At 40.5% G+C, this 563,931-nt stretch overlaps 5 protein-coding genes and 3 long non-coding RNA genes across 23 annotated transcripts; 3 read left to right on the top strand and 5 right to left on the bottom strand.

Annotated features, from left to right (window-relative positions):
- The first annotated feature begins 23,070 nt into the window (after positions 1-23,070).
- Positions 23,071-34,096, top strand: LOC310894794. The gene is made up of 3 exons (XR_014580167.1): positions 23,071-23,179; positions 30,979-31,139; positions 33,818-34,096. It is a non-coding gene; the product is annotated as an uncharacterized lncRNA (long non-coding RNA).
- Positions 34,097-49,885: 15,789 nt separating this feature from the next.
- Positions 49,886-61,174, bottom strand: LOC310894793. 3 transcript variants are annotated; one of them, XR_014580165.1, is made up of 7 exons: positions 60,315-61,174; positions 60,020-60,091; positions 59,533-59,571; positions 58,929-59,415; positions 57,965-58,023; positions 56,154-56,357; positions 49,886-51,847 (listed from the first exon to the last, which is right to left on the bottom strand). It is a non-coding gene; the product is annotated as an uncharacterized lncRNA (long non-coding RNA). The 3 variants fall into 3 exon arrangements; XR_014580166.1 differs by having other exon boundaries at positions 60,020-60,129; positions 60,315-61,173; XR_014580164.1 differs by lacking the exon at positions 59,533-59,571 and having other exon boundaries at positions 60,020-60,129.
- Positions 61,175-72,173: 10,999 nt separating this feature from the next.
- PXDC1 (PX domain containing 1) lies at positions 72,174-95,665 on the bottom strand. Its single transcript, XM_083825328.1, has 5 exons — positions 95,174-95,665; positions 84,081-84,172; positions 83,719-83,836; positions 79,575-79,686; positions 72,174-73,844 (listed from the first exon to the last, which is right to left on the bottom strand). The coding sequence occupies exons 1-5, from the start codon at positions 95,427-95,429 to the stop codon at positions 73,727-73,729; spliced, it is 696 nt and encodes a 231-aa protein (XP_083681454.1). The 5' UTR covers positions 95,430-95,665; the 3' UTR covers positions 72,174-73,726.
- A 22,798-nt stretch (positions 95,666-118,463) lies between these two features.
- On the bottom strand, positions 118,464-194,517 carry LOC310894780 (uncharacterized protein). 2 transcript variants are annotated; one of them, XM_083825311.1, is made up of 10 exons: positions 194,382-194,517; positions 193,513-193,985; positions 188,208-188,380; positions 187,116-187,323; positions 178,208-178,332; positions 173,696-173,744; positions 144,362-144,461; positions 134,260-134,494; positions 121,359-129,091; positions 118,464-121,254 (listed from the first exon to the last, which is right to left on the bottom strand). In XM_083825311.1, exons 5-8 carry the CDS (start codon positions 178,229-178,231, stop codon positions 134,311-134,313), a joined length of 357 nt encoding a protein of 118 aa, XP_083681437.1. In that variant the 5' UTR covers positions 178,232-178,332; positions 187,116-187,323; positions 188,208-188,380; positions 193,513-193,985; positions 194,382-194,517; the 3' UTR covers positions 118,464-121,254; positions 121,359-129,091; positions 134,260-134,310. The 2 variants fall into 2 exon arrangements, with proteins under 2 accessions (XP_083681437.1, XP_083681438.1); XM_083825312.1 differs by lacking the exons at positions 118,464-121,254; positions 121,359-129,091 and adding an exon at positions 129,098-129,712.
- On the top strand, positions 194,493-220,724 carry PRP4K (pre-mRNA processing factor kinase PRP4K). Of its 2 annotated transcripts, XR_014580157.1 has the most exons (19): positions 194,493-194,650; positions 197,942-199,135; positions 202,011-202,184; positions 202,471-202,626; positions 203,265-203,346; positions 204,092-204,302; positions 206,119-206,192; positions 207,621-207,711; positions 208,389-208,536; positions 209,688-209,825; positions 210,980-211,133; positions 213,652-213,766; positions 214,264-214,415; positions 214,887-214,973; positions 216,657-217,412; positions 217,927-217,972; positions 218,498-218,584; positions 219,399-219,444; positions 220,539-220,724. XR_014580157.1 is itself a non-coding variant. In XM_083825303.1 (15 exons), the coding sequence occupies exons 1-15, from the start codon at positions 194,610-194,612 to the stop codon at positions 216,858-216,860; spliced, it is 3,021 nt and encodes a 1,006-aa protein (XP_083681429.1). In that variant the 5' UTR covers positions 194,493-194,609; the 3' UTR covers positions 216,861-218,199. The 2 variants fall into 2 exon arrangements, 1 of the variants encoding a protein (XP_083681429.1); XM_083825303.1 differs by lacking the exons at positions 218,498-218,584; positions 219,399-219,444; positions 220,539-220,724 and having other exon boundaries at positions 216,657-218,199.
- Positions 220,725-230,347: 9,623 nt separating this feature from the next.
- LOC310894781 lies at positions 230,348-245,547 on the top strand. Its single transcript, XR_014580161.1, has 2 exons — positions 230,348-239,038; positions 239,562-245,547. It is a non-coding gene; the product is annotated as an uncharacterized lncRNA (long non-coding RNA).
- On the bottom strand, positions 244,147-267,595 carry OTULINL (OTU deubiquitinase with linear linkage specificity like). 10 transcript variants are annotated; one of them, XR_014580160.1, is made up of 10 exons: positions 265,104-265,242; positions 254,125-254,284; positions 253,984-254,015; positions 253,800-253,891; positions 250,742-250,891; positions 249,780-249,908; positions 246,974-247,246; positions 245,870-246,085; positions 245,637-245,756; positions 244,147-245,527 (listed from the first exon to the last, which is right to left on the bottom strand). XR_014580160.1 is itself a non-coding variant. In XM_083825306.1 (9 exons), the coding sequence occupies exons 2-8, from the start codon at positions 254,229-254,231 to the stop codon at positions 245,906-245,908; spliced, it is 963 nt and encodes a 320-aa protein (XP_083681432.1). In that variant the 5' UTR covers positions 254,232-254,284; positions 265,104-265,242; the 3' UTR covers positions 244,147-245,756; positions 245,870-245,905. The 10 variants fall into 10 exon arrangements, 7 of the variants coding, with proteins under 7 accessions (XP_083681432.1, XP_083681434.1, XP_083681433.1 ...); XR_014580158.1 differs by having other exon boundaries at positions 245,637-246,085; XR_014580159.1 differs by having other exon boundaries at positions 244,147-244,462; positions 245,637-246,085.
- Positions 267,596-280,204: 12,609 nt separating this feature from the next.
- On the bottom strand, positions 280,205-529,325 carry TRIO (trio Rho guanine nucleotide exchange factor). 3 transcript variants are annotated; one of them, XM_083821946.1, is made up of 57 exons: positions 528,665-529,324; positions 460,646-460,720; positions 453,761-453,875; positions 450,256-450,448; positions 449,086-449,598; positions 446,309-446,431; positions 434,610-434,801; positions 431,082-431,213; positions 427,008-427,238; positions 418,892-419,014; positions 412,789-412,980; positions 403,021-403,190; positions 401,925-402,099; positions 394,879-395,074; positions 394,079-394,245; positions 388,176-388,295; positions 386,415-386,606; positions 385,393-385,542; positions 383,825-383,939; positions 379,174-379,289; positions 375,736-375,858; positions 372,696-372,890; positions 372,465-372,580; positions 371,859-371,925; positions 370,929-371,038; positions 370,137-370,206; positions 369,580-369,669; positions 365,779-365,871; positions 363,665-363,776; positions 361,410-361,600; positions 357,997-358,098; positions 357,010-357,152; positions 356,263-356,362; positions 347,710-347,953; positions 314,252-314,544; positions 312,891-313,061; positions 308,876-308,971; positions 306,609-306,757; positions 305,785-305,851; positions 302,712-302,815; positions 302,294-302,363; positions 300,335-300,424; positions 299,639-299,731; positions 298,988-299,038; positions 298,681-298,758; positions 297,606-297,797; positions 296,448-296,625; positions 294,819-295,588; positions 290,452-290,699; positions 289,502-289,640; positions 289,110-289,137; positions 288,103-288,265; positions 285,350-285,471; positions 285,121-285,199; positions 284,253-284,453; positions 283,388-283,526; positions 280,205-282,639 (listed from the first exon to the last, which is right to left on the bottom strand). In XM_083821946.1, the coding sequence occupies exons 1-57, from the start codon at positions 528,798-528,800 to the stop codon at positions 282,097-282,099; spliced, it is 9,246 nt and encodes a 3,081-aa protein (XP_083678072.1). In that variant the 5' UTR covers positions 528,801-529,324; the 3' UTR covers positions 280,205-282,096. The 3 variants fall into 3 exon arrangements, with proteins under 3 accessions (XP_083678072.1, XP_083678073.1, XP_083678074.1); XM_083821947.1 differs by lacking the exon at positions 528,665-529,324 and adding an exon at positions 501,309-503,402; XM_083821948.1 differs by lacking the exons at positions 280,205-282,639; positions 283,388-283,526; positions 284,253-284,453; ... (3 more) ...; positions 289,110-289,137; positions 289,502-289,640 and having other exon boundaries at positions 290,563-290,699; positions 295,373-295,588; positions 528,665-529,325.
- Positions 529,326-563,931: the final 34,606 nt, after the last annotated feature.

Raw genomic sequence — 563,931 nt, 5'->3', positions numbered from 1 at the left:
ATTTATTTATTTTTGGCCTGAGCATACGCAGCCTAAAGTCGAGGAGCCCGTGAGCTTCTGAAATTAATAAAACAGAAGGGAGGAGGGTTCATCCAAAGTGCTCTGCGTTTTACACCACTGGAGCCCTAGAGCCCGCTGCGCCTGAAGCAAAGGGTGAAGTTGCAACCAGCTTTGCTCAGGACCAGCTTGGATGCGGCCAGCACGTGCAGCTCACGGGGATGTTTGCTCACCCAGTGTGCCCACGCAAGGTGAGAGCCCTCAGCCTTACCAAGTGTGTTGCACCAAATGGCCCACTGCAGACTTACCCCAGCCTTTTCTGCTCCCCGCTGATGCTGCTGTGCCTGGGGAGCCTGAAAATACAGCAGCCAGCCAGAAAAAGGCAAATTCTTCTGCAGCTGGAGGCATCTAGTTAGAAACACATAGCTAGGAGGGAACAGCTGCCAGCAGCAGCCAGAGGAGAATGAGAGGTTACACCTGGAGAGACTAAAAGTGCTACCGGGGGGGAGTCAGCTGGGTAAGAATTTCTGGCTTGGGGAGGTTTGGCTTAAAAAATAAATAAATAAAGGAAACAGCAAATTGTAAGCAATACTGTGAAGAAACAGACTTGGTATAAGATGACAGGGGAAAGGAAAATTAAACTTTCATTCCCACCAGGTTCCTGTTTGCGGGTAAGAGACGAAAGAACAGAGGACAAGAAGTGGGTGCTGCAGCTCTTGCTGCGGCCTTTCCTTGCTTCTCCATTGTACCCATTCGGCTGGTCCACTGATGGATGAGCAGAACAGGCAACATCAGTGGCCTCGATCAGCAGCGAGGAGTCTGGTTTTTGCTAGAAAACCTGCATTTCTCTTTGGACAAGCCAGGGTTTCTGCCATCTTTCTCAGGAAGAAATGAACTGGGCAACGGGTTAAAAGTAACTAGCATTTAAAAAACAGTCTGTACTGGTGACTGCAGATGTTGTAAATTGTTCCCACTTGTGACCTTGCTGTGGGAGAACATGAAAGGCCTCCCTCCACCAGTGTCGTGGCTGTTTGGAATGAGATAGGAAGTAAGCCAAACCTATCTTGGCAGCAGCCACGTGCATCTCTCAGCTTAGCTGCCCTGCCAAAATACCTCAGGCAGGACGTTGCTGATGTCCAGTTCCCTTCCATAGGGATCAAGTGTTCCTGGCCAGAGGGATTTTGACAAGAGACTTGTATGTTTATTAGCTTTAATACTATTTCTGGTCTTCAGGCAGGAGGGATGCTGTTAGGCTGCCTTCACAGTGGTGTTGACCTATCTGTGATCTCCTAACTCGGTGTCAAGTGATTATTCTCACTATTCACATCACTGGCTCCTCGTTATCTTTGTAACCTTACCTGTAGCAGGTGACTAACTGGTGACCAGTTCAGCTTCTCCTCTACAGCACTCTTAGTTGTGTTCCCCATGCGTGTGGCCCCCCTACAACGCCCCCATTTCTGGCATTAACAACCCACTGACACGGGATGAGGATGGATCTGTATAATTATGCAGCAATTCTCTGTTAACCTCTCTCAATTATTTTTAAAAGCATGTTGCTATGGGAAAACGCTCCTGGAGTCAGTTATTTTAATTTTTAATTCTTAGCTGCTTAAGCCCATCCTTCCACTATTTTCCGCTTAGGGGACAAACTTTTATCCAGTTAGTTATTAGCTTTAGTCCAATAACTAGTCCAGCTAGTTATTAGCTTTATCCAGCTAATTATGTTGTTCACTTTGCCAGGAATGAACTGCCCTATCCACAACTCAGACATGCAAATCAGCGCAGCGCTCATCGAGTGGTAGCTGACACTAAAAAAGGAAGAAGTTTACACGTAGCAAGTTTTAAAGCTTGGGACCAAGCTTCTTTTCCTTGTTTTATTACAGGTGGACAAAGTAAGCATGGTACAAAGCTCATCACTATTTCTTTTAAAAACACAAATAGAAGAGCAGAGTCCAAGCTGGATAAAGTTCAGAGGCTACTGTTTTCTTTAAGTGAAATTACCTAAAACTCCTGTGAACCATAAATCAGACTTCTCTGCTGCCTTTTTCTTTTCATTGCACGAGGTTCAGACTCCTGAGCTGTGACAGATATTAGGCATCTATATTCCTCTCATTTTTTGGGTTGGCTGCTACTATCATGGAAAACATTAGTATCAGCTTCACCTTTTTGCAAAACAGGCAGCATTTGGTTTGGCTGAACAAAAAATATTTTGGAATGGACCCCAGTGACCTTCTGCAAATTGATAGCTAGCTTGCAACAGGCAAAGCTGAGTCATCAGTTGCACGAGGTTGAGATCCAACCCATGTATCTGTAGCGTATGCTTGCATTTCCAGTGCAATTGGCTCTGTGACATTCTCAGGTTTTAAAACAGCTTTGAAGAGCCTTTGATCAGATTTAGATTGGGTAGTTTACATTACACGTGATACCTGGGAGGGGGTGAATTTAGACACCTACTCTGCAGCATTTGGGTTCTGCTGTTGTATATGCAGGGAAATACTCAGTTCCTCAGAGGGAGGGAAATGCTGATGCCATCCAGATTCACACTCTTCTGTGGATTTGATCCATCAGGGCACTGGAGCGAACAAGTGATTCACCTTCTTTTGTTAACATGCCCATTCCTTGCAGGGTTTGTGACAAAACTGTGATGAAGTCCACGATGCTTGCAACTTCCTTTTAAAATCTAACCCAATATCACAGGGAAATTTAAGCCTTTCTGGTCTGGAAGGAATGTATCATCAATTTTGCTGTACATTTTAGGGTCTTTGCTGAACTTCTGAACCTCCTTCAACCTCTCACATCAAGCACAGTGCAACAAAACTCTGAGAAAGTCAACGGTTTCATTGCTGGCAGGTTATTTAACTGGGAAGAAGGTTGCAAGATATGTAATGGTTCGTGTCCCAAAACGTTACCTCTCCTTTAAACATGTAATTAAGTTCTGTTTTCAGATTTTATCAACATAGTCAAGAGTATCCCCTGTGTCAGTATCTTCTGTAAGAGTTTTCTAGTGTGTCAAGTTTCCGGCTTATAGCCTTCTCTGACAGCCTGATTGCAAAGCCTGCTGCATGCTGCCATTTCACAAGATGCATCATAATATTATTCTCAGTAACTGGTAAGTCTTAGCTTTAGCAGGAATAATACAGATCCTGTAACTGTTTTCTATAATCCGGGGAATGCTACATGAGCGTTCATGCTGTTACCCACTACAGCAGGCACAGAACCACTTGTACTTTATTAGAAAGTGCTGCAATTTTGCCAACCACAGTTCTTTTTTTCTCTTTCTCTTTTTTGTTTTCACTTTTTTTATTTTTTTGAAATTTTTCTTGTGGCTTTAAGATTTGTGGCTTCCATTATCTCATTCTAAACAAATGAGGTTGAGTATTTGTTGCTATTGTTTGAAACACCGGTGTCACAGTCTGCTTGTACACAAAGCAGCTGAATAGAGTTTCAAGTCTACATCTCCACTTAAAGATGTATTTTCAGCATAATGACTTTGCAGTGCAAAGTTTGTTTGTTTTAGTGAGATAAAGTGTAGTGCTTAATATATCAGGACTTTGACATTTTCCTTTTTCTCCCTGAAACTCTGAAAACTTAACGTATCGCTGACTTTCTTTGTTCTCTTCAAAGAACCTCCTTTGTTTTGTGGGGTCATGCAAAAGCCCAGCACCTCCAGAATTTCTCTTTGAAGATGCGAGCATTCTTTGTCCCCCAAAGAAGGAAAATAGCAGTGTGAAAGCCTTTTCTGGGCACTCAGCTACAAGTAATTTGCACCTGAAATCTCTACAGTTAGAGAAACAAAATTTACTGTTACCCTTTTCTAAGTAATGCAATCACTTCTGAAAAAAAAAAAAGTCCAACCAGGGCAAGCAGAGACAAAAGCCATGTTTTCCAGAACTATAGGTGTAGCAAGGCATAAATTATGGCTGATGAAGTACCTCAAAAACCCAAACAGGCAATTGGCATTTGATTCTAATTGTCGGTGGCGGGAAGCGTTGCAAGCAATATCCAGTCTCCCTTGCCTTTTCAGCATCTAGTTTAACTGCCATATAGATGCCTGAAGCTAGGAGCCTAATGTACCGGAGCTGGACATCTCCGGAGAGCACTGCATAGCACACCAGCCTATGTGCCTAACATTAGTTGTTGCATATCTGTCCATAGGAACCCCTTTTCATCAGCCACGTTAGCATAGCTAACCTTAAAATACAAGCCTTTCTTTTTTAAACAGGAGAGCTGGGCAGATGACGGGTCTTTTCTCCTCACCTTGGACCTGTGGGGAGAAAATTGGCCATGGCTGCTCACCCAGAGATGTGCTGCAGGAGGAGAGGAAGCAGCGCATTGCGAAAAGCCTTGCCTGAGTGTGGAGCCCAGGTTCACAGAGCCAATTTTTAGGGAGGGATGAAAGGCATCAGAGCATACTCTAGGGATCTTCAGCTTGGTCTATGCTGCTTATAGCCAGCTGATACCCCGGGGAGGATCTGCCCGCAATCCCTCTGAGGCTATCAGAAGACATACTCCTCAGGGACTGAAGAGAACAAGTTTTTAAGAGCCTCTGGAGAAGATGTGAAAAGTAACATTCAACTATTTAACCATATGTTCTTCCAGATAACAACACAAGAGGATATACTGGATATGCTATACAAGTGAATTTTCAGTCCCCATACACTGTGTGACAAGAGGCAATGTGTTGAATGACCTCACCTCTCTGCTGGAGAGCCCACATACAGGAAAAAATGGGATGCTCTTACTTCTAGGTAACTAATATATGTTAATTAACGGGATCCATCTGTGAAATCCTGCTTGTGACTCCATGTGAAAATGATTCAGTAATGCCAGATATTGTGCTGGGGGTACATGTCATGCAGATATTCAAGACCTTGGTTGTTTTCCAGGCAATTGTAACCGTTATTTATTTATTTTTGAGAGGGTAAAACGTGTCAATTGACTAAATTCTCCATCATAATTTTAACTTTCAATCCCCAGGGCCGGAGCAATTACTTTTCCTTTTCCTTTGATATCCAATGCCCTCCAGCTGGGTGGTAGATTAGCAGACACGGGTGCTAAATTTAGTAGAATTAGTGTGCATAAGCACTAATTAAACTAGTCACAGCAGCCACTGCCTTCACCAGGAATGCCTTCCAGGCATCCCCTTAAAAGAAAACATGAGAATTTACAGGCTTCCCAAGGAGCTGTGCTAGGAACAGGGGCCTGCTGACTGTAATCCTCAATTTAGCTACACGGTGTGGGGCAGCACTTCCCCTGTATTATCTCATCCAGGAGGGTCAGGGCCAGCCTGGAGATGACTATTGCATTCACAGCCTGGCAACAGAGATGCCCTCAACTGTCCTGAGGGAGAGTAGCACGGCACTTGGGTTTTGAGCTACTTGGATATAAGACCTGGACCACCTTGCATCTGAAAGCATCATTCTGTGCTGCAGCTGAAAGAGCAGCAGTATGGCACAGTCCGGCAGCCCCTGCCTCTTTCTTTTCCAATCACTCAGTATGCAAATTGAAAAGACAATTTCTCTGACTGCTACTGCTGCAGATGTAGGTGGGGGTCACTGCGTTTGAGTGAAGCCATCTTTATTTTTTTATTTCCCATAAAACATGGTAAAAATGAAAATCCTGTGAGTAATTTCCTCCTTGACTTGCACAAAAGCAATGACATTCGCTTCAAATGATGCCTTTTAGTGACACCATGGAAACCTCAGTTTTTTTAAAGTATTTGAAAAGCATAATTCACTGGGAATCACTGAACAACTCCACTGGAGTGCCAGGGAAGAGAATTCAGCTTGTTCTCCTTGAACATGAAAATAAAGACCTTAAAACAAATACCTCTAACAAACAAAATCCCTTAGTCTGAAGTTGTACTCCCTTGAAGTGAAATTCATGCCTGGTAATGATCTACAAAATGTACCAATTAAGTCCTGGTTGAGTCCTCAAAATAGGTCTTCAAGATGCACATGTTTTGTGCTGATCCTCTCCACAGGAGCGAACCGCACTTCAAGCTCTGTTTGTCTGCTGAAACAAAGAGAAAGCCAGCAAGGCTTCCTGCAGGTCCCAGGCTTACACTCTCACAGCTCACTCAAGCTGTTGGCATTTTGTTGAATCTTTAAGGAATGGGTATAAACGCATTTTGGAGTTTCCATTTAAAAGCTTTATCAGGGTTTTAATGCACTAAGTAGCTGTGTGCAGCTGTGTGTTTTAATTGTATGGTTGTGTTAAGCATTCTGGTTTATCGTGTGCCTTTGCCACACGCAAAGAAAGGCAGCACAACCATTTTGACCTGTTAAGACCACTGAGCCTAAGCAGCCAGCAAGAGCAGAAAAGAACTTTTAAGCTGCTGGTGTCACCAGCCAACTGCAATACAACAGAGATACCATTGAAACAGATGAGATGAAAACAAGGCGAGTAGACAGAGCAGAGTGTCCCCACAGATGCAGTAGTATTTCATGCAAACATATGAGTAAGCTGGTGCTGTTTGCCTGAAACTTTGGAAGTTAGCTTAAATGATAAGCACAGCTTACTAGTTCTGTGCAAGTTAACTGATAACTTGAGCTCAATAGATTAGACTTTGAATATCACTGTCATCTTCCTTTGCCTTTGGGGAGATGGAGAAAATCTTGAAACAAGAGGGAAAAGAACCCCACATAACGCTTTGGAGTTGTCATTTAAAACAAATCTTGTCTATTTTGTCCCATGATGCAGACTCCACTGTAGCAGACCCCTTGACTTCTGGCTGAACTATGGATGGTTTTACCATCCCCACATATTACTGGGCTTCAGTTTCATGAGAGCTGTCATCTGAGCTAATTAGTGCGTGGCAGGGAGCTGGGGAACATTTAGGTGACATCCATTTTCTGACACAGATAGCAATTAAAGGTGTGAAATTTCAACAGCAAGGTTAAAAACGTGGATTACCACAATTATAAAAATTACCACAAGCCAAAACACATGCTAATTATGTATTTCTCTATTATACCACACACACAGCTACCAAAGAAGCCTCCCTGCACCACTCTAGTTACTATTACCATGTTACCTGGGCTGAAAGTGTTCATGCAAAGGAAATAAATCTGCATTAAAGACTAACTGTCCCACCATTTTGTGTCATACACCCCCCCCCCCCCGGTCTGTTTTGTGAAGAGAGTAACAGGAAGTGGCCCAGTGAGCAATGATTTGCAAAAGTCCCACACCATGGTGGTGCTACGTCTGGGACAAGGATCCAGGGCTCCGGGACTGTCAGTATCAGGGGACAGCAGGCAAGTCTCTCCTCAGGCACTTGTTTTCCTAAAGTTTCCCTCTGAAAGTCGAGAGCTGCCAAAGTCAAGAGTTGTAGTTGAGCAAAACGTTCTTCCATGCCCCTTTAGGGGGAAGTCACCACTCGTGGAGACTCTGTAATAGGTACAGTGGTTGCAAAGTATGTAGGCGCATGAAACTCCAGTGAAACACCCTGGGTATACATGTACTGTGCTGTACTGCCCATTTTTATAAACCCAGTAACGAGTGTCTCAGAGGCAGCCAATAAAGCCCAATTACCCCACCCAAACAGCCCAAATCTCAAAGGTCATCTAGTCTGATCACTAGTGGGATGCAGAAATGACACAGCTAAAAATGAACTAGGGTCCAAAAATGTTACTATTAAAAATCAAATTTGATTAGTTTGCTCATGCTATTTATTCTGTGAGTTTTCATGTTCCCTGCTGGAGGCCTAAAACGCATCCCCTTCCTCCTGCCCTCCCAATTCTAGAATTAAAATGTTTGGTCAGAGTTGGGCAAAGAAAAGCTGGACAACATTTATTTTTCAAGATACAATATAGTGATCACTCAGGAACAATACAGTTTGCTTCCTCCTCTGTTACAGACTGCTACCTCTGCAGTATTTTCCATCAGGCCAAGAGCCACTCCCCTTGCTCATGTCAAATAGATGATTTGGAGTGAGCTATGTAGTAATGAACTGACATCGTAAGGTGGGATCAGGGACTTAGGGTGGGAATGGAAATACCAGCCCTTCTGTAAGGTAGCAAAGGGCCCTACCCATTAACTACCTAAGCAGCCTTCAATTTTAGGTTTAAAATACATCCTGCCACCAGTGGGTTTAATAGCCTTATTATTCACAGAAAAATGGTGTAGGGCAGGTGCATTACTCTGCCAAAAAAGCTCTCTTAGACCACAAGACATCTACTCCTGTTCTTTTATTAATTTCAACAGTGTGATATTTCACCTAAGCCAGGTGCATCCTCCAAGGTTGCTGTTACATTTTCCCCCCATCACAGCCACATGCACTTGAGACCTGCCATTTGCATGTACTGTGGCAGATGTTCCCCTGCTTCTGTCATTTCTCTGCAGGCCACTTGCTCTCAGCTGGCAGGAGTTTCACCATAAATGTTACTCACAGGCATCTGGTGTATTAAGAACACTTTTTTAAAAGATAAAATTACTTAACCTTTTAACTCCAGCTATCTAACCTGAACTGTCACAAAATGGAGCATGCAATAGCTCATTCTGCTATAGAAACAATCTGTAACATCTGACTGCAAGTCCACGATAAATGAACGCAGAGGAGCTTCCTGGCCCATATGTCAACTTCCAGGAGCTGCTACACCCCAGAGCGAGTAACTCTCTGATATTTAAAGGATCATCAATATCACTGAATCCAAAGAGATGGAGTTTCTAACTTCCCTTGACAGTATGCAACCTAAGTGTAGTTAAAAATATGGACAGTGGGTTTTCAAGCGCGGGGTAATGCAGTGCCAGCAATTTAAGTGCTGTTGCAAACAGAAGCTGCACACTGGGCAGTTTTTGGTTTTAGTCCTGAAGGTACAACTATGAGATTTATAGGAGATGACAGAAGTGATTTTGACCCGCTGTCCTTTCTGCAACTAGTGCTCTTGCCCTTCATGCTGTTGATCTTGATGAACGTTTGCAACACGAGGAGGCTGGGAATAGCACAGATGCTGCAGTGGCACCACCCTCACCAGAGCAGCTCACTTTCAAATAAGAGAACTCTTGTCCATTGAAGCAGCTGCATTGTTACCTTTCCTCCAAAGCATACCCTCCATGCACCCACTTGTATATGTAATTTAGCATTAGACACATCCTAACAATAAACTATTTACTTTGTATGTCCCTTGGCATGTAAGAGCTTTTTTTACTAAAATAAGTAGCTCCACAGATGGTGGAATTACAGGCATCTATTTTTTCCACACGGATTCTGTGATGCAAAGGGCCAGTTTATTAGCTGGTCCCACAGCAAGGGTGCTAATGCAATCATTCTTGCTTATCTATCATAATTTCCTTAAAACTTACAGAAATCTAGCATCACTGACATCTCAAGTGCCTCTATAAAATTAGAATGAAATTTGCCAATAAATCCAAGAATAATTGTGTAGGGAGACAAACAGATGACTTGTCTGTGTAAGCTTTGCTTATCTTAAGAAACCAGGCTACAAAAATGACAAACGAATCTAACAAAGACAGCGGAGGCAGCCTCCCTCTCCCCCAGGTCTGTAAGCAACTACATCCTTCCTTCTGATAAAGAGAGGTTGTGTTTGTCCCAAAGGAAAGGAAGAAAACACAATGTGAAAACCAGCCTGCATAGGAAGTACTCCTAGCGGGCTTGAAAAAAATCATAGCAATTCCAAGTTCTTTCTCTCACCCTTTGAAAACACTTCTTCCTCTGAGGAATAACTCACCGTGCAGAATAAAAGCCCTCAGGCCAGTGTGCTCACACACTGCTGGATGCCATCAGACAGCAGCAAGAGGCAGCGTTGCCCCCAGAGCCTCACAGCCACTACGGGGCTGCTGGCTGGAGGGCTTTGCACACTGGAACCCTTTGGCCAATGCAAAAGCAAGCGGGATCCGTGGAGGTGCATGAGTTTCAACGTGGAGCCGTTTGGCCTTTCAGAGCCTGTGAATTACTCCTCAGGGGCAGGAGGAGCAGCCAAGGGGCAGCGTGAAAGCCTGCTGGAGCAGGAAGCTCAATACCAGAGCCTCTGGCCAGGCTGGGCTGCAGCAGGTGACAATTATTTTTTGTAAATGAGGTGCTCTCTCTCTCCCCCTCTCCCTCTCTCTCATTGGCAAACCAGCAAACAAACAATTCAACAGCAGTAAAGGTGTAGAAACCAGTTTAACAGCAGTGAAATCCATCCTTCATGGGAAACTCGTACGTACCAGAGAAGAGGAGAGTAAAAATAAAAGCAACTAGTGGAGGAATGCAGGTTTTGTTTGTTTTTTGATTACTGATTTGCATCGTAACTACTTATCTTGCTGGTATTTTCTCCTGCTATGCCCTCCTTGCTCGCATTCCAGGGGCAGAACTGATGCTGCTTTCTCTGTCCCAGCCCTCGGCACTGTCCCAATGGCTGTGACTGTCGTGCTCTGCCCTGCGGCCACCTGCGAGCACCAGACCCCAGCTCGGCAGCTTGCCTGCTGTGCCCTGAAGCAGGCTTTGCCCAGCTGCAGGGCTCTGGCTGTGCTCAGTACCTCCAGTCAGAATAAAGCAAGGGAGCTGTGTAAAAAGCTGACAGTTCAGGTTGACAAGGCTGAAGCAGAATTGGACCCCATACTCATACTAGCCCTTACATTGTGACAGGGATAACTCTGGGGTGCGCGTTTCCCCACCGCCAAGAAGCTGCTCCACTGCCTTCTAGCAGTGGAGCACTGTGTGCTGTGTGTTACAGCACTAGTGTGCTGTAAAAGTTTTGAAGTCCCTTAAAACCACTCTGGAATCAAATTCCTGCTCCTTTTACAGGCTGAGCTTTGCTTTTTCTTTCCCACTTCTAACATTCTTCATTTGTAGTTGGGAGAAGACTGAAAAAAAGCTGCAACAGGAAAAAAATGGCTGTGCGGAGATGAACCTCAGCAATGTAATCTTTCTGTGTCAGTGAAAACTTACCCTCCTCTTTTGTTATTTGGATAATAAACCCTTCACAAGGCTTACGCTACCTGGCAACCAGCAACGAAACAAGAGTTTCTGCTGGCTCTGGCCAACGCTCTGCTTTGTGCTGGTCTGTAGACCAGTATGAGCTCAGCATCCTAATCTGGTTTAGGTGAGGGCTCCACTACCCCTTCTTCTCGCCTGCCTTATTAAATCCCATGTCAGGCATGGCTCTCGTGAGCTGAGCCCCACTGTGCAGATCTCAGGCAGGCTGCTGAGCCAGCCATGCATGTAATTTCTCACCTGCACTGGGTCCTGAAAAGAGGCACAAGCCTGCCTCTTTTCTCTGGCAGGCTTTAGTCTGCAAGTAGGGCACAGTAAACTGAGAAGCTACTGAGAATCGGTATTGCTTTCACGTTCCTGTTCCATCCTGTGGTTAATCAATGTTAATCTTGCTGACGCTACAATGCAGCATCCAGGCCCTGGATGATCACAGAATCACAGAAGGGTTGAGGTGGGAAGGGACCTCTGGAGGTCACCTGCTCCAACCTCCTGCTCCAGCAGGGCCACTAAGAGCAGGCTGCCCAGGACCACATCCAGGCAGCTTTTGAACATCTCCAAGGAGGAAGACTCCACGACCTCTCAGGGTAACCTATTCCAGGTTGCTGCAATAAGCTGTAAGCATTGATAAGCTGTAAGTATTTATACTGGCACAGACAAAGTCATAGTCGTAAGTCCCATCATCCAAAAGCATCAGTCTACGTGCAAAAGCCTGGAACTACAATTATCCACTAGAACTTAATGGGGCTAAAGGTTAATAATACCCTGATGTGAAATGTTTCCACAAATTTTCAATTTATACCCTATGTTTGCTCATAGTTTAACTCAAGCTCCGTGACTTCCCTATTTACAGCAGTATTGCCAAGTTACAGAAACTAAAGTCCATGAAGAAATGCCATAAGAGGAGAGAAAATGAGCTTAACATTTTGGGAACTCCCTTTACGCTGAAGCAGATTTTTTTCACAAAAAAAAAAAACAAAAAAAAACAGTAAGTCTTCTAAAGATCTGCTTCGTCTCCCAATTACCCCAAGCATACAGCCCAGTTAAATCTAGACCACACATTTCTAAGTTGAGTCCCTTAAAACTTAGCACGGAGCGGTAAAGAAAGCTCTGAACTTTCTGCTGCAAGAGCAAAATTCACAGAGCAATTGCACAAGAGTGTCAGCTCCATCACGGTGCTGTCAGCGAGTCTACTGAACCGCCAGTGAGAGCACAGAGCAAATTTTCCAGGCTTTTAGCAACTGATGGATCTCACAGGGCATGGGGGCAGCAGAACATGAGGCTGGGTGGGCAGGGCAGAAGTGAAATCTGCATTCTTCCCCTCCCTCGGGATTTTCTTTACTCCTAAACATACAGATAAAATAGGGGGGGAGAGACACATTTTTCAAACCTAGGCAGCTCGGTGGAGATTTATGCTCAATCTCCGACTCCAGTCAAAAGGAAACAAAAAAGATTTATACGGAACAAGATGAAGATAAATGCAAAAAACATGTCATAATACTGTTAAGATGAATGAATGGGCTGGCCTCTTGGAACAGCGTGCTCAGTACGGCTTATCTAAAAAAACGGCTATTGAATAACCAAAAGTTTTTAAGAAGGCAGTAACAGAGGAAAGGCTTAGAGAGGCTCCGGTTAAAGTGATTAAAACCCCCAAGTTTCTTGCTCTAAGGACAAGCTAGAAATAGGAGATGAAAATAAATAAATAAATAAATAAATAAATAAATAAATAAATAAATAAATAAAGAATGACTCAAAGTGTAGAAATTTTGTTCTCCTTAACTAGCAGCAGCGGCAAGGGGACCACTGATGGCTCTGGAAGATAATGGCCCCCAAACTATGAGAGAGGATGAACACGAAGGGCAAGGAGCTCCCTGCCCTGGGGTGCTGGCAAGCACAGCAGAATGCAGAGATGGGACAACTTACGAGGCTACTGAGAGTCAAGGCACAAGTAATTAGGCAAATTTAAGAAAAGAGATTGAGGTTTATGCCTCAGGCCAGCCTGCAGTCACTGGGGATTGGGTAGGACTGGGGGTGGATCACAGAACAGTGCTCTCATGCATCCTTTGGCACAGGTGCTCTTGCGGAGAGGGTGCTGGAGAGCACAGGTGCTCTATCCATCTCAGGTGAGAGTCTCTGTAACGACAGAGCCCTCGTAGTTCACATACACACTAGTGGGACTCTTACAGGCTTGCTTCAGAGACCAGACCATTTATTAAGGTAGCTGGCCTAGAAAGCCTGGTTTCTATTAATATTTGAGCGACAATATCCTAGAAGAAATTCAAGACCCTGGCCATTTCCTTCCCACTTCTTCTGTGGACGTTAATTTGATTTATGGGATTCGGCTTCTGAATACAAGCTAGTGCTTTAGGATTCAATTCTCATTCACCGACAGCATCAGGACACAGCAGCCACAGCCTCCAGCACAAGGAGCAGGCGTTAGCTTCGCCCCGGTCTCCTAAGAGCATTGTGGTTTTCTTCATAAAGGAACAATAATCAGCTCCTGGATGCCTTCTGCAAGAGGCCTGGCAGCACACTGCAGAGCTGCTCTGCATGGGCCACTCCGCACGTGGGCACGCTCGGCTTGGCTTCACCCAAATCTCTGCAAATGGCACGCCGAGCTCCTCGGTTAATGCAGCCGTGGTTTGTGTATCAGCTGTCTCCATTAGAAAACAATTAGGCCCTGATCTTTTTTTATCTTTATGATCTCTGATGGGGGAAAATTATCCTGTCAATTAGCTAGTGATGCTGCACCATCAGCTTTTACTTGAAGTCCCAGATAGGCAAGTCAGGCCTGTTTTGGTCATTGTTAATCAATAAGTCTTGGAGTACAATGTCAGAGAAACCCACGTTCTCTCAAAAGTAGCATTAATAACATCGGCTGAGCTAAAATAAGATTTCCAATAGATTTAATGAGACACCTTGAAATTAATTGTAGTATATTCCAAATGTTATTTCAAGCTTCACCACGAAAGAGGGACCCTTAACCAAACACATACCGAGGGTAACAGTAATCAGCGAAAAGCTGATTAAGGCCACCATGTTTTGAAAGATTGTAAGACCACTGTTTATTTTACAAAGCAGCAACTCTAAGGACAGTGACAAATTGCTATAATTACAGTACCTCAACCACTCACTAGATGCAATGTGTTCTGTTAAAAAAAAATAAAATATGGATTTTTCCATCTGCAACTGGGCAGGGTGCTCTGCAGTGCAAGCATTAGCAGCATCGGTAAAGATTGGCCAGGAGCGACCCGGTGTCCTTGGCTGCAGCTGAGCCAGGCCACCAGGAAGGAATGTGTATGCACTGGGGTAAGTGAGGGCAGAAATCGACTGGAATGAGAATTTCAGCTTTCTCTTTGCCACTGCTCTATTAGTGTTTTTTGTTATTGAAGCCAGGAATTCCCAAGTGTGCGCAGAAAGAAGATTCTATTCATTTTAAGCATCTCTCATCTGACTAACTCACTTTGTAATCTAAAATTAGGGACTCCCAGAGGAACATAATCTCTTCTGGTCTTCTTTTCTGCTGATGTAATACCATTTGATCATAAGAAGTCACACAAAGGCATCAAGCCCATTATAGCAATTATTTGCTTCAGGTTCACCTTTGGCTTCTCTGACTCTTCCTCGTTAGTCAGCTGTGAGATCAGTTCAATGTGTCAATGGCCTCAGGTGTTGCATCATTTGCTTAAGAGGGACAGCAAGAAGGAATGAAAAATGGTTTACTAGAGTTAGCATTTTTATTTATTTTTTTTTTAAGAGGTAGAACAAAGGCTAGCTACAACCAGACAGAAGGCTCTGTGTATACCCTCTTGTTGTATGTATATACCCTGCATCATCTGTGTCCACATGGATACCCATATATTGCTCTCTGTCCATTGCACAGTTCATTTCATTTTGGAAACCACAGCATTTCTCAAATGGTGTTGCAATACATGGCATTTTACATTATCCCAGAATATGTCTTGCAAAATAAAAACATGCGAATTTTTGGAGACAACAAGATGTTGGAACAAAGAACAAAGCATGCCAGGCTCTCCCCTGTAGGATATACAACTCACAGGAGCACTGTTAAGATACTCACCTTATTTCCTGAATTTCAGTCACTAGACTGAAGGTGTCTGAAGTGACTGAAGTCACTAGCCCCTAGCAGGGGCTAGCTGTGGGACATGGCTCTAGGCAGGGAAAGTGCCGAGGGGTGCATGAGGCAGTGCGGAGGGAGGGAGACAGGTTGATACAACTCAGCTCTGCATCCCTCTGTGCTTGGGACCTGGGGAAGAATGCTTAAAGCTCTAGACATGGGAGGATTTCCTTCAGCTCTACCTGGAGCTCCTGGGTTGGCCCAAACAGCTTTTGTAGGGGAAGATGAGGAACCTTCAGGTCTCTCTGTCATATTAGAGCAGACCCCCACCCTCCAAATCCAACACTCCACGAGACAAATTTCCTGTACACTCTTTCAAGATCACTCCTAGCCCACAGGGCCACAACATCACCTTGTCCAACACACTCTCTGCTTAACATGCCAAAGGCTAGAGAAGTTTGAACAGAGATGTATTAGCTCTTAGTGGCGTAAAAAATACCCAAATAAACGAGCTCTCAGGCATGTGGGTTTATCTTCAGGTCCTAACATTTGCCATTTTTTTTCCCCCAGCTCTATCAAGTCATTACAATAACTGATTTTAAATCTTCCTACAGCTTCGGGCCATTGCTGCCAGTAACAACACAACTACAGAGTACTGCAGACAGAGCTGCCATACATAAGCTGCCCAACACCTCGCACAATTGTTGGGCCGTTTCTGCAGGGTGAGGGTGACAGAAGCTGCTTGTTTAATTTTCTGTGTAAAATGATCCAACACTTTTATTTTTAAAGCAGTCCCAGGACCCTCCTCTCTGTAAAATAGGAATGTCCCATTCATTAGCGGAAAAGCCTTTCTGCCAAAAGATGCACGTTTGGCACTTTCTGAAAATGCACTGTCCTTGGCCAAACTACGCTGCACATGCACCAACCCTGCAGAAAAGCTCTGCCAAGCAGCAATGGGAAGGCCCTGTGTGGGTCTCCCCTTGCAGCTGCTGTGAGCCAGGGGCTGGACATGGCAAACATCTGCCTGTCTTTCTGCATCTAGCTGCTTTCTTCTCCTCTAACAGTCCAGGGGAAAAATGAATTTCACGTGAAAAAAATAATAAAAAATAAAAACAAGGCCAAAGGACCATGAACAGAATTTGGTTCATTTAATCAGCAGCCATTCAATATTTTGTTTTCGTCTTGTCAAAGCTCAGCACGTAGCCCTTGGCCTTCACGCACTGTCCAGCCCCTGTGGCGGGGACAGAATTCATCTTTTCCTCATGGCCTCATCCACACCATGTGCCACTACAGCATCCGAGCGCTTTGGGAGAATTAATAAACTCATGCAATTCCCCCCAAAATGCTGTATTGCCCTCATTTTACAGAAAGGCAACTGACGCACAGGAAGACATAGCTTTCCAGAAGGGTCAAAATTACGTATTCAGAGCACATTCTGCTAATTTCTATTTAAATTTTGTGGGTTGAGTGTTTCAAATGAGACTGCAGGTGGGCACACATAGACCTTCAAATGGGAACAACTGATGGCTGCAGGACCATCTGCAGCACCTCACAGGAGCTCCATGGGCTAGGCTGAGAAGGGATCCCCTTTCTCTCAGACCATATTCAGCTGCCAAAGACTCCTTTTTCCATTCTACCAATGCCTGCCTCACTCACCACGTGCCTCCTAGCTTCTGCTGTTAGTGAAGAAGAGGTAGAAAACAGATCCAGGGCAAATGAGAATGAATGGAAGGGATCTGGAAGGCACCTAGTCCACTCCCTTTGATACAGAAATAGCTGGCCCTTCCTTATCCCATATGCCAGTATCACTCTCTGAGAACTGGCGATTTCTCCATCTTTCCAAATAATATTTTGCAGAACCGTTTGCAATATCTTCATGTAGCCTAACCTATGTCTCCTTCACATAGCTTCAACCTTTTGTCCTACGCACTTGTGGGAATAGATAGCAGGTAACGTCCCTCTCCTTTGGAGGACCCACCAGAGCAGACCCGCTTTGTGCATTCATGGTCTTGCCAGAAATGCAGTGTGTGATCACACAAATAATCGTGCCCACAGTGTATGGGGCTGGGATGAAAGGAGAAGCAAATTAAGATTCAGCAGGCATCCTTGACACTTGTGTCACCTAACCATGCCTTTGTCACCCACCATTACAGCGCTCTTTTAGCATCATTCTTCGTAAGTCTGTTTACATAGATACATATTTTAGTAAACACTGCACAAGTAAAGAAACTGATGCAACAGGTATAACTAGAGCAGCCAAACAGCACGGATCTGGTGACAGCCCTTCCCAAAAATGTAACCAGAGTATTGTTTGAAGTTCTAAAACCCAGTCTTTGATGCTTCAAGCACATACTTCCTGCAATACTTTTAAACAAACACCCAATTAAATTTATCAGCCACTGACATTCATGTGTTTGATGTTGATTAGCAACTCTGCATTAAATTAAAATTTCTGTCCAAAGTATTCCACCACGTGACTGACCACAAAACCACCGCCCAGAGGCAATTACGCTCTTCTAATCCTGCCTCATTTCTCAGAACAGGGCAGAGGATGGTGGGAGGCTCTCTCTGGGGGAGAGCATTTACTGCTGGCGTTAGCAGGGTTCCTCAGAAAGGAGGGAAGAAGATCTTAACTGATGAGGGATAAAGGTGCTACTTCTTGGATCCAGCATGGCTGGTACCATCTGGTGCTGCTTGAGAGATGGCCTGGAGACGTTCAGCCAGCACGATGCTCCTCTGGCAGGAGTTTAAGAGTTCAGCAGAAAAATAACAATTACTCAAGGTGAATTTTATGAATGCCAGATAGTAAGGAACAGCTTGCAAAACTGATCCTTAACTCAGCTGCCCCAAGGCTCCCTGCCACTACTGTATGTTTCTTCAGCTGCAGAATGAAATAGCAACAAGTTCCCCTCCGTGAGGCTCTGCTCAGTGGATGTTGATTGCTTCATCCTGCTGGGGATGGGGCTCGCTGCAAGGGCTCTGCTTCTGCCTGGAGAGCCATGCTCGTTTGTGGGAGGGTGTACTCTCAGGTTATTGAAAGCACCTATCAGGCCAGAGCGTACATGTGTTAGGGATGAGAGGATAATTATTTTTTTCAAGTTTAATTGTATAGAAAGAGAAATCATTTAAGTAATTCATCATGCTCATATGAAGCTGAGTTTGGCCTGGAAAACAAAACCAACAAAACCCCTAGAGCTTGTGTGCACGGTCTATATTCAGTCTTTGTAGGTATTTACATTCTGTGATGCAGTTTGAAAAGTTTGCACTAGTAATTTGTTTGCCCCAGTCATGCCAAGCACTTAACCCCTTCACACATATCTCAGCAAGAACCTTCCTACTTCTGCACACACGGAAACTAGTTTATGTTCCAAATTCCCTCAGTTAGAAGAGCAGATGAACATTCAATTTTTATCACTACAGATTGATTTTGTTAATAGTAAAGAGCCTGAGGGTACAAGCTGTAAAGGGAAAGCAAGAAAAAAACCCACATCTTTTAACAACGTATATTGGAAACTTTTCATATGCATCTCAAATAAATCATTTCACTGCTGTTCATAAAATGTGCTCTCCCACATTTCACATCTAGGGGTGTTTACAACAGAAAAAAAGAAATAAATTTTGACTGTTGAATGCTGAGCAGTTCATATTAAAAAATAAATAGAAGAAATAAGTGCCACCTTTTTCCACCTCTTGCTTATGGGTACCCATTGGGTATCTTGCAGGTGCTGCAGGAAGATCAAAACAAAACACGCCACACACACTGCAAAGAAAAATTTAAGCTCAGTACTGAAACAATTCACAAGGGAACGCAGTGCAGAATAGTCACCCTGGACAGCTAATAGGAGTCCCACCAGCTGGACCATTTAGTACTGGATTGGCCAAAACACCGGAGTATGCAACACCGCCTGCCCACCCTGCCAGTCTCCATCTTCCACAGACAAGGCAAAATGAACCTATATAAAGAGCCTTTTCTCTCTTTAGTTGTTCTCAAGACAGAAAACTGCCCAGTTATAAAGGTACTGGGAGTTTTGTGAATGTACCCCAGTACTGAATTTAGACCATTGTTGTTCCAGAAAAGAAATCCATTTCCTTTTTTAAATTTTTTTTTCAGCAGGAAGCCAGAGAGTCGTCAGCACGATGCTCCACTGGGAATAATGTCAGTTTTCTCCCACACTAGTTTCTCCTGAGGTCTTGTCATTTTGCTGCTGTGGCCATCTGGCAGGCACAGATCATCACCAAGATGGCCCTACAACAACAGACTTCCCTCAGTCACGTACCATGAAGCACATATGGGCATAGAGCATTGCTGGGAGCGATGTTAAAATTCAGCCTTTCACGCCCTGTGGCCACTTCTCCCCTCCTACACGGCACACTACACCCAGTCGTCTCCTTGTCAAGGCAAGGTTAAAACTCCCCCCGTAGCTGCGGCCCAAGAGCACTGCCAGTGCCACGTCTCTCTGCTCCAGAAGCGGAGCTCAGCATGCCGTGGATATCCTGTGTTTCCAATGGAAACATTTTCTTCAGCGGCTTCTCTTGCTCTCAGCTAAACTCCAGATCAGTTACCCTGACGTAATGTGGGAAGAGTCCACGGCCTGAGGACATAACGCCAGGAAACAAATGAGAAAAACAATTTTCTTTGGTCCCATTGTACAAAATTGATAGCGGGGATCCTGTTCCCCAGGTGTTCCTCAAAAACTGCTTTTCCCTGCCCATTCTCCTTCAGTGACCCTTTCTTTAAGTATTAGCTCTCAGCAATATAGGATTATATTATCATGAACAGGCATGAAAAACAACTGTGCCTGAAGACCTCTTTCCAAACACTCTGTCTTTGAATTCCTTCCCCTTGACGCCAATACGTCTGCTGTCCGCACCGTTACCTCCAGAGCTCATCAGGAACGGAGGGCTGGAAGTCAGCTCAGATGCTGTAAGATGCCACTGCTCCCTGTTGGGTTCATGTGAGAGACCAGTCCAGGCGAATTTAGCTCTGGTGAAGAGCACAGAGACTGGGAAGGCTGCAGAGAGAAATTCTCCTTCGTGGAACTCGTACAGCAACAAGCACTGTCCATCCAACCTTTCTCCAAGCAATGATTAACTTATGAAGACAAAACCAGCTATCTTCAGCAGTCAACAGCCCCTTTACAAGGATATACTGAAGACTGAATTTCTCCTTCCTATGGGCAGTTTCATTGACTACTTACGACAGCGTAAAAGCAAGCACGTTCATGCTTTCTCCTCAGGTCGCTCCCCATGATTAGGAACAGCTCTACACAGCCAGCACGTGTCCACCTTGCTCCCTCTCTCTGAAAGCCCCCTCTGCCACGTGTCCCATGCAGTGCCTGGACAACTGCTGGGTGGTTTGCATGTGTCGGGGTCCCTGCCCCCAGGGCCGAACAGATGGGGGTCACCCTGGTGCTAGGATTATGATCCAAATTCAAGACTGAGCTCCTAAATCTGATTTTGGACCTCTGGTCCCAGTGTTCTGATTTTAGATTTTGCCTCAGGTGTGCTTGCTCTCTCTCTCACACTCTCTTTTTTTTTTTTTTTGGTTAAAAACAGCCATCATTTCACTGCTTTTATAGACTCAAGCAACTGCTAAATAGACTAGACTTGTGATCTAGAAATGAAAAGGCTTGGTAATCTATCTGGCCCCTTTTTAAATAAACTTTTAATCCACTGCTAGGACGTACTTCTAAAACACAGGGTAATGCATACTTTCACACATTCTTAACTCATAGCAAAGTAATTAAATAAAGCACTACCCATTCATTTCAATGGAAATATTTAAAAATACCTTTTCACTTTAAAACATCATTGGTCATTTTCACACAACAACCACTCTTCAACACAGTACCATTTAATCTCTGCCATGTAATTATAAATGCTAGAGGTTTTCTTCTATACGTAATTTTCTCCATCATCAAAAACATCGCTGCAAGCAACACCTCATGGGAAACACAGTAAAGAATGTAAACCTGCTTGATTGCAGCTGCAGGCTCAGTTGTGTCAGCAATGCTGCGCAAAATTATAGGTCGCCCAGGATCCCACAGCATCAACCCCATGCCTACCGTTAATAATACACACAAGCTGATTTCCAAAGTCTTGATGAGGCTGCCATCTTCACAACCTCAGCAAGTCGTGCAGAAAGGATCCGATGCCTCCAGATCAGAGCTGTGTGCAAGATGTGAGCACACCCAAACAGGTGCCCAGAAATTGTGCCCAGTACTCCCAGGAGCTGAAGCAGCACCAGTGCATGAAGCAGGAAAGGGGCATGGGTGGGGGGAAGTGTTCTTTGACAGAAGACAAGGGATGACAACTTTTGGCACAGCTGATATGCAAAAGAAATGAAAACAAAGGATGGTCCCTGGAGCTCTGTAGGGAAGATCACACGGTCTATTAAGTGCAAACCAAACATTCCCATTTCTGCGATTTCCATTACACTTACTATGTAACAGGGAGATAGGGAGTTGGGCTGATAAGTGGCTTAGGAAAAATTACAGATTTCATTGACAGAAAAAATCCAGCTATGCTGGACTGAATGAGTCTGCATGTGTCCTTACCTCTGAGACACAGGCTTCAAGTGAGACTGCCAAGCAAGAAAACATTTAAGCCTGAGAGCTCTTGCTTGGGTCTCAAGGTTATTCAGTCAAAATTTTTCCTAAATTAATAACATGTTGGCACTCTGTGGTCATGCAATATGAAATAAGCTTCCTTGAAACCCAGGCAAAAGTTTCTTCTTGTCCAAAATGGAATTTGTCTAGGAGTCTCAAGTACAATAATGTGTCAGGAATTAAGCTGAGAGGTTGCAAACAGTAAAATTACCTGTTTGAACATATGAAAATATACACAAGTCCATTCTCAGGAGATCTTGCTTTCCTTTATTCCTTTTTAAATTGCTAATGTACAGGACTAAAATGATGGGCTTTCTATTTCAGGATGTTAAGCATATTGGGTTCCAAGAGCAATTAAGAGATGACTAATACATTTGTTCCCTTCTTCCTTTGCTCGTTGATATTGCTACGGTTTATTTTTCTAATTTGCCTATTTTTCAAGGTGGTTCTTTAACCTCTCCCATGGTGTGCATTGGCTTTTCTTACCATATTCCCAGCAGCCTGGCTCCACATGCAGCGGTTTGAGGATATTAAAAGAAGCAGGACAGAGCCAGCTGGAGGCCAATGGCTCTGTTGAGCTTGTCAATAGCTAATCTAGGCTAGTGAAAGCAGAGGGAATTTTTTTCTAGTTCCTTCTCCCACCACAGAACTTTCTTCAGGAAACTTCACTACTTGGCTCTGGTATAGTCATTCTCCAAAGTGGATTTGTGTGCCTAAACCTAAAATAAAAAAATAAATAAATAAGGGAAGCAATGACAGTCTTGAGCAATTTGGGGACTATTGGCTGCTGTGAACTCGGAGGAAGGAGAAAGTAAGTTTTACTCATTTTTCTTGGTGCTAGATTGACAAATGAAGACTATCCAGAAAGACTGTTGGGGAGCTCCTAATATCAGCTGACTCTCATGTAAGTTGAATATTCCTACCTGGATGCATCCTGAAATCCATATGCATGACCACAGGAGGACCGGAAAATAACCCTCTAAATTCAAGAGTGTCTGATCATATATATAAAATCAGTTTGTTTTTTCCAGGTAAAGAGATTCCCCAAACAAGGAATCACTCCAGATTAACTTAAAGGATCTAAGGCAGGCTATACAATCGTGCTGCTCCAAGACTGACGATGTTTTGTACAATCCCATCTCCTGCTGAGTCTCTCTCTGCGCTCCCTTGCACAGTGTGCGTATTCAATAGTGTTTGTTAGAACAAGACTTCTGGGAATAGAAATTGGAAGACATCCAGATATCTCAAGCTTGCAGGCTCTTTTCATCATGTCCTCTGTAAAACAAGCTTCCTTTATGAGGGCGGAATAGGCAGTCCATTGACGTCTGTGTCACAGGACAGAAAGAAGACCACCACACTGCAGGCTTCACAACGGTGGCAAGTCCTGACAAATACAGCAATTCGCAGGAGGTGCTATAGACCACTGGAGTCATTTTCCCCATGCATGGAGACGGAGGACACCCATCCCTGTTTCAAGAAGAGGGACAAGAAGCAGCTACTTATGAGCCATATGATGAGGCAGCCCCTTCACTAACACAACCATCACTGGCCAAAGTTAATGAGGTAAGAGTGGGACTTAGAGTCCCCATCGTCACTGTAGGGAACACAGCCTTCTTGAACACCAAGATCTAACTGTACCACTCCAGCAGCTTAGTGGAAAAGGCCTTGCATTAAATTCTTGAGATGACTTTCAGGCTGAAGATCATAACCATGAGCATGACTGTTCTGGAGAGAGGCTCTGCGTAGCTGTGCAGTTCCCTGGACAGTGTCAGAACAAACCAAATATATAGACATGATGAAACATTGTAGAGTGTGATGTAGGCATTTAAGCTACCAGGCTGAAAATTCAGGCTCTACTTCCACATGTGAGCACCAATGGCAAAAGCAGGGTTTTCAGCAGCAGTGAGAACTGCGCCGATCTCCTTAAATCAGCGATCTGTGCCATATGAAAAATTAAGGCACATGAAACCAGCCTCCAAAGCACGTGGTTCAGCTTACAGCATTTGAGATACTGTTGTTCTGAGAGGTGAAATAATTAACCTTCAGAGTTCAGCTACAGAAATTATTATAAGAAATAGTCGCCTATGTGTGAAAATTGAACAAGTTACTAGTGGCAACATTGGACACATAATAAAGTGTCTTTGGGAGCGAACTTCAGGTTTTTTTTTTGTTGTTGTTTTTAGAATGAACCAAATTGCAGATATAAAGGTTTATTTCTTAACAAAAAACAGAAACAAAATAACTAAGTTCCATTTTTATAGTGGCTTGACTCAATATCCTTAAGCTTAAATGAATAAGAAAGCCTTCGGAAATATCCAATTGAGCATCAAAATACATTCTAAAAGTTGGTGTTTCAAAATCTTATAAATTCAGCTCAGCTATTGATTGAATTTGACCCCAGATTCTGAATAATTCTATTCTAAAATTTTCAGTTAATCTGCTGCTCACCAGAAGTGCTTTGTTCCTTTCTAATTATGAGTTCAGCTGGCAAGATTAACAGGTTCTGATTGAAACTAGACTGTACTTAATCATATTGCATGTCTGAGCATCAGTTTCCTTAGGATGCTGAAGTTAAATTAAAAATCTTTCAGGCATGATTTCTCAATAATCAATCTTCTGGAAAAGGAGAATGCATCCACACCAAACTAGAAAGAAAGAAAAAAAAAAAGTGCAAAACCAAGCTGGGAGAGCAGCAGTTACAAAACACTGCGTGAATCAGCAACATTATAGCTTCCTGAGGAAAAGAAGATGTATTGTCACATTATCTAGCTCCTTTTCAACTCCTAGTAATTTAGTGACCCCTCCAGCAAATTTCAATATGCTTGTTACTCTTCCAAGGTCAGGGGAAGGGTGCAAACAGGTGGAGGTGTTGCAAGTAACCCCGCGTAGAGAAGAAAAGGCTGCAGTGCATGCTTCTCCCTTGGCAGATGAGGGAGAACCCCCCAAAGGAAGATGAACCTCAGAGATGCTGAGCTGTGAATACAAAACCTTTGAAAACCAGGTACTACCAGCTCCTCGATACGTAGATTTTTGTTCTACTTTCTGAAACATTTTCTGAAGTCCAGTAAAAAAAAAAACAAGAATAAAAAAATAAAAATACTGTTATCCGTTTGCAGATGCCCAGGTTCAGCACACTCAGCGCTAGGTTTGCACGGAGGCAGGGTAGAGGAAGCAGGGCTCAGAGCATCACTTGCCAAGCAAATCCTAGCTGCCTTCCTGGCTCCGGCAGCTGCTGTCCCTGCCTCCTTTGTACACAGGAGCCACGACTGCGGAGTCACCAAGCTGTGCACAGGTGGCAGCAGTGCCAGGCTGGGGGCACTGCTCAGACCAGCCACAGCACAACTGGCACCAAGTTGGGCCAAAGTATGGGCAGGGTCCTCTTCTGCAGAGGAGTCTCAACAGGCTCAAGGTACCAGAAAACAAAGGAAGCAGCTTGCACATCACAACTGTTAGTCTTTTTACCTACAGACAGCAAGGAAGAGTATCCAGACCTTCCTGTGCCACCCCGTCCCCGACTGCCCATCACTCAACAAGTCTCCCACAGCAAAATCAGGCTCACAGCCTGAAGGAGCATGCGTTGTCATCAGCCTTCACAGCTCAGCAGATTTGCTCCATGCTTGTGCCCATTCCTCAGACAGTTACACCGGTCACAGAGCACCAGATTCAGGAGGCACCACGAGCAGAATATTCACGCCCTGCTCCTTGCTAAAATACAGATGAATAAAGGAGATAGAGTTGCAGAAAAATGGTCTAGCTAGCCACAAGCAATTACCACTGACAGTTAAAAAAAAATAAAAAGGAGAAAGCAAACAGGCAAGCTCCCAGTACGTGCCCTGTTTGGAGGACATTTTGAATGCAAGTGGAGAAGGCTGCAGCAGTAACAATGTGCTGCGGGAAGCAGAATATATGCTGTGTTTAACTCTGCACCTCCTGGACAGCCTGCAGTGCAGGAAGAGCAGCGTATCTCCAGCCCTGTGGCTTGACACCAGGAAACACAAGTCCTGATAACAGTCCATGATGCAGATATCATAACCTAGCTGGAAACATTCCCTTAACTCCCTGCCAAGGAAAATGGTCGAGCCGAGGCTATTAAGCTGCAATAGCTACCTACCCACTTTATTAGTGTGCACGGAATTTGTTTTGTTTGAATGACTCTCGGGGGAACAAAGTGCGGAAACAGGCATTACACTTGTTGCATATTTACCACTGAACTCATTCAGCTCCATTACAAGCAGGGGAAGATTTCAAAGCCTTTGCTGACGAGTCGGAAAGTTTACCAAGAAGACCTTATTCATAGATAAAAGCTGGCATTAGGTCAGCATTTCCTTTTTTTATTTTTCTTTTTTCCATTTTTTTAAATGGAAGAACTATTGAAGGCTTTGAAGAAAATCTTACATAATAAGATTCCATACCTTTCACTAACATCTATATAAAACTTCGGTTAATGTTAATGTTAATTTATTGCCTTTTTCCCCCCCTAATTCCCAAATACAAATTTGTTTGCTCACATGCCTAATGACATGTATGAGAGTCTAAACTTTAAGTTCCCTCCCCTTTGTGTGCACCTTCATGCTCTAAGATTTCACAGCCCGCAAGTGAATAGCTCACAGTGCAGTACTTCTCCTCTTCCAACCTGATAAGGACAGTTCCACAGAATAAATTAAAACCTATTAGTTGCAAAGCTCAGCGTGCAGTTTCCCACACTGTATCAAAGAGTTGCTAAAACTGGAGCATTAGGGAGGTCTGAACGTTCACATTTTATCATTAAGCCCTGAAGACTATTGAAAAGCCCTATAGCTGTGTGATGCAAGCCTGACACCTGCTTACCACGTCTCTCGGACCTTCAAGACCCTCGGACTCATCCAGTCTGCAACAAGGCCTCAGCTTGGACCCACCGGGCACAATGCAGCAATGCTTCTAAAACCTCTTAACACGGAGAGGTTCAGAGTCACTTTGCTGGGAAATTAATAGCCAAGCAAATCAGTTATGAGTCAGGATGTACTCAAAACAACCATAACTGAAATTTCAGAGGAAGCCTAAACCTCTCAGCACCTTCCTCTTGGATACAGCACTTGGGTTACAGGGTCAGCAGCCTGGCTTCTGTCCAGAGGGCCTCTTGCTGTGCTCCCATAGCCCTTGGCAGAGGACCAGCCCCAGCAGGTATTAGCACCTGCCCTGCTTGCACCAATTCCTGCGGACCAGGAATGGGTATCACACCTTCAGACACATTCAAGAAAAATTTTGCTACCTTTCCCTCTGTTTTCTCTACGCAAGCATGGTTCAGGCTGCACTCCACCTAGCTCAGGTAGTTAAACAGGGCCATTAAATGCACACACTTCGACATTAAGTTAAAGGGTGAGGACAGCAAGACACTTGGAAAAGAAACAGTTGATTTCAATGAGAACAACTGCAAACTCCTGTGCTTCCTTTATGTCCTGAGCCTGTTCTAGATGTCACCACCTTGCAAACAGCCAGACCTGCAACCCCAGGTTCTTGAAACGTAGGGGAAGGAAATGTATGTGAGAGGGCAAGGCAGTAGAAAATAAGACCTTTTTGAAATAGTCTTATCTTGCACTGATCTCTGTATTTTTACATTAAATGATAGTAAATAGATTAAATACATAGAGCCCTCCACCCTAATTTTTATGTCATTGGTAAAGCCAAACCCAGGAATAAAAAAGCAAGTAAATATTTTTAAGACGTGCATTCGCATTTCCGGACTTACTGTCACTGGACTTTTCCCTTTCTTACCAAGAATAAACAGAGCCTCTGAAAGACCGTGACCACATGGGGTGACTAACAATGATAGCGTGAGCCTCCTGAGGCTGACTCCAGAAAGAAAAGGAAGAGGCTCCGTAGCAATCCTGCCAATCTGCACCAACTTTCTCCTTGGCATTTTCAAGCTAAGGGGTTGAAAAACTTTGAAACTGGGTTTACAGCTTCGAAATGGTCTCATTATTTACCAATGGGGGTGCGGGGAAAAAAAATGTTTTTCCTAAGCCATAGCTTCTCCCCTTCACTTCAGAAATTGCATCTCTGCTCTTTGTTTCCCTCATTCTCGGGCAAAGAGCATCCACTTTCTGTGATGTGGTACATGTAGCTTTTTGTACCTTTTATCCCTGCCCCATCGGGCAGCTGCCTGTGTGGCTGGCCTCATCTCCTCACTCTGAGAGGGGCTGATAAGACGTTTTTCTCCTCCAGCAGCAGCAGCTGTCAGCACTCAGAAGGCAAGAGTAGCCACAGATGTCCAGAAACCAGTTTCAAAACTGGAGCTGGAGGGAGCGGTTTTCCCCCCTCCTCTTACTTCCAAGCAGGATTAAAAAAAAAAAAAGCACCTGACTTGATGGACCAAAGCCAGGTTTTCTGGTCAGATTATTTTCTATTAGTGAACAATGACCATTTATGCTAAAGATAGAAAGCAAACACTGCAGAGAAACAGATGAGGCTGGGGAGGAACAGCTATGGCAGCCTTGAAAGGAGCCCACGGAGGAAAGTCCCCACTGAACGCCTCACCACGAGCCTGCAGATGGGCTTTGGAAACAACTGCTTGCTGGACAAGTGGTCTGGTGCCTTCCAGGAGGAACGAGCAGTTTGTAGAGAGTAATGGTGTTTGAGTATTAAGTGTAATGGTGTTTGTAATGAGTTGGTAGAGAGTGTGGGCATCAATAAATATAAAAGCTAAAAAATAAGCACAAGAATATGACCCTCCCAAATATATTTAAATAAAAATAAAACTAGATTCTACTCAGAAGTTAGGTTCCCCAGTTCCTGTTTCAGTAACCAAGAAGCCAAGATTAAAGAGACATAAAACATTTATAGAAAAGATTAAAGTAGTAAAGTAAGCCAAATGCTCTTCCTTCTCTTTGGGTCAGCCCAGGCAAAGACTGCACTGTGTGCCATTGCTAATTTAAGTGGGCAAGACACATCCCAGAGTGCATTACACAACAAATCCAATTTTCATTGTCAATTAAAGGTGAGTATGGTTATTTTAAAGGCAGAGGAAAGCCACACATGGTGGGAAATAACTGAAGGATGCTCTGTGCTGAAAGCAACTAACTTTTTTACCATAAGAATATTGTACCAGTTATATCCCCAAATCCCCACCACCACCTCACAGAGGACTGAATGTTACCTAAACTGCTGAGAAGACTTCCTTGTCCTTACCAGTAGCTCCACGTATTTGCCAAATATTTGCTTAAAGGTATTTGCTGGGAGCCCTATCAGCGGGAGCCGGGCAGCAGTGGGCAGGTGACTTCCCTCCCTGGGTGCCTGCAGTCAGCTCCCTGCCCTGTGGGAAGGACGGGCGGTAACTGGAGGCAGACTTGTTGAAGGGCAAATCTAGCACAGGAGAGGGCGACCAGAGGGCAGGCTTTATTCTCCGCACCTTTTAATTAGTTTTGTCTTGAATACAAGGCACTGAAATCTAGTTTTCCAGAGCAAGGAGGAGTGGAAAGGTCTGTGAAATCCACTGAAAGCTCAGGAAATTTTGGAGTGGTAGAGAACGAGTAGAAAAAGTATATCTTTCCAACAGAAGGGGAGCTTCTGAAAGGCCTGAGGAAACCAATATTTCAAGTATGACCATTTACCTATGTCCTCGTGCAATCACTTCTGCAGGTGAAGCCAATCACCTCGGGCAGGCTCTCTGCAGCCACTGGCACCAGGTCAGGAGGGTGCCACCACAGGTCTGCGAGGGACAGCTATTTTCCCCAGCCCCTTGGTGTCACCCTTTATGCCTCATCCTACAGAGAGGCTTTGCAAAACCCCACAGGTGACCACCACGTATACCAATACTTTGCAGGGCCAGCTAAACCCATGCCATTCCTCTGCTGTTTTACAGCAAAGCAGAGCTGCATCCCAGCCCAGGAGTTTTGCAGGGAGCATGGGGCACAGTCCTTCTAGAGCCAAGGCCCCCCCAAACATCTGGTCACTAGTCCCCAAAGGAGGAACAGAGAGTTAATTCTCTCCCCCACAGCTCCCTGCTGCTTTCCTTACTGTATTATCTGTACAAAGCTGCACAGAGGAAAAAGCAGTCTGTTCGTAACTCATTTGGGAGCGAAAGATTAAAAAAAAATGAAAGAAAATAGTGACACTGTTACACTCACTCACAGAGATGCCTTTGTATGCAAAAGCGAGGGAGCCAGCAGAGATATCTCCAGCAGCTTAAAGCAGTAGAGCAAGCTGGGATGGAATTAGTAACAAACTCGTTGGGATGCAAGCTAATCGCACTGCCCAAAGACAGATCCACTGCAAAATCGTGCTGGTGTGCTTTCAAACACCCACCATCCTTGAGCTTTATTTTATCCCTTCAGCTGAGGCAGCACAGATGTTTCTCCGTTAGTGCTATATTAAGATTAGTGGGATATCCCCAGTGGTTTTGGATTAGACAGTTCCTAGCAGAGCTGGAAAGGAGTTGGTTAACAGCAAGCTTCACTGCCTTTTATCCTTGATGGTCTCACCACACTCTGGTTCCTCTGCTTCCTCTCCAGCCCTTCCTGTGCTGTATGGGCTTAGAGCCTCAGTGCTAGGGAAGTAGGAATACATAAAGATCAGCCCGTGGAGCAGCGAAACGCAGGCGGATGAGCCAGCCAGCACCACTCCCACACACACCACAAGCCATCAGATGGGTGAAGTTAATGAGGTCCCACTGAGGTCAAGACTTGCCCAGCGAAAGAGGGAAGCAGGGTGAGTCCCTAACCGCAGCTGGTGTGATGATGGTCAGATGCTTTTTAACCAGGCTGTTGTAGCTCACCCAACTCCCACCCCTCCTACAAATGAGGTTATAAATACCTATTTCATCAGCTGTGCTGTAGGAGCAAGTTCCTTGGTTAGTGGAGAGTAAAATTAATCACTGTGTGAACAAGTCACTGAACTGTGATCAGACCTTCGGTATCAGCTGTCTTTAATAGACAGGTGCTCAGCAAGGAAGAGCTTGGCTTCCTCCAGGGCAAGCAGGGCATATTACAGAGCCATATTGCCCAAGCTGAGGCTGCCTGGCCCCATTTTGCTGCAAAAACAGCAGGATTAACATTTCACATGTGCATGCTGGTATCCTGCACCAGATGTCAATGCTTATTTTTTTATAGACTTCCACTGCAATGGATCCCAGAGGCCAAATATAGGAAGGTTTCCTACAGCTAGCTGTATACCTATCTCAATGTTTATTGTTCTAATGACCCTGTTCTCATATTAGCCAGTGTAATCTATGAAACATTCAAAATAAAGCCTCCAAATGCCCTGGAAGATATATGATTAAAGCATGATAAGGGCAGAAGCTTTTCAGTGATCTACTGACCCCACTGCCATCAGAGCTCAGTCAGCTTGTTAGGTTACATTAATTAATACATTTTTACTTTCTTTTTTAGTAAAGCTTATTCATTTGAAATTGTGCATAAAAACCTTACAAGATGTGCTGTGAAAGTGTTGCAGAAGATGGTGAAAAGATCGGATTGCTGTTCCTGTACTAGTCACTAGTCAGGTTCTTCATTAGACGTGGGAGCAAACAGGAAGTCAAGCAGACCATGAGGTAAGACGCCAAGGTATGTTCTGCAGAAAGACATTCTTTACTGACACACTTCAGTGTCTGGAAGTTTCTGGCTATTGACAGACAAAGCATTTGAGCAATCAGCTCAGCCACTTGTGCAGCAAGCCCTCCGCATCATTGAGATTGCCACCAGCAGAATTGCAGCTTTTCATCCATTATTCAGCAGCTGCTGCTAGCCCTCATATACATAGATCACCTGGACATAAATAAGTAAAATGCCATATATACAAACCTGTGACAGAAGAGAGTGATAAAAGCTAACAAGTAAGCAGGCTTCTTGCATCCTCTTGTACTACAGTCAGACTCCGACCATTTCACCAGAAGCCATTAGGCTTAGATCCAGATCTCAGACAATTTTTATTCAATTACATATCAGAGAAGCAATTTCACCTTTCTCAGCTAAAGTTTACCTGGACAAATGCCCCCTCCTCAACCTATTCCAATGAGTGTTTTTAGAATACTTAAACAGGCCACCAATAATTTCCAGAAAAAAAGTGTTTGCATAGAGTACGACCTTACACCCCCCACAGCTGCCTGCAAGAATCCCCATAACCCATCTGTAGCTTTACCTCTCATCTCAGAACCAACTTAAACAATGATTAGAACTCACCACAGCACTGCTGCACATCCAATGCAGATCTCTGCACCTGCACGCTTTCTATGCAACCTTGATATCAAGCTAAGCAGAGTCTAGAAGTAGCATAGAATCATACAATCATGTAGGTTGGAAAAGACCTCTAAGATCATCTGTTCAACCTTTAACCCAGCACTGCCAAGCCCAGCATGTCACTAAGCTCTACATCTACATGTCTTTTGAAGACCTCCAGGGATGGTGACTCAACCACTTCCCTGGGCAATCTGTTCCAATAGCTCACAACTCTTGCAGTGAAGAATTTTTTCCTAATATCCAACCTAAGCCTCCTCTGGAACAACTTGAGGCCGTTTCCCCTCATCTTATCCCTTGGTGCTTGGGAGAAGAGACTGATCTCCACCTCTCTCTCAGCTCCTTTAAGGTAATTGTAGAGAGCAATAAGGTCTCTCCTGAGCCTCCTCTTCTCCAGGCTGAACAACCCCAGTTCCCTCAAGCCGCTCCTCACAGGACTTGTGTTCCAGGCCCTTCACCAGCTTCATTGCCCTTCTCTGGACACACTCCAGGGCCTCGATGTCCTTCTTGTAGCAAGGCGCCCGAAGCTGAACGCAGCACTTGAGGTACGGCCTCACCAGAGCTGAGTGCAGGGGGACAATCACTTCCCTAGCCCTGCTGGCCACACTCTTTCTGATCCAAGCCAGGATGCTGTTGGCCTTCTTGGCCACCTGAGCACACTGCTGGCTCATATTCAGCTGGCTATCAACCAGCACCCCCAGGTCCCTTTCCTAAGGGCAGCTTTCCAGCCACTATTCCCTCAGCCTGTAGCGTTGCACAGGGAAACAGTAGATATAGATCCTGCTCGAGAGCCTTCCTTGTTAACCAAGGCAATAATCACAGCTAGACTTTGTCATCCTCATTCCTGACCCGCTGCCAGCATCTCAGCATTGTGCTGTGCCAGGCAGATAAAACGACTCTGCATTCTCACATTGCCTGCTAATCCAGGGAAAGTCTTCTGGATGCTACCCTGCTCCAGAGAAAGACACTGCGTAACGCTAACACATACAGTTTGGTGCACTGCAAAGTTCTCGCTTTCTCCCTTAGAATCAGTAGCACTCATGGTCATGCTACTAGCCAAGCTATAGCCATACCCATGAAGTTCTTACCCGAAAACAACAACAAAAAAAACAAGCCCCACCACCAATACAGCCAAACAAAAAAAGATGTGCACACTAGTTTGATTATATAACTGCATTCAAGGGGTACATTAATTAACCAAAAAGGAAACAAAATCTTAAGGGAAAAAATACATCAACATTATAAGAAAAAGAAGTGGTCAGGAGTACTCTGAAACAAGCTTCTTTATTGTACATTGTGTAAGCAATTGCAAAGTAGCTTACATACCAAACACTTTTGGAAAAGAATTCTAGAGCACAAAGTAAATGATAAATGCTATTGACTGGGTTTTGGACGTCTCAAAACTTTATGATCAGCTTTGATTTATTTATGCAGAAAGTAGCATGCTTAAGAGATATATATTTTCATTACTCACAGGACATAATACAGCAGCAAATATTCAACCACTCCTAGAGTGCTGATGATGCTCTTAGTCATACACACATTTTTACAGTACAAATTGTCAGTACTTCTTTAAGGTACTCCAGGAAATTAAAGCGTCTTTGAGTTCCACATCAGAGCAAGGAGTTTCTAAGGCAACAAAATAAAAGTAAGATATTTCAGAAATTATTAGTTCAGAAAAACTCATCCAGGTACTTAAAAAAAAAAAAAAAAAAGAGTTCATTACAGCATAGGGAAGTCAAGAAGAACCTTTACTCAAACTATAAAGCCAGGCTCACTTATATAATTTTCAGCTTACCATAAAGCAATGGATATTTTTAAGAAGCAGCTTATAGCTAGGCTATACACGTAGACACATTTATATTGAGAAAAGTAATTTCAAACTTGCTAGAGCATACAAGTATGTCTGAGGACCACTACTTCCCTATAATACTAGCAATCTGGATAATATATTCTTCAAAAATCAGCAGTAGATTTAAATGTTTTTTCCTTTCAGAAAGGAAGGATGCTACTGGATGTTCACCTTCACCTTGGCTGCTTTCCATTACCATTTTCCTCCTAAACCAAGAGATTCCTTTAAAATTAATTGATTGTGGATGCATTTTCTATGAAGCCTTCAAAATAGCACCTGCCTTAACTTCAGACAATTTTACAGAGGATGAGATTATCTCTGAGTTCTGCTTATCCATGAATACTTCGATCACGCTGATTGAGTTGATGACTTCGGACCTAGAAGTTTGTTACGCATCATATAAGAGAGAGAGACTACTTACTCAAATCTAAGAGGAGGTTAACTGGAGGTCAGGAGAGCCCTGGAAAAGACACAGTTTACGTCTGCCCAGCACCTACTTCAGCTTCTCTCCATCCATCAGGATCTAACACTGCAGGAAGTTCAGCCCACAGGCCAAGCCAAAACACCTCCCAAACACAAAGCCTACGTGAGGATCACCAGGAACATGACTTCCCTATCAGCACGCAATCCCACAGTGGAGGCTGCAGGAGGTGGCCAATGAAGAACCACCATAATCAGCTGCCTAGCAAAGGCTCAGCTGGAGAGTCCCCAGATTTTTCCTTCAGGATCACTCATTACATGGTTTCACCTGACTGCTCTTTCAGCTTCTGCCGAGCTCTTGCCACCAGCATCTTCATCTCCTCTTTAGAGCTCTTCCAGGAGCAAATGGTTCTCTCATCCCTGCCTTACACCTTCTTTTAGGGAAAAAAAAAAAAAAGAAAAGAAAAAAGCCCCATGTTTTAACTCTCCTGGTTCTTCTCTCTTGTTACAGCTGCCTTCCTTAACTGTACAAGACTCATGGACTCCTACCAAGCTTTTTAATTGCCACCCTCTTTTCTACCCTATAGGTCTTTCACAGCCTATTCACATGGCAAAACTGCACAGTTTACTCTGAGCCTGCGGCACATGCAAGGGGATGCTAGCCTGGAATTTGCTCTTCCTCTTGAAAATTTGGGTCCAGGTCATAGACAAAAGAAAACATAGCTGGCTGTTTTTAAATGTAGCAGGTAAAGCTCATAGAAGTACAAGTCAATATAAAAACCACTGGCTTCAATGGACAATGTGGCAGCTAGACTGCATGCATCTCCAAGCATGTTAGAAGACAGATAATATTTAGTTGTGGGTAATATCTGGCAAACCCTACTCTCCTTCATGTGTCTAGATGGAGCGACGCAGTTTCAGACGATGCTGTCTTGGGCAGAAGAGTAGATTAGCAGTGCTGCTGAATCTCAAACTGCCCAAGGAGCTTGTTTTGGTTTTGCGCTGGATTGGCCAAGATGCAAGGAGACTTCCAGACACACAGACAGGAATCCACCAGGAAGGATCTCCTGGGCTCATAGCTTTCACTACCTGTTTGTATAACATTTCTACTGCTGAGAATGGAAGAAACCACAGGTGATCAGAAATCCTGCCATAATGAGGCAGCTCCACAAAAGCCAGTGGGATGGTACCAGAATTAAATTATTGCAGAATTTAACTCACTGACACATTTTCATGTGCCTTTCTGGTTATCATAACCAAACTCTTGCTCTGGTGTTTCTAGAAACTGAGGTCACTGGATTTTACAAAAACATTAAAAAAAAAAAAAAACACCCTGGTTGCAATTTCTGCTCCAGAAACCCTTCATCCTATGTTGTAGTGGTGTCTTTTTTACTTTAAGAAGAAATTTTATGAGTCATAATTAGGGTGATATGTACTCCCTAGATGCTTTAAAGTTTCCAGAATTAATTGTTTCAGCTAACATTAAATACTCAAAGGATTCCCATGAAAAAGCACTTGCTATTACCAAAAAAAAAAAAAAAAGGAAGAAAAAAAAAGGCAACAACAAAAAACAAAACACAACACTTCAAAGAAGAAAGCAGGAAACAAAGAAACACAAGAAACAAGCTGGCTTAACGTACTGATTCCAGGTTTGCTTGTTTGCTTTTGTGGAAATAAACACTTCAAGCTAAAATGAGACTTTGGCAGCAGCCCTCTGTATCTGCAATCCTTCACCCCTTTGGAGATGATTGCAACCTACCACCTCTTCCATCACTGCCTGACCTTGAGCTTGGGTCCTCGGCACTGATTGCTGGCTGCCTGACAAAAGGATGAGATGTGGCAGGGGAACCAGGGCAAGGACCAGTGCCTGAGAAATGCCTGCTCACCGGCGAACTGGAACAATCGCTGCACAGGCAGATACATGTCAAGATTTGCAAAGAGAGAATAAAAACAAGCTGGAAATTAGTTTGCCCTAAGCATCTGTGTACGCGCTGCAAAGCTTTCGTTCATCCTGGGGTAAAAGCTGTAGGTCTGTTTCTCATTCCAAAGGAATTAGCAGTTTTACTTCTCCTGTGAGTCAGTTTGCTCTGCCGGGACACAACTGGCGTAGGAAATGGCACAGCTCTACCTGCTCAAACTTCCCTGAAGAAGTTCCTCTGCAGCTTGGCAGGCTCGTTTCCCAGGAACACCCACCAAGTGGCTGCTTATCCTGTCACAGGGTCAGGAAAACAGCAGTATGAAATGTCAGACAGAGCTTGTCAGGGCTTATCAGCTTGGGAAGGGTTTCACTGATTTTCTTGGGCATCAGCACCGCACCTGGTAGAGGCTAGTTTAGGTGGTGGAAGCATCAGCAGGGAGAAGGGGAGACAAGGTATTTGTCATCATTATTGCCTGAAGAAAATTCTCTGAATAGCTGGCACTTTCACAGCCTGGCTGTGGGGAAGACACCAGATTTCTAACCTTGGCAGAAGTCAAGTAGGAAAGCTGTATTAAGAGGAAGCCCACACAGAAAGACTAGGAGAGACATGCGTGTCTTGTGAAGAGCACAATCTCCCAAAACGCCATCTTTGCAGGAGTCAATTGGCTCAAAGTGATCATCTGATGGCAGTTTAGTCTCCATTTGGTTGATGTTATTTCCTAACATCACATGGCAGCTGGCACTAATTGGCACCTTGGTCAGTCAGTAAAGAAGCAGTGAATAGGGAGGTGAAGAAGCAGGGCAGTCTCCAGCTGGGAGGAAGCCAGTGCTGTTTTATCCCAGGAGCAGGTCCGCTGGATTTAATTGGACTCTACATTTTAGACAACACTTGATAAAAAAATGCAGAGGCTGAGTTCTAGTACTACCTGTACTAACATGGTATTCAAGCTTAACTTTTACAGCATCAGAGAGTAACACTGCTGATTTACCCACCATGAATAAATTTCCTTTGTGAAGTACAAGGAAGGCAGCTAATTAGAAAGCCAAGAAATGATTCCTACTATGGAAGTACTTTTTTTTTTTTTGTATTACCAAAATGACAAGAAGCTACATAACTAAGGAAAGACACCCGATTTGAACATAGACTTCAGTTTTATTTTTCCAAGAAGTTATTAATAACACATGAAGGCTAAAAAGAGATTTGAAAATAAGGATTTAAAGTAGACCATGCTCCCTCTACTATGGTAAGCCAAGACATGGTACAGGTACAGGAGCCAAAGGGCAGAGAATTAGAAAGCAATATGGATGTATTTTAGGAAGAAATTAGCCTGACATTCAGGAAAGCAAAGAAGGAGCTAGGGCTCCACCAAACACTGATCACTCGCCCTATAACACTGGTCTCTGCATATTGTAAATTCTCTTTCCCATGTCTCAGACTACATCCTGCATCACTTATTGCTTAATGAATCCCTGAGGGGTTTAGATATTTAATATTGCAACATGAGAAGATGTCTTAGACACAAAAAGTTAAAGCAATAGTGCCTAGGTTTTAACTGAAGAATTAATCACAGAGGGCCAGATTCCCTCTGGAAGCAGAGCTCTGCTCAGTGCAAGAGAAAAGGGACAACACCTCCAGATTCAAGGGAAAGCTCAGCCCAAGCCTGGCAAGAGCAGCAGTAGTCCAGGGAGCGCTCTGATTTATGCTGTTGGCCCAAATTCCTGCAAGGCCACTGTGGGCAGAGGATCAATCATGCCCACGCCATTCCCTGACTCACAGCAACAAAGCAAAAGTGAGAAATGGATCCAGGAGTTTGCCAGAAGAAATTTCCAGGCTAGCAGGAGATTTACCACCGCCAGTCACTTGTAACTGGAACCTTGCCTGTGATCTACATGAGGAGGGAACTGGCCTCTGTGTTGGACAGAGATATAGCTGTGTTGGCAGGTGCTCCTAGAGCAGACACAGCAGTGGAGTGGCTTTGCTGGTAGGCTTTGCCTCGGTGCTGCTGGTCGAACAAGCCAAACTGACAGCAAGGGGCCACTTCGGGGGCTTCTGCCAACAACAAAATGTCAATAAATGGAAGAAAAAAAAAAGTTGCCTCCTTACATACTGCTTTTGTGCATGTTAGAGCAGCTCTAAACACCACAAGTGGGCAAGATCTTGGTGGGCAATGCAAGTTTGCCCTGAGGAGAAAGGCACCACGCTACCTTAGTAAGAGCTGAACCTCCATGAGGTCTATTTGGACTGCATGAGTGGGGCCTGAGAGGACACGAAGGGGTCGCAACAATTGCTCTCTGTGTGAGGAGGAGCCCACCTGCCTGGGACAGCACTGACATCACCAGTGAGAGCTCCCGTGTTCTGGGCAGCTTCAGATTTGGCGTGCATAGGTTCACAGTCAAGATACAAACGATATCACTATCTGATTTTCTTCGTCTTCCCGAAGAAGTACACATTTAAACGACGTTACAATGAGGGCCTATCACACCATGGTTTGTCTGAAATTGTTATCTCTAAAGTGTATGTCACAACGTCAGGGTGGAAATAAATTTAGCAGCACTTCACTGTCAGCAGAACAGGGCACCACCTAAGAATGTTAACAAAAAGCAGATAAGAGAAAACTTACCAGGATGGAGTAGGGGAAGAGTTGTAATAGCAGCATGCAAAGCTTTGGGAATGGTAAGTTTGCCTGGCATGCCCATAGGACAACGTGGAACAGTTCACACGCAAGGCAAGGGGCATCTCCACACATCACAGTTGTTAACTTGAGGACCACAAGGTGCGTCAGGCTACCTTTGACTATAAAGATAGTCATCAATAATTATAGAAGATGAGCAGGCACTGCCTGTTTCTCTTAAGCCCCACAGTGGGCTGGATCTCAGATCAGTTTCCATCAGTCAAACCAGCATCAGATGACATCTTTGATTTACACCATCTGTTGCAGAGAGCCCAATCTGCCTCGCCAGCTCTAAAAGCATAATGACAAAACCTAAAGTTCAAAGCCTTTTTAATGGGAGTGTATAAAAGAAAGCAGTAGTCAAATTTCATCAAAGCATCCGGCAGAGCAGAGATCTCACTCCTGCCTGTGGACGCAAACAAATAACAATGCCCACATTTCATTAATAACTACCAGCTGCCCCCCACCACCAGGTCACGCTACCCGTGACAAAGATGCAGGGCATCCCCACAGCATCAGGCAGCTGCTCCATCTACTGGATTAAACCCTCAGCTAAAGCAGCTTGGCTCTACCCACGCATTCTGAACATAGGCCCTGGTGTCAGTCAATGAATCACAACTATGAATAATATTAAGTAAGCCCCGGGGAGGTCATGAGTACTACAGAGGTCTCAGCATTGTGGGCAAGCTTAGTCATTAGAAAGGGGAATAAGGAGGAAAAATGGTAGGGCCATGAGCAGGCTGGCTGGCTGCCAGTTATTCTCGGTTCAGTCGGGCACTTGAAAGTTAATTTGGGAAATAATGTGACTGAAGTCAAACTGCAAGCGAAGTTCCTTAAAACACAAACAAATTAGCATCGATGCGACTGTTTCTAGGTTTCTAGGGTACGCAGAATGTCAAGTGACTGATGATGCATGTGGAAAGCCCTACAACAAAGGAGATCAGTATTGCTGAAACAGGGCAGGCACATCATGGAGTTGTGCTTTTGACAGAGCTGAACGCTAGCATGTTCAGTCTTCCACACGGATAGACACAGTCACCCAGAAGGGAAAAGGTGTTTTTTCCCCCCTCCCCTATATTCCTCTGCACCTTCTGCAGTCATTTTACAAGAGCAAGCTAAAGGCCATCAGAGTGAAATAGGCTTTTTTTCTTTTTTTTCCCCTCATTTTGCACAGCTCTAAATAGCTGTCCAAAGATGTAAAATAAAATGCTTTAGCCTTAACTGTCCTTAAAAATAATAAGTTTCAGGATAAGATGGACAGAGTCCTTTCTTTAAAATGGCCATCATACTTGGGTACTGGGTGGGATAATTCAGATGATATGCTGTGTGCGTGTGATTTCATTTGTGTCTTTTCCTCCCAGGACAGACCACATTTCTTCCTATAAAACCTCAAAAACCCAACGTGATAGGAACAGGGGTTGGGACAAGGCAGACTAATAATGAAAGTGCTGTCAGAGTAAAATGCATCTGAGTCATAACTTCTTCATCAGTTGAGGCAAACTCCTCTATCAAAAAGATTATGTAGATCACACTAGTGTATACAAAGGTTACTGAGTCAATATCACCGTTATGAAAACAATCTTATTGAGGCAAGATCTTGTTTTGGGAACAGATCAACAGATTCACATGTTATTCCCTGTTGTGATGGAAAAGCTTTGTGTGATGCTAGGTTAGCCGTCATTTCCCCATCTGAGATGGTTATTATGTTTTAAGTACAATGCCAGTATCACAGCAAGATCACTTAGCATCCTGAGACAGAAGGTTCTGCATAAAGTATCGCTATTCTTAAATGATTTACAGCACCTGCAAACAAAACTATAATCTTTATCCACTACAATACTTTTCATACCATGAGAGATGTCACTAGAAAGAATCCTCAGAACATGAAAGAAAAAAAGGATAACCTTCCTAAAAACTACTCTAACTGGAATTATCTTTTGGATCCTAGATATCTGTTGTTTTTTTTTTTTTTTTTTTTTCCTTCTCATCTGCTACTTTGGTGGGACCTGCTGAGGACCTAGATCTTATCCTCATTTACGCTATTTGGGTCAGAAGCTGGCATAAAGGACTAAACATAGGGGTAGGTCTTTCCTCCCAGATGTCTGCTCTGGTGATTTGAAAACACAAGAGCTCACCAGCCCCAGGGGAGCCTGCGTTGGCCATGTCAATACCCTCATTCCTAACTCCTGAATCACGGTGGGAGCAATGAGATTAGCCAAACGGACCAGAGATGATTCATACAGCTCTCGTACCTGCAGGGGCACATACCCATGCACCATTTTCCCTAAGCATTACTACCCTTGTCCTTCTGCTCCCTTTTTCCCTCTTGTTTTTAAGATTTCCTTATTGTGTCTGGTCCAAGCAGACTGCAAGTGCTGGCCCTCCACGTGCAGTTGTGGGCCTCTGGGCTGTCTCACAACACGTTATAATCAATGACTAAGAACCTTGCAGTAGCGTAGCCTTTTCCTTGCTAGGGAAAACTCTCCCCTATCTGAACAGTGAGTAGTTTGGAGCACTACTCAGCCACAAATCCAAGTCAAGCCAAGCAGATTTTACTCCCACTGCCTCAATGATTGACAGAGATGTCTATCAGAAGATATTTGAGAGGCAGCTATTTCAAAACACAAAGGTGACACATGCACTGAGCGTTTTTGACATAAATAAGATGTCATTACAATACTTTCTTCCATGCAATGATAAATACTACTTAAGATTATTAACTTTGCAGTATCGCCATCGGTATAGGAGAAAATCCAGGGCGTTTCGACAAAAAACACGATGCACTGCCAGTGTTCTGCAGCCAGGGATTGCTTTGTTTCTGCTAGGTTTCATAATTAAAGTAAGGAGAAGATAAAGGACTTTCCTTTGAGGCTTGCAAGCTCCTAATGAGAGTTGCAGAGAGAGATAGAGTCTGCTGCCTTTCTTGAACAAACAGTCTCTGTCTGTGCAATGTGTACACAGCTCAGTGAATTTACTGAGAGTGAGCTGGGAATACACCACACTGCTTCCCACCCAATGCACTAACTCCTCAAACTGGAGCCCACCCTACCACACAGTAATTTAGGAAGAAGGGCCAGGCCAACATGCTGCAGTTATAAGAGAGGCATTTTCACTTACTGTAGGTGAAGTTAATACTGCTCTCTGAGAGCAACTTTACATAAGCCAGAAAGCTCCCAAACCCTCATAGCACAGGCAGAATGAGGGCAAGCTACCCTGACTCTCACTCCTTCCTTGACCTAGGAGAAATTAATCTTTATGTCCCATACATCATCGAGCTCCGTGCCAAGAGGGCTGCCAAAGGTGCCGGTAGTGCTGACCACTGCATGATACGGATGTCTAACCATCTAAAAGAGCTCTCAGCACTATGTGCTAGCTGAGGAGACAGCTGGGCACACAGTTGGTGCTGTGAAACGCAATCCTGAGGTGCAGGAGCCCAGTGAGCTGCATTTTGGGTGCTGCCACACAGAGCTGAGCATGGGCAGACTGAGGGTGGGTGCAGTCCCATGGCCAGGCTCGTCAGCTTGTATCGGGGAGCAGGCTGGGATGTTCTCTGCAGACAGATATTGTGCCCATTAAACCACATTAAACCACACCTTGTTTACACTTGCACACGTCAGTGAACAGCTGTTCCCTCTGCCATTAACATTCAAGATCATGTTGTGAAACCAATGCATCTGGGCACCTAAGGAAATGTTATCTGAGCTATTGTCTCCAAAGATGCTACAAGTTATGCAACCTGTGCTCTCATTATCACCATCTTAAAGCATTTGCTTATGTCTTCTGTCTTACCACAGCTCTCCTTGAAATGTTATCAACTTTGAGAAAACACCACTATGCGTGGCACAACCCTCGTGACCTCAGATGGGGACAGTGGAGTAGAACAATGCACACCCAGGCTGCTATTTCTTAGGCTGGGGTTTAAAAATCATTAATACTGAACCTGTGCCCAGTGAAAGTCTGATCCAGATTAGACACACACACACATTTGTCAGAAGGACGTAGTGCACACAGTATGGAACTCTTACGCATTATTCTTACACATATAGCTAGACCCAGAAGCATCCATCCAGGTGGTACAGATAAACAATAATTGATGTACCAGAGCCTGCTGAAAAATAGGTGATGCACTGACATGTTTTCAAGAAATCTGAACTGACAGAAAGTAATTATACTGTACCGGCAGTTTGTCTCGGGTGGTTGTAACATTTTTGATCCTGTTTAAGGAATATCTTTGGGTCTTCCCAGTGACAGCAGAAGAAATGATGATGGCCTGCTGAGGCACAGACACAGTTCCCCTAGCAAAGCAGATCCAGGTATAAACACAGGCCTCTGATGCTTCTCCCCAGGTACTGGCTTGCTACCCTCGCCCTGACTGACCACAAAACCTCCCAGCCCCAATGACTGGTTTACAGAAAATAGTTCCCACCAGTTTAACTACAACCCGTTATTAAACTGATTCAGTTAATCCTTCAGAGACTCCTTTGGGGACACAGCTAAATTCATTTATAGCAGTTATGGCTTAGAGTAATTTACCTTTCGGTTGGTAAGTTAATTGTGATATCAATTTATGACTTAGCTTGATAGTTTATTAGCTTGAAACTAAGACATCAGCTATCAGTCAACGTACTGTGTTTCCAGCTGTGCTTTCAGGTGATGTTTTCAGTAATTGATTACGGTTAAGTCAGTTAAACTATTTGTGCAGGTCAGCCCCAAATCCCCTGTCCCAGTTACATGCTCTTTGCTTTCAAGCATTGAGCAACACACAAGTGAATGACCTGCCTGTCCTCTGGGAAAAAACGGGTAGCACAAACAGGGCTCGACCCATTTTTAAACAACAGGTCAACAGGCAGGAAATGTGTTGAGGAGTCAGAGAGGAATGGCATCAATGAAACATTTGACTTACAGGCTTTCCTTCCAGCCCACAGCTCCTCAGAGACCCCCAGCTTTAGGCAGAGCATTAACAAGCCCTGGGTTTCACATGCATGCTTTTTACTATGCTCATCCCAGTCACTAATGAGGGCCTTATCTGTGTGGTGCAACTATCCCCTAGGACAAGACTATTAGTTGCTCTTAGGATACACAGACAGGCTCATGTTTTCAAAAGCTTGGAGCTGGCAACGCTGAAAATGTCTGGAAACAAAAGAGGTTCAACTAGAAGCATGTTCTCCTGTTACAGTAATTGTCCCAAGTGGGCTTTTCTCCTGACCAGCACCTTCAGATCAATTAGGTATGAAAACTAAGTATATCAGTAGAATTAAGTTAATAAAATGGAATAACATTAATGAAATATATTTGTTCATATTTCTGGGATGGGAAAAAAACAGCGGGGAGGAAAATTTCTGTGCCATCACCCAAAAAATAAGAGGCATTGAAGAGCCCTGCTTGCTTTCATCTGACAATGACCTGCTTCAGACTCAGCAGGTGAAATACTGGCAGCCCATTTTAGGGGGCAGGTGCCCCAGGACAGGCAGAGGCCACTGTAGTGCCTGGGACCAGGCTGCTGCAGGGCAGCCGGATCACCACTTACACCCCACAGCTGCAGCTAGGACACAGGGCAAGGAGCCAAGCAGCTCTTGGAGCAGCTTTGCCTTACAGTCCTGTTCCTCGCTGGTGGAGGCAGGAAGCGAGGACAAGGTGATTAAAGCAGAGAGGCAGGTGATTAAAGGTGATTAAAGAGCCAGGGCTGGGCTGCAGAACACAGCACTGCACCGTGCACTGAAGTCCTCACTTTTGTTTTGGCTTCATTTCTTCTCAGAGCTGAAGTTAGCTTCTCTTTTCCTGGGCTTGACATCTTCCCAGTGTTCTTTGGGCAGCCTGTGTCATCTGAGCAGAGGTCATCAGCTTCACTGGTGGTTTTTGCCTACCAGTGCATTAGTACTGCTTGACATGGCAGTTTCAAGAGAGCAATTGATATTAACCTATTACTTTTCTTTTTTTTTTAAAAAAAAATAAAACTTTCAATATGCTGCTCAATAGCAATAAACTGTCTATAAAATAGGAAAAGATCCTTATCATCTACCCACACAATGCCAGCCTGTGTTGCTGAAGCCTGTGTTTCTTCTTCCTTATCTGGTTCAAGGCAGCAAAGCAGGAACTGCCTGGACATAAACCCACTCCTTTCTCAGGCCACCCACTCCCGCATGGCACTCAACATCTCTACACGGTCACGAAGGCCTGAGGGATGGTCCCGTGCCCATCCATATTGGCCATCCAATACCTCTCAAAGTCAATTCAGACAAAGAAGCAAAACCACCCTTTTTCAGATTCATCTGGCAGCTCTTCAGTGGGAGCATGTGAGATGTCTCAAGGCTGGGGCTGGACTTGTTTTCAAGCTTTGCAGCCATTTATTTCATCCATGACTTTTCATAGTAAAAATACTCAAACAATCCCCACAAATGAGCCTCCACACTCTTGCCCTCTAATTATATCCACAGCATTCCCTTTTGCATCCAAACCCTCCCACATCCTTAAGCAAACACACTGACACCCAGGCAAGCCTTACATAGCACCATGGAGAAATCCCTCACCATGCTGAGCTTCCCTTCTGCAGCCAAAATCTGCTGGGCACACCTCAGTGCCACAACCCCACTCACGGCTGGCTAACATTAGGGCTATTTACTCTGTTGGTATAAAATTATTAAACCAGGGGCAGATGAACCTCAGCTTTGCTGTCTCTATCATGCCCTTTGCTCACCCTGAATGCCTGTGGAGGCTGCTGTCACCAGCCATGCACCGCTGCGCTGGTTTTTCTGAGACAGGGAGCATCTCAGCTCCTTCCCACCCGCTTTACTCACATGAGCAATGTACCCCAAATAAACTGGGTGGAAGGGAGAATAGGTGATCCTGGTGTAAGGCACTTGTGCACACTTACGTAGTAAAAAGCAAGTAACTCTGTGCTGAACTTGATGGTGCAAATCACTTTAAGGCAGCACAGGAAGAAGGAGAAAGGGGAATTTTTCTCCGTGCAAACGGGCTGGTAGAAGAGCTGTTTGCAAGGACTCCATGCTCAAGTCCCCAGAGGAAAGCCACCAAGCAGGGCTAGTGAGATCTCAGTGGTTTTCCGTTGGAGACAGACAAAATTTCTTCTTGAAACACCATCAGAGCATTTGACCAGCTTTGAGCAATTCTTGCAGCCTAACCCATGAGACCACGATTTACAGAGGCTTTTCTTTACCTCTTGAACAAATAGCAAGAGGCAGTCCCTGAGCAGTTCGGTATCCTGCAGGTCTGCTTGGTATCCACATGTGTTAGGCACAAAGAATACAAAGCATCAGGGAAAGCAGCAAGCATCAAAAACTGCTTCCTGAGGCTCCAAAATGGAGACAGAACAACTGACACTACTGGAAGGGTATTTCACAGTGGGGGCAGCAGGGCTGGAGGGTGCAGGTAATGCTGAGCCGTGTGGGACAAGGCACAGGACACGGTGCAGTGGCTCCCCTCAAAGCATGGTGCTCTGAGCTGTGCTCTCAGGGTATTGCCCACCACAGCACCCTATTAGCAGCACCACGGGATTACCTAAACACCATTTCAGGCCCAGTGGCCTTTCATGCAATGGCTGGTTTCTGTCATGAAGAGAGGTGACCTTGGTTTCCAACCCTATAAAAATGTTGACCACTAACAATCCAAAACCAGCATGTGTGATGGGTTTTCCAGTTCAGAAGATCTTAGTTTACTATATTAAAGATTCAAACAAAGTGCAAAAAATGGGAAAATGGCTATTATAGTTACAGCTTCATGAGCTTGCAGGAGGCTTGGTTCTGGGTCTGTTTTCTTCTGTCAAAGAAGTTGCTGCCTTTAACCCAAAGAAGAAAAAAGACATTATTCCTTATCCAAAGAAAGTCTCAGCTGCCACCCAGTGGAATTAGGAATCTCTGCATTATACCAGTGGCTCGTATTGCTACCTCCTCACTCCTCCCAGGCTACGAAGTTTTACTGCCCAACAGTAAGGCTTGGCTTGTTTGCGGTACTGCTTGCCTAGAGATCGTTTAGTACAATGAAGTGTCACCACTTCCATTTATCACAGGGGAAACTGAGGCACAAGAGCCAAATGGTCTCCCCAGTCACACTGCAGGCCAGGAACAGAGCTAAGGCTAGCCCATGTCTCTCCCTAATAGATATCCTAAACACAGGTGGATGCTGAGCCAAGGAGGATCCTACTGTATTAGGGTGGGAAGCAGGGGGGATATTGCAGAGCAAGGGGAGAGATGGGTACACAGTGGGATCTGGAAATGGGGTTAAGGTTGTTACTTAACCCAGGCAACTAGTTGAGCAATTTATCTTCGTGGTCTTCAGCATTTTCTTATAAGTAAAACAAGCAAGCAGTCTGGTTTAAGAGATGCCTGCAGGGATGTTGCCAGCTGTCACCAGTTATTTTTCACTCTAGGAGAGCATGCTCCATTACTGCAAGAAAGATTTTGACATATGGTAGGCTCTAGAGGGGAAAGACAAAGCTGTCTGTACAGCTGGCAGTGCAATTCTCTGCAATAAGTGGGGAGCCAAAAAGTCTGAGGTACGAAGAGTGAAGAGAAAGTGCTATACAGAGGCATGCACAGCCCTAACCAAAGTGTGAGCAGAAACTGTCCTCGTATCAGGCTTTGACCACTTTAAGTGCAATGGGAACATGACCTACCTCTCAGGTCTTACAGGGGGCCTCAAGTCCAGCAACCCCTCCTCCGTCCACACACAGCACAGACTTTAAACCTCTATGAGCCTTTTCAGTGAGAGAAAATTAGAATAGCTGGAATATTTCTTCCCCGTCCTACGCAAGCACATTTCTGAGCTGCAGCCCTGTGTATAGCAGGGACAGGACCCAGTAAATGCCACGCACGGGGATGGGTGGAAGGATCCTAGAAATTGGCAGTGGCAGCATGAGGGGCATTTATTTCTGAAGACAGTGTGTATGTGTGCACATGCATATATATGTTGCTTGGAAGATGAAGAATGTCACATTCACGGGAGACCCAGATTCTGGCAAAGGCAGCTCTCAGCTATTTGCAAAGTTTGACCTCCTCTGACCTAACGTACAATGGCAGATATATATATAAGCAGGTTATTTCTCAGAAGAGGAACACTTTGTGCCTTCTGCTATCCTCCCAAACAGCACTCAGCAAACAATCATCATCAGGAAGAAGTACATAGCTTTTCTAGAAGCCTACGCCCTCCTTGAATAGCTGGGTTTGAAAGGTGCATCTCCAAAGCCTCACCTAGACAGCCAGATAGCTCAGAACACAGCACAGCAACATTTGGGATTTTGGGGATTCAAGGGAGAATGCCCAGCAGCTCAGGCTATTCCAGGTCAAATGGGAGCTTCATCTTTCAACCCACTTTCTCGTTTGCTGAGCCTTTATTCCCCTTAAGAGAAACGATGCAGTGGATACTGAACAGGAGATGAACACATGCACTCAGCTGTTTGTGAAGGCCCACTTTTTTGTTGTTGTTTGTTTGTTTTTTTGGGCAATTTCACTCTCCTATTGAAATTTCACAACACTGGAAGCCCACTTCAAACCAAAAGCCAACAGTGACCCAGAACCACAGAGTAATCCCAGATGCAGCAGAATTCTCTATTTGAGGGCATCATCAAGTAACCCCCAAAATCTCCCTTGTTAGATTTACCAGACTGAAACAACTTCAGAGAAGGGTTATCAAGCTTTATATTTTAAAGATGGAAGCGACCTACTTAGCTTCTCATCTTACCTATAGAAGAAAAGGCATTTTCTACTGCTGTGTGAGGGGATTTTAAAACAGTTTCCATAGAAAACCTCCCTGAATAGTGTTTACAGCAGCAGCAAGCCTCCCCTGGCATTATCTACTTAGCCTCGTGCACTGCTGCATCAAATCCACAACTGGTGCAAATCACCGGTTGATTGACTGCACTAGGCAGGGGCTAAGTGATGTTGATTAGCAAGGAGAAAAAGATCTGCCGTTAGAAACCCAGATAGTTTCACACAGCCAGATCTAGGCACAGACAATTCCAAGCACAGCAACTACATGAAAGTCCCAAGATCACTGGAGGAAAAAAATAAATGTGTAAACAGAAGCCTTATTTACCAGGCTTATTTTGTTATTTAATCAGTTGCTCTGGATGCACAGAAAATTAAATCTGAAGGATGTACTTTGCCAGGCAATTGCATCATGATGGACACCATGACCAGGCACGCAGGCTGCCAAATCTTCCATCTAGAGCCATATAAGACAGAGCTAGGCTTATTGCCCTTCTAAACAGGCCTTGACGGGTAAGATACCATCACACTCTGAATAGGCAGTCACAGCAGACCATATGTACATAGTGCCATCTGCCTCTCAGGAGCGTGCATCTTTGGCTATCCAGTTGTGCTTCCATGTGCAATTTCTCCCAGAGCCTATGGAATGACTTTTGTACTTCTCAGTGTCCAAAGTGCGCTGATATGCTCATGTGTCAAAGCTTTGCATACTGACATGGATGTTGCCCTGGCTTTCCTGGCATGCTTGGCCTCCTTGGTTTTTTGAGAAAGAAAAGTACACTGCAGTCTTGAAGTCTAAAGCATCAGATGCCCACAATTATTCCAAGGAGGCACTTTATGACTATCCTACAAAGTAAATCACACTTACTTGCTTGGCAACGTATACTACAGTGAATGCACAAGCAGAGATTGTAAATGAATGTTAGGAAGCAAAGCAGTGGAGAATTGCAATCATCCAGCCTTCCCCAGCCACTTAGAGCCTCCTTACACTACGTTTCCCTTCATGAAGGCAGGTTTCACTTGACCTAAGAAATCTACGCCATCAAATCTGTTCAGCACGAAGGGATACTTCCTTTAGCTTGGCAGTGTTGGAAGCAGTTGCTGCAGCACCTATTTACAAGCTGGGTGAATTGAGGGACCACGAGGCTTCAAACCAACTCCTTCTTCATCCCCAGGCTGCTACGTGGGGCACTGGACTGTGTTAAGGGCACCCACTTTAAGAGCTATTCTTTAGGACCCTATGGACTGGCCTGCTCCATGCAGCAAATAGCACATACTACACCCGCATCAGGGACTCCTCTCCATCTATCCTGCTGCTCACATCTGCATCCTGACAAGCTCCTTACCCTGGTGCTTGTTGAGGGTCCACCAAACACAGTCATTCCGAACCAAAAAAGTTCAAGGTTAATGAACAGAAGGAGAGCGGGGTTCCCAAAATAACGTCCTGTAACATAGTTAAAATGAAATTACTTGAAGTCTCAGGCAATTACAACTTCAGAGTGCTGTTACCCAGGAAGTTCAGCTATGCACCAAAATTATACCCTTATTTCTCTTCTGCATTAACCACATTATAATGTAAATATAACTGTAGGTCTTCCCTAGGACTCTTTCCTTTCTCTCGAGGAAAATATATGTTAATATATATTGTCAGTCACTTCATGATTTAAACATATCTTTTGTTTTACAAGCCATGAGAGACAAGGTTTTTTATTTTCAACATTTTTCTCATGATCTACAAACACGTCAAAAAGACAAAAGAAAGTTCACGTACCTTAGTATACCATTCAGCTGTTCCTAGCACTAGCTATACACACTGATATTTGAATTAAAGTTATAGGTAATGTTAGTAAAAGATTTTGTAAATGTATTTAAGACAACCAAGTAATTACACATAATATGCTCTTCAAGTAATAGTTTAGCTTCAAACAAGATACTTCAAGTGTTTCACTGTCTCCATGAAAAATTACCCCATTGGGAACATTCACTCTTCCCCACTGATTAGATGGGGATTTGAGGTATCTACCTTTGGTCTTCTCCAATATCATCTTCTTAGGCAACCAAAATAAGCAGCTTAATACATTCAGTATGAGTCCAGCTTCTCTGCAGTCAGAGGAAGCACCCATGGGTTGGAAAATACATCTCGGCTTTGCCAATGCACAAAAGACCCAGCTGTGCTGCTTCAGGGACTGCAACAGCAGGCATCCCATGGAGGCTGGCTGCTGGGTACAGACCACGTCATGTGGACATGATATATGAGGAATTTAATTCTGAGCAGAGCCTTGTTCAAAAAACATCTGGACAGAAGTCTATGAGGATTTGCCTGCCCTTCCTTCTATTGTTAACCTGCTAGTCAGTGGGGAACAGCAAATGAGAGCAGTTAAAATGCAAGAGACAGCTGGGAAAGGATTTAGAAAACTCAGAAGTGGGTACCAGGAAATGATAGTTTGTGTTTGTTCACAATATTTTGTTTAGTACCAAAGAGTCATTCTAAAGATAAAGAAAAACAGAGTTACTCTTTGGAAGCTTTTATTCCAGATAATGCTTCAGTCCTTTGAAGTTATGATATCTTGGCCATGAAGAAGGATTGCTTTGTATTAGATTCAGTACAACGTGATGGCTTCTGCCTCAAAGAACTTATGCTTAATGAGTCATTAGCCTATTGAACAGATAGGCTGAAAACAAAAGTGCTGGAATAGGGAATTATTTGTTTTGCTTTTGAAAATGAGTGTAGTAATCAAATATCTAGCCAACATTAGCAGCAGCTCCAGCTCTTGCCTGCATGAAGGTTTCTGGTAAGGTTGAGAAAGCTGATTCTAAAGAAGGGCTTGGTTCAACGGCTACAGCAGGGTGGCTTATTTCTGGAGTCTAGGGGTATTCCTCACACTTCAGGGGAAGAGGACAGGGTTCTTCCCTGTAGTGCTCTGCCCTCCTTGTAAAGCACTTGTACCCTGGTTTGCATCCTTGTAGGCAAGATCGTCATTCCTACACCTGCCTCCTCCACTTTGGGTCAGCTGAGGCTTTGAAACACACAGATTCCAGCACACAGGGATTACAGCTGTCACTGCCTTCTCTGCCTGCAGAGGTAGGAGCAGTCTTCTCAAACCAGATCTCCTTTTTGCTCACCTTTGCATCATCTTGCAGCAATCTTGCTCACCAGCGGTTGTAAACCTCTTTCAGTCTTTCAGTCACTCAGTTTGACATTGCTCTTCGTTGTTATTCAAATAATTTTAGTAATGAAGCTGTAGTCCTCATCAGTGTAGAAGCACAGTTTCTACAAACATTTTCTCATGGTTATAACTTGTCACCTAAAACCTGGGTATGCGAGGCTTTGGAGTGCAGCAAAAAATCAACATACAAGCATGATCTATTGGAAAGCCTGAAGAATGCTTACAAGGTACCTCCTTCAGGTAGCCAAAATAATGTCACATTTACAAGATGGAAAGGGCTGAAATGAGAAGGATGATTTCATTGATTACTTCAAGCAACATCATCACTTCTCTTGCAACTCACATTACATTCACAGCCAATTAAAGCTACCACAGAGAGATTCCTTTCAAATGTTACCCATCTAAGCTAATAAAGAGCAAATGACAGAACTACAGAAATAGGCTTGCTGTTTGATGAACAGTAAGGATTTCTCAGCTTTTGCTGTTAAATCTCAACCTTTTGCAACGTTTAGGACAGGCAAGTAGTAACAGTAGAACAGCTGGAACCACTGCAGAGATTCACTAAGTTTCTAAATAAACTTCAATGCATAGACAGAGAAGCTTGTTTTCTTCCTGTGGCACCAAGTGGTATTCACCATTGCTTGACATCATTTACAGCTGCATTCTTACCATTACCCATCATATCCGTGCTGTTTTGCAATGAAGCAGCAGCAACAGCTAGTAGTGCAACACAGCAGTCAACAAAATTGCTCCTCTGAAAAGTCACTTACAAACACCTGAAACACTTGTAAACAAATAAGAGTGAACCAGCTAACACATTTTGAATTTGGAAAGTCATATAGGATTTCATAGACTGAAATACCACTGACCCACCTCATTCAGGACCATGGGAAGGACAGAGAAAGTACCAGTAAAAGCTGACTCAAGCCTCAGGGTCTTGTAGGTAATTTTCAGTGCAAAGTGAAAGGCAGCCAAGAAACAAAATGGCTGGGACAGAACTAATTGATTTTAGTTCCAGCCCAGTATTTAGATCCAAATTCTCTATATCTTCATTTAAATTATAATGATTTTTCAGCATATGGTAATGTTGGTGAAAAGTCAAATATATATATATGACTGTCTACATATATTTGACTCAACTGTTTATATCTGACTCTCTGAAGAATCATTCCTTCAGCCATGTTAGAAAACGCCAGTCCTAAATGCATATTTTCCCTAGGAACAGCATGACACTGATAAGAATGACATGGTGGACTCTTTCCAGATTGCCATACTGTAATTATTAGGGAATAATTGCAAACAAGAATGAAATGTAATCACAATATTGACTATATCACCTAATATGTTTCAAATTATACTCCTCAAACAGCTGCAATAATAATGTACTAGCTAGGAAGTAATTCAATGTCATAAGAGTCCTCTGTTACAAGGAAAAATAATAGGACAGCTATAATAAAAATGAGAAAATAGAGCTCAAGGAGCACACCCGGCAGTTAAGGTCCTGCCTCTTTTGCACTCAGTGGGGATACCTCCCTGACTTTTTAAATGCAGCCGTTTGCGCTGCTCAATATCATTACCACCACCCCCACAGGAGTCACACCTTGAAGAAATCATCTTAGTCCCATTCAGTTTTGGCACCACATTAATGTGTTTGAAATAATTAAGAACTAAGCAGAAAAGCAAGGAACTGAGCTGTCAGAAATCCCTGAAACCATTAAAAACAGTCCCCTGCAATCACAGGTTACCAGGACATAGATATTAAACTGAAGCAAGTGTTCACTATACCCAAAGCTATATAAAAATGCTGGGAAAAGTGAACAGTCTTTTGGGGATGCTCCTAAGCCAGGAGGGTTTTCCCACAAAAACTCAAGGGACACAGGAGGACTGAAGACCCACGCTATCTTCCTAATGAAAACATGGCAGCCCATCACATTTTTCTTTGAGGTAGGGATCAATTTGTGTACTCAAGCATGCATTTCTGACAAGACAAGGAGCTTTAGGGCAGACCAGGGTGTGAGATCATCACTAGTGCTATGACTAGAGGGAGGAGTCGAGCAAGAGCATTCTCACAGAGTGAGCACAGAAAAACTGAGGGACAAGCTAGGATGAGAAATACATCCACTGAGTAAATAGATTTCTACAGCAAGGCAGTAATGGTAGTGCTTATTTTATACGCGTTTAGTGAGCTACTGTCCTGAAAAGGGATGTCTGTCACATTCAGGAGGTCAGATCATAAATCAGATCTGGAATTCCTCACTCAAGTGACCAAAGCATGATCACTTACATTTTTCTGCCAGACAGCCACATTAGGCTCAAAGCCCTCCAAACTAAGAAATGCAGGTTGCAATATTGTTACTCAGTAGGTTTTAGTAAAAGGCTGTCTGACACGAATACGGAAGGCATTAATATTTACACCTGACTGGGAGCAAGCTGCTTGCTGGTTAGTGTCATTCATCTACTGAACACCAAAAGCTTGTCTCTCAAATCACTACAGCTCATCTTTCTCTTCTTTAAACTTTACTGCCTGTCTTGCTGTGACCTATTTTCTAGGGAACATATACTCACTTAATGCTGGAAGATCAAATCAAAACCAGCTACGCTTCCTTTGAACAGAGATACATCCTTTGCATTTGAAGTACAGTATATCTGTCTCCTTTCTGGCACTTGTTTCTAAATGGAAACACTAAATCTGATGGGAAGCCTAACTAATCTGAGAATCAGTCATCCTTATTACCAAAAGTACTTCTGGATTACAGAAACAAAAGATCATTATTTTCTCCAACTAGGCTGGGATACCTCCACGAGTAACTCAATTGCAACCTCTTGTTCGTAATACCCAAGAAAAAGCAGATGGGAATAGCTCTGCTGATCTGACTTTTGATAAATTAGTTCCCAGTTCTAAGTGTGTGGGTTTACTTGCTACTTCTAAAGTCTGCTAGACACTCACCAAGCACATTAACTTAACTGATAAGTTGAACCCAGCTGGAAGAAATCCCTTTGGGTCTGTTCCTACAACAAGTTCAGCACAAGATATGCTCAGCTCTGCTTCAGCACCTTGTTACTGCTCAGTCTTTCCACACCTTAAGGCATTTCACGGGTGTTTACCTTCCTTGCCCAGCAGCAGCCCTTGGCCTAACCAACATATATTCTCCTCTCTGTATATAGCTTGGGATAACCAAGAGCTCATTTCATTTAACAGAGCACATTTCCCTCACTAGCAGTTATGTCTGGCCTGTGCCTTATCAGGCCTGTCTCCACTATCTCCCCTCAAATACTCTGCATATGTTTTTTATGGGCTTTATGCCCATAGAACTCTGGTTCCCCAAATATGCGAAGTTATTTCAAAAATGCTCTCTCCCCACCCCAACAACAACAAAAAGGCACTGCATTACTACACAGAGTCAGAGCAAGGCTAGATACTGCAGAAGGCTCCTTTAATATCTTGTGTCATGGGCCATCAATCATTTCTAAAGCTCTTCTGGAGTTAATGGTCATCTTTCCACTTGCTTTGCTAGGAGCTGGATCAAGACCTTGGCTTTCATCCAAGAGCCCCTGCACTTTAAACTGCATAGCATTTATCTGCTGCAACTGGAAAAAGGCTGAGCTGACCCTGCAAAGATTTATAGTCAAGCTTCCGGGGAAAGAAGTGGACACATTGATACAACAAGAGCAGTCACATTTTCTCCTATCAGCTAGATATTTTTAAGCTCCAGAGGTTATTTTATACACCTAGATCTCTTGCAGCTTTTGGAGCTGCAATTTTTTTTAAATGTTTCAATTAGAAAGAAAAGGGAATAATGTTTTTTATGGGGCTTTGGTTCTCTTTTCACTTAGTCAATTTTTATTTATATATACACATACGTCAGTAAAAACTAAAAGTGAGTTTGAGAAAAATCTGTTAAAGTACATTTAAAGTATTTTTAAATTAACGTTTTTTTTTCCTGTGCTAGAAGAAAAGTCAGATCTTTAGACTAGGTCAGCTTGAAAAGATGATATTCCTTTAAGACAGCACATCGCCAGATCCCCAAATCATCTCTTTGTTTGTCCGGTGTCCAAAGAGACTTGGCCTCAATGAAGAGTAAAAGAGTGCTGGATTTGATCAGCAACTAAGAAAGTCCTGAGAACAGATTCCTTTTCCCCAACTGTTCCCCTTCATGCTTTTCTGCGTATATCATCTTAAGACAGACTGACCCAAGGGACGTGCTCTCCAAAAGTGATTATCAAGGTTACATGTCATGTTTGTACAAAGCAGGATTCACAGCTTCTAGCCTAGCAAGGACGCAGCATTAAGATCTGAAACAACTGCATGTGCTCTAGTGCTGATTTTTCACAGATTTCCTTCTACTCTACTGCATGTATCTTAAGAAATGCTTTCTGTAAAAATAATAATAATAATAATAAAAGGCTTTTTCCTCTTTTTGTATAATTTCAGTGCATGCCAGGTCACAGCTTGATAACCTTGAAGAATTTGATGCGATGACTTTAACATACAGCTACAGACATCCACAGCATCCTTCTGCAAGATTATCTTGACCTTTCAGTGCTTCAGCAACCAGCTTTCAAATGAATTATACGGATACTCACATTCAAAATATAGTAGCACAGGGCAGAGGGCTGACTGTCAGGAGCGACAATTGACAGAATGCAGTAATCCTTGCTGTGTTCTGCAGTTTAGCCTTGAGATAACCAAAAGACCTTCTAACAACACAATCCTGTATCGCCAGGAGCTCAGAGTCCAGCTTATGAGTGAGAAACTCAAGTACTGCAGGTTCCTGTGGGTGGTCGCTCCTGAAACGGGAGAATTGGAAATGGGATTCTGGAATAACAACTTAGTTTTCCAGCACAGTACTTCTCCAGAATAGAGTCATTTGTGTTCAGGGGGAGGGTGCAAGCCAGAGGAGAGGAGATAGCTGAAGGCAACTCATCAGCCTACCTTAATGATAACCAAACTCTCTGCAGCAGAATAGCACTAAGGCCAGTCAACAGCCCCTCACGCAGCCAGGCCTGTGTCCCAGTTTTCAAAAGCACATTGCTGTTTGCACACCATTTTAGTCCAATACAAATACTTGTCTCTAAGCTGCTTTTGGAAAAGCAGATGTGCGCTCCTTAGTCACTTAGGTATTACTTAAGTTTCTACTCCGCTCATATTAATTAAGAGGAGAATAACACTCATTATAGATCCTAATTAGTACTAGAGTTGGCAGAGAGTTGGTATATCATAAACATACAATGTTTAATGAGTACGTGGCAGATGTTAGTCATCTCATTTAACACACAGCTGGCAGAGGTTCCTCTCACAACAGAGTAGGATGGTAAAAAGAAACCAGCCACAAATATTGCTGTCCTTTGCAGAACCATTTCTGGGGCACTAGCTGACCCATTTGTTTTTTCCGCCTAGTTATCTATTCCTAGAGGTTCACCTTGATCATTGTGAGCCAGCACAGCCCCACACATTGCCAAAGCTGCTGCATGTCTTTCAAAGATGAAGGCAAAATTGTAAGAGGTTTTATGGATGAAGTAAAACAGATAAAACCCCACAGAGCCAGTCAAATGCTTGTTAAGAGCCACACATATAATTACTGCAGTACACAGTAAAGCAGTTCCTATTTTCCCAAACTTTGGGGGAATTTATAGGGTCATGTCCTATTGCTGCCAGCAGTGTGGGAAACAACCACTGCAGACATCTCTATCAGGTCATTTAGACATATAAATGCCATCAATAAATTACTGCCAAAAAAATAGCCCCATCAAGCAGCTGCTGCCTCTCTGGGAGAGCCTCACAGCTGCAGGTGGCTGTTGTGGTGGCCGAGCATCAGCAGCAAGCTGCACCCAGCCACATGCTCAGCTGAAACTCATCCATCACTGCAAGTAGTTGCTTGACTCTTTAGCACTAACAGCATTACAAGACTATGATATTAAATATGAATAACTTATGCTGTTAAGCCACCACCCGCTAGAAATGGCAAGGAATTCATTTTAGTAATTTCATTGGAATATGAAAGTCTGGAAGTATTTTGCTTCAGGATGTGAATGTTTATTGCCATTTGCAGTGTTTTACTGCTTGGTAAGCTCCCCTAAATGGTTAGCTGCTCCTTCCATCAAAAACTCATTTTATTTTTCCTCAGTACTGCAGAGCTGTAGGAATTGCAAACAAGACATCTGCAACTTGGGCTTTATAAAAAGTCAGAAAATACATTTAAAAGAAATGGGGAAGCTTTTGGGGTATATTTAGCCCAAAGACTCATTTTAATAGTAGTTGAACGAGGGATTTTTTTTTTTTTAACAATTAATGAAAATTAAATACATTAGCACAAAGCCTTTGATAATCTTGCCTGTAGCATCGGCTAGTCCCCTGAGTGCTTTTATCATCATCCATGAGATGCAGCTGCACTCACCTTGGAAACGTAGTTGATGCTGGCTCAAACGAACAGCTCTGCATTAACATGGTAAACAGCTACAGTTCAACGTTGTGGAGGAGGAGGAGAACAAGAGAAGTCATTGCTAAGCCTAACTTCTAATGTACAGCTTTTCTTTCTTTATCTGCTCTTTCTTTTCCTTTTCTCTTCACTACAGACAGGTCTTGCAGGAGAACATGAACCAAAGTTGGCTGATTGTTGCCTGAAGTTGCCAATTAGCTATCCTGACTAAACACTTTTTAGTAAAGGCTAGTTTGTTTATTCCCCTAGCTCCTCTCTCCTGGCTACAAATGCATGCGGAGGCTCTGCACTCGCCTCTTCAGAAAGGCCTGCTAATTCACCCTACACTTTTGCAGTCAAGGCTCCGTAAATTTTGTTGCAGAGGCAATGAGTTCTTCAGTGACAATCAGGTGAGCAAGGCTTGCTTCAGGTTTACAGCAACCAGTTAATGTGTGAAAACAGCTTCTTCATGCTAAACTTTTGTGCATAGTAACAAACAGGTTTAAAACATGCCATGTACTACTCCCATAGATGTGGCCAACACTTTCTGGGTTCAAAAAGCCAAGCACTGTACAGAGAGCCCCCAGTACTTGCCAGTGCTACCAAGGACAGTAAAAGCAAGGAGAAAACCATTGCATCCCTCTCCAAATTATGGATTTTACACTTCCATGTAGTTCTTTCCTCCAAATAAAATGCAATAATAATCCTGGACAAACAGGAGAAAGCACTTTTTCCTTACACAGCAAAATAGCACAACTTAGTTTAATAGCGTATTTTGCAACACAGACGGTTTCCTGCCCTTCAATACTCGAGCCATGACAGAAATAACAGTGCTTCCAGCAATCTGAAAAGACCTAATGGTAAAGGAGAGCACTACATTTCACAGCACGACAAGAGGGTTGAGAATAACATAAATTTTCCCCTATTTCCCATTGGCTTTTACCTAGGGTGGAATGGCCATTACAGCTACAAAGCACATTTCCCCAGTCCCGGATGTGCTGGTTTGTGCATTTGCTCTCTGCAGATTTCTCACTCCAAGAGCAGCTGTGTCCTCGTAACCATGGAAACTGCTCGTGGCAAATTCCCTCAAAGCACAAAAGTAGAAGGATGGAAAGGAACAAACATTTTAAGAAGGTTGTACACAAAGAGCAAGGCAGCATCGTATCTTCATAGAGTGTCCCCAGTGGCTTGGGGATCATGCAGGAGAGGGGAAAGCCATGGTTTCTTGATGCTGGAGGGCTGACTACCAGGCTGCTCACCTTCCTAACTGGACAAAATAGAGGATTTCGTCCAAGGCTGCTTTTTAGCATTGCAGTTGTACTCTCTGAAGACTTGCACCTATGTAGTGTCAAAGCTTTTCTGAACTTCTGGGAGATCAAAGGACTCAAAACTGAATTTTCATGGCAGTGCAAGACAACCTCGTCCCATGCCTAGGACAGAAGTACATCAAATTTAAGAAAGTAACTTGGATCATCTTCAAAAGGAAAAAATAGAGGCATGCATCTGTGTAAAACCATAACAAAAAAGCAAATCACATCTGAGCAGACCTTGGTCCTCCTAGTGCAGCGTTCTGTCTCCAACTGGGCCTGTAAATAGGGAAGAGTAAATACCCTTTGGGCAGCCCTTCCACCCTAACACTCCCCACCTGTAACTCCCCCCATCCTCAGGAGATTCCCTGAACCTGTTGTGGTTTTTCCAGAGAGTAAGCCACAAAGCAGCTCTTTTCCCAAGCACTTCTCCAGGCTCCTTTCCAAACTATAACAGCTTCTTGCATCTACACCACCCTTTTGCAGGCCGCACAACAGGCCTCATTCACTGCACATGAGCAACCACCTACTGTTTGCACTGAAACAGCCGCCTACTAGCGTCACTCGATGGCCCTCTGTCCTCATGCTAGAAGAAATAACAGCCTCTATTTACCCCTTGTGTCACTCATGGTTTTGTAGATCTCTATCACATCATCCACACACAGCCCTTTCCCAGGGATGGAAAATCCAGTCTGCTTAACTTTTCCTTGAACAGATTGTTTCATACCTTTGTTTATCTACAATATCTTTCTTCAGACTTTCTCCTGCTCCAATACATCTTGACATGAGAGGACCAGAACTGCACAGAGGAGGGTGAACCTTGGAGTCATGCAGTGGCTTTAAAAAAAAAAATATCTATTCTCTTTCCAAGAAGTAATAACATTTAATCTTCTTTCCCATTACTACTGAGCTGTCAGAGCTACCTATTATAAACTCCCCAGTGTCACCCATAAGTGACAAAAATGATATCATAGCTCAATATTTTATACATGAGGCCAGGATTACTTTTACCCAGGACTTACATTTACTTGCATTGAATTTCATCTTCTATTACTGTCTCAAATTTAGGAGGTCCTTCTCCATGCCTCAGTCTACCTGAGTCCCTCCAGATCACTTGGGTGAATACCACCAGACCTGGACATTAGATATTTTTTTGTTTTCTTTGTTTGTACACCTCAGCCTGCTCCATAATTAAATCAGACCTCAGGCTGATCATTTCCTGAGTCACTGATTAAAAGAACAAAGAATTTCCCCAGCTTTCTCTACAACTAGTGGAAAAATAATTGTTTCTCTGCAGTAGTCTTGTGCACATTGCTCTCAGATAGCCTCACCAACTTTCTGGTGGACTTTGTTCTTTTATGTTAGGTTCTGTAGCCTCTATTCCTCCTCCTCCCAGAGGTGTCACAGCTGCTGCTCAAGGCCAACTCTGATACCGTGCAGCTGTGTGACCTTGGGCCTGGCTGCTGGGAACAGAGCTGGGAGAAGTCTTGCTGGGAGCCCCTGCTCTTTCCCTTGGGAGATGCATCTAAGATGTTCTGTCAGTCCCTGCCTGAGCTATGCTGTAGGTGTCCCTGTGCCCACCTTTGCTCCTCACCAGCCCAGACCCTGACCCAATGACTTGACTTCCCAGACCCAGGCCTCATCACCACCATGGGCTTGCCTGACTAGCTGGACTCCTGCCTACCCCAGGTCCCTGCCACCCAACCTGCTCTGCTGTCTTTGCCTGGGCACCGTGGGTCTGGGACCCAGCCACGAGGGAGCAGTCCTGCCAACCTTGCTTCACCTTCATTCCCAGCTCCCCTTGCCCTGTGGGGCAGCCCCAGCCCCACTGCTCCCTGACAGACAGGCTGAGGAATCAGGAAGACTGATTCCTCTAGCGAATCTTCAAGTTTGGTGCATAATATATTATCATAATATTTTTCAAACCGATGAAGACTAAGTATGAATTGTTTTTGAACAGAGATATGCAGAAGAGAAGAAGTGAAGACGCCAGTTTGTTCCGCTGCTAGCTGAGGAGGCAGGACAGCTGTGTACTCCACATTTCCTGTGCATGACCTTCATCTCGTCATTTAGATGCTCCCTGAGAGTCTCTCTTGCTCTAGAAAGGGATAAAGTTTCCTCCTGAGAGCAAAGGAACTCTGCTTCCTCCCTCACTGTACCAAATGTCAACAGTGACAGCCCTGCCTGGGGCTGGGAGGATCCAGTTTGGAAAAGTTTGCCATTTTCCCTAGCAAGTTACCAGGCTTCACGTACAGAGCAGGGACAAGACCGACTACAGAAGAGAGGCTGGTCCTCCTCTTTGTGTTAATACAAATAATGCACTAGCACTAGGATATAAAATTGGGCATCAGATATCATTCCCAAACCTTGTACAAATATATTTAGAAACTCAAAGAAATAAGGTTTTCATACAGAAGCAGCAAGAATAATCTTTACTGGAAAGTATAACGATTTAAATTGCTTGCATTGATATAGCTAGTTTGAGCCTCAGCTAGCAGGATTTCCTTTTTAAATGGGTATTTTAGCAACAATTTTACTATGCCAAGCTATAAAGGTGAAAACCTGTACTTTTCCTCTCACTAAACTTCAGAAAATTACTCCTGCAATACTGTTTTCCAAAAGAGTGCTAACACAATTTTGGTAGCTGTGTGTTGAGGTACAGGCACAGAAAGTGAGAAATAAAATTCAATTTAAGATCTATAGTCATGTTTAAGTGTGTTGCAAATCTAAACTTCTACAAGGTGCTTAAGGGCACCTTGGAAAAGCAGGAGGTCAAAACCACCAGGCTTTCTTGGCATAAAAGCCACCCAGGATATTAAAATACCTTGTCTTCACCTCCTCCCCCAAATCTGTGTTATAGAAGCTAAAGTAGTTTTAGAGCTCTGCATTTTAATTGATGGGTTTTTTTTCCTTCACTCTTTCTTCTCTTTTGTTACATCTTCCTTAGATGTAAAGTGACAAAAGAGAAGGGAGAAAAATAAGGATATAAATATCGGGGGAAGAAAAATAAAAAGAATATATCTTCTAACAAAACTATGCAGGATGAAAATTGCTTTAAAAAGCATTGCTAGAATGGTATAAGAATACACAGAAATCTAGGCCTAGAGGCATAAACTATATTTCCCTTCTTTAGGCCAATGGATATCGTTGGTAAAGTTTTTAGGAACACAGTAGAGCTAATGAAGGAAGTCTGTACATAAAAGCTTTACCTTCTCCCTTCCCGCCCCATTCATATCAGTTGCTCTTAACATAATAGCCCTTTACAAATTTTGTGTCTTAAGTACACATACCTATATTCATATACATTTACATTTTTCAAACTGGCTAAAATGCTTATTTTAAATCAGATTCCAGTCTCACATCTAAGTTTAAGAAACACTGGTACTAACGGAGTAAAATGAAAACAAGCATGGTAATTTCATCACTTTGAACATTTAACATCAGTCCTGCATTTGACTGTCCCTGCTTGGGTGCAGGGAGATCCATAAAGCATCTACACAGAGCATGGAAAAGATTGTTAATGGCAATAACTGCAATAGGTCACAGGACACTTCAGTTCTGCAGCTGAAATGGAACAAGGACTTTGAATTTTGGTTCAAAAGTCTCCCAGAACGGGCTTGACATTTCTTATGTAAAGTTAGGCACCTGATCATAATCAAAGGAAAGATGTTCCTGCCTCTGCTGTGCAGACTGTCCTCCCAGCACAGCAATCTGGTGATTGCCTCGGCTGCCAGACCGAAGCAGGTGCATTGTCACACTGGGCCTAAGGAATCAGGGCTGCTCGTTGTACATCACATCCTTTCTCCCAGACCTTAGTCATTCAAAAGGTTTAAGGCTGCAGTGGACCTAGAGAGAAAACCAGACCTTCCCTTAGATCTGCAGGAGTGGCAAGTAAAAGGGGGTGTCTACACCAGGTGACTGAACAGCAGACCCTGCTCAAGCCCTGTCCTAATGCTCATGCTGAGGTGGAATAGCTTGGCTATCTAAACACCACACAGCAATGTGCAGGGCAGAGGCATGTGAATCCTGATCTCAGCAGCAATTAAATTTCACCACTTTTTGAAGTGTGTTAGCAGCAAGGTGGAAAGCTAATGAGATAGGAATAATTTACTTGGTGGAAACAGCCTATGTTCTCGAAAGCTAGCTGCAGGTTTTAATTGTTCAGGATAACATTTCCTTCAAATGCATGCCCCATAGGCTTCCCTTAACCAGAAATTCAACATTTGTAAGTACCATCAATGTCTCTGTTCCCAAGCTGTAACTGTGGTCCCTGCAGCAGCCATAAGCAAAAGGCAGCTATTTTTAGCCCAGCAGCCTGGAGTCCCATTTCATGGGTGTTATGTCTGAGTGTGCTTCACAGACCAAAAGGGTAACACTGCCATACACAGGCAGGATATTCTCCCTCTTCGGGCTAATTAGATGTGTTAAGGGAGGTTCCTGATGAGCACATCTAACTGCATATAAAGCACAAAAAGATATCTATCTCCCTTTGCAGCTATTAGTGAATCACCATTTAGATGCCTAGTAAGCTTGCACATTAAATTCTAATTGCTTCCTGCTTCCCTCATTAACCTGAATTACTCTACCTACCCATAAAAATCCTGCTCTTCCACGAGGTACTGCAGTGCCTGACAGTCTCTGATCTGGATATCTGCAATCTCAGAGCTGTCGAAAGTAATAATTCCATCTTCTCTATTTATCACAGCCATGTAACTGTTCGGCAACTCTCTTGACTCAGCGAGCTATATTTCTCTGCTCTGTTGCTCACTTCATAAAAATCCAGGCTGGCATTGTGGATCTATGGAAAATAATGTCTGTTTTCCATATAAACACTTAAAAAAGCTTAAGCCAAAGTCTGGTTAGTTCATTATATATTGCTGTAGTACCTGTTACTATATCCCTCAGCTGGAGTTCTTGCTCCTGTTTTGCTAACACCTGCTTACACATATTTGCCAGCTTTTTCTCTCCTCAGTCATGTATCTAATCACCCATCCTCCACATCTGGTTTTCCTCCTTCATTATTTCTCAGGTTGTTAAGCACGGAGGAGACAAATCTAATGGTAAGTCTTCTTACAGCCTGGAAACTGCAGATCTGTGCATTGCAGCACAAGATGGGTTAAACACCCTTACTGCCTCCTGGATATGGGGAAATGGGACTCCCACCCCCCCAACCAATTCACAACCAAACCCTGGGATATTATGATGTTTTCCCAACTGTGCTTCAGTAGTGATGAAGTAGGAAGGAGATCAGAATTGTTTATTCCGAAAGTTCCCTAGCTTGCACATTGAAGATAACCAGCAGTCAGTGATTACGCAGCCTCCACAGTAATGTCCCATCAGAAGAGAAACAGAAGCAAAGTTCCCAGTAACCACACATCGACCTCAAATATAGTAAATTGATTATTTCTAGAAGCTACATGTGAACATACTTCATCATTTTAGACTAAAACCCAAAGAGCCACTGCTGTGGTTTAACCCAGCAGGCAGTTATGAATCATACAGCTGTTTCCTCACCCCATCTCCCCCAGCTGGGTGTGGGAGAGAAACAAGGAAAAAAAAGCACAACTCATGGGTTGAAATAAAAACAGTTTAACAGGACAGAAAAGGAAGGCAAGATAGTAATAATAATAGAATACACAAAGCAAGAGATGCACAATGCACTTGCCCATCACCTGCTGACCAATGCCCAGCCAGTCCCCAAGCAGCAGCACCCCCCTGCCCATCCAACTCCCCCCAGTTTTATTGCTCATCATGACACCACATGGTACAGGACATCCCTTTGGCCAGTCTGGGTCAGCTGAACTGGTTCCCTTCTCTCCCAGCTTTTTGTGCAGCCCCAGCCTCCTCCTGGCAGGGCAGCGTGAGAAGCTGGAAAGCACTTGACTCAGTGTAAGCACTACTCCGCAATAACTAAAATGTTAGTGTGTAATCAACATTATCCTCATCCTAAATCCAAAACACAGCACTGTACCAGCTACTAGGAAGAAAATTAACTCTATCCCAGCTGAAACCAGGACAGCCATTAATTCTTTATAAGTATCAGCATCACATCAGTGATCTCTAGCAGTTAAGCCAACAAGCAGTTGTATTCTCCAGACCAAACTAACTACACTATAAACTTGTATATCACACAAAGAAATATTCCCAAGTATACATTTCTTTAGACATCTCTAGGAAGTGCTCCCCTGTAACAGAACAGTTGGCATCTGTATCAGCACAAGCTTGTAAAGATGAGGTTTACCAGAGCAAGCACAACCAGGGATCTCACTGTTGGGTGCAGCAAGGGGTCTCAGCAGCCCTCCAGCAAGCACCAGGCTGCGCACCAGCCAACTCAGATGGCAGCCTAGGAAACCCCTAGGAGCGGGACTGAGGGGCCATATTCTTACAGAACAGCTCAGGAAGGAGCTAAAGGGCCTGGGCTGCACTGAAGGAGAGCTGTGGTGAGAGCGTGTGGCTGTGTAAGTGGTCAGGGCAATCAAACCCAATTAGCGCCCTCAGGGCCCCGGCACCTGCCTCTGTGTGCCTTCCTAGGCCTGTGAGTATGGAAATGGAGCACACAGTGAAAGATGCATGGGGGACTAAGTTAAACAGAAGCTGGAATAGGTAGATGCTATGAGCTGTGCAGTGCTTTTCAAAGGACAAACACCATAAATTTTGTTGCTGCAAAATGCCTATTTCTGCAACGTTCAGCACACTCATCTTATAGAAGGGTTCCTGATCAGACACAGAAATCTCCTCCCAACAAGACCAACCAGGACCAATACCATTCCTTGCAGGCTAACTGGTGAGGAACGGCAATTTAGCACCCAGATAACACCCGTGCAAGGGAACCCAAGTCCACTCGCACTCTGAAAAAGTTGACATCGCAGCTTCAAGACTGAAATGATCCCCTGAGATCTCCTCTGTTTGCATTACAATCCCTCCCTTATTTCTCCATCCCTCTCCTTCCAAGCCATCCATGTGCCCCCTTGTGCCCCCTCCACATACACCCACTGCTTTCTTTTTTATCTGAAGGTCACTTCAAGACCGCTGAATGCAGCATGTGGTATCTCTGCGTGCCCAGCCACATAAGCCAGCTCCCTTGAGACAAAAAGAAACCTGACAGATTTCTGGAGGCTTCTGTTTTGGGAAGAGCTTATGTTCATTCAGAAGTCATGGATTCTGTTCAACTCAATTTTAATATCCACAAGGGAAAATAATGGACAATGGTTGTTTTGCTGGTGGTATTTTTTTGTTTGTTTTGTTGTTGTTTTTTTCGTTGTACATAATGAATTTGGCTTCTGCTACATGCAGTTATTTCTCTCTCCAGTCTGATTAGTACAAGGTGATACAGCTAAACAAGAGGTCATGATTACTGATGGATGATTTCCAAACTAAACTGCAATGATAAATGAAGCTTACCTATCAATGGAAACTACTGAAGCTGCTTGCAGCCCCCTGCAATGCTAGAGGCATTTTAATGTTACAGGAGCTTTGTATGGAGGACCAGTGCCTCCAAGCAGTTGAGAGCCTCCCGTAAGATGCCAGGGGAGCCAAAGGAGGCTCAGCGTCTCACAGACCTTATAAACACATACTGCAATTGTGGCCAACCACTGTGTTTTGCCAGGCTGTGTCAGAAGTAGCTGCAACAGAACACACAAAGCCTGACATAGAGCTCCAACTTATGCTGTAAAAGATTTTAGAAAAGAATACTTTTTTTTTTTTTTTTAAGTTCGTTTGAAAACACACGCACAAAGCTGATGCCAGGATGGTTTTAGTCAAGATTCAGTGCTTGCATTTGGGTTTTCTTCTTGCATTATCTGTCTTTTATCTACTATTGTCTTTATCTAAAAGCCTCTGAAAACTGTTTAACAGAATCTGTATACTAGAAGCTGGGTGCTGAAGCTGGTGTCTGAAGCCTGGGCAGGGGCTGGGTCTAATCCAGCCCTTTCTGCCAGCAGTGGGCCCTAGTACAGCTGAGAGCTCATCTACAAGCTGTCAGCTCTTTAGTTCAGAGATGTAGTTAACATCACCAGGCAGCAGAAAATGAATTTTACTCCTATGCAGGGTTTGAAAAAGCATCTTTAGAGATGAAGAAGCTTTTCTTTATAACCTCACCTGGACAGGTTCCCATAAAAGCAGCCTTTCAAGAGAAGAATGGCACCTGAAACCTCTGTAGCACTTCCCATCCTGTGGCACACAGTATCTGCCTGCTAGCACTGGGACAAAGAGTAAGCACTGCAAAATTCTGTCCTAGTCATCTCTTGCTGATGTGGAAGTTTGAACTGTTCTCTCTCTCACCAGAGCATGTGGGGCTATATGCTTTAACGGTAGAAAGCACAGGCGTAATTTTAATGGGGCCTAGGAGAACCTAAGAAAGTCTGAATTCATACAATTCAATAGTAAATGCACCTGAGCAAGCTCCACATCTTCACTGTTGCTCTAATCTTTTAGATGAATGCAAATTCTCCAACTATTAGATAGAGATATATTGTATATAATATTACCTTGATATTTTTCCCTTACCTAAATCCCCCAATGTATGTATCACTAACAGTGTTAATTATAATGAGAATGGTTTTAGAGCCTGAAGAAATTACACTGAAAATGGGAATGCTCTGCCTACTATAAAACTTGGGAACAGCACTTCAGGGTGTGAATATTTCCATAAGAAAGCAATTATATTGATGAAAGCTGACTGGTAAAATAGTCTGAATAATTTGTGTATGTGTGAGGAAGGGAATTCAGAGATAGCTGACTGGTACAGGAATGAACATTACTATAGGATGCAATGGGAAAACATTCATATATACATTTTTAAAGAGTTCGGTGCTGAGCTACAGACTATTCCGGCTACAAAAGAATCCAGTCTTGGAATCCAGTGCTGGCCTTTTTAAAGGTATTTGCTATAACAAATAACAAAAAGACTGATGGACAATATGTAGTGTAGTGTGATATCTTTTATCTTCCCTTTTCATTCTTGAGATCTAAAAAACTCTCAAGATTTTGCAACATTACAATACCAGTGTATTTCATGACCTGAAAAATAAAACCCAAATGAGTTTGTCATCACAGTTCCTCCCAGAAGACATGTAGCTCCTGTTCCTTCAGTAGATAGTAGCATACTTCACCTTTACTCTGCTCATGCAGCTAACAGCAAGAACTGGTACACATTATTCCCTTACAACATGTGAAAGCAAGAAGCCAAAGCTGCTGAGAAAATAAAGACTGGCTTTTTAACAACGCAGCTTACGCAGGAAGTGGCTTTGCATTGTGGAGAAGGGTTTGGAGATTAAGTCCTTGCATCATCCGTTTCTGTCAGAATCATCAGAAGCTAACTAATGACCCACGCTAAAAATTACATTTTCATCATTAGATTTCTGAAGCAACACACCACTGAGATGAATGGCAGCACTTTGCATCCCAGCAGATATTTTCTGCAGGGTTGTGCAGGCTGGGCAGAAAGGGTTTTACCAGCTGCAATGGGAGCACAGAGGAGAGGTCTTGTTTACAAACTGAAGAGAAAGTTTTATTTCAGCTACACTTTTCTTAAGTGATGACAGACTAGTTTTTGGAATGCAATCCTGCAGCGAGAACTGAATTCTGCACCATAATCCATGTCTGAACATGCATTTAACCCTTTGTTGCAACGGAAAATAATAAGTGCATTTCTGAAACACACGGGACAAAAATCCTGACATCCAGCATCAGGGCCCTGAGGGCACCCACAGGTGCCCTGCCCTCCCCCAGGCCTCCCACATGGCCCAAGCCCCCATACCAGCCCTGGGGCCATCAGCCCCTTCCCCGTGGGTGCAGCAGCAGGGCCAGGCTCCAGATCCCCCCTGCCCAGTCACGATCCCTGGGCAGCCTGGCCCTGTCCCCAGGAAGGTGCTGGGGCTGCTCCTGGCTGCCCTGCTCCCGGTAGGGCAGCGGGATGGGGCCGGCCTGCCAGGCCCTGCCATGGCCCACCGGGAGAGACCCCACACTCCTGGCCCGTGTAGGACCCTCACCTTCAGGATGAGAAATTGGAAATGCAGGAAGGAAAATGAAGAATACCCAATGTGTCCAAATAATGAAAGGGATAAACAGTTACCACATGGCATATACTAAGCATTTTAGGAAAGGACTGCAAGGAATGTTTCTGCAGGCTGATTATTAAACTGTTCTCCTAGCACTGGCTGCAAACAAACCCCAACATGTTAGGTACGAGATCTTCCCCCAGGCACAAAACCTGGCATTGGTTCAGGCCTTGCAGCCCCTGTCCTACCCCCACAACGTGAGGGAAAACCTCTGCAAAGCAGCTGTAACTGCCCATTCCCAGCATCCAAGAGAGAGCCCAACATACGCAGCTGATTTGGTGAGAAGTTTCTTGCCACTTACTGGGAAAGCCACTGCACCACAACACTAGGGTTGTACTTCAGCGACAGCTTTTGCCCGTGTGTTTGCACTTTCAGTACCTCCAGAGGCTCATTTATATACAACCATATAAACTGGCAGTGTTCCCCTACAGACAAATACATGTTAATTGACCACCACCATGGCCACAAGTCCTGTAAACTCCACTATTTTACTCCTTTTCATCAGGACTGCCCCATGGAAATGACCACTTCCCATCCAGTTACTAGGAATCAAGGATGGGCAAAGTCTGCCTGTGCTCCAAGACCCACCCCCTGCCCTTGCTTGGGGTCAGCTCAAGTCCCCACCGTCCCTGGCCGAGGAGCAAGGCAGAAGCTCTGGTGCGACCACGCAGCCATGAGCTCCACAGACACAGCCCGTGTGGATGTCAGGTGGCAATGAGCTCCTTCTGCCTGATGGGATCCATGAAGGAGTGACAGCAGCACAGTGACAATCAACCCTGGACAGAAATTAAAGAACATCTAAGCATAGATGTCAGGACAAATTCCTGTTTCTCAAGACTTTTTTTTTTTATCCTCACAGAGAAGCAACTGCAAGACAAGAATCTTTCAGCCATCAGGTGAAAGAAGCAGCAGCAGCAAAGAAATTGTTTGCTTTTTTTTTTTTTTTTTTTTTAAGGTTTTCACTTCGAGATAAATTCTCTTCTGTGAGGGATTGTATTACGACGCAAATCTGCTGACTTAAAAATTCCCCAAAAGGGCTCCATAAAATGGAGAAAAAAAATCCACGTAAACCCTCCACAGCTGCCCCAACAAACAACTACAAGGATGTTTTGTGATCATAGAGTGATTCCAAAAGAAGAATCACATTTTACCCAGACAGTAAGTACTTAGGACTATACTTTTATTTGCTCCTGAATACTTGATGGCTCAGCTGAGGCAGGTCCCACAGGCCCAGACCTCTTCTCACACTTGTGTAATGCTGAGGACATTACCTGGAAAGCCAACAGGAGTGGCCCAAGCACCACACCAAGGGCTGGCAGGACACAACAGAACATATTTGCCTACTCTACAGGGGTCAATTGTGGGTGAACTGTGTGTCAGGTTGTCCCCCTAGAGTAATTCAGAGTATTTTAAGACTTAAGCTGAAGGACAGCTGGCCTGGAATAGAATCCTACAGAAATGCAGAAAGCTCTGAAGACTTTACCGTAACATGAACAAACAGGAAAGCTTCACTGGAAACTTAAATCAAATTTTCTAAATTTCTACTGTTTCACTCAAGTAATGTCTCAGTAATCTTTTAACAAAACCTTGTGAACACACAGTCTGCATCTTGGACTGTAAAAGCAAATTTATTTTTATTCCTCAAAGACAATATTGGTTCTACTTCATCACTGATCTATTTTGAACCTATGAGTTGACCACATGCATAATTCACACTTTGAACTTTTCCCAGTTGTAGAGAACTGGTCTGCAGGAGAAAATTGTAGTGGTTTAACCAAATTAGTGTTGTTTCTTCATTTTACATTAACTCTCTGCACAAAGTAATATACGCAATTATTTATATTGCTTTGATTTATCAAATAGCTAGATCTCAGTTAAGTGAAATAAATTAAGTAACCACCTCTGGAAAATAATTGATCAAAATATCTTTTGAAAAATACAAGTTAAACAGTGCAACTTCTGTTTGTAAATAAGTTCTTTGCCTTACAATTCCACTTCCTTGAAGACTTCAACGTCCATGCAGCTTAGATGTTTTTCATGAGGAATGTGGTTGTACCTTTGAAAAAATAGCAATACTTTATTTTTATAGCATATAACTTAACTACTTATCTTTTTCAAAGTACTTTATCACTGAGTTAAAAATTCATAGGAACATTCAAATGAACCAGGGGAAAATATTGCATCAAAAGCCAATGACACGGCGGTGCTCTAAAAAACATTACTCTAGGAAAAACTCAGGCATAGGGCAACAAAGCAGAATTACCCAAAGCACCATGGTAGGCTGAGAGCAGGGCCAGGAATTGAAATCAAATATTCCAACTCCCAATCAAACATATTTATTTACTGGATACTAACCCACCATGGTTAACTGAAAGCACTGACAGAAGAGTTAAAAATAATGAGATTAAAAACAAACAAAAACCCCACAATTTGAATTCAAGAGGCTGCTCAGAAAGCCTTTGCATGAGTGAGGACATATACCTTTCTATTCTAGAAGTGTTATGTACAAGAATCTGCTTTATCTTTAAAAAGTGTAAGTGCCAGACTTGATTTACCTTGTAGTTGTAATGATGCAGAATTCCTCCACTAAACTTAGTGGTATTGAACAATGTTCACCTATACACAAGATCGACAGTTACGCTAAGAGGTTGCACGTGAGTATGTGCCATTTCAGCATTATGGACAATACATGGAGCAGCATAGACAGAGTTCCCAAAACTCAGCATTTTTCCAAAACTACTAGAGAAAGAATGAAAATTTGGCATGACTGCAAGAGAGTCCTCAGAGAACAAGAAGGGGAGGAAAAAAAAAAAGTAGCCACCATTTAAAGCTGCAGAAATTTTACTGAAGGCGAGTTATATTTTATTTCATTAAAATATATTTTGAAAACATACTGTGTAAAAGAATTAGGGTTCTCAATAATTTATTATTTACATTAGCAAATGCTGTTTGACTGTTATTCTACAGATAGAAATGAAAAGTCTGCAGAAGGAATTGTACCAACTTCTTCAGGACCACACAAGCCCCATTACAAGGAAACACATCCAAAACACACTCCTCCCCATTTCAATCCTTTCAAATTCACGTTTGCAATCAGATCACAAAGCCCAATGACAGGTCACGCTGGTGAGTGTTGAGCGCTGACAATGAGAGCTGGGAGTTCACAGCACTCCGCAAGAGAGAGACCCCAAAGAGATTTTAACCTTGCACTACTCAGTAGCCAAGATGCTGTAGGGTCCAATCCCACTCTTGCTCCCACTGTCTTAATGCCACTGAAACCAACAGCACTACGTGACAAGGCCTGCACCAGGCCCCCAGGCATATCCCAGAAAGCTAGACAGACTCCTTGAGCCTCACTGGCCCAGGAGAGGGTGTATTTCCTACCACTGTAGACACACTGTAGCTTATCATTTTTTTTCAGTCCAAACATGTTATAAATCTCATTGGCTTCCTCCCCATCCTCTAGGGAGAAATATGCATAGGAAATTATCTCTCTGATGTAAACAACTGTAAGCACCATTCACATTTTCTGGTCCACGTGACAAAAGGCATATCCAAGTGCCTGTCATAGCCTTGACCATTCTTAGCAGGGCAGCTCAGCTTTCCCATCAGCTTTCCAGATCTCTGACATCATCCAGGTACCCAAACATTGTGTGCAGTCCATTGCAATGCCAGCTGCTGTCTGCTTTACTCCTGGAAAGAGGGAAAGAGTAGTCATCTCTTCTGGGATTTTATAAAAACCCATGATTAAAAGAAGTAAAGCAGTCAGCTCATGTGTCCTGTAGCCTGGAGGCACTCAATGGTATTTCTGACATCTCATGTAAGGCACCAGTCATCCGGTAGCTGGGCAAAAAGTGACCTGCAAAGCCTCCATTTAGCAACCGCAGAGGGAACTGACAAAATTCAGCTGGTTTGCTTGCCTTCTCGCTTACATAGCATAAAAAGTGTGGTCGAGACATCTGGGGAAGTTTCTGGTGGAATCCTGAAAGAGGAAGCCTCAACTTGCACTGCAAGCCAAGGAGCACGGGTGACAGCACACCACAGCACAAGTCTTAATGGCTGTTATCACAGTCGCAGTTGCCACAGACATTGCAGAGATTTCCTCAAGCCCCAGGAAGCCTCTGCTGCCTTGCTTTCATGGAAAACGAGTTTGTTTTCAGCACCGAAGCAGTTACCTCCGTACAAGATATCTCTGCAAGACACATAGGAAGGCCGGACTCCGAAGCCAGCTTTGCGGTGTACTTGCTGCAACTTCTCTGCTGTTGGTCTTGTCTGCACAGCCATATTCACAGAGCTGCAATGCTGGAGAGAGCAGAGAATTCACCTACGGACGAAGAGGTCGGCTGGATGCTGGCTGACTGCAACGTTGAACAGCCTCAGTCCAGAATATCAGTCTCAAATGGGACCAGGTGGTAGTATGTCAAGTTGGTGACATAAGCTGTTGGATCATCGCTGTCTTCTAGCTCTGAGGTAAAGTCACTCACACTCTCGAACCTAAGGAGAAATCAAAACAAAACAAGAGGCATTAAATCATTAATAATTATTTTAAAAAGTCAAAGGAATCTGAAGAAAAGTACAGGGGGAAAAGAAGGCCAGAATATCTGAAGACTGATCCCTAGAAATTTTGAGAAAAGACATTTGTGAGGAGGTCATTTGGAATAAGGGCTGCAGGCAAGAATGCCTCTGCTGGCATCTCAGGTTAAATTTCTGAGTAAATATAATGCACGGACTTCCTTTACACCTGAGTAGTGTTACTGTGATAGTCTTTCTAATGCTGGTTTGCAGCTTCAGCTTTGTGAAGCTCAGTTTGCAAGGCAGAGATCTAGAGTCCCAACCCTTTTCTGAATGAAATCATCAGGCTCTCTCTCTCTCGGCAGCTTGAAATTCAAACTTACTCTAGAAGCTGTCAGACAAGGTCCATGCAGATCAACCATGAATCATAAAGTTACAGTTTCTGTGACATCAGCCTACATATCGTTCTGCTAATGTGGAGAGACCAGAAATGGCATCTTCTGACACTTACATAAACCCAGATCCAGCACTTACTAAAGAGGGTTGAGATAGAAATGGAAACCATTGCTCTCCATGTCCTTAATTACAAATAGAAGCTGCTTCTTTGTAACCTGTGGAAATGAATGGGCAAAGGAGTTTGCTTTCAGTAAAACAGGATGGCTATTCCTTCTAAAACTGTGCCAAAACACAGCTACCCAGCACAACAGGAAAGCAAGTTCCACATCTCTTTAGACAGCAGTCTTCAGCGGAAGAGACTTACAGGACTCCTCTCCCGTATGACATTGACTCTTCACAGCACTTGTCATGATAATACCTGAACTCATCTCATGACATCTGGTTACCTTGTTGAGTTGAAGGTGGCCTGGATCAAAACCATTATTAACTGATTTTAATTTCCTAGGGTTCCTCTCCTGCTAGTGACTGAATGATTTCATGGGATGTAGCCTTTCTTATCAGGCTGTTCTGAGTACCTTTGAAATTAGATGTTTTTGAGTCTAGAAGAGCTTTCACTGTGATATGGGAAAAGCTCCACAGAAAGTACTCAGTACTTATCCCATCCACCTCCTCCTCAACACAGCCACATGTTTATGAATCAACCACAGGACAGTGAGAACCATGGTGCACACGCAAATCATCTTGTCCTCTCTGATTTTCAAAGCTACTTGTGATGAAGGAAGGAAGCAGCAAGTGAATGCTGGTAAAGCGAGTCATGAAACTGAGGTCCACATTCTTCCATTTTATTCTCAGAGCATTTGGCAGCAACACGAAATGCCTCTGTTCCCACACAAAAGTGGAACAGAAACTGCCTTTGTATCCACACTGAACTTGTGCCGATGAAGTTGAGAGAGTATGAGTCCCTTCTCTCCATTTGGCTTTTGTATGAGGCCAAATGTTTAAGACAAATAGGAAACAATGACTAGAGCGTCTTTCCCACAGAGCCTTGCTGTCCTCCCCGTGGCATGAGATTTACATTTTGATAAGCAGAGGATATCTGAATATAGAGATTCCCAAATTTGGTTTCACTTGCTTTGGTATTTTCCTTCTCACTTCCTACCTCCTGTGTTACAACTCGAATTTCTGCAAACCTCACTCACCACCTCATTCCTCCTGTCATCCAGAAGGCATCAACTTGTTAAAACCTACACTTTCCTCAGTGACACATATTCCAGTTCCAAGAAGGCTGCGATTTCTGCACTAAGAAAACATTTTACTTCTTCTCAGATAGCCTAGCAGTTAAGGGCAAGTCACTTCAGAGCAAGGATTAAATCTCATCTTAGTTCAGGCAAAGGACCTGAAGAACTGTCAAATTTCTTTTTTGTACACTCTCTCTTTACTGTTTTGAAAGAACATGCATTCATTCAATACAGAGTGAGAAAACAGAAAATGAAAATTGCACAAGATGGAAAAATAATTTTTAACCTAGCTCTGACTATAGGATGTGTCCCCTTAGGGGACATATTTTCTAACTTTTTTTTTTTTTTAGGCTGGCATACTTCAGCTCTCTGAATAACAGGTAAACAGAGAAAGCTTTAAAATAATTTGGTTTAAAACTGCATCTCACCTTCACATCAACTACTTAAATTCCTGCAGTTAAGTAAGACAATTGTAGATACCCTTCTAGCTTCAAACTAGGAAGTCCTAAGACTCAGGTATTTCAGAAGATCCAAAGAGGAGTGGTAGGATAAAGAAACAGAAACATCTCCTACTTCCATCTCTCCCCAAAACTCACTTTCTTTGGAAGCATCATGGGTTATTGGATAGCAGTGTCCATACATCCTGAAATGTATGGACACGGACAGCTCTGTCTTTTCCACACTCCTGCCTGCTTATTCTCAACTCTTAATGATGAGGACCACAACTTTTTGAACAGAAAATCGCACATTTTCTCCTGCAGTGTTGTCACCATGCTCTCTATTTACAAGCAAAAAAAAATGACACCAAATGTTTATATGTTCATTCCTCTACTCCCACCAGGCTGTTTGCTTGCCTGCATGTGTGTGAATGTGTGCAGAAGAAATTTGACATAGTTTCCTACAATTATTTCACAGGTGACGTTGTGTTATCTTACAGACCAGCAGCGATCCAGAAACAACAGGTTATAAAACACCAGTGAGGCAGACAGAATGAATGACAAAGCCAGAAGAGGAGGCAAGAAAGCTATTCGTATTCTTCTTTCCTTCTTTTATCAGTTATAGAAAACTAGATTATTACAATGTGAAGACATCCAACCAACAGGTTTTTTCCCAGTATAAAGTTTACAAAATACTAACTCTGCAAACTGTCATGCAATGCGGTCTCCTAATGGCCAAACTGCTGTCCTGGTCTTGCTGTTTGTTCCTCTGAGTACCTTGATAGACAGACACACTGTCCTTCACAAGGGCCTATGCCTTGTGCTGTAAGACAGCCTCCTTCGTTGGTTTAACTCCAGCTAATGCATTAGTGCTACTGCTCACATTCACCAGGAAAAAGTGGGAAATGAGGTATGTAGAAGCTAATACTTCTCATTAACTCACAGGAGTAACCCCGGTGTAAATAAGGTGTGAGACAACAGTCCAACTCCTCTCACCACCTTACATGCAAGCAGTACCTGAACAGAACTCCTTCCATCTAAGACTAAGAAACACAGGGGCAGCATTTTCTTTTCCTGACAAGAGTAGGATTTTGCTTTCCTGGAAATATTCTGCATCTAACTTGACCAGCTCCACCTACTTTTGCAATGCCACCCATGAAAGCCTCTCCCAGGGACAACAAAATGCTTATGATGTCAGCAGCACTGTCCTGAAAATACACATCTATTACTGGAATGAGTTTGCCAGAAAGGCAGCATGTCCAGCTCCAAAGCCTTTGCTGCCTGCTGCTGGCTGTAAAGACAGAAGTGCAAACAGTCCTTGCAGGGAACAGTTATCTCTCTGTAACAAAATCAGAGTTTGAACGTGCTTATTTACCACCCTTTCTTTGAGGTCTGCAGTGTACTGGAAGAAGTTTACATAAGAGGACTGTTTATGGCACATGGACACCAAACGCACTGGGTTCACCACATTTTGCAATAGTATGGTATACTGGCAACTAAAAAAAAGAGAAAATGATGGAAGCAGAAAGGAAGTACTTCAGAACAACAGAGTAAGCAACTCCAACTTGCAAACACACTAGTTTCTTCCGCAAGAAGTTTCAGCCTTTTCAGCTGATGGGCTGCTTGGTAGGTAGCACTGAGGCAGTCCAACAGCTGACCAGTGCAGCAGGGCCTCAGCAAACAAACGCTACCTGATGAAGATCCAAGTGCTTCTATCCAAAAAATACAAGTTTGCTTCGCAAAATGTCTGATTCAAGCACATCAGCAGCCAAAACCCACATGGAGTTTAATGTTGCTGAAAGGAAAATGTTCCCATTTGAGGATATACAAGTCCACAAGGAATTAACTCTAATTTCAGTATAGAAAACATGGGTCCCATAAATCCAATTTTACAGAGACAAAAAGGGAACTGAATAGGATTCCAAAAGATTTTAAAACTTCCTTTCTGGGCTACTAACCTACACTTGAAGCAACAACACAGAAAACCTTTTCTTTAAAAAATAATAATCAATTTTTACAAAAGAGATGTTCTACACAAGTGCCATTACTTCCTAACTACTACTTCCCAGCTTCAATATACAGCTACAGGAAGAGCAAATTTAAGGTACCATGCACAACAGACATTTAAAATTTATTAACGTCTTCATTTCTGATTTAACTTCCTTCAAGAAGTTAAGACACAAATCCACAAAGCTAGGCTGTTATCCTGGACTTGTTTCTTCTATCACAGTTTATGGAAAAACAAACCGATCATCCAGTTTTTATTGTATTTTAGTATTTAGTATTATATACTGGCTTTAGTGTCTTCTGACTTTCTATATTGGATTAACAATGGGATAACAAGTAGATGACAGCAGTTTCCAAACCCAAACTAGTAAGTTTTGCTTGGTCCAGAGCACATTTTTAAAATCAAGACTGATTTTTTTTTTTAATAAAATCATTTCGAAATAGTAAAAATGGAAAGCCTTTTGCTGCCTTTCAGTCATCTGCTCTAATTATTTATCACTCTCAGCACTAAAACAAGATCCACTGTGAACTGTCAACATTAATTTCCAGATGCTGGCCACATAGAATTATCTCCAGTATATCATTTCAACCTCATTAATATAAGCTTATGAGCTTAAATGCTGTTAGCAAGGTCTAGGTTCAAAACAGTAAGTGATAAAACCCTGGTTCTTTTAAAAGTTAATAGAATGGCTTAAAAAAAATTACAGTGGAGCCAGAGAGACATTTCAGCCCCTGACAAAATCTCGTCAAGCTCTAAACTCTTCTGCAGACTGGCAATGATCACATTTTAAATGTGGCAAGACAGAGCCTTGTATTCAAAGATAAAGCCTCTATAAGGCTTTTAGCACTCTGTTTCCATCATTTTGACTGCTCTAATGAAAATGTAGGTCAATGTTTCTCATTAAAAATATTTAAAAGCTTCATTACCTGCAGCTCATTGAAATATCAATCACTTTCCATGACAGAAATTTCTAGGAGCCGATTGCTGTCAGTGCCCATCTGTCAGTAGAGTCGCTGACTTTACACGTACATGAAAACCTTCCTGGTTACTGGTCTCTGACCCCAAAATACCTACATATATTAACAAGCAAAATTTACAAATAAGGCTAATCTAACTTCCCCCCTTCTTAATGAAATACACATTTCACCAACTCAGAGCATGTGGCAGCACCTGAGCAGCTGCTCAGCTTCCTTTTTTCAGGGATGTGTTCCCCTTCCTCTGAGGATGGTGTTTTGCTTCCCAAACATTTGGGATATTTCATCAGTAAGGATTCTTCAGCTTCCAAATCTGGGCTCAAGTCAGCTCCTTCACAGTCACGCAAGAAAGAAAAAGCTCCTCTGTTCTCACCTGTCAGGGTCTCTGTGACAGTCACAGCTTTTTTCATACACAGAGGATTGAGCTCCCTGGGGTCAATAATTCTCAGACAGCCATTTTATACATTTTAATGTAAAGAGCTGTGAAGCCTTAGCAACCATGCCCAGTAATCTTTAACCAGTCGGAATGACAACTGCACTAGTCTTGCTCCTATACAGAAAATATTTTGCTGGCAAGGGGGTAGGGGGGAAAGAAACAACCAAAAACTGAGAGTTTATCTGAACCTTGACAGCATGACTCATGGACAAACCACACTTACAAGTGTTCTGCTGAGTCTACGTCCAGGTGCTTCTCTTTTCCATTGGGTATACTGTGGTCGATGACTATTGTTTCAGTGTTTGCTAAACAAAATCCATTTGATCGCATGATTTCTGTCAGGGGAAGAAAGAAAAACAAGATGAGAGTCCAAAAAAAAAAAAAAAGGAAGCTGGAAAACAACTGCATATCATACGTAGTTGACATGATTATGAAATGGGATATGCATGTGACACTGAAAATCTGCATAGGAAAGCAGAAACAAAGAGTTTGTTTCACAGCTTCTTACACCTACAAACTGCCAGCACTTAAGTAGTTTTATTCATGTAATCAACTCCTGATACAGAGCATTTGAAGCAAGACACAGTTTCAGTCCCACTAATGCCAGTGGCAAAATCTGCATCATTTTTTAGGAGAATGGCAGCCCATCTATTTAGACACCATCTACCACTTCTCATAATGATATTTTTCCCCGGACAGATTTCCAAGACTTAAACCAGTTAAGCATAAAAGAAAAAAAATAAAAAAATAAAAAGCCCAAAACAGGAGATAAAGAGGAAATTAAAAGTTACCCTCCAAATTAATTTAACCAGCATCTTTAAGTCATGTAAAACAATATCATCTGCTATACTGCCCGCAACTCTCCTTACTTGTTTCTTACTGTGTAAGAAGCTCCAGTCCAGAACAGGTAAAATTTACAACTAATTCCACTGACTTACCACCAAGGATAGAGCTTGTAACTAAAGAGTACTATTTGATGTCAATGAGAAGTTAATCCACATCCGTATTACACGGAAAGGTAAACTAGAAAAATCACAAGGATTTTTCTTCTGGTCATGCAATCTTAGATGAAGCTAGGGCCAACACAAAAGGAACATGCTTCTCTATTTAAATCAGCACTGGCTTAAGCGGGATGACTGATCATTTGCTTCAAAGTAAGAGAACTCTTCTGTGTTATCAGCACAGGCAAAATGAAATTCTTCTGTGGCAGAAAATATGGTTAGGAGAAAAGCTATGTACAGGGAATAATGCCTAAGATCTTGCCTCAAAAAGACTAACTTCATCTACACAGTTCAAGTAATGAGCAGGAGAGGAAAGCAGAGAGAGAGAGAAGGGAGGTAATTTTTAAGTGTACATTTGCATATTACTACATAAAGGTAAAGCCAGAACTCAATTCCATATTTTGGGAAAGTAATCTTTGACTTTCAGTCTGTATTTTATTGCAACCCACTTCAGCAGAATATGTTTGGGGTGGTAAAAACACTGAAAAGCAGCAGAATCACCCTTCAGTCATGACTCATCTCGAACCGACATCATAGTGCAGAATAAAATTTACATCATAAATTCAAACTGAGCTTTCATCATAGGATGGGGGCTTTCTCTCTTCCCCATCACCTACCACTCTGAACCAGACCACGTGAGGGGACAGCTTGTTTGTTCAGAGAGCACAAAATGTGTTTGCCTGTTTTTCTGAGTCTGCAGCCGCGCAGAATGCTGCACTACGGCCAACATGAATACCGCACAGTTTTTTCCTAGTGTCCTTGACATGACCTAAAAGTTACAGCATTTCATTGCAATGCAAACTGCTTTGGATGTTAACATTTACTGCCATCTACTGACAGCACTTCTAGACACTGAAGCCATTCCCAGTGCGCAACGTTCACATGAGGCAAATAGCAATTTATTATCAGATTTCCGCCTATGTTTTAAAAATTTATTTGCAGCAGCCATTTAAACAATAAAACAAATTACCACATGATGCTTTTGCATAGCTGTATAGGTCTTTCTCCAATCTTCCTCCAATTAATTAGGTATGACTCGACTACGAAAATTAATTTAGGATTAAAACAAAACATGTTATTGTTCAGCTAACATGGTTTCCACGACTCCTCTACACGCAGGCTGGCAGAAGGCCTCCCTGTACTGCTAGCCTGTCCCTCATCCAGACACCCCCTCCCTGTGAATTTAGATTCATCTCCACCACCTTTTCTGTTGTACCCAAGCGTGGCATTCTCAGACATGCACAGTATGTGTGCCCCAAGGGGGTACACACCCTCACAAAAATTAAAGGAAACCTTTCCAAACAAGAAAAAAATAAATCAAAAACCAAAACCAAAACAAACAAAACAAAACAAACAATAAAATAAAATAAAACCATCAAGCCACAGCAACAGTGCAGTTTTTGACCAATGCAATTCCAAGTACATCTGTTCTTATGTTTACCTGTTTGCAAAAGGTACAAGGTTTAAAAGTGTGGCTGCTCTCAGTGGCACATTTTTATAGCATATAGTTCAGGGATCCTTCATTTCATAATGGGCAGGTGCTAGGACCCACTTTGCAGCCACTGTTCTCATGGAGCAGCAACATATTCCAGACAAAAATAGTGAATATGCTCTCAATAGCCAACACTGAGAACACACCCAGGTGTTCAGAAGCAAAGCACATCAACCATGTCCAGCCTTTGGAGGATGACTGACGTTAGGAAACACGCACATGAGGAATTTCACCTGTGCTTTCCATATCAACTCAAGACATCATCCGAACCTCCCTACTCTCAGACGGAGCATGAGACATACTTTTTGGCTCCCCTCTCTCATGCCCAGGTAGCCAAACTCACATCACCCCCTTGGCTGTACGACCCCAGGGGCTCTTCTTAACAAGCTCTGTCCTGTCCTGCACTGCAGCCTGGCCCTAGGGGCCCTACAAGAAGGCACCAGCCCAGATGGGCTGGCAAGACCACGCTTTTCACCAAGGCTCTCTGTTACGTGGTACTTTTCTAAATAGTTGTTGGTAGGCTCACAAGCAATTTACCATTTAATTAAAAGAATATTTAACCCATGACTAGTTTGTTTAGAACCAGAACTCAGGATCAGTTACAAAAAAAACCAAAAAAAAACACCTACCCAGTTTATGAGATCAGTCCTTTAAACACACTGTTTACATCCTTAGCATGCTGATGCACTGGCTAGTCATTAACTAACATACAGTTAGAACCTACAAAAACTGATGTATTTAGTACTAAACATCTTATGTACCTTGGAGGACTATGCAGCATTTCACTCTTATTTCACACACCAAAAGAAACTCTTCTGGTGACACTAGAACTGCCACCTGGTGGGATAGGTCACAGACTGCAACCTTCAGAGAAGTCTGCAGTTCCCACTAGGCTCAAAGGAAACTTTTCAGTGTAGTAATACAAAACCATGCACGCCGAACATCCACGGACATTTTAACAACAATCAGTAGCAGATTTCAGGGGGACGGACTGAAAGGATGGACAAGTATACAAGTGATACTGGTCTTCAGTCTACCCTCTGGGTTTAGAACCTTGCTGTCTCCAACTGTGACAGGTCACAAAGCACTTTTGCTCCATTTGCTTGTTTAATTCTTTTTTGAAGTCATTTATGCTTTCAATTCCATGATAACCTATGACAATTACTTGCATTCTTTAACCGTGTTCCAGATGAAAGCAACATAATATTATAACCTTTCTTTTGTTTGTCTAAAGCCTGTTATCTGCCAACCTACAATTCTTGTTTGGTGACAAGTACAGGGTAATCAACCTCCTTCCATTCACAGCTTTGTAGGTTTCCATTACATTCCTGCTGTCATGTTTTCTCAAAGTTGAAACATATTTCTTTATTTAACCTTGTTCTTAGAGAAGCTGTTCAATTATTTGAGCCCCTGTCTTTTATTTGTATGTTTTCAAATTTAATTATGTCCTGTCCGAGACAGAGACCAGAATTGAGCACACTGTATTCAAGATGTGGTGGTTCTCCTTCATTCTTCCCTAACAATTCCAAATATTCTCACTGTCTTTTTTGCTAGCCTCTTGGCAGTGAGCTTACATTTTCACAGAACTACATAAAGACCTCAGAATCTCCTTCCTAAGCGTTAACAGCACTATTATATGCGACAATAGTGAGGATTGCCTTTTCCTCATGTTGTTTCTCTGAATTCAGCCTTCAGTTTCACCTGTCATTTTATTGCCTAGTATGTCAAGGTTAATTATATGTTCTATGCTATAAAGCAGATTATGGAGAACTGTCTTTTGAATTGCTGATGGAGAAAGAACAAAGGGAACAGCAAATGCAGTCATTTTCATTCTTTAATTCTTGTCTTGACTGTAGGAAGCAAACAACTCTTACCTGATATTTTGACTGGACTTTGAAAGCTTGGCTGAATTTTATGGACATTGTCATTCTTTAGAACTTGGTCCAAAGGAGACCTCTCGAAGAATGTGAGGACTACTTCAGACCTTGAATACTAAAAAAGAGAGAGAGACGTCCATTATTTTACCAGTAGTTTGCTTTGTTCCTCTTTTCCCTTTCCATCCCACTGCCTGGAGATGTCATCACATGGTTCTGGCACTCAGCACTTCTGCAAGGTGCTCAAATTGTTGCTTCTTTTACAGTTTGGCAAAAACCATTGCTTTCTAATCTGCGTGAGAGTGTGTGTCACCATCAAGGAGGAGTCAAGCCAGGCTAAGTGTGGAACTTGACTTACTCACCTTCCATGGCATGTTTATAATAGTCTTCAGAAGCTTTTCCACTTCATTAAGTCTGGCTTCTATGTCATGGGCTTCTTTTATTGTGATGAGCCCTAGAAACAAAATACACAGATTGTGAGCATAGGCAAAAGCACGTTTTCATGTGTACACACACTTCAGCACCCAAAAGCAGCTGCTCAAGAAGATGTGGAAATACCTCAAATATTATGCCTTCCAGAAATAAGCCTTTTAACCCACACTGATCATAAAATGTGTACCCAAACTAAGGTGGGTGTAGTTACTAGCACAGTCGCAGGCCTGACACAAGTTCAGCTGTTTATGATCACATTTAGGAGCTGCAAGACAAGCAGAAGTAGAACCGCCTACTCCTTCACCCACAGTTTCACTACACAGCATTCCCAGCAATGATAACCAAAATGCCTGTTTTCTTCTTCCCAGAACCATGATTCATCCTTTTTCTGTCAATAAAAATTGAAAGAAAACCCAAAGAAGCCAAAAAATGCAACCCACAGATCAGAGGAAAAGACTAAACATAAGCTACACAAAAGCCTTCGAGAGCACTCCTGTATTTCTCTGAATGCAAACGCCAATGAACAACCCAGTGAAGATTTCTCAGTGCCATGTTCTCCAAGTGCAAAACAACTGTTTGCCTTTTTTTTTTCTTCTCCTTAAATCATTGAATTATCACAGAGCTGCAGGAGGGATTAAAGTGGAATTTTTGCATTCTAGTGTCCTGAATGATGCATTACAACGCTTCTAATTTTGAATTGCTCAATACAGGGATTTTCAAGTGTAATACTGTAGAAATTCCATATTTATAATCTGCAGGGCATATGTACCTTCTGTCTTTCCTGGCAAGCTCAGGGAAATCTAACACAGGTCATATGCACATACAGGAGAAATGAGAAGAAGCCAACCCCAATACCTTACATCCCTCTAACAGCCTGTTTATTTCTGGTCTTTGTAACTCACTTGTTCTAACCTAATTACCATTTTGCTTCTAAATGTGCACAGTTTTTCCAAAGAACAAGATACATATGTGAAATGAAATACCTAAGAGACTACTAAATTCAACAAGATTCACTGGTTTAAACAAAAAGTAAAATATTAAAAAAAAGGAGCAAAAGAAGACCCAATAAATCAAAACCATCTAAATAAAGAGAGAAAAACATCCAAAAGGCAAGCTGTAAGAAACTACCTCAATATATTAACATTGTAAGCACTAAGCTTTCTAAATGCAGTCTTCTACATGTATCTCTACCTCTGTATTTAAAAGACCAGAAAGAGCTGTCAAATACACAACAATCTGGGGCCAACATTCACAAAATGTTTCCATCTGCATCAGTCCCTGTTGCATTACTGGTGTGACGTGACCACATACAAACTTTCCAGACAAAAAAAGTGTGACTTGGAAACTGTCAGCTCTCCTCAGATTAGAGCGCTAAATAAAACAGAGATTGTCTCCGGAGCAGCCAGGTTTACTTGGAAGTCTTTCTATTGCTCAATAGTCCCTCATTTTGCCATTTCTGTCAGCGTCACTGCCACTTCTTCCTCCGGGACAGCTCTCTCTCTCTCCTGACTGCAGAGCGGCGCGCACCCACAGGCAAGTAAGCATGGCAGCAGCACATCCTGCTTTGGCTGGTGTATACCACGGTTGAGCAGCTTTGCATGGGAACTCTCTGAAAGGCTGTAAACACAAACTAACTCATCTGCATGGGTCCGCCGACTGCGTATTAGCAGGGCTGTGCTTGACGCCTCAGAGCTGAATTGCAGACCAGCACCCTTCATCTTCCTAACTGCTGGGTGTGAGCGGGCCTGGGTGGATCTGTGTCGCCCCTTCACAAGTATGTTCCCATCCCACATCTGATGGAAGCTCAAACCTTGCAAAAATAAAAAAATCATCCTCCCTAAAAAGGGCTGCCAACTGCCCCACAGCTCAGGAGCCCGCGTGTGGTGTTTGAACCATGCTGTCGCCCTGCCACAGCCCACGTCAGAGAGAACCGAGGGACACAGGCCCCCTCGCCACCGACCCACCGGGGATGTGCTCTCAAATCTACCCTTGTCCTCAAAGCCTTCCTCAAATAAGCACTTGTTGGTGAAATTAGTATTTTGCCAGAAAGAGGGATGCTTTGAAACAAATGAAGATACTCATCAAATCAAGAGCAGCCAAAATAAAAAGAGAGAGAGGAAAAAGATGAAAAAGTCCACCTCACCAACAACACTGCACATTCCTGCTCAGAGGGAAACCAGCCAAGCAGTGAGATTTTCTCTCATTAGTAATCAGGCGAAGCATCTGCAGCTCCGCACAGCCTTTTTAAGCTTCAGCGAGGGAAGTCGGACAAGACCGGCAGCCTGTGGCACTCTCACAGCTCACCCAGTAGGAGGTTTTACAGCTTCTTGCCCTCACCAGGGATTTCCAGCCCCTGTGTACTCCTTGCTCGAGCTGTTGGAGACACACCAGGCATGCAAACCCACGGAAACTGGCACGGCCGACTTTTAACATCTGACACAATAAGAGCTGTTTCTTACTGCCACTTTTACTAATATCAAAACCAAAAGGCAGACAGCGTAGGAAGGAGAGCAAGTGATACATCTGCCTGGACAGATGCCTGTGTGTGTGCTTAATGACTACGGATGCACAGCTCTGTTGTGTAAAGCTGCTGACCTTACACGATCAGTCGCAGGCAAGCAAGCTTGGCAGGGCTACAACTTTCCTTTCCATACGTCTGCAGACCAAGCGCACAGAAACCACTTGACTTGCTATATATATATATCGAGCCCTGTAATTTCTTCTGCAACAGCTACCAAGTTTTACAAGGCCCTCATTTATCATAATTCTAAAAGGCTCTGTTTTTAAGAGTTAACAGATGCCCTCGTGGCTTTCAGTTCGTCATGGGCTGCGATCCCACACCCTGAGGGATTGCTTACGGCCCAACATCTGCACTACCCTGAGCAAGACACTGCCTGCCCATGCAGCCAGCAGGGACGGAGGCCTCAATCCCTCCTTTTGCTCCCTTCCAGCGCTCACTGAATGCTTGCTGTCATCAGCCACAACATACATGTGCTTGGGTAACAACACCGTGGTTTCCCAAGGTGAAGTCTCCAGCAGCAGCGCCGGTTCAAGGTGCTTTCACCCTCCCCTGCAACTCATTTCCTCTCCCGTGCTGCTGCAACACACCGCTGCCTCTGCTTTGCCAGCACAATTAGGGGAATGCCTTGAACCAGCCCTGTCAAAGACTTCACCTCAGGAAATCCCGGCCTGCGCAGGAGAAGTAAGAGCCTGCAGGCCAGGATACCTGCTGTAAGCTACCTTCTCCTCCAGGCACCACACAGCCAGCTCGAGCAGGAATTGGGATTCGTGTAAAGAAAGGTCACAGAATTGCACCCAAGATTTCCGTCTCTACCCCTCACTAACAGCTTGCTTATGCACAGCAGGTGCCCTTTGAGGGAGGCTTTCTCCCCTGACTGCCTTCTTTTTTCCATTCTGAAGCTTTGACAAGGCAAAGAAAAAAAAAAAAAAGGCCAGAGACTGGTCTAGGATCTCCAGACGCTGGAAACGTCTGAACAAACAGACACAACGCGCGTGCTGGCCTTCATAGACAGTCCAGCACCTCCAGCACTTGTTAATCCTGACACGAACGCACCACAAGCTGGATGCATCTGGAGCGCACTGCACTCACTGCACACACACTGGCCACGTAAGCAGCATCCATACGGCAGCTACAGCACGTCCTGATGCCTTTGTCTCTCTGCCCATGGAGCTCAAAGACGTGCCTATCTTTCCATCTGGGGCTTTCTGACCCCGAGAACCTTTCTTCAGGCAGCTCGCCCTGAAATAAAGAGAAAACATTAATAAAGCTACCAGTAGCCTGGAACCAGTTGTGTTTTCTTCCACTTGTTCAGTCATGCAACAGAGCTGAGCTGAAAGCTAGGAAATCTCTTAGTGAGGTCATGGTGAAACGCTGTTCTCATGCCTTTCCCTCTGCCCTGGCTGCTGTCTGACTGCTAATTGAAAACATGCGCAAACTCCTCCCAGGAAAACTTTGCTCTCTGTCTTGTTACCCATACTGTGCTTGGACAATTAACTATCATTTCAAGTGATTTAAATACTATAAACACCTATGTTTATAGGGCTTCAGGTAAATTGGAGCCCTACTGGCTCCTTTTTATTTTCTTTAAACCACAAAGCCTTTTGCTGCCAAACACCACAAACCTCTAAGATTTTTTTTCATCCTGCACACAAGGGAGCCCACACGCTGGGTCACAGGAGGGACAATACAGGCACACTGTGTGACCAAGGGTGGCACTTGCCTGTACCTGGGATATTTGGTTTTAGCAGCGTTCTGCTGTGCACACAACCCCTGTAACTAGCAAGCTGATTTTAAAGGAGGAGACAATCACTTCAACATCTCCACTGCCCCTTTCCTGATCAAGAACCCCAAGCAGAGTCCTGAAGACAGGGTGAACAGGATTTGCCCAGTTTGAGACCACGCACACGTAACAACACACCTCTGGGAAAACACAGCACAAACAGCAGCTCGAGCCTGCAGCATCCTTCCTGCTCAGGGACCCTGGTGCCAGAGCAGCTGCAGGAGACTCAGGGATCAAGCATGCAGCTGTGTCCCTGGCACGCTGGGTCACGGCGTGGGAGAGAGGCCCGGAGCTGAAAATGAGCAGGAAACGAGTTCAGCTGAGGAGGAGAGCAAACTGGGAGCCAGCTGAAGATGTCAACACACAAGTCTGTCCTATTACTGCCATATGAGCCACCAAACCTGCAACTAATGATATTTTGACAGCCATATCTAACACACTGCATAGCTTGTAATGAAATCACGATGTGGTCCTGACAGCTGATGCCCATGATGACTGCTTTGTCTCAACAGTCCTCTAGTGCCTTCCAAGGAAGAGTGAGTTCATGCCTAAATGAAATCTGTCTCATACGCCATCCCTCAACGATGACACAAAGTCATCTGTTTGGAGACGTGTTGCTGTGTACAAGTTGCTAGGTACGTGATCTCAAACTGTGGGCAAACCCTGTCCCTCCTGGCTGAAGGACTCCACCTGAGGCTTTTGGTCAGGAAAGGAGCAAAGAATGTCCAAGAGATCTCCTACTTTCTCAAAATTAGTTCAACAGGTAAAGGAGACCGAGCAAGAACAGAGGCCAAGGTGCACTGTGTGAAGATGTGTGCAAGATGGAATGATGATACTACAAATGCTATGTATTTCAGTATCTAAATGAAGATTAAAACCTTGCACTGAGCCCTTCTCACCCAATCCCCTCTCAGTCCCCTGCAGGAAAAACTGCGGAACAGATATCAAAGTGAAAAAAGGAGTAGAAGATAAATAGAGGCAGAAGTCTTACTGTGTTTTGCTAAATCCACACTTCAATAAAGATTTATGGCCTATAGGTGCTGATCCTGAGCCCACCCTTATCTCTTTGCACAAGTCAATGAGCGGCAATTAGTGATCCCAGATCTTTAGGGAAGATGCATAAGCTGTCTTGCACAGATGACTGCTACTCCGCTAGGAAGATAGGAAAAAGCTCGTTTCACACAACTTTTCAATAATTCTGCAGAAATAACACCACAGGAATCCCTTCAGTCCAAAGACTTGATAAGACCCAGAGAAGGGCAGATAATTAGGGACAATCAGGGATATCAGCTCTCCAATTACCAGAGACCAGGATAGCCAATTTTCTGTTCTCTGCTGGTTATTTATGATGTCTTCTGGGGCATCTGGTTCTCATCACGACGGACAGGATCCCAGAGCTAGCTGTGGCTCTAGTCTTAGTCCAGCAGCACTGGCAGCTCCTCTTTGATGCCTCTTCCCTAATTCTTCTGCACCCCGCTCTTGAGGTGGTCACACTTGCCCCTTCCCCTCATTAGGAAATCCATCCATCTCATATGACAAGAGTCACTGCAGTCTCTAAAGCCTTTACAAAAGGTTTTCTATCCATGGAATATCACTGACATGATACATCTTGGTGGCATTGCTCAGGGAGCAGGGAAAAGGAGATGACGGAGTTCAAAAGAGGGGTGCAGGGGACTGTATGTTTGCAGTTTGTTGCACATTTGCTGCTCTTTTTAACCTGGATTGCTGAGGAACAAAATAGGGACGGTGTTTTTGAGAGAGATGGTTTCACAAAATGCAAGTAAGCCACTCCATGCTTTTATAAGTCTTACTAGGTAGCAATGAGCATATTGAAGACGTTGATATAAATCTGCTAGACACTGAAAGACAGAGCTTTCAAAACCCTGCCTGCACTGTGTGCTTTTAGCTCTAACGCTGAGCACTTCTTTGGTAATTCATACATAGCAGGTGTGAAAATAAGGATGGCACGAAGTACTATTCAAACAACTGTCTGACTGAAATCAATCCTCAAGATCACTTGAGGACCCTGGCACACCCAAGCAGCCCTGCAAAGCACAGGAGGCGAGCTAAAAGCTGAGAAGTCCAGACCTCCAGCTGATGGATTTTCCACACGTGTTATTAGATATGGGGAAACGGCACCTCCCAGTGACAGAGCTCAGCACAGACCTTCCCCGCAGAGCTCCCTGCCTCGATGCTTGATGAGCCACAAGAAACAAGATGTCAAAGGAGCACAAGATGAAAGCGAACAGAGCAGTCAAAGCCTGATGAAAAATGCAAGCTCCTACAACCATTTTTAGTGCCAGCTCCTTATCAGGTGAGAACTGTGACGAGCAAACAACCTCATTTCCATTCCTTTCCACCAAAATCCTCCCAGACACATTGCCCGGTTGCCTCAGTCCACCACAAAAAGGGAACTTGTGCCTAGCTGTGTTACAACACAGCAAGCTTCATTTATCTCCATCATTACCGATGAACCATGAAATTCGGCTAATAAAAAAAAACAAACGCAGAAGCCCCAAACTTAATTTCAGTCATAGAGCACTGCTAGAGCCTGATAACCGAGAGCTGCATCCTTTGTCTGCCAGACAGAAGCTCTGAGCAAGCTCCACTAATGAACTGTTGACAATGTCAACAATGAAAAGAGCACAATAGATGCAGTGTATTTATCTGTATTGTCACAGCACCGAAACAGCTGCCGTCTGTGGAAACCACTGTGCTGTTTGTGTAGAGCTCCCTCTTTGCATAAATCACCCTCCCAGACGGTCTCGTAAACAACAACTGCACAACGCAGCATATAGAAAATTGTACGTTACAAACACAACATTTACAGCGAAAAGCCTGGGCAGACAAAGTCCCTGGGACAAGTCCTTCGAACCGCAGCCCTGGAGGAGCTCCCCATGTGCTTCCTGGTGCACGGCCACTCCGACACAGAAAACAGCTGATCATCTGCTTCCTACATGAGGCAACCGAGTCGCAGGGCAGGCACGAGCCTCAGAGCTAGAGCTCAGCGTTAGTCACCCGGGAAGGACTGCCCAGGGGCTGCTACGGATGACGAATGAACTCCTCTGTGCTACGAGGCGAGCTACAGGCGCAAAGTTTCCATGGGAAGCCTCCACGGCTGCTGGACAGCTTGTACGGTTGGACAAAGGTTGAGTGCCAGCACAGCAGAAGATAACCGAGAAGTTCTGGAGAGCTTTTCCAGGTAAACACCGTTGGCAGCAGTCTGGTGAAGGTGAAGAAGCAAAGGGAGTGCAGCTCGAGGAAAGCAAGCGGAGAAGCAGATACAATAACAAAAAGGAGAGCAAGGGAAAAAAGGCCACAGCAGAGCAGAATGAGTCAGAGGAGGGATGGAAAGAAGAAAGGGGAGGGAATGAGCACTTTGGAAAGGAAGTCCATCTAGGAAGAAAAAAAAAATGTGTAAGACTGAAGAGCATTTCTGACTTGACAGCATGGAGTATCAGAGCAGCACCAGGCACAGGACGAACAGCCACGTTGGAAGAGCATCTGAGCTTCTGTCCTGATCACGAAAGCAACAGAGCAGTGGTATGGGGCAGCACAGTCCCAGCAGAGCAGGCCTGCCAGAAAACACCCTGCCACTCCAAGGGCAAACCAAACCCAAGCTTTGAAAGGTTGCTAATGAGCTCGCCCTGGTTTGGCATCCAAGGGTCTGGTCCTGCCCACACTGAAGTCCAAGGCAGGTGGATGACTGCACTGACGTTGGATCAGGTTCCAGGATAAATCTTAACCAAGAAACCTTAGAAGTAATAGGTAGAGAAAACAGAAGGGAAAAATAAAGAAGTGTTTTTCCAGATTTATACTTCACTTCCAGCACCTATTGGGTCTGTTGCAACTACTTCTAAATCACCAATATAAAGTCAGCTCCTAAGTCCAGGGGCTGTCTTTCTCATAAAGAGATTTAAATACTAAAGTTGTTTATTCTGCATACAGAAAGGAACAGACAGATTAGTAACATCAAGAGTGAACTAGCCTGTGTTTGTCTGTGGTCCTCTTTGTGCATTTGCCTACAGCAAGGGATGGGCACGGTTCAGACACAAATAAGATACTAGCAAGTTACTGGTAACATCACAGTGAATCACATTTAGTCACCCTGCAGGTATGCACACATCTAACCTTGTTTACTAGCTCACTAGTAAGATGCCTCGTGCTGTTGAACGTCCTTGGCCCTCAGCATCATAACACGCTCCAGATGCACACATGGAGCGCGCTGTGCCATGTGCTGTTATTAGTTATCAAAGACAAGACCAGACTATGTGTATGCCATGCTCCCCCACGGGGACCTCCTCTTTTCTCATGCCAAAGCAAGGGTGAGACGAACAGCGAACGCGGAAAGCAGGGCCTCCCATCCCCTCCTCTGGAACCGCAAAGCGCCCTGCGGGTCTGGGAAGTACGGGGAGGGAGAGATTGTGGAGGGCAGGGCAAGGGGGCAGGGGAGGAGAAATGGAAGGAGGAGGCAGTTTGCTCTGTTTGCTCTGGCTGAGCAAGAAAAGCAGCACACCGCTGCTCAGTGTTAGCCGTTTGCTGAAACCAGCAATAATGGTGACAACCAACTCTTCCTAAAATTGCTCACATTAAAAAAAAAAAATATATAAATTCTTCCTAAAGGAAGTCAGTAACATCAAATAGCTCAACCTTGCACTCCTCAAACACATCCCTAAACTGTAACATACCACAGCATGACCGAGCTGCAGGATAATTCTAGTTCTTTTAATGGTCCTTAAGCAAATCTGTAGGAGGACTGGATTCTTTCAATGCAATGCAAATTTGGTTTGCAACATTTAACCACTTCCTCCAGATAAAAGGCACAGCTAATATTCAGCTTCTTTCAGAAAGCCTAAGATAAATACACAAACAAACACACATACATATGCATATACATCTGTATGCATATAAAAACACACACAGTTCTATATGACTGAACGCTAACACACACAAGGCTGTATCTTTGTCAGGTGTTTTTGCTGGGTTAAATACTTTGAGCTTTACTGTGTGCAGCAGGACCTCAGCTTTTAAACAGGACATTTAGAAACCGTGCTTGCCCCAGAAGTTTTCTCAAGACCGGACATGCTCCAAGCAACCTGTACTTAGAGCCAAATCTTTGCATCAGTGTCACTCAGTCAAATGAGATTTTTATGTTTCAGCTTCATGAAGTTACACAAGGCTGTGGCCACTCAGTTTAAAATGCCGGCGTGATGAAGTGTTCTCTATGCAGAGAAACACACTTGGCAAAGTAATTTTCTTCAGCACAGGAGCAGCTTAATTTTAAAGAGTATTACTGAAAGTGTGAGGCGCGCCGTGATTGCTTACAAACTATTCTGGATTTTGATTCCATCTCTGCTGCAGAGTTAACCTCCACCTCCTCACCAAGCCGAATAGATCACGATCTGCTTACATTTGCCTTCAATTTTTCAAATCCTGGCCTGATGCTTTTGCTCATTCCAGATCTGATAGGGGCTGGTACGTCTGTTCCCAAGATAAGGGCAAGCAGAGGTTGCTGGCTCTGGGTCTCAGGCAGGATCTGAGGATGCTCACTCTCTCCCAGCCGTTCATGGACCAACAGTGTGTGTTACCTGGCCCTGTCGAGCACAACCAGTGCAAGCACTGACTGTAACCCCACCTGGCTGCACCTGCCCCGACGATACCTCGGGGATGCGCGAACCCTGCTCAGCGCTTTACAAAAGCCTCGCTGCGCTTCCAGGCTGTTGCAGGAGGCGCTGAGGGACGAATTCAGCGAGGGGCCGGCGTCCAGGACCCCCAGGGACCGATCCTGCCTGCCCCCAGCTCCCCATCGGGGCCAGGGGCTCCGGGGCCCGGCCCCCATCCCCAGCGCCCGCCGCCTGCAGAGGGCACCCGGCCCCCGCGAGTGGCGGCGGTGCCCGGCCGGGAGGCGACACCACGGCCCCGGGATGCCACCGGCACCGGGGGGGGGGGGACACGACCCGGCCGGGGGGGGCCCTCTGGGGCTGCCTTGCCGCTCCCAGCCCGCTGAGGCCCGGGGATAAAAGCAGGCAGCCCCCGGCCGCAAAGCAAACGGAGGGCACCCCCCCAGGCTGACAAGCCGGTGCGGCCGGGGCTGAGCGGGGGGAGCCCCCCCGGGGCCGCTTCTCCTGCTGCCGAAACGGGAAGGGAGAAGGAAAATGGCTCGGGCTGCTGCTGCTGAGGCTGCCCTGCTCTGCACAAAGTTATGGCAGGAATTGCGCTCGCTCCCAGAGACGCGAGAGTCCACTGCCAAGCGCCGCTGACGGCCTCTTTTTTTTCCTTTTTTTCTATTTTTTCCCTTTTTTTTCCCTTTCTCCTTTTTTTTCTTTTTCTTTCCCTTTTTTTCTTTTTTTCTTTTTCTTTTTTTTCTTTTTTTCCTTTTTCCCGTCCCCTTGCTAACAGGCCCGGGGGGGGTTCCCCCCTTAGCCCCTCTCCCCCCAACACCCCCGGGGAAGCTCCGGGGTGCCAGCAGAGACCCGGCGCCCACCTCCGCGGGGGGGGGGAAGGGGGGGTGCTGCACATTTACAGCCACAAAACCACCCCTAAAAACAACCCAACCGAGACACGCACAGCCCGGGGGGAGCTGCCGACCGCAGAGTGCCGCTCCCCCGCCCCGTCCCGTCCCCTCGCCCCCCTCGGGGGGGAGCCCCCCGCCGCCACCATCCCGGGGCAGGCAGCGGCTGAGGGCTGGGGGGACGGGACCCCCTCTGCATCCCCTCCCAAACCTTGTAGCAGCGGGGAGCGGGACAGCTCGGGCCGGTCCTCGGGGAAGGAGTCGAGGAGGCGCTTGAAGAGGCGCCCCAGGTCGGAGTAGCTGCGGTGCAGGTAGAGGACGTTGCGGTCCGACCACTCGGTGCGGATCTCGTAAAACTCCTCCTCGTCGCCCCGCCGGCTGATGACGAGCCGCCGGATGCCGTTCACCCAGCAGCCCCGCACGTACATGTTCACCAGCGAGGTGCCCTCGAACACGGCCGAGGCCATCCCGCCGCCGGCGGACGGCGAAGCGCGGCGCCCCGCCCGCAGCGCCCCACTTAAGGGGAGGAGGAGGAAGAGGAGGAGGAGGAGGAGGAGGAGGACGGGGAGGAGGAGGAGGAGGAGGACGGGGGGGTGCCACCCGCCGCACCCCCGGGGCGGAGGAGCAGGGCGGCCCGGCCCCTTCTTCCCCGCCGCCGCCAGGGGGGGAGGCTCCAGGCAGGGGAGGGAGCGGGGCTGCGGCCCCCCAAGTCCCCCCGACCCCCCTCTAAACCCCCCCCAACCCCCCCCCAGACCCCCGCTCGCCCTCCGCCCTGCCGCCCCCGAAGGCCCCGCGGAGGGCGGCGGGATCCTCCTCTTCCTCCTCGGGACGGTTTCGCAGACGCCACAGACGTGATGAGGAATTTATTTTTCCCCTCCCAGTGACCCTAGAAGTCTTTTTTTCTTGTTTTTCCTCTCTCTCTCTTTTTTTTTTTTTTTCCAAACTTCCAGGCCAGCTGAGGAAGAAAGGGATTGGGGAATAGCTTGCGCCGCCTCCGGCTGCTGCATGCGAGGCTGCGGGCACCCAGCGCCCCGCAGGGCACCCCTGCGCCGTGGGGAGCCCGAAAGGAGACATCCCTGGGGAAAGGGAGGCCCGTGACACGGAGAAAGGCAGCAAGGACTCTTGGTAGCCCCATGAGCCGACATCCCCACGGGAGACCCAGCTGTGTTGCACGTGATGGGGAAGCCCACCCTTGCGCATGGGTTCCCTCCTTCCAGCGTGCCCCCAAGCAGTGCGTTAACGCACCCCGGGGGTACCCGCTGGGCCGTACAGCAAGGGAATGTGGGGGGAGATAACTGGGTGCCTGAAAATGCCTGGAAGCTGCAAAAAAAAGACGTACACATTTCTGGCGGTGCGTCATTGGGATGGGCCTCTGCGTGCGGGGCCTCCGGCAGGGAGCACCCTGCGGGACAGGGGCTCCCGGAGAGGTGGGCGCCGTGGAAAGTCTCATATGTGAAGAACGCAAACAACAGAGCCCTGCTTCTCCAAACAGAGACGCACGTGCCTGCTCACCGCAGCCTCGCTCCGCAGCACCTGCAGCCATTTCTGAAGCGAAATCTGAAGCTGTAAAACCAGGACTCGAGGTGTCGAAGCGGATGCTGCAGCGCTCAGGAGCGACTCCTGCCAAGCTGCCCGCACCGAGACCAGCGCTGGGCCCCCCCGAGCTGCGCTACAAAACCAGACAAAGCAAACAACCTGGGGGCACATGCTTTGCAAGCCCAGCTGCATCCCCCTGCGTGTCGTGAAGTGTGTGGCACAGGCCCACCCACTTCACCTTGGCTCACTACAAAAGGGTTTTCGCAGCCCTGTAGGGCTAGACACCCCTTGTGCCGTGGATATGGGCTGCTCAGAATATGCAATGCGGTTTCGCAGGAAAGGAATCGCCGCGAACCTTTGTCCTGCAGGAAGATCTTGACACAGTGCTTTTTGTTCGGGACGGGCTTTTGTGATCTCTCCTCTTGTTCCAGTACTTGGTGGTCTCCCCAGCTCTTCCACGGAAAAAAAAACAAAACAAGAAAATAAAATGCCTTCTCTTCTGACAGTTGCTGTGGCAACTGAAATAGCCATGTATCTGAAGGAAGTGAAACTTTTAGGAAGAGAGCTGCAAGACTAGCCCCCCCCCCCCCCCCTTTCTGAAAGATGTCAGCCTTGAGTTGCTTCTAACTATTTACGTGCGTGACTTCTGCTGGTATTTTTTGCCTTTGCTATAGGATGAGTTTTGCTTGTTGTCAGCCTGCCCACGAAGTGTGTGCAGCTCCACAGACCTCCGAAGCTCTCAGCACCTCAACAAAGCTCTGGCCTCAGCTTGATTCTGCAAGACCTCAGTTAGGAGGTTTTACAGACCCACTTTTGCTGGGTTACGGGTGGTGTGCAGTGTCCTGTAGGCTTGAGACATTAAGCGTTTGGTTCCATTTTTCTCTTTCAGTCTGACTGGTGCCACCCTTCCGACTTTATTAAAAAGTTCAGATCATGCTAAACCCTATGTGACTGTCACTGCCTGCTCATGAAAAAATAAGCCTATGCCAACATTTTTACATCCAAAAGGCTTGAAGTTGGCATATTGATGCCAGATCCTGATTTTTAGGATTATGAAAAGTAGAAGTATTCCTATACCTAATGCTGCACATGTAGCATTTGCAGGACTGGTTTCTTATTCCCCCAAGAGTATGATACTGTTCCAGAAAAAGCAGTCTTGATCCCGTAAGTTCAGAAGCACAACATCCCCTTTTTGGAGTGAAAGGGTAAGCTGTGGCGCAGCTTTGAAACCTGCCACTGAGTACTTCTGGTGGCTACCTCGCTGCCTGTGGGTGAGTCCACAGCCCACTGGAATTTAATCTGGTTCTCACCTCAGGTGCCAGGGCATGTGTATAATACACATGTCCTCTTGTCGACCCGGTATGTGTAGCAGTGTAATGCCAGCCAGGCACTAAATCTGGACAGAACTGCTGCTCAGGAAGGTTGGCTTAGTAATAATCATCTGTTACTATGTGGCTCTCTTAAAGTTTCACCGGAAAATGTTCACACACAGAAAATAAATGTTTGCATTAGTGTAGCGGTGTGCTGAGGAGGAAGGCAGCTCTTGCAAGATTTTCTGCACTGTGGAATGTAAAATGGATGAGGATGGATAGTCACAAGGGACACAGACATCTTGCAGATGAAAGTATCTTCTATTATCAGCACCTTCTATTGTTGCTATACTAATTGTATCTGTCATGCACTTTTAAAAGTACATAGAGGGCAGTCATTTGCATTTGACTAGTTTTTCATGTGTATGCAGCATGGGCAGAGGCACTGTGCAGCAGCTGCTCTTCAGCAGAAAATGGGGAATATGTATTTGCCCTTTTTTAAAGACAGGCTTTTATTGAAAGACATTTTATTCCTTTTTTTGTGTGACACTTTGGGTTACTATTTTCTATATTTAAGTTTAGAGACATAAGTGGCAATTGCACCTGACGGAAGAAAGATGCTGGTTGAGTATGTATTTTATTCCTTTGCATTTTTTGTGCTCTTATTGTTTCATTGGAGTCATAAAATACTAGTGGGATCCGTGTATTCTCTTGGACCATTTATTAGCTTCATTTCCACCTAAGAGTTTTTCAGTCTTGCGTTTAGTTTCACAAGCTGGTAATCAATTTCATTCATTTAAAATACATGCAGAGTACCTACCACATATTGTTAATCACGTTGCTGAGGTGACCCAGGCTCTTTGAAGGTTAGTCTGGCCAAAAATTCACCCCCAAGTCTTCAACAGATGCAAAGTGATGCAACAAAATCGCCTGAATTTGAGAAGAGACCAGCATCAAATCACAGGGTTTAAGAAGCCCAGGAGCAGGTAACTCTTACCTCTTACATTTACACAGTGAACTATGGCTAGAAACACAAGCGAAGATGATTGAGTCTGTGGTTCTAACCTCATACCATGCTGTGACATCTGCCAGCCCTGCTTTTTCAGGTTTCTTCATCCATGTAGTGGTAGTGATAGGGATACTTGCCTTCTGTCACATACAAACAGGCTATGGAGACTTCTGAAAGCCATCCCTGTGCCACCTACCTTTTCTCCATGTGTCCTACACCCTCCAGTCCATTGCAGCACCTTCTTTGCCCTTACTGGTTATAGTCTCCGCTAATTATTGACTCCAAGACTGCATCTGCATTTGGGAGCAACTTCATCTAACGTCTGAGATCTCTCTCTGTTACTGTCTGAAAGTCATTAGGGCTTCCTTTTGCCATTAAGCCTTCAACCCCCTTAGCTGAGAGGCATGATGATTCACCCTCTTTCTGTCCACATCCATAATCTATATAATTCACAAGGTAGGGAACAGGCTTTTGTACTACACACATAGATAAAGTCCTCATTTTTTGGCAATAGACTTTACAGTAAGTAATAAGGACCATCCACTAATGCAAAACATGACATAAGAAAAGTAGTTTTCACCTTAAGGAAAAAACACACCATCTGAACCAAAGTGTCTTTTGTGAGTGCATGCACTGAAGCTGGCTGGTTTCACTACCTTGGTTTAGATCATTAGCCTTCCTGCAAGGAAATACATTGCAGAAATACCAGCAGCCACCAAGCAGGCAACGCACATCCCCACCTGCCAGGTGGTCTGGGTGAAGCGCGCAGTATTGTGGCATGGAGCAAGAAGAACCAGCCCAGAGCAGAGAGGGGAGGTATTTCCTTCAGCTGACACTGCCACCAAAACTCAAGCACTGGAAAATGCCAATTCAAGAAAGGAGTCCGAATGGCTTTGGTGCATCATGCTGGAAACAGTCAGAGAGAGGCAGGAGGGGGAGAATGCCTGCCTTGGGGGAAGATGCTCTCTGGTCAAGTCTTCCCTTGCTCAGAGAAGCTGACTTTCTTCATTCTTGTAAATAAGCCAAAATTGCATCCAGGGTGCCTGGCTCCATTAATCATTTCTCTAGCTGGAACAAGTATTCAGGACCCCAACATTTCAACAAGCCACTTAACACATCAAAAGGCAGGAACAGCTCCCAAGCCTGGAGTCACCAAAGACCTCTTGCCTGGGGAATTTATAAAATTGTTCCTGCTGGGAAAACATGGACTGCCTGGACTCTACAGCAAAAGATGAAGTCACACTTCCAGCCTCAGATTTGTTAGCATGGGAGACCAGAACCTTTGCAAAGATGCTCAGCTCATTTTGCTGTTACCAGCGTAGGATTGGAATAAATAAAATATTCAGCTATTCCTCTTGCTCAGCAGTACCAAAACAATTTGGAAAGCAAGAGGGACTGGAGCTTTATCCACTTACATGAACAGTGAAAAGAAGATGACGAGCTTTGAAAAGCAGCCCACACCTCTGTAATGCTCGCAAACAATGTGGAGTGGGCCCCCTTCTTCTCCTCTCCCATGATGTGCACCCTTCTGTTAAATCACTTTTTTTTTTTTTAATGTGCAATCCAAAGGCCAAGCAGCTCCTTGTGTTTTAGTCTTTAGCTCACACGACAAGATTGTCCCTTCTGAACACCTCTGGTGAGAGGGAGCCCCTGAATAAATGAGCTACTGACTGAAACATCCTTTCATGCTCCTGTGGGGCGGTTCGACTGCACGAGGGTTGAACGCACAGCCAGAGCACTGCTGGGGCTCTGTATTCTCACTTTGTTCTTATCCTCTCTCCCCCAGGCTGATCCTGTGAAGTACTGAGCCCTCCTGGAGCCAATGGGAGTTAAAAAATGCTCAATATCCTTCCAGCTTTGGCTACTTCATAATATAGCCATTAATGTATGCACAGCCTATTTTTAGAGTCTGTTACATGTTTTCTGGGTAAAAAACTGCTTGAAAGACCCTTTCCTCTCCCCCAAAGTTGACATTGAATTTGATTTAATAGAAGAGCCTGAAATTCTTTCCATTAAAAAATGTATTATAAATGCTCACAGAGCTGTAACTGCAGTTGAAAGCTAGGTATATTCCTGCCAAAGGGTAAACTAGCTTCATCTAATAGGGGAATATTTCTAGGGGAACAATTTACCCTTTATGAGCCTTCTTCCTAGAGACAACATAGAAAGTATGTCTTCACTATGTTTCGAGCAGAATAAAATAAATGCACCAGCATTAGGTACACTAACAAAAAGCACCAGCATAAAAATAGCCAAGATAAAATTTATCTGCGTTTTCAGTCTCTTAGCCTAATGCAATCAACCAATTGGGCAATAAAAGGTCTGCAGCACTGGGATTTGGTATGGTTTGTAATGATCCCTTGTATGGCCTAAGACTGCAAATTCGTATTGCACATTGAAATAGAAAGCCCTAAAGTGTTCAGCAATGACAAGCATTATTATTCTGAGTCTGCAGAAGGGGAGACAGAGCCACAGAGCAGAGAAAGCAGCTTGCCTAAGCCTGCAAAAAGAGGTTGTCCTAGAGGTTGAAATATTTGTAGCACTTGGCACATGGACTTGTACGCAACCCTTAGAGAACATACTGTTTTGCAGGGAAAAAAAAAAAAAACACAACACATTGCATATGTCCACTAGACTTATAAATGCAAAAGTGAAACATTCACACATGCTAAGAAGGCATGGCTTTTTTGTTTTCCTTTTTTTTTTTTTAATCATGCTCTAATGTTCTTCCTTATTTATTTTTTTTCCTCTTTGTAGTGAAGAAAAATTATCCAGTTTAAAAACGGTATGCTGAGGATAACAAATTCAAGCTGGGCATTTTTTTGCTACTGTTGTTAGTAACTGGAACAAATTCTTCCTTTGCTCTCCCTACACCACCCTAGGATAAGTAATTGGCCTTGTTTTAGATGCTGAAACCTCTGGCTGTATCCTAACCAGTGATAAGTCTCACTGAAAACATATGAGGCATCCAGCTGAACTGCAGTACCCTGCTCTTGCACTTAAAATGAAGGGCACGTTAAGTGCTTAGCTATGTGAATATGGAGCCCTTCAACACCTGCCCATGGCAAGGAGAAGCTCTCAATGACAGAAATACACGAGGAAGTTGCAGCAACAGGAATGCTGAGTATGAAAGAAATGCAGGATTGGACCCTGAGCCTGATGAACAGGTATTACTGAATTGCATTCATTCACGTAGCTGCATCCATAAGATACAGCTCATCAGTGTTTGCTGCTTCAAATACTTCAAGTCAAAACAAGCGTGAGTGATTTGATGTGTCTACATGGCGTAATTAGAGATGTAAACAACGACTGCCGTTGCAGAAACTAGAGCAATATGCTAAGTAACTACCTGAGTTATTTCAGTCGAGCTATATTCTGCATCATTAGTGTAATTACAGGAATAAAATTCGAACCCATCATACCTTTGGTAGTTCGGCTTGTGTATAACAACCTGTTCTTCAATTTTTATGATGTTTCTTCCCCTACCACCAGGGTGGCCCATGCTCTCCCCCATTTTTAGTTGTCTAAACCACAAAGGAAAGATCCACTAATGAAAACAAGGTTAATTATGCTTTCATCAGAATGGTTTCAGAAGGGATTCCTTCTGAGAAACACTAGAATGGGGAGTCCATTCATTCTGCTCCCTTCTGCCATAAAAAATGAAGTAAAACCACACAATGAATGTCTCTATCTATGTTTCAGAGTTCTTTTCATGCCAAATGTGTCTATGTGAATGTACCAAATACAAATGAAGCATTAATAATACACAACTATTTTTCCTTTTTTTTTTTTTCCTATATTGCTCAGCACTCTATTTTTCTAACTCTTCCCGAGAGCAAGAAGGAAACCATTTCCCTGCCCCCTACTTCTTTGTTTCTTTTTCTTCTTATTCAGGAAGGGGCTTGTAGTGAATTGTTAGGACTATTGTGCTATATTCATCGCTGTTACTTAGCGCAGCTCATGTGTGAGTGGAGGCTCTTTTCTCTATGAGAAAAGATATTTCCCTTTATAGCATTGTAAGTCAATTACTGTGTTGGCCTTATGTATTTTTCCCTTTGAACCAGACATATGGTAAGTACTATCCCTAAAGCCTTTTTATTATCTATCATGTTGTAAAGACCAGAGTACCTTGAACATATGTATGGTTCCTGTATATGCTACACTCACTGAAGAAGGTCGTGAAAGATATCATAGCACCTTCTTATAAACAAAGGGCAAAATCTAATGGACAGCTCTTGTTATTCTCAATATAAGGAGGTTAAGAAAGCACCTACAAAATTTTTGTCTTTGAATAGGTCAGTGATGATTTTTTTCTTAATAAATAAAATCATTAGCTTTGACCAAGAGTTGACTCTCAACTGAACACACTGCGAAGCCTCAAAGGAACATGAAGAATGATGCAAGAGGCACACCATAGTTTTAGTACAGATGATTTTTGGAAGAACAACCTCTACCCATGCTAAAAGCCTTTGGCTTTGATTGTACAACTGCTTCAAGCATAAAAAAAACATAGGGTTTCAACACTAAAGGCATTTTGTTTGTTTTATTTTGAAGAAAGTGGGATGGAAAGCCAGTGGGAATTGTTCCCATACAATTCGAGTATACAGCTCACTGCACACCAGCTTAAGTTTCCAGCATAGTCAGGCTCAAATTAGGCCAGCTAAAAACCTACAGAAGCCTCCTGGTTTTCAGCACAAAATATTGTCACATCCCATGGAACAGAACCAACAGACACTGTAACATGGTTCTCTGATCCAACTTATTTTGTGGGACAGGAAGGGTCTTTACAGTCCTTGTCAAAAGTACAAGTCCTTGATTGCTGCTGCAAGCAGAAGCTATGCTAATGCAATATTCTACTGCAAGATTACTGTAATTCTACTGCCTACCTTCTTTGAGCCTCTCCAGCGCAGTTTTAGCCCTAGTCATCACTATACGAGCCCAATGCAGTCCTTAGTCCTAGACCATCTCTTCAGTCGCTTCAGTGAAACTAACACAAATATAAATTAATTGTATTAGAAGTTTGCAGTTGTGCATACAATCATTGCCCACAGGAAACAGCTGGAAATTAAGAGAGTTCAAGCAGCTCTCCCCAAGCAGGACTAGGTTTTAATGGTAGCAGTTCAAAAGAATGTGACTTTAAAAATTTAAAGAGGCATATATAATATAATAGGTAAGCAAAGAATGATGTCATACAGATGTCTCATGGAAAATACATTATCACTATATGGATAATAAGCAAAATTTAAAAATTAACAGAAGAAGAAATTGTAAATATATGAAGATAAAAGCAAAAGGTTTTCTGAAGAAATCTAGCAGGGAATTTACCAATGAGGTCTGAAAGTCTTTCTTAACTTCAATTCAGGGACTGAGTCAAAGAGATCTTTGCAACCTCTGTAGATGAGAACCTCTGCATGAACAGAGGAAGAACATCGTGGTGCCAGACACTTCTTTTATCCCAGACTATAGCAACTTACACAGTATCATGATTTAAATGATTTAATTATATAAGTAAAGAAATAGGATAATAAAACCGTATCTTATTGTAAATATGGTATAAATTGTATCTACTGGCTGGTTTGTGGATCAGTCTGGTTCTTCAGTTGTTGCCTGGAAAAAACTAAGGCTTGTTTTTCTTTTCTACTGCTTAGGTTTCTCTGCTTTCTAATTCTCCATTTGCATAACTGAAGCAGAGGTGACAAAAACTGCCTGGAATGGTTACTTGTTGCTGCTAAACCAGGACTCGCATTTTTTCCCCTCTAATATTCAGTGAACATCCTATGCTAGTTCTTATGTTATCTCAAAGTAACTGCTATAATTAGGCCTACTAAAAAAAGTTAAGATTAAATGAGAGGTATATACCTCTTAGCTAGATGTTTCTTCTCCAAATGAGATGTAAATTCCACTATTAAGTGCAATTTTCCTTGAATTGCATACTTTCGGAAACCCATTTGACAGTGTAGATTCCCGGTGCACGCTTTGTTTCAAAAAAGTAATGGCTTTGTGAGGATATGTTCTCTTTGCCTTTCAATTGCTTTCCCATAACATCTGTGATCCAAACAACACAATACTGCTTGTGGAGTGCACCTCCCAAACAAAACAATCTAAAATAAAAGCACTGCTAACATTTTAATAATAGTGTTTGCTCACAGGGTCCCAAATGCAAAACAAGATTTTTTTGTTGCTGCAAGAATTTTCTAATCATTCAGCCTGCAGGACTGGATGGGAATAGAGGAGGAAACAGCCTTCGGGAGGACTGTACGCAATGGAAAATGCCTTCTTCCTCAGCCATAAAGATATTCCTCTCAAGAACTGGAAGCTTCTCTGCATCCAAGCATTTCAGAGTGACATAACTGCACAAGCACAACTTCATCAGTGCAAATCTCCAGGAAGCTCCGATTGCTCCGATGTACAGGCATGTGTCAGCACAATTAAACACAGGTGCCAAGTAAGCCCATGCAGAAGTAGGCACAGAATCTGAGTTTTATTGCAAAATGCTTCAGTGGGGCCATGAAAGTTTTCTTTTCCTTCCTAAAAAGTAGGGGCCAGGAAGGATCTAGGGAAGACAGAGGCATCTGCATAGATGAAAAAGAGATGAGAGACCCTGGAAAGACCTGCAGGGAATAAGAAAACTGACAGTCTAAACCTTCGAAAGCACAGCAGCTTTCTTGTCTTTTTAGCTGCACAGAAAAATCAATGCTAGGGCCCTATCCTGAAAGGAAACAAGAAACACAAAGGCATAACTATCTGCCATCTGCTTGGGGAGAGCTGTCAGTTGCATGATTTGCAATAGGTGCTGGACTGAAGCAAGCCTGTCCTTCTGGCAGGTGGGGCAGCCGCAAGCTTTTGTTCTCACCTTGTCTCAGCTCACCAAAAATACGTTCTTTCAAGCAAGAAGTTGAGCAACTTCCCTCTTTAGAATGGCTTGATTCCCACCACGTGCCAGAAAAAAAATAAAAATAAAAGTTTCCAAAGTAGTTAAGAACATAAGTATATATATATATATATATATATATAAATTATATAGCCAGCCCCTTGCACAGCAGCTGAGTAAAACAAGTGAAACTCTTCCAACTTCCTCTTCTCCCCAGTTTTCATTTTAAAAAGGCATGCGCAGGGGGAAAGACTCAACTGCCTCCTGATTGTTCCCCAGCTTCCTGTCAAAAAGATCCAGACCTAAATCCCAGGAAACTTGTCATTCCCTGTCTGAGGCAGAGCTCAGGAGAACAATAGCTGGCTACAATCAACAGCAGCAGAGACTTAAATGTTTGAATTGCAATACACTACTGAGAAGTGCCACTGTATAACAGCAGCACACGACACTTACACTAGAAATGTATTAGTAAGTCTAAGTGCTGAAAATCACCAACTAATTTATCTTTTAGCTTCTCTGATGATTGCTAGTAAGAATTATCTCCCTTTAAAAAGCACCACCAACAACAAACAGATGGATAGAATAAAAAGTTTTACAAAGAAATTTATCATAGTAAAGCGCAAAACCATGGCACAGTGTGGTTTAAAAAAGCAGCGCTCACTATTCCCAAAGCCATCATTTCTCATCTTCATTTTAGCTCCAAGGACTGATGATGCTATAGTGCCTAAGATGGTGAAAGAGGGTGGTCCTTGAGTCATTATTCTTCATATCCTTCTCAGTGCTATCTCACAACTTCAAAATTTATTAGATTAGCAGTTTCTTTTGAGGTAAGCCCAAAACTTGTTTATCCTGAGGCACTAAAAGTAGTTTTCCAAAGCCATATTTGGTACTCAAATGAGTTGGCCTGATATCCCCAGAAAAAGCAACCCTTCTTTGTCTCCTGGAGCAATGAGAGTTGTCCAGCATGGCAGACAGGGCCTGTACAGGTAGCCCCTCAAATGGTTGTTACTGCCAGGCAAGAGGCCATAGAATATGACTGAGGGAGATAAATATCAGAGTATCTAATAGGCTCTATCCTTCTATAAAGTTGCTATTGTCTTGAGCTTACTTTCCACCACTGTCAGCATAAAACTATTAAAAATGCATAATTTATTGCAGATTGCTTCAATATAGCTGAAAAGATCATCCTTGTAAAGGTCTCCCTCTTCAAATCCTGCACAGATTTCCTCTAACAGCAGAGAACATTAAAAAAATGGAAAGAAAGAAGTAGGAGATTTGAGACTAACTTCTTTGAGAAGGTGAAGTGTCATCTCTTATTTTTCTCTTGCGTTGCTGACACTCAGTTGAGTCTCACACTCTACACTGGGAACATCCAAGATGTCACCCATCTGGAAACTTGAAAAACCAATTCTGAGAACAATGAACAGGACTGGGGGCCCAAATCCTGTTTGATTGTCTGGCTTTAACGCAAAACTGCACGTTGAATCAGTCCTTCATTGTGCAAGAAATCATGAAGTATAAACGTGGTTGTATAAGCGTCAGTGGCTTCCTTGGGGAGATCCAGTCAAACCACAGCACATCAGGTAAATTAAGAGGTCAAGCAGAACACAGCATTCTCTGTCCTGGTGAGAACTGGGAGGTTTAATGATCAAACTAGCTCAAAATCAGACTGCTTACTAGAAGCATCTCTGCATATGAATGTCTAGCGTCTACCCGCAGGCAATCAAGCTTGACCAAGTCATACAACTTAAAAATGTCAAGATCACCAAGGAAATTCGGTGGGAGAAAAAAAAGAATAAAACCCTTATTGTCCTATTACTACAAGGCTTTCTTTCTTCCGTTGTTATTCATTTTGTACAGATTTAACAAGCTAAATCTTAAAGTCCCTCCTAAAACAGACTTGGATCCAAGCTATCCTGTGCATTAGTTGGTGTAACCGAGATCAGAATTCAGAATTCATTCTTCTTCATTCCATACCAGGCAGGCTCCCCTCTCCTTCAGAATAAAGCGTAGGTGTTAGATACAGAATTAAGGATTCATCTCTCTGTAAGTAATTAGCAGTGCATTTTTTACAGTACCTTTTTTCTCATTAATGACACCATGGTATTTCTGAAAAGTAATGGTGACTGTTACAGCTAGTGACCACTTTAGAAACAGAAGTATCACTACGTTGCTTTGCTTTCCCTAATAGGATCCCGAGCATGCAGTAGAAACTCCCTGTGTGCATCTCAGTCTCCCATGGAGATCATTAACAGAGGTCATTATCGTCCTCAATACAAGCACGTCACCACCCTTCTCCGCTCAAGGACAGGAAAGACCTCTGGAAGGAACTCACCACAATTATTAGGCCACAGGCTTCTTATGCTCAGAAAGGGTCACTGAGCTCTTAACTCCTAAAAGAAAGGGTCCACAGAAAGCTCAAGGGGAGGAAAAGTGGCGGCTGGGGCTGCCTGGCCAGAAGCTGTGCTGCTGTGAAGGCCCTGGGGACGGTGGTGGGCTGCGAGCTGGGCAGGCGGCCTAGCATGGCAGCCAGGAAGGCCCACAGCATCCCAGGCTGCACCAACAGCACCCCAGGCAGCAGATTGAGGGCAATGGTTATTCCTGTTTTCTTGGCACTGCACTAGACTGGAATATGCATTCAGTTCTGGCCCTCAGGACAAGAGGGAGGATGATCATGTAGGGCAAGTCCAGGTGACTGGGGCACAGGCCAGTGAGGAGAGGCTGAGGGACCAGGGCTTGTTCAGCCTGGAAAAGAGACTGCTTCAGGGACCTGACAGCAGGCATCCAGCACCTCTGAGAAGAGATGAGAAGGAAGATGCACAGCAGAGAGACAGTAGCCACAAATTGAAAAGGGTAGAAGGGGGAAAATTCCCCACAGTGACAGTCAGGCAGCAGCTCAGTTTACCCAGACAGGCTGTGCAATCTCTGTCCTTGGAGGTTTTCAGGACCTGACTGGACAAAGTCCTGAGCAACCCAGTCTGATCTTATCACTTATCCTGCTTTGGGAAGGAGGTTAGACTAGAGACGTACCGAGGTCCTTTCTAACTTAAACCATTTTATAGAAAATTACAAAACAATAAAAGATGCAAGATATCTACACAAACAAGTAAAAATCCACCCCTTTTCACAGTAGATCTGCAAAGTTTTAGGAAGCAGGACTTTTCAGATGTGCTGTATAAAAACAAAACCAAACAACCTCCCTCTTCCTCAGTCAGTAATATTGAGCTATTACATTAAAATCTACTCCAGATATCGTTATCTGACTTGTAAACTTTGTTCCGACTAGTCGCTTCAGAGATTAATGCATTTGGGATTCAGAAGAAAGAAATCCCTCCTTTCTTCTGGCAGGTATTCATAGCAAAGCAAAGAAGGGAGTGTATTATTAAAGCTTAACTGCTGTTTAAGCTTTTGAAATAGGACTTTTGCCTGTTTCTTCCAAGAAAATCCCTTCTCCCTTGCTCTACAAACATAAAAAACAGACTAAATCCACCAGTGTCATCCAGAGAGATTCTTATCCTGTTTACACTGGCCTGAGTTTGAATAGCTCCCCAAGAAAGAAATTAATCTCAATATACAGCACTGTGACTGAGAAATGCATGACCTAATGAATTTCATCATAAACAGCCATAAAAGAAAAAAAAAAGAAAAAAAAAAGAAAAAAAACTCAGGCTACGTGTTTTTTAAGAAGGCTGAAAAGACATTAAAAGAAAGCAATTAGGGAATATCATTCTTTGTTGGCACAAGGCAAAAGTAGGAAGCTGCATAACACTCTCAGCTCCTAAATCTACATGACATGTAAGCCAGAGGGGTCCACAGCCAAAGGGTTCCGGTGGGACCTGAGCCAGGGAAGCCTGCTCCACATGGACTTCTGAAGTCCTCTCAGCTACACAAGAATAGGCATGAAATGTCCAAAGTGCTTATTGCATGTCCCATCAAAGGGCCAGACAAGGTACTGCCTTCTTACAGAAATGAAAGGAGTCAGAAACCACTTGCAAGTCATACTGTTGCATTAACTCATTTGACATTGAAAACCATGGGCCTGGTTTAATTCTTTATAATGACCTAGACTGATGATGACCAACTTGAGAAAGATGTTCAGGATCTGGTTCCACATGAAGAAAAGTTTTTAACTGGATATGGGGTGTATTATAGGTTTGTGATCTAGAAAGAACGTCTTTATGGCAACTTCTAGGGTGAAAAGTAAGCTCTGTCTGAAAACCTACCTCATTTAATGCTTTGAAATGCTATACTCTGTTTACAAATTAACTTCTGCTCCTCTTGAGTAATGCACATTTAAATACTCCTTCATATACATCTGTATTTTAAAAAGGATTCCAGAATGAATCCCTGCCCCCTGCAAGAAAAAATGCTTTGGGGAATTTGTAGGAGGATTAGAGCTTTAACAACATGTACAATAAAATATTAAAATCATATAATGCCCTTTAAGAAACCAGTCTTTCAAAAAGTGGCATTTTCATTTGTTCTGGTCTTTGGAAGTTCTGTGGAAGAAAGCCCTGCCCATGAATTTTCTCTGCTTTGAAGTCCTAGCACTTTTGCAAAATAGGAAAAATTGAATTTGGAACATTGGGACTATAATTAAATGCCATCATTCAAAATAAGGGGGAATAAAAAGCACATGCTTCCTTGAGTCTTAAAGCTGTAATGGCCATGATCATAAAGAAGCTGGTAAAGCCTCAGGATAAAATTCCAGCTTTGCTGAAGTTGACAAGGGCTCTACTACAAGATTTCACCCTTAGGATTTCACTTCGAGGACTTGAACCTGGCCTTGTGTGAATTTAAGTCTTCTAGTTTTAAAGATGGCATCGAATTATGCACAACTCTCACATTTCAAATGAAAAAGCCCAGGTGTAAAATTCTTCTTTTCCTCTGCCTCACACACATAAAAAGAAATGTTCAAGTCTTTAGCTCAGTAAATAATACAGAAATTTTTGATAAATAGAAAATAAATTCTGTACAAGAAGTTTGCAAAGTGTGTTGTTTTTTTTTTAATAGAAAGGATATATTTTTTTTTTTACTTCAGAGCAAATGTGATATTAAATGCGATATTTTTCACTACAACCAAAGTGATGAACTGGGCTAATGAAGAAACTTATTACGCATATGGACTGCATTCTTTTCAGAAGAGTGCTGTTTGTCTCTAACATACTGCTCTAGAGGGGGAAAGATATTCCAGAAACAGATCTAGCGTTCTTAATGTGGGAAGAAGGCCAATGATCACAAAAAACTGTGTAAACCAAAGATAGTGAAATAAGAATAGTAATTTTTATGTAGTATAAGATCCTAGGAAATGTAAGAAGAAACTATCAGCACTCAGCAGGTTTGATTCTTCCCTTTCTTCAAATGTTTCCAGCGTGAATTTTTGGAGTTCCTACTATCAATCAGTGACAGAAAGATAAAGAGTAACATTCAAAAAGGGAAATTCCATTGTCCAGTTTTGCTTGTCTGCAATAAATGTATTGCACAAAAAAAGGAAGACAATGGAAATCAAAAGAGAAAGAGACTGTGTCTCTTGTAGTGGTGGGAAGCAGAAGAAAACTTAGTGTATTTGCTGGCAATACCTTGTGTACCGTCCTGAAGCATGAGGTAATAACAGCTCTAAACTGCATTTAAGAACAATTTCACCTTCACTATACTGAATCATGAAGGGTGAAAACTTTCATGAATGGCGCCTCATTACAGCATACCATATAGGCATGCATAGTGATGCACTGAAGATCAGTGATCCAGGTCAGACATGATAAGTATTTACCACTAGGTTCAAAAGGAAGCACATTTTAACACTACTGCTATCTAGTCTTATCACCTATATTTTGTTAACCATTCATACCCCGCTTGCAAATTATGTTTTGCATCATGCTTGTAACCCTGTAATTCTGCTTGCGTCAGACCATCTGCCACAGATTGTTACCAAGACCTGCCCAGAAGTAACACAGTTTTGGAAAAACTTTCTTAGAAGTCTCCCAGGTCATTCCCTCCCATCTCTCCTCGGTTTTGATATACGACTGCAACCCAAGTGCACCTTTTGACATATGGTACATTGTATAATAGAGTATAGTGCACTTGATGTATAATTTACCTACTGTTTTGCAACAGGTAATATTATGTTGTTGCTATGTTCTGTTGTGCGTTGAGTAAACCTCGGCAAGACATTACAAACATTTCAATACTAGATTTATTCTTAAAGTTGTTCTCCTTGGGTAGTTATTATGCCCCATAATTTTCTTTCATTTTAAAATACTTTCAAGGATTTAGATCCCAAATGTCCTTGTTGTACCTAAAGAGAATTAAATGTACTGGAAATACTAATGCCTATAACATCACCACCTTCTCTTTTGCCGTGTTTATGGTCATTCCCTGCCCTTTGACACACAAGGGATTCATTCCCATGAAAGCAAAGCTGGGACAGTATTGAAGGAAAGATTCTCTTAAACCCTTGCAGTGCTTTAAATGACACATAACTATTATGGTCAACGACTGTGAGTAACAAGGTAGTCATTTAAGTGGCAATAAACCCTATTTTTGGACAATCTTAACTCTTCTTTGGCCATTTAGACTAATAAATGAAGTAAGATCTTTCCCAGACATCTGTTCCCTCCCAAAAAAAGCGATTGAATTTTTTAGACAGGCACACTCTGGTATTATTACAGAATGTTGCAATGGATCCCCTAACACTTCCAGACTGCTGTTCACCTCTCCCATTGCTGCTCCAGTCCCCTCAGAGGATCGTTTTAGAAGTAAAGGGACCAAAAATGCCTGGGTTCAGGATCTTCCACTCTGTAGAATACATCCACAGAGTATTAAAGTTGATATCTGACAAAGCATCAGTACTCAAGAACTTCAATAATTTACTGTAGTTCAAAATTAAAAATAGTCTTTATACCACTTAGTAGCCAGACAATGTGGTCCAAAAGATGTTAGGGAAGAACAGTATCTACTGCACGCTTCATGTTGTTGCTTTCACTAAGATTGTGAGGATTTATTATTTGTTTTGCTGTAGTGTAAAACATTCCAAGAAATAATAAAAAGATCAGTGTTTAAAAAGGACAGAAAAAGACTGTTCTTATTTGGTATGCCTAATTTAAAATAAACAAACAACAACAAAAAATGCTTAAGCATGCTCTTTCCTCATCTTTCTGACATCACTGGATTTTGGTTTGTGTGTTTTTTAAATCCTGCCTGAAAAAAAAAAAAAAAAAAAAAAAGCACTCTCCTCACTGGGACCTAAATAGTTCAGAAGGCAAAAATGAGTGCTAAAACACAGAAGTGGAATTATAACCATCTTGTTCTTAGGGAAACAGAAGAAAAGGAGAGCAGAAGACTGAAGGTGCTCTGGAGCCCCAAAGCTCTCTTGGTGTCCCCTCAAACCTCCACTGTGATGTGCCCCCTGCAAATACAACTGGAAACATTTTTAGATTATTGGAACAAGACAGCATCCTGCTTTTCTTCACCTCAAGTATTGAGCATAATCAGCCTATTTGTCCTGCTTAATTTAGTCAGTCATAAATGCTGGAGTGGAGGATGACATCTGACTCACTTCCACAGTAATTAATTGTGATTTCATAAAAGCGTCGTTATGTTATTTATTCTGGCAGAGGAAGTTGAAATAGATAAATAATAGTTAGCAATTACACATATAGCAACTATAGTCATGCTGTGTACTGGTAAAGTCCTTCAAGGAATTATACAACATCTCATTAAATATGATGATGGAAGATATATAGAAAGCATATGTAACAACGTAGTTTAGAAGAGACTAACCTTCCTACTTGCTAGGAACAGCTATAAGCTATAATTTGAGTACAACACTGACAGACACTCCAGAAGGTTAATTCAGAATAAAACTCTGAACTAGAATAAAGATTTACCTCCAATTCTCCCCAGGAAGAGAGTTTCTCCCGAAACTTTTAACGAGTCTCTTCTAATTCGTATTCTGTGTGAAATGGTTTTCTCTAGTCTAAGGAACTCCAGTGCTTCAGTATTTTCCTTATTTTATATCAGTGCCAAAGACTCTTCTCTGGGTTAGCAGAGACCAAGCCTGAGTGCTCTGATTCAGATCAAGAATTTAAATGTGATCTACTAAACTTCAGGATATTTTGTGCAGGTACAAATGGCCAGTTTGGCTACAACATTTGCCTTTGATAATTGTATTCCTTAATCAAAAATCTCATCCCAATAACATATTCCCACCTCTAACAATTTAGAAGCATTGATAGTCAGAAGTCACTCTTCAGTTCAATTTCTCCAGACATGGGCAACATTTCTTTTGGTGTCTTTAGAATGCACAGCACCATGAAGTAGGCATTTAATTGTGCTAAGTCAAAACACTCCAGATGTCAGCATGTTCAGGACCCCAGGAATACAGCCCCACTTACGCTGTCTGCAGAACAGAGCCAAGTTTAGGACACTATGGTCCTTTTTTGCCGATATGTAGCAGTTCATTAATCTGCAGGTTATCTTGGTGAAACTGTTTGAGAGACTAAACAGTTCTCTGTCAGACCAAATTGCAAACTGGATCAGGTAAAAGAAGAAAGCCTGTGTTTGTAAAAAAGGTGGCTTCACCTTTCTGGGTTCATAGCATGACTCCACAAGCAATTGCATCTGGCTCCTGTTTGGAACAGGAGGGCAGCAGAAACAAACCACACTCTAATTTAGTGGCTTCATTGCTGGGACTGATCCTGTATTCTAATTTTGTTTTAGTCAGCAGCAAATCTCCCATTTGCTTTATCAGATCTTAAGTTTATACGTGTTTGCTTCTATTTGTCACTTCAAAAGCTCAGTTTGTCATAACTGGTTCCTACTCCGAGTTTCCCCTTAAGCACTTCAAATGCTCTCTGTCTAGACATTACTTCTATATAGCAGGTCAAAATTATTTTCTCAGTTGTGCTCAGCTCTGGGCAATAACACCCTCCTGTGTGGTAAATTCTACAGAGCCCTACCCCTTCAAAACCAGAAAGGACGATAAAGGCAGTATTTTCCTCACACAGAAGTAGCACCCACCCACCCCACACAGATGTTGCAGACCCAAAGAAAAGTGTTTAAAGAAGAGTTTTCACTGAAACTTTTCCCACTTTCATTTGTCTGCTTTTACATTTTGAGATGGGTTACAAAAAGAAGCAGAAAAACGAGTTTCTGTATTCGGTTGGTTGGTTTGAAATCCATTTTCTCCTCATTCTCACATCCAAAATACTTTCCAGGAAAAGAACATAACAAGTAATAGACAGAAAGCAACACCGGCTTCCATTCTCTCCACCAGGAATTAAAAAGAACCCTAAGAGGAAATTATGAGCTCTTCACACACACATACACACTAACTCTTTCATCTTCTCCATTTGAAATCTAGGACATTTAAGAGCATTTTACTACCCGAAATATATTTCCCTTCATGATTTTATTCATCTTTGCAGAAAATGAATCTATTTTCAGTCAGCAGTCCGTAACAGCATAAACATTTTAAGAGCTCCCTTGGCAGAACACCTTATCAGGAGTTGCTCTATGGGAGTCAGATGTGGCATTTCCAGGCATAGAGCTACCTGGCTGTGTGAACAGCTCCATAAAGAAAGAGATTCGACTCTGCTCATTCTTTAATTTTATTTTTCCAATAAATTTAACAGAAAGGTTGAAACTTCAAGGGTTGATATGTCTTTGACCAAGGTTAGCAGGGGACTTCTGCCTTCAGCAGCAGTGATGTAAGTCCACCCTCATAGAACGTGATGGTTACCAGCACTGGAAAGGAGACTGGAACATCTTCAAAGTCAGACTCAGCCTTTAACTCTGCAAATCGAGCGGATTCCATGTATCCATGGAATCGCATTAAAGTCCCATGTTGGATGACTGGATTTGGCCCACGTACATCAGTAAAACTATTCTCAAGTTAAATCTTGGTTACTGGGGACAACAGCGGTATTTGGGTGCACCAGGAGTGCAGCACAGAACCAATCTGGTCATGCTGAGACATAATGAATGCCTCTGTGAGGGGAAGAAGAAAAAGAAATACTTCACACATATACAAACCAGACTTTTATCATTTGAAAAGGGTTCTCCTAAGGACACTCTCCAAGGACAGGTTTGGGAGTTTTTTTTGATAGCTGCTATGTCACTTCCTTCTTGTCTAGCAAAAGATGAATTAATGTTTTTTGACAAACTCGTACAACTCAGATAATTCACAGCCAGCCATCACATACCATACAATTTAAACCAGCATGAAAATAAAATAATGCGAAAGGTTTGGAGTTAAGAACAACCTTTTACAAGTTCATCTCAAACTTGCTGCCACCAAAGATGGTTGGTACTCTGGGGCTTTCAATGGTGGCAGACTTAACTTGCAGCTCTGGACACTTGATCCAAAAGGAGCATATTTTCAGGTCAGTAGTTCTGAAAAATCTAAGTTTAACGGTAGAGGACATGACCACTATAATATTTTGTAAAGCCAATTTGCAGTTATAAGCTTAAGCTATTTTTTTGATAGGAAATACTGGACAATATCTCCACTGGGCTTGCTGGTATATGCATTTGGAATCTGAACAAGAAAGAAAGATAAGAAAGGTCTCTTTTTACTGATGTATATTGGCCTACTGCCTTTGGGGAGTTCTGCAAGCTGAAAAACTGCAAATCACATCAACTGCAAACCTGGACTTGGTAATTTCCACAATGTAAAGGGTCAGCAAAGCTTACAATGTAAGAAAAGTAGGAAAGAGGAAACCCATAGGAAACAAGACTTGGAAGGTTAATACAAACTATTAAATGGTATTTTTGGTACCTGAACATTCAGCTACAATTTTATAGCAAACATAAATGGAATAGTTTAGTTATAGGATATCAGAGGAAGACCATGGAGATGCCTTCTCTGAAAACTTTACTAACAGTGAAGCATTTATTCGAATACATTCAACATGTCCTTTTGAGACCTCTTATCCATATGCATTACTGCATACTCCTTATTGCTGCTTTAAAACTAAAAGGTTCTCCATGAAGGCCTCAGATATCTTAAGTAATGGAGGCTGACAAAAGTGAGAGCTACGAATGCAGAATGGACTACAGAACCAAGCTTCAAATGTTCCACCTGATGTGCTTGGGCATTCCGTAACTTCCATCACTGCTGAGCGTGATCAGTTCTAACACTTTAAGGAAAGCTGGAGACATCTATGGGCAGAAACCTGTTGATTTGGTATGAAGTGGGATTAAGGTTCTCTGCTGAGCATGTAGAAGATGGTGTGAAACAGAACTGGTGGTATCTTTTTGGCAGGCTGGGCCACATCTGCAGTTGCACAGATGACAGAATGGCAGGCATTAATACTCCACTCTGCCACTACCCCCTCCCAGGTGGTCTCCTGATGCAACGGAAAAGGTGACGCTCTGAAAGGTTAAATGGGGTACAGAAGAACTGGGACCATCACAAGCTCCTGGCAGGATGGAGCTGGGAAGAGAAGAAAGGAGAAGTGAGAGGGAAAACACACGTGGTCTCCCCACATTGAAAGTACAGAGGAGACTGCTATATGGGAAAGCACCAGCACTCACAACCCCTGGCAGGCAGCCGTGGGACAAGCACTCTGAAAAAGAGGATGGTAAGAGATACAGAAAGTTTGCAGTCACAAGAACTACTGGAATGCAAAAATTCTCCTGAGTGCAATGAAACACAGCCTATAGGAGCAACAAAGCGTGTAACCTTGCAGTTCAAATGAAAACCAAGTTATGTCAGTTCTTAGTAGGTGACCTCTCAGATGTATGTACACATACATAACACGATGAGACAGCTGTGTGCAAAGGAAGAGCCAGCACCAGTGATTGAATATAAAATGACAAGCCTTTTCAAAATAATGGGTTTGTTTCAGATATGGTTTATCTTAACAGGCTTTTAAGGAAAACTGTTGCAGTCTGACTAGTCTCACCAAGGCCACAGAGCTGTAGAGACGGAAATCAAGGATTAAATCTGAATGTGGTTCCAGGTCAGTTTTGACAAAAACTTCCAGAAAACTCCTCAGAGTGGCAACAGCCACTCTGCAAAGAATTCCAGACCTGTGTCAAGGTTCCTATCAAGTTAGACTCCAGCTTCAAGAAATAGACCATCTTCTTAGAGTTTCAGGTCCTACTTGGAATGATCAGTTGCATCTGGGGATCGACATCTGGAAAATACACGCATATATGCAACAGGGAAGAAGTACAGTGCACAACTTGACCTTCTCTCCAGGGGAAAAGAAAATAGCAAAAGGTAAGAAAAATAATAGATTCTATGCAAAATAGGGAGGAAGTAATTGCAATAAATGTATCAGCCCATGAACAGCACTTTCCAGCTTGGAGGCAAGTGCAGTCATGACCAAGATTTAAGGCATGACACAGAAAGTCAGAGAGGTTAATTGCCAAGAAGAAAAACACCAGATGTGAAACCCCAGCTCACAAAATCATTTAAGTTTTACCACTGATTTCAGTGCAGTTAAGCCTTGCTGCAGGTTTCTTCAGGGCAAGCTACAGTTATTTCCTTGTGCTGCAAAGGAAAATGTGGAATTTCCTCTTTCCTTTGCCTGAGACATTTTCAAGTTTACTGAATAAGGCACAATGAAGACTTTGCATAAACCAGGGTAAAGCACAGGCTTTGTGTAACTTCCTCTGAATTTGCTGGAATGGTATTTACACCAGGTCTCACTGGTAACCTCAGTGGATGTCTTGTTTGTGTTGACAGTCCCTCACAGAGTTTGTTTCTGCTGCAGTGTATTATCTAGAAATCTCAGGTCTCCATTAGAGACTGATTTGCAAACATCTCTTATGTCAAATTCATTATGCGGCACTACAGTGTAGGACAAATGAAGACAGCAGATTTCATTAGAATGATTACATTTTACAGAATATGGCACAGGCATTAATATCTAGGACTGCTGCATCTCCTCTCCTGAACCCATCCCAAATTTACATTTACCTGATGTGGAAGTTCTCAAAGTAGAGCCCAATAGATGACACAAAAATAACTGTGTTCATTTCAAGCCGCGACCCCATGCATCTAGAAGTTGCAGCTATCTTTCTGTGACTGTAAAATTAAGGAGATTTCTAGAAAAGGAAGAATTATTAGTATAGTCCCACTGCCCTTCTGAGCCCTCTTTGGTTCCTCTTCACCCATAGCAGGTATCCCACTCCTCTTCTGAGCTACACGCTTACTCTCTTTGGAGAAAGTCAGACACGATTTCCTGTCTTCGCATCTCCAACCCAAAATGGTTGCCTTTCAAGACAACCTCGAAAGTCCACAACAAGTCCTTCTCTCTGTCTCTGGGTTTAATTCCGTTTTGGTCCTCCATGGTCTAAAATAGCCTTTCTGCTCTCCCCAGGCAATGTAATCTCTTTAAAAAACCTCCACCAGGGAAACATTTCTTGCACAACTTCCTGGCGCTTTCCTGCCCTGAGGCAGAAAACGAAAGAGAAACTTGCACATTTTGCCCGAGATCCTAGTGTGGAGCCCCTACAACAGGGTAAGTGCCCACACCACCACTGTGTTTGCTGTACTAGCTTTTCCTCTTGGTATACTTTACACTGCTGCAGGGGTCTTTCCCTTCCCCTCCTCCTCTGGCTTGCAGCCAGCTCTCTTGGATAATTTCACAATTATCACCCCCGGGGAGCTGTGACATTTCTCTTAAGGAAGTTCCACAAAGAAAGCAAAAAGAAATGTGCATTGCACAGCCTTGCATTCAGCAGTCTTTGACATATGGCCTCTGACATGAGCCTCTGATCAGGCACTCGAGATCACATCCTTCCCAAATCCTTTGCTGTAGGCTTATTCAGGTGGTTCCTGTCTTGTGGAAGATGAAAAGAAGATATCAGCCTGCTGACATCCTTGTGGTTCATCTATAAACACTTCCAAATCAATACAGTTAACACTTGGGTAGTATAAACTTATGTAAAGAAGTTTACGTAGCATCCAGATTTTTGATGAAACAAATCTAGAAACACACATGAGAACTAAACTCTGGAGAAATCCTATTTTTTGTATTAATTCCTCCCTTGGGTTCCTCTCTGCTGTCTCTCCTGTTCTGTGTGGTTTCAAATATTTATTTCTAGGAAATGCTCTCATCCACAGATCCTGTCGTCCAGCCTTACAGGTTTTTCTGTTTTGCAGAACCGCTGTGGGCCAGGGGAGGCAGGTGCTTCTTCTGGCAGAGCAGGAATCATTGTATTTTCAGTAGTGATTCAGCACAAAACAAAGACCACAAGGTAGGACTGGCAGTGACAGCATTTGTAGTCATGATATTGTACAGCCACATAATTTTTGAACTGTCCTCTCCACAGTGAATGATCTGCATGGGGGAACAGTGAGGTGTTGCAGCACCCAGTTTTCTTTTTTGTTTGTTTGTTTTCTTCCCAGTTTTAACACCTTTAACTTCAGAGGACACTTTCCTTGCGGCTCTGGATTCTAACCACAAATCCCATATTTTCTGTGCAAGAAAATAAACAACTATTCTTTGCTCCTGAACAGCTAAAAAGAGCCTGAACATTCCTTTTCCAATACAGATAGATCAATATTTCCACAAAATACTAAATTTTTTACTATTTTTTAACTAAATTTATTTTTAAAGTTTTTACTAAATACATCTAAATTTCTCTAGGCAGAAATGAAATCTAAAAGAAATTTCTCATTGTGTCACCCACAGCTTCCTAACTCACGCATGTCAGTGAAGGTACAGAACTAGAAGGAGTTTCCACAGCCAGTTTCATTAGGAAAATCTTAATATGATTTTCATAGCCTAATGTGAAATTGCATCTCAGTAACAAAACACACAATTAACTTTACACTACAGGTTATCAGAAGACCTATAAACTGCTTGTTTGTACTACAGTAAGGAAGAGTCAGAACTGCATTTGGGACCGCTGTCTTGGCTGAGTCTTTAAATGTGCTGATTTTTTACTTCTCTAGCTAATTTTATTTTTTGTTCAAGACCACTAACCTTTGAGGAAAGGAGTTTGGCTACCATTATATTATTTACTGCAGTGTCTGCAGAGCATCGTACAGTGTTGGCAAATATAATGCTACAGTGACAACAGCAATCCTGTAATTGAAAGCGAGTCACAAGGGACAACTATAATAAAAATCAGCAGCACAGACCTCTGGGTCAGCCAAGCTGAATTTCTTCAGCTTACAAGGACTTCAGGAAACTCCGCAGAAAGAATTTTGAGAGGTGCTTGGTTTTAATTTCTCTGCATTGCCCAGAAGTCAACTAAATCACTGTTAACTGGTGCTGGAAAACCCATGTAATGCATAGTCAGCTTTTTAAAAAATCTGATCTCTTCAAACCTCTGTGATTTTTATTTTTTATTTTTTTGCTTGCTATGTCTCTCATTTGGAGTTCATATAAGTTTCAAAGAATCACCACCCTCACTTGAGGCTTGCAGGTAAAGAGAAACAGCATGACCATGTCGATCTTTTTTGGGCAATAGCTGTCAAGTGAAGAAAAATAGCTTCTGTTCTTAAATATTTTTTCTCTGCCTACTGTTTTAAATCAACTTCAGTGACTCAGAGCCAAGTAAATAGTGTAGAAGGTCCACCAGGATGCAGCACTCATGCCATAATTCTTATAAAAAAAAAAGAAAGAAAAAAGAAATCAGAAAAGACTGTCTCCAGTCAGTATTACTACTATGCAGTCAACAGCAGGGAGTCAAAGTGCCTGCTTCTTACCTGGAGGCTGAGATAATTGTATCGTGTGATCTTCTTGGCATCTGCCAGCTCAATGAAATAATAACCCAGAGCTGCTCTTGCACTCTTCCATGATCTCACAGGTTTAGCCGCCAAGTAAGCTCTTGTTTTGACTCATGAGGAATAGTGTTGGTGCCAGTCTCATTCCTCTGCACCGACCATAAAGCAAAGGGAAAGCAATAAGGTCTAAATGCATCAATCATTAGAGACTGCCAGGGTTTCCTTTCACTTTAGACTGCAATGCTCAGAGTTAAAAAATTTTATTGCTATCATGTCAACATGCAAAGCCTTTGGTCTGTGAAATCATTCATCCTCCCAGAATTTCCTCTTCTGGATTTATGTCCTTCAGCCAAGCCAATCTTCCAAGTATTTCACAACGTTGCAATTATCACTGCCTCTTAGCATCAAAGCGAGCACACAATGAGGAAGCCTGTGCAGGTAACCACAGGAATGGCTCAGGAGTCAGGAGAGCCAAGTTTGACGAGCAGTGCTGAGTGACATTACCTCCTGGAGGGGTTCAGCTGCCTTCCCAGCCTGTAGTAAACACATCTTCCCCGCTGGCAAAAAGGAGGAGTCATCAGTATTACCTACTCTTGCTGCTATTTGTGAGCCTAATATAAACTTTGAGGCAGCTTCATAATTTGCACCAAGAACTTAATTAACTTCAAGTGGATCCAATTACAGGAGGGAGGATTGAGCACGAAAGCAGAGGAAAGCACCACAGTCTTGTTTTTTTATTTTATTATTTATTTATTTATTTATTTGATTGTTTATTTATTTGTTTTAAGAAGTAATTAGGTAAGATGTCCATGGCATTAAGAGGCCTAAATGTAATTTTCTGGAGTGACTGAGTCTGGAGGATAAAGTCTTAATGACGTGCAAGGGGATTTCAGTTGAGTCATAGCTTGAAGTGAACTTTAGTTGTCCACATCACACAGGCCTTGCAAAAACTGGTAAGACATCCAATAACGAGTAAACTCTGAGTGTGGGCCCCCATTTATTGTCAGCACTATTAACCTTAGAAATCTACCCTTTATTTTCTAAGGGATTCTCCCCTTTATTCGTCCATGGTAGGGGGAACAAACCACTGGCTAAGTGATAAACCTGCTAGACAGTACTTCAGAAACACACGTGCTAATTATCTTATTATCCACCATATCCACTTGGATTTGAAACATAAAGGCAGAGTGGTCTTTTCAAATAGTGAGCCAACTAGTAATAATACAGAATATTTACTTTGGAGCTACAAGTGTTTGGAAAGGAAATGTAATTTATCTTCATTTATCCTTTAAATATCTTTACATATCCCTGTTGTCTCCAAAGACTCCTTAGAAAGCATTCCTTTATGTGTCTGGGTGACAGAAAAAGGGGGTGCATAAGAAATAATTTAGTCACTTAGGTGAGCAGATTATTCAATAAAACATGAAATAGTAATGTCAGGAGAGTTCTGCAAGATAAACAAAGCATGGCTGTTTTGAGAAAATGGTTGTAGTTGGAAAACAAAACAAAACAAAACAAAACATGTTCCTTAAAACATGAAAAAATGGCCAGAGCATGTGATTTATAATAGATGAGTCTCAAAACTCTTTTGAGAAAACATCTCAGACTACAGAAAATTTGCTACCTTTGTGGAGGAATTTGGTCCCAATTTCCAGAGGCACTGCTTCCACAGGGTCATGATTTCAGGGCTCTTCTACTGCAGGTCATACATAAAGAGCAAGAAGTACAATAAAATATCCCCCCACAAGTTTCCCAGTAATTGTATGAAACATTGGAGGACTGCCCACAGTTTGTCAGTGGAAGCCCGAAGCCCCTTCGAGGCCTCTTGTACAAAAGCCCTGCTAAAAGAAAGTATAAAAACACATCCTTTGCAAAATGCTGGGCCCTGATAGATGCAGGCTGTTGCCTCAGAGGAACACCCTCAGCCATGGGCATTCACAAGGTACAGGCCGTAATCGGGAAAACACGTAATGCAGGACTGCAGTGAAGCACAAGGACCAGATAATATGATACGGCAACAGTTTCATATAAAGGCCCGGGCTTTTTTCAAAGCATCCTATTACTTCAAGCATATGCTGAAGTCCTGAATAAAGGCCATTTGAGGCAATGAAGCCGATCCTGCTAATGGAAATGCCACAAGGAAGAGGTATCACATGCCTTGGAAAGGATTAATTTCAACAGAAAAATGACAGCAAAAGCCAAACAATACCCATAAAAAGTGAAACTGCCAGAATACAGCTTGTTTCCCTGGGAAATAAACTTTTCACGAAGGTTTCATGTATTTCCGCAGTTCCAAAGCAGTCGTTTTCTGTAGAGCACAAGGACCAGACCAAAATGATTGCAGTCATATAACTCTGCTCCAGTCCCAAACAAATCATGGCAAAGTTATTGTGGGTAGGGACTTTGCTATAAAACATAGCCCCATATAACAAATATATAAAACAAATATAAAACAAATCCAACCCCAAACAGGTGAGTTAACTTGAATCAACTATATTTGCTCTAATTATATAGTTCTGGGAAAAGGCTGAAGGATAGGCAGGGCAAGCAGGCGATCAGGCCCAGTCAGCATGGGTTTATGAAAGGCAGGTCCTGCTTGACGAACCTGATCTCCTTCTATGACCAAGTGACGCGCTGGGTGGATGAGGGAAAGGCTGTGGACGTGGTCTACCTTGACCTCAGTAAGGCTTTTGACACCGTTCCCCACAACATTCTCCTCGAGAAACTGGCTGCTCGGGGCTTGGACTGGCGTACGCTTCGCTGGGTTAGAAACTGGCTGGATGGCCGGGCCCAGAGAGTTGTGGTGAATGGAGTCAAATCTGGTTGGAGGCCGGTCACTAGTGGAGTCCCCCAGGGCTCGGTACTGGGGCCGGTCCTCTTTAATATCTTTATTGATGATCTGGATGAGGGCGTCCAGTGCACCCTCAGTAAGTTTGCAGACGACACCAAGCTAAGTGCGTGTGTTGATCTGCTCGAGGGCAGGAAGGCTCTGCAGGAGGATCTGGATAGGCTGGAGCGATGGGCTGAGGTCAACTGCATGAAGTTCAACAAGGCCAAGTGCCGGGTCCTGCACCTGGGCTGCAACAACCCCAAGCAGAGCTACAGGCTGGGAGATGAGTGGCTGGAAAGCTGCCTGGCCGAGAAGGACCTGGGAGTATTGGTGGATAGTCGGCTGAATATGAGCCAGCAGTGTGCTCAGGTGGCCAAGAAGGCCAACGGCATCCTGGCCTGTATAAGAAGCAGTGTGGCCAGCAGGTCGAGGGAAGTGATTGTGCCCCTGTACTCGGCTCTGGTGAGGCCGCACCTCGAGTACTGTGTTCAGTTCTGGGCCCCTCGCTACAGGAAGGACATGGACGTGCTCGAGCGAGTCCAGAGAAGGGCGACCAAGCTGGTGAGGGGTCTGGAGAACAAGTCTTACGAGGAGCGGCTGAGGGAGCTGGGCTTGTTCAGCCTGGAGAAGAGGAGGCTCAGGGGCGACCTCATCGCTCTCTACAGTTACCTGAAAGGAGGCTGTAGAGAGGTGGGGGTTGGTCTATTCTCCCACGTGCCTAGTGACAGGACGAGGGGGAATGGGCGAAAGTTGCGACAGGGGAGTTTTAGGTTGGATGTTAGGAAGTACTTCTTTACCGAAAGGGTTATTAAGCATTGGAACGGGCTGCCCAGGGAGGTGGTGGAGTCACCATCCCTGGAGGTCTTTAAAAGACGTTTAGATGTAGAGCTTAGGGATATGGTTTAGTGGAGTACTTAGTGTTAGGTCGGAGGTTGGACTCGATGATCTTGAGGTCTCTTCCAACCTAGAGAAATCTGTGAATCTGTGAATCTGTGATACCACTGACTGTACATCCAAGGGAATATCAGATTTGAGGTGAGAATTGTTGTGAGCAACCTGCTGCTTGGCAAGAAGGGATGGCACTAACCTAGGATGCCTTTACCTGTAGTCAGTAGGCAAAATGTTCTGGGACAAGCTTCAGAATGACAAAGATCAGTCTATCATAGCCATGTCACGAAGAAAAATTACTTAAAAACTTAAATGGCTGCCAAGCACCTGATAAAAGGTCAGTATTGTTATAACAGTCATGGCTGCACTGGGGACGCTGGTTTTGCAGGCTCAGAAGGCCCACAGTGTAGTTTTTATAGGAAGCATTGAAAGTTTCAGTGCCTGGAGAGAAAGCCAGTTGGATCGAGCCAAGGCAAGTATGTGATAGTCAGGAGCTTCACTGAAATTTCCAACTCACTGCCTTTCAGATCCCTCTTTTGTAAACTGGGGATGAAGCTTCTGTAGCTCATAGAAGTGTTTTGAGAACAAGCTAATGTTTATGAAATACTTGGGAAGTAGAGTGGTCAGAATATTATTTTATTGCATTCATCTTCTCACTTCCTGGGAATTGTTTCATAACAAGACCTCAGACATTCTTTTAACAACTCTTCCTTTACATACACGTAGCTGTTCAATACGGATGTGTATTAGAATTTGTGCTGGTGAAGAAAGTTGAAAAGTTGTAGCCAGATCTTCATCTACACCATTATATGGCCACTACTTCAGGCAGAGATCTTGATGCACTCATATTCCTCTGTTATTTTAATCCACAGGCCAGACTGTGTCTGCTGACAGCACTATAGCATAGGCACATAAGGGAAGTAAAATAGTTCTCTGAATGTTCCTGTTAAAAAATTTCAGAACATGCATGAACTAATGAAACAAAGAAAAAAATATCTGTGTGTTTGCCCACAAAAGAATTTTCCTGGTTCTCTTAAAGGCATTTCCATGGGATTGAAGAAACTCAGTTTTGGGGCATCTGAGCTGGTTGTCTACCCTCCATGTTCAAGCAGATGTCACATATCACCCATACGAAGCAAAAATGTACTTTCTAGGAATACAGAGGGTGTCTAACAGAGTTGTGGGAATGAAACTGAAGCTACCAGGAGGCAGTAAAAAGTCTATAATGCATTTACAAACGAAAAACCCAGACCATAGGAAATACTTTAAAGTCACATGTTACTGTCCGAGAGAAAGGGGCAAAGCTCAAAGCTCAAATCTGGCTTAAGGGTCATGTCGCTAATGTTTCCTGAATTTTTGATGCCGACGATACACCCAAATAGAACATTTTTTCCTCTCCCACATACAAAGTAATTAAAAATAGTCATGGTGTTACAGGACATCTGTAACTGGCCTTGTGTCGAAGCTTTGTATTCCAATGGTAATTACAATTATTCTCTTATTGCAACCTACTTCAGCTTCACTAAATCAGCCATTTATTTTCTCAGCTGCCAGGGCCATGGATGAAAACACAAGAACCATTCAACTTCTATCCTCCTCTTTCACACTGTTGTTTACAGGAAACATCCACATATTCTTCAGTTTTCATAACACATTTTACTCCTTTAACTCGGAACATATTTCCTCCAATAATGTACACATTCAAGGCGAAATCCAGTTCTCTTTGGATGGCAGGCTTCAAATGCAAAATAATTATTTGCTGCTTTTTTTTTTTCCTTTAGTTATGTCTCCTCCTTCAAAGTGCTGTTAGAGCAAAACCCAAAATGTAACCTGTAACACCACTGAAAACGTCCAGCTTCCATATCAAGACCTAGTCTTAAATACAGGTCAGACCTTCAGCCTGTGTCAGAACTAAGCTGTTTCATGAGAGTTTCATAATAATTGGAATAGCTCTGCTTTTAGGGGCTTCCCCTGAAACAGATTTTGCAGACAGAGTTCTAAGTTTGGTGTCAGTGTGAGCCCAGAGAGTTCTTTAGAAATAGCCTTATTTACCATTCCTTATAGAAAAGAAAAAAAAAAAACGGAGACTCTTTGGAAATACAGTCACTTATAGGCAAAGTGTGAGATTTTTAAAGCAAAGAACCAAGACAGTTGTTCCTGGGAATTTCACAGTGGCTGATTTTGCTGGAGACAAAAAAAGCATGAAGCACACATAGGAACCTGAATTCCTCTTCAGAAAAAGGTGACTAAAGCAGAGGAATGATGATGATGCTTGCTCACACCTGGTCTGGCCACGTATTACGTTTAAAATAGTCAAAATATTTACACATATATAACATGCTATATTTATAACTATAAAAACAAATATTCATGAAGTTTCTTGGGGGAGAGAAGTGACCTACACATTTGGAACAAAAATCACAGAACAGTTTAAGCTAAAAGAATGAGAGAAAAAATAGGACAGCCAAAATCATTATTTGGACATCTTCAAATATCATTTTTTTCTATTTCGAAACCTGACCAAATGTGATTTTGAAAGGGAATTAAGGGAGGTTCAAACACATTTAAATGCCTCAACAAAGCTTGGATGCTGTCAAAATATTGTATCCAATCAAAACAGTTTTTTTGTCTGCTTATTTTCCCAAGAAAGAAGGAAATGAATTGCTCTCCGCATAGGAAAACAAGCCATTTGCAGCATGTGCAAGAGTCACCAGTTAATGTCACATCTTGTGACCTGACGTGACTAACCCACATAAGGTCTGGTGGTTTCTGACTGGCTGCTGCTGCTGTGGGAGCGCTCTCTGGTCCTCCTGTGCGAACTCTTGGAGCTGTCAAGGAAACATCTTAACTCCCCTCCCACACACAAAACCGTCTGCTGCTGCAGTGTTTCCCTGTATAGCCTTTTGCTAACCTGGACTGCTGTAATCTGAACACGCGCCTTCATTGACAAAATATAAGGCTTTAATTAAGGCTGTTTTAAACACTCATCATTCCTGAGATTGCCTCCTAGTGAATCACACGTTTATTTTTGTGCCCCCGAGCCAGCCGTGCCCGCTGCAGCAGCACTGAAGCTGCTAGCAGGGAAAGGACTCGTGGGCATGTTCACCTCTCCTCAAAAAAAAAAAGACATTTGCTACTCTCCTTGCGCTACCTTTTTCTTCCCCTCACTAAACCACATCTTAAAGGCAAAAGAGGAAGTGCAGTGCCTGTGGCCGCTCCTGGGCACAGGGCAGAGAGGCTCTGGTGCCAACGGGTGTGGACGGTGGGGTCCAGCACCGCAACTTCCTCACTAGGCCTTCCTCCTGCAAGAGCATCCTCTCCCCACAGAGGCTGCCTCGGCGATGGCGGGGCCTCAGCACCAACCAGCTTCCTAAAATACGTTTGGCAGGCAGGGCCAGAGAGCTTCACTGGCCAAAATAAACACACTTGTGGCCACTGCAGGTCATCTGCGAGCCATCGTGGCCTCACCTCTCACACCTGCACTTGCGCCTTCCCGCTGAGGAGTTAGGTTTTTAGCTGTGCCATCATTATCGCTGCCTGCTGCTGCTCTCCCTCCTTCCTCCTGACGTGGTCTCGCGGCTCTGCCCCTCACACTGCTACCCAACCTGCCCAGCCCCTCTGCTGTGGCTGTTTCCCTTCCAGCAGCATGGGGCTGGGCAGCTTGAGGCTGCTTCGCTTTATCTGCCGCTCGTGTCTACTGCAAATGAGCACATTTAGGGAGGAATGACATACCTGATGGGCAGGCTTAGTGCCTACACCTCCTTCTTCTGTACCTTTTCCCACACCACACTCCCCCAGGGCAATATACAGGGCCTGGAAGAGTGACAGGCATTAAAGTAGCAGTGGCTGCAGCAGCGTGCACATCCCTGGCCTGCAGTGGCACGTCGTCTTTAGTGCTCCACGCTTTGGTTTCGCTCTCTCTAGAACACAGCTGAACACCTGGGTCATGCTGCAGAGGCTAAACCAGGGCTCTTTCAGTCATTTCAACAAGAAAATCCTAATGCAGAAAACAGAACCAATGTGGGGTTGTAAAATACGTTCTGTATTTTGAGCTTGTTCTTTTACAAAATGGTTTTTCACCAGCTTGTCACAAGGTGTATTTTCTTAGATAGTAGGTCAGTAAAACATCATTACTAACAGCAAATATACACGTGTTCCTTAAAAACTACACATTGGACTAGAGTAAGCAAATAATGGAATAACAGTGCTGGTGCCCCATACATTTATGCAAATCAAGTTTAAAAAAGAAAATATTTTAACATGAACATATACTTGATTTTGTTTCCATCAACGTACATCCCAAGAACCAGGCACTGCCATAGAGTTTTGTGTTGTTCTTGTATTGTAGCAGCTACAGAGACAACCATTGTCCTAGGCACTGTGTACTGAGCTATAGCAATGTGCTAGACTTCACCGAGTCTTATCAGCTATGCCATTGAGTGGTCCTTAAGCCAAAGCCCCACTTTGAAAGGCAAATACGTCATTGCAAACATGCTGCTTTAGCATCTCAAGATTTTCCAGCTAATCTCTTATGTGGTACCAGAAGCACAGTCTCAAGAACCCAGGGACAAAGGATATCTGGCTGTGATGAGTGTCTGGCAGCTTCCTTTTCATTATCCTGGAAAATAAATAAGCTTTGCTAGCTTTGTGCTTGCAGAGTACACAAGAATTGTCACCTAGGCATAATCCCTACTTTCAAGAAGGAAAAATAAGAAAATCCGGCCAAGCAAACCTGCGCTGGCAATCGACTAAGAAATATAAAGAAGATTAGACACTCCTTACAGTTTCTGTACTTTTTGCAGATGCACAATCGCCCATTTTGATGGGCTTTTTCTTAAATACTTTCAGCTATTTCCCTTGCTATAATTTACATATCCGTATCTCCCACTTGACTCATCGCTATCCATACACCTTGCAAGACCACATCTAGTGTTATTTTGCAGGCCAGCCAAAAAAACAAACCGCTTCTGCCTCTGAGTATTGCTCCACAATGCTTCTAGCAGCAAGCGCTGAGTTTTTCAAGGCCCAGGACGGGATGCCGAAGCACTGATGTCATTTGCCTGAACCGCCAGGCCCTTCTTTTCCTGTTTCCCTTCGCTCAACAAACTCCTGGATCATTCCGGCTCCACCATGTGACTCAGAGCTTGTTCCATAAATAATTGGAAGTAGGAGAGAGCTGACAGCAATAAAAACAGAACCTGAAAGTACTGGAATGAGACTGGTTGCCTTGGTGTTGTGTTGTGTGGTGTTTTTTTTTCCCATAAGGAAATCTGCTCTTTAAAAAGGAAAAACGATGACAAGTCATCGGCTTTATTTAGCAGGAGTTAGCAAAACATGCTTTGTTCCCTGTTACAGGCCAAGCTGATGTCACCACCAGCAGCCGGCTGACAAGTATTTTTCAGTATAGCTTCATATATTCCTCAAACCTTTATATTGAAGTTGGGATGAGAGGATCCCAAGCTGATTTGGATGAATAAAAGCCAGAGGAAAAAAGTTCCTCTGATGGCTCCATTTTGTGCATTTGCAGGTATTTATTAGGCACCAGATATCTCACTTGGAATAGCAGGAAGACCTTGCAATCCCCTAGCGCATTCCAGCTGATATTTGGCAAATATTATTTACATTAACCTTCAAAAACTCCTGTGAAGTATATCTGAATCTTCACCTTTCTTATCCCTGTTTTAAAGACCAGACAACAAGACAAGGGCAAGAATAGCTATTTTTGCTGACAGCCAATAAATCTGAACTTAAAGATGAGTAAAATAAAAGGACTGTTTTTTCACATCTGTCACATGATGCATATTAAACTAAAAAGGTTATGTACAGTTAGTATAAACTAAAAGTATAAAGCTTAGTATAAAATAAAGGTTAGGTGGATTGGATGAACTACATATAAAATTGTATTATCTAAGCACCAGGAGCAAGGAGAGGTATCACAGAGTTCTGACAGACTGTAAAAAATGTGGGAGCGATCTTGCAAGGAAGCAAGCAAGGAAATAAACCGCATTCAGGGCCAAATATCTCACCGATCATTTAATATGGTGTGCTCCAAAACAAGACCAATTTAGACCTGTGAGAGATTTAGCTGGCCCATTTTTCCCTGTACACCACTGATCTAGACAGTAGTGGTGATGGAAGGTTACTACACATTTGGGGCAGGCTGGGAGCATTGAGATGCCCCATGACACAAACATTCTCCAACTCATTAACATGAAGGCTTTATTGATTATACCCTGATACTACTCCCATATCCCAAATTGGCCAATACAATTTTCTTGGAACACTGACTTGTGTGGGCATTGTTTCTACTGGACAGGTCATGTCTGAATGTATCATGTAACCTGTTCTGATCTCTGTTCTCTTACTAGTTTCTGTGTTGCCCAAATGGATTAACCGACCCACAGCCCATGGCACATTTACAACACATGTGCTAATGAAAACAGTTTCAAGACTGGCAGGGCTATTTTTGCACCACAGAATTGCCACTATGGGAGCATGCTGTGCAAAACAGCTGTACCAGTGGACCACTATACCTGAGGTTCCCCTTTTCCTTTGAACATCTCCAAACCATCCCTGTCATTATTAACTCGTCCATGATTGCATCTCTGTTGCCCATTATTACAGGTTCCAGAGCAAAACGGGAATTGATGTTAGAGCATCACTGGTAAATCTCTGCTAGGAAAGAGTTCTCCTTGAAGTGATTACAAGAAACAAATATATCAAAATAATAATGGAGCAAGAAAAATACAGTAAAAACTTGCTAGAATTTGTATTTATTCATCACAGAGGTCTTTTCTTCAGCTATTTTGCCACTGAATGCTTTAAGCCATTTCTTCCACCTCCAGCCCCCAAGCAAAGTTCAGGGAATGAAATGAATCTGTCATACAGGTCTTTTGTGTCTCATTTGCTCACGGCTTGGTCATTACTTGTGAGTCAGAGCAGCTCCATTCTCCACAGAAAGGCACTAGTCTTCACATCTTCTAAGTCCAGGTTTTCTGCCAAACTGTGGCACTGACACCCTCTGGGTGTAATTCAGACAATTTTCTCATCCACTTCAAGGAGCCTTGACTCCACATTAAGAGGGTAATTTCTTCCCACAGCTTCAGGAACATCAAATGAAATTGGACTGTCACTTACCGGAACCCATCTGTCTTCTTTTTAGGGCTACCCAAATCTCCCGTGTATACGATCTACTTTCTTTTAATTTCTTTCAGCCTGTGTCAACTTACCTGTTTACCTCTGTTTTTCTTCCACAACACAAAATAATCTGTCTTGTCATCATCTATGGCTGGAAATTCAACAGCACGGTTTGATCTGCAGGGGAAGAGGTAATCCCAAATTTCCCTTGTGTGGAATATTTCAGGTGCACGGAAGAACTGCTTTCTTGAGGATGCTGCTGCTTGGACCCTATAGTAATTCTGCTTGCTGAAAACCATGCTGGAAAAAATATCAGTGCTAGAGCAGGTAGGAATCTGTTCAAATACCCAGGAGTATCTGTTCACAGTGCATTCTGCAATAGGTTTCTTCACACCAGTTTTACTCCTCCTCTACAACTGTACTGGCCAACTCAGCAGAGCAGCTTCTTTGCCCCTGCAAAGCTAACCCAAGGAAGATGGACTAAAAAAGGTTTCTCTCCCACAAAAGTCTTTATGGGACCCAGCTCTTGGATCTGACTTCATTGGGACGAGGTGGGTCAGGACCAAAAAATCCTCCCAGCTTGTCTTTGCTGTCTGACTTACCCTGAAACAGGTAAGTGCTGTCCTCAGAATGTATCAGGCCCATCTCTAGAAGGATTAGGACCTTTTACCCAAGGCAAGCAGTCAAACCAGGAGATGCTGCAACCCATAGCAGAAGACAATTTAAAATAATGAAGAGAACCTACTGCTTAGGAAGGAAGAAATCTGCTGGATGTGTGTCTCACTGTCATCGCAGTATTATCTCCAAGATAGTTTTTCAACGCATTAATGGTAGAAAGACAAAATTAGCAGGGACCTACCAGGTCATTCAGTCTAGCCCACTGCTAATAAAAGCACCACACCAGCCTTCCCCATTTGTAACCACAGCAAGTTCTATCTTAAAAGCAGTCACGAATCCCATTTGTGGGACTACTGTTTGAATGCCTAGAAACCATTTTCTGATTTCAAGCCTGAATTTATTCCTGGTCATTTGTATTCTGAAGCATCCATGGCTCCTTTTCTCCTCTCTGGTATTTACCCACCTGATACTTTTCCAGACAGCAAACATATCCCTTTTCTGCTTTTGTTTTGCAAGGTTAAACAAACCTTTCCCTTCAATTTCCTACTGTAAAGCAGGATCCTTGTCCGTCTGATCTTTCTCACTGCCCTATTTTGCATCTACCAGTTCCAATTCACCTTTCTTTGGTGAGAGTGATCAGAACTATGTGTGGTATTGAAGTTAAAATTCATTAACTCAAAACAGGGAGAAAAGGGATCACTTTTGAAGACCAGCTTAAAACTTGTAAAAAAAATACCACAAGTTAGAACTAAACTCTTTCACTCCTTGCATTTATGGAGAAAGCCTTGAAGAACAGCATTATGTGGCTTCTTTAAAAAAAAAGATTAGATGGTCTAATGGTGATCACTGCTACTATCCTGCATAATTGTGTTATAATTTGATCCCAGTCTCAAAAACAAGTTGGCAGAAGATAAATTGTAACTTTTGTGAGATATCTACTGTGTCATGGTAACATTGCTCCTGTCCCTGAATGTGGGGGTAAAGGCTTGAGGAAACAAGAACTCAAGTGGAAGTCTATTGACTGATTTCAGCTTCAGAGAAATGATTCCAAATTTCCGAGCCAATGGGCTTTTTCAAGTCCACAAAATGTCTAAAGAGACAGCAGCAGAGTGTGGTGCATGGCCTACCAAACAGCTTTAAGACCCTATACATCCTTGCAGCCCCATTGTTTGCCACCTGCTGAAATATATTCAATATAAGTCCTCACGCAACCATTGTGACCAGCTGAAACAATTTTCTGTAGCCTTCTGCCCACGGAGGGTACCCTGGAGCAAAGTCTAGGGGATGCTTCCCTAGGAGCCTCCTTGGACACGCACATAAGCTTTCAATGAAAGTTTTTGAAAGACTACTGACATACTTTCTAAGGCCAGATGTAAAAATGCCCTCATACTGAAAATCAAAAGGCTCTACCTGGCAATTATTCCAGTGACTTTGTTCCTGCAGTCCCAGGAGGGATTCCCATCAGTTGTGAAGGCAGCATAATGCAACCACAGCAGATACTGTCAGTTTGCCACAGTAGGAGTCCTTCCAGGGAAAACGTGTGTCACCTTCTGGTACCATCCTGTCTTGCATGGATGCGTTCTGCAAGCAGGGAAAGAGGAAAGCCAAGAGATTCCCACCGCCATCTGCTTTTTGTCCTTTACACCTGAAAACAAATGAAAGAAATTTATGCAGGCACTGGAGCCATAGTGCCAACAACATCCTCAGAGTATTGGCCTGACCTTCTCTGTAGGCTGTTTTTGAAGCCATCAAAAAACAGAAGGATTTCTTCCATACTTTTAACAGAAATGTTCATAAAAGAAATATATGTCTTGACTGACTCAAGCAATTGCTCCACTTCAGCACTGATTGTTTCCTCCTTCTCAAGAATAGCTATTGTCCTTGTTTGACCAGGTTCATTCCAATTGTACATTTTTTGCAGATTAGATTTATGCAGGCATAAGCTAGTGTTCTACTCATATATAGCAGAAAGGAACAACTCCTTTGGGCTTTAACTTTTCCAACTTGAAGCCTTTCCAAGGCCTGTAGTGCACGCTCAGTTGGGTTTACATGACACTGGGAACAAGAGTTGTTTGTTTCTAGGTTTATCATTTGGAGATATATGAAACATACATTTTGTTTATAGCACAAAAGATTTTTCAAGATGTTTCATGACGATCAATGAAACACTTTCACCAGTATTGGCTGAAGTCACAGAGAATTCACTGTCTCAGAGAAGGCTTCGGCTCTCATGCCTGTTCTATTTTCTTGCAAGAGACTCTGTACATGTATTTATTCATGGTGAGAACCACTACAGAAGCAGAAAACAAATTTAGTTTTAAATTTTCTCACTAACACTTTCTTGACCTAAGGCCCAGCATATTCGGTATTGCCAGAGAGAAAAACATTAAAGTAGCTGTAACTACAAAAGTTCTGGCAAAGGGATGGAAGCCAACTCAAAAGGCTGAGCCTTTCCTGCAAAAAGTCTCTAGCAGGCTAGTACTGGGAGAACACACGGATCATCTGACAGTACTTGATGTCTCAGGAATAGGTCCTTAGCCAGAGTTTAAACCTTCATTTCTCATCACAAAGTTTTGTTAGCTCATCTGCCTTAGACCATAAAACTCTACGAGTAAATTCAAGCACGCTCACCATGTGCCTATGAAATTCCAGCACGGTTACCTATGCTAATAAACAGTGAGAGTTCCCTGGCATGAAAGTAGCCTGCTCCAACTAGTGCTTCCCCAAGCAACTTCTGGACCTGTTTTGGTAGCTGGAGTGTGCCAGGAACCACACCCAAGCAGCACTTTGCTTGCAGCCACCTAGCACAGGCAAACCCAGTGCACCAGCATAGATGCAGGCTGTTCCTCGCCAGTTGGCGTCAATGGCTGGGAACATTCCCGTGCATGTTTAGTTTACTGGTATAAACCCAGCCTAAGTCCTTTTACAAAATTACAAAGTTAAATTGCCACTGAAAAGCTGTTACACATATGGTTTTAATAGTGTACAATTTTGCAAGTGTCTGGCATTTTCTGGGCTCGCTAGACTAAATAGCGTGCTCCAGTTATATACACTGATAAAACTTTACAGTGAACAGTGGAGCTGCCGTGTTGCAGAACTCCAGAAAGGCTGTGATGAACCGGGTGCTGTAGAATGATTAGGGTGAAAGAACCTAAAAAAAAGACTTTCTGAGGTCAAGTTTGGCCATGACCTAAGTTGCGATCACTAAACCTTTTCTACATGTGACAATCTCATGACAATTTTCTGCTGTGTCATTGCAATTGCCTCCCACGGCTAGCCACCATCTGAAACAATTCCAAGAAAGCAACTGCTCTCCTATTATGAGAGAGCAAAGTTAGAAACTCAGATGTGATCAACTGGAGGTCTGAAAAACTCTAGAGTATATTATATTTAACTCCAATCACAAGACTTAAGGTTGTCCCATGAAATTACTGAAATAAAGACAGTATCTTATTTTCTTCAAGTACAGCATGTAATCATCCAGGTTGTAAGGCAACTCCAGAGGTCTCCAGTCCAACCTCCTGCTCAAAGCGGATCCAGTAAAATCAGGTTTATGTGGCTTATGCAGCAGTATTTTGAAGATCCCCATGGGTGAAGAGTTTATAAGTCCTCTAAGAACAGGTTCTAGTGGTTGACCACCTTCATGGGAAAGTATTATCTTCATATGAAATCATAATTTCCCATGTTCCATCATTTGTTTGTTGCCTCTTGTCCTGTCACAGTACGCCCCTGAGAAGAGTCTGACCCCATCTTCTCTCTATTGTATAGGTAGCTGTAGATACCACTAAGATCTCTCTTCAGCCCTCTCTTCTCCAGGAGGTGACAGACCCAGCTTTCTCAGCCTCTTCTCAAACGTCTTGTGCTCCAAGCATCTAACCATTTTTGTGGCCCTCCATTGAACTCACTCCAGTATATCAATGTTTTTCTTGTACTGGAGAGGCCAAAACTGGACATAGTACTCCAGATGTTGCCTCACAAGTTTCCCTGTCCTTCTCACGGACTGAGGGGAGTCTGAGCAACCCGTAACTCCCTGGATCCTCTTCTTGAAGTGATATCTGTGTGATGTCTGCCTTTTCCCAGTCATCAGGAACCTACCTCAATTGCTACAACTTTTCGAAAAGCATAGAGAGCAGCCACACAATGACATCAGCTGGCTCCATTCTCAACTTTTGGTGCATCCTGTGTGGTCCTATGTACTTCCATATGTCAGATTTGCCTAGTACTCCCTACCATATCTACAGAAAGTAAGAACATTCACATTCCCCCAGACTCCGCTAGTAGGCTCAAGGAAGCTGTAAGCATGAAATTAGATGATTTTGGTTTCTGTACCTTTTAGACATCTGTCTCGTCAGTCACGTGCACTGGAACTGTAAGAGCAAACAAAGACTTTATTCTACTCTTTATGCCCAAATGGGCCAAATTCAGATTGCACTGCAACCATAATTCTTGCTCTTCTCAGTTTCCATGGGCGAGACTTTGGCAACACTTTTTTCAATGTGTGATTTAGTATGTATTTGTAACCTGCTGTAGAATTCAACACTGAAAACAAAAAGCTCGACAGCTAAAGGCCAACCCCTTGGTCTCTCGAATTAGATACACGGATGAGCAAAGCCCAAACATTATTTTTTCTTCTTTGTGTTTATACCTATGTATATGATGCCATCTGTGTAGATGAACACCAATAAACACTAATCACAATGTGCTGCATTCTTTACCAGAGGAGTTTATGAGATATGATTTGGCCTTTAAAGCACTTGGTCTGGGCCTTTCATAATAAGGACAGCTGAGCTCAGTTCACTTCACTGTGATTGATGATAATTCTGATTGCTCTCATTAACAGACTTCCTATAGTAGTAACGATCAGAATAAAACGCCACTACAGCTTCATTGGGAGAACCTACATACCATTTAATAAAACACGAGCTCATCAAACCTATGTGCCACAAGGGCTATTCTCCCTGTTAAAACACTTTGTTGGGTCAGGGCAGGAGACTACACCATTCACTGAGCATTTAGGCCAGCATAGGAAGATCCCATCGCATGAGTAGTCCACTGAACAAGGAATCAAGGATTAACAGGATTAATTACAGGACTTTTTATTTCTAACAAAGGTTCAAAACCTTGTGACAGAAGATATACTGTACCCTGACTACTACTGAATTCAGTCTTGAACAGACTACCAATATGAACTTTGTTATTCCGTCTGCATCTTTTGCAGTGACTCATGTTGTGACACATTTGTCAGGGGAATACTCATATATACAGAAATACAAGCAGAGGGCAAGCAAGCACAGTATAATAAAGGAAGGTCAAATTATGGTTCCATTAACCTTGAGAGCATCTTTTTAAAAGGAGATGGAAAAACAAAACAACAAACAACCAAAACTAACCTCCAGCTAAAAATAGGAGCTCTTCAGCTGAGCTCTTTTGTACTAGAGCAAATATTTATAGATTGCTCAGAAATCCTGAATAATGGGGGTTATAATGGAGACTGACAGCTTCTTAGCTAAAATAGTGCTAACGGGTACCATGACGAGGCTTCTCTACCCTTTACCACAGGGGCCATTGTGCAAGGAAACTGTTTGCGGTCTCTAAAACCATGTATAATTAATGCTACATAATTAACAACTCTTCAGAGTAAAGCAAATGATCATTCCAGGAGCTTAACAGCAAAGCAACTTAGTAAATAAATAAATAAAACCTACAGCTTTCAGATTTCTGTCACATCCATCAGGGAAGTCTCAGAATAAACTGCAGAGAAAGATCTGTAAAAAACAAAACAAAACAAAACAAATCCAAAAGCATGTTTCTGACTGGTATCCATCTGCAATTGGAAGTGATGAGGAATATGGGGTAAAGGGACAGAGCAATCAAATTTTTAAAACTGTATGTTTTCATTTAAGAATTATCAGTGTTCGTTTTCAAACTTTCCACTGGAAAATAAATGGCTCATTGTAATGCCAAAAACTGTCAAGAAACAAGCAAGAGTCCTGCAAAGTTCTTTGTCCAGTCCAGGGGGGTTCTCTCTGGTGACAATAGATAACCCAGAGCATGTTTACTCAGATGCTAAATTCTGTGGAGAAACGATGGATTTCATTTACTACTAGTGGCAATAATAAACAACCTCCTTTCCATTCTTTACAGTCCCATCCTGGCTCTTTTTACGGCATGGGATTTTACAGAGGCCAGCTGGGTAGTCGAGGTCTCAGTGTCAGTTCAGGAGACTGAGACATTTGGCTCTACAGCTTGGATTTGGGGCAGAGCATCAGGGACCAGAACCAAGGCTAAACCTGGACATCTCCGGTACTCGGCATGCCCACGCTCTGCATTTGGGGCATCTGTTCACCTCCACAGCAGAACTGGAGCCTGTGGCGTAGAAGTATTAACAGCTACAAACACGCAAGGTCTGTATTAATCCCTATGACTTCTATACATCCATGTCTAAGTGATTTTCCTTATGACTCAATCACTAAGATAATTCTGGAACCTTTTACTCCGGCGATTCCAAAGCATTCTTTTTCTCTTAAGAAAACTTTAGTATTTCTTTGGGGTGTGGCATATAACTTGGATATAAATTTTGGCTGAGGGCTAAGGCTAACTAAGGAGAGTGGGAATGACATTTTGCAAGGGACTAATTTTCTTCATTTATCTCAGTAATTACTGTGAACACCTGAGATATTTAATTTTGAAACAACATAATCTAAAATACACCTTAAAATGCTCTAATAGACATTGCAAAGTACTGATCCTTACAATACCAGATTTAGAAAAGTTCAGTAAAAGAACTGGCTTTAAACCAGTAAATAAACAATGACTCTTATTTTGTTTCAGATAGCTGGAGGGGGTGGCCAAGTAACAGTTCAAAATCAGAAAAAAAAAATAATTCCAGCTTTTCTTATTTTGCTAACAAAATAGATGGAATTTTGGTGTTTCATCCTCTTGGGTGAACACTTCACAGTAATGATTGCTTAAAGAACTTGTTAACTTTAAACACAACACCTCTTTGATTTTGCATATCTCTAGATTTTCTCCGAGTGCCAGCCACAGTAACAATGTGTGCCAGCTACTGTCCCTTTCCTCACAAGTGGCTGCCTTCCAACAACCTTGGCTATATATAACTTCTTGAGTGTTTGAGGAATTTAGGGAATGAAAAATCTCCAGCAGATTAAGTTGTACAGGTCCATAGTAGAAGCTTGAGACCTATCCCTGCATTTCTTAATTGATACTAACTCAGGAATATACATTTTGCTGGGCATGTTACACCTACAATCCACCCAGACCATGGATTCTGGATGTCTCCTTCAGTGCTCGTGTGAATCTCCATCAGCTCCCATCCCCTTCACAGCTATTCATTTCCACTACTCCACCACCCCCTTAGTGGAGCCAGGACACTTCTTGAATAAAAATTCCTATTTAACAAACCTCAGGTGGTATCACTTTGCTCTTAGGAAGCGTTTATTCAGAATGTGGTTATATAACCCATCTATAAAAAGCACAATGTGAACTGATCAGGGAATTGATCCAGGTTTTACATCGGGATATTTTTAATCCGAATAAATTCCCTGATCTGATTCACCTGTACAATGAATGAAGAATGAAACCAAAATGAGGAGACAGGTGGCCCCAAAGCAGGCACTAGCAGCAAGAGAAGCATCTGTAGATATATTAAGCTCTCTTCCTATGTCCACAAGTCTCTACCAATCAGTTGTATGCCAAAATTGATGCCTTTATCTCACCTACTGATGGAACATTTTGACATCCCTGTAGGCAACAAATTAAAGGTAAGAGCAGCTTCCCACACAAGAACCAGGAAGAGCGTTCGAAGAGTTCATCCTTGAATAACCAGTGGCAGCAGGTTCAGATGAAAATACGCTGATCAGGAGGAGGGCTCCATCATCTCTCGTGCTCAACATGTGCTAGCAGAGAGCCATCCCTCTGGCTGGAAGAGGCCAGAAAGTGGTTAAGTCAACACGGAAGGACTCCAGGGCATATCTCAGGATGCCGCACATCAACTCAGTTCAAGTGGAGGATTCTCACTGCCCAAGTTGAGATTGCTTGTATAGCAGAGAGAGGAATGGAGAGAGGAAACCTCCCTCATGGATGCACTCTCAGTCACTCTCTGGAGGTCCCACTGGTTGCATATGATGCCTGCAATTTTGATTTAGGCTTTTAAGCTAGGTGAACAAAACCAGCCAAGGTGAACGTTCCATATATGTCTCTGTACTTATTTCTGTCACTTTGAGGGCCAAAGGAAATTAACAGAGCTTTTAACATTGCAAATTGCTCAAATCCCAGAAAAGCTATTACAAATGTGCACTCACAAAAGCCATCAAACAGCAGTATGTAACAAATTGTTCTGAAGAAGAAAATCTTCATTTAGCAGTTGAAAAGTAGGGTTTTTTCAACTATTTGCTTACTGCAGTTTCACGTAACTTTGCTGGACATCTGAAATTTTATCTGGACACTCTTGCATACACAAGAACAATTTCCACTTTTTTTTTTTGTTTCGGTCCTTGTACATGGTAGTGTACAGAGCTCATCTGGATCCCAGTGGGCATTTTTTGCCTTACGCCCCTCTGTTATGACTGCAAATGTAGCAGATGCACCAGCAGGTACATCTCAGACCATCTAGGAGAGTGTTACAATTTCAAAATACTTTTCCCTTTTTTGCTCAAATTTCCCATTCATTGAACAGAGTGACGACATGGATCTCTGGTCTTGGTTTCCTGTAAATATACTCTTCTTTTTCTTCAAAGATGCAGTAGGAAAACCAGCTTCTTAAATAGCTGGGCAAGGCCAACAGTTTCAGCAACTATGATTAGGAAATGCAAGGTTAGAGGCTCTTAGCTTCAGGACAGTGGGGTCCATTCCCACAAGAACTTTATAAACTATGCTAAAATCATTCTTCATTGTTCTTTCTTTACACTGTCAGACACAGGGGAATAACACAATGGAGCCAGCATGTGAATAAGAGGTACCATGTAAAAACCTTCCATAAATTTTGGCATTTTTAAATGCTTAAATGCATTACAAAGTTCTTGTGCATTTTGCACTTGTGCAGCAGCCCCCAGTGAGGATTTTGCTGGCTGTCCCCCATGCCCTCAGAGGCAGGCATGTGGCAACTTGGGCTGAACATAAAAAGGAAGGCACAGGAGAAAGTTAGAAGGCGTTAAAATGGTACTGGACATGTTTGTTTGTTTGTTTTTTATATAACAACTATATATTTTCATCTCGTTAGCACAATCTTGGTAATGAATAACCCAGACTATTCTTGTTTTGTATGATACTGTTCTCCTAAATCTCCACTGCATTACAGTTTCGTGCACACATGCACATACACTCCGATACAAAATTTGCTGCTGTGATCCCACCAGCTAAAAAGCATTACAGCCAGTGCTGGCACCAGCAGAAGAGGGAAGGAAGTACAGCATATTTTTGAACAATGATGCTAAGCAAGCTATTAATTAGAATTTGTTATGTTCAGCTCATTCCAGAACACTGTACTGAAGGCACAGTACAAATCTGCCCTTTCTAAAATATTTTCTCCTGTAAGACTCACATTCATGCAGAAGGCAGATGTGCATCTGTGGTTTGCAGCCTTTCAATAAATAAGTTGCCCTCGCAACAAAAATTTAACAACCCAGAGAAAGCAACAGATGAACTCAGTTTCTAAAAAGGCAAAAGAAATTTTCCTGATACGAGGATGTCACACATAAATGTACTTGAACAGAACATCTGTTGTGTATAATCTGATAGTAGTCTAGTTTTTGTACTGCACAAAGAGATCCCAAAACACGGGCAGATGTGTGGTTAAAGGATGGTCCTCATCCTGTGCTACACTCTCCCCCTAGATGGGACAAAACCTTACCCCTACCAGAGCGCCGTCTCACTGTCAGCACACATTTGGACAGCCTACGACCCTATGGCTTGTTTTATGGAGTACCAGCCTTGTAGCGGCCAACCTGAGCTTTTGTCCTTGTGAAATCATGCCAAAAGCTGCTCGGGCCAGGGACAGACGTCCTTTGTTCCCGAACAGATGCGGCCTTGCTTTTGTGCCCTTTCTTTCACGGCCTCCTGGCTGGGGCTGCAGCGGCACCCTGTCCCCTAACGCGCCGTGTCTGACATCTGCCGTGGCGGCACGGGGACATCCTCACCGTGGGTGCGGAGCAGCTGCCCGAGTCACAAAGGCGACTGAACAGTCTCAGCTCTCCAAAAGCAGAACGAAATGTCTGAATTCGCATCCCTAGCCTGGCTATTTCTTGGATTTCTCTCTCTTCCTCAGGCATTGACACAGGCTTCATACCTCTCCTCCAGCACTAAGCATCTCCCAAAGATTATCTTCAATATATAACTTCTTTCAGGCAGACTCATCTCGCCCATTGTCTGGACTTGCACAATACAGCCTTCAAACAAGAAGTGCAAATAAGGACATTTGTATGTTTCCTCGTCACCCCACCTACATGAACAGCCAAGAGACCATCAGGGAATGGAGTCTTAGATCTTGGATTTGCTTTATACACTGCAATTGAATTGCTACCCAAAATGCAGTAACAAGACAGGAGAAGGATTCCTTGGATGATGTCAGGCTCCACAGGCATGTCCTCAGAGATATTCTTTGAATTTCAGGGCAAATTGCTTCCTCCTCAGACAAAGGCTTTTCTCTCTTTTCTAGCTGACTCGTTGCAGAGGCCTTTCCTCAGCTTGCCACTTGGACTCTGGTTTTCAGACACGACCTCTTTCTTTGAGAAGCACTCAGAAAAATTTCAGTGCTGCTGGCACTGACACCCTGTGGGAAAACCTGTCAGTGCCAAGGAAGAGGAGGCGATGTTTATTATATGCAACAATTGGGTGGCTCTTTGCCAACAAGAAGTGAAGTCCAAGGGTCACATATGCCCTTGCTCTGCTCCCTGTTCTGAATGAACACCAAGGATCCCCAAAAGGCAGGTGTTTCTGTAGCCTGCTGCAGGTTCTTTGTTGGTGTTTCAAGGATTGTTTTTTAAATTATTTTTCTGGCCACGATTTACATCTGTTTTTCCCTGAGTTGGTGGATGGTCAATTAACTAGAGTTTGGAGAAATCAGCAAGTTTTTGTTTGCAATCATGAATGCAAATCTTTCTCTGCCTTCAGTCTGAGCTGATTTGCAAAGACAAACAACTAAAATAAACACAGTTACAACACTGCTTGGTTCAGAATCAACTGAATATTCAGCTCTGGAAGCACTGCATGATTTTTAGGTAAAAGCATAGATCAGTCCAAATTTACTTCATGTTTGAAAGAGATCCATCGCCAGATGGGCCTGCCTTTGAGCCAGGGGCTGATACTGTTAGACTGTGCTTCCTTCCCGGGAGCAGCAGCAGCAACTACAGGGGAAATATTCAGAAAGTAAAAGCTGAACCATGAGCAGGAGCCTCCCACTTTAGTCTTCTGGGTTAACTCCGCTTCCTCGGCTTCTGCACTGCATTGTCAAGGGAAAACACCCAAACACCCTTCAAATAGTTCCCTGGTTATTCACCTGACTCCCCTACTCTTCAGCCCACGCTGTTCATCTTCAGCTTTGCCAACATGCCTGTTTGGATGGCCAAACTGGAAGACCAGTAAGGGGAAGGGTCCAGCTTAAAAGAAAAAAAAAAACAAAGGCATGAAAATGTGGGGAGGGGAATAAGGAGTTATAACCCAGTCTGGTTCCCTTATCCCATTCAGAGTGGGATCCCACAAGCCACTGTGTTAGCCTGACCGAGAGGGGCATCTGGAAAGGAGAACGGGAAGTAAGGGCTGGCAGAGATGTATCAAGCACAACGTTTTGCCAAGCCGTGATCTGCCCTGACAGGGACCCGGGCCCTGTAAGCCAGCACTGCAGCACCCCTCTGATCATGCCACACCACAGCGCAGCCTGAGAAGCTGTTTGAAATCCCTGCAGGCCTTCAAAAGAAGATACAGCGTCTGTAGCTTCGGTAGAGAAATAAAGACAGAGGGTATGTTTCATTGCCCGTTGCCTTTTGTGAGTAGATACTGATCCAGAGTCCACTGAATTCATTTGAAAGACTGTTACTGAGTGCACTGCTTCAGGTCCAGACTTCAGATCAAATATTTTAAAGACTTTATCAGTTCTTCCACTGGATGCAAAGCACTGAGAAGGAAGCATGAGAAAAGATACAAAAAAGGAGAAAGGAACACAGAGACAGAAACAGCTGTACACCATTGAAACAGAGTGTTACTACGAGATATAGTTTATAATAATTAGTTGATCAACATGCTACGCAAGGGATTTTTTCCATTTTGAACCAGTAGATGCACAGATGGGGTCTATAATAGAACTGGCATGTCTCTGGCTTTTTTTTTAAGGCTGCATAATTTTACAGCCGCTACAAACATTTGTGAGTGTTGATATAATGCTAAGAGTGCTCAAACTTCAGAGAATTGACATTGTCAGACTGGCTCCCCGCCCATCAGGTGACATCGAAATTGCAATAGGCCTTGTCTGGAGCCACAGCCGTGGCTACGGCCAGATTGTGTAGATCCACAAACTGCTCCTAAGTAGCAGTAATAGCAGTACTAATAGTAGTAGTAGCAATGTGACTGGAAGTCATTCAAGAAATGTAATTTTCCCCGTGTTTTCAGCTAGAGGCACAGTGACAGGTAGGTTCTTGAGGATCAAGCAACAGATCTGCTTTTGAGGTAGAATTAGATATGAGCTTTTCCAATTCCAGTTGCAGTACTTTTGCCATATACGATACAGTTTCCATGTGAAAGAGAACATCAGTGCATCATACCCATCTAGGCCATAACAACAAACGATATTCAAGAGCATTGCCAAGCACCCCAATGTGCTCCTCGCCACCTGTTAATTTCTCAGATATCCTCTCTGTCACAAATTTACCACTTCCAACCACACTCTCTTCAAACCATCACCAGGCACAGACCAGCAGTTGGGATGGTCTAGGGACCTTGTCCAAGAGGTGCTTCACCTATGACAAACCTCTTTTGGAGGTGATGATAGCCACCTTGCCTAAAGGTGGCCTACTGCTTGGGCTGCTCCCGGGCACACTCTGCTTACTGGGTCTTCTCAGTGCCAGTTCTCAGGCATACAAAGCGGCCAGATTTCTATGGCAAGTTCGAGAAGGGATCATTACCTCTTCCTCATTCATCTCTGTCAGTGAGAACTGAAGAAATTGAATCAAGCAACACCATAAGGAAGAAAAAGCCTCAGAAAAGGAAATGTATGACAAGAAATGTGTATTCTGACTCTCTCCAAGGACAGTATACAGAGTATGTTTTGTTCTGGGATTTCCACAAGGGAGCAATTAACTCCTGGAGATTAGCAAATAAATACGTGTCAAGATTTTAAAGCCTGGATGTGTTAGAAAAGATCAGCACTAGTGGAAGTCGCACAAACATGCCTTCAAAATTCATCTAGTGCTATCAGCTGAGCTGATCTCCACCAGTTCACACTAAATATAAGGGGTCCCCTAAGCAACTCAACACCCTTGAAATACCTATTTAAAGAGTACAGCTATAGCAGAAAAGCCTAACTTTAAGCTATGCCCCTATCAGAGACTTACACATTAAAATATTACGCTGAAAGAAGCTATTCCAGCATTTGGGCACTCCTAGGGTTGGTCTAACTATTCTGCACAAGTATTGGAGGATGTGTCCTGATCCCTTGGAAACAACCCAGTTATATGCCACTGCAGTCATATTTGTGAGTGTTTTAAAAGAAAGACCCGTATAATGCTAATCTGAGCTCTGTGGTTAAGCAATAAAACTGCAGTTTTATTGGCCTTTATTACCACACAGGTCTTAAAATCTCTGACATGTAATATGGCATCTAGAAGTGACACTTGACACTGGCTTTTAAAAGCACAACTATCATAGACAGCAGAATAATAGAGTAAAAACATGGTAATAATTGAGGCAACCATAATCCAATGATCTAGTAATCAAGAGCATCTCTGAAGGGCCTTCTATTTTGGATGGGCTCTACTACAAACAATTAGCAACGTCAGTGAATCAACAGCCCTAAGAGCTAAGACTACTACAGGCAGCCACTGCACAGTCCAGCACCAGGATGAACATCTCTGATCCAGAATATGTTGCAAATTATGAGACATCAGGTGAAAAAAAAAAAAAAAGAAAAAGAAAACAACAACAACAAAAACCACAAAAACAGAAATCAAGCACTTGAGCAGCTAGCATAGAAAATGCAATGCCATGCCAGTCGAGCCACATTTTTTTTCCCAGTATATTTGTCATTCACATTATTGCCTCCTCAACAGCTGGTAGATGAATTCCCATCACACAAAAGCTTTTTGGAGAGAAATCCCTCAGAGACAGACGACTTTCCCATTTTTTTTCTTAATTTCTTTAGCTCTGTGGAATGCCCACCCACAGTTTTGGCAGCCTATTGCAGCTCTCTATTCAGTTTAAGTTCTTTTCTTGCTCAGCTATTTACAGCTCCCAAATACTGAAAAATGTCTGCAGGGCTCTTATTAAAAAAATAAAAATAAATAAATAAAAATCTTCATCTCAGTCGTGAGACCAAATTTGGAAATCCAAAAATATTTCCATATACATTCTATCTTTTTTTCTTTCCTTTTTTTTTTTTGTTTTTTTACTCTCTGTTCTGAGTGTCTTCAAAATCATTTCCTATGATGGGTAAACACAAGAAAAATACCATCACCTATAGCAGCAATTCTCATTTTCAAGCTGTGAACCCCCATTTATCCACAGTGCTTTTCCTCAAGAGATGCTAGAGTAGTCCTTAAAGGGAAAGGGTTGCAGACATACTAATGTTGTTATAGTATAGACTGAAAGGGCTCTATGACCATCTTTTGGCATTATAAAGTGCTTTTGTAGAGTGTAGGAGTTTTTACTTAAGGAACAAAGCCCCGTGATGACTCATGAAAACACTTCATAGTTCCATGAAAGGATAATAACCAGAAATAACAGCTGTATTTGTATTCTAGGTTACATTCTTCAGGTTCTTCATGGAGCTTAGACTTCAATAAGCCTTATTAGTTTATATATATATATATTAGTTTAAAATTAAGTTATAATAAATAATATAATAATATTTTTATGTCTCATCATTATACTGTTACCTCAAAACATCTTATGGCACAGTTGTCTCATAGCCCTGGAAAACATTGTCTTCATTGTACTGCCAATTTATTGCACTTAACACAATTGTAAAATAAATATTTTATTGCTAAATATTTTTATTGCTAAATATTACTGCTAAATATTTTTCTTAGTGAAGTAATAAATCTCCTGTAGCACAAAAATTGATTTATTTATAGTGCATTTATCTTTTGACACTTTATTATATTGACTTGTGAAAAATAGAAGCAATACCCTCATTATTTACATAGTCAAAGTTGAAGGATGCTCGAGCCACTTCCTTCCAGGAAGAAAGGATGCTGAATATTTGATATATGTGATTAGCGAAGTCTGCAGTGACCTCTTCTAGTATCCTGTATTGTTAAAAATCATTGAACCTTACAGAGGAAGAGGAACAGGGTGTTTTTAAGAGTTGACATTCATTTAAGATAGTTTAACAAAGTTGTTAAGTTTCTTGAAGGAAACAGGTAACTTAAACTGATAGGGAATTTTTATTACAACATAGGTAAAAGTCACCAACCAAAGCAGCGGGTCATGAGAAACTGCTCGGGGTTTGAAGTCTGTGCCTGATTGAGACTCTCTGGCTACTATTTTATAAAATACGTTTGTAAGAAAGAGGCAACAGAAACATCTCTAGACGCCAAATTTTAAGACTACAATAACGTTGGACTTCCTCCAGCTCAGCCCCTCAGCAGATCTGCTGGCTGCTAGAGACAGTGCAGAAATAGACTCATAACACACCCAGCTCCAGAGACATTGCTTTAATGACAGCTGAGTTGTGGGCCCCTTTCATGCAGACCCTAACAAGGCAAGAGTGGACAGTGCTCTTAAGTGGGATTTTGGCTTGGGCTCTCGTCCAATCTGAACGGGTCAGGCAAAAAGAGACCAATGCTGACACCAGCACAAGTGAAAAGTCTGGGATCGTAATTCAGTATTAACCAGAGCACCTTGCTCCATCCCAGCACTGCCCTGTTGAGCTGGAGCTCACTGCCTTTGGTACCCGGCAGTTCACGGTCCCTTTAGGTGGCACATCCCAGCTCAGCTGTTGCTGAGGCAGACTGTGAAATACACCCTCATAGAGCAACCTTTGGGATGAACTGGTGTCACTGCACCAAGTACTTCTATAGCGAGTTTGCCGGTTCAACAGAGCTTTGCTGCAAGGCAGAGTAAGGGCATAGGAAGAGTGCACGAAGCAAACTGCAGCTGTGGCTGTGCCTCCCCTTCCCTCCCCTCGTGCCCACACAACAGCTTCATTGTCACAAGCAACAACAAGGTGCAGGACACCATTTGTGCTGATCCCTGAGTGTGACTCTGGCTAATTTTGACCTCTCGTAGAGATCGCATTCTTAGGCACATTTAGCTAGCTCCAAGACCCTATGCCCATCTGAAAAAAGCAGTATCAATTATAAATAAATGATAATACATAATTAATAGCAACACTCAGAAGCAACGCTGTCTTGCACTGCTTTGGCTACCAGCTAACAAAGCTTTACGTTCAAGCACTCTAGAAGCTGAATTTTAACATCACCCCACCATTTATGGGATATTTTACTATATATTTCTAGGGTAACCAAAAGGCAACAATTGCATTCATGGAGTCCAGTACTGGCCAGATGTACCCACGCTACAATACATAAATATATTTATTAGCCCAATGACATAGAATATTGTATGAATTATACAGCACAGGCAGAGACAGAGTTTCCCAGAGCTATAAACGGTCCAGGTGAGAGCAGGGCGAGGCTAACGTGACAGCTCTACCCACATACCCAAACTGCTGTTTGCCAGTGGGTCTTGAATAGCTGCCAAGCTGCTCCCCTCTCCCTTGAGAGCACCTTCCACAGGCATGCTGTTATGGCCAGCACCAGCGGCCCCACGCTGCAGAGGAAGAGGAGGCATGGGTAGGTAGTGGGGCTGGCCAGCAGCTCACCCGCCGAGATGAAAACAGCAGCCAGATCCCTCAAGCTGTGGGGCCACGTCCTGCTGAGTCAGCCACATGCAACGAGCATCTTGCTAAAATATGGGGAATGCTGCCTTGGTAGGGCTTCCTGAACAAGTAGGAACATTAGGTGCCAATCCTGCCTGCTCAGGACCTTTCTCAAGCACCGTGCTCATTTCAGAAGGACTTACTGAAAAGATTTATAATTCATCAGCCTTTGTGGCTTTCAGCATTAACTACCGCAGTTCTCAAAACCACAAAATAAATTGAATACAGATGAGCAAAAGTGGAGCCACAGACAATGAAAGAGCCCAGCAGCGGAAGAAAAGTGTTAAATAGAAAAGAGCAATTTAGAGACATTCAAATCCTGTCAGTGCCCACTAAAGAATGACAGCAGCGGCCCTCTTTGGGGGACGAGAACTGTGCCTGGAATAGCATTTCACGAGGCAGGAGGTTCATGAATTTAATTTTGTTTGGAGACCTTTAATTGGATTTTTGGGGTAGGGAAATCTAGGGCACAGGTCACAACATCATCCTGTTTTCTGGAAGAAAGCCCCCTTTCAAAAGTTGCACATACAAACCACAATTTGCTTAATGTGTGTATTTCCTGACACCTTAGAGTAAGTGAAGGTCTGTTTTCACACTTGGCTAAAAGAAACAATAAAGATGCAGGAGAAATGGTGGGGAGAGCACTGTGAGGTATGAAACAGCAATGACCCAGGCCTGGCTGATACGTTTGCATGGACAGAACAGGGAACTGTTATGGCAGCATGATTATATACCACTAGCCTGTCCAAATTGTTCCGCTTTTGTTTGTTCCTGGCTTTTCTTGGAAAGGAAGAGGTTTTCAGAGCATCACAGAAAATTCATCTTTTTTTCTTTTTTCTTTTTTTTTTGCACAGCATGTTGTAGCCAACCTATGACTCCTGCATGGCAATAGATGTACAACAATTTGTTTTGAAGTCAACTTTTGAATTTTTCAAAGCAGAAAAAGCACTTCCCTCTCCTGCTGGGAGCAAAGCTACATATTGCTGATCACAGTGACTCTGAGCAGTGATCACTTCCAGAGACAATAAAATAAACTGTATTTCAGCATTTGCTGACCATAAGGCTGTAAGAGTTTCAGCCATAAGCAAGCTGCACATTTTCTGTCACAGATGTGTAAATTTCAGTTGCAAACTCTTAATGAATAGTTATTCATTTACCTCTTCCTGTTACTTTTCTCAAATGCTTTGAGCAGAAAAATTACTTCTTCACTTCTACAGCTGACCCAAATCCAAATGGCTTTAGAGCTCTGAACATACACAAACACACTTGTAACCTTCAAAGTCTCAGCTAACCATCCAAGTCCTTCTTACATGTCAAGAACGGATCTGAATCCTGAGACAGAAACTGCACATTTTTGGAGACCCGTTTCCACTACAGCCAGACGTGGCAGACAGCACTCTGCATCAGAACCAGGCTTAAGAACCTCCCTTTGCTTCTGCCTCAGAAGCCTGCAATAGCTCAGACACATCTAAACTGCAGTTTTTTAATTTCTACACTGAAAAACTTTTACAAAAAATCTCACCTCCTTTCATCTCTCATTTTACTCCTTGGAATAAACTGGCTAGCTCGTGGCCGCCTTCTGATGTGCTGTGTTACAGGGACGATGTCCCGGTACAGAGCTCCTGTTCACATTAGGCCAAAAGGATCAGCGCATATGCTGTATTTTTCTTCCAGTTTCTCTGTCTTACAAACATCCACATTATTTTACACATACACAGCAGCAGTCCCAGACTTCTACTAATGACAGGGATCTGACCCAGGACCCTTAGCTTGGTTACTTCCAAATTTATATAATTTAATCATCGTCCTCAATTTTCTCTCCAGAAGACACAACTAACATGACCGCACCCATCCTTCTGCACCTTGTAACCCAGGGCTCCACGTCTGGGAGGAGCTCATTCCCAGCAATGGCATCAGGCTCCTGTGCAAAAGATGCTCCAGGAGTCCAGGATGTACCACACGAGCCCTGGTGAATGGCTAGGACTACAGCGGGTGGAATTTCAGTTTCTCCCTCTGCCACATTGTAAAGCCGTTGCCTACTCTGAAATGTACGGTACTTGCAAACTGCTTTTGCCAGGGGTTAAATACATTTTATTGACACACCACAAAGACTTCTCTGTGCAACAGTGCCAGAAACGTCTAGGAATTCTGCTTGGCTTCATCTATATCTTGCTGGATGTTGTATGTGTTATATTTTCATACATTAAGGATTTCTATAGAATTTGTCATTAGCCATAATGGTTTCCAGGAGAATCGCTGGCTCAGCTTTAAGAGTGAATAGCTTCATCCCTAGTTTAGCACTTCTGTCAGGCTAGGATCAAATCCAGACACTCCTTCAATTTTTCTTTTAGTGGATCATCTACACTTAATCTTAGCCTCTGACAAATAGGATTAAGAAAACTCTCTATTTTTGTTCAAGGTCCCAAACCCATATATAAACACTGTAATTTACTGCATAATGGCAGCCCTTTCAAGACATAAGTACAAGTAGCAATAACAATCGTGCCTTTTTTGAGAAGCTCTTGTTTCCGGAGGTGAAAAGCACACAGCTGAAGCAGTATGTGGGTGACCTCCACGTCTGAACTTCACAATGCCTTGAAAATCCTGCTGCTGAACAGGAGGATCAACACGGTCCCTTCTCATCCAGAAAATTGAATGAGATTAGCTAGAACAGCAACAATTTCTCACCTGATCCATCCTGCAAAGCCGTTTGCTTAATTGCTTTGGAGATTTCAGAGGTCAAATTCATCCACTGAGTTGCAGGAGGCATGGTAGGGTTCAGTTTGGTTTCAGTGCTGGGAAAAGCTTTAGAGTACAGTTGACAATAAAGTGTGTGCAGAGGTATTGAGATGAAATCACAGGCTAGGGAAGGCTTAATTTGCTTAGATATTTTAACAACAATAGAATAAATTCCTAAGAGTCTACTACGTTCTGTGATATGAGCTGGTGAAAAAAATATGTATTTTCCACAGAGACTTCAAAAAAGGGGAGGTAGGGGTTTCTGAAGTGAAATGGTTTCTGTTTTTAATTTAACAAACAAAAGGATTTTCTGCTGTAAAGACTTTTGAATGAAACATTTTCATTTTTAGTGAAAAACCCTTTTGTGGCCAAAACCAAAATTCTAGGTAAGAGAGGGGAATAAAAGGGTTTTGAACAGTTTCTGCAAATATTCTGAGTGCAGCTTTGCCTTCTGATACAGCCATGGCAGGCTAGAAAACTATATAAACTGGATGTTTTAAAAGGCATACATTTAAATTTCACTGTCCTTACTTCCTTTATTGCTGAGCTTGCAGAAACAAAAGAGAGAGGAGGAAAGACTTGTGAAGCTTTTCTGTGCTCCTTGTGCGCTTGCTTAGTCCGAATCTCCCCACTCAGGCCCTGACATGGGCTGCAGCAGCTCCAAAGGGATTCTTACACATGGCACTGTGGTGTTTTTCCTTCCACAGTGAAGCAAGGACAATGTGTATAAACCAGTTTTCCTTTATTCCCTCATTGTTCCTGCAAAGAGCTACAGACAGAAACTGTTTACCAGAGCACTGTGTTGGAAGAGTGAACACAGACCTAATAGAAAAGGAGAAGGGGATAAGGACAATATTTTTTGTTTGCTTGAAAGGTCAGTGAACTCTGAAATATAGAAAGTATTTGCTATAGTGATTTATTTAGTACTTGAGGTTTTAACCTAAGAAATTTTAAACAAATGAAGAGTTTTATACGGGGGGTAATAAGCCCCTAAATAATATTCAAGCAGGGAGTATTTCAGTGAGCCACATAGGGAGGAGCGTAATAAGAGTTAAATTGTTCCTGGTCCAATAGCAGATTTTTCTTTAAATGAATGCAATGAAAGCATCCTCCCCTGAGTATCATTTGTTACTCTGGAGCCAAAATCCTCTCTTATTTACACATAAATCTAGGGGCCTTATTTGCAGGGTACCAGTTGCCTTTGACTCCCTTCCCAAGGCGCGCTGCCTCCATCACCCCAGGTACAACACAACATCTGGTGTCAGGCTGTGGCTCTCAGTGGATGTATTCCAGAGATGTATCAGGATAACCACGTTCAGAACTTAATTTTCATACTTAGGGCTAATGAAAGCCTGATGTTATGGAGGTTTATGTACCAGTGGAGGCCAGCAACATCTGAACAGGGGTAGCTTAAATTAACATGTACAACAGTGTTCAGACTCCTTTCACAACAATAAAAAAAAAAAAAAAAAAGGAAAAAAAGCCATTTGAATCTGACTCAAGAAAGGCAAGGTTATTACTCATATCCCAAGGAGATACGGTATGTGTGATGAACTGGAAATGCTATTAAAGAACAGATTCCTGTTCTGATAGGCCAAGTAAGTGCTGGTTTCACTGGTACACTGTTAATTACACATTCACTCTTTCACGTAATGAAAAAGAGTCTCATGTAGTGTCTACAAAAGGGGTTTGCAGATTTGCATAGAATGAAACCAGCAGTGACAAATGTCAGCAGTACCATATACTGATGCCATGAATAATGCATAACACAGAAATGTGAATCTATAAGTAGAGAAATAATCAAAACTGCGGATCTTTTTTTTTTTCCCCCCCATCACTCTCTCTAGGCTTATAAAGTCTAATTTTCTTAGCACTTCAAACTCAAATGGTTTCAAGGATTCTGTTTCAGATAGAGAAAACCGATGAATGGCCATGGCGGCTTCCACTTTTTGATCATCCATTCAGGTCTGGTCAGTCAAACATTACCTGTTGGCTTATGTATCTGCCTGTGGCACTACCTGGGGCTCTGCTTGGCTGTTCCCAGCCAAGGCCAGGATTTACCGGCCCGCTTCCCTCCCCAGGCAGGGTTTCCATAAGAACGGTGGGGCTGATCAGAGGAAATGTGGAGATTCACCACTCTCTGCTGTATTACTTTGGCTTCCAAGATTTTCCATGTCTGCTGTGCGCCTCCTGAAAGGCAGCTTTGGAGCAGTAGCTGAGGGTGGAAAAGCAACCCCCGTGTTTAGCCGTACTATATCCCCAAACTCTACCAGCTAGGTTACTGAGCTGTACTTTCTGACAGCCTGGCTGGGCAGATGGTACCCCAAAACTGCCAGAGCAGGAATTAATGCTTCCCCACTGGCTACAGGAAGCACTGCAACTGCCTGAGATGAAGGTTTGCTTTGATAATCTTTTGCTTAAATAAGCAGATGCCCACAGACTTCAGAAGGCATCAGCACATGCTCCTACAGTGGAGCCAGCATAACCAGCCCCTAGGGGAGAAACAGAAACACCCCATACGTCTGCAAGGGGGACACTGAGGGATGCCAGGAGAGTGAATGTCATAGCCAGTCAGCAAGGATGTCAAGGAAGAGACCCCAGGCTGAGCAGTTCTGTAAAACACTTTCCTCTGTTGTGACTAGCATTTAAACTAGAATTTGAATAAAATCTGACCTGTATGAGGCAACACTGATGTAATTCTCCACTGTGTAGATTCTCCACTAATTCTCAGACTAACACACCAACAGGGCGGTCACCACCTCTCCCCAGCCATCTCAGTTCTATAATAGGAGGGAAATATCATTTAGTTCACAGCCAAAGCATTTAGTTCGTGGCAAGCTGTACACTTTTTATTCAGCAGCATCTTACACAGCTGGATATCTCCATTATTTATCTTCTTCACTACACAGTTTGTGTATATATGTGCAAGCATTACGTAGTTTTTAATTCACACTCTTAAGTACCACCTGTCTGTTTTCCTACACAGAAATCCACATTAAGAGTCCCAACAGGATTTTTAATCATGTTTCTTGTGCATTATACACTCTGCTAGCCTACTTAATCATTTGATCACGTGCTGTTTTATCCATATGAACCTGGTCTTGTTCCCTCTACAGAAAAGATGGTGTCTGGAAATGCAGGAACACTGTAAGACAAACTGTTATCTTTGTGGTTCTGGCTGTGACTGTATGCTTGAAGTGAAAAGTCCCTTACATATTCTCACTAACACTGCTTGCTGCACGGTTCTGCACCATTTTGTCCAGCCTGAACAATTCTTTCTGTAGAATTAAAATGATCGCTTCAATTGGAAAAGACTGAGTTGCAACACATTAAAGGAGCAGAATTAAACTTACACAGGTGACATGCTTTGAAGCATTTTTAGTCATTTAAGAACTCTGCAACCTTACTGTCCTCCCAGTGACTTCAGTGACTTTTTTTTTTTTTTTTAAATCAAGGAAACTCCAGGAAGGAGGGCAGGTTGTTTTTAATACAGAAATCTAATCATGTGAAGTGAGAATATTGGGTCTGGAAAGCTAAACACCTTTGCCCAAAGCAGATAAACAGTGATATAGGGTCTTTGGCAGCATGCGACAGGACTCTCCAGGAACCTTGCTTTCTTCCAGAAACATCATCACAGATCACATAACAGGGGCCTTTATATATAAAAATGCAACACTCTTATGCATGCATGTGCAAACACAATGGAGTACTGAGAGACTGCCTATTCACTGGGCATTGCCATACTATTTATGTACGCATGCATAGGCAAAGCTAATGAAACACAGAGACAACTTGGTTTATTCTATGACCAATAATAGTATATGCACAAAGAAACAGATTTTTAAGAGACTGTTAATTCAATCTTCTGAAAAATGGTTTCTTCCCAGCACCAAAAGACATACCAGTTACCTAGAGATAGCATTTCAGTAAAAAATCAAGCCTATGCTTAATTTCGGGCTTATGCCAATGAGCTGCTAATCCAGTTACAATCAGAAGCTAACAATACAGGTGGCACTTCAGAATGCTTTCCTTACTCAGAGCATTGGTTTCTGTCAAACACATTTCCATAGTCTCTTGCTGAGGCCAAATATCAGTATAAAAAAAGCTGCAAAGCTTTTTTTCTTCTGGAGATGAAAATCAAACATTTTTTTCTTTCTCCTTGAAAAACTGCTAAACTTCCAGGGAGAAAGAAAAAAAACCTGTTGATGTACCAACAACAACCGGGACAATTATGAGCCAGAGAAGGAAATGCTGGATATTTAGCAACCAGCTAAGGACTTGCATCATCTCAGATGCCAAAACAAACTGGCCCAGAACAGAATACTTTTTTCCCATATTTCATCAAATAACACTTTTACCATTCCTAGTTTTCAAATGGAAACTCTGCATTCCCTCCCCGTTGTATATTTTTACATAAATGAGAAATAGCAAGGAACAAAAATATTGCAGAAAATCTACACTAAATGCAGGGAAAATGTAATTTAATAGACACTGCATAGTGTTAAGGGTATTGAAGAATTTCATCTTTTTGCATAGTTCCAGCACTCTGCTCTGCAGCATTACGTATTGGGCATACGGCTGCAAGGGAAGAAGAGTGAAGCAGAAGACTCGCATATTTTGAGATGCTTGTCACTTCAGAGGTTGGGATTTAATACTCTATGGTTCAGTTTCGATCACTGTAAGTTGTCAACCATCTTTCTTTTTAGCAAACATCTTACCTGCAATGCGGTCCCAGACTGAAGGGACACATGCCCTTTCAAAGAGGTAAATGGTCTGGCAGCAGAGGCACCTTCACCATTCTGCTACCACTGATGGTGTATTTATGCATGTACCTCATTTAGCAGCTGCTCAATGTTTACTTTGGAATTGGTGCTTTTCCAGTAAGATTTGTACAAGATCAGCATAAATAACCAAAGAAGGACAGAGTGGAAATGAAACCCTAAATATTCAAAACTATCCTTACATTACATCTCCTTGCAACTGTACTTACAACCTCAACATGGGCAGATAAACTGAGCTGAGAGAATACATGAGCAAAATTACAACAGCTCCTAATCTCTTTGGGTCCCTCCAGCCTTTGCTGTCGGTAGAGAGGCAAGTGTGTTTCACTCCCGAAAGCTATGGATCAGAAAACCTGAGCTTGAATCAGAATTACTTTAAATCCCACTGGGCCAAGGTGTTAATTCATACTGCATTTCAGGTCAGGAAGTAACTCAGTTGAAGCACACTACTTAACATATCTTGGAAAAAAAAAACAAAACAGGATAACAGGCTGGTTAACAAAATGTGAGCATTGGGAAAATCAATGACAGTTAAGATTGCTGTAGCCCTACACTGCAAAGTCTTCTCCTGCACTGTTTTGCCTTGGTAGAACATTACCCTGCTCACATAACAACAGATGCAGGTCAGCAAGATCTCAAAGTTGCACCTACCCTGGATTTCTGTCCATCATCACACTTACCCCAGGGCATCAGCACCTGAGCAAATGCCTCACAAACATGTGCCATGCAACTTGGTCTGCTGTGATGTAGCATGTCCTGCTGCTATGATCCAATGGAGTTGAAGCCTGGCATCTTACTTCACTGGCTTTGGGGGCAGGGCTTGGAAGTAGGGCAGTTAGAGTGACCATAAACACAAAGGAATTAAGTTGTGCTAATGAGAACTTACCAAAGCTAACAAGAACCTCCAAAATACCTCTTCTGCTCAGCCTGCACAGCCACAACGGATACTCTCAAACTACTGTGGCAGATTAGGAGAGTTATGTTGCACCAGTCCTCCAAGAAGAAACCCAGAAGAGCAATTATAACAAGGCTACCGAAGGTTATGAATGAGCTATCAGGGGCCGTTCAAGAACTGGCTGCATTGTATCTACCTCCAGCTTGCATTACCCATTTCTCAGACTAATGAGAATGACAGAGTTCCTCCAACCAAAGTAGTTCAAGACTATGCTATGCCTCTTAAGAAAATATGTACTTCCAAATGCTGCAAGAATAGCTCAAACATCTGGACAGATTTTGTACTTTGAAAGCCAGTAAATTGGAGTGACCCACCTCAAATTTCTTTAGGGGTACTTTCCAGTTCCAGGTGAGCTGGAATTGGAAAGGTATTTTTACATCATGTTCAGGTGTTTCAGGTGTTTTTTCATCATGTCAGATCAGCATAAGCTTTGCCAGTTCTTTTTAAAAAGCACTTCTGGCCACTAGTTTTAAATCCTGTATTTTCTTTCGCTTGATGAATTAAAATTTATCATCTTCACATAAAACTCCCCTTTCTGTTCTAGGTGGCTAGTTACTCCTGCTCTGTACTGTACATTTTCAGAGTGAACCCATTTGTAAGTCCCTCCATAAATAACAAGGGAGAGAGCAAGTCTGGTGAAGAGGACTTACCAGGCTGCCATCTGGAAATCAGATTTTAGAGATATCAACAGTAAAGAAAGAGTCCTGCAACTTGCATAGTTACTTGAATTAAGAAAACTCACTTGAATATCAAAATCCCCCTTCTCTTTTGGAGAGTTAAGTTCCCAAGCTCTTGGTCTCTGGGGATAAGGAGCTGGTTGGCTGTTTTTTCATGCCAGGAGCGATGAAAACTGAACCTTGTACATTTAAACACTTTCAGTTGTTCGTGAGTAAACTGTGAGCTAAAGCCATAATTGTGATGCAGGCCAAATCACATAATACTTTCAAAATTACGTTCATTTCTCCAGGGTTTACTAAAGGTAGCATGACAAGCACATTGATCCAATGGTAATATTCAGGTCAAAGTGTGAAGTTTTCAAATACCAAAGCCCTTTCCACAGTAAGTGTGTGGAATTGTAACGTTTTCTACAAAGCCCATCTAACATAGTCAGAATTTGTATTTTTACAGCGTAAAGAGCTTCCTCATTCTCTGGAGGTCTGCTTGTTCATCCCGTGATAAGACTGCAGAACAGTGATGCTAACCTGATCAGTGACAGCAGATGCCAAACTGTAGTGAATTCTCCACAACAGACTTTTCATAGGTACTGTCCCTTTGCTCCCACGAGAGACACTACAGCAGGAAATAGAAAGCTTGAAGGGCAAAACCAGAATTCATCCCCCCAAAGGCTATCTCCTTAAGAGATGCATGGTGGCAGTTCTGGACAGAATTATTTTTACACATAGTTGAGATAACAGTTCTGATCAGTGAGAGAAGCTCATAATCATGCTACTGCTTACCTTAAATCTTAGCTGGCACTCTTTCCTTCAAAGTATTTGGATATGTAGTGCATGATCTGTGGGAGTTTGCCTGGAAAAAGTTTGCTTTTCTTGTCTGCTTTTACTGGATGATATTGGAGAATGCTCTCCCCATCACTGGATCAGGCCCTGCAACCATTTACCGTACTATACTAAAACTGACTAGTGAGCCTCGTTTTCCGTCCTTTTGCGTTCATGTCATTAAAAACGGGTTTAAGTGTCCCAGATGTGTTGCAGAGCAACAGAGCCTCGAGGTTTCTGCAGTTGTCTGTCAGAACCAGCACTGCTCCCACCACAGCTCTTCCCAGCAGTGTTGACTGCAGCAATTTTCCTGGTGGTACTTTGCTTCGCTAGTTCTCAGCCCATTTCAAATCACACACACTGAAACTTCTTTCTCTTGCGTTTTGGCTCTCTTTTCCCACTCTTCTGATATTTTTCTCTCCAATATCTTAATCTGGCAACATGTTCAGGGAGATGCCTTAAGAAGTCAATATGAAGGGGAGGAATTAATAAAACTAGCTTACTCAATAGGATATTAAAAATTCAAAGGCTGCTTTACTAATCATGTTTCAGTAGAAACCTGTTTCAAATTCTACTAGTAAATGGCTACAGTCATCAAATACATGCCCGAGCTGAACAGTAGGTATCATTACGAGGTATCTAATAAGGATTTATGCTGCTCTGACTGGAAGGCAACAAATTCCAGACACATGTAGGCCATACTTGGAGGGGAGGGATGTGAATCCTTCCAGGCACATAAACCAGAGATTAATGCAAGTCCTAGTGTACACACTAGAACAAATCTGTCCCAGTCTCCCCATTCTGCCATCAGTACCAGTGACTAGATTGTCCAAAACTACAATAAATTACAGAGCAGAGAAGTTTAAGCTCCCTAAGAATTTCTGTGCTGGAAGCATTACTGCAAATCATACTGCAAAAATAAAATCAATAGCTAGAAAAAATTAGCTTTTCTTCCTTTTTTTTTTTTTCCCCTCTGAGAGTAGCTTGATTATTTAATATTATTATTAACTCCGTTTATTCCTAATTTCTGGAATCCTCTTTTATTTTTAACCAGACAAAAGCTTACCATTATTTTTTTCTGACCAGGGGAAAAACTTCATCAATAAGGAAAGTGAGGGAGAAAAGAGCTCCGTGAGATGTGGAGCACCTGCTGTTCCCAGGGAGATATGTGGTTCTGGGATTACATCCATGGACGGGCTCCAAAAACACTGGGATTTAGATTGCAGGATAATCATCTATACCCAGATGATGTGCAGTATTGCTTTTCCTTTTATTTTATAACATTGTTCAAACCCAAACACTACATCACGCTTTTAAAACCCTGCAAAATATTTCTACTTCCCTTGGAATTATATACATCATGTATTTTGGTAAATCCTGGCAAAAAGAGCAGGAAAAAAAAAAAAGGGGAAAAAGAAAAAAAATGGCTTAATGAGCAAAGCAAATACTTTTTGAAATGTATTTTTCTTCCATGTTGTGCTTGCAAGAGGGGACTGCAATTACTGCTTCACAAGTGTCATGATGCACAGGCTGTTTTTGGCACCTTTAACCGGTCTTCCACAGTTTGCTGAAAAGCTCAGATTCCACATTTGTCTAAAGCCTGCTAATTATTCACTGCTGTGATAAAAAAGGCAGGCCTCAAAGGACACATATCTGATCTATATTAATAGGACCCGTTGCTGGAGTAACTGTTTCAGCCATATGCAGCCATCAGTGCATCCCCAGCATGGATGTAACTTTGAAAAGCAGGACCACAGGTATTTGCCAACCCTCCTGAAAGTCACCCTATAACTACATAATAGTTATACTGGTATAACTGCATTAGTACTAGGAGATTTTCCTGGCCCAGCTCCACTGGCCAAAGATCACAGTTTTTCACATCCCTGGCTGGTTTTGCTATGCCAACAGAAATCTGCAGCATAGGTCTGGCCACAGATCTACACGCAGTGTAGTTCTCCAAAGGGATTTTATTCATGTCAAACAGCACAGCTATATTTACAGCATGGAAGGAGATTTATAAACTACTGTGCTAACCTGACATCATCCCCTACTAGAACGGGAATTTCAGATTCTGTAGAAGACACTCCACTTGAGACCATCACCCTCTTTGCTTTTACCAGTGCAGGATCAGCACAAGCCCACTAATTTCTTTTGATATGACACCAATTTACACCAGTGCAAGAGGAGAAGACAACTTGGCTCTAAATTTGATGCTGCCACAGTGTTTGGTGCTAGTGATGCTGTATTCTGAGCAGCTTTCCTTCTGAGGTGATGGGGTTGGGTGGCTTTCAGCTAAAACACCTACACTAGAAGATATGTATTTTTTCTACTTAAACTATCCAAGCATCTAGGATTTTTGCCTCATGTTAATGAAGACAAATTACTTTGCAGTTACCATGTCATCTAGAAAAATGAATTAAAGATTATGAGGGAAATTTGCATCAACATTTCTTTCACTGTCATGATTTGTACCAGCTGTAAACCTGACCTCAAAAATTCATGCTGTTGTACACAGTGCAAATCAAAAAGCACAACACAATACCATCTCTCACAGTCTTCCAGCAACACTGCATTTGTCATGCTAACTTAGAAGACACAGCAGTGACAAAGTTTGGAGTATGTATTAGGTTCTTTCCATTCTGTGAGGTTCCTGCTACTTCTGCTGCACACACACAGTGCTGTGATGAAACTGGTCTCTTATTTTTGTTGTCAGCACAGAGGAAACCACTAAACCACATGCCTCTAAACCTCACACTTCACAGACTCGCTTAGCAGCTACCAATTTTTTTTCAGGTGTCACTGCATGGAGATGTGTTTAAATTGTTCTCTCTCTTCCTGGATGGCAGCCAGCACAACACACAAATTTGGGCAGGTTTGATGCAGACAATGTTCTGACTAACAGTGTGAAAGCATTTCATGAGAATAAAATGAAAAAAGAATGAAATGACTTACTGCTAATGACTTACTCCCTTTTGCTTTTTAGCAAATGACATCATAACAAGCCCAGGAGCGTGTAAGTCAGAAGCTAAAGCCAAAGAGAACCTGTGTGATTTACCTTCTCTCTGAAGCGCACATGCATTTCATTTCACTACCCAGTATGGAGGGCGCAGCACTAGAGTTAACAATACCATGTCCTGGAAAGAGCGAAGACAGATCCTGAGAGTGTCGCTGATGAAGGATGTAGAGCTGCACTTCTCTCACAGAGCAATTTGCTTCAGCATTTGTCTGTGTTGTCATTGTCTCACCCATGGCTGAGTCACAGCAGAGCTCTCCAGGGTTGTGTTGGAAAGAGCTGAGCGTTCAGCTTTTCTCTGCCCTCCATAAGCTTTACCCGTTTTCATCCCTGTTCTGATTTATTTGGAGCACAAAACAAAAAGACAGTGGGGTTTGTAAAATGGGTAAGATAATAGAAGAGCAAGTTTTCAATGTCCAGGAACACATGCTGAGTGCACTACACTTGGGAATATCTGGGAAACAGATGACAGCCAGAACATTCTCAAGAAATTATGTTAGACTCAAAAAGTTGACTTAATAGTTATATTCATATTTCTGACACTGTACCTCTATCCCACCACTACCAGCGATGTTCTAGCACAGACTTTACAGTTTTAGAAAAGTTACGAATTAGTTGCCACCTGCTGATATTTAAACTTACATAGGGCTACAATTACAAGTAACTATCTTAAGACTTGTCTCTGTGTTTCTGCTCAGGCAAGAGTCTCACAAAAGCACAGAGGCTGGCAGAATATGTCCTCAGTGATGAGTCTCTTGCATTTCTTCTTCACTCATCTTTTACCAGTTGAACAGTAGAAGAATAACACCACTTGCCTCCAGCCCTTGCTACCTAAGTAAACTGGGGTTAGGAGAAAGTGTTGTGGTTAGTAGCAGGGCATAGGGACAGATGGACAATAGAAAATTAATTTAGGGCAGAAGAGAATCAAAGCTCTGGAGCAACTTTCCAATAAGGCACAAAAACAACTCTCAGAATGGAATTTAATTGAATAGTTGAAAATCATTTAATTCTTGTGAGAATGGGGATGAGACTCAGTGATACAAGAGATCCTTTGCAGTCCTGTATTTCAAAAGTGACTGTTTCATGATGATTTTAGATGATGATTCTAGAACTTAATTGCATGTATAGTAAAAGCTTAATAATGATGTCTATTCCTTTACATCAGCCATGTTTTCCTAGTTACATCTTGCTCTAGCATGCGGCGGGCAGGAACAGACATTGGCTTCACTTCTAAATGACTTTTAAAGGATAGAGGAAGAATACACTTCTTCTGTGTAGGACTCCTGCCAGCAGTTCTGGAAGCTGGAGTTGTTGTCCTTATGCTTAGCAATACAGATATACAACACCACTTCATTTCACTCTAAGGAGCATATGGTCTGTCTAGCATGTACTTGAACCACTGCCATTTCATTCTAGCCTGGCTGCTTTGTAACAACAATAGAATATGGGTTTCAACCCATCCTCTTTTCCAGTAGCATCTTTTCAAACCCATGCTACTCATCTCCCAGCTACAAGCACAGTTGCAAATAACTAGGAAGCTCAGGAAAAAAATGACCTGCCAGTACTTAATCACTCGAGGCATATGGGTAAAATGTTTAAAAAAAAAAAAAACACAAAAAACCACCTTAGTACACTTTGTGTAATTAATGTTTAGCCATAAAGTGAAATGGTTAACTTAAATCTATTGATCAACCTCAGAGATCAAGGGTTAAGCCTATCACTGTGTCTCTGTGGAACGGTTGCTGCGTTGTGAGCAAGAGGGTAAAGAAGTGAATGAGATGACACTCTCATGAGCCAGAAAGGGAAAAGCAAACAAAATTGGTGTAACTATTTACACAAGAGGAGCATAATAAAATGACCATTCTGGATAAAACTGGCAAAAAATATAAGCTTAACCACATTCGTTTATTACTGTTTGTGAGGTTTTTTCTAATCTTATTACTTCAGAGGGCATTTTAAGAGAGCAAAATTTGGTCAAACAAATGCTCTGCTGATAGTTTTCAATCTCTTGTGGTGGTAAGTTTGCCAGAAAAATTAACATCGTGGAACAGTCCTGTTCCTTTTTTATGCAGGGCAATGACTTGAATCCATCAGAATTACTAATGACATGAGAAAAAATACACTGTAGAAAGAAACAGTTGGCAGTAATGAATTTAAATTCATCTTCATAGTGAGAAAAAAGGAAACGTGTTGTGATAGGCTGACATCTTAATGAATGCACATACTGCTTGACTTCGAGTAGGGCGTTTGAGGATCTCCAAGGAACAGCATGATTCGTCAAATGCTTGCTGGTGAATGCAAGAGTTGTAAAAGGAAAACTTAAGATTTTAAAAAGCAATTTCATAAATTAGCTGTTTTACAGCTTGTACTGTACTAGCATCTTCACAGTCACACTGGAGAAAAAAAAAAAAAAAACCTTTTGGTGTTGCCATTCTTAGGTTAACATGTTTTTACTGTGCGAAGCAGAGAGGAAACAGGATATCGCTCTCTTTCTGCAGGTTCTGCGCCAGCCAGGAAACACGCTATAGACTGACTCTAACAAGTAATTTATAAACTGTTTTTTGACCACACTGATTGCAATTACAAAATGAAAAGAAAAGCCAGAGTGATAGGAAGGCTAGAGAAAATGCACTTCCATTGGGGCTTAGAGTACTTGACTTATCAAAAAGGAAATAAAGAATGATCTGATTACAGTGTGTAAACACACCTTCATGGTGAAAAATAGCAGGTCCCAGAGGGCTGTCTAACGTAGCGCAGAAATGCACTGCAAGAATCAATAGCAAGAAATTAAAGCTAAAAATAGCTATGTAAATTCAGAAATAAAATAGGCAACATTTTTACTATAACACATCACTAAGACTGATTATGAACAGAAACAGCAGATTCCTTTTTTTGGTTTTAGATGATATAATCTTTTCTTAAAACGCAAGCTGTCTCTTGTCTAACACAAGTGGGCACAGAGAAGTTCTGTGGAAGGGACTACAGAGAACAGGCAAGGTAGGAGATCTGACACAGGCCCCCTTTTGTGCTTTTTGGGGCCAACCACCCTTTGAAATCAGTCAATTCTCAATACTCTAGCACACCACCAACCCCCTCGCTCTACAGCCTTGCCAAGTTTCCTATGAAAATAAAACACAACTTTGTGCTCCACACAGACATGGGTCTGTCCACTGCCTCTTACTAAGTAATTCTGGAGCCCAGTGGCCAATTTTAAATAACTTTAACAGAAGGGTAAGGGTGCTCTAAAATACTAAATTGCTAAATAATTTGTGAAAATAGACAAAAGCGAGAGGATCTCATTTTCCCTACAGAGGAACTGGCCACATCATTAGACACCAGAGAATCCACTTTTAGTAGTGAAAAATGTGGTGGGTAACACTGCTTTTCTTACTCATTTGAATTCCACATTCACCATTAGGCTGCAGGGACTGTTCTTTTTTAAATGCCATTGCAATTATCAGACAGATCCCCCCAAAGGAAGATTTTTAATATGATTTCTGGCTACTGATAGCATTTCATTCGATGGAAAATCTAACCTGGAAAACAATCCCTTCACAGATCCTTTTGCAATATCAGGTCTGCAGAGAGCAGAGGCCCTGGCTGTTTGAATGCTCCCAGCTGTGGCCACATCTAGGAAGCTCCCATCAAAGTGGGATTAATTACACTCGGAAAATAACTACTGCTTCCATTGGCCCTAGAATGAATCCGAATGCTTAATTTTAGACGGAACACATGATTTCTTTGGCTACTAAAGTTTAGAAAGATGGATCACACACCTGGCTCCAGGAGAGCTGGAAACCTATACCAGATCAGTTGGGAAGATTCAATGGCAGGCAGAGCGCAGCCTTTTAGGAGGGTAGGGAGTAAAGTCATTGCCTACAGACTTGGTGCATGAAACCCTGGCTTCAATCTCAATAACTTGACATTTATCTATAACTGTCATCTACAGGAAGGAAAATACAATAGAAGAAAGATCACGCGATGTCCATCCATAAGAGGCAGGTATTTACCTGAAAAAAAATGCCCCAAATCTTCAACAGGACATGTCTGCCTCTTTTATTAGGAGACAGATTGTATTAAATGACCTGTTTCTGCCTGTTTCTCGAGCTGTGACTAAGGCAGGATTAATTGCATCCTGTGAAAGGTGTACTGCATTGCTCATATGCTGTTAAGGAAACAGAAATTAAAGCTGCCACATGAAAATGGAGTTGTTGCATCTCCACGCAGTGGTTGGCATGTGAAGAAAAGACATTCCAATCATCAAGACATCATTCCCGAAATTCAGACAACAATCAAACGTTTCAAGACAGTCATACCAACTAACGCTGAGGAAGTGATGTTTTCTGAGCATGTAAAATGCTTACGTTATTCGGTTGTTTTTTCCTTGTATTTGTGTACGAACAGAGAATAGCAACAATAAATGGTAACACAGCTATTTATGACTGCAAGGCATTTTCTAATCCTGTCACACTGACACTGGACACACCCACGCCTAAAATTTTGAGGGGAGTCAAAGAGACACTGTTTCAAGCAAGTGAATCAGTAGCAACCCTCTGAGCAATCTCATTCCAGCCAACCGCTAGCGCACATAACCTCACACGTAGGGCCAATGGGGATACACAGACAGGACACGAAGCCCCAGTCTCTTACCAACACATATTGGCAGGAAGCAGTAAAATTCTAGCCAAAGTATTCCTCATGACACAGAAGAGGAGAGCTACAGATTCCTTTCCCCAGGGATGAGAATTACTAATAATTATAGCAATGCACTCTGTTCTCCTGCTAGACTTGAATCGACAAGGCTCTGAGCCCCACCCATAAAGGGCAAAATTCCTCGGCTCCTGCTAACGGCTATTAGCCAGTACAACTCAGAGCACAGCAAATTAACACCGATTAGGTGCAGTCAGCACTTTTTGCAACAGATTACGGGCATACCTTTGAATATGCCTGGTTAGGAACACAAAGAGAGCTTTCCTGGCCTCTAGTGGCTTGTCCCTGCTCACTGGGTATTTACTCACTGGGTGTGGAGCTATCATGGAAACAACCCAAAAGAATGCTGAATATCAGTATACAGCAGGGAACTTTCACCTACCCCTCCTCTGTTGGTTTGTCTGTTGATTCGTCTTCGTATGTCATCTCGTCACGTGTTTTCTGTATCTAAGTCTCTACTGACAGCTGCTTGTTGTGAAAATAATCAATACATTGTACGTGAGGGAAAATAATCCATAAACATTTTCGGGATATCTTTCTACATAGACTGCTGCTCTGTTTGTAGCCAATTTATTTCTGTTGGCCTTTTATATTTCCTGTTATACACAGAATACCCTTCAAGAGAATGTCAAGTTAAAAACATACCATTTAGATTTCCAATAAACTTGAAAAATTATCCAAGACATTTCAAGCAATGCAATTCAAGAATGTACATCGTATTTATAACTAAGCCCTGTTTAGGTATGATCAAGAAAAGAATAATGTGCCAACACAACGCATTACCTTGCAGAGCAGAGGTAACGCTTTAACTACCGGTCTTCTGAGGAATTTCAGATTTAAGCAATTCCATCTGAGTCAGATTTCTCCTTCCTACATTTTTAGTTTTATTAGCTATCCTGAATTTGTTTTCAAGAAGGATCTTCTCGGGGAGGGAGGGAAGGAAGTTAGTTTTCTTCTCTATTTTTACTGTTGTCCTAAAAGGGACAGATATATTTGAAAAGGCTGATGTGTGAGACAGAACTATTTTTTAAGATTGCCCAGAGAGGTTGTATAGCCTCCATCATTAGAGATATTCCAAAGCTGCCCAGACATGGCCCTGGGCAACTGGCTCTAGGTGGGCCTGCCTGAGCAGAGGGATTGGACCAGATGACCTCCAGAGGTCCCATCCAACCTCAGTGAGTCTGCGATTCTCTCTCTAACTCCTGCCCTGACTTGCTTTGCAACCTCAAGTGAAGGAAAAGTTACAAAACAAAACAAAACAAAACAAACCCTCTTCTGCCTGATGATATTGCCATCACCTCTAAAGAAAGGGTCCTGACCATAAAGTTAGAACATCTGAAACCACTGCTTCAAAGAGACTAATTCAGTAACTGTTAGTCAACATGAGAAGAGACTGTAAACACAGCATAATGATGAGAACTAATTCCTGTTCTGTCTAACATGGAAGATCTAAAAATTCTCTGGAATAGAAATTAGAACCCTGGTATCTTCATGCATATATAAAACACTTTCACTGTAGTACTTTATAAGCCCAGTTTCAAAAGGCTTGTCTTCTGCACTTTCATAGGAAACACAGAATACGAACCACTGTCCTCCTGTGCAAAGAAGTGATCTGAACTGCCATCTGATATCTAAACACTAGTATCTATAAATTAAAGTAGGGCTCCTAGGACTTTCCTTGGTTGTTGTTTTGTCAGAGCAAATTCCAGTCATCAGACAAAGAGGCAGATTTCATACGTGAATCCTCACCAGAAGGAAGCATGTGAAGACTGCGGGTAAAACTCAATCCTACATTCAGTCTTAACTCTTAACTTGAAGGCTCCCTCCTCAGCGTCAATATCTGGATTGGACTCTGAGGCACCCAGCTCCCCAGTAACTCAATACATACCAAAGCTAGGACATGGGGTTGCTGTAGGCACTCCAAGCGTGGGGTCTGGTGTTCCTACAACATTTCCTGGAATCAGCCTTCAGTTACTATTGGAAGGAATCCATGTCACTTAGGAGTTCTATAAATTTAAGCCTTATTTAAATCCTAAATTATTCTTGGTAGAAACACTCTTAAGTTCATGTTTCTCAGGCTTGTCCACAAACAGCAGGAGATTAAGATTGCCCAGACTGGACAGTAATAAAATAACATTGGCACTGAATTGATAATATGGGCCACCCTAATCTGCCTCCCCTTTTTTCTACAATTTTGCAAGTTGAGGAAGGAGACGGGGGGCTCATTCACTATTCATATATATGTATGTATGTATATATATATGAAATTAAGAAGAAAAAAAATCTGCAAAATTCCTCTTAACACCATTAAATCAGTTTAAAACAAGATTGGTAATGACATGTACATAGAAATGATCCAAATTAAAGAAAAAAAAAAATCAATCTAGCCCAAAGCAATCTAATAGCCTTCACACAGACCTGTATTCCCACATTTATGCACCACTTAGGTGCCTGTCAGGCATCTTCACTGAAGTTGGTAGGATGTTCTGTTCATAACAGGCCTTAAGGTGTGGTTTTAAATCAATTTAATTAAAACGGTAGAAAAAGTTGTGTTCATCCTCTGAGGTGTGATTAGTGTTCCAGCCATGTATGAGCCTCACCACAGTAGTTATGCATACAAGCCTGAACCTGTGGCTAACATCAGGCACAGTGTGATTAATCCCAGATTAATCTGGCAAGAAATGAGCATGTTTATTATCTGTTGTATAATTCATCCCCTACTAATACTTAAATTTATTTTCAACAGGTACAATGCATGATCCTATTATTATAGACCCAGGAAAATGGGTACCTAGTCTTGTAATTGCCTTAGCAAAGTGTTTTAGGCAACTTTCATAATATATGGTGACAGAAATTCCCAGATGGTTAGCTAGATATGGCATTTGTCTTGATTTGTATATAGGAACTCATTAGCACAGGTAGTACTAACAGAAACAACCAACCACAAATTTGGGGAATGTGTTGTATGTTCACTACATAAACAGAATCTGCCCCTAACAGATTACACAGAAATCAACAAGCCTGTAGAGACAGGTATTGCTATGTGCAGTTTCCAATTAAAATATGCATTATTTATAGCAGTAGAACCTTTGCCTCACTGTAACAAGACAAAGAGTCCTTTGTCAACTCTGCTACAACCCCTAACCTATGCTGAGACTGCGCTGTGTGGAACAAGTGTTCTATGAAATGTCTGCCCTGACAGCAAAGGGAAATAGAAGGAAACAGAATGCAGGGGACAATTCTCTCAAGAGAAAGCACATTTCATTTAACAGCTTCGTAACAGTTGCACAGAAAACTTTCTTCAGTTTCCCCTTGTACTCACGTAAGCTGATGCTCAAAAAACCACATGCATCACTTAGCTTTACTGGTTTACGCAGAAAGAAAGCAAAGCATACTAACTTAGGTATTCCCAGAAGAATTGTGCTTGGAGCTAGAAGCGGACTCATAGGATCTGTAATACACGATAATTGAACTAGAAACTGTTTTCTAAGCTAATGAAATTGTTAATATTTTATATTAATAAGTGATAGGTTTACATTATAGACACTTCAGAATTCCATTAATGGCTATTCCTGAGTTAATAGGGTGTGTGGGCTTTTGATAAAAGGCTAGGATTCCAAGATACCTTACACAAACAAACAAGAAACATGTCAAGATTACTACTTTTGTATCTGAATTTTGTCCCCTTTCTAGAGAACAAGGAAGTATTTCTGATAGATTGTGTCACATACTTAGTAAAATATCACTTACAAGGACACACCAAAATATTTCACTTTACTGCAGAATAAGTGTACTGTCTGAGGCTAGTATAAAGAGCAGATTAGAATTTGGTTCTATAAATCACACCTTGTACATATAAAGACTGCTGTCAGCAGTCACTCTCTTCAGTACGCTAACTAATGATGAATATTTCTGCCCACTTACAATAGGCTAATAAATATATAAAAAAAAATGAAGTGCTTATTTTACATTCATGATCCAAGCTCAATTAATTTCCCAAGCCTATTATACAACTACACAAACAACAGAGGGGGAAAAAAAAAAAATTCAGCACATTAGAAATTCTAGTGGGCATGCAACTGCACCATGCTATGCCTGCAGCTCTGCTACTCCAAGCTGTACCCTTGCCTGTTTTCAAATACTAGGGTTGAACTTAGTGCCTACATGAAAGATGCAAAAAACAGACAAAAGGCTGCCAGAAGTAATGTCTAGTAATTTGGTAAGTGGTATAGTCTACCCTTCACAATATTACTGAATAAATTCCCTAGAAAAGTAGGCACTAGATTGCTTACACCACAATTGTCAAGGTGACATTAAAATGAAAGCTCAGTCCACTTAACTGTTAGAAGTCCCCTTGTGCTTTTTGCAAGATTGCAACTGTTGATCTGAATTTTGGCTGAATTCCAGTTTGGTTAATTAAATTCCACACATCTACATCCACACATCTACTGATAAATGCTATTAAATAATGAACATGCTAAGTCAATGTCCTCTGGGTCTAACATCAGCAAGGATCGAAATAGTTCCCTGGTGCAAAGTTAGGGAAACGCTGCTGGAATACTTCTGAATAAAGTACTGCTGTTTTTGTAAATGAGTACTTACCATTCAAGCAAATTCAAGTTAAAGAACCATCAGAATATTACAGCATTTTGAGTGGTTTATACAATGTAAATTGTACTAAAGAGAAGTAAAAACTTCTCATTAGTAATTATGTATGTGTTTAGTTGCAATGTCCAACTATTATAATTCCAGATGAAGAGGAACCAAGTGTCTTTGGTACGTGCTTCCAAACTTTCCTGTTCTGACTTCATGACAGGAAGATGTGCATCAGTTTCTAACAATATAAACATTTTTCTTCGGAAAAAAATAATATATTTTTACATGTCTCCTACCATTTGCCAATAGCTATTCTTCACATAACTCCTTTTACTAACATTTTGCTGTAAATCAAGGAAACCAAAACTTATCTGAAGAGAAATTTCTATCCAGTCGAACTAGTGTATTCTTTATGTTTAAGACAGCAGTATAGGCACACTTCAGTCAGTGTTTGCTTCTGTCTAGTAGGAATTGTGATGTTATATTTTTTTAATTATTTTTAGTAAGAGATACTTCTCCTGAGTAGCATTCATAGCTAATAACAAACTCTACAAAACCACCATAGTCAAAGAATGTGGAGTCTTAGAGTAAAACCAGTCCTCTAACAGCCTGAAGTTAGAAAATATTTTTCTTCTAATTTGATCTTCTTTAAAGTGAGCAATTTCCACGTGGTTGAATTAGGCACAGATGTATTTAGCCACTGAATTTTCAAGTCAGGTTTATTTGATGTCGTATTTCAATAGTTTATATTTTTACTTTAACTTGGACTAGTTCATAATAGATATACTTTGTTAAAAAAATACAGGAAACAATTTACTGACTTATGAGTATTACTGTGTCAACAGATTTTCTTGAATCCTTTAGTGTTTTATATAAAGAGACCAATACTAAAAATGAGAGATGTAGCACAGAAACAACCTGTAGGGTTCAATGTTAGTTCAAGCACATTTCAACAGATTCTGCCTTCAAATGTCAAAATCTTCATTTGTAATTAAGCAGAATATATCAGGAAGATGTAACCAGAATGAAAAACCAACATATTCACCCTTTACAGAACACAAATCTCCATGCTCCTTTCAGCAAATTAGAGTTACAACCTGTACCGTAACACGCACACGTTTTGGGGATGACCATCTTAAGCATCTTATTTGAATATGTTCACCCGTACTTCTAATTGCCATAAGAGGACTGTTTCTTCTCTTCTTCCAGATCACCCCTGGCTTTCAGCACAAAAGTCTGACAATGCCAACAGCTTCTTTATTTGCTGGGATGCTCTGGTGGAAACTTAAGCACGAAGAACCTAACATTCCATAAGAAGCGATTTGAGAGCAAAGGTGGGCTGGGAACTGGTTAATGAGGTTCCTGCACCCAGCTGATATTTCTTAACGTTTTTTCAGAGAAGTTGTTTGTCAGGGGAAGAATAGCAGCAAAATCTACAGCCAAATGCCTCACCAGTGCGATGTCGGCGTACATGAGAAGGTCCAACCTTGTCTTCTGAATCCTGTAAAAAATTAAAAATATATCAGTCATTAGTGCCAATTGTGAGCATTGCACAAACACGGGCAGTCACTCTCTAGTTCCAAAATAGCTGAACAGTAGGTTAGGGGTGAGTCATCCCTAAAAAGATTGCATGGCTGTCCAGTGACAGAGCTAGACAAGAACACAGCTCTCCTGACTTCTAGGCCAAAGATTTCAGCTCCAGCATGCTCTTTTCCCAAGTGAGGGTTTCTATAACTAAAATATGTCATTTTAAATGAGAAAGATGATGTCTTTCACCAGATCTTTTGCCTATCACTGGAAAAAGTTAGTGTAGTGTGTATCATACTGTCCACGAGATTTCTATTTTAGTGTACCTGTGGATACCTCTATTCTTTGAAATTAAAACCTCTGTACAGACATTAAAAATACAAACTCCTACAAGCACAAGTATGCCAATTTATTCTTTTGTCTTAATAGAACATGTATGCATTTATATAGTGAGGATACAATTGCTCCAGTTTGCAGCCACACAGAGCATAGTTGCATGCATTTTCACATGCATGTGCATCTATCTGCATGTAATTCCAGCTCAACATAATGAACACAGCAAATCCACCTGAATATAGTTTTGACCTTGCACTTGCCATCCTGTTCTATCAATTTTGCGTTACGAAAAGAGGGCAAATCTCAAAAAAAGAATTTAACCATAACACAAATTGTGTCAAGAATTGATTCTATATTAAATTGTGAGGTCTGCTACATACTTACTATGGGTCTAAATCCTGCCCTAAACCAGTGGGATTACCTCCTGGTCCTAATCAAAACCTTTGTTCTTTTAGACTGGTGTAATGCCAAATCTAGGATCTAAACCTTGGTGCTCGCACTTCCTCTGTACTAGGCCAACCTAGGATGTAACTGTGTACAGACTGTAAGAGAATCCGGACTGAGACACGTGGGTTACTCTCAGCATTTGTTACCAAACACCAACCAATCAGATTTCAAAGCTTATAAATTTGTAATGTAAGCTTCTTTGAATTTAAGTCCCTCGCCCCCAGCATATGTTAAGGATCTATTTACTTTGGCAACAGCTACAAACAATGCTATGAGCTAGGAATCAAAACCAATCACCTACAGTAGGATTCATCCCACATAAGGCTATCTAACAGGCATATTATCTTCCAGGTTTCCTCTGTACAATTAACTACATGCAGGCAGTAAGTAACGCTACTGGGGTGAATCAGCCCACACATTTAACTGTCTATTATGAAATTAGGATGACTTCTGTGAATACCCATCATTTTCCACTGACTATAGAAGGGGAACTACAGAGATGTCAGATTAAACAAGCAACAAAGTAGACTAAAATTAATTCTTAGACTTGGTAAATGCACCCTACCAGCTTAAAAAAAATCATGGTTTGTGCTGCAAATATTTACCGGTTTTCTATACACGGGGTTGTACTACTTAAGCAGTGGTGTTATTTATGTGGATGGAACAAGCAAAAGACTGTGGACTTAACTCTCCTTTTCCCCTCACACTTAGCAAGAAGTGTAATTGGTTGATCTGGCACATGAGAAAATGTTTCACAGCACAGACACAGAAAACCTTTGGCTTTCAAGTTATGGTTTATGGAAAAGATTAAGTATTTTCCCAGACATTCTTATTAAATCATCACAGAACTCTTTAAATCCCTATCTGTATTATTATCGGGAACACACAATTTTCAGGAAATCCTGTTGCAGCTTTTGACAGCAAAACTACCGAAAATGTGAACCTGTCGGATTCTGTGCAATCAGAAGCAGTCATCTGACTTCAGTCACTGAGTAATGCAGATATCTCATGCTGATTTACATTTCTTCTTCCACATCACTTTGAGCTTTTAATATGAAATAAGCCCTAAGGTAAAAGCACTCAACCTGTTGTAAACAGCCCAGATTCATACACATATGATTCTATGAACATTTCCAGTCTAGAGTTCATTATACACACATACACAGATACAAATACATATCAATACATTCTAAAATTATATTTCACTGCAATCCTTAATTTCGATGAAGAGTTGCCACTTGAGATTTCACTATACTGGCATCCATATGATTACCGAAAAATAATGTCTCTGCTAAACACAGAGCACAAATAGTATTAGCTCATGAGAGCGTGAATAATGAAATTCTTTTCTAATTGGGTATCAGTAAGCAATGCATTTTTATTCTCAAACTAAACCAAAATACTACAGAAAAGTGTAATCTCTTAACTTTTTCAGATTTCATTAATGCGGTTATGCCATCCTTAGCTTTGCTTACACTCAGATTTCCTTGGTCATGATTTCTGTTTCCACCCTTTACACCTCACTCTTGAATACAGCCCACTGAATCAGTCAATGGGTTCTATGTGGGTGTAAATCCACATAGATGCTTGGCGACATGTATGCTTGGGGACTGGAAAAGAGTTGTTGGCTTTAGGTGTTCAGTGTTTGTTTTCTACTTCTTTTATATTCCTACATTTTGTTCTATTCCTCCTACAATTCCTGAAATAAAGGGTCTTAGAGTGTACTGTCCTTAATATCTTAAGGCTATCACAGACCTGACAGAGATAACTTAGAACAAAAATAAGCCTTAACTATATTTACCCAATTGAAGCAAACTGTTTCCCAAGTGTCATTTTCAAACAGCCAAACTAATTAGGTCTAGAACACTATGCAAGCATTTACACTTACCATTATGCAGACAGGAACTAAAATATTTTACATTAATATGTATTTTACATAAAAGAAAATAATACGTTCAGGCAGTGTTATCATTTACTCTTACAGATACTGGTTAAAACATTTACCTCCCTATCCTATTGACTTTCATAATGTTACAATTTTTTAACTTATTAAAGAACAATTCTATTAACTTAATTAAAACAGTCCCACAGCAAAAGTTAAGCATGCAAGTACCTACATTATGACAACTAAAGTGCATCCAAGCAGGCTGGTAGAAGGGGACATGTTAATTTGCAAGCAACAAAATCTTTGATTCCTGTAAGTAGGGCTGACTTACTACAAATACATGAAAAAGTATATTGCAAAAAGAGACAAAATACTATAACATATTACAGAGTGGTTTATTAAAAAATAGATTTTTAGACAGTCCGCTGTTATGCTTAGCTCTATCCAATAACTAAAGTTTATCTAATAGGAAGGGAAACTGGATTTCTCGTGCCTACCAGAAAAAATGAATCAATAAATAGGATACTAGTGTTCTACTCTATGGCCTGTGGAGTTCACCACTGCCATTCCTCTCAAATAGCCCAACAACTGTTTTCTGCTGTTCATATAATAGGACATACATGTCATCTCCTAGAAAGTAAACATCTGCAAACAAGTAACTGGGACAGTAAGAGACCATTTGATTATTTAAATTCCCTTCATTTTTTAATACAAATATTGCATAACATTTACAAGCCTGCATTTCTACCCAGCTGCCACAACAGCTAGGAAAAGGCCTTTTTTCCTGTTATTCCATTACTCAGTTGCTGAAAAACTCTCAGCAAAGAAGTAATTTACTTCCAGCTCAAGGTATCCTATCACTTCTGACAGATGCATTTCCCAGTTTTATCTCTGCCATTAGAAGACTCTCCAAAAGTAGCACTAGTTTTATAATCAGAATTACAATTATTACAACAGATAAAGAAACAGAGTAAGTTTTCTTCCACAGAAGTAACAAACAAAAAGTTATCAAGCCCTCTCCAACCACTGCGTGCTTCAAGAAGCAACTTGTGCGACTTGTGGACATTAGCTTATCCTCGTTTAAACCTTTGGAGTTAAAAAACAGAGCAAACAGTACATCCTTTAGCGTACAGAGTTTAAACACACAAAAATTTAACATTTAAACAGTCTCTAAGGCTGCTAAGTACACACTTTCAACATGTACTTCAGCTACACTAAGACTAGCTAATGCTCCCACTCATCACATGATGCACTCTGCCAACACTGCAAAAGGAAATGTGTTAGCACTGTCAAAAATGTGATCATTTCCTCAATTGGCGGGGGTGGGAGAGTGGAATCAAAACACTACAAGCAAAGCTGCAGACAAAATCAGTGTGAAGAAGCAGAATTGTACACACCTAGCACAGTACATTAAGACACGTGGTCACTGAATGAATGCATACAGATACTGTCACGTTCTTCTATCAGGTACTTTTTTATTTGTCACATTACTGTTCCACACATCTTCCAGAATAGTCTATGTAGTAGTTATGTACAGAAAGAGCTATAAGGAAGGGACAGAAAGGAATTCCTTTAAATAAAAAAGCCCTCATAGATCCAAGCTCCCTACAGGAATATATGTAAATGCTTGACTTGCTTTTATTAATGGGTAGGAGTGCATACCTTAAAGTCTTTCCTAAGAAAATAAACACCACCAACCAATAAAACAAAATAAAATAAAACCAGTAAATTTTCAGAATTTGTATGACAGGGTGCTTATTTACACTTACCATCTTTATGAACAGAGTCGACATTCACAAGGCATCTCACTCGTGTGTGTTCGTAAATGCTGCCACTTCACCACTTGCATCAATGGAGTTGTAAGGGCAGATTTCATATTTGAAAGGCTTCTGACCTACATAAAGCAAACATGAAGAATGTAGTACCTTCTATGGGAACTCAGAGTGGGGGGAGGAAGATGAAATTCAAAAAAATAAATAAAAAAATCAGTGGATTAGCATTTACAGCACATGCTCAAATCCACAGCTCATCTTTCACGTGAACTCACTGCTAATGAATCATGATCTTACATAAAAGTCTATGCAGTTAAAGGTTATGGCCAGTTTTATCAGTAGGAGACATACCGCATTTAAATTTGGCTTCCACCGTAAGTGTAATCAAGAAAAACTGGCCAGACCCTTTTCCAAATTTAGTTTTGATCTTTTTTTCTGAATCAAAGTTCAGCATGCTGACTTTCAGCCTACTCTGTCATGAAAAATCTCCACAAAACAAACAAACCAAAGAAGCACAAAACACAAAGCCATCCCTCAGACTGGCAGCAGAACAGGAAGTTTTCAAGAAGCAAAAGGAAATGACATTAAGGGAAAGCCATTTTGAACTTAATGAAGAAAACACACAAAGAATTTTCTCGAAAGACAGCAAGGACTACATTTAGGTCACAGATACAAAGATAAACAATGAATTTCAATAAAAAAAGTATTGTGAGGTACACTCTTAAAGAACTACCCTCCCCTTTCATCTGCATGCGCGCTAACAATTTCTAATTCACAATATTTATGTTCTTATCTTTCTGAGGTAACTGAATTCTGAAATACTATTTTCACAGTGGAAAACCTGAAATGCACCTAAACAGAAAGAAACCACAGACTAAAAAAAATGAAATAGAATTGCAGAATACAAAACGGTTGATGTTGGGAAGATCATCTGGTCCAACCCCAAATAGGCAAATTTATCTTCATCTTCAAAATCAAACACAAAGCAAGTAAATAATTTCAAGTTAAAAATAAAGAAAAGTGAACAGATTTTAAGAACTGAAGTCCTAACAATAACCCTGGTACAGTCATAATTCTCCTCAAGACAGCATTTTAAGGCAACATTATTACAAGTAACTCCAGTTACTTGTACAGTTTGTCCAGTTACTTGTACAGCATTTCAGTTTCATTAGTGTTATCTTTTAAGAATTAATGCAGAGGATATAACAATGTGTACTCTTTACAGGGTCAGTATAATATGGAGACTTATTTTTATTTTTTAATGTTTACTCCCAATTGTCAATGGAGAAGCAAACAGGAAAGGGCTGAGGACATTTTCAGGAGCAATTGTCAATAGCCTGATGTCTAGATAACAGGCTACTTTTTCCACAGGTAACAAGCAGCTTCCCAAAAGTCGTTACATGCATTTGCAGAAGATTACATAGCAAGTCAGTGGCAGATAAAGTGATACGAAACTGTTCTGGATTTGCAATCCTTCTCCTAGACAGTGATTTATTTTATTCATTTTTGACAGAAGTTTAATTTATTGAGGATGGGTTTGGTCATGTGTCTACTTATGCACCTGAATATTTTTTACAATGCCTGGCCACGGTGTCTAGTCAAGTTCCCAGATGTCATCAGTTATCTCATCTCTAGATATCATGGTCTTTTTCCTCTACCTTTTGAAGCCTTTTTGAAGCCAGTTGCCTTCCACATAGGCTAAGAATATTGAACAGAGCAAACGTCTGCCTTTCGAGACGCGGCATACTTGCTACCACATAGACCGGGAGCCATCTGTCCCAGTAGCATGCGACGTCTGGCGGCCTCCTTCACACCTCCGTGCCTGCCCGCCAGCTGCCCGCCCTCCCCTCCTGCCGTGCGGTGTGCCAGGCCGTGGTCCCAGCGCTGCAAGATGGAGCACCACCCACGTCAACCAAGTGTCGGCGCGCCGTACTCCTGCCAAACCACTGCAGGAGCATTTCATTCCTTAAACCTGCTGAAAAGTTCATCTTCCCAACGTGGGCAGAAGTGGATGTATCCTATTCATTATGCTATAGGATGAGTTCTCCACAGGCTGATTTATTTCAATATTCTCACAAGCAGATAATTGTCTCTCCGCTGTCCTGCCCACCCACTCACGACATACTTTATATAGCAGATTTCAGAAGGCCATTAATGCAACATAGCATGTTCCTGTGCTATTTGTTCCATTAAACTTATTTACAGATCTTGTAAAATGCTCAGTTCAAAAACAGAGAAAGACTTCACTTCTTAAATACCTACAAAATGGAGAAGATCCAAAAGCTCCAAGCAGACAGTGATACAAAGTATGTTCTGTGCAAATTCAGGATTTCTAAATACAAATGCCTTCATTTTGGCATGATGACAGACTTGATATAACCTTGATACTATAAAGTGTATGTAAACAAACTACTTGACTAAGATAGGAAAAAAGCAAACAAAGCATCAGTCAGAAGCTGGGGCTACCACCAGGCTCAACACTGAACTTCTGAAAACAGAACTCTCAAGTAGGAAACACACCAGAAAACGAAAGGGAATATAGCCAAGACAGGCAAACATCAACCTATAATATTAAAAAGAATCTTGAAATATGCAAAAATGTGCAAGTTGATTTAAAAAGTTTTGCAAAGGCATTCCCATTCTTTTCCACTCATGGTGTACCAGTAGAGAGAATAAGAAATAGCAATCTGATTCAAGTCCACATCCCTCCAAACTAGCAAAGACACCTTTCTCAGTTAACGTGCCAGGGATACAAGCTGTTCTTGTCTTTGTTATATCTATACCTTGTCACAAGTGTCTTCTGAATATAGATCCTAAACCAGGATTTCCTAAAGTACACCCATATTCAGGGAAGCAACACAAACATATCCTTAAGGGATAGACCACAGAAATAATTTAGTTAAAAATTTGCCTTTTTTTTTTTTTAAATCAGGATCTGATTTTGTTTGTCTGTTTGTTTCATATTCAACATAAGAAGAACTACCAGTTGATAAAAAATAAAAAATACCCCTTTTCTTGAGAGATCCTTTCCACAGCATAGAAGCAGCACTAAATATTTGACTTAAACAGCACTCAATATTTGACTGTACAGTTGTTGTTGTTGGTTTTTTTTCCTTAAGTAATTTAAGTGGTAACATAAAAAAGACACGTGTAATCCACCTGTACAAATTCATACATGCTGTATCAGAGAGGCCTTGAGACTTGTTCAGTACTCACAGTGCCGGTAGTGAAAGGCTTTGATGCCAGCACGTATTCCCATGTGCCTCTGCAAAGCTAACTTTAAGAACACTTCCTGACAGAAAGGAAATGAACCTTGTCAGAGTTGGAAAATCATCATCTATTTTTCCTGTATAAGTGGTCTGAAGAGATGACATTTCTCAACTAGTATGTTAATTCAGGTTTTTGATTATTTTTATCACGAGTATTTGAGCTTATTACTTATATAGGAAATACTGATATCATTACGGGAGGGATGAGAGCATAAAGATTCCTATCAGACCTGTCTACAGTCAAGTAATTCAGTCATTATTTTATTATCTTTCAACTAGTTATTTATATTCCCAGAATGACATAGCTTCCTGTGTTGAAGTAATTCACTAGCAGCCAATACTGCACAACGCAGCATGCTCACATTGGATTGTTGTATTTTCCTGTTTGAATGGTCTGCCTACATTTTTTAGGAATTTCTTCTCTGTGTGAAAAATACAGATTCTACCTTCTCTATGGCATGACCTGTTACACTTTCAGGCCTGCAAGTGGAATTTATCCAAATGGAAAAATAATGTGTGTCAGAATTACGTGTGCTTGTAAACAAAGAGAGGATTCCTAGGAAACAAAACTGTAAAACATTTATGGATCGTAGATCTACTGTTCCAAATTCCTCGATTTGCCAGATTCTTCCCCACACCATGCTTATAATACCTCAAAACCATTTAACTCTATGCCTCAAGCATATAAAGTTCCTCAAACCTCAGCAAAAACAAAGGAAGCACCGGTTGTTCACAAATTCACAAACAAGTCTGTAATGCACATCTATAACACAATAATTTCAAAGGGAGAAATATAAGCAGAGAACAACTTTAAAATCCTTGTCCTGTGGAAGTTAACTATAGCAGGTTTGAAAGGTGCTTACACCTCTATCCAGATTATTGATCAACATAGCAAAATGAAACAATTCCCTTTCAAATCATACCTGTAAATAATTAACTACCAAGTAAATACTAATTCTGACTACACGCACTACATTCACGTGTTAGATGTAATAAACAGGGTTACTCATTCTTTAAATACTCTATAATGAAAACACAGTTATTTTCATGACACATTTGTGAAGACAATGGAAGTCCTGCCATCTTAAAAACAAAGTATTTTAGAAAACAATGAAATTAGTTTATATTATGCTCAAGACTTCTACTGGTAGAAGTATTTCTGCTAATTCAAAAGACAGACTGAATCATACGGCTGTTATTTTACGTAATAAGATTCAAAACAAGAAAGATGCAAAAGGGGACTTGGCTTAATCCCCAATTATTTGTGTAGCTTAATACTTTCTTGCACCAGAGCAATAAAGCTTTGCACCAGAGAAATAAAGCTTACATTGCTTAAAGAATGAAAGCCCTTAATTTGCATGAGGGAACTAAAGTGCTTAGGGGAATTGTTGAAGTGTTTGATACATAGAAGGTGTGAAAGCTAAAACAATAATCTCAGTAAAACCAAGGGCCTATAAGGAAAAGTCTGGGATTTAAACAGTGGGCTTCAAGATGAAAGCCAACTCTGAAAGGCGAGCAGTACAATCCTGAATAACTCTTTGCATTAATTTTTCCCCTCTTCCCTAAACATTTGTGTTCTCTCATGGGGAAAGGCTATCATAAAAAGGCTTTCACATTGTGAAAGATCTAGATTCTCAGCTCCTACAGGATAGACAGAACTTTTTTAGCACTATGAAACAGAGACCAAAAATGCAGAGGCTGATTTCTGTAATATCTTTGTGAATCTAACACAAGCACAGTAGTTCAAATGTATATAATGTGCTGATTAACAGACTGGGAAAACATTCTTTGTTACCATTTCTATTCATTGAAATCAGAATTAAAAGTGTACTTTTATGCATTCAGAGGACGTCTTTCACAGTGACATAGCAGAACAACCTTTCCCTGTTAGTGGATTAAATGCTTTGTAGAAGAGTAGAGCTATTTGGATTTTCTAGCTATTTCAATCATTCCTTAACAAGTTTAAGCAGAGATGGCTTAACAAAAGTAACAGCTTTAAATACAGACTTTGGAATTCTGATGTTGTGGACGGTGCCCATCACATGCAGTGTTTGTGGTGCAAACTACCCACAGATACCAGTGTGTCCTTTTTTCTTTAATGAGAAAAGAAGGACTGTGTTACTAGGAGATCTTCGTAGGCTAAGGACCAAAAGACCAAACGAACTTGGAACTCTAGTATGGATTTTTCAACCTTTCATCCTTGAGATCTAAATAAGCCTTATTTGAAACATTGGGCAATTCAGACACATTAAGAGCAAAGGGTTTTTCTATTTTTGGAACAGAACGGATTATTATCATGAGTATTCTTCAACAGTTTTAGGCTCCATAAAGGCCCCCACACACACACATTATAACACTTATGAAATTAACAAAACAGTCAGGCAAGACTGTCAAGAATCAGTTTCATTCTTCCCAGTTAGGCTTTGAACACTGATTATAGGTAGCTGATCATCACAGAAGCCACTATAATTTTCCTTTTATAAGAACTAGCAGATAAAACTCAGCAACTGAAGAGGTTATACTGCCCTCTCTCTGCCATTTTTTGCTAACTACTTCTGTAACATAAATAGAATTATGGCCACACACTTTCACGAAAGTCAAGGCATTAGGTATGCCAGCATTTTCCCATATAGTCAGAAAACAGCATACTCCAAACTGGTAGTATGATATGTCTCCATAAAGTTTTAGGTTATAAAAACTGTACTTCATTGCTGAAAGAAGGCAATAAAATTCGGTTATACTGTTTAGTAGTTCTGCTATTCCCTGTGAATCGAAGCCTTCAACTTGTATACAGTGCTGGAAGAAAGCAAGAGCCATCCTCGTACTGAATTAATATGTGAATTAAAATTATCTCTACATTTAATGTACTCTCAGCCTTATTTTCTGATGGAAGAAAAATGGCCAAGGGAGCATTATTTTGAATTGTAACATTACCCTAACTTAACTTGAAATGTAGAAAATACCAGACACTTGAAAAACGTAAGCAAGACTTAGGTGACTCACTTATAATGTCATGGAGTATGTCATGGAGTTCGGTTGTTCTGCTATCTTGTCCTTTAAAATATACATACATCTAATGTCATGGTCAAAAATCTTAAGTCTTCACATGGAGTTACCTTTTTTTATAAAATTGCATAAATTCAAATTAGATTTTACTAATTAAACTCTACTGTCTAAAACTGAAAAGAATGAAGACATCTAATGCATATATTACAGCTATTCTTGTAGCAAACGAGTTAGGTAGAAATAATCATTTTAAACTGGATCTCTGACAAGAGTAGGTAGCCTACACTGAGGTATGTATACAGTCAAAGAGGAACACTGAAAAAGCCCTTGAAAAAGCCAGGGTTATGTTGCTCCTTTGCTGCCCCCTTCTGGAAAACAAAACAAACATAACAACAAGGCAGGAAAATAGCTGGTCCCTGCATACCGTTATCTCCATTTCTCAGACGACTTAGCCTTGGGACAGCAGATCTTTTTCAGTTTAAAGGCTTTGGAATTTTTTTTAAGTTTTAATTTTGAAGCATCAATAAACACTAAAATATATTTCCCAAACGAGCTGTTAGTCTAGGCATAATGAGAGACAACTCTAGGAAGAAGAGAAAGTGAGGCTGCTCGCTTTGGCACTCTGGAGCTCTGCCCAGCAGCACATTCTGCGCATTCAGAGGCACGGCCAGCACAGCGGGATTATCTGTATGCCATTCTGCCATCAGCGATTTAACCTAAGCTCCTGAACACAACACTGAATTGGCTGCAGTTTACAACAGATTCTGCTGTACCGGTGCTGCCACAGATTCCCAGGCAAATCTTTAGGGGAAAGCCTGTGGCTGTCTTCCCATCCATCATCACGGATACTTAGCAGTTTTGCTAGCATGCCTTTCAAAGAGGCTGTAAGAAGGAAACAGGGTTAACTCGAAGCTTGCTTTGCTGGACAGGAAAACTCAAGTGAGAACGAGATATGAAAAACTCAAGTAAATTCGTAATCTGCCGTATTTGGAAGCATTGTTCCAGGGATAGCTCCAGAGACCCCTTCTGCAAACACTCCTTTTACTTCTGAAACAGAGGTGTTACACATACGTCAGATAACAACACATTTCATACATAACCTTATACTAAATCTGGGTTGCTATTGTCCACTTGTTAAAACCAACAGTTCTAATGATGTAAGAATGTAAAATGCTTGACCTTGTACAACTATACTTCTCAAACACTTCAAAATTGAGACAAGTTATGTCAAAATACCTCTCTGTGATTGTAAGAGCAACTTGTCTGACTGCTCTGTTTGCACAATTTGTTATGTCTGGAATGTGCTTTGACTATGACAAGGCTTGTTAACAGACTACTTAATTTAAAAAAGATGACTATGTGAAAGGTACATCATCAGCATGTCAGTCTATTCTGTATCTATTAGCGATGCTGCTAGTTCATTAAAAATAATTGGGCCTTTGACTATCCAAGCCCAAATTCCTTTTCTATTATACCAATTTCAGTAAGCAATTAAAACATGTATTTATTTCTTTCCACATGAGCAATAATGACTTCAAAGCAGGAAATCCAGATTCGCTATAGACAGTTATTTCAGTCCTACAAAACAGCGGGGTAAAGAAGCTATTTGGGAAAAATCCTTGAAAATGTGAATTATTTAGATTACGGTACAAAACTTTAAAAGTCAGAAAGTGGTTTCTCTAGTTAAACGGTAGGTGTGTACTGTGAAAATGTTTTCTAGTAATGTAACAGGCATATGTATGGCCACATATCACAAATAAAACATCCTCAAAAAGAAACTCGCATACTTAGAAGAAACCTCCAGAAACAGAATGTTCTTTAACTCATTCACCTAAGTAGTAGGAAAACTATCACTAGAATATTGTGTGATGTTAAGTCATGGACAGGTGGCTACCAAAGGATCTTTTCTGAACAACGTGAAAGCATCAAATGCTTTCTTAAGTTCTCTTCAGAAGAGAGGGTGCACTTGAGATCAGACGAAGTCTTAGTGTGAACTCATAGCTGCAGATAAATGGAACTTTGCATTAACTGACAAAAGTGATTATTCAGTAACTATGCCTATTAAAAATGTACCACTGACTGCAGAGAAAGCTGTGCACTGTCACATTTTTTTTCATCCAGTTTATGTGCAGGACTCTGAGAAGCCTCACAGGTGCACAAGAGTACACATCTCGTGGCAGTTCAGTGAGCACATCTCAGTGATTTTTCTTTCTTACTGCTAGTAATAAAATGCAAGCTTTAGAAACAGCTCCTGCTTGCTTTATTCAAAAAGACCGGTACCATCACAAGACAAGATACAACTATTTGGATAGGGTACCTTATTTTCATTCAGGCTATCTGTGGAAAACTTCCTTGTAAAAATAGGTAAAGTAAGTAAATAAGTGTACCACGTTATCAATTGTTCCAGGCAGCCTGCTCTAGTGGCTGGCAACCCTGCCCAGAGCAGGGGGGTTGAAACTAGATGACCTTTAAGGTCCTTTTCAAACCAGGCCATTCTATCATTCTATGATTCATTCATTCTATGATTCTGCAGTAAAGATCTACAGAACTACTTGGAGCATAACAAGCAGAATAGAGAGTTTTGCTATAATACAGGCCATAGCTACTGCAGGTACTGCATGCTAATTCACTTGAATTCTTCTTTCCAGTTGCTTTTGTGTTGGACCACACGGGATTATCTTCAGCCTTCACCTCTTCCTCTCGTTAATTTGTGTTTTCTAATGGATTTGTTTGCGATGTCCATTCATCTGATGTCTGGTTTTGAATACTCAACCACAAATTGAACACAAAAGGGCTGGAGAAGTTTTGTGGTTTTTCACATGCTCTTTCAACTCTGCTCTAGATTGTCAAGAAAGAACTAAGTTAAGTAAGCTAATTCAAAAAGAAACCCAAAAATAAGTATCAACTGATATTTTACATTACCATCAATGACTGAAAAGACTTAATTTCAGGTAAGATACTTTCAGGCAAAAGACAGTTTTAAAGGGACTTTTGAAATACTGTAACCCTCATAAATCAGTCCACTAAGAGAAAACAAAAACAAACAAAAAACTTGCAGATCATTCTAGGTTATGTCTGTGAAACAAACACACAAACACACCCAGAAGGGGGAAAAAAAAAAAGCTTCCCAGAAGAGCCGAAGAGCTAGACAAGCCATTTGATTTTTAACTGTAGGGCAGAATTAGATCTAAGTTGCTGATGTTGAGGAAGTAAATGGTCTATTTTACTTTTGCACATATAAATAGTAGATGACTTCCAGGAATGTTTAACTGCCATTCAAACACACCCTAAAAGAACAGATTATCATTCTGTATGCACACTTTCATCATAGAACTGCTATGGCGCTGCTCTGCACAAAGAGAAAAAGGGGATGAAATAAGCACAAGTGATAATGATAAAATAAAAACACTTGGAAAGTTTCTACTGTCTTTGACACGCTTGTTGCCACAATAAATATCCTTGCTTTTTTAAAAATGAGAAAGCAGAGAAGAGAGCCATGATTTTCAAGAATCTCATTTGATCTGAATCTATTGGGTTTATCAAATTAAACGTTTTATCATACAAAAGCTGTATCTAAAAACGCACGTTTTAAAAACTCGTGCTTTCTATGTCTCCTCCATTGTGAACATTTATAGATCAAAAAACAACAGCAAAAACTTTAACATGTCATATATGTTACTTGAGACCGTATACTGAAGTAAGCATTAGGAATAAACACTTACCTCACCCTCTGTGCAGTGTATGCCAGCTCCATGCTCCAGCAGGTTTTGGTGATCAATACATCATCAACCAACGCAGTATATATGTTATGTGTCACGATGGAGGTGTTACGTGTCATGAAGTGTCATGACGGAGGTAAACCCGGCAACCCTAGAGGGTCTAGACATCACAGGACCTAAGGAACAAATTCGTGCATGTAACAACGTGCTTTGTGGTCTCACAGCCTGGTCACTAAGAGCCTACAGCACATCTTGGTAAAACCAACGGATTTTTTGGTAACTTATTCTAATATGTTAAGGCAGATTCCCAACATATCTTCCTCAACACTAAATAAATCCTATATTAAAACACAGTAAAACCCTCAGCTCATTAGGTTTGCTAAGCCAAGAAATAAAATAATTAGGAAGTGCCATAATCAAAGTTGCCTTGGTAACCTTAATTTCATTGCTTTCTGCCTATACACTCAACACTTACTAAAATAAATAAATAAATAAATAAAAATCTACTAAAGCACTATTCATACTTGCACTGAATTTGGGAAGGACAATGAGCAAGAAAGATTGTATGCAGGCAGGCAACTGAAGATTTTGAAAGGGTACCTACACACCCACGCAGAAGATGAGTATCTGACTTTGCAGCTTTTATTGTGAGCTTTCTTGCTTTTAAACAAAAACAAAAAACAAACAACAAAAAAAACTTTTTGATATGGCTTGGGATTTACTTTTTGAAACAACGTACCTAAGAAGTTAAGACAGAAATTCCAGATTTCACAATGGAGAACCATACTTGGGCCCACTGGCATTGCTGAAACCCTTAGATGCACCAGAAACGTCTAATGTTAGATTTAATTGCTGTTAATTGCAATCTTTTACCCTCTTCTACTAATGCTGGTTCACTTATTTGAGACTCAAAATCCTTTCCCTCAGCTTCAGGCCACCCGGTAACCTAAGTTACTTTCATTCTCCAAGACTTGCCACTTTATTTTATGCTCTGTGTGCTGTGCCCAGTCCCAGTAGCAGTTTCTGTCATATGCAAAATTGTGCTCAGGTTCATCTACCCACCTCATCCTGACCCCTAGCAACTTCTCACAGGTTTTACAGCTCCACTGGTCTTCAGCATCCAGCTTTTTTTAGATACTCTCTATGAATGAATTCAAAACATTTGGGACCAAAGAAAATCGTCAAATTTTCTTAGTCCTCCCTCCTTAAAGCACAAAGTACAATTAGCTTCCTACAGTAAAGTATCTTCACTGCTCCCTGCACTTTCCAGAGGCTGTGAAGAGGCCAAACCAAGACAGGTTTTTGCATCACGAGCATGCCTTTCAGCTCTTCTAATGGAAGACACCATCTGAAAAATGCTTAGAGCGTTCCTGCAAGCCATGGGTTATTAGGGCTTCTTAAATAAAAGCCACACTCTTACTGCTTCCACTTTAAAATATTATGAGCAATAAGTTTTCCTCCACAGGCAATCTAGAAAATTGGTTGAATTATTTTGGTTGATCTCTTCTTAAAATAAAAGTATCAGCTGAAGGCAAAGAAAAAAAAAACAGCCAATACAGTTCAAACAAACAAACAGAAAAGCAAGACAGAAGGGCAAGTGAGAACAGTGTCTTTTACAGAAATAATAACTGTGGTAACAAAGCAGTTGATGCAGAGCAGCAAAAAAAAAAATTAAGTGTGGTTTTAATACAAAACTAAATAATGAGTTAGCATTGAAAATAGAGAAAAAGTGTGAAAGATGCAGGCCCATGTCATGAATTCATTTCATTCCTGTTTTCAGAGGAATTATGTTTCTTTAACATAATCTTGGGGAACATTTATCAGCATGAAGAGGAGCTGTTGTTAGAGGCATAGCCTCTACCAATATTAAAATTGAAATTAAACAGTCAGATTTGATGGTGTCAAGGTTCTGCAAGAATGCCCAGCTCCCTCAGCAAGCGACAAAGCTGGATAGCGTCCTCAGAAAGTCGCTTTATGATTTAAGAAATGTTGAAGTTCCCCATATTTGATGGAACTAAATTAAATACGTATATTGATTGATAGGCTGCTATATAGTTCCTCGCCAGATTCACCCAGCTTCAGTTAACCTCATTAACCAAAGGCAGCAGTCAGAAATCAGAGAAGCACGGACAGGTTTCTCCACACAGCCCTGGTCCAACCACCACAAGTCTGGGAAGCTGCAGGTTGAGTTCGGAGGAGCTGGAGCTGCTAACGGTATGAACTGCAGTGTGCACTTCTGGCATTGTTCAGTGCACAAGAGGAGTCAGAGAGAGACCAAACTCTTTGCCAACATGGATCTAATTTGTGGTTTGAACAAAGCTGGCCTTCAGTCACAAGTACCCGAATTCTGATGATATTCCAGTCAAATTGCCACCAAGTTCAAATCAGAAAAGCTTCACACATGAAGCACCCCTCAGCTTTGACGTTTTAAACAGCACAATAATATCTCCACACAAGTGAAGGGTCCAGTCTGATAACAAAAGTCAACAGAATTTTGAGATAATACTGAGGCTTTCTTGTATGAAGCTTTCAAACCAATCTTACCTGTTGCAGATCGGAAGAAAGCTCTCACAGAGTAAGATGAAGCAGACTGAAGACTAAAGATAAATTTGCTGCTAATAACTCAAAAACCAAAGAATTTCCTTATAAACTAACAGACAACCAAGCAACTGCTTAACCAAGCAATTATCAATTGCCAAAAATGATTAGTTTTGGAAATTACCAAAATAAGTCAATCAGAAACTCGAATCAACAGAAAGAAGTGCAAAAATCCAAATATTTCATGGTGCCCTGCATCTCAATTCCCCGTATCTCCCTGCACTCTCTTCTCTTCACCTCTGTGTACTAAACAGCTGGTCCACATTAAACACTTGTTAACATAAATGTTCAAACTTAACTCCTGCGTAGTTTTAAAGTGCTCTGTGGTGGTTTTTGTTGTTGTTGTTTTTCTGAGCAGTATAAGCCTGAATTTGGTTCAGATGCACAGTACATCAGAGCAATTGTTGATCATGAAGACCCAATTTGAGCACGTGGGCTCTGGTGGCAACAGCAAGGTCAGCTCAGCACTAAGGATGCTCAACCCATTCCTCTCTCCCAGCATCGAACACAACAGCAGCAGCAGCAAAAGGATGACAAGCAGTTCTCAAAGATTTCACACCACAATTAAAAATGAGTTAGCAAAATACACTGTTGCAGCAGTTATTTCGATGTGAATTATGGAATATCTGAAAAATCCTGAAGGAACGGATACCTAAGAAAAAAGCAAAATACCCAAGTTTCAAAGGACTATTTTTAGTGGTGAGATGCGATATGCTTTACATGCCCATTTTCTTCAAAGTGCATCTGCTGACAGTCTAAATTTGGTCTAGCGAAAGAACGTGATTGGAGGTTGTGGGTTCTGCATAGAGGATTTCTGTTTAATGGTAAATGGAATCGAGACCACTAACTCTTTCCTGTAAAGCTTTTAATATAAAATCATTGGATTTCATAGCAAGTTCTAGACTCTCTTTTAAAATTCAAAAACCGAAAATGATGACGGGCAGCATGATTAGTCTCAGGCCTTTTGCCTCTTCATCCCCAGTACAGATGGCAAACTATCGCTATACAACTTATGTAAGTATCGACAAATACTTTTACTTAGACAGGAAGCTAATATTAAGAAAACTTTCTGCATATGTTAACAGTGAATGGTTACAATCCTCAACATTTATTGCTCCTTGAACATAGTGGAAATTGTGAAACAAGTATCCCAGAACACATCACCCCAGGGTGTCTTCTCACTACAGTTGCAAGGGAGGTAGATTTTTGATCTCTTTTTCAAACAAACTGGAAGGAAGTTATCCTTTAAAAGATACAACTGTTGATACAAAACAGTTCTCCTTTGACCTAAGAAAGTATTATTTATATAGGTACTCATAAATCTTTCCACCCTTATAACCATTTCTGTTTTGAAACACCGTGACAGAAGTGACAGGAGCTGTCACAATTCCAGCTCTCTCCTACACCCTTCTTCCCAGCCTCTTAGGGAGTGCACTGCAGTCTTGCTGCCTGCTTAGTTACATATAACTAAATGGAGACACTGTGCCGTTGTGAGCAAATAAGAATACTCATTCTGCTTTTAGCTCTAAAAATGACTTCTTTTTTTTTCAAGTTACTTTTCCTGCAGAAATTCTGTTACAACCTTCCATGGAAATTTTAAGCACCGTCATTTTAAGCACTTAAATTTCAGAACAACCCTACCTTTCCCAAAGATAAACAAGAAGACTTCAAAATTAGACTGCTGAGCACAATCTAATCTAAAGCCTCTAAAACCAACACCACAATGCAGATGCAAAGTCTGTCATGGCAACGAACACAGGAAGCCCTGTTATTCCACATTCCCCACAAGCAGAGGGTTTTCTTAATCTGACTGCTGCCACAAACTGCGGAGCACTCCTGTGAGCCATCGCCTCATTTCATAAAGACTTGCAGTGCTTTTGCACAGGCCTTACTGAGCAATCAGAACTGAACCAGCAGTTCAACCCGGGCAGCAAGAATTTGGTCTATATGAGCAGTAGCATCCAAGGCAACCTTGCTAAACATAAATAAGAAAATCTGCAGTCACTGCAGATCACCTGCAACCCTGAGCAGTTGAATGGAAAAACGCCTGGACACAGATTTTTCACAAGTTTACCCAGTGACTTGAATGTAAGCACTAAACGCACGGCTTTATTAAGAGGAAAGCACCTGCAATTAGTAACAGAAACAATTCAAAGTTTTTAATTCCTCGTTCAATTAAAGAACACTTGGTCTGATCACACTTGTCATCAATGAAAAGAACAGCAGAGGAATACTGGCATCCTGTCCTTTTCTAATTTACGAGATACAGATTAAGTTACTCATTTATAAATTGAGATAATATTTAGCTATTAGTTGTTTCACACAACTAAGCAATAAAAAAAATTAATCTCGATAATTTCTCAGTAACGTTACAGACCCATTAAAAAACAATAATCTACAAATTACTGCAATATGACAGTCAACTACTCCTAGAAACTTTCCGAATCCACACTATAAAGCAAGCTAGGATTTTGCAAAATGAAGGAATATCACCGAAAAGTGAACATTTACAACACCTTTTAGAATTTTTGCGTTTATTTCTTTTTTTTCAATCAGAATAAAAACGTTTTGCTCTAGCTTCTCATGATAGCATTTGCACCTCACACTAGAAACACTCTAATAAATTTACACATGACCAAATAAAGTCATGTGCACTGATAAGTTTATAGCTGAGGCAATTGTATGAGAATTAAAAATATATTTGACTTACTGGTAAAATCAGAGTGGATACATTGAACGTAGACTATTAACGGTGGGCTACATAAAGATATCTGCTCATTTTCAAATGATGATGATGATGAACACTTTTTGCACTGAAACAGATGAGGCTTCCTCTGGTGATGTTTTGTGCACTTTCCAGGTACTTTGTGACATTAAAACACTTTCACAGATGAAGCCGGGATGTTTCATTTCTCTCTGAGAGATGCAGGTTCGCTGGTGGAGCACACTGGCATTCTTCACAGAAAGCGCAGTCAGGCATTGGGACGGGTTGCCCAGGGGAGTGGTAGAGTCCCCATCCCTGGGGGTGTTCAAGGAAAGGTTGGACGTGGTGCTTGGGGACATGGTTTAGTGGGTGACACTGGTGGTAGGGGGATGGTTGGACCAGATGATCCTGGAGGTCTTTTCCAACCCTACTGATTCTGTGATTCATTCATTGTCATTCATTGTTGCTGGCAGGCATATCTACAGAAGACAAAGAACAAAGCAGTTAAAGTCCACTTTAGGTCATGGTGATACCCAAAATCTGGTTGTGAAGATGATCTTAAGAGTGTGCGAAACGGAGCGAGGGCTTTGCCGTGAGAAAAACGAAGACATGAACAGCTTACTCAGCTCACTCGTTGGGATAAAAACCCAACTAGGAGTTCATAGCGTGAAGTTTATCACACCCAGCCGTTAGAAAACGCGGGGACCCTCACAAGCACCGCTGAGAAAGCCGCTCTGCGGCCACAGCCCCGCACCGACCCCCCCCCCACACGCAGCCCAGCCCGCAGGAAGCGAACCCCGAGAGCAAGCGGCGCCCCCCAGCCCCCCGCTGCCGCCCGGCACCCCGCGACCAGCCGCCCCCTTCCCAGCACCGACCTCACCGAGCCGCAGGACGCCGCCCCCCCGGATCGCCCCGGGGCAGGGGCGGCGCTGCGGGGGCCGCTCCCCGCCCACAGCCCGGCCGCGCTTCCGCCCGCCGCCGCCTCCGCTCCCGGCCCCGGCCCCGGCCCCAGCCCCGGCCCCGGCTCCTCCCGGCGGTGCGGGCGCGCGTGCGCGGCGGCCCCGCGCCTTCCCGGCGGCCGCGCAGGAGTTGGGACGTTCAAAATGGCCGCCGCGGCCGAGCCCGAGCTGCTGCGGGCGCCCGAGTAAGGGGGCGGCGGGGAGCGGGCGGGGAGCGGGCGGCGAGAGGAGGGCGGAGGACGGGGGGAGAGGAGCGGTGGGGTCGGGTCGGAGGGGGAGGGAGAGGAGGGAGACGGCGGCCGCGCGGCGGGAGAGGGGTTGCTAGGAGGCGGCCGGCGGGGCACGGCGGCCGCGAGGAGGGGGAGGAGGAGGAAGAAGTGGGGACGGGGCGAGCGGGGCCGGCACCGCGTGGCCTCCACGCCGCCCGGCCTCGGCCTCGTGGGGGGGGGGGGGGGGGGGAAGGCAGCGGGGAGCCGCTTCCTCCGCGGGCTTCGAGGCCGCCCGGGGCGCCGAGCTCGGGAGCCCCTGAGGCGAGCCCGCCTCCCTTCCCTCCTCCTCTCCCTTCCCCGCCTCGCCGGCCCGGCCTGCCCCCAGCGCCGGGCTCCCCGGCGGTACGAAAAGTGCCTGCGCCGGTGGAAGCGAGGAAGCGATTTGTCGCCGCCAGCTCCTCCTCCGCGTCCTCCTCCCGCCGGCCCTCCGGCGGCCGGCTCCCCGGGGTGCCCGGCTTCCTGCGCGTGTGGCCCCACGAGTTGGTTTCGGTGCTCGGTTTGTGTTGGCTTCCGCCTTAAAAAGCGGCCCTTTGAGGATTTTTTTTCCCTCCAGTTAATCCTGGGAGTAGAGGACGCGAGTGTACGTGCGAAGCACATGGGCGCGAAATAAGGGCGTTCGGTGTTTCGTAGAGAAACAATCCAGGGAAATAAGGTGGTGAGTGGAGATAGGGAGCCCGAAGGTAGGAAAAATGGGCGCCACCTCTTCGCAAATCTTCATAAACTTCCTGTGGTTCTCCTCCTTAAATTCCCCCACCAGGGAACGCGGGGCTGTAACAGGAGTGAGTCCCGACTCCTCTCTTTTTGAAGCCTCTGGCCCCGAAAGGTGCAGATACCTCTCTGCCTCATCGCTTTGTGAAATCTTCCTAAAAGGTTTCTCAGCCATGTAATTACGGCTCTGAAGTGTTTAAATGAAGTGAAAGTTTGTGCGTGTTCTCATGGCACTGTTTGAAGTAAATGGGATTCCTACGCATGAACTAACTGAAATATTTCGTGCTGACGGAATTTAATAATAATGGTGTATTTGAGGTACAAAAGCAAACAAAACTGGTGGTCATATTAGCAGTCCGGTGGCCTGAGATGCTGCTGTGGGGGTGTACCCCATCTGGAGCCTCTGCTACCAGCTTGCTTTTGCAGAAAGCGAGGTGAAGTTCTTACATAACATGGCGATACGTTTGATTAAAAAAAACTCCTTCTAGCTTTTGGTGTCACCTTATCTGGAGCAGCTTGAATAGATTTTTTTTGTTGTTGTTGCTGTTCCGTAATATTTTTATAATGCATTGGAAGGACATCAGTGTGTTAACAGGGTACTCTCCCAGCTTCCTCTAGCCAGCTAAAAGAAATCCTAAAAGATGCATGGTCACCTTAATACTCCCCTTGTCACATTTCTCTGCCCTTTTGCTAATTCATTGCACTGATGCTCTTTGCTGTGGATTGCAAATCCAAACTGAGAAAGTTTTAAACCGAGCCCTTTTTCTTTTTTGGTATTTCTTGTGCCTAATGTAACACTGAATGAACTCATCACATAGTTTGTCCTCTTTCTTTCAGATACTTTATTGTCACAATGGTGTCAAGTGACAGGAGGGGGCAGTTAAGAGGGATACCCTTCTTTTGCAGATGTTTTGCTTGAGTAAGCAGTAGTAGTGGTAGAGATGTAAAAGAGAAAACATGCAATGTTCATACTTAAGTTTCTAATAGAAACTTCAGTATTTTTTAACTCACAGTCTGTCCCCTTGGAAAGTGAAGAAAAACATTTCAGAACAATAAAGGGCTAATGGTCTTAGCAAATTATTTCGGTGAATATCACCAAAATTTGTTTTGATTTGTTTTCCAGTACTTGAATTTGCACCAACTCAGGTAGGAGAGAATCCTGAACTGTGCTATTTGAAGATCCTATTCCTAATTGGGAAAACACTTATCAAATTTATAGTGAGGTGCCATCCTTTAGATGTCTCAGAATATTTCTGATACATTTATGCTATTGGATTGCTGGGCATAAGACCACAGTATGAACCTAGCGGAGTTCAGAGGATACCTCTACTTTTCTGTGCACATCCCACCAGTGCTTCAGACCGTTGTGGTCAGAGAACTTCTTTTCCATGAGCAAGGCTTGAGAAAGATCTGTATTTAAATGACTGAAGTGTTGGTAAATTCCAAAACTAGTGCAGGTGAGGCGAGTTTGTGGAAAGGTTAATTTAGCTGGCACCTGTGCTGTGATTTGGCAACAGCTTTCAAAAGGGAAATATCCATCTTAGCATAGCTGATAACTTAATTGATGTTCTGAAGGTATTTGATAAACACTGTACAAGTCTGTTGATAATCCAGTTTTGGCTTCTAAGGAAGATAACACAAGTGGATGCCTAATATGTCAGGGCTGAATAATGTAACTTTTGAAGGTGTTGTACTAATTAAATTGCATATTGCTTTGACTAGCTAATTGAATTGAGGTTTTTTTAGACGCTACCATTCTTATTTTAATAACCTGGTGTATACTTATTTTCTATTTTTTTGCCCAGTGCCATCGTGCAGGTCTAAAGACAACTACTTTTTTTCTCAGGAAGCTGATAGTCTTCTATATACGATTGGAAGGCTTTTCTGAAATTAAACTTCCTTAATTTCTCCTGTCCTTGATAGTGTTCCCTGCTTTGCAAATATAAATAGATTATAAAAACAGTTATTTTCCAACAGGTGTATACACGTACAGAAAGGAGTAACAAGAGAATCAGTCTGCTCTGCATGAAGTTTTGCACAATGGTTTACTTAGGTGGTCAGAATCATCCCTTGGCATAAGTTTTGGTCTTGGAAGCAAAACTGTGGCCTGCCATTTGAAAGTACTTTTAAAAGGCATAGCTTGAGATAGGCATGTGAGTAGAGCAGCAAATAAGAAAGATGATGGATTGACAGTATGCATAAATATGCAGCGCTGTTATACGCTGTTAGCAGGTATCGTCACTGTTGAACGTAAAACTGTAAACATTGATTTCACTTGTTTTGTTAGTGTGTTTGCTGTATCTTCCTTCTGTGTTTTTTTTGCAGTCAGCTGTCTGTTCTTGATGAATCTGCTATTATAACTTTGTTACAATGGCTGTACATTTTTAATTCTTTCAAAAGCAGATAAATACTACTTCTATCATAAAAGAGACTAGCAAACTAACATGAGTTGAAGGAGTGCAGTGAGTTGCTAGTACTGATCTGTATTTGTTTTTGCAGGGCTGAGGATGCTAATGTGTCTGAGAAAAGTACAAATGAAGAAAATGGGGAAGTATCGGAGGCAGACCAACCTCAGAACAAGCACAACCGACACAAAAAAAAGAAACACAAACATCGAAGTAAACACAAGAAACATAAACATTCTTCAGAAGAAGATAAGGACAAAAAACATAAACACAGACACAAACATAAGAAACATAAACGGAAAGAGGTAGCCGATACTTCTGACAAAGAAGATGGACCAGCTAAAAGAACTAAAATTGATTTTCTGGCTCCTCTGGAAGACTTGGAGAAACAAAGAGCATTATTGAAAGCTGAACTTGAAAATGAATTAATGGAAGGAAAAGTCCAGTCTGGTATGGGATTAATATTACAAGGTTACGAGTCAGGATCTGAAGAAGAGGGGGAAATTAATGAAAAAGTGCGGAATGGGACTAGGCCCACAACTAAGTCAAGCACCAAGGGGAAATTAGAACCTGTGGAAAATAAAGCTAGTTCCAAGAAAGGAAATAAGAGTGAATCAAAAGAAAGGACTAGGCACAGGTCTGACAAAAAGAAAAGCAAGGTGGGAGTTGACGGAATCAAAGAGAAGACAACTAGAAGCAAGTCAAAAGAAAGGAGAAAATCCAAAAGCCCTTACAAAAGAAGCAAGTCTCAAGATCAGACAAGGAAATCAAGATCTCCGATGCTTAAAAGGCGATCTCAGGAGAAAAATAGGAAGTCTAAATCTCCCCCAGAAGACAGAAATAAGGCTGATGATAAAAGTAAATCAAGAGATCGCAGAAAGTCTCCGGTTGTAAATGAAAGTAAAAGTCGAGATCGTAGCAGAAAATCCAAATCTCCAACAGAACTCAGAAGCAAATCCAAAGATAGACGATCACGGTCCAAAGATAGAAAATCTAGGCGATCAGAGACTGACAAAGAAAAAAAGCCAATTAAATCTCCTTCTAAAGATGCTTCTTCAGGGAAAGAAAACAGGTCCCCTAGAAGACCTGGCCGAAGCCCAAAAGGAAGAAGCTTATCTCCCAAACCACGTGAAAAGTCGCGAAGAAGCAGATCCCCTCTCTTTAATGATCGTAGATCTAAACAGAGTAAATCCCCCTCTCGAACCCGGTCTCCAGGTAGAAGACTGAGGAGTAGATCAGTAGAAAGGAAAAGAAGAGAATCAGAAAGGAGGCGTCTGTCTTCTCCCAGGTAACTTGAAGATGTCATGAACAGTTACAAAAATGCCTTATGGGGTGAACTGTCTTCTAGTTTGGTGTTTCTCTTTTATTTTGGAAATAGCTATTAAAAGGGGAATCCGACCGTATGTTACGTATGTTTCTTTGTATGTGTTCAGGTTTCAAAAATATTCCCCCCAGCTGCCAGACATGCAGACTCAGTGTTGGTTGTTAAAATACTGAGTTACTTGCTGCTCGCACCAGTACTGTGAACAAGTTTTATAGCTCAGGTTTGGCCTTTTGTCACTCTGTTCGATTCAGATTTGAACTTCTATTTTGGTTCTTAGTTAATAGGTCTGTTTTCAGGAATTCCTGAGGAGAGAGATCTCTCTCTTTTTCCACTACACTTAAATGTCAGTGTTGGCTAACTGTGGGTAATTAACACCACCACCACCCGCAAAATAGTCATACTGTCAGCACGATGTAAACAAATCTTTAATATCAAGATGTCCTTCTTAGTTGTATTTTCTTAAATGTTCTGTCACTCATTTGCTATAGGTATGGTAGCATTTCTTTGTATTGATCTGCATTAATGGTGAGACTGAGCTCGTTATCATTGCCGTATTCTGTATACACCTAACTGAGGGAGGACAGGCTGAAATCTTTTTAGTGTACTTTTAACATTTGTTTTAAAAGGCGGTATAGCCTCTGAATAGAAGTTACCTTGAGATCTGATGTAAACCATCAGGTAATAATTTCTAGCATCCCCTTCTCTGAAGCTGACAAGGCCTGGGTGGTAAGTTTCCAGAGAACAATAAAAATGTATACTTTTCTGAAAGATAACTCATTAAATGCAAAAACAGTTCAGCAGGCAAAAGAGTTCAACATTGCTTTTGGATGATGAGTAATTTTTAAATAACTTTAAACTTTTTAACATGGATTTTAGCTTCACACATTATGAGAATTAAGAAGTATGAATTCGCACCTTGGAACCACTCAGATATAACTCAGTAAATAAGCATCACGTAAGTGTGAAAGTCGTTCTGCCTGCATCACTGAAAGTTACTCTAGTTTCAAGTATGGGTATCTTCCACAGGCACAGTTACCAGCTTGCTTTGACTGCGCTGTTGATAAGCAATAGTGCAGGTGCTTTGGAGAATGACCCCAGTGGTGTTAACCAGATTAAACAAGTATTGTAAATGCTACCGGTTTATCTGACTGCTTCTTGGTGAATGGGCACGCCGTTAAGCTTCTTTGACGTGGTATTTGTCTGTCTTAGTGTTTTACATCTTTCAGTTTTCATTTCTAATGACAGCTGGCATTGTAGCCAGTTTGAATTAGTTGTCTAAACACTACTTCAAGTGATGCATATGTCTAGAATTGTGCTGTCAAGTTCATAGAAAAGTAACTTTGACAACACTGTGGTGAGTAGGGGACTACTGAGAAATATCCTCTGCTGGAAGTGTTTGGAAATCATCAGGAGACGTTTTTGTGGGACACCTTGAGCCAATGCTCCTATGTTGGAGTATTAACTACCTGTAACTACCCAGGCTGCCAGAGGAATTCAGGAGCTTTGACAAACAGTTTTAACCACAGATTCCCGGTAATTCTATTTTTTCTGTTTGTTTCCTGTGTTCTAGTCATGTAAGATACTTAGTTCTTTGACTGAAACTGTTTTTCTTACAGATATTTTGGCAGTACAACCACTTTGTTAATTAGGAAGCCTAGAACTGTCAGTTTATCTTCTTCGTATTATTTTTTTTTGGTAATACTGTTCACAAGAACATAACCTAAATTAGATGGGATAAAGAGATCAGCTTGCTCCACCATTGGAGTCTTGCAGAAACTGGCAGAACTTCTGTATGTGCTTAACTTTTTGTGTCTTACCATTCACTCTTATGCATCAGTTCTGTATATGTGTCCATTACACATAGCTAGGGTGTTCAAACCTGATATAATAGTTGCACAAAAAAATAAAAAATCATTACAGAATGGGTGGAATTAATCTTTCAGACCTGAGAGACTTTGTTCGTTGATGGCATGCAGCAACAGAAATAACTTGTCCTGATTCAATTTAAAAGAAAATTAAAAGAAATAGAATAGCAACAGTTTATTTGAATATTTGAACAACGGTATAGAAATATTTCTAAGAGTTTATGTTGCAGCCTTGTCAGAATAGTTGTCAATACTTTTTTAGCATTCATTCTTTACAATTTTGGGTTGAAGTCTAGCTGTCAAGGAATACAATTAAGCTTTTTAATATCATTGGCTCATCAAGGATTGTTTTTCCTTCTTAAATAATTGTGCATCTATGTAGATAAGAATGAACAAATTTTGAACAGTACGTGGTATCATACTTCTCTAAATTTGAGAAGGGTTAAGTGAGAATTGTAGTTTTCAGCTGCTGTACTAGAATGTGTGAAATGCTGAAACTGTCCAGTTCTAGTGCCCAAACTGAGGAAGACGTGGAAGTCATTGCTATGGAGTAGCTTTGTGCTAAATTTAAACTGTATTGTAAAGTTTTTGAGAAAATTTCAATAATTAGTTTTTGGGTTTTCTTTGTTGCTTAAATACGGCTTCTGATAAAACAGGCCACTATTTAAGTAAGACCCAAATACTAGCTTTGCTTTAAAACCATTCTCAGCTTTATCATAGTAATTGAGCTCTGTTTCCAGAATTGTCCTAAACTAGACCTACACATGGGCACGTATTTCCCAGGGTGGGAAGAAACACACAAGGAGGGCAGCCAGCTCTGCAGTACACTTTTATCCATTCCTGCCCTCAGAAGCCCACCTGGTGGACCCTCACCTGCAGTGAGATACTTAAAGTGAGCTTTTAGAAGGAATTGCAGGTTTGTTGTTTTTCAGCTTGTTCCCAATTTTACTACTGTTCTTTCTCTTTATTTTAAGAACGCGGACCAGAGATGATATTTTGTCCAGACGTGAAAGATCAAAAGATATCAGCCCACCCAGTAGATGGTCTCCATCCAGAAGGAGGTCTCGGTCACCCATTAGAAGGAGGTCTCGGTCACCTCTTAGACGTAGCCGATCACCAAGAAGGCGGAGTAGGTCTCCTCGGAGGAGGTAAAGATACCACAGTTCTGTTTTGTTTCTTCAAATATGAATTAAAAAACACTAAGCATCTCCTGTGTGTAAAAAAAAAAAAAAACCAAAAAACAAAAAAAAAAACCACATGCATTTTCAGTCCACATTTATGTGCTAGCAGAGTTGAATTAATTTTGTGCTCCACAAATTGATTTATTACTGGGAGTTGCTGTGTATCTTTGTTTCTTGAATTGATTTTCCTCTCTTTCTTTTTAAAAAAAACAAGAAAACAAAACCAAAAAAAATAACCCTCTTATGTTACTAGGGATAGAGGCCGAAGAAGTAGATCTCGTCTTCGAAGGAGGTCCAGGTCACGTGGTGGCCATAGACGTAGGAGCAGAAGCAAAGTTAAAGAAGACAAATTTAAAGGTAGTCTTTCTGAGGGTATGAAAGCTGAACAGGAATCTTCATCGGATGAAAAGTAAGTTTTAAGATTTAACTTAAGCTTCTTATCTAAAAATACAGATCCACTTACATGGAGAATGAACTGATGTTTGTACTTCATGCTGTAGTTTTTGGCTTGTCACCTAAAACCTTAATCACATGTTTTAGTACTTATAATCTTGTCAAATGACTGTTGGGATGACCTGGAGTATCAAGATCTGTTGTCTAGCGGGCAGGCCAGAGGGGATGATGTATGGTTTGGTTGCTAAATTCAACTTGATTAATATCTCGTGAAAATCATTTGGTCTGTGTGTATCTCAGCTTATTGCTTGAAAAACTGTAACAGCTGAAAGGATTGCCACTAGCAAATTGTTTTTATACTTGCTGAATATCTAATTAATCCAATTGAATAAAAATAAGCATTCATAACAATCAGGTTTGCAGTTACAAATGAAATGCTGAGTCCCAGTGAGATAACAAAAGCCACCTTTTCTCAGTAAGGAGATGTATTAAATCCCAGTGTGTGTATTTACACCTTTGCTTTCTGACCTAGCTGAACAGCTTTTGTTTAATATTCTGTTGTGTGCTTTCTACACCAAAGAACTGCATTTGATAAAATTCAGTATGTAACATTATGTTTATAATGTTATATAAAAAGTAATTACATTTTTATAGTCTTGAAGATTTTGATTTGGAAGAAGAAGATGAAGAAGCAGAGATAAGACAAAGAAGGTTACAGCGGCAAGCAATTGTTCAGGTACATGGTTATATTATCACGTGGGTTCCCCCTTCGTGAAAGTAGATAATGTATTTAGTTATACATGTGAGTTTATTCCCATGAAAGTCTTGCTCCTTGTAAGAAGGTGGCAGTAGTGACAGGTATTACGTGATTGAGTCCCCTGAAAGAGAGCTGAGGCCAGGCCAAGGGGTTGTAATTCTAAACCACAAGTTGGGTGTCTTTTTTTTTTTAAGGGTGGCATTTGGCACATGGTTAGAACGCAGTAGGCAAAATGCTTTAGCATATTTATTTGTAAAAATAGTGATCATAATTAGTGCCGCTTCAAATAAGGTCTACGTTATAATAGTCATATTTTGAGTTTTATGCAATGCTTGTTGTAAAAATTCCTTAGAACTATGATTTTTTTTGTTAAGGACTCTATTTCACTCTGTGTGCCAGAATGGTTTCAGAATAAATTTGGAAGTATTGACATTTTGTCAGGCCCAAGGAAATAGTTGATTTTCACTAAAATCGACGTTTATGGAAATAGAAAAATTGCCTGAAAAGACACAACTCTTTTAGCCTGATTTTTTTTTTTTGGCTTCAGTGGTAGTGTGTTGTAGCAGAATAAGTTTTCACAAGCTGTATCCAATTCTACATATCTGTTGCCATTAGAGATGTAGGTGATTATGAAAGCTTAACTTCAGCACAAACCATTCAGAATGAGCATAAAAAATAATTGTGATAAACTGCGATGCTGAGATTAATAATTCTGTTTGTTTAGAAATACAAGGGCCAGACAGAAGACAGTAATATATCTGTGCCATCTGAACCAAGCAGTCCTCAAAGTAGTACGCGTAGTCGCTCAAATTCGCCAGATGACATCCTAGAAAGGGTAGCTGCTGATGTTAAAGAGTATGAACGGGAAAACGTGGACACATTCGAGGCATCAGTAAAAGCCAAGCACAACCTCATGACGGTTGAACAGAACAATGGTAAGAATCTGAAATACTGCTCTACAATGCAATGTGTGAAAGCTCAGCTCTTAAGCAGAACACTGCAAGAGACATCACTTGGTTTCTTTGTATACCTTCATAGACCGTCTGCGATGCACCCTGTAGTGTTTGAAAAACTGCCTTTTTTTGTCCTTTGAAATTGAATTACTGTAAATCTTCCAAGCAGTCAAAGGTGTGTCTTTAGTTGCCAAGCAAATATACTTGGGCTAGTTTAACTACTCTGGTAATTGCAGCATCATGCTGTTTAACCTGCAAAACCCTTTAGGAGATAGTTGGACAGTTACTTTGTGTTTCATATCATGTACTAGATATATCTTTGGGATCTAAATAGGCTGTGTTCTAGTGGATGGTACTTTGCAGTAGTAAAGCTGCATTTCTCTGGGACTGGTATCAGGACAAACTGCTCTGTAGTTTGTCCTGGTGTTCCCTTGAGCAGTATGTTTTCAGATTATTCTTGTGCAGTGGAGGTAGAAGGAACCATACTAAGCACCTTCCCTCTGTTAAGCAAAGCACAAGTTGAAACTGAGTCTTTTCTATGCGTACAGTCAATAATATCTTGTTCCTTTTTTTGTGAGAGGTATATAATGTTTTCTAATTTTGTCCACTAAAGTATACAGAAATACAGCTGTTAATTACACAGGCATTTTTAAGATAAGAGATTTTTTTTAAAAAACTGATCAAATACACCCATGATGTCCAGGATTTTTTTATATTGTTAGGATTCTGGATCGGGGTGGCTATAACAACAGAAGGAAACAGTGGATCATCTGTTTTTTGTCAGAGCTATTTTTGATTTATATCCTGCCCTCCTATAGAGGCATGATAGTAAGTCGCTGAGGAACTAGTTAGTAACTCGTAGCCCAGTGAAAATGTAAGCAACTGAAACTAAAAAGAAAACTTAAGGCAGTTGCTGGAAGGGTCTATACCTGCAAACAACGGTGTCAGCATGACGGATGGTTTTTTGATGCTTTCAGATTTCAGTCCAGGTATTTTGTATGAAAGTCTGTAAGCATTATGAGAACTGGAGAATACTGAGGTAAACAGTTTATTTTTCTCCATTGCTTAATAGCCTAAATGGAGTATGGTTAATTCACTATGGTCATGAAGGAATGCTATCATAATTTGTGTTACAAAATAGTTTGAAGGTTATGTGCATTCACTAATGTGTGCTTAATTTGTATTTCTTTGTTTTTATCTTGTCAACCAAGTAAAATGTCTTTGGGACTTTAAAGATGATTAAAAGGTGAGAAAGGGATAATCTTGCCCACATTAAGATTCTCTTATGTTTCTCTTTTAAACATAATTAACTTTGTCTTTAACTGTAAGCTACACAAGATCCTTTTTGACGTGGCTGAAGAAAGCACTAACCAAAGAAAGGGTTTCTGGGCTTTTCAACTGTTTTTTAGTAAAATACTTCGTGATTAACAGAAACCCCTGAACTTGTATATTAAAATCATGTCTGTTTTTTTAATACATATACGCTCAGCCCTTATCTGTAGGGATTATGTACAGTATTTATTCTTTCTTTCTGTTATGTGAGTTGCTTGAAAGCTGTCATACTTAATTTTTCAAGGAGGTGTAAATTTTTTTGAGAGCTTTGAAGAACTTAACCAATCTGAGTTTTGTATTTCTAGGATATAAAATGGTATTTGTTAGAAATGTTAGTAAAGCCACCTGTTTGCCACCATATTGATTTTGAGATTACAATTTTTGACTTTATATTGTTACAATATATTGGTAACAGTTATAAGTTTGTCATCTTTTTCGTGTTGAGTAATCTAAATTTCCTTTTAAGGTTCAGCTCAGAAGAAACTGCTAGCTCCTGATATGTTCACAGAATCAGATGATATGTTTGCTGCATACTTTGATGTAGGTAATTCTTAGAGATGAAATGTATCATTTTTTTTCTGCTTGATTTTTGTTGAAGAGTTGCTGTCACTTGAGGTTTGTGGGAATGCTGATTTGTACAAGCACGTGTAACTGAGTGGATAATGTGTTCTTTTGATCAGCTGAGGCAGACAAAATGGTTGTTAGTTAATATTTCAGTGGAAAAAAAAAACTGCTGAAATTAAGAGGATTTTTGCCAGAGGAAACAGTTAGGGATATCTGCTGTTTAAATGGGACCCATGATTGCACACAGCAACAAACTTGTTTATACATTATTCTTTTATGTTCACGTTAGCATGCTGCACTGTTTCTTCTTCAGGGAAGCGTACTTTCTGCAGAGATTTGTGTATGGTTAATTAGAAAGTGTCTGTATAGTGTATTTTTATTTGCTAATGATGCTGTGTTGGAGTAATGTGGTGGCTTGTTCCTGGATGAAGAGTTGCATTTCCTGTTTTTACGTTTTGCGCTATTCCAGCAGCTTTTCTGTAAATGTGCTGAAGTGGCATGCAAATCTTGTCAGTCCAGTGAATAGTTTTGATACTAGTTGTTGCTGATACGCAACAACTTGAAATAAGTACAGGTAACAACACTTTTCTTAACTCAAATTCTCCAGTTAAACTTGTTTTATGGCAGACATAATCTATTAGTTTTGACAGAAGCACTGGTGACAAAAGGCTGCCTTGGTATCACTATAATACACACACAAAAAAAATCAAAACACTTTAACCTGGAAAAAGATAAATACTTAAAGAACAATGGAGGTTTTGTTTTTTTAAAAAACTTCAAATTTGCAAGTAGGGATTTAAATAGCTTGTAAGTAACCAGTTCCCCTTCTAAAAAAACTGTTGTGCAATTGAAGATGCTTTGTACTACCCATAGATTTGGATTTGTGAATATTGCCAAATCTGTTAAAAGATGTCAACAGCAATTGTAATAATTGTATGACCGTAAGTATAATAGTATGGATTTCGTGAAGTGTCACTGAATGAACAGAAATTAAAGGCTTAAACTATTAGTTACCCCTCAAATTGCTAAACTTTACTACAAACATACTGTATGCAGTGTCTTATTCAGATGATCCAAAATGTGTGTTCTAATTTGACTTGTGTAGAATCTTTGTAGGTAATAGTTGAAACTTGGCCCATTTCTCATCTTTAATAATAGTTCTTTTGTTTGTCCCCACCCCCTTCCCTTGCAACAGTCTTCAAATGCTTGTATTTAAATAGCCTTTTGTGTTCAGTAGTTTCTCTCCTACAAGGTAAGTGTGTTTGTAGTGTGGGGAAGAGCATTGTTTCAGTAGGAAAAAAAGTGCCTAATCACATGGCCCTGGTTTGTATTAGTAAACATTAAGGCAAAACATATAGCTGGACCATGCAATCAGAGCTGTTAATTTTGTTCTTTTTGTTTCAGAGTGCTCGTCTAAGGGCAGCTGGGTTTGGAAAAGACTTCAAAGAAAACCCAAATCTCAGGGATAACTGGACTGATGCCGAAGGCTATTATCGTAAGTCATGTTGATTTCCAACTATAGCTAAAAGAAGGATGCTAAATGGAAAAGATCGTCATGTAGAAGTACTAAAGCATTCTAACGTAGATGTTCTGCTCTGCCTTCACTGAATGTGGCATGCCCACAGTAGTTTTCTGGTCTTGCACACTTGTGTAGCATCAAGTTACTCATAAATTATAAAAAAAAATAAAAAATATCATTCAGAGTAAAACTAAAACCTGTCCATAGTCACAGCCATGACAGCAATGAGATCACCCTCACAAAGGAAGGGGTGCTTGCCAGGATCTGAAACGAAGTGAACCAGCATCCAGTAGAATACAGATAACAGTTGTGGTAGTTGCCATCTGCAAGTCAAATTGGAGATAATTGAGCATATTTCACTTCACTAGTCAATATTAAAGCGCAAAGTGTGAAGGCCAAAATATTAATGTAATGGATTAAATGCAGGCTTTAATCTCAGGAATGAAAATATTCCAGGCTTTGATTGAAGCACAGTTTGTTCTCTGTAGTTTCCACAAAGCTAGGTGATATAAAACATTGTATGTTAGGAAATTTAAAATTGTACAATTTTTTCCTCTTTCTGAATTATACAGAATCATTTATTTTTCATAAAATGTTTTATGATGCATGTCACTCGTAACTCTTACTTTAAATTACTTGATTTTATCCTTCAGGTGTTAATATAGGTGAAGTTCTAGATAAACGTTACAATGTCTATGGTTACACTGGTCAGGGAGTCTTCAGTAATGTAGTACGAGCCAGGGATATGGCAAGAGCAAACCAAGAAGTAGCGGTTAAAATCATCAGGAACAATGAACTTATGTAAGTAATGTTTTTGTTTAATAATACTGTAATAAAGCACGTGAGACTGCTGGAAGTCTTTCCCGATGTGATTTGAATCTTCCTTTGTTTCAAGTGAAGTAAGAGATTACAGCTGTGATTCCAGCCTATTCTGCTAATATGAGCCATGTAATTGGAAGCCTTGAGGACTGTTTACCTGCACTTTACAGCTATCACAGGAGCAGGGTACTTGCATTTTCATCAGGCACTTTCTCATTTGTAAAGCTGCAGGGTATGGTGGCAAGAAACAAGCTTACAGTTATTTTCATGGTCTGCCCAGCCCTAAGATTTCTGAGATGGGAGTTGTAGACTGTAAACTGTTGCTTTGATGGACCAAATCCATTTGGCAAACTGTGGGTTGGATACTAATCAGTCATTTCTAACTTACAAAAAGACCTCTAAATTAATTATCTTTGCACATTCTTTGTATGTGTGCATGCATATAAGATAAGACAGTGATGAGACGCTGCCTGTAGGACAAAAATTACTGGAGGTCTTTTAGAATGAGTGAACATTAAGTAGGGTGATGTATTAAACTACAGTATGTTATATGAGGACTTGTCTCTAATAGTCGTTTTCAGCATCTGCTACAGTATTGCTGCGGTCGTGTGTTATGTGTTCTTCCATTATGGGCAACTTAAATGGAAATCTCTTCCACTTTTTATGCATTTTATTTTGGAAGTTTTAAAAGTCGTCTTGCTGTCTGTGTAACTGGGCTATTTTGAGCTATATGAATAGTATCTAGGAACATTTAAGAAAAAAGGTAATAAGCTGTTTGTTTGGTATATTAAGGTAATTCGGTTTGGGTATGTACTTGAGCGTAGTCGGTTTAGTTTAAAACTTTTTAAATGGTGTATGTGGTTAAATAGTTTTTGTTTGAAATAGTGTCATATTACAGGATGCAACCAGGAGGGCGGAAGAAAGGACAAGTAGGTTAAAAAGTCACGGGTGATCAAAGAATTAAATGGGTAGACAATGACAGTAAACCAGCTGTTGTTTTTAAGCAGTGCTATATTATGTAATCACAAGACACTTCTCGTTTTCTGACAATTAAAACAATGCAAGTAAATCTCTAAATTAAGCAAGGTACTAGAATCTCATTTTGTTTTCTAATTCTGCTTCGTTGTTTTCAGGCAAAAAACTGGCCTAAAAGAACTGGAATTTTTGAAGAAGCTCAATGATGCAGATCCTGATGACAAGTTTCATTGTCTAAGGTTGTTCAGGCATTTCTACCACAAACAACATCTCTGTCTGGTATTTGAGCCACTGAGGTAAGGTGACAAATGGATGGGGTTCTCTGTAAAAAGTGAGGTAGTACTAAGCAATCTTTAACTTGGCTATTGTTCTAATTTTGACACCTTGTTCTATTGCCAACATTCAAGAACACTAGGAACTTAATCCAGAGGCACACATCTACGGTCTGCTGAACTAGTTCAGGTTTACATAGTGTCATTGTGAACTTTATGCCTGGTCAATATTTGAAACAAAATAATGCATTATTAAAGATGGTTCATCTCACCAGTGCTCCTCTTAACTGTTTTTTAGTCAAAAATTTTTCTCAGCTTTCATAATTCTTTACAAATTTGGGTTGAAAATGCATTACAGGAGAGGCTGAGTATATGTATGTTCTATGAAGAATGCGTATACAACAACCCAAGAAAGAAAATCAGTGGTTTGCACACTCACTTTTTCAAGTAATTAGGCTTCTTTGGCAGGTTGATTGTAGACCCTCTTTTTTCATAGATATAGATGCAGTAGTTACCTTAGTTCCCATTCCTACTTAGATGTTGTTTGTATCCACTGTTTTTCTCTGTATGTCATACTTTAATTCTTGCCACAGATACTTGAGGTGAAGATAAGTCGTTTGCTGAAGCAATACAAGTTTTATGAAATGTCTACTTGTTTTCATTAATAAGCCATGTGACAAATTACTTTCTTGTGCTGTGCTGTTTCTTTGTAGCACACTTGTACAGTGTTTCTATCTAGTGATGGTTTTGTCCAGGAATTGTGTGGTCTTTTTATCTGCTGTTCATCATCAAAAAACACTGCCTCCTCAACTTCTATCTTTTGGATATTTTCTTTTTCATTCGTTTCTCAAAAAACTCAGTACAGGGGCAGGACAGTTGTTAAGAAAATGCTGTTCATGTGCAAAGAAATCCTCTCAAATTAATCTGGATTTAAAATGTATTCTGAAGTGATGTCAGTCCAGTCTAGTAAGTAATTATACAGTATAGGATAGATCTGATTGATCAGCATCTTTGTTTATTGCTGTAGAAAATAGTGAGGTATATATCTGAAGTTGAATGCAACTTTTCCCAAAAAATGTCTAAAGTTAACTAGTTTCCTCATGTTCATCTTAGATTTTGAAGGCAAGCATATTTTCCCTTGCTAAGTTATTTACTGTTCTTTCTCTTTCTTACAATAGCATGAATTTACGAGAGGTGTTGAAAAAGTATGGGAAAGATGTTGGTCTCCATATTAAAGCTGTGCGTTCCTACAGCCAACAGTTGTTCCTGGCTTTAAAACTTCTTAAAAGATGCAATATCCTACATGCAGATATTAAACCAGATAATATTTTGGTAAGTAATAAGTAATCGAAACCTATTTTGCATGGACAATCTAGGGTGTAAAATCAATATGTGGAATGAATACCATTCTGTTTATTTGGGTTAAGTAAAAATTTACTTCACCTAAAAGGTTAAGAAAATGTTCTGAAATAACGTCATGTTTTGAAATGAAATGCTATCATGGTATAAATAAGTTAGTAAGAAGTATAATGCAGCATCTAAATAACATCTTTCATACAATCTTTCTCTAACTAACCTGCATCCACTTGTATCTTTTTAGAAGGTAGATCTTCCAAAGACAGTATCCTTTCTTAGGAAAAATCTTGGGACTTCTTTTATCAGTAGTTAAGTGTTTTTGCTTTCTGCAAAATGGAAATAATTTGGTTAAACTTGGAAGTAGATTCTTCTGTTCACATGAATGAGATGATTGGGAAAAGTCATTCATTCTTTTTTTCCTATTAAACATTACTGTTAGCAGTGTAATAGCTACATCAGAAGAATCAAGTGTGTTGACTTCAGTTTTCTTGCTGGTCACCCATGAGACAAACACAGATTTTTATTTAATTTAAAATGGTTACTTCTTGCCATCTCTGCAGTAAAATTTACTGGTTGAGCATGAGATATGTGAACAACACTCTGTTTTATGAATGGTACTCTGGATACCAGAGGTGGAAGTCTAAACTGTTACAATTGGATTATCTAGAATGAAATCCAAGTCCAGCAATGATATTTTTGCATACTTTGTAGAGAATGGGATGACTGCATATCATTGGCAGCCTCCTGACACCTTACTGAGTCTCTGTAGTCATTTCCAGAAAGCTTTTTTATACAGTTCACCAGCTGTGAAATAATGTTTAACAGATTTAAACACTAATTTAAATACTAATATAGTGGTTGACTTGACCAAGTAGATACTTGAATGTGTGACTAGGCAGGAAGGAATATGACTGGATTTGTTTTAATAATAGGAAGTCTATCCATTATTACTGAAAACAGTAGTACTTACCTGAATAACATGCTGGCCTTGACAATTTTACATATAAAAATTGTTTCCTACTACTACATGTTCAACTTATATGGTGTTCTGTCTGTCTCTTAAAAATTTCTGTATTCTGTTCCGAAGTGTACTATTTTTCATTTAATTGTAATTATATTAGGAAGTTCTAATACTACTTTGTTATAGCTTAATCAGGAATCTGACAGGGAAAAAGGGACTTACATTGTGTACACTGCTGCATCAAAACTAAACTTTTGACACCCAGAAGACTTGCTTTCATGTAGATAATAAAACCATTAGTTCACCTTAAGTAACTATCCAGTTTATGAAGCTGAATGCAGTAATTCCAGTCTTAGGTGACCTAAATAAACAGTCTATTTCTTATTATTTAAACTCCAATATGGAGTTACCTGTGAAAAAGTGTGTGTGTGTGTGTGTATATATATATAGATATAGATAGATAGATATATAAGATAGATATATAAAATACATAACAAGTGATTTGCGCACTAATGACTACAAATTCTAGAACGATGTTTCTCTTGTAACCTGTTTAATGTGCATGTTACATTCATTAGGGATAGGGTGGTGCAATTAAGCACATTCAGGTTTTTAAATGGCTTTTGGTTGCCCTTCACATGACATGTTTGGTCTCAAATCACACTGCAGAAGTGGCTCACTTATCTCCTTAGAGATTGACATGCCTTTGCATCCTGGACTTATCTTGAGTAGGATATTGCGTGCCTGTTCAGAAGATGCTAACTTTAATTCTCTAGGGACATAAGTAATATTTAGACGATGCTTGAGGGATTACCTTTTCAAATAACTTTTGTACCAGCTCAGATGAAGCTGGTGCCATAATACCTTGGAAGAGTTGTCAGGGCACTGTAGCAAATGGTGTACCGTATTTATTAACTATTTAGAAAGTACTGTGATAACTGTATGTGGGATTTTATTGTTCTTTTCATTATTTCTAAAACAGATGCTAATGTAAATGATATTCACTCAGTAATCCTTCACATGCCGTTCAGTGAGTGTCATGCCATGATTGTCCAAAGCTATGAGAGCTTATTTCTGACTTTCTCAGCAGATGTCACTATTAGTGTGTTCTGTGCAGAAGTTTTAAAACAAGCAGACAAAAAAAAAAAGCTTTGGGAATATTTTCTGTTTAGTTTTTGATCATTTTACAGATGGAAGCTGCTAAGTAATGTGTAAATACACACTATTGATGCAGAAATTAATAGATGCAGAAATAATGAAGTAACATTGAAAAAAAGTAACATGGTAAGAGAAAAAGTATGTGAAACTGACCTTCTTCATGTTTCTTAGGATCTGAAGATGTTAACTGTCACTTTCGGTTTAAGAAGGTATGGTTCCTTAGAATACAGAGAAGATTAAAATATGGGAAGAAATTGCAACTTAAAGGCTGAATATTTTTCTTATCTCTGACTTAAATGTATTGTTACTTTCACAGTGCTGTTGCCAATTTTGTCTACAACTAGTGCTAATGTGTATTTATGTTTAACTTTTTAGGTGAATGAGTCTAAAACAATATTAAAGCTTTGTGATTTTGGATCAGCTTCGCATGTTGCAGATAATGATATCACACCATATCTAGTTAGTAGATTTTACCGAGCTCCCGAAATCAGTAAGTATTATTTTGGATTGGCTACGCTTATTTTAAGCAGCAGTAGTATATACCAGTAGTAGCAAATGAGAATTTGACTTGAGTTTGCTTTCTGCTTGGTCTGAGCAAAATATCACTCTGGAAATATGATGGCAGTCAAAAAATTCAGACTTGAAAGCATGTGTGACTCTTCATATGTGTTGGTGGTCAGCTCAGTGAGGGCAGGGAGAAGTCATTCTGATTTGTTACAGTTTTGTTTAAATTCAGAGGTATTGTTCTGACTTACTGGTTTTTGACTGACTTAAGGTGTAGTGATTAGTTTGGGTGTAAGGTAAAAGTCTGTCTTTCTAAAATCGGGATGCTTAGTGAAAAGGCTTGCATCCTTCATTTATGATAATTAAGGTTCTTATTTCTAAGAGGAGGAGCACCAATATAGTTTCCAAATCAGATTTTATTATGTCTGCTATTATGTCCTTAAAGCTGCTTTTATGGAATTAACTTGCATTGCTCTGTTTCAGTTATAGGAAAAATCTATGACTATGGTATAGATATGTGGTCTGTAGGCTGCACATTATATGAACTTTATACAGGAAAAATACTCTTTCCTGGCAAAACCAATAACCATATGTTGAAACTAGCCATGGATCTCAAAGGAAAGATGCCAAACAAGGTATGAAAAATAAGTATGTGACTTTTAATTAATATCTGAAACCGCTGTTATGAACAGCAGAACATAATTTCTACTTCCTGCCTGAATTCTGCTTCTTATCATATACATCTTCTCTTAACAGCAAGTAAATATCAGACATCCTCTGACTGTATAATTTATATTGATTTAAAATCTTAAGAAGTGAAAGTATACAGCTTCTTTTTCATAGACTAAGTATAAAGTGAAAGCAGAAAACTTCTAAGCACTGACCTGAAAAAGATACGTAAGTCAATGGAAGATGCTCTCCTTTTGCAACTGGCTTGAACTGTTTTTTTATTCAGTCTAGTTATTTCTCACTGTCCTTTTGCTATATATTTCAGAAATACTAAATTATTCATGTTGCAATCAGTTGGTAGGTGTTGATGCTAATTGTGGAATTGATACAGCATAGATATCTTGCCTAAAAACTCTTGCTTTTCCCTAATTTTCCAGATGATTCGAAAAGGTGTGTTCAAAGATCAGCACTTTGATCAAAATCTCAACTTTATGTATATAGAAGTAGATAAAGTGACAGAAAGGGTAAGTCCTTAATGTGTCCACTATTACAGTATTTCAAATGTACCTTGATAACTAAAAGTAATATTTTGTAAACTATCAGAATGTCCTTTTGCAGCAGTGCGTACAAGTTACATAATTATAAACTGGTAGAATAGAAGTTTCTAAACTGGTAGAATAAGAAGTTTCCTATGATTCAGTAACATGTTTTAAGAGAAATATTTGGAGGTCAAGAAGGAGCAGAATACCCCCGGTGTATCAATACTGGGTCCAGTCCTGTTCAGCTTCTTCATTAATGGTCTGGATAATGAGGTAGAGCGTACCCTCAGCAAATTCACAGATGGCACAAAACCACACGGAGTGGCTGATACCCCAGAGGGCCACACAGCCATCCAGAGGGACCTCAACAGGCTGGAGAGATGGGCTGGCAAGAACTTCGTGAGGCTCAGCGAAGTCCTACACCTGGGGAGGAACAACCCCAGGCACCAGTACATGCTGGAGGCCATCCAGTTGGAAAGCAGGTCTGTAGAAAAGGACTAGGAGTCCTGCTGGATGCTAAGCTGAACATGTCAGTTATGTGCCCTTGCCAGTAAGAAGGCTAACAGTATTCTTGGCTGCATTAGGCAAAGTATCACCAGCAGGTCAAGAGAGGTGGGTGATCCTTCAGCTCTTCTTTGCGTTGGTGAGGCTATGCCTGAAGTACTGTGTCCAGTCCTGGGACCCCCAGTACAAGAGAGACCTGGACATGCTGGAAAATGTCTAGCATAGGGACACAAAGATGATCAAAGGACTGGAGCAACTCTCCCATGAGGAAAGGTCACGAGAACTGGAATTATTGAGCCTGGAGAAGAGGAGGCTCAGGGGTGTGGCACAGAATCTTAACAATGCATATAAATACCTGAAGAGAGGGTACAATGAAGATGGAGCCAGGCTCTTTTCAGTGGTCCCCAGTTTCAGGACAGGAGGCAGTGAGCACAAACTGGAACACCAAAGGTTCTCTCTGAATGTCAGGAAGCACTTATTTACTGTGCAGGTGACAGAGCGCTGTCATAGGTTGCCCCAAGAGGTTGTGGAGTTTCCTTGGAGATCTTCAAAAGTTGTCTGGATGTGGTCCTGGGAAACCTGCTATAGATGGCCCTGCTTGAGCAGGAGGGTTGGACCAGGTGACCTCCAGAGGTCCCTTCCAACCTCAATTATTGTGTGATTCTGTGAAATCAGTTTAATTTTTGTAGGTGAAAAGGCTGTCTCTGCATAACCTAAGCTTTAATAACTAAATAAAAGAAATTCTGCCTTCATTTCAGAGAAGGGTGTCAAACTTCAGTGTAATGCGACTGTTGCACAGAAAGTAGCAGTGGCCTCCTACAATTTTAACATGCTGTATTTATTAAGAACTGCAGAATTAGTGGTCAGATAGGGGACACTTCCTTCCCGAGTGGAATTTTTACATTCTCTGTCAACAGGGATATTAGGTTCTTGTATGTACCTGCTGCTGGTAAAAGATGCAGTCTGGCCTACCCCAGTGGCTTTATTTCCACTTTTCCTTTGCCAGCCATGAATACTTATGATGCCATGTGATGATGATGAAGGGTGTTGCTGATGAGAGATAAGATAAGCAGCAACTGTTTTTGCAGTGTTAAGTTGTATACAAGGTATGGGGGTTTTGTGTGTCAGATCTTTTCTACAAGGTTGCCACTTTTGTGTTTGTAGGAGAAAGTTACTGTAATGAGCACCATTAATCCAACCAAGGACCTGTTAGCAGACTTGATTGGGTGCCAGCGACTCCCTGAAGACCAGCGTAAAAAAGTACACCAGCTAAAGGACTTGTTGGACCAGATTCTAATGTTAGATCCAGCTAAACGGATTAGCATCAACCAGGCTCTGCAGCACGCCTTCATCCAGGAAAAAATTTAAACCAGATGAAGAAGTTCAAAGGGTTTGAGTAATTAAGATACAAAGACTGAAGAAATTTCACAACAGTTATTAATGTATATAAACATAAATATTTCCCCTGCAAAGTTGAGGAAGAAAAGATGCATTTGAATTAACATCAAGGCTGATATTTCTTTTAGAAATGTTAGAGTAATTCTGTTTTTGTGTCTTATGTGAAAATTTTCACTGTAGAACTGTTTTAATTGCCAAGACTGCACAGAAGTACAATGCTAATGTATATGGTTGCAGTTCGTATATATTATAAAAAAGAAAAAAGCATCTGCTTAAAAAAAAAAAGCAGTAATACTGGGTGGTTGATTTGTTTTTAGCAGACTTGGCTTCATTTTTGTCTTTAAAAAATGGCCAGCATAAATGCTGTTTATATTCACATTTTCCTAGGTGTGTGTGTGCAGGCCACAGCAGCATGCCCTTGGTGTAGTCAGTGCCGAAGGGGGTCTGTTCCTTCTTGAGCCTGCCCGCAGGGATGGTCTCCTCTTTTAAAGCAGGTTGTGTACAACTTTCAGTACACTGAAGGTAAGCTAACCCATCAACATCACCGGTGTTTAAGCTGTTATTTTACTGGAACAACTGACAAATGAGAGACAATAGCATTGTGGCAGAATTCCCTGCATGTTTGATAAATGATCTTGTTTTATTTTCTGGCATTGCAACTGTGGCATAGTTACAACTTCCGTTCTGTTCATCACATTTAAAATTTTGAGAGTGCGCACTTGATGGATAGAGCGCCTTCAGTGTACTGTTTCTTATTACTTTAATTTTTTTAATCAACTTGCTATAGACTTTGTATACATTTTGTTAAATACAGTTCACTATGACATAGAGCCAATACTTACAGAAGAGTTTTCATTTAGTAATTACATACGTTGGGATCTCATTCAAAAGACCTTATATCTAAAGGATAGATAGACAACATAATGAAACTTTTTAACTATTTGTATGTCATTTTGAAAGTGTACTGCTTTATGCTAAAAGTGTTTCATTTGTTCATTGTTTTCATTATTTGTGATCATGTTGTCTTTCAATACAGGCATAAACCTTCCACTCTTGAACAAAGCAGCTGCTTTTTAAAAGCGGTAATTGCTTCTTTACCTTTTATTTCTTTTGTAAATGAAGCTTTTCTTTAAGAAATGTGACTTTAAAGTGTTGTCTCTTGCATAAAACAGTTGACACTTACTTATTGTAAAGTGAAGATTGTTCTGCTGCATGTAAAGTGGACCATGCAGATTTCTGTATGTTTTCAGTATGCATCATTAGATAATAAAGTCTTTTGTGAACAAGGCATTTGTAGCCATTTTTAAAAGAATCTGTCTTCAGAGATGGTAAATCAGGTAATTTGTAAGAACCACCCCTGCATTTTCTATTAATCATTTAATTAAAGGGACTATTAAAAATTATGTTCTTTGGAAGAACTATAGGCTATATTAGTTAGATATATAATTATCACTGCTTAAACAAAAAGAAAGCAAAAAAACCCCTACAGATACTGTCTGTCTGCTTTCATTGTAATGAAATTATTCCTGTAGGACGTGGGATTAAATTCAGGCTTTAACTAATGTTTGTGCTGTTTTTCTCACTTTTCCTTTTGATGGTGCTGAAAGAGAAAAAGGAAAGCGAGTCACAGGCCACTCAACGCCTACTCCATGGGGTCTGATTTGCTGAGACACCAACTTCACCTTCCTAACAAGGTTATTTCTGACAGCATGTGTAGATAAACATTTAGCAACAAGTTAAAAACAGCTTGAAACATTTGATTTGGTTATACAACAGGAGGAAAACAGAATCAAACTTTTCAGGTCCTTACTGCTGTTTTAATGTTCTCTTTTACAAAATTAAGAGGTTCCTCTTTACGTTTTTATTAATATATTCTGAAAAGGTGTGATAAACCCACTGGTTTCACATATTTTATAATAATTCTTTGAATTAAGAAAGGGTTTTTTTAATCCATCTAGGTATATAGTGACAACAATCATGCACTCTTAGTGCACTCAGGAATGGAAAATGAGGCAAAGCAGTCATTCTGCTGGTGGGGAATAAATACCCCACCAAGGAGATGTAATGAACTACCTACAAAAGCAGGCAGGAGATGGGTGGGTTTATATGCCTATTTGGAACCTTCAACCTGTCTCTTATAAAGAATTTTACAATAAAAAATTGAAAAAAAGTAATCAGACTTTATTTCCACATATTAAGGTATCTCGTACATACCAGAAATAAATTCAGCTTTCACACTTAATGAAGTACTAGTTGCTTGCTAGTTAAATGCAGAAAGTAACTTGCACTTCCACAATGTAGGCAGCACTTCTGAGGGCAGTTTTACACAGGTAGTAACAGCTTATTCTTTCTGTTGCTTTGTAATTTATTCTTAAATTAGGAGTAGAAAACAAATGAGTTGGTGATACAAAAAGCAGTAGAAAAGATGCACCTTAATGCCTACAGAACTGTTTTAAGCTACTCTAGAGAAGCATAAAGTTGCTCGTTCACTTGTTCTTTGTGTTGTAGGTGCAGCTCAAAAGAAGATGATGACTACCAGAAGACATGAACAAAGGTTTCTGTCCTATAAAAGATATGAAAAGTACTCCTCATATAGTTCTGTCCTAATCTTTTGGTTTCCAGCATTCCAATTAGAATTGATTAACACTTCTGCAGTATTGATAATTCCTGAAGCATACTTACTGTATGCCTACTGTGCTTGTTTCATTTCTGGTTGAAGAGATTTGTAATTGTGATTAAATGTAGGTAAATAAGCATGACTGTTTAATGCAAATTTCTTAAAATGATAGAACGATCGCTACAAAACCTGTCATTTAGGAAAGTCTGCCATTTGCTTTTAGCTAGCAAATAGTTGAGCAGGTGATGTGCTTTTTTCTTTAGCTTCAGCAGGTTCATTAATTCTGTCAAACTGTATTGTTGATGCAGAGATTAGCTGACAGGCATTATTCAAAACGTGGATTTCAGTCCTGCATCCAGTATCAGTTTCAGGCATTTATGTTGACAACAGCAGAAGACCTTAATTCTAACTTCAAAAGCCTTCAGAATCAAAAACTTCTTGACAAGGTTAAGGAACCTCTTCAGTTTTAGCCAACACCTGTCCTTGTAGCCTCTGATCTTTAAGGACAGCAGAGAAGCTGCTGATGGTCACAGCAGTCAACTGAATTCCAGTGGCTGCAGCTTCGTACAAACAGAACAGTTAGGCAACAAGGCTTTCTTGTTGAATTATTTTTCAGCTGATCTAAGAAGGGAGGATAATTTATCTCTTCCTTCCATATGTGAAGATACAATTTGTATCTTTACCTGAGGTCCTACCTACTGAAAGTCTGGTTAAATCTACTGTGCTAACACCTGTTTACTTTTCCCTCATGGCGACAAGGGACTTCACGTATTTTAATATGTTTAGTTTACCACACATCTAGAGCAAAACAAAATACTAGTTCTTTGTATTTAACTCAGATTCCTAAGGAGATGAAATGCCCTGTCTTTTCTTTTGTGCTGCAACAAATTAAATATGCAGTTAGATTGTCTTTTTATTACCATGGTATATACTGCTTTAAATAAGAAGTTAAAATCTGTTTAAGAGCCTTTGATAGATAGAATATAATATTCTGTAAAATATTTTTAATAATACTTTATCTCCATACATAGGGTAAGTGGCATTAAACCTCTGAAGAACCTTTATATGTATAATGACCCGTATAAAGAAGGCAGACCAGTTTGTGAGACTACTGGAGATAAAGCAATCTTCTACAGTATGTGTCAGATTGTAACGCTGCGTGGAGAATGCTGGGAAGTGGCAATTGCTTGAAGTCAATAAAATATGCTTAAAACTTACTTGGATCAGATCTTTTCTGTTGTGTTCACAAGTGGGGTACTTGCAAAACTTCTAAATGCATGGATGACTTTGAAATGTATTAAAAACAATTTTTTTGGAATGGGTTTGTCTGCTTTAGGTGTCAGAGGTATTAAAGGCTTGGGGGATGCTGTGACAGCTGTCTGTTTTTTTGTGGAGGAAAAGAATGTAGTGTTGATAGAGATGACTGCTGAACTGCTTGGTTGATGGCATGGCTTGCGTCTGTAAACAGAGGCTGTCACATGGTCTTTACATCACTAGTTAGAGTAGATGAGAAATTTCTTCAAATTCTTTCAGTGCAAGCCTGAAAAAGCTTAAATGAAGGATACAAAAATATCTTTTCAGGTAGCTTAGTGTTAGCTTACCTATTGATAGATCTTGATAAGAAAAGTGAGGCTTGACAAATGGGAGAAAGAAGTGATTGGTGAAATAAGATGGAGTTCTGTATTTTCACATCTAACCTGTAAAACTATGGATCACATCATTAATGTCAGTATATCTGTTATTACAAGGTTACGGAGAGATGGTTGGTAATCTCCCTTAGAAAGTTCCTGCTTAGACTTTCACATTTTAATTTTGCTCATCCAAATTATTTAACTAAACCTTAGTTTAAAGTTGTAGTAAATAAAATTATTTAAATAAAAAAACTTGGCCCTTCCTTTCTATGATACACTTTATCATTTCAGCTGTTTCCTCATAAACACTGATTTTTGAGTGCAGCCCCTATAATGCTACAGACTGTTCAATTTAAATTTGTGAGACAAAATGTAAAGCTCCTTAGGGGCAGGTAGAAAGGAAGACAGCAAAAGAGTGTTAGCACATCAGGCTAGTCAGCTTTTCTATACTACTCGTTTTTACCACTACATTTTGGCTGCTTCTGTGCAAAAAGTCAGTATTTAATTCTAGCTTTATTTTCTTCCTGTATTGTTTTTTTTAAGTTAGAGCCCTCGTCAACTGTGATCACAGGCAAAACTGTTCTCTGTCTGAATTCAGTTTCTTAAAACAATTGTTACCTAGCTCTTTTTTCTGGCTTCTTACAGAGAGGATACATGAAGATAATAATTTGTACAAATTAATTTGCCAATGATTTTGTTGGCATAGCAGGCTGCCCTGTAAATTCCATATTTTGCTGATAATCTATGCCAGGAACGTAGGAGAACTCCAGGTAGATACTGATACAGTCACAGTCCACTTTATAACTAACTGTTCATGGTTCATTCTTAAAAGTGTTGCTTTTCAAGTGGGAGCACAAGAAATAGGGCTTTTTTTGTGTGTTCTAGAGGTTAGCATTTTATTTTTCACCCCTCATATCTGTTACTCTGTCATCATTTTGCTAGTACAAGATACAGATACGTTATGTTCAAGTACAGGCACATACTGACTCTATATGAGGGATGGTTTGGAGAAATGACTTCAGACAGTTCCACACCCTAGAGCATTCTTCTAAAATGTACAGTTCAGTGTAAATCTGAACCACTAAATCTCAGGTTTCTGGGGTTCATCATCAGTCAAAGCATCCACTTTTGGTTCTTGGTGATGCATAAAATATAATCTAAACTCCGTGTGTATTTTGTAACTAGGCCTTTCTAACAAAATACTTTTGTGGCATTGTACAATTATCACAGATAATACTGCAGTGTCAATATATCAAAAAGTGCAAAGGGAGATAGGGTACTTCCATGCACTTGGTTACCATTTGTCCCAAAGGCTACAAAGTAGAGACCAGTACTTTTAGATTTGTTTCATAATGTAGGTGAAGAGGACCAGCAGCCATAATCTTGTTCCTGTGTACTACACACACTCTCTTCAAAACAGTGTTGAAGCGCTTTCCTCAGAGGGAGGGAGATGGCATCCCCTCAGGAACAATAAAGCCAGAATTTCACTACAACTTGTGCTTAACTTACAAAAAGGCAAAACCTACACAAATTGTGGAAGACTGTTTTAAACTTGGAGGAGTTGTGGACTCGGATGAGGGTGGAAAGGCCTTGCAGAGAGATCTGGACAGACTGGAGAGCTGGGCGATCACCAACCACATGAAGTTTAACAAAAGCAAGTGCTGGGTCCTGCAGCTGGGACGGGGCAACCCTGGCTATACGTACAGACTGGGCGACGAGATGCTGGAGAGCAGCCCCGCAGAGAGGGATCTGGGGGTTGTGGTTGACAGCAAGCTGAATATGAGCCAGCAGTGTGCCCTGGCAGCCAGGAGGGCCAACCGTATCCTGGGGTGCATCAAGCACAGCATTGCTAGTCGGTCAAGGGAAGTGATTGTCCCGCTCTACTCTGCGCTGGTGCAGCTTCACCTTGAGTACTGTGTGCAGTTCTGGGCACCACAGCACAAAAAGGACATTAAGCCGTTGGAGAGTGTCCAGAGGAGGGCGACGAAGATGGTGAAGAGCCTAGAGGGGAAGACACATGAGGAGCGGCTGAGGTCACTGGGCCTGTTCAGCCTGGAGGAGGCTGAGGGGGGACCTCATCGCAGTCTACAACTTCCTCGCGAGGGGGAGTGGAGAGGCAGGTGACCTATTCTCCGTTATCACCAGTGACAGGACCCATGGGAACGGTGTCAAGCTGAGGCACGGGAAGTTTAGGCTAGACATCAGGAAGAGGTTCTTCACCGAAAGGGTGGTCACACACTGGAACAGGCTCCCCAGGGAAGTAGTCACTGCACCAAGCCTGTCTGAATTTAAGAAGAGATTGGACTGTGCACTTAGTCACATGGTCTAAACTTTTGGGCAGACCTCTGCGGTGCCAGAAGTTGGACTTGATGATCCTTATGGGTCCCTCCCAACTCCGGATATTCTATGATTCTATGATTCTATGACTGTTAAAAGAAAGGAGCAGGGGATACCTGTGAGGACTACTAAGATACACCCTACCCCAGAACAGGGCTGCTGATAGTTACTGCCAACAGTAATAAGCGAAGAAAGTCAGTGTGGCTTTGAAAAGAAACATGGAGTTGGTAAGGGGGAGTACTGAGCACAAGGCTATTGACTCTTCTGCCACCAGCTGCATGTGCAAGGTGTCCAGCTCTTTCTCTCAAAGGGCTCCTGTTAAGAACATTGAAACAAATGCAAGAGCCTGGAGCCTGTGTAACTGCTGTACCCGCCTTTTCTCTGCATCTGCAAGGGACAACCCAACCTGCTTCAGAAAGGAAAGCATTCCAGTTTCTTTTGGCATGGTCTACAAGTCTTTGAAAACCTACTTAGACAAGGAGATGCACTAAGCCTTTCTTTTTGGATTTCTCATAGAATCTGAAGCCTTATCAGGCAGAGGGACAATTTCATAGGAATGAGCATTCACGTGTGTTTCTGCATTGATGGAAAGAATGGCAACTACTTTTAAGTCACCAGCTGTCTCAGCAGAAGACGTGTTTTTGGCATTTTGCATATTCCTTCGGCTAATGGTACCATAGACTCTCTTAACGCTGCCGCTTCCAAATCTATCTCCCTGGCTAACTGCATTTTTTTTCAGTCAGGACAGGCTGGAAATACAAGCAGTGTATTCACTGCATCCTGACTGGAGTGTAAGAATTTTTTGTATTATCTTCTGTAGATAAAACTGGAAGGAAATTCCCAGAGAGAAAAAGATAAGCCTGTCTTCCAGGCTGCTGAAAGTTTCAATGGTGTAAATAGGAGGCCAGCAGCTCCTATTGAACAGGTTACTCAGAAAGGCTATGAAATTTCCATTCTTGGAGACAGTCAAAACTGAGCAAGACGCAACACCAAGCAACCTAACTTACCTCTGTAGCTGACCCTGCTTTAAGCATGGGGCAAGACAAGAATGGCCTACAGAATAATATAGACTGGAGAGGACTGCTATGATTTGGGGTTTACTTCTGGCCTTTGTAAAAGCTCATTTACTAGCAGTATTGTTTTTTATGTGAAGTTCCTTGCAAGAAATGAGGTTTTGCTACAGTAATAAAATGTTCGAGCCTTATCCTTTCATAAGTACTGTATCTTGCTGTTACCTTAATTCTCACCTGATGAATAAATATCCTAATTAGAATAAACAGGAGAATATTCTTCCATTAATTGAATGTGAGATGAACTCTTGAAAATAGTAAGAGCACTGCTGAACATATTGCAAGTGGGAGCAGCAGAATCTATATTCACAATTTTTGACAAAACCATTTCATCTGTAAGTACACTTGACAGTAGCTTTGAACCGTCACACTCACCACTCTGAATTTATCTGTATTCTTTCTGCTCCTAAAGCTTGTTCTCCAGTGAAGAAGCTCAACCTCACCTGCTACATATAAAAGGAGATTTACGTTACCTAACTACACATAAAATTCAGACATTGTACAAATCTATCTCCTATGTTAAAATAAAGCTCATCCTAAACCATTATCCGGATGAGCTACTCTGTATAGAACACTATATAGAACATGTGGACTGTACTCTTTCCATAGGAACAGAGTTTTCATCTAAAGCCAAGCTTACCTTTACACCATATTCGCTTGTGTACCTACTAGACATCTATAATGGTGGCATAGATATTCAAACACATTTTTACAAAATTTTCTCTGGATTTAAGTAAAGATGCTGTTCCATTCCAACTCTTGAATGAAGATTTTTCATCAGGGCTGAACCAGAGGAAAGCTTGCAATCGCTTTTCCTTTTAATGGCCTTGTACACTCAGAAAATAGCAATTTACACACTCTTTCTTGGGAAATTTTAAGTTAATTTTGCAACACCCAAAATGCTTACCTATTTTCTTCCCCTAGGAGGCCTAAATTAAATAATACTTCGTTTCCAAAGAACTGGCAGTGTAAATTTAGGCACAGAATTCCCAGCATTTTATAGAACATTCAGGCACCGTTGCAAGACAGGAAACAGCTGATTTCATGACCTGACTCAAACTGGTCTTCTAGCTCATTAATGCTAATATACCACACCCATTTCTATTTTCAAGTAATTAACTTATTTTGCTTCATAAAGGCTTAATAAATAAATAAATAAATAAACAGCTGTTTATATTAGAACCCCAAATAATACCTATCTCATGCTTTTTTTCCATAAGGTTTAATTTGAAATAATCAAAAAAATCTCTTAACACGTGGTAAAATATTTTGTAGTTACATATATATATATATGTATGCATATATATGTAAGAGCAATTTAAGGCATCCCACTGAAGACCTGCATAAGCAACATCTGAATTGTAAAGTGACAGAAACAGCAAGATTCATGTGTTCGCAAAGCTTCTGTACAAAGAGAAATTAATATAGTCTAAATAGATACATAATGGAAACAAGCTTCTTATAGACAAAAAGATGAATTTAAGCATGTTATTTTCCCAGTTTGAAGAGTTTTTCTTGAAATAGTCATCACAGTCCTCCAAAATCCGTGAGTCCACAGAAGCATGTTCCAGAGTCTGAGACAGATGTAATCATATATGTATTTAATTTACAAGACCATCCATTATTTGGTCTCAGAGAAGCAGAGCTATCAGTAAGCTATCTTGCAGGTTAATGTATTTATACCAAGGCAAATGCGAGTAATTCCTCTGGAGTCTGAAAAACTTTGAACCCACACCAGTTTCAGAAAGTTGGAATGTGAGTCAGAGACTGCATCTAATTCATTCCCCTATGTTTCCACTGTTTTAACATAATTATGCTAAGTAATAAAACTGTAATTAACACAATTAACACACAGCCTGTATGCTATGTTTTATTATTGATTTACAAAGATTTGGAAAAAAAAAAAGAAAAGAAAAATAAAAAAGCTGTAATTGTAGTAAGGAAGAGTCCTTTGGAAGAAAGTTAAGTACTTAAGTACTGGCTTGCTTATAAAGTGGTCTTACAAAATGTCTCAAGATCCTGGCACATAAAACAGATGAAGTTCTTTATTTTTTTTTTTTTAAATAACACAGCTGTATTCAACTCCCATGAGCTATTTCCCATCACTTCTAAACAGTAAGAAAACACGTATCCACTTAACTTATAAACTAAACTAAAATAGCAGTGCTGAATGAGACTCACTTATAACAAGTAAGTAATTCAAGAAATTACTGTTTTTCATACTAGTGTATTTCTGCTCTGGCATGGCAAGTGAGAGACCCTACCTTTTTGACAAGACAAAAGCTTACTCACTATTGAGCTTTGTCTGAAGAGTTTTGTTTTGCTCCTATATTGTTCATATGCAATGACATCTTCCTTGCAGAAAGGGTAGAGGTGGCAGCTGTATTTGCTGTATTTGGCTTTAACTTTGAAGTTGCCAAAACAGCTGAATGAGAGCTTTGTTCAGCAACAGAGAAAGAGGAAGGTCTCCTCAAGAGCATATGTATGGTTTGATTTTAAAATAATGGTGTCTTAGAGCTCTGTGGAGTATTGCGTGATGCTCTCAATTCCCTCACAGACGAACTGCTAGCTGTGGGTGTTTCACTACACACCTGCTCGTCCAATAGCACTGGCAAACACATTTTGAACAGCTCAAACATGTACAGCATTTTCTTGATTAAAACCTGACTGAAGACAGGGAGACTGAGATAGCCCTGGCTGACTGACATGTGCACTTTGAATAAATAGGTTGGCTGCTGACTATCATCAGGGCAAAAGCTGTGAGGTCTTGGTCTTCTCTAGGGACAGATCAAAGCCTCACTTGTGGTTATCAACACACTGTAAACACTACCTTCTGAAAAGATTAATGAATGGCAGGGAAAGGAGGGGAGAGGAATATTTCCTTTTCACAGCTGGATATTAGTTTTTCAGTTCTATAGTTTATGGCTTTTTAGTTCAAATCTGTGCTTATATATACATAAAAATATAAAATGAATATTAAATATATAGACGAATCATCATTCATCTTTACATTCTCAGATACATTATTTTCTTCTGTTAAAAGACTCTCCTCTGTGTTATCATTCTGTAACTCAATGCTACATTTGTAAACAGAGGGGGCTCTAAGCTGGAAATAAGGGTTTCAGCTCTAGTATCGGAAAAATATGCCAGTCTCACTTTGACCAGCAGATTACTATTGGTGTCTGCTGAAGGTTGGTGTAAGATGCTGGTTAATGTTCAGTCACATTACTTTCCACTGCATAATCAGCAGCAAAAGTATTGTAATACAGTAATAATAAATAATAATGTGAATGTTATTTAAAATGTTATTGCATGTTCTTCATTTTCTACATGAAAATGGGTGTCCCAAAAGGAACATTCATGCTTTTAGTTTACACGAGCTATGTTCAGCTCCAAAGACTGAAACCAATCCTGTGTACCAGACTTCCAAGTTTCTTCTAGACTCCCAGCAGAAGATGTGCACCTTGCTTACTTTTTTATGCTCCAACAGCTACAAAAGGCCGAGGGAGGATCTTTTTTTTGTACTGTTTCTACTGGAATAACAACATAGTCTGTATTTTTGCTTTTCTAATACACCAATTACAGAACAAAGCAAACACTAGGCCATCATAACACGGGTAACAAACTACTGCCAATGTATCATCTTCTAGGTTTCTCTGCTTCATTGCAGTTGATGCTTCATGAAAAGAATTTTACTGTGGCAAAGCACAGTCTTGTTCTGAGTATATGTTGCAATGCTATGAATAAAAAATGATCCAGAGTGCTACGACACAGCAAGTTATTGGACAAAATTAACAAAAAGCTCAGCAGCCTGGTTTGCTTTAAAGAATATTCTGGCTCCAATCTCCTTTGTCCCAATAACCAGAGGAAGCCTACTGTCCCATGATGATTAGAACACTGCCCAGAACACAAAATTAAAATAATATCAAGATGTTTATCTACAACAAGAAAGAAAAAAGGAAATGAAGCTGGAAAGGCACAAGGGAAATTGTGGTTTGTTTTAAGCTGAGTTTGCACAAAACACAAGTTAAAGGAGTTTAAAAAACTGTTTCTTGGTTTCACATCCATGATAGAAGTAAATTATCTTTACTAAGCCTTTACTGAGTACTGTTAAGCCACTAGACTTCCATAATGTTCTATGGAGTTGAGAAATAAAACTGACAGAAGCCACCATTATGGTTCTTCTAGTTCCCAGTCTACTCCTGGTTGAGACAATCAAGCAGATTTTAATTGCTTTCCTGATTTTCTATAGAAGCAGATGGCACAACTGCAACAGGAATGTCCTGCAATGGGAAATGCAGTCTCACAGAGATTCTCCCTCAATCTTTGAAATGCAGTTTACAAAAAGCTTGCAAAAGCATTTGGAAAGCACGAAAACATATCAATGTGCTCTCTGCTAGTTACAGCACAGAGTAGCAAACCTCAGGACTATTTCTCACTCTACCCTATTAGACTCACTGTGCTCTCTGCTTTCCAACAAGCACAAAGGAACAACAAATTCTCACAGTATTAAATATGGAGAAAGTGAATGGCTTGGGAAAAGGAAGTGCTTAACATAAGTGTTTCTGTGGGTTTTTGCCCTTATGGCAGAATTTGTTCTGCCTTGATGGGTGTATTAGTGCATACTAAACTTCAAACTAACATACTTAGGGTTTTGCTGAAGTAAGATAATCACTATTAAAATAGTTCTGAGGTAAACATTTTGGAGCAGTTATATGAGATCTTGCGGTACCTAATTTCAGCATCAGAATACAGTATAGTCATCACTAGAACAAAAGAAAATTCAGTAGTAGTAGTAGTAAGTGGGAAGGCACTTCTCTCTTGAAATTCACCCTGGTGGTTTTGAATAACCCAACTCACCAAGATGATTCTGAATCTTGGTGTTAGCCATGCACTTTATAAGAGAACACCATCTTGAGACATCCAACTCATTCATGAAGATACTGAGCGAAAGCAACACCAGAATAAACTCCTGTCAGATCCCAATCTACGCCCTCTCACTTTGATAACATGACTACTGCTTCGTAGATTGCTTCAGCTGTTTCTACAGCTCTACAACTCTGATTTAATTTAGGTCATATTTCCTGGAATTGTTTATGGCAGCTGCATAGCAGAACAGCACAGAAGCCTTACTAAATTTTAAATTGCATTCACTGCTGTTCACATAAACACCAAGCCACACTAACAATGGAAATTAGATCAGTTTGACATTGTTTGTCCTTGACAAATACCGACTATGTGTTGTTCTGGTTTATTATTGCAGAGTAGGGAGGAGACTTCCAAGAAACTCTCTACACTAATGTGATGTTGATATTCTACCTTCTGCTACTTGTATAAGAGCAGACTCTGATATAAAAACTTAAGGTACTGTATCATAACAGAAGAGTAAAGTCACATTTTCTTAGAAGATCAGAGCTAATGGTACAATGTGATCAGACCTTAGCTTCTGCTCTTTTGTTGCTCATATATTTTAATTTTTAAAATGTTCCTTAAATCTAATCAATTTAGAAGTCAAAAGGAAATAGAAAAATATTCAGCAGGCCTGTTAGACAGTGAAAAATCTCTCTTTAGTCAATGAAAATTGTAACAATTTACAGATAGTTTTTTATCTCTTTTAAGTAAATTGTTACAAACTGCATGTAATTTCTGAAAGCACTTTACTTTCTAATTTTTAATGTATGCAAATCTTTCCCAGATTTGTTATTAAACCTTCAAATCAATAGGTAGGGAACTCCTAGTTTCATACACTTAAGATCAATTATATGACTTTTGTCTAAAATGTCTCTACGACAGGTAAAAAAATACATTTAGAATAGATAGTTTACTGGCTGAAAAATATAGAACCCTGCACATCACAAAAGGCTAAACAGAGTGAAAGTATAGTATACTTCATTAGAGTGAACAACAGTATACTATCACGAGAGATACAAACTGGAGATACCATCAGTTTATTTACGTATACATTTAAGGAAAACTAGGTAAATGAATTATTCAAAGTTCAAGTGGAAGTTTTCAAGCTGCATAAATGTTTCTTGCACATTAGAATACATTGTACATAAGAAATGCTATTTGTACTCTAAAATACAGATGTGGTTCTTCTTACAGTTTTTTAGGGTCATAATTAAATTGGAAGAGAAAGCTACAAAAGCAAGAAAGATCAACAGCCAAACATAAACCTCCCTCTCTGCTATATACTACTCCTTTAATGATGAAAACCAGCAACAGGCAGAGTATACACAGAATGCACTGAAGAAATTACACTAAGAATAGATTTAATGAATTGTATATCTAGGTACCTACAGGCATCCTCAGGGTGTAACTACAGCGCAAAATAACTTATGTTCTAAAAGAGACTAAAGGCTTTTATGTTAACGTACTGTTTGTTACCTCCTAAGTATTCTTCCTTAACTTTAATTTAACAAATTTACATCAATTAACAAAATCCCTATGAGCACTCCAATTAGAAAATATGTAAGTTGATCATTACCTGTTGATATTTAATTCCACACAGTACTAACACACATTGCTCTCAACTGTAGCCTGGCTGGATAGCTATGATATTAACTATTCATTTTAATTTAACATAATTATTAAAACATTATTTTACCTGCTCACAGCAATACTCCTTCACAATGTATCTTCCTCCAGGCATGAAACATTCCTTCCTTGCTGATATTTTGACTTTGCTCAAGTAATGAAAAAATGGTTTTGTTTAAATATTAGTGGCATGTTTTAGAATGAACACAATGAATACGAAATAAAACATGATAGCTAATTTATTTGGCCAAAGTTTACCTGTACTGTGCCACTCTTATTTTCAGATGACTTTAAGTCTGCCAATAATTCCAGGGGAAGTCTCTAAGAGTCCTCCTTCAAAAGAATAAACTAACTGGGGGATTTAGTGCACTTTCTAGAAATCATTAATTAATCTTCCTGGATCTTTTACTCCAGATATTTCTACCTGTTAAAATGCACATCTCTGTCAGTTTCAGTGAGCTGAACTCACCTTTTAATAATATGCTTCAAATATTGTGTCTTCATCTGAACAAGATGAGGATTTTAGGTAGGGTGGAATAAATACCTTCTGTAAAACTAACTACAACAGTTGGAAAACAGAGGAGTATTTTTGGGGCATGTGAAGAAACATCCATATGCCTGAAAAGTTTTCCACCTTTTACACTACACAAGCTTCGCTAACCAAGGATAGTACCTCTTCCTCCAAACCTTATTTTGTTTACTTTCATAGCACACTTTATCTCTGATACAATATAGGTGTATGTAAACTTTGTATTCATGAAAAGTGCTGGTTTGCAAGGCCCAGGAAAGAGCACCTCAGCCCAGACAGAGCGTGTAGCTCTGTGTACCCCTGCAACAGAGTGAGGACTCCTGCAGGGATGAGCACCATACTGCAGCCCCTCTGCAGCAGTGCTCAGGGGATCTCAGGCTATGAGCGCAGGCAGTGTGGCACTCTTTTGAGCAACACTTCTCACCTGTACTGATGTGTGGCCCAGTAACAGACATGAGGTCCTCACCACTGTCCTACCAGCTTTCAGCCTGGCCTTTGGATGGTGATGTGAGAAGGCCTGAGCAGAGCCTGGGTGTTTTCTTTCAGAAGAGGGGGGAAAAAAATATACACCCAAAAGTTTGATCCAGAGACTAGCTACTGCCTGACAGGATACTACTGAATTTTCAGTTGCACAGATTTACACTGTAATTCCAAAGTTACAGACAACATAACAGTAGCGACCTTAGCCTCTTAGCCTTTTGCTTCAGTCTTCTGCAGCCTTCAAACTAAAAGCCTTGCAAAGCTCTGCAGTCATATTTGACTCATGAACTGGCAGAAAAGTGAAATATGACTCATGAGCTATATCTTATGCTGTGTAAACTTGAACTGCTATCACAGATGTTTTCCACTGTAACTAATTAATTAAAGTAATATGGTGTTAAACACTATATGCAAGCTGCTTTCAAGCATATACATCTTGATTATTTTGAATTTAGTTAATATCTTACAAAAGGATTTCTTTTTAATGTTTTAGATGTTGCAAGCTAGACTTATTCCATCTACTTAGGGCTACAGTGTTGATACTACATTTCACCTCTTACACACTATGTGCAATGTGTTTTAAAGTTTGCTTGGTTACAAACCAAAGAGAAAAACTAACCTTCCAGGAAAATTTTGCAAATAGAAAAAATGTGCTTAGTTACTACTTGAAGGTTATATAACATCTACTGTTGTCTGCAAGCAAGTTAGGAAGGTTTACAGATGCAGGAAACCTTTCGAGGACAACCATGGTTTAGAGTTTTCCATCATTAAATTCAACTTACTTGAAAAACATAGAAGTCCATGTTTAGATCAGAGGTCTGTAACATTACATAACGTAAGTGTTTAGTTTCAATTGGGACAATGGAGAAGCACTTTGATACAGCAGAGTTGTTACATGATATTTACAACTGAACTATAAATACAATGTTAGAAACATAAGAATTGGCATTTGATGCAGCCTGAACATCCTGAGTCCTTTATGATAAAATAATACCCAGTGTAAGCTTTGAATTAATAATTTTCCAAACCTGTGTTCAAGTACCTTGCCATTAGTATATCTTCATGATATATTTGATTATTTACTTGTGATTCTATAGAAACATGGAAGAAGATCACAAAACAAATGTATAACTATGCCAAGTGTGACCTGAATCCTATTGCACACTGACTGCACCCCCATGTTAGCAGCACGGACACCAGCAATGGCAATACTTTGAAGGGAAGGGAGGGAACATTCCAGAACGTTTGTTATAATCCTCACAATCTAATTATAATAAATAACATTAAAAAGTGATTGTATTCCAGCAGAAGTTATCTGAAATTGCTATTTTTGTATTGATTTTTCATTTTTGTATGGACTAAATAAAAATTGTTTGAAAAGATTCATCCGTCTTATTTTGTTGATAATAATGGGCACCTATAAAATGTGTAAAAGTGGCTAAAGATGCTGGTAGGCAAAAAACAATACTTTGTGAATAAAAAATTTTCAAAGTAAACCTCATGAGTGATCTGAAACATTCTGTAAGAATGATTAGATCTTTGATTTTCCAAACAGTTTCCTAAAATCACCCAGAAAGTACCATTCCCTACAAGTAATGTTGATTTATTCTCATTATTCAGTCAGAATAGAAAGAAAAACTACTCCAACAGATCTAATTCATTACAAAATCAAAGTTTGTCTTCCATTACCATGACATGCCAGCATCCACCGATCAAGGAAGCCCTATTTCTGCTATTTCATCCATCAGGTCACAGCAGCCTATGCCACCACCATTGTACCACAAAACCCCCAAAGACAGTACTTCAGGGACTCAGCATGTGAACCACGAGATCGCACAGCTGCTCTCCAACCCAAGATGCTGTTAAAAAAAATAATAAAAAAATAAAATAATCATATAAGTCATAAAAACCTTGTCAAGACAAAAGACATGCTTCACCCTACCTGAGCCATCTCCAAGCTCAGGGGCTGCCATGGCCCTGGACCTCCTCCTCGCTCCCATGCAGTGACCGCCATTTTGTGCCCAGCACAGGGCCTTGCACTTCATGGTGTCCTGCTGACACCCACCCTCTGCCGGCACAGTCCCTCTGGGTGCACCCACTGCCTCGCCACAGCTCCTTGCTGGCAGCCCAGCGGCTGTGTTGTGGCATCCCTGAGCCTGCCTATGCCATCCAGACCCTCACTCCAACAGCATGTTGCAGGCAGCCATTTTGTTGCGAGGATGCGGGCAGCCATTTTGTTGCGAGGAGCTGCGGGGCCTGTGGTTGCATCCTTTTTTTTGGCCTGCTTTTTGTCAACACCAACTCATTGTGATCAAGATGCTTCTCTTGATGACTTTTCTCCACCATTTGCTTTCACTGGCATGATTCCTACCTGCTTTCAGCAGCCTGGCCCTGTCCTCTTCAGTTCCTGGGGTACTCTCTGCCCTGATTTTGATTTTGAGACTGTAAAGACATCTGTGAATGCTGAAAAAATTGTCTTGAAAGATAATTGCTTTGGGAATTTAACTGTTAAGTTGCTACAGTAAAAGGTCTTACTATCTTTTTTATTATTATTATTTTTATTTTTTCCCAGGAAAAAAAAAAAAAAGAAGCAATTCATGGAAAAATATAACACAGATTGCTGAAATTATGCTTGTTACATTGGATCTGGAAGTCTCATGTACAAGAGGCAAACCACTTTAGTTATTACTAAGAAGACTACAAGTGGTGAACCATTTTAAAAAAAATACTTCTTAAACCTACTTCAAAACAAAGATCCCTTTCTGAGGTGTATATTCAGTTTAATATTCTAATAGATGCATGTAATTATGTTTTTAAAAAGCAGTCTAACTTGCTCAAAGTATGCAATATTTCTGAGCAACAGATTTATATAAATTTAAGTGTATTATATAAAATATCAGTGCACAAAGCCGCTTCCTGTGTTTTCCATTTTGTATTGACATTTGAAAAGAAGATGTTAGTCATAACTAGTCATTACTTTAATTTGCAGCTTGGTCATACATATTGACTTATATACATTAGTAGAGATGTTTTTTTTTAACAAAGGACAGTTGTCCTTTGTAAAGTCTTCAAGACAAAGATGGTGTCTTGTTTTTTGTTATTGCCTACTCTTAAGCATATGTACACACATTACAAAAATGCTGAAATTAGAGATGCTAAGAAGAATCTCCACAGGATTCTGTTGAATTTCTGATGTTGGTTTGAAGGAGACAGCAATTTAAGAAATATAAACGATGGGTTGCCCCATCTTCTCCACTGTATCAAGTATGTTTTTCCATTACTGATTGCTTGAATTTTCTTTGCACTTGCGAAGGAAGTTTAGAATTAGCATTTGTGCTCAAGATTTTACATTAGATCTACCAAAGATGTGTGCATGTTTATTATACTGCAAAAACAAGTGGGCCTTGTTTTCATAAGCTAACAGAAGACAAATACCCTTGCTTGTGTAAATCAGCATCCTTGCTGCTGCTGCCAAGACTGACTTTCTGTTAGTGCTGAGTTTAATAAATTGATTGCTATCAGTAGGCTTCTGAAGCTTCCTAAACCCAGTTGTGAAATACCCCATTAGCCAAACTACGTGATAAAGGGAAGTACCCAGGCTATGCAGCAGGTTTTGACCTGCAGCTCCAGGCTGTTGTTTCAAGCAAAAAATTCTGCTAGCATGGTTAGTTAAATACAGGTTTGAATTGAGAAGCATGCAGTTGGCAGGGCCACCAACTTTTCCTTTGATCTGGTGTGACTTCCTCTTTGAAGTGAAGCAGATCATAAGTCTGCCTGACCACCCGGGTGTAACGAAGTGAAAGTCCAACAGTGAGAAGCAAAACCACCATCTGGATTTGCCATGACATGTGATCAAGATGAAGTCAAACGGTGAGTTATAATGTTCTGCCTAGGGAGTCTGACATGTCTGTACCTGTCATATCTGTTCGGTTATGTGATAAAAGCTTATTTGCACATCTACAAATGAACACAGAGAGACCACCCTCACTAGCTGTACTGATGGCAAACCTGTGAGCCTGACTTCAAGTGTAACAAGAGGATGTCTTTTGTAGTCAAATTTTGTGACAGAGTGTACCATTATGGTTAAGAGAAGTAGCCTCAATTTGGGTTACTGAAAAAATAAAACATCTTAAAGAACTCTCTTTTAGGTTTATTATTTTTTTAGGTTATTGATCTCTTTACTGGAAATACCATGTTGATAGTTATATGCATGTAGGTTATAAACAACTTGGCATCATTGTAAAACAGCATTTACCTACGTTTAATCTCTCCTAAATACCTTCTTTTATTAGGACATGTAATTGTAGCTGCTGCTTCAAGTACAAGAAAACTCAAAAATATCTCCAGTTAATGTCTTACTTGATGCTAGAATAGTTTGCTTTTAAAAAATTGTTTAACAAAGTGTAGCAGCTAGCTGATGACTTTGTTATATTTGCATCTCTTTCTCACCTGGATTAATAACATCTACTTTCATATTTCCTAGTCAAGACAGTTAAATACGGTTTCACAACATAAACAAACAACAAGTACATAATTCTCACATTACTGAGTATAAAAGGCTTTTTTTTTTTTTTACCTTGTTTCTCTTATGCTTTTGCTTCTGAGCAGGCTTTCAGCTGCTTCCATTGTTTTGATCCAGGATCAATCCAGTATGAAGCTGAGTTGTGTATTTTGTTTTCTCATTGCTTCATCTTGCTGCTAAAACCTGAGTACTTTCTTCCCTGGCTTCACTTTCCTTTCCCTGTCACCTTGTGCTGTGGCTCTCCTCCTGGTAGGGGCCAGGGTAACTGCCTTCAGAAGCATGGTTTACTCCACTAATTCTTGAGAGTTACGTAGGGAAAGCAGTGAAGTCAGCTTGTATCAGCCACCCACGTCACACGTCACCCATACGTATTTGAATGAGAAGGAGTAAGGAAAGCAAAGCTGTTGCTGAATAATGTGAGTACTCAAGAAGTAACTGATATATATGGAAACATAGAAATAACAGATAAAACTTTACTACTAGAAACTACCTCTGAAAAGAATAGAAATAGATTAAGACAAACAAACAAACAAAAAAAATGGTACAAATGCACATCATATCACTATTTCTTGTGCTGTCCTGTTGGCATGTGGCTTAAAACATTCATTTGCTGTTCACTTTTCAAATGTTGCCTAATAGAACTAATGCATAGCAGAGCAATGCAAAGCATTACGTTCTAAAATAAAGTTCACTTTAATCAGCACTTCAAGAATTCTTGCTTTCCAACAAAAGGTCTCCAAAATACTTTACATCAACATTCTAAACTGCAAAAAAAAAAAGAGTAAAAATATTAACCTACTAATTTAACCCCATAGCCTAAACTATCCTACTACAGTGAAAGCATCAGTTGCTTCCTTTTGTCTTAAGAATATCATTGCAAATTTGATAGTTGGGGTCCTAATTTCCAGCAAATATCTCTCACCTTCTATTCAGACCTAACACAACTTCAGTTTATGAAGAGAGACTGAATGTCAGCTAAACTGTGTTTTGAAGCATAAGTTTAAATCCAAAATATTTACTGTGACCTGGTGCACATCAAACAGCTTAGGATCAGAGATGAGACTAGCTCTAGGCTGCCAGTGTTAGTGAAAAAATAAAATACAAAAAGAGGACTCCCAGGTCATATGCCAAGACTGAAATGGAGCACCAGAAAATTCTGTCTCACAGAGACGAAGGAAATCCTTAGGGTTCTCCTTCCTTCTGTTCATGCTCTTGGTATAAGATGAACCCAGAGAGTAGTAGTCACTGTACTCCCCTTTCCGGTCAGCCTCCCCCAAACTGGAAAAAAATAACAAAACAAAACAAAAGGTCAATTCTATAGTTTTACCTGAGTTTAGAAGAGCAGGAAAAGTGGCTCCACTCAAAGGCTGCAGATGTTAGTGCTTTGCAAGAAACTGCTTATCTGATTGCTGGTAGCATCTCAGAGGAAACCTTTGCTTTGTTACTAAATTACATGCATGTGGGGCACTAAACCTATCTACAACTATCATTCTTTCTTCAACAGCTTCAAATACTTCTCTGTTAACATCTGTGTTTTTTTTTTTTTTAATTTTTATTTTTTTCTTTTATTTCACATTTGGGGGTCATAAAGGTAGTTAGCATCCTGATACTCATATATGTAATCAAGCCACAGTATTCCTACCTAACTCTGACTGGTGGCAGGCAGCAGCTCAGTTTTTCAAAGGAAGGAGAATTGATAGCAAATCAGATGTACAGTAAGTCCTTCCTTCCCAGGCTGACAAACTGTTCATAATGTTTAAGAGCATTCCATGGATTGAGCTGCTGCACTGCATCATTGAGGCAGAAATACAGATGGGATAGCTGGAAGTGAGGCTTTGCATTTAGAGGTGTCTGAATGTGGATTTAAGTCAGTAACAAAGCATGGAGAGGATAACAGACACAGAAGCAACAGCCGAACAGAAAGGATTAGTACCACCTTCAATTCCAGAAAGATGTGAAACTGCAGATCAGGTTGCTTCTGCCCTGTTGTTGCTGAAGACAAATCAGTTGTTGCAGAGTGTGGCTTCTTCGCAAGTATGCACGGATTACCATTAACAAAGCTGACCAGAATAATCTTCAATTTATGAGCATAGATACTGGCAACTAGTTGGACTTTACCAGCCACCAAAGTGCTCATCACCTATTGGAAAATGAAGCCAGGACCCACACATTAACATTTTGGAAGGGACCTGGGAACTGACAATGAAGGAAGATAAAGAAACTAGGGGATAAAGAAACTGGGGGATGACTTTAAAGCCATCAAGGTGTCAACAAACAATCTGTAAATTTGTATAAGGATTCCTTCTGCAATGAATTTGATGACACAGTTTCCTGCCTTTATAGCTCACTGTGAGAAATGATTTCAGTCAACAGAGGGCGTTGGGACTACAAGTTAAAAGGACAGTAAAGGATGATCATCAGCCAGGTGAGAAAAAAAGTGGTGATCTTTCATCCCCCTGCGCTCTTCAGTGAGGAAAGTCGTACAGAAATCTGGTCACAAAAACGTTAGTTGATGCAGTTAATCTTTCTGGACTTTTATTGCTCTGTGTCTTTTTCTGAAAGGAGAAATAACACATGAACCAGTAAATAGGCTGGCAGCTTTCCACACAGGTGCTGTTCCTTTCTATCTTTATTAAAACGTTGATGCCTACTTTCTTCACCTCTCCTTGCATTTCCGAAGTACTGGGCTACCAGCAGCTGTAGCTCAAACAGTTGTAACTTGATTCCTGAACGTATGATACTTCTGTGCAGTATGTTGTATCCCCAGCTGAATTACACTTGGTGGACCAAATACTGAAACCAGCTTTCCTGGCTCATGCTGCTGTGAAGTCCTTTAATGAAGCCAGTTTTATGCTCTGAAAATTTTTCTTTGCTCCCTTTTTCAAATACCTTGGTAATAACATTTCTACTATTTGAACTGTGACACCTTTTCTTCTCCTGCCCCTCAGTGATTCAAGGATCTATTCTGTGTAGAAACACTTCTGAAGTTGCCCAGAACAGAATCAAACCCTTGTTCAGTTTGCATGGATTCTTCTAAATATCAGCCAATGTGAACTGCTCGCTGCTGTGTGGCTGCCCAACACCCCTGGACTCCTTGTGTTACTACACCAGGTAGAGCATCCAGTGGTCATCACTGCGCAGTTTCATTAGTGCTCAGGTGACTTCGGTGGAAGCTATAAGGAACGTCTCAATTCCACATACCTGTGGCTGCAGCTTTCTGGAGTTGTCTTCACACCAAATGCCATATCATGTCCAGAATGTAAAGAAATTTACCTTGCTAGTATGCTACATGTCTAAAGTTTGACTCCTACTTTTCTCCTTACTTAGATAATATATTGTGGTCTAGTTCCCCATCAGCAAGAACTCCCACAAGCTCCCATGCTGAAAGCTAACCTGGGAAGTTCAGCAACATTCCCTTGAATATACCTTTGGTGACATTCAAGACAGGCATGTGGTCCGACTTGATCATCCATACTTCCTGATTAGATGTTTTTACTCCAGTACCATGGGTAGAAGCTATATAAAGATGAACAAACTTATATAAAAACAGTAATTAAAGTGTAGCTTACCATTCACTCATTATCCTTGGAAAACAAAGAATTAATGTATTTTAAGAGAACAGTTTACTTTGTATGAAACAGAGAAAAATGTTAGAACATGTAATTACAATACTGCTTCTGCCAGATCAGTATTTTATTCAAAAAAATAATTACTATTAATGGGAAATCAACTTATTGAACTTACTTGAGTGAGCTTAGCATTGGTAACTGCAATCTTTATTTATTTATTTATTTATTTATTAGCATAGTCTAGCTGGAATTAAATCAATCTGAATCACAGGAAGCTTTTCGTAACTAGAAAACAACTTTGGGAAGAGGAAGGAAGAGTCTCTCCCTATACATGTTAGTAGGCGTGTATCATGCTTTCTTGCTTTCATAAGCAAGAAAATCTTTCAAATGAAAGAGAGATCAAATTCTAAGCAGAAAGATTTAGCACCACTAGTCAGCATTCGGGGAAAAAAAGTAATAAAATCCTTTTAAATCATTGTACGGGGTGTGGGTGCCCAGTGGTGCCCCTGTGGCTCAGCAGGGCCACAGCATGAGGGGAGGGCTCCAACAACCCCACTACAGGGCACGGCTGGGCCCAGCAGCCATGGGTGGGCACCTTGGGGTCAGCTGGGACAAAACACTGCCAGGCAGCCAGGGGGGCAGGAGGGAAAACGAGTGAGAAACAGCAGAGAGAACATCGAGGTAGGAGGTGGAGGTGCTCAGTGGTGGAGCAGGTAACCCCTGAAGGGACCGCTGCCTGTGGAACAGCCACAGTGGGGCCGTGGATATCCCCACAATGGAGCAGGTGCACCCTTGAAGGGGGAGACTGCAGCTTGCAAAGGGCTCATGCTAAAGCATAGGAAAGGAGTGAGAAACAAGGAAGGGCAGAGAGAAACCACTGTGTCCTTGCTGCAGCCCCCTCTGCACCACTCCTTGCCTCGCTGAAGGGACTGCGCATGGCCTGTGGCAATAACAAGGGGCAGGAGAGAGTCCAGAGGGAAGCTGAGCCTGGGAAGGAGGAGTGGTATTTTTTCCCTGTTTCAGTAATTGCCTTTTTGCTTGTTTCTTTGCCAATATCCAAACCAGTAATTAAATATTTATGCCATTTAGCACTAAATTAAGTTAAATTCCTCAAGCCTGTTTTGCCCATGATGGACCTTGGCAAGTGATTTCGTTGTCCTTATCTCCACCTATAAGCCTTCTTGCTCCTGTTCATGGTGTTTTCTCTGCTGTCCCGCTGGGGCAGTGAGCAAGCAGCTGTGTGGGTGCATGGCTGTTGGCTGGGGTCAATCCACTGCCATCATCCGGGTAAGTGCGACAGGAACAGAAGATTCCCAGAAATGAGCTTACTAAAATACATTTTCTGATGCTTGGAAGCCATCTACTGGATAGGTAAAAAGAACACAACATCCTTAATAGCAAAATGCTAAATTTGTCAACCATCACTCAAAAGATGGTAATTTCCAACATTTGTAGCATACAGTGTATCAAAACCCCCAAAATTACTGCCATAGGGAAAACATTCAGCTTAACATGCCACTTGGCTTAAAGGATACAGAGTTATTAGCAGCTACTCGCTATAGACTTCAGCAGAAGCTGCACACAAACCTGCACAAGTGGATTCAAATTAGTTGCCACCACATTTCAATTAAGAGTTGATGCATGGCCAAAAGCTCTCTTAAAGTGGAAAAAGTTCTGGTTAAATGTCCTTTGAGGCATTAAATTTTGAATTATGCAAAACTGGACTATACTAGAAGACGAAAGCATCCAGCACCTGCCCGACTTCTTTCATATTTCCAGTTTTTCCAAGCAGTGAGTCTCCTTTCTACCCTCACTTATGAGCATGCCCAACTCCAAGCCAGAGGTCCTAGCACTGCCCCAGCCATCCTCCTGACCCACTAACCCTGGCTGACACAAAGCTCCGTGGTTCATGAAAAGAGATGCAGATCAGCCAAGCCCCAGGGAGGTGGCTTTCTTGGTTTATCTCCTGTCCTTCCCAAGTAGGTCACAGCCTGTCTCTGGGGTGTGCGTGTCTCCTTGGAAAGTTTCTAACCAACCTCTGGTAAAGCCTCTGCAAGTCTGCATGCCCCATCTCTGGCTAAGGCCAGGTTTGGACTAACACCATGAAGGATGCTGTGAGCAGGAATGGATGCCATGAATTAAGGCAGCAGCACACCACCAACCCTAGCTGCCATGCCAGGCTCCTCTCCCAAATGATTTTAAGAGTTCCTTGAAGAACCATGTCCTGTCCTCTCACAAAACCAGGCCCAAACTGAAAGGATCTTCTCTCCTCACAGGGAGGACTTCAAACACTCTGAAACTCACTAGTCAAGACAAACAACTACACCTGGTGATTTTCAATTTGCTTCAACTTTGTAGACACAATCTAAACATGAAGCTATCTGGACATGAAGTACAACGGTAGAAGAATCCAGATTGCCAATATTGTGCTATGGAGTTGAAAGGAAATATGGAATTTTCATACATTTTTTGATAGGCAATTTTAAAAAAAGATGTCACTTAGAAACAAGATTTTTTTTACCCATTGTTATACTAAAGATACACACTGCTTCAGCTACTTGCTTAGTGTTCTTAACATACATTTTCAAGTTTTGGGAAGAACCCAAACCCACCACTGAGGTTTCCATACACTTTGTCTTGCTAAGCCAGCAGTGATAAATTATAAACACATTTTGATGTGAAACTTTGAGTTGTCTACAATACTGCAGTTAAAAAAATTGGTAATGTCTCTCCGCTTGTTGTTACTGCTGTTCTCACCATAAGCTTCAATGTTTTTGCCTAGACTTGATTAAGTCATTCTGATCTGATCTCCTCTCTCATACTCATAATTGAGACTTCGAGGGCTCATTCAATGCAAAGATCCACGTCTTGTTACTTTATCTTCTTCACGGGGAAAGATGAAACTAAGTGCAAAAAAGCTAGAAAAACTTTAAAACTTTTTTTTAAAACCAAGCAAAGCTTGTTTTGGTTGACCTTGATAATTTTCTGAAGGATTAATAATCAAATTATTTCACAAACAACTGATTCTGAATCACATTGACCTAAGCTTACTGTTTATGTGTATGGTAAGCAGTTCACAGCTCCAAGATTCGGACCTAGAGTAGAAAACCATTTATTCCAATAACAACTAGATAAAATAAAAAATACATACATTATACACAAAGAATCTACATGAGACATCTGTATGCTGTGTTCAGTGGCTTGTCATTCCCAAATTTGTCCCATTTCTACAAATTACAAAGCAAAGTTATTGGACATGAGTGATTTTGAAATGACAGCCTTCCAAAGTTCAAGAGCAGAAAGGCAGTAATCACAGGTTCAGAAGATGAAAAGAGCTCTTTGATCACTTGACAGCAGTAGAACAGAGCTCTCCAGTGCATGTCTTAGTGCTTAGCTTTCTGGATTCCTACAGCAAGCTTGTCTGTAACCACTGATTCAGGATGATTTTTTTTTTCATATATACATATTTACATTTATATACTTGTATATTTTATACATATGTATATACGTTACTTTGTACATAAAATATTTGCTTTACCCGTAGCTAAAATGAATTATCAGAAAACACGACTAAAACCAGTGCAGCTCCAAACCTGTCTCAGTGTTTCTCAGAGCACTTTCTGACTTCATGTGTAAGACTTGCAATTATCCTCACCTCAAATTTCTCCTCCTTCACATCTCACTTCTGCTGTTGTCGTGATTCAGCCAGCACCACTGACATCTGATGTTTCAGCATATCCTTTCTGGATTCCTGGAACTACTTCACTTCAGACATCTAGACCAGGTATTTGTATGCTGGTCACTGCCAGCTCCCATTACAGTCAATGAGGAGGAACCATGTTCTTCTGGAGATCAATTCCTCTGATTAACTGCCTTCAACTCCTCTGCCATTGCCCTCCACTGACCTTGCAGAGTGCCCAAGGTGACTTAGATCACATGTAAACATCCAAATTGGCGAGATAAATTTCACTGTCTGTGTTAGATCTTTATTAATTCCCTTCTATTAAGGTGCTTGACATTACATAAACATACATTTTGACAATTTAGCACTTTCAGCTATCATGCTTTTGCATTGCTATTCATAAATAATAGCAAACAATTAAAAAGCTCTCTATAAAAATATACAATTTTTTGGTATGTCTGCTTGTACCAAAACAAGAATAAAATATAGACAAGTTTATTGATAGGTGCAAGTGTTATACACACTGTAGATGAAAAATAGACAACAATACCCTATGCCCAGGCATTATAGCATTTCCCCACATGGAGCAGAACCAAATCTAAAGTGGGAAAAAAAAGTGAAAATTCAGTGAATAAAGTTGGTTTTTTGTTTGTTTTTTAAAATAAATATTCGACATGCAGGTCTTGATGAGATGAAATTCTTATATGTATCAAGCCTTTTTAATTAAAAGCTACAAACTGCTGAACAAAACTGAACTTGGAAAAACTTTCAAGAAACAAACCTGCTATAATACAGCATTCAGGTGTTTGTATTTATAAATATATATACATATACATACAAATAAAAGGACTGTAAGGGATAAAATTTCTTTCCTTTGCACAAAGGAGCAGAGTAGTCTTTGTGCACTCCAAGCATTACCATTTAGTTACCACATTCAACTGCTGTAGCTCCTGCAGGCCCAGATTACAGTTTTGTATTCTTAATTACTACTAAACGGACTTAATTACTACTAGGGGCTTCTATTTTCCCCTGTAGGAATTAAAACCAAACCTACCTACTCCTGTATCTGTATGACAATGAAAGAAGAGACTTTAGCTAATAATAACCCCCCACTTTTTCAATGTAACTGATACCTATGGGATTTTAAGTATTTCACAAATATTTTGCAAGATCTACTGTATCATTTTAATATTTGTACAAGTTAAGGTCCCTCATTTTAGAAATAATCAAAACACAATTGAGCCTTTTAGAAAATAGAATCAGGCAAAAGGTCCCATGTAATAAAGTAAATTTCATTTAGTTGTCCCAGACAGATTTCTTCAAACACTGGAGTCTAAACTTTCATCTGGCACTATATTGTTGTGTGTGTGGTTTTTCTCTCATTCTTTGTAACACTTCTTCAGCTTCAGATATCAGTACTGAGTGCAGACAGCTTAATTTCAAGTGTTTGAAGTAACTACAGTCTGCAGCTGTTTGCTCTTTCTGTCTCTGGAGGGAGACACTGCAGCAACTGTGAAAGCTGGATCTGATCTGAATCAGCTACACAGTGGCCCCAGTTTGCAGCCTCACATGCTAGGCAGCCTCAAATCAGTGCAAGTTTCATGTCCTGGAGTATAAATTCGGGACTCCAGGAGTTGCCTCCTGTGTGATTCATCCACCCTGGCTAGGGACAGAAAAGAGAAAGGCAGGAATTTCTTTAGGAACTTAAGTTTAAACCATCCAGATATTGCCAGAATAAACCATTAGCCTAACAAAGGAAAACATAACGTTACCTTTTCTTTCTTGGTCATGCAGTCTAATCTTTTGTGTCCAACAACCCTCAAATATGACACCCAGACAGTATATAACATTATATTTTATGCTTCTTTATGGCTGAATGGCAGTGAATTGAGCTGTAATGGGAAAGCAAAGTGTTTACACAATAAGCCCACAAATCATTTTGTAATCATCAACGTACATTTCTGCTGCCAATTAGAAACCTAATTCACTGGAACCAGTTACTCACTATATTATACAAAGGAAAAGAACAGTCACTGGTCCTTCATGTTCTGATAACAGGGATGTGATAATAGCGGTCATCCTCAGTCAGGAGAGAAACCTCATTCCATTCCCTTCGGTACTCATCTGGATAGTTTACTTGAAAATCTTCAGTATTAAACCTATGCAGTCTGTAAACTCTAATCTTCACTTCAAGTAAGTATCCAAGAAGAAATATTTCAACCTAAAAATAAAACAGGCCTGTAAGACGTGTATTTCTAGACTTGGATTATTCTTTGTTTAGATTTCTAAGTTAAGGCAAGTCACCTAGCTTACCTCAAAACAGTAGACAAAGAATTACAAGGGCCCTTTTGTAACCGAAGTAAGGAAATTAAAACATTGAGGATATTCTCAGTGTCCCAACCATCTTTCCACTGCTCTTTTGCATGTTACGGTACTCTGGCTAACAGATGCAGCTTTGGAAACATCTGTCTTCCACCTTACACAATATATAATCTGCTCCCAAACTTGTTTCACACACCTTACTGAGGAGCAAGAAGGGACTAACATTTATTAAAAGATTGATACACCTTGGAAAATGGGAAGGCTGCCACCTTGTGATCACTTGCTAGCAAAATATAATGGTGAAAGGAAACATTTCTTTGTACTTCATGCATATTAAGCTTGAGAACTGGCTCTTCCTCCACACTACTTGCAAAAGCTGCCTTAATCTGGAAAAATGCTTTGGAAAAAGCTCACATCCTTGGGCATAGCCAGACAGAGCATAAAGTATCTAGTTATATGAAACTGAAGGGGAATGCAACATCTAACGATTGACTTGATAAACTGAAACTGATTATGAAAAATAATCTCACCCATTGGAAAGCTCTAAGCTATGTCTCGTTGACAGATCACAGCACTTATTTCTGGCCCAGCAAGAAAGCTGTCAACCCTATTTTATTTTATTGCATTTTTTTTTTTATCTCCTTGGAAGAAAAATGCCTGTCTGCAGTGCACTTCCCTACATCCCAAAGAAAAAAATAGACCAGTTATCACAGATGATGTACAATATATTCCATCTCTGATGTCATTAGGTGAATAATTGTGATTTGTTTTTCATTTGTATCATTACCTGGTCTAGGCAACCAGAGTCACCTATGGAGTTCAGATGATTCATCATGAAACTCAAAGGGTCAGACGAAGTATCCCGAGCAAGGAGGAGGCTAAAAAGATGGGGTATAGGTTCTTCCCTGTTCTTTATCTGCTCATAGGCTTCAACAACTTCATAAAGCATGACGAATTTTATGGCCTCATATAGTTTGTGCTCCTTGCTCTCATCAGAAAAGAGTGCATTACACATGTTTCCTCTTTCTTCGTGATCTTTAGTACCACTTATTTCAATCCACTAGAAAGCACACAGAAGAACAATAATTACAGGTTCTGCAGTGAGATTTCAAACCTTATTCATTTCATTTTCCATTTATCCAGCTGAACCTATTTGCTACGTAGAGCTCCAAGCATCTGGATGCTGATGATAGGCTACGAGAAAGCAAATGCAGTTCTCCTATACAAAAGCCACCCACTGTCACACTAGAAAATCCAGCTATGACTGTAAGTAAAGAGTCTGTAAGGAATGTAACTACCAAAAATACCCGAGAAAGTTGTAGAAAAATCCATGTAGGTGCATCAAACACACACTAACCCATAAGCAAAGTTTAGATTAAGTGATGACTCCTGGCCTGTTTTTAACTTACAGCTTCCAAAATTTAGTTATTTTCCTATAGTATCCTTTATGTTAAAGTTATGCTAGCTTAAATTTTTTAGATGCCAAACCTAATTCAGAAGCAGGTCAGTTAAAAGGAACTTATATAAACAGGACATGCCAGCATGCTATTATGAACTATACCCATCTGTATGTCTTCGGTGTTCAGCTTCATGAGGTCATGTAGGACTACAATGGGTAGGAATTTCTCATTCTGCTCACTGTTGATTATGAGAGCTCCTTAACTCTGTATTACTCTAGGGGGGTCAAATGTCAGTGCTCACACCTAGAAAAGGGGTTGGCCAGGATACTAATAACATTGGACAGGATACCAAACCAGAAAGCTTAAAGCAGCCAGTTCTGAACACAGTGGATAAAAGCTGTCATTTGGAACCAAAAGGTTTTTTAGGATCACAACAAAAGATGATGCTCATTGACTGGGAATCAAATTAGTTTCAGTTAATTCTGTTTGTATCATTTATATGTTGAAACTGCCATAAACTGAACCGTAGCAATAACAACAAAAAAAGAAAATAATCTAATGTACCTGCGATACTAAATTGAGAAACAGATCCCTCAATCTCCTCCTCATGCATTCCTGAAGACCTTTCTCACAGATGAGGAATAAAACCAAGTGGATGACCCACTACTGCCCCTTTGCTAGAGGACCTCTGCTACCTAAGTGAAAAGCCTAGAGTGTAAATTGCCTATTGACTTACACAGCCCAGGCACAACAGCATCTGTGAGCAGGAGCCTCCAAGATTAGGATGGAGCTGGGCAGCAGAGAGGTGGCTGCCTTGGGCTTAGCCAACAACCAGGCACTCTGCTGCAGTTTGGTCAACAGAGGCAAGTCTGGAGAGAGAAGGCTCAAACTCCTGAGTTCAGGGTGCAAAGCAAACCTCTTGAAAAAACATGCTGGTATATGACTAATATTCCTCAAAAGTCTTCATATACTTCTGGCAGAGCCCACTTTCCCTGCATCTTCAAACCATAAGCTACAGCAGAAATGCATCTATAAGCTTTGGACACCAAGAAACGTTTACTAAATCTGGCTGTTCAAGCTCCATGAAAACACACAAGGTTTCTTGGGGTACTGGCTAAATAATGAAGCAAGCAGGCAGTTAAATGCAACAGAACCCTAACTCCCAGTGCTGGCTCTTTTCACACCTCTAAATGTAGCATAAAAACATGTTTGTTAAAATAAGCGAAAATCCATCTCACTGGCCAAACAGCATCTTTTTTAATAATAAAACTGGGAGTTAGACCTCGTGGTCAGTAAAAGCGCACTACATAATAAAGCTGCTCTGCAACAATTTGTAAACTGTATGGATTTGTTTACCATGCTGACTTGAAACATTTTTTCTTTACAAGCATCCAGTTTAAATGCTTACTGCTTTGTAAGTCGATGTTATTTCCATAGAACCACAAGAAGATAAAAAACAAAAGCCAAACAACCTAACACTGACAAACACAAAGAGCAACTAGGACAAGATGATAACTGCACACAAGAAACACGAGAAACATCCCTGGAAGATGGGCAGCTGACACTGCAGGCAAGAGACAAGGACTGGTTCTCAATTTTAATTCCCTCTTTTTATTTCCTAATACTTTGCTTCTATAGCTAAATAAGTCTAGTTATTATTTCGTTGTTGTTTTAAAATGTTTGGTTACTATCACTGATAGTGTTTAAAACTACAGAGTTGCTGCTGTAATCAAGTGCTTCAGCTTACAGAGAGAACTTATCATAGAACATGATAAATAAAACATTTAACTGAGAGGGGAACAGAGGAAAGTCAAGATTGAGAAGAAAATGCACCATTTGTTTGTTCCATCCAATTTGGGGAGGGAATCTAGGAGGATATCCTATAGCATGTAGTTATTTTTGTTGACATTACGGGGTATTGCAGGAGCCACTTGATGGCAAGGGCAGCTAACCATGCAGTAACAGCCGTGGATAGGATGGCCTTCCTAACTTGCTGGGAGACCCCAAATACTTAGCTTGCAGAACCCCCCAAAAAATGAATTCCTCTGCAGGAAAAATGATGGCCTGACCAGTAGCTGAGCTCTCTGAACCTGGGAAGAACCTGCCATAGAAATATGTACTGAAGATCCCTAATTCAATTTCAACCCACTTCTCAGTGCTTTTATGCCTCCCAACCACCTCCTAAATACTCACGTTTGTCTTTAATGTTTCCATACATTTGCGTAATTTCCCAAAAGCGTTGGGACCTGTATATCTTTCTGGACCAAAACTGTACTGCTGAATCCAGTTGCAACCTTGAGAATACAAAAGCTTTTCAGGGAGCTGAAAGAAAAAAAAAAAAAACCAAGAAAATTAATTAAGTAGAGATCATAACCATAACAAGAAGTAGAACGAAGTTATATAAACTTGCCTACAGAGATTGCAACACGTTTTAGTTTATGATGTGGTTCTATCCTCTGGTTGTACAGCTCAAATAAAAAATAGAAATAGGCTTCAGAACAAATCAAATGTTGAGGAAGCTCCATTCGACTGCCAAGTCCTTAAGAAACTTTTAAAACAATGCCAGCCAAAAAAGAAGAAAATATGTTCTCAGCAAAATATATAGCCCACACTCTAGGAAGGCTGGATACATCCAAACTCAGTAAGATTTCTAGGATTCCAGGCACTTTCCAGTTGGCAGATGTGCCCCCACAGGCAACAGCTACAGATACCCACCTCCCCACTGCTGTCTCCTGACAGAGCTCCTGGAACCCAGTACAGAGCTCACACTGCTCCAGCAACATGCTGAGCAGCTATGCTTGATGCTTTCTTCAGCTGTGCTCCCAAATGAGCCACTGGATTTTACATGGATGTGAATGAGGGGGAGCCAAGTCCTTTTGTGTTAAGGGAGTGCAATCTAGCAGAGCAGCAGAAACATTTATCTTGCCACTTTTTTTTTCCCCCTCTATTTTAAACCTCGTGTTCATGTCATTATATTTAGATCAGGGACTTTTTCAGTGAAGCATAGTTCAAAGAATTTGAAAAAGTTCTCTTTAAATTTCAACAACAATTTTCCTCTACTACCACAGCACACATATCCCTTTTATCATTGAACAAAGCTTCCTTCTGCATTGCAATGGCCCCTAGATCTTGTTCATTTAGGAACTGAATTTTACCTTTAAGATATCTCTCTCCCTCATCCACGATGGAAAAGGAATGCCTTGACTGAGTATTTGAAAAAGTACTGCTCTTAGCACGCAATAGTTGTCCTTCTTGACCTGTCGCAGATACTTGATATGATAGTTCCAAAACAATTCATTATATGCCTAAAAAAGACCAACAAGAAATTTAGCAATAAACATCTTAAAACTTGGATCAAACCCATGTTAAACTGGAGTCCAATTCCAAACTACTCATAAGAGGGAACTAAGGGAAACAGAGAGTATATTTATAAATTTTATATACACAAAAATGACCTAACATCATAGTTTTTGTAAACACCTTTAAACTGGCACTGCCCCTTAAAAGGGATTCTGCACTGTCTCTAAACCTGGCTATTTGCTCCAGTCTTTACATTGTTGCTAGCATAAACATTTACGTGGTCAACCAAATCAGGAAAGATCAGTGAAAATTTCTTTGCCATAACAGCTTTAACCCCAGTCACTTCACAAGTTATGCTGACACATGGGGTGGAGCAGCAAGAGGGCTGGAACATGCATCTGGAGAACTCTCCTTTTAGCAGAAACATCATCTTATCCTGACCTGAATCCATCACACGGTGATGACCTAAGGCTAAGGAAGAGTGACAGCAACCACAGCCAATACCAATTCTTGGCTGTGCAATCTCCCCCACTCTTCCTTTGCATCAGCTGAGACTATTGTAGCCTAACGAATTCTTCCAGAGGGGTTAGCTTCCTGCTACTTCGACAAGTTCAGGTGGTTCAGAGAAGGATCGGGTGAATGCCAGGGCCAGCACAAGAGGTGTACTGGGAGCACATGCTAGGAGCAGGTGTCAGCAGGGAGTCAGGCCTCTCCTTCGGGATGACCTGCTGTGCCAGCTAACCCTTCTGGTGAACCACATCCAAAAGAACATGTAACAGTCAGCACAAGAGAGGTGGAGGGACTGCTCATCTAGAACGAGGCAAGGAAAAAGGAGAGGCAAGACAAGCAAAGGACTGCCCCTTTTGGTGACAGCAAGCAGGTGGGGCTTGTTCAGGCTCTCAGGAGACCTCACCCTAAAACATCCTTCTTACAGTGACAACTTCAGCCCAATGTCACCATCCATACACTAGGCTCCCCTGAGTCTCCTTTTCAGCTCTGATCATCTAACAGACTCATAGATCTTCTGAAAGACTCATTACTCAGCATATGGTTGCTAATTTATTAGAAGTTGTGTTATCTTTAGTTACTTGTTCCTCCAAATCACTTTCAGCCTTGTTGTGTGTTGTTCTGGGCACTTCTGGCATTCTTGTTTTCCTGCATTTAATCTGGAAAGTTGGATCTTTTCTCCAGTCATCATTTGGACTTTCAAAACTGCTTTTTTGAAAGATTTCTTTTTTCCTGATACTTCCCTTATGTTTGGCCCCACTTCCTTTTATCCTCAACTCCTTTTGGATACACATTTGCTCTGTGATTCCAATAACATGACCTCAAACAATATACACGTCAAATACACCAACTATAAATACTTAAAGTCTCTTAGCAGTCTTTTAGGTTCTTTTTAACAAGCTTCCTCATTTTTATGTAGTTTCCCTTTCTGAAGGTGGATGCAGTTGTAAGGATTCTTTTGATTTGTTGGTCGTGTAAGGATGTTGAATACAAATACATCCTGTCTCCTGCTCCAGAGAGCAGCAATAGTAATTAGAAAGCGATATTTTAGGGCAGATCTTACGCACTACTCAGGACCAAGGCAAGGGTTGCTTTCTTTCCTAAAGCTCCCTGAAAAACTGTCCCATGAAACAGTCACTGGCAGCACCTTGAACTCCCTAGCTGTTACCCAGGACAGATATTCAGTGTCTCTCATTACTACCGCATCTCCTGCCCCCTCTGCCTCTTTGATCTCTCTCAGCACAACTTGTTCTGTGCTCTCACCATCATTAGATAATCAGAAATATAGACTGGTGCCATATTTATCCTGTGCTCATCTGAAATACTACACCATGAGGACGCTAGTATGTAACGTCACATTTAGCTGATTAACTGGATTTGACACTAAGCCTTCTTTAACAGATACCACTACTCTACCACCGGTATAGCTACTTTAGCTAGAGGTTGTATGAGAAAAGTATAGATCCAGCCCACAGTCTCCAAGCCTCCCTTGGTGACTGACACTTAACACAATTGAAACAGAGAGCCACAAAATAGATATCTGCTCTTCTTTGCTCCTGGAGACCCATCCCCATCACAAATTAGGATACTGTAGTACTGCTGCAACTGCAAGCACCTGTCAGGGCCCTTCAGAGCGCACCACTGCTCCTGGCACGCCGTCTGCCACACTGCCTCCATCAAAGGCCACCAAGATACAACTGCCAGCAGCCCTTTGCACGTGCAGTACCTTATGTCTTCTGTGAGAAATGCAGCTGCCATTTCTGCCTATGAGGGTGTAAGCACACATACAACACAGAGCTGGAGAACACACGAGCAGACAGAAAGCAGTTAACTAGCATTAGTGAGCCCTGAAGTAAGTAGGCCCCTGGCTCTGGAGTTCAGCTATCCAGGACATAAAGTCTGGCGTGGTACAGCACAGCTCTGTCACCTTGACTCACAATTAAGCAGAAAACCTACTAAGCTGCGAGAAACTGTCAGCTAAAATGACAAGGTATGAGAAATAAAAACCCAATGAGAAGTATGATTATTAAGAGGATCTCAGCTGGCGTCTCAGACAAGAGACACTGCCTAAGGCCAAGTTATTTGGGCTGCAGTGCTTGGGATCATATTTTCGTGCTGTTGTAATGGGAGCTCACGCTGACCACTTACAGCCGCTGCTTGGGTGGCTGGTACGATGGAGAAGAATTCGGAGAAGATGTAAAACTAAAATCTGATCTAGATTGTGATCTGCTCTACTGCACTCTTTATTTGGACTCATGCTAACATTATCCATTTTTCTTTTCATTTAAACAACTGGTGCAGCAATCTCTGGTAGTTGTAACAGCTGCTTGTTCTGGAACTGACTGCTCTTCCTTCCTCAGGTACCTCTCCCCCATCCACGTGCAGAGATTAAATTTTAACTCTTACCTCCCTCATATGTTTGGCCTGCTTTGTTTCTCCTTTCCATTCTCTTGCACTATAGCCAAGTAGATCAACTTCTGCCAACACACTGTGATTCTCTAAATCAAGATTAATTCATAGATTAGTTCTCTTGTTCTGCATTTAAAGGGCAGGGGGATTAATGGAGAGAGAATTACAACAAAAAGATTACTTATGAGTTTTCTTTGAAGGTAGTTGCTCCACCTGAAATCCAAATGATAAAACAGGTGTCAAAAAGGGGTTGTCAAAGGAAAATACTTACTGAAATAAGCAACAGCATTGAAAATCAGAAGTCTGCATAATAAAAACCTACCGTTTCAATAGCTGTGCTAAAAAGCCATATAGCCTTCTGCAATACCAAAAAACAGCAACGAGGAAAGACATGCTTAGCATTAGCTGTATTTTCACTTTTTGCCACATGAGACACAAAGATTGTTTGGTAGCTCTTGTCCAGGACTGCACCTCATGCCTTCCTACAACAGTGATAAAAAGAGAGAGAGAAAAAAAAATAAAATCTTTCACTGCTTAGCAATACTTCTATTTTTTTTAATTTCAAGAGAGAAATCATCCAAGCACCATATCACTCCAAATGAAAAATGCAAGATGAAATGCCAAAGGCACAGTATGTTTAGTAACTCACTTGTTTTTTCAAGTTTATAGGTTTTGGGGTGTACACCGTTCATGCTTCCAAGCTTTCCTCCGCACAGTGAAGGCTAGATATATAGTCAAAATAGAGTGGAAGGCTTCACGAGACTGATACCAAAGCAACTGTTCAATGACAACAACAAAAAAAATTGCTTCAGGATGTGCTGGATAAGAGACCTGTACTGTCATCACTTTGCCATTAAGTCAAGGTTTTAACGACCAGAGGTTCCTAGGAGATGTAGTCTGCAAATGTGCCATATCAGGCAATGCATTAGCTGACCAAGCATCATATGAATGCCACAGGAATTAAAGGAATGTTCCTGGCTCAATTTGGGCAAGTTTAGGGACAATTTAAAACTCAGGAGAAAACTCCTCCCCAGGGATTTGGTAGAAAGCTCAGGAGATGATCACACTGTTCTTCACTGACATAAGCCAGGACAGGGTTCTGTTGATCTTCTGATGTTATTGGGAGGGCTAGACAAAGGTTTGGTAGTCTTCTGTTAATCAAAAACCCTAGAATTGAGAGACGGTATGGAGGCTGAGGAACTGACAAATGCAGTGTCTGCTCCCTAAGTGAGAAATGTATTCTCTGGCTGAAATTTGAGCATAGGAAATTCCCAGATTTTATGACCAACAGCTGCTCTGTTAGTAACTTCTTCACTGTTTTTGTACAAAATTTTAAGAGAACTTTTTTTTTTTTAAGGGATCTCCAGAGAAGGCTGAAAAAATTATTCTCTAGAGAGTCCATGAAGGGAATAATTCATTCAGCATAGTTTTATGTCATTTGAACTTCTGCCCCTCCTGGCTGTAACAGGAAATTTAAGAGGGGCTTAAGTTTTCCAAGGAGCTTAAGCCCCTGCACTGTCGAAAGCTATCCAGTCACAGAGTTACATGCGAATTCAAACCTTGGCACTGAGATCAACAGCCACACATACATTTTTATGAGCACTGTAATGTATATACGGAGCACTGTTGATATTTGGCCTTTCCCAATATTCTGTTGTTTTAAGATACTTTATTACAGGATGTCATACGCACGTAGTCTGGACGCAAGACCCGTAACTAGTGCCTACCTTGAACAAGAGGCAGGTTAAGAGCTGTAAATGTAAAGGTATTAATAAACTTTAAAGAGGTAATGGGAAAAGTTTTTTGGCCACAAATACAAATTTACACAAAACCCATACTCTTGTGAACACCATTCATACAAGACAGACCTGTTATCTTCTACTGACATGCTGCACTAACAAGTGCTTAGCTGGCATAACCTGTACGTGCCGAGTAGGAAAAGCGCAGACACACATGCACACAACCAAGAAGACCAAAAATCCGAAGCTGTAGGAAGTGTTTATTACTGGTCCCAAGTAACAGACAGCAAAACATCAGCTGTATGGTTCAAAAATGTCACAGCTCATGGAAACTCTGGGATACTCCCACTTAGAGCACACACTGCTGATGGAAACCAAGAGATGCCTTCTTAATAAGCACCCAAATTGCTACCAAGAGAACAAAAACTGAGAACTAGTAGAAGACAACACTCCTAGCAGAATCAAGTCACAGCAATATATTCTCTCTCTTCTTTAGGATTGAAGTATCAGCATTGAAAAATCTTATTCAACCATAAATAACTGAACCTCCTGCTGACTGGAATGGAACTTAAAGGCTTACAGATATTATTTGGTCCACGCAGTCAACAAGTGTTTTGGCTGTCACACTGTTGTTCAAAAACCAATGATGATTTGAACAAAACTTGCTAACAGCAACTTAAACATACAGTACCTAAGGGAAGATGTGGCAGTCTTCCATCTCATTATTTAAAATGAGTGTATGTTCCCTTTTTCGAATGAACTGGTACTACAAAAAGTGGAACTGGTTTGTGTGTTCAACTGACATGCTTTGCTTTATTGGGTACCAGAGATGTATGTGAACAGCCTGACAGCATGCAAAAATTCTTCCTTAACCCTTTTTACAGGCAAAAAGATGAGAGAACTGCATCAGCATGAGCTCTTATGGTAAAACAAGCAATCTAAGCTTTTGATGGCATTAATCCTGCAAAAAGAACCAACCTTTTGTTGGGAGTCCAACAAAACCCCTTTCAAGGCACAGGGTCAGCAAGTGCATGAGCAACTGCTCTCCAAGGAGAAAATTTCCCTAACAAAAAGCCTAACAGGAGACGGGAAAACCTGCAGACAAGTGATTTTGGGTATTTTCACTACACTTTTATTACAGCACACCCTGGTCTTCATAAACTTTCCCTCCTGTCATGGAAAAGTTGCTGTTCAAACAGCACTTGGTAATTCAGTTACCACTTTAACTGAATATGTCACACTTTGAAATTTAATTACTTTTTTTTTATTCAAGTGACATCTAGAAGTGTCAGCTGGATCACAACGTGCTGCAGATAAAAATACATCTCGAACAAGACACAGATTAACGAAGAGAGCAATTTAAAATAGATATCTCCTCCTCCTACCTGCCCCCTCCAAAACCCTTCAGAAAACGAAGAGCAATTAAATTAATAACATGCTGGGGGGGGGTGGGGTGGGGGGTAAAAATAAACCCACAGATTTTTTAACTCAGTCCATTCCTGAGGATATGGATGCAATCCCTTCTCTTTCTCCGCAGACGGCTACAGCCTGGCTGCTCTGCAACACGACATCTCTTTGGAGGCTGACTGCGAGCATCACCGCGGGGACTGGGAGGCTTGACTCTTCTCCTACACGGGACAGCAGAGCCCCAGGACGTCTCACAGAGCTCCAAGAAGAAACTTTGATGAACAGAGGCTGAACAGCACTGAGGTAGGAGCTGATAGCAGTGTTTGTCTTACAAAGTACGTAATGCACTGTGTTTTCTTTTCATGCCACATCATCAACTTCCTGCTAGTGCCAAACCTGCCGAAGTCAGCAGGAGAGGCACACAGAAGAAAGAATGCCAGAAAAATGACACGTAAGAGACATCTGCAACATCTGCTTCTTGCACAAGTAACTCTTGTAGCTCAAGAAAAGTCACTAAAAAGAAAAAAAGCCCCACATCAGTCTCCCGCACAACTCTTTCGAAGGCTGTCACCTTCAAAACGTGACTGACGAAATGCAAGATATAGGGGATCAGCTGGGGAGCCAGCATGCAGCACTGTACACAGCACTGGAGCATGTTGCAGGATGACAGCGTGATGGCACCTTGCACCTTCTTACTCCCCACCCTGTACCAAGGCCATGAGCAAGACAGAGTATCTTCCAAAATTAAAAGCTGACTGTGGGACTTCCTTTAAAGACGTTCCTCTTCACAGTCTTGCATTCATTTTAGTACTGAAAACAGGACATAATACTTGTTACCTAGTTCCCAAAAAGCAGGTATATCCTCCTCCAAAGAGAGGAACAAGATTTGGGATCCCCCGATCCAACCCTTCTGCTGCCCACCCATACCCTCCTTTTCACTCCTCTTTTGGATTCAGAGCTAGAAAGAGAGCCTGGGAATCCTTGATCCTACACTAAAAAGTGCAGAACTCAAAGATGCTGTGTATCAGACCCTTTTCCAGCTTTCTTGAACCTCCAGCTGAGGAATTTCTTAAATACCTTAAGTAACAGAAGCAAGGCTTGGCACCAGGAGGTCCAAGTTTGCATGCACTCGGTGTGTGCTGCAGAGCTGCCTTTGTTACACGTTATGTTTTTCCAAACTGCGTAGCGTAAGTACCAGGGTATGGCATAAAATTGGCTAACTCCTTCTTTTATGGGAACAAGATCAAACTGATCCTTATAAAACACGCATCCATTGAGTGCCACACAGATCCGCACATACACCTCAACTCTCTGAGCCAAAAGAGACAAAAAGCTATTAATTATACAGACTGAATAGCTACAATAAATTACAAGCCCTAACAGCTTAAAAGAAAGAAGCATGCCTTTATAAGCAGTGCCAAGTGACTACTTTGATTTCCCAGAGTTTATTATCAGCACCATACCGTAAATAAATAAATAAAAGAGAAACTACCGAACCCAGAACAGATCAAACACATGGTATACAGGAAGCACTGGGTGATTCAATAGCCATCTCATTAAGAAATCCTTTCTTTACCAAGCAAAGCAAGGTCAACCCATTGAGCAAACTTTCTTCACCTGTTCTGATGCAACAACTGGAGATTAGGATCTCTGCTTGGGATAAGAAGGGAAGGAACCGTTTACAGGCAAAGACAGTAATTGTCAGTGACTTACCAAAAGTTAAACCATGTCTACTGACCACATCTCAACTTCTACCCAACAAAATTAAACAAAATCCCAGCCCCAAGCTGTTACCAGAATCATGCAATTACCTAGAGAACAGAATTTTCTGTAGCACCGAGGCCCATCACCGGCAAGAAAGCCTTTATTTACACAGCTGGTCCGTGTAGGAGTCTCAAATGTTCTCTCAGCCCTCGTCCCCGTTCTGCAAAGGTCTTTCAGGAAAAATACATGAAAAAGGCAGGCAGCCTCGTTTGGATTCCCTGGTCTTTAACAGGACCCGGACTGCTGCTGCTAACGTTTCCACCCAGCTCTGACAGCCGCTTACTCCCACTCTGTAGCAACAGGCACGATGAGTTCTCACCGGCTGCGTGATTATCTAAAGCACACCCTATTATGGTTACCTTTACAGGACCAATCTCATCTATGCAGTCAAGGTATTAATGCGTGCCTTAGCCCACATATACCATTTCTTCTCTACACATTCCTACAAGAACAAAAGGAAAGGTCAGTGCTTGATCTCCTGTATAATTCAGTTTCCTTTTCTTAAGGCACAGGGCGCCATCCGGGACCTTCAGATGAATCAAGCTCAACAACACTTCCATCTATGTAAGAAAAAAAAAAAAACACGACAGAAGCCTTCAGAGATTTTACAGTCCACGGCAATATGTGAAAAGGCTTTTACACCATAAAAAACCTGAAGTATTTCTTAAAAGCTCTTTTTCCTAACCATGACTTAAACATAAATATAATCAACTTCCTTTTAAAGAAGGAGCCTCTGAATTTTCTGCTGTGCTGATTCCTCCTTTTTTTTCTCTCCCTCATGTGGAAAAACATCTGTCCTCGTTCAGAAACGCTATTTAATGCCTGTAAACTTCAAACAGAACTTACGTAAAAGCGCTAAATCCATTATTTCAAGGAAGCCCACTCCAAGGGTGCTTATTCTGTCTGCTGTTGAGCTGCATGTTGAGTCATCCCTAAAGCCACTCACATTTGTTTCTGCTTTATCTATTTGCAGACACAACTCTTCGAAAGGGGTTCTGTAATACTTTTTTTTTTTTTTCCTCCTGTGCTCAACCCAAACTGACAGAGTAAATAGTTTCCTCCTGCACGTCTTCTTTTGCTTAAGTTTCACTAATAGGCCAGAGTCGTATGAACTCCTTGGGTTTTTCTGTCGATTTGTCTAGATAGCTGAAGCTTCAGTCTGGAAAAAAGCTGAAGTCTTACGTTAGCAATAAGAATTTTAAATCTTGTTTGCTAGACAGCAGACAACCTGTACCTAGAGCCCACCCCTCCAGGGATGCACAGTCGCTAGTGGTGAGCCAGGCCGGCCACCAGCACTTCCCCCCAGTCCGACGTATCGCAGGCACCATCTCTCCAGGCAGGGGTCTGGCAGGCTGCAGGGGTGCCTGGGGACAAAACAGCCCTTGGATGTCCCAGGTGGGTCCCCAGCCCCTCAGCAGCTCCTTGCTAAATAGCAGTCTGACACCTCGTGGGGTCCTTTGCTGAAGGGCTGTGTAGCTCCAGGGAGAAAGCAGCCAGAAATGCCAGCCCACTTGGCAGGCACTCACTGCAGGAGGAATTTTTCATTTCTCCTTGTTCACAAACAATTATGCCAAGCAATAGCCAGGGAACACGGCAGCATCATGACAGACAACAACAAAAAAATGAACTCATCTGAGCCTGTTTACCACCTGAGCACCATCACTAACAGCTGCTTGGTCTTACAGGCAGTGCATACGTTTGACACCAAGGTCTTGTTAAGATCCTGCTCCAAAAGCGAGCCCCTCTGATCAGGTTGCTCATCATTCCCACCTCCATTCGCTGGCACGCAGCAGATCTTTGCTGCTGTACCCCCATGACTCTGATTTTACATCTGCCTGCACAGCACAGCCCCCTCCAGAAGTCTACCAGACTCTGCACATAACAAAGTGCTACACAGAGCTGTGCATTTTTCATAAGGATTAAAAAGCAACATCTCCTGGCGGCAGGTCAGATCACAATCCCTGTTCTTTCCCAGAAGGTGTGCGCAGAGGTTATTCCAGCACTATCGTTTGTCTGCTTGGGAGTTCTGCTTGTCTCTCTCCCTGTTTCCAAGATGGATTAAAAACAGAAGAGAAAAGCAACAGAAAGCAAAATACCAGTCATCGCTTTGAATACGAATGGCTGGAATTGGTCTTGCGTCTCTTTCCCTCCTCCTCTCAACGTCCAACCTGATGAAAGTCACAGCTCCGGCTTTGTTCTGCAGATAATAATGCTATTAGTATGGAGGCAGCTGGTATTTTTTAAACCATGCTCCCTCTCTTCATCTTTTAAAGGGCATCGTTTTCAAGCTGACATGCTTGAGTTAGCTCACACACACAGGAGTCCCCTGCCAATTTTCTGGGAGTGCATTACCATGCATTTCTTTCCTAAAATCTTAAGCAAAAAGGGCAAGTTGGAACGCAAAACTGACTGCATTGAGATAGCTTAAATTTTCATTATGATTATGCAGTAGTACTAAAGTCATAGCTAGTACGAACATTTCATTAAAACGTGATACGAGAACCCAGAATATTCTGCGTGGAAGTTCTCTGCCTGTGAAAACACATATTGTTATTGTTAAGCAGTTTCGGTACCACTACAGACACTTGGATGCCCCGAGGAGCTCTAAGCAAAGCGCTCAGGACCAACAGACCGCGGTGCTGCAACACCACAGTGTTTGCACCAGCTGCCCGAGCACCTGGCAGCTAGGTGGGGAGGTCCACGTAATATACAGATGATGCAGCCCTGTAAAAATACACTCAGGTGGCACCCTCACATATCAAGCTCTTTTCAAGGGGGTGGCACTTGACAAAGGCACAACTTATTTTCACTTGGAAACTATGAAAACAATATACAGAATTTAAGGCCATTTCCAGCCTTGGAATGTGGCAGTGTAATGTTTAGAAGATCTCCAGTGATGTGAAAGTGCCTATTTTTAAAACCCCAGCCTTTGGCAAGCGTGCCACAGCTAAAATTCATGCACAGGAAGTGATACGAAATGAAACCAGAACTGAAGAGCACTGAGGAAGCCAGCAGGTCGCTCCAGCGTAAACACAGCAGGCGCACACATTGCCCTGAGCTGTGCTCAGAACAAAACCGGGAGAAACTGGTAAGACATCCCTGTCTGACAGACCTAAAGAAAGCATCAAAGTCTGCAGAACGATGGATTTTGGCAGAGCTTGTGCAAGCTCAGCTAGGAGCGATGAAAACCATACCAGTGTTTCCCTGCGGCAGCCGACCCAGCGCCTTGCCCAGCACTGATGCTACAGCGCTGGATGATGGCCAAAGCCCCACCCGCAGGACAATGTCATGGCAATACTTTGGCGTTAAGGCACATGTTTGCTGCCTTCCCAGCATCAACACAACCACCCTGCCCTGGAAACGCAAATTCTAAACACTTAAGGTCTGGGCAACCTTAGAAACATGTTATTATGGGCACGGGATCTCAGACAGGGTCTTGCCAAAGATCACACACACAGCTGGCGACAGAAGTAGGGACTGAGTATACGTAGGCACACCGTCCTGTATTTTCAGCCCTCCACCTTAAGGTGACACAGTTCAAATAAGACAGCACAGCTCCTCTGGTCAGCCTGCAGCCTTCTCCTCTGATAAATGTTTGTTGAAAGCAATCCTCAGGCAGCACGAGTTGCCTTGTCAGCCACATCGTGCAAGTGGCACCTGCCCTTGCTGGTGGCATGGGGACAGGAGCTCGGGACACGCCTCCCCTCCCCATCAAGAGTTTCCAGCACGAGCTATAGAGAAATCCCGAATGCCAGGCTCTGGATCCTGAGGCTGCAAAAACTGGACAGTATTGCTCCTCAGTGGTGAAAAATGAGGAAGGAACTACAGTGACAAAATAAGGCTACAAAGAAACTAGAAGTTGCTGACACAAATTTTTTCAAAAAATTCACAAAGTGATCTACTGCTGCTCTGGAGTATTTGACAGCGTGTTTGCCCTCACTGTATCCTTCTCAAGACAAGGACAGCAGCACCCCTGTCTCCACCTTTTCTCACACTGGGGTGAAACTCCGACTTACTGCATGTTCAGCCGACAGATAACCCAACCGTGAGTTACGCTGCTCGTTGAAAAACAACTTCCCATCATACCAAATCACGCAACACGCAGACTAAACTCTGTCTAGCACCTCAGTACTGGCACGAGATCCCTAGCCACAAATGACCACTCTTACGTTGCTGTGGCTGGTACACGCAAGTCCTGAGTTTTCCATCGTGAAACTATTATGTTTTAGTTAACGAGCAGCTCTCTCTCCGTGATTCTGGAAGGCAGCATGCTGCGGTGTCTGCTCTGGGGTGTCCCAGCCACGCACCCAGGCCTGCCGTGCCGGGAATCCCAGCACCAGAGTGCGTGGGCGAAGTTCCCTGTCCCTCCGACAGGCCCACAACACGAAAGCTGTATCGGCCTGGGAGTGCAGGAAGGATGCTGCTGTACGTCTGCTGTGGCCTCAGAAATTCCCTCACAGCAGAAAACGGATCCTTAAGTGATGCAGGGTCAGACATCAGACAGCAACTCAGATGAGCACTTGACTTTAAGGAGTACTACAACTCTTTTAGAAGTCAGGATGGCTGAATAAAAACATGAATATAATAGGACTAATGGGGCCCGATGGTAATTTTTAAAACAGTTTCATAGCCTAAACTAAAAGGAAATTAGGAAGCTCCTTAAGATGAACTTCATGCCATCCAAATCACGCTCGCAAATTTAGTTATGCGGGCGTAATGACAGCAGCATAGCTGCACAACCTTTTGACACCTGAGCACTGGTTATTCTCTCGTGTTTTCAAAACAACTGAATTACAGCCATCCTCGTCTGCCCTAGCGTGATTTGGCGCTGTGACTCCCATGGCTCAGCTGTGTGGGGCCAGGAAGCACAGGAGGGAGGTGTTTCTGAAATCTCAAACTCATTTGCCTGGGTAATCACATAAGGTCAATCATTTTCAGACATTAAGCTCCAGGAAAATTGCAGGCTTTACTGAAAAACCTGTTAATGTTTGTTATTATAGCCTCGGTAGATAGGATCTGAGGATTTAACCTGGAAGCGGTATCTAAGAAACGGGGTGGCAGAAAGTCCTGAGATTGAGAGGGAAAGCCACACAACCTGGTCAGGCAGCCTGGTCCAAGAAGTAAAACAAAATGATAAAATGTGTATCCCAACAGCAAAAACAAACAAACAAACAAACTCAGAACTATTAAAATTATATATATATATATATTTAGAAGGCCAAACCTGAAAAGCACCTGTAATTTACATGCTGACCAGCATTTTACTGCTTTTGCCCTTGAAAATCAGTTCTAACACCCTTCACATGATGCTTAAACAACACTGCTAGCATTTTGTATAAATATGCAAAACTGCAGCTTTTCCTCATGGTGTCCCCGTCGATTCCTAATTAAATTATTTACCCAGCAGTAACAGCACACAAGTCTTAAAGGAACAAACTTCAGTGACGAGCAAACAGTTTTCTGAGTGCTAAAACCAAAGCGAATCATTCTTTCCTGTGTCACACGCTTTACCTCTTTTGTTTCATCACTTGCAGAAACTGGAGCGGGTCAAAGGACGGAAGTGGGAATAACCGTGCTGTCACACTTTAGTTAGCAACAGGACACTTGGCGCCACGAAAGCTTAAAACTCACTTACTCAATGCCCCCGAAATCTGCTTCTTTCTTCACTTCAGAAGATGGAAGTGTAATAATTAAGTCTGCAGGGCTCCTCCAGGGAGCAGACAGCTGGTTCCTACGGAAGGTGGCGCAGAATGAGGGCTGAACGGGTACCCAGGGAGGCAGAAAGGTGTCCCTGCACACAGGGCACGGCACCTGCAGCCCACGGCACCACTTGACAGAGCTCCGGAGGCCGCGGTGCCAAGACCACACGCCACGGGTCCGAAGGGATACACCCATCTTCCCACACCACATGCTCCTTTCCGGTCCCCTTTTCCCCAAACCCTCACCTGTCTGATGGGAACAGAAGCCAGCGGGCAACGTTTGGGTTCAGAGTCAGCTCAGCAACAGCCGAACACATGAGAACAACAGGAGCCCGGCACAGCAAGAACCGAATGAACAAAAACAGCAGGAGCCCACGCGTGCACCCAACGTGAAGCGGCACGTGCTGTCACGGCAAAGCCACACACCTTACAGCAACTCCCACGGGGCACACAGGATCCCCGAGACACAAAATGAGCAGACCCATTCCCGAACGGCAGAGCTCCCTCCAGAAGACCTGCCTCTCGCCCCAAAACCACCTCTCCGCAGCAGCAGCTCTCCCGATAATCCCATTTTCCATCTGAAAAACGGCCTCACGGCCTCGAGCAGGAAACGAAACCACAACAACAATAATAAATAATAACGAAATAAGGAAAAGAAACCGCGCGATCCCCTTCCCCCCCCCAGGCCTCACCGCTCCCCGCCAGCACCCGGAGCCCGGCTGGAGGCCGGCGGGCGGAGGCCGTGGGGCGGAGGCCGGCACCGCCCCGGGCGGGCAGGGGGCGGGACGGGGGCGGGGGGACGTGGCCGTGTCCCCCCCTTCTTTGCCCCCCCAAGCCTTTAGGGGTAGTCTGTGGGGTGGTTGTTTGGTGTTTTCTGTCAGCAACGGGACCCCCAGCGGAGGCCAACCTCTGCCTGAGGTCGAGCCGTGATGTGTAAAGGCGGCTTGGTGGCCTCAAAGTCATTTTGTGCTTTGTTGTTTTGTTGTGTGTGTGTGTGTTTTTTTCTACCATTAAAAATTCGTTTCCTCACTCATTCATTAGCAGGGTGGAGCGCATTCGTCCCGAAAGAACTTCCCTGCCAGATCCCTTCCCCTGCAGCAGTGCCTCAGTTGTAACCCGCCCCAGCCCGACGTGGGGTATTTGCATAGAGCAGAGCTATTCCTTTTCTGGTTACACATTAAAAAACAGTTTTCTTTCATCTCCCCCGGGGACTTTGCAGGAGAAACAGAAGGGAATTGTAATGGGCTGAGCCAGTGACGCAGACTTAAATCTTTCACAGAGTTATTAGCAGTTCGCTGTGGCACAGGGCTGGGACAAACTCACAGGGCTGCGTTCAGGAGCAGCGCAGGAGCTTAACGGGGCTGGGGACAAACCTGTCAAGTGCGGGCTCACAGAAAGCCACGAGAAGGATCACACAAGGAGAAGAAAATCTAGGTTTTAAAATAAAAAGAAAAACAAAACCAAAAAACAGCTAAGAACAGACAGGGTAAGTATTTGACTTCAAAGACACAAAGCTGTCACTTGCACAGCACTCTGTGCTGCTCTATAGAAAAATCCTTCTCAGAAATAATAATAATAAATAAAAATAAAATAAAATAAAATAAAATAAAATAAAATAAAATAAAATAAAATAAAATAAAATAAAATAAAAAATTCCTGAGTGCCACCTCAGCACCCACAGACTTCAGTTTCCCCCTCTGGCTCCAGCTCCAGGAGCTGCTTCCCCTTGTGCTCAGCAGGCTGGTTTCAGCACCGCTTCATGGTTTCATGCTCTGGCCAGGCCCAAATTTGTCCTCTTTCTGCCCATTCTGACTCGTGTAAGTATCTTGGGATTTAATAGATGGCTTCCATGTGCAGCTGGGTGTGAAAGTTAATGTTTATCTGGCTGCTGACTCATTGGGGAAGAGAGGTGAAACACACCTAGTACAAAAGCTGCGAACCAAGGCCTGTCTCAGTGAGTCCTTCCCAGCTCCTGACTCTCTGCTCTCCTCTCAGGGCATCCCTTTACCACATCAATGCGACCTGTAGAACAGCCTATGTCTCTCTGTGCTGCTACGAGGGTTCAGAAAGCTTGTCCAAGTGTGAACTTCCCCAAAACACCCTGGAGAACCATGCAGGGAGCTAGAGAAGGCCCCATTTAGAGGGCGTGCTCAAAGTTTTCTTTGCAGAAGTAACGCCTCCCCTCGGAGGAAGCAGCAGCTCCATGGGGACAACGGGGAAGCTCCAGGAGCGCAAACTGAAAAGCTGAAAGCAGCCTAAGCCTGAGTCTCTTCCTCCTGACTTTCTGCTCATGGCACTTTGCACATATTCATGATGCTTAGGCAAGGCTACATGCCAATGGCAAACCTCTACTGCTTCAGGATATTTATGATATTTCCCGCTTTTAGGGGAGTGTTATAAACTTGCCCATAACATGAACCTCACCTTGGTGCGTTTCTCCAGGTGATGGCATCTGCAAGCTGCTGCATGACTTGTGTTGACCTCCCTCTGCTTGTACCCACGTGAGACTCCAGAGCAAGCACAGCAAAAGCTTATACTGGAAGACGCACTAAGCAAGTATGAAGACATTTTAACTGTCTCTGCTTAAACTGACAAATCATCAGCAGAAGAAACTGCATATTCTTGCTCCCATCTGCAGATGAATGACAGGATTATAACCACAGCCCAAAGAACCCAAACAATTCAAAAGGAGTGCTGAAAGTATTCACTGAGACAAAGGCAACAGTATCCAGCTCAGCAAAAGTGAAAAACCTAGGTACAGAGCTGATGAGAGCTTCAGCCTTCAGTTTTTCAAGTCCATTATTAACAGTCAGGAACAATTTCCCTATATATTTTAATTTACTACTACTACTCAGGTAGGTATAGTCCAACACAAAGGTAAAAGTAGTGCCCATGCAGCTATGATCTCCATCACAAAGGCTTCCTATGGTTGATCCCCAGCTTGGTAAGATGCCAAAATTTAGAGGCACAGCTCAATGAACTTACCAACCGTTCTCTTCGAGTGGTTAATTCTGCTTCTTTTTTCTTGCTCAGCGAACTGGTCTCTGTTTTTGCTTGCAATCCTGTCATGTCGCCTCTGCATCTTCTCTCTGGAGTATCCTCCCAGCTGGGTTTCTGTCCCCAACTTCTTGTGCTGGGGACAAAATGAGGCTTTACAGGCTGAGTTCGTCTTTACAGATCAACAAACGGTGAAAGGATCTGACTTCCTGTTTCATTTCCGTTTAAGTTTTCAAAGTCACCCAGGCTGTGTATGCTTCTCTATATCCAAGCCACAAGAAGAAAAAAAAATAAAAATCAAGCATAACTCAGCTATTTATAAAGGTCAAGTTGTTACCTCTCTGCACATCTTCCAAGTTGTTTGAGTATTGGAGTGACTTTCAAACGGTGATGTACCACCCATGCATGGTCTGTATTGTAGTAGTAATCTTCAAAGAGTCTGTCTCGGTGCTGCCTCTTCCTTTCAACTCCTATGTCATGTTTGATTACTATGTCTTTAACATACGCAGTCAATGTACTTCTGTAGAAACACTGGGACTGTGAAGAGGTGGTCCACACAACCAACCCTTCTCCATTAAGATATGGACCGTGGGTAAAAGGTAGGGACCATGGATAAAAGTAAAGTTTACACAGATTATATGATAATTCACTTCATAGATACAGGATTTTTAATAGGTGTAAGAAAAGAGTCCTTTGAGAGATTCTTTCCTATCCCCTCCTCACTTGTTTTAGGTTAAATGAAGCCAGTGGTTTCTCAACAGTCAAACGCTACTAATTCTTTCTTAATTACACTATAGGAAGATATATTGCAATGCCACAGCCTACAAATTCACTAAATCCAGTCTTCTGCTCTGAAAATACCCACAAGTTCCTATTTCAGAGGTGGAAGCAACCATTTGCTTTGCCAGATTGGTTGCCTGTTGACTGTTGCACCACATTACTGATGGATTTAAAAAAAATTGCTGGAATGTGTATGGTTACTGACTCACATTTTCCCTTTCACGGGAATGTTGAGTTCCCTGCCTACATTTATTTTTTAATATGCTATTTTTGTTAAGTTAATTTTGAAAATATGCCTCCATTAACATCCTTGGATCAGGAGCATTTGCTTAAAACAATAATGGATATTTGGAAAAGCGAGGTTGGGAAAGTGGGTTGTATATATATATGCCCATATTTACATGTATATATGCAAGTATTTTATGTAAGGTGGTTTTTTTGTTTGTTTTGTTTGTGGGAGGTGTTTTGTTTTGTTTTATTTTGTTTTTTTGGTTGTGTTCACCTTCCTAATTCATTTTGCCTGGTAGGTTGTTTTGCCCCTGCCAGAAACAGTTGTGGATGGTTAGCACTGATTACTCATACTCTTTTCTTTAGTTTCCACATTATTTATCCCATACACCATATTTCTCAACCAAGCATGGCTGACTGCTTTACCTGGATAACTATTTATCAACTCTTTATGCTTTATCCAAGCAGGAAAAGCATGGATTCCCTCAGTTTCCTGCTGTCCTGGGGCATGAATATTTGCTTGAGCTCTGCACATCTTCTATAGTCCTGGGGGCTTCTTTAGAGCATGGTGAAAACACTGGGATTTCTGAACTGTATGTTGCAGGGATCTAGGAACTTGGAGAAGTTTTGGAAAGTGAGGTCATCTGTGCTCCAACAGGATCAGGGGACAGGCAGAGCTCCAAAAGAAAGAAGAGGACAGACTAAGACCTTCAGCAGCCCTTCCTTGCAGGAAAGCCCCAGCTGAGCTTTGCAACTGGACTAAGTTACACACACACACAAAAAGCAGGATAAAATCCCTCCTCCACATATGCCGTGCTTTTTTTTAGTAGAATCATTGATGAGATTTATCCAGGGTCATGGGGAAAAGGGGAAGAAAAACCCAAAGTGGAAGATGGCAAGCTTGGTGTGCCAGAGGCAGTGAACACCTGGGCTAATACAATCCACAGACTCGGAGTCGCTGTGTTTTGCTAAGTAGCCAGTGTTTGCATGCCTGCGTATTTGCACTCTTTATCATTTTCACAAGCTGACAAGGAAATTTCCTTTGTCCACCCCCGCACTTCTGTGGCTGGTGTTATCAGTGTGCCTCTCCTACCCGTGACATTCCCTTGTGGTTCTGTGAGATGCAGAAAACGAGGTCTGCATTTGACTTTGCCACAGCTCAACAGGCTTCTTTCCCTGCTCGCAAACGATAGAAAGCTCTTGGTCCTCCACCAGCAGTTTGGAAACCCAAACATGATGTGTCAAAACGTCACCCAGCTGTCTGAATATTTTAAGCACAAATACAACAGAGATGCAATGAACAGAGCTGTCCCAGAGTTGCAGGCAATTTCATCTCTATTACTGAGCTCTAAAGCCAGCTTCTTCCTTTCTTTCTGTCTCCTCCCTTCCTTTTGGAAGCTGACCAAGGTTCCAGAGACAAATACCCCCAAACTCCAATGGTATGTAGACATTTTTGTCCCACCATCACAAGTTCTCCTACCCTCCTCTCTGTTACCTGGAAGAAAATGACCCTTTTAGGAACAATTATCCTTATCATCAGCAACTTTCTGCCACAGGCTGGAGAGGACGGGGGCAGGAGAGGTGCTGTCCCATGCAGGTGCACAAGAGGTGACTTGGTGGGCTGTTGGGTCATCCTTTTCCATCTGAAGACTATTAATGAGCCTAGCATCAGTACCTGCTGATCTCTGGACAGATTAGGATTTTGGAAGCATCAAGCAAGTGGTTAGCGCAGAGCTGCCCTCTGTGCCCTGGGTACGGGCACAGAAGATCAACATCTTTGGGAAAAGGAATCCCTGTTACAAAATCTCTGACAGGCCTTGCATTTGGAGAGCTCTTTGTAAATAAGATACTTCCTACTTGTAATAAGAGTCCATAGCATGGCTTCCTTTTCCTTAGAAGTCAGCTTGCAAAGACTCGATATTCTGCTATTTCTCCATCAGGCTGCAACACATCTCTGTCAAGAAACAAGGCACAGCATTTGCTTTTTTTTTCCTTCTTCATTTTTTTTTCTTTTTTTTTTCCCTACTGTTAGTGCCTGCCTTTACAACAATGACTAAAGATATATGTTTCACAGTCATAAGTGCTTAGCTGCAAATGAAAGTAAGTATTTTAAGACCTGGCAGCTGTAAGTGATGCACTAAGACTCCAGAACCAAGGATCAGAGCACTCTCCTCCTTGTATTTCTCCTCTGAAGTAGAAGGAGTAAGCCACTTTCTGTCACCTATGCTGGGAACTGCAGTTTTTATATTAAAACAGCAAAACAGGATCACTAAGGGAAAGAGAAGAGCTCATTCTTTTAAGAGGAAGGAGACACCCCAACCCAAAATGTAAAATGCCATCAGTGAAAAGAATAAACTTCCTTCAGACGGAGAGTTAGCAACAAGCAGGAGAATGAATCAGATGTAAAACCCTAGGCCACCGAGAGAAAGCAGCAGCCTGTGCACAAAGGAGCAACAGTGCTGATGGAAAAGTCACCAAGAGACAAGGGCTCGCGAATGTACATGCCTCCTTTCATAACCCAGCTTATTGACCTGAATGACTTTTAATAGGAACAGTAACAGAAGACGTCCCTTTCTGAAAGACTCTTTGTGTGGCTGATAGTTTGCTTATTCTGAATTGCAAAGATAAACATCCTGGCTCTATTTGCCATTTTTCTCCCCATCTCCTAACAGAGTCACCACCCGCAGGGTGGGATACGAGGCAGGAGTTCAGAGGACGAATTTCTATTTTTGCACTTGCCAGCATCATACGTATCTTCAGCAAATCCTTTTACCACCTGTTAAAAAAGGGGAAAGGAAATAAGAAGCTTTCTCCATCTGAAAAGTGAAGCTTGAAGATTAACATTGAGAAATACTGAAAATACCATGGTGATGGAGACTCCTCAGCTGAGCATACAGCACCCGCTGTGTGGACGAGCAGCACTCTCATCTCCTTTTTCAGTCAGTGGAAATAAAAACAGAACCCCCCTGCTTGCAGGGGATGTTCAGCACCTTCCTCTTGCAGCCAATTTACAGAAGGAAGGTGTGGATTTTGAGTAGCCATTGAAGAGCAAAGCAGGAGTCTCCCTCCTAAGCTCAGGAGAACTGTGTCGTGGATTCTGCCTTTATTTCCTCTGTATTGTTTCTAGATTAAAAGATATCCTCTGAACAACCTGGATTTATGTTACATCAGAATAACGGTACTTTCAGTGGCACTTCAAGCTGACAGCTTGCAGATACTCAAAGCTGCTACCCAATTTTTATGGGGCGTTTTACATTTAAAGTGATTATCAACTATACTATCACATAATTAGATCCTTATGTCCCAAGTTTTGTTCGAAAAGCTTAAGTAATTTCTATATATGTTAATAAACTTGCTTTAGCAACAACAGCTTAAAGGCATGACACATTTTCTGAGAGGAGAAATGAAAGGGAGACCGTCTAAACTTCCATTTTTGCGAAGAAAGGAATCTGCCATACTAGAGGGACAGCAGGAAACCAATGAGGAACAGAATGTACAACCATTGCTTCTGTTAAATATAGTTTCACAGCTCTGAGATGTTAAACAGCCTAGCTCCTGGACTCTCTTCTGCTAATATGTGTCTCGTGTTCCCCAAATACCTCACCTTCAGGTTATTTCAAAAAGCTCTGTATGATATTCTGCTTCCTTCTCCATCTACTCTAAGCTATTCTAGTATGCTTTGGAGCACTCCTCTACAGGTCATACAAGCAAAACAGTGCTGGATTTCCTTCCTCCTCTCCTTTGCTCTCCTCTCCGCCTTTCTCTTTTTTTCTTTCTTTTTCCCTTTCTCTTTTTTTTCCCTTTCTCTTCTTTCTTTCACTTTCTTCTCTTTCTTTTTTTTTCCTGTCCTTCTTTCTTTCTAAGTTAGATCTAACATAAGTATCAAATGCACAACCCCAGCTTCTGATAGTGAAGCTATTTTTCCACCAATTGTGTTTTACAAGTGAAAAAAAAAAAAAAAAAGAAATTAGCAAAACATTATTTGTGCTCCTGTACTATTGTGTTTTTTTCAAGTGAACATGGGAGCAGTCCCTACTCCACTGACCTTCGAGTACTATTCTGGCACAAAATGTACTAGCATGACTCAAGCAGCATGACTAAAACGGCATCATGGTAAGGTAAATATAATGTATTTATACTTCCTTTCAGTGAAAATATTTCCAGGAGACAGACTTCAGAAAGAGCTACACCCAGTAGTAAAATACTTTATACTCAACAAACAAATACAGAGAGCTGTTACAAAGCTCAGTAGGCAGTTCTGCTGAGCCAGAAACGAGCAACTACTTTTAAGTGGCAATATGTTGGCTGCAAATGAGCAACTCAATAGGAGCTGAGACATTTGTATAGTCAAACTAGTGGGAGGCCTAAAATGCCAATGATAAGGCTGCAGGTGGCAGCAGATTTGGCGAGCTGAACAGCTGGTGTCTCTGTACATAGACCTATAGCCTTTGAAAGCTTTTTTTCCTCCCCTCCAAATCTAACGTCATATTTGACTTGTTCTTGGAATTAATTGACACATTTCAAAAAAGCAGCTTAAATGTAGCTGACAGAGTGGCAAATACACTCCAGCCAGTTGCCATACCTCATATTTTCCTGGTCAGAAACCAGTCTGGGGTTTAACCGTGCAACACAGAGACCTCTGCTACCTTCCCACCTCCATCATCTAACTACGGCGATAGCCTTGCTAAGGCAAACACCACTGTCGTGAATGTCTAGAAGGGTTTTGAGTTTTGATACAGGAGCTCCAGAGTGTGAAGACAGCTATCTTGCTAGAAACAGGAAGCTGAGATATGCGCATTGCCCTGACAGATACAAGACCTAATGCCTGCTCATTCTCCTCAAAAGGAGGCCAGGTCATGCAACGTGCTTGAAAAATTCTTTAAGGAAACAGCAGTAGTTCACATGAATTTTTATACAGTGATTTCCTGTTTAAATGCTAGATCATACAGATCACATATATTTTCCTCCCAACATAACTGCTCTCAGCACCTGAGCACTTTGTTTCTAGGACAGGGTACTTTGGACATGGGGATGTCCCCTTATGGTCCCCTATGTATAGAAAGGAAGAACTTATAAGGGGAGAAATATAAACAGACATCTTGGGGGATCGGATCCAGCAGAGCTTCCCGGAGAGATACCAACAGAGCCCTGGGGACTGATTGTGTCCTCCAGTAGAAAGCTGAGAACAGCAACCCCTGCTAAAGACAGTGCCTTCCAATGCAACACTTCTTTACAGTAAAATAACGTAATTTTCAAGTCCAGCGGCTGGAGAAACTCTTGAATGTTAAAAAGAAAAAGCCTCAGTGACCACAAGAAGTAGCTGCAATAAGGCAGGGTGGCAGATGCCCCATGACAACGCTGCAGCATGATAGAGAAATACAAGAGCTGCTTATAGTTAAGACAACCCACTTTTCTACTGCAGATGACCTCCAACATTTACCCAGGGTATATCCCTCATCTAATACCCCTGCATTCAACTGGAAAACTTTTCTCTTGCACCTATAAAATATAACAGAGGGAAAAGCTCAAATAACATTGTAGAAATTGATACTTCTCTGCCTAACATGGGCAAAAAGTCAATGTTTGACATTGAGCAAAATTAGCCATGGAAAATAAAACCCTGCATTACATACGACAATAATAGCTCTAAAAAAAACACTTCAGAACATAGACTGCAGCTTCCATGGCACTGGCTTCCACAGCATGCACATGTGATTGTAATACTCTTTTTTTTTTTTTTTTTTTAGGTCACTTCACATCTCAATAGATTTATCACAATGGTTGTTTCCTAACACAGGGTCTGATGTGTGATAGAAAAGAAAAACTATAAAAACAAGATTACTAGAAAAAATAGGTTATCTAGGAATAGATTTACAAAGCTGATAAAGAGTTTCTGTGAAGCACTTCAGTACAGAAAGAGTTCACATCTGAACTAATGGAAAAAAGCTTTACCATTTCCTCCTTATTTTTTTAAAGTGACAGATGGTGTCTTGGCCTTGTGAAAGGTTACCCCTCTCAACTCTTGAAGTTGATTAACAGAGAAAAATATGTTTCTTGATTATTTGTCAAACCAAACATTACGGACCCAAGAGGAAGATTCAACTTTAATCAAGTACTTGCACTCCTTACCCTACCACACCACAACCGGAAAAGTCACATCATGCAAACAGAAACAGATGTTCTCTTTCACAGGCAAATGCCATCCCTACCCATCCATAAATCCTCTGGAGGCTGAGAAGGAATCATGTTCAGCCATGTACCAACTATCCCAGAACATTCTTACTCAAAGAGACTTATAATATCTTTATTAAATACCAAATAAAGATATTTTCCCCTCCCTGAACTTTATCTCCGCAGTCTCTCTGGGATATTAGCTTCCAAGACAAGAGGCAAAGACTGCTGGGGGAACACTTTTAACTTGTACTGTGAATTATTTTGAAAGGATGCCACCTATTCTCAGTGTGCTGTATCTTGCCGCCACTAGAACCATTAGCTTCTCAGAAATTGCTGGAAATACTTTTTTGAATAAAGGTTTTGATTACTATTTTGTATATTTGAACACGTTTCCAAGCCAGTCTTTCTGACATCTTCAGGTGGTGCCATCCTCCCTCATCAGCAGCTCTCCGGTCCTCTTCCAAGGACGTCAGAAGTTGGCTGCGATGGCTTCTCCCACGGCTGAACTGCTGATGGCAGCGCACTGTAACGCCAGCCACAGCCTCGTGTCAGACAGCTAGCACAAAGGGGCAGGAAACAGTGATACATCAGTTTAGAGGAAAAGAGAGAATATGAATTAGACGTTTGCTGTAAAGTTCCATGTGAAAAAGCAGAACGTGTGCAGGCAGGCAAGCCGTGGTTTCTGTAGGTGGCCCGTTCTTCCAGCGGTCAGACTGCAATGTGTTGGCAGGGATCAGACTCAATCAAAGAAAGCCCCGAGTTGGCCACTCCTACTCCTAAGGAGGCAAGCGTTTTTAAACTTGGCACCATAGTGAGACACTGCAGTCGATTCCTTTGTGTGTTTGCCTGCTGTCTTCCACTTCTCGCTCTCTCATTTTATTTCTCCTCAGCCTCCACCTGTCCTGGCCTCCCTAAGTATTTGAAATTTTTGAAATTGCCGGCTGTCTTCATTGGATGTAGCACCCTGGCTTTTCCAAGGCATTAGGTGGAACAAGGTAATGCACTTAGGTGGCCAGGTGGAGGACAGAGGCTTTGTGGAAGAAGGAACAGGTAAACCAAACTCCTCTTTGACACCGGTGACTCACTCAGAATATTAGCAGCATCATGGGTTACATTATGAGTGTCTCAGATGTTGGAAAAGCTTCAATTTCTTTCTCAGTAATTACCACATAATTAAACTCTGAGGCAAAACCCTAGGAAACCAGGCTTCCTTTCTTTGGTCATATAAATAGTTCCCTATGTCCCTCTTCATTGCTGTATTTCTATTTAGGGGGAAAGCAAGGAAGGGCAGATATCATTTTGTTAGTTTGCAAGCCCTGAATTCAGAAAAAAGAATAAATTACTAGGGGATTGTGTATGCAGTCAACATACATCCATCTTCTTGCAGTAAGTGCAGCATGCGTGCACTCTGCTGCAGTTGCCACCCTTCCTTACAGCACATTGTAGACCACATGTGCCCATGTCATTCAGTAGCACAGAGACTGTACCCTTTGTTTCATCACATCTGACAGTCCTTTGGAAGTGAGATAGCTGGAGAAATAGCAACAAACTTGCGTAGGTAGAACATGCTCTGGAGCTCCAGTGAATAGACAATTCTCTTTTCTCCTGTGAGTGCTTGCATACTCACCTCACACTGTGTGGTAAATCCAGGCAACACGTTCCTACATCCACAGAGTAACTCAGGCTTTTACTGAGCAGCAACAGAAGCATCATACATGGAAGCTAAGCAACAGCGTAGTGATTATGTGCTAAAATGACATTGCGAATCCAAACATAAGGACATTTTAAATTGCTATTGTTTGAATTGCAGTGGAGAACGGTCTCAGCAAAGAGAACAGATCTAACTTGACAATCTTGCTACAGGCTGTGAAACTGCCAGGTAGCCAGTAAGACAGCTTCCCCAGGGTCACATCCTTATATCGTTTAGCTGTAGCAACCACCATGTACGAAGATTGACCTGAACGGCTGGATTTTCTGCAGAACAAAAACCAAAGCTGAAGTTTTGTGAGAGTTATGAAGCAACTTGAACATAGAAGTGTGTTACAGGGAAATGAAAACAATGATAAATTAATTTATTAACTCCTGGCAAGAACAACACACAGCTCCAGGCCCTCTTACCAAAATGAGAGATTACCTGGATTCAGTTCTCAGTGCAATGGAGTCCAAGGTGGGCTTGGACAGTTTCCTCCCACTGAATGAGAGGAAATGGGTCCAATGGCTCCAGGAGCTGGCAAGAAAACTCTTGACAGGATAGACTCCTGTTAAACAAGTTCTTGAAAATGTCAGGGGAGCTAGGTTGATTATCTGAAGAGTAAAATGAAGGCCAACAGCAGTCAGTTTCTACTTGTTTAATATAACAGACCTCGAGTTCCGTCAGAACAATCTCACCCTAAGCCAATGGTAATACCTCTGCTTAGTCTGGGGAATAAAATGGCTGAAAGTTAATGCTCATGCAGGATGTGCTGAAAGGGGGGAATCCAAGCTTTACATGTGTGATCATGGGCTCTAAACTGACAATTACCACTCAACTTGGGGACGAGATCTCAAGTTTAATATGCTAAGAAGTATCACCTCAAAAGAAGTCAAAGCAAGTTGAACATCTGGAATTTTCAGCAAAGAAATAGAGAACAAAGTGCCATTTTGTAACTGTAACTCATGTACCTGTATACGCATACACATAAGTATTGTGTGAGCTTTGCTTCCCTTCCTCCCATCAATACAATTTGGAGCTAGGAACTATGAAAAGTACCTCCAGCAGTCAAAAGGAGACTGCACATTAACTCATTAAGAAAACAGCTTTCCAGATTACTGCTCTTGACAACTAGATAAATAAAAATATGGTATCTTTCCCGAAGATAGCTCAAAGTTTTTTTTTTTTGTTTTGTTTTTTTTTAACTTCAGACATTTCTACCATGTTTTATCACTTTGCGCTATAACCTGGGGGGAAAGCTAGAAAATCGGTGCTTTTCTCTAATACTAGTGAGTTCATAATGGCTTCTTTTATTGGACGGCAGAAATTGGCTGATGAGAGTTTATTATTAGCAGGCTGGGCGCTGGCTCTCCTCACACTACTAGGAGAACAGGAGAATAGGCTGCTCTCAGTAACTCCAGCTTTCCCCCTACTGCTCGTTGCGCTGAAGCTTTCTGTGTAAGGCTAAGGGAAGTGAACCAGGGAAGATGGGAAGCGTTCCTGTTTTGAGGACAAAAGACATCATGCGGGGAGCACGTTCTCCTATTCCTACTCATCTGGCTCCTAGCTCCTGTGGATGGTCATGGCCCACAGGCGTCAAAATGGGAGATCTTATCCTTGTACTGAAGCTCAGTGTTACAGCACGGCGCAGAGGACCAGCGGGTGCATTTCTTCAAGAAATGCGGAGGTGGCTGCCAGGCACGGGAATCCTGAGGTGCTGGGCAAGCGAGTGGGCTTGCCAGGAAGGAGACAGAACAGTGGGCACCAGCTCCTCCACAGAGATGAGAGATCACCGCGCTCTTGCACTACGGTGCCCAGAAAAAGTCCCTTGTCTTGGCTGCTTGGGCCGTTGCAAATGTGCAAGAAGCGCTGAAAGTACACCCTCTGCTGCTACACACGCGTGCTCTAATGCAACCTCCATCAGGATCCAATTGCAGCAAAATATTCAGAAGCTGTTTGCCTTAGGGATAAAGCACTGGTTCTGTCAAAGACACCAAAGTGTCTAGAGGTGGTTTAAACAAATACAGAAACAGCTTTTGTTTGTTTTTACCTACCTCCACGTGCAAATGAAACCCTATAGCAGAGAAATTAATCACATGCACACACACTAAGTCTATACACAAATGGGAAAGGTATATAAAGTTTAGCTCATCTTCTGGACTGGATGAGAGATGACAACACTCCTTGCATTAATCCCTAAAACACAAATACACAGGTATTTGTAGCAAAGATTGACTGTCCAAATACTTCCCTGAATAACAGCTCCTCATACACTTCACTACCTGCACCCACTGATCAAGTATATCCCCTTGTTTCTCTCAAGATTTTGGGAGCCCTGGGGCTTAAACTTGTAGCAGCCCTTGTTTGTGTCCTTGCTTACATTCATTTCTCACTCCTCAGCCCGTCTTTTACATGGAGTCCTACCCTGACTGCCTCAGCAGCAGGGTTCTAATGCTTCTGACAATATCACGAAGTATATTACATGTAAAGAACATCCCATTATATTTTCAGGCACCTAATACCACCAGTCAGGTTTGCACAGGTACTGAAATCTTTGCAGGAAGCCAAGTGCCTTTGCTGTGCCATTCTGGAGGATCTGTTGTGCCCTGGCCTGAACAGGCCGTTGGATCTAGAGAGAGACAGCCACTTACCTCTCTTCTATTCATTATAAGATCAACAGTCCCACCTGAGAATGAGGACATCTTATACTAAATGACATCTGTACTCACGTGAAACAAAAGCCAGGCTCTGTAATCCTATTCCTCACTGGCACAGACAAGTATGTGATAGGTAAGGCAGTGCTGACTGCTTCCCCCACCACAGAAGTACTTCTTAGCCAGCTTCTCTGCTTACCATCAGCATAACAACTTCTGAGTTAAGTTTAGTGCAAAACCCCACTTTGCTCAAAGGTGTTAGCTTTCCCAAGTAACGGGGCTCTCACACTGGTGCCAGAAATAGTGCACTCTGGTTCACAAATGATTACAAGTTCCACAGCCACGAGGGGGACGCTTCCCTGCTACTGCAAACACCTACAAGCACGCTACTTCTCTTGGGTACGCCACCTGGGTGACTTCTCCCCTGCTTAGTGTATTTTCAGTCAAGAAAGAAGTATTTTAGAGAACTCAGTGATACAAACCCTCCTACAGAACATGCTGCCATCTATTTCCTTGCCATGGAAAAAGCTTCCAGCGGCTCATGCTTGGCAGTACATCTTCCCTAAATATTCTCTGTCTCAATGTAAATTGTCTCTCTCAATTTTGTCTCAATAGTAAATTGTGAGGTATAAAGGAGCAGTTTCATCACTGACACATAACAGCAGAAAAAAAAGCGCAAATAAGTCATGTATACCATGCAGTGACAAGCAAAAACAATCTGTATTGTTTCTTGACCTTGGACTTTAAGTTGCAAATGTGTTAACAGAAAAGGGAGAGTGCTAAATACACAAAACGAATGAAAAACCTTTCTGCTTCATCCCTTATAGGATGTGAACAGAGAACCCAAATCTTTATGGATGAAATAAACTTTTCCTTTGAGGCCTTCCAGATTCATTATGAAGATGTGGGAAATCTGTTCCCTGGTTTAATATTAAACTAAATTATAATCCTTTGGTCTTTAATTGGGAACATCTGGAAGAAAACTCCGCTGATCAGAATTTACTAGCTAATAAAGACTGTAATGAATTTCCACAGTTAGAGAGTTATGCATGTTTTATATAAAAGCAATCAGGACACTACAAAGCATTCAACACTTAGAGCAAAGGCAAATATTATTTTGTAAGGCATGAAATAAAGATACATCATTGCGAATTTAAATGAATTCTATGGCAATAAAACAATGTACTTTTCTTTTTTTTCCCAATACAGAGCCAAATTAAAACATAACCAAACCTACTTTCAAACTCCTTAAAGCAAGAGATCAGACAAATATGTCAAATATGTTTAATTTTTTTCAAAATAACTGATGGCAAAATAAAGTATTTACATCACGTCATACTGTGTAAACATGTAACGTCACTGTACAAAGAAATATACATGCAAAATAAAGCAAAAATTTAACTAAAACAATAAAGGAAAATAATACACAAACATAATGATATGAGGTTGGTACGAATACACATCCAGTTTTGAAGTCAGTTGTTTTAAAAAGTTTCTGTACAACTTTACAAAAAAAAAAAAAGGAATAAATAGAATACAGTGGAAGCCGCAAAGCTCAAAACTAACCCAAGCTAGGTTATGGCTTAAGACCCATATATCTAACTATTGTGGGATGTCGGCTTGGTTTCTTTAAACATGGCATTTCACACAAACATAGATGACAACACACCCATATGAACTCAGTGATGCACAGAAAACCATCTCTGTCTTCTTAAATAGCTCACGTTAATATTACTTCAACCTTAAAAACAGTTACTAAGACAATTACATTACGTGTCAGACTCTCATCATCTGACCACTACTTTTTGAATGTATTCTTCACCAAAGAGCACAAAAGTCATTTGTTCATTTCACAGAAAGAAGTAAACAGTTTTGAAAATTCTTAAAAAGTAGCAAGTGTTGAGACTGATTTTGGGAAAGTCATACTTTGGCATTTTGAATATAATAATAAATTTTAAAAAGTGTCACCCTATTTCTTAACTGGTTTGAGATTTGGGATACGAATCTCTCTCTCTCTCTCTCTTTTAAACAATCCTTAAAACTGACTAGTCTTGACTAAATTCTATGCTAACCCTCATCTTAAACTAATAATGACAGTGTGGTACAGCACACCCTCCCCTGCCCACCCAGAAACCCCAAACACACAAACAAAACCATAAAGCTCGCCGTACTAAGTATGTGCTTTTTCTATATATTTATTACAGTTACAACAGAGGTCCTCATAAATAGTTGCATAAAATGTTAAAGCCACAACATTGCACATGATATGAAATAAAACAAAATCCCAAATGAGTGCATTTACAGTATTTCATCCTGCTGTATACTGCTTGACAATCGGGTTGGCAAGCTGGGCACCAACCGGACGTCCTTTTCAAAAGGGACAGCGAACACTGACCCAAACTGAAGACCCGCACAGTGGTATACCACCATTTAGGAAGGAGGGGGGAAAAAAGGATAAGGAGGGAAAAAAATTACAGACCGAAGGCAGGTAACAGTCTATATACAAGTAAGGCCTACATTTTATCAGAGCAAAACGATTCATTCTATTTGTATGCAAAAACTTTGAGGTTGGATGCACTTAAAAGCAGAGTCTGATCTCAGTGCACTGCTACGTGAGATACATACAGGCGAGGCAACTGGAAAGCTCTAGGACCAAGTGAAAACCAGATGTTATAAATGGAAGCCTTATCAATGGGCAGCCATTTTGGTGAGTCTTCTCCAGGCGTGATTTCATTTTTGTTTAACACCAGTGCTTTGAACATAGGCATTTCTTCCTTGAATAAATCTTGAAAACGGTAGTTAAGTTCACTTGCAAAATTCAACTCTTGTTTATTAAAAAAACTATTTTTTTGCAGAAACCTGAATAAAATACTGTTACTGTATCACTCGTGACTGCTTTTGCAGAGTACAGTGCTATCGTCCTCCACCCCAGTGAAGTCTGCATTGCAAGTCCCACGCGCCACCTCGCGTGGTCCCCTTGGAATGCGTTTGCACACGAACATTCGCTAGCAGCTGGTTGGCTCGGGGTTTGCTTTCCTCAAAATTCAAGTCAACAGCTGATTGGCAGGAGGAGTCTATCTCCAGTCTGATTGATTGGCAGGAGGAGTCTATCTCCAGTCTGATTGGCAGGTGAAAGAGAATGAGAGAGAACTTCAAGCAAGGTCAAACTCTTGGCAAGAGCCTGCTCTGTAAGAAGTTTTTAATGCTACGGATGGGTCGAACATCATTCTGGTGTTTTCGCCGCTCAATGAACGAAGTCAGTCTGGATATGTCAATGCTGTCAGCACTTTTGCTGTTCCCCAGCTGCAGCCATTGCTCCTGGAGGGCCAGTGCAGCCGAGGGACGCTTAGCTGGATCATCCTGAAGCAGGAAGCATACAAAATCTTTGGCCTTCTGGCTAACTCCTTTGAAGTAGTCATCTGGGAAACTAAAGTCTAAGCGGCAAATATTCAGGCAAGTTTCCTCTACACTTTCATCCAGGAAAGGAGAGACGCCACTAAGAAGGACATATGTGAGCACTCCAATGCTCCAAACATCTGAAGTGAGGGAAACAGGATTTCCAAGAATAATTTCAGGAGCTGCAAACTCTGGGTTTCCAAGTAACTGGTGGATATAATACGTGGTATTGAGCTGGACCGCGTCTCCAAAGTCAGCCAGTTTTATTGTTGGCTTAGAGGAACTCTGGTCCACCAAAATATTTTCAGGCTAGAAAACATAAAAGCAAAAGAAAAAAAAGTGTTTTTTCAAGTCAATCCAACACACATTTGGTGCTCCAAAATTACTGTTTCCTAGCCTGCGCTGTTAGCTCAAGAAAGTAACAAACAGCTACAAATGATGAGGATCACTGCTGTAGGCAGCTTTGCAAAGCTCCTCGGCAGTCCTACCAGTCCTTTCCCCAGACTGACTGGCAGGCACTCTCTTGCTAACTAAAGTGTGCCATTAATGTGCTTTAGCTGCTGGTATTTTAACTTTTGCAGGAAATATAGCTCTGCCAGATAAGACTGCAAGTGTTTGCAATAACAGCTCTGCAAAATTTCACAGAAAACTGTGTTTGGCAACTTAATCTTAAAGTACAGCAATTATAAATAGAGGGTGGATAAACAATTACTCTATTTGCTTTATGACAGAGAGAACAAAAACCTTGCATTTGAACTTCTGCTGCAAGTTTCACTGGGAAAAATAAAATAAATATATATTAAAAACGAAAACAAAACAACCGTGCTTGACAGCAATTATTTCCAGCACAAAGGAAATGGCCAGCAAGCTTTAAGAGGAAAGCATAGGGAATTCAAAGCTTCTGCTTTGATGGCTATGAGTGATCTAAAGCATCTGGGGATAGTGTTCCTTCCTGCCCTCCCCCCCCCCCCCCCCCCCATACAGCTGCCAGTTTCCTAGAAGGAAGTTTTTACGCCTGGAACTGCGCACAGTGCTGGAAATTCCATTCACTCCTTACCTTTAGGTCCAAATGTGCTATTCTGCAGTTGTGAAGATACTGCACAGCTTCCAGAATCTCTCCCAGGTAGAGTCTGATCTTCCCCTCAGTGAGGTTTCCCCATCGCACGACGTAGTCTAGAAGGCGACCTTGGTCAGCCCTATTTGAAGGTTACATTTTAATGCAAGTATTAAAACATTTACATTCTAATACTGTATATAAGAACTAAAAGAAAAAAAAGCCCACACCATACAATCAGTTTTTAAAGTTATATTAAAAAAAACCTTCATAGCAAGTGTCCCCTAACAACCACAATTTCATGAAGTAATCATCACTGTTTCTGATGTCTGGCTTGAGTTGCTCTATAATACACTTTCCTGCCTGCCGGTGGCAATGTTCTATGTCATTTACAGCTGACCTACATCTAAAATAAGGTGAACTAACATTGGACTGGGGGCAGAGGGTGAAAGCAAGGAAAGAAAGGAAGAAATACAGTGTGTTATCTAGACTGAAAGATCAGATGTGTCATGCCATTAGGCTATGGGAATTACTGTAGCCTTCAAAATCTAGAAGACCGAAGACTAGGATACGAAGGGAAGAGCTGACATCAAACTACCAGATCACAACATTCCTAATTCACTTCTGCAATTGCTCGACATAAAATCACTTCTGGAATTACAGACTAAGATAACCTACATATCAGTTTAATATGCCAACTTGTTTCCTCCCAAATTTATTATTAAACTTGACATTTTAGTTACAGTATTAGAGAACTGCAGTATTTTGCTTAGGTGTTGTCAAACTTCCCTGAAAGCTTAACGTTTCTTATTCATAAACCGCTATAAACACCCTGGAAAGTCAGCTGTATAGACTGCATTTTACACACATTTCTAATACTAGTATGTAGTTGGTGGAGGTCTCAAAGGTATCAAGAAGGCCAATGAGCTGGGGATGCTGGAGATTCTGCATGACTCCAAGTTCATGGGTAACCTGGTCTCGCTTCATCAACTTCTTATTCACAAACTTAGTGGCTACTGCTCGCTTGGTTCCCTTCTGGTCACACTTCTTAACGACAGAAAATCTGCCCCTGGAATACAATATTTAAAGGAAAGGATTAACCGAAACTTGCACTAAGGAAATGCTTATATCTTCAAAGATTCTGGGAGATACCAATCAATTTGAGATCTCTAATAAGATATCCTTGTAGAATAGTTTCTGTCCACAAACAAGATTTAAAAGTCCATGCATCTTCTACAAAATATGTCTGTATAAATAATTAGCTGCAGATAGAGATCTGTTTTATCACATTTGTAAAGAACTCAAGTCACAGTGGTATCCAACTTTTTCGAAAGTCCATCCAATAAGCCAGAAAAAAGTATGTTCTGCATGAGCTATTTCATATTTTGCTCATTTTCAGATCTTTTGTGGCTTTAATTTTCATACCCTAAGTAAAGTTTTGGAGTGCTTCACTGTAGAAGCAGCTTCAGTAAGGCATACTAAAAAATGAAAAGAAAAAAAAAAGAACTGTAGCTTTCCAAAATACTTGAACACTCATCCATGAATCTATGACACCAATTCAACCTAAGCATGTTCTGCTTATGCAGTGCCATCTAGTGCAAGTAAGATTTTGGCTTCCCCATTTTTATTTAGCTCTGTATAATTCTGTCCTTTTAGGATCATACAAGTATTCTACAAAGACAATTCAATTTTTTGAATGAGACGTTCATATTTTGACATCAGCATACAGAACGCACCTGCCAAGCTCAGCCACTTCACTGTAGAGGGAATCAAAGTTGTCTTTCCAGATTACCATGATTCCATCACTTCCAGGACCTACAAAAGAAAAAACAAAAAGAGAAGAATAGTAAAGGCAACATTTAATACAGTCAGAGCCTCCTTAGAACTAAACAGTTGTAGTTATTGAATTGGGTAACAGGTGCTTTGAATGTAATCATAAAGAAAAGAGCAAAGAGACAGGCCTACCTAAAACTCGTAGACTGGCAGAAGATGAAACCGAACCCATATCGTTTGCAGCTATACACGTATAGATACCATCGTCTTCTGCAGTGACGCCAATGATTTTCAGTGAAGCCTCTCCTAAGTCACTGGGAAACACAATGGCATCCATGAACATTGTATTCAGTTTACAGACCTTAAACTATGAAAATTAGACAAAGTGATAGTGATAATTCTAATATTTCTTATTGTCCAGCCCCTGTACTCTATTGACAACTTTAACCCTGTTCCTGCCATTTCAGGAGTGTCTAGCAGAATCCAAGCATTTTGAGTGTACAAATTATCATGGAACATCCTGCAGACAATAGTGCATCCTCACTGACACTGTTTCAGTGCATCCTAGGTTCCTCTGTGTTTGAAAAAGCAAATGCTTCCCCTGCTCCCTCTATTTCTTGCAAATTATTAGAAGCAGTATCAAGACAACCATCCATCATTACCCTTTCTGAAAGGTTAGTTTCCATCCCTGACTCCCTAGAGTCATACAGAAGCTGGTTTAATGTTTGCGCTTTCAGAGGATTCATCCCTTGTAGGAGTGGGCTCCACCTTCAGTACAAAAGGTACACCACACTGTGACTTCAGAGACCTCAGAATCTGGGAGTATGAGGGTGTGAGTAAACTCAGGAAGTCTTTTGAAGTTTTCCCTCAGCTCCAGAAGAGACAGCAATAATCTATATAAGACAGGAGAAAGATTCTACAAACTCTTCCTTAAGCTTTCTCGTTGCTCAACTGCCCTTTTTATTTGATGGTTTGTCTTCAAATGTCTGCCTTAATCTTCCTCTGTGCAATTCATGTCTAGTACTTTTTATACCATCTACCATAGACAGGAACAGTAAATAATTCTATTTGCATAAGTCTCTTACAAATGTGAACACTTGGCAAATCTTGCCTATGCTTTTCACCTCTAGGCTCAAAACATTGTGCTGTTCTTTCACAACATGGCATATTTTCAAGATTTTCCATCGTTCTTATTGTTTGCCTTTGGATCTACCCCAGTTACTCCAAGTCATTTGAGTAACTAAAACAAAAGCTGTTTGCCTCTGTCTTTATTCTGCCATTTAATTTCAGGGGAAAACAATATAAATTTTAGGAACACAGGAAGATGACTCTCCTCCCCCAGCTCAAAGAACATTTCATTACTAGTATCTCCAAAAATCTGTCAGCCACAACCAGTATGATTAACTGGTTATAATTCTTGAACAATAACAGATCACTGTGAGATAATTCCAGTGAATCTAGCTCTTACTCTTGTCTCACAATGGTCCTGGATACAATAGCACAGCTGCCACAATGTCCCTGTCTCTCCACAACAAAAGTTATACCAGGTGAAAAGGAAAAAGCAGCTACAGTCGGATATAAAGAACAACATAACATGCTATCAAGTTTGCATATGCATTGGGCTATATCATACAGCCTCTAGTATAGCTATTAAGGAGGAAAGGTTTCACAGAAAACCCTTCATTCTGAAGTGAGAACATAATTCATAAATGACATTTCTTCACACTGAAGTGACTCTCTAAATAACACTTTCAGTAAATGAATGAAAAAATAAATGAAAAAAACTTTTCTAACAGGTAGTTTCACGTTCCAAAATGCAGTAATATCTGTTATTATTCAGCTGTTTGATTTACCAGTTAAGTCTGCTCAGTTCTATCACAGCAAAGCTAAAACCAAAGACATTTGTTTCCATGCTTTGACAATGAAGACAGTAGCACTGCAATGTTAATACGAACCAGAGGCTTTTCTTTGCAAAATACTGTCATGATCATTCCAAAAGCAGTCATTTGCCCCTAAAATGATGTATGCTACTAATGAAAAGATAGGATTGGCAATGGGACATGTCACAGAACTGGAATGCCACAGCATGCTGCTCTAGTTCAAGCACTGTGTCAGTGTGACAGAACCATGGTGTCTTATGCGGTAGCTAATGAGAAATAACAGCTGAATTTTCTTGTTTTTAAAATCAACTGAATATGACATTGGGGTACCCCCAGCCATACTCAGATGAATTAAACAACATTTCCAGAAAATCCAAACACTGAGGTATTCCTGTCTGAGGACAATCCCATCTTTATGTCTCAAAACCAAAAGCTATCCTTCGCCAAGGCTATGAAATACAATAGCTTCAGCAGTTCCTGTTCCTTCATTGGAGTTTTGCTCTTCCTGGATGCAGGAAAAAGTGATCCAGGATCCAGATTAGAAGTGCACCACCTTCCTCCAGGTGAAGAGAAGTCTGCTTTTTATCACAAATCACCTCAGTGATCCTGTTAACAGCACTGTCCAACAGAAACTGCTATGCTGGCACTACTGAGGGGAAACTAACTATGACCCAGGGATGGGAAATTAATTAGCTAACTTTAACACAAGTACAAGGGTTAGCTAAATATTAATGAGTCCTGTAGGATTAAAGTAGGCTTCTGACACTGGGGTTTTATCCCTCAAGATTTACCAGGTTTGAATCCTCTCGCCACTAACTCCTGGAAATTTATGTGACAGCGGCAAGTTGAGTACTGAATTGCTATCAGTGGAATCTTTCTATGTGGAATCAGAGTATCATCATGAGTTAAGTTTTGTTTATTTTTTTAGATGCTCAATGCTAGGAGGAAAAAGAGGATATAATTAAGGACAATAACCCAAACACATCAAAACAAATAAGCCACTGAGGTAATTTACAATAATTTTCCTTTTTAAGACAAAGAGATATACCACACAAATTACTGTACCTGTACGAAATGCTGTGATGACCGTCATTGCTCAGTGTGTTATGATCAGGACCTTTCCAAGTAACTGAAGCCTTGGGGCGACCACAGACTTTACACCTAAGCACGATGGTCTCTCCTGTCTCACATGTTACCTCACTCAATGGTATTATAAACTCTGGGGGAACTGGAAGAAGAATTTTAATGGCATTAGGTCAATTGAAGTTCATCAATTCGCTTTTCTATTAGACAAAGTATGTTGTACTTACAATTTCCAGGGTTTATCTATCCCTCTACCCTTGGACCATGTCCACGTTTAGGGCACTTGCTGGGGCTCTGTAGAGCTAATACTTTTTCTCTGCATGAACTTGGACATGACACTACTGAAATGCTATGGATAACCCTGAAATTTACCGCAGTGAACCAAACACTCTGGGTCAAGTCAGCTAAATAAACACAGAAGTAAAAAAAAAAAAATTTAAGGATATCTTTATATCCAGCTATGTTTGCAGAAGGGAACACAAAACACCTTCTCTACTGAGGCAGTGTAGTGTTTTCCCTTTTTGCTTACAGGTGAAACTCAAGAAGTTTGGCTCTTACTCCAGAGTGCCACTATTTTTCTCCTGATCAGCCTCTACACTGTAGAGACCCTGCACATTCCCTAGGATACAAGGCGAAAAATGAAGCAGCAGAGGTCTCCAACTCTTGACCTTCTTATTTTGCAAATCCAACAGTGCCCAACTTCCATACAGTCTCAGTGGAGATGCATTAGTACAAGTATTTCAGAGCAACATATCATATGATCCTTGTGTTTTACATTGTTTTGGACATGTAAACAAAAACATCTTCCTTTCATCTTAAAAAAAAAAAGACATTTCACTAACTGCCTCTCTTGTCCAAAATGAGGCTACATATATTTTACAGAAAACACTAATTCCTGATGTAATTCATGTTAAGCAAGTTCAAACAAGATAAATCATGCTTTAATCAAGTTACATTTACTGTGACTTTTAAAGATTAAAACAACTTACCATCATAAATGTAATTGGGGTTGAGAAGCTGGAAAGGAGAAATCAAAGAATTAGTGTCCTCGTAAGTGTATAATAAAGTAAAGAATTATAGAAAATAAAGCACAGTGATGGGCAGAAGTTAGTTGTACCCACAAAGGTCCAATAAACATTTGAATATCAGATTTTTTGTACCACTCTACTTTTTCTGCAGTATCCATATTCAGTATCATGCCTGTAGGTTCAAAAATCTTATCATCTTGTTTTGAAATTTAATAAACGCTGTCCATTAGAACCACTGCTGTTTCCACGTGAAATTCTATCAGAATTCTATCAGAAGCTAGAACTAGAAGCAACTTTTAAAGGAATTCCAACACAACTCCTTTTGAAAACTACTACATCTTTGTAACATTTACCTTTACAGAAACCTTGTTGGCAAGTCCTTCTCTGGATTTGCGGTAACCATTTTCTAGCTTGCCTTCCCTTTTGCCGTCTTTATCTTTTTTCTCAGATTTCTTCCTTAAACGGAGTGCTGTGTGCCAAGATGTTGACTTCCTGAGTGTGGAACAGTAAGCTTTTATAAATTTTCTTTTAAAACTCTCAATTATGTGTTATAATCTCTAGCTTGAGATGACATTGGAAAAGCATTCCAGAACATTATTTCATTGTATTAAAGCATACTGAAATGAAATACATTAAGTATTCCATACGAGATGCTATCTTTGGTTAAAACTGTAAGCAAGCTATTAAGATGAGTCTGTAGTTCAGTATTTCTTGAAGTCTTTGCTGCAATCGTAAACTTTCCATATGAAAATACAAATTGTCAATCAAACTGAACAGCACAAAATCCATCTCAAATACAGCCTATAAAAGCTTTACATAAAACTGCTAAGAATGCGGTTATGATATTAGATCCACCACAGCAGAGTTCAGAGAGATCTTTTTAGCACCACTAGTCATTTCAAATAGGTTTGTGGCTCAAGGTGGAAATCTAGGAACTCTGAAATCTCATTTCACTTGGTGCAAACATTATAATGGTTGTTCTAAACAAAGATGTCTAACCTGGCAACTCATCCTATTGAATAAGCTAGTAACTGTTGTTTCTCTTCAGTGAGGTATTATTAATCTTCTTTTCCCAGAAAATTGCACTACTACAGCTTTTTGATAAAGAATACATGCTTCTAGGTTCTTTCTTACCACTTTTTTTTTTTTTTATAATTTTGCTAAGAAACCTCACATATACTCAATCTGTTTGATGTTCATTTATTTCTCAGAGATAACTTTAACTTTCGGTTTAAATGTCCAAATTGTCTGAATTGGAAGGTTTTTTTCCTCCTCCCCTTTCTACACACACCCAGGCACTCACTTGATGGTTCCATCAGGGTTGTCAATGATGACTGCACTGGTATGCCCCAAGACATAGCCGGGAATCCAGCCCTCGGCTGCGGGGCACTGATCAGTGGCGGCTCTGAACACCAAAAACATGTTCTGTTGGTTGCTGGCTAGAATCTGCACGACCTCTCCTTGGTAGACATTTATCTCATCCTCCTTCACTGCCGTGTAATCGTGTGTCACCAGCATGGTGGAGATATTGCTACTGCTGCTACTTTCACTCTGCAAGTGTCAACCAGAAGCACAAAGAAGAGGCAAAAAAAAAAAAAAAAAAAAGAATCAAGTTTAAAGTTTATAAAGGAGAAAGGCTGCTCTTGGCCTGCTACATTTCAACCATGACCTGCATAATACACATAGATTAAGCTGTAGTCAAAGAAAAGAAATCAGATTTCTCTTATAGAGCTGCTTGTATCTATTTATCTTGTGTAAATTAGTTTGATCTTTGAATACCATTACGTATAGCAGGTGCAGAAATTTATTCCTTTTATTTTTAGTAAAGATCACTTAATTTTACTTCTTCCATTTTTTAAAGGATCTCAATTAGTCTTCCTTTCAAGCTCTGACACTAAACCTCACGTCTTTATCAGGTGACAAAGCCACATTACATCACATATGACAATTTTTCATTAAGTCTTTTGGGTGCATAACAAACCAAGACTTCACCTCATAAACACTGGAAACTCTAACAATGAAAAACGCATACTAGTCTTTCCTAGCACCATTTGTCAGATCTCAGACACCAGCTGTCTGCATACAAATCGTGACAAGGTACATAAGAACAAAGCAGGCTTTTTGATAGTGTCTCTCTTAAAAATTAAAGGCTTCTCCCTGGTTTGAATCTGTATGATCTGGTTTGTTCCTTTGAATGCATAGGATGAGGTAAATTACTGAAATACCAGATTATTTATATCTTGGGCAGAATAGACCCACTCAAGCTGGAAATCTCACGTTTAAATGATTAGTGACTATGATAGCTGTGTGTTGTTAGCTGCTTATCACAAACTTTCAACTAGTGTTCATGGATGTTGTGCTTGTTTTCCCACTGAGCGTTTGCAGAGAGCTAATTATGGCTAACCAGGTGCACATTAACAGTCACACTACTTTTCAAACCAAAAAGCCCTTCTCCTGGCCATGAATCCATGGTAACTTACTAAATTTAGACTCTTTTTGCCCATATACATTTCTCATTTAGGTTTAATATTTCTCATATTAGGTTTAATAAACAGAGGTGTGAAATCTATTATCAGACTGTGCAACCTATCCCCTGAAAGAAGGGATTTCCTTCTTGAAACAAGTTATAAACGAAGTGGATGGCCCATTAACAATATGCCATGAGGTATGTGTGTGCACCTGCCTTCTGATTCTATGTTCTTACTTCAAACTCTTTCAGTTTGCTGTCGGTGAGGACTCACTATTGCCTGGCAGTAACTGAGCTGAAAAAGGAAAGCAGTACCCAGCTGTAGCTGAATGCTACTACAGCTTATATAGCATAGCCATGTGGTAGCATCACGTATGTGCAAGCAGCACGTAGAAAGCTTGGCACACAGGATTAAAATAGTGTCACCTTTTTTCTCAAAACTGTCAAGTATCTGTCTCCTCGGTGTTGAGGAGACGCAGCAAGGGTCAGTTGAGAGCATGGTACACTGGGAGCCCCACAACCCATGTTCTCACCCGATCTGCTAATGGCCATGAACAAGCCACTCCATCTCTTGGTGCCTGCGCTTCCTCGTGGGTGTGCTGGCTGACTGAGAAACAAAGGCGTTCAGAAGGGAACTCTGATTACTCATTCCTACAATGTTCAGCACATCAGTGCCTGGGTTTCCAATTCCTTTCCTGTTTTCTCTATTAGGATGATGAAGCAAATGCTACCTGAGAGCAACATCTCCCCTGGACTGTATCTCTATTAAAGGATATTTACATTTAATTCCAGGTGCTATACTTCCAGTGGTAAGAACAGTTTGTCTGGCTTACAGGATTGTCTACATGGTCTTTTGTATTAGCAAGACCCTTCCATACTTCTGGCAAACAGGAAACAGTAGAACCTAAAAAATTCAGAAGTCTTATTTTCAGTCGCTGTTTAAACTAAGATTACAAATTCATAGATTCTTCTAGCTAGATGAAAAAAACCTCCATTCAGAGAAAGTCGCTTTTACTAATTCCTTCTGTTAAACCTATGGGGCAGAGGAGAGGAAGGCTGAAGCAGTAAAACCAACCTATACCCAAACCTTGCCCCATACACTACTTCTGAATATACTGTTTCTTAGTATGCAGTGGAATTCGTATGCAGGACTGGCTTGCATATATCTCTTTTAATAGTTAAGTCTAGAAGGACCACTTTAAAGTCTGAATATTTCTTATTTTCACAAGGACAGATAAATCTATTAAATAATTGTATGGTAAGTACAAAGTAACTTTCTGTCTTGTGAACATGCTTATATCACAATTTATTCTCACCACAGAAAGACAGCCCTTCCTTTGCCTTGCAAAGAAGTAATTATTCTTGCACAGGAGTATTTTTTCTACTGCAAGTGTTGCTGGTCATCACTGTCTACAATTACTAGATTACAGAGGATATACAATCAAAATCTAAGAAATTGCTCGCATATGCCTTGAAAAGCTAGCAAGAACAACTCATTTTTTTTCTTGTTAGGAGTAATCCTTCCGTGCATAGGTAAGCTTGTGAAGAAACCTTAACCATGCGTGCATGTAAATATACACAAGCAAATGGTTAAATAAAAATATGCCTTCACAACCCATCTTCTCCAGCTTGTTGAATGCAGTGTGAAATCCTGCTAAAATATGGTCTATAAAGTAAGCATTATGAAGCTTAATTACCAAGCGCAATGTAGTTGTGAAGCAGAAGGCACATTCAGACATCGTTTTACGCTAAGATAAAAACAAGCAAAGGTATCTTTGCTGATAGTATCAAAATTCAAATGTTTTGAAAACTTAGTGCCACCCCTTCTCTCACTCTTTTTTTAATATAATGATATCAATTAATACTATGCAAGTCTTGATTCACACGCTGTGCAGTAATTGTGAGAAAGTCCGATTACCCCAGCTATTATATTATCATCACATTTTGCTAGACTGAAGATATACACAAGACAGAGCTAAACCAAATTAAAAGTTGAAAGATCAGGATAAAAATATGATACATGCAAAGCATAATTTGTTCTTCTGAAGCTATTATAAAAGTACAAGAACTAAGAAGTCAAGAAAGCTCTCTGTTTAGTTATATTTAGCAGTTCTATAAAGAAATGCATGCATTTTAAAAAGTACAGCAAGTTAGGTTGATTTGCAAAATTGGTACTGCATACGATTTGTGAGAGAGTAGAAAAACAAACATTTGTGAACACAACACTTAGTGAGAAGAAAATCAAACACACCTTTATTAGAAATAAAAAAGGCACCAGAGCCTGCCTACCACATCCATGGCAAGTGCCTTGACATTTTTGCTTATATTTGCACATGCCCCTGTGATTGCTGTGTTGCATTTCCTGGTAGATTTTATTACAGAGAATGTGGATTCTGTTGATACCCCAGCTTTCCGCACAAACACACCAAGTACATACTAAAAGGTTGAATCTCCAGATGCCCTAAAACAGTTCTTCTTATAAAGCAGAAGAGAAAAGTGGAGCCATTATTTGTTTTGATTGTAGTAGAAGAACAGTTGATTATTTTAGCTAGGTTTTGTTTGCCTATTTTGAGTGGACTGCAGGAAGCTTCCTTGACCAGGCAAAGGATTTAAAGAGAATGCTGCACATCACCTAAGGCTGAAAGGAGGAGGTGGGGGGCGGAAATAAATACAAAATAAAAATCAAGCAGCCCAGGGACTGTACCGTAGACATCTCAACGAAGTTAAAACTCAACAGGACAGTGCTGGCGGATTTGGCGTGACAGGGAAAAAAGCCCCAAGGCAATCTGCCAAAATCTCCAAGTCAGATTTAAATGCTGGCTGCATTGCATACCCCAAGGTGCTCTGGTTGCCACGCTTCAGCATGTTAATTATGTGCCTTCAAATTAGAGACGAAAAAGCAAGGACAGCAAGTTAGTATCAGCCTAGTGATCTATATTTTCAGCAGAGGCAGAAATTGCATCTAATGTTAGCAGTGTTTGTGTGTCTGTATACATATCACTGTCTATGTTTTTATGTATACATACACAAAAGGTAGATAATTTTGTTTTTTAATGTGCAGAAGACACTGGAACAGTTGATTATTTCAGAGCAGTACAGCACTGGAGAGCCAGAAGTTAGTACGGAGAGTGATGGTAACGCACAGAAAGGGAGCATGGGAAGGTTTTAGAAGAGCTCGCAGGACAGAGGTGCTCCGCTCTTACCCCATTACTCTGGGTGGAGTGAACTGACTGCTCGCTGGTCGAGGAGCATGTGCTCATGCGGTCTGTGTCCTTGCTGTGTGAAGAGTGGCGGTGAACCTGCCGCTGGAGGGAGTCATTGTCCCCAGGGAAAGTGAAGGAGCCAGGGCGGCTGGCAGGGGATGCTGGGATGGAGCTCCAAAAGGAGCCCTTCTGCAGGGGGCTGCTGGGTGGAAAGGTTTCTTTGCCAAAAGGAGAAGGGAAAGTCGTGGAGAGAGGAGAGTTCATTGGCGAGATGGCTCCTGGCCTTGGCTTCCCCAGCGTCAGTGATCCTATGCTGTTTCTTGAGCGACTTTCCTCTGAGCTTCCACGTGAGTCTTTCTGAGCTCCGTCAGCTGAGCCAGAAATGTTTCCCGCTGTCTTCCTGGGACTCTCAATAACCTTCATCTTGGGAATCTGCTCAGCTTCTCTCTGAGGACCGTCCGGTTCTGCACTGGGAGGGTGCCTGTCTGGCTGGCTCAGGCCAGTTTCTAGGGAGGTGTTGTAGTGTGGCAGGGAGAGATTGTGAATGGACATACCTGACATCTTGTCTGCCTCTGCTTGGGCCGAGGCTGCAGAGGAGACCAGGACTGGGGAATGGTGTCTGACAGGCTGGGGGATCCGGGATGGCCGGCTACGGCTGGAGCTGGGGATTCCACTAGAGCTGCTGGGGCCGCTGCTGTTACTGCTGCTGCTTCCGCTGCCGCCTCCACCGCTGCTGTGGTTCCTCTGGTACTCGATTGGGGACGTCAAGGCTGCAATGGGGAAAGGAGAGGAGGTGATCACAGAAAGGAGGGCAGGACAGGGAACAAGAACAGCTTAAAACAGACATTTAGTAGCAAAAGGGGAGCACCGCTCAAATATGATGAATTCCCTTAGCAATGCTGGTCACACTGCAGACCTCAAGTCGCTTTTCTATATTACACCTTCACAACCTGCTATATTAAACCTTTAAGAAAAGACAGAAAAGCTAAATCCAGGGAAAAATGTTTTCCTTGTTTTCCTCTAGATCACATTGTCAGTCAGCAACCAAGATGAGAAAAAAACAAGTGTGATTCCAATTCTCAGCTCATTGTTCTCTGTACTTTACATCTCTTAAAAAAAAAAATCTACATCGGGGCAACAACTGATGGATACAGAAATATAGCAAGAAACTTCTGGTGTCACAGCAGACACCACCACCTCCTACTGTTCTCCTGCAGAATCTGAATGCTGTTGCCACAGTAAGGTGCGGCAACAATGGCCACCAAAATAACACAAGCAAAACACATTTTGAATGGATGCTTAAAACTCCACTTGCATTTAGTCTTTAAAGGCTTGCATTTGCTTAAACAGGGTACACAAACTCTCCACATCAACGGATGGTACCAGTCTTAATTCACTCCTACAAAACATTTGGAAAATTTCGCTGAGAGAACACCATGTAAATTCAGACTACCACTCTTATGACAAATGCTAGCATCTGTTCTGAAGCAAAAACGTGGCACATAACCCCCCAACTGTTCTGCATTAGCTCAGGAAAAAGGAAACTTGCAAACAATTTCAAAGCCAAGAAACAACAGATGAGAGAGAAGTCACTCATTTATGAACTTTCAAAGAGAGCAAATCATTTACCATTTAAAAAGTTGCGCTGGTTTTCCAAAATTTGGTTTATTTCATGGATCCACAGCTGTCGGACTGCTGGGCTGGCAGAATGCAAAACAAAGGTCTCCGTGACATCGCCCGTTCTTGATGTTAGTGCAAATTTACATGGATCGCTGTCCACATTTTCCTCCAGGGAAAGGCAACTCACCTTCACAAAAAAAGAGAATTTCTTTCATGCATTTTTTGCGAAATTGCTTACTTGATAGCTCAGAGTCAAATCTTCAAATGTAACTAAGATGACCATCTTTTTGCTCAGTACAGTAATACCATGAAATGAAGGATTACAGTAAACTAAGGATTAATATATGTCATTTTTGGCACACTAAGGATTAATATATGTCATTTTTGGCAAAAGCAAAGTATCAACAACAGTCTCATTCTACAGCAGCCTTTGCTCCAGAGAGCGCAATAGCTGTGTACCGACTGATGCACTGCGCTCCTATTATCTCTACATGGACACTATGGCTTAATGTTCTCCATCAGCCCTTGCTCTTCCCTTGTGTTATTTGAAATGCTGAGCCCACTCAGGAGCTCTACTGATGGCCCCACTGAAGTCCTCTCCTGCAGAGACAGCAACACCGTGGAACAGGTTGCCTGGCCAGTGCAGGACGGGATGTGCAGCTGGTACGCGGAGCAGCAAGGCAAATCAGAGGAAGCAGGGTCCACACAAAATGCTTCATGAGGAGGGCTGGTAAGCAATACCAGCAACAGCTTTTGTTTCTGGGAAGGTTTGAAGTGGGAGTTTTGCTTGCAGAAAAACTGACACATCCAAGAAGGTGGCAATTGTTACCTACACATTGGGACTGATTGCAGCTGAAACTCATCAGAAGGGATACTTAAACACTTTTCCTTATTTGCAATGACTTTGTTATGCGGTGTACACACAATGTTTTGTACAGGAACACCTGCTTTGGTGTGCTTCACACGGGAAACATCAGAGAGCTGGAATCCAAATATTCCCATCTATCATCAGAGTGAGCATAAATCCAATAGGAGGTCATTGACTGACACCTTGCTGTGCTTTCAGATTGCTCTTCTAGAGGCCATTAGTGACTCCGCACTGAATTAGGAACTGTTACCTTTGTGTCCCTTGCACAAACTCTGCTAAGATTCACATACAACAGTTACCTTGATACTGTTTTTAAACAAGAATCCGGGCATGGAGAAACCTTTCTTTTTATCTAGCGGCTCACTGAAAATGACAATCTGCTCAAACAGGAAGACCCGTCTCTCCTTGCAGCGTGGCAGAAGACCTGTGTCCTGGTCTGTAACCAAGAATGTGTCCTGGAGCAGGAGCTTACCCTGGGCTACAATTTTACCCTACAAACAGAACCAAGTGGAAACATAGTGAGTGCAACCCTTCATTTTAACCCAATCAATCTTTTTTTAGCAGATGCTCATGCCAAAATACTTTTGTATATTTTCCAATTTCTCAGTGTCACTGACCATTATATATTCATTGATCCTACAATACACAAGATACTCGTGTCCTCTCTCAAAAAACACCCCCCCCCTTTACATTCATACTGCAGTTGGAGGTTTATTAGTAACACTGGTAAAATTGGAAGGCTCTCATCTCTCTATTCTTAAGATATTCCTTCCCTGCCACTTCTCACACAGTAAATCATATATACTTCCAGTGTCTTCCAGAGTATAGAAAAGGGGAAGAATTCAAGTTCATACCTGCAGAGCAGAAAGGGCTTTTTCTTTTTTTTCAAATAGCTTTGCAAGTAGGACACATGACTACGACCTGGCTGATGCATACTGCTTCAACAGCCAACTTTCTTCTAGCCTTACCAAAACAAGAAGGGCTACAGTTGCCTCAGATACTTTACTGACAGTAGCAAACTCCTCCTTCGTCTACACTGCTGAGGTCTGCTCATCTGCTAATAACTGATGACTTTAGTATTTCGAAATCATTAGTCAGTAAGTGAACTGTAATAACACAAGCACTTCCTAGATTTTGTAGACAGACTTCTCTAGTGTGACTGACTTAGGAGGTAAGCTTTCTAAGATGAAGTCCTTGGCAAGGCTAAAACGTAATTTTGCATTCAGTACTTTTTGCACTAGCTAACCATATGGCAAAGGAGCACCCCACCTCTCCTTATCCCCATCAACTCCCCCCACAATATTAATGGTTAATTTCTAGAGCATCTGACAGAAGCTCTAAGCAAAATCCACTGAAAAATCCCAGTCAACTTACATCAAATCCTTGCAGGCGGCCAACATTCATCATGTCATTACACCGTTTTGGTACTATACACATGACCTCTACAGCTCTCTGTTCAAGACAAATAAAAAGTCAAAGCTTATTTTTCCAAAACCAAGTTAGCAGGATGAAATTTAGTTTCATTTGCTATGGTTGATTTAGAACAGAAAGTAATGTGAAAAGTAAGCACCTATCATAAGCACATCCTCAAGAAGATAAGAAAAGGAAAATAACTCGTCAAAACAAGTATAAGTTCAGAGTTAAGAGCATTTAAATCACTGAGAGAAAATGTCTCAAGTACCTCTAGTTCTGTTGTATCAAGGTTAGCTTTTTTAGAATATTTGAGGAAGTCCTGAAAAAGGAAAAAACAATAATGTAAATTCTTTGCTCGTTAAACCACACAGAGATATCTTAGAAAATCTGTACTTGCTATCCTGTCAGAGGATGAAACGCTACAGAACACACACACTTTTTTTCTTCTTTTTTAAGCTTCTTGTTGTGGGGCTTCCCCCTAATATTTTTTAAGATTTATTAACTATTTGTTTTAGATTATACAAGAACATGTACTAACATAATGACACCTGTGATAGACACAGTTGCTCTTCAGTAAACATTTACATGGCATTAAAATGGTTGCACATGTAGATGGAAAAACTGGGAGGAATCCCAGTAACTAATATCACATTTAGAGATGAAAAGAGTTGGGATATCCCTCTTATCATTGCATCATATTTGTACAAATTTTAAACATTTCGATGTCACTGACTTGAGTTCATCTGGTCTTTAACATTAAAAAACAAACAAATGAAAAAACAGTCCAAGCTATTTACTTCAATTTTTACAACTACCTGAATATGTTCAGGAAAGTAATCATTCTACATTGGAAGAGCATAAGTAGTATTTAAAAAAGAAAACATATCATTTAAAACATACATTAAATCATTCACTTTACCTTTAGTAACAGCTGGTATTTCATAATTCTCTGCACAGGTTTTATTAGCAAGTCCGTGAGCTGAAGTCTGTGGCCCAGGCGTTGCTTTAGATCCTGAGGGATGTAAAACAAACATTTGGGGGGCTTAAAATATTCTGATACTAAGAAACATAGCAGCATATATCACTATTAACGGCTACCAAAACAAAACTGGTAAAAGTCAGAGCAGAATCTGATTTGCAATTAGCAAAAGATGGAGTCCTTCCCCTTATCTGTATCCAAAGTATTTCCAAAGTATTCTCTCCTCCCAGAATCTTTTTTTTTTTTTTTTTTTTTAACGATTGTTCAGTGAGATGTAATTTTTCAGTCACAGGTTGTATATTGGCCATTTTTCTACAGTGATCTTTGGTCATCCAATATTACCACTTCATATTATATATACTGTTAACCACCAAGACTAGGGCTAGTAAGGATAAGACTACTGATTAATCAATATCTTAGAAAGGAAAACTAAATTTCTGGTATAAGGTTAATACCTGGCTTTAGGAGCCTGTATCAGACTTGGGAAGTGAGAATAGAAATGGGCAAGAATTATAATTCAAAGGAATAATAACAACAACCAAATGTGTTTCCTTTTTTTATTAACCAACAGATCTGATAATGCTTATGATTTGTACACACTGTTCACTTTGCATATATCCTCCCTCAAGAACTTACCTCAAAAAATGTATCAATGTATTCTGAGACAATGTGCTCAGACTTTGGTTTGTTTTGACAGTAAACTATGTACATGTGCAACCTTCTCTCCTAGAAGAACAAAGATACAAAATAATATGTTATCAATGTTATCATCAGGAAAAAGCATGCCAGACTGAAATAGAGTATAATTTTGAGAAGTACAACTGTTCCAATGTATAAGCATAAAAAGGTCCTTTTGATGAAAAGAAGCAGCTACATATGCAGAAGCTACAGATCTGAAACCAAATTTATCTGGGTATATCATAATGATTTTAGAAAGAAAACACAAGTAAAAAAAATTGCCTCAGGTGTATAGAAATTATAGCTTAGCAAGTCCCATAATAAAAAGAACCACAGAAATGGTTTCTTTTAGTGGAACAATGTTCTTCACCAAGAACAATGTAGGGAGCCTCTGAAATATTGTCTTTTTATTTGATTTTTTTTATTTTAATGATCTCATTATTACTCTAATGTATTATAATAATGTCTCCCTCCTATTTAGCTGTACAGAGCAGTTAAGAGAAACCTATCTGTCTTTTATGTAGAAGATGTCATATTGGAATTTGAGTGTGGGAGTAGGTGATGTAGCCTGGAAATGGTGGTGCTAGTATTTTTGAACTCTGATTCTGTATTTTGTCTGCATGTGTTTTTAAGACTGAGGCAACAAAGAAATAGAGAGAGCATAACTTTGACCTTTAAGATTCATTCTTGGTTACCACCATGCTGGTTAAGAAACACAGACACACAATACTTGTTTATTATCTACTCCAAAATCTTCCTTATTTTACCAGGACTAGTTTGCTATTGATGCTTTGCTAGTCAGAAAATTATAGAGCAATGACCAGTGAAGACAAATGGAAAGTAAAAAAAGAAGAAATAAGACAGAGCTTGAAAAGGACACAGGACATAGATTAAGAGCAGAAATAGAATTTTCTATTTCTAGGAAGTTCTAGCTAATAGTCAGAGTTTCGCCAGAGTATGTTGTAATAGGATCATAGCTTGCTCTTCCATCTGCAGTAGTAAGGGTGCTTTTCAAAAACAATTCAGTTACAAACATACCAGGAGAAAGTAAAACAGCAATCAGAAACAGGAAAAGTTACTCCCTTCAAATTTCCCATCTTACTAGTGTCAGGATTCTTCCCTCTCCCTATGACTTTTTTTTTTTTTTTTTTTGTGATCCCTCAAGAAATGAAACAGCTCACTCCTCATCATTAGTTCAGGAACTAGGCCTGACTTCCAGTGTTACTGTTCCATTAATGCTTGGTTCCGTCCTCTTTTGCTACCTTGGTATTGACTTCAAACAGTCCACAAAGAAAATCCGAAGCCCACTAAACGTGCTTAAATCCAGTCTGTCCTCAGTCTTTGCACACTTGTGCAGTCACATTTAGCAGGCAAGTTTCCCTTCTGCTACCTGGTGTGATTTGGAGTACCTTGAGACCTCATCCCAAATAGATGCTAAGTTGTTCTTCTACACAAAAAGACATCCCCCAAAAGAGGGTAGGAGCATCATTAGTAGCACCTGAAGTTTGATATCTAGTTTCTAGATAACTAGTTTATATTATTTCCTTCCAAAGCATTACCATATCTAGAAGTATCACATGGCTATTCCTTTTAGTAAGCAGATGAAAAGCGGGGAAAAAAAGGGACTTGCATAAAATTATAAAGGGTTCTGTGTTGGACTAGGATTAAACATCACGAATGCCTGGCACTCATGATTTCCTCCCCAGGTGAAGAGGGAGGAATCTCAATCACTAGTGAGATTCTTACTAGTTTACTTACGCGCTTCTTATAACCTCTCTCTCCCTCTTTCTCTTGCAGTAAGAAACATTTTTTATTAACATTAACTTTCTTAACCATGTTATACCATAGATAAATCCTTAATACACACATTAGTCAGCAGCAACAATAGGGGTTGGCCAAAGAAAACACTTCACTTACATGCTTAACAAACAGGGATCCCAGCTTTTCTGGATCTTCAAGGCACTTCTCCAATTCTCCTAAAAAGAAGCTGCACATAAACACAGTAAGTATTTTCTTCTGATAGCACATACTATGGCAACAGGTGATTGCAAGGCAACCTAGTCTTATTACAACACATACTTTGCATCCCCTGTCAACAGCTTTGGGTATTAACCTATTTCTAAAATGACAATATTAACAGTGTAGTATTTTAATACATATTCCAAAGGGACACATATGCCAAGATGGAAAAATACTGATGTTCGTTAATAAATTTTTCTTTTGCATATTGAGAGAAACTTTTCTCCTACTCAGTCTGAGTGCTTGAGGTTGCCAAACTAGTATTTTCTAGGTAGAATTGCTCAGCAGGTGGCTTTAAAGTTAAAGATATACGTACTCTCTGTGCCAGTCATAAATCTGATGAATATTTCCAAATACAATCTTGTCTTTGCCTTTCATGTCATCAGGAACTCCATCTTCCTTCATAAGTGCCATGTAACCCTGCAACAATCCAAGGAAACTCACTGTGAGTATTCCAACTTAAAGTGAGAATTGCCTTCTCATCTCCCTTTCCCCAGATGCCTTCCAAATTGCCCAAGACAACAACTTGCTTAGGACACAAATCCAAACAAACCAAAAAAACCCGCTCTATAACATGACTTACAAGTTATAATGCTCTATATAACATAACTTATAACACATAAAGCATGGCTACAAACATTATGAATTAGTTTGAGGTTGTTTGTGCAACAGTGCCCAGAGTGCTGGAAAGATTAATTCACCTTAGCTAATTTAGACTGTGTGAACAGGCTCAAAGCATATTGGAAACTTCAGCAGCTCAACCCCTATTCATCTGAACCACGTGCAATGCTTTACCCAAGGTAGGGCTGTTACCAAGTATGAGTCAGAGCCACTGAACAAGCTTCTGTGCTCCTTTTCTCAGTGCTTCTTATTTCAGTTATCCAAACTTACCCTATACTAAGATCTATGGAAAAAGAAAGCAACTGCACTGCACATAGGACTGCATTACATGGACTAAAATTTGTGGTATGAGCAAACTGAACACCAAACAATTGAACATCGATTCTACTAGCAAGCATTCTGCCTGCAAGACAGTTCCATTTACCATTTCCAGTAGTCCTGCCTTCTATTTTCTGATCTACATAGACTTGTCTCACTGTGCAATCCCATTGGCTTTTTAAAATTTCTTAATATTCATTCAAGTCTCCTCCTTCTACTTTTTCTAAGACTTCTATTCCTAATTAGCCAGGTATTTTTTTTTAGTTTGCCAAGTTTATGTTTTGATGTCTAATGTTTTCACTAGGATTTTTTTTGTTAGTTATGAAAATAATACCTGTTCATAGCTTTCTAATGCTCCCTTTAAATAGTGTATGACTACTATCACAATAGTGGGAATAGCATACATTCGTTATACCTGCTTATTAAAAAAAAATATCACCAAACATCTTTTTAACTGCTTGTGTGGACGAAGTGAATAAATATATATGAATTGACCTTCATCTGCATACTGGTAAAATTTTGGTTTTCAATATTGATACAAAATTCACCATCGGAATAACATCAAGCTGTTTTCTAAAATCATTTCCTGTCCTTTCTCAATAAATCACATGAAAAATAAAAGACACTCTGATGAGAGAGGAGAAGGATTAATTTCAGATTACTTAAGACTTTCTGTACCAGTAACCTTCATGCACAACATAAAGACATTTTATATGCACAAGCATTTTATCTCGTGTATAAAGTATTAATCCAGCACAAATGTTCAACACACAAAGCCTGCAGTGTTTGGAACTGATTCAGCACAGACCTCATACATACAGGGAGTTGCCTCTGATCTAGCTACAGCCCTGCTAAGCAGCTTTCTTTTGGAATTGTGTAGATCCAGGGGAAAAAAAATGTAAGACACCAATACAGATAAACAGCAGTCTTAAATCTTTCTGCAAATTAATTTAAGCTGGTCAAATGTGGTGCTTAAGTACAAGTACGCAGTAAATTTTTTTTCAAACTGGTGGCAGTATCATACAGTGTCCTTTTTAAGATCAAGTTTGCCCTATTTTTCATTTTCTGAGAACATTTTTCTCTTCTTCAGATGTGAGCATCAATACCTAAGGTGCCATTTAACTGTATTAAAAGAAGGTCTTGCCTGAAATCACTTACAGTTTAAGACCTACTGCCATAAGTACAGCAACATACACAACACTACTCACTTGAGTAGCGTCACTAACCTTACCTGAGAGAAGTTGCACACCTACTGAAGCGTTAATGGGTTTAGGGCCTAAATTAATTCTTAACAAATGGATGTAGCAACCAAACAGTAACAAAAGGAAAATGGAAGATGCTTGTGGATTCATGGATATTTAAGGTCCTCCTACATGCACAAATAAGCTCTTAAGAATATTAAACATGCAGATTAGAAAAGTCTACTCATTTTGTAACTGTATGTCAAAAAAAAAAAGCCACATAGAACGACAGGGAAAGCAAACAAAAAAAATTCAGTTTAGCTATCTTAGCTATCAAAAATAATTTCTTCAACTATTGATGGTGAAAGCTCTGTAAGTCTTTTTGCTAGCTCCATAGTCCATAAGACTTGCACTGGATAACATGATGGATGGATGATGTTTAAATATCAGTCTTACAAAACTTGTTAATCAGATAAAAAATAATTTGAGGCACTTGGACAGGAACATAACAAGATCCTGATGAAAATGACATTCATGAATGACAACATTCAATGGGAATGTTCTCAAAAGGCTGCCTCTTGCCCCAGAGGTTACTATTTGTAGGCTCTCCCATAGTCTGGCAGAAACAGATGCTTTTCTGGAGGAGGATTCAGAGCTAGAAACAAATTTTGGCTCCACTAGAGGAAAATCTAGTGCCTGTCTTTTCTTTTTTTCTTCCCTCCATTAAAACAGAGTTTAAGAACTGAACCTTGTTGAATTCACTGTTATATGCATTCTCTCTGCTCTTCCATTTGCATTTTACTGGTAGCTCAAAATCACACATCTTCATTAAGTCTTATTTCCTTTCACAGAAGGGGAAACTAGGAAGTCTAAGAGAAGCCTAGCACCAGGAAAGGGAGTAAGTCTTCCAAATCCAGTATAGTTGTTCTACCTGCTCAGCTACAAGGCTTTTTTGAATTCAGCTGGGCTAAAAATAAAATCATGTAGTCTAAGATACAATTACACCAGAGGTAGCAATCTTCAAAATGCAGAAAGAACTACGGTCTTCAAAAGAACAGTAAGAAGCACACAATAATAGGAAGAAAGAAGGAATGAAACCTGATGTGGTATTTCTAATATATTAAAAACCTGCAGGAGGGAAAATTCTTAATGCAAACATTCAGATGTTCAGTTTCTTCCTGTGCTTTGATTTGAAAAAATAAAAATTGAGGTTTAAGCAATACAGTTGATTGGTACCACATTAAAAAAAAAAAAAAAGAAAAAACATACCTCAACTACGTAGCCCAGATCTCGTACATAATCTCGCTCTGTCTCCACCAATTCCTGCAAGACGTAGCTACAAGGGAAAGAAAATGGTGAACACGTTTCGTTAAAGAAAACATTCTAAAAGAGGATTCATGACATACAACCTTTTACACATTTGCAGTCACATATTCTTGATAAGCAGAGCTGAAAAGGAAGAATTAATGCACATTCGTTCTAAGCAAGATGATTCTTTGACTTTGGAACTGGAGCAGGCTTGCTTCTGTTTATCAAAAGTCAGATGTTTTCCTACATGTGTCATTAAAGTTAAACATTTAACTATTGTTTAAAATAAAATGCTACTACATCTCTGGTCTGGAGACTCTTAAGCACATGAACTAAGAGTTATTTCTTGCCACATATTTAAATAATTTTTGAAACCAGGAATGTTTTTGTTCCACCATGGTAACAGTTTACTACTAACAAAAGAAATTCAGAGTCCTTGGAGGAATGGTGTGGGGGAACAGAACAAGGGGAATGACCAGTTTTTTGAAGCCTAACAGACCTCTGAATATTCAAAGATCAGTATCGTTCTGCATAACTGACACTGATGTTCTAAAAGTCAAACACAGATGTGACTGAAATTAAAATTCACAGGAAATTTATACCGGGACTAATGTTTGAGACAAGTTTTTTCTTTGCATAATGTGAGTGCATGCTTGACACCTAACGTGAGTTAGGTTAACTTCCAGATTAACAGTTTCTGCTGCCAGCTCAAAAGGAACATTCTTTAAACACTCCACTTCTCTCTTTAAAACATTAACAAGAATAGAGCGAAAATGAGGTCTTACTGTCGTCTTTTTAAGGAGCTGGATTTCCTTTCTTCCATCTCATCTATGGGTGATGAGGAGGAGAGAAGAGAGTTATCTGAGGGGTTGAAGGACGGACTGCTGCTGTCACCTTGATCTACCAATAATGAACTTGGACGGTCTTCCAGGGCCTGAGAAGGCATTCAAGAAAGAAAGCAACAGTGGTTTATTTCCTCTTTATTCACAATATACATTTATGTACAGCTGTATATGGAACCTGTGAAAGATCAATTACTGCAATGTATCAATATAGGACATCTCAAATAGGACATAGGAAATAGGATATAGGACAAAGGACATCTCAAGCTTCTAGAAAACCAATCAACAACTTAGTTTTCCAGGACAGATAATCTAACCTCCTAGAAGCACATCTTAAACACATCAGTCTGTCCTTCACAGTAAAAGAATGGAGTTCAACTTGTTTGATCACGTGTCATGATCATGTTTGACACGTGTATGTGTGCTTATTGCTAGAGGTTAAAACATACTTGTTATACTTTAGTTCTCTCATATGCAAGATACTTTTCATAATAAATAGAATGGGATTCTTTGGATGTTCAGTTTTTTAAATCACAACAGATGGGGGTATTCTTTGTCAAACATTTTATATAGCCAGCCAAAATAATGACTTCTACACTGCCAATGCTGCTTTTGAGCTTCATAACAGGTCAAATCCTAGGAAAGAAGCAGTCTCTTCTGCCATACACTGTCTCCCATGCATGAACTCCTCAGTCTTACTGTTTGTATAAGAGATGGAGAAGCCATGGGAGAAATAATATGAACAAATTTCTATGATGTATTTATTGGACTTCTTTAATTTAAGCCTATGAACTTGGATCAAGCTATAGTTGTGTGTCACATTTTCCTTGCATGCGATACAGTCTTTAACACAAGACACGTTTACTTCACCAGGGTGGGGTTCAACTGCAGTCTTTTTTTTTTGTTTCCTTACAAATAGTAAAAAGCCCATAATGATAAGACTGGCCCAAAAAACAGGAGAAGCTGACCCTTGGCTAAAAATGTGAAATGAGAACATCTCCAACAGGGACTACATGCATGGATCATTAATCTATATCCACTGCTAGGTTGCCCGAAAGACACCTGAACAACCAAACTTTCCATTTACAAAAGCCTGCTTTGAATTTTCCCATAGATTACTTCTTATTCACCCTTCTGGTGCAACAGAAGTAAAAATTAACGTTAATACTCCAAAAAAGTGCAGAAGTTATTTCATGCAGCAACATAAGTGAAGTGTTAAGTCTTTTTGAATGAATGAGTAAATGGAAATTCAAAGATCTCATTCTGAAATTCAAAGCTGCTTAAAATGAGAAAAAAAAAACAAACACCAGGAAATATCAACCTCTGGTAATATGGGCTTGCCAAGCTGCAGTCCTCTGTAGAGTTTTCACAGTGGCACTTCTACTAAGTCCAAAGCGGTCTTCTGTATGTTGCAAAAGGCAGACTTAAAGGTATCAATGGAATCACAGAATTTGCGAGGTCGGAGAGGACCATCTAGTCCAGCACCCTTGCTCAAATATGGTAGGCTAGAGCATGTTTTCCTGGACTGTCCAGTTGGATTTTGAGTATGAAGGAAGAACTTTCTGGAACCATCTCTATAACCCATTCCCTGTCAGTAAGCATCTCAGGGACACACAAACTTGAAAACACTAACTTTAAAAAGCTGACACAAATTGCTACTACTTAATTTGTTAGCAAACATTGCAAAGCAAAGAACGAGCCGATAACATACAAAGCAATCCTCCCTTACTCTTTTAGGTATTTCTTCATTATCTTGTTATCTAAAGAGCAACTAGACAGCATAAACATTTCTGTTTGAGGGTTATTTTTGTTTTACTCTGCAAGATCCACTGTAAATTTAGTTTCAAGTATTCTTCTAATAAAGGTCTATCAGGCAAATCAGGGTAACTCTGGGTATTAGCATTCATTTTTCTAATAGGACATTTTTATTCTATTTTTTGCTAAGACATACATTTTCTTTGTTCTCTTCCTCCTCATATTTATTGTTTTTTACCTCTCTACAAAGCCACTCACCTATTTTTTAACTGCTTTCACAGAAAAGGGTGTACAAAGTGACCCATACACCAACCCAGAAAGTGACTTTTGAAATATGCATTACATTTTACAAGTACAAGGTGCATGTTCAGGATGGGCATGGAGTTTTTCTCTGAATAGCAAATTGGGACTTAAAGACAATTAAAAAAAAACGCACATCTATCAATCAGCCTCACCATTTTGCTTTTGACGAGCTCTTCAATTGCACTGACTAGCTCTGCAGCACTGGGTGTCTCGGAGCTGGTAGGCCGCACCAATAATCGAGAAGATGTCTGTGCAATGACATAAAGGAAGGAGAATCCCAGAGTTAGCTTGGCACTTGCTCCAAGAACCAAGAGACTTCCTTCACCTCTCTGTCAGACAAAAGTACCCAACAATAACTGTCAGTGTAACATAACACTAAAATCATCCCAACTTAGGCAACTGGAATTGGAAATTTTAGGTAAACCCCACAGAAGTTAAACGTCAAAATACTTCATGCCTTTCGTTATAATTACTGGGATAAAAATTCCTGTTCCTACATGCAGTAGAAGTCAAGGAAATATCCTTCATCTTGCTAATTATGCCTGACAAACGGCTATAAAAAATCACCTGAGCTGCCCCAGTGAACAACAAACAGTTAACATTTTATTGCTGGTTAAACAAAATGACAGCTGCAGAAAACTAACAAGAACCAAGAGGGCTTGAAATATAAGACGAAACACCAATTAAACTAAGAAAAAAAACACACCAGTAACTCAGGGGCATCTATTTTTCTAAAAGAGCTGGAATACATTGCCCAGATTTAGAGGGGAAATTGAGCTCACCATTCCTTGTGCCATCCATTTTCCCCAATGGTATGTGTAGAGTACAGAAGATCTCTGGCCTCACAAGCTATAAAATGCCAGTTTATAGATACAACTGAAGGCAAAAGGTGTTCACAGTAAAGGATTCTGGGAGAGGGCCATTAAACTCAGTCTCAGTAATTTGCAAACAGAGTTGTTTGCACATTACATTCATCATTAAATAACCGGAAAGTGGAAACAGGGTGTAATATGAAGCTTATTTCATATTACGAACAGCATGGTGAACATCACGTAGCACAGGGTAAGCTGTCCTGCAAATGTTTCCAACAAATTGAACAAAGAAATGGCATGTATAATGACTTAACACAGGAGGTTCTGCTCAAATCAAGTATGGGTGGGACAAGGCTCTCCTTAAGTCAATACAAAAAGCAACGTACAGATTTGGGGTAGTTTGCCTTGTATTCGCCTTATTCGGAAAGGAAAAGAGGGGTTGGGTAAGCAAAGGAAACATGGACAACTTTAAATGGAAAGATAGGGGAACTGAGCCAAAGCAGAGACAGAACACAAGTCAACATAATGCTGCGTCAGAGTTTACAAAGAGAAAACAAAAAGCAAAAATAATTAGTTTCATATTAGTATAACTGATCTTGAAACTTTAATACTGCTTATCCAAAAATTAAACGCAAACAACTTGTAAACTGCCATCAAATGCAAATCCATGAAGTGTGCAATGATTCTACCAAACAGAAGAATGCATACTGTGCAGGTGAGCTCTTAGGGGAGAAAATGGTTGTTATGTAGTGATATTAGACATACCGGCATGGCCTAGCAGATGATACTTGCATGCACGCCAAAAACTAAGGCAGACCACAGCTAGCGTGTCTTTTAGACAATCGTATGCTTCTGATATCTGTAAACAATTTTTTCCCAAAGCTGTGCTGGTATGCAGCTTTTCACTTTGGATGTGGAGCTCAGCTCAGCCTCACAAAACACTCAGCATTGTAATCAGATTCTGGTCAAGGTCCCTTCTCTCTGTTGTGCTGCGGGAGTATATGAAGTGTGACCGTGGGTAAAACTTCAGAACTGCTTGGTTTCCAGTTCGTGTGGTTATATCGTATATTATCCGAAAAAGAAGGAGCTGCTGGGCTGCACAGATGAAGTCTGTCTGTTGACCTTCTTCCTGATGATATATGTGCTCTGGGAGCAGAACACAGCCCTTGCCCAGAAAACAAAGAAAGATGGAGGGAGCAAATGAGCACGTACAGGTGTGAGACGCTGCTGGAGCCCACAGCAGGCTGGGCAGGGCAGGGCAAGCCCTGAAAAGCTGGGAGTTTGCAGCATGAGTGTAGATCAGGAGCCACAGAAAGGAAGAAATGTTTGCAGTGAGGTGCAGACCAAAGCCAAGCCTCTGAGGTCATGAAAAGGAGGAGACATTCCTCGGGATCCAGAGGAGCTGAGCAACCCAAGAAACCACTGACCATAGCAGGAATGTGAAAGACTCCACCCAGAAGGCAGATGGCAGGGGATTTGTTTGTGAGCCTTTATTAATCAGTGACTCTGTCAATAGAGTCAACTGAGTTCTGCTGGGTAAAATGGCTCTGGCTTCTCACTTTTGTGCACCTAAAAAGCATTTGCTTTAGGTAGTGAAAATTGGTGTTCTGTTTCAGTGCGTGGACTTCAGGGTGGCACACACAAACTTCAAGGCTGCTACGTGATGGGACTTTGCTTCCCACCATGCAGATACTGCATCAAAACAATGTGCCTCAGAAGAAACAGTTTTATTTTGAACAGTTATGGCACAGCATATAACTGTACCAAATTTTAACTAACTTGTAAGAAGGTTTCTTTAGAATGAAGTTACAAGCCTCTTCAAATAACTGTTCTTGCTGTGTAAAAATAACTAATAATAAGCAAAAGCCACTTTTATCTGGACAAATTTTTATATGTCTTTCTTATAATTTCTTTTTGTATCATTGAAGGGACATGCAAATATGGCAGCTTCTCAGCAGGAGCTTTAATATATTTTCACCAACATTATTTTTATTCTATTCCTTAACCTCAAAGAGAGATTTTTATTTTCTAGCCCTAAAATATTCTCTCAGGTCTGAAGTTCAGCAAGATTTTAAAATGCCTGTTTTTGCCTGTTTTGTTTCAGGATTGTTTCCCAAAATATTAACATTCTCCTCACCCCAACTTGTGTATTATAATATTCCAATTCAGAAAACATGTAGGAAATAAATACACATAGAACATGGAAGCCAGCCAGTTTGATCCTACAAATGACAGCTTCAGGGATGATTGAGATCCCTACTGGAAAGCGGTCAGATAAAAGAAAAAAAAAAAAGTCAACGAGATCAGCCAAAGCCGTCAATGACATCTTCATCACTCAAAATAGTGACGATAAACTCACAATATTCATCGAGAGTCTTTACACTATATTACAACGGTTAAAAATTTTAAACAACAAAATGGGTAGACAATTGTAATGTGAATATTTGCTGTGCAAGTCCAGACTGTTTCTATTCTAAAAACCTTAATTTCCTGGCTTGACAGTTGTCCCCTAAACGTTCAATCTATGTTGAAAATTTAAATAAACCCTCTAAATGTATGAACTTCATAACATTTAAGAAAAACTGGTTGTATGCATGTAAGAACTCCTTCACACAGTTACTACCTATATCCCAGAATTTCATCTACTAAAACAGAAGTTTTAACCCTCAATTTAAATGTGCTTTTGTTTGTTAAAAAACAAACAAACAAACAAAAACACCAAAAAAAGCCCAACAGCTGGATTATTACCCTTACTCGGATATTAACCTTGTGACACAGCTGTAAAAGCACACATTTAAAAATAAAAAATAATAAAAATATGCTACTATACAAAAACAACTTAAAGTCAACATCAACAGCTCTTTCTGTTAAGGTATGTACATTGTTTTTTTTTTTTTTTCCCCCAAACATGAGGCTATCCAAAATAATAGGGTTTAGTGAACAGTCTATGATCTAAAAAGGTTTCCAATATATAACTGTTCATTTCTCCAGATAAACTTTACTTGCACATATTTTAACTTGAGTACCAAAGGTATGGTTATAAAGCCATTAAATTCTAATCACTAAATATGACATCTGTTAACCAGATGTAAATAGGTTTGCAAAAACATCAAGCTTCTCATTTCTACATAGAAAGGTCTAGTAGAAAAATTGTTGCACTCTGCATTTAAAATATACCGTTCATTCACACACTTTCCACAGGAAACCCTTTTAATATTGTCTAAAGTTGCATGTTGATAATTTTTGTCTACCATAAAGATGTATTACATACTCTACAAAGACTTCTGGAGACAGAAGAAAGAGTTTGGCAGAGGTTGTCTCAACATGCGAAGCCTTCCCTGCTTCCTCTTCCTACCTTGTCGTCCTGCGAATCGGGCTGGAGAAGACTGTGTTGCTGAATTGCCATGGGAGGAGGAAGTGGTACAGCATCTGCTCCCTCTTCACCTTCTTCCTCTCCACAGCTCTGCATGCCTGAAGAGGATGACTTGGAGAGAGTGCCACTGCTCAGCCCTTCGTTCCGACCTCTCTGTAAATAAAATTAAGACATTCAAGCTCCATTGCCTCCTCAGTAGCATGAAGCTTGTTAAACACAAGCTTGTCTTAAGACAGTTCTGTAGATTCACCTGTCTCCCAACAAGTCAAGACGATCCTACACACACAGGTCAACTCCTCAACAGTGGAAAAAAAAAAAAAAGCCTATGCTGAAGATTATGTTTTCAGTGTCTGGGGCAAAAGCAGATGGATTGAGATACTGAGAAACAGACAGACAGCTTGAAATTTACTACAGAAAGGTGTTACCAAAGCAATACTTGCTTTCCAAGTTCGGTTCTGTGAAGTTAAAGCCATGTTTTACTAACTTAGTAACTCAAGGACTTTGTATTGGAAGTACTGACCTTCATATCAAGATGTCTGAAGGCTACAAAAAACAGTACAAGAAGTATTTTGTCAATCATCCTTTCTAACTGAAACATGCAGCTCCACTTTAAAGTAGTGAAAGCAGACTGCCTGTATAATTTTTACAGTCATGTTGAAAGGCAGTCCTTCCAACTACACAAGGAACTATAAATTATCTAAAGTTTAATGCAACTGACTTCACAGGATAATTTAAGAACATTTAAAGGAAGACACCATAGACAGTTATTGTTCTTTCCTCACTTTTAAGAGGAAACCTGGTCGTAGATTTTCCCTTACTCACAGAACTGCAGAATGATGCCCTCAAAACAAGGCTGCAACTGCACCAGAGAGAGTCTCTTTGTACAGTATGGCATTCAAGCACAGATGCCAATATTCTTTCCCAAAGCACTTCTCCCACTTCTCCATGCTACCAAGTCACTAGTCTTTTCTTTCCCTATATTCACTGTATAACTCACTGGTGTTCCAAGCTTGCAGCACAATACATCAGGAGCAAGAAAAATAAGAACTAATTAACTGGGCATATCTGAGACCAGTTTTCTATATCATAACTACCAAAACTGCTAGTCAGATTCATGTCAGGTAAAAGGGAAGAATTGCATAGTGTTTTATTGGAAGGGCACAAAGTATGCCTGGCACAGCACTTATGCAGAGAACAGCAGCCATCAGGAATGAGTAGTACATGGCACAAGCCACTTAGCTCAACTGCTGGAGCGTCAACTGAAGAGAGAACCCTTACCAGAAAACATGTAGTTCTAGTGGAGTCACAGAAACACGTCTTGTGCAGTTGCCCTCAACACTCACCTCTTCAATAGTTTCATCTTGTGGGGTTGCTGCGCTATCATCAGAGTCCTTCTGAGAGCCCGCATCGGCACTTTTGCGAACCTCTCTACTCTTCTTATGTTTGTGGGCCAGTTTTTTGACATGCCCGTCTGCTTTTCCACTGCTGAGACGCCTCACAGGACTGGTAAGCCATTTTCTCAAAGTGTTGCCAGGGCGCTTGGGACCCGGGGAACTCTGTGCTCCAATCATATGGGGTTGAAGCGATGTTACTGAAGCAGGAGGACTGGCATCATTGCTGGAGACTGAAAGGGAGTCTGAAAAAAAAGAAGAACGATGAGAGCATTTTCATGATGAGAGACTTGTAAGGGAGAAACAAGGCAAATGACTGGTAGTTCATTTGTGTAAACCCTCCATCAGTTTAACTCAAAAAAAGTTTAAAAGGCATTATCATCTCCTGCAAATCGAAGACTGATGGTAACATAGCATTAACCATCAAATCACACATATGAAAACTAGTAGGCTACTCCTGCCAGCTGTTCACGTCACTTGAAACTACACAGCAAGCATAAACCCTATTAGAAACCTGCACTGACCTCCCAAAACTGACACGTAACTTACTATGCTCAATATAAGACATGCTACTAGAGCAGTTTTAAGGACCCTAAGGACTAGACATAGGACATAGACTCAGATTGGATATATGCAAGAATAGACAAAATTACTTTAAAGTAAACTGGCCTTTAATAACACCAGAGCTATCACTGTCCATGCTGCACGTGGCCACCCACAAATAAGCACTTTGTTTGCAGCAGTCAAGCAAACATTACATAGTTCTGACTGACTCAATTATTATAATTCATATCAGCACTACTGATACTTATTTGTTAATAGATTATTTTTTCAATATATAACCTAATTTTATGGAATGATACGATATGATATGATTTTATCCTTTAATGCATATTGCTTTGAGCATGGACACAAAAAGCAAAAAATTTTACCTCAGTGAGACAAGCAAAATTTTGTAAATCCCGAATTTCATTACAAATGCTCTAGTTACTTTCATTACTTATTTATTTTCTACCCTGGGAAACTGGGAAAGAAGAATCAAGAGAACAGCTAAATATATGTTTATTTTGTTTAAATCTTTTTGGAGTTTTCCTTTTTTTTTTTTTTTTTTTTTAAAGTAGAGAACAACTATGTTTAAAGGCCCATTTCTTCAAGTCTCAGGATCAGCAGTATTTCTTAGCATGACAATGCCTGAAAAGTTCTATAGTCAAAGGACATAGCAATAGCTATATGCATATGAGGTCAATATTACTTTCCCACCAAGGCACTTGGACCATAGAGTATGCTTACAATAAACACTCACTGGGTGAGCTATTGTGAGACTACATTGATTTTTCCCATGCAGCACAACGTTTCTTTCCCCAAGTGCTCTTTTCCTTGAAAACATATACATATATATATATATATATATTATATAAAGAAAGACACATTCTCATAATGCCACTCCTATGAATATTACCTACCACCAGAATATTAACAAGACTCTGCTAGGTTGTCAAGTATGGTGTTTTTTTTTTTTTTTCCCCCGTGTGTGCACTTCTGTAGATAGCTAGTTTATATAAAGATGACATAAATCATGTTTTGTTGAATTTTTCTTCTGCTGGGAATTAAATGCAGTGTTTGCATTCCTTCTTGAAGTTTGACACAGATGTTCAGGTCACCTCTTCTGGCAGCTTTTCCATAAGAGGCATATTGCCAGTCTGACCAGAGGTAGTTTGAATTTTGTTGGATAATAAGGTCACTGTTGTATCAATACACTTCACTGGAAACACACAAATCTTGGATCACTTGGATCTACACACCAGTATGTGAGCCTGCTCTGTTTCCATAGAATATTAAGAGCAAATTCTGGCTTGAAAGCCACAGCTACGATGGTGAAAGAGACATAGAATGTGAATAAAATAAGACAACACCTTTTTCCGTAATTGTTCATTGTGTTTCATAGAAAAAGTTTTCTTAATAAAATGCAAAATACCGAGAAAAAAGAGACATTCCTTTCCTTGGAAACCAAAATTGTGATCAGGCTGTTTATAAACATTCCAGTTTGTTCCAATAAAACCAAATCTGCCTCCATTAACAGGCACGTGACTGTTAAAACACCTCAGCTCTGGTGCTAAGATCTGCTCTGTTATACTGAATGTACAAATCCAGACCAATAACTGCTTTTTTGTTTTTCCATAAAGAAGATAAACTCATGAAACATACTTTCAGTCCAGCAACCTAGTTACTAACACTTTAAATCCAGAATCAGGATGCATCTACAGAATTGCTCTCTAGCCACAACTGTAAGCGTGCTGCACAAGACTAAGCAGACCTCCTATAATGCCATCAACCTGGTTTAAGGCCTTAAGAATGGGTACCATCAAAAAGCAGATGCAGAATTATATTAGTCACCTTTTTCTCAAGATGTAGAGACGTGAGTGATACAGAATTACTACACACTTCTTTCTGGTGAAGCAGGAAACATATGGAAGAAATTAATTACCTATAACCACAGTTTTCAACTTGCAGTATGAAGATCCCTCTAAGGCCTGTGAATTACTGTTTAAGGATCGTCAGCAAGTATGTTTGAAAAGCAAGCATACTAGTCATCAGCACCCACATCACTACTGATTTCATTTTTAAATAGTCTGTTTATTAAAAAAAATAATCCAAACAAAAATCCCAATCACCTGCAAGCTCTCCATGGGAATCCAAACAATCTCCCTGTAAACCTCTGTAAGAAGTTAGACTGCTCTTTCACCAAATCCACCTTTACCTTTATTATATCATGCATCTTTTAATTTTTTACCAGATTTCTCATTTCAGAAATCTAAGCAAGTATCAGCTGATGGATACTTCAATAACTTTCTGCCATCCTGCTAATGGAACACAGAAGAGCAGAGAACAGTAGTGGGGTTCTCGTAAATAAGTGTCTCAAAGCACAAACTGAATTTGTGCTTTCAAGACTTTTAGGATGTTATAAGCACTCAGCCTATTTTCTTCCATTTGCATATATTTTTCGGGTCCCAATAAGGGTCCATATAAGTCCATCCACAAATAAAACAGAGTACGTTCCTTTGTTTATTAAAAAAAGCAATTAGGCCTTCACAATGAAGTTCACCAAGCACTAACTGTTTTGTGTTTTTTTATCTGTTGGCATTTCTTTCCTTTACAATTACTCCCTGCTGAGGAAAAGGCGGCATTGTGGTGCAGTAACTGATTGCGTAAGATTTATTTTTACATAAACATGCCTATCCCTAAGCATCTAACATGCCAGCAGTTAATAAAACCTTTTTCTAAAACCTCCTCCAATTTTGCCCATCCTTTTGACAGTCAACACACAAAATAATTAATTTCTCATAAAAACAAACGGTACAATGAAGAGCCCCTGAAAGTGTGGGAAAGTAGTATTTTTGTCTGAACGCACTTTTGCTGTACCACTCCTACTCTTAACTCAAGGCAGCCAACAGTTTGTGGGCAGGAGGAGTGAAGAGAGCAGGAAGAAATGCATACACTCCACTGAAGTGGAGAGGATCTAAAAGACAAAACAGTGTCAGCCAGACATGTTTCACAGCACATACTTCAGCCATATCCTCCCACACAGCATTAATTTTCATTTGGCGTGCAGCATGTAACTGCTTCTCATCTTCTCTTCTGCAAGATTTAATATGAAGTACGTATTGAAGCATTATTAGGGCTTCAGGGAATCATAAAAGTGGACGGAGTGTAAGCAGTACACCAAAATGATAGCACTGCTCCCTTTTGCCTGTGAAAGCACTGGGGGATAAGAAAAAGCCTAAAATTAATAAAAAATACTGCACTGCCATAAAAGCATCAGTATAAATACCAAATTCTATATAAATATCAAATTCTACTTAAAAAGTGTTGGAAAAATAAAAAGGTTTAACATCACCTGTATTAACCCATATGGAATGTCAACCCACTAGTCTCTTCAGACCTGATTCCTCCCCCCGGCCTCCTTAAATTTGCAGAAAACACCCCCGCAGTCTCATAGATCAATGTTAATACTCAGTGCAAATAAAACACTGCAGTGTTTTTCCAGGGAGACCTTTTATTGTCCATTTTCCCATCCTATCCCAGCTCACAGGAGTCCAGATTCTGCAATTCCTACTCCTATGAGTTTCCTCAGATCAGTATTTCCAGCCAAGGGTCACAATACTTGGGCACAGTCATGGAAAAAAAAAATAGTTGTTCAAGTTCATACATTTAAGTGGACACACTGTCAGATTCAAACGTTGGGGAATATCAGTATCCAATACAGGAGGTTTTCAAGAACACAAAATGAAAGACCTTTAATCTTCACTCTGAGAAAAGCCATTTGGGTGTTTTTTATTTTCACCTGGCCCATCACTATATACCATATCTATCTATCTAATCAGAGATACACGCTTTGATTGATTACTATGCTTGGGAATGTTTATGCTAAAATTGGCTTTGTTTCCTTTGTGACTACATAACAAATTGTTTTTCTAGGGTTGCTCAAGAATATTTTATCACTAAAACATGCTAAGAGGAAAAAAGAGTATTCAAAAATTAAACCAAGAACAACATGGACTTTTTAAACCAAAACAGATGGAATAAATTTGGGGTATGCAAACCCCAACTGTGTTTCAAGTACAGTAAACTTTCTAGTGAGTGTCAGATTCCCTTTTCGAAACAGATAAATGCAACAGATGGCCATCTTGGAGAGCAAAAAAAACCCAACGCATATAACAATCACACATAGCAACACCAATCCAACTAGAAACCATCAAACTTAATAAAACCACCATCTACTCAAGTAGAGACAGCTTTATAATTCAATAGCTTATTAAAAACAAAACAAAACTAAGGGATGTGCTTTGTTTTATAATGCATAACCACAGTAAGAAAAGAGAGCATTTAACTTCCATTTCTCTCCAAGTAAAATCACATATGTTGCTCTGTTGCTAAGGTCAGAGAGTTCACTGAGAGTCCATAAATATATTTTTAAGTAAAAGTAAAAGGGCAGGCAGTGTGGGTTTTAACCCCCCTCAAACCAGAAGATAAAGTTACCTTCAATGAACAGACAAATTTTTGAAACTTAAAGGGAAATGGCAATTTTCATTCTAGTCCCAGCTTTCTTAACACTGGAAACATGCACATCTGCAATTAATAAACTGGATTTTTTTTTTCGTAAAAAATAAATCAGCCATGTTGAGCTAGTTGATGACTTGAAAGACTCTGCTTCATATTAACTATTTCCATATTGCTGTTTTTAGACTTTTTGTATTTACAAGGAGAGTAAGGGGCTACAAAAACCTGACTTCCTTACCTAGGGAATCAAACAGTCTCCTTGATGCCTGCTCTGCACCATCTAAAACCAGAATGCTGCAAACACCTCACCCGCTCTGGGGACTATGAAACAGAAATAGGGCAAGGAGTTAAAAATAAAATAAAACAAAATAAAATGGAGCAAAGCAAGCTTGGTAGGCCCCTACATGGTGTGCCACACTACCACTGCAAGTCCTGTCCGCTGCCATGGCCTGTACAGACTGAAGAGCCCATAAAAGCAGGCTGTAACACAGGGCAACTAATCAGCTATCTGTAAATTGTGATGTAGGTACATTACAAATATTTGGGGATGAGAGCTGCTTGTTGGTTCAAAAAAAAAAAAAGAAAGAATTTAATATGTAAGTTGGGAGCAATTGGAAGCAACAATCCCCAAGCCCATATCTACCTACAAACAAGCACGTTCCATTTTGAGCCAAGTCAATTTTTGTTTCAGAGGAGGTTACCTAATGACAAAAGCCCATAAAGCCCCAATCATACAGTCATCATTTGCTATTAGATGAGATGGGGAAGGCTTGAAAAAACATAAAGAGTGAGAAGCTTATTTTACTTGTGGACACACATGCAGTTTCTGCCTGGGAATTTCTTTTGCAGTAAGAGGCATTGTAGGTGCCACATACGAGACCATTCAGAACTCCATGCATGTCAAGAATTTTAGTTCTCTCCTGCTGGATATCCTCCTTGGACCCTTACTGTACAGTTTTTGTAAACCAATACTGGAACATATATCAAAATACATTAGATGTGTTTCAGCTTTAACAAACCACCATAAAAGCAGTTACCATTTAAAGACAATACAGTTTTAGCTTTATTAAGCTTGCAAATATGGAATTTCCCCGACGCTCTTCGGGAAGCACTGATTTCACTTATGATACAAAGATAATTTTCATTAATTGTCAATAATTTTCATAGAATGCAAAAAAATAGTATTCAATACATAAACGCAAATCCAGATACAAATGAGACTGAAGAAGTGGAACAAACACACTGCCTATGAACTTCTGTTCAGCAAATCTTTTCAGTCTTTTATTTCAAGTTATGCTCTGTGCTGAAATATATTTTCTAATATTTTCAGTGTGTGTAGCTAAAAGAAGATAGCTCAATTCTTTAGTATATCTTCCCAGATTAATGATTTGTCTATATTAATTGTGACTGATGCACACACATGCCCAGACCATTTAGATTTAAATATATTCAATAATTTAACCTTTCAAGTTATCAAAGGATGATTGTGCTAATATCAGATAGAGTGGAATTCTAAGCTTGAGGCTAGATACTAGTCAACTTCTTTTAATGAGAACCTAAGCTGCCCCACAAGCATTTCTGTAATTTTAAAACAAACACACAGAAAACCTCAAGAGAGAGGTGGAGACAGACATTGTCAGCTTAACTTCCAAAGGTCTTTCTGAAATTGAAAAAAGTCATCCAACAAACATATCTGTGATATCAGTAGAGGAAGGAATGAAGAGAATATCTGAGTAAGTGCAAAATGAATATACAATGCATTTAAGACAGAAAATCAGTGTTACATGCCTGAAGGGTTTAATACACTGTTTATGTTATTACTGTTCTGTCATCTCATATTCTTTTTTCCAAATATACTTTTCTACCTTCCTTTCTACCCTGTTCAGAAATTAAGGTTTTAAAATGTTTAAGAATTTCATATGCATTATAAATTGCTCATGGGGAGAGCTGTAAACACACCACTGTTAGTTGTGAGCTAAACATCAACACTGAAAAAAATCCTCCTCTTACAACTGCTGGATGGTTTTGCATCCACACTTTTTTTTTTTTTCTTCAGCAGGAAGAAGGGATAATACTGTGCCAAAAAACACTTTCTCAGGTGAATAGAAGTAGTTCTGTTTGTACTCCCTGGAATTAAGACCACATGGATAAAAAACCCCCAAACCTAAATTTCGTGTATTACTGCAAGTGCAAGGTAGTGCTTCAGAAGGAGAGAGTGGATTTTGCGGGTATTTCAACCTTTGCAACAAGCTGTTATTCAATACTACTTTTGGAAAGAAATATCTTTTTTTTTTTTTTTTGTCACAAGTAGGAAGCACTTAGAAGTTACTTATACTACTGAAGTTCAGTTTCCCAGTTTGTGAAAACCACCAGCTTTTAACAGATTAATCAGCTTCCCTGTATGCAGCTTATATTTTAATGATCAATGTCTTGATCTAAACTCAACTCTTTCAGCTCAAACTTAAAGACAACCACATCCATGTGCCTGGCAGGACAGACCAATGACAGATTTATGTCGGTTGTCAGTTTGTCAGTCAAGTTCTCATCCTATGCCAGTCCAATAAAGTCTATTAAGCGCAACAAGCAAGCTATTCTCTATCATATCTCTACGGATCAAAGCGATCATTTTAGTATAATTAATTATACTAAATTATGCATCTTCCCCTAGATGGGGGCTGTACTTCTACTAATCCTTAATTGCACAGGGCCCGCATGCTTTTACATCAGAGCTGATAAACAGAAACCCATGCTCTAATTTTCAGAGAAAGTTCTCTTCTTTTCATGCACAGTCTTCAGTAGGTTTCTTTGGGACATCAGTTAGTTACCTAGCTCTGGCACCTCACTAGTGCCTCCTACAGATGACATTTTACATCACTTGACATACTTCCTCTGCAGAGCTACTAAAGGCAAGATTTTCACTGATAGATTTAAATAGTTACACACAACTCCTCCCCCAGAAGGACTGACACAAACCATGTAATTAGGAATATTAAGGTACCACCCTCATTCCATTAAATAGTTGTGAAAGTTCTCCAGTGCAAACAGAAAAAGAAAATAAGAGAAATACTTATTTTCTATGTCAGAAAGCAAATTTTTCCACAGCAATGTAATTTTCCTATATCCCTTAAAATACAACTTTTAAAATCCAATTGTCACTGCTGAGATTTTTCACGAAGTCTCAACTACATCACTCATTTTCAAAAGTGTGTGTGTGTGTTGCAGTTTTACTACAGAGAGACACGCACATTTTAAGAGGTCTTTATATGCTTTTTTCCCCCCAGATGCCCTGGCATGAGCGATCTCCAGCTACTTTAAGATGACCAAATCAGAAGATCGGATGAAGGCATGGCCTGCCCGCTTCTTCCTCCAGCAGAACGGGTGCCACAGGAGCGGTGAATGCCAGCACCTGCCATGGTGCAGGCCCAAGGCCTCAGCCTGCAGCTCAGCCTGGAGCGGAGCAGAGCCACACACAGCCCTCGCCTCTAGCTTGCCCCAGCTCGTGTCACTGCTTATTAGTTTCAGATGCCGGCACAAGAAGCTGGCAGAGGGCACAGCACAGCTCCTGGAGCAGTGGGAGCTGGCAGCATCAGCTTCCTTCCCACTGCTCAGAGCTGTAGCGCTCCCAGCCTTTGACAAAATCAAGCAGCTAGCTGGTGGGGAGAAGCAAGCTCTGAGCCAAAGAAGGAAAAGAGTGAAGGCAGAAGCTCTGGGCCTGGGCCTCATAGGCAGTGCTGGCGCTTAAGACACTAGGCAGAAAAGTTTTGCTGGCTGTTGACAAGCCATTTGTCTCATGCATGCTGAGTGCAACCTACTTTTGAAGAGCCATGCGGCGTGATGTTAGCAGCAACGATGTGGCTCTACTCTTGGTGGAAAGCTGTGTCACTTACTACAAATGGAAGCCACTATTTACACAATATCTGTGACAAGCAGTTTCCGTTTTTAATCAGGGCAACTGCATGATCCATTTTTACTCAACTGTTACTGAGCTGCAGTTTTTTATAATCTGCTCCTTTAATTTTTGCTGCAAAGTAATGTTGCCATCTGAAATGGATCAAAATAAATGCCACTCCTCAAAATAGTTACGAAGCAGCACAGCAACCTGTCTGATATGCCACGTGCAACAGTCCAGAAGAGGAAGACATGAACAGATACGAAAAACACCCTATCAATGCAGATAACAGAGCAGACAACCAAAAGGAAAAACAAACAACAAAAAAGATTCATTTATCAAGCCTTCAGCTCTACTGAAAATCAGAGAAAGATATGGGGGAGGAGAAGAAAGGAAGCACGCCTGCAGAAATTGAGAAGCTCCTTAGGAAGAACTACAATCTCAGACGTTATTTAAAGCAGCACATGCCATAGTTCCCTAAGCAAAAGCTCAACAGTGCAAAGCATCCAAACAGGAATTTATCCTATTAAGATTTTAGAACATCTTCACTCCTCCTGCAAAAAGGCTGCTTATTAACTATATTACTGCAAGTGAGTTCAAGCAAACCTGATCTCAGAAGGAAGTAGGGGATGCACAGCTCTATTGGTGCAATTTTGAAATTGAGAAGATACATACAGGTAGGGAGGAAATTAGCTTTCATTACCCTAGCAAAAGCAATAAAAAAAAAACTTTACAATTATGAAGACAAAAAATTATCGTATGTAAGATCAGCATAAAATGCTGCTAAACCAACTTTTTTTTTTTCTCCTTTTGTCCAGAAGATTGAAAAAAACAGAGCAAGTATAACCTCTGCCAGATATTTACAAAGGAGTAGACTCCAGGGAAAGATGAAAGCAGATGTATTTTATTCTCCACCCCCCACCAATGCCTTAAAAAATTCCAACACATGAGAAAACCTCCAGTAACTCCCTATTAAAATTGTGAAAATATGTGGTAAGAGTCAATAAACAGATACTTTGAATCACAAAGCGTAGATATTGATAATAATTCATGAGCATATATTCAAGGGTATTAATAAAGCCCATAAATGTAAATAAAGAGACAATACACAGTGGTAATATTAACTTAGAAGAACAAGTAACAGAAAAGAAATAATTACTTCTATATAATTCTATTTCTTTAAAAAAAAGTTATTAGAACACTCACACTAAAAAAAAAAACTTATTTCCTCTTCTCTTCACCTATTGCAGTTACATGTTAACATAAATACACATACTAATCCAACACTGATTTTAACAGTCTCTTTTTTTTTTCTCCATCCTCTTGATTCAAAGCAGAAGAGTTCATTAGAACAACCAGCGATTGTTTGGAGCCACAGCTTTAGCAACAGCTGTGCAAACACATCAATCTCAAGTTAGGAACTCTGCCATAAGCTTAATAATAATATACTCATATCATTTAGCTTTGGGGCTATTACAATAACTGTGGTCATTTTCTCTTTCTAAATACTTTGCTGTTGTAGCTCAAAAAATAAATTAAGAAGGTAATTAAGTGAATTGGGAGGAGAGAAAGAATTGCTAAAACCATGACAAAATTTGTGTTCCAAAATTAATGTATAGAAAAGATGTTTCCTTATCCAATTCACTTAATATAGATCTAAACTAATTTTACTAACAGTGTTTTGTGTTGCAAAACCTTAACCTTTTTAGTGCAGAGACTACCTGGAGTACTCATGAGCACACATACAGCCATGCCACTGCTATCAGCCTCCACACTGTTCAGCTAGATGGCTGTAGGTGCTGACAGACAACTTCCTCCGGGCTCAATCCCTGCTCAATAACGCCATTATCAAGAGCAGACTTAGATGACAGTGATTGGAAACTGAACTGTTTTTAGACTTTTTATCTACAGATGGAAATGTAACCTGAGCAAAGCAGCAAGAGCACACATGATTTTAATAAAGGTTAGCCACGCTGGAAATATTTTTTTAAACAGACTCGCAGTCAAGGTTGACTAGCAGATAGCTATTAAAATCGTAACTGCAGATTTCTACATAGATGCCTTTTCAGGGGGAAGCATGGTAAGAGATTAGGAAAGGGGAAGATGCTCCTCTACAACTTCATCAATCTTGGAAAAAAGAAGCTGAATGAGTTAGAAGGGGAAAGATAACTCTTGTATAAGTGTATTTTAAAACAAGCAACCTATAAATTAGCAAAAGATGTGACATTTTATCTCAAAGTGCAATTAAAATGTATGAAACCCAGACTACACTGAATACTAAAAACAGAATCCATCATTGCCACGTTATTAATTTGATTACAGTCTCTTCAGAAATAACATATGCACTGCTGAGTTTTCTTTGGCATGATAAAAGCCCATATTGCGCACACAAAAAAAGCTACTTCTTGCCATGCAACTGTTGTTTTTATTTCCTTCACAATTATTCCCAATAAAGGCTCAGAAGAAAGTTGATGTCATGAACTCTCAGTCATCTAAATCTCAGTTCCTAGAATCATTCCCCAGCTCCCACCCATCCAGTACTACCTAAGCGGCCACAGGAGAATGTGATAGCATCACGGTAGAGCTGTCCAAAACTGCTTTGCATGTAGGAATCAAAAGGGAAAAAAAAAAGGCAAATAAAAGAAGCAAAACCACTTCTTTTGAAAGGCAATAAAGTAGAATTTTTATCATTTGCTTTAGTTAGTCAGAAAGGGCAGGGGGGGAAGAGGTCGGTGTCGATAGTAACTTCTACACAACAAAGATCATTGTTAATCACCTTTTTAAGTTATAGGCTCAACCGTAAGCCTAAATTTAGGGGAAGCATGAATTATTTGAAGGAAACAAAGAATTTAATTAGCTTCCCTTCTTTTCTGCATTGATTTTTTTTTCTTTTAATCAGGTCCCCTGCTTTTCATACAATGCATCTCAGCAGCTGACCTCTATGAAGTTTTCTTCTTAGAGCAAACTACCTCATCAAATAGGGTTACGTGTTTTTTTTTTGTTTGTTTGTTTTTTGTTTTTTTAACACTAATTCACAGAAATGGACTGGAGGTGCCCAATCCCATGTTCAAAAACAAGGAAAAAAATGTGGTCTAATAAACATACTTTCCTATTTTCTGAAGAAAACCAATCCTTACAGGGAATTGTTACATTATTAACGTGGTCTTTTCAAAGCAGGACGCGGTATACTTACACCACCTAAATTCTGTTCTTCTCATCACCTCTATTAAAGGAATGAGTCAGAGCAAGCCTTGGTGGGCAGATTCAATGGATTTTTACAGCTGCTTGCAGCCACATTCAAAGGGAGATTATGAACATGTTGTTCGTTACTAGTCTAGCAATGAGCACCTTGAGGGAACTTTCATTACGTAAGGTGATAGCTTATTCTTATCCTGCTGCTTCACTGAAGTAATTCATTTAAAATAGAGCTGTAATAAAGCAAGAGACAAGCTGAAATGTGAGTTGAGGCATTTCTGCTTTGCTCAGGTTAAGCCTATCTACTCAGATACAGACTTTTGACCATGATACCAAAAATACCTGCCCCAAATGCTTTGTTACAGGTACTCTCAGAGTAAAACAGATTTGTCGAGGAGGTGAAGAGGCAGCTGCAATTTTCCTGTATTGAATCAAACTCCACCCTTCTCAAAATGTATCAATATTCATTCTGGGGTCTATCTTTCTCTGCATTTGGGAAGCCTTCTTGGTATTGAGTACTTTTTTCCCATCACCTTTTTGAAGTTAAATCTAGAAGTTCTTTCCTACTTCAAATTTTGAATATTCTTCATTAATGATAAACTGGAATACAGTCATCTTAGCAAAACCCAAAAATGCCTAAATATATATATTTTTTCTTATTACAAAAATGGAGTTACATGTACAACTCATTACATAAAGTTTGCAAGACAAACCTAACAACATCTCCTTCAGAATAGTATACATTTTCCTTTTACATCTTTCATCTTTTAAACTAAGAGCCGAGTAGCCAGCTTGACAAGGAGTTGGTAGTAACAGACCAATTTAAGTTACTACATTTTCATGCAGTACTTATAAGAGGTCAGACGAGAAAACACTGCAGTAGAGGGAACAGACTCCCAAGGATCAGAGGAGAAGACTGCTTGGGGCTAACTCCATCCACACTGCTGTTCAGTCTCAGCTTATTTCATAAAGCAAGTAATACACATGAAAGTTACATGAATCAAAATATGGCAAGTTTGACTGAAGAGATACATCCAAAGCATCGGGGAGAAAAATTTGGAGTAGCTCAGATGAAAACAGGGATACCTGGGGATCTTACAACCTCATTCAGAGCAAGAAACCCAAGCCTGAAATCTTCAAGTTCACAAGTAAAGATGACAGCTGTGAAAGGACATCAGTCTTCCTGCATAAGCTCTTACATCTGAATTCATTTTGGGGGGACAAAGGGAGGGGTGTTGAGCGTAGCAAGGGAGTGGTACAATGTTCTCTGCTAGATCAACTCCCTGGTCTGGCTGCCTGCGTGCTTGCTCATGTTGACACAAGGGAAGCAGCTGGATCACATGTGCAAGCACAGGGTAAGTAAGCTGGCAGTATCTGACATGTACTTCAGTTTTTACTAACCAAGAAACAGCACAAGATAACCCTCTTCTAAGTCTTGAAGCCTGAGAATTCAAAAAAGCCCTTTTGCAAGAACAGCGAGGAAGGACATACAGGTCAAGAAGCAGCACCTTTGCATACTGAACTTTACAGCTGACACATGAACTCAGTTTCAGGAGGATTCTTGGTGCATGCTCTTTTGGTGGAGATGGAAAAGCAAACACAGCACATACTTAACAGCTTCCATCTGTATTCTAAAAGAATAGATTTTCAAAGTGTAGAAGTGGATCTACGCCAAGAATTACACCAACCCATTAGTAATACTGGACTCTCCCACTGCATCCTCTGAGCCTAGTCCTCAGAGACCTCTTATCCTCTCTTGGACACAGTTTGCTAACAATTACTCTATAGTAAAAGCATCCTGTTTTATGGATGAATGATTTCTGAGGCTTGATATGCCATAAAATGTTATGAAAGGAAAAAAAATGCTAGTTTGATTCATATACATTATTTCGAACCATCTATTGCAAGCCTAATAAATAAATTTCTTCAAAGCTAAATGAGAACTCTCCGTACTCCTACGACCACCTTTCCTCCTCCAAACTGGCCCCCAGATGGTTAATAACTTCAGGATAAATTTTGGTTCTGTAGATTTATTCCCTGGACTTCATCCATGAGATTTGCCTCTCAAATTTCCCAAGTGAAATATAGACTCACGTGACCCACTTAGGGACTGAAATACATACATGCTATTGTTTCCTCTAGCTCATAAGGTAACTGAAAAAAGATGTTATGATTTCTAATATCCAGTTCCAGACAAACTACTCAACTCTCTCTCCAGCCAGATAACCATAAACAACTTCGATATTTATCCACACTTGTCTCAAATGCAGAGCATTTTTAAGTTATGGGAATGGGTGGAATTACCATGAGAATTGGTTTCCTCCCAACATCGCCACTACTTTCTCCAACTGATGTCAGATGAAGGCAAAAATACAATATGTATTTACTAATTTCAGTAGTTTCTTGCCAGTTCATTACTTAAGGCCTTATTTTCTTTCTCCCTCAGTTTGATTGCATTTTTTCCTCCTCAGGCTTCAGGAAAAAGTGGGACAAAAATTTTGGATCCTTCAATTAAAGAGGAGTACACAGTTATCAATTGCACTACATGCATCCAACATGCTGACGAAAAATAAACTGAACATACTTAGAGAATTTTTAAGGAATTTGAAAAGTCAAGACTCAGTTGAAGTTTTCTGTCAATAAAATCACGCAGTACAGTACATTGTGAATATTCAGTCTAAAACCAAATTATCAGTTTTAAGTTTGTAGTGGCCAGAAATACCAAAGTTATAGATTTTACTCATTCCAGTTCAAGCAATAGCATACAGTTATACTGGGGCATGCAAGTATGTTTGTTCGCCTATTATGAAAGGCTATTGAGCTTTTTTACGACATGGTTTGTATACAGACATCTGTTTTTAAGAAACAGTGAGAGAACAATGAAAAATGCTTGTGAAATCACGTATGCTTGCCCAACAAGACTTTGTACGTGTCTATGATCTTAAATTATATAAAAATTGACTACACCCAGCATTTTACAAAGCAGGTTTTCTAAAAATACTTTGGAATTAAAAAATAGAAAGATCTAAGCCTGAGTAACCACTGCAGTAACAACAAGAGTTCAAAAATGAAGCAAAAGAGTGAAGACAGGAAAACGCAAAGCAACGTTAAAGAGGAAAAGACTCTTGCCATGCCATTAACAGACTTCCAGCTGAGAAGGCAGACACAGCTCTGGGTAAGCTATTGCTGTTGAACAGTTTGCTGCAAAGCATTCTGCCTATCCATTATTATTTGCGATCGACTCCTTTCATCCCCCCACTTCCAAGATACTGTGTACTTGTTTACATCTGCAATAACTGTTGTTTTAGAAAGTGATTACACAGCACTGGTGGCTACAGAGCAGCCTTCTGAGATCAGAGCTCTTGCCAGGATCAGAGCTGATAGCCTGCTAACATTAACTCCCTTTGGCTGGTACTCCGATGCCCTGTTGTCTTTCAGGAGATACTGAGACTTACATGCGGCCCTATGAGATTACTTTCCATTACATCCTTGACTCTGTATTTGTTATCCTCCTGCCATCTTCCCTCTCCTTTTGGTCCACCATAAAAGCAATTTTGCTACTAACAAATGACATAACTGGCCTTCTGCTGCTTACTTTACATATAAGCTCACAGCATACAGCAACAGGTATGTAAGACTTGAACGTAGCTGCAAACAACTGAAAAGGAAGCATCCCAACGGCTACATCAGCTCAAGACACTGATGGTTAGCACTGTTTTGTCCTGCAGATATTTCAGTGTTATGCATGAGAATCAAACTTGTTCTGCAGCAACAAAGTGGCAAGGACAAATACCATTTCCTGTTAATATTAGAATAGAGAAGGCGATGCAGACCCAGCAACAACTGAGTTCAACATGAACATCCCCAACCTTACCTGTGTTTCTGCAGTCATGATGGAAACAGCATTGCTTTCTTCCACATTACTCATTTCAGTAGCAATGATGTCTCTAAACAAGTTGCCTACAGACCAGTTTATTTCCCAACCACCCTTTCCTTTCAAGCTCTATTCCCGAAATGTTACTTCTCAACAGTAACTTAGTAAAAGTAACTGACAAATATTAAACACTATTATTTTTTGGTTTAGCAGCATTATTCTAAGAAAATTTCGAAGCTGTTGAAACAAATTACTACCCCTATTAACATCTCACAGAACAAGAGTTACCATTTCTCACTTCCACATCTCAGCTAAAAATAATAAAGTAGTACATGCATTCTTTTTCTGAAAGAGCTTACTGTACAGCATCCCAGCAGGTTACACAGCAGACTCATTTCATAACTGCTGCCTTTCCCATGCAGGTCCTTTCTGTTATACTCTGCACTTTTTGACTGGGGTCAAGAGGGAGGGGAGAGTAGAGGCAGAGAGAGAAGGAGAAAAGCAAACATCCTACTAAGATCCTATGACTGGAAAACAATCCCAAGACAAACAAACAACCCTCCTCCCCCAGCCCGTTATTTCTATCGTACACATCTGTACCTAAATCCAGGATCCAGTATTTACAGCCACTCGGCTGCCCGTTGCTGCAGCAGGTAGGATTTACTGAATGAAGCGATCCCAGCGTGTCAGTCTGTTTAATCCTGTTTGGCATGGCGAGGAGTCAGCTGTTCCGATACCCCCAGCTTACAAACACCTACTCGCCTGCACCCCAGGGATGTGTTACGGCTCCTCTGCGAGGTGTTCACACAGACAGCATTGCAAGCAAAGCCAGCAAATCGAGGGGGTTGCTATTAATCTCTGCAGCCTGGTCTAGCCCACTGCCCTGCCGTCAGAGCAGCTCCTCTCTTCTAGGGATGCTCTCCTCTGACTCACTGAGCACAGTTCCAGTCTTTAAATTCACATGTGGGAATAGCCAGATGCAGCAGATTACACTCTACCGTAACTACCCTAATTGAGGCTCAAGTTCATCTTAAAAACACAGCAAAGCAGATATTTTTCCTCCCAGCCTCCAGAAAAGATACAGTCTGGCACCTCTACAAAGCTTTATAGCAACTGGAAGGCACAAATCCCACCTTTAACACCTCTTTTTTATTTTACAGGGCACAGTTAGTTTTCAATGCTTTAGGCTAAAGCAACAAGAAATACAAAAAAGACGGGCATTTTCCGGTCAGCTAAAGCATGCAGCTCTTGCTGTGTAACTTCCATTTTCCTTCATAAAATCTGCACCAAACAAGAAATTACCCTTACCTTCATCTTCTCTCAAGCCTAGTTGGTGACAAAGAATAAAAAGTCAAACACTAGAAAATCCACACCTTTTGGTTAACTCATTTAAGGTCTTGCCCTGGTTTAAAGCAGATTTCAGATCTATTCAGTTCTAAGCTCATATTCTATGAGATACATTTCTAGTTTATCACACTGTCTGTTCAGTAAACTGAAACTGCATGAAATTTTTTTCCAGTCTATGCATTCTTCGCTTAGCATACCACACAAGCATTTGTCCCTGAAGATTCGTTTTTATTTTTTAACTAAACACTTGAAAAACCTATAGAAGATGTTTGGTATCTTCTCCTGAACAGCTCATCATCTAATTTTAGAGGACACACAAAAAGCTACAACCACTAGATAGATAAACATCTAGGAGGCCAAAGCAAGGATTAAATTTCTGTAAAAACAGTAATGAAATGCTTTCATCATACTGTCATGAAAAAAGAGCCTTAAAGAAGTGAGATTGAACAAACAGTACTGCAAAAAACCCAAGCATGTAGTGGGAAAAAAGAAAAAGCATTAAGGAGGTTGCCAATGATAACAGTGCAAACAATTGCATGCAATGAAAGGAAAGGTAGAAATTTTATGTGGAGCTGAGAGCACATAGTGACCTAGAGCCAAAGAAGGCTCACCATCGGCACTTAACACAAACTGGGTACACACATTAACCTGTTTGCAGTATTAAGGAGCTGTGTGCACCCTCCATCTGAGACTAAAATTTTTTCTTCTTATTTCTAAGGAAAGCCATCCTAAGCTCTGAATTAGTTTCTCTTTCATAGCCTCCTTCACTGAAACCATTAATTCTGAATCCTTAACATTTTTCTTCTGACCCAAGATGTCTTTCAAATGACACTGAATTCCTGAGGGGAGGGAAAAAAAAAAAAGGAAGAAAAAAACCTCCTTTTCTAAAGATAAACGATTTAGTTATTTTTATAGTTTGCCACCTACAGTGAGACTTCCACTAAGGCTAGTTTATTCTTCACGAAATTGTAGAACATCTGAAAGTGATTCTAGTTTCTAGTTGTTGAGTAAGAAAAATAATAAATGAAACAACCCTTTTCCACTACTCCCCAGCAGTTCTCACACACATCAAACATGCTAAACAATAACCAGCCATTCTTACTGTAGTTAAACTCAAAATCTTTAACATTTAGAAAAAGCTAGTGAAGTTACCTGTATAGCTTTGAAATAGTGATTTCCAGAAGTAAGAAAGCTTTTGACTAACACACAGCAAAATTTGTGTGTATATATATACACACACACACATATATATATGTTTTAAACTGCATATAAACTGACCTTATAACAGCAATAACATAAGCAGGAAGATATTTGAAATGCTGTGGAAACCAAAGCATTTGCAACTTACTACTGCAACAAGTCCTTCCTTTTTTCTACTCAACTCAAACACCATTACTTTCAGGTTTTGCTTTGATCCCTTCTCAGAAGAGAAATCTGAAAAGGAAATTATGGTGGCAGTAGGGGGAGAATGACCACATGAACAAGCACATAATGCATATCTCACAGGTTACTTGGTGAAGAAGAATGCAGCAAGGATATGCACTTGTCATCAATACACAAAATTGCCATAAAAAGCTCCATAGCACCATTGTAGTGGAGACAGCACACTCCACACGAATATGCTTGTAGGGTGGTTGTGGCTACTTGTAAGAAATTGATTCAAAAACATCTCAATTCATATACTGAAACAATAGCTATAGCTACTGAACTCACAGGGATCGTTGTTTAGTACCATTATCATCTTAGATTAGCCTTAAATACCTGATGATGTACCACAAGTAACAATTTCCATCCGAGGCAGAGACCTGTATCAATATATGTATTTTGAAGCCCAAACAAGCAGCCTATTAATGCTTTTCTGTGGTTTACTTTGGGCTCTACTACAAAGCTCTCTTTGTCCTTTAGCTCCATCAGCTTTTCTGTATTTCAGAGCCTTAGCACTCCTGGTCTTCTAAAGAGCTCGTTCTGCGACTCCTCACATCAGCCGCCTTTTTTAGGAACTCATCCTCAGTAATAATGAACCAGTCAGGTAGCCTTAATTCGGCAGACAAGAAAATATCTATGTGCAGAACACCTTTAGGCACAAAGCTTAGGTACAGAAGAGCTCTGACTGCATGACACACGTAGCACAAGGGCACAGAGTTGCCCCCACCGCTATCCCCTGCTTAAATATTTCTAGTAGTCAGCTCAAGGGAAGAAAAAAATTAAATTAGATTCATGAAGAAAAACACTCAAATAACAACCCAAGCCATTTGGCAGCATCTAAAAACACTTTTTAAAGGACAAAATTAACTATTTCTTTTTTCACCTTAGCTGTTGTAAAGCTGAAAGGCATTTTCTCAGCTAAACAGTTCACACTATTTTCTTTAAAAAAGTAGACAGTTATCAATCCTGCTGATAACTGATGAAAGGCCCTCCAGACCCCTACGTATAGCAGTTTAAGACTTCACTGGTTAGCAGCTTAAGTTTCTTAGATCTGTGACAAAAGAAGCGTCTAGGTGAAAATCTTCTCATCAATGGCTATTTCAGGAAGATTTTTAAAAATTTCAGTCAAACCAGTCCTCTCACTTTCAAGACAGCATTTTGAAAAAGTGACTACATCCCAAAGAGTAAACAGAGAAACCAAAAAGCCCAGCAGTTTCTAGAAGAGCACTGTATATTCTCGGGAGACTGAGTAGCGCATACCTTGTATGCCGTACGTAAGTGAAGCATCATGTCCCTATCTATTAGACAGCTAGGGAATGGGATTAACTTTCTGCAGTTAATCTTGGGACTCACTGATAGACAACATCAGACCGACAAAAACAATTTAAGTTAGTAGGGTTTGCCTGCTCACCCCAGAACAGAAGGAACAGCTCATCAGTCTCTGCCTCTGACGGCCAGCAGCTCAGCTTGCTGTAACTTCGGTGTCTCAGAGGTACTAGCTGTGACCTGCAGTGTCTGAAACCACCATTTGCCGTGGTATGAGCCCCCGGATGGAAGTGCTACTTCATTTCTGGGTACTATTAGCCTTGCATGTAAGGATGGAAACATTCATCTCTTTTGTTTAAGATGACAACTGGAGTTAAACTGACTGCATTTCTCTAAAACATACGCATGGTAATAGAAACAACATCTTAACTGACATTAAAGCTGGGATAAACAGCATTCCAGCCTAATCCTCATAAGGCCTCATCACATTTTGCATCGTCTTGGGTAAAACAAGCAAAACGAGAAAGGGAAGCTAATAAAATGCAAAAAATTCATTTTTAAACACTTATTTAAGTTGAGAGCTTGAAAAAAAAAGCCCAAGAACCAACATTTTTTTTTTCTTTAATACCTACTTTTTGCGAGGAAAAAAGAGTTTCAGAGATTGTAATGGGGGGGGGAAAAGGCTTCAAAATACAATTCTGTTCTCAAGCAAAACTACACCTGTCTCTGAAATCTTCCCCCTCTTATTCCAGACGTTCAATTTAAAAAAGCAATTCCTGTATTTTGAAATCTGTACTACAAAGATACTTGGGGGGAAAAAAATCCTGTTCATCTTAGAATTATAGAAGCTAGTTGAAATTAATAGAAGCATGATCTTTTTATTCAGTTCTGCCAGCATCTAAATGTCACAATTTCAAAATCATTTTTCGAAGTTGTCTATAAGGCAATTTTTTTTCACCATTTAGAAGTGCACTGTTCTCAGAATTTTGAGTCATGCTTCCGCATGTGGGAGAGAAAGGACTCAGACTTCTCCAGAACTGTGCAGGACCAAAGACCACCCAGACCTAGGAGCCAAAGTTAGACATAAATCCATAACTCTTAAAATTCTTGCACTAAATTAACATTGCACAAACCAACTGGAATTTTATTTACACTGTGCATTGCCCATTTTTAAAAATAATAATCAGGCGGACTTTGCATACAAGCCCTATCTTTGGCAAGTAGCATCTCTATCTCACAGCAGAATGCTCCAACACAACCTAGAAACTGTAGAACAGCAAAAATGCATCAATAAATAAATCTGAGGTTGAGCCTTCATAAGGTGAGTTCCCACACCACGATTACAATTCTGAAAGGCAGCTAGCTTTGCCTTTCCCTCAGCGTACAATGTGCCCACAGTTTAAACGCTTGGAGCACAGCTGCGCCACTAGGATCTGGTTTCTTCAGCTCCACACACAAAGATCATCCTGTTCCCAAAACCCAGCCTTGCTGCTCCTCGCTCTCACAGATAACACTGCCGGTCTGCACGGCGTGGAGTCGTTCTCACAGCGGCTCTCTGCGTTTACATTCAGCACGTTGTTTCCTGTTCTTTCCTACCCGTGCTGCCAGCTGCCAAAACCACTCTACACTGAATCAGTCAGAAATTGTACTCTGCAGTGAACTGTGTGAGCATCCCTGATCTGGGATTTCTAAGAATGCCTTTCAATCCAATTTCAATAAAAAAAAAACCAAAACACAACACAACAAAGCAACGTTGTGTTTTTGAGTTAAAGCTATATCATTAGCTAGTAAACCTGGAGAAAGTATTTTCTGATTGACGGTAAAGAGATATTCTCAGCTGGGGGATGAATATCCCTCTCCTTTCTACATCTTGGGTAAGGCATTTGTCAAGAGCAACTGATATCAAGACACTGAAGTACTCAGGCTTTAATTAAAACTGTTGGGAAATGAACCATTTATCCAACTATTCAGTCAGCAAGGCCAGGATCTAAACAAGCCCTTCCTGTCTCGAGCTTTGCAGAACATGCCCTAGCTGTTGCTCATGCCTGCAATAAGAAAGAATATCGAAAAGCACATGACATACAAAACTCTCTCATCTTACTCATTAGGCCGTTACTTTCTCAAATTTTTAAGCCTGTTCTGTGCTGTAGCCAAGGAACTGGAGTATGTATACCCCTCCCAGGAACGCAGAGGCCTTTCAAAGAAATGGTGAGACATTCAGTGTCCCTGGCTTTCTGTTTATCTGGAAAAGCTTTGGGAAAATTCTGACTCCTCAACACGGTCACCACTGCTGAATGCCAAATCAGCTTGAAGGATCCCAGCCACTGTCAGCAAAACCACAACAAACCAGCTTCAGATAATTCAAACAAAATCTTCTGGATGAGTCCAAGGAATGTTGCTCCACATACATGCACCACTTAGCAAAGGGTGGGAGGGGAGAAGAAATATGCCATGCCTCGTCTCTGCATTGCAGAAAACAGAAAAAGCGTTCCAAGCGAGAAATACTTGCTGTCCTAATGAGACATATGGAAGAAATGCTGGGTTTTGACATTAATTTTATTATCCAAGTCACCCTTAAGCATCCTTCTCACTGTTTTGTTTACTTGGATTTTTTGAAGTAGTCTCCTCAGCCATATTTAAAACACCCTTTCTCTTCCTTCCCCACTCCAAAGAAAAAAAAAAAGGAATCAGCTTGTTGGCAAGAAAAAAAAAATCCAGTCAAAACAATGTTCACTCTTCCAAACCAGTTGTAACTGCACATACAGGAATTGGATGCTTCTTAACATAAATCTCTGCTAATTATCTTAACGGGAAATGCATGCAGACAAAGATAAAAGGAAAAGATGAGAATATATTTATCCAAAATCTTCAGAATATTGAAGTACGTTCCTGACTTAACATGAATTTAAGTCACTTAAAAGGAAAATGAACACGTCTAGTAGCCAAATTAGGTCATTAAAAATGAAAGAAAAAAACATTTTTAATATTGGATGCACAATCCCCGTAAGAAATATTGATAGTGAAATTCCATACACGTGTATCCAGAGAAATTGCTTCTGCAATCTGCCTGGGCTACTTGCTGGTCAATGTTGCTGATCTAAATGCATTTCTTATTCCACTTCTGCTAAGTTCATTTTTGTTAGTTCCAAAAAGTTTTCATCAAGACCTCTCCACTTTTCATCTCTGCTGAGTATCAGCCACAACCCAACACCTTGCTTTTTCTGGTAGCAGGGCAGGCACATGGGCACTGAATACACCTGAAGGACATCTGGATTTCAAGCACTAGTGTTTAACACAGAAACCTTGCATACTTTCACAGATACTTTTATTATATAAAAAGATACTTCAGTAAAATGAAGTAACCTCCAATAAGTCCTCTGTAGTATATCTAACAGGTGAACAAAATCAGAAATGGGAATTTTCTCTCTTTATATATAATCAGGATTTCACATGCTGCATATTTATCAGTTATAACCAGAGATTTGTTACTAAACACATTTAAGTATATTTGGAGCCTAGCCTTACCCCAGTGAGAAGAGGAATAAGGGAGCAACAAGCCCACAGCAAAGGGGTTCATTATTATACTTTGCCTATCAGATATTAAAGCACAGAAACACTAGAGAACAGGTACTGCCAAACAATTCCCAAAATGTGTATTTCTGCCCTGTAATTACCATTTTTTTCTAACCACTCTGAATTTTAGATGTAGAATAATTCAGTCCTGAAAAAGATAAAACATTTTTGTTTGGGTTACACAGTACATGTTTTACCTCCATTAAAAAAAAAGTTAGATTTGAACCAAAAACCAAACACGTTCACACAGTTCATAAATTTGACAAGAGTATACTTTGTACAACTTGCATCATCACCACTCACCAGAACTGTGATAATGTAGTTATTAAATGGCCGGTCTGATTCTAGACCTCAGATATTTCAGAAAGCAAGTAGTCAGTTGAGACAACGATGCCTCTTCAGCACAGCAATTAAAATTTAGGTGCAAGAAAGTATTTTTAATTGCCAGTTTCTCTATGTTCTCCTTTCTGAGCTAGTTCCTCCTGAACAATGCATGCCATCATGGTAAAAGTTTTATATTGGTCATACTTAATTTTAACTGAAACACTTTTAAAAAAGATAATACTTCAAAGGCTTCAAGGTTAAGACAAAACTGTACTATCTCCTGCACGTATCTTCAGGGCACAACCTACTGTAAGCACTTTTTCTTTAGATGTTACTCTGGACCTGTTACCAGACCTCTGAGTCAGTGGTTCACCAAACTAATTCCGGCACAATTGCAGTTAGTCCTACCACGTCTTTAGGATGAAAGGATTAACATACCTAAGCCTGTTCTACTGAATCAACCAGCAATTAGAGCGCACATATTTTATTACCCTTGAAACAATGCAAAAAGTTAGCACAAAACACGCTAGGATGGACCAACAACCTAGTCAGGCCATGATAACTATCCTCCTTAAAATGACTAGCGACTGAGATAAAAATCCTAAGACACATGCTTAACAAATTTGGTGGTTTGCACCAATTGAGTTTTTCTGTGTAATACTGCCCAAAGCAAACATCAATCCACTCATTCAACCAATTCTGTCATTTATTAAAACTTTCACTTAATATACTTTTCTACCAATGAGCCCTGTTTTCTTTCTCATTCTCTCTCATGATCTTTGTCTTCACTACAAATTCCCTGCCTTTAACATTCTAATTATCCCCTCCTATTATTCATACGGGGACATATTACCTTTTAAGAGCTCTTAGGTCCCATCAGAACAAATGGACAGTCCAGTACAAGGTGGGTGCTACTACAAGTGAAAATAATTTCAAAGGAGAGCCAAGGGAATTAAAAAAAACAACCAAACCAAACCCCCAAAACCTGTAAGGAGGAGGGTTTTACTTTGAGTTTCCTTATCAGTTTTACAGATGCTTAGCCACTAAATTATGTTGCGCCTTAGAAAGTTCTGCTTGATCACTTGTCCACTGAGAAAAGGAGCAGCAAGAGAGAGCAATCTCACAGTTTCCTGAAAGAGCAACAACGTGAACTTAAGACTGAAGACCCCATTTACTTCCATGTACCTTAAGCATTTCTGTAGAAAGAAGACCATTCAGCTTCACTAGTTCTTTACAGGTGGCTTCCTTAGAAGCTTTTCTCCTCTTAGCATATTTGCAGGTTCTCACATGCAACTAGATTTACCTTGACTTTGTGTTTAAGGAATCTCCGTATCACCGATTCCTTAAAGCTTACATTAAGGAATGAACACATGCCTAATCAGGCTAGGATCACACCCAAACAGAATAACGAGAACTCCTTCTGAACAGAAATATTTTTTACAATTCATTTCCATTTCTTACACGGAATTAATGTATTTTAGGGCAAAATCTCATGCACTACTGACATCCCTGCAGACTCTAACTGGAGTCCAAGAATTGAGACCACACTTTGAACATAACAAGTCCATGCTAACAATTCCAACTTTTAACATAGGATCACAGGATGACCCAGGTTGAAAGGGACCTCACAAATTCATCTAGTCCAACCTTCTAATCGATAGCTGTATCACCAAATATGCACTCATAACAGTAATAAAATACTGTATAATGAAGTCATGATTTGAAACCAATGTCAACAATTTACAAGAGGTAAAAAGCATCTGTTCAAAAACAACAAAACCAAAAACAACAACAACTAAAAACAGCAACAAAAAAAAAACACAAACCAACCCTTCTGATATAGCTCCATTAAAAGTGATGAGCATTTCTGGTTTAGCACATGTAACAGAGATTAATTTACTCTCTGATTTCAGGAGAAGTGAAATGAAGTCAACAAGATGCATACTTTCAGCAGCCTCCTCACAAAACCAGAATTGGAGGAAGTCACTGGGCTGCTAAATCCTCCAACTTCCACCTGCAGGCAGTGAAGACATCAGATGATTACATGATGGCGTCCTGAGAGGTGCACAAGAACTTCCACTCTAGCCTGCTCCTCAACTATTTTCTCCTTCCTCCATTTTCTCCTCTTTTCACAAAACACAAATACTCTTTCCAGTACCAAGTTTAAGAACACGAACCACAGCAGCAAAAGCACCAGAAAACTAGAGAGCCAGAAAAGGAACAGACGACCTTACGAACAGCCGTATTACATAGTTCTGTGACAGAAGAAAAACTGATCAAGTTGAATTACCCAGACCGTCCTTGGAAACGCACAACCACCCCAGCTGCAGAAAAATACACACCGCCAGCTGCCCCTTGTGACAACTCCCTGACTCTCGGAGCACCCTCCCTGCCGAGGAGCCGTCTCCCACCCCAGCGCCCTTCCCCTCTCCGCCCTGCCAGGCTGCTCCTTGCAGAAGGGAAATTCTTCCAGGTTGCTCTTGGCAGGCCAGCGCCAGCTCTGAAGCATTGCTTAATCCAGAAGAAAACACGGGGAACAAAGACACCCCTCAACGAGTAATTTCTACCTCTGAAGCAACTTTTTCAACGATTTGTTGCACTTAGGACAGTTAAGGAAAATAAACACTCCAGGATGCTCAATTGCAAAATACTAGCAACATTGCAGTGTACAATTTTAGTTTGCACTCTGTTCTGCCTCAAAATCCTGGTTAGGCAAAAAACCTGCTGTCAGAAAAAGGCTAATTGCAAGCGAAATAACTCTCTTGGGAAATCTAAAGCCATCAGAATTGCTGCTTTATATCCACCTTCTACCTCCCAGAGATCAGCTGTGCAAATACATCTGTTCTGAAGCAGATACTTTTTACACAGTGATTTCCTTTCCATCTGCAATTTATAAGAGAAAATATATTTGGCAGATCTCCGGGACCAAAAGTACATTCCAGCCAGTATTACAACGTTTCTTCTTTTTCTCAGATATAACAGCGAACTCCTCAACTTTCCTCAGCTTTCACTACCTATGTACAAAAATCCCAGAGACGAATTAACCACGTACTTATGCCTGCAATTAGAGTCAGCATGGAGAACGCAGATACACCAGACAGGTCTTCCCGAACTGGGTTATGGTAGAACACCACGTAAGTCAGAGGCAGATTTATGCAGAAATCTATCCCATGAGTGCTCTGAGCTAATGCAAACTTGATTTATAGAGAACTCTCCTAGAAATTCAAATTGTGAGATTCAGTGAATTTTCAAAACCCATGCTATCTAGTTTAGGACTGAACAATGCCAGGGAAGCAATTCATACAGACTACTGTTTATTCAAGGCTGAATTAGAATTTGGCTGTCACCAAACTGACTATCTGATACAGTACAGCTATAAAACTCAATGCAACAATTATGATCTAATAGAGCACAGGTAATTGCTGACATTTTACTTAAGTTTACTTATCCTCAAAACATGGTTTTAACCACAAACTTAACTGAAAACTGTGAGGTGGGAAAGGCAGGACAGAGAATTCTTGTTTTACTTCTATAGTGTAGCTATTTTATTTACTTGGACCAGAGCACGAGAACATGTTTTTAAAAAAGCCCCAACTCCCCCCTTCAAATTATCTTTGCAACAATTAGACTATCAATGCTTCTTGGTAAAATATTTGTGATTACATGGAAATCTATGATTTATTAGGCTTTCAAAACAACTGGTAATTGCGAAGTTGGACTTTAGCTAATAAAATGCCTGCACCTTCTCAAGCTCAAGTTTGCCTGGTAATCATCTTGAACTGACACTGCAGCAAGCCATTTACAATTTCTTGCTAATTTAGACTAGCAGAGTGTGAAATCCAACTGACTGCTCAGCCCTGTATCCTGTGAGCTGCTCCTAAGGCTTTCCATCAGTTGATTACCTGGATGGGCAGTCTGCTATTTGGAAACGTTATCAGGAAGCAATTGATTCATCAAGAAACGGAATTCTTAAATTTACATTCAGCATCTCGTATACTGTACCACGTTTCTCAGTATCGCTTTCTGCATGCGATCACATCTGGCTATGTAGCAGGAGCTAATCCCTCGCTGTATTGTGCCCTGGAAACTACAGCCTGCACCTTTTGCCCTGTGGCCCCAAGGCAACAAAGCAGAGCAAGCAACATACCTAGTCATTGTTATGAGTTGCTTTCCCTGTTGGCCTAGGTTGTAACTTTTTCATTTCCTGCAGCTGCAAAGGTTGTCAAGACAGTCTCTCAGAGGCAATGCTTTGGCTCTGAGCCACACGCTCGAAGATCTTTGTCCTTACTCATGGCCCCTACTTGCTTGCTCACCGTCTTAAAACAGCAAATCTCCCCCATCTGCAGCCTCCCTCTGCTTTTAAGCAAACAATTACTGCTTAAGTCATGTTTTTTCTTTCTTTACTTCCACTGCAAGCAGGCAGTCCATCCTCAATTGCTCAAACTGGATTCCCATTTTACTTGATCAAATTCTGCTGCTGTGCTATTAGAACTTCCTCTTCCCTCACAGCAGTATTTGGACTCAACATGGAACACCCCATTTCTCAACTGTAACTTTCAAAGATCTCCATCATATGTGAGATGTTTTACCTTTTATTCTCTCCCCTTCCCCTTTCCCCTAAAATTAATACTCTGAACAGAGGGTCTCCAGTTTTATGACACCAAACTTAAATGCAACAAATTTAAGACTGTTTTATCCCATTCTGTGGCCTCAACTATAAAATGTCTCTCTTTTCTGGGGAAGTATCTCTAGATCACCCATGCAATAATTCTTTTTCTTATTCCTGGGTAGGAGGTCCCCATACCCATTCAAGAAAAGCTTTGACACCTCAGACACAGCTCTTCAATGAAGTTTGTCTACCTTTGTGTCAGCTGTTTGATCCTCTTTATTACCATAGATTCTTTGAGAGATACTACAGTTGGGAGAAAAAAAAAGACTGCTGAAAAAACATTTTTTAGTTTATGGCACCAGTAAGGACTGCATCCTCAGAGTAAAATCAAAAGCCAGCATTCATTATTGTAGTGGTGCATGGTACATCACACCACATTAGGAAGATGTCACCCATCTTTCATATCTGAGCAAACCTGTACAGATACTCATATTTTAAGTTTTAAAGCAGGCAGACATTGTACCTGTCAAAAGACCTTTGTTGCCAAGTTTTGAACCAAACAGATCGCAACAACATTTGGCAGTGAGATGTGGTCCCCCTCATAAATGTAACTTATAATGCAGACGTGTAACTGTAAGCCTCCTGAGCAAGGGTTTGTTGCAGTCCTTGTTGCTCTTCAGTGACATCTGCAGGAGGGATATTTGGGACTAACACAAATTCTTCAGACTTCAGAAGGACTCAAAGTTGGAAAAGATGGTGAACTTTCTGATGTAAACAGGTAAAAGATTTACAAACAATTTTGAATACCTGCCATTTTTTTTCTGACCTTACAAGCTTAATTTTGTTATACTAAATCCTCCGTCCCTTGCTTTTTTACCCAAAGCCTTGTGGCTATATAAATGCCCTGCAAACAAAGGAAAGAGAACTGGATATATAAAAAGAATGTTCAACAGAATGAAAAGAAACCTTGTTAAAAAAAAAAAAAAGAGAAAAGCACCAAATAAAACAACAGGAACATTCTTTCTCACCCATACCCAATAACATGTGGGGAATCATTGGAAAAAAAAATTGTTGCCGTATGTATTACTTGTGAAAAACATGTTCTTCCAAAGCTAGTAATTTATTTTTTTAGAGTGCACCAACTGTTAATCAGCCTCTTCACTACCCACTTGTTTGTCTTTTTCCCTATTATAAAAGGGATTTAGATTTTTAAAAATGTACTCATCTGTAAAAATGCATATTAAATTGATTAAATGACCCAAATAACTTATAAAAATAGATTTGATATCCAGCAGAGCAAGCAAGAGGTCTGGAATCTGCAATCAACCCTCCCTGTAAATGACTATCCATCCACCTCATGAAAGTCTTTTTTCTATGCAATCCTTTTCCATACTATTAACTACTATAAAATTCTTAAGATCAAAGATACTGTAAATACTTTTTTTTTTTTTTACCCCTTGATACAGATTAGATATTTAAAATAACAGATGTTCTTAGAGGACAAATAAGATCTACAAAGATCTGTATGCAAATGAAAAGAGTCACTTTCTGGGCTGTCATCTCATCTTCTAACATGAGAATAAAACAACATTTACCTTTCGTGGTTGACAGACTGTGGACAGAAACTGAATGACCAAGATCAGCTGTCTGCACTAGGCCTCACTGAACATACAAAAGATTATTAAAGCAGAAAGTATTACCCTACTTTGGATGATACTCACTTCAGATAATTTAAGGCATTAAATAACCCAACACTTTTGTACTTAGTGATGAGATGTGACTTCACGCAACTTCAGAATCAGCTGTAAATTAGAAGAGGTTTGCCATTTCAGAACTTTGACGCTCACTTCATCTCTGACACTACATGGCTTTCCAGCTTGTTTAGTCAACAGATGGCACTGCTAAAAACTGTTGAAAAGATCAAAATTTATGGTCTGTAGAACTTGAAATATGAGGCACCAGAAAAACTTTGAATATTGTTTCACAGAAACAACTGAAGTTAGAGGATATTACTAAAGATCTACAGAGTTCAAACTATACTGAAAGGAGTGCAAAAACTTTTCACTTAATCCATTTTTATAAGCTAAGCACTCAGCATTCAAGCAGCTATCCCACCACGTTGCTGATGGTGGGTCATCTCCCCTTTTGCTTTAGGATTACATAAAACCTCTCTCTCTCTGAGCCTTGTACAGCAGCTTGCGATGTCAGACATATGCAAATGCCAGACTCATCTCTGCTGCACATCTCTTAACCCGCAAACTGTATAGAATTACTCACACCTGATGCTCACACAGTTAGTGTGACATATCACATACATTTGCAGACCTAAAAACTCCAGAGGGCAATATAGGAGGCTTTGTTAAATCATTCAAATACTCTGCAAGTTTTAATGCATTGTAAACAAACAAACAAAAAATACGTATTAAAAAGTCTTAAGTTGCAGAATCAATCACTAGAAATCTAGGAAATTTAATGCTTGTTAACCCAAGTGCATGAAGGTCTGCCTTGAACTATTTAAGTCATTCACTTATGCTTTCTTATGAGGATGTTTTGTTGTTGCTGTTGGTTAAGGGTTTTGTTGTTGCTTGGAAGAATTCATACCTCAATCAATGCCCACAATGAACAATACTTAAAAACTGAGATCATCATCTAATTGTTTTTCCACTCTTCTGATTAGCATATTCCCCAATGCCTTGTTTACAGAGCTTTAATCAAATCCAGCACTTGAGAAAGAACAATTGCTTTCTGAGATTGTCTCAGGTACTTTTCACTATTTGGGGAAAAATAATCAAAGCACTCCACCAACTTTCATTAAGTTTTTTTGTAACCCCTCTGTGTAATGAGTGCTATCAACCTCTTTTAAGCAATAAAGAACCGAGTTACAGACCAAAGCCAAAGCATCCTGTGGTTTCAAGTGCACAATCTTAAGCTTTTTTTTATTTGCCTCTCCACATTACTTAGCGTTATATAATAGGTTGCATGTTCAAGGCAGTTCAGAGTGACTTCAGTCACATGCACGGGAAACTTTACAAATCAAACCTCCAAGTCCTAAAGCCTGACACCCAGTAATGTGGGAATAAACAAGTAGCAGCTGCTTCTTATCAGCTGGGGTTTAGATGGCATGCAAAAACATCACACAGGAAGCCAGTGGCAGAGGCAGGAACAGAAGTCACTTGAGCTTGCGTTCAGCCCTGCAAATCATGTCGATTCTAGCATTTGCCTTATCCTGTTCTTCAGTGTCCATGATCAATATAATTAACTAAAGCTCTTTTTTCAAATCAATATGTCAAACGGAAACTAAATTAATTTTACAGTGCTCTGCCCCCTTTTTTCCCCAAACAAATACTAAAGGAAAAAAAGCAATACATATTACACCCACTGAAAGTAACCTCTCAAAGACAAAAACAGCTCTGTGTCTCCCTCAGGAGTCTGACAGGCCCAGTGTTCCTGATATAACATATATTCTCCAGTACAGCCTGCCTCTCTTAATAAAATTATCTGCATTCAAAGGTAAAGCCCCTAGCTCCAAAGGAAACTGGATTTATCAATTCTGTGAGTATTTAAAAAAAATAAATTAAAAAATGCCCGTTAACATTTCCATGATTTCACCCCCTTGTACAAGGAAGAAATGTTTTAGTGATACCCAAATGCATTTTCCAATGTTATCAAAATAACTGCAAACTTTTTCTTCCCAAACGGTTACAGGATACAAGGATTCAAAAAAGTATTACAACTAAATCCTTCAGATGTTTTTATCACTCTGTATTCAGGAAGTTCCCGCTGTGCATGTTCCTGATGTGAGAAATCCAAACTCTCCCTTTTTTAGGCAAGCATATTAATACAGGGTCTGTATTAACTGTGAAAAACTGTCACGTGCTAGCTGGAATGGACTGAATAATTAAAAAAAAAAATGAGCATATTTATGAAAAACTCTCCAAAGACAGAAGTTTGTGTTTTGGAAAACAAGTTTTCCCCAATACCATTTTCTTACTAATCTTGCTACTTGCAATAACAAACTTTTTGAAACGTATCTTTTTCCACAGCACGTGCTGAAACACCTTCTAATGAACTGGCTTACATTTATTTAATTATTTAAATTCATATTGCTTTCTGTTAGAAGCCTTCAAATTCAAATGGTTTCAAATGAAGCAAGCAGACATCTTTTCTAATACCTAACTACTCCGTGAGCCTGGGAAGTTTACTAAGCCAAAGGACTACAGCACAGCAAAACCTTAACTATCAAACAATTATCAGATTTTTACTGCACTCTTCAGGGGCCCGTTCTTCCATTCGGAAACAGAACTGAGGTAAGATTTCAGAATCCAGCTGCACTGGAAAAAGGAATTAATTTTGCCACTGCTTGTCTGGAAAACTCAGTGAAGTAAAATACAGAATTCCAAATAGTCTGTTCCAGTGCCAGGGCACATGGGTGTATTTACCTCTTCCATCACTGAGCCTGACTTTATCACAACTTTTTAATGCATGGTTTCTAAGCGAACTATTGTTATTACATGCAGGAGATTTTCTTCTTCCCCACTTTCAGTGCACGACAGGAACAGATTTTCTTATTATCGAAGCTTGATCTAACACGATACGTAACTGTGTTTACCACGACATAATTTGCCTAAATCTCTTCCGTGTCTTCAGCCACGTTTTCACAAAAAATCTGCTGACTGTTTATTTTGGAATAGACAGCATGGCTGTAGGTTCCAAAAAGCACTGTGTTTTATCTAACTAAAAAATTAGAAACCAAAGCAGAGCAAGAACACTGAAGTTCCCATTTACTAAGTACTCCCTATTACCCCAAACTCATGCTGCTGACTAGAGACTTGGTTTTCATCATTTCTTACCTTTGTGGTTAAAGATCCCCTCCATCTCCATACTACTGCGAGAGTGAGCGATGCAGAGGGACCCGCAGGGGACCAGGCCTTCTGCGGCTGGGGACCGATCCGTGGTTCGAACCAGACACCAGTCAGGCTTGTCATGGGGTCGCTCCAGGACCTCCACTGTCTGCCCACGGCGGATCGTCAGCTCATTACTGTTGCAGGCAGTGAAGTCATGGATTACCACCGTCAGCTCGCACCCACCAGACAACTGTCAGGGAAAACAAGAACAAGAAGCCAGATGAACGCTCGTTATCAAACCATCCGTCACATACCGTTACCTATTTAGGATTCCTGGCAGGGTTTGTATTTTGGACGAGATAGCAAGCTTCTCGGGCTTTCCACATCAAGAAGGGATCATTTCATAACCAAGCAGTTCTGATGTTTTAGTACAGATTTTTAACTCTGCTTGTCTCTTCCTGTGTTCAAAATACACTGGTTGTGACAGTGTTGGGCGGAGGATTTAAGCAGTTTTTCTTGCTAGACTGCTCCTTGCCCTGTAAGTTGAAGTAGCAGCCACTTCAGAATGTTTTATGGCTGATAATTTGCAGCAAAAAGACAGATATTACTAAATACAATCACTCACAAGCTTTATCATCTTGCAAACCCAAGGCAGAAAAGTGATCTTTTTCAAATGAGCTTACTGCCCCATTCCCATGCCATTTACAGTCCTACAACTGCAGGTCACAAAATCACCCAGGATACTCCATACATAAATATAAAAATCAGCATAAACTTCTTCACATAAGATTCTCAAATACTTAACTATCTGATACAAACCCCACATTTACTTGTAACTTCCGCCTTCTTGCTGATTCCCCAAATAAAACCACACAAACTGGAATTAAAAGCATGCAAGCTCAGGATTTCCCCCCCTAACTCCAAAACACTTTATTATAATTTTTTTTTGCCTAAGCTTATGTTTCGTCTCTTTGATTGTTTCATCTGCTTTGATCTGAAAATTATTATTTCAGCTTTGCAAAGCTCCCAAGATTGCTCGGTGCCAGAACACCCATCTAACTTAACCAAACAGCCTGGGAATGCCTTCCCCTTACACAAGGCAGCAGTGTTCCTGGCTACTTCAGATTTTAGCGTCAGAAACCTTCTATAGTTCAGGATGCTGCAGTGCAACACCCACGTTAGATCATGGCTGGTATGTCCCTTCTATGAACTCAGTAGCTTGGATGAAGCCAGTGAACTCCTACTCAAGGCAGTAACCCCACAATGCTTCACACTTGGACAAAGGTGGACAAACACTCTGTGACAGTTGCAGCTGCCGCTAATATAGAGGCATGTGGCTATACCAACATATTGAACCATTCTCACCACATTATTTTTGCCTATTGCATTTAGGCTTTTAAACGTAGCCTACATCCGATGAGCTTTAGGAAAAGGAAGTAACAGCCTGCACTGTTATTTATTAGTTTTCACTGAAAGCCTTTAACTAAAGCAATAGATAGAAACTTTGCTAGGATAACACTATTGTGTAGTATCGAGCAAGCATTTTAGAACAGATGACAAAAAATGCAAAAACCCAAGTAAGACTAAAAGGCTAATTCTGACCTTCTCTTACTCAAACCTGCAACAAACAACAGGATGTAACTCCTAGCAGACAGCCTGTAGTAACTCCAGGGCTTTCCCATGGTTTCTGCCTGCTAATCTCAATGGCTACCCTTGCTTGTGCCCGCACACAAAGAAGGAATAAAGTTTTCTTTGGGGAAATGCAGGGACTAAGAAGGGCCGAAAATCGTTATACATCTAGTGTTTAAGGATGGTAAATCAGGTTGCATCCGTTTAGATCCAGGCTAAAAGTTAATCACATTGTTTACTACTACATCTCTCCAGACAGTCTTAATACCCAAATTATGGTAGTTACATCTTCAAAACATGCTACCTTCTCCCTCATTAAAAACTTCCTTTTACCTCCCCCCACTTCTCTGTATTTTATTAGTTTTTAATCCATGCAAAACTATGCCAAAGGGGAAAAAGTAAGAGCTTTCCCTTGTTTTCTGGTATTGATTTATATTACAGCCTTCTTCAGACAAACTAAGCAACAATTGAAACCATCTGTATGCCTGATGGGGACCAAGAAAAAGCTAATGCAGTATGACTTCACAAGGTGGCTAACGCAGATTGAATTTTTCTCAGGCAAGTCCATATGCATCCCCAGTCAGTACAAGCACCAAGACAGTAACAAGTGGATACTTTCCAGAAACTCCATTTAGCCATTGTACTTTCCCCTAAATACCTACAGGAGCATAGCTCTGGTGCTCTACTTCCTTGTCTGACCCTTCATCTCCTTTAATAGGAGATTAAAATATACTTTAACACTAGCGCAAAGAACATCTGCTTTTGGCTTTCATGTAGATGTTATTTCTTCTCCTCCTAATTGAAAAAAAAAAACACAAAAGCAGCTAAGACTTTTTGTTCATGAAGTATTTTATATAGTATTAAGCTAAAGGAAAAAGCAAACAAACGTTGATAGTAGCTATGTCAGAAATTACCAAGGTACCAAAAAAGTCATTAAGACTGTGTGGGAATTGGACGTCCTAGCTGATGAGTATTCCACTGAAACCGACTACTCCATCGCACTTCAACGTGCAAGACACTTCCCACATGCAGTTGTTAGCTCTACACTCTTCTCAAACACTCTGACATTGTTAGATGCAACTCAGCACAGGACTTCTCCGCTGCTGCCTGAAGCACCTAAGCCAGTGCTGTGCTCTCCTGAGCCCACCTCCAAGTTAGCATCTCGGACAGTCGACCAGCACCAACTTTCACCTCCCCTGGGATGACAACCATTCTTTCTCCCCACAACTGTAATGGCCAGCAAACAGTGCGTTCCTCTTTGTTTCGGTGCTTGTTTTCTTTCCATAACATGCTTTCTGAAAGCAGTTTCATCCTCTACACTGATTAAATGCAGTTGGACAGCAAGGAGTGTTTGGGATTAAGTACATTGCTCAACAGCTGTTGTTGGACAGCTTTGGCAAGGCTCTCCAGGCTAGCTGGAGGGAAGAGAAAGAGGCGCAGAAGAACCAGGAGACTGACTTGCACTGAAAAGAAGGGAGTTACAAACCACCTAAATCCAAATTTAGGCTGAACAAGGGCTTTTTATGCTTTATCTATCATTCTCAAGAAACCCATTATGTAAACTGAATTAATCATGCATGATAAAAATAAATGAGGCTATGTCTGAAACATGGAAAATGGAGAGAGAGAGACAAGATGAGAAACAAAAGCCAGACAAAAATAGAATGGCAGATTAAAAAAGGTGCAAGGTTTAATTAAACAGCTTATCATGGGACAGTGCCTTGCTGTTGCTGAACTTAATGTTAGCCATCTAAGTTCATCTTTCTGGGGCTTTTTAATCGCTGCTGACTGTAGAGAGGAGAAAGAAATAAAAGCATAACATGCTGGTTATGTAGACTGTTAGTGTAGGTTTGCTGAAGTCAGAGACACCACATCAGAATTTCATCTGCCATCAGACCCCGTGAAGATCACTACTGGCTGAGTTCTGCCAAGTACAATGACAGCTTTTACATTAGGCCATATTACCTCATCTCAGGGCTGCTTATTAAATTTACTTCCACATGGTAATTTCACATTAGGAGGGAGGAAAGAGCAGCTAATAAGATTTCTCAATTATTTGAAGTGTGAAAAATCTATAACCTCTTTTTTAAAATGGAAACAAGTGCACTGTGGGAGTAAAGAAATAGGGGAGAAATTTTCTTCTCATAGTATTTCACTTTGACCAGGCAGCTGCTCAGACCTGATTTCTGACGCTGAGGAGAGCTGTATTCTCACAACTATGTCTGCTTCTTCGTTTGTTTTTTACTAAAATAAAAAATTAGACTTTTTTTTCCTGCTGGCAGACACCTTTCTCTTTTCTTTTTTTTTCTTCTGTGTTCTCAGCTGGTGGAACTAAATACCTGGTTGTCTCCCGCTGCTTCAGTCCTTTTTCTGTTTTCTGAAGTGCTACACACAACTTTTAAGAAGCATGTGAATGAAATACAACTTCGCACAAACAACAATACCAAGTGTTACCAGCTGGACACAAAAGACAATTCATTAAAAATAAAATATTGCTGCACTGACCACACAGAGTAGCTAGGCTAGCATGATTCCTCCTATTTAGGATAACGTCCTATGACAGCGCTTCTTATAAAAGCCTATCTCTTCTCAGCTACCAAAATAGTTGTTTGTATTATTTTGTATCTCTGCCAGCTCTGTTAACACAAGCATAAAAAGATCCATCAGACCTATGTTGTTTCCTTCAGCTTCCCCATTTCGTTTCCTATGCATTGGATTACATTCAAAACAAGATGTTAAAAACAGATCCAAGCTCCGAGGCTAGGTAACTGTTGAAAGCTGGAAAGAAAGACTGAGTGTCATCTCTTTTATTCATTAGCCACCTAAAATGCTGGGTACACAGCTAGAGAACGAGAATGGAGAAGGTGAAGAATGGAGAACGTGAATGAAAGGTGAAGGGTGAAATATTTACTGAGAAGGGTGCAATAAGATCACTCATTTTGAAAACAGATGCTCTGATGGAAGTAGGAATCTCCCTCTCAGAAAGTTTTCGTTTTACTCTGGACTCCATTATACCTTCTAATACTTCACGATGGGTTGGTGCTACAGGTGTATTTAGGTTGTCTTGCAATACGGAGATACACCACATGATAATAAAAAGGGGGGTGGAAAGGGATCTTAAGTCACCTAGTCCATTCCTTTCTCTTCCTCTAGAGCATGATCAATTGCATCTATGTGAATCATGACTAACGTTTATCCAAAGCTTTCACAAATATTTCCAATTACAGACATTCCCTAGCCTTCCAAACCAGGCTGCTCTAGAGCTTCACATTTCCATAGATATATATAAAAAAAAGTCTTTGCAACATGCAATCTTTTATAAATACTATGTCCTTTAACCTCATTGTACCCACTAAAAATACAGGTAAAAGACTGGTCTGTAACTCCATGTAGTTTTTACACACTTGAAGACCTTAAGTTCTTCCTCACACCTTTTTTCTTCAGGCTCATCAGCCCTAACTATTTTCGGGCTCTTATCTTACAAAGTAGGTTATGTTTGGTAGACCTCTAATCAAATCTTTTGATTTTGCTGGAACTCTTCCAATGGCCCTCTAATTTGCTAAAATTCTGTATTCAAAACTGGATGCAGTACCTAATAGAAGCCTTACAGTTGCTGAGTAAAGAATGAGGACTTTCTGACCATCAGTATAAGGCTGCTTCGTCCCATTTCATAAGTGCATCACACTTAAAAGAATACACGGGTTGTGAGCCTCTGTAACTTCTAGATCTCCTTCTCCAAAACTGTTCAGTACTCTCACCATTTTCATTAATACTTAATTATTTCCACCCATTCACATTAACTCAAATGAGTCCCTATTAAATTAGTACTTTGCCAGTTCATTTCTCCCTTTACCAAGATGATTCTGAATGCTAAAATTCCATCTTCCGATACAGTTTTCAGATGACATGAATCTGGGAAGGATGTCAGCCTTTATAAGTGGTTTACTGGATCATTACTGGGTCATTACTGAAAAGCAGGATGCAGAACTAGAGCCAACAATCAAAAGTTACAATTCTTTGCCCAATAATAAGCCCAAAAAGCCAGGGTGGAGAAGAAAAAAGGTAATAAGAAAGTTATTTTCTGTTGTTAAGGCATTGCCAAATAAGTCACAAAACAGGATGCAAAGAAAGAAGTTCATCTGGACAATACTCAGTGATTTCCAAGGCCAAAGATTTTTAGTTCTTTCAAAACAGATGTCTGAGCAGGCAAGAAAGAATATTTTATTTTGGATAAAAGATTTCACACTTGATATTCTCCACGTATAACAACTTAGCGCTTCTAACCAAAACATTATTTTAAAAGAGTCAATTGTCTGAACATATGATTGGATAGAACAGAATAAAGGTTTTATTTGGTTGCTGATTAGTATGAGTTGTTTGGTATTGTTTTTTCTTAACCACATTAGTGGACATGTGAACAGAATGAAGTTCAGCAACAGCATAAGAAGTGATAAAATGCTAAACATTTTTACCATTTGCTTAACATATTAAATTAGCTGTTATTTTTAATGCTTCTCAGTTTGGAATCTAAGCTCAGTTTGGGACATGCTCCAAAACTGACTGAGAAGTTCCACTGCTCCAACTGACTAAACACATTAACAGTACCTAAAATCCCTGTAATTGTTTCACTCCATCTCTGTAAGGCATTCAAACACACTTTAAGCTTCCAATCTGAAGAAAAAAAATTTATTCAGTCAATTTTAAATCCCAAACGGACTAGAGCCAATGAATTCTCAACATATGAAATGAAAGATTACTTCAGATTCAGCAAGTATCAACTTATCCTACTTATTTCACTGGCTTTCTGCCTGTTGCTGTTCCTTAACAACTTTTGTTTTTTATTTATAAACAGATTTAAAAAATTTCTCATCTTAATGCATTTAACAAATCAAAACATAGAAATATTAAACAAAAATTCGCACACTTCAAAAAGTGCATAAACAGTCAGCTCCTTCCTTGGACAGGTATAGGAAAGACATAGCACAAGTAACCTCTAAGCGATTTCCCAGTTTCCAGTATGGATTGGTCCGTTCTTGTCAAAGAAAAGTCTAACAAGAATTTTATCTGTTAATTTGAAAACTCAAAGCTACTTTAAAACAAAACAAAACAAAAGAAACTAAGCTTACTAACCAACTTTAAAACATAATTTGACAATAAAATATTTAAAAGCTCTCTCCATCCCTCTTTCCTTCTATTCCTCCTCCTTTTAACTTATAAATCCTGTTGAACAGGTTGTTGGTGAGATTCTTCCTCATGTCAGACTGAAAGACAATCCTGGGAGCATTTCACTTTGCCAACTTTCTTAGTAATTCTGGTATGATGCCTGAAATATAGCTATGAAGGGCAACAGGAGACCATCCACATCATTTCCCAGTAAATAAGTACATCATAAGCAACTGAGGATGGGCAGTTGCTGTACATAGCAGGGATGGATTGCATCACCTCAGCTGAAATTGAAGGACAATCTAGACAAACAGCTTGACATCTCAGTCAACAATCAGGGAAATCAGAGAGATTATGTCTTGGCTTTGAGTGTGATAGATCACCCCAAATCTACACTAGTCATGGACTGTGAAGAGCAGAAACATCAACACAGGTTTTAAGAACACATTGAAAAATGCATTAAGCTATTTTCCAGTATAGATAAAACTTTTTTTTTTTTTTTTTTTTTTGTAAATCACTCTATAACTAAGAATGCAAGGAATAAAATAGCAAGAGAGTCACTGGAAGACTCTCTTGCTCTAAGCAACCATTTTGCTAACAGATATCCATAGAAGAACCACCACCAAAACTACAGACCAACTTCAGTACAAATGTACCAGGTCAAAGCAGAAGCTATTTTTGACTAATCTAAGAACAACCCTAAGCCCTTCATACTTCTTTTTGTAAAGAAGAGGAAGACAGAAAAGAGCAAATTAAATCATAGAGTTTAAGTGACATGCAAAAATATGGAAAACAAACTCTCTTTTAAATGACTGTGGGAATTGTCAAAATGTTTCTCTGAGCAGCTACCTACCTAGCTGCCCTGTAATATACTATTTTATCTGTATATTTTTAGTGGCTCATCAGAAGAATTTTACTGAATGAGGTAATAGGCCAAAAGTCCGTAAATGTGTTTTCAAGTAATTTACTACTCAGCTTCTATCTTTTTTTTCATTCTCCTATTTGATAAACATCTATTAGCCATCTCTACCTCCCTGTGAGGTCTTAACACCTCTCACTTGCCAGAAATCTTTCAACTCCAAAGTAATACACACATGTTTCATATAAGAATTTTTGCTCTTTCGATGCCTATCTTTCTTCTACCCATGAGAAACTCTGGCTGTGTTATCCTTATGGGACAACCCAGCCAAAATCTATAGGCAAAGTTGGAGGAAAGAAATCACTAGTACTAGTATCATATGATACTTCAACTTGTGGGTTACTCCTCTCTAATATGATGATTTTCATTAGTTCTCATGCAGACACTGAACACTGTCTATGCATGTTTGCTTCACAAAAGTAACCACATGGAAATCACCAACCTCAAGAGAGTCAAAAACCAGATGGTATGCTTTCAGAAAAGCTGAGACTGCCTTCATGAAAAAAATTATGCACAGCATTAAATTCTACGGAAAATATAACTTTATTTTTAATCTGTGACAAAGCTTTGGACAACCTGCAGAAGAGAGGGGGCAAAATATTTTCAGCTTGTAATAAACAGAATTTGCGTATGACCTATTGTATTCAAATAATCACCCCTGATCCCCCACTGTATTCATGATATTTACTCTTACATAAGATATCTTACTTTTGCATACAGCTATATTTAAAGGATCAAATGTTTCCATGCCTCTTCTCTAAAAGTACTAAGGACTACTTTCAGGTGCTAACTCACACTAAGCTATGAATCGTTTGCTCTAAGAACAGAGCAACACCTGGGAAACTTACCTTATCGCTGTCTAGTGTGTTCTGTGAGGTTCTTGAGGCAATTGAAATAGTATCAGGTTGGCTGCTACCATCTCCCTGACTGTCCAGGTCCTCGCCGTCCCTGCAAATAGTTAGGTTTTCATTACAATATTAGCATTGTGTTTGTAATGTGTTAGCTCATACTTACAACTCTAAAAAAGGGGCACCTAGATATTGTGGCAATAGACCCTAGACAGACAAAATAACGGATGCAAAAATCAAATATTCAGCATTTAATACTTTGTTCTATGCTTAAAGTGAACAGATTCTTTTGTTCAACATCTACATCAACATCATGGAATTAATGTAACCAACCAGCCAGCGCAAGTTTTCATGCCAGCTCTAGCAAGAAACAGCCACTTAGCAGTCTGCTTGCTAGTTTTGGCTAAGTCACTCATTTCAAGCTCTGTCAAAGTAAACCAAGGACCTGAATATGAGTTAACACACACAGAATTGTGAAAATCTAAAATGCACAGCTATCCTGTACTGCAGTTCCAAATTCCTTCTGTAATGGCTAAATCTACACTAGCCAGGGACTGTGCAGAGCAGAAATCTCAATATATTCAGCATTGCAGGAAACTGGAAAGTAATTATAAGACAAAACTGGACACAATGGCTCTTGGTTTTGTCCAGTTCACTGAAAGCTATTAGAAATTCAACACTGCAGAGGAAACAGTGCTGTTGAAACAGCATACTTGAAGATCTCTGACTTTTTAAAATATTAATTACCTTCTTCCTTTCTGTTTTGTTGTTGGTGCTGTTTTGGGGATGTGGATTGGTTCTTTCAATGCTCCTTTCAGATGAATGGTCCTTTCTTGTATCACTTCCCGGATATGTTTAATCCAGTCCTGTTTATTTTCTATACTGGATGCCTTTGATATGTAAAAGAAACAAAAACACCAGACTGGACTATTATAGCTGAGAAAATCCACAAATATAGTCTAATGAATATCAAACGCATAAAGAAAAACTGTGTGAATCATTTTTGAAAACATGAACAGAGAAATGGAAATCCAAGCTAGTTGTCTTCATTTTGAATCAACAATACTACTTTACACTTGTCAACATTGTTAATATTGTTCATTTAAAAACATTTTATTTAAGATTTACCTTCTTCTTTCATAACTTAAAGCCCCAAGAAGGCTGAAGCGCTATACCTCATGATAGACACAGTGGATTGACTTAATTCAAGAATTCCAGTAATAGCACCTTGAATATTAGTATTTTAAACTCCTGATATGTTTTAGGTCAATTCTAACTTTATATAATAATCTGCTATCACTGAAAGAAAACTTATGTTGTGACGTATATACTTCCACAACCTATTTTATGTATTACCACTTTTCAAACATATATGGAAGTGGAAAGCTAATTCAGGGATTGTATTTTAATGACTGTCTACACTCAAAGTACAGAAAAGAACAGGAACACCTTAAAGTGATCTTATGGAGAATGATCCCTTGAAAACAAAACCCTTTATACTGTTTGTATTGGTTTAATCCTTCAGTAGGCCAACACAGATTCCCCTCTGCTGTCAAGTCACTTTGGTGATAAGTACACCATATCTGCTTCCATACAAGGGAAGACTATTTGTCAGCAGCTGTCACTCTAAAAGAAGCAGAAGTCATCACTTGTTACATTCCTAACAAGCAAGAACAATAACTACAATACTTGGTATATCCATATAAATTCACTAAACATATTCACTAAAATTACCTTGAGAACAATTTTGTTGTCTGAAGTTGGTGTTCTTCCAACCCAGAGAGCAAACTTGCAGGGATCTCCTTCTACGTGTTCTGTGACACCCAGTTCAGAAGTCTGGAATTAAGAAAAAAAAAAAGTTAGAACTCCAAGGCAATTTTTTCTCAGGAGACACAAAGGGATGCTCATGTAATAATTGAGCTCTGCTATTTGAAGAGAGTTTTAGAAGGTTCAGTCTAGCTTCAGAGAGAATTCTTTATTTTTGGGAGGGTGGAGGGGGCTTCTTCAACAGCAGCGGCTGCAAGCTAAACTTTTCTATTTTTTTTAGTAAAGTAACTACTAACAATAGCATTTATAACCTGAAATCCCAAATTGCTTCCAAAATTCCAAATTCCACATTTTTGACTTGACATAAAAAAAAAAAAAGCCGGGTAACTCTAAATAAAATAAATAGAAATACTTTGTGTAAACCAAGTGTTGGTTTCTCTCCTTCCTGATTTCCATTAGGGAATACTCATCACTAATTGATTTTTATGTTTTTGTTGAGATAAGATATGCTTAAGAATTGTCTTGATATCTTCTAAAACTGTTTTCTGCCAAGCATGTCCTTTGTAGTGTTTCCTTTACAAGTGAGTCCTTGTAGTGTGAAACTGATAAAGAAATTCAAAAATTCAGTTTCCCTTGAGAATTTTATGGGACAGCTACACTAACAATCAGTCTCTGGGAATGTTTTAATGTCAGACTTTTATAGCTAATTATCATCAAAAATGTTTTTGCTTTCCAACTGGAATAACATCTCAATCATGCGAATTTGCTTCCAGTTAAACATTTCATATAGGCTTTCCTCCAAAAAAAATTACAACTGAGAAATATAGCTCAAACCACAAGAATCCTTACTCCAGAAGATAACTGACAAGCATTCCTACATTATTAGAAACGGTATTTTTCCTCTCACATGCATCATCAGTAGCAAATACATTCATTGCAAGAGATGGTGGATGCACCGTACCTGAGTAAAGGTACTTTGGTTCTTGTCTCACTTGGATACCAACTTGTTTTTTGTTGCTGCTTTTTTGTTTTGGTGTCTTTTTTTTTAAAGAGAAAAACACCCACCCTTTCATCTCTGTCATCTCACTTGGTAAAATTTTCATTGAAATACTTAAAAGTCTGTGATGCATTTTAAACTTGACTCACCAACAACTCCTGTGTGTGTTAAAAAGCTTATAAAATACTTGATACAACACCACATTAATTAACTCTAAGAAAATATGCATTACTGCACAGCCCAACGTAAAGTCTGAGAGACCGGGATAGTACAATTTAAATATTTTTTTTTTAAAGCCCAGTAAAATTAGAAGCCTTGGTACACTTGCAAATGTTATTAGTTCAGGAACAATTGAGACAATGCAATAGAGGCCTGTACAATAATGAGTGGCAGAGCAGACAGAGGTTGGTCACCGTCCCTTTCCATACTGGTGGGTGTCAAGCGAAACTAGTGGGAGGGAGTCAGGTTCAAGCACAACACACAGAGGCAGTCCTGTACCTAAAATATAACTAAGCAAAACATCTCTTTGCCAAAGGGCACTGGATATGTCAAAAGTCTGTATGAGGTCTGTGGACAAGCTCATGGAAGAAAAATCCTTTTAGGGTTACTGAGTGCACAGAAACCACACCCAGGCAAGGAAGCACCTAAACTGCCAATTACCGATGACTGGGAAAGTATTTTGGCAAATTATCACTTGCTTGCTTTTTTCCATAGCCCTCCTGAGGCACTTGCTTTTGGCCACTTTATATCTTTTCAAAGGAGTTCATAAACACATTCTTCCACTAATACAAGTCACACCATTGAATATCCTGCACTGGGAAACCACAACAGTAATCACATCCAAAGTACTAGAGATGACCCTCACTTTCTTAAAACTGCCTTCCAGAGGTGGAAGATAGGATAATGTGCAAGAAAGATCTTTCAAACAACATGCATGCCTTCAACATCTGTATTAATGCCTTTTCTAAAAATCAAACTACAAGGATTGCTATAGTAAGTAATCTGCACTACAGGGTATTTTGCAAACTAGGATATGAAGACAAAAAGATAAGCTTGTATTTTAAGAATAGGGTACAACATCAGTTTTCAACATTTCCAGCAACTTTTCTAGATTCTAGACAATTACTTGTTCTTGCCAGATGAACTGACACAACAAGCTTATGGGACTGATTTTTCATCTCTGTCTCCTTTCCCACGTAATGCTTTGGCAGCTGATATTACCTCCAGTACACCTGAAGTTTTTTGTATTTCAGGTTCTTCAGGGCACCAAAGAAACACATGATCAACAATGCTGCGGTTTTGTTACCTGCCAGCTACCTTATATCAGGAAGGACAACAAGTGTTTGAAATGAAGTGACAGAACATGCAAAGTAAGACAGAGAAAAATCATTTTTTGAACCAACCTGCTTTACCAATTTGGACACAGAGGTGGGAAGAGGGGAAGGAGGAGTAAGAAGGAGCTGAAGCAGGGAAAAAAGGCTCAGTATTCATACCACCTAGACTTGGTCATATACCCCAATCAGATCAATAGAATAAAAAGCTCTTTTAGAGCTTGATTTTGAGAAGTAAAGTTATTTCAAATTCTTTTTCTAAACTGTCTATTACGAAAGCCAGTCTTGCATTGGCTGGGGGCAAATCAAACCAAGGGAGACTGTCACTTGACTACCTAAATTTATAGAGCATGAATACTGCTCTCACCCAAGTCATCATATAAGATGTGTGAATTACACTTGTAAAGCGTACACGCTATAGATGAGGAATGCAAAAGGGGATTTTATTATTATTACTTTTTATTTTTAAATGGAAAGGAAAAAAAATCTCATCTCTACATCCTTTCAGTGGACCATAAGAGCTTTTTATTTATTTATTTATCAAAAAAAAAGAAAGAAAAAAAAAGAAAAGTATTACTGAGACTACTAGCCTCAGTAGACATTCTGGAATTAACTTTTCCATAACAAGGAGTACTTGTGTTTCCAGACCAGAATGTGTAGAATATCCACCAGAATGAATCTTTACTACACCTGTTACAGTAATATCCATGTTAAACTAGTATAATGAATGCATTCTGTCAACTACTTCCATCCTGCTTTCTAAAAATGAGCCTTAAAGGCTCTTAAAGAACCAACACACAAGAAACAAAAACATTCCGGCCTAGTCTTGATTTCCCCATCCTGATACTGACGCACAGTCTTCAGCAGTTGCTATCAACCTACTCTGTCTCCTGAAAAGCATAACAGAATAGCAAAGTCAGAAGATTCAGTCTGCACGTTTTAGTGCAGTATAATAGTTGTTCCAGTTCTTCAGGCATGTTTAAATTATCTGAGCTTAGTCATAATCATCTAGCCAGTTTCCTAAATAAGACCACTTATTCTTCCATACTTACAAACAGTTTACTCTTGTAAATGTACTTGCTCCTTCCACTTGAGTCCTTTACTTCTTTACTGAAAACCAAGGACATCTCAAAAAGGAAAAGGTGCCTCTCTCTCCCCTTTCGAATTAGAGTTTTGGGGTCCCATACTTGGAAGGATTCTTGAAGGATGAGCTCTCCCTGAGATTCTATATTTTCATCAAAGCCTAAAAACCCAAGGAGAAGAAAGGTTCACCATGAAAAGTTGATAATATGAGGAAATTAAAAAGCACAGCTTCAGCTCATTAAGCAATTCATCTGACGTTTTTTTTTTCCCAAATACAGCTTGGAAAAGATAGAAGACCAAGGAAGCAATACTAAAAACAACCCTTGATTTTAACATTGTAATACACTAAATGAAACTGTAGCTCAAGTTTATGCCTAAATTTAGAAATCCAACTGTTAGGAAGTTTATCAACTCTTCTGGCAGCATTTCACCAACAAATGGCATCTCTTTCTGTTGACTTCTCTCAACTTCTTCCACAACAAAAATTATTTTTCCTACTAGGTTTCTGACAATGTAGAAAGTGAACAGCTTGCAAGGACAAAGAGATCAGATCAGGTTGTTCTGACATGAGCAGGATCCCAAACACCATCTTTTCTGCTAGTACACCTTCCCTATAGTGCATGCAAGAAGCACGTAAATGTATTCCAACAGGGAATGAAAAAAGATGGCAGCTCAGAGCTGCTGCCTGGTGATGAGCCTGCCATTGATTCACTCCACAATAAAGAAATTGCAGCTGGATTACTCATCTTGATATATATAACAAAGGTGAAAGTTGAGAATACCAATGAGTTTACTTCCACTCTAGTGACAGCGTTCTACCAGTTTAATACAGAGCTTTAGAATTACAGGATAACAGGAATTAGTCTACGATTTTCTTCTGAGTGGTATAAAATTGCATTTTGAAGAAATACTGCTTGCCAATAGTCTCTCAACAGAAAAGCACCAGCCTTGTCAGGAGAACAACAGTTCCTTGCTATTCTAAACAGAGCAGAAGTATGGAGAGCATCAGAGGCAAGTTGCTTCAGGATGTTCATTCAAAAACCTCCAGAGACATAAAGAGGAAATGTGCTCACTCACTCTATTTGTTTAACATGGGATGACTCAACTATATACGCATGATTTGTTATAACACCAACTTATGTAAAAGATTAGGATATTCTCCAGAGTCACATTCCTGGTGTTAAAAGATTATTGCCAATGCTGGTCAGCATTTATACTGACACCATCTCCTCAACAAAGCATTTGGAACTGATCCTGCAGACTGACCAACATTCCTGTTGTTTTAAATCAGGGAAGAGAGGTGATTTTGAGCATTCACGTGACCAAGGATCACATGTCAAACCAAGATGAGTTTTATAGTAACTTCCACAGTACTGCATTCCTATGACAAGCTCCATTACGAAGGCATAGAGGAAAATAAACAATATTGACTGAAAATACTTTGCAATAAGTCTTTATTCTGCAACTGCAAGCTAAGGTGGCTCTGCTTTTATCTCAAAAAAAATACTTTGCCAAAGAAAAAAAAGTTTTATTGCTACGATGGCACCATCATACACGATAAAATGTCAATTACAAAATGGATTTTGGCAGAAAGTCGTTCTCAGCACATAGAAGCAATTACATCCAACCTCAACTGTCTGCCATGAACATGATTATGCTGTTCTGGCTAAGGCTCAGGCTAAATTGGCTTATGCTGACATTTTACTGCCAGAAGATACATTTCATTTCAACCAGAAGTCTGTGGAACAGGCAGCAAACAGATGTGAAAACTACAAATTTCTTGGAGACTATTATTTGATACATAAATCAGAAAAATCAACTCTAATACACGTATGACCCTCTTATAAAGAAAGATACTAGTTGGAAAATGTAGATGAAGCTACTATACTGTATCTGACTGTTCACCTGCTACATTTTAGGTGACTGGTGGAAAATTTTGCTAGCCTATGTATTTTTCAAATCTGCAGTGGCAGAGGTGTAGATCAGGATGAAAGATCATTTTTAGAATGTTAACAAAAATGTACCAGTTGTCCATCACAATTGATTTTCCTAAGTAAGTTTGCATTTTATACACCTCCAAATAAAAAGTATATAAAATACAAACCCAGAGATATAAAAATGTTCATATTCTTCAGATCTTCTCAACATATAGTAATATAAAAAGTTATTAAACAAAGTTAATATACAGCATATGACTGAGTTAAAAGGCCAGTTTGAATCCTACCTTCCAGCATGCTGAGGTGCATGGCATCATTGGCTCGCTTTGGCACACTAAGCATCACCTCCAGGCCATCTTTAATCTCACCTTTACCTTCTTCACAGCATGTGAGCAACTCCTGCAAAAGAAAAGCAGACAATCTATCCTATGTTTCTACACTAATACAACAGACAATCAAATGCTACTTCTAAAAAGCAAAAATCATTTTTTGCACGTAACGTCTACTTTGTTATTTTGTGCTTCTTACTCTTCCAATGACTGATAGCATACGTTGTATTTATCACAATCTGTTCTTCACAGAGCAACCCAAGCATTCAGTTAACCACCTCTGACTTAAATAAGATCATCTGGTTTATAATGTATCTTTAAAAATTAAAATAAGGACAGTTTCGGTTTTTTTTTTTTTTTTGATAACCACAGACACAGCTCTTGGATGTCGTGCTACATCAAGGCCCAGAACAATACAGATGCTGAGTCATAAACATAGTGGAAAGCGGGTTAGCACAAAAGGGTCTGCATGTCAATCTTTACTCCACTGCTCCAAAGACCTGGTCTGTACTACTGCTGATAAAAGAATTTATGTTGTTTCATTTCAAATATTCAGTGATCCACTCTACTTTGCATCATTTACACAGTTGAAAGCATCCTACAGGCAATTTTTTTTTGTATACAAAACAACATTAAATAATGGACAGAAGTTAGAAAAAGGAATATACTGAAATGTAGTAATTTAAGGTGACTCAGTTCAGTGCACATTCAAGACTCAACGATATTAATGTACGAGTGCTTGAGCTGATATTCAAATTTCCTCACATACTTTGAGCGTTTGAATAGTACCAAGATAAAATGTAGCTTATATAACCAAAAGGTCACATTATGTTCTTTCTGTAATTCAAAAAGTCCACTTAATTCACTCCTTCAGGTTAAATTCCTTTTAAAGAGAAAGCCAAGTGACTCCTGCATTGCATCACTGCACTATTTTTATTTAACTGCCAATACTATCAATCATTGCATCAAAACAGTACAGCACGACACTTAAATTTCTCATGACAACACCACAGAAAAGTGAATGTAACTAAATATCCTCTTGGAGAGGGAGAAGATTAGCAGTTTCAGCACTGTTTGCAAAAATAAACAGAATTTCTGAAGGTGTGTTTTGCCATCATTCAAGATTTGGGCTCCTTATCCTTCCATGTTTCATGACTCTTCTCTTATAGAAAAAAGAAAACAACAGCCATCAAATAAATCCATTTTATTATGCAGCAAAGCCATCTGGCTCTGAAAAGCCTGGTGAAACCCATCTATCCCATTCCTTCAGTAATGCATCAGCTAAGACGTGCTTAGATTAAAAAAGTAATTGTTGAAATCAGTCGCTAAAAATTCTAAAACACAATAACCTATTCATGCAAGTTATTAACTTAACCAAACTGCATTTTTTTGCAAGGGAAGAAATTGAAATATCACAGACTCACTTCCATCCAACTCAACCAGAAATAGCAAGGAATGTTTTTCAGAAGTTTTAAAAAACAATTATCCGTGGAAGCTCTTGATTGGAAAGGGGAGACAGAGATCGGTTAAGTTACTTTTGTAGGGAGCTATTACAAAATAAGCAATGCCATCTAGTAGAGATCCAGCACAATTCAAGAACATAGCTGTTTAGCCAAGGAAACATCTGTCTACTGAATGAAAGTTGTAACCAAAGGTTTCAGTTATTTTAACAGCTACTTTGTACTTGACATTACCAGGCAACATTACAAGTAACAACTTAATACTATTATCATAGCTAATGGTTAATGAAAATTTGTTGCAGAAACCATTACAAAAATGCACTTGTCCATACTGCCATGAATGATTTTTTGCTCTGGAAACCCAAAGGATATTTTCTAAGTAAACATTAGTAGAGAGGTATCCTTCTGATTTACAGAAATCTGGGAAAAAGTTCCTTATTTATGCCATCTTTATTTTTCAGTGTTTTCCTAACAAATATTTCAGCAAGAGTAAAGCTGCCCAGGATGCTCTAGTCTCAAAGTGAAGAGTAAAAAAGCCTTCCTGATTTCAGAAACAGCTTTGCCTGCTTATGAACAGCAAAATCAGGTTAAGAACTTTGAATTAGTACTGACCTTTAAAAGAAGCTGGTATTTTGTTATCCTTTGGACAGGTTTGATGAGGTAAGAGGAGATGGAGTTGGCCAGTCCATGTCGCTGCTGTATCTCCTACATGAAAAAAGGAAACATGAGGACTGTGAGCACCAACATGCAGATATAGCTTGTTCTGAAGGCTATGTAATAGACATTAACTGAAATTTCTATTTTAGCAGGAAGAAAGAAGAAGAAAAAAGACAACTGGATTACAAGATATTCCAGTCATAGGAAGTGATTTAGTTGAGAATTTACCCACTCACTTTATGCAAACAAAAGAATATTACCTCCAAGGGTACCCTCTGAAGTATTTCAACAAGCCTAAATCCAAATAGCAGTGATTAGGAATATTGAACAAGTGGCACTGCCTTATTATTATTTTTATAAACTGGAATTTGTGGGGTTTTGTTACTTTCAGAACAGAAAAGAAAACAAATCCGAGAGTTCTAGAGAACAGTGAGGACTACTGCATGAAGACTGAGAAAGAAATTTCTTGGCATCATCTGCTAGTTTTAACTAACAGTCACAGAGCTTTTTTTTTCCCCCAAAAAGCTGTTACAAATCCACAAGGGGGAGCAAGAAGTAACATTTTCTAACCAAAGGAAAGAGGTTATGCAAGAGGTTAAAAAGAAACCAGAGCCACTTATAAATAAAGATGTCTTCGGCTAACCTAAAGGAGGAAAATAAAAATGACATGATAATTACATGGGATAGTTACAGAATTCAAATACTGATCATGGATGAACTTCAAGGCCAGTACTTGCCTTTTATCACAGAAGTGTATGTATTTTAACCACATTATTTCTAGCAGCAGGTTTATGCACTACAGCTATAGGCCTTCTAACCACAATTACAGCATCAGAAATTCCCAACAAAGGATTCACACGACATTTTCACGTGGCCCAGTCATGACATCACCAGGAGCTCTTGAAGTTACCTGTACACAGTCAGGTCTTCACTTTTCTAATCCACCTTAACTGAATTAGGGGATGGAGCGCTGGATACACTGCTAAAATAGAGGAATTGAGGATGTTCCACTGGAAGCAGTGGCAAGAACATATTTCTAATACAATTTTATTAGAGCCTTTATTGCTTTTTAAAATAGTATCATAGAATCATAGATCGGTTTGGGCTGGAAGGGACCTTGAAGATCATCTAATTCCACCCCCCAGCCATGGGCAGGGACACCTCCCAGAAGATCAGGTTGTTCAAAGCCCCATGCAGTCTGGCCTTAAATACTTCCAGGGATGGGGCATCCACAGCTTCTCTGGGCAGCCTGTGCCAGGGCCTCACTACCCTCACAGTAAAGAATTTCCTCCTTATATCTAATCTAAACTTACCCTTTTCTAGTTAACACCATTACTCCTTGTCCTGTCACTACACCCCCTGACAGAGTCCCTCCCCAGCTTTCCTGTAGGCTACTTCTAGGTGTTGGAAGGCCGCTGTAAGGTCTCCCCCAGAGCCTTCTCTTCTCCAAGCTGAACAACCCCAACTCCCTCAGCCTGTCTTTGCAGGAGAGGTGCTGAGCCCCTTGATCATCTTCGTGGACCTCCTCTGGACTCACTCCAACAGGTCCCTGTCCTTCTTGTGCTGGGGGCCCCAGAGCTGAATGCAGGGCTCCATGTGGGGTCTCATGAGAGCAGAGCAGAGGGGAGAATCACCTCCCTCAAACTGCTGGCCACGCTGCTTGTGATGCAGCCCAGGATACGGTCGGCTTTCTGAGCTGCAAGCACACATTGCCAGCTCATGTTGAGCTTGTAAACTAGCACCCCAAGATCTTTCTCATCATGGCTGCTTTCAATCCATTCTCTGTCCAGATGCAGGACCTTGTACTTGACCTTGTTGAACCTCATGAGGTTCACACAGACCCACCTCTCAAGCCTGCCCAGGTCCCTCTGGATGGCATCCCTTCCCTCCTGCATGTCGACTGCACCACACAGCTTGGTGTCATCGGCAAACTTGCTGAGGGTGCACTCAATCTCACTGTCCATGTCACTGACAAAGATATTAAACAGCAGTGGTCCCAATACTGACCCCTAAGGAACACCTTTCATTACTGATCTCCACCTGCACATTAAGCCATTGACCACAACAATTTGAGCGCAACCATCCAGCAAATTCCTTACCCACTGAGCGGTCCATCTGTCAAATCCACGTTTCTTCAATTTAGAGACAAGCATATAATGGGGGGCAGTGTTAAATGTTTTGCACAAGTCAAAGTAGATGATGTCAGTAGCTCTTCCCCTATCCACCAATGCTGTAACCCCATTGTAGAAGGCCACCAGATTTGTCAGGCATGATCTGCCCTTAGCGAAGCCATGTCGGCTCTCATCAGTCACCTCTCTGTTTTCCACGTGCTTTAGCATAGTTTCCAGGAGGATCTGCTCCATGATCTTGCCAGGCACAGAGGTGAGATTGACTGGCCTGTAGTTCCCCGGGGTCTATCTTTTTTTCCCTTTTTAAAAATGGGGGTTGTGTTTCCCCTCTTCCCATCAGCAGGAACTTCAAGGGACTGCCATGACTTCTCAAATATGAAGGACAATGGCTTAGCAACTACATCTGCCAGTTTCTTCAGAACCTGCAGATGTACCTCATCAGGTCCCATTGACTCGTGCACCTTCAGGTTCCTTAGATGGTCTTGAACCTGATCTCCTACACTGGCTGGTTCATCATTCTTCCAATCCCTGTCTTTGCCTTCTGGGGCTTGGACCATGTGGTTGGAGCTCTTGTCAGTGAAGACTGAGGCAAAATAGTTATGAAGTACCTCAGCCTCCTCCATATCCTGGGTGACCAGGTCTCCCATTTCCTTCTAGAGAGAGCCCACAATTTCCCTAGTCTTCCTTTTATCACCGATTTTTTTTTTCATCAGCAATTACAGTATTTAATAAGTTCTTTAAATTTTTTTGGTTGTATGACCATATCTAATTGATATGACCTGATTTTCTGTAATGTATCTACTCTTGTACAAGCACTGAAAACTAGACAGAGGCTTCACAGAAAGACTTTACCTTATACTGTTAAGAATCCCCATCTCCTTAGTGAAAGGCTTTTGAAATTAACACCAAGAGCTTCAGGGATATTATGCCCTTCCCTCTATTTCCACAACTAATTCTAAAAAACAATGGTGTTGTCGCTACACATCTAGTAGCTTAGCACAGGAGAGGAGGAAACAATGTAATTGAATCATCTGTAAATACGTATTCAACAAAATCACCAAGGAAGCACAGAAAGTCCTTCAGAATGACTGAAATCCTCCAAAAACTCCAACAGCCACCATATTTTTGTCCTTTCCTAAATGGAATGTTACATGTAGACCAAGTAACTTCGGGACTGAATTAGCAATGGTTGGTTTAGCAGCTCTGAACAATGCTAGTCAACTGAATTCCTACTGCATTCAATTACAAGTCAAAGGCACTCCAACAAATTTAACAAAGACTGTCATCTTTTTTATGTATGGTGCAACCTAAGCAAATCAAAATGCTAAGATTTGCAGAATGTGCTAGTGAGAACTGAAGACTCATGTCTCGGCTGTTGCTGCCAAAACCCTGTTTGCAGTTCTGAACTGCTGTGATATAACACTGACTTCTTATATTTAACAGATTTATGAAGACCAATTGAGCAATATAAATTAACCATGTGAGATATACAATTGATTTTCTTAAGTTGACAGTAAATTTTAGTATTAAGCTTGCATTTTCTTAAGAAATAAGGCACTCAATATAAATATAAATACAAGATTCAAACTGGCAAGACATATTTTTAAGATGGACATGAAGTACTTACATCAAAGTATGCTCCTGCATGTTCTAATATCAGCTGGGTAGAATCAGGCTTATTTTTACAGTAAGTAACATACATTTGGAACTTGTCTGCCTGCAGACAAAAATGCAAATTTATATGTTATCACAGAGCGTAACTGCTGTCTCAAAAAGTTTTTACAGTTATTAGAGAACATTTCATCTGTCTCAAGAAACTAAGCAACATAGGATTATTTTCCTACTCAAACTGGCCACGTAAGAAAATACATCATACAAATGCGACTGAAAACAATGGCAGCATATGCAAAAGTAGATTATTCATAGCTAAGACAAAGATAATGAACTAAACAAAAACCCAAATTTGGCAATTCACATAAACTTTGAGAGCAGCCAAGTACTGGCACCTGACAGCAGTACCTTAATTACTTTCCTGTTCAAGATTGACAATTTTTTAAATCCAAATTTCAAGGAAGAGTTACTTCTACAGAGACTCAAATTTAAAAGAGACTTGAGAGTAAGTATCTACCCCTTTATGCTTCCTATCTCCCTTGTTACTTCTAAACACAAATCTGACTTTGTTACCCATGTCACGAAGCAGTGTCCAACATCTTCTGGTAACTGTTCATATTTTTCCAGCTCTTTGAGGAATATACTATGGGTAGAGAAGAAACAAACAGCATAAGGCACATGAAGCATTTTCATTAGAGCAGCTTACATTGATCTATTGTCTGTGAATAGTTAGAAATCTTACTGTAATTCATACCAACAACATGAGCTAACACTATTAAAAGGAATGGATGACAAATGTGTAGTATCAGAGATAATATAAATTAGCTATTATAATTCAATACAAACTCCGATGTGAAAGTTCGAAATTACTCCAGCAGACTTATGCAGTTAATACATGTACACATAAAAGTAAACAAAACTGAATAACTACAGTTCACCATCCAGAAGATTTCCTATTGTCTCAGTTTCAGGAAAAGTTTAGCCTTCATCTCAAGAGAAATAGGAGGCTGACTTGCTTTTTGAATACTCAAGTTAACTAAAGAAACTGTTAGCGCTATACCTGCTGAGTTCAGTGATTTCTACCTCTTCATGACAACTGGAAAACGTACAGCAATATTTTAATGCATTCAAATAATTTCTTAAAAGCTGAAAGATGTCTGAGACTGAAAAAGACAGTTTCTAGTGGTGTACCTACCTGGTTACAAAAAGCAACAATTTTAACAATTTAACAGTATGAGAAGAAATCCTTTACATTTTTGATGGCAAAGAGTTCATTATTCATATGCACCATATTTTCATTAGGAAATCCCTCAGGTCATCATGTGGATTTACCACTAATATGGAAATGGGAGATAAGTCACTCACTTATTGTGGAACTCATAGATTTCCTGCATGTTTCCAAAGATAATGTGTTCTTTGTTTACAATACCAGGTGGGATCTCTTCAACTCCACTTGTCATTTCCCATAGATACGTCTGCCCAGGACAAAAAAGATGCATGAAAAAATCATCAAAAAGCTGAACAGAAGCACTCAGGTTATCTGTAAGCACACACTCAATGCAGAAAAATTGGTGAAAATCACGTAGCATCATCAACTCCAGTTGTCTGTTGTGTCACATATCCCTTGTGATTTTGGCAGGAAAATACACGTTCTAAAACTGACAATTTAACATAGTCCTTCAGATTACATCATTTAAAATGCATAGTGCTCTTGACAACCTCTAATGCTTCAGGATATTCCTTATGAAGGTCACGTCTGCAGTCTGGAAGTTCATGTTTTGTGCAAGAGCTAACACTGAACATTACTAGCTTAAGCATAACAATTACTGGGCACTTTTCCATAGAATCTTTCTGAATTTCTATTCAAAAAGTCAGCGAGTAGCAGAACATGTGATACACATAATAAGGGAATTAACACAAGCTCTTTTCTCTTGCTAGCAAAGCATATAAATTAACCCCCTCCTTTTTCCTGTCCCTCTCCAAAAAGAAGGAAAAGAGAGGAGGAAAGGGAAAAGAGAGGAGGAAAGGGAAAAGAGAGGAGGAAAGGGAAAAGAGAAAAAAGTTTATGAATAAGGAAAATATCAAATACTAAAACTCAGTACTGACAAAAACAAAACATACAGGATGAATTCTGAAATGGCTGATATCAACTGTAATTCTAAGTTTCGTATTAATTGCAGAAAACCCAATTTAAGTCTTATGACAACAAACTGATTCTTTTTTTTTTTAAATCAAAAAGTAGAAAGCAACAGATTGAATCCTGCCTTCAAAAACTAGTGAAAGAAGAAAACTTACATCCATGCATTCCCGGAGGTCTCTTACGTAAGCTTTTTCTGTCTGAATTAGCTCAGCCATAATAAACCTTAGGTGACAACAGAAAGACTAATCAAATCTCAGTCTGTTTAATCATTATGAATACATAATAACCAGAATACACACTTCTCATCAGGTTTTGCTTTTTCTACTGTTCTAGGAAAAATCTGAGAACTGAAATGCAACAAGAGGAAACAAATGAAGGCAACATGAGAGATAACATTCCTCCATTACTAATCAGTGCAAAAAGAAATGGGGAAGGAGATAGAAATTTTGTCAAATGCTTTTCCATTGCTGTATTGATTTAACTTATCCTCCCTCCTCCCCTTACACATATAATTCACATTAATTCTAAAAGGAAAAAAAAAGTTATAAAGTGCAACGTGGCTTGGAAAGTTTAACATTCTGACATGCTCGAATTTTCTGTGAGAATGAGCATTGAATAAAAGGCAGTAGGAGCTAATGAATAGTATCATTCTCTTTTACTATTTATCTGATTTCTAAGCTCCCAGACGAGCCATGACAGTTGCTTCATTATCAGGATTGATTTATGCACTCTCATTGATTAAAAATAAATAAATTCATTACTCTTTCCTGCGGGCAGATTTTCGCTTTTCTTCATTAAGCTCATGAGCAGCATCGCGCAGTTTCACCTCTGACCCAGGGACACTGGCTGGGATTATATCCAGCTGCAAGCTTTTGCTCTTTATTAAAGAAAGGAAATATTAATTAAGACAAGAGAAAATGATAGCTAAATCAAATGCAAGCAAAGTTTGTTTTTTTTTTGCGTGTCTATCATCACACTCCAATTTCACTTACCGATTTATTGGAATCAGAGGAAATACCCAGAGCTTTCTCTAAAGAGGTCCTGTATTTCTCCATGCGCAGGGAAAAGTCTCTGTACCTCTTATCCACTGCTGTGACACATTTTTTAATCTCTGTTGCATGAGCATGCCCTTTTTCACAAAAGCCATCAGCCAGCTGTATCAACAACTTCACCCTCTCTTTGGTTTGCTATGAAAACAGGAAAATATCAAACAGTTACTAACTCTACCTGTCATGAAAGGGATCATTTTGCCTAACCTGCTACTAAGTACAGGTGGAGAAGCCATGAAAGGAGCTAGCTTCCTCCTCTCATCCCAGAACTTCTTTAAACAGATATCATTTTCTAAATACAAATGGCACAGGATGAATACAGAACTCCTTGGGTTTTACTGTTATATTAGAAGCTGGTTGTTTATTTTTCTTTCAAAAATGTGCTCCATATCTAACCCACAGACTAAATTCTGCTAGAAGAGCTTTGCAGAGCACACTTATCTTGCTTGCACTAACATAAAAGGATTTTGATCCCATTGAAAGTATTTTCTTCACTACCACTGAAACACTGGTATTGGGCCAAGCCCACAAGGGCTCAGGAAACTTCCTCTCTTTTTACAAGGGCATCAATGAAATGCTGTGATAGATATTATTTTTGTTATACTCTTTACAATTTAATGGATATAGACTATATTCTTTACATTTTTTCATACCATGTTTTGCTGTCACATAGTTCTTAGATTCTAAAAGAACAAGAAACCACCACCAAATATGTAACTAAGTGCTTTTCCCAATTAACATGCTACCTAACACTATGCACTTTCTTTGTGTAAATCATAAATTATCCATAACATGACTTTATACGTCCACCTCTCTTTGATACCATGTCAGAGTAAAACATCCTGCCAGTGCCCTTGATAACAGAGAGTTAAGCAAAGCAGTTTATAAGAACTTGACTTTTTTTTTTCATTCTTTTTTTTTGGTGGTGTTGTTCGTCCTTTCTTTTTTTCTTTTCTTTCTCTTTCCTTATGGTCACTCATCTAAGCACTTTTTTTCACCGTGGAATTCCAAGTGTAAGAGCAAGCCAGGGCTACTATTTCCTCCCAGCCAGTAATGAAACTCGTTGAAACAAGTAGGGAGTGGCACTAACAACATCCTCTCAAAAGGGGCACCAGCGTCATCCACTGACTGACAGAGGAAGTAACGGGGGCAGTGGTGCTCTGCATGCTGGATGGAATCCAACAGAACAAAGGCTGGAGCGAAACTCGGAAGAAAATCCGGGTTTGAAAAACAGATACGGTTTCTGTTCTTTCTGGATTCTTTTCTCCCTTTCCATGTCCCATGAACAACTCTATCTCCAAGTCTCTTCCCTTCTGAGGTAGTCCTTTAGAAAAATCAACTCGTTTACTTTTTTGAGCTCCTTGGAAGACTGTAGAGCCAAGAGTTGGAACAGGTGAGTTACAAAATGAAACACAAAGACTGACAAGTTTACGTAACCTCAGGTACTTTGGTCATGCACTAGTTGTTGTTTTTTCACATGTGAAAACTACTAAGCCTCACACGTAACATCTCCATCTCTGTATAGGCCTCCAGAAACCGAAAAGAAAATAATTCTGCCACGGTTCAAAAAGTTGCAGTAGAATCACAGAATATTTTAATAAAACGAATAACCTTAGCAGTAATGATTTATCACTATCTGCTGTTTTTCTACTATGCTACAATTAAATTGTAGATGAATAATATGTCCTGTTGTGTTTTATATCATAAATGAACATTCAGTAATCCACAGACATAAGGATGTAAAAACGGAGATCAAAAGACCTCATGGTTTCCGTTTTTTTTAAGTCATTTTTAAACTATTTCACTACAATTCTGTCATAAGAAATTAATTGCACGTAGGGCTGGCTGATAGAGCTCCAGTAACACGGTGATTATTTTCTGATTATCTTGTTTTATTCCATTCCCAGAAGAAATACAGAAAGACAATGCAAATACACAAAGCTTCTTTGTGACATTCTTATTTAAGCTTTAAGACATTCTTACTGTGTTTTTTTGTTTGTTTGTTTTTTTAAATGGTACATGGTTTTATTTATTTATTTTTATCCTTGTGGACAGAAAAACTGATCAGAGGGGGCAACTCTTTAAGGATACTTTTCTTAGAGCACAGACAACACCAAACTGAATGGGTGCAGTTGATACACCACTAAGAAGGGATACCAACCAAAGGGACCTGGCCAAGCTTGAGAAGTGGGCCCTAATGAGGTTCAACAAGTCCAAGCGCAAGGTGCTGCACCTGGGTCAGGGCAATCCCAGACATGAGCACAGACTGGGAGAAGAACTCATTGAGAGCAGCCCTGCAGAGAAGGACTTGGGGAAGCTGATGGATGAAAAGCTCGACATGAGCCGGCAGCGCGTGTTTGCAGCCCAAAAGGCCGACTGCATCCTGGGCTGCATCACCAGAGGAGTGGCCAGCAGGTGGAGAGAGGTGATTGTCCCCCTCTGCTCTGCCCTCCTGAGGCCTCACTTGGAGTACTGTGCCCAGGTCTGGAGCTCCCAGCACAAGAAAGATGTGGACCTGTTAGAACCGGTCCAGTGGAGGGCCACAAAGTTGATCAGATGACTGCTCTTATAAAAAAAAAAAAAAAAAAGGCTGAGAGCTGGAGATGTTCAGCCTGGAGGTGAGAAGGCTCCGGGGAGACCTCATTGTGGCATTTCAGTACATAAAGGGGGGCTTATAAAAAAGATAGAATTTTTGCTCAGGCAGATAATAACAGAACAAGGGGGAATGGTTTTAAACTAAAAGAATGGAGATTTAGATTAGAGGTTAGGAGGAAATTCTTCACTCAGAGGGTGGTGAGGCATTGGCACAGGTTGCCCAGAGAAGCTGTGGATACCCCATCCCTGGAGGTGTTCAAGGCCAGTCTCGATGGGGCCCAGGACAACCTGATCAAGTGGGTGGTGTCCCTGCCCATGGTAGGGGGGTTGGAACTAGATCATTTTTGAGGACCCTTCCAACCCAACCCATTTTGTAATTCTATTTTACCTTTGCTGTGATCTGAAATTCTTCATGTTCTTTTAGCAGCTCTTGAGTGTGCTGGATACTGGAACCAGTGGAAGTATGTGTGGATAAATAAAACTCTCCATTGTCATGAATCCATTCCAGAGCCTAAATAAAGCAAGAATGAAGGAAAAGTAAGAGAGAAGGCAATATACTTTTGCCAACAGAAACCAACTGTAAACAGCATTTCACAAACACAGATTGGTTATAGGTAAATTTTGCTCTACTCCACTTGAGGCAATTGTGTAATAGCTTTACAATATCAAACAGTTTGTAACTACAAAATAATTCACTTAGTCTATGAAGCAGTGCTTCAGGGATTAAAGAAAAACAACTGACATACGAACCTGGTAAGTTCAGGGAAGTCCACTATTACATTAGTAGTCTACTGTTAAATGGTTTTAACTGACTGTATTTACAGTTTCATTAATGTACTCCTTAACAAGCAAAAATAACTTTTTTGGTTCAACACAGGACAGCTGAACTTGAACATAAATGCGTGTTTTCCCAACCTATAAAAATTTATGCAAGACTGACAAATGTATAGGCTATACTTCTTCTATGCACTTAAGATTTAACTATTGTTTCACTCTTTGGTTGACATGTATTCCAGCCTCACAAAGTATTATCATACTTTGTAGTATTACCATACTTTGTAGTTACGTATACTCCTAGAAGTTTAACCTGCAGCAAAGGAAGAATGGGGGGATGTATCAGTTCAATTAACGTATGTAGAGGTAAAAGGCGACAGTAAACAGTAAAACACAGTATTTTGTTATTGAAACTGAATTATCTATGACCTGCAAGCTAAAATTGTTTCCCTTCTACATCCTAGCACCTTATTTTCTTACTATTATGAACCATGCTGATCCATGTTATGATTTGTGTTCTGCCCACATTAATATTCACTGCCCTTTTACACAAACTCAATTGTTGCAATGAATCCTTCTCCCTTTTACTACAAAAAAGTGAGTCCTTTCAACAAGCAGCCACTTAGCACTAAAATCAAAAATGTAAAACGACTTGACAATGCAAATCTTCAATTACAACTCTTAATACAGGCTGCTATGACAGGATGCAGAGGCACACAGACTTAGAAACTTCTTAGCTCTGACATATTAACTGTTCAATGAATTTAGTACTGTTTGGCTAGAACACTCACCGTCAATGCCTGAATGTTAAAGACTGTAAGGGTGTACCAGGATGCTATTTACCCGGTCACATACTAGTGCAGATGCAAGCCTCAAGAGATGGGCCTGCACTTTTCAAGTGCCATTGACGGAAACAAGCCAACAACTCTTTGACTGGGATCAAGAAGAGGTGCACATCAGCTGGCCACCTGCACAATGTCTCTTGTCATTCTAACGTCAAACTTTGCAGGTGAAGACCGATGTAGACAATAAGCACATTAAAGGTTGATGCTATAAACAATGCTTATTTTGATACTTCTTGCTTTTCACTTTTAGCCTCCACTTTTTTTTTTTTTTTTTTTTTGTGGGTTTATTACACAGTGCTGGAATGAGTGACAAACAAAATTTTCCCTCTGCAAGTGTCACCCTTTCATTACTTCTTGGCAGCTCTGTAGAGTCATGTGACCAGAAGTTAATCTTGTTGTTAATTCCTACAGTTTAAGTCCGCTTGTTTCATGTGAAGGTCAGGATTGTATGCTGGAATCATATAATCACAGAATGGTTGAGGTTGGAAGGGACCTCTGGAGATCATCTGGTCCAACCCCCCTGCCGAGCAGGATCACCTAGCACATATTTCACAGGATGGCATCCAGGCAGGTTTTGAATATCTCCAAAGAAGGAGACTCTACAACCTCTCTGTCCAAGCTGTTTCAGTGCTCTGTCATCCTTACAGTAAAGGAATGTTTCCTCACATTCAGCCGGAACTTCCTGTGTTTCAGTTTGTGCCCACTGCCTCTTGTCCTGTTGCTGGGCACCACTGAAGAGTCCAGCCCCATCCTCTTGACACCCACCCTTCAGATATTTGTACACATTGATAAGATCCCCTCTAAGTCTTCTCTTCACCAAGCTAAAATGTATAGAGAGGCACATCAGCATACACGAACTGGAAAAAATCAGTTTAGAGACCAGGTGAGCCCTTAATTCTGGAATGATAAGTCATTCTATCATTTTCCTTGCAAACTATTGTGGTATCTGTTTCCATAGCAGGGCACATAGTTCTGAAAGCACAAATCATGGGTTCTTCCAACTTCCAAACAAAAGCCATAATAAAGATAGCAGTATTTCCCATTTATGGCTAATCGGTATGGAGTGCCAATAAACGTGGCAGTGACTAAACTGAAAGTTGCTGCAAAACGGGATTTACAATGAAAACGCTGACAGATCTTTATCTCTGGTGTTTGACCATTACTCACTAATCTCTGTTCAAAAGCAATCAGGTCATGTGCTTGGCAGAGGTTGAAGTTAAGGTCATTCACAACCCGGGAAGAGGGGTTGGAGTGGGGGTGTTGTAGTTTTTAATTGTTGTTTTAAAGGCTTATTCATTTTTAACTTCACTCCAGGATTTAACTTGCATTACTTTCTTTGTGAAGTCATGAAAGACAGGCTTCAGAAACCTTTCAAGATCAAAACAGACCACTAGTAATTAAGCCTCTGCCTACATTGGCTGTTGGAAAGAAATAAAAGATTAGCTTTTAGAGTCCTTTAAAATATGTCTAACTGTATTTTGCACTATGGGCGTTGTGTTCTTTTTTGCGGAACAGGAACAGATTAGCTTCCTTTCTTTGTCCTATATCCAGTTTAAAAAAAAAAAAGAGCTGCCGATCATTCCAGTTACCGATTTTGCCTTGGAACCCCCCAGCTTATTTTTATGGCTTCCATTATGATTAGTAAAGTCGATTTTTTTCAGCTGTAATTATTTAATGGTTATTTCCAGACTGCTAAATTCAACAAAATATAAGAAGTTGGACCTGCCATGCAAATACACAAAAACTGCAAAGACTTTTGCAGTCATTCAATTACACTGTTTAATGAATTACCCAACTTCTGTTTTCTAGATTAGGTTAATCTAGATTAATTAGATTCCCTCCTACCCCTAACCATCTGAGAAATATGTTGCTGTCTGTTATTTCCCTGATCAAATTAAGTGTGTTTGTGTAAAAGTTAACAAGCATAACAATTTGTCAACACAAGCTTGAAGAAATGAGACTAGGCAGTATCAGATCAAGCTGGCAGAAGCTACCTTTAAATTACAGCAATAAAGACCAGCTGCCTCAGCAGATTTAGTTGTTCTGTATTAAAGGAACAGCAAATAATTCATCTTACTTTCTATTTAATTATTGATCTTTCAGGCATTTGGAATACTGAAGTCAATGGCAAATTTGCAATTATAGGACAAGTTAGTCCATGTCAAACCTTAATCACACTGAAGAGAATTTTTACATCCAACCCTCACCTGTTTGGCACTTCTTTCAAACACCACATACTGTTGGCATTGATCAAGACGTCTTTTACGCATGGTCCAATAATGCAACACACGGTTTTCCCGCTGGAAGAGCTCATTCAAGATATCTGAAAGGAAGACAAACAGTTTCAACAGAGGTTATGACAAACAATTTTGAAACATACCAGAATCAGTGGAAGTAGTTTACACTGTAGAATTGGTAAGTGTTACTCTTTTACTGTATTTTGCTCTTTTTCATAATGTTCGTGAAATATTCAGTGCTCCTTTTTCATTACTACTTAGAGAAACATTAGTTAAAGAAACTAGAAATGTAACTGAAACCTATTCATGACACCTTTTCTTCTATCAGACGCTTTTCATACAGGGATTGCCACTGTTTATAAGAGCTCAAAACTTAGTATGACAAAGATAGTTCTTTAAGGATTTGCTCAGAAACAGTGAGCATGCACAAGCATATGCTTAAAGGCTCATATTAACCACAGAATAGTTTTTTTCTTTTCTGAATATACAAGTTTCCTATAAAGTATTTTTACAATTTAATATATATGGGTAAATATATAAGCTTAGCTCACTACAATAACAAATGCCACATATTCAAACATTATATAGAAGAACAAGAAAAAAAAAACGACAAAACAACAGTATAATTGAGAATGCTGACTTGCTCAAATATCAATGTTCACTGAGCCTCGACAGAATTTCCAGGTAATCAAATAATTAACTCCACAATTTGCTACTCCATTTCTGAGTATCAGAAACTGTCTAGCATTGAGAATTGCATCCAAATTATACTGTTAACCTGCAATTCCATGTGTCTGGCTTATAAGTTCTTTGATGGCAAAGGCTTTTTGCTTACAATATGCTGCAGAGCTTATCTGAACTCTGCTTCTTTAATGCTTATTGGTTTTTATTTCAAATAAATAAATCCTAGCAGTTTTCTTGTGAAGCTCACTTTACCCACTGTTTCTTTCAGAACAGCAACCCTAGTGGATTTTGTAGATACTGCAAACCCAGATGGCAAACTGAAACTCATAGGAATGGGGAATCGCAAGATCTCTGTCAGGTGATTCTGTTGGAAGTGCAAAGAACCCAAAGGGAACCCTCCACCATTTGAAAGAAACAGAAGAGACGACAAAAAAGGCTTATCCTCCACAGCAATGCTCTACTTGTTTTTCTACAGACACCCACAACCGGGTATTTTCAATGAATACTAATGAAGAGTCTTAGGTGCTAGACCTCTGAACATCTTTGTGTCCCCCAGCCCCATGGTGCTGGTCCACCACGTCCGAACTTGCAAAAGCTAACAACTCAGAGAAATGGTTTGACAGATAAGCTCAAAGGCAGCCTGAAGGGAAAAACATCTCTCCCTATCTATGGGTGAGCTGGGAACAATTACAATCACCTGCTACTGCCTTCCTGAGGATTATGAAACCTGGCTGCAGTGCTGCCAATATCTTCCTGCTTGGAAATACTGTAGTCCCATTTGACATGGAGCGCTGAGATCACCCAGAATTTGCTTTTCGTTGGAGTCTGGTAACTGCAGCCAATGTTTTATTCCTGCTGGGCAGGCTACCCTCAAACATGCCTCAACTAATCTGTCCCCTTGCCAAGTCATGAGCTGATCTGCTATATGCAACGCTGCCTCGCTGCCTCACCTGCTTTCTCAGTTTTATTTCTGCCTTAGGCTACCTCTGAAATGCTTGCACAGAACACACACCAGATTTCTGGGGGACTACCATTATATAATGTAATAAACCCAAACAGACACCATATAAAAAGAGACATCTTGATAATGACGCAAGTGAAGTAATTCTGATACACAGCAAGTAAGGTGAATTTAGCTAATTGGAACAGCACTTGTTCTGTGAGGACATGATACAGATGGCAAGCCAGTGAGAGACATTTGGCTGAGTCCCATTAATGTTACTGCCATTAATTTCTTGGACTGACAAGGAATAGAACACATTTTATAAAATAACTGTAAGAAGTTATAGAATGTAGACTTTCAATATCAGGTTTAGATGAGCAGCTCTACCTATTTCAAGCCTTCTGAACTGTTGTTTTCTTTAGTTCCAACATTTGTTAGGATACCAAAGTAGTTCCTAAGCTTTCAATTTATTCTGGCTCTATCAGCTGAAATCTCTTGGAGCTTGTCTCTACACATCTTGCACTATCAGATTATCTAAAAATATGAGCAACACTAGACCAAAGTTCCTTCATCTACGATGTTCACCTGTAGCCTGTGAAGCAGAGGCAAGAAAAAAGCACATGAAACTAGCAGCAGAAGGCAAGATGAAGATGCTCTGTTTCTGAGCTTACAGCTATTGTCACTGGCTGAATCCACCTGCCACAACAAAGTTTCAGGCCACTACTACTTCATAAAAATTGGCTTTGGCATGGTGTCTGATACAGAATTTGTACAGCTGTAACGACATGTCAAGAAAATTATTTACACTGGTATGAAGGGACAGAATGACATCTTTCAGAGTTCAGTATCATTGTGATTACTGTTTCCCAAGAAGAATGTGTTTAGCTAAACTTTGCCTGTATTAACAGATTGCTTTTCTAGATATTTTAACCTGCGTCTGGAAACAAGGATCAAGTCTGCCACTGAATAATGTATGTTAATTTGCTTTTTTGTTTGTTTTAAAAAAAAGTTCAGCAGTTCTGCAGAAATTCAAGGGTTACTCCATTTTATAAACAGTTCTTTTTAGTGTCTGAATACTATATAATGAGCACAGTCTAACACATTATTTCATTTTGTTGAAACACAGGGTGCATCTGTTCTGCAGGACCATTACACACACTCGTACTCAGATGTATTCTTGAAATAAACGCTGTACTCTTTTCAATCCTATCTATTTAGAAAAGAGATTAAGAGAGACTACTGTTCTGAAATGTAATTATTTTTAAGGACATTAACAAAGACTTCTCTACTTTTCCCTCATTTGAACACATTTATCTTTCTCAGAATGACTGTTTCTGCACAAAACAGCTTTTGGAACCAAATCTTAAAGTTTGCCTACAAGTCCTAATACTTTTTTTCTTACACTCAAGAAACATTATAGCTCAACTTTCTGCTTGCTTCTGCTTTGATTTTGTTTTCTGCTACTAAGAGAAGAGCTAATTGACAAATGTCATTAACAATTTTTCACTATTGATACGACCTGCATCTGCACAGAAATTTTGTCTTATGCGGTTCTATAAATGTTGATGTCTTGAGGATAGGGGGGAAATAATCCTTTGTCTTATTTGCACATGCGAAAAGTTTCAACAGACACAATCTAATTATTTCCCTACAAATGTCCAATACTCTATTATCTCTCCAAGAAGAAAAAATCAACACAGGGAGATTTTCAATTTGAGTACCATCAGATACATAGATGAGCTTAACAAACTTTTTTCCTGTTATAGGAAAATGAAGAAAGTGAGCATGTCCTTTTCTGGTAGAATCAAAAAATAATTTAGAGTGGAAGTGACCTCTGGAGATCACCTGTTCCAACGTCCCCCTCAAAGCAAGATTAACTTCAAAATTGTTCAGGGACTTGTTCAAATGAATTTTAAAATTTCCCAAAGACTCCACCGCCTCTCTGGGCTACCTGTTCTGCTCGGTGCTTTCTCACTCCCTGCTGTAACACTTTTTGCTTATATCCATTCAAAATTTTCTATTAGGACCAAAAAATTACAGCAAGGTCCTAATGCTGTGTTCCTCTGAGTTTGGCTCCACCTTCTGCATAACTCCCTTTGGATAGCTGCAAACAGCAATTAATTAGGCAATTTGACTTAGACTTCTCTGTTTCTAAGTCTGTAGCATTGACAAGTGTTCAGCCACAGGTTCAAAATGCATGAAGCAGTACATGACTAGCAAATAAGCTATTAAAATGCAGTATTTATTTCTGAATGTCTCCTACTAATCTCCATTCTGCCTACTTCACCCACCATTTATGCACACCCTACTAATTTCTGTTGTTTTGCCACTTTCATCCCTGAAAACCCTACAGATTTCTGTCTCTAGTCCATTCCCTACAACACAAGTTACACCTCAAAGCTGCACTATGTTGAATTAGTCCTACCAAAAGCCAAGCCCCACATAATGGTTCTTTCCTGCCTCATCTCAGCTACTACTTATCTAAACAAGATATTTAAATATGATGCCAGTTATCCTATACTTCATCAAGTTCCTTAAAACTGGTTCAGCTATATGAAGAGCCCAAGGGCATCATTCTAGGGATTGCCCTGGCATTCCTGAGGAACTCACAGAATGCACCACACCAGTAGACTGAGTAAGCTTCAAGTGATCAGCAGCTCCCTTTCGGCTTCAGACCAAACATTATCACATGGAAGTTTACTATCTCATTCTCTAAACAAAAGCAGCACATCTGAGTTTCAAATTGCAAGAAGATCAAGCGTAAGCAGGAGATAAATAAATTCAGAGCAAATTCATTTGGGTATAAGAAAATTTGATGACTGTCAGCTCTTTCAAAGTGTGAGAACAATTTTAATTAATTCCTGTTAAGCCTCACAGAACCATTTCCACCTGTGCAGGCTTCAGTCCCCCAGCATCACACACACCACAGCACATGATCATTGCACTCTTTGGATGAAAAAAAAAAAAAAAGAATAAGAACAAGAATCCCCTTACTTTTGACTTGCTGTTCAGGTGCTTTAATGTGTGTCACCATCCCTGGCATGTTTACGCTATTCCTGTGCAGGTATTTCAGGAAGACATCGGCATTCCTCCGGGCCAGCGTGCAAGCCTAGAGAGTCAGCAGTATTATTTTCTTCCAAGATGTACACATATGCATCCAACAGAGATGAAGGACCTTCCTCTCCCCCTTTTTGCGTATTCCCCCCCTTAAGAAGCGTTGCCTATTAAATTCTTCTACAAGTAAGCCAACCCAACCATTAAAATTGTTTCCCCAACAAATAATCCTTACTTATCCGGCAGGAAAAAAAAAAAAAAACACCTAAAAACTGAAACAAAAAACCCAACCAAACAAAATGATACTAGTTTTTATCTGAAGATCCTGGAAAGCAATTACCTGCTTTAGAGCTTTCAGCATGACTCAGAGCTCATAGTTTGTTTTGTGTATATGCCACTTGAAATGATTTATTGCATAAACAGAGTGCACATGCTTATGACATCACCTGGATATTCTAAAACATCCACCAATACTTTACACAAAAAGTAATTGCTTAGCTGAAGTGAAACCAAAAGTGCTAAAATATTAAGACATGTCCTTTAAAGGCCTTGAGAACTTTGAGTCCTCTCAGCTGTACTGCCAACGCTCAGCTCAGCTGCCTTCTTCATCTTAATGCACATCAAGTACTATATATGGTCTGGCTGCCTTATTTCTAATAATCAGAACATGAAATGCTGCTTTAAATTGGTTAGATGCAGTAACAAAGATACCAAGCAATTTCTCAAATTATTTTAACCCAAAGACTGGAAATTCACATGCCCGCTGCTGAAAGATGCATTTGACAGCATACTTAGAGCTACGCTAATACATTTTTGAATGTTCTCATCTGTGCACTGAGAACAAAAAGGCTTTTAGTAAAACTAAGTTATATACTGTGAAGTCTTTCAAGGCGATACTGGAAAAAGCCTTTAGTTATAGGCTTAGTCATGCTGCTTTGCAAGCATCCGTTACACTTTTATTCAGTATGATCAATAACTCTCTTCATTAGGGCATTAGCTAGAATAAAAAACCTTTAATTTATCTGCAGACTATTACACAATCCCAACTACTCCCAGATGCTCGTCTAGTAATTTTCTTCTTTCTGTACTGTAGGCCAAGTACAACTAAGAGTTGCTCTGATACACAGGCAGTAATGACAATATGTGACTGTCACTTCTTTTCCAAAGCAGCAGCTTTTAACTATTCTTTACAATGACAGTTGCTCAAAGCTGTGATTCCCAATTCAACTTCAGTCACAGTGGGAGACCTGACATCTATTGAAGTTCCACAGGAAATACATTTATAAGGCTGGCCACAATTTTATGAACTTGGCTATACTCTCTTATTCACTGTCAGAAGTGGTTAACATGCTACTTACCACATTTTGTGGTTCAGAACATGTACATAGCTTAGCTTTTAACTAGACACTGCTCCATTGCTTTCCATGCACGTTTCAGCGCTGTAATAGTGAATGTTTGACTGCACGCTTTCTAAGACACGGAAGACCACAAAAAGTGACAAAACCTACCTTCAGGAATGCCTCCTTCTGTTCCAGGTGTTTGCTTATCATGGGTGTAACATGATCTGTTTCAGAGTTGGGACCCAGTTTGTCTGCTCCCCCACACCAGTCCTCTTCTCGCTTATATTCTTGCTCCAGGCTTTCCAGCACGCTGCACACCTATCGGGCAGAAGGAGTCCAACTTGCATGTAATTCAGTACAACAAAAATTTGAAATGCAGGACAGAAAAACTGAACACTGATCTATCCCTTACATACATCTTCTGACATATTTTACTGGGACTTAAGGGAAGGTAACCAACGTTGGCTTTAGGTTTGCAAGCATTGGCCTTCTTAGGTGGAATTGCTCAGGATGCTCTCTCTGAAGTTGCTCTTCTTTCCCAGCCTCTGCGACTGCAAAGTTCAGGATAAGCTTTCCACATGATTGCAGAGGAAGCAACCTTGCCAATATTCCCACTAACTCTTCTGCTGACAAGTCAAATAAAGCTGATTTTTCTCTGACTCTCATATAAAACACAACATTAACCATCTGCAGTAGTTCCATTAAAACCTCTGTGTAACTTGCTTGTGGTTTAAGCAAAACTTCTTGATACAAGCAGTAATTAAACTAAGCACTTGTATTCCTGTTTTATTTCGGAAATGTTTTACAAGCCTTTTTCTTGATTAAAATAAGAATCTGGGGAACATTAAAGGCCAGAGAGACAGAAGAGGCTGACAAAGATTTGAGTCTTCACCAATAACCACTGCACTTTGGTAATCTTTGAATTTTTCTAATTGAAGTGAGTGTAGCCAGAAAAATTACACTGTAGCCTCCAAGTAGTTAGTGCAATTTGTCTACTACTCTTTTAAAACCATGATTTCTGTTTCTAAGGCAGCTGGGAAAATAATTTGCTTTTTGAATTTTTTGTATTTTATGACTGCATTTCATTGTTATCACATCGGTAAACATAACCAAATCCAGCCAACCCGTTTTTTTGACACCGCGCTGAAGAATTTACCAAGGCTGACAGAGCTCATATAGCATTTCTGTACCTGTTCAGAAGTTTTATAGAAGGCAACAGAGGCATTCACAAGCTTGAGACGGTCCTCCATCTTCAGCATCAGTTGTTGCCAATGGGAAGCAACCTTCTCTGCACACTCCCTGATCATATCCATGTCATAGTGATTAGCCTGCAGCATTGCCTCTGCTTTCTGCTGAACCTGTAGGGCACTTTGATGCGTTTTCTGACAAGAGATGAAAATTCAGGGGTTCAGTAAAGCATGAGTTCATTTTCTTGAAGACCTCAAAGGCTCACATTTCCGCTGTGTCAGTGACACTTCTACACGCGCACACACATACTCATAAACTAAAAATAACTGTCTAATATTAGTCACTGCATGACTTCATTATGCAAACACAAGGAAAATAAATCCTATGGAGATTTACCAGCAAATCAACAATGACTAGCAGACTACAATAAAAGCCGACTGCAAAGCATTAATCACACATCTCATCTCTATGTCACAGTAAAATTCTTTATAACCATGAATTCCAGGTTGATTTTCTTTCCCTTCATCATAAGGAGGGAAAAAAAGATGGAAAGGATTTATCTATTTTGGTCTGATTGCTATTTCTGTCCTCACAGCTTTAAGGCAGTCTATTGCAAATTAGTACTGAACCAAGATGCAAGCATGTAGGACAATAAAAAAGACAACTCTCTCCAGTCTTTAGAAGAAAAATTTTTAACTTTAGTTCTCCATATAAACATATACTTTCCTAAATTCTTCAACACTTAACTATATTAAGTACGATTACATCTGAGTCCAGAATGACACACAAAACACAGAGTTTAACCTTCCTAGTCACTTATCCTTAAATTGACAAACAGCTAGAGGTCACATGATTCTTATACTTAAGAGTTACCGAAGCTTTCGAAACGAGAGTACATATAGCTCAAACTGTTAAAAAAAAGAAAAAAAAGAGAAACACAGAGCTCCACAAAATGGCATAAGAACATGAAACTATTACTGCAAGACAGTACTTCTGAAAATGAAAATAGTTTTCCCAAAGAAACATAACATTGGTTACATTTTCAGCAAAAGTTCTTTAAAAAGCATACTATATATAACCAATGTCACCACAAATCCCCCAATAGTGCATATAAATCAATATTACTGTGTTCCAGTCTTAAGATCTCTGTACAATTTTTGCACACAGATGACCAGTCCAATATATTTAGTTTGAAATCAAAGCAGGAGGAAGGACACTTCACCACACACAAATTTCAGTAAAACTTACCATTGAACAAAAATGGAAACATAAAAAGACCATATCATAATACACTGAATAAATGGTTGTTGTTCTTTAATCGGAATACATACAATTCATGTGTGCTGTTTCGTTTATTCTCAACTTTAACACCTAGTTTTATATTGTTGTATTCTAAAAAAGGGAAACACCATTTTCAGTAAAGCTGCTGTTAACAGACTTACTTGATTTATATTTTAACTTTTTTATTCTTCTCCAATCAAAAAATTACCACTTTACAATGTTGCAAAAAAGGCACCAAGAAGAGGTGGTCGTCTGGCACTGCAGCTCCAAAACAAGAAAAAAAGAACATGAACAAAAACCCCAGCTTCCCAATAAGTGTTTTTTATCTCTTTGCCATAAGATGATTTCAATACTCTAGCGTTAACCCGCCAGTATGAAAAGGGAAAGAAGAGATACACCTCCTTAGGACGATGCTGTTTACAGAGACTCATGAACAATAATAGAGAACTTCTTAGATACGGTCACTGAAATGGTGCTTTTACCTCTATTGCATGTTGAAACTGCTCATGTTCCCTCTGTAACTGTTCTGCTTCCTGCAAAGAGCTAGCAGTGATAAGGCCAGCATTTAGCATTGACTCCCCATTTCGGATCCAGCCCAAAACCTGTAACAAAGGAGAAGACCTTAAAATACACAATTCCACTGCCAGCCAGCAAGAAAAGCATCATTGCTAGGGACTAAACCATTTATGGACACATGTGGCTCTGGAATTGATGCCTAAATCATTTATTATACATTTACAGTGAGTGATATATATGTAATATAACACAGGCAATGACTTTCATTTTAATTGCCTGTTTTGCTTAGCTGACAACTTGTATGTTTCAGTCAACTATTACATGTTTGTGGGTTCATTTTTTACTGAAGCAAGGTTGCACTTCTGCATGTCACTTATGCCACCTGGAAAACAGAATAAAGTTACAAGTAATATTTGCTGAAGAGCCAGTGTCAGTCATGTAAATTGAGGACGTGCAGCTTAGTAAAAAGAGAGCAAATAATTCAGAATATTAACGTTGAGAAAAACATGACCGTTAAGTGTTTTCTAATTGCTTGAATGTTTTTGTTTTTCAGGAAGTGCCTTCTTGACTCGTCCACTAAAACCCCAAGAATTCCAGGATGGGGAGAAGCCTCAGGAGGCCACCTAGTGCATTCCTCACCAACAGCAGCAACGTGTAACCTTAAGACCTCCCCCCGCCCCCAAAGATCTGTGCCCTGTTCATTACTCAAGACTCCAGTAATGGGCATCCCACACTTTCACCAGACATTTTTATCACCTTAAGTCTTCTTCCTAACATCTAACTGTCAAAATCTCTCTTGCTTTAATTTCACCTTATGTAATTTGCCCTGCACACAATATACAAAAGAAAAAACCAAAACGAACAAAACCACCAACAAACAAGAAAAAAACAAACAACAAACGTTTATCCCTCTTGGCATCATTTCCCCCCATCCTCTCCCTCAATAATTTTACCCTACTCCTTCCTCTAGACAACACTCCTCATTGACACCAGTCTTCAACCACTCCCCTATGAACTTAGCCTCCTAATTTTTCTCGCTACTCTTTTATGAGCTCTCTCCAGTTGATAACCATCACTTCTGTCAAAATCTTTCAAATACTGAGTAAAGCTGGACATAATTGAGGTTATTCACTGTTGTCTGTGAACTTTTCTGCAGAATTACTGCCCAGCCAGTAATTACCCCTGTGCTGCATTTGTTCAGCTGATTATTCCTGCCAGTAAATCATGCTCTGCATTTGTCACTAATAAAATTCATATCCTTCATGCAGCACAATTCTCCAATACATCAAGATTGTCCTGAACTGTAATTCAGTGTCTCCTGATAAATTGAAGTACCTTTTCCAGTTACTTTTGCCTTCATCTTCAAATTTAATAGCATAATCTCTACACCAACATGCAGATTTTCTAAATACAAACATAAGCTTCTGGCCTTGAAACAACTGCTGCTGCTGCAAGGAAAGGCTTCCAGATCACAGCACAGATCACGTGAAGAGTGACGTGAAAAAAGTCAGGTTAAGACACCTGGGGTTTTTAAATACTGAAGGGAGCAAGCCAAGGAAGGCCTCAAGAACAAGAAAAGGGAAAACATCCTAGGAAACAGATGGGTCCAGAAGACTAGACAGAAATTAAGCTTGGAGGAAAGGATTTATCTTGAAGAACATAGAGGGTGGAAGATTTTTTAAAATCACTTTTTAACTTCTATTTTTTCTTACAACAGCATCTCTAAACTCTCTTTCTATCATACAAATTAATTCTTCCAGGTATAACGTAATAAAATGCACCACCTTTGTGTTAAAATACATTTAGTCTTCTCCAGAGAATTTACAACAAATGAGAGCGTTTAAAGCAGCACTAATTCAAAGCTCTTCTTGACTTGGCATCCTATCACACGCAGCAGAGACAGCTAGCACAGAACTTGCTATTTCGAACACACTGATTTGCACTCCTGCTTATTGCAGATTAGGATGGAAGTGCAGAAGTGGGTGGGACTCATAGGAGGGAAGTTGCCAGCAGCATTTTCTCCTTCCCCTTCTCTCTGCTCTGACTGAAAGGGATAACATAAGTACCAGTAAACTGCAAGCCTGTTCTTTTTCCAAGGCTGTTGCCTTGCAGTGTTTGTTGGCATATTCCCATCACCTCACTACTGGAGCGGACCACACATCCTATCTTTTCCCCTCCTAGTCTTCAGCAGGCTAGAAAAGCATCAGCAGAACATCAGCAAATTGTAGAAACGAAACTGAGTTTGGGACACCTGAAAGGGTAGTTCTATAGATAGATGCTTGTTTTAAGTTTGGTTTCTTGTACTGATTTTTTACTCCAACTAGACACGATCACCAGACACACCTGCTTCAGCAAGCACTCCTACGTGCATTTTTATATCCATATGACCCTATATGGAGTGCCAGGATACTCGCCCTGAATAGTATTCTTGGAGAATCAGAGCTCAAACACTGTGGACTGTGTTTGCACCAAGCTTTAAGGTCTACATGTATGAATCCAAGGCAGCTCAAGGCATTCTTGAGGATTCAGGCTTGGACTACACTGTTGTACACATGTGAATATATAGACATATCCAAGAATATACACCATAATCACAGCAGCAAACAACAGTGCACTGCAAAGGTTTAACAAGCATAGTAAAATCAGTGCACTTAGGAGCTCGGTAGAGAATTTGACCCATGTAGATGATGCACGCTAAGACAACCAAAGCATTCATTCTACACAGTGAGTACATGGGAGCAATTGCACCAATAAGTAATCCAGTAGCTATATATTTTAGGTGATCAAAGGTTTGGCTGACAAACATACAAGTGTAGTTGTGGATGAACCAGATGCTCTCTTAACTATTTCTCTGCCTCTACTTGTATGTCCCTACCCTGTATAAAGTGATTGCATTTTCCTTTCCATGTGGTTTTTTTCTACATACAGCTGTCCTTTCTTACTTTAGTGAGCACCCTCTTCCTCCGGACTTCTATGGTGCAGGAAAACCTCAATATTCTGTCTGCTTTTGCCCTTTCTGCACCTATTAAATATCAGGTTGGAGAGCAAATTCTCTGTAGGATTTCTTTAAACCTGTTTGTCTTCTAGCCCTTCTGCTCCCTCCTTGAAGCTTGATCTACAGCACTCCAATGACACAAAGCATAACGTACTGTAGCTGAGGGAGAAGTAACACTGGATGTTTTTATCTGCTTTCTGTGCTCAAAAGAAGCTCACCTAGTACAGAAAAGACTTTACTAACTTATAAAGACTTATTAACTTATAAAGACTGACTTACTTATAAAATCTTAATTAACTTATGAAGACTTAAAAAAACTTACTTAGCTAAAAAATGAAGCCAGGAGACAGTTTTCTGGTCTCAATTACAACAACCTGAGGGATGCACCCTATGGAAAAATTCCTACAGGATTCCAATCTAATAATCTATCACGACTACAAGCTAAATACATGCGTGTAAAATGTGAAAATACAACAGCAGTGATTTCAGTTTTGGCAGGAAAAAAAATCAAATGTCAATCTTGTTAAAAACTTAAATATGGAGACGGTATCCCATCTACATAATAAATATGCTTAACCTCTATTCATCAGCAACAAATCTGGTAGGAAACCACAGTAATGGGACTAGAAAACCACGTGCTCACTGCTTCAGGCAATAAAATACAAATAACAAAACAGACTGAAGGGGAGGTTTACCGTGTCATTTTACTCTCAAGAAAAGCACACCGGCTGTGACCTGCGGAGCTATGGAGCTTTTCCCAGTTAAGAGGAAAAAACAAAGATCATGCTTCCTGATATTTAATAAAATTAAGGTAAATCAGAAGTGTTTTTCTGGAAAAGCTACTAAAATCACCAAAAGTTGAAGATACTAGACCCAAAACATTCCCAAAAGGATCAAAAGAAATCCTGTAAGACAATATAACATTGTTTTAGTTCCATTCATTTTTTAGGCCTTCAGGCTGGGGAACTATTGCAGCTTCATTGGTACAGTGAAAACTTGGAAGAGGCGTTTGTAATAGATGAACCTGTGAGCTAGGTGTTCACGTAAGCTTCTTTGAAAATTCACATCTATTAGAACTTCTAATTCAAAATAAAATCCAAGTTGACGGTTGATAGAGATGTGTTCTATGAATATAAAATAGAATCATGTTTTTCTCCTAAAACCCACTCTATTATGAAGAAGCAGCTGGCTAGAATAGCATACTACCTCTCTATTATTTATAAGACGAACTGATTTTTTTTTTTTAAATCTAAACTTCAGCTTCCCTTTCAGTCAGGTACTACTACTAGTACTGGCTTGGAAAAGTTACAAACATCTTACAGAATGAATCTACAAACCATGTACTAACTGCAACATGGATATTCCTCTACAATCCATGATATTCATCTTCTGCTTGTATCTGCAAAAATATGAAGCATTTATTCTGCAAATACATTTTAAACAGGTGTTTCTTTCTTGTCATATTTAACTTGTATGCAAACAAAGCTAATGCAGAAAGGTATTCAGTTTCTTGTGGGAGCATCCAATGGAAATAACTATTTTATAGTGCTATATTCTGTTCTGTAACTGAATATTATTTCAGTACTGTGGGAATTCATGACTTATCTTTCTTACTAATCTATCCCATCGTTGCCTACTGATGTACCACAATGGAATGAGACTGCCTCAGCTGGTATTCACATTCTTTCTTTTTCATTTTTTATTTTATTTGCAAATTTGCATTCTTTTCCTTCATCCTCAGAACAGCTTGCAACTAAGTACAGAAACTATCCTAATCCACAACAACTTTAATTTCAACCATTACTTGTGTGAAAAGTCATTTGTAGTTTGCATTTTATGGAGGTGAACAAGTACAAATATACACACAGGATAATTCAGTAAAGTATGCAAAGGCTTTAACTAGAAGGCCATATATCTAATTACTACCATAGACTGCACACAGTAGACACTACAAGTTCTCTGCATCCCTTTAATTCAAGGCCACGCTGAAACTTTGGGTGTTCCACCACAGTCACCAACTGCTTCCTTGAAATACTTTGGGAATCTACTATTCACCTCTCCAATGATAACCGGACCCCTTCTGTATTACTTTGCTATCTGTGAGGTTTATCATTCACAGTCGCATATGGAAGATGAATTTTTCTAAGAGCTCGTGACAAATGGAAAAAAAAACCAAACAAGTTGTACTGGGAGTCATTACGTGACATACTAAATGCAACAGATTCTAGCAGACTTCTGTGAGGTTTTCAAGTCTGATAAGGTAACAGTATTACTTTCTAGTGTTATTTTATTATTAAAACATTAAGCAAACAAACAAAAAAGAAAAAAAAACACACTATTTTCAACTGCTTTAGTGGCTCTGCCCACAGAATCTCAAATTCACCAAAGATTTAGGTGTTTTTCAGGTAAGGACCTCAAAACTTAACACTTTATTGCCATGATAAGGAAAATTCAGCTGTCACCTCCAGGAAAGTAAACCTTACTATGATACCACTATGTACAAATGCAGCAAACAATATACGAAGAAGTATTAGGGCACTATTCAGGGAATATCACTGAACATTTCTATTAATCACCAAACAGATGATAAAAGTATGGTTTTTATCCTAATTCAAATTACACTTCAAATACATGACTTGTATCCATGTACAAATAAAGACTGTTAATGCAAATTTTAAAAAGTCACTTAATATTAACAAAGGATGAAATTTCTTTAGATGCTTAATTCAAAGATGTCCCTCCCTACCTCCAAATACAAGAGTTTATATAACAAAGTAATTTTTTATTTCTATTTATGGGACTATATCTCTCCAAGAGGTATGAAAATAGCTCTTGGGGGTTGATCCCCCAGCTCAGGGAGCAATTAATTCGTACCTGCTTGACTTCAGCCTGCAGATGGCGCAGCTGTACGCACTGTTCCAAGTGCTTGCGATGCTGCTCGGCGGCTAAATCCAGTTCCTGCTGCTTCTCATGGAGAAATTCCAGCAGATCCTGAACACGAGTTGCCATGTCTACATCTCTGTCACAAAGCAGCTCAACACCTGTAATCAATCAGCCAGACATTTATAACATAAGTAAGTCTTTCGAAGACAAACAGGACATTTCCTCTATTCTACACTTACTTTTCCAGTTACTTCTCAAAGTATAACTTAATCTTCAGAGCATTTGCTTAAACAATCAGGTTTTGCACCTTTTTAAAAATGCAAAAATATTATTATTATTATTTATTTATTAAGAAGGCTGCGATTTACCCCAGGTGACTGAATACAGTTAAAAACATCAACTGAAGGATCATAAGAAACCACAAAGGAAGAGTTCCTAATGGAAGCTGAAAATTGTAACTCGGTTAAATTCTTCCACTTAACTATAAAATTAACTCCCTACTATTTACTCTGATTTTACTGCCTTCCTGCGTGGAATTTCTTTCTTACAAAGCTAAATGTCTCCAGGTGTTGCCAACTCCTAGATAACAATTACATGCCATAATTACAGCATATATTCATGAATGCTATTCAAATGATTCGAGTGTGAAGAAGAAAAAAACAGGTCCACGCTTCTCCCGTTTACATTTAACCAGCATGTCTGTCATTTTCAGACATCCCATGGAGAGACAACTGGATAGATAATTCTTGTAAAGCCACTACCTTGAATAGCACATGAAGGAGCCATCTTACCAGATGCCTGCACTTCATTGACATACTGCAGCAGATCCTGCCCTTGGTGGATGACATCAAATGTCAAATTATTCATGGTCAGGGCTTTGTCTGCATGATGCTGGAGCCTTTGTTCTGCTATTGTAAGATCTTCAGTGTCGAAGTCATTCATCTGCTGAGAGAGCTCATCATTCCAAGACTCAAGGTCTGAAATTATCTGAGAGAAAAAGGAGAAAGACAATGTTCACTTACCCATTAAACAACGCATTTTTACTTCCAATGTTGCACTTAAGATGGAGGTCAGAAACTTGAGTCGCTCATTGTTGGTTGAATTCACTGATCAGGATTGATATGGTTCAGACATGGGTTGTTTCAGCATGGGTTTTAAATTTTAGCAAACAATCCAGAAGAATATATTTGAGAACCAAAACACCTCTTGTTCAAACAGTGCTTGCCTTGTCAAGCACGTAACACCATGGATAGCCTAGCATTGTTTAAAGTAATTCGTTCATCAACACATCACTTGTGAAACAGATTAAAACATTAAAAAGGTTAAAAATATTATCTCCACCTTCATAGGAAATCGTTGACTTAAAACATTTTTTCAGTTCTTCAGACTGCATCAAGTAATAACTCATACACGAAGTGTCAGCTTAGTTTTCAGTTACACCATTCTCAAGCCCTTTTACAAAAAAGTCAGCTTTACCCCTCTGAGAGAAGGAAGCGTCAGGCTTTGTGAGCACCTTCAACTTCTAACAAACAACTGAGAAGCAATATCCGTCACAAAAAGCAAGGTACTTAGCGAATGGAACAAGAACAAGAACAAAAACTAATCAGAGTTAAATTTGTGTGCTGAAATAATTCAGATACACTAATTCTGGATTTTACTCTCAGCCATAAAACGTCCAGAGAAGGCATTAAGGAAGATTTTTGGTTTTTAACATGTATCAGAACAGGAAGTCTTCCTTGTCCATCCACATATGCATGTTTTCCAAATCACATTCCAAAACCTGACTGAAAACATAAACTCCTTTTAACTGGGATACCAAACTGTTTTCAAGTATAACAGATAATGCTTACAAATTATGTTGATCAAAGTGAGTTGAGTTCTTATAGCACAGGTTTGATGCATCTGTTACTTATTTCAGACAGGCCAACTGGTTATCATTAAACCGATCATTAAGCAGATCATTGGGAAAGCAAAATTATAGATACCAAGAACCACGTATGTCTTAGCTCTTGAGTTCTACAATTTCAGCAGTAGGACAAACTGACATGAACAGTGTTAAATGTCGGGGAGGAAAACACCCATTCATATAGCAAGGCACAGCAAAAAGAATCTGGCCAAAGCGGCACTAGCAACAAAACTGTTGTCTGCATAAATATTTAACCAAAGCCATTTGTTGTCAGCAGGAGTATGCCACCAAAGCTTTCCAAGTGGTTCATCAGAGCTGTGAAGTTACTGAGACAGTTAAACTACAACAGAAACTCCAGGGGAAATTAAAAAAATATATATATTAAAAAAAATGAAGAAAAAAAAACCCACGTGTAGAATAAAAACAGAATTAAAAAGAAAGCAAAGCCAAATCATCTGTACAAAGTTTCTACAGTTTCTTGATCATTTGTTTCCATTCTGCTCACATGGCACCATAAAAACTAGACATGTCAAGCAACTATTTTAAAATTGGGGCATCAGTGACTTCATGTTCTAAAGGTGTAATGCAAAAATTTTACTTCTAAAAAATTTTACACTACATATTCAAGTTCTACACCATGCTGTGATGGAGACACTCAACAATCAGGACAACAATTTACAAACTCTAATCTTGGCTGGCCAGTTCTACCTCAGAGGAAACAGGCAGAAGCTCATGTTTCAGGGGTAACACTGAAAACACAAAAGCTGATGGACAATAGGAAAAGGAAGATACACAGAACAAGGCCTTTAGCTACTGCTTAAAGTTTCTTTCATCTCTCTTCTATGTACTTCATACATCACACACAATCTACTTATGCATTATGACTGGCTTCCCCTCCAAACACACACAGAGGCTTCCCCTCTCACAAAGTCCTACACAACTCCCATTTGTTTCCCTTCTACTCAGTCCACATCCAACCTGTCTTATCACCTCTCTCTGCTCTTCATCTTCTTTTAACTGACTTGAAATATTTCACAAACTTCAAGACTTCCTGACAGCCCAGTCTGAGAAATTCCTTACTTCCAACTCTCCAACTTACTTCCCTTCTCTGCTTTCACATACCCCATACTTGCTCCTTCCACCTCATCTTCAGGAGTTCCAAACTCCTCCTCTTAGCATTTCCATGCCAGAATACACTTTTTGGAAATTTACGATGCTGTGTAACAACATACTAAATGAATTACCCCTTGAAATACAAGACAGGGTAAATAAGAGCGAGATTTTTTCTTATTTCCTGTGAAAATCTGTTGCCATAGCTTTCTTGTCTGTAAAATGGGATTAGTTTTCTACTTTCTTCTAACACCTATCAAGTTCAATGACTGTGGCATACTTTCTAAGTTCTGTTACAGAATACTTCAAAATTCATAACAAACTTCCTAGTGATGGTGTTCTTACTCTTCACTGGAGACATCACAGTCACCATGAAGATCATCAACATAAGCATATTTTCCAGTAGCTCTCAGATCAGGATAACACTGTGTTCATTCCTTACTAGATGTTTTGCTTCCTCAAAGCATCCATTGCATTATGAAAGCTCTCCAAAATCAGAGTGCCAATCAGAGTGCCAGCGTTCATAAATTACTGTCAAGAAACAACTGTTGTTAGACTTCGCAAAACTGAAAAACCTAAGCATTAAAGAAGGTGGAGAAACTCTGTCTTTCAGAACACCATCTTCTGCTGTCTTTCTAAACATCTTCAAAAAGTGGATTTGATTTAATGACGCTTACTTTTGTCACTGTTTTAAAAACAAAGCCAATCTACTGCTCCTCAGAACACAGCCCAACAACTTACCTGTCTCACTATCAAATCGAGTGAAAATAAAACAAACTTAGAACAGGCAATTGCTGTGGTTAAGCTTCAATTTTTTATATTAATGGAATGGTTTATTTTAAGTAAATTGCAGCCACTATGTCCTCTCAGACTATTCCTACGATTCACCTGATATGAACAACAGGTAGTTTTAAGAGGTCAGCGCTGTGTTATCACCTCAGCCAAGAGGTTTCAGTGATACTGCCTCCAAAGGACAAAAACAAAGAACAACAGCAAGAATAATAACTTGTTCCCGTATTATTTTATGCAACCATGAGATTAAGATCATGGCCCACACTTCACTTAAAGTAGTCTGAAAGACTCTGTACAACTGCATGACATTCCCTGTCCCCTTTAAAAGACCTGGAAACCAAAGATTCAAATAAATAATGCCAGCATGGTCCCACATTCATTCAAAAGCTAAGAAGCCATACTGCACATCACCGCTGGGGTTCCTAACAACAGCAGTAGTCCTTACATTCTCTCAGCAGTAATTGCGTGGCTCACGATGATCGGTTTCAGCCATTACGAACCCACTGTGTGTCGAGGGCAGAGTTAAAAACAAAAAGAGCATGTTAAGCCCTGTCTGCCCACATACTTCAGGTCTTCCCCTGGAAGTTCCTCTACTTTACAAGTGACACTTACAGACTAGGCTCCTATTTTGTTTCTGAAGTTTTGTCAAGCCATTCAGCATTAATTACACAGAACAAAGATGAATGACTAATAGACAACTAGAGTAACTGAATTGCAAATTAATACTGCTCTCAAGAAATGGACAACCCAGCGAAAATACAGGGCAATTACCATAGCATTTGTTCAAGAAGTTCCTAGCACGTAGTCTGAGCTGCCTGACATACCGTTGTATTCGTTACAACCTAGGGAGCACTGACAGGAAAGAAGGCATGGTATAACACAGAAGAGATGCAGACTCTTTCACACTGGATGGGAAAGAAAAAAAAACAACCCACAGGTCTCTTCTCAGAAGGGTGTAACCAGCATTCCTCGCAGCAACTGAATGCTAACCTGGACCTGGAAAATTGTATGTACTAGGGAGAAAGAAAAAGGGAGAATAGGAAAGGGAGGAGAGTTCGGTCTCTGTGACCCAGCACTTTGCATCCTTGCCTTTTCAGCTGGATGACTTCACAGGCATCTTGTAAGTATGGTCCAAAAATATAGCAGAGATAAAACTGTGGGCTGAAAAGTGTGCAGTATGCTTTCTGTGGAGCCCTGACATAGGCGTAGAGATATTTAAGTCATGGATATGTGAAAAATGCACACAGATGACAGACAATTTACACGTACCAAACCACACACGTATTGGCTGCATTCATTGCCACCAGTGCTACCTTGCTACAGATCAGGTCCATACACAGCTTCCTTATGCTACAAATACTTGTTCACTCTAACATGAGACTCTTCATATACCTTATTTTGCTCCTTCCTGCCTTTAGTTAATAAAGGCATTCACAACGGAGCCCTTCAAGTACCTCATGGCCAATAGAATTTAAAAGCTTACCAAGGATAGAGAAGGTTAAGTCAATGTGCTAAGACCAAGGGGCAAAATGGAGACAGTGCTGCAGTTACACCAGTATCAGAAGAGCACAAGGATCTAAAAAGTTGCAGGATAAAAAGACAGTGACTAAAAGAAAGAGTATTTAACTACTGAAGGGAAGAAAAGGGACACAAAGAGGATGACTAACCCTGGCAGCAAATCTCCCCACAGTCCACAGGAGCACGGCTGCCCACTATGAACCTGCAATGCCTATGTGAGCTCTTTGTTCCATTTTAGCGCGTGCTAAGACAAGCTAGAGACACTACTCGCCTCCCAGAAAAACATTTCTCACAGGATGCTCCCCTGAATGAACTGCCCCTACAACCAAGTCTTAAATCACCGGGCAAAGGAGGATGTCAAAACAAAGCCTGCGAGTTCGTAGCTGGTGTCTGGCTCCTCCTCGCTATCATGTTACTTCAGCTCGGCTTCTGCTTTCACATGGCTGACCTGGAACCAGTCCCTGCTTTTTCTTCCCGGAAGTTTCCAAACAGATGTCTGCCTTCAGGGAGAGGGAAAAGAGAAGCGTGCTTTGCTGAGGAAGCAGAGACAGCAAAGCAATCAACAATTTGCTGAAGATGCTCTGCAGCCAGGGTCATCACAGCCCAATTTCTTCCTAGGAGGGCTTCTCGGCAATCCTAAATAAGTACAATTTTTGTTTACAAGCCATATAAACAAAACATACCAACTCTTTTAACACAGCAACTGGTGCTTAACTTTATGTTGTATGAGCCAAATTGTAAAGCTTGCCAAGTGTCAGCTTCAGAAAAAGCAAACCCCGTGAAGTTAGAATATGCAGCTTTCCAATGCAAAATCCCACGGACGTCACCAAACAATATACACAGAAGTACTACTGTCTACATGATGTCATCCTGCACTGAAGGACTAAAACACATCTGCACACAGGGATTCTGCAACTGGCTTGCTGGTATTATATGGTTCTGGTTTAGGTAACCTACAGCAGAGAGCAGTCACCTTAACTTCACTGAGACCTTGAACCTAATTCATCCTTTAATTTTCTTAGCATGCCTTTGCCCCCTGCGGCTGCCATTTCCTTGACACAACTGTTCTGAGAACATCGTGCAGACCCCATCGAGCACTGAAGATCAGTTCTGCACTGATTGTAAAGCTGCTGACAGCGCTATAAAAGTGGATACCTTTCATGTTCCTCCACACGTACCAGTCATCCAATTAATCATTGTGATCACAATTCTGACAAGCCTTTCCCTTACATACTCAAGACAGCTACCCTCACATAATCTAAATAGCAAAATCCCTGCAGACTAGTTTCACCTCCTCAATGTGAACACCAAAATAGAGAAGCTTCTTAGTCTTCCTTTACAGTAGTTATTATTACTGTGGAGCATACAGTCTCACTTCCTCTGTGGGCACAAATCAAGGAACTGTGTCTGCCTGTGCCTGCATTGCACATGACAATTTGCTTAACTAAACCAGAATCTAGCAACGATATCTAATCCTGGTTTTAAGAAAAAAACTTGGAAGCTATAACTTCTGGTGACTGACTCTTTACCCTTACACCATCCACATCTAACAGCTGCGGTTTTACTTATGTAAACGGGAAGAGATCAAGTTAGCAACTCCTGCAGCATTATAACTCCTGGTTTCCTGAGTCTCAAGGTAAGCTATTATATAGTCAAACAGGATCATGTACCAATGGATAAACACAAACTTTCTGAAGCACCAACTCAGTTTTAGTCACTGTGTACGGTGCTCCTGGTCTTACAGAAGTTGTATGATCAACTTAGCTGAAACTTTACAATGCAATTCTGTTAACATAAGCTCCATGTGAAGTTTCGTGTCTGTCTGCATGCACGTCCCTGCACACGAACAGAACCTTTCCAACTGGCACAGCTGCAACTCTCCTCCAAAACCTGTACAATTTAAAAACCGCCTCAAGTTTTGCAGGGGTATAGCACTACAACTATTTTTTGTTAATTTTCAGAGATGGAAAAACATCTCATTTGAGAGAGAAAGAGAGAGGAGGAGGGAGGGAGAGAAGGAGATGGCAAACAACATTCCCAAAGGTTAAAACAGAATTCCAAACACCACTTACAGTTGCCAACTGAAAAAAGACTGCTGATTTGGAAAAGAAAGAGAAGAGGGATGTTACTACAAAGCAACAGTTTAGATGTTTTATATGAAGCCATCTTGCAAATCTTATAATTCACATTAAGTGTAAGCATACTAGTTATACCAAGCCAGCTTGATATTTGAACCACATTTGCCAGATGAAGCAAATGGCACATTATGATTTCACACGACAAGACACATGACACTGGCTTAAATGCACACTGGGAAGCAATCAGAGTGGCAATTAACATCAGTGAGCTCTGCTCTCTTCTGAGACTTTCATATACAAGACTAAAGTCTTATTTCAGGTGAGAACTATCAGTCACTTGAGCCACATGCCAACGCGACCACACAACCATCTCAGCATAAATGTTCCTCCACAACAAGAAAAATGCTGTACAACTCCAAGAGCAGACACTCACATCTATTGCATCTCTTTCAAATATGCGGAGCTGCAGAAACAGCTCAAGCTTGATCTTGCGTTCTTGAAACAGCTCCTCCATCTGAGATTGGGCCTCATCCAGCTGCTGCAGGACTGTCTCTATGTGGTTGATCGAGCTGTTATGGGGGGTCTTGTTACTAGAAATGGCTGAATCCCTATTCAAAGCAGAGGGGGTGGGGAGGAATAGAGAGGGGAGATTGTTATTGAAGAAAGAAAATCACACAATTTGGATGCTATACATGACCATGAAATGCAGGACTTCCTTAGAAAAGGTTAGTACCAGTCTTATTACCTGAAAGCTAAGTCCGTACATTTTGTTTATAAAAATCCAAATTCTGTTTTCGTACTTGAAAAAGCATTAAAAAATTAGACGACTTTCAATTTTGACTAATTCAACACCTAAGGACATTCTGTTTACAGGAAGAACAAAATTTAAAACCAGAGAGAAGCCCTTTTTTTTGAAAAGGAAGTGGCATATGATAACTATTTACTTCATAGGATCTTCCTGGCAGTGAAAAATCATTATAAAATATTAAAAAAAAAACACACAACACACAAATATTTCACTGTGGTATAAAAAAATGATGCAAATTCAGATATGATAATATGAAGTCCTGTGGCAAATAGGACATGTATCAGTGTATAGGGGCCCTAAATTTATTTAGATTATTAATGAATTAAACAGACTGCAAACTGATGGTCTTCACTATGAAAACATTACATATCGGACTGCAAAACAAATTCAAACATCTCTTTATGAAAAGTCTGCTACTCAGAACTCAAAATACTGTGGAGTCCTGCGTGTCAGACTACAAACGCATACAACTGCTCCTATTACAAAGGTAGCTTATGTAAACAAAGTCTCCACTTTATGAAGGTAGTGTTTATAAGCTGAGCTTCCTGTAAACAGAGGGTTAGAGACCATCAGTACAGCATGAAACATAACTAGTCTTAATATTTACAAATTTTATTTATAGGTCATAACTTGTAGTCATTATCTGTACTCTCAAAATAGAAAGAGCCTTGCAGAATATCAGAGGTATGCCAGAATAGATTTAAATAAAAACTTGTTTTACCTTAGTTGTTGTATGAGATCTTCGCCTTCTTTTATGACATTGACTGTAACCTGTAGAGTGGTCTGTTGCTGTTGACCAAAACGTTTAATCAGGTCTTGGACAGCCTCCACAGACTCAGCATAGACATCATCAAGCAGTTCTTTCTGCAGCTCCTCAAGCCATGTCCACAGCTAAAGGAGGAAAAAAAACAAAAAAAAAACAAATGTAAGCACCAGGATCAGGCAGTCACTATTCCAAATCAATCTGCTTAGACAGGAGAAAATAGATTGGTGTGGGGTGAGGGGGAGAAACAGGATTTGTTTCTCTTCATTGAAAAATCCCGTCTTCAATTTAATAAAAATGAGCCTTTGTTTCAAATAAGGTTTTCGTGTCTTGGAAATACCAGGAAAGCTTTCTCTGTGTTGCTAAGTCACCCTTTCTTTCCTATTTTCCTTCTACAGTACTGAGTGTATCCGACTGAGCAGCAGAGAGTTCATAGCGAGAATCCCATCTGCAGCTCTGCGAGAGAGTCGCGGGGAGGGAAATGCTATGGTAACACTCCCTGAGAGAAGGAAGGAAGGAAGGAAGGAAGGGAGATGTATTGTAGCCACCATCAAATTTACACTGCCAGGCTGACACATGCACACAGATAACATGACACTTTTCAGTGGCCTTCAGAAAAAGGAAAAAGAAAAGGGCATTTCAGAAAACAATATACTGAGAGATACCAGATGTGAAAAGTTATTTTTCTATCATGATCTCTACAGCTGTGGTGCTTACCCTGTTGCTTTCATTATCACACTATTACAACAAAAAACTTCGCAAGTAATTACACCAACATTTTTTTTTGGCTTGTTTTTCTTACATATGCACGTAACCCCGTTCAGAATTGCCCACACATTGCAGTTTATGGAAAAATCCCTAGGAATATGCCAGCTAGATATCATTACTGGTCACTTGAATCCTACTGTGTTCTTTCCACAATTTCATGAGGCAAGCTGTTGCATCCTAAGCTCTGTGTGGAAATTATTCACCAACAAACCAACTACTGTGCAAATGATAAAAACACTGCTTGAAGAGAGGGAGCATGCCTGTGTCCGCTACAACACTCCTGTAAGCTCTTAGAGCACAATGAAACAGCTATTCTCACAGGAAGCATCCAAATCAGGCCATCCCCTTTGTTTTACCATCACATCTCAAACTCTGTGATTTCCAAGAACAAGGATTAAAGTCTGCTTTCTATCCTGAAAAGACAACTTTTTTCTGATTGACAATATTAAGATCTTCTGTCTACATTTTAATTTAATAAATATTTTAGAGATATAAATAGGCTTCATTAACTTTGAATCTAATTAAGAGATTAACACAGTTAAAATAAAGTCAGTAAGCAATCAAAATGGCTTAGCTTCAAAGACAGTAAAACAAATGCTTTATTTCTTTGCTTAATATTTTCTACAGAAATACCCATTTTATGCTGTTGTCTGTACAATATTCTGACCATAAAGGTTTATTAACTCCCAATGGAGTTACAATAAAAAAGAAAAATCAGTGAAGGATTCTGAGTTCTGATTAACAAGTTCCATTACAGCTTTATTTTAAAACCAAATGCTAGGCTTTTGTTTTTGTTTTGTTTGCTTTAATATCTTAGAGCCTTACACACCTCTATTTCAGTTTCGAGTGAGCCAAATTCTAGGCTATGCTTTCATAAAACAGGAAAAATTAATGATACTTAACCAAACTCTTTTCCCCAAATTTACTAAGAAGAAACACCCAACAAACAGTAACAACAACAAAAAACAGAACTGCCTATTCATCCACACTGATCTTCTGACTACTCATATGCTTCAAAGACAGTGCCTGTCACACATTTGAATGCAACTCTGTAGTCATAAACACCACAAGCTCAAGTCACAGCAGTCTCTCTTAATAAAAGAGCACGAATCAATGGAACTTACCAAGTGCATCAAAAGCCCTAGTCAACATTCATTCCAGCAGCACAACTCAATGCAAGATCCAAAACAAATATTTTTTCAAATGCATATTTAGAAATGCAAATTTCACATCAAGGCAAACGAAACTTAAGAGAAAGAAGCCTCATAGTACAACCCACAAACTTTACTCAGATTTCGATGGCCAGAAGACATGCTTTTATTCCTGTCCTAGTTTATAAGCTTTGTCTAAATTATAGAAATAGGATGCAGCTTTAGAGATCTTTCAAGTGAGCTGGTGTGCACACAGTTCCTGCAACTTGCAACTGTGCAAATATACACTGCAGAAAGCATAACACTTTGCTGTTGACTACAAATGGAATACATCTGGTGCTAGCTAGAAGAGCTTTACCTCATGCTTACTGCGCTGCCTATAAAAGGCCCAATTTTCAGAGACTTATCACAGACAAAGCGGAATTAAAGCCATTTTGGGTCTCCTTGACTATATCCAGCTTGCCCCGTGGCTCCCTTACAAGCACCTGCGCTGCAGCTCACGGGAGGTTTAAGACCCACTTCATGTTTTTCCACTACGTCTTTTGCAGCTGAGCCTTGGGTCACATCTGTACAGGGGACACCTCACCTCTGGGATTGCTGTTCTTCACAAATGCTTCAGCCATTCCTGTGCCTAGCAGGAGAAGACCTGATAGGGTCAACAAAACTTAGAAGTGTTGGACTGGTGATGTATTGTGCCCGGGAACACTTCTCTGAAAGCTCACCCTGGGTACCGGAGACAAAGCCAGCACAGAACAAGCAGACTTTTTGCTCTGCGTAGTCGGCCCAAAGCATCACCACCTACCCGGAGCAGAAAGACATGGGTGCTAGCACAACAAAGTGTCATTCTGGCTGGCGTGGTGCCTGGTTGCCAGGAACAGAGAACCAGTTTCTTGCTGCAGAATCAGCACAGTATGACTGTAAACATGGTATCTTGACCCCACGGTGCCAAGGAGCTCAGAAATACACTGCATTTGCCTAGTTCATTAGTCGAATCACCCGCTGCTTGGGCAGGAAAAGCATTTTACAAATGTGCAGAAAGAGTGTGATAGTAATTAGCATGCATTACTTGTCTAGCTGTGATTCATAAATTGTTCTACTTTCAACAGTATAAGCCATTTCTAAAGCGACTGAAGAGCTTTGTGACAGTTCCATAGGAAAAAAAAATGTTCTAATACATTACCAGGTAAGCTTTTTACACTTTTCCACTATGAAAGTTTCTGACAAATAGTTTCCCCTCAACATAATCTTGATCTGATGCAGTCTATATGCAAAAGGTAGAATTAAGCCACCACAGGTGAACAGAACTGTCAGGTTATCAAAGCTGAATATAAATGTGTGCAATTTGTTGAGAGTTTAATTCACAATATCTGGCAACAGTGTGCTGGCTTGTATAGTGCTTTAAAACCAGCATGAGCACAGGGAATACTGCAAATTACATAAATTACCTTGTTTTCAGATAGGAAACTAAGGATGAAGACAGTACAAAGTTGTACAGTAAAGTCAAAGGAAGACAAATGGTTTACTGTGGGGAAAGAACAGATACTGGAGCTTATCCGTACATGTTCAGAAGTGCAGAACTACAGATTTTATACTGCAATGATGCTCTGTGACAACGCATTATTCCATCAAATAGTGAAAGCAACAAGAATCTGATGGGAAAAAAAATCATCATTGAAAAAACATTAACTTTCTCCCAATGTGAATTTCTGAGCAACATCTTAACGGGTTTTTCTATTCATTGTAAAAGAAAAGCCAAGAAGTCCCCAAACAAACCATTAGGTCCTGTGACCTCAATAAGAACTTTATCCAGTGGCAATACAGCTTTAATGTACAGTGAGAAAACCGTATAAATAACTAAATCCAGGCACAGAATAAGGCTCTTCTGCTCTTTTCATCTGCTCTCCACATCTTATCAGAATTAAAATGGGAGAGGGAAATCAAATTCTGAATCCCTGACAGGCAAATGTTTCACCCAGCACATTTTTTCTTGATCTAAATATAGCACAGACTAAGAAACATCTGCTTGAACGAGCCTGCATCCTGTGCTACCTCTTTCCTAAGTTCTTGGGAGCATGCCATTAGTCACTGAGATGGTATTATTTTAATTGTCTGCAACATCCTGGAAGTTTCAGTGTTTCCATCGTGGGCCTCCATCCATTTAAATCCCATCCCTGCAATCCCCTGAAAGACTGAAGTGAAATAAGACCTTACAGGATTTTGCTGAATATAATCAGAGAACAATTATTTGTGAGTACATATGTTCCCAAGTTCACAGTTATTTTATTAAGCAAAGTATCTGCCACTTTTACTATTTTTGAATCAGATAATTTACTTGGTTTTTCATTTTTATAATAGCTTTTGGATATGCAGTCAGTCTTTTCAGTAGGGTAAGCCCAAAAAAGGCACACAGTTTCTGCATTTAAAAACTGTCAATTCCTCTTTTTGCCTCTGCCCCCTAGCACAGTGTTGCAGCCTGTGTATTACCACAGGCGGTTTTTTAAGGAGATGGTATTTGTACTGGGCCAAACGTTGCCATAATATTCCCTAGCATATATGTCTGGGCACGGGAGCCTGACGTCTGCCTGAAAGCTTTGGCCTTCAGGACATGCAGTTGGCAAAAATTGCATCTTAAGAACAAAAAGTTAAGATGTTAAAGCCTCAGTAGGCTGTCTTCCGAGGACCTTTCGGTGACACTTAAGATACTGAATACACAGATATTTCTTGAAAATTAGATTTAATTATATTTAAAAGCTTCAAATATCCCCATCTGTTCTACAGTTATAAACATGTATATATTTTAATATATATATATACTCCAATTCATATATGTACATATTGCAGTTCAGAATAAGTTCATCCTTGAAGCAACACCAAGTTTCTTACATCTCCCTAAAACTACATTAACTACCAGCATCCTGCCACCAGTTGTCCCATTACTTAACTGAACAAGAAAAAAAAAAAGCCCATACCATAGCTTTAGAGGTCTATTTCTGCTTCACTTTTCCAAAGCACTTAGTACTATTTCAATAACACCTGGACTGCAACCCATAAACTTGGTCCATTTTCTTCAAGCCAAAGTAGCAATCAGCATTGAAAAACTTGAGAGAGGCAATTTGTGCTGGGTCCCATCAAGCCAATAAAGCATAATACGCTCTAATGTACTGCTGCTGAATGTTTCTCTCTTATTTCAGATTTAGAAATTGTCCTGCTCAACTTTAAAATCCAAGAATACCAGCATATCAACATAGCCATCAGAGACTGCACTTCCCATATTTTGCCAGACCAGCTGCCTGGGAAAGGAATGCTCCAGTTCCTAGCACAGGAGAGAGGAGGTTTCCTTTGACACCCAAATTTAAGCTGTAGATCACCAGCACAGAAGAACTAAGCCCTTGGAAGTGACAGAACAGCAGGTCTGTCACCTCAAGGTGCACCCCAGGATGAAATGAATGAAAGCCCATGCTGGCAGACATCCTTCTATACCGGATAAGGCAAAGGAGCACGTATTTCTGGCACTGAGTCAAGAGAAAGTGAGACCGTACCAACGTGCTTTTTTGAATCAAATACACGCACTCCATAGCTAGATGTGAGTCAGTCAGCAGCATTATGGTCAGAGCAAGGCCTCCTCAGCTTTCCCATGCACTGGCACCTTCAAAATGATGGCACCTTCCTTCAGCAGCTTGCACTGGCTACCGTTTCACCAGTTTTGTTCAGGAACCACGGGTTTCTGTATTTGAAATCTCTGCCAATTCCACTTCCCTTGTCTTTGTTTCAGTCCCAGTATATTCTGGTGTAAAGTTTAGTTTGAGTAGGATGAAAAAAAAAAGATAAATCTTCTGCTAACACCATTAAACATATTATGTATACATAAAAAGCGCTGTGAGCTATTTTATAATCAACTTGTCAAAACATACACAAAGGTTATATGCAAAAGTCAACAGGCTCTTAAGAGATCATTTTCTTCCATGAGCATTCAGGCCTTATCTATATTCCCACACTTCACTCTAGTTAGGAAAATATCTGTTGCTCTACTTTGGCACTACTACAAACACCTGGTTTGGCCATAATTTCGGTCTTCCCACTCATAGATGTTGGGGGAGCTGAGAGAGAGAGAGAGAGAGAGAGAGAGAGAGAGAGAGAGAGAGAGAATGGAACAATTTCAATTCACACCAAAATTCTGTTCAATTCTGTCTGGTGGCAGATTTCACAACAAAGACTACTGTGGGCTTTTGCTCTCATGTTTTGCACACAAGCTTTAATGATAACCATTTATTTAGGAAGTGTATCTTCTACCTGTGGGATTTTTCTCACGTATCTCATTTGACCATGCCCTTCCCCATATTATTAAACACCGAAGTGGCAAAGGCCAGAAGAGATTCACTGTCTAGCAATGGTGAACAGTTTTGGGTGATCAGCTGCATCCCCAGGCTGGGAACCTGGACACAGTAAGTTCAATGCAATGACTCTGATGGGGATATTTATGGTCCCCCACACTTCTAAAACTCACCAGTGGACATCTTTAACTTCAGTGCTTCATTTCCTGAAAAATTTGGCTTAGACTGAAATTTCTCACTGTTTGAATGGGAACTAAAAGTCAGTACTCACAATTTTACAAACTTAAATCTAAAAATAGCGTAGCAGTATGGAATCAATGAACATATAAGAAATAACAGATTTGCTTGGATCACCAATAAGCAAAATGGGTAATGGTGAGAGCATTACATAACATCACATTTCTGCCTTCCCTGAATACATCCTTTTTTGCCCCATTGAGAAATGTGGCCTACTGAGGTTTGTTCACGAGGCGTCTGAGAACTTCTACGCTGTTTTCTGATGTTTCTAAGCCACAGGGAACTTTACCAGCTTGTAATAACCCGGCCACAGAACTTCTGGAAATGTTAAACAGAGCCAGCACTTCCAAAGTGCATCATAACAGGCTGCTGTGCACATATTACACAGCTGCTTTGTGCAAAGGTATAGCAAAAGTCTGTTACTTCTAGGATGTGTCAAATGGATCTGTTGCGTTTGTGGCAATCGGGCTGCTTCTGAAAGCAGAAACTGGCTTAATAAGTGAGAACAGAGCAACAGAACTGAGCAGACACAGCAGGGCTGATGCTTCCCAGGGAAACTGGGAAAAGTTGCAGGCAAATTCTGTGTAAAGTATAAAGGTTACACAAAGAAACGGGGGGGAGGAGTATTGGAATGCTCTTATCCAGATGAGGAACATTCATTCAGTGTGAAGTATTTCCGGGGAAAAGAATAAAATACAACAAAACATCCTACTTCAACAGTCAAGATATTGGATGTCTTTTGGAGCCGGACTTCAAAGCCTCCAAAACAGCCAACAGCTCTGAGTACCAGCTTTTTTCGGCTTTGTGGCTCTGTCCAAACTGTCACACACAAACAGGGTTTTTATTCTTCGTGCCCATTTTGTAGTTGAGGAAAACACAAAGACAACACTCACAAAGCACAAAATTCACCCTGAATACTTGAAGAGCCAAACGCTTTTTCTTTTTTAAAGCAACTGCAATGTCTCTGTACAGTTCAACAAACAGCATCGCATCCTACTACTTGAACTCCTCCCTTTGCCAGTTAAACACACGCATTAATTTCATAACTCAGCTATCCAGCAGAAAGGTTACATTCTTACAGGTATGCACTAATTTATGCAGCGACTTCCCACATCCTGTGGGAGAAATGCAATTCTCCTGCCAACAAAGCATGGATGACTTTCAGGTTCAGGGCATTTTTATCTTCCATCTGCTTTGTGATGCCTTCTCAGCACTCCACATGCGTGTTTGATAACAAACAACGTGCTCTTGAAAACAAAACAGAATACAGAAAGCACAGGACATCTCTGAGCTGGCTGTTTCTCTGCACGTTAACCAAAGGGCTCGTCTACTAAATACGAACTGCCAGACTCGCTGTCCTCTGTATTTTTAAGTAGGATGCAAATAAATAAGATAGTCTTGCTTATGTAAATAAATACTCTTTTTAATTTTCCCTGCTTTATTAAGTATAGAGGTCAGCCACACAACCATAAATAAATATATAAACAAACAAATAAACACACATTTAGACATCAACTACAGTGCCTTTCCCCAAAGTCCAGGCTTCAAAGAGGCTGCCATAGTAACAGCTGTGTGCACTTACAGGGTCACAATAACATCCATTTTTAAGAAGAAATAAATCAAGATGCAGAGTATCTTTTTTCAATAAAACATTATTATCTAGGGGAGCAGTGGCAACATGCCAGCACATCTGGATCAGCCTCCCAGAATTTCTCTACAGTGACTCACAGATCAGTCTGATTTTTTCATTTTTTTTTTAAAAGGACCTGCCTCACAAGTCCTTTTATAGTCTTCATCTTTCATCACTACAATCAACTGCGTCCATTTAAATACTGTTTAAGCTGCTTTTCTTGATGCTCAGAAAAACAGGTAATGAAGACATCTACAGAAACACTGAGCGTGTCTCAGCAGCTGATTGCTCCTGTGCTTCACAACAGGTGATGGAACAGCACTAAGTGCTTGAAAAAAATGAAGCAAAAAGTTCATTAGAATAGTTTCAAAATAGTTTAAGATTCAGCATTTACGTTTTTTGTTTAAACAAGCAGAGTCCTGGGAGTGTACCACCGAGAAACCATCTAACACAAAACTGATGGGGGAGCTATGTCCTCATATCTAAAGCTAAAATGTAATTCAATACTGACCTTCTTCAAAGAGCAACTGCCTTGTGCATTTGTTTCAAGTGCAAAGCAAATGATTCACATACAAAAATCTCCCATTTAAGAAACTGATTTGAACACTACACTTTCCCACTGGCCAGACCATTTCTTTACGTAGGGTGAAGGGGAGAAACACATATACACTGACATGCCATGCTCCACAAGCCTTTCATATTTTCACCTAATTTGAGCCGCAAAAAGATTTAACCTAACAGAAAACAAATCTACAATTGTCAAGATTTGCCACAGCCTATAACCAAAAACCCTTACTGAAGTCTTTATTCTAGCTCTAGCTTATTCTACTGTCTCCCATGAGCTTGTAAATACACCTGGTCTGTGTCCTGAATCAGATGAGAAAAACTGGTCCAGCTAAAAATTAAGTGTCTTTTTTTCCTGATTTATCAGTTCCCTAGTCTAGCTCACTACGGAACTACAATAACATTTAAATCAATTATCAGAAGTAAAGATTTTTTTATGGTTTATGATTAATGATTTATTTTAAACAGGTTTGCTGCTGAATGCTAACTTACCAACTCATTATGTAATATCTGGCATCAAAGGTAATAGAACCTTTGAAGGAGACTAAAACATGAGGCAAACCATTGTCAATATCAGATAAACTCTAGGTTGTGAAGAACTGTCAATGTAAATGAGTAAAATGCTATGTCTAAAACTGAAAGAAAAAGCCTCTCTGAGCAGCAGGGTTGCCTTAACTAGCCATTCACTGCAGTCTCCTGAACTGTGCCAGTCTAACCATGTGCCTGACAACTCAGTTGCTGGATAAAAAAAAACAAGTGCCCAGCAGTCCCAATTCTGCAATGCTAACCTTCAGCTGTACCAGTCTGCTGATCTGACCCTTTCCCCTTCCCCATGACTGAACAAGCAAGTACACCTGCACAACAGAGAAGGTGAAAGCTGCTTATGGAAAATAGTAATGATAATAACAAAAATAAAAAAGAACCACACCAAAAAACAACCCGGAACTGATTGTGCAATAGGGGGTTCATTACTTCACATGACAAAGTTTTACCAATGAAAGTAACCTTGAATAATAATGATTCTAAGTCTTATCAGCGGTTTTACCTCTTTAACATGAGTGTGAAAGGACACAGACATGTCCAGCAGGATCTTGCGTTGTTCCACACGCCTAACAAAATCCTGTATCCTGTCTTCGAGCTGATGAGCAGCTTGATATATTTCCTCTGGATCACACTCTCCCGTCTGAGCAAGCTGTTCGGCTGCTTCTAGAAGTTTATCTGCGTTGGTATATGTGTTCTGCAGAGAAATAAGTTAGTTTCACAGGATTAAATCAAAGAAAATTCAGTCATTATGCTTTGAAAGCCACTGCACGAATGAAAATCAAAGGACAAAAAGACCCTTGGAATGTATTTTTCTTTCTTATTTTCTTTCTTATTTTTTTAAGGTAGTAGAATATGGTCTTACTAAAGATTTTATTGTATTTCTAGATACTTTTTCATTTAACTGTTGAATTCATTTCTTGGCTCCTTATTTATGTTCATTCAAAAGTCTCCTTGAGCCACTACTTATTCTTCCTTGGTATTAGTATTTTACATTCACAACAAGAATAAATATCGATCTAAATGTCTAATAACTTGTAAACTGGCCTGTTCCAACACTGGAAAAAATCACAACAGTAATGACCAGAAGACTCTTCAAAAGTGTATTATCAGAGGTGAGAAAGTCCTAGCTGCTGACAGAGACACTTGGAATCAAATTGAAACATCCAGCAGAAAGGTGGAGAGTGACCATGCACAGAAACAGAAAAACATCCCTTCATCCTTACAGAAATGAGGTATCCAAAATTCTTGTCAGCTGGGTCACCATTTGTGAAAGCAGCAACAACGTAAGATTTAGAAGTAGGCTATGGCTGAGTGTTGGAGTGGAATACTGTCCCAATATGTCATAGGATTAACTAAAGCTGATCAGTCAGTCACAGCAGAAAACGGAATGGGAGAAATCTGCTATCTGATGTGCTGAGCGTGCTATGGTCCAGAGAAGAGAGAGAGAGAGATTTAACAACTCTTAAAGCTTAGCACTTGCAGCCTGCATCCTTATGATTCTCATTAACTCAAAATAGGACTGGTTCCAAATGTGCTATAATTTGGGCATGCTCTTTTCTGAGCCTAACCTTGGGTTTTCATGCATTAGAATGGTTCTCAGAATGGACTCATCAAGAAAGCACAGAAGGATGTTAAACTCTGGTGAATACAGATTAAAGTCAAACCTACAGTAAAGAGGCTTTGCTGATATCACCACATGAGGTCTCCTGACAAGGCTGTACTACAGAGTATGTAAAAAAATGTTGCCAATATAAACTGCACATTTCTCTTTTCCTTTCTGCCCTCCCTCACCATCTTCTCTCAACTCAATTTGCTTGCAAGGATACATTAAGCCTATGTAAATGTTTTTTCTTTACCATAAATATTGTATCACACCTCTAATTAATATTATAATATTCAGAAAATTTAAATCCAAACCTGGCCCTTAAACTCAACTAAGAGGCAGAAAACCAGAGTTCTCCTCCAGGGTCTCAAACAAGTTGCATAAAGCAAGCCCAGGACGGATTACATGACTCAGTGCAGCCTTCACGTATCTGTGGGGAGTTCCCCCTTCATTTATGGTATCTATGTAAGGAATTCAATCCATGCTGCTCTTGGATTTTGACTATGTGCACCTTAGTCCTTCCTTAACCTTCAGCTTTTAATCGCACCGAGAGGCAGAGAACTCCTCCCCAGTTTCCCTGGGAAAGCCTGCAGAGACAAAGACAAACCCACCCTTTTCAGAGCGGAGCATATTACTCAACGCTCCAGAGCTGCAGCTCGGGCCGTGCTGGCCCAGAACGCGCTCTGATCTGTGCTCTGGTGTTCTGCACTCCCCGGCCACAGACTACACGTGTTCCAGGGGCAAAGCTGAAGGTCCTCAAGGCACTCCTCAACAACAAATACTTCATCAGCTCGGAGAGCCACACCCAGCTACAGATGGCTAAAACAAAAGTTTCCCATTTTAATAAAAACTTGATCTCGCACATGAAGCATTGTTTATGAATTCCAGGAGTATCTTCCACATAACAGGCCCAGGCACAGCAAACTTCTCTTCCTGTAAGCTGGATGGTGAACTACCTGCGCTTCAAAATTAACACAACCTAGAGGCTGCTTTCAAAGCAGGTTGCAAATCTCCAGCCTTAACAGCAGACGCATGCCTTATCGCTAAAACTTCTCTTCCAAATAGAGCTGGAATACAATGTAAATATTTATCTTGGGAGATAGTAACTGCCATCCAGAATAGAAACCATAGCAAATATGAGTGCTCTACTAACTCACGCTGCTGCCAGCTCTGTGCTTACTTCTAAACAAAGCTTGGAGGAAAAAACAGAACGCTGAAGATTTTGAAAGTGTTGGTAGCAAGGGGCAGCCGCCAGTTACAAGGTTAGGCAGAAAGGGCAGGAGCTTTCCCTCGAATCTGCTTATGCCCCTTTCCTAAACTGACAAAGGAGCCTTCATGGTGACACATTCAACACAGAGGTTGGAAACCAGTTAACACTTCCTCAGAACTTCTCCACTAGTACACCCTCCCCAAATCCCAGAGGAAAAGAATCAACCTGGCAAGAACTTTAAGTCCTTTAGTCCATCCTTCTGTGCCCCAGGGCACGATCAACTATACTCAAATCTTTAATAAGTATTATTTTCCAAAATAGTGCAAAAATCCAATAATGGACAGCCCATCACTTTCCCAAATGATGTATCCTATTGCTTTCCTAGTGTTCCTATTGAGAAGCCTTCTCTGCATATTCTTCAGAAAAAAAACAACAAGCCTGATATTTTTAGAAAGGATAGGAAGTGACACAGCATTGAAAAGTCAAAATTAAATTTAAGAGATGAGTGCATAAATGAGTACTAACAACAATAAATACAACAGGAGTGCGTGGAGCCTAGTGCGCTGTGGAGGGGAAGGAGAGACATGTTATGGACAGAGGGAGATTAACAGAGGTATACAAAGCATTAAAGGTAGAGACAATTAAAATAGATTACTCATTAAATGCAGTGGATGCTATCACGTTTAAGCATCAGACAACACACTTAAAATGAAAAAGCAGAAGTACTTTTCATCTAAGGAGCAATTAAATTGCATAACTCATTGGCACAGGAACTGGCATACATTCCAAAAGTGTAAATTGGTTCAAGAAGCAGCTAGCCTAATTAAGGGAAGAAAAGTCCATCAATGGCTAAACACTGGTTCTGATGCATCCTTCAGTTCCAGACATCAAATAGACCCAAACAATTGGGAGAGTAAAGATAACTTCTTTTTTTTTTAATCTGGTGATGGCCACAAGACATAGACCTTCAGTTTGATGCATTACAGCCATTCATGGGTACAGTAAAGTGAGAATCAATTCACATAGAGAAGCTTTCTTCCAACCTTAAAGGAAGTGGTACTGGTGGCAGTAGGAAACTTATAGGTGTATTCAAAGAAGGAAGTATCATTTTCGTGCATCTCTTGCACCAAGTAGACTGAGCTCTTAACTCAGATGCAGTCTACAGATAGAGAACTTAGCAGTGGAAAAATGTCACACTGATTAATTCTTGCCACAACATTTTCATGGGTTTTGAATGTGAAAAAGCAGGCATCAATCATAGTTGAAAGAAGAGAAGCTGACTTCAAATTTCATGCTGAAATGCACGGGGAAGTACAACCGCACTATCGATTTGCATCCAGTGCTCGAAGCTGCAAATCTGTGCCCGTACGTGAACTGGTTAAGTCGAAAGCAGAAGTCTTGGCACTGACTAGATGGTCTCATGGATATGAAGGTGGTCATGGGAAGGGGGTGGGAGGTGGCGAAATGCTAAGTAAAAAGTGGATTGGACAGGCTACATTTGAAAAGAGCGAAACTAAGTTTTACTACAGTGGGTACAAGTCAAAGTGTGTATGTGTAGCATGAATGTCAACGCATGAGAATCTGGGGAGGACTTCCAGTCAGATGAGTTTTGACTATGTAATGTTTCTGTGGTGGTACCAAAAAGTGCAAAAATAGAGACAAGCCTTCCTTTCACATGAATTTTAAACTGAATAATTTGTGAGCCTACAGTCCATTGACTCTGGAACATCTTTTCTATTCTATACACAGCTTATTTTAACATCTCTTTGAATGCTGCTGAAGAATTGGCATCTCATTCACATTAAAAAAAAAAAACAAATGAGGGAGGAAGCAGAAGGGAAGAAAAAAAAGAAAAATAGCCCTAATCTAGAGTTAGTCTTCGACCAGGAACATTTCAGCATTACTACTGGCTTGCTGCATTTTATAAAGTTTTGCTATGCCGCTGGCAGTTCACTTGACACTGCTTCCTCTCAACTTCTGACTGAAAACCCCGATGATGCCTAGGGTCCTATTAAGAAACAAACAAACAAAATACCTGGACCAACCAGAAATGTAGGTAGAGAATAAATTAACTGAAAGTTATTAACAGGGACTTCAGATTGCTTGCTTTCTTATACTTGAACATAATCTTCCTTATAATACCCATGGCAAAAATGTCTTTTACAGCCTGCTTACATCCCGTTTTAGAACAAGTAAGAGAAATAATTCAGAGGGTGTGCCTCTCTTGGCAGTCACTATAAATTGAAAAAGTTAGAGATGAAAAAAAAGATTTACTTATTAGATCATTTCGTCCACCCTTCTGTCAGTGGAGGATGGTTCCCCATAGTATATTTAAGCTCTCTGACCAGTCTAGTTTTTAGTGTCGCCAAAAATAGAAATTCCACCCATCCCCTAAAGAGATCATTTTAAACTCTAGTAGCGTTCAGTTTTAGGAAGCTTTTGCTAAGTATTTTCTGTACAACTACTTTCTAGCTTAAATAAAAATGTAAATTAACAAGATGCTTTTCTTTCTTCCTTTTTTTTTTTTTTCCCCAACAGTTTACATCCCACTAATTGTTCTACACACTTCATCCCCTTTGGTTACTCAAACGTTTTCTTCTTCTTTGCTCAAATAACACAGTATTAAGTATGAGATCATTTGGGTTTTCTTAAGTGTCTTACACAAATAGATTCTTGCTTGTCTGACCCAGAAAAATAAGTATGTCTCCATGGAAAATATTACAAATTTTACTTAAAATGAAGTATTATACATGGATATGGAAAATCCAGCATGTGAATATATAAAACTAACAAAGCTTATTATTTAGCAAAAGTTAATAGGAAATCAATATTAATGAAGCTTTGTGATACTATTTCAATTCCTCAGCCACTGGACTGCTCTAAGACCATATTTACAATATGTTTTAGTAATCAAACAGGCAAACTATAAACACATGCAAATGACACAGGCAAACTATAAACACACCTCCAACACATCAACCATACCAGGTGTCACTGCTAAGCTGCCGCATGTCAGTTCAGAATTTTGTAGTTCACCTTCTGAGTGAAGGACCCTACCTTAATGAGGTTTTTCTTGATGAACATTAGACATTTACTATCACCAATTATTAATTTTGAATAGACACCATGTGTTATTAATGGGCAGGATTCAAGCCTTCAGCTTCTCAGGATGGGTTTTACTAATCTTGCATCCCTTTTCTAGGCTGCTATCTGAACCACCCTCCTTGCAGTGCTCCCTGAATTTCTTAGTGCCTCTACTTCATTCAGCTTGACCTTTTTTTTTTTTTTTGAATGTGTTTTGAAGTTATATCATCAGTTCCACTAAAAGCTAAAACTAGAGTCTTCCCACAGAAAAAAACAGTGGTATTAGTCATTCAAAACAAGAGGGCATATACAAACTCAACTGCATTCAAAGCAAACAACCTAAAGAGGTTTTCTGGCGCACCTGGTTTCTTAGAAGCCTGATTTTCATTTTATTCTTTATATTTTTTAAGGAATGCTTTCAAACAACTAAGTGAAAATAAAGAAAATAGAATAATAGCAGTTCTTTCAGGCTTCAAGGCTCCCACTCCCTGTAACACTGTGGATTTTTTTTTTCTTACTGAAGCTGGAGTGCAGAAGAGAAATGAATAAAAGCTTGTGATAGAAACAAAATAGGCCATTCTTGGAACAGATTTTTTTTTGTAGTAGTACAGCTCTCTGCCTAGCCCTTCAGTTCCAGAGCAAAAGGTTTTCATATATTTCAATGGCAAACATACAGTACTGCAAGAGTCTATTTTTATTTTATTTTACCTGTGCAACCTCTTCAAAGTCTTCGTGGCGTTTCTGCAATGCCCTAGCTCGATGAAGGGATTTCCCCACTCCGGTATGTTTGCTAAGAAAGGCTTCTCCATGGTTTTCAATCCAATCCAACACCTGTGGTGCAGAAGAAAAACACAAAATCTAAATGGATGCACTGAATATCTTGTTGCAATACAAACACGACTGTTGTGATAAAAAGACAACTATTCAAGAAACTAAGGAGCTTTAAAGGGACTGCAAAGCCGTTAGTTATACGCTCTTATGAACACTCGTGAACTTTTATGAAGGCCAAAACTAGCTGAAAGTAGGTAAATTGTATGATTTAGGATGCATTTGAAGTCTACCAAGGACAGCGTAATTTCCACACATTCATAAATTTGACAGCAAATCTGATCCAACTGGCTGGACCCCTGGTGAGTTGTCTCTCTGTAGTCTGTGCCTTCAGCTGACATTTTTCTGTAATGTAACACTAATGGAGTCTGCACATTCCCAAACAATGCTGGTGAGTAACAGTAATGTCTTATATTAGAGGAGAAGTTGCTTCTCCTACTGCATATTGTGAAGTCAAGAAGAAAAATATTTTTTTAACTAATAGTTAAAAATATAATTGAGTTGAAATCCTTATGAGATGAATGATGCCTGCATTCAGAGCACATGAAGAATTCTGCCCCAGTTCCACAGAAGTATCTCCCCAAAACATCAGATAGACATAATTGTGTACTGTAAATTCCATAGCAGAAAACGTGAGGAATGAAAGATATTTTAAGGACATTAAAGCTTCTACCACAATGACTGGTCTGACAGCTTTATAAATAGTAAGTTGTACATGCAATTAGTTCCTGCCAGTTAACACAAAGGATTACTGCACACATACCAAGTTTCTGATGAGCGAATGAACAAAAACATCTGGTCTCTCTCCAAACCAATACATCTTAGCCATATTTTAATTCCTTCATTAACTAGCATGCATATGCTATTTAATTCTTTGGAAGATACTCTGAGGTTCAAGAATGCTGTTCAGAATTAAAAACAACTCCATATAAGTAATTTTCCTAAGTCAGCTAATCACTTTTATACAGTATTTATGAAGAGGTGTGGAATGCTTTACGTAATGTTCACCTCCAGCATTCTTTTAGTTTATCATAGAATCCCTGAATAGCTGAGGTTGGAAGGGACCTCTGGAGATCATCCAGTCCAAGCTCCTGCTCAAGCGGCATCACCAAGAGCCACTTGCCCAGGACCAGGACCAGGACCAGATGACTTTTGAATATCTCCAAGGACAGGGCCTCCACAACCGCTCTGGGCAACCTGTGTCAGTGCTCGGTGACTCATATCGTAGCGTTTCCTGATGTTCAGACAGCACCTCCTGTGCACCAGTTTGTGCCCTCTGGCTCTTGTTCTGTCACTGGGCACCACTGAGAGCCTGGCTCCATCCTCTTTGCACCCTCCTTTCAGGTATTTATGCACACTGATGAGATCCCCCCTGAGCCTCCACTTCTCCAGGCTGCACAGTCCCCGCTCTCTCAGCTTCTCCTCACATGTGAGATGTTCCAGTCCCTTCACGATTTCCATGGTCCTTCAGTGGTACTGTTCATGGTACTCCAGTAGCACTTTGCCTAAAGCAGCCCTGGATACCATTAGCCTTCTTTGCAGCAAGGGCACACTACTAGTTCATGGTCAACTTGGTGTCCACCAGGATGCTCAACTCCTTTTCAACCAACCTGCTTTTCCAGCTGGTTGGCCCCCAATATGTACTGGTGTCTGAGGCTGATCTTCCCCAGATGCAGAACTTCAAGCTTGTTGATCTTCATGAGGTTCCTATCAACCCATTTCTCCAGTCAGAGAAATTTAAAAACGTAGTATTTTGCTTCCTTTTGAAATATACCTGCCAGAACCCTGTACCTTCTCTCTCTCTCCTTATCTACTGGTGTCCTCACCTCTGATTCAGGGAACTGGATGGTTCCCCTACACACACTGTATTTTATTTGCCCAGTACTAAAAGCACTTGACATTTAGTGCAACTGAAGAGAAAGATGATTTTCTTGCTTTTATACAATCACAGAGTTAAGAACTACTGCAACATCACTCATGGCTCTATTTGATACACACATAATCCCATACACTATTCCCATACAAGACAGCCATGCTTTCTTTAGTACACAAAATGAAATCATGTTGTATTATTTTCTCATTTATCTTGGCTGTTAGAATCTTTTTTGGTTTGCAAATCCTCTTCCACTTGACACCTTCAAAACAACGAACAATCCCATAATGCTATGTAGTACAGCCATTGCAAATCACCATCGCTTCACTGAATATCTATGGCATGTACATGCTTGTTTTTCCAGGTAAGTATTACCAAATGAATGGTTATTGTTTTTTTCGGTCAATGTACAATTTCACTTGATTCTTTCAAGGGTAAGAATTGACTGAAGAAGGTAGAAGGAGCAGCCAAACATGGCCTCAGTCATCTGAAAAGTTTATGTTACCAATGCTTTTGACTAGTTTCAGTACACCACTCTGCCCTTCTCATTCTAAAAAGAGCTGAAGAGAGACATGTTTGGATGAGAGAATTCAACTAGAGTCTAGAGACTACTGACAATTATAAGCTAACAAATGAAATCAACAGCAAAATCTGCCCCAAAAAACTGGATGAAAAGCAAAAAGCAGTACAGTGAGAACACATTTTGTGCCAAATAATGCTCATTAACTTCTCAAGAGAAGAAATTGCCACAGAAATCCAGTACACAGACCATAACTTAAACCAGTAAACTAGAGAGGCACTGCTGCCCCTACATGAAACCACTATGAATACAAATCTTATTAGTGTTCAGCCTTCTTACCTTGATTCTCAACAAAACTGAGGTAGCACTGTGTTTGGAAATTTCACAGCATGTAAAAGCAGAGTCAGACATAAGAGTATTCTCTTACCCATCACTGAAAATTTCTACGTACCACTTTGACCAAAGGACAATACCATTAGTTGACACTGATATTAGGCATTTGCAACTTAAACGATGCATTTTCTCCCTCCTCCTGGAAGAGGTAAAGAGTTATCCTATATATCATACCAACCCATTAAGAACTTGTCTACTAGTACTGGAAGTACATGGAATTCACTCTGGTAACACAGTAATACATAGACCCATAGTAAGACACTTTTCATTGAAAGGGTGAATAATCTTATTCTCGACTACAGCAAGTTGCTTTAGTAAATTGCAATTAAGCTGTAACTGCAGTCTCAGCAGAATCATCCTTATGCCCAATATAGGATCTAGAAAAGTGCTCATCCTTAAAGCACTGATACAGAATATTTAGAAGTAATTATTATGGAAAGATGGCTTCATCTTGACAAAATCATCATTGATGGCTGCAATATATATCGTGTATGTGCTGTTTGCATAAATAAACAATAGACAGCTGATCTTTTGCAGATTTAACACGCTCATTTTCACCAATTTTTCCCACATTATTATCCAGTCCTTCCCCCCCACACTCCCTTTAGCTACTTTGCACACTTACATTTTTTTGATCTCCACCGCTTTACTCGGTGCTATTTTCCAGACATAAAATTTAGAAGGGGAGGGTGGAAATCTTGGAATTTCTTATCTTGAAGTAGTTAAAATGTGCAAACACTCTCTCCCAAAAACAATTATTTCACACTGGCACCGCCTCCAAATGCGACAGTAGAATCAGGCAGTGAAATCAGTAGTATTTTGATGCCGAGAAACTAAAAAGCACTCTTGACCCGCCCTTCATTAGTCAAGACTGAAACAAATGACTGTTAAAACAAAACCTCAGTCTTTGTGGCCAGCAGATCAAGGAAGGAGAAACAGCACATTTATCCAGAACAGACAAAGAAGACATTCAAGGTCAGTGGGGATGTAATAAATACATGATTTAAACCAACTTCTACATGTATGTTTTGCTAATTTCTGACTTGCAAGCCACTAACGTTGTTTTTCAGGCCCTAAGGCTTTCACTGTATGAGTGTCAGCAGTATCTCTGTACCAGAAACGTTATCTTTATTTTGACCTTTTTACAAGTCTGCTTTTTTTTTTTTGTTAAATCGGAATTGTCAGAGCCACTTCCTTTCCTTCCCTGATGTGAAAGACTAATATATATTTCCCACTCAATAACCTTGTCAATTCTTAAGCATAAAATTATAATTTTATTAGCATATTTTATATTAGGAGGATTATTTTCAACAATTGAATGCAACAGCATTTTTTTTAAATTATTATTTTTTTAATTAGCATCCAATTTTTGGCAGTAATATAAATTAACAAGAAATTAGATATCCTGGCATGTTTCTGCTACTTAACGTGAAACTCAGAACTCTGTGCAGTTTAACACAGTCAGAGGTTTTCACATTCCACCTTTCAGATCTGATGTAATTTATGTGGTACCTATCATTTTTACTATTTCAAGTGCCTTGCCTTACTGTTTGCTCCAAGAAATTAGCAGATGATTCTTGGTGTACACAGCTAGCTAGCACCATAGTGTTTTTGTTGATTTGGAAAGCTCCACAAGAAACTCCTTCCCAATGCTGAGCAAAACTGGGGAAATATAAAAGAAAAAAAAATAAAAGAAAAAAAGAAAAGCAGCTGTCTAAGGAGGAGTAACACAAAATGTGGTACACAGCCTATTTGTCTTCCAACTCAGCTCTGTCACTCACTTAACACTTTCATGAACTGATTTATTTCATTAACCTGGTAGAAAACTAAGCCAAGACAGGGATGAGGAGGAAATCACTGACTCATCCTGAAGAACAGTTACAAATTCACTTACAGTACAACTTGGTTACTTGCCACTGTTTTATTTAACTATAAACAGTGGAAAAGGGCTACACTTCGTTTATTTTATCATGAAAAAAACTACATTTTGCTTCACTGACAATAATGAAAGAAGATTTTCACACTAGTTGTTAAATCATCCTAGACAATCTTAAATTAATTTATTAAGGTTTGGAGAAAGATTAGCAACCTTGAGAGAATGTGCAAATGAAAACTAAGATATTTCAGAAAGTTTCTTTGGAGCTCTACATAATCATACCAGAATTGTCTTGGATATAAATTTAAACAACACCTCAAAACCAAGTAATTTCATGCACTGAATAGAATCAATGAGTATTCAATTGAAGAGCTAACATTTCTCAGACAAATTAGATGATCTGGTAAGGTTTGTTTTGTTTTTCTCTTTCAAGAAAAAAAGAATCTTTACTGTTCAAGATCACTTTTTTTTTTTTCCTGTGGATTTTCAAAGCTAAGGGAGCAACAAATTGACAAAGCAAGATTATTCCAGGAAAACTGCATTATGTGCTTGCCATTTTCTTTAACAGCTCTGCTACTGGCTACTTTTTGATGAATTTATCTGGTGTGCATGTTGATTTATCACTGTCTTACAGCATGAAATTAGAGTATGACAAGCTGTATTTCAAAAGGGAACATTAACCACAATTCACACTGTGATCAACTAAAAAGCAGTGTCCAAAATACACCAGTATATAAAGCTAATTTGAAGTAACATAACAAAAAGCTATACCTCCACGTGAAACATTTCACAACCCTTAAAGTGGATGGCTAATGACCATTACAAGGATAAACCAAAGGACAACACAGTCTTTGACAGTAACAGCTACTGGATATTAAGGGAAGGACCGAGGAGCATGGCAACTGTGTTCTACTTCACTGAACCAGGGGCTGTATTTCTGTACATAAAATTTACTTTTAAATCTGAAGTGGTTGATAGAGATGCGCATTAACACTAGAAGATGCAGTTTCAAATTGTCAAGAGGTCATCTTGATACCTTAATGCAAGACCTGCCTTGCACAGCATACAGAAAAAACAAGGGCATAACAAGGAAGAAAGAGAAATTTCGCCAGCCAGTAGGTAAGTACTGAATAATAAGCCTAGAGGGAGAGTAACCCTCTTGATTTTTTTTGTAACAAAAGCTTCTGGTATACCGATAATCCACACATGTAACTTGGATAACGCATTCCTGATACTCAGTCATACAAGTAGGTACAGCCGTCTACTTTGGTGTTTTCAGTCCTGTGACTGTTTGATGCTAAATGCACCAGTTCTGAGAGCTGACTGGTCTCAGACAGAGGAGGAACATCCAGCTCCTTGCTGAAGAAGCAGATCATGACTCTACCATGACCTCAGTCTGACAAAGGGTTATTTGCCAGCTTTAAAGAAACAAGCAGTCTCAGAGCGAAGTCTTTCACCCAGAGCCATGAATTAGGATGTAGAAGAAAATGAGAATTTCATATAAACATTTTATGACTCCCAAGATAATAAAAGCAAAGAGTAGGATCAGCACAGTAAGGCTCACTGTAGCATTTAATAAACACCCCAGGAAACAAACTGCCTGCAGCCTAACCTACAGGCTTGAAACCTGAATTACGCATCCTGCAAATAACCACAGGAGGCCACTTGGCCTTGGTAGGTCCTCCCCGGACTGAATTCAGAGTAGATGAGCAAGTTTCAGGGCCCAATCCACGCTTGTTGAGACTAGGCTACAGCTGAGAGGATATACTTTTTTCCGTATGAGAAACAAACTACTATTTTAATTTCTGAAAATTCCTTCAGAATGAAGGCTGTTAAATGTAAGAGGTGATTTTGACAAGTCCACTTCCCTGACTATTCACATGCACGTACCAACATCAGACCCTCCAGACTAACTACTACTGATATAATAAACTTGATGAGGAGCCTCTAGGATTTATACAGTGGCATAAGAGTGGTTTCAGTCTGGTTCTCAGTGACTTTCCTGACATTCATAACATTAACTCTGCTTTCTTTTTCTTTTTTTTGGTCAGCTGACATTTTTCACACATTTCCACATTCTTTGTCACAGCTCACTGTTGAGAATTTGGAAAACTGCTTGCCTTTTGAATATTTGCCTTTTTAACACCAAAAAGTAACTAATTAACATTTTTAATAATTTTAAACTTAATGTTTAAGTATTCTTTAATCTTTTTTCTTTAACGTACAGGAAAAGATAGGCACTATGTATAGAAATCTGAGCAAACAAGATTGCTCACACACACCCTGCCCCCGCCTGATTTAAATCTTTGTCAATGACTGCAAATGGAAACCAGGCTATTTTCCTCCCAACTGCTTACACCCAACATTTTCTCGATGTAAGTACGTGAAACAGGTTAAGTACATGAAATTTGACTTAAAGTGCAACTAATCTGGAAGAAACAAGATTATTTTAACAGAACGTATGACTGGTTATCTAAAATTCACATTCAGAAGTTCCTGGTCTGTAAACACCTTTACACTGAAATGAAAGAACATGATCAGTAAGTATTGACCATATCTTTACTTTTTATAGAATAGATATCAAGAATACATTACTAGTATCTCTGTCAACTGCCATCGAAAATTTTCTGTTTATTAAAAATCCATTACTAAAGGAGGTTTTTTTTACAGCTTTACGTTTTTAAGCTAAAACCATGTCACACAGAGGTATTAATGTTTCTACTTAACTCCTAACTTTTATGAATGCCATAATAATAGCAAAAACATGGCAGCTAATAGCCATCAATTCAAGAACAGTGACAATGTCAGAAAGTAATCTTAGCTGTAATTATTCTACCTATTTAGCACAGTATGTTCAGGTTTAAAAAAAAAAGAACACCTGTAAAGTATCCCTGAGAATTTGAAACTAAAATCTTGTTACAGAATAATACAGTTAACTTATTGCATGTTACTACTACAACTCTTTTCTGACATCAAGTCCAGAATTTTACCTAGAATGTGAATACCAGCTTCCAGCACAAACTTAAAACAGCTTCTGTCTAGAATAAAAATCTTTGTCATCCTACCTGAATTCAAGTAAAAAAGAGAAGGTAATCTAAAAAAGGAAAGAAAATGAAGTGGAGCTAACTTATGAACATAATTTCTATCTGCAATAGCAAGTCTCCTCCCTTAACACACAGAACTTGGAATCAGTCAATCGATTCCACGGATATACTTGATTGTTGAATTAAAGAACATGGGGTCTAGCAATCAAACCCACCTGTCACTGAAACCAGCACCCAATCACAACCTGACAGAACAGAAATGCATTTAGAAAACATGAAGTAAAACCTACCTGTTGAACATCCTGTTGAAAAACACATAGCTGAAGCCGCTGGTGTAAGCGGACCTTTCGATGCTGCCAAATGTTTTCCAGTTGGCGCTGGTGGTGCAGTACTTCATGGATGACATCCAGAACGTGATGAACTGCTTTTGAGTAGTTGGCAGAAGCAGTGAGAGAATCGGAACTTCCAGGAGTCAACGGCCTCTGAAGTTTGTCAAGCAGTGACTTTCCATCTTGGCTCACCTGACCACCAGAAAGCACAAAGAATTACTTGTCTGCCAAAATCTTGCTACTCTACTATTTCATTTCCCCTGCTCCCTATTTTAGATTTAAGAACTCGGGGAGCAGTACAAAATCTTTATTACTATTCCAGGCGTGATTATGTGCAGCTGTTCTAAGAAAAAAAGAAAACACACAACTGCGTTTTTATATCCTTACCCTATGAAAGAAAATTTAAAGCAGCAGCACTCTTCTAAGTAACAGCCTGTCTTTCGATAAGAGTGCTTTTCCTTTACTGTGATCTTTTTTTTTTTTGAACAGTCAAATCTCACTATGAAGCTCTTTCAAGCTTCAGCACTCTCTCTCAACAATAAAGCACCAAAAATTATGCAATTGTCCAGAACTGTCTTTCCAGGATCATCTCTCTCTTTTATTTTGCTGTGAAGAGGAACAGGGAAGTTACTTTCTACGAGTTAATATTAATCTGACGAATGCATTTAGACCAACAGATATGGACTTAGGACACAGTTTCGTCTGACGTGATTTACAGCTTTTAGATTATTACTGATACTGGCAAGCCAAAGGCAAACTGCTGTTAAGACAAACTTAACCTGATCAAATTACTTAAAACCTTTCCATGTAGCACAATATATTATTTTCCAAAACGTGTCTAACTACTGAAGCTATAAGAATGTTAGTAATTTATAGTTATTGTCTTCTCTGATTCAAACCATGGCAAAAACATTTAGTTTCCATGCTAATTAAAAAGCAATAATCCTTCCTTATCTGGCCACTGTTGATGTTTAACACTTGCCAAGGCTGTTGAAAGCACTTTTCATTGCTGTTAGCTACTCCGTCAGTTTTAGCATGAAGCTCAGAGAACTATTACAGTTTGGTATCACTCAGCTACCTGTAAAAAACTCTCCTAATTGCTTGTCCAATAGGAAGGAAAATTCATCCAAAACCACAAGAGTGGGATGTGAACAACAGCCAGAATCTGTCAAATCAACACCATGTCACAAACAGAAAACTGGCCAAGGCTTTTTCCCAATGGCTATTTTCATCAGTTTTCACTAAATTTAGGCACAATTAAAGATTGCTGTTTAGTAGTCAAACAGTTCTGAAAGGAAGTTCTTTTCTAATAAATAGTTTGCAAGAGAGTTTATTTCTCATTTAAGCTTTTTCATTTCAGTGGTAGCTACGAATGCACAGAATGAAGCTCACTTGAAACAGTAGCTCTCATAAAGTCCAGTCAGGTACAAAAAAAGTGTAGTCCACAGTAGCTGCTATTATAGTAATGATTTTTATTCCCTTTCTATATCCAAAACCATTATCTAGAACAAGTCGTTCAAATATTTGAAGACAATAGACTTCAATTACCTATCAAGAGTCCATGAAATTTAGAAAAAAATATGTGAAAGCCCCTTGATCTGATTAGTTTATTAGCTTGACAAACAAATGACCATGCCTGTTTCCCCTTTGGATTAATACAGTGGGCCTTTCTTCCTTCCCAGGGCATAACTACCCTAAGATTTCAGCAAGATATATGTAACAACATTTAAGGCACAGCTATTGGATTTTCAAGCACACCAGTCATCTAGGATTACGAGCTTAGATAAATTACTTTTCTAGTAGTATACAGCAATTATCCTCAGTAAAACAAGACTCAGAGCTAGTCTTAAAACCATTTACTCTGTCTTCTACTTTGCAACCAAATTGTATTGTCAAGACACCACAATCCAAAAATGACTGTTATAATTTCCACACTGTTCCTTTCTCCCAACTGTTCATTCATCACAAAATGAAAGGAGATCTGTGCTGTAACAGAAATGAAGTCATACATGTAATAATAATAAGCGGTAGTTCTAAAATATCTTTACACAGAAAGGTAACTCCATCGATCTCCAAAAAAAGAATGCACATTTAAATAAGAGGAAATAAAACTTTCTGTCCAGAGGAACATGACTTGTACATACATATATGACTACTGTTTCTGCACAAATTCTGATATCTAAAGAATAAGCTATTCCTTTACCAGATGGGGAAAAGCAATAACCTAAAATCAGAAGAAAGATGCCTATGTCAAAAGCTACAGCTCTGAAACCCTAGATAAATTTTCGAAGTGTTTGTGAGCAATCCTATTATCTACCCATCTCATTTATTTTTATTATGCATCACCAGGAAATAAACAGCATTTACCATAGTAATCCACAGTACTTATTTACACTTAACAGCAGACTCCGATTCATTCACATCCCTGTTTAAAAACACACCAAAAAAGAACAAAACAACCAAACAAAAATCCCAATGTTTTAACTTCAATGCTTTACAATTATTCCAGAGAGCCCAAACCTTTTTATTCCTTGCTGCATTCTCATGGAGCATGCACCCCAGATTGCCTCGTCACACTCATCCACTACAAACATGCTACGTCTCTCTCTCTCACTCTCATTTTAAAACGGGATCCTCTCAATGAACAAAGGTTACAATAAAAAAATAAAAAGCTTTCCTAAAACACAAGTTCTCAAGAATGAGTTAAAACATGTAGCAAGATCACAAGTTTTATCACCAAAGGTGGTATCAGGGACAGGTATATCAGCATGTGTTTTACACGAGACAACAGCTCGTGAACTCTGGACATCTGACTAATGGTAATAAAGTTTACGCAGGCCCTAAGATGGCAGGCATGCAAAAAATCCAGTATACTAACAATATGGACTGATCATCAGCACTAACCTTACATTCCTTTACTGATAAATGAAACGTGACCACATTTAAGATTCAACTGCCCGTAACAGAGTTGATTCATCAGAAAGTAGTTTTGTCTTTTATGTCAAGTATAAATCGCAAACATTACTTCATTCCTACACCACTTCCTTTTAAAATGTGCAAACTGTGGCCTAAGCTGTCCTGTGTCCATGTCCTGTGTCAATAATTTTATACCATGATTTAATCAAATGCATATTTCCACGTAATTTGCAACAGAAACTGCTTTATTTGACTCAGATCAGTTCCATATAACACCAAAAATAGTTTTATTCTGTGATGCTGATAATTGGGTGAAAAAAAAGTAAGCAAAGCTCGAAGTAATACAAAAAATACCCGTGAGCTAATAATGAAGTCTATACCCATTTGATTTCTCTAAGCTAACTAAAGAACATGAGAGAACTCAAATTGAAGAAAAATGATGTATACGTCAGTCATTGTTTTTAGGACACCTTCAGAATAAGCATTTATGGTGCATTTACTAATAATACAAATGCTAAAAAGCATTCTCAAAAATACTCCAATATGTTGCAGGATCAAAGCAGCAGCATAGGATATACTAATCTTATGAAGGCTGGTTACAAAGGAATGTTGGCTCACTGAAGTGCCTTTAAGGTTGGCAAAACTAAGTATATAACTTCTGGTTTGTCAAATGATGTCCTCGGATGGTTAAACCTTTTTTGTCAGACAGTTTCACAGACTGATTTTCAAAACACACTTAAAGCAATCCATACCAACAGGATACTTTTCCAGCTTGTTTCCCTTCAAGCATTTTAATGACAGTATCATACTGCTATTAGAAGGTAGGAATACACAAATGTAAACTAAACATACTTAATAAACTACATGGATTGTTTGTACCATTGATTGATTGGTTTCATCTTGCCTTTAAATTTCTTTGAGAAGATTAAGAGGAAGACTTAAAATTTAACTTTAACTTTGAGTAATAGCAGCAAAATACAGTATAGTAAACTAGGGGGAAGAAGCCTGGCGTTTGAGTTTCCAGCTAACACATCATGCAACAGCCAATGCCATGACCCAACCTTAATATTACACCATATTATCAAGTCAGCAACCTGAGGAAACAAAGAAGACGCTTGCCTCAGAGTAAGCCAAGGTAATATGCTCATATATCCCTTGATGATGATGGATAGCATCTTCTAAATCTTGCAGTTCTGAGGGAAGTTCCACCTCTCCACAGGCTTTACACCATGAATCCACGTTGCTCATATACTGCAACAGAGAAGAGACATCCTACTTAATTTGGGGTTCTATCAATAAGTAAATATACTTTAGAAACACACAAAAGGACAAACATCTGTGTGACAGTCATTGAGAAGGCTCCTGTTAAGTGAAAACTCTTCAATGCATTTATTTCTGAACTGGCCAAAATTAAGATTATATTTGAACAGAAACAGATTTTCAAGCCTGATGATACTGTTGCTTCTAGGTATAGGTATATATACGGAACTCTTTCAGCCCTTCACAGACAGGCAGGCTTAATTACATGTTGGCAACCTTCAGCACCAATTAAACCGTTGGCAATGCTGATACTTCAAGTTTACTCTTGCTCCTTTTCTCAACTTTGCAGCTAAGAAAACTTTATTTCACTCTGCACCTACTGTTTCAGATGCATGAAAGGCAAAGATCTTGTCTACAAAAATTGGTAAAAACATGCTACAGACCCTCTTACCTGTCAACTCCCTGTTCAGATATTCACAGTACATTAATTAAGCCATTCCCTCACTTTTTTTAAAGCTTTAGAGAAAACAAAGTTACTTTGCACTTGTGCACACTCACATACACAGACTTAATGGTGAAAGCCAATTAATGGTTCACTGAAACACTTCCTAGCTGTCTTTTGTTGGAAAGAGTGTTAAGGAGGCAAAGCATGTTAAGAGCACAGTAAATTCACACCTTAGTCCCCACAGCACTAAGTTCTCCATACAGAGAAGCACTAAATCCATTTGGCAAGCTACTACAGTAGCAAGCATGTAAGGGATTTACAACTTAAGCGGGGGTCTCTTAGGACTAACACTGTACTTTGAGCACGCAGCTATGTCAGCATAGCTGCTCAAGTCAAACCTTGCAGGGGAAATTGAGGATACTGCGACAGAATCTCTTCTGCGGATAACTCAAGTTATCTCTGAAGCTTAAGCTGCCCTGACAGAACAGAAACTGTCATCACAGCTGTACGCACTTCAAAAGTTCTGTCAACTTATTTTTGACAGCTAGGGGGCATGAATTTTATACCCTTGTTATGCTAGGCAAAGAAAGAGGAAAAAAGAATCTGCTTTTTTCTAGGATTTTTCATAGCTGTTACACTTAGTATAGCCAAGCACGTGTGATAGCTTGTAAACTAAATTTTCTTCTCTTTGTGTGAAGTTCTATAGTCTCAGAAGCTTTAAGAAGCCAAAACATTTCTCTCATTACATGGATCTTAATTCCTGGGTCACACATAGTCTTTTGAGGAAAAGTAGTCTGCAGGCCACTTCTGGTACTCCATTATTGTTTGACTACAGGAAGAAAGGGTGGTGAAGTTTTTATTTCTTAGATACTTGCTTAATTCTCGTTTAATCAAGGGACAGTTTTAACAAATCTCTAACATTAAGCACTTAACATTAAACGAAGCTCCATGTAGGACCACAGAGCTGCATCTTTTGTACCAGTCAGCATGAACTGACAGCTGGGTGCAGTCTTCTCTGTGTCTGAGGAGGCAGTGACACTTACCTGTAGCTTGCAAAGGAACACATGCATTCAAGAAGGGTGTGTTATTTCTTTCGCTACTTATTTATTAATAATTTCTATGTAGGTCAAACATCACCAGTCTCTAAAGGGGTCATTCCTGTCACTCCAAACTCACTCTCCACTGTCAACAGCTACATCAAGGCCAGGTATCTTACAAAGCAACTATGACAATCCATCAGAGTTAATCATCAAGTGAAAACTGCAAAAAGTACAATTAAGGAGAGGAAGTAAATTAATCCCTGAACATACTGCAGTATTTTCTCTCATTCTTCTCTTTCCCCTTGTTTAGATTTACCTATGTGTTTAGTGCTGAAGAAAGGAACACCAACTAGTACCACAGTTGCCCACCAATTTTTTTGCACATGAAAAATGTACTCCCCTGACTTCTGATTAAAATCCATTTTTTACAAAAAAGGACGACACTTCAGTCAGAGTATACCTATCTGTTCATGTTTTACCATCTTTCTCCCATATGTAAGACCAATAATGCTTAAAAATTAACCTAAATAACGACAGCAATTAGAAGAGCATCAATGCTGATAAGCTATCATGATGTGTCTAACAAATGCTTCAAGCTGGTTGGTGACTTTTACAGCAGAACACAATTTCTTCCTCTTCTTTCTGTGCAACTTCTCTTTAAAACCTGCTAAAAATACTTATTATAGGGGCATTAGTTTATATACTTTACCTTAAGCTCTCTAAGATTAAACCAATGTCATCACTAACAATGACAGGCACTGTGTATTTGCATCTTAGTATGTTCACATTTCTAATTTCTGGGCATTTATAAATTGAATTTCTGTATGGTAGAAAACGAAAAAAAAAAAAAAACAACCTTCTTAAAATAATAAGGTGTGCTGCTTCTCTTGATTTCTCCAGTTATCATCAACTCCCAACTGGTCCATTCAATTATTCTAAATTAAAGTTATATCAGACATGAGACCTTTTCTTAGATCCAATCTAGCATTGCAAATGAAAGAAAAGTATCTATGGCAGCTGTACAGCATACCAGAGCTTCAGTCAGCCATAAGCATTCAAGAACCTCTGCCCTCCAAATTCACCAGAGACATACACAGTAGACAGTCTATAGTATCAATGGGTGACTCAACAGCACACGCATCACAACTCCTTCAGAACTGAATTCCCTTGAGGGGAAAAACATGCTTTCACCATCAAGACTATTAACTTGGAGATATTTATTCCTATTCCCCTATATATACCTCCTCTCTTGCAGTTACACATGGTTAATGACTTAATTAAAATAATTGGTATGGGCCTACAGCTAAATTTTTTGTTTAATTTAGGAGGAATCTCTTACGGGATACTAAGTAAACATCTCCCACCACAATTTCAGATTCAGAAGACTGTTAATTAACTTCTCAACTTTCAGGCCTGTTCAGCTTGGTTTTCTATAAGCAATTATTAGGAGTTAAATACTAACTGACTAATACTAGAACTGATTCGCGAACACTTCTCTCTCATTAGGGTGGAGGAGTGAAGTAAATAGAACAAGTGAATGATTTCTGGAAATAGAAAAGACATTATACTGACACTGATTACATTAAATGTTTTTCTTCCCTTCCTTCAACTCAAAAGCTTCATATAGTTAAGCTTTTATGTCTATTTCATTTTGACTCATGTATCTAATTTGGCTAAGATTTATCTCGCATTGGTGTTGGCGAGGCATTTTGGGGAGAATATAAGGGTAGCAGGCTGTCCTACAGAGAACAGGTTTCCATTGGAACATCAGCTGAAATGAATGATCTGGCTTTCTAACTGACCTTTTTAAACACTCCATTTACTTTTGATTTGGACAGAAGTACAACGGAATTCACCTTTCCAGCATGAAAACTTTTGTTGGCTCCCTCCACGTTCACTAACCTGTTCAGCTTTCTGATGGAAGATAGAGGACATATCCAGTAGTGTGCTACGTTCATCCAAGGCTGCAGCAAATGCTTTCCATTCTTGCTCCAACTGACTAGCGATCTGTTTTATTTGCTGTGAAGCGTAATGACCAGACTCAACCAGGCGATTTGCCACTGACATGATGCGGTTTATGTTTACATACACATTCTGTGGAGAAGACGAAGGGAAAAATTAGTTTGCAGACCACTTAAATATGTGAGTATACTTCTATAAAATTATCCTTTAATACAGCAATGCTTAGTAGACTGGTTTTACTTGACAAATTTGTGCATGCCTGATTTTGGAATCCAGGTGTATACTGTAGCAGCCTATTGGTATCACTGGTAAGAGAGAAGGACAACTTGAAAAGACTAGGAAGTCTCAATGATTAGCTTAAAGTTATATTATGTGAAGACCCATTATTACAACAAAGAGGAAAAGGAAAAGCTGACCATAGATGTTCAAGTCAACAAGACACTTAGACACACACAATACAGGAAATTCAAAGTATCATCAGCATGCATTTGATCTCTCAATGGTATGTATATGGGGAACAACATTCTAAAAACATTTACATCAACTTCTGAAAGTACTTCTACTTTTAAAGTAACAAAACACAGAACTCTGAGTTCTAAAGAGTTCAACATTTTTAGGTATGATTTTCCTGCCACTGTACTGCCTCAGATCTTAACACTGAAAACTAGACAAATAAGGTCATTGACCAGTAAGATTCCCTAGCATACGAGCACTATTAAATAATGGCTCTTAGTCACTGTAATTTTCTTTCCTTCCAACTCACATATGCATTTTGACCTGAAGTATCTAAAAGCTGTTCTTGATTGTGTATGAACAAACAGTATTTTTCAAAGGAAGCAAATAAGTGTTTCCGATTTCTCCAAAGCCAGAAACAAAAATAGCTTCACTAACAAAAAGTTTCTAGGTAGCTCCTTCAGAGCTACACGTACACAGTGCTGGGTTGACACTTCTTTTAACAGGGCTGACTCTCATATACCTGGAAGAAAGTTCTTAGAATCACAGCACTGCTGAAGCTGGCCATCTCCTCTGGAGATCATCTAGTTCAAACACCTGCTCAAAGCAGAGTCAATCAGAGCAGGTTGCTCAGCGCCATGTCCAGTGGACTTTTGAAAATCTCCATAGATGGAGACAACATAATCTCTCTGGGCAACCTGCTCTCGTGTTTAATCATGGAATGGGAAGGGAAGGGGGAAGGGGGAAAGGGGAAGGGGGAAGGGGGAAGGGGGAAGGGGGAAGGGGGAAGGGGGAAGGGGGAAGGGGGAAGGGGGAAGGGGGAAGGGGGAAGGGGGAAGGGGGAAGGGGGAAGGGGGAAGGGGGAAGGGGGAAGGGGGAAGGGGGAAGGGGGAAGGGGGAAGGGGGAAGGGGGAAGGGGGAAGGGGGAAGGGGGAAGGGGGAAGGGAAGGGAAGCGGGAAGGGAAGCGGGAAGGGAAGCGGGAAGGGAAAGGAAGCGGGAAGGGAAGGGAAGGGAAGCGGGAAGGGAAGGGAAAGGAAGCGGGAAGGGAAAGGAAGGGAAAGGAAGCGGGAAGGGAAGGGAAAGGAAGTGGGAAGGGAAGGGAAGGGAAGGGAAGCGGGAAGGGAAGGGAAGCGGGAAGGGAAGGGAAAGGAAGCGGGAAGGGAAGGGAAGGGAAGGGAAGCTTTTTACTTATGTTTAAAGGGAATTCATTGTATTTCAGCTTGTACTCATTGCCTCTTGTTCTGTCATTGGCTACCATGCTGAAAAGTCTGGTTCTGTGTTCTTTACTCCCTCTCATCAGGTATTTAAAAAACCTTCTGAGTATTCTCTTATCTCTGGAAACCAATCCCAGCTCTCTCAGATCTTCCTTGTCCACTAGATGCCTCAAACCCGTAATCATCTCTGTGGCCCTTTGCTGGACTTCATCATGGGTTGGTCAGCATGCTGGCAAAGATACTTTTGCTCCACATAGTCAGGTAGCAGCCTTGAAAGGGTCCCATGGTTGTAGAAGCCAAACCCTGCTGCAAACACCAGCTGTGTAACCAACTGTTGACCTGCAGCTGTTGACCTGCTCCTTCTCAAGTCCTACTTTCTCACCATCAGGATTGAGGAGAACAACATCTGGGCCCCCAAGCCCTTGACCATTGCCCCTAGAGCCAGGCAGTCACGTTCGATACTTTCCAGGTCACCCTGGCAGTATCACCGGTGCTCACATGGAAGAGCAGCAGGGGGTAATAGTCTGAGGGCTGGACAAGCTTTGTCATTCTTTCTGCAACATCCCAAATCCAAGTCCCCAGCAAGAAGCACACTTCCATAGACAGTAAGTCAGGTTTGCAGATGGGGTGCTCTGTCCCCTACAGTGAGAGCAACCCCCGTTGCTCTCACTCACCACTTCCTTTTGGTGCTCCTGTGCGGCTCAACCTCAGCCAGCACAGATGTTTCATTTGACACAGCTCCTGGCTCCTCGTCAGCTATGAGGTCAGTGAACCGATTCTACAGCTGCAAATCTTGAGGTGGAGCAGGAACCTTCCTCCCTGTGCCAGAAGCCATTACCATCCAACCTGTAACATCACGGGAACTCCCATTTCCCAAAATAACAGGCACAGACTCCGCCTGAGCCTCCCTTCAGTGCAATTAACAGCTTGGACTCTTCAAGCTGCAGAGTCATGGAAAAGATCTGGTCAATCTCTTACTATCTCTGATGCTCTGCAAGTCTGCTGACCTCCTCCTGCAGCTCCTTCACTTGGCAACACAGCTCCTTAATAACTGCACACCTCCCGTGAGCAAGGAAACCACCTCCGGCTGCCCCAGCCTTGGCAAGAGGCCGCAGGCACTCCCTGCAGCCTCAGACCTGCATCTTCCTTTTGGAGCTCCCACAGGATAGAGGCCCCTGTGGCACATCACCGCTGCTGAGGACATGGGTGCTGTTCTGAGCACAGTTGCTGGTCCTTTCTGTGATCTGCAGTGCGAATTGCAGTTGGCTGCTTCCGTTAACAACTCATTGTTGCCTATATCCTAAAAATTTACACGAGCCCAAACTGCCAAACACTATCAGAAACAATGGTTGGGCAGGAAAAGAAATCATTATCTCAACATTCTTTAAGGAAATGTTTTCCCTCCTGTCTGTGCAGTGCTTTCTGAAATTCCAGTAGGCAAGAAGCGGCACAGAGCAGTTAGCTACTTGTCAGCAGCCGCACCGCAACTTGCCCTGGTCAAGGGTTGGGTAACACAGCATCATGAGCCAAGGGAGACAGAACAATGCAGACAAGAACCAACTGCAACAACTCTCAGTAAAGGCCACAAATCAACAATGACAGAGGAACAAAACCCAAAATTTCTTGAAAACTGTATTGTTATTGTACTGCGGATAGATTTGTTGGGCAGCTTGTGCTGAAATCTACATTTACTCCTACCAGTAAAAGAGGTCGGGGGAGCACTGGACTGGGGACACCCAACACCACGTAGACCGAGGTGGAACCACTACTTGCTGGCACTGAGCTGCTGCCCGGGGCCTGACACAGACTGGCAGGAGCGAGTGTCGCAGTTCCCGCAGGCTTCACTCTGCTGACTGAGTGGTAATTGGCACGGGTCTCTGTTAGTTGTATGGGTATGTGTACATATGCAAGGGTGGGCATAAAGTTCTCCTGGCAGCTTGTACCTCAGTTGGTCCACTTAAACTGGACGCAGAAGTGTTACGTTGTCTTTCTTCCCTGCACAATACTACCTTTTCATTGCTATCTCTCATGCCTATGCTTTCCTCTTAAGCACACCTGAACAACCATAGGAGAACAGAACTGTTATTTCCAACAAATTGTAGAAGACTCGAGAGCACTTGCACCTGTTAAAGTGTAAGTAGCATAAATGCTAGACTGCTAAATGAATCCAGAAAACCAGGACATGGACAACGGCATGACAAAACGTGTCAAAAGAGAATAGCATGAAGACTGTATTAGACTGCCACTTGAACTACCTATGTATTGTAATAAAAGAATTTTGGAAATTCTGGGATGTTGGTTCGATATGAGGGACAGGGCACCAAAAATAGGTAGCTAAGTACATCAAAACCAAGCTGTGGTTAAAATGCATTCAGCTTCCCGTGGCAATCTGGCTTCACAAACGTGGAATACCCCCTGTAGTAGTATGAATATGAATTAATCTACTGACAGTTGAACACTTTCCAAGCTATGCATACCACGTTCCTTTCCTCAAAAAATCATGTAATAATCTCAACAACTTTTTCTGCTATCATATCCTGTACTAACTGACATATCTACTAAACATTTAAATTCCAGTATTTCAGAATGCAATGATCCAGAAGAGCCAGATTTAGTTAACGAGGAAAAAGAACTTCAAACAGCAATTCACTACAATTGGAATGTCCAACTAATCCTTGAAGATTTACAAATATTATTCCATTGTCTAAAGGGACAGGCAGGTTTATTGTCCTTATTATATAACAAATACAAATTTTGTGCACTGCTTCAGCAGCACCATTCCAAGCAATCTTCCACTCATTCCTTTGGTTCCAGGAACTGACTTGTTGTTATTCATTGTGCGGATTTACATCCTCATTTCAGCTAAAGAAACAACAGCTATCAGGTAGTAACTGTTAAAGACTTTTTTAGACATCTTATTTATATCATGTGAATCTGCACAAGGCAACTGCAGCTTCTAAATACTCACCAGCTGTCTAAAAAGCAAAATGCTAAAGCAGTACTTCATTTCTTTCATTGTATTACACATGACCAACGTAGCAAAACTAAAAAGGGAACATCTCAACTTACAGCATTACAGTGTGTATAGTAAGTACATTAATGTATGTGGTACAATTATTTTCTCTCACAATACCCTTTAGCCAGAAGCTGAAAAGACACCTTATAATATCTGGAAAGCTTCTCAGCACAGAGTTATTCCCTACAAGGCGACATGATTAGTAGCCTACCACAAGCTGCAGTGCACTGTCATTCTTTGCTGCATGCCTGAAAAGCGAGTACACTGAAAAATATAGGTGACAGCCTGCCAGCTTGACTGAACTTCGATTGTACTTAATACAAAACATAGCTGGCAGATGCCCTGAAGGCTTTATTTTATTTCCTGATTTTCCTAGACCCATTTATAAAATGTTTGTTTAGTGCTAAGATTCCTAACACGATTTTTCCGACACAAAGAATATTAAGCATCCAGCATTAAAAAGAACCACCCCAGTGACATGGCCCATAAGCATCATAACTGGCACCTCTATAATATACTGCAGTGAGTTATAAGCTAATCATCTGCAATGAAAATATTTTAGCACTGTTCTAGCAACGGAATTTCCAATTCATCTGCCACTTCAGCACAGAAGTGGCAACTAAGGTGAGGTATAGCATTAATGTATGAAGTAACACCCACTTTAATGATTTAAATGTTTTGTAAACCCCCCTCTTCTATACTCTCTCTTGCAGCAACAGTAAAGGGAGCTGCAGAACAAGCACAAGTCACTTTGTCTCTTGCCTTGAACAAAAATAAAATCAGCAACACACAGACTACAATTGAGGAAATAGTTAACGCGTTCTTCAGCTATGTGGTTCCTTAAAATATTCTCAGGTAACTATTTAAATGTTGCTATCACTATTGTAACAAGTTAAATATAATTTCATCCCACTCTAATTTTTTTCAAATTTTTCATCTCGCTTTCCTGTATTTTTCATGGTAGACCCAGGGAAACTAAGACTATAGTCTACCACCACCACCATTTTTTCTCCTTTGCTTTTCGCTTATTTTCACTGTCTCACAGTAAACACCCATGCCTTCATCCTGCCCTTAAAGCTGCGTCATTCTTCATCTGGATGCTCCCCATCACATCATTAAGTACAGTGATCTAAACCAGACCTAGCTCTCTAGGAGGACCGACTGAAACAAGGCAATTTCTTTAGAAACCTTACGTTCAGCACCTCCAGTAATTATTAAAAGTGAAACAAGGTTTGCTCCTTTGCAGTAGCATCTTTAGCAGCTCTATTTCTTCAGTTCATGATCCACTGACATGAACATACCTGAAGGTGAACATACCCTTTCTGTTAAGGATTTCAGATTGGTTGGACAGTTGAAAGACTTCTTGTTAAACGTCTAAGTATTTTTACTGAAAGCCCTGCCTAAACAAGCTATTAGTTGAAAAAACAATTAAACTGGGGTTTAAATTTGTTTTAAAACAAATTTTAAAATTGGGCTTATGTGGCAAGGTTTTGGTAGTGAGGGGCTGCAGGGGTGACCTCTATGAGCAGAGCCCAGCAGCTGCCTCATGTCAGATCAGAGCCAGCTCCAGCTGGTTCCAAAAGGGACCTGCTGCTGGCCAGAGCCGAGCCAGTGAGAAACACTGGTTGGGCCTCTGGGAGAGCAAATTTAAGGAAGGGAAAAAAAACTGCTGCACCACAAAGGCTGGGAGAATGAGGAGTGAGAAACAGCCCTGCAGCCCCCAAGGTCAGTGCAGCAGGAAGTGCTCCAGGCATGCAGCAGCAGTTTCCCTGCGGCCTGTGGAGAGGCCCCTGGTGGAGCAGGCTGTCCCCCTGCAGCCCATGGGTCCCACACGGAGCAGATCTCCACGCTGCAGCCCGTGGAGGAGCCCCCGGTGGAGCAGGTGGATGTGGCCTGGAGGAGGCTGCGGCCCATGGAGAGCCCCCGCAGGAGCAGGCCCCGGGCCGGAGCTGCAGTCGTGGAAAGGAGCCCATGCAGGAGGGGAGAGCAACCGCGAAGGAGCGGCAGAGACAGAGTGTTAGGGACTGACCACAGCCCCCATTCCCCATTCCCTTGTGCCACTCAGGGGGATGACACAGAAGAGGGTGGATGGGGGGAACGTGGTTTTAGTTTCTCAGTGCTCTAGCCTGCTAGTAATAGGTAAGAAATTATATTAATCTGCCTATGCTGAGTCTGTTTTGCCCATGATGCTAATTGTTGAGTGACCTCCCTGTCCTTATCTCAACCCTTGAGCCCTTTCCATCGTATTTTCTCCCCTTTTCCCTTTGAGGAGGAGGAGTGAGAGAGCAGCTGTGGTGGAGCTCAGCTGCCCAGCTGGGTAAAACCACCACGTAACAAAAATTGCACAATTCACAACCTATGGTTTTGGTCTTGTGTGCTGAAGTCTCAGAGGACTCAGGGGAGTTTAGAATTCACATGGTGCTTAAGTGTATCTTAAATGACAACTCTGGGTGGTTACAAAATATATTTTAAATAAAAGGAATCAAGAGCAAAAAATATCAGTAGTACAAACTGTCAGCTAAGTTGATTTTACCTCACTTGACCTTCTTAATGTTTTCATTTTTACCAGTCCCTGTGGCTGGACTCGAGCAAGCCAAGGCAAGTATGTCATCCTTGAAACTTTTAATTCTGTAATCCCAGCGAGATTCAAGTGTTATGTTCATACTTCTGTTTCAAGCTCCTCACACTCTGACCGCTCTGTCAGTTTCTTTTTGAGTGAAATTAATTATTTGATTGCCACCTTGATAAAGCGGTCTAGTGTATGCTAACAGCCTGTTCTGGGAACAGTATTAATCAACTTACCAATATGCTTACAGTTGACACAGTAACAGGACTTTATGGATTAAGGCTAATAAACATCGGTTCCACTGATGGTCCTATCAGCACCCTGAGACAAGTAGTCACAGCACACCCTCAACAGTAGGCAGTCAACCTTCTCCAAGGAAAGCTTCTTTTTGATTACATTGCTTTCCAATGATTTTGGCCCTCACCTAGGCAGCGAGGGGCACATTTAAGCTTTAATGAAAGCAAGGTGCTTTGATCTAGTGAGAAAAGTAGCAGAAAATACACAGATAACATCATCTTCCTCATAACATCATCTTCAATCACCCATATTTCACATGATGGCTTTAGCTTCCCTTGTGTCACAGAAGACTTGCAGAAAATAGCAAGAAATAAGAGTGGACACAGTATCAGTCCATCCTGCTCTTCCATGCACAGCTGACTAATAGTACAATCATAGCATAAATTCTGCATTTTAAAAGCTAGACAGATTTTTTCTTTTTATTTACAACTCTTGTAACTTATTTGCAAGTTTCTACCTTAAAAGGTAGTAAAAATTTGTTTTGAGAAGTGAGGCTTTGGTTTAGTCATCTGAAGAGGAACTTGAAATTAAAACTGAGTATTGCTTAGCTCACATAAATCTCAAGACTTGACAACAGCAATTTGTTGTTGCTGAAAGCAGGTCTTTTAAATGATAGTGAAAAAACATAGAATCATTAAGGTTGAAAAAGACATCCAAGATCATCAACCACCGCCCTACCACCAATGTCACCCACTAAACCATGTCCCTAAGCACCAGGTCCAACCTTTCCTTGAACACCTCAGGGACCACCCACACCTGTGGGACCACACTCCACTACCTCCCTGGGCAACCCTTTCCAATGCCTGACTGCTCTTTCTAAGAAGAAATTTCACCTGATTTCCAACCTGAACGTATTCAGCTTTAGAGGCGAGAATCACTGAGATACTGTTTTTCCCCACGGTTAGGGAAGATGGGAACTACTTGCCCTGTAAAGAAACGATCTTGACCCTTACCAGTGCACAGCTTCTTGATTTCAGTAATGGGAGGTTACATACCTACCTACAGCTGAACATGTGAACTGTATTTCAGACAGCATCCTTTCCAGCCACATCAATGTGTGTGTGTTAAGTAACGGTAACAAAACATATTTCCATCTTTGATGCGCATCACTGCACCTATCCAACTTTTCCCTAGGAGAGTTTCATTGCAAAAAGAACCAGCCTGCACGTTAAGCTTAAGACTTTAGTGAACTTACTCGTATGCACCTTGAAGTGCAACCACATGTGTCTATCACATACTAAATATGCAGGATGCCTAGATGTATCACTTGAGAACGAAGCTGCTGGAAGTGCAGTTAAATTTCCTCCCCCAATATATTCTTCACCTTTTTGTTTTTACATTTGGTTTAAACTTCCAGCTACTTTGTGCTGTAATATTGAAAACTGGGTTCTAAAAATGGCAGAAAGCCATTATAAGGAAAAAAGAAAAAGTCAGCAAATCTTCTTTATCCTTGATGTAGCCAACTATTTTTGATAACAGGAACTAATTAGTTTTCACAATGGTTTACAACCAGGTGGCTCATTTCAGACTGGAAGACCAGATTAAAGTTTTGGCATCTCACCCAAAGGCTGATACTTTCTCACCCGAGCTCGGCAGAAGCAGCTGCAGAACTTGCCCTCCTGCACCTCTCGGAAAGCCAAGCTGCTACTTGGGAAGGAAGGGGAGATAGGAGAGCCAGCTATTGATGGAGGGTAGCACCTGCTGCAAAGGGAACATGTGCCCTGCAGCAATCACAATGTGTTAAGAAAAGCAGCTGCAACATCAATTATCAGGGTTAAGCTGTGAGCAAGTGCAAGAGGTATTTAGCTGCTTGGGCAGCATTTATCCTTTGAACAGCCCTTCCCTGCCTAAAGTGAGCCTAAAGAAACTGCCTAGAAAGCAAGATCTATCAGGGTCCAATTAGGGCCACAATGAAAAGCCTTCAAAATCTCCTGCATATAATAATACTTAGTTGCCACTCCTCCTTCCTCCATGCTGTCCAATTGAATAAATTTACATTGCTGTAGATGTTTTAGAAGTTAAATTCCATCTCTAGTGCTAAAGCACTCATTAAGAGATCTTAAATCAGCTCTGATTACTGAAGAGTTACACTGACTGCAGCAGCAAACAAAACAGTAGCTTGGTTAGCACAGAACGCATCTGAAGATAGGTCAGGGAGAAACTGAACGTGCTTTGCAGGAGTTAAGATTGCCTGACATTTTTCCAGTTAAAAACACAAGAATGGCCTGCCAAAATTCAATGAGCTCATGTCATTTTTTCATGTCATATTCAGCATAATTTTCCCCCATACTATACATGTTCAATTTTGGCTATTTAACCAAATAAAACAGAAAACCTGAACGCTCTTGAAATCAAAACCCAGGGCTAATCGTTTTCTCATTCTATGGGAAAGAACCACTTCATGGGGACTATGCTTGCCCCAGATTTAAACTGCTCCTTACATGCTTCAAGAAATCATTGTGAGAGATGAGAAAAAGTCCTGTGTAATTAACACACTTGACTATTACAGGCAAAACAGAGATTAACAGCAAAAGATTAAGAACAGGAGGGATTATGCTACATCACTCAAGTGCTTCCTAGTGTTGCTATCATCTAAACAGTATGGAGGTTTTTCTTGTTTGTTTGTTTTTTAAAGACAAAGACAATGAAGGAGAAGAAAACAAGACACCTGATTTGAAGAAAAAATCACAGTAACTAACATCAGGAGAGGCTAACAGAACGAGAATAATTTAACCTGTACAGTATGAGCCCAAGAACAGCTTGGAAGGATATCCAATATTACCAAATTTCAAGAGTCATCTCATGTCAGTGACGCCTACTATCCTCCTCTGAGTGCCTTTCTGCTGCATCTTATGTGCAGAGCAACGAACAGCAGTAATTAGTTACTCCATGAAGCAGCAAATCTCTATGCCCGAAGAGTGGACCTGTACCTTCCAAACCTAAAGGTCAAAGTTACTTCCATGCATGATGTTACATAACTTCAGTACAATGTTCTGCAACGTTCACTTTATTCTTGGCAAAAAGTAAATCATTGCTTTTATTTGTTAAAAAAGCTTTCACAAAGATAGCTGAGTTGCAGAAGAAAGTTTACTTCCCTACTGCTGTCTCCTACTGCCTTAACTTGGTCAGAACTAGACACAAGAGCTGCCTTACTATCCCTTTAATGATTTTAGCAAGACAAATAACCAGGGGTAGTTTACTTTGACATGCTTTCTTTCCACAGTTAGTAGTCCTGTCCTACAAAAACACCCTCTTGCAAGAGCTGATTGTTTCAACCATACTTTAATTCAATTCCCATCCTTGGACTGCCAAGGATGTTAATTTCTAACAAGAGTTGTAGTGTTCTTCTTCCATTGAGCTGACAGACAGGGTCTGGATTTAGGCCCAGGCTCCTGAAGTTACTTATACACCTCCAACCCTCCTAGTGAAAAAGATCCAAAATATTCTTGAGAATTTAGTCCCCATGTCCAAACAGGGCATTTATGAAACTGATAACAAGCAGCTTTCACTCACTGCGGGTTACAAACTGAATTTTTAATTGCAGATGATGGCTCATCAAGATAATATTTGACAAGAAAAATATTTGCTTTAGCTCCATGCCACTGTGCCAGAAATGAGAAGTGTGTGCTCTTAAAAATAAATAAATAAATAAATAAATAAAGGAAAATTACTACACTGGGCTCAGCTATTGATTAGCACTTCCCAAAACTTTTTGTACCTGAGATGCAATCTATTCTGAAGATCCTGAGCTTTTTTTTTTTTTTAATCGTATTACATATGATTCCTTGAAATTTCCTAAAAGATGCAAAACTGTACTCAAACACATATCCCAGGTTCTAAAAGTTTGGATCCATATATTTTAGACATTCCAAGGTTGCACTGAATATTGCCAATGGTCCAAATAATTCAGTTGCTCAATCACAGTACCTCTGCACTTGGCCATCTTTTATTTTCTTCTTTTGTTGTACAACTTCACTGCTCAAATACAATTTCTACTAGTTGTAATAGAAGGAATGATTTGTGTGTGTGATTTATGAATTCTACCTTAACAAAGAGCAAACGTCAGCATTGTGAAGTGAGGCCCATTCTTACCATACAGTTCATGGCAAAGTGATTGTGCTGTGTCTGAAGTTCCATAGCGTGGGGATGACTGGTTCCGATCTCTGTGTAGCTGTTCAGAAACAGACCTTTGTTGTGTGTGATCCAGTCAAACATCTGCAAGGAAATATTAAGGAAAAAAAATCACTGATTTGTTGTGGAAGAAATCACATGCAAGTAACATGAGAAATCTGTGACAAAGACAACAGAAAGAACTGCCATTAAAATTAACACGGATTGTCTTTCCCCTGTAAGTTACTGTACATTTTAAAAAAATCAGTACTGAAATCTGACTTTTCGGACCAACATCCTCAGCTGTTGAACCTTTTCTTTAGGTATTTATCTCAAGCTATGGTAAAGTCAACTTCATTACTACAAAGCCATAGTAAACAAACAGACTTGGAGCACAGCCCTGTGTTACAAAGCTTATACATTCTTTAGTGTCAGCATTTTGTGATGTCAGCAGTTTAGTAATTTAAAATGAGAATGTGTCAAATCATGGAAATTAAGTGTTTCAGTAAGTTTCATATTTTTAGCTCACAACTTTATGGCAGATTTGAAAACAACTTTTCTACTGCTAAGCCAATTAAAAAAAAAAAAATACTTGAGCAGTGTTACATATTACCTTCTTCCAGAAAAAAATTAGGAATAAACTTCGAAGATGTGTAAAAACAAACAAAAAAGTAATAATATTCAAACAAAGTTTAGGAAAGGTCTTATCTAACAATGGCCGTTACTAAAGGTACAATAGGTATGTTAACAGTGGCACTGGAAAACAAAGTTTTCAAAGACCAAGCAGCTCAGCAAAAGACCAAGTTTTACAGTTTTACACAGTGGTCTTGAAATCTTTGCTGTATTTCAACTCGAAAGACCCACCTACACTCTGGGTTAGCTTACAAAGATATTTCTGAAAGAAATGGCTACAAAGAGTAGTAAGAACTCATTTAAAGATCTTTTAAAGTACACAGGCTAACAGAGCAATGTTATCAGATCCAGTATTCCAGCCACGTACATGAAAAATCAAACTATAAGTAGATAACGGTATGGTAAGAACTGCAAACAAACAAAAAGTTTTAAGAGTTTAGACAATTGAGACAGATGATCACACACTCCTAAAATTTTCGGTTTCTTGTCTACAATATATTGAAGATGTAGATTAAGACAAGGGCCTTAACCAAAAAGTGGCTGGGATACCACATAAACCACCTTTTGAATCTTTTTCTAGTGGCTGATGTGGGAATAAAGTTCCAAGAACACTGGCTGCTGTCAGCCTCCTTTTGAGGTGCCTCATACTTGCTGCTATTTTGAAAGATGGATGCATGAATCTAATACAGATTCTTGGATTCAGGAGCCTAGGAAACACAGATATGAGCTTATACAATCACATCGCAGGATAGAGATCAATTCCATAGGCTCACATATTTGACAAGGAGTTTCTTAAAGCCCAAGTTATGTATGCAACTTTTAGATGAGTAAATGAAGAACAATACCACTTGAGCATCATCAAAAGATATTTTGTTAACGGTCTAATTAAGTGGCTGAATGGTTGCTAAAAAGCATTTCGGGCCTGAAAGAACAGTTTTAGATCATTGGCTTATTATTTCCTAAATAATTTTATGACTCTAAATTCACGTGACCGGATTTTTTTTCAACTCCTCACATGCCCCTACTATTTTCAGCTACACTCAGTAAACACTCGCTTTAAATGGTACCAAAGTTTCTTTTTTAAACACAGCAGAAAACATTAAGAGTCCTGTTGTGAAAGTTCCTGAGCAGAAATGTCCAGGGGACAGGAAAGTACAGGGGAAGAAAACTGAGGAAGACAGAGGAAGGAGAAGTATTTTATCTGCTTGCTCTGTTTTCCCAGACATCTGCTTATGACCACTACTGGAGAGCAAGACACTAGTTTAACATAGACGTTTGGTCTCACCCAGTTCAGACATTCTTATGTTAAATATTTTAAGAAATCTGACAAAGACCATACTTACCACTTGACTGGATAGTCTAGTTACTTCTCCCAGAGAAAAACTCCCCATCCTTCCTTAAAGCTATTTGTTCCATGGTAGCAAGTTAGCAATTGCAAAACAATTCTATACGAAAATAGATCTTATTTGAGCTCATCTAACAGTGCACTGCCTGCTATGGTGGTTCTTCAAATTTCATGTCAATCAAGAGCTTTATCATTCAAAGGGACTGGTTAACCCGAAACACTCTGAAATCAGTCAGTCCCCTGTTAATGACATATGACTGTCAAAAAAGATATGTCAGTTTTTAGCCTGGGACCTTAAATCTGGCATCAATGAAGCAGTTTGCCATGTCAACCTCTTCAGACTTTGTCAGCTACCTGCCACTCAGATCCCAAGGGTCACTCACATGGAGACTGATGCAATCCTTAATCATCTGTATTTATAAAGCATACAGCATCCATCTTCATCTGATGCCTGAAAAAGCTTCTGTCTGGAGCAAAGCTTAAAAGCTTTTAAAGCAAAAGCTGTAAAGTTGCTACCACCTAAATTTTTCTTCAATGAAAGTTACCTGTGTTCTTTACAGCTTGGAATTACTGCTCCATCCACTCTACTCCAGAAGACTAAGATTCAGTATCAATAAAAAAATCCCTTACTTCTCATTAAAAGCCTAGCGACTAACTTAGAGTTTTGTCTTTAGAAGACAAACTTTACTATTTGTAATTATCCTTGGTACTCTTTTCAAGTCAGTCAGTCGTTGTTCGTTAATTGCAGTGCCCCTTTGTCCTCCCCTCCCCAATCCCCTACCTTTTCAGCATCCTGCTCGAACAGCCTGAGCTGAAAACATTGGTCCAATTTCAATTTCCGCACATGCCACATCTGATGCAGATGCTGCCGCGTTGAGTGCAGCCTGTCCAGCATGGTGGATACTTTGGGTAAAAGGTTCTGTAAGTCTGCATTCCCTGACCCAGAGTTCTTTTTGGGGAAGCTATCGCTGCTCTGTATTCGCTGGAGCAGCTTTTGTCCTTCCACATCAAGGTCCTCAATAGGAGCCTTAATGACTTTCTTTTTTAATTGTGAATGCTCCTCTATCATATTGCGAGCACCTTCCAGGTCCTGAGGCATTTCCTTTTTCGACAATATATCTTGCAGTTCCTCCAGTCTGGACAGCATATGGGTTGCATTGCTAATGTAGTCCTCAAAGGCAACTCTGATTTCTATCCACTCCTCATGGTTGTACTCCAAACAGCCATCGAATTCTGGGGTTAGCTGAGAAGGATCAACTACTTTGGTAAGGCCTTCCAGAGACACCATATTTGTCTAAAGCAATAAAAACAAAAATAAAAAAATACTGTTAGTGAAATGAATTTGAAATTTTCTTACAAGTTTTTGTTTCTCTGTCTAAAAAGTTGATCGTGACTTATTAAGTCCACGTGACTTAACTTTGCTTATGCATTTCTTTTCCAATGCCAATTCTGATGAGCCTCCTGTCTTGCAGGTATTTCCACTCAGTCAGAGAAATTTTATTTCTTTCTTACCCCACTACGCTGAAGGAAAAAAAAAAAAGAGCAACCACTCTTCTGGCTACTGTTTTGATTAGTTTTTGACTTGGATATTGTGAGCAGCAGCAGGATAGCAGCAAGGTTTATTTGGCTGCTTTCATCTGCATGGAACGGTGGTGACAGAATGATTACCACAGTACAGACCAAGACAAAATAAAGATGAAAACTAACACTTCACCATGAGGGGTAAAACCCTAAGTCCATCTCTTTCATGCTCAGAAAAAGTATGTATGACTATGTGCACAATTATCTAGTTTAAGCTTATGAAATAAACTACATTTCTTCTAGAACAACTGGCCCCATCTACCCCTCTCTTACCCAGAACATAATTTGAGACTGCTCAAGATGCTGGTCAGTACTGAGCACACTTAAACCATGAAATAAATATAAATTCATATACGATAGGGGAAATTACCTCAAACTCAAACTTAGAGCTGCCAAAGTTAGTCCTCTGTTTCTGCCAGAAGTTGTCTGGCTTGATTATCAGTGCAACATGAATACAGCATGGGAAGGATTCCTGTAAAATCTTCAGCAGAGGCTTTATGGAGTCCCATTTTGACCCACGCATATCTACAATGACGGTGAATCCCCTTTTACATACTTCCTCACTGCAGAAGAAAGGAGAAAATGTTACCAAGCAAGCATTACAAATTTGAACACAGCACTTTTACTGCAACACGCTGCCTAATGAATGTGCTCTCTCCAGCTAACAATCCCATCCCTAGGGCATCACTGTTGACTATCTGATGCATACAGCAGTTCTCATGAAGGCAGTGCAAAACCTCTCAGGAAGCTTGCTGTCATCCCACTGCCAAACTCCTGGTGGGGGATAGCTTTAAACTTGTTGCTGATTAGATAATCTGCCTTCACCTCCTCTTTCATTTTCCCTGCTTATATTCACATGAATATAAACCAGAATTCAGTCCTCTCCCCTTCACCCAACACATACATTACACTCACCGTTTACAGAAGCACCAAAATGTAATTAATTTACAAATGACTCCGTAGCACACACGCACACTTTACTGATGACAATGTTCATGTTTTTCTAATGATTGAGGGGATCCTCTAGAAGACAGAAGTTGGTATGCTGTTCTTACCTACTGCTTCTAAAACTTTTTTAAACTCAGATCTTGTTTCATATTTCCTGAGAGTTAAAAAATGTTAGTTTGCAGAGGGAAAACCTTCACTGACAATTACTTCTGTAATGGGATCAATCTGTGGATAGCTAATGGATAAGAAAGCATTTTATGGCTGTGAAGAAAACCACACTAACCTATTTCTACAAAATTTGATCTCAATTTTGCTGTCCAAAAGTTAGCAGACCTTATACAAAAATTTCCTGGCAACTTTTCTGAAAACGTCAGATTTCATTTCTTTTCTTCATTACTTATTGTACACTTAGTACTTGCTGCTGATCAAAAGCAGCAATCACCACCAACACCGGGAATTTTGATGTTGTTCCAAGAGAACCTACTACAAGACCTTGTTAACATGGAAAGGGAAAATATTTCAAAACTGAGTCATAACCAATGGACTATTAAGAGGAACCAAATGTCCACTGTTTAAGTACATTAGTCACTTACAGGGATGTGACTAACGTAAACGGAATTCCGGAGTTCATGTGTTAAGGTTTTTAGAGAGTCCAGGAAGTAAGGATGCTTCATTGGCAGTATTAGGATAAAGATAAATTATGACCAACTCTGGAGGGCAGAAGAGCTTCTGAAAGGAGTTGTAATACAGGTTTCCTTAGGAGAGTAGCTTTTTGAAGTTAGTTTAAAACAGAAAAAGTTTTAAAAAGGAGTTTATCAAGATAAATGCTGGCTCTCTCACCAACCCAAAGGTGGGCACACAATTAAAAAGACAAAATCAAATATTGTTTTGAAACTAAGACACACCCATTATTGAAAGGCTGCACGTTGTATGAGAGCTGCTCAGCCCATCCCTATCCAACCACACAAACTGGCTACTGCATAAGGAAGACTGCTCGCCACTAATTCACAAGGCATACATCTACTAGGATGCATGAAGCAGCTGCTCACCACGTGATGCAGATGTGTCCTCCACTCATGTGGCCCCACCAGCTGACAAAAGACAAATCCCTTTTGGCTAAGGATCAAAACAATAAAAACTGTTCTGAGAGGCTTTGGTCAGCCAAGGTCCTCTGTTTGGTAAACTTGAACTACACGAATACCTGGTCCAGTCAGTGCTGATGACTTAAACTTAGTAAAAATTTTAAATCAGATGAATTGTTAAACTAGTGCAATTCAGAGATGGACTACTGCCTTAACTGTTTTGATCCCTTGCCAAAAAACTGATACTTCTGAATCTTCAGCTATGTAGGATAACTGTACTGCAATCATTTGTTGACAAACTAGCTGTTGGGGCTATTTGCACCAGTTGAGAAAACCCAAGACTTCTCAATTAAGGAGTTACATGACCAGTCCCCTAAAACATGATGTGTATGAAAATCAGTCTAGCTTTTAATAAAGCTCCCTTTATCCTCAAATCTTTGCCATGTTTGCAGAGATATAAAATCCTGTACCAAAGTTTCTATTTTAAATCTCTTGATACTAGATTAACATACTCCTTTTGCCAGAATACAACTGTATTTTGCCAGATTATCTCCACAAAACTCTCTAGGGCCTATTTTGATGCATATTTAGCTATTAACTTCTCTAGTAACTTGAAGATCTAGAGGGCCAGAATACATCTCAAACATTCAAATGTGAAATTAAATGATTTCAAAGGTAAAAATCTCAAGACTTCTTCCCCTCTCCCTCCTCTATCTCCCCAAATCTCCCAGTTTAATTAAAAATAAAGAAAAAATACTAAACATTCCTAAGCTTAAAAGTGAAGTAAATACCAGAAAAATTGAATTACCAACAATTACCCATAAGGAAAGCCATAAACGCTCTCAACTAGACTTTTTGAAGGTTTGGCTTTCTTTGTTTGCTTTGTTTTGGGCAGTTGTTTTTCTTTGCTTAATGAGAACACTTATGTCAATCTGAAACTGATATCTGATTACATAAGATGCAAGGAAGAGTGCACACAAATTAACACCTTACAGAAATGTGGAAAAAAAATACATTCAGGCATGTTGTCCTGGAGATTTTGACAACTGCTCCTGCAGGTTACATGCAAACAAATTCAAGCACAGTTGGAGTTGCTCTAGTCTGTACCAAATGTTGGCAGAATCTGAGACAAACCTACAATCAGTGTCTTAAGCTCATTTTTCTCCTTAGTTCTACTACTCAAGAACAAAGTTCTATCTGAACAATTTTTTTTACTATTTCTTTTAATATATATATATATATTCATATACATGCACACATACAAGCATTAGATTTGGTGATTAGTTTAAATAACACATTGTAATGCATAGTTTAATTTTTTACAGTAGTAACAGTAGTTTCACAGATCTCTCCACAGGCTTATCTGAGACCTGTACAAGCAAATTTTACATACATTTCTCCTGGTTATTCTTAAGTTACAGTGTCCTGATTCAACACGTCCGACACAAATAACAGTTTGGAACATTGTGCTGACCCCGGTCCACACAAGATATACTGTGAATGACGACCAGCATGTTTCTAATTGTTGATGTACTGAGAGCCTTTGAGTTGTATTCACAAATTTTCAACGATGACAGCTATGTAGCATGGCAGTACTATTTCCAAGACAAACTACTTCCAGCTAAAGCACGCCAGATATTCTGCCAAGAGCCTTCCTTCTACAGGGCAGAGTAACTATTTAAGCCTTTTCAAAAAACCAGTCTGAAAACAGTAACTGACAGAACTTGGTACGGATTTGCTCATTTTCTTTAACCACTCAGTCTCCTAGCGTGTAAGTATACTGAAATATATTCCAGTTGTTTTGTTGCACAGCACCAGAGCTTATCAAGGCTTATCATCACTTACCTAGGAATACAAGCTAGGTAAGAAATTAGTCTCCTAAGGTCTTCCTGCCGTATTCTATCATGATTACTACGAGCTGGAAACGTTAGGATGGGGCCTCCACGCTTATCTCTGCCACCTGAAAAACAAAACATGTCAAAAACAAATCAACACATCTTAACACTATTCTTGTTTGCAAAAGTAGTCTTCATAATGCTTTTGGAAAACCTAATTCCTACACTTGAATAAATAACCACTAAAAGATTTCAAGTTAAATGCTGACACTGTCATTTAGAGACCAGCTTAAAATTGCATTTTGGGATTATCAATGAGTAGATTGTCACAATTCCTACAATGAGGAAATACCTGTCAAAAAAAAAAAAAGTGAAACAAAGACTAATTACAATTACATATTACAATCACATTCAAGTCTGATGGGCAGTCTGACATCTCTAGCATTGGTGCTTTGTTACATATTTATTTTTGGAATCAGCAGTTATACAGATGAAATTTAATTGTAGAGTTATGCTACTTTGCTGGCAAGCATTTAGACAATATTCAGTGTTAATTTCATTACTAGCACCACGTTTAGGCATATAGTATACCAGAAGAACATGAGTACTATCACGTCGTTTTACCCTGTTGTGATGTGCAGATTCTGAATGGTCGGTTTATAGTTTTTAATTGTTAGCAATGCAAATGAAGGAAGTTCTGAATCCACTCAATTCAAAAGGTTTAAAAAAAACTTACGTGGCTCCACTTAAATGTATACTTAAAATGAAATTTTATATTCAATGCCTTGTTAACGGATACAAAATGTTACTTTTAGTAAATATTAGTTTCAAGTCAGTAGCCTATCTTTATCAATGCTTGTACAATAGCAGTCATTCCTACAAGCTGAATTTCACATACATGTTCTCAACCACAGATGCACGGACTATTTTCTCCTGTCCTGTGGAAATGTAGAGAAACACCATTCAGTATTCCTGAGTGATTTCTCATTGTAAATCAGCTCCCCATTGTTATTAAACAGAGTTTTTATTAAACAGAGTTTAAAAAAAATCCTTTAAAAAGACAGACAAAAAGTAAGCGAATAAATTCAGCCACTTAAGAATCCACCAGTATCCTCCCCAGAGCACTCTGCGTGCGCTTGCTGGAGATCCCAAGCCTAGCTGCCGAGGTCTCCAGAAAGCACCTCCACTGGACACATTCCCCACAAGGCACCCGTCGAAACTCAGACAAGGGAAAAGCAGCTTTGGATTTCTGTCAAGCTGCAATGCCAGAAACCTAGACGTAAAAGGGAATTCATCTTATGTTCTATGACCCTCTTAAATGGGATGAGAGAGTAAAAACAACTCTTCTTCTAAAGAGAGAGGGGTAAGTCTAGCTTTGACCAGCCCAGTCCGTTTGCCAAGCAGAGCACATTGAGGATTTTGCTTAGCAAGAGACAGAATGAAGACAGGACAAAAGCTACAGAGAAAGGCAGTATAAATGATCAGACCAGGAGCCTAACAGCCTCTGCTCAGCTCCACAATGACCAGTGGGCTTCAAAGCTAACAAACTTAGCTCAAAGTCTGCTGCAGCCCTTAATGCTCGCTCTCCTCAGCTACAGATCTAAAAGATTTATGTTACAGCTAGAAAATATTACTAATTCCAACGCCACAGAAAAAGTGGGGTTGATTGCTTAAAGTGAAAGTTCTTCCTTCAAAGCAACAGCTAGCAGTGAAGAGCACACACTGAATCTTCTTAACACTCTCCAAGTGTTTTACAAATGCCTTGTTATACAAAGTCATCTCAGATCGTTCTCCAGGCCTTTCCCACAGATCAACTATTTTATCATGTTATTTTCCAGCATGGCAGAAGAAAGAAATGTATACTTTTAATGTCTTTTGGATGCCTCTGCAATTGACTCCCACCTCCGCACGTACATCACAGAGGAAATAAGTTTTTAAAGTACACTGCATAAATTTCTGATAAATTATATCCCAAAATTTTTGTACATTGCAGACAAAATTTGTCATGCAAATTTCAGGTCTAGCTGAGCATTGAAGAAATTAATAATAGCCTTGATTTTTGGCAAAACAAGTTTCACTGTCCAGTCTTGAACCAGATGCTAAGATTCTAAGTATTAAGCAAAGAAGTCCCTAAGGCTTTAGATACAACTAATATCTTTTTCATCTACTAAACACAAAGGTTTTTTCATCCTTATGCCTGGAGAGCCAAAACATAGGCCTTTTCCAATAAATAACTCTGGTTTCCTTTCTGCCTAATGCTCCTGTGTCATACACAGTTAAAAGTAACGATGTATGAGGCATCAGGTGGGAATTTCCTGTCTCACAATAGCTTTTCTTCAACTCAACTCCCTTATTTGTCCTGGTTTAACAAAAACCATATTAAGCTACTGCTTTCATCAGTCAGGCTTCCATTTTTACCCTTTTATACAAAACCCTCATGCTACTGAGATAGAGTATCTCTGTTTATACCCAGATGTGTCATATGAGTAGCCGATCAACTCACATGAGTCAGCCAACATGAATCACTTCTGTCTAGTGCACATCGCAAAGAGCAGTCTTGTCAATGGTCTCCAGAAGGCACCAGAATCAAACAGGCTGAGCAGTGCAGTTTTTGTTCAGGAAATACCTTTCTACCCAGTCTCAAAATACTTAGGTAAAGCTAAGCAGTAAGCTTTTATGGAGAGGGAGGTGCTGGTCTCTTCTCCCTGGTCACCAATGACAGGACGCATGGGAATGGCACCACGCTGCTCCAGGGGTGGTTCAGACTGGACATGAGGAAAACGTCTTCACCGTGAGGGTGCTCAAACACTGGCACCGGCTTCCTAGAGGAGTGGTTGGTGCCCCGTGCATGTCAGTGTTCAAGAGATGTTTGAATAATGCCCCCTCATTTATATGCTTCAACTTTCGGTTAGCCCTGAAGTGACCAAGCAGTTGCACTCGATCTTTGTAGGTCCTTTCCCACTGAACTACTCTAAATTAAATGTATGGCATGTTTGAAATTTGGGACAAGTTATCTAGAACTGTTTCTATCATACGAAACCAAGATAACTGCGCCTTTTAAGAAAATGCTCCCCTTGCTTAAGTATGTGTGGAGATGTAAGAGTGTCTGTACTCGACAGGCTTCAGTTTAAACGACAGATTTTATCCCTGAATCCATCTTTACTTCATGGTAACAAGTCAAGAAGGCTTTTCTGTTTCAGACGAGATGCCCAATATGCCAGTAGGTTATTGCCCAGTTAGGTGTAAGTCAGTTCAAGGAAGTCTTTTCTTTCCCTCTCAATCCACTTTTTTGGAGAACTGCTCTGTTGGCAATATTACAAGAACACGGGATTCAGAGGGAAGATGCACCCCGGCACTTGCATTCTACACTCACCATGACAGCAAAATAATCCAGTTATTTTGCTACTTTTTCCGGTAGAAGATAAAGCCTTCCAGCCCGTGAGTGATGTCAGGACAGCTATTTCCAATAAAGAATTACTCCAGCATCAGTATGTACACAACTGAGGCTAGTTTGGGGAGCTTTTTGACTTTGCAGTTATCAACCTACATACAGCAAGATGCACGCCACAACACTTGACAGAAGTATTTGTTCTGCACCTCCCTGCCTCCTGCCCTAGCACAAACTACCTGCAGATCTGTTCCAGATTTGAATTCTCGTTCAGAGACTACGTCTCCTTCTCACACCGTCACCTCAGTCATTAACTTTACCCTTCTTTAGCAGTTTGAGCATCGCAGATATGCTAACATACTTTAAGATACAAACAGAGCCCACAGATTTTAACAAGTCCAGATGAGTAACCACATTGTAGTCCTCATTTGTACATTGTTTATTGTGAAGCATTTAGTTTAAAATTCTTTAAAAATAGACAAACAACAACCCACTTAACCTGGCCTGTGCCACAAATAACTGAGACAAGGTGGCATAATTCTATCTAAACATATCGTCAGATGTGCTAGACTATGAAAACACACTTTTTTTTTTTATTTATTTACAAAAACACATCATTAACAGATCAATAAAAGGGGCTAAACTGGATTGCAACAATGGAGAAGAAACCAAGAGTGAATCACATCAGACCTACTGCGGTTTGTGGTAGAGAAAAAGCAATGACAAACAGTCTTTTCAAAAGTGATGAAGTGCTCAGACTGTGCAAAGAGAAAGAAAGAAAGAATGCTGAGTAGGCATGTAAAACGTATCCACTTGAAAACAAATGGGAGGAACAAACGGAAAGACTGAAACAAAGCAATACAGAATTACAGCCTAACTCAGCCTGAAGAGGCACCTATTGGAGGCAGAAAAGGGAAGGTCTCAAATACAGTTTAAATGCAATATAGTACAGTTGGGAGTAAAAATGGTAACTCAGGGGCAGGTATCTGAAATCAAGTCCTTTAACTCTTAATGCACTAAGATTTCTGATTCAGTCAAAACATATTTCAAGAATGACTTAGGAAATACCTATGGTTGAAACAGTCTGCTGCTCTAATCAGGAGCAATGTAGGCAGAAATGCTGCAGTGGGTTCCCAAAATCCTGGTGGAGCTGGGAGTCTCCAAGTTTCCAGCAACGACTTCAGATTCAGACCTCTTATTTCAAGATAAGCTGCTCTCAGAAAGTACTCATTAAAGTCATCATTGTATAAAAATCAGTGTCCTTAGTATTCTAAGAACACAAAGATGACTATACTGCCATACAGTCCATTCTTATTCATTTAACTTAGAGAAGGCTGGCCTCAGTTGAGAAAGGCAGACAGACAAAAGACAGGGGACATGAACCAAGAATCAAAAGCACTCTTTTTTTTCTTCAGATGGTGCTATTTATGTGACTTTCCTGCTTTACAAAAGAGACACATTTCTTTGCACTATTGCATACTTTATTTCTCCTTATGAAGGTACTTGAGAATCTACTCTGAACATGTCGCAACAACTCTAACAGAGCTCCAACACAAAATTGGAGAAAAAAATACAGAAACCATAGTGATGTTTGTGGATATCTTAGCTTTAATGGGAGTATTACAGGTTTTAGTAAAGACAGCTTAGTTATCTTTAGATAGTTTTAGTAAAGATACTTGCAATAGCCTTTTTCCTACTTTTAGTTATAGTATTTAAAAATATTAATACCCAGTACTAAAGCAAAAGCTGTACTTTTGAGGAAAACAAAGGATGCACGCTGAAAGCCTCTGTAAGTCAGTAAGGGGTCTCACATGGGTCTCATGTACCTTTGTGTTCCCAGACAGAAGGCTGGACAGTTCTTATTCCAAAATGGTTAAACCCAAGCAGTGGTGTTACTTTTGTTTGTTTGTTGGGGGGAATGGAGGGGAAGATGTCAATCATTTCCGTTACTAATATATCTCATTTCAGTGAGAACGACTTGCAATGGAAATGTGAAACTATGGATTTTGGCAGAGCAGCTCCAGCCAGCCTCACTGTCCCCAGCTGCTTGCTCCATTCTTCTGTCAGAAGTTACTACCTTCACACGGGCTCACTGGCAACCATTTCTGCCTACACCACATCTCCTCTGGTTCACAATCCATCATCTCCACTTAAATTCATCTTCAGCTTTCATTTGGCCTTCTGTACTTTTACCGAATTAGTGCCTTTTGAGAAGGCCATAATGTTAAAAACTCACATTAGAGAAAACCTATCATCTTTCAGTGCCCTCCTATGGGGTCTAAACTAAGCTCTTGACAATCTAGAAATTCAAAAGTCTTGGAATGGAAACAGATTAAAGTTTTCACAAAGTGCCATAAAGCAAGGACAAAACAGAAGGGCAATGAGGGATTGAAATTCTGTTTAACTCCGTTTTCTCTTTTTTTCCTCAGAAAATACAGTTTTAAGCAAGCCTTCACCAGCATTACAATCCATAAGGAAAAGAATCAGGAGTTTCTGGACTACCACGGAAATTGACTCTGGGCAGTCTGTTATGTCAGTCATTAGAGCTACCCAAACCTTTTACAAAAACGTCTTTCTTGTTCTACAGTGACACTTGACTCAGCAGAGCGGACAGAATGCAGTACTGTGAACTCCACACTGTTCTCGCAAGCATCATCATACATGCACAGCAAATCTCTAAAGACTGCAATATCAGGGATTATTTTGTATGCTTTAATATTTACAGATATGAGTCTTATTTCTGGAGTTCCTGACAAATTATTTATCCTGACCCTGCCCCACCCCCCCAAAAAAAACAACTTTCAAATATGAGACTGTCTTCTAAATCATCTGACACTAAGATTATGGTGAAGAGCATGATGCTGATTAATCCCAACAGATTTGGTTGTATTTACTTCAGAAAGTCACACCCAAAATTCAGTTCACAAGAATAAGCACCTCAAATAGCCATCATTCTATCAAGTTACTTATCCAGTTATAGAATAAATTATGATATTCATTGATCTGAGCCCCACTTTTAAATCCTCTGCTACTCCTTCTTAAGTACTCAACTGACTTCAAGGTGTATGCTAGAGGTAGCTAAAATTAGATGCGAACTCATTTTACCGTGGAGATATTGTACGTGCTTCAAAGGAGATGCACTGAAGTTTCACCTCTGCTACACAGATATTTCTCCCATGCCTCAGAATGACCAGTAACAAAGCCAACTCTGCAAAACTCTCTAGCAGAAGAACCAGAAATAAGACAACAAATATGACTACAGTCCAGGTTGTTCTAAATAATGCTGTTGGATATGCAGGGCAAGCAGTATGTTCCCCATTCAACAAAACACATAACTTCATTATTGCAGATCCTTTCGCAATGCTCATGTTACATTTGGGATACCTAGCTATATTGTTTTCCTATATTTCTGTGATTTTTGCAATGATATTTATAGTATTTAAATACTATTTTGTATGTGAATAACAACAAAGTTATGCATTACACAACAGAAGAAAATAACTGTACCTGAAAGGTATGCAACTTTTTCCTTTAAAATTGGCAAAACTTCCATAGCCTTCATTTCATCATTTTTGCGAAACCCTGAAAAATGAACAAGACGAGGTAATTAGTCAGAAATTCAGAGATTAGCTGCTACATTTAAAGAAAATAACTGGGTAACATTTACCCTTGGAATACAGTCTCAATGTTATGCTGACAGGAATTAAGATAATCTTACAATAAAAGGCTGTGAAAAATAACCTGTAAACCTTTTAAAATTGTTAATAAAGAAATCACCACTTTGACTAGCTTAACACAAACACCATAGTATCCTAGCAAGACTCCATAGAAAACAGGACATTGGAATTAGCCTTTTCCATCAGTAAATAAAAACTGTCACTTGGCTCCTGTTACTTTTAGGCAATCCAACTTCAGCTCTCACTTTCTGCTCCAGCAGAGGAGTAGTATAAAGCTCATAAGAGTAGGTTCCTTAAAAGCAAGTACCAGCCACTTTCCATCACTAAATATATATGTATTTTTTAAAAAGCTAACGCAGCAACACTATTTAAATCCAACTTTTGTCATATTACTTCCCTAAGCAGAATCAGAGATCAAACTACATCTTCTCTGCTCCCTGCAAGAGTAGTATCTTGTACCAGAACACACTTTGCCTTATTAACTCTACACACACAGGTTGAAATGGTCCCTAGGATGAGCAACTACTGTCAATTTTGCAAAGCTGTGTATCACCAGTTTGCCCTCTTCTTTTCTTCTATTACATTTCCGTGGACAGATTATAAACTTTCCCTTTAATAACAGAGATTGAGGAAGCACTGTATTTATGATCTTAAATTCCATATTGATCTGTACAATATGACATTGGCTGCTTTGGGGCCAAGCTGGTTCATCTTACGCAAACTGGGTGGTTTTTTACCCACACTTTAACTAAATGCCCCTGTGACTCTTCCCAGTGTCTCTGGATTCATGTCTCTTTTTATTTTTAAACAAACAAAAAAAGATTAAGCACCTCAAATAGCCATCATCCCATCAAGCAAAGGTTACTTATCAAGTTATAGAATATGTTATGATATTCAGTAATCTGAACCCCACTTTTTTCTTATTTTTTTAAACAACTACAACAACAAAGTCGTGTCTGAAGAAGGGCTGTTTTCTGGGGTAAGTGGGAAGCACTGACTTCTTTACCACAGTTGAAGCCCAGAAGTGCTGGTTGCTGTTTAGTAAGAATAGCCCCAAGAGCCTGTTAGAGCACAGCTGTGTTCCTCAAAGCAACCGTTTGAGTTATCTAAAAGGTAAAATAAGCTTCTTCATTATTTATAGTTTCTGAGAATTCTTACAAGAGTAAGCTCAGGTATGCACGTGGCATTATTTTCTAAAATGAACTGCTCTTCCTCTGTGCAATCCCTCCAGTGAGCGCAGCAGAACCTTTGAAGCAGGCTATCACTTCTCTTCCTCCTCAAAAAATATCCAAAATGTTTCATATCCCTTTGTCTCAAGCCTCTGAGCCTTAATAAAACAGCGGCATGCTTCTGAGCTAAAACCTGGAAGTACCTGCTATACTAGTGTATGAAAAATACAAGACTTATAAATACAGGCATCCTACACATAAAATACACGACAGGTTTCCTACTACAGTCGGCAATCCTGTGACTTCTGTGCCACTGTAGCTAGTCACGGGCATTATCCTTCAAAACCCGCACAGGACAAACCAACCCGAACACCTGAGGAACCCTGCCAGCTGGGTGTTTACAGGTCATGAGCTATGAAGAAGGACCAAACCAAACTGTTTACTGTGAAGAATCGAGGGGAGACATGGTAGCGGCGCACAAAACACATACAAGTCCACTAGTGGCAAAAGCAAGCTGTCCAGAACTGCAGCAAGACATTTACGGCGCGTGGCGTGAAGTTTTGTAAATGAAAGAAGAGTGAAGCAGCACAGGAGATTGCCTGTGGACCGGCAACCGCTGGGGATTTTTTAAACATGCATTAGACACACGTCTGTCGGAAATGTCACAAATGTAGGCCATGGCAGAGTCCCTCCAGATCACTGCAAGTGTTCAGCTGGAATATTGCCTCACCACCAACTGCAAACGAAACAAAACTAAACAAATCTTCCACTCACTGGCTAGTTCTTTGTGTGTTTTTTTTTTGCTTTGTTTTGTTTTGTTTTATTTGTTTGTTTGTTCCCCCACCCCCCGTGAACACCAAACGGGAAACAAGTTCTCAGAGAGGCAGGGCCGGGAGAAGGACGGTTCCTCAGGCAACCCCCAGCTGCTCAGAGCACTTCTGAGCTGCGGGCATCGGGCAGGATTTTGCACTCACACAGCGGCTCCAGGCCAAGGGAGCAGCTGTGGGCGGCAGGTATCCGCCCCATCTTTGCACTTAGGCTCCTAGGAGCTTAAGGTGGCTCAAAAGGGACCTCTTGTCACCGTCCAGAGTACTGGCTACGGGTTAGCAACCTTTTAGGGAACCTGCCTCCAGTTGTACACTTCCTCTGTTTTCATCTGGTAGGAACTAAAGCTGTAATCGAGTTCAAGAAAACCCTGGGCTTAAATAACTCAGTCTAAAAGGACAGCAAATACCTTTCTCCATCCTGAAATATTTGGGCTTCAGTTGACTGCTACAGCATACGGACACACTTCCAGAGTTAAATGTTTTTTGCAATGTGCTCTGAGCTACTCCACTGTAAGCTTAATGTCGATTTAGCATGCCCGGCTTTCATATGAACCGTGGCAATTCCTTTGCTTTACAGCAAATTTAGAGGTAGAAAACGCTTTCTCCTCACCTAAAGAGCATGCAGCAACTAGTGCTGTGCTTTGCTGTCTGTCCTAGCTCCAAATTACCCCAGACCCCGATGTTACCCCAACCTGCTAGCTCCGACTCCTCAGCCCCGAACCTAGCTCACCCCAGAGCGTGCGCAGCAGCTGCACATCTTACTTCGCCTGCGGCACGTCAGCAGCAAGGAAACATGTAGCTAACACTTCTGTGCTCGCACCACGGGGCTGCTCAAGGCAAACAGCCCGGTGAGCACGGCAGCGCCTGGCTCATGCTCCGGATCTGCGTATCCTTAAGGCTCGCTGCTGCCTCGGAGCCTGGTGTTGTGCCAGCGCTGCGGTGCCGGGGCTTCGAGGCAAAGGCGGCGGAGAGCAACGCGGGGGAACGAGGCCGCTTCGAGGGGTCCCCCCCCACACTTCTGGAGCCCCCCCCCGGGGCGAGGAGGGGCTGACTGGAAGGCGACGCCATTTGCCGCGGCACCGGCCCCTCCGCCTGCTGCGGCAGGTGACGTCACCCTCCGCCGGGCGGTGACGTCACCCTCCGCCGGGCGGTGACGTCACCCTCCGCCGGGCGGTGACGTCACCCCGCGCCGGGCGGACAAAGGCGCGGCGTGCCGCTGCCGCCCGTGCCGCGCTGCTCCCCTCAGCGGCCCCTGCGCGGTTTGGGCTTGCGTTATTATTATTATTTTTTAACGTGGCTTGTAATGCCAAATCCCTGCCTTTCGGAGACGCGCAGGCGATCCCCCCCCTGACATTTTCAGCACCCGCTGAAGGAACACTCGAGCCACAGCCTCGCCTTTTTAATCACACGTCACGTTCTACCAGTCACGAAGGAGGAAGCTCGCATTAGGCTAATCAATATTCAGCTTCAGTAGATGAAGGATCGCACGACTCAGTAGCCCGTCTCTATTTAAGAGATTTTTTGCCCCGGGAAGCTTTCAGCATCACACAGTGCCCTGAGCTGCAACCCAACACCACACTACAGCAGCGTTAGCACCGAGCACTGACTGAAACCGTATCACACAGCCAAGCGTCTTCAAAACACAAGAAAGAAGCAAAAATCACCCAAGCTTTCTGCACAGATGTATACGCTGGAAAGCAAAGGGGACTTTCCTGCAAACACACCGTCACCTTCTTTGCCCCTACAACCCCAGAGGCAGAAGACACCATCAGCCAGCCAAATGTAATAAGTCATGTTGTCTGTACTAATCCTTCATCTCACACCGTATGTAAGGAAGGTACTGTGCTGCACAAAAGGATATAACCCAGCTTTTATAAGATTCCTCGTATTAATTCATAATGGGAATGGGAAATTGAGGCTAAGAGTGTTATCTTTTTGCAAAGAGGCTGACGAAGCTCTCTCCCATTGCTGTCACACAAAAGCGAGTCAAAACTTTACGGAAATGTGGCTAGAAAAAGCTTTCTAAAAAGGTAAAGAAAAAGAGAGCATCCTCATACCAAATTTGCACATATAAGAGCCCTACTGCTTTTTAACCTTGCATTGTAAAATGCTTTGAACAGCCACGACCAAAAAAAGCCAGACTCCTCGGAGAATATGCCGGTGCTTTAGGCTCTCTTCTGATTCCAGAGGAACATCTCCATGCATCTTCGACGAAATGAATCACCTTTTCCACCAGGCTGTTCCCTCCAGCACCAGCTTTCTCATCCCCACCTCATCTTTACCAGAAGTCCCACCCCAACCCAGAGGAACCTCATTCAGGAAGCTGTTTCCCAGCAGAGCACTCCCTTCATTTCAACTAACGGACCCGCCGCGATAGCCTTCAGTTCCAAACCCAGGAGCTTCTGCAGGAAGGGAAAGCCGATGAACTCAGAGGGCAGGCACTCAGGACTGCTACACTGATGCCACGTCTCAATAGATCGGGGAGGTACGTAGCAATCAGATGGACTTAGGTTAAAAATAAATAAAAACAACTTCCATGGAAAAAATAAGAAGAGAGACAGAGACTATTTCCTAAACCAAGAAGCAACCTTCTGCATCTGAGAAGGTGCAGAGACAACGAACTGGTCTGCACAGCTTCTTTCACCGGTCCCTTTGTGCTAATGAAGTTTCTTCTTGGAGTAGAAAAGCTCAAAACTGCTGCCAGCCCACATTTAAGCAAAAAGGCACCAAGATGCTGCTGTCTTCAGCATTTCCTCTATATCACAGCATGAATGATATTAACTACAAGATTTTCATATCTGAGCTATTCCTCCCTGCAACTATAAAGCCATCATAGTCACATTTCAACAGAAATTGCCTTCAAGTTAATTAAAAAAAAAAAAAAGTAAAGAAGTTGCAAATGTAATAAAATGAATTCATGCATTGTTAGACTGATTCATTCAGGTTTCTTTGTCTTTTTTTTTCCCCCCATAAAAGATGATGACACTGATATTAACTCCTGAAAACGAATAGGTTTAGTCTACTTTGCTTATCAGTTAACAGCTGTATACGACAAACCTCAGCTCGAAGTTTATTTATAAGTTCCCTCCCATGTTTTCCAAGTGTCCAGAAAGAGAAAGAGAGCACAAAGCAGATCCCTATTTCTCTTAGTTTGCTATGGAAAGGATTTAAAATTAGCCAGTTTCTAAAGATTGTTTTAGCCTATAGAAAAAATACTTCTAAACACAATCTGAATAGATTGACAAGTAGCCACTGTGGAAACCCTTCGCATCCTTACGCTGAAGTTACTATGTACCAACCAGCACAGGTTAAGTCAGCAGAACCATTCAACTCTTTCTTTTCTTCAATAAGATACGTAAAAACGGTTGCTGAGCTCCACCAGTACATGGGTTTACAAATGCAATCAGACTACTGAGGTACAGGTGAGAAAGGAAACTGAACTTTCATAAAGCAAAAAGGGGCAAAACCAACGCTAACTGAGAATACCACCCTGTCAAAGGGAAAAAAAAGTTAACTAGTGTTAATACACGTATGGGATTACTGACAGTTTTTCTTGATTTTAACATGGAATTTTAAGTGCTGAATTCAATTTTACGGTACGCTTAATTATAAATTTGTACTTTTGTGTTCAAGTACAGGATTCATAAAGCGATTGGAGCTGTCAGTTCACCAACTGCACTGTTATCACTTCCCGATATAGACATTGCCTATATTCATTTCTGCTCAGCAATCTCACACCATATTTCATGTTGCAAAAAAAACCAACAAAATTCAGAGAAATTATGGCAAAGAATACAACTGTGTTTTCTTCCCTTTGTGAGCTTCCAGATGACCAGTTACATCAGGTATAAAATAGGAATTCATCTCATGGATTCTAACTTTTAAGAATGGCTGTCATTGCATCTTTAAAAACATCCATCTTCTGTTTTAGGAAAAAATGAAGAACTCTATCAGTATTTTATTTTTTTTTAATGACATACAGATCATTAAGCAATGTTATTAACCTTAGCATTCATCATTTACTTATTCACACTTCTTGGACAGGATTGTAAAGCCTACAGTTAACTGCAAGGACACAGCTTAGAGGCATAAAACCAGAGGAGCGTGACTTCAGTGTTGTTCCCACATCCATATTCACACTCTTAAATAAAGTATTTGTTGTAGCTAATAGCTGTTCATAACACTAAGAAACCTGCCCTTAATTTAAAGCAATCCCAATAACATGACATGAGCATCCTTTCCACTTCTCCAGCTTTGATCAGGCTCAAAATCGTGCTCATCAGAAAACGCGACACCTGCAAACCCTGAGTTTAATCCCAACAGCTCCCAGGAACGTTCCACCTCCTCCTGTGCTGTTTTGCACCCTATGTGCTATCAGTACACGCTGCACAGAGCTACACCACACCAGTGCAGAGCTGCTATGCAGTGCTGCCACACGGCCAGCTGGGGCCTCACAGAAGTGAACGGCTTAGAAGCTGCCTTGAAGGAGGAAAATGAGAATTACTAGACTGTGATGAGCTGCTTATACTGCTCTCAGTTTGGGGCATTTTCAGGTTTTTGCTAAATGTGTGGGGTTCTCTTTCTATTTTTAACCGTTCTCTGTTCAAAACGCATATCGATGAACGGCAGTGCCTCACAGCATCAAGCATCGCTTTTATGTTTCCTAGCCTTCAGCCTGTGAACCAGGCATCCAGCGCCTTTATTCATTTTCCCCTTTATTTGCTGAAAACGTGTGCGCGCTGCTCGCCCCCCCCCAAATCACCACACGGCGCCCCGCCCGCAGCCCGCCCCGCGGCCCCTCCCAACCGCCAACGGCCGGCCGCGCGCAGCTGCCCGCGCCGCACGTCCGCAGCGACGGGCGGGGGGGGGGGAAGGAGGCGGCGCTTCCCGGCCGCCGCTGCCGCAGGGCCGCGCTCCTCTCATGGCCGGGCAGGGCGGTCGCAGCTCCTTCACGGCACGGGCAGCGTAAAGCTGGTGTAAATAAAATATATAAAATAAAATAAATGAGCCCGCCGTCCCGCCCCGGGGCGCTGCCAGCACCACAGCACCACGAGTAATGTCCCCACACCGTTTTATTTTGGTAGAGGACACCCGTGACAGGGGCATGTCACAGCGCCTCGTGCCCATTCCGTGCAATAACATGCTCAGGTGTAACAGGTATTACGTATCATGTTACTGGTAAATCAGGATAACCACAGAATGGTGGAGGTTGGAAGGGACCTCCAGAGATCACCTAGTCCAACCCCTCTGCTCAAGCAGGGTCACCTAGAGCATGTTACACAGGATGGCATCCAGGCGGGTCTAGGGTATCTCCAGAGAAGGAGACTCCACAAGCTCTCTGGGCAGCCTGTTCCAGGGCTCTGTCACCTAAACCTCACATGGTGATGAAACCTCCTGTGGTCCAATTTATACCCATTACCCCTTGTCCTATCACCGGCCACCACCAAGAAGAGTTTGGCCCCATCCCCATTACACTGACCCCTGGGGTAGCTGTGGAGGTTGGTAAGATCCTGTCTCCATCTCCTCGTCCCTAGGCTAAACAGCTCGCTTAGTCTTTCCTCATAAGACAGATGGCTCCATGATGTCAGTGACACAGGCACTGTAAGTTATAATACTTTAATTAAGTTCACAAAAATTTGCCTAATTTAAACTGGATTAAAATGGGTTTGTCGGTCTACAAACCTGATTCACTCTACACAAAACTCTAAACACACATGACTTCCTGGAAAAGCTCTTTAAGGCAACAATAGGAACTAACATTTTAATTGCATTAAAAAGCAGCACTGTACTTTGGCATGCATAGGAATGCATTACTTCAGAAGTCTACAATGTATTTTAAAAGCACTAGGTAAGATTTCAACAATGTTTCTGTCTTCATGTGTTTGGTTTCTCACACAATTAAAGACACACAAATTGTCTCTGAAAATTTCAAAGTCTAAAACCAATTAGCGGTTCTAAATCACCTAGCAAGCGTGGTTAGAAATACTAATCCTTGCAGTAACAGTAACAGAATGTGAAATTAGATTTCTTAAGCTGTTTTTACCTTCACTTTAAAAAATATATATATTTTTACTTCTTAGACCATCTCATAAGGTTAACATGCAATTTTATGGCAGTAGTACAGAGGAGCAACCATTGATACATTATTTAGTTTGGCAAATATTTTTATTTTTACACATTATTAAATGAGAAGCACTCTCTACTGAAGTGCTTTTGGTACAGAGCCACTTTTGTTGTACTCAAGTCACGCGGCAGCATTCTTCGTTGCTTTTGAGCTCCAATACTCTGAGACATGAGAATCTGGCAATTTGAATGGAATATCTACTATTACTTTAAAAAAAAGGCAGAAAAATAAAAAGGAAGAAAATCTGAGAAATCAAGTCACAGAGGTTTACCTAGCCGTAACCTTTCCCAGCCCAAGTCATTTGGCTTTTTCAAAATGTTTGAACAGATGATGGGTGTATTCTGGACTCAGCACATGGAAAAGTGTGTTGCATCCAACATTGTTACTGAGCATCCAATTAAAAGACTGCAAGACTTGGACTGCAACTTCTCTGTAAAAGACTTCCTCAAAAGCTTCAATAGCTGATACATCACAACTGCCTTCCTTCATGCTTCCCTAACCAAGCACCAATGTATACGGCCAGCATCTCCTAATACGTTTGATTTACAAGAGCATTCCCACTAAGTCATTTACGCACACAGTTTTCCTGTTATGCTTTTACCTCCACTACCACCGCATCCCCCCAGCCTTACTCCTGGCTAATGACAGGTCAGTTTGTCGGCACTACCTCAAGAGTAACAGAAATAGATGGAGCATTTTATCTGCTGTCCATTTACTCTTCACAAAGGGTATCAGAAGGACTAGTCTTTGCAGAAGTTCCTTAAGACAACTTGAAGTACACGTACATCAGCTTGAGATATCTGAAGACCCATCCTCCAGCAGATGCTTTGACTCGGTATGCTTCTGTCCTCATGAGGAAGAGAGGCAACACTTAGACCATTCAACTCAATTGCATGCCCAGCATCCCAGGCAGCTCAAATCACTTCTAATGTTAGCCTAGTTCTGAACTTGGTAACTGAGAGCCCCAAACCCAGGTGAACTCCATGGTTTGTAACTGTTCGAAGACACTGCCACCAAGCAAGCAAGCAGCAGCATACATTTATCTCAGAATGATGATACTGTTAGCAGCAGCAAAACTGCCTTGATTTCAAAGCAGACTAAGAAGTGTACTACCATCTCAACATCAGGGGAAAACAAACATGAAGTAGTTGAGACTCGTAAAGAGCAAAATTTTGAAATAACATGACTTATTCTGTAACTTACCCTTAAAATAACTATATGCGTGATGATGCTAAGATCCAAGTTAAGCATCATAATGCAGTTTTCGACTTGCCTCGGTAGTTTTGTTTTTATTATCATATTATACAGAATGGTAATTTAAGAATGAAAATCAACAAAGCTATTTCAAGTTTATTTCGATGTACAATAAAATACCCCAAATGAGTCCAAAATGCTTTCCAGACAAGGCCAATATTAGAAACATTAACTGCCCATCAAAGCAGCCTGTTGTTGGCAGATGTGAGATAATCCTGTCCTTACACAAGGCCCGATTTTGACCTCTTTGGGTAATTGATTGCCATTAAAATCACTTTTCAAGTGGCTGTTCTTATATCCCGATTTGTTGAACTGTCATTCTTCAAGCTCTTGGCTCAATGACCTTCTATGAATATGAGCTCCCTAACCTAATCAGATTTTTATCTTTCCCATTTAAAGTAAAATATTCCACATTATAGATGTCAGCATTTACAAAATCCGATTTCTCATAAAGACTTCCAATTAAATGTGAAAATCAAATTTGTGATTTTATTTTTTGTTGAACTAAGCATTGAAATAACTGATGATTATGAGCAATAGCTCTTCACCCGCACTGAACATTTGTTTTGCAGTATCTAAAATCGAATCACTCAGATAAAAGGTAGAACAAGAATTGCTCGAGCCTCTGAACAGAAAGCAAAACTTTCCAGTCTGCTTTATCTTACCATCTCAGCCTAGTGCTGTTACTTTTTACTCTATCAGCACCTACCAGCTGATTTCAAAGGAATTTAAGGCTTCATTATATCATGCAGTTGAACTCCTTCTATGAAACATATAAATGCAAGATGATACAATTAGGGTGGGCAGGATGTAACTCCTGGCAGATGGTGGACTAACCACGAAGATCTAGTGGAAAGTTACTTGTAGTTTTCCAAAAGGACACAATTCACTTTAAGCATTAAGCCTTAATCAAAGTACTAAGCTCCAAGGTCCAATACAAAGCTAAAATATTTTAATTTTCTGGTAGAGACTTCTGTTCAAACAGGTACCGACAGCTCATTAAATGATCGTGGGGATTATGCGTGTGTTTGTGCAAGCTGTGACAGAGTGAAAGCGAAGGAAGGAGTTCTGCCCAAGAACAAGTTCCATGCAACCACACTATCAAGGATGTAATTTGGCCAATAGTCCCTTTTGGTGGCACTGATAGCTTAAGATAAACTGAGGATTCTTAGTTTGATTAACCACTATTGCGTTGGTAGTCAGAACAGAGGCTACCATGCATTTAACTCTGTTTATCAAGTACAGCTGTCCTTTGACAAGCTGGTTAAAAATAAAAAATAAAGTTCAATAAATAGAGATCTTCCTACTGAAATGTAAATGTTGTCATCCAGGAGAAAACACATTTGAGGAAATTTTCACTTCTAGGGCGGGGGAAGGAGAGAGAGATGGGGAATTTTCAATATAAATAGAATTCTTTGAGACCTCAGAAATGAAGGCTATTCAAGTGATCGTGTTCTATCAGGAAGAGACTGTCTTCACCAACACAGCAAAGACATCAGGCAGACAAGTAAGCAGACTTCCAAATACATATTTAAATCAGGACAGGCAGTTGAGCTAAATACAAGGTATATGAAAATAACCTGTTCAAGTCAAATGCAAACAAACTTATTTGTTTAAGTCACAAATATCTGTAATTAATTTTGCATATTTTGGCTATTGTTTAAAAAAAGCACACAATTTGAAATACTCATCTTTGCTTTCCTTAAGAGAAGGCTTACTGACTACTATTGGTCAACATCAAGGCACTGAATCCACATGGGTAGTTCTATCTTGAAAATGAAGATACAGGGACATTAACGAGCATCTCTCTTACTAGCACACTGCTCCATCAAAGAGCAAAAGGGTATGAAAAGTAAAACAGAATAAGCTATTTGGAGAGCTACTTTGCAAAAGCAAAACAAAAAAACTTTATAGTGACAGCCATGAAAATCTCTCAGACACACAATGAATTAATAAGAAACACAACTGAATTTAGAACAAAAAAATCAGTAGCGTGTTTACAAGTTTTTAGGACTGACAAGGTAATCCATGAGTGAAGATGTTACCTTAAAGCAGATCTCTGTTTAAATGAAAGAAATGCAAGTTAGTGTTTCAGCAAACACCTTGACAAATCATTTAAGGAACTGTCAGTATTTCTATCCATTTATTTTTACCTCCAAGTGTAGCTCTTGCACATTCTCCTACAAAACCCAAGTTAAATTAACCAACTTGTAAATTACATAGAAATAAATTCAAGGATTTCAGTCGTGGAACAGTCCTGAAAGTAGAAACTGTATTTAATCCCCCCCAAAAAAGCAATTAAATTACTCAATTTCTTGTAACAAAGTGATTGACTATAGTTAACAGAAATCAATATATCACATAATAAAATAAATGCATACTACTGACTTCTTTTAATGCCGCTTATGCTTAAGCTTACAATCAAAAAGGAAAAAAAAAAAACTATGATCTAGGCATTCAAATACATGCCTGCTATCTCTGCACACTTATCAAGTATTGTAGGATTGAAGCATATTACTGAAGATTAAGAGCTGGCTCTAGCACCAGACTATGGAGCTGATCTGGTTCCAGAATTCCAGCCTACCAAACAAACAGAAGCTGAAGTTAGATAAACCAACCACACCTTTATATTTAATTTCAAGCATCAGAAGCTCAGCTGTGAGTTTGAATTTTAACATACTATGGCACATTCAAGCAAAGCATATCACACGTCAACTAGCGTCTTGAATTGGGAAGGCTCTTCAGAGGTCCTTCTCATTTCCAAAAAGAGAAAGAAAATTTTGAAGAGGAGCATCATGGAAACCCCGCATTACAATAAAATTAACCTAAAGCAGATGGCAGCACTTGTAGGAATGCCACTGGAGATTAAGGTCGAATTACAAAAGCCAGAATTACTGCATTACAGTAGTCAGCTACAATGCCATCCTCTGAATTTTTTCCTTCCAGAACAGCAGTTTTAGAGCAAGGGAACACTGTGTTGTTACTGGCTCAAAGACTGTTCTTTAATGAACAGTTGTCAGGTGAACAGTGTTATTTTGACATAGAAGGCCATTATCCTATCTGTGTACATCCTTATCTCCAGAATCGTTTTCATTTACTAGGAAGTGCTATTGTCCTGAATACACCATAGGCATTCCTTTTTTATAATGAGCTCAGTGTCTGCATTTATGCTCCCTTCAGCAGATGACTAATATTACGAGCACGCTATTTTGATTGACGCCTAATACCATAGCTGCCATTATCACTTACATCATGCTAAAACATGAAGTGTTACCCACATCTATTTGGAGACTAAAAGAATACAGAATTGCTTTGACACATTGTCAAGAAGCACTGTCAAGCTTCACCCACCATAACTATGTTTTCTGATTCTCCATCTTACAAGGTCAGTAACTAAAACACAAGTAGAGAGGATTCTACCATATTATAGCTACACATTCAATTTCATTTTGAATATTATACAGTAACATGCCATTACGAGACAAAGTTCAAGGAATAGTCAATTGACTTACCATTCAGAAGTATCAATACACCTGTTTTTTGGTTTGTATCCCACTTATAAGAACACATTGTTCGTACCCCAAAGGTTTAATGTGCCTGTGACCAACAGAATGGATGAACTAAACGGTGTTTAGGAGCAGCAGCAAATTAAATCCTTATCCTTTTAACAAAAAAATAAAAATAAAAAAATCTGATTTCAAAAACTCAGACTTCAAGTCCCAAGTGAATTTGATGTAGTTTCCGTAACTGCTAGGTTCATCTTCTCCAAAAAGGTCTATTTCCAAGTCAAAACGTTTTTCAACCAGTCTTGTTTGAGCAGTCAGATGAAAGAAAAAAAGAAGTACAATGCATGTCCTAAATCTAAGTCATTTTTGCCGATGCATATCTTCTGCTTGTACAGTTTTGCTTGACTGTCAGTTTGTTTAACAGTTGCTCTGCCTGGATTTACTACCAAATAGGCTTTGACAATGATTGCTATTTAATCCTATGTAATACCCAGATGCAACTGTTCCCAGATAGCACGACAGTTTAAAAACACAGTCTCCCTGACTACATACAAGTCTAGAGTCACGCACCAGAAACCTTTTAGCTGCAAAACTCAACAATAAAATGGACCACTCTATCACAAACAAAAGCTATTAATCTTTTTTTATATCTATAATCTATGAAAAGCAAATAATTATAAATAAGACATAATTCCTTACTGAAAGTTTCAGTTTGGTAATCTGAAATTTATTACGTTTGTACTTTAGGCAATGACATTTCAGTAAAACCAAGTAACAAGGTTAACACTTAAGTGTCAGCACTTAAACCACCTTTGAAATAGTACAACACAAATGCCAAAACCTGAAATACCCTTGGTGCAGTACAATTTAAACTCAACAGTTAGCTTCTCTCTGACCACTCATCTAATAAAAAATTACTGTTTCAATTGCAGAAGTTGAACACAACTATGTGGACGTTTGTTAGCAATTCTCAGTTTTTTTCTGCTATGTTTAGAGCTGTCAGCTTCTAGGACCATTCAATGAGCAGTATTTGTGGGTATATAAAAACACATACATATATATATAATTTCTCATTTGAATCATCTGTACATTTCATCCTTTTTTTTTTTTATGAATTCTAATATATAATTCCCATAGTACAATAACATTTGTTACATAAAATGCTTCAGTATACACAAGAACTTGCTAGCAAGGATATGCCACAAAAATCTGGGAGATATAACAAAATCTGGAATTATTTCCCTAATTGTTTCATCTCAGCTTATATTAACATGAAATAGAATTCTTCAATTATTACTGAACATCCACGTCCCAGTTTCTGAAATGCTTATCCTACTGAAGATATTGCCATGATCTAAATGAATATCCACATACATGACCTTAGAAAATTAAAATTGAAGCAACATATTTAAAGTCTGTCGTGATCACTAAAACACTAGAAAATCCTTCCCAAAAGAAAACAAAAAAACTAAGACCCCCACAATATTTTCTAGTTAGTGCTCTACAGATATAGACAAATAACCTGAACAATTATTAACTGTCTGATAAACTTAGTTTCAGCATAACACATACCTAAGATTTAGATAATAAACTACATCAGCAATTAAGAAGAAACATTAAGCATTTGTAGGGTGAGTAACAACTCCTGCCTACAGTACCAGCTGATAAACCTTAAGACAAATTACAGCAGAGAAGAACAAAATAATCTGCTTGATTTCACCTTAAAAATATCAAATGCTCCATTATATCACTACTTGACAATCTAATCAAAAAGCGAACAGAGCTGGATAGTAATATGACTGATGGATTTCAACTTCTTTATGCCAGCTCTGAGTATGAGAAGAAAAAAATAGGTGGGGTGGGGGGCTCCTTTGGGATTGAGTTAACAAAGGCAAGATACTAAAAACAAACATAAAGATAGCAGATTAATTGCCATTTTTCAAGACTGACTGACAGTGTGTCACAATAACACAGGGCACAAGAAATCCAGGTCAGAGCTGGAGCACTTCCAGACAAAGGTACTCAGCATCTCTACTCCACGACAACTCAAATGAAACACCACATCTTACCAGACTACAGCTTGAGCATTATTAACAGGCTGCAGTCTTAATGCTTCATGAAAAGCTGAACTCAAATTTGGCTCCACAACACCTAAATTACCCACTTTACTCCAAAGATAAAGGAATGTGCTTATTTGCTTTAAATTAGACATGGCCACTTTAGTACTTGAAGAAGAGGACCACTATTAAGTCAGCCCTCTCGTTTTAATCTGCAATATTAGTCGCTGGTGCTCTGTATGGCAGATGCATTTGGGCAGACAAAAACTCCAGCTTCCCTGTCAGCGAGTCTTCCACAGGCTTGTTCAACAACTTGCATAGCACAGCTAGGAGCACCCAGTAATACATACAATTTCCAGATTTGTGCATATGTTTGCCAATACTTCATGAACCTTGCCTTTTGTTTCCAAGACTTCCAAACAAAACAAGATGATTTTGTTAAAACAGCTAGTAGCAGGCTAGCTCATAAAAAAGTGATGACTTTTTTTTTTTTTAAAGGAATAAAGAAAGACAGGTTCCTCTTTTACTGTTTTGTCTGTGCTCACCACAATACCAGAATGCCTCCCTGACATGAGTATCAGAAAGCATGCCGCTGACTATTAGCTGCGGGAGCGGGAAAACATTTGATCTGTGCCATAGCAAGAGCATCAACCTGCAGCACTGACAGCCTTCCTGATAGACCCAGGACACAGTTTGTCCTAGTGGTAGGCCACCGTGATTCCACATCAATCTGCTACACAAAATGACTAAAAAAAATGACTCCCCTTTCTTCTTCAGGAAACAAGTACAAAGGAAACCACAAGGATGCTCTTTTAGCTGTTTCCAGACAACGTGCTTGTAACGTGACTCAGTCACTTGAAAGAGTATTTTACCATGAAACACTACTCCATACATTGACAATTACTTTAGTAGGTCTATGCCAACTATGTAAAGCAATTCAACTTATAATAGGATGCCAGAGGTTACTGCAGAACATGAATGCAGCCGTGACAGACAGGTAAGTATCACGAGTAAGTATCTATGTGTTGCTAAACACTGGCCTCCCCAACATCATGCAGGCAAGCATACCACAGAAACAACTACCCCCAAAAAATTAAACGAGGACAGCCCAAACACACGGCCTACCTCCCAGCTAAACACGACCTCACAGGGAACTCGCTCACTCACCCCTGCAGGCCCCGTATATCCATGCTCAAAAAATTACATTAATTCATTGTTGTCATGTCTGAAAATCAATTATAACTCACGGTACCACACATCTCATGTTTCATTTGAGGAAAATTTCTCACATCTACCATACAGGCTGTTAATACAGCTTTCTTCAGAGGCCTACATGCATTAAGCCACCTGAAGTTGATCAGGACCAGTCCGGGTGTTCAAGCATCCGCCTATCACAGCCATTACTCTTCAACTTTAAACTCTTAACTCAGCAGCTTTAGCTCTGCCCTTAAAACTTATGTTTACACTCCAGACTTTTGTTGCTTGAACATGCACAGGAAGGTGTACAGGATAACAAGGGCTGGTAAGCAATTAAATTGAGTGTCCTTAAGACATTTGGTTTTGACATCAGATAAATACTTGTTTAGATTTGTGTTTTCACCTACAGTTGTTCACTGCTATACTGGGATTCTGGCATAATAAGCAGTCCATAATTTCGTCTCCAGCTGCTTCTTCTCTAATTTATGTTCCTTTTCTTTCTTGAGATTGCTTCCCTGCACCAGGGTCCTGCAGCTATGTCTATAATGCCCATGTGGAAGCAACTTCCCTGTTCTGCCTCAGTTTTCTGAGTGATAAGGTTACTCCACTCACCAAATTGCAGGAATTTATGACTCATTTCATCATCACCTAATACTTAATGTTGTCCTTACTGCTATCTATAGACCTAATATTTCACAAAATGGTAGTGGTTGGAAGGGACCTCTGGAGGTCAAGTGATCCATCTTCCCTGCTCAAGCAGGGCCACCATGAGCCACTTGCCCAGGACCACACCCAGGAGGCTTTTGAAGATCTCCAAGAAGGGAGACTCCACAACTTCTATGGGCAACCCATGCCAGGCTCTGCCACCCACGTAATAGAGAATGTTTCCTGATGTTCAGGCAGAGCCTTGTGTGTTTCAGTTTGTACCCACTGCCTCTTGTCCTGGCACTGGAAACCACTGTAAAGAGTTAACTATAACCTACTACACTTTAAGGTCAAAAGATGCTAGCAGATATTCAGATTCTCTGCACCCTTTACATGAAAGAAATCCTCTAACTCGAAATGAGTAATCCGAAGTACTAACAAGGGCGCCTGAAACATCTTAGGACCTTGAGAGACAAAGCAGCTCCTGATGGCTCTGTTTAACTTGAATACCAGTTCCAAATACAGAACAACTCAGATTGGAAGGAACCTTACTTAATACAACCTCCTGCTCAAAGCAGGATCAGCTGAGGTCAGACCAGACTGCTCAGAATTTAACCCAGTTTGGTCTTTAAACCTGCAAGAGCCAAATTCCACAGCCTCTCTGGGCAATCCTTCTAGTGCTTAATTATGCTCACAGGGAAAATCTCCCAAGTTTCAGTTTATAACTGTTGTCTCTTGCTCCTCCTCTCATGCACAAAAAGGCTGTCTTCATCTTCTTAATTCCCTCCTTCTAGGTGTCAGAAAGCTACTACTAGGCTACTATTAGGTCCCCTGAGGCCTTCTTGTCCTCAGGTTCAATAAGCCCAGTCACCTCAGCCTCTCCTCACAGGGCAACTGCTCCAACCCCAAAAACACTGGTGACTCTCCAGCTGGATCTGATCAAGCTTACTGACATTTGTCTTGAACTGGCCCCAGACTGGACACAGTACTCCAAATGCTGAGCACAGGGAGAAAAGCCATCATCTCAGTCTACTGACTGTTCACCTGTTAATATAGCTCAGGATGCTGTTACTCTTCACTGCTGCCAGAGCATATTGCTGGCTCATACACAGTCTACACTGTCTACCAGGACAGCCATGGCCTTCTAAGTAGAGTTTCTATCAACCTCTCAGTCCCCACCCTGTATTAATACACAGGAGTTGGTCCATTCCACATGTGAAACCTTGTATTTGTCCTTGTTGGATTTCATGAGGTCTGTCCTGTGTAGGTCCCTCTCACCGGCAGCCTGCCCTCAACCATATGGACTATACCCCTTCCCCCACCCCCCAAGTCTGGTGACACTCACAAACGTAATGAGGGTGGGCTGTATCCTCTTCCAGAGCACTGATGAAGATATTAGGCAGCATAGGGCTAATATATATCCCACCTAATATATATCCCACCTGGTCCTATGGACTTGACTGACATGGGTCAAGACTTCAAGAGCTCCTTGACTTGAACCTCTTCCACTTCTCTCCAAAACCCGTCTCCAGCTAAAAAAGATCTTTAGCTCTTCTTGATGGGAAAGAAGTCATTGAGTAACTCTGCTTCATCTACATGTGTGGTCACTAAATTCCCTGCCCCATTCAGCAACAGGCACACCTTTTTCTTGTTTATTCTTCTGCTGCTAGTGTAGCAGGAGCAACTCTTCTTATTGCCCTCAATGTCCATCTCATTTCAACTCTGGCTGAACTTTTGCTTTCCTTTGCATTACTACTTGGCATTTTTCCTGCAGATACTCTGATATCATGAATTTTCTTGGACTTCACCTAATTCACTGTCTCAAGAGCTTTCCCCATGAACTGATTGCTCCTAAAATCTAATTTATCATTGGACCTGGCGAAGAAGGTACAACACGACCATCTAATTGTTCACTGAGACATTCCTCGTTGCCACTTAGTTTACACAACCTGTTCCTAAAATCCCACTCTACAGATCAACTTTCTACAGTTACTGCTGAGTGCCAAGAATATATATTTTATATATTTCCTAAAGCCATCTCATATTCATACTTGCTCACTGAAGAACACCTAGAATACAGTTTGTTCTTAAAATGGAGAACAATTACAGAAATGGTGGGACAGCTGATACCACTGCATTTTTGGTACGATGGAATAACTCAATCTCAGTTCAGCTGGAGTAACCTCTGACTGGACCATGTACAATCAAGTTTTGGGCTCTTTTGTATAAATAAAATTAAATGAACATATTAACAAAGTAACTGTTAGGACTACATATTAGCATCCAAAGTTCTCAGGTATTTTCCTCTAAGTAAACATCTCAGATTAACCTTCATATTACAAATCCAGATCACTGCAGCAAGTTTTTAAAAAGGAAAAGATGCCAACAATATCATAGGCCTGTAATTTGATCACTGAAGAAAAAGTGAGAGGAAGCACTGTCATTGTAAATATACAGAGAAGATCCAAAGATAGTTTTTATTGACCATTAAAATCATAGCAACATTTTTAACAATTAAATCTTGAGCTAACCACACAGTCATCAAGTTTAAAACATATATGACAGGTCAATCAACCATAAGGTTGTAATAAAGCATCCTAAATCACCATAAGATTATTCACTTCTGTCAAAGCAAACTCAACAATTTAGCTATTTGCATCCATCTCCTGTTAGTAGTCTTGTGCCAAAGGTTAACAGAGAGAACAACAGCTCTCTGCAATTTCAAACATTCTGACCAAGAAAACTGGCAAATCCTGGTGCGAAATGTTGTTTTTGCCTTTTCTGCATATTTAAGTTTAACAAGCCAAAAATCCAATTGATAGAGTCATAGCCTGTTTGGGGAGCTGTAGTGAATTTTTATACAAATAAGGCATTCTACTTGAGAAGTTGAGGAGCACAATAAATGTAATGGATAGTTAGGTCAAAAATGCTACGCTTGTAAACAGAAGCCCACAAGAAGTCACAACTGGAGGAACATGCTATCTTCCCAGACTGGAAGAAAAGCAAAAGCTTAACATCTTCTATGAGGGATTTTGACAAAGAGGTGAAAGCTACTTACTTCTTTAAATACAGACAAATGAAGTCAGGTGCTAAACTGAGCAATTTCTTTGGTTTTGACCAGTTAGTTCTCCTACTCTTGTAAGTAAAAGAGCAGTAGTAGCCCAAGCTGGATCAACTCTGATGCTGCCATTCCTGACCACGTTGCCATTAATCAGCACAAGTATCACAAAGTATAATTTCACTGATGCTTCTCTTTAACAAAGCACTTTAACCTAATGTGATTATGAAAAATTTGGTCGCACTTCATTCCAGTAGTTTTATATTCCTCTTGCCAAATTGCACAAGGGAGAGACTACAGCCTTCCGAGTACTGCAATTCAGTACCAGGAAAATCCTCTCATTGTTGATGAGCAAATACCTCGACTCATTTATATTCAGCAAGTCTGACCATTATAGAGACAACATGGCAACAGGCTTCAGGTGGGAAATCCCTCCATACAGGAAATCGTTCATGAAAAGTGTTTTCTCAAAAATTATCATTATCAAGCTATGCAGACCAAAAACTACCTCAGGTTCATCTGCCCCTATACAATCAGCTATATAGAAAAGACCATAAACATTTATTTATTCACTTCAAATAGCATATGAATATTTTGTTGTCTGTTTTGCTAACCTTTTAAGTCAAGAGAAAACCCTAGTCATTTTTAATGTGCTCAGAAACAGCGGCCGACTCAGAATTTCCATTTTGAGCATGGAACCAAAGGGACCATGAGTGCAGCAAGAGCCAGAAACGAACAAATCAAACTAAGGGCTTTGCACAGCTCTTTGGACTACAGCGAAACCAAGCTACAAAGCTGACTAGCTGCACAAGGGAAATACATTATATTAGAAGCATTTCACCTTCTGTTACTCAATTGCAAACATCATCTTCGGTTGTACATATGATTTCTGACTATAATACAAAGATTTACTGATAAAGTGGTCGTTAATGAAGGAAAAGTAACTCTCTCGGGGTAACTAATTTGAAAACAGCTAGTAAGTATAGCTGGAGGTCATAATTTAATGGCATGCCTCACGGGGTCTATACTGGGGTCTAGTCCTGTTTAACTTCTTCAGTAATTACCTGGATAACGAAGCAGAGTATACCCTCAGCATGTTTGCAGATGACAGAGAACTGGCAGAAGGGGCTGATACACCAGAGGGTCCTGCTACCATCCAGAGGGAGCTGGGCAGGCTGGAGGTATGGACTGATGGGAACCTCACAAAGCTCAAAGAGAAATGCAAAGTCCTGCACCCAAGGTGGAATATTCCCATGTACCAATATATGCTTGATATACACCTGGCCAGCGTAAGAAATGAACAATTAGTAAAACATATGAAAGGTAACTAAATAACTCTTAATGAACTGAAATGAAACCTTAGCTTTTAACTAACTTCAGGCTCCTGAACACCTTTTTCTTCTCATTTCTGGAGGAAAACAGAATGAAAAGGTAACTGAAAAATGAAGAAATGGTTCTTCACTTCAGACCAACGAATATAATGACACCCATCCAAACAATTCAGTTTTCTTTAAGATTATTTCTATAGCTATGATACACACACTGAACGTGAAATGATACAGAAGGCAATGCTCTTAACATCTTCTCATATTTTTCTTGCAACAGAAACTTCAGTGTATTAAAACATTCTGCACTCATTTCAGATTGTCACCCTATGCTTGTTTACCTTTCCGTATTGATCCTAATTGTACCATTTAAACAACGGACATTTAAATCTCTCCAATTAAGACAAAACATTTTAGACCCATTTTTAAATATTTCCACTGTGATGTATTTAAATTACTCTTAGCACTAGAGTGGACCAACTCTGAGTAGTTACCCTGTACTACGTGTCCACACCTTCTCCCGCTACACTTTTTTTTTTTCTTTAAAAAACACAGCTACTACATTTTCTCTGCAAGTCTTCCAATCAAAAAATCAGGATCACCACCTGACATGTACCGCAGAAAGGTACCTAACAATTTAGCACATTCTCAGCCTGACACTTTCAGCAGTAACTTCACTAAGCTTAGCAGATTGGCCCAAGGCAACAGGCAGGAGCTCACCTTGTTCCAGTGGTTCTGTTGCATGGGCTGCCAGTTTAATCATGACTACCAGTTTAATCTCTGTACAGAGACAGCCACATCAAGCTGCTGTTATCCGAATTGTGCTGTATGATTAGACTAAGTGATCCGCTTCAAGTCTACAGACACGTAAGCATGAAAAACCAACAAACCAGCATATTACAGCCTACGGTTCCCATCTGACGGGGAAAACTCAATGCCTAGTTTAGCTGTGTTCCTTTATAACGGACAAACTACCAGCTAAGCCCTGCATAACAATCCTGACAGCAACATATATTATTTTTGAAAGTATGTAGAACTGCCCAAATGTCTTTTCGGGTTAGGAACCTCCACCTCCCAGATACTTGGAACCCTCTACGCTTCAGCAGAAATTTCTCTCCACCATCTAGCTTTCCTTCTCATCCACTTGCATACTAACCTCATTTAATTTCTACTAAACCTCATCGGTCCACACTGGAGAGTTCAGTCCACCAAATCAATCCCAAATATTTACTTGATTTATTAAAAACAAAAACCTCACACCACACCTCCATTTGACTTGCCACTGAAACGCAACTCTCTTCTGCAGAGGTTACGTAACTGGAAATAACAATCTTGTCCAGCTAAAAAGTTTTCAAACTTCAATATCAGACCAGATTCACAGCTCTTCTAAAAACTGTTTGTCAGCTGTAAGAATGCTGTAAATGCTGACCTTGTTTCTTGCATTTAGTATTTCAAGCATCCTTGATGTCTAAGCTTCAGTTAATAACATTGGAGTATAATACGATTCCATACATATACAGATATTATTTAACCTTCAACAAAAGATTTTTATGGGGCTGATCAGCATTTTGTCTTTGTCCCACAGAGTAAATATATTTAACTATGGAAATGAAGATGGGCCACTGGACCATGCTCGACAGTAATGCTGCAGAATCAAGAAAAAGAGCCAGCATGGCAATGCATTCGTAGTAGGGCAACTGAATTTGTCAATGACTTCCCTTGCCTTAAAAGCCTCTTCTGTTAAATGTTTGAACTATTATTTATTTATAAGTTAAGAAATTTCAGATCAAATTGCAGTAAGATTGTTTCTGGAGATGTTTCAGAAGAAAAAAGTCAGCAGTTTTTTTTTGTCTCTGATGGTGGGGGGTGGTGTTGTTTATCTGCTCTAAACAAAGAGCTTATTAACTAACAGGAACGTCTTCAAAGCATCTGCTCATAGCGAGGGCGTAAGTGCAGTCCAAGAACAACTTACAAGTAGCCCTACTCCCCCCTACCCCCAACACCCTCTTGAAAAAAGTTAAACTTTATATCTGAGATGAAGTTAAATGTAAGTTTTTTTTGTCAAACTCCTACTCAGAGAAAATCAATTTATGTCTAGAGGGAAAAATTGCAATTAGAGTTATTTAAGTGTCTTGAAACACACAGAATTAAGAACACTTAAAATGAACTTTGAAAAAATAATTTTTGAAGTGTGAAATGCCAACCACAACATATATAGCAATTAATATTCAGCACTGCATGTCAGATTGACATGTATTGCTAATGCTTAACAATTCTGTGTATACTTAAAAAGCTTTACATAGTTCTCCCCCGGTTTTTCAAAGGAAGCTTCTAAAGCATACAGAAACTCTCTGCAAAGATACCTGTTCGTTTTGTTACATTTAACCAAATGTTTACTTAAACTTAAAACTTCCAAGCTAAAATGCCTTTGCTATCCTTCTACCTTATCAAATATTAGCCACTGTTCAAAATGATATCACGTTCAGTGTAATGATTTGCTGATTGCCTTTTTTTTTCCAGCAGAGGAATTCCGCTAGAATCTCCGATATTTTCCCATGTTTTTATAGCAGTCAAATACTGAACTTCTAAAAATAGAGATCCTTTGTAATAGTTAGAGGAAATGATGGCAAGAGTACAGACTCCTCTCTGAAAATGGACTTTTAAAGTCAACCAGGAAAGGGGTGACAATGCACTGACAACTATATAAATTCATTCCATGCCCACAAATTTAGCATACAATATAATCTGTAACAAATTAATACAATTTCCACATTATCAAGTACATCAAGAGCCTAGAGGTTAGTTTAGCCTGCATGACCACCCCAGCTACTGGCCTACATTACGTCAGTTTCATCAATCTGTGAAGAGATGCATGTACTGTAAGCAAACCTGCAGGCAGAAAGTCTTTTTAGACATGCTAGACTGTCAAGGGAAGAGATTGCCCTGCTCTGCTTTGCAGTCCACAAAAGTGTCTAAATGTGGCAAATTCTCATAGAAACGTATTTGAGTTAACCTCTACTCTGAGGAATTTGAGTGAGAAAAATGCTGCAAAAAGAAATCAAACAACTGACTTTGAACTTCACCCATATTTTTTTTCCAAAGTTTCCTCTTGATTTATTAGCACGCTTTTTCCTTAGCTTACCATTGTGTTGTAGCTGGAAAAACATCCACTGAAATCCCACTGAAAGAATCATGTGGTAACTACAACTTCAAGAATTGTCAATTATATGGATTGGTAAAGACTCGTAAAAACGGTACATTTGTTAACCTACATTTTTTATCCACCTATAGCCAGCATGTACCTTTCTAGGTATTTCTACACTTCACCAATACAATCTACGTAAACCCACTGTTGAACTAAGAAGCCAACAGTACTGTTTAAGCCAGTGGATCTCATGTAAAATTCTCTGATATATTCAAAGATGAAAAAGCTTTTGGCTACAAGCTACACAGGGCAATATTTTAAAGCCTGGTTGTAAACTAAAACTCATTGAGACTGAATTTACTGTTTACAGACAGATGGAAAGCAATTTTACAAGCTTACAGCTTTGTACCTCTTGCCTGGTTCTGTCACTCACAAAGTTCTTCCTTCTTACGCTCCTTAATTGATAAACCACATTAATTTATAAACAGCATTATAAGTTCACACATATTTGCTGTACAGAGGAAAAGGGTTCACATTTTCTCCATTTGCCTTTAAGCAGAGACCTTACAGTCCAGTGGCACAGCAACCAATCAGCCTGGAGAACCCCAGTATAAAAACAAAACTTAAAATTATTTACCTAAATTTCTGCCAGGGACAAAGTTGGCTTTTGCACACATTATTTGTCTCTCTTTGCTCCAAAGTCAGGCCGCAAACCATGTGGATGAAACTGTGAATTTTTTTTTTTCCTCCAGAATTGGCCATTTATTTACTGCACAGCATTAACACTGACTGCTCCAGAGACTTCCAACATACCAGTCACCAGCTTTGTTACACACTTGCCTATCAGACAGAAGGAACCAGCAGCAAGTTTTAAGTGTAACAGAGCAAATGGAAACCCACTAGGCACACTATGAAGCCCAACTAGAGGAGTCCTTGCCTCCTACTATTTTTGAATGTCTTTCACACTGCAGCATGTTCTGAACTGTTACCATCTTCTATAGCACGGGCTTACACCTTAACATTTTATCTTAAGCATGCATTCTCCAGGTAGCAGCAGCCACTGTTGTATAATTCATTTAATTTCAACTTCAGATTTCTTTTTAGACTTGGAAGATCCTATGATTTATTTTTTTTTCCTGCTCTCAAGATCTGGCCAGTCAAGGACTAGCGCAGTTAAGCTAGCTAGTTAGATTTGTCTTTAATCTGCTCAAGCTAGCTTGAAATGCTTCAAGTAAAACAAGGCTCAGCCTATTATACTATATAGTGGCACCTAAGTGACCAAAGTAGTACCCAAACAGTTAGGTAGAGATCTTATTTTCTTTGGAAACCTCTTTATTATTGTCAGAGTGCCCATCTGGAGACATAAGCTTCTACTATTTCCAGTTTAAACCATTCACAGCATTTGTTTTTGTGGCTTTTGTCTAGTTCTCACAACCCTCCTAGATCATTTGATGCACTGAAGTTGAGTCATGCTTTTATGAGGATCTCAGCTCCCTTCACAATTACAGGATCAAACCTAACGTTTGATCTCCTCTATAACCAGTCTGATCATTTTGAACAGCTATTATCTAATTTTGTCTGATCCACAGGCTTAGCTTACTCATTATGACTGATCTTTAAGCTGTATTTAGCACAAAGTGAAATGCTGAAGACATGAAAATATCTGATTCAGACGGAATAAGGCTGTCACAATTCTCCTTTTCATCAACAACAATGAGGGCACAGTTCTGGGTCACTACATACAGCACCGATATCTTCCCCCTTCTCCACCCTGAATTGAAAATGAGGCTTCCTAGTTGAAAGGACTGCCCATGAACCTCACACTTGATAAGAATGAAGTCAAAGCTGACAACTTCTTCCCTAGAGTCCTCACGAACATTAGGAGACCTGGGAGACTGCTTCAGCTCAGAGCTCAGGTAAAATAGTACAGGGCAGCACTCTCAGATAATGCACATGTAAAACTACAATACTGGTAATAACATTAACTATGCTTTCTACTTCAATAACAAACACACAAAAAAATGAAATTGTCCTTCATTTAGCTTGAGATAGCTTCCCTTTTTGTTTTGTGTACTGATTCAAGTAGCTTTCCAGCAACACTAAGGAGTCCAATCTTCTCATGTGCATTTGGTGTGCAGTTGGATCCTGTCACTTACCTTCCCTGGCAGCTTTTTGTTACTGCTGGAAGAGCTTTCATATTAGGTTTCATCTGTAATTCTTCAGTCTGCTCAGACTGCATTTACAGATGGGATTCCTCAAATACGTTTTCCTTACTTCTTCAGTAACAAATTCCTTTCAGAAGTCATTAAAAAAAAAAAAAGGAGTCTTAAACAAAAAATACCACACCCTAGAAAAATTTGCTCAACTTCTTCAGCAATGCTAAACACATTGGTAGATGGAGCTTCATCTTCAGACAACACCCTATTTGAGACATCTAGTAGGAAAAAAAAAATCTCTGCTATTAACTGTCCCTGTAGACATATTTTCTAACTGATAATACTCAGATCTTCCTTTTTGCAGAATGTTGGCAGTATTTCAAAAGTGAGTCAGTCTCTTAAAATATGTATCACATCACTTCAGGGATACCATTCAAGAGTCCACTTAAAATTTACATGGAACATTCTTTCTGAAGCCTATTTCCAGAAAGTTAATGCACTTTGCGAGTAAGGCAAGTAAAAGTGTTTCAACTACGGGCTCTCAAGGAGTTCCTAAGCACCAACTGAAGAGATGCAACAATTCAGCCATCAGCAGGCAACTCAACAAGCCATTCATGATCACAAGATGGTTTTTTTTGGTTTGAAACATTTTGCTGTTGTTTTGCAGATATCCTCACTGGATATCTGAATAGCCATATTCCTGCCAATTACACGTTACGTATTGCTTCCACTCAACCTGGATATAGCAGGCTTCAGTTCCCTAATGTTACTTTCCATATCTTAGTGTTGTCCTCTCATACTTTCTCCATACCAGCCCACTGACAAACCAAGCTGTTCCAACTTCAGCTTCCTCCCTTGATGTGCCTCCACTCCTCAGTTACTGCAGAAAGCATGAATACACTGACAGAAAAAGCCTGAAAACCCTAGTGCCCTACCAGTGTTAAAAAACAAAATGACAACACCATTTTGTATTTGGATGCTAGTGGTGCTGGAAGAAATTAATGACAGCTGTGACTGCTAAAGTTACTGGTGACATCTCAAAATCTTCCCTGAATACATGATTTGAAAGCAAAATGGATAGTTTTTTTAGCTGAACTTAGCCAGAAGGACTTCACCCTAATAGAAATGGCTTACAAGAAATTTTAAAGGAAGAAAAAAATGAGATGTCTGCTATCTGCTCCTCTCAACAGCACTCTGACAAGGAAAGCAATCCACACAAGTAAACAATTTAAGTTTCGCCTAGACAACCAAAAAGAAAGCACCCAAAGGAAGCCAGTGGTCCCTTCTATCTGCAAAGGAACTAGGAGCAGTTGTGGACATTTTGCAGCAGATGATCAAGACTGAATTAGAAATACCCTCTGCATGCCACAAATAGTTTGAAGGTTGCAGCAATGCTTACAGAGGGCATCTCAACCCCTATATCCAGGCACAACAAAGTCACTGACACGGTATGGCATTCTCAGATGTCCAGCCTCCTCCAGCTAAAATGGGATTCAGCTGATACATATCAATATTTTAAAGAGCTGTGCAAGGTAAATCCCTAGACTCATGCAGCCCGCTAGAGCTAGGATTCAAGCCTTCAGACAAGCCCCATCATGACACTTCTCTTTTCCTTAAGCCGAGTGATGTTGCAGACTGGGCTGGTGGATCCCTAAACCGACCTAAAGAGCCCGTGTCCCCAGCTGCTCATTCCTGCCCCTGCGCTGCTCCCACTGTCGTGCCAACAGAAGTATTTGTGCAGCTGCGCGATGAAAAGCAGCAGGGAACTGATCCAGCCAAACAGTAATCTGCTGAAAAGACTTGGGGGAAGAAGGTCTTAAACTGACTCCGTTTTGTTCAAATCCAGTGTGTGGAGGAACCAGCATGAGCAGCCAGGAAGCTCAATCTGGCACCGTTTCCGAATTGCAAACTGAACCATAGCCCAAGGTAAGGGTCCTTTTTATCCTCTTCTCAACAGGCTCATTCTGCCGAGTGCCAAATAAGCTTGAAGACTTCTTACCACCCTAAATTCTAAGAACTGGTTTAGTCGAGGCCCTATACTCTTGCCTCCTACGCTAATTGAATGGTGCCAACAGCTTTCTGGCCACTGTTGGAAAACGAGGCTTTTGGAATGCTGTTCTCTGCAGGTGACTTCAGCTAGGATAAATATGTAACTGAACAGCAACCCAAAACAATGCTCACAACCCACTTGCAGCTCTCCCTGGCAAACGACTGCAACTATTCAAGTAGCAATATTTATAGCTTAATTTTTTGGAACTATACATTATCCATACAATGATGTATTTCTAGCCAGTGGAAATCTTAAAAATTTGCAATCAATCTACATATTCAAGTAGTAAAATATATATATATACACATATGTGTGTGTGTGTGTATATATATATGTGTGTGTATATATATATATATATATATAAGCTCCCCCCACATACACACACACACACGAGTGAAAAAATACTGCTATGAAAATAAGAGCATGTGACCACAGGCTGGGGGTGAACGATCACAGAAACAGCACCTAAATGGAGCCCACTAGAAACAAGCAGCATGTAACTGGCTTTGTAAATTCCTAACACAGACCAACTTGCAGCAGTTCCTAAATCGCTTTGAACCACGAGATCTCTACCTAAAACTTAAGGTCTAAATCTACTACTACTAATCTACTACTCTTAAAACATGCTGTTAAGTTTTCCCACGTAACTGTAGTTCTGCATGCTATCTATCCAACTGAAGATTACATGCAGCGCAATTAAAACCAACAACTACTGAGAAGCTTTGAGCGTAATTTGTCAACACCTTGTAAGAAACTTAAAACTACAAAGTTGAAATATGATTTTTTCAAGACCTATAGGCAGAGTAGAGAAAGCGTAACATCTTATGGCATATGCTTATTTTATTTCTTTATAGAATTAAATCAAGCTTGGGCATCACAGGACCACCCCTAGTGCAGTTCCCATGGCTTGCTTCACAGTCCTCAAACCATCATCACACCATTAGCAGATACTCAAAAGTCCTTTTTCCTTCACATGCATCTGCTGTACCACAAGGAGGCCACCAAGGCTTGACAAGCTGAGACGAACGCCACAACAGAAGTTGTTCTCCTCCAGCATGGAAAGAGAACCAGGAGTAAGAGATGGAGTAGAAGAGCACAGCACCCAATGATGGCTCACCCCTGCAACCAGCACAGTCATCTCCAGTACACTCTTGTCCATCACCAGCAAAACAACAGGCAGCATCCGAGGCAAGGTCCAGCAGGGCAAGGGAAGAGCATGCTCTGAACAGCAGGGTTTGTAAAAGGTGGTGGAGAGCAAGTGTGGGAAGAGAGGCAGAAGAGGTCAAGCGTGAAAGAGGTACATTGAAACTAGAGGTGTTGGGACGAGAGCAGAAGGCAAATACTGAGAGAAGTCTTAGCAGCACTCTCACTGCTTGGCAATATACTGAGAACAGAATGAGTTAAATTGTGAAGTGGTGACTGTTTTCTTGGGTTTTGTGCCTTTTTTTTTTTTTTGCCACAGCTTTAGCCAGTCTGATAGGCATGCAAACTAGTGATTTTCACAATTTGAAATACACTATTGTATTTCTTCCCTTTTCCTGATATCTAAGTCACAAAGCTGATACTTTGCCTCAGACTTGCATTCTCCTACTTTGCATGAAAACATTCATATTTCTGAAAGGCTAGGTAGAAGAATTCCAGATTATCTTGTTATTTACACCAACCCTAAAATCCTTCACATGCACACTTTTTACACATATACTTCGTATGAAGACTGCAAGAAGACCTTTCTTTTGAAAGGAGGAACTTTTAGTGCAACAGAAGTACTGCTAAGAGCAATAATTTGAGTTACACTCCAAGCATGTTCTGCTAACAAAACATACTACTTCCTTCTTTAGACTAAAATAATCTTCATGTAAGCTGTCAACTTTTCAGTTTCCACAACCAAACCTAAATCAACCAAATCTAAAAATATACTTTGCGTAACATACTCAGAATTTCCCTCCATTACAGTAAGTTATAGTTACAGTCTTATTTTATTCATAAACTTCAATTTAGGTTGTGCATGCTAGTAACATCATGTAACCCCAGCAATGTGAGTGGCATAATGTTTTTAACAGCAATGTAAAATTTATCTTTTTTTTTCTTCCATCATACTACAGAGAACAAGATGACCCTACACTGAAATTTAACAGGTTTCACTTTGTCCTTTAATCTATTTAAATAAAACCTTTCTTTATAGGAAATCCAGTATCCTGGCCTATGCAAGTCAACAAAAGGCTAATTTGTCCCAGTTAAAACTGCTATGCTCACTCAATTATAAAGCCAGGCACAGAAAGCTAAACAGCAATCCAAATGGCAGGGAACGAGGGGGAACCCACCCCCGCACCAAATGTCTTCAGCCAAAGAAATGAAAGTTACCCTATTAGAATAGCAATATGAACAATCAGACATTGAAATGAAGAGCTGCAATTTACTCAGGCAAGCATGCCTTCAAGAAGAGACCTTTCTAAGAGTAATAAGCAAATAAACCTAGAAAATCACAGTGTTATGCCAAAGTGTGACAAAAAGTTATCTTAGCAGCAGATAACTCCTAGAAGTTTTTCTGCCCTGTTACAATTTCAACTACAAGATCAGAAAAGCAGATTTTCTAATTGCTACTGAGGCACTGCAACTGATTTCCCATATACCAGCACTGCTCTAGAGTTTCTAAGCTGCTAACAGTTCAGACAACTAAGCATCGTGAGTGAAGACACCACACGTGTGAAACAAACCATGCTAATTAGTACAGATTCAACCTCAACCCTGTTGGATCTCCACCAGTTCAAAGAGCCACAATACCTCTGAAGCCTGAGGTTGCTGAGAAATTTTATAAGCCAGAGCCAATAAACTACAGCAGAAAAACACAGTCTCCACATTGTGCAAGCATCATCCTATTCCCACCCAAATCCTGTTTTATGGAGGTCACTCCATCCCCTGCCAAGCCCTTCCAGGGGCTGACTGTAGCATATACTTCTGTCTCACAGCTGCCTATTACCAAGGGAGCAGATGCAGGTGAAAGAAACAGCACAACATGTACTGAATGTCATTAATCAAAAGTGACTATCTAATGGCATTTGAATCTACAGTCATTCAACGACCTAAAGCAATAAAGCAACTGAAGGTACTCTGAGTTGTTCATGTAGTTCATTACACATCCCACATAGTCCCCTCTTCCTGTGGAAACCAGCTAAGATTCCCCTACTCAGCATCTTCAACTCTACCACATCTTTTGGACAGAATTTGGGTGCACCATCACTGCTCCTAGCTGCCTGCACAGTAATGCAATTAGCACATCCTTAACGACAACCCACAAGATGATAACCATCCCAGTCACACAAAATCCCTTTTGAAAGCACTCATAAGTGCCTCAATAACACTTCTGACTGCTCCAAGTGCTACTTATCACAAATACCTGCAACTTGTACTATTTGACCAACCAGCTTTGAAACATGAGCAAGTTTATTAGAGAGCTCTAGCAACAAACTTCAAGCTTCCCCTTCAAGAAACGAGGGGTGGGCAAAAAACTGCATCGTGACAAGGGAAAGGGAAACTATATCCTATAAACCAGAATGCTAGTTATTTGGCTGCAGCTAAAAGTAATTAAACACTACTCCAACAGTCTCCTACTTACTTCTTAAGAAGCTACCTACTTCCTTTCCACTGCTTGTCTTAACACCCAGATAGTGAGAGTCAGATAAAATAAATTCAGAAATGATAAAAATTATCATTGGAGATCTTCAACCCACAGGGCTTCTGCTGCATCAGTAAGCCCAACTTGAGAAAAACATTAACTCATCCGAGAGACTCTGTTACCGGTATGTAAAATAGCTCCAAAAAGCATCCTCAGCAGGACTCACTTCCCCTGTATGAAGTCTCCTGTATCGAGTGTTACATGTTTCTACATAAGGTGAAGGAAAAAGCACATGGCTTAAATTAAGTTGTACTCAAGCTAAATTCTAGCCTTTGCTTTTTTGTTGAGACAAATTGTTTAAGAAATTGTCCTAATATCCTCTTGTCAGATCTATGCTTTCACTCTTCCAGTTGTCCAAACAGACAATGAACTATGCATAAATTCCTTTCCTTTACTTGTTATTAGACCTAACAAATGCAGAAGAGGTCATTAAACAGTAAGAACTCATAATTAAATCAAGTTAAAATTTTAATCAAGTAATCAATATATACTTTTTTTTTTTTTTAATTGAGTTATCCATTTCTTCTTCAGCTCTTGAGAACCTGGAGCCATCTCTCCGCTATTCCATGCGTGGCCAAATGACATCCCCCTTTCTCCACAGCATTGACCATGCCTGCATGCAAAGAGTACATCTGATCAGTAACATTAACCCAAAGCACTTCCAGTTGTGTCTGATGAACTGGCAGGTCACCTGTGTACACAGAAAGTAATTGCTCCACTTTAACACAATCTCAAAATGCTATTTTAAATGCTTAGGGAACAGGACAGGTGATTTAAAATGGCACACCAGTATCAGTATTTTCACATTCAGCCTACCACAATTCTGCAGATTTAAGCTACACATTGAAAATCCAGGCAAAATAGGTACTAGAGAGAATGGACATAAAATGTATACCTTATATCTGTGAGCTGCAATAAATGAAATTCACACACGTCTGAACTTCTCTTTCAAAATTTAACCCTCTTCCTCTCCCATTTTTCCCCTTCTCATGTTCTTGCTAGCTCAACAACATTCAATATACACCCTTCTGAATCACCAAGCAGCTTTTACGTATACTAGAAATTACTGGACTCTGAAGTGGAACAAACCACCATCAAGCATTGATCTCATGCTTGTGAGGTCACAAAAGGAACAACAGCACCATGTGGATGCCTGGCAATAGAGTTGTGGTCTCTCCAAGTGATCCTTGATGGAAAATGGGAGCTTGCATGGCTTGGAAACAGTGCATCACTGAAGACAGAGTGCTCCAAAATGTCATTTGTTTTGAGCCATGGAATTACAGAGGAGAAATAGGAATTATCGAAATCTCCCTGTAAGCACTAGTAATTATTCTCTCATCACTTCTTTTCTGTAGCCCATAAATTCCAGAAGACTGTTTCAGCTCAGCTTGAGCAGTCTGGCAACTCTGACATACGCAGCACTTTCATTTCATAGGTAATACTACGATAAGAGGCCATGACTGAGTAAAATTCAGAGAAATTATTTATGTACTGTGGTAACACCACTTTACTTTCTTACATATATATTCATTCTTCTCTGGCTATGAACAACCAAAGACTGCTATGTATTCCTTTCCTCATTTTCTTCAAACAACTGCCCCAAAAGCTGCCAATGTTTGATGGGTAAGAGACACGTATCACACACTCCAGTATCATGAAGCTCAAATGGATCAGTTTGAGAAAGGTCAAGATTCTCTTTTCAAAGTACTCATCAAAAGGTTTCCATCTTACTTAAAGAATCTCATGCAATAATTATGAACAGCAACATTTTTTTTGATGTGTTTCTTATTCTTCGCTTACAGATGCCCAAAGCCCTTGCACTTAGTTTTCTGACTCTTCTTTCTCAGCGCCATCTGGAGCTGCTCAAACTGACACTTAACACCAAAATCCCTAAGCAGTAATAATCAGATTTGTTTTCAGCTTCATGTTACTTCAACATGCTGACACTAATACATGCTTGCACATCCATATTAACACCTCCACCACCACACTATGATCAGGTGTTCAACAATCCTGCTCTTGAAAGTCTCTTCCTGATACAAGACAGAAAAATACATACTACAGATAGACACAAAACTCTAAACTTGGTCATAAAAACACCACTCTAGTTACTTTGACCAATTTTGGTTGTGAAATCACAATTGCTCATCTATGTTTTTCTCTACCTTTCCCTTTTAACCAGCAGGGATTTAAGGTACTATTCATTCATTCATGGCTCTACTTGTACATTGTCAGTTCCCTTCTATTTCCACTTTGTATCTACATGTAAGAGTATGCAATCACAGCAATATTATCTTTTTTTTTTTAATTTTGCTGTGTTTTCACAGAAGCTTTAATTCTTCAACTCAGTTAAGTAGCAGTCCTGCTATGAATCATCCCTCAGACCCAACTTTTTTTCCTAGATTTTCCAGAGCATCTCTGGCTACCTCTGTCTTCTTTTCACATGTTTACTTTACTCTTTTACCATTAACCAGGCCTACAGTTTTACGGTAACACTCCTGAGACGATAGGTAGAAGTATCAAGAATGACAAGCCCATTGAACTTTTCATTCAGATTTTAGTTGTGTGAACCACTTCTGGTTATGACCTGATCTGTTACTATTCCTGTGTTAAGGAAATGTCCGTCATGCTGCCAGCATGTATTCTAACAACTAGTTACTACTGAAGAAAGGCTATTTCCAATGCAAGTTCAATTAGCTGAAATTACCCCAATCTACTTTACAAGTAAAAAATATTACATATTTATTACCTATTCATTCCAAATTCCATTAATGGTCCAGCTTCATATTAACACCAAAATTCCTTTTCAATAAACTTTCCTGCTAGCACTAGAAGCAGGTTTTGTTGAACTTTTATAAAGAAAAAGTATCTTTCCAAAATCAATTTTAAAGTCTAAGTAGTCTGTGTTAATCAGCACTGGAGCAGGTAATTCACATTGCCAGATCCATGTTAAATGAATCCACAGAGCTTCTTCCATCTGTGAATGAAATACATACTCATCGCAGCACCTAAGAATATTTAGGAAGTTCTTCACACCTATTACATGAGTCATGCCCCCCTGCTCCCAACACCAGCCATTCCAACAACTCTCACTTTGTACCAATAGGAAAACAAATAAGCATTTGCTTTACAGGTTTAACTGGTCCAAGCTGGGCAAACACCAACATTACGGTAAGTTTTTCAAGGACAGCGTTCAGTAAATCTCCAAGTTATTTCTCTATAACTTCACAGCCAATGTCCGTCATTTAACTGGTCCATTTTAGCACCTCTACTTTCCACCAGCTCACAAGGATTAACTTCAAAGGATGAGCCACCATTACAGGTGAAATACAATGGAGGGAAATGGCTAATGCTTTTCTCAAAATTTAAGTTATAATCAGAAGTTCACCATGTTCGTAGTCATCTCCAACTTCTTGAACTTTAATTCATTAGCTGTCACATTTCTTAGACTAACAAAAACAATACACACCAGCACATACACACGTTCTTCTTTTGGTTTCTGCAGCTTAACATCATACATAGATATTTTTTGTCTTCAATGATCTAGATATGCCTAAGCACCTTAGCATATCTACTTCAGTTTTGGTTTTGTTCCTTCCTTTAAATGAAGTCATGGCTCAAACATTATGGGACACTTTCACTTCATTTGGTTGTCGAAACTTAACAAATTAACTCTGTTTTCTATAGGCTTTTGATCATTTAAATATTTAAGTGAGTCAAGTTTCAAGGCTTAACACTTCTTCACAATCTGTTTTCTGGATAATGATGCCCTGCTACTAAGCAGCCTCCTCCACCACTTTGTCATGTGTATCTCACCTCTCACTCAGTCTGGCAGTTTACTTTCTTCTTCAACATCAGGCTTTGAAAGGAAATTTCTGAGCATCCCACCTTCTCCTCCCTGCACCATGCAGTTACCACAGTTTACCTTAAAAAAATAACTCCTCCACTGCAAGATAATTTTCAAGTGTTACTCATTTAGTGGCTGAAAGTTCATTGTTCCACATCAGCTGCTAAACCTATCTCTATTTCAGGGATCAACTGCATAAGCTAAGAAGGAAAAGAAGGAAAGAAGGGGAAAATTTAATCACCTTCATGTAACTAAGTCTAGCCTAAATAAAAATGCATTTATTTACCTACACACTTCTTAAAGCTTATCACTTAACTCCTATCTGGAAAATAAATAATACAACCGTTTGCTACAAAGTGACTAAAATCACTTTAATTATACTCACCTCCCCTGGAAGTAAAATTAAGGTAAAGATTAGTTTCTACAGAAATTCTGCAGACTTACTTTTTTTCAGAGCCATTAGACTGAAGCACTCAAAGGTTTTAAAACTTTACTCAGCAGTATTTTAGTACTGTGATCATTAAGCTTGCTAATGGAAAATAAGTGCACAGAGTTCAAAATCCGTGCATTTTTCAGTGATGCAAATAAGCCCTCATTCTGCACTTTAAGTGAATCACCTACCTTCAGTAAGTCTAAATTTTGAGTATTAACTAAAACTGAAGATTTTAACTTTGCTATTTTCTGGGGGGCCATCACAAACTAGTATCCCTGGTGCAGTATTTAACCATAATTTTGATTCAAAATTATTCAGTTTCAAGACGAAGACACACTGCAGTATTTTCTAAGTGTATCCTGTTTTTAGGGTTGACTTTCAAGTGTCTCAAATTAACAGCAAACCCTATAACAATAACAAACAATAATTCCCACCTGCTTTTATTTAATCCCAAAGGCACTTGGGCAACCGATCAAGTCTGAAACAACACAGATGCAATTCTGCTTAAGAATTTGCCCCTTAAATTTTAACATCAAGTCAGGAAATGGCTTTCTTTCATCTCTCTTTTCATGTAAGTATTCATTTTTTCCACTTCCAACGGTAAAGAATTGCTACTTCACTCAGCTATAGCACTCCTGTAGCCAAAGCACTTACTAAGTCCGTATCACTGTTACCTGTGCTTATCCTGTGGTATTATTTGCTTTATTTCCTTAACTCAGATGTATTCCAAACAACACAATGAAGTAGCAGGTGCTGAAAACTAACTGTTAGGACTACTTGGCAGTCAAATCACACAGCCACTATGCATCACTTGCTGGTTGCTGGTGCTTCCACTATTACATATGAAATCACTAAGGATTAACCTAGCTTGCAGTCCAAAACATCTAGTTGGGTGTTTTTACATAATTTTCATTTTTCATACAGTGTCTTAAAACTCAGTCTTTGGGTAAGTAATTGAAACACATACTTACCATCAGTGTACTACAGTTCTTAGTTACGGACAGTTTGCTTTTTATTTGTGTTAAGTATACATAAGCTTCTTAGTAGAATACATATTTTAGCCAGGCCACACCAGCATACAACTTCTTGAACAAGATGAAATAATTAGAAAGTATTTTTTTTCTTTTTTTTTGGACTTAAATACAATTTTTCTTGTGTGCTTCAAGATCATTTCTGTGTTTTGATTCTTCAGGCTTAGGCAATAATTTTATTAGCTTGTATAACTATAAAGTATCTTACCAGTATTAGAAACAATTTCTAATTTTCAAAACACTGACATTATCAAATGCTTTTTAAAATGTCATTACAAAACACTTTTTGAGTTTGCTGTTAGTAGGAGCAGCATATGTTCCAACTACAAATGTTTGAAACAATAAGCATTTTTTGCTGTAAACCCAAGCCCTAGAGCAAACTAGGAGAGGGGATTAAGTCACTGCCATTAAACGAGAACTTATCCACTCAGCAGTGTTATTTGTGTGCTGGCTGTAGCAGCGCTATTGCTAGACAGGCTGCACTAAGCCACTGTGCAATTAATACAGTCAAGTATTACATCCACTGCTAACATCCTAAGCAGCAGATCAAGGACAAGAACTAAGGGTGCCCTACTTTTTCACATCTGGGAGCAGGAAAAAAAGGCAAGTTCATAATTCCAGGACATACAACACAACTCAAACTCCTGCTGCCTTTTTTTTAAGAAGCGTGACAAAGCTACAACAAACTTGCACCACAAGATGCAAACCAACGCAGACTGATATAACAATCGGTGGTAAAGCTGGTTTAGAATATTCTGATTAAAGCAAAATTCAATTGCATAGACCAAATTCAAGAGGTATCACATTGTAACACAGCACGCTTAGTAACAGATTAAAAAACCACCACCACCACTTCTTGATTCTGAGAATCATTAGGCCATCACTTGTTAGCAAGAACAAACAGAAGCCCTTACCCAAGCTTATCTCTTGCAAGCCTTTAGGATTCCCATGCAATTTCCAAGTGAAAAGTCTTTCACATAACTGAGCACGAAGGTATTCAATTCCACAGCTCCGCTTTTCCACTCTAGGGTTTTTTTGCTTTTCCTCCCCTTTTTGGGTATCTACCATTTAAATATACAATACAACAGAACAGAACAGTTCAATTGGAAGGGACCCACAAAGGTCAAAGCCCAACTGCTGGACCTCTTCAGGGCTAACCAGAAGTTAAAACATGTTATTGAGGGCACTGTCCAAAAACCTCTTGAACCCTGAGAGGCACAGGGCATCAACCACCTCGCTAGGAAGCCTGTGCCAGAGCTTGACCACCCTCATGGTAAAGATATTTTCCTGATGTCCAGCCTGACCCTCCCCTGGCACAGCTTTGTGGGGTTCCCGTCCTGCCATCAGTGACCAGGAGCAGAGACCGGCGCCTCCCTCTGCGCTTCCCTCCTCACGGAGCTGCAGAGAGCCATGGGGTCACCTCTCAGCCTCCTCTTCTCTGGATGAGACAACCCAAGTGTCCTCAGCCTCTCCTCACAGGACATGCCTTCCTGCCCTTTTATGAAGGTTTTTGCCCTCCTCTGGACACTTTCAAGGACCTTAACATGCTTTCCATATTGCGAAGCCCAGAACTGCACACAATATTCAAGGTGAGGCCACACCAAGGCTAAACACAGCAGGAGAATCACCTCTTTTAACCCACTGGCTGTGTTTAATGCACCCAAAATACGCTTTGTCCCTTGGCTGCCAGGACACACCGCTGGCTTGTGTTGTGCCTGCAGCCACCCAGCACCGCCCGGTCCCTTTTTGAGCTGCTCCCTGGCCATGGACACCCCCAGGACCTCACAGGCCTCGCACTCTGCTCCGTATGCAGTGACTGCTGCTGCTGCTGCTATGAGATGCAACTGTTGTTCCTTTGACATCTCAACTTTAAGGCTGATAACATCAAAAATCATGATTAGGCATTTAAAAGTGGAAGGTTTAGCTCACTTCATTGAAGTGTCCAACCTCCCCACCTGCTCTGTGAGCTCTACTACTCTCCTGCTCTCCTCAGCCTACACAACGTAAGATGCGTATATACCCTCTCCTCCTGTCCCTTGAGGAGTGCTTGCCGGGACACATGGTACACTCGCATTTAAGACACTTCCCTTTATTAGACAGTGCTTTAAAGACAGTACAGACATTATTCTAATTAAATAGCATTCAAATTGGTCTACACGCATTGCACCTGATCAATAATGACATTTCAGTTACTCAACTTGATTTCAACAATTACAACTAACCAATATATCATGAAAGGATTGCCTGTTGCCTCTGGTGAGTACCCAACCATGTCAGCAAAGGACTAATTTCATTTGGTATTTAAAATTTAATATTTAAACAAAGGCGCTTACATTTTCATGGAGTACAGTTAGGGGCAACTAACGAGTTTAATTAATGCTTGAGATGATGTCAGCATGCTGTTAAGATAGACTTAATCAGTACTGCTGCTACTGAAACAACCAGAACAACAGTTTAGGTTAAACTACACACATACCAAGCTTTTACTCATCACTTACGCTCTTGAGTCCTTTCTAACACCTGTCTTAGTATGAGGAGGAACATCCTCCTCTCTACCTTTTATTGTAGTAAAAGAAAAAAGTTATCAACTCCTCACCCCAAACAATAGGGCAAACTGGAAGGAAAAACAAACAAAACCAAGTAAGTTATGTACTGCTGTGACTCACATGAGCAATTGTAATACTGCTTAAAAAGCACCTTCACACTGCAAGGCCTGGAAACCACTCTCTCACTTTAAAAGCATTTAATTAGAAGACTTGTTACTATTTGTTCTAACCAGGCACTTCCCCACTTGCACTACTTTGAGCTGTTTGACATATCTAATTAGTTAAACCCCTTCTTAGAAAAACTTCAGCAAGGGGATGTAAAACAAAATAATATGGAGCTTAACTTTACTAATTCCAACCTAGCTATAAATATTATCACTAACTGGAAGTAACTGATTAAAATAAATAAAACAGACCCCTTTATAAACTGTGCTAACTAATGTTTCTTACCTACTTTACATTCAGGCTGTAAGTACTTCACTGAGATGAAAGTCTTCTGTTTGGGTACATACACATTTCAGCAGGGGACATGAACAAGTTTTTCAAGGATGCTACTACTAGGAGGAATGCTTTAGTCCAGCTGGTATCAGCAACAAGTATTTCCTCAGAAAAGCTGCATCAAGAGAATTAAACCTCAACCCCAGTAAGAGCTAACTCATCTAACCTGTGCCTTTACAACTCATTTACATAATCAGCAGCTTTCCCAATCTCCACAGACCAAAGAGATGACATCTCTAATTATATGTATTCATAGTCAAGCTTAATCAAAAATATTCCTTTGCAACCAGAACAGTAGCCCTGGCATTAAGCTTCTTTTTATGAGAAACACAGCATGATTAAGTATAATAATGGACTTCTCAAAGTTCCTTGTGAACAAGTATGGAAAAGTAGAAGGAGCAAGCTAATTCCACATAAAGTACAAGTGATTTTGTTCTACATCCAGAAAAAAAAAAATCTAAGTATAAACCTGTGGTAATAATTTTATCCATGCATTCCAAGTTCTTTTACAACTTCTTAATTCAGCAATATCATATATCCTCTCCACTGAATTTCCTGTGAAAAGCCTCCCCCCCAAAAAAAAAATTAAATAGAAGTTATTTCCATTTTACATTTTACAAGTGTTTTTTCCTCACTTGCTTTGTATTGTACATTTAGACAGCATTTTCCAAAGCTAGTGACATACTTGACTAAAAATAGACAGCAAACTTCTCTTTGAATTTTAAGTATCTGCAGCTAATCAAGCACTGTCATTTTATCACCAAATACAGGTGGTATAGTTAAAAAAAATGGATTTGGATGAGAATTTGTAAGAGATTTCTTGGCTTCTCCTCTATATAAGAGAAACAGCCTACAGATTATTGAAACTCAATTCATTGGTATTCTCATTCATCATTAAGCTCCACAATTAATTTAGCAGGACTACACTGAACATAGGTAACACTGTCTAAAGTATATGGTAGTTTGAGCAGACTACAAGATTATACCCACCTTTGCTTCTCTATTATCACTTCTTGTATTTTAAGAACATTTATACTAAGCTTTGTCATTACAAGCTTATTATATTTATTGCTTATTATCACAAATCATATTATCATTATGATTATGAAATAGTCATAAAATATACCTATTGTTATTTAAGGAACTTGGCATTTACAACAAATAAAAGTGAGTTAATTCAACTTTCGTAGAAAAAGGTATCATCTCAGGTGAATAATACACACAGTGTAACACCTAATATTATATGATCTCATCATAATAATCCTTGGGAAGAAATCTATTTTTAAGTCTGTACCATATCAATTTAATTTAAAAAGTTCATCATGTTTTGTGTGTTACATCAACTCTGGAGCAGTTTTACAACTAGGTGTAGCTATTGGAGAATGGCCAGCATTGCTTTATTCCTTTCATTATTTCTTTCATTCACACAAAACACTCTCCCCACCTTTCATGGGCACTGATGTGATGTGCTTCGCCAAAAGAGGAAAACATTTCCCTAAGCCAAGTTTACTATCCAAACTCCAAAGAGTTAACTCACTTGAAGGAAAATAAAATAAAATGGAAAAATCTTGCAAGTTCAAAGCTTGCCCTTCATTAGGCCAGCCACTCCTACATTCTTCCATTCCTCAAAGATGACCGTGTATTTAGATGTACTTACATATATACGTGTCAGTACTCACACAAAAAACAAACAAACAACAAACTCCATTCAGTCTCAGCAATCAGTTTACCTCATGCACTACTATGAGTAGTAGGTACAGTAAGATTTCACAGTACATCCTTCTGGAAGCTGAGGCTATACGCAAGGATTTCAGAACTGAGTACTAGTATCAGAGCTTACATATCAAGCCCAGTCCCAAGAACCATTTAAACATCACTAATAGCACTGCCACACACATAAACCACTAGGCGTGAGTTTCACTTCACCCTATTTCCAAACAGAAAGAAAATTGGGATAGCATTGGTCTAAATGAAGTTAAACTACAACAGCTGTCTTTGTATAGAAGATTATATCAGTTTTTTCCTTACAGTGAACTAATCAGCTTATTTTACAATTAAACATTACCTTAGAAGAGTACAGAGATCCCTTTGTTTCTATATTCTCTAATAGCATCACCGTCATGTTCATAAACCCCAACAGATGCAACAGCGTACAAACACTGAAATGACACATTAAACAAGGCAATGATATTACAGCCGTTGTGCAAAAGGGATGAGAAGCCATCCCAACCCTCTGCAAACAAAAAAGAATATACCTGAATACTGAAAGTTTCCAAGGTCGGTTACTTCAAACAGGAGTTAACAGCTATGAGAGACAGGATTTGAAGAGACTAGAAATAAACTACCTTACTTTTTTAAAGATTAAAAACTAATTTCAAGATTTTCTTAGACCCGCGTCTTGCTTCCTGTTATCAGGCAATCCAAGGTCACTAACACTTTCAGTTACATTCACAACAAATGGCTTATAAGTACTGAACGTCTCTTACTTGGGGATGTAGTTTAACTCAGCGCCTAATGCCCAAACTACATTGGCTCTGATTTGGTGACCACCTCAGCTTAATTTACAAGTTAACTAAGTATTTTAATCATCTTATACGATCAAAGATATGCTCAATGTAGATGAAAGTAAAAGCATGCAAACAGGGAAAAAAAGAAACAAAAAAAGAAAGAAAGGAAGATGATCATATGCTCAGAATTAGTGGCAAAGGAAGAGAGAACACTAAAAACAACATTACACAGCTGTGTGCTCACGTTTTCAATACAATCTAGTTCCACCTTCTCAAACAAGATACAAAAATGAAGGAAAGTTCAGCAAAGACCAACCAGGATAATTAAAATGAGTCTTATACACACACACACAAATGGATAGAGTAAGACTCTTTGGCATGGAAAACTGGGAAACATGAGAAGGGTTTGACAAAACCATCAGTGACCTGAACAAGGCAAATTAACTGTACTTAATCGTGTGCCAACTCTTCCAACACACAAGATGGATCTATCAAACAAAACTAGGTGGTAGCAGGTTTCACAATAAGGATGCGGCTCCTCACACAACGTGTAGTAAAAGCTATGAAACTCTACCACTCGATTTTAAAGACATAAAAGTGTACATAATCCCAAGGGGGCACTGAACAAGCTAATAGATAATAATCTCCACAGGTCTTTGAAAATACAGAAATAGCATTTGTCTTTGGAAAATCCAGCTGGACGCTGAGGGAAGCACCACAGAGGTTTACCTTAACCCTGTGGAGCATTTCTTTCCTAGGCAGCTGTTTTGGCCACCAGTGGAGGTAGGATAATGGGACAGGTGCACATTTGGCTTGACCCAGAGGCATGATAGTTCCTCGAATTCCTGTAGCCTAAAGACATCTCACAGAAATTTACAAACAGGAGTTTCAGCCACTAATAACAAGTTTCATAACTTAACAGCACCCACTGGGATACCATATATTATAACATGAGTAAGTAGCATTCTGTGATAACTCTCATCTGCCATTTATCATCTAAAATGGAAGGTGACCAAAGAGTGCTTTAGTCATTTTACTATTACCTGGAAGACACATCTATGTTACATTACTCAAGTTAGTGGAACAGCAGCTCCTCTCAATCAAGTACTCATCGTTAATATCAAAACAACGTTTGGTCTTTTCTCCATTTGAATCTATCAGTCAAGTAAGTGACTGGGGATAAGCGATACTTTTGAGAGGCTCAGCATTCAATTCTTGGAAACCTACAAGAGAGCTTACACTGGGGGACAGGCAGAATTTACATGAACCAAAGCTGACGTTCCCACCAGAGCCCTGCATACTTGAGTAAAACCTCTGCTGAGATCTCCTCCTTGGTATTGACATGCACATCTGCAGAATTCGGCAGCTCTGTCACCAAGGGACTTTCTGCCCTTGTAGCACTGACTGCAAAACGGAATGGTCGAGTGGGCTGTAGGAGGGAGGAAAAACATCCCATAAATACTCCCTCTTCTCTTCTCTTTATAAACACAACTCCAAACATGGCAATTCTGACTCTGTAGGGAATGTTTTCAATCATACTTGATGATTTCGATTTTACAAATGGTCTATTAGCAGAGCCACGCAAATGACTACAACTGCTTACCCACCAGAGGAGAAAAAGATGCACTGGAGTTTGGAGCACTGGGAGCTAGCTGCACAAGAAAGCTAAAATATACTGCAGCCTGAAGTACCTACCCTTTTCTGTCCACAGATTTCTTTAATATCCAAGCAAGCTTTAGAAAAATTGTTGCACTGTGTCTGAACAAAGAGGTGCAATAAGAGAATGAGTGAAGGTCTATTCCCTCCTGGAAGAATCAGGCAGGCTTATCTATACAAGCCCCTTTCACTGAGGGGTTACAGGCAGACTTCCAGTCACAGCATTTTCTTTTCCCTGAGAAGGGAAGAGTTCACTAAAGTTCCCTGTCAGCCCAAATTGTAACTGTGCCATTAGACAACAAAGTCAAAGCTAAGTTCTACAAACAGGTTTATGAAACCAACAGCAAGCTGTGAATGCAACCAAAGAAAGCAAAGGCAGACTGAATTATTTCCAAACACAAGATTTCCCTTCACACCTCTGACTCTGGGATGAAAGAAAAAACAACAAAACACCACCACCATTTTCATGCCACAAGACCATTTGTAACACAGCCATCTTAAACATATTGTTCTTTTCTTAAATGTTCTTTAGTTACACTCACTTATCCAAGATTCAAACTAAGTCTATTAATACAAGTATTTATCAACTACCCACTAAGTCACATCATTATTTTAACCTCCCTCTCAAGAAATGAAGCTGTACATCCAAATCTGCTTACAGCTCACAAAGTTAGGGTTAAAGTCCAGGAGGAAACAGATGGTGTCTGGCTGTTGATGCATCAACATACAGGCACCGAAAGAATTGCTAGAGGAACAAGGTTTGCATCATCCTCCAGCAAAAATGACAATATTAAGGTACTAAACAGAAGGTAGCAAGATACATATTACAAATAATTTTTAAAGACGCAAATGTATTGCCAAGAATGTACATCACTCTGACTGGACAATTTCACTGACAGCGTCAAAGACTTAGTGTTGAATTTGAAAAACTGTCAGAGTCTTTCTACTTTATAACTAAGTATAAAACTTACACCTGGAGCTCAGAATCTAGAGGAGCTGCTTAGAGTCATCACTTCCAAACTTCAGGATAGGCAAAAACTTGTTTTAAAGTTAATTTCATTTCATTGTGATAGAGTGTTAACTTACAACTCTTGATAGATTAAAAAATAAGGTGCATGCCTGTCCCGCACCTTCTCTTCAGAAAAATTCACAAATGAAAATGAACTCACAGCAGGTCTCAGGGAATCCAAATTTTCACTCTAGTCTCCTGTCACCCCTTCCTAGGCAATGTGAACAAGTTCAGCAGCCAAGAGATTTGAGGCCTTGAAGTTTTTGAAGTTGGCAGCAACCCCTGAAGAGCCTGGATCTCAACAAATCCTATTTGCCAGCAGTGACCTTCACTAAACCCTTTAGCACATATCCATTAAGTGCCCCACACCAGGATTTTTAATCAGAATTGATCAATGTTGCTTACAGCTCTTCTCTTCTGGAGTTATCCTGACATCCTCATGTTCCAGAAAACACCCACAGAGAAGACAAATGGGAGTGCTGGCACCTCCTCTGAAGCGCAACCTTGCAAGCCCATACCCCAGTGACATTTGAACTGAGCTACAACGAAGCTGCAATCAAACAGCTGAGACTTGAGAACATACTCAGGTAACTCTACTACGGAGATGTAAACTCTGGCAGATGGGGAAAAGAATTCAAGTCCAGCTAACACAGCAAGCCTATTCAAGCACCAAGTCCTACATTGATGCCAGGTTAATTAATAACACAATTCCAAAATTTATCTAAGTATTTGGAGAGCTAACAGTTTATGCCAATCAGAATGGGCATAGTGAAAAGAACTACCTTCTAAATAACGTTATCCTTTGGGCAGTCATACTTCTCCAGCCTGTTCCAAAAATATTTCACAGGTGGTAAGGAATTCTACAATAATTTTTAATGCCTTTTTTTTTTTAAAAAAAAGAAAAAAGAGGTATGAGCAGAACTCAACTATTGGAGACAATTTAGTTACTAAACTTCTCCAGCATATCTGCATTGGAGAGTCAATTCACATGCCTGCTTCTGGTTGTCTTCTTCCTACAGGGTTTCAATTGCTGCTTGACTTTGAGCAGCTCTACAGAGGAACGTTTTGACATTTTCAATAAACACAGGAGTGGGAAGTGTATAGCTCTCTTCTCATTCATGCCTCCACCATGTTTTCTCTAAGACCGAATGTGTGGATGAAGAAGAGATCTAGTCACATAGGGTAGAGAGGAACCTTGAATGTCTATCCTTCTCTAGAGCATTAGTGAGCAACTCGTGCCTTTTATACACACAGAGCTCTTCACAACTTGAAGCACAGGTCCCAGTCAAAACTAGGACCTGCCCTGGGATGGTGCTTACAGGTAATCAAAATGTCTCACTACAGAAGTGGGTATAACTGCAACAGTGGCTGTGCCCCATGCAGCACCATGTCCCTCATCTCTTACCTGTAAATTGAGCAGCCACCTCTTCCCTTCCTTCAGCATTCCAAGTCCTTACAGTCCCACGATATTTGGATACCCAGAAAGGTTGGCTGCCCTTAATCTGAAGCACGATGCACTCCTTTAGAGGGATCACTCAATTCTCACAGTAAATGTGAGTAAGATTCTCTGCCACTAAAAAGTCTTTGTTATTTCATTTGAACATCTGCTCAGTTTCAGGACGTAACCTGCTGGCCCTCTTTGGCTGAGTCTTCATTAGCTTGTCGTGCAGCACAACAGAAAAAGGTCAGTACAGCAAAATCTTGGTGCTGAGGACATGTTTTGCAGGAGGTTTTACTTCAGACTACCTGTTTTCTGGTTGTGTTCACCTGATATCTATTTGTAAAGAGAGCATGTCTTTCAGCTTAATTTTATCTGAAAGGAACCTCGTTTGTGCACCTCCAGTGCCCCACAATAGAGAGAGCAAATAACTATAAAATGGGACAATCATGAGATACACTTCAAAAGCACACTTTGATCTGAACTAAAATGCTAATGAAAAACAGCCATTAAAGGCTCTAGACACCCAATCAGACTGTATGCAGTACCAGGCCTACAGAATGCAGGGGAAAGTAATCCTTTTTACCCTCACTTTTGTACACTGAAGAAACATCTTTTCCATTATATCATACCACTGAGATACAATCTGCCTATACTTCAAGGTTTGGACAGATACAGATATTGCATCTATGGTAGATCTGATCTATGGAACAATGCAGTTCGAAGGTTGAATTGTGCTATCTTTTATCTGAAAGGAATCCTGTTTGTTAGTTGGTGTAAGTTATGGTACCAAAAGTACCATAAAATAGTTTTTCAGTGGATCAAGAAGCCGAGTGCTGGAATAAAGCAAGCTGCACAGTGAGCCCTACTGATTCGGAGCCATATGAACACCTACAGTCTATCTTGCAGTCCTCCGATGGAGTAAGATGCTACTGACCAGAGTATCATCAAAGTAAAGCAGACAGTTTCAGAAGCTTGCCTCTCCACTACAGAAACACAATTCTAAAAAAGCAAACAGATCTCGTACATTAAAACAGATTGTTTTTGTTGTCTTCTTACTACAGCACACAGGCACTTTGTGCACGTACTACTACAGTTATTTTTGGCAAAGGTCACATCAAGATGGCAATCTGATTCAGCTAGGGACTTCCTCAAATTGCAGACACCTGGAAGTTGTTTATATCTTCCATGGCTGGCATCTAGAATTTGCTTAACTTTAGAAACAGGCTACACAAATCTGAATTTTCATGCCACAGAAATAGAAAGGAAGCCACAATCTCTCTTCTGAGAAAGCCACAAATGAAATAGTTCCCAAGGGAAAACTGTAATCATGAAGGTATTTTTCCCTCATTTTAATTTTCAATTTCAGCTGGCAACAGTAGAACAAAATGGACATGTTAGACTAGGCCATTAAAAAGCCAGTCTCTTCTTTATGAAAACTTACCAGGTCAAGTTACACACAGTGCTCTTCCTCAGACTGAGACAAGTGTTTATTTCCCTTTTAGGAGCTTTAACTCAGTTTACTTATTCTTTTTGTGATGCACAGAGCTCCAGGCATTTCAGCAGCATGGCAAACCAGTGAATAACTTGAACTAAAATAACCATCAAGTTTTTCTGACTGCAAAGAAGCTATTACAATTTTGATGCAAGATCTGCTGCAGCTGACAAAAGATCAGGAGGGGAAGCACGAGCAGTTTCAAAAATACATGTAGTTACAGGATGACTTTGCAAAGTAAGACCCCAAAGTTATCTATCCCTGTTAGTTATCATTTGAGGACAGACATCGATTATCTCTGCAAACACAAAAAGGACAGTGCCGCTTTTGAATAGCAGTAGCAAGGCGAATAAGCAATTATTGATTCCTGTGTTTGCCAAACATTTTCACCCACTCATAACAAGGAGAGTTTAAGAGGATTTTCACTGCATAGTTGGTAATAACACAACCAGCCTCTCCAGCTCGTAAAAGGGAAGTCAGAGCACAAGCCAGATGCAGAATTCTCACAAATACTGATTCACAGCTCTAGTCACACTCAAAGTCACGTATGAAACAAGCAATGCAGTCATCCAATAAGCCAAGAAAGGGAAAGAGAGGGCAATTATGTCTCTGTTTAACAGAGCACCATTTAAAGTATTCCTTCTGATTCAGCACCAACCCTTGTGATCAGTATTCTTGGCCTACCATCAATGAATTTAATTATACAATTATTGAAAAAATGCAGTGCTCTCCCTTCCCTGCTTGCCCACAACCAGTTCAATACCAGTCACAGAAATTACTCAGAGAGAAAATGTAGAGTAGCTTCCTCAAATTTTACTTTTGAAGCTCAAGTCACAGAAGTGCGTGGATATTAGCTCAAGCATTACTGAAAATTAGGCGTTTCCTTTAATTAAGCATGTAGAGCCTAATCTTCTGTATCAGCTGATACAATGCAAGTTGACACCGAGTTTCCTAGCACCCCTCGGTTACTTCGCTGAGATTCATCTCAACTATTTAGCTGGCAGCTGTGTGCTTGGATCCAGATCACCTAGCACAGCTTGGCCTGGCTGTTGGATCTTCCTCCACCGCTGTGCTCCCACAGGCAACAGTTTCAGCCCCTCCCAGGTCCTGCCTTCTTTTAACTCTGCATGCATCGGATATGCTTTCACAGCTCTGCTACCGAACCGACTTGCTGCCCCACAGCCTACTTAGCTCCTCTTTTTTTGCGACCTGAAACAGCTGCACGGATCATTTAAGATAGATACCGTGGTAATAAGCACGATGTTCCTACAGCTCAAGCTGATATAACTATATTCTACAGACAATGTTCTCAAACAGGAAGGAATTAAACACAAAGGAAAGAACAGGATGTTGAACCCATATTGTTCTGCCGCTGACACATTTGTTGCTGGTTGTGGAGTGAGATGCTCTCCTCCCTTGGTGTCAGCTTGGGGCTTTTTCCTCCTGTACATGGGAGCTGGTGGAGGACAGAGCACAAGAGGGCACCAAGTAAGGAGCATGCAGCTCTCCCCTCTCAACTTGCATTGTCTTCAACAGATAAAGTATGCCTTCACCTTTGTTGTTACAAAGTAAAAATGAGAAGCAAGGTTCAACGCTAACAATACCTTAATGTAATAAGGATGTGCCTTGTTTTCTAAGTTGACCATTTCAGAAAGCCTTTGAAAGAGACAATGTTCTTTTCAACGCTTCTGTGTCACTAGCAGTCCCAAGTGGCAATTAATTTTGGATCCTGACTGATGCCCTAATGTTCCAGCTATACCAACTACACATTAAGCAAAGGACTTCCTTCATCAAAGGACGGGAATTTAATTGAGGCTATAATCAAATAGGTCTCTGAAAGCTTAAGGGAAAGGCAGAGATGTGGTGACTAAAAATGTCTTTAAGAACACACGTACAACCTCTTTCCCCTCAGGAACTCAAGTTGTATAGCCTATATTCAACTCTCTTTGACACGCAGGAGCCAGTCAGACCACAGGATCCTTGTAACTAAAGACCATAAAGTCCAGTATATCACCTTTGCTTCCAAAAACAAAACAAATTTAAAAAAAAAAAAAAAACACAAACCAACAACTTTCACACCTGCACCAAGAAGCAGGGCAACAGGCAAGCAATCCCATATATTCAAAGAGCCAAAGAAAAAGCGCAGTATTATCAGACAGCATGCATCAGCAAAACTTGACTAATCATTTCTAGCCTTAGAAGCAGCTACAACGTAAAAGTCAGACCACAGCACGTTCACAGGGAGAACCACCAGCAGCACAAGGGAAGCAACAGTACTTATTTTCAGGTTTTACAGTTAAGCTAGGCTCGAGAAGGGCATCTGTGATCCTGTTTAGAACCGTGCGTTGCTTGCTATAAATTACTGCTCTCATACATTTGTTCCTTCTTATCAGCATGGTTCTTCAGTTACAAACATTTTTCAGTCTATTTTTTTTCAAGTGTATATGAACACAAGCCGCTTTCTACCTGTGCTTCTATTCCATTGACAATTTTTTCCACTCCTACCATTATAGGATACCATCCCTTTGGCAAGGCCAATTTTAAAGGAAAAAAAAAATAAAGTTAGCTCATTAATACATAGCAGTCTTTATAAAACTTATTCTCTTAATTAAGAGCCATTTTCAAGCTATCAGCCAATTAGTAATTTCATACACTTGGCTAACTGACAATTTCCTCCACCAGATTCAAATAAAAATCAGTACCGTGACATTTCATCTTTAAAACACGGACCAAAATACTTTCAATGGACTCAGAACCCTGACCAAATATGGCACAAAAGCAGGACAGACAATAATACCATCACGTATGCTTCTTAAATTAAAGGCAGCGAGCAAAACGTATGGGGTGTGATTTGCTTATTTCTTATGCCAATCTATTTCTCATTTTAGAAACATTAATGCTGTTAACATGAGATAATCTGCACAGAAAGCAGCTATTGAAGTAGATGTTATCTGAAAAAAATAGCTCTGCCACACTCACTTTCTGCGCTAAACTGAAGTCAGTTATAAGTATTTTAAATATCACAGGGAATGACAATTCTAATTGCACACTGCAGGACCAGATCCAAGATTGCTGTCAAAGCAACTTCTCAGAATATGCTAACTTGGAAATTACTGTTAGCCCAGCGAGTAAACTGGAGTTAGCTCTTGTTTCTTCACTCAACCTCAGTTTTTCAGCTATTTGAACTGCCCTTTTCGGAAACCTATCTTTACACGCACAACGTCAGCCTTTCCTTCAACGTTCTTGAGTACAAGGCAACAATCAAAATGAAGGTGACTTAGCTGCCTCTTTATAGGTTCAGTTCAAGGCAATTGATGTTTCACATCCCACGCTACTTCACCAACAAGAACTTTTGACCACAAAGAAGAAAAAGTCCCTGAGAAGACGTCAGCCTGAAATTAGTCACAGTTCCTTTTTATTAGAGAGCGTAAGTTTCCCAATTCAGGAGGTTTAGATCTGCCTGACGAAGCAGAGGAGACTGTCAGCAAAACAACCAGTCACCACCCACATTTTCAAACAGCTTTATTTTCCTACAGCTATGACATTTCTCTAATTAAAAGATGTGATTAGCAATCTCATCTGAACACAACAAGATGATTACCTAGAGATACCGTTCAACATAGCTTCGGAGATTTGTATGGCCTCTTACACATATCCTCTGCAGGGCTCCTGACAAATCAGAAGCAACAGTGAGGGGACTGATCACAAAGTTGTTCGTGTGCCGGGGTCCTTGTGGACCTAAGATTGTGCCCATGTACTTCAGGAACAACTGAGCTGCTCTTTCCACAAAGGCCCAAATAGTACTTCTCTGCTGAGGGTGGCAGGCAGAGAGAAAGTAGGAGAGATAAAGGAAAAAGGTCATTTTTAAGGTTAACACAGGTTAACAGTAACTTATTCTTGAGCTAAGTCAACGAGATTGCACTTTACAGTACAAAATTAAGACCTTCTTTGAAAGTTTTCCTCTCCTGGTTCTCGCTCTTTTCTTCAGGGTATGAAGAAATGTTAGGCCTATCTAGGGCATGGCCTATTAACAGCTTGCCTCTCTTATTTTAGCACATTATCACTGTAATACAAACATGTGAGCAGCATGGTACATACAAGAGGCAACCCACTGCCCCATTCCTTTCAAGCGCTGGTCCTCTCAACAACCTCACAGCACTAGCAACTTCAGGTTTTCTGCAGCAGGTACCCATTATCTCCCTCCCATTCTTCCGCCTAGGCTCATACTTGTCACGCTCTGTTTTAAAACAACAAAACCTTCCTTTTGGCCTTGAAATCAGTATTTGCTTCAGGGAAACAGTACATTTTTGTCAAATGGCCTGTGAAAATTTAGGCTCCCTTGCATCTATTACTCTGCCTGTGTACATCAGTACACCATTTAACCCTGCTCCAGTATTCCTGTAAGACCTTAGCCACAAGAGACAGAGGCTCTGGCAGCAGGAAGGTGGCATGGTGGCTTCCGGTATTTTTGTGAACAAACCGACCCTCACCCTGAATTCTACCAGTTCTCTCTTCACCTTCCTAGATTTCTCTTTGATCCCTCATCACCTTATAACTCCAGCCCACCCCAAAGCCAAGTGTTGCTGCCTTCTCAGACTATTTCCCACATCAGTGCCAATCTTGAGCATATTTGGGCAGAAGCAAAATAAGGACAGATGAGCTTATTCTCTGGAAGTCTACTTCAACCACTGGGTGCCCAACAATTCACACCACAGGCCTGCCTCACTGCATACAAATTGCTCAATTACTCCTTAATGTGAGCAACTGTTTTGCTCATTTCTCCCTCCCTTTCTCTACAGTATCAACAGTGTAACTGAAACCTCAACTTTGACTTGGATCCTGACCTAATTCTTCATATTTGCTTCAACAGGCGTGGACACCTAGATGAGAAATGCACCACAAAAAGAATATTTAGGTTGGAAAAGACCTTGAAGATCATCACGTCCAGCCATCAACCTGACCTACTGAGTTTCATCACTAAGCCTTGTCCCTTAGTACCATGTCCACACATCTCTTAAATACCTCCAAGGACGGGCAACCCACCACTTCCTGGGCAACCCATTCCAGCAAAATTCACTCATGCTTGCTGTTAAAGTGGATGGCAATACTGCCCTTATGTTACGTGCTGTTTAAAAGCTAAGAGAACCAATATCCAGAAAAAAGACTTTGAAACCAACTAATACCGAAATTATAACTAACATTTCCAGATGTTTGTCACCTCTGACATGCAATGCTACTACAGAGATCTCCTCTCTGATAACAATTTCCCTAGCCATTTTTCAACAAAGAACACATTTAAATGCTGTACTATATATAGCTTACTATGAAGCAGCAGTTATTTTACATATTCAGCCCATTTCTGTTTCACCAGACAAGAGTTACATGGCTTTTGCACAGCAACATAATTCTTTTCTATCCCAACGGGAGGCATCCCTTCTTCTGCAATCGGGTCCTTTCTTCAGAAGTTACATGACAGCTCAGAAAGTTTCTTATTAAAGCAGGAATTTTACTGCTTGCATGCTGGCAAAAATTCTAGCGTAGTAACTTATGTCACTTATCAACATGTATATCCACTTAAGCCCTTCAGTGCTATTTGTGCTTAAGGGAGGGGTTTTGCACATGAAGCCTAGCGTATAACGCAGTGGAAGTTTTCCCTCATCTCAACACAGTTTATGTCTTTTGAGATCTTAACTACGTATAAGCTTATGCAAGCATAACGTAGCATTTGGTTCCTTTTTCCTTCTTAACGTTTGACAGTTTTTTAGATCTTGCTTGGCTTGTTTATACAAGCATGGCAGAACTGACCTGGTGCTCAACAAATCAAACCAAGATTTTTTTGAACAAGCTAGAAAATTTAATAGTTTAGTGTATTCAGGTTGTTAGTCCAAAAAATAAAATAAAATGCTGCCTCTTAGCAAAGTACTTAACTTGTGCTTGTACAAAGAGATGCTTTCCTGCAATCAACATCTCTGTTTAAGAAAGCAGCTTATACATCCACCCTCCTTAATATCATGTAGTGAATTAATGCACTTCGACTCCCAAAATAACTCTGATATAACACACTAATCCAGCATAGTCTGCTAAAACCAGTGTCATCTACTGTCATCCACTAAGGCATTTAATAAAAACTTAAACCCTAAATAAAAACCCTAAACAATGACTTAATTGAGCTAGGACCAGGCTTAATAGAAGCTGTCACAAAAAAAGCACTCAGAAACTAGGTAATGCAGCACAAAAGCTGCCTATGCAACCCTTATTAGTCAATGCAACACACATGCTTTAACACTTGCTATGCATCACTTTTCCATATGACCCCCTACTTATCTCTGTACACATAATGGACCTCCTATGGAGATGAACACTGATGCCTAGTGATTGAGCTCATTGTCTGTCGGACCTCTGTCTTACTTATTGAGCAAAAGGAACAAAAGAAGGGATCACACACGTGAGGACAACAATTAAGACAGTAAAAAGCCACTCTGGAAAAAGATGGCTATCCTTCCTCTAATCTCTCCTGCCCTAATAAAAGTCTTATTAAACCAGGAGAACCCAAAGCAGCCAGTTCTGTACTCACCTCTGAAGTTTTGTAGCTACCACACAAGCCAGAACACAATGTATTTGTACAGGAGGTAACTGGGAGTGAAATTCCTATGACAAGTACCGGAAAACACTGCACGAACAAAAAGTCAAGCCTAGAATACTACTCTGCCTGCTAGCAAACACACACGCACACAAAAAAGATCGATCTTTTTGTCTGCTGTATCAACACACACAAACGCTGCAGCACACGCAGACAAAGGAGCGGAGCTCAGGCTGCCTAGACAACTCAAAGGCTCTCCCTTAAGTGTTCTACCTTAACATCAAGGTATATCCATGCTTACCTTCCCACACTCAAATACAGGACTCTACAGCTTCCTTTTCACTGCCTAAAGACCATCTGCAACATTATGGAGAGCTGTATCTTCTAGTTCTTTGATCCCCCTCCTGTTGCCTCAGTGGACACGAACTGCAAGTTCAGCCCTGGCACAGGTTCCAAGTCATAAACTTGCCTACAAGCAGAAACATCGCTCATTAAGTTTGCAACTCAGCTAACCAACTGGTCTTTCAAAGAGTTTTTACAGCTTTAATTTCAGAACAGCGGTTAGCACAACAAGAACAGCAACATGGGCAAATCCATTTCAACACCACGCTACAAAAGTGAGATTTTCAAAACAGTAGTTGCAATGCTTTGCTACATCACAATATACTTCATGAAGACAAAGTTCAAATTGGCATATTGTACCACTACTGTAAGTAGTCCGGTCATTTTTCTACAAACTGTTTATTGCTTTAACAGATAAATTGCTGCTTGGAACAGACACTATTATAGTTATCAAAGACAGCAAAATTTGTTCAAAACAACCTTGAAAAAACATTCTTAAGCTCCTCTGGAAAACCAAACAAAAACAAACAAGAGCACAACTATTAATACATCTGTCAAGTAAACATTCTTCAGCAGGCAACATACTAGGAAAAGAGAAGACATTAAATATAAAACCTTAGCCCTCATCTGTGGGGGAGGCAGGAGGGAGTGGAGATAGCTACTGCTTAAAGTTCTAGACTGTAGGGCTACCATGTTTACCCATAAATTCCTATTGCATTTACTATTAGTTATGTTTACAAATAGAGTAACACTTGCTTTACCAGCAAAGTACCTGTCCCCCCAAAAATGAAGCACTGCTCCAGAAAGAAAGACAACTTATCTTGACTTTGATGGCACTTCTGTGGTCATTTAAAGAAAGTAATTTAGATTGCTCTTTGTATATGAAGATTTTTTTTCCAATACTCTCTTCCAATACATAAATTTTAAGCACCCTGAACAAGCTGATTTTTCCTTAACCTCAGAGAAGACTTGATAGCTTCCAAACCAAGGTTTGTGGCAGAACAGAAGGCAAACCTTCTAGAGATTCCTACACAACTGAAAAATCGTATCTTAAATGCCTGGGTTACCACAACTCTCTTTTCTTTGTTATCATAGAATGGTTTGGACTGGAAGGGACCTTAAAGACCATATAATTTCAACCCCCTGCACCATGGGCAGGGACACCTCCCACCAGACCAGGTTGCCCAAAGCCCCATCCAGCCTGGCCTTGAGCACCTCCAGGGATGGGGCATCCACAGCTTCTCTGGGCAGCCTGTGCCGGTGCCTCACTGCCCTCTGGGTAAAGAGCTTCTTCCTTACATCTAATCTAAATCTACCATCTTAGTTTAAAAACATAATTCCTTGTCCTATCACTATGCTCCCTGATAAAAAGTCCTTCTCCAGCTTTCTTGTAGGCCCCCTTTAGGTACTGGAAGATCTCCCTGGAGCCTTCTCTTCTCCAGGCTGAACAAACCCAACTCCCTCAGCCCGTCTCCAGCCATTTGATCATCCCCGTGGCCCTCCTCTGGACTCACTCCAACAGCTCCATGTCCTCGTGCTGAGGGCCCCAGAGCTGAACACAGTGCTCCAGGTGGGGTCTCACAAGAGCAGAGCAGAGGGGGGCAATCACCTCCCTCACCCTGCTGATTTGATGCACACAGAATATGGTTGGCTTTCTGGGCTGCAAGCACACATTGCCAGCTCATATCAAGCTTCTCATCCACCAACACCCCCAGGTTCTTCCCCTCAACGCTGCTCTCAATCCACTCTCCTCCTAGCCTGTATGTGTGTTTGGGATTGTCCTGGCTGAGGCGCAGGACTTCATACTTGGCCTTGTCGCACTTCATGAGGTTCGCACAGGCCCACCTCTCAAGCCCATCCATGTCCCTCTGAATGGCATTCCTTCCCTCCAGCGCGTCGACTGAACCACACAGCTTGGTGTCATAAGCAAATTTGCTGAGGGTGCACTCACTCTCACTGTCCAACTCAGGAAATATAATTTCCACAGCGGAGCTAAAAAAACAACAAAAACCCACACAGTAAAAATCCACAATCCACTTTTCCAGAGAATTAAACTGGGCTATAGAAATAATCAAGAAATTATTAGACTTTTCAGTGCTGTCTTGTATTTAAGGCACCTGGAAACCGCTCTCACAAGGCTTGACACAATTCTTTACCCGAAGTTGTCCACTATAAAGTTTTACAAATGAAAAACCAGAAAAGGGTTATACTACTTGGTTATATAAGTTACAAAGGTACAAATTTGGATTTATATTTAGTTCTTCAATTCCCACCCAGAGTTCAACTCAGTAAACTGATCTATATTTAGCTTTTGACTCTTTTGGACATTTCCTTCCTTCATCTGTGTAAATGCGTCACAGCTTCTCAAATGTTTCCCTTTGGCTAGGGAAGGATGCATCTGATTCCAAGCTTTAAAAAAAAAAAAAAAAAAGTTAACACACACGCCAAGTGGTTATTGTTGGACGAGTTGCACCCTTATTCCGAGTTAAGGACAGGCAAATCTGACTGCAGCCTTCGCAGCATACAACAAATGATACTGCTCTTTCTGCACCAACAGACAGCAGCACGTCAGGGCTATCCTCTGCAAGGATCACCACGAGCCAAACCGTATTTTATCACTTTCTTATAAGCAGGCTAGCCTTAGCTCTGCTGACTTGGTAATTCAATAGACAAGCAGTAGAATTTTCCCATAATGGGAACAGAAATGAAGTTCGGGATTTTTACTTTTTGCTAAGCCACCAAGACAAGAAATTCAGTCGGGTGAGTGTTCTTGTTTTTCTTTGGAAAGCTAAATTTGGAGAAGCTGATGTCTTTTTATACATACATATATATATAAATATATATATATATATATATATATTTTACTGAAGCATCAAGAAGCCAACCAGCAAGTTACTATACTAGATAAGCGATTACGGCTCACTTGGTCTTTCCATCTGAAAAGGTGTCACTGTCCTAATGGATTTGAGTTTGGCTTGCCTTTGTTGTCCTTACAGAAGCCCAGCTCACTAGAAACCCTGTCAGTTAAGCAACGCACAGCACTGATTTCCTCTCTGAGCTTTGCAGGCCACAACAAGTCGAAGTCTAACAACTATCCTTAACTGCAGAAAACAGCTACTCAAGGCATACAAAATGTGACTTTAAGGGGTGCAAAGAAGAGCATAAGCTAATGCTGTAACCGTCCCATTTCCATGGTTTTAGGGCCACCCTGACATGCAATTGCAACTAAAGCGGACTTGCTACCTGACATCAATAAAATAGATAAATAAATGAAATTAGGGATAAAAGGTCAGATATGAAGGCTGGATTTTTTCCAAAAATGACCATCATGGTTGTTCATTTTCTGTAGCAGAGACACCATATCCTATTTTATTTCTGTATAATAACAGAGGGAGGCTTCAAAAGGGTGGGGTTTGATGTCTAAAGTTTGATCAGCTTTGGCATCGAATACGACCATCCACAGTCAACTTACATTGATTCACCTTGCTTTGCTGAAGCCTTCTACATTTTTTCCTGTGCTTTCAACTGCAGATAACCATTTCTCCAATTCCAGAAGAATTAGAAAAAGCAAAAACATTTCAACCTTAACCCAAATTTTTTAGAAGAGGGCGGAACATTTTTACGTTCTCAGAAAATGATATCATCTTTGCTTCCAATGCTGCATAACCTAACATGTCCAGAAGTTAGTAGCATGAAAAACATTTGGAAAGCAAAGGTCTTACAACCTTAACGCTCCACTAGAAAATTCTATCCTGTACTGTACAGCCAAGTCTACACAATGGCTACAGCAAAGCACATTGTGTAGTGTAAGAGGCTAGCTAAATAATGCCTAGTATTTAAACTCTCCATTTATTCTAACTCACTTCTCAGGATGTTCTTGATGTATTCTCCTGCTGTTCTTACGTATCCTCCCTTTATTGTCTCAGCCAAATTTTAAGACACGTTACCCCATTTCATCCAAAAATTTAACATCTGCTTTGGCTCTGAAAACAAGCAGTCCCCAAGACTTCAATGTTTGACAGTTATTTTTTTCAAGAAATCTCAGCAATAATATCTCTTGTTGTTTGATGGCCTCAAAGTTATTCACCAGCCATGTGACAATCACAAAGCTTAGAGAAAAACCTTGACCAAATGCCTTGAAAGACTATCTCAAAAGGCTGCAGGTTTCACTGATGCACAACAATGCAAGAATTTCTTACAAAATTTATTTTATTTTTTTGTTTTAATTTGCTCTTTTAAACAAGAAGTGAGGTATGGACTATATAAAAACAAATAGGTATTTAACACTTACTTGTGAGCCTTAACTGGTGATAGTGTACTTCTCTGTTTATTTCCAGCACTTATGAAATCTCTTTTCACCACAACCCCAGACCCTCACTCTCCAATTGCTAAACACTGGTGCATGAAGCTAACTACAGAAAGCACTGTTAGTTGTTCACACAGTCTGCAGACACCTTCAGAATGACTACTATTGCTCATATACGTACTAAGACAGCAAGGAAATATGAATAATTAAACTTTGGCTATTTTCACGGCAGACCAGAACACAGCGCTATTAGTCACAACAGTGCTGTTAGGTGCCTACTGCCCAGAATACTTCCCCCAACTTTTTGTTAAGATTCATCGAACAAACTCGGTTTTCAAGCCACACAGAACATTCTGTTTGCCAGCATACACACACATACACTTATCTATATATTTATTCCCAGGCAAATTAGTTAAACAAACCTTCCTGAATCTGAGCCTCACATTTTGACTGTTGCGTAAGTTGGTAATACTAACTAGACTCCTACACAGATTTGTAGGAACGAATTATCTGTGCACCCTGTTGAAACACTTCCACATAAATCATACCAGACAAAGCAATCCACTGGCATATTTCAACTGCTGGAGACCTACAGTTTTCTTCTGATCATTTAAATCTTGCTTCCTAACCATCCACAATACTGCTAAGGAATTTTCTCACCGCTCTGCAGAGGTCCTCTTATGGGGAAGAAAAAAAAAAAAAAGCAGCACTATAAAACACTGAAGAATTGAAATCATTATTACTAAGGTACAGGTTACAAACACCACATTCAAAGTAGCAGCAAGATGCACAGGTGAGCACTGAACACTAGGAAAACCTGTTTGATATATGCAGGGTTTTTTTGCCTTTGTTTTTTAAAAATCAATCATTGCTACAGCCATTTATGCATGGCAGTAGTAATGATGTAAGGTGATGAAACAGATTTGACAATGCTTTGACAAGACTCCATTCAACAACCATGGAAACCAGCCCTATTTTTTAAATAAATGCCCAAAGACAATTAGGCCATCTCCATCTCCTCTGTGCAACCACAAGCATCTGGGATCCACAGCTCCAGTTTCAGATGCGTTAGAACATCCATTTGGCAGACAAGTGAATGGAAGGGGCTTGGTATCATTAAAGCTGAGTCTATAGGCTCTTGCCACACAGACTGTTTGGTAAAACTTTGTGGGCACAAGTAATTTATGACCCTCCTCTTTGTGTATCAATATACCAAGCTATTCTAGAGATTCAAAAGCAGATGCTTTAATGTAGTGTCTACTGCTAAAAGCACTTGAGATGTTGTTCCTTGTCATTTCAATTCCTCCTCCTCACTACTGGGAAAGTGATCTGTTTTCTCAAAACAGCAGTATCCTTCCTGAAGGAACATGACTCAGCTTTGCAGATCATGCGTATTACTTCACCAGTAATCTACTTTTTGATTTCACTGCACCAAGAAAAACGTTAAGTTAGACAAAGTTCCTTCTCCAAATCAAACAAATGTCTTTATGAGAAGAACCAAGTATGCAACCATTTTAGTGATTAGTTTTAAAATAGCTTGCTATGGCTTTAATTTTTCATTTTAACCAGTAGCCCTTTCATAGACCTCTTCTTTTTAGACAACATTTGTTTCTCACAGCATCAAGAAGAAAAATTATTTTCCCTTGTTCTCATAAAAATCATCATTTAATTTCAAAAGAATGTCACACACCTACCATGGCATTTCCAAAGTTTGCGTGTCTTTCCTGTTTTAACGCTTTTGCTGACCATAAACAGCTATTTCAGAGTGATCTCATCTCCTCCTTCAAGCTGCAGAGCAAAATCACAGTGCAGTTTCAGCCTATTAACAAACTGACCAAACTGTCTGCATCTAAAGAGGCCTATTTGTTCACACTAGAACTATTTTTTAACTGAAAAATAGTAGAGAAATAGTAATATTTTCTCTTTATGTTGGGATAGGAAAAGTCTTTTCAATCCTTGTCAAGATTTTATTTACTTTCACAACCATTTTACATTGAAAAGCTTTGGGAAGCCATGTGAAATTTCAGTTCAAAGATTCATACTTGTTTCTGCAGAACACATCTAGCTGGAGAAAACACACTTCTTTAAGAGAAGTTTACCAGCCACCTCATCTACACAGCAATGAAGCTCTGCAAACAGGGAAAGCCTGAGCTGCAACACGTCTCTTTTCTAATTCTGTCAGCTCCTTTCTACGCTCAGTTCTGAGCACGTCAGTGTTTCATGCCTGCTCAAACTTACTCCTCTCAAGAACTGGCCTGGCTTTTCTCTAGCTCCCATTTACCTTCCACTTCAAACGTGCATTTAGTTTATCAACTGTCAGCTGTCACAGATGCTACAAGTAATTCTGTTTCCTCTTGGTAATGACCATGACTTCTGCCTCTCTTGTACACACAACCTAACCTCTACCTTTCCCTATCCTTCAGTACCCCAAGAAGTTTGGCTCTTCCACACCAAACGAAGTTGCACAGCAGCTGTTGCATCTCACACCGACACGCGCTGTCCTCTTGCTCATTATTCCAGGAAATGTCAATCCAACAACACTATTCCCAGGGTAACTTCTCCATTGTATTGTTTCTGTAATTATTTTAGTCCTGCAACTACCAAGCTGTGACATTTCTGTGTCTTTTAGCTTTTTCAGCTCCCTCTCTCCCCCAACATCTTATTAAAATGGATGTTGTGGAATCCAACTGAAAACTTCACAAGGGGTCCCACTTCTTCTCCAGCCTGAATCAGGCAGCCCTAATGACAGCAACGCTGCTGCAACTTCCTCACTGACCAGTGAGGCTCGTAGGACAAAATAACAGTCATGAAAAAGCAACGTCCGACTTGTTTCGTGGCTCATACTCTCTGCGTACCTCACCACTTCACAAAACCCCCAACGTACCTCAGCTCCTGTCAGCCACAGGGCCCCGAATGAATACTTTCAGAGAACAGCATGGAGATGCCACGTGGGGTACCACCAGTTTTCCCTGCCAACACTTCGTTTTTGGCTTCCCTATTAGACTATTTTTATTAGATGTTTGTAGCTACTCTGTCGCTAGTCCAAATGCCATGCCAAGTAACCCACACAACCACAGCTCTGACTACGCTCACTGTTAAGTCAGCCACTACATATCGACAGGAGATGGATAAACCTTCGCAGAAAGCCACTATCTGAACTTTACACGTTGTGTGTTCTGCTCCACGGATTTAAGCTGAAAATTGCCCTTGGTTTTAAAATTTGATGCCTAGTATGAAAGTTACTTTGTCCATGATCTAAAAGGTAGCATGTTTCTGATTAGTAGTATTCATGGAAAAGTTTGCTGCACAGCATGCATACTTTTTTCTCCATTTCTTTTCCTCCCTCTTTTCTTCCCCTCTTCCAGAAGATTTTTTTTGCTTCACTAGCATTATTAACGTTATCTACTACAGACAGACAGCCTTCCTAGCCACCATCACACAGGACACTAATGTAAAGCAACAAGACAAAGTTGTGTAAAACAAGGTGACAAGGAAGAAGCAAATTACAGTTCCTCACTTTAAACTTGAAATCCTGCATTTCTCAACAAATCTTTTGGTTTTTATCTTTACGTTATTATTTAAGCGCTATTCACAAAAACTAAGCAAGCCACAAATTCATTATTTAAGACAAAGAAACAACAACTAAATGTTTTTATGCTATTAATACTTCCTATATCGTTTTACCTACTCAGCCTAGACTGCAATAGGCAGATGTGTACTCAAGCCTTAGGCAGATTGACCAAAGTCTCTCAAGCCACCAGTACTTGCAGAAGTCTTCAACCTGACGTCCATAACCACAATAGAATTCAGCATCCCATTTTCCCAAAACACTCGCATAAACATTTTAGTGGCCACATATCTCTCAAAACAAAGTTTAAAGTTTTCCTACCATTAAGCTTACAATAAGCAGCACCTACAGGAAAGGGTAAGCATACAATGCTAGAGTCAAGTGCCATTCAAAACTATTCTGGCAACCACCTCCTTCTCCGACTTCCCGTCGGGGAGAGGTGGCACACCAAACCCCGTGCTTCAGACACCTTTCTCCTCCAGACCCACTCCTCTTCCATCTCAGAGACCTCCTGCGGAGAAAGGACTGCTGTCACCTGCAGAGACTCATTTTTAACACGGCAAGTCCTCCACCTTTGTGTTTTCCCAGATCAAGTTCTGAATTATGATTGACAGTTGTATTTGGATTTGATCTGGCAAAGACAGAAATGTTCAAAAACACAAAGGAAAAATAAGACGCCCTGGAAGTCTTGTCAGTAGGGTGCATAACTGCTGAGGCTTAGCCAGAGCAAGGTCCCTCAGAATGTAAATTTTGCTGCTTCTGTAAATGTGGTGAGCGTTGAAATAAACAGTGGTAACAATCAGAATCTCCTCAGTGGCTTCAGAAACTGTACCATCGGTCCATGCATGAATGAAGTTACTGCACAGCTCTCTGATGGCTCTCAGATGTAATTTATCATACAGGAAATAATTACATCTACTTTCATCACAAAACAGTAAAGAGTTATCAGTTGGCAACTTCTTTGTTTGTTTTTCCACTGAGACTTCTTGCAGTCATTTATAAAGGTACTTGCTATATTGTCTAGCTAAGAGTTGCCTAAGTGTTTGCAAGCCTTTTTCTCTGCATTGCTTGGTATTCACAGATCTCTTCAGCATCCCAAGAAGGCAAATTTAATTATAATGTACAATCACTATCTCTTATACTTAGCTAAGATGCTAGATGGAAAAAAAAAGTTCTTATTGCTTAAAAACAAAATCAATGAACTTTAACTTGCAATAATCATTTGGCTTGGAGGACGATGTTATAATAGCATGATTAAACTTAAATGGACAGCCCTCATTCTTGCATCGCAAAGATGTCGGCTGACTGGTGCACCACCTTCCCAAAATATTACGGACTTGAAGCTCTAAACGTGGAGATTTAAAAACAGTAACAATGAAAGGACAGGATAAACAAACAAGCCTTCTGTACATTTACTGCCTTGTAAGCCATGCCTTGATGATAGTCTCTCAATTCCACTTTGTACACTTATTTCCTGAAAGCGTGCTCACATGATTTTCAGTTGAATCTTTGAATACATTTTGAGAGCTTTTTACTTAATACTTTGACACAGAATAGATCTTGTATACTTAACACATGCATCAATACCCTGCTATCCAGACTCTTAGAATTATAAAACAAAATTGCAGACTAAGAGATTTTAGTCATCATTTCAAGTTGCACAACTTTAATTAGACAAAAAGGGACACTTGTCTTTACATCTTCAGCTCCAAACATATCCTCTCCATCAGTTACACTGTCATCTCCAACCTCCAGTTTACATATAGCACAGAAAGGCACTTCCTACAACCACTGTGTTTTCTCAGTCTAAATGTAATCGCTTTGCTTGGCACCATCTCTGCTTCTTAGCGGTTTCACTCTTAATCGTGCCACAAAGAAGGTGACAGATCTAACAAGGTGCTCTCGCCTTTTTATCTTCAATTAATAAGATTTGGATAGCAAATACATAACAAGTAAGCTGCCTCTATTGCTTCCAACTCTGATACATCTAATTTTAAATTGAAATTCAAGACACATTATCTTTATGTTTTCATACTACTACCTCACTTCCAGTCCAGCTTCTTCCTTCAGTAACATTTCTTTGTGTTTCAGTTGCAACCAATTTCCACAACAACTCAGAGGGAGTTTACATTTACATAACCAAAGCAGAAACTGGAAACATGCACATTTCAAGTGAACATGGCCATTGTTCAATATCCTAATAAAACATCTTCCAAACGCTGAAATTCTGTTCTTCAGGCTACTTCAGTTCTGCTTCAGGCTTTGTCTTTCAAAAGGACAGGAGGAAAGCTAACAACCCCCCTGGCTGTACAACTGACCAATTTAACTAGCCTAAGATTAGAACTGATTGTTCAGGCATTGTGGTTTTCATTTGTTTTTGGATGGGTTTTTTCCCCTCTCCTGGAAAACACTGTAACATTTTTACTCATTTTCTCTTTTAAGTAACAGCTACAGCTTTGCTGACATTCTCTGCAAGTGACAGGAAAAAGGAAGCATTTGTCATTGTAAATACTGTAAAGAGAAAAATATTTTGTCTGCTCCCACGTACACCAAACTAAGCTTTGTGCTTGTTCATTGATCGCTGTGTCCATTGTGTTTCACTGAAATAAAAAAAAAAATTGTACCTCCTGTCCAAACAAAGGGAAGCACCAAGATCTTTTAACGGACCCTTTTCTTATAGAAGAGTAGATCATGTAGGGGTGCAGAGTTTAATGAGCTCTTCCCAATACCGAACACCTACAGAGATGCCAAAACCTCTTCCAGTGTATGACACTGCTCTGGCTGAACCAGATAACCTCCATGCGTAAAAACAGAAATGGGAATGCCAGTTGTTAAATATTTATTATAAAAGAGTTCCTCAATAAACATGTGATGTCTTTTTCTAATGCTTTCAGATTTTCAGCTGCTGCAAGACTAAGCTCGGTGCAACTCCCCTACTATCAGAAGCTATCAGCATCAGAAGTCATCGCTGCACCACTTACGAGCTTATCAAGTCTGTGTCATCCCCCTACCCACACACCAATGTGGAGGATGACTATTAATACAGCTGGCTGGGTCGTCCAGAGCTGCCAGATTACTACACAACACGTACCTATTTGTAACTACGCAAGCCTACTACTGGAACCCTTTATTTTCATTTTAGTGTAAAAATGACGTTTTGAGAACAGCAAAGCTCAGATCAGTCCTTCATCCACGACACAACCCACCACGGCAAGCATCTTGACAATGAGTTTCGCGCTCGACGCTGTCACGCGAAACAGGTTTCTGGGAAGCACCAGGCCCCTCAGAGCCTTGACCCACTGCTCGGTCCATCTGTCCGCGCAGAAGTGGCTCTGAACCCTGCTTCAGGGATGCCTGCTGTGAATCACACCTCCTTCTTCATCCCCATGAAGCCCAGCACGTCCAGCGGCGAGCACCGGCCGCCAGAAGCACTGATTGCGCCGCTTCCCACCTCCCTCACCGACTTTCCTTAAAAAACCCCCATTAACGCAGCCTTCATCAGCATTGTTCTTACTGCCATCGGTTTTATTAGTTATTGTTATTTTTCACACGCAAAACCGGCAATCCCCCTTCATCTTTCCCGGCGGTGAGTCTGCATTTTCCTCTCACGCCGCTCCTTTTTAGGCAGCCCAAGGGAGCAAGAGCCCGGCCCGCCCGCCCCGCCCGGGGGTGCCCGGGGGAACGAGGAGCCGCCGGCGGCGAGGAAGAGGAGGAGGAAGAGGAGGAGGAGGAGGAGGACGAGAAGCAGCCGCCGCCCGGGGAAGGGCCCCGAGCAGCGGAGGGAGGCTCGGCCGCCGCCGCCCCCTCCCCGCCGCCATTACCGGGGGCACGGTGCGGGCGGCGGGGCGGCGGTGGCGGCCTCCATGTTGCACCCCGGCGGCCTGTCAGCGCCGCCGCCCCCTCCCCGGTGCCCCCTCGGGAGCCCCGGCCGGGGAGCCCCGGGGGCGGCTTGCGGCCGCCTCCCCGCTACCACCGCCCGCGGTGCCTTGCGGAGCGCCGTCATCTCTCCCCGGCCGCCGCGCTGCCCGCAGCCCTGCGGCACGCCGCTGCCTCGGCTCCCGCTCTCCTCTTCCTCCTCCTCATCTTCCTCCCCGCCGGCAGCCAGGTGCCGCCGCCCGGTACCGGCAGCCGCACCTGTCACCGGCGGCGGCTCCCGGACCCAGCCCCGGCGGCCGGGCCGCGTCCAGCCCGCAGCAGCGCCGTTGTCCGCCGCCGGGCCCCGCCGAGGAGGAGGAGGAGGCGGCAAGATGGACACTGCCGAGCCGGCCGCGCTCAGCCCGGCGGCTCCCACCTGGCCAGCCCGCCCCGGGGCCACCTGACAAAGCCGGCTCCCCTCGCCCCCGCGCGCCGGGGGTAAGATGTCGCTTCACCCCCACACCCCCCCCCCCCGCCCCGCTCCGCACTCACCGGATCGGAAGAACGCCGCGATGTCCGCCGAGTCCTTGGCCGCCTCCTCGGCCCCTTCCCCGGCGCCGCTGCCGGCCGTGGCGGTGGCGGCGGCGGTGGAGGAGGAGGCGGCGGCGGTGGCGGCGGCGCTGCTCATGGCTGCGGCGTGCGGCGGCTCCTCGGGGCGAGACCCCCCGGCCCCGGCGCCGCCGCCCCCGGCTTCAGCCCCGGGCGGGCGCGGCTCTCAGGGCGGCAGCCGGAGCGAGCGGGCGAGCGGTGCGCGGCTGCGGGCGGCCACGGCGGGCGCAGGGACATGGAGGTATGCGCGGAATGGCAGCGCCGGGAGCGCCCACCCCCCGCAGCCACCTAGGAGGCGGCGCGGGCATGCACGGAGCCGGAGCGCAGACAATTGCGGGAGGAGGAGGAGGAGGAGGAGGAGGAGGAGGAGGGCGACGACGGCATGGGGAGGGCCAGCAGTCAGCGCAGCGAGGAGCCGGTGGGAGAAGGAGGAGGAGGAGGAGGAAGGAGGGAGACGCTTCCAGCCTTTTTGCCTTTCTTTTTTATTTATTATTTCTTCCTCCCCCCACCCCGCGCGAGGCGGAGGAGCGGCGGCCGCGCTAGTGCCGGTGCCCGCAGCAGCCGCCGGCCTCCATCTTGTTTGGGGGGCGGGGGGGGAGCGGGGAGGGAGGGAGGGAGGGAGGGAGGGGGCGTTCGGGATTCTCCGGCTGCCTCCGCCGCTGCTCGGCAGGGGGCGGGGCGGCGCGGCGCATGACGTCACGGCTCCCGCCGAGCCCGCACCCCATTGGCTGCGGCGCGGGGCCGGGGGAGCCCGCGGGGGGGGGGGGGGGGCGGCTCTGAGGAGGGCTGAGGGGTGTGAGGAGGAGGGGGCGGGGGGCTGAGGGCTCCCTGCTAGATTTGGGGAAAAATAAGGATAAACCTTGTTTTTTTTTCCCCCGGAGGAGTGCCTTTAAAAGACGTTGAGGCAATCCACTGCGTGGGATTCTAACTATTGTGTGTTCAAACAATGATTGTAATTATTTTATCTTCCGCTGCGTTAGATTCTAACTACTGCGCGTTCAAACAACGATAGTAACTATTTTTATTTTTTTTTCAGTGATTTCGGGGAAGCTTTGAAGCGTTTTCTATCGTGCACCAGCCCAACGAACAAAAAATAAGCCAGTGGTTCTTGATAGAAAGTGCAATTGGGTGCTCGGTTCAAGCACGTCCTAGCACAATCGTGCTTCTTGTGTTAACCCGTCAGAATAACATGAAGGCAGGGCTGAAGAGAGTGGTGAAGAAGGCAGCTGAGCAGTTTCAGAAATTTATACAGCCAAATAACATCTCCAAAGCTCATGGTCAATGGTCAGAAACACTGCAGAGTGTGGTCGAAATGGTCATAGCTGAATGGTCAGAAACATTGCAGAGCATAGCTGAGAAGCAGTACAGCTGCAAGAATCGAACTCCTGAACCTTCTGCAAGCATTAGAAGTAAGGGTAACTTCAAGAGAAAACGTGGTTCTGTTGGTTTATCACAGTCAGATGATGTGGAAGTCGTTTTCCCAAGGTTTGTGTTTGGTCAAAGTCATGCAGCTTGATGAAAAAGCTTTTGTGTGACTACCCTTGCCCTAATTTCTCTTACAGAGACGAGATTAGTTTGACTGAAAAGATTTTTTTTTAATGTTTTTCTTTCAGACAGTGGGCACAGGGAAGAGTTCCAAATTAGCACCCCACTGGCAGAAGTGGTTGCAATGTGAATTCCTTTCTAGCTGGCCTAGCAGCAACCACCTAGCAATAAAACAACTGGAACAAGTGCTGCTGCTCTTTAGTGAGCAGTAGCCTGACCTGGGAGTAGGAATACGGTATTTTACATCAGCACTGAGGAAATTGTATGAGAATGAGAGAAAATGGGGTAGGTGAATGAAAAGGCTTAATATAATGAGTAAAGAAAATAAAGGTCTCCTGGAACTTCCATAATTCAAGTTTTTGGTGACTTGAGAACAAGATGGTGCTCAAGGTGATTTGTTTTCAGTTTTAAATTAAGACTGATACCTTGTTCAACAGTGCAATTTAGTAGTTGTAGTAATAATAATTTTAGAAGCAGTAGCAAGGTCACAGGTTTCAAGTCTACTGATTGCCACTTGTAACCAGTTATTGCCAGTGTTAGCTTTAGAAGACTGGTCTGTCCAACAGCTGTTGAAAATGAGATATTGACCACTTGTTTCCACCTAGTCGCTCATCCAGCATACTGCACAATTGATTGTCAGTGGCTGCTAAAAAGCCAAGGTCCGTTTGAAAAATTTTTCAGGCTGTGTGACTGATTTTTTTTTTTCCTTTCCCCTGTCTCCTCAATCTGCTGAATTGCAGGTGATGATGCTTTTGTTTTTCTTTAATACATGAATGCCCTGAGCCATGTCTCCTGCTGGAAGAGCCTCTCATCAATACAAAACTAAGAGAATCGGGAGTGGTTCCCAGCGCCAAGGATTTAGTTCCATGCATTGATTGAGATCAAATAGCTGAGAATTCAAGTTCTTTACTTGCACCAGAAATGGTCCATGCAGGGAAACCCCTTCAACAGCCAAATAATTTCATGTCCTTTGCAGCATTCAAAGGGATTGTAGTACAGCTGTTACAGTCACATTCATGATGCAACATTTACTGAAGGATAATTTATAATAAATAGACAAATATAGGAAAATGACATTATGACCAAGTCACTTAACTCTTGTAATAAAGCAAAGATTTAATTCACAGGTATCCACTTTAGATCTCAGATTTAATATTTTGACATTAGGGAATCAAGTTCCTTAGTCCAGTTGTTCTTGATCATTTGAGGCATAAAAATGGGGGGAAAAACAAAATTTTAAAAAAGGTATAAATTCTCTATGTGGAGAACATTGCATATTGAAAAGTTGTGCAAGTTTGCCTACTTTGGGAGCCTGGCATTGGAGAATAGCATTCTCCATCCTCAGCTCCTACTTTGCTTGTCTCAGATTTTTTCAGTCTACAAATGTTTTTGCACCAATTAGAGTGGTGAATGCAGTAAAGGAGAAATACTCTTATTCACAAAAGAGATACTTTAAGGGTACTGCAACCTGCTAAATATCAGCACTTGTAAGGCTGAGATTCAAATTAAAATGTTTGTTTGTTTCTTTCTTTTGTTCTTTTTAATTGCTCACCAGGAGCTTTAAAAACTAAAGATGTTGAAATCATGCTTAACTTCTATACCTACTTTATATATATGTAGAAGTTATTCAATTTTATGAAAGTAAATTGTTCAAAAAGTTTTACACCTGGGAAAGATAAATACTCTAAAAGAATTGTTGTTTGATTTGTTTGTCCTTTATGTTTTCTTTGTGTGAAGTCTTACTTGGGCTGAACAGTCACTCTAAAACCAGTATATCAATGCACAAAGATCTTTGTTCAGGGCAAAGAGATCTATTGTGAGTAAAGAAGCTTGCGCCATGTCTACCCTTCAGTATACAGGCTGAGAAGTGCCACATGTCACCTCATGTTTCATCCCTAAAAGCATATGCAGACTGGTTACTGGTCAAGTTCTTTTCCTACACCATTTGCTGTCCACTTAATGAAGAAAAAGAATTGCCTCATTTGGTAAGACAATGAAGAAAGCGGGGCAACAGCTTGATTTAAAATCACCAGCATTTATAAGTTTTCAGGAGAAGTGAACTAGAAACTCCTTAGTTTGGATGAGCGTCAGACCGGATACTGATCTCTCTGGGTGGTCAAACTGATTTGTCTCATTGCTCAAAACCAAAAAACCCTTCAATTAAGGGAAGAAAAAAAAAGAGCCAACAGCCAGGTTTTTACATTAGAGTTCACTTCCCATAGTTGTTCACAAGCTCTACCATCCACATTTATCTCACAAGCTAATACATAGAACATAAAAGTTTGAGGGACATGGACAGCTCTTTAAGAGAAAATATACGTCGACTTCACTTCAACCTAGCCAGGCTGCAAGAACTGCTTCTTACAAACATTATTTTTCTGCAGCAGACTTTCAGGGAGTTCCAAACAAATGTATAAAACAAGGCAGAAGCATTTGTGGTAACTACTAGAGAATGCCGTACCAGTTGCTGCTGCACTTCCAAGATGACGAGGCTTCTTTTAAGTTTGTAGTAGTTGAGGAAAGCAACCGAAGTTATTAATGTGTACCACCTCCAAGTTGCTATCTGGATTCTAATCTGCATTGTGCTTGTGTTATAGCAACATTTGTCAACTTCAAATTATCCTTCAAGCACAAGATACATCTCTGTTATCTCTAAAGTAGCACTGAGGCATTTTCCAGCAGTTATGATTATTATCTCCCCCTTTTCTGCAGAAGCATCCGTGTCTTTTTGAAAGTGCACTGCAGTTGTCTCAAGCAGTATTGAATCTACATGCTCCCCTTCCTTACGCTATAAAACCAAGTTCTCATTTCATTATATGAGTTCCATCAGTTTTTGAAACTTTTGCCTTTGACTTTTCATCAGTTTTTCTACTTTTCTGGAAAACAGTTAATTTTTTAGTATCTGATAGTGGATAAACTGACTATCAGCTCTATAAAATATCGCCAGTTTCCTTGAAAATATTTTCCACATACTTCCGCTGGTAAGGCCTTTTGCATTCTTACATTTGTTGTAAACTTAGAGCAGCACTGCCAGCACACATCAGGACATAATGCTTCACGGCTTAGTGCCTGCAAAGAGAGGCTTAGTGCACTTAGGTCAAAAACTATGTGAAGCCAGGGTTTGGTGGTTACTACAGCTAAAGTTTTCCTGCTCATGTGGTCATGACTGTCAAATCTTAAGCAAAGAATCAAGCAGTTTTTTAATAACCTACAGACCTACTTGTGCATTTTTGCATGCCATTTACCAAAAAAGTTAAGCATCCTGATTTTATTTATAACCAAACCACAGTTGTTGTTGTTTTGTGTGTGTGTGTTTTTAATTCTCACCATTTCAATGATGTGATATCTCTATAAAAATCCAGCTCCCAGTTCTGCTACATGGCATGTACTGACTCGTCAATGTCAAGGACACTTCTGTTATGTGTAGAAATTACACCACCCGTCTGATATTTTATAGGCTATTGGTGGTCTATACGCCATCTGTTGACTAACCTCAGCCTAATGAAGTGTTGGTTTTTCTTTTTACACTTAGGCACTCGTAATTCTACATTATTGTACAGTTATTGGCGGCTGAACCGCTCGGCTGCATCTCAGACAAGTCATTCCACTGCGTTCGCTGTCCACATCTCCAAAAATGCATTTTCTCACCATAAGGAAGCATGCATATATGTAAATGGACACACACAGGCACACCCTAATTTCAGATTTTCTATCACTGCCATTACAATCTAAGCTACACTGAGCTTAGCTACACTTTCAAAGAGTATTTTCCTACATGTCCAAGATTTCCTAGGCAGAAATGTGTGCAGTGCTTCAGAGACCTGCTGAAAATTGAACTTAATGATGCCTGGCTGAAAACAACATGCACATTCAATGTAAGACCACAGTCCAGCTGGATCATGTCCATGGTCACTGTTGGAGAGTGTCCAGAGGAGGGCTACAAAGATGGTGAAGAGCCTAGAGGGGAAGACATATGAGGAGCGGCTGAGGTCACTGGACCTGTTCAGTCTGTAAAAGAGGAGGCTGAGGGGGGACCTCATCACGGTCTACAGCTTCCTCACGGGAGGGAGTGGAGGCGACCTATTCTCCTTAATCACCATTGATAGGACCCACGGGAATGGTGTCAAGCTGAGGCAGGGGAGGTTTAGGCTAGACATCAGGAAGAGGTTCTTCACCGAGAGGGTGGTCGCACAATGGAACAGGCTCCCCAGGGAAGCAGTCACTGCACCAAGCCTGTTGGAGTTTAAGAAGTGTTTGGACTGTGCTCTTAGTCATATGGTCTGAATTTTTGGGTAGACCTGTGTGGTGCCAGGAGTTGGACTCTATGATCCTTACGGGTCCCTTCCAACTCGGGATATTCTATGATTCTATGATTCTATGTTCAGAAACCCTAATAGTAGGACAATGCATGCTAAAGACTGTATAGTTGGGTTACTTCCCTATTTTAATCAGTTATTCTCAAGATGGCATAACCTGCTTGTAAAACAATTTTTCTGAACAGAACAACAGGTCAAATTACATATTCTTGATCATTTAACACTTTTATACCAGTGTTTTTGTCCCTGAACTCTCAAAGTCTATGCTTTGATTAGGGTATGCTTCCAGTTAAGAGAGATGTAGGATTTTTTGTTGTTGTTTTTTTTGTTTTGTTTTTCCTGGTTAAAGAGACTGGCAACACTACATGTGTTCATCTTAACTGATGAAGAGTTAAAGATGCCTACTCAGTCTTTCTTTAACTTTATCAGCATTCTATGAAAAAATCTCAGAGAATAATTCAACACTATCCTCTTCTTCTTTAATTCCACCTTGCACTGTTTCACACATTAATCCTTACAAGGAAAACCATCCTGTTGCAAGTCTTCATAAGTTTAAATTAAGAATTATTAAGAATTAAAATTAAAAAAAAAATAAGAATTTGGGCTCCAGCTGAAAGAATGAGGACTTTGTGTGGCTGACTTCAGAGAAAAAAGATGTAATAGCTGTTGGTTGCACTTCAGAAAGCATAAACAGCCTAACACTAAGTATTTCCTTCTTGGCATTCCAGAATGTTGCTCTTTTCATTTTGTCTTTCTAAACTAGGTAACTGACCTGTGCAACCTCATGGCTTGTGTCAGATCATTTTTATGGTTCTGAACGTACCATTTGATTACATGCTGTACATACCGTTAAACAGAGCACTGCTGTGTCTCAAGGTGATGGAGGCTCAAAAAATAGCTCACCAATTAATCTAAGCAATTATGCTAGTGATTGCCAACAGATCAGCAGACAGCCTTATGTTATGTCGCTTTCTTATACCAAGCATTTAGACACACCCTATACTACACCTATGAGAAAATTGATCACTTAGTATCAAAGCAATATTAAGTCTAACAGAAAATTATCCTTCTGCTTTAACAGTTTGTTAATTTTACCGGCTTGTCTGCAATCAATTGTCGAAATAATGTGCTAGAGCAGGCATAGAGCAGCACATAAGAGCCATGCATAAAATAGAATTGTAATCTATGAACTTAGACAAAGTGAAAAGTCAATCAAAAGTGAAGCTTAAAACAAATGGCATCCTGCTTCAAGAATTATCTCTTAGAAGAAGGCATTTAAATCAGTTCTTCTGCTTGTGTACTCGTATTCATGTAACTTCATCAGCATGCTGGTTTAGAGTTGCCCAGATTGGAAAGCATCTTGGATGCCTATGTCTGTATCACTTCTGTCAATCAGTATCTTCTTACAGGGTTTGAAGAAATTTGAGTAATTGCTTATGCAACAAACAAACCAAAAATGCATGGTTCCTTTTCTATGCACAGAACTGAATTGCAGTTTGAGTCATTTAAATCTGCCAATTTAATATATATATATATACATATTTACAATACTTTTGTATCTGGTGCTAGGCAGTTAGCTTTCATAGCAACTTGTGTAACGTGTAAGTTTGTTGGTTTTGTATGACTGAAGACTTCACAGCACCATAGTTCTCTCTGAGTGTATTCAGTGCCTGCTGACTTCACTGCTTTGAAAGGCAAAGAGTTTAAGTTTTTCAGCCAGGTAAATTTACAATTGGACCTTGAGGTTTTCCAGGTTCACTTGAGAGTTCATTAAAGAGCCACTTTCAAGGGGGTTTCAGTCAAGGTATCAGTCAAGGCTGTTCTGATGCGCTGGTGCAAGCATTTTTAACTATATGGCAAGAGTGTGCAAACAGGTCCCTCAGATTTGTTTTAGTTGGAGAGAATTGGTTTGCTCAGAAATAAGGCTTCCAAATTCCCAAGGAGATTTCTTGAGACCCATGGCTAGTCCCATCCCACCCAGCTATTGCCCCAGCTGATCTCTTCTTTCAAAGCCACATTTTGCAATTTGCTTTCTTTATTTTTAGATACATACATGTTTAAAGATTTCTTCCTTCTTTCAGTTTTGTCAAGGCTTTTTCTGCAGATTGGTTATTTTAGGATACTTTTCATTTTCTGTGGGTATTTCACGATCGCCTGTGCACTATTGTCTCTGTGCATAGTATGGGATATTTTCAGATCAGTAAGTGAATGGTTTTATTTAGGGAGGTCAACTTCTAGGTAAGGATTCATTCGTACCAGTCAGCCAAAATTGTCATCCTAGTCGGTTATACTATTTGTTAAACAGTAGCAGCAGATGTCATTTCTGACATTGCTTGGTCTTCACGAATTTTGTGAGGGTGCGCAGCCATGAACTGCAAACCTTGCCTTCTTCTAGGAGCTGCTGCAGTGGGAAAGAGCTGACCAATGTAGAACAAAGTTTCCTACTGTTTCCTGTATTCATAATCAGAAAGTCAAATTCCTTGCCATGTCTGGGCAGCCACTTGGCTTTCAGCAGCAGAGAAGCAGCAGCTGCAGCAATGTTCAGTGGATGGAGGACAGTAAATAAATTGTTTTTATTTTTTTCTGTCCTCTCCAATTTTTTAATTAGAAGACAAACCCTCTTTTATTTTCCTTCATCCTGCCTGGTATATTCATCTTCCCTCATTATATCACAGTAAGCTAATTGAGCAAAATGCAAGTGTTTGTTAGCATTTTGCTCCTCACGTGCTTGCTTCCTTCTCTTTTCTATTTAGCAGCTAATTTCACGGGTAGTCCCAGTTTCCGATTTTCAACAGAATAAGCTAATTAGAGTGGAACTCTTGGGGACAACAGTGGCAAGTTTTTGATATTCGCCCTGAAAGGTATCCAGCACGTACTGCTATTGGCATGTTAACTCCAGTTACAGCCAGTTGCTTCTGAAGATGTTCAGCAACTGGCAAACCATTCAGGACTTACACAGTCGCTGGGTCTTCCACATTCCCTCCGGGGGCTCAGCTGCTGTGTCTGAAGATAGAAACGCAGAAGGGCTTCAGCTCCCAAGTGTTTCCAGTCCATAGTCTCTTTGTGAGTACACAAGACCAAAGATGTTATCTATCTATGCTTTCATTCCTGAGTAGATAAAGGACTGCTTGGTTTGTACATGAAGCAAGTTTACAGATCAGATGCTCAGCATGGCTTACACTGTATTCCTGCCTCCCAATTCTCAGAGAGGAGAAGATAATGTGGGACAGGAGCTGTTCTCAGTTGGCAGCGCTCCCAGGAAATGCCCACAAACTTCTGGGCCTTGGCATACTTGTAGGACACATACTATTTCTGCATTTTGCTAAAACGATCGATGCAGTTTAATAACCAAAAACAATCCTTTGACAGGTAGAAGGCTACACCCAGTCATTTCAGTTGCCATCAATAGTAGTGTATAGCCTTAGAGTTTTATCAGTCATCTCCTTCATATTGATAAGAGGTGCAAAATGACTATGACAATAAATTTCTAACAATAGAGTAACCAGATTGGGAGCAAGTGCCATGCCATACAGATACCCATTTCAGTTCATTTACTAAGCACATTTTTTAACCTAAACATTAAAATTTAAATGATCAATACTTCTTAATGAAAGATTGCATGTTGAGTCTCATGAAACAGTTACATTAAATTGTGCTATTCAAATCATGTACATGGATTACATTCCTATTTACTGTTTTCTCATAACAGAACTATTTCCAGTGTGAGACCTACCAAGTGTATTGGCCCAGGTTTCCCCTAAACTTAGATATTTCTCAAACAGGTTTGGAGATTTGCACAGTTTTATGAAGCTTTTGATTTGCCAAATCTGTAACGGCTTCACAAAGGTGCCTTCCATAGGAGCTACAGCAGCTCATGTGAGTACTTGTCATTGCAGCATGCAGCAAAAATTGAGACCAAATTGTGTCCTCTAGCCAAATATGAAATTTGAGTATCTTCATTACACTATGGAGATTGTGTGACAAGCAGCAATTTCATTATAAAAGCAACTTTTCCATGTTTGGCTATTTCAGGTAACATGTTGCTTCAAGCTCCATGTGCTCATTTAAAACATTCTTCATAGGCTTTGATTGCTGGGTTGAGCCATGAATAAATACCGCTGCTAACACAACCTGCCCCTGTGTTTTGTCAAAAAGAAAAAAAAAAAGGCAATTCTTTTCTGAACTTGCTGCAATGCATACTATATTTTGTCACTTCACTTGCATTCCATTCTTTTTTTTGGTTGTGTGGAATTTGATTACTTTGAATTATTGTCTGATTCTGCAGTTAACTACAGTGACCTCTAAGCTTGTGTAATTATTAAAAGTCACATTTAACAACAATGTGATATAAAATTATTGTTATGCTACAGGGAAGAACAAATCCAGTCAGACACCATGGGGTTGATACTAGTTTTATTAAAGTATTAGCTCACCTAGAAGTATGATTTCTGATTTAACTGATTGTGCTTTTTAGCAGGGATAAATATCAAAAGCCTTGCACAAATCTGACAAATCCAAAATTCCACAAAAATAATTTCTTACAAATGAAGATTGTATTAGGCTATAAGAAGCTACAGTAAGCTACAATTGTGATACCTGGAGGAAAAGATCTACTGTGATGCTATTTTCACTACCAAGTGTCCACCCATGAGTAATTAGAGCCTACACTAACTTAGAATCATAGATCATCGAATATCCTGAGTTGAAAGGGACCCACAAGGATCATTGAGTCCAACTCCTGGCTTCATATAGGACCAACCGAAAATCAGACCAGGTGTCTGAGTATTGTCCAAACACTTCTTCAACTCTGTCAGGCTTGGTGCCATGACTGCTTCCCTGTGAAGCCTGTCCCAGTGCCCCACCAACCTCTCAGTGAAGAACCCTTTTCCTAACACCCAGCCTGACCCTCCCCTGTCCCAGCCCCATGCCGTTCCCTCGGGTCCTGTCGCTGTCCCCAGAGAGCAGAGCTCAGCGCCTGCCCCTCCGCTCCCCTCGTGAGGGAGCTGCAGGCCGCCATGAGGCCTCCCCTCAGCCTGCTCTGCTCGGGGCTGAGCAAACCAAGGGGCCTCAGCTGCTCCTCATACGTCTTCCCCTCTAGACCCTTCACCATCTTCATAGCCCTCCTTTGGATGCTCTCTAATAGATTTATGTCCTTTTTATACTGTGGTGCCCCAAACTGCAGACAGTACTTGAGGTGAGGCTGCACCAGCGCAGAGCAGAGTGGGACAATCCCTTCCCTCGACCAGCTAGCAGTGCCGTGCCTGATTTATCCTGTTGGCCCTTTTGGCTGCCAGAGCACATGGTTTACAGAATCACAGAATAGTTTGGGTTGTAAGGGACCTTAAAGATCATTTAATTCCAGCCTCTCTGTCATGGGTAGACTCATGTTGACACATGTACAACTTGCTGTCAGACTCCCCAGATTCCTTTCTGTGGGGCTGCTCTCCAGCCTTTCACCTCCCAGACTGTACATATAGCCAGGGTTGCCCTGTCCCAGGTGCAGAATTCGTCATTTAGTCTTGCTAAAGTTCATGCAGTTAGTGATTGGCCAGCCTTCTAATTAGTTAAGATCTCTCTGCAAGGATTCTTTGCTCTTGAGGGAATCAACAGCTCCTCCTAATTTAGTGTCATCTGCGAATTTACTTAGTATACCTTCAAGTCCTACATCCAGGTCATTTATAAAGACACTGAAGAGAACTGACCTAATATGTACTCCTTGGGAACTCCACTAGTCACCAGCCTGATGTAATCCCATTTACACCTTTGAGCACAACCCATCATCCAACTGCTAACCCATCATATTATGTATTTTTCTAGCTGTATGCTGACATTTTGTTTAGAAGGATACTGTGAGAAACAGTATCAAAAACTTTACTGAAATCCAAAAAGATTACAACAACTGGCTTCTCTTGGTCAACTAGGTGGGTAACCTTGTCATAAATGGAAATTAAGTTCATTAAACAGGCCTTTCCCCTCGTTGTCATTGGCCATGACTGATGACTGCATTGTCTTTCAGGTGTTTTTTTTGAAAATCCCAGAATAATCTTCTCCATAATTTTACCAGGCACTGAAGTTAGACTGACAGACTTGTAATTACCAGTGTCTTCTTTGTTGACCTTCTTGAAAATTGGGACAACATGTGCTGGCTTCTGGCTGACTGGGACCATTCCAGATTCCATAGAACTTGCATAATAAAATGGTTAATAATTCTTTATTTTTATTTTTATTTTTTATTTTTTATTTTTATTTTTAATTCTCTGGCTTACTTTTTGTCATATTTTACAGAATTCAAGGGATGCTATGTAAAAAAAGCATGTAGCTTTATCCTTTTGAGGTGAAAAAAATTGCATTTCTGATCATTTCACTCCACTATATCATTTATTAAAAGGATTACAGTTATTCACAAGCTCTCAAATTCTTTGCATTATTGTGGATTTCATTTTCCACTCTCATATCTTGTGCTGTATTTGAAAAATATAACTACTATTTAACACAACCTTTCTGTTTTAAATTTGTTATATGTAACATCCAAAGGCAGAGACACTTTTATTAACTTTTCAAGACATATGGTGGGCTTTTTTAGGTGTTTTCCTTAAGGACAATGTCAAGAAAAGCAATGAAAGATTTAAAATAGTTTTCTATATATATTAATATTTATATACACATAATTTTTTAGAATTATTATTATTATTTTTTTTTTACTACAGTAAGAGTAATCTGGCACTTGCTCCTTTTATGCCACTTTTTCTGTACTATCTTTAAGCCAACAGTTCTCTTCAACTGTGATTTCTTTGGCAGTATTCAAAACTAGTTTTCTTCTTTTTCATACATAATGAAATGAATTCACTCCATCATCATTCATTCATGGGACACATTCATTCCTTGAAATATATTTAGAAACATTATTGTTTCCCATTGATTCATCAACAATATTTTTATTTATAAATGGTCTTCAGAAAATAGTTATATCCCATTAATATTTTCATATATTTAAGCATATTAATATTTTCATATCTAAGATTTTTAGATTATTATAAATTAGGCAATAAACTGAATATTAAAAACATTCCAAAGAGTGAAAATTTGCTTTTATTAATATTGAGGTTTTGTGAAAAAGGCCAGTCAGAACATTATGAATAAACAAAACAAAACTGTACTCCAAGTGTTATCTGTGGAGGAATAAGGTGGCAGCTGAAGCTGAAGACCAGTCATGGAGATTCACAAGTGCTTCAGAAAGCTGTCAATAGTCTTTTCATAACAGACTAACTGAATGAGCTGAATAAGTACTGATATTCGTATTTTCCATAAAACAAATGGTTTTAAATTACAGAGTTGCCTGTTTTTTTTCAATGACTGCTGACTTTGAAAGTGTAAGGGGTTTGATCACAATGGAAGGTTTCTTCTCTATTCACTAAGCAATCCATTTGCCATGAAGAATGAAAATACTGATCTGTAATGTCATCCTCTATCTTGTTTCAGAGAGCAACACATACCGAACGCTGGAGAGAAATAAATAGCTTTACCAATAACCTCATACTGCTATCATAAATCCTAAAACACAAGTATCACTATCCTGTAAAAAATATTCACATTGTGACTATTGTACCTGTAGGTGAAAGGAAGCCAACTGGAAAAGTCGGTAGGAAAAGCTGGTATCTTTGATCAGATGAGCTGGTATAACTGGAAAAGCCAGACAAGGTTTTAGACACGCACATTCTTCAAACCAACTGAAGTAGTCTTATATGCCTTCACTTTTTTTTTTTTTAAAGACTTTCTTCACGCTATAAATTTAGTTTCTCTTACATCCTCAGAATATCATGACGGCAAAAATGCTATTTTAGAATGTTATGAGGTCCATAAATTATTTCTTTTGATTGGATTTGACCATACTGCTTTTTAATTAAATAAGTTATTTCCTTTCCCTTTTGAATTACAGAAAACAGGAGAGGAGTAAATCCATAATCTCTCCATTCCATTTACCAGATTAAACTTCGATCATATTTTGCAGTTATCATTCTCTCTATATTAAATGGTCTTAATCATTTCTATGCATACCTATGTTTATGTCTTTTATGCTTCTAAACAATTTTGTTATTTTTTTCTGGACTCGGTTGCTTCTTTAACTTTTGTATCAGATAATGTATGAAAAGCTGATCAGATTTCTTAGTCCTCCTCAAGATGGGGATTTCCTGTGTATTTATGCAATAATATTATAAGTTCTAGTATTAGTAGTAAATACATTGGTGGTGTAATCTTATTTTAGTCTAAAATGTGAGTTGCGATCAATCCATCTAAAAAGATCATGTAGCAAATACATTTTTGCACCTTTATGATATCCTTATCTTATACTTGCACAAAAGTGGGGATTTATTGCATTAACGTTGGTGGGGGAGTAAAGGTTTATTTTTTTAGTTCTGATGTGATAATAGTAACACAATAAAAAAGTTTAGAAATTAATACCAAAAGAGAGAGACAGAAAGAGTTAGAGAGAAAGCTAATGTATGGACACAAATCCATTATTCCAAAAATATATAAATTTAGGAAAAGGTTAGACAAATAAATGTAAGAAATGAAATAGATTTAGGTCTCCCTGCCTTGAGGTAGTGCTCTAAATTGGATAACCTCTTAAGGTACCTTCCAGACCTTTAACTGCGCAGAATGAAATGCATAATTAAAAAATCTAGACCTCCCTGCACATGCATTAATCTAAGTCATTTATGAATATTTACATTTTACGAGTCACTCTCTTTCAAATTGCTAATAAATCAAGTAGATAAGAAAATGGTGGTTCTAGCAGAGAGCCTTTCCTTGTTCATGTCAAATAGCAGCATGAAGTTCAACAGTGACTCTTCTTTTCTTTTCTTTTCTTTTCTTTTCTTTTCTTTTCTTTTCTTTTCTTTTTCTTTTCTTTTCTTTTCTTTTCTTTTCTTTTCTTTTCTTTTCTTTTCTTTTCTTTTCTTTTCTTTTCTTTTCTTTTCTTTTCTTTTCTTTTCTTTTCTTTTCTTTTCTTTTCTTTTCTTTTCTTTTCTTTTCTTTTCTTTTTCTTTTCTTTTCTTTTCTTTTCTTTTCTTTTCTTTTCTTTTCTTTTCTTTTCTTTTCTTTTCTTTTCTTTTCTTTTCTTTTCTTTTCTTTTCTTTTCTTTTCTTCTTCTCTTCTCTTCTCTTCTCTTCTCTTCTCTTCTCTTCTCTTCTCTTCTCTTCTCTTCTCTTCTCTTCTCTTCTCTTCTCTTCTTTTCTCTTCTTTTCTTTTCTCTTCTTTTCTTTTCTCTTCTTTCCTCTTCTTTTCTTTCTCTTCTCTTCTTTCTTCTCTTCTCTTCTCTTCTTCTTTCTCTTCTCTTCTCTTCTCTTCTCTTCTCTTCTCTCTTCTCTTCTCTTCTCTTCTCTTCTCTTCTCTTCTCTTCTCTTCTCTTCTCTTCTCTTCTCTTCTCTTCTCTTCTCTTCTCTTCTCTTCTTTTCTTTCTCTTCTTTCCTCTTCTTTTTTCTCTTCTTTTCTTTCTCTTCTTTCCTCTTCTTTTCTTTTCTCTTCTCTTCTTTCCTCTTCTCTTCTCTTCTCTTCTCTTCTCTTCTCTTCTCTTCTCTTCTCTTCTCTTCTCTTCTCTTCTCTTCTTTCTCTTCTCTTCTCTTCTCTTCTCTTCTCTTCTCTTCTCTTCTCTTCTCTTCTCTTCTCTTCTCTTCTCTTCTCTTCTCTTCTCTTCTCTTCTCTTCTCTTCTCTCCTCTCTCTCTCTCCTCTCCTCTCCTCTCCTCTCCTCTCCTCTCCTCTCCTCTCCTCTCCTCTCCTCTCCTCTCCTCTCCTCTCCTCTCCTCTCCTCTCCTCTCCTCTCCTCTCCTCTCCTCTCCTCTCCTCTCCTCTCCTCTCCTCTCCTCTCCTCTCCTCTCCTCTCCTCTCCTCTCCTCTCCTCTCCTCTCCTCTCCTCTCCTCTCCTCTCCTCTCCTCTCCTCTCCTCTCCTCTCCTCTCCTCTCCTCTCCTCTCCTCTCCTCTCCTCTCCTCTCCTCTCCTCTCCTCTCCTCTCCTCTCCTCTCCTCTCCTCTCCTCTCCTCTCCTCTCCTCTCCTCTCCTCTCCTCTCCTCTCCTCTCCTCTCCTCTCCTCTCCTCTCCTCTCCTCTCCTCTCCTCTCCTCTCCTCTCCTCTCCTCTCCTCTCCTCTCCTCTCCTCTCCTCTCCTCTCCTCTCCTCTCCTCTCCTCTCCTCTCCTCTCCTCTCCTCTCCTCTCCTCTCCTCTCCTCTCCTCTCCTCTCCTCTCCTCTCCTCTCCTCTCCTCTCCTCTCCTCTCCTCTCCTCTCCTCTCCTCTCCTCTCCTCTCCTCTCCTCTCCTCTCCTCTCCTCTCCTCTCCTCTCCTCTCCTCTCCTCTCCTCTCCTCTCCTCTCCTCTCCTCTCCTCTCCTCTCCTCTCCTCTCCTCTCCTCTCCTCTCCTCTCCTCTCCTCTCCTCTCCTCTCCTCTCCTCTCCTCTCCTCTCCTCTCCTCTCCTCTCCTCTCCTCTCCTCTCCTCTCCTCTCCTCTCCTCTCCTCTCCTCTCCTCTCCTCTCCTCTCCTCTCCTCTCCTCTCCTCTCCTCTCCTCTCCTCTCCTCTCCTCTCCTCTCCTCTCCTCTCCTCTCCTCTCCTCTCCTCTCCTCTCCTCTCCTCTCCTCTCCTCTCCTCTCCTCTCCTCTCCTCTCCTCTCCTCTCCTCTCCTCTCCTCTCCTCTCCTCTCCTCTCCTCTCCTCTCCTCTCCTCTCCTCTCCTCTCCTCTCCTCTCCTCTCCTCTCCTCTCCTCTCCTCTCCTCTCCTCTCCTCTCCTCTCCTCTCCTCTCCTCTCCTCTCCTCTCCTCTCCTCTCCTCTCCTCTCCTCTCCTCTCCTCTCCTCTCCTCTCCTCTCCTCTTCTCTCTTCTTTTTCTCAGCTTGCCTTTTTCTTCTTGCTCTTCACTGTGCGACTTGCTTCTTTTCTCCTTCAAAGGAATTTATCTAAGAATTTTTACACATGGAAAATAATACTGCATGTGCTAACATGTCGATTTATACAGTAATTTTTACACCAGAATGATTCCTTTTGTAAACTGGAATATTTTCTTCAGTTTACACTATATTGCTTTGGAAGGAGTTTTAACTGAAGTGAAAAGTTTTCTTTTAATCTAGAACAATTGTGGCAATGCAAAATTGATACCCTTTTAATGGCTGCATATTGATTTAACAATGTCACTATAAAATGTACAATGATGTTACTGTTCTTATAGAAACAGATGAATATTTCATCGCAGACAGAACCTTCCTCTGTGATACGATTATTTGGATCAGCAACCTTAAGAAAGTTAGACATACCTATGAACTAAAAAATGGAATTCTAATCTTCTTCTGGTATATGAGCGTATGTGTTGTGATTGTTTTTAAATATATATTTCTGTAGACCATTGTGGGTGCATTCCTTTGTTTAAAAAAAAAAAAGTAGAAGAAGAAGAAAAAGAAAAGTATGCATTCCTTATGACAAACATTAGGACCCTTACAAGAGGTTAAACTGAAGCTTTGAAAGTCAAGTTTTGTCTATAGGCAAACCTAGATTGCATACATTTAGGTGCTTTCAATGTCCATTACTAATTTTAATACTCTTCCGGATCAGTTTCACAGTGAGCTGTGCTGTTTATTTTCCTGTCTTAATGCTTGAATAAGTGGGGAAGGGCTGTTTTCTACCAATTCCACATGTACTACCAGACCTAGCCTCTGCTTAAATCCTATGATGCAAGAAGAATTCTAAGCTGGATGCATGCTTCCGACCCCAAAAACAATCTGTGTGAATCATGTATCTATATCTTCTAGTCCACGTCTCTTCAACCTTTGTGAAGTGAAAGTTCATCTTTCCTTTTTATAAAAAATCTATGGGCAAGCTTACAAAGACACTATACTTTTCTTCACTTACAACCAAATTGAATTATTTTAAACTTCAAATATCATTTTAGTACTTTTACTTAGTCCCATTTTCTTTCCTGCTTGACTGTAAATGCATCAGTTTGTTCTATTATTTTACATTTTTTTTTCACATGATCTTCTGATGCCTTGTGATCTGCCTGATACAATTTGAGAGCCACTATTCTGCGAAGAGTAGTGAGCAGAGGCTGAGGAAGTCTCACTAAGTGGTCTGCTGTCCAGACACTGAGGAGACATGAGGTCAGGAACCATCACAATGCCTTCATGGTAACCCTTGTCTTTCTCCAATGAGCAGCCAAATTTGAGAGTAAGCCCAAAGAAGATGTCTAAAGAGCTCCAGAAAAAATCTGTCCTGAAGTAACAGCATATGTGTAAAGATTTCCTCCCTTTGCTGCCCCTTCTCCAGGTGCACCATATAAAGAGATGATCTTTCTCACCGATTACCACTAATATTGGAACCGTTTTTTCAAGACTGAGTTAGGAAATGTTGGAGTCTACTCCTTGGTGAGTTTTTAACCAGTGATTCTGAATTACCGCAGAGCTAGATGGCATCTGATAAGGTATAGATCAAATGCAGTAAAAGTTCCAGGCAGAGGCAATTTCTGCCTTTAATAAAAGATCCCAGAGATGGATCTTTCATTTTAGCCGCTTTTCATTGGCACTATTGAGACTTAGTTCCCTAAAACATAAATCAGTACTTTCTCTCATGGCCAAATCAGAGGCAGTTGCAGCTTAAGTATAAAGACTTCCTTACATTAGGTTCGTGTGGGTGCAATGCCACGAAGCAATGGACAACAACAAAGGGAGAGCTCAGCCCCTCTCAGCAGGAAATGGAAACCCTACGGCAAGCAACTCCACACTCCTCTCAAAACAAAGAAGGGCTCTCTCACACCAGCTACCTAGCTGACCAACTTTGCATGGTAAGGACCATTCCAAAACAAATACCTCTCTTCTTTTTATAGTTCCTGTGGTGCATGGCAATGCACAAGCAGAAATTAAAAGCAGTGAGGCAAAACTGGAGAGCTAGCGTCAAACCCCACAAGCAGCTTGATTGTGCAGACTTGAACAACTGTTAGTTCCTTCCCTAGGTTCCCATCTTTTTACAACTGATGTACCTTAGGCACTTTACAAGGTGTAGGATGCTTTACCAGCTTGCTGAGGTGTTCTACCCATCAGGCAGGTCTGGGTCATGCTGTGGGCTAATCCCCTGGTTTCTACAAGTCCAGGGCTTGCAGTAGGTCTCTGCCATGTGACGGCACTCTTGGACAGCAGGAATACAAGGCAGAGGACTTGGCTGGGCAGGTGCTGCCTTGCTTAGACACACTCCTACAAGACACTATATGCATTATCTGTTCTTTCCTGGCAAGTGAAAAGGAGCAAGCAGGGTGAACTGCATGTGTCCATTCTCCTTCACAGTTCCAGAATGGGAAAGTCTTGTCATTTGACAAGTTAGACCCCAACCTCAGGAAGCCTTTGGTGTCCTCAGCTCTCAATAGCTTCTGGCACGTGAGCCAAAGTGTAAGTGCTGCTTCTTCACTTTCTGTTAAGAATTAATAGTAGAATGCTCCAATGTTTTCTAAGTTTAATGATGGGGCCACAAGTGATGATCTGAATTGCAGATGGCAATGGTTCCTTCCTCTCTGATTTGGCTTTGATAGTTCCTTTGATGTAGAAGAACTGTGAGCCTAATTTGCATAACATTACTCCCACTCCTATCAGTCTGTTGATGAGCTATCTTTATTAAATTTTCCACCATTTTGGGATTATTTACATACTTCCTGATTTTATAATGAGATCCTGTTTAACTACACAGGGAGCCTACTGATGAACATCTGGTACCTTATGAGTTTTGTTACTCTTAGCATGGTGTCTAAGATTTTGCTCCTGTTACAAATTATTCCACTTCATCAGAAATGACTACCTTTCTTAATTGACATGCAGTGTCTTGTCAGGGAAATGGCAATTGGGGATGATAAAACAAATAGCATGATAATTATGAACAAGTTGAATTGGTGGTTTTGCCCTTTATTAATATGAACATATGGAATATCTCCAAAATAAAAACATAAAAATAATTATGTTTGTGTTTTTACTAATTCTCTCCTTGTTACAATTTTCACTTTTATTCTGACTCCAGATTTCTTCCTCTCTGTAGTAGAATGTTTTCTGGAAAAAGATTTCTCTTACTGCAGAGTGAAAGAGTGAAGATCTATTTTCACAGAACCCTTGAATATTAGGAACATCCAATTTTTGGCCAGAAAATAGATTAAACTTTTTGAAACTCTGTTAAACTTCATTAAATGCACACTTGCCTTTCTTATTTTCATGAACTGATTTGGTTATAATATTTAACGTTTTTATTGAGATTACATTATTGAGATGTGACATCACTCATTGTCCACTTTCTGACATATTTTTCTCATATTCTCTAATATTTTGTTCTTTGGTTTCAGGCAGCACAGTGAAAAAGAGAAAACAAAATCCATAACTGCAAACATAACAAAGATTTCCTTCGCATTTTTTTCTTAGAATTAGTTCAGGAGATGGAGTCTGCTTTATTGTCTAAAAGAAATAAAAATTCCTAGGAGCTGTTCTATGCTGGTTTGAAGAGGTCCCCCAAGCTTACCCTTGGGACTGGAGAGATGGAAGATGCTAGTGCACCTAGGACTAAGGTCTAATACTGGTTAAACTTCAAGGCTTCCACTGCAGTTCAACTAGCAATGAGAGCTTTACTTGTGCAGTAGGCAGGCTATTCAAAATACATACCCAGGAGGAAGACCTTATTCAGCTATAGATATATAAATGTACTAAAACAAAGATTCTGGACAACAGCATCAAAGAGCTTCAAGCTTTCAAATTTTTTAAAATTTATTTATTTATCTTAGCAAAGACAAAGTTATTTGCCTACCTTGCAAAGAAACATTTTTCTACCCAGAAACTTTTGTAACTTTCACAAATTGCCAACTTGCCCATCCTTTAACTCTGAATATCTTGATGCTTGTGAATGTCCAGAAGTACCTATTAATAATGAGGTTATTCTTGCTGGAAATAATGTATTGGTTTCGCTGCAAAATTTAAAAAATTTTCTCCACACCCATTTTAAATAGCAGTCCCTTAAAGTACCAAATAATTAGTTTACTGAATAATGCAAGGTATTCCAGGAGTTAGGTATGCAGGGTTAAACCAAACACTAAAGAATTACATCACTAGCTAGTTCCTAGCACGTCTGCTTTGTAATATGTAGAACATGCCCATGTACAAGAAGAAGGGAAAAAAAATAAAATTTTTTTTGAATCTCTATAAGGTACAAAAATTTAGTTTGTGATTTATTTTGATTGAAAATATTTCCTCATTTGCCTCTTGCAAAGTAACCATTAATTTACAATTTGAGTGTTAATATGTGGCAGAGCATTAATGTTTCAGATAATTTTTGCATACCTAAAATGTCTATAACAGACAGTGGGTTTTCTAATTAAAAATAAGACACTATATGTAATTCTGTAATGTATTTTAAAATGCAAAGCCTTTTAGATTGTGCTTTTCCTTCCTTTAAAAGAATGTTAGGAGTTTTGAAGGGTACATGGAGAGGATCAGTTTTTATTTGATGAGTCAAGTTTATAATAAAATGGCTCCAAAGACCAAATAAAAAATATCTGAGATGACAGAAGACAGGATATTAATATATTGATATAATCTGGTTAATAATACAATATGTTCCCCAGCTTAGAGTTTTTGAGAAACTTTGAGGACTAAGATGACTGTGTTTTTTTTTCAGGTATCACAAAGTTACACAGTACATTTTATGGTTTAAAAGGTACATTTAAAAATAGGCGATATATGCACACACACACTTGTTACTGCATTGCCCTGGTCAGGCTGCAGAGTGAATCCATGATCAGCTCCCCTCCTGAGAAAACGTCCTCTACACAGAATAACTGGGCACGAAGGATTCATGTGGCAGCTCTGCATCCAACAGTGCAGGAGGCAAAGACGCACAGAAAATGGAAGACTGCAGTGTATGAACATCTCAGCAGTCCTCAGGTGCCAAAGCAGCCCTTAGGGCAGCAGGTAGCTTGTTTTGGTGGCCGTGTTGATACAACAGATAGGAAGGCATAAAACTCCTTAAAGTCATCTTTGCCCTCTTCTTACACCCTCAGGCCTAGCACAGGTCCAAGTTTGCTGGTGCCACCATGTTCAGCCACATTGTGGCTGAGTTCTTTAATACTTAGCACGTTCCAAAAACCTCCCTCTTTTCACAGGGCTGATTCAATAAACAAAACACAATAAAAGCTACTGAAAAGTCTGGAGCAGGAAGGAAGCTGGCTTACCACTCCTTGATTTCCCATGCTGCCAGCGTTATAAATTGCCTTTTTCAACAAGGTGGCTGCAGATGGCCTAGAATTTCACTTTCTTTTCTTCTAAGCATAATTCAGAATCAGTGTATCAGTCCTAAAAGCATGAGCCTTGACATCGGAGGAGGAGGGGACTGAAGGGTTTCATTGCTAGTGGGAAGATGCTCCTTTGAAAGCATCATCCATCTTGGGTGATCACTGAGGGGTGGAGGAAAACACCCATTCCTAGAAACCCGGTTACAAAATTTCCTTCGATGTTTCTAAGGACAGGAATCTGTCTTTTTAATTTACACACAAACCTGATGGATATTTTAAGAATTGTTGACATTCCTTTATATCAACCTTTTTTATGCTTCCTGGCTCCTCGCTCTACCTGCCACTTGAGCTTGTGTATAGTAAGGACTTGTATCACTTTCCATATGTGTCGTACCTTCATATGGCTATGTTTTCCATAATGCGCACTGAATACCTAAGTGTTTTAAAAATATCTATGTCGTATTGAAATACGTTTTTCCATAATCTAATTGCATTGGTCCCTCCCTATGCTGTGCTAAATCTCAGAACGCTGTCTAAATTTAATTTAATTCAAGATTATAGTTGAGGTACCTCAATTATTTTTAAATGGTATACTTCATTTTTATGTAGATTTCTATGGGTGTAGGTATGAATGCAATGTGTGATAATGAAGAAAACTACACTGATTGTGCTCGAACCATTCAGAGCAGTGAATAATTGCAGCCTGTATGGTGTCTCTCTTCACTCTGTATTAATACACAGAGGCCTGACCTGAGGATGTAAATTCTGTATGGGGATAATTTCTGAAAGCAGAATTTTACTTCTAGCCATGCAAGTACCTCATTGTTCACTGGACATTTTGAATTATATATTAAAAGACACAAGCTAAAATCATGCTCTTTGTACTGAAAGGACGAGCTCCTTTATTCAGCAGATTTTAATACCATCCAGAAAAGCAGGGTCTGCACAGCATTTGAGAGTTAGGCCTTTGTTTCTCAAAATCTCATGTGCCTCTGGGACAGGAAGAAAGCCTGTGCAACAGGTTTCTGCACCCTTGCTGACTTGTTCAGACAAATTAACTTGTTATGACCAGTTTTGCTCAGTCTTCCTGAGGGGAGACAAAGGGGTGTGGAGTGTCATAACGCTGCCTCACTTTTCTCAGTGAATGTTTTTGCTTTGTAGCTTGATTTGAATGGAGGGTTTTTTTTTTTTTTTTTTTTTTTTTTTCCCAAACACTTGTGACACTCCCCCTCCGATCTCTGCGGTTGTGTAGAGCTCGTGCACTGTGAGCCTTGTCCTTGGAGCAGGAGCAGGCACAACAGAGAGCTGTTTCCATCTCCCTGGCGAAGGACCCTTGGTCTTGGATGCACATCTGTGGTCTCCTGGCTGTCAGACCCATCCGTCAGGATGGCACGGAGCCCATCCTCAGCCTTGTTACGTGTGCTCACTGCAACGCAGGTACTCAGCAGCCGTGGGCTTAGGGCAGGCACTCCACAGCGTGGCAAATAGCGCCCAGCATACAGGAAATAACACCTCTGGGCTGTTTGTAGATCTCTATGTTTATTTCGGGTATATGTGTTATGTAGATAGATGTCATGGGATCTGTGGATAGAAAAACGTGAGTCAAAATATTTGTATCTGGAAGCAGGAAATTAGACTACTAAGTCTGTATATATATATATATGTACGTCTACATACATGTGTCCATGTGTATGCCCTGTTTTTCAAAGAGGAGGATACACTGCAGTTCCCTGTACAGAAACAGATATTCATTCAGAACATCTGAAAATCAAACCGCTTGAAAATATGGACTGGACAGACACCTGGCACAGTGTTCATTTAGCAAGTAGCCCTCTTTTAGACTCCTGTTTCTGTAAATCTTGGTTATTTATGATACCACCCAGGATAAGACCATGGCATCTTGAAGTGAAATGCTGAAGGGACAAGCTCAGCCTCTTGGACGCACAACTGGGGCAAGGCATGGAGGTGTACAGAGATGACGTTCGCTTGCAGCTCTTTGGCTGCATTGCCTCTAGATCACCGCTCCACAAGTGTGCAGGCAGATTCATGTTATCTTTTTCAGATAATGGACTGCGGACCTCCAGCAAACTTTCTCTTCAGAGCTTTGTGTGCAACACCGCTCTCTGTGCACTCTCGGTGTGAGGTCTCCTGACTTCTCGCTCTGTGTGAGGGTGGCTTAACAGTCACTGAAAATGTGGGCTCAGTGATTAGCGTGCTGGCAGCAGAGCGGCAGGAGGTCTTGCTTACATCCACAGGGCCAAACAAAGGTCTCTTTGTAGGGCCCGCTGCTGTGGGAGTGCGGCAGCTTAAGAATACACAGTTTGTCATCAGCAATTATCCGGGTGTCATAACTGAGGATCTGCCACAACACCTACAGTTCCGACACACAGCGTGCCTCTGTTGTGTAGTTCATTCTCATTGACTTATTTTTGTATTAAGTGTCCTTTGCAACAATCTGGCTAATTAAGAGGCTCCATACACCACTACGTATAACGGATATACTGAGTTCCCTAAGCACTATTAAATGCCGGAAGGACGTAAAAGAGCAGTAGAGTAAATGCAAACCAATCACATATATCCTTCTGTGTATTTATGGTTATACCTGTAGAGAAATGTGTGAATTCCCTATTGTTTTAAGGAGTCCTTTCTGAAGCACAGAGAAGCTCATTTATAGCCTCTCAGCTCTTCACAGACTACTTTTGAATAGGGAACTGTGAACGGTCACTGGTACTATTTTTAATTTTTCCTCTTTTTCAACAGTCATTTAAAAGAAGAGGTTTATTCATTTATTCAGTTAAATTCACCAGGGATAGATGCACTGGAGAAGGGACTGAAAGCTCCAATTCACTTTAATTTGTCTGTTTGCTTACACTCTCTATCGGAATGCAGTAGCAAACAGCCAGAAGTTTTTTATTCATGAACATACTCTTTGAACAAGGACATTTGAAAATAGACATTTAGTTCTGTAACCATGAATGTAAGTTTTGGTTCCAGTAAGAGAGAGGCAATGAACTGTGTCATAGATGTCCCGCAGAATTAAGCTCTTTGCGGGCCTTGGTGTGGCAAAAAGTGGAAATGTAAAATCCTGTAGCCCACACCGTTGAAGCATTGACTCGTCTTTGACACAGCCACCGGGGCTCTGCTCAGAGCCTGCTGGCGAACTGAACTGTCCTGATGGGCCCAGGGTTAGGCAAGTGCTAAATCTCAGTGACCTCATTCAGGGCTCATGCTTAAATGTCAAGTTGATTCGTGTCATGAGAGTGCTAGCAATCCAAAGAAACAAACTAGAAAAAGAAATTATAAAATCAAACAAACAATCATTCAGCATAAAACTTCAGTAGTTAACACACCTACTGACACCGGCTTTGACCGTAGGCAAAGGGGTGATGGAAATAATTCCCATGGTGTTGATGCAGCAAGGCAAAACTCTGGTCACAAACACAACACATAACCGAAACCCAGGAAAACTCCAGAGCCCAGCTCATAGGTCTGAGATACCACCAATACTCTCCACTGAAAGATGCCTGAATGGTCTAGAGGATGCACGGTGTTTTGTCTCTATTTGCAAGGCTCAGGTTGCTGCAGCTGCCATACAAATCTCCCCATCCCCAACCTGGCCCTCAAACCACGGCTTTGCTGTGTGGCAGCACACTTGCTGCAGCTCCGGGGCAAAATTGCTCATCCTCAGCTGAGTCAATGCCTGCAATGCCCAGGGGGTAAATAACCAGCCAACCTCCATGGTGGGTGTCCAGGGGGGTCCTTCTGACCTCAGAAACAACAGATTGCAAGTTGCCCTACCTGCACCTTTATTTGTGTAAGTCCATGGATGAACCATAAGAATTAGATTTTCCCCCCTCTTTCCCCAAATATGTGATCTACAAAGCAATGACATTTCACTAAAAGGTGTTACGAGTGTAGCTTTCTTAGAGAGCATGTGTTGTCCGATAGATCTCAAGTTCTATTTAACTGTCTGTGTCTCTCTCTATTTATTTATCTGTTTCAAAGTTATGGTTTTGTTTCGTTCCCTTTTTGCAAGCAGAGAAATTGAGTGATATTTGCTATATGACATAAATGTGTGGTCATAATATTGCATACATAATTCTCTGAATAATGGCGTATCATTTAAAAACCAGAATGATGAACTGTAGTATAATTACAAAAATTAGATACCTGTTTAAATAAATATATGCTGTTGTACTTAAATTTTAACTTCATTTCCATATTTTCCTTCGGCCTAGGAAGCCTTTCAGAAAATAAAATTTGTATTAAATGTATACTCCTTGTCCAGTTTTCCCTTTTTTCTTCAAACAATATTACATATATATAATGTGATATGCATCTGTCCAATTTAACAGCTTAAAGAAATAAGAGCCTTCGTAGTTGTGCTTAACCACGTTAACAATATTCCCCAGTCTGTGGAGTTACTGTCCCACAGGAATTTTTCTCTGGACGTTAAAATAAAGGTGTTCTTGTACATAAATGAAATATTTGTTGTTGTATAAGGACACTATCATTTCCTAAATATGCAAGTTAAATAACCACTCTAGCCTCACCTCGTGTACAGAGAAGGTGGGACACAAAGTTCCTTTGTACCTGTGTGTCCCTGCTGATGTGCCAGAATCTCAATACAACGTTACTACTATTAAAAAAAAATCTGCTGCGTTTCTCTGCATCCTGGAAGACAGCAGGAGCTAAAGAAGTGAGCTGTGTCATTCTGAAAGCCACTCATTATCAGAAACATCTCCTGTATTTTTGAGCTGCTGAATAAATTACAAAGGTTCAACTACTTAATTCAAACTTTTTTTTTTTTTGAGTAAAGCAAATATTTATTTGTTTATCTATTTATTTATTTGGTATTTTTCCATGGGTGTTCATCACAGATGTTTTTGCTCCCTTACTGTTGGGCTGACCGTAACATTTTGTTGAAATGTAGTGAGAGCATCTGTTCCAGGACGTTTTTTCCCCTTGGCAGTGGTGCCAGCTCCCAGCCCTCAGCCACTGCTTCTGTTCCTCATCCAGTCCCTTGGCCTGTGCCAGACGTCAGCGGAGCCGTGTGTTGCACTGGATGAATGCATTGCTTGATGTTGAAGTTGACATGTGCACCCTGGTGTGGCCCTCAGGAGGAAAGAGAACAGTAGAGGCATAGACTGTGGAAAACAGTTACAGAAGACAACTGCAATCTCAATATAGTTATCTTTTTCACCCTTTATTTATGCTTCTCCCAACATTTTTGACCAGTCAAAGCATAGCATATCTTATTGCATAAGTATTTGTGGAACATATCACTTCATGATGAGAAGTTCAGGGCTTTATCTACTGTATTATGTCTCAACAACTGTGGTAATTTTGTGCCGATGTAAAACTAGGTTCCAAGCATAAAATGAGTATAAATTTCTAATTCAATATTCCTCTGGAAGATTGTATGAGACGAAACAAAAACATAAATGGTAACTCCTACATTTAGTACTTAAGTCCTCCTAGCGTTAAAATGCTGTTGTTATCTGCATTGAAATCAGTTTTTATTTTGACCTTGGTAACAATTCAGATGTCACTGCCTCCAAGAAAGCCCAGTAGCATAACCCGAAAATATAGCGTTTTCTGGATGCACACTTCCAAGTCGAAGAAGAATCACAAAAGGGGAAGAACGAGATGGCTCAGCCACTCACGGACTGACATACCCACCTCGTGCTTTGCCACAGGCAAGACTGAGTTAATTACATCTGTAGAAAGGTATACTGCTCCTGATGTATGAGGGCAGAACACATATGTCTAAATCATGATTAATACAGGTGTGAAGGCAACATTTCTTGCAGGCAGAGTTTGACCAAGCAGATGGCATACATTCCTTCAGAATTAGTTTAATCACCTTCATTTGTTGACACGCTTTTAATTTTAACAGAATAAATGATTAAGAAGAATTGCTATGCAGTCTTACAGGCATGAAGGATGCTGGAAGACAGCAGAAGCAAGAAAATGTGGCGCAGAAAATCAACATCTGAAAACGTGGCACAGAAAATCATCATTTTCTCATTTTTGTCCTAACTTGATAATTGGGTAAGAAAAAAGCCCAATAAAATGTATGTTCCTTTGGACATTGGGACAATCCATTTGCTGGTAAAAGAGGGTGATCTAAATTATGTCACTGACATAAATGAATTAAAGAAGTCACCATTAAATGTAAAGACTGTAATTTATGACTAATAGGAATCTGCAGTGCTGTTAAAAAGGTAATAGCAGGCACTGGCAGACAGATAGGATCAGAAAGGGCAGAGGGTAGAAGATTATTGCAGCTAGGAAGGGAGGTGTGGCTGTCTAGAAGTCTTGCTTAAAAGCAGCATGCCAAGGAAAAGACCAACTGAGGTGACTTTCCCATTTTATGATCTTTAGAGAATCAGCTTAAAGAAAGGAGCTAAAGTACATCAGTTCTTTGGCACAGATAGAAGTATTTCAGCTTTGAAAAAAAAATGTTGCAACATTACGAAGCTGAAATATGAGATACTTTATATGGGTGGGATTCTCCTTATTTGTTGTTGTTATTTAAAATGTGGCATGCAACAAGTAGCTATAGCTACCTTTGCAGCTTGACAGATGAGGATGTGACCCGGCTGTGAAGATCACATAGTTCCTTTTCTTCAGAAACACAGAGTTTCCTGGGACATCCCGCTCGCGCTCAGGAAGGTCACATACTGAACACAGCCTCAGAACGTCTGAAGCAGCCTAAGCAAAGACATTAAAATGCCGTCTACTGTATTTCTCTTGTTTTCACAAAAATCAGTCTCTCAGCATGAATCACTGGCCTATAGATGAATCACTTTAAGTGTATAGCTTAAAAAGTCCATTGGAAAAAAAAAAAGTAACTTTTAGGGTTAGGCCACTATGTTTTCTAAATTTTATTTTGCTGCTTAACATCATTTGCAGTGAATTACAACGTAATATTCATTTATATTAGCTTGGGTAATTTTCTACATCATTCTGAACCAAAGTTTTTGGTCCAGTATTCTTGTTAGACAAATGTTTCCAAAGCATATATGCTGATATGAATGGTCAGGCATGTTTTTCTTAGTGTTTCATAGCACTGCTTTTCTCCTTGAGCTAGAAAAGCACATATGATCACCTGTTCTTTTTTCTCTATATTTCTCCGCAGTGGCCAGTGGTCAGAAATTACAGATTGACTGATAGAAAATCTAACTACTGGGATTTCAGACAATTCTCTTTTTTCTTATTTCACACCCTTAATCTTTTTTTTTTCTTTTTTTTTTTTTTTTTTTTTCCTGAAGGAATCAGTATACTTGCAGAGCAGGTATCTGGAATCAAAGCAACTACTGGCTCTATTTTTGTGGCACGTTGTGTATTTTCAAACAAGCATTGAAAATAGTCTGGGTTTTTCTCTCATTGTGAAGGAATTTCTTTCTGTTTGTAATTTCCTGCCATGAAAGATTTCATGCAGATAATGGTTTTCAAAGTATGCAATTGCTTGCGCAATTTGAGACGATAGCTTACTAGTTTTTGTTTCCTGTCTCAGCCAAAGAACAATAAGGAAAGCTCAACAGAAGCCTAGCAAATTTTGGACCACTTCATCCTTCTGTTGCTGCAAAAGAGAAATAACCAAGTATGTTAGAATATAAATTACATTAATTCAGTCAAAGTACCCTTACTATTTACTGACCTGCTCTCTTAATCTTGCTTATCTCAAATCCTCATTTTTAAGTGGAAGCTCAGAACTCATCAGAACATGGGGTGGGGCTCTATTTAGTGGTAGGGTTTTGAGAATGGTGCTACTGATCAGTCTAACATGCAGAGCCACATGACAGATGTCAAGCTTCAAAATAATGCTGTTTTGTAATATATTTCTGTATATGATAAACACTGAAATTAGATTTTTAATTGTATTGTCAATGTAAGTGTTGTCAGCTTTATAAATGTACTAGGTATTGTTATTTTCATACAAAAGTATTTATGAGCCCAAAGTGGTTTTATATTCAAAGCCTGTGTTCTGCTCACTTTGAGATATTGCTGCCCAGAGAATAATTTTTTATGTGCACTGAGAGGGCAGGTCTATACCCGGAAAATCAAAGAGAATTATGAACCGTAATAGCCCATGGAATTCCAGTTCTGCATTGGTGTTTTGAGTGAATTGCTTGTCAATTCTGCAGCTCTCAAGACTCCATTGATATTTAAGGATGTTTAGGCAACAAATTATGGCCAGTAAGTCTTTGCATATAATGTTAATATAATCAAACATCTATACTTTATCGCTAGGTTCTGTCCCGTGAACTTGAAACACAGTGTTATATTTAGTGGTGTGCTTTGTTGTGATGATAGTTGTATCCTAAGGGTATACTGACATTATTAATGTGCATTTCTTTTCCAGTCAAATAAAATGCTCTTATTTGGTTAAAAAGAAGAAATTAATATACTCACTCAAGACTCTGACTTGAAGTTCAGCAAGGCCAAGTGCCCATGAACCTGGGCCGAGGCAATCCCAAGCACACATACAGGGTGGGTGGAGAATGGATTGAGAGCAGCACTGGGGAGAAGGACCTGGGGGTGTTGGTTAATGAGAAGATCAATACGAGATAGCAATGTATGCTTGCAGCCCAGAATGCCAACCGTATCCTGGCTGCATCAAAAGCAGCATGGCCAGCAGAATGAGGGAGGTGATTTTCTCCTTCTGCTCTGCTCTTGTGAGACCCCACCTGGAGCCCTGCACACAACTCTGGGGCCCCCAGCACAAGAAGGACATGGACCTGTTGGAGTGAGTTGGAGGACATGGACCTGTTGGAGGGCCACAAGGATGATCAAGGGGCTCAGCACCTCTCCTATCAAGACAGGCTGAGGGAGTTGGGGTTGTTCAGCCTGGAGAAGAGAAGGCTCCAGGGAGACCTTACAGCAGCCTTACAACAGTGCCTAAAGGGGGCCTACAGAAAAGCTGGGGAGGGACTCTGTGTCAGGGAGCATAGTGATAGGACAAGGAGTAATGAGATTAAACTAAAAGAGGGTAGACTTAGATTAGATATAAGGAGGAAATTCTTACTGTGAGGGTGGTGAGGCCCTGGCACAGGCTGCCCAGAGAAGCTGTGGATGCCCCATCCCTGGAGGTGATCAAGGCCAGGCTGGATGGGGCTTTGGGCAACCTGGTCTGGTGGGAGGTGTCCCTGCCCATGGTAGGGGGCTGGAACTAGATGGTCTTTAAGGTCCCATCCAACCCAAATCATTCTAGGATTATGATTCTATGATTTTCAAAGTGGTCTTAGTCTACGAAGTAACAAAGCATTCAAGTATAAAATCAGAAGTGACAATAATAGTGACAACTACAATGTAAGGAACAAATTAACAGATTAAAGAAAGAACTGGAAATTATTATTCATATAAGCTTTGTTTTGTTATGGTTATGTACTTTTTATCAGCAATTCTGAATACCAAATACTGGTGAAATGTTCACATTAACAGTAGGGTTTCACTCTTACCCAGCTTTCTGAAAAAATCCCAGAGATACAAAGTGTAAACAGGTTTATATACAATTTTATCATTTGAGATAGTGTCTTTATGTTTTTCTTGGTATAGAAAAGTCCTATGTTTGTGAGAACTACATATTAGAAAATGCTGAATTTCCAATGTATTTATAGTTTGGTGGTGTGGAGCATTTACAATGTTTTCTTCTGGATGGGAATGTTGAAAGATATGAGGAAGGAAATCTTTCCCTCTCCTACTCCCTCTTTCTCTCTCTTTCTTTTCTGACTTCAAATCTTTTATTTCCTCCTGAAGTGAATTCCTCCTGTTTCCCACAAAACATTTTCTATAAAATTCTCTTTCCCACCAGCTATGTACCAGAGGATCTGCCATCATTAGCCTGCCAGCTCTCCTTTCTACTGGGCCTTTGCTTCCTTTCTCCAGGCCCTTCCACTGCTGTCTCCACGTGCTTACTGGAAGAAGCTGTGATGTAAAGCACAGGTTTTTACTCCCTGTGCAGTCCTGGAGGAGCCAGAAAGGCGTGTGAGACTGATTGCATGGCCAGCCAGCAATACTTTCTGTTTGAGTCCTGAAATTTTGTATACCGGGGGAGAAGACAGCAGGAAGCTTCTACCATTTGTTGAGGGACAAAGCCACCATAACACAGGAAACAGCTGTGTTTGTCTGACTTTCCAGAGGATGAAGGAGAAACAGGGGAGGAGCCAAACAGAACTTTGACTGAGTCCTAGATAGATTTATTGAAGGGTCTGAAAATTCAGTGTTATGAGACCCTCCCAGTGGACCTGGCCTAATTGCATCCTGAGTTTGTACTGATTGCCATCACTAGTGTGTGCCATGATCTCAATATCATGAGTACACAATCACGTACTAATACTAGCAGCTGTTTGGGTTCATTTATTCCCTAGAGAATCAGCCCAGCTTTCTATTTGGAAAGAGAGTAGTACATTATACTCATAGGTGAAAAGCTAACTGGTAAGCTCAATGTGTTACAGAACTCACTGAACATAAACTGAGTTTCCAAATGGTGCATTAGAAGAATTTTGACCGTAAAACTCACTGTTTTCTAAACCTACAGCATTTCAAAGCATTTATCTGTGAGACTGTCCATATTTCCCAAAGAAATCTGTGTGGTTAGAGTCTTACCCTTTGCTTTGACTTCTGTTACACCAAGGGAATTCAGTGGTCAATGTCTAAATTGTCTGCACTGACTAAAGCTTTCAGAGGTCGCTCTTCTGCTTTCTGCTCTACCTATTGTGTGTGCAAGACATGGTCAGTGCAACTCTACTGCAGGAGCTCTCCTGTGGCTGCTCCGACCTCCTGGGAGGCTGGGAAGGACATGGTGTCTGAACCAGGAGACACAGATGAACATCTCTCAGTGTGGAGGGATTCTGTGCCATCGCGGTCAGAGAAGATGGAATCACAGTCTGAACTGGCTTGTGTCACACTCACAAAATACTGCAGACATGGCTACAACAGGCTCTATTAATTTTGCAAGGTGTTAATCCAAATGCGTTCATCCAAAATGCAATTCCCAGTCTGTGAAGACAAGAATAGAATTTAAATTCTGTAGATAAAGGCGGAGATGGGAGCAGTAGGACAAGTTTATGGACAGAACAAACTAGACACCAGTTTTCAAATTTATATTGCATAATCACACTGAAATTTCTCTGGTCCCTCTATCTTGAACAACCTCTCTGGGACAGGAAATCTTCAGGGACAGCTTCTCAGTGACTTGTTCCTTTCCCTTCAAGACTGAAAGCTGATTCAACCTATCCTCAGTTTTTCTGTCAGTCTCTAACCTTTTCAGTGACCGAGGGAGTCATTTTGGCCCCTTGCCCAAGAGAGGTTTGGGAGCCATCTGGGGGAGGCGAGCTGCATGCCTTTCACTGCCATCAGAGGCAGGGCAGCATTCCTCTGCTCACAACCCGCACCCATCTGTCCCCCATCAGCTGGGCAATACTAAAATAAATCGGGAGTGGGCTGATGCAGAAGCAGTGTTACAGAAGGTATGTTCTCCACAGGAAATGTGTAAACAAATATTTGAAAGATCTAAAAATACGAACAAAGAGGCCTCCGTGACACAACAATGAACCTTGCAGCACTTGTTCTATCCATGTTTATTAAATAGCAAAACTAAATTGCTAAGTAAAAGTAGTTTTAAACAATCAAAGCTATAGAGTCTTCAAGGTAACATCCTTAATATTAAGTTTACAGTTTAACATCTTGCTCAGTTTTTGTATAGCCTCATCTGCTTAAAACAGATAGATTAAAAATAACTATTATTGCAAAGCATCCAAAGAGAGCTTGCTTGGACTCCTACATCATGTTCTCTTTTGGCCTGACCTTTGTTACTGAAAAAAAAGCAGGCTTACATCCACATTTTTCAAAAATTTTTGAAAGTACTGTTGGAGATGACTGTATCCATCCAGACTTGTGCCCAGTGCTAATCTCTTGAGAATTTTCTACCCCAGCAGCAGCAGCCCCTCTCATACTGTATATGGTCAGTAAAAAGTCTGCAAGAAGCATTGTAGAGGCAGTGCCACAGAATTTTTACCGGTCCAATACTTAATATCACTGTTTCTCCCAATTAAAGTACAGAAGTAACTCATATCCTGTTGCTATGGGTCTGTCCAAGACATTCTGATGTTTATTACCCTTTTCCCTTGCGTTGAATCTCTGCCCAGTTATGTGTCATGAGCAGATTCCACTCCCTTATGGCCATATTCCTTCACCCTGGCCAAAGATGTGTATGTGAGGAATGAAGTCACTCCCAGTTGTTACTGGTCTCTGTGGCACACAGCTCTTCAGATTTCTCTAGCCCAAACTCTCATTTTACACAATTGCTCTCTGCCAAGCTAGCTCTTTAACTGTGCCTAACAATATAATTATTTTTTTATCTACTTTCTACGGAGGTCTTGACAAGCTCTTTAAAGAGGTTGCAAGGCAAAAGTGCTCTAAAACACCAGGTAAATTAGGAGCACAGTTGCTCAGTTTTGTTTTTCAAAAGCAATCTGAATCGTTAAACTCCCTCCCTCCTGTGACTTTACATGAAATACCTCCAGTTAAATTCTAACTTCCTGAGAGTTTCTTGATTTTCACTCTAACCAGAACTTTGTCCTCTTCGCTTTGTTGACTTTTCTTGTACTCTTCTCTAGTGTGATCTTTCTTGGCAATGAAGGGCTGAAATGTTAGTCATGGGATTTGTTGGTATGGTCACAACCATGAAGATATTTACATATTTTTTCCTTTGTTAAAATGTGATATATTTATTTTTTTTTTTCAGAGGCTTTCTTTAGCAACTGGAAAGGAAAGCGATCACATTCAGACTCTTATATCCTCCCATGATATCCATGCTACCTACTGTAACACTAACCATTCCTGCTACCCGCCAGTTTTCCTAAAGAAAAGGCCCTCCACCCCTCAGGAACAACACTTTGATTTCAGGGCTTCCTCTCGCCTTTCTCAGCACGAACACTTTTGGATCAGTTCTTCAAACACTTCTCCGCTGCTCCCATTGCTCTACAACATCTCCTTGCTCCAGCTGCTGGGCCCTCCTTTTCAGAGAACCGGTAGGGAGAGCCAGGAGAGCATAC

The sequence above is a fragment of the Anser anser genome (genome assembly GCF_964211835.1).
Source record: "Anser anser genome assembly, chromosome: 2".
Lineage (NCBI taxonomy): Eukaryota > Metazoa > Chordata > Aves > Anseriformes > Anatidae > Anser > Anser anser.
This window is presented reverse-complemented; position numbering and strand designations above follow the sequence as displayed.

Bases quoted from the DNA above. Each gene is read 5' to 3' on its own strand.
- PRP4K (XM_083825303.1), top strand. From the start codon at position 194,610: ATGGCCGCCGCGGCCGAGCCCGAGCTGCTGCGGGCGCCCGA. The intron at 211,134-213,651 runs GTAAGTAATAAG...TTAACTTTTTAG, and splicing joins TTAAACCAGATAATATTTTG to GTGAATGAGTCTAAAACAAT. The intron at 214,974-216,656 runs GTAAGTCCTTAA...TTGTGTTTGTAG, and splicing joins TAGATAAAGTGACAGAAAGG to GAGAAAGTTACTGTAATGAG.
- TRIO (XM_083821946.1), bottom strand. From the start codon at position 528,800: ATGAGCAGCGCCGCCGCCACCGCCGCCGCCTCCTCCTCCACCGCCGCC. The intron at 300,425-302,293 runs GTAAGTGAAGTG...TTGTTCTTCTAG, and splicing joins GATCCCTGTTTGTTAAGCAT to GAGAGAAGGTTGCACATGTA. The intron at 284,454-285,120 runs GTGCGTTCTGTA...ATTGTATTCCAG, and splicing joins GAAGTGGCTGAGCTTGGCAG to GGGCAGATTTTCTGTCGTTA.
- OTULINL (XM_083825307.1), bottom strand. From the start codon at position 267,493: ATGCAGAGGCGACATGACAGGATTGCAAGCAAAAACAGAGACCAGTTC. The intron at 249,909-250,741 runs GTAAAATTCAGT...TTTTTCTTTCAG, and splicing joins GGGAGAGAGATATCTTAAAG to CTCCCTGAAAAGCTTTTGTA. The intron at 247,247-249,779 runs GTGAGTATTTAG...TGTGCTTTCTAG, and splicing joins TGGAAACATTAAAGACAAAC to TGGATTGAAATAAGTGGTAC.
- LOC310894780 (XM_083825311.1), bottom strand. From the start codon at position 178,231: ATGTCGACTCTGTTCATAAAGATG. The intron at 173,745-178,207 runs GTAAGTGTAAAT...AATTTTTTACAG, and splicing joins CGACTCTGTTCATAAAGATG to GATTCAGAAGACAAGGTTGG. The intron at 134,495-144,361 runs GTGAATAACCAG...ATTTGTTTTCAG, and splicing joins CTGAAGAGTAGGGGAGTCAG to GTGTAAAGGACAAAAAGCAG.
- PXDC1 (XM_083825328.1), bottom strand. From the start codon at position 95,429: ATGGCCTCGGCCGTGTTCGAGGGCACCTCGCTGGTGAACATGTACGTG. The intron at 84,173-95,173 runs GTTTGGGAGGGG...TTTTGTTTCTAG, and splicing joins CCGCTCCCCGCTGCTACAAG to GGCTCATCACAATAAAAGAA. The intron at 73,845-79,574 runs GTAAGTGTGGTT...ATTTCTCCTTAG, and splicing joins GTAGACTCAGCAGAACACTT to GTTCGAGAGTGTGAGTGACT.